The sequence below is a fragment of the Cimex lectularius genome, unplaced genomic scaffold (genome assembly GCF_000648675.2).
Source record: "Cimex lectularius strain Harlan isolate CLEC.00 unplaced genomic scaffold, Clec_2.1 scaffold55, whole genome shotgun sequence".
Lineage (NCBI taxonomy): Eukaryota > Metazoa > Arthropoda > Insecta > Hemiptera > Cimicidae > Cimex > Cimex lectularius.
Genome location: NW_019392647.1, coordinates 1,723 through 567,680, shown reverse-complemented (window position 1 = coordinate 567,680; position 565,958 = coordinate 1,723). Strand labels below are relative to the sequence as shown.

General features: G+C 34.0%; 16 protein-coding genes, 3 long non-coding RNA genes and 3 other non-coding genes across 36 annotated transcripts; 14 read left to right on the top strand and 8 right to left on the bottom strand.

Annotated features, from left to right (window-relative positions):
* The first annotated feature begins 1,612 nt into the window (after window positions 1-1,612).
* On the top strand, window positions 1,613-4,968 carry LOC106668195. Of its 2 annotated transcripts, none has more exons than XM_014396727.2 (14): window positions 1,613-1,877; window positions 2,111-2,194; window positions 2,266-2,363; window positions 2,422-2,576; window positions 2,650-2,776; window positions 2,827-2,981; window positions 3,039-3,195; window positions 3,251-3,354; window positions 3,407-3,557; window positions 3,677-3,984; window positions 4,048-4,088; window positions 4,150-4,300; window positions 4,369-4,479; window positions 4,533-4,968. In XM_014396727.2, the coding sequence occupies exons 1-14, from the start codon at window positions 1,740-1,742 to the stop codon at window positions 4,796-4,798; spliced, it is 2,046 nt and encodes a 681-aa protein (XP_014252213.1). In that variant the 5' UTR covers window positions 1,613-1,739; the 3' UTR covers window positions 4,799-4,968. The 2 variants fall into 2 exon arrangements, with proteins under 2 accessions (XP_014252213.1, XP_014252212.1); XM_014396726.2 differs by having other exon boundaries at window positions 4,036-4,088.
* A 4,104-nt stretch (window positions 4,969-9,072) lies between these two features.
* On the bottom strand, window positions 9,073-28,658 carry LOC106668146 (thymosin beta-like). Of its 6 annotated transcripts, none has more exons than XM_024230459.1 (7): window positions 28,514-28,658; window positions 20,970-21,133; window positions 13,976-14,089; window positions 10,191-10,304; window positions 9,988-10,101; window positions 9,441-9,554; window positions 9,073-9,372 (listed from the first exon to the last, which is right to left on the bottom strand). In XM_024230459.1, the coding sequence occupies exons 2-7, from the start codon at window positions 21,109-21,111 to the stop codon at window positions 9,347-9,349; spliced, it is 624 nt and encodes a 207-aa protein (XP_024086227.1). In that variant the 5' UTR covers window positions 21,112-21,133; window positions 28,514-28,658; the 3' UTR covers window positions 9,073-9,346. The 6 variants fall into 6 exon arrangements, with proteins under 6 accessions (XP_024086227.1, XP_014252113.1, XP_024086229.1 ...); XM_014396627.2 differs by having other exon boundaries at window positions 20,970-21,119; window positions 28,514-28,655; XM_024230461.1 differs by lacking the exon at window positions 13,976-14,089 and having other exon boundaries at window positions 28,514-28,655.
* An 8,610-nt stretch (window positions 28,659-37,268) lies between these two features.
* On the top strand, window positions 37,269-38,480 carry LOC106668072. Its single transcript, XM_014396495.1, has one exon. The coding sequence runs from the start codon at window positions 37,269-37,271 to the stop codon at window positions 38,478-38,480; it is 1,212 nt and encodes a 403-aa protein (XP_014251981.1).
* A 59,268-nt stretch (window positions 38,481-97,748) lies between these two features.
* On the top strand, window positions 97,749-99,954 carry LOC106668182 (ATP synthase subunit O, mitochondrial). 2 transcript variants are annotated; one of them, XM_014396700.2, is made up of 5 exons: window positions 97,776-97,912; window positions 97,986-98,030; window positions 99,091-99,201; window positions 99,288-99,533; window positions 99,592-99,954. In XM_014396700.2, exons 1-5 carry the CDS (start codon window positions 97,886-97,888, stop codon window positions 99,790-99,792), a joined length of 630 nt encoding a protein of 209 aa, XP_014252186.1. In that variant the 5' UTR covers window positions 97,776-97,885; the 3' UTR covers window positions 99,793-99,954. The 2 variants fall into 2 exon arrangements, with proteins under 2 accessions (XP_014252188.1, XP_014252186.1); XM_014396702.2 differs by lacking the exon at window positions 99,091-99,201 and having other exon boundaries at window positions 97,749-97,912.
* A 2,909-nt stretch (window positions 99,955-102,863) lies between these two features.
* On the top strand, window positions 102,864-109,507 carry LOC106668174. Its single transcript, XM_024230458.1, has 3 exons — window positions 102,864-103,072; window positions 106,452-106,605; window positions 109,009-109,507. The coding sequence occupies exons 1-3, from the start codon at window positions 103,036-103,038 to the stop codon at window positions 109,169-109,171; spliced, it is 354 nt and encodes a 117-aa protein (XP_024086226.1). The 5' UTR covers window positions 102,864-103,035; the 3' UTR covers window positions 109,172-109,507.
* A 146-nt stretch (window positions 109,508-109,653) lies between these two features.
* Window positions 109,654-113,243, top strand: LOC106668173. 2 transcript variants are annotated; one of them, XM_024230457.1, is made up of 10 exons: window positions 109,654-109,786; window positions 110,133-110,317; window positions 110,373-110,502; window positions 110,594-110,782; window positions 111,534-111,715; window positions 111,816-112,179; window positions 112,237-112,325; window positions 112,391-112,545; window positions 112,604-112,862; window positions 112,921-113,243. In XM_024230457.1, exons 2-10 carry the CDS (start codon window positions 110,214-110,216, stop codon window positions 113,102-113,104), a joined length of 1,656 nt encoding a protein of 551 aa, XP_024086225.1. In that variant the 5' UTR covers window positions 109,654-109,786; window positions 110,133-110,213; the 3' UTR covers window positions 113,105-113,243. The 2 variants fall into 2 exon arrangements, with proteins under 2 accessions (XP_024086225.1, XP_014252172.1); XM_014396686.2 differs by having other exon boundaries at window positions 109,663-109,786; window positions 109,879-110,317.
* A 1,523-nt stretch (window positions 113,244-114,766) lies between these two features.
* Window positions 114,767-118,633, top strand: LOC106672751. The gene has a single exon (XM_014404409.2). It carries the CDS (start codon window positions 114,899-114,901, stop codon window positions 118,478-118,480), a length of 3,582 nt encoding a protein of 1,193 aa, XP_014259895.1. The 5' UTR covers window positions 114,767-114,898; the 3' UTR covers window positions 118,481-118,633.
* Window positions 118,634-133,230: 14,597 nt separating this feature from the next.
* Trnal-uag lies at window positions 133,231-133,310 on the top strand. The gene has a single exon. It is a non-coding gene; the product is annotated as a tRNA-Leu (tRNA).
* Window positions 133,311-166,547: 33,237 nt separating this feature from the next.
* On the top strand, window positions 166,548-205,032 carry LOC106665049 (glutamate dehydrogenase, mitochondrial). The gene is made up of 9 exons (XM_014391209.2): window positions 166,548-167,090; window positions 201,084-201,284; window positions 202,633-202,719; window positions 202,793-202,980; window positions 203,248-203,364; window positions 203,430-203,591; window positions 203,660-203,864; window positions 204,386-204,540; window positions 204,612-205,032. Exons 1-9 carry the CDS (start codon window positions 166,670-166,672, stop codon window positions 204,726-204,728), a joined length of 1,653 nt encoding a protein of 550 aa, XP_014246695.1. The 5' UTR covers window positions 166,548-166,669; the 3' UTR covers window positions 204,729-205,032.
* Window positions 205,033-206,008: 976 nt separating this feature from the next.
* LOC106665139 (synembryn-A) lies at window positions 206,009-207,897 on the bottom strand. The gene has a single exon (XM_014391357.2). The coding sequence runs from the start codon at window positions 207,819-207,821 to the stop codon at window positions 206,310-206,312; it is 1,512 nt and encodes a 503-aa protein (XP_014246843.1). The 5' UTR covers window positions 207,822-207,897; the 3' UTR covers window positions 206,009-206,309.
* Window positions 207,898-207,992: 95 nt separating this feature from the next.
* LOC112128414 lies at window positions 207,993-208,097 on the top strand. Its single transcript, XR_002911000.1, has one exon. It is a non-coding gene; the product is annotated as a U6 spliceosomal RNA (small nuclear RNA).
* Window positions 208,098-209,341: 1,244 nt separating this feature from the next.
* On the bottom strand, window positions 209,342-213,931 carry LOC106665131 (SWI/SNF-related matrix-associated actin-dependent regulator of chromatin subfamily A-like protein 1). Its single transcript, XM_014391347.2, has 12 exons — window positions 213,324-213,931; window positions 211,973-212,088; window positions 211,804-211,910; window positions 211,609-211,743; window positions 211,372-211,552; window positions 211,127-211,296; window positions 210,900-211,061; window positions 210,673-210,837; window positions 210,502-210,609; window positions 210,268-210,442; window positions 210,015-210,209; window positions 209,342-209,941 (listed from the first exon to the last, which is right to left on the bottom strand). Exons 1-12 carry the CDS (start codon window positions 213,742-213,744, stop codon window positions 209,819-209,821), a joined length of 2,058 nt encoding a protein of 685 aa, XP_014246833.1. The 5' UTR covers window positions 213,745-213,931; the 3' UTR covers window positions 209,342-209,818.
* Window positions 213,932-236,658: 22,727 nt separating this feature from the next.
* Window positions 236,659-258,541, top strand: LOC106665075 (transmembrane protein 205). The gene is made up of 4 exons (XM_014391255.2): window positions 236,659-236,907; window positions 256,014-256,198; window positions 256,275-256,438; window positions 257,911-258,541. The coding sequence occupies exons 1-4, from the start codon at window positions 236,690-236,692 to the stop codon at window positions 258,205-258,207; spliced, it is 864 nt and encodes a 287-aa protein (XP_014246741.1). The 5' UTR covers window positions 236,659-236,689; the 3' UTR covers window positions 258,208-258,541.
* Window positions 258,314-268,367, bottom strand: LOC106665074 (cullin-associated NEDD8-dissociated protein 1). 2 transcript variants are annotated; one of them, XM_014391253.2, is made up of 20 exons: window positions 268,109-268,367; window positions 263,683-263,852; window positions 263,404-263,617; window positions 263,185-263,333; window positions 262,980-263,123; window positions 262,477-262,901; window positions 262,276-262,415; window positions 262,060-262,220; window positions 261,789-261,994; window positions 261,438-261,721; window positions 261,236-261,367; window positions 261,004-261,175; window positions 260,811-260,944; window positions 260,579-260,742; window positions 260,322-260,520; window positions 259,992-260,249; window positions 259,742-259,930; window positions 259,435-259,678; window positions 259,226-259,372; window positions 258,314-259,151 (listed from the first exon to the last, which is right to left on the bottom strand). In XM_014391253.2, the coding sequence occupies exons 1-20, from the start codon at window positions 268,148-268,150 to the stop codon at window positions 259,021-259,023; spliced, it is 3,705 nt and encodes a 1,234-aa protein (XP_014246739.1). In that variant the 5' UTR covers window positions 268,151-268,367; the 3' UTR covers window positions 258,314-259,020. The 2 variants fall into 2 exon arrangements, with proteins under 2 accessions (XP_014246739.1, XP_014246740.1); XM_014391254.2 differs by having other exon boundaries at window positions 263,185-263,330.
* Window positions 268,368-270,570: 2,203 nt separating this feature from the next.
* On the bottom strand, window positions 270,571-274,319 carry LOC106665064 (NKAP family protein CG6066). The gene is made up of 5 exons (XM_014391237.2): window positions 273,675-274,319; window positions 271,692-271,800; window positions 271,501-271,621; window positions 271,118-271,337; window positions 270,571-271,043 (listed from the first exon to the last, which is right to left on the bottom strand). Exons 1-5 carry the CDS (start codon window positions 274,154-274,156, stop codon window positions 270,866-270,868), a joined length of 1,110 nt encoding a protein of 369 aa, XP_014246723.1. The 5' UTR covers window positions 274,157-274,319; the 3' UTR covers window positions 270,571-270,865.
* Window positions 274,320-275,818: 1,499 nt separating this feature from the next.
* On the bottom strand, window positions 275,819-279,029 carry LOC106665065. The gene is made up of 7 exons (XM_014391238.2): window positions 278,576-279,029; window positions 278,306-278,515; window positions 278,034-278,249; window positions 276,459-276,681; window positions 276,272-276,382; window positions 276,099-276,212; window positions 275,819-276,036 (listed from the first exon to the last, which is right to left on the bottom strand). Exons 1-7 carry the CDS (start codon window positions 278,792-278,794, stop codon window positions 276,023-276,025), a joined length of 1,107 nt encoding a protein of 368 aa, XP_014246724.1. The 5' UTR covers window positions 278,795-279,029; the 3' UTR covers window positions 275,819-276,022.
* Window positions 279,030-279,452: 423 nt separating this feature from the next.
* On the top strand, window positions 279,453-286,507 carry LOC106665063 (U4/U6.U5 tri-snRNP-associated protein 2). Of its 4 annotated transcripts, none has more exons than XR_002910991.1 (12): window positions 279,453-279,682; window positions 282,456-282,617; window positions 282,689-282,802; window positions 282,863-283,038; window positions 283,127-283,352; window positions 283,423-283,709; window positions 284,686-284,814; window positions 284,888-284,949; window positions 285,012-285,147; window positions 285,219-285,305; window positions 285,365-285,501; window positions 285,569-286,507. XR_002910991.1 is itself a non-coding variant. In XM_014391235.2 (11 exons), exons 1-11 carry the CDS (start codon window positions 279,562-279,564, stop codon window positions 285,395-285,397), a joined length of 1,533 nt encoding a protein of 510 aa, XP_014246721.1. In that variant the 5' UTR covers window positions 279,453-279,561; the 3' UTR covers window positions 285,398-286,507. The 4 variants fall into 4 exon arrangements, 2 of the variants coding, with proteins under 2 accessions (XP_014246721.1, XP_014246722.1); XR_002910992.1 differs by having other exon boundaries at window positions 285,365-285,624; window positions 285,706-286,507; XM_014391235.2 differs by having other exon boundaries at window positions 285,365-286,507.
* A 1,237-nt stretch (window positions 286,508-287,744) lies between these two features.
* Window positions 287,745-551,806, top strand: LOC112128411. Of its 3 annotated transcripts, XR_002910989.1 has the most exons (6): window positions 287,745-287,923; window positions 291,612-291,671; window positions 367,227-367,505; window positions 403,337-403,409; window positions 471,858-471,973; window positions 551,671-551,806. It is a non-coding gene; the product is annotated as an uncharacterized LOC112128411 (long non-coding RNA). The 3 variants fall into 3 exon arrangements; XR_002910990.1 differs by lacking the exon at window positions 367,227-367,505 and having other exon boundaries at window positions 287,749-287,923; XR_002910988.1 differs by lacking the exons at window positions 367,227-367,505; window positions 403,337-403,409 and having other exon boundaries at window positions 287,754-287,923.
* On the top strand, window positions 292,132-292,211 carry Trnal-uag. The gene has a single exon. It is a non-coding gene; the product is annotated as a tRNA-Leu (tRNA).
* LOC106665037 lies at window positions 345,810-346,409 on the bottom strand. The gene is made up of 2 exons (XM_014391191.2): window positions 345,998-346,409; window positions 345,810-345,889 (listed from the first exon to the last, which is right to left on the bottom strand). The coding sequence occupies exons 1-2, from the start codon at window positions 346,310-346,312 to the stop codon at window positions 345,869-345,871; spliced, it is 336 nt and encodes a 111-aa protein (XP_014246677.1). The 5' UTR covers window positions 346,313-346,409; the 3' UTR covers window positions 345,810-345,868.
* On the top strand, window positions 346,493-347,052 carry LOC106665039. The gene is made up of 2 exons (XR_001340266.1): window positions 346,493-346,635; window positions 346,747-347,052. It is a non-coding gene; the product is annotated as an uncharacterized LOC106665039 (long non-coding RNA).
* On the bottom strand, window positions 346,700-347,061 carry LOC106665038. The gene is made up of 2 exons (XR_001340265.1): window positions 346,864-347,061; window positions 346,700-346,801 (listed from the first exon to the last, which is right to left on the bottom strand). It is a non-coding gene; the product is annotated as an uncharacterized LOC106665038 (long non-coding RNA).
* Window positions 551,807-565,958: the final 14,152 nt, after the last annotated feature.

Here is a 565,958-nt window from a genome sequence, read left to right as displayed (position 1 = left end):
AATTTGCAGATCTCAAAAAGGCAGAACTGGGAAATTTACTTCATTTTGCTACGTTTATAATTGAATAATGAAACTACATTATGAAAGAAAAGCAGAAAGAGAAAAAAAGAAACAGGAAAGAGAAAACGAAGATGAAAGGAAAGAAGATGATTTGGGTCGTTTTTAAGATGCCTTGGACCTGAGACAAAAGGCCAATATATGATATTTTTGTTCAGACTGTGCTAAAGAAATAGGTTATGACAAAATAAATTAATAATAAATGGAATAATTATTGCAATTTGCAGATCTCAAAAAGGCTGAACTGGGGGATTTACTATATTTTGCTCTTTTTCATATTTATTAATATTTTATATATTTTTGTTTTGACTGTGCTAAATAAACATTTTATGACAAAATAAACAATTTAAAAATGTAATAAGTATAGAAATTTGCAGATATCAAAGAACTAGAACTGGGAGATTTACTCTTTTTTGCTCTTTTTAATTTTTATTGATATTTTATATATTTTAAAAGTGATTTTGCTTAGATGAGGCTAAATAAATTTTTTATAACAAAGGAAATTAATAATAAATTAAATGTGTAACTCAGAAACTATTAATGTGAAATTTAGGGTGAACATAAGTGAATAACACAAATGGACCTAAAACCCATCCTTGATACCGATAATTTTAGTGTACCTATACTCACAGGATTGGTCTGTCTTTTCAGCATTTCATAACTTCAGTTTGTCTGTGTGACTTCTGTGAAATCATTTATAAAATTGTGAGTGTTATTTGTTTTATTGCCCCTGCTGAATACCCTGATGAATGACTGAAAATGTCAAAACGAGTCAAACCAAACTGTTGAGAACAGGCCAAAATAAATTGAAACAACAAGAAAAACACAGAGGATCGTTAGTGAATAATACAAATAGTCTTAGAACTCATCCCTGAAAACCCTAATCCTGTTTATAACCCTGACCAACAACCAAATTACAGGTTCATCATCCCACTGCACATAATGGTGAAATATCCATCCAAATCCAGTTGATCAGGAATGATGGACAATCCCAGATCGGTTCTACAATTGCAGAAAAACCCTATAAAAATTATGAATATGAATGATTGATCATTGTTTCTATCGTCTCAAAAATGAGTTTTTTTTTAAAATTATGCAAGACATATTTTATTTTGAGAATATTGTTTGGTATTGGGTGTTAAAATAATTCTGGTCTGCGAGTTATTGAAAAGCAGTTCGGATCAACAACAAATAAAACAAATAAATGTACAATATTTAATCAAACTGTGTGAGACTTTGGTTGGAGAAAATTTAATAATGAGTGGATTATGAGTTAAGTGGAAGTTATGGAAAATTTAAAAATTAGTTAAAAGTTATATTACAAGTTATGGAAAATTTTAACTAGAACATTTAACAAAATCATACCATAATAATAATCATTAATAGTTTTATTGTTCCTTGGATAAATATTATTAAAGAAACTTTACAGTTTTGTATTTTTTTTTTTTTTTTTAGGTGGTAGTGCCATTTATCTATTAAAAGACTTTGTCCATAGTGATAAAAATCTTGGACAAAGAGTTTCAGGAAGGATTAAGATAAGTCTCTTCAGTTTGTAAACACACGTTGTCTGTACTTAGGCCATATTTGGCACGGCAAGAGTAAACGTGTCTTAAGTATATACGTAAGGCTGTGAGGAAGAGAAAAGTTTCAACGATCAAAGATATTTTCCAAAATTTAGCAAGATGAAAGACATGACGGCGAGGACAAGAGTATGGGGCAAGCCAATTGAGCAGATGGACGTGTGGCTCGACTCGCAGGGCTACTACAGAAAGCACACGGCCAGGGACGGCACATGCCTTTTCCGTGCTGTCTCAGAACAGGTAGTAAAAAATTTAAATTGATTTTTTGCTTAAAAAAAGTATAAATAAAATTGCCAATCTAGGAAAAGATTTATACCTAAAGATAATCCATCTGGGTATTAACAATATACAGGAATAATTAGTCGTTTCGTTGAATTATGCTAAGGTTTCTATTAAATATTTAGGGTTTTTATAAATTAAAAAAATAATTTATGATTTTTTTATCTGAAAGAATTGTTTTGTTTGTTTAAAAGATATTCATGACACAAGTCTATCATGTGGATATTCGACGACAAGTCATAGAATACGAGATGAAGCATTATGACTACTTTCAAAAGGTGTGTAAATTTTTTTTGAAAAAAAAAAACAAAACTGCTGATATGCTTAAGATTTTTCATTTGTGTTGCAGATGGTCACATGCTCGCTTGAAGAGTATTGCGAAAAGATGAGAAACTCCAGGGAATGGGGTGGAAAAGTCGAAATTGAAGCCATGGCACGACTTTACAAGTAGGAAATTTTTTAAAAATATTATTACATTTATTTATTTATTTTCTATGTGCAACAGGCATGATTTTGAGATGTTTCAAGAAATTGGACAAGCAGCGGAGCCCGTAACTAATTTTGGATTTGACAAAAAAATCTTACTTTGCTATTCACAGGACAAACACTATGATTCTGTTTACACAAAGAATTACATAACGACAGCAGCATTCTGCCAGTGTAAGAAAATTATTTGTCTTTAATTATATATAATATTTAGGTGAGTTTTGCAAAATTTCTCACTTGATTTCAGCCACGATTTATGAAGTTTTGTACAAAAGAGTTTTCGACTTGAAAGAAGTCGATTATGCCATTAAGAAAATGTTGTATGACAAGTCGTCAAGGTGTACGAGAGAACACGTACCCTTTTTAAGCAGCGAGTAAGTAAGGAAAAAAAAATCCTGTTTCTTGTTATAAATTTTTTTTCCAGATTTGCCCTGAGGCTGGAAATGCGAGAGAACTGCACGAATGTAAAAGATCTGCTTGATTTTGGCATCACACCATTTCCTTACAAAGTCGCAAAGTCTTTAGACGCTGAGATGTATCGTAATGTCGAGTATGACACTTGGAACGAGTACAGGAAAGGTAAAAATTTAATTTTTTAAATTATTAATTAACTGAAAATTATTGTTTATTATTAAGGGCTGAGGTATGGATTTTGTGCTTGGACCTGTCGAGAGCTGCAAGTCGGGGTTAAGTGCCTTGTGAAAGAGGGTGAGGTGACACATCATGGTCATATACAGGAGATGTCACCTAATAAAGGTCCCGTAGTCGTCTTTATAGAAGAACTAGGGAAAATGTAAGTAATAAAAAACTATAAAAAAATGGCAATAAGTAATTTTTAACTTGTTAAGGTTGACCGTTCCTTATGATTCGCTTGAACTTCTTCCTCCTTCATCTCAGGCCTCATCACCGAGGCTGTTATATCCGTTGAAACTCACACCTTTACAGCTACAAGGTAAAAGGGACACAATATAAAATGTACAAAATGTAAAATGAGATGTTTTCAGATGACGATAGTGCGAAGGCAAGGAAGACGCTTAAAAACTTAGTTTTTCGTCATAGGCTCAAAGAGGCCGGCAATAACCAATTGAAGGAGTCGCAGCAAGAAAAGAAAATCCAGCTCAAAGAAGAGGAGACACAGAATCCAACCATCACCACGTAATACACTTTAGGATCTTTATATTCTTGTACAATACACAGTTATAAATATAAAAAAAATGTGTTTATTAAAATAATAAAGATTTTAACAGTTTAAATTTATTTGGGTTTTTTTTTAGGAGTAATTATTACGAGCCAGATATGCAGTATCAGCGAGAAGAAACATTTCTTTCTCAGACAGTCACTCAATCTGCACAAGAGGAGAACCCAACTTCTTCAGATAGTGCCAAAGTAGACCACGAGCCTGTGATGGTACCGATTGACCATTATTCGTACAGGTACATGTACCCAGCGACCCCTCCGACACCGCCTATGACTGTTCCCGTCCAAGAGATACAAATGAATCCTCCTTATCCGACAGCGCTTCCAGTCAATCTCATGGCGTCCAAGTCGGTCAACCTTGACGGCTCAGATCTACCGCATTCAGGTGGTTAACACACCAGAGGAGAATTTTTTATTTTTTTATATTTTTAATAAGTCTGTTTTATAGATGTCACGACTCTACGGTTTTTCTACAACCTTGGACTTGATGTAAGTTCTTTTTATTGTTTTCTTAAAACAAGTTTTGAAAAATACTAAAAGAATGTTTTAGCACATGAGAATGAACTGTGTCCAATGGAATAATTCACCAGGAAATACTTATTATGTCAATAAAGTGGCGCCGCAGCCCAATTTTGTTATCGAAAACCCAACAACGCCAGTTTATGAACCAGCGTATGTTCAAACTGTCGCACCCGTCCCTGGTAAACGATACTTTTTGGCATAAATTCTATACTTGAAATTTAAAAAATTTTATAAAAATTGTTAATAGGGCTGAGGCGTAGGGAAGTGATAACATCTTCGACGATGAATCCCGAATGTGAAACTCCACCAATTCCCATGCCGTCAAGGTTCAAGAATAAAAGAATGACCCCGCAGTCACGTAAGTATTAAAATATTTGAATGTTTTTCAACGTTTTAATGAAATTCTTCCAGCGGTTAAGAGAGAGGTAACGTACGAGGTGCCTGTCGTCCAGCAGTGCGACGTTTCAAGCACGACCGGACTGAACATCCCCGTGAATGCAAACTACTACCCTCAGGTCGAATATGACCCTTGCTGCATGAACGTCCCCTACGTCGATTACAACGTTTACGAGTATCAGTCCCAGGCTTACACGCCGACATCCTTCATAACGCCTGATGGTCTCATCTACCAGACCATCCTGCCCGGAATAACCCCGACCACCACTTCCACTATTTAGTATCTAAGTGTTTTTTAGATTTTAAGAGAAGGTGTTTTATTTTTTCATGTTATCACAAAAAAAAGAAATTTTGTTTTTTTATTCGTTTTGAAGTTTAAATTTTTGAAAATAAGCACGCTTTGTTGTGAAATTTAATTATTAAGCTTGTTCTAGTTAAAGCTTGTTTGCATTTTTCTTGCAAATTCTATCGACTATAATTTCATAATTCATGTTGTTACTATGCAATGATAATGTTATAATTGTTCAAAACCAAATAGTAAAAAAAGATTAAAATTTAACTTTTCTTTACTATTACTGTATAATTAACAGGTTTTGAACAACTCAATTTAATAAAAGTTTATTATATCTACTAATTGGTTAATAAAAATGTTTGAATGTTGTAAATTTGTATGATTTGTCCACTCATTTCAATTTTAAGAACGTGAATCTAAAAGTCTAATTATGTCAAGGAAAAAAAATAATAAAAAATAACAATAATAATTTTTAAAAAGACAGGAATCATATTCATCAAGTCTGATATTTCAAAATTATTGTGCTAAAAAGTTCAATCACCACTAACCGAATGCGAACTATTGGCACCGCACAGAACAAAGTGTGGCCTTTCCTCGAGTTTGAAAGAGGTTTTACAACACAGCAATGACAACAGCAAGAAAGTAATCGAACATCTGAAGCAAATAAATGCATATGGTTGCCTTTAATGCTTCTCCACACGTGGTTTCCTTTTCCATTCCTGAAGTGAGTGTATTTATTGGCGAGAATGTATGTGTATGGGTGGGTAGTGGTCGGAATATCGAGTACACCACAGACCCACCAAACTAGGATACATATCTCTTTGTGTGTTTTAGGTAGAATGAATGTATTTATTGACGCAAAAGTGAGTGTGTATGGGTGGGTTGTGCAGGAATATCGAGTACTCCACAGACCCACCGATTTAGGTTAGTATTAGGCTATAATATCTTTTAGAGTGAATGGGAGGCACTGTTGTATTGTAATATTAAATGCACCAGTGGCTCCACATTTTTTTTATTTGTGAATACAGAACAATTGGTTACTGTTTGAGTGAATGTATTTATTAGTGCGGTAGTAGTAGGTCTATGGTGGAATATCAAGTACCCCATAAACCCACCAACCTAGGTTAATATTTTAGATTAATTATTCAGATATCGTGAGATGCGGTTGGGTGTGATGTAGGTTTCAGAAAAACATTTTCTTTCTCGTGCCAACGTTTCGATCTTTTATTGAGATCATCTTCAGGGCCTGGGATTTACAAACAATGTTTACATTTAACAAATACATTTAGGATGTGGCAAATTGAATTTATACAATGCAAAATATATTTTATATTTAAACACTTTGTTTGTCTTGACTTACTTTGTTTAAATATAAAATATATTTTGCATTGTATAAATTCAATTTTCCACATCCTAAATGTATTTGTTAAATGTAAACATTGTTTGTAAATCCCAGGCCCTGAAGATGATCTCAATAAAAGATCGAAACGTTGGCACGAGAAAGAAAATGTTTTTCTGAAACCTACATCACACCCAACCGCATCTCACGATATCTGAATAACTATCGATTAAAGGTCACTAACCTCTACACATTTTAGATTAATTGTACATAATGTATGGATGTATTTATTAGCGTGAACGAGGGCGGGTCTTCAGAGGAATATCGAGTACTCTGAAACCCGCATATAGGCTGGGCTAGGATTGAATGTTAGTGAATGAGATAGTTTCAGAGCCTTTTCACCACGCGTGGGAGGGCTAAAAATAATTATATAAATAATGTCCCAGAACACAACCAGAAAGATTGCCAGACTTCCTACAGAAAAGCTAACTTTTAAAAAAATTAAATAAATAAATAAAATATATAAATAAATAAATTTTTAAAACGTGAGGTGGAAGAAATGTGAGGTGCCGGCAATAGTCCAGGCAGCGGGGGGGGGGGATCATGTCTAGTTAAAAAAACAAAAACAAAACAAAAGCAGCAAGTAGGCTGATCATCCTTAATCTACTAATTTAGCAAATCTTGCTTAGGAACTTCAGTGAAAGTCAGAGATGTAGATTAACAAAAAAGTTATCATTAATAAATAATAAAAACAAAAACTAACAATTATTGCATAACAATTAATTAAGGTTTTTTAGTTGAGATAAAAAAAGTCAATGGCATGAGCGGGATTCGAACCCACAATCTTCAGCTTGATACGCCGTTGCTCTACCACTTGAGCTATCGTGACCTTGATCCACTCGGACACCAACTCCCATCTCAACCCCACCTTTTGAATTTCCCTCCTTTTTGCCATTTTTCAAAAGTCGTGTAATCGGATTGGATTCTCGGTGACAAATGAAATGGCCACGGAGAGCTTTAGTGAAGTACTTCATTTAACTTATTAAATCCACTAATTTTCGTGGTCCGCTTGACCAATTATTATCTTTCAATTAATTAAGGTTTTCAGTTGAGATAAAAAAGTCACTGGCACGAGCAGGATTCGAACCCACAATCTTCGGCTTGATATGCCGCTGCTCTACCACTTGAGCTATCGTGACCTCGATCCACTCGGACACCAACTTCCCATCTCAACCCCACCTTTTTTTGAATTTTCCCTCCTTTTTGCCATTTTTCAAATTTTTCGAGTAGATCGAGGTCATGATAGCTCAAGTGGTAGAGCAGCAGCGCATCAAGACAAAAATCATGGGTTCGAATCCCGCTCGTGCCATTGACTTTTTTATCTCAACTAAAAAACCTTAATTAATTGTAATGTATTAATTGGTCAAGCGGACCATGAAATTAGTGAATTTAATTATTGCATAATTTGCCCCTAAATTTAAAATTGTTAAGAAGATAAAACTCGTATTGATCAAGTTTGACAGTTCAAAATCATTGTTTTCTCTTCAGCTACAAATTCCATATCATCTTTAGCGTATGTCCATCACGCATTCTTTTCTTTTGGCTTTTTGCGTTCACCTTTAAACATTCAGTGGATAATAAAAATGTTCGAATGTTGCATATTTGATTTGTCCTTCAATTTAATTTGAAGACATGAATCTTTACTTAAAACTTATTTTTTGTTTGATACACGATAATCCTGAACATGTTGGAAGTGTCATTTATTAGTTGACATTTGTAGTCTGATTATCCCTGATCCTCTGATTTAGAGCAAATCTCGAACTTCACTGGGAGCCTTACGTATCGAAGATTAATAAAAAGTTATCCTATAAAAGTAATAAATACAGAAGCTGTTTATTATTGAATAATTTACACAAAAATAGTTGTCATTTTTAAAATTACACCATTTTCACCGTGGCTTATGTGCCATCATGCATTCCCTTTTGGATTTTTTGTGTTCACTTGTAAATATTCATTAGTTAATAGTTTGAATGTTTCAAAATTTACATGGTTTTCCGCTCATTTAAATTTTAATACATGAATCTTACCCTTAAACTGTAGCTTTGTCATCATTGAATCACCTCCGATTTAGGTAATCATGCTTAGGAATTTCACTGGAAATAATAGATATTGAAAGAATAGAAAATACTGAATATCTACCTTTAAAAACTAATAAAAACAACAACTATTATCATTGCATAATTTCTATTAAAAAATGGTTAGAATAAAATTTTTAAGAATTTTTAATAATAGAAATAATTTCCATCGTGTTTGATAGTTCAAAGTAATTGTTTATTCAGTCAGTGGGCCACTGCCGTCGTGCATTCTTTCGTTTTTGCTTGGTGTTAACTGTCTTGTTGACTTACTGACCTAGCAGGAGCAACCAAGGTTGCAAAATCAGCGCTGTGACCCACCTCTCAATTGGTTTTACATTATTTCAATTTACGAATTTTAAAGGTGTTTGATTAATAGAAAAAAAAAGTTCTATTAGGAAAGGAAATTACGAAAAAAAACCAGGACTTTTATCTGTTTTTATTTTTATATAAAGCAATAAGCAGAAAAAAAAGAGGAAATGATTAACAACAAATAGTCACTATTTATGTTATTTAAAAAAAAAAAGTTTTCATAGAAGACTAGCAACCATTTCCCTCAGAATACAAGAGTACAAAATACAACTAATAATATAGAGCACAATATAAATCTTATTCGTAAATATATAAATAAATGGCTTAGTTTAAATTTCAGTTCTTACAAAGAAAAACAAAACAAATAAAATTACATAAAAAAATTGGAATGATGCTAATTTTGGACCGTTTTGTAGAAAAAATTCAAAATTTGTAAAAAAATGTATCAGTACAATATTAATTAATCAATAACCTTATCAATTAAAAAATATTCACAATTTGTAGTATACGACAATATAATATTCAAAAGCATGTCTTTTTCTCTACACAGCTTTATAGTTATTTTTAAAAATTTTTTTAAAAATTTATTCCACCTTAATGAATGACTTTTCTTTAAAAAATTCCTACGATTGGGTACATAAATAAGTAATGTAATGACAAAGTAAAGTTTTTAGATTTTTTTTTATAATCTTTTATAAAATATAGAAAACGTTTGATCCCGTCTTTTAACCGAGAAAGGACGTGCTATCACATTTTATGCCATCTTCTCCTGATTGATAACTGAAAAATTAAACAATAATTAAACTGTTTTCTAAAAAAAATTAATGTTTTTAATTGTATTTACGTACTTTCTGTAGTAGGCAGTGGGTTCTTCTCGCAAGTCTCAGTATGCTTCAGTTTTGTAGTGTCGAAATTCTCAATGCCCTTGAAGAGATTCAGCTGACCCTTTTCAGCCTCGATCACTGCAAATTGAGAATTAATTTAAAACAAAAATAAAAAAACCTGCTTCCCGCTTTGGTTAATACCATCAACATTCAAGCGGAAAACTATTTTGATTACATTATTTAAAATTTCAAGAATCTACTGACAAATGCAATTGTTATTCACTTTTTACATTTTTTCCATGCATACAGGCTGATAAATTGGACTTGTATAGAATTTTACAAGATTAGAAGAAAATTTGAAACTGTAGCTTGATCACCCCAACATAACATTTTGCCCTGCTGCGTCATTTTCAGCGATAATAGGCCAAGATGATCAGAAATGATCAAGCCACTGTGTTTTGTCAAAATTCTTATCTTTAAAAGTCTAAAAAAATTACATTAAGTATTACAAAATATTGTTAGTCGCTTTTCTTTTGTTATGCACTGTTTACGTCTTGTTTTATCGAGTTACCTTCAGGATCTGGTAGGGTGTTCATTTCCTTTGTTTCGGTATGTTTCATTGTCCTTTTGTCAAAGCCTTCTACACCGGAGATAAGGTTTTGATGAACCTTCTCCTGCATAACAGCTACACATGCAAAGCAAAATCACACGCTGACACATTTAAAGCATTAAAAAATGCATACACAAGCTAAAAAAAACTCTTGGTCTATTTACCATCTTTATCTGGGAGCGGGTTCTTCTCCTGGGTCTCGGTGTGCTTGAGCTTGCAGGTCTCGAAAGACTGCACTCCGAGCAAAAGGTCCCTCTGGGTCTTTTCGATAGCGACATCTGTCCCAAAGGAAATGAGAGATTGAGTTTTAAAAAGATATTCGTATCGAAAGAGAGTGAGGTGAGTGATTTAAATTCATGGCACATGCAAAGGATGTAGGTGCGTTCACCCCGACATCCTGTCATTCTTCTCGGCAGCCCTTTTATTTAAAAAGGAATCTGGAGAAATGCCCAGTCAAAACTAAACCACACAGTGTTTTCCCGTCCTGTTAAAGTTTTAATATTGTAAAATTGATTAGAAACTAAGCACACACTACTATTAAAAATTAATTATTATTTACCCAATTTATTTTAATATGATTAAGCTTTCTTCATTTTATATTATAAGAGCAAAATCAATTTTTATTATAGTGATTTCTTGAATATCAGCTAAACTTTTTTTTTATAATTAAACTATAAACTAATTTTATTTTACAAAATCTTTAAATAAAGTTGTTTTTAAGGCCACTGACCAATTGCAAAGTTGATTAACTTTCAGCAATTTTTTTCCCCAACAAAAGAGTTTAATTACTCCCATAATTTAATATTGATTCAACTGCCAGTAACAAATTGCCTGAGATTTGAACTTCAAAGGCAAAATAGGCAATAAGCTAGACCGAGTAATATGATTCATTCAAAACCAATTGAGTATCTACAACATTTATTGCATAAAACTTTGTAATCTGTGAGTCAGTGACCTCCCATTGTTAGCAACTACCAATTGGTCGAATGAGTCACTTTTATCAGCGTCTACTTTGCCGTTTGGCGTTTTGAACATTGAATAAAATTTGAGCCTTTGGGATTGAATACTTCTCTGATGACCTAATGGCTGTAGATGGCCCAAGGTCTTGTGCTTGTAAACAATCCCTTCTCCATGGATCTGTTTACTAAATTCCAATCACACAGTTCAAACTTTTTATTATTTTGTTTAAAAGTAATTAAGTTAAAAGTCGTCGATAGTTAAAAATTATATTTTATTTACCAGAAAAACAATTTCTTTAAGCTAATCCTGCAAAAATCTGTCCTCAAAGCGATTCACATTTGTCAAACATTTTATTTTAATAAATAATCCTAAGAGAAAAAATTTATCCAAATAGAATAAAACTGCTCAAAAGTCTAACAAGACGTGAAACATAAAAGTTGAACTTGAAAAAAAGGGCAAAATACTTAAATTAGACATGTAGACAAAAATAATTAAGGATATTTTGATAGCTATTGAAATTTAATCTAAATTTAGTTAATTCAGGCTGATAAAAAACCCCAATAACACTATTATTAAAAAGTAACAACTGAAAATTGAATAAAACCATGAACTTGCAATATTAAAAGTTCATGATACATCAAACACATGTATATATTAGGTTAAAACATTTGGTAAAAGGGTAAAAAAACACCTATAAGTAAGAATATTTCTCGAAATATAAATTTTGTCAACATTTTACGATATAGCAGTGTGATTTCTACGAATGTTCGTTACTTCTAAAACTTCTTTAACAATATTAAAGTTCATTATTAAACATATTTGCACAAAGATCCATTGAAAGTTTAGATAAGGTTGAAAAAAAAAATTCATAAGAAGTAAGAATGTGTCATGAAAGAATCAGGAATAAACAAAATATTTATATTTATGTTATAACAATGTAATTTATTTATTATCTTGGTGATGTTGATTTGTTGGCATTAAATAAATTTGGTAAAAACAACCGTTAAAAGCTTGAGAAAAAGCTGAAAAATTGAAAGAGGTAAAACTATTTCTGGAAAGAATTGATGGGCAAACAAAAAATACAAATTTCTTTAGATATTCAGTGTTTATAACTTTGGTTTGATCAATTTGCTTTATTAATAATATATACTTCCTAAAAGACAAATTAAAAGGCTAGGAAAGGCTGAAAAACCGTAAGAAGTAAGCATAATTCTTCAAAAAACCGGAATAATGTGGGAATATATTTAAATTTATGAAATAACAAAGCCTTTATAAATTTTTGTATTTTAAATAATATTGAAAAATTAAAAGGCTAAAAAACTGCAAGATGTAATGTGTATGCAAAACAATTAAATTTATGCTTTAACTATACAAAGGCTAAAAAATATTACTCGCATAAATAATCTAATAAAACATTTGTTAAAAGGTAGTTAAAAGCTAAATAGTTCCAGTAAATAATAGATATTTCTTGAAAGTAATAAGCATGTGAAATGTATAAATTTATTATATAACGAAAACTATTAAAAGCTAATTTTTGTTCTCATAAACTTTTTTTTTTAGTGAATCAGTTTAATGGTCTTTAATAAAAACTACAGTCTACATTTGTAAATAAAATTGATTCACGGTATAAAAAAATAAGTAGCCATAATATTCTTATGAATAAATAGGGAAAACTAACAAAATTTACAACAAAATATGTACCCAAAGACAAAAACCCGACCATGATATCGTGTTGTTCAAACTATATTTTTATATCGTTATATCAATAACAATGTACTTATTTTATTGTAAACCAAATTAAACAAGATCAAAAATTCATGAGTTCTAACAAAAAATATTTAATTATGATGGTTTGAAAAAAAAAAAAAACACTAAAACACCGGAAAAATCATTTAGTGATGAATAAAATGTTAGTTAAATTTTAATCTGTCACTAAATTATTTTCCGGTATTTTGGTGAATGTGCTTTTAAACCATCGTAATTAAATATTTTTAAAAAATTAAAACTCATGAATTTCTGATTTCATTGAATTAGGTTTACATTAAAATAAGTATGTTGTAATTAATATAACAATAAAAAATACATACATACAGTTTGAAATAAACAGCAAAATAAGGAGTTCAAGTCCTTTTTATCTTTGAGTGTATTTATAATCTAATAAAGTACTTTATTCAGTCGTTGTTACACTATTTTTTATAATGTTCATTTGCTGTATTAAATTATTTCCCGAAAGATCCTTAAAAGGCTAGAAATTATGAAAAAATTGCAAAGATGAGAATATTTTTTTAAAGAACAAGTGAACAAACAAAAAATTTATATTTATGACATAAAAAAACCTTTTTCTTTGGATATTTTATTAGCAATATTATTAAATGTAGTTTAAAAAAATCCAATAAAATGCTGAAAACATTGCAAGAAGTGGGAATATTTCTTGAGAGATTCGACAAACAAACAAAATATTCCTGTTTACGACATAAAAACCGCTTTTCTTTGAATATTTATTGAACAAACAACTGATAAAATGCCAGGAAAGTACCAAAGAAATATTTAAATTTTCATTGGTTTTAAATTGATAATACAAAAGTATATATATATTTACTTATTTCATATTAATTATGATTAGAATTTTTTAAAATCTACCTAATAGGTTTTATACAAATATTAATAATAAAGCTATGTTTGTTAATGATGTTGATTTCACCATGTTTATTAGATTAAACCCATCGAAGTGGGCCACACCCTTGGCCACTCAAGTTTAAAGATTAAAATTAAAATCTGTACAAATAGTTAGGTGTGTTAATTTACGATTATGACTAGCTGTTAATAATATTAAAGTTAAAGTTATATTAAAAAAAAGCATGTCGTAGTTTTTTTTACCCTGCTTATAAATGAAATATTAGTTTTGTTTTTGTAAAAACGACGTTTTATCTGCCATAATTGTAAAACGTTCGTGGATGGATCTTTGGTCTGTTAGTCCACGTTTGTGTACCTTGAGCGTTCGGCAGAACGATTTTCTCGGCAGTGTTCGTACGCTTTAGCTTATCCGTGTTGAAATTTTCAACACCGTGAATGAGCTCGTTTCGCTGCCTCTCCTGCTGCACGTCTGCATCGGATCGGAAAGAACAATTTGAATATAAAATCGGCGGAAGAAGGAGAGTCAGAAAGACTTTTTTTGTGTCTGCCTGGGGGAGAGAAAGAAAGAGAGAAACAGCTGTAGGAAAGTCAGGAATTTTTCGAGAGCCTGTGGGAGAATCGCCTGAGAATCTGGGATGTACAGCCCTCCCTTTCCGGCTACTTTTCGCATAATGTGTCTTTTTTATTAAAAAGAAAAAAATTCAGATTCCTTCCCAAGGAAAATTGCAATTATCACTATTTGCATGTAATTTTAATTATTAACAAAAATTGCATTACTTTGTTTTCCTACTATAGAAACATCACAAAAGTCATTATTTTTTAATTTCATGATAAAATTCTAAAATTAGACATCCAAGATAACAGAAATCAGTTGTGTTTACATTTTCATACAGATCTCCAATAAACACCTCTAGGACAAAGTACATTCAAAATACAAAATCTAATCCTTTTAACTCGTAGCTCAATATCCTTCAGTTTAATATATCTATATATTTTTTAATAAGATTATTTAGAGATCGTGTGGTGCGGTCTGGTGTGACGTAGGTTTTAGAAAAACATTTTCTTTATTGTGCCAACGTTTCGATCTTTGAGATCATCTTCAGGGCTTTCTCTGTAGGGTTTTCTATGTAGATGTGTCATTCTTGTGAGTCGTGTTGAGAATGCCACTCACACTCACAACACGACACACAAGAATGACACATCTACATGGAAAGCAAACACTTTGACACTAAAATTTTTCAACATTGTACACATTTTTTTCTTAATCTACAATTTTCTAGCATTGGATAAATTCATATATATATTTTTTTGATCTAAAATGTTCTAGCAATGTATAAATTCATTTTTTTCTTAATCTAAAATTTTCAGGCATTGCATAAGTATAAATTCATATATATTTTTTAAATCTAAAATTTCCTAGCATTGTACAAATTCAATTATTTCAATTCATTTTTTGTCCACATCCTACATGTATTTGTAAGATTTAAACAACGTTTATAAATCCCAGGCTCTGAAGATGATCTCAATAAAGCTCGAAACGCCCGGATAAAGGAAATGTTTTTCTATAACCTACGTTACACCACAATAAGGATTTTTTGGGTCAGGTGTAGCGCAAACAGTTCACAATTAGAATAGTTCAACGGCCTATTATAACTAGCTAGAATTAAAGATCACCTGCCGTAATTCCTACGAGAGATGAGCCTTTTTTAATAAATGCTAAGTGTGTCTGGCCATTAGTTATTCCCCCAGAGGAGGAAATGCCTGGTGCATGGCGGAAATTCCTCGCTTTTATCGTTCGGCGACGTTAAAGTGGCTGGGCCGTGTTCCGTGTACGATTTTATCGTCTGGATTTTATTACCTATGAATTTTTTTTTCTTGATTTTCCTTCCAACAACCGCCTGGGGATGGACCTTCATAATAGCCAATTAACAATAGCATTAAAACGATGCCGTGTGATGCTTGGTTTTTAAGCCTAAAACGGCTTAATCTCTTAGTGGGTTGACATTGCTTAATAAAAGCTGCTTTTATGAAGCTTAATATGGATAGAGATTCGTTAAAAAAAGTCCTAATTGGATGTTGAAATAGATGGCCTAGTTTTTATTTATTTTATTTTTTTACGAGGGTATTTCAACAACGAGACAACCCCCGGGTTGCCGGTGTTTTTGAAAAAAATCCCATTTGTGTCGGATTCGAATGTAGGGCCGCTGGATTCGAACCCGGGACCTTCACCTTACAGTGATGAGCGACGGTCGACGCCTAAACCGTTGCGGCCACCCACGCCTCTCCTAGATTTTTATTAAAACCGGCTTAATTCCTTGGTGGGCCGATGTTTCGTCAAAGCGGGCCATGAAGCTGAATAAGAAATTCCTTGAAAAAGACCTATTTTGCTAAGAAGGGTGACTGCTAAAATTGGTAAAGCTGCATTTTCAATCAAAACGATTTCATTCCTTGTTTGGGTGAAGTTTCAACAAAATGATTATTTGGAGATCGTGAGGTGTGGCCTGGTGTGACGTAGGTTTTAGGAAAACATTTTTTTATCGTGCCAACGTTTCGATCTTTCCTGAGATCATCTTCAGGACTCAAAGTGTTTGTTTTCCGTGTAGATGTGTCATTCTTGTCTGTCGTGTTGAGAGTCACTTTGAGCCCTGAAGATGATCTCAGTAAAAATCGAAACGTTGGCACGATAAAGAAAATGTTTTTCTAAAACCTACGACACACCAGAACGCACCTCACGATCTCCAAAAATCATTGGATAACGGTCACTAAACACCACACATTTAAACAAAATGTCAATGAAGCTGGTGAGAACAGAATCGTAAAAAAAACCCTCATTTTATGTCAAAATCGACGTATTAGTTGAAACAAGCTATCTCTTTGGTAATTGGTGAAGCTGGATTTCCATCCGAAGTGGGTTTATTTCTTGGCAAGCTGGCATTTCATCAAAACAGGTTGCTTTGATGAAGCTGGCGTGTGTAGACAACCGTTAAAAATTTATGTTTTGATGTTGAAATTGTCATTTTCTATTCTTCTACTATGCATTTTGTTCATGGTGATCTTGGCGTTTCCTTCGAAACGGCTAAATCTCTTAGAGTTCAGACATTTCGTCAAAACGGGATAATTTAATGAAGCTGTTAAGAATTGAAATCGTAAAAAATGGACCTGATTTGATGCTGAGTTTGACATTCTGTTCAAAATGTACTACACTACTTTGTTGAAATTGGTGAAGCTGGATTATCAATCAGACGGCTCTATTCCTTGGTCGGCTGACATTTCATAAAAACGACATTCAAAAAAGTTAGGGTAGAGATTTGTTAAAAAAGGATCAATTTAATGAGTGATGGGACTAGAGACTTAATTTTTCATGGGCAGACATATCATCGAAACAGGCAGTTTTCATTAACTGGAGAGGGTGTAGATTCGTTAACAAAAGGTCTCATGTGAAGGAAAGTTTGACATTTTTGTTGAAACGGGATACTTTCTGGTAGTAGTGAACCAGGATTTTCGTTCAAAACTGTTAAATTTCTTGGTGGGTTGACATTTAATTAAAAAGGGGCTGATTTGATGAAGCTGGTGAGGCTAGGGTTCGTTAAAAAAACGTCAATATGATGATATGATTAACATCAACTAAAACATACTTCATCGTTCAAATTGGTGACTCAGGACATTTATTCGAACCAAGTTAACTTCTTGGTGGGTAAACATTTCAATAAACCGAGCTGCTTTGATGAAGTTGTGAGGATACAGTTTCGTCAAAAGAGGTTTAATTTAAGCTGAAATTCAATAAAAACGGCTTCATTTTTTGTGGGTTGACATTTCACTAAAACTGGCTGAAGTTGGTGACTCTGGACACATATTAAAAACCAGCTTAATTTCTCTGTAGGTTGACATTGAGTGAAGCTGGATTTTTGTTCAAATCTGTTTAATTTTCGGTGAGTTGACATTTCATCGAAACATCGTGCTTTGATGATGCTGGTGAGTATGATTCGTTAAAAACGTCCAATTTATGTTGAAAATTATGGAAAGAAAACGATTAAAAATGATTAAATGCACTAGTTTTCGTGGTGTGCTTGACCAATTAATATCTTTCAATTAATTAAGGTTTTTAGTTGAGAGAAAAGTCAGTGTCACGAGCGGGATTCGAACCCATGATCTTCGGCTAGATACGCCGCTGCTCTATAGCCTGACAGCCTGAGCTATCGTGACCTGTTAACTTCCCATCTCAACCCTCCTTTTCACTAAAGCTCTCCGTGTCCATTTCATTTGTCGCCGAGAATCAAATAGATTACACGACATTTGAAAAATGGCAAAAAGGAGGGAAAATTCAAAGGTGGGGTTGGGATGGGAAGTTGGTGTCCGAGTGGACTGAAGTCACGATAGCTACGTGGTTAGAACAGCGGTGTATCAAGCCGAAGGTCGTGGGTTCGAATCCCGCTCGTGACACTAACTTTTTTTTATCTCAACTAAAAACCTAGTTAATTAAATTATGAAGAAAAAGCTCGAAGGCTGGTGAAGAATTCGTCTAATTTGACGTTGAAATGGTGTAGCAAGACGTTTAAAACGATTTACTTTTTCGGTGGTTTGACATTTCATTAAAATGTACTGCTTTGATGAAGCTGATGAGAGATTAGATTCGTTAAAAACGAGGACTCATTTAATGACAAGAATGACATTTTTGTTAAAACGTCCTACTTTCTGGTAATTGGTGAAGCTGGATTTTCGGCTAAATTTTTGGTGCGCACATTTGCATTGTAATGGGCTGATTTTTATAAATCGGTCGTGGTTAAAGTTTCGTTCATTTGTTGGTGGGATAGAAACCATCCCTTAAATAAAGTTGCTTTGACGAAACATTTTATTTGTGGTGAGTGTCATTTTATCGACATTTTATCGAATCGAAATCCTTTGTTGAAGTCAGGGGTTTAATTGGCTCAATTTGTTGAATTTTGGTGGGGTATAAGTGACTTCTATTGAATCGAAGTCCTTTCTATGTTCAAATCTTGGGGATTAAAACCGAAAATGGTTGGCTGTACACGGCAGTAATAAGACGCAGAATAACCTATGGATCACTAATCTGGTGGATCAAAGCTCAACAAAAAGTAGCTACCCAAACATTAGGCAGCATACAAAGACTAGCAAACCTATGTATCACAAGGGCAATGAGAACAACCCCCTACAAATGTATAAGAAACTGCTAAACCTACCTCCATTGGAAATATTCATACAAGGAGAGGCTAGGAAAAGCTCACTTAGGCTCCAGAAACAATTAAATTGAATGGGAACTAAACAATTCAGGCATACAACTATAATTAACAAAATCAGACACCCATTCTTTGAAATGGGGATTAACTATATGTTCCCGGAAATAATCTTCACAACATCCTCAGTCTTAACGGACTAGAAAGGAGAGGAAGAACACACGGCCCCAAAACAAACGAAGGGACCGGATCGGGCGTTTTCTGTACAAGCCCAAAACATGATCAACCAAACACATTATAGAAGTACACGTCGGTCTTTCAAGCTTATCCCACCAATGCCCTGGAAAATCTTAAAAGAGGTTACACTGGCAAACAAATCCTCATAAGATCTGATAGCCAAGCAGCCATTAAAGCATTAGCATGTAAAAGAATCACATCAAAATTAGTCAGTGAATGCACCCAAAATCTCCAAAACATGGGGAAACACAACTGATGATATCTTGGGTGCCCATGCAGAGCATAGGGGAATTTTGGGTAATGAGAAAGCAGACAGTATGGCCAGAGAAGGATCTGCAAGACCATACAGGGCCCCGAACCTATACTTGGGATAACCAAAACAAATATAGGATCCTCCATCGCAGAATGGATCCAAACAAAACAAAAGGAGAAGTGGATAAACTCGCGGTGCTAGACATAGTACACTTATGATGAAACAACCCTCACCAAGACTGGCAAAATCACTGCTGGAACTGGAGAGGGCTAAACTCAGAGGAGTGATAGGACCGGTCACTGGTATCTGAGAAAACATCCACACAACATGGGCATATACAACGATGATCCCATTTGCAGATTATGTAATGAGGAGGAGGAAACAGCCACCCATATCATCTTCGAATGCGAAGCAACAGCTCACCAACCTAATGTACGGAAAAGACTTAGGGAATCAAATTGCAGCAGCGACAGTCAATGACCTGATACTTCTAAGGAGAAGTATTGAGTCTATTGCACTGAACTAAGGAACTAGGAAGGTACAATAAGCCAAAAGGTTGTAGTGCCTGGGGAACGCAAACCTCGCTTCCTAGTATCCTTTTTACCATACCATACCTTCCTATGTTGGGACTGAGATTTTATTTCAAATGCCTAGACTTGCTGCATTTTTTTGAAGGGGGTGGAGATTATCGACATCGTCTGTTAAAGTTGTGAATAAGGACTTACCCAGCTTGATCGACGTCTTCAATAGATTTCAGCCAGGATTTTCAATAAAAACAGCCCAATGTTTTTAATGTTTTAGGGTTAGACATTTGTTTGAATTGACGTCTTTTGAGTAAGTTCGTGAGTCTGGGTTTTAACTGAAAATCCCTTAGTTTTGAACAAAAACGGAATTTCTTTAATATTATCTCCTTCGTTTAAAAAATCCTGCAATATTTCAAATCGAACAATGGAATTTCTTTCGGAAAGAATCCCTCACCACCGCAGCGGAATCCGCCCCGACCAACCCTGTTTTATCTTTCAAAAGGTTGGAAGGAATAAAGAGGGTCTAAGGCAAAAAAGGTAACAGGGGTTGGTGGGATTTAAGACGTACCTGCGATCTGAAGGGAAATCTTGGTTGAAATGGAATTTTCAAATCTGAGGGGACGTGCTTCAATAAAAATACAAGCCTTCAATTTTGTAAAAACGCATTAAAAGTTATGACCTTGCACTAGGGGTGAAAAAACAAGAAAAACACTAAATATTGTTTAAAAGTAAGATTTCTTTTGCTATAAGCTTGGTATATTAACAAAAATTATAACTAAACCTATTTACAGAGATTTTTGGGGCATATAAAATAAAATGGAGGATTTGGTTGAGCCTAAGGATAGGCCACCTGCTTGTGACAATCTCTTGCTACCGTGACGCTATTGACAAAAATTGAAATGTGTGATTTCGTATACTTGACTAATGGAATTCAAAACGTAATATATTTGTTTTGTTGTAAAGGCGTCGATATGCGTTCCATGGGAGAGGCGTTGCCGTGTAACGGGACTTCCGATTCCCATGGAGGGTTTTTAGCGTTTCCCACAGGCGCTGGCTCGAAAAAGTCCAGTGGAACCCCCTTTTCTCCTCCTTTCCTTTTTATTGCTTATTAAATGAGAACAGGACGGAAACGGGGATATTTACCTTCGGCAGTGGGAAGCGGGTTCTTCTCCTCCGTGTCCGTGTGCTTCATACGATCGGTGTTGAACCCTTCGAGCTGAGTCTTCAGATCGACGGCGACCTTCGGCAGGTCTTTGAGCGAGGGGCTTACCGGCTCAGCTGACATCCTTTAGCCTGCAAAAAAAAATCTTCAAATTATGTGACCAAATAAATAAATGAAAATCTAAAAATATTGTTAACTCGGGTCTGAAGTTCCTTATCGTTTGGGTTAACCCTAAGTTAAAAAAAGAGAGCAACTATTAATTGGACTATCTAATTTTATATTTAATTAAAATTTTTGAGGAAAAACTGGTAAAAAAGGTTTTATTGTGAAAATTACATTTTTTTTTATCAATGTATCAAATATATGTTCAATCAAAAAAGTATGTAAAAACTACTTTGTTTATGGCACAAACGGCCATTATTTCTGGAATAATTTAATAATAACACTATTACGTACGGCATGCTTTTGAAGTAATAAACGTTTATTAATAAATTTGTTATTATTAATTATATTACATTTTTAAAAGTTAATTAATTAATTAAATTAATGAACATACATAAAATTTACTTTGTTTACGGAAGAAACCTATCTAAAATCGAATTTCTTTGAGGAACATGCATAAAATTTACTTTGTTTGTGGTTGATACCCATCCAAAACTTGCTTTGTTTCTTAAACACATAATATTTACTTAGTTTGTGGAAGAAACCCATCTAATACCTTATTTGTTTGTGGAAGGTAACCATCTACAGCCAGCTTTGTTTATGGCACAAACATAATATTTATTGTGTTTGTGGAAGAAACCCATCGAAAATTGAATTTGCTTGTGGCACATACATAAAATTGACTTTGTTTGTGGAAGAAACACATCTAAAATTGAATTTGTTTGTGGCACACACATAAAATTGACTTTGTGGAAGAAATCCATCTAAAATTGACTTTATTTGTGGCACATACATACATAAAATTGACTTTGTGGAAGAAACCGATCAAAAACCTAATTTCTTTGTGGCACATGCGTAACATTTTCTTTGTTTGTGGTAGAAATCCATCTAATACGTTATTTGTTTGTGGAAGAAACCCATCTACAACCAGCTTTGTTTGTGGTATAAACATAAAATTTATTGTGTTTGTGGAAGCAACCCATCTAAAATTGAATTTGTTTGTGGAACATACATAAAATTGACTTTGTGGAAGAAAACCATCTAAAACCTAATTTCTTTGTAGCACATGCATAAAATTTACTTTGTTTGTGGAAGAAACCCATCTAAAATCTAATTTGTTTGAGGAACATGCATAAAATTTACTTTGTTTTTCGATGATACCAATCCAAAAACTGCTTTATTTCTTAAGCACATAAAATTTATTGTGTTTGTGTAAGAAATCCATCTAAAATTGAATTTGTTTGTGGAAGAAACCTATAGAAAATCTAATTTGTTTGAGGAACATGCATAAAATTTACTAAATTTAATTTGTTTGCGGAAGAAACCTATCTAAAACCAATAATGTTTGGGGCATGTGCGTAGTAAAATGGGTACGTTTGTGGAAAATGCTTTTTAAAGCAACTTGCAGGCAAAACCTATACTTAATGTTTTTTCATAGAGGAAGGAATGGAAATAAAACCTACTTGGTTTGTTTAATGAACCTTACTTAATCTAACTTGTGTTAAAATAGGGGCTTTGCATATGACAGAAACCAATATACAATTTTTTAAAAATTTAAGTACATTTTTTACCTTTCTACTAACCCAAGTATTTCGTGGGAAATCAGTTCAAAACGGTTTGTAATTGTTCAGTGAAAAATTAATCTATTCTGTTTGGTTCTATCTCTTCTAAAAACTACCATAACTATATTCTAGCCCATACGTCTGAAATATTAGCTAGAAAGTGAATTTCTTCTTTATGCAATTATGTCCATGATCAAGTTGATAAAGGAAATTCCATCCGATTTAATTGTTCTGAAAGGAGTGATTTCAAGGCTGGTAAACGATACCATCTATATTTAGCACTCATTTCACCTCTATATGGACGTACCATATGACCTCCTAAGTCCATAAAAATTAATTGCATGTGCTCTTAAGTAGGTATTATTAGTGTAATGCAAGGTCCTACATCAATCCAATATTTTATACCACTCCTATGAACAACCCATAACCGTTTTTTAATCAACGGGCTTTCAATAGAAATTATTTTATATTACCAAGTCCTGGATAATAATCGTTTGTACTCGTCCCAGACAAATGAACGGTATAACAGAGGTACAAGGACATATGAAAAACCGTCTTTGTCATGATGGTTCCCGTTGGGAAATCCTTCTTAAGAAAATTCCACCTGCATGTCGTTCGAATTACTCCTCGTTTTTCAAGAAGAGCTCACCAAGCGGAACTAATTCGTCTCGAATCTTAGATATAACAACCATGGAATAGCCGAGCCTTCTTTTATAATTATGCAAATGGTAAATGATAATTTCATTTCTCGAATAGGGAATGCTGTTTCAACAAAAACCGTTCTCTAAATTAAACACTTATATCCATTGAAATTATAATTCGGCCAATAAATTCCTAATTAAAAATGCAATATGCTTAGATTTAGAGTTTTTTTTTATTCTAAGGTTTATAATTTCTATGCGATGACAGTTTATTTCGGCACAAAAAAATGTATGTTGTTCAGTCATCGTTCAGTTTTTTAAAATGCTATTTACAAGAAAAATAAAATTAAGTGTGGTGTTTAGTGACTGTTAGCCAATGATTATTTAGAGATCGTGTGGTGCGGTCTGGTGTGATGTAGGTTTTAGAAAAACATTTTCTTTATTGTGCCAACGTTTCGATCTTTATTGAGATCATCTTCAGAGTCTGGGATATATAAACATTGTTTAAATTTTACAAATACTTGTAGGATGAGAAGAAATGAATTTATATTATGCTAGACAATAGCATTGTATAAATTCATTTTTTTAATGAAAATTTTCTATCATTGTATAAATTCATTTTTTTGAATCTAAAATTTTCTAGCATTGTAATAAATTCAATTTTTTTAATGTAAAATTTTCTAGCATTGTTAATTCATTTTTTTTTCGAGCATTGTATACATTCATTTTTTCACATCCCAATTAAATACTAATAATTAATCTAAATTTTTTTAGCATTGTATAATTTCATTTTTTTTAATAGAAATTTTCTAGCATTGTATACATTTATTTATTTTAATATAAAATTTTCTAGCATTGTATAAATTCCATTTTTTTAATCTAAAATTTTCTAGCATTGTATAGATTCAATTTTTTTATCTAAAATTTTCTAGCATTGTATAAATTCATTTGTTTAATATAAATTTTCTAGCTTTGTATAAATTCATTTTTTCGAATCTAAAATTTTCTAACATTGTATAAATTCCATTTTTTTAATCTAAAATTTTCTAGCATTCTATAAATTCATTTTTTCACATCTTACATGTATTTGTTAAATTTAAACAATGTTTACAAATCCCAGGCCCTGAAGATGATCTCAATAAAGATCGAAACGTTGGCACGATAAAGTAAATGTTTTTCTATAACCTACGTGACACCAGACCGCATCTCACGATCTCCCAATATTAATAAAATAAAGCTTCATAAAAAACAAGAAATTAATCACATGGTTATTCACAAAATCGTAAAGATTTTTCGTTTCATGCTGGACAACCAGTTCATGCCATTTTTCAACCAATACCTTACATAATGATTAATTAATTGAAAGATATTTGGCCAATCGGACCACGAAATCTAATGAGTTTTTATAAATTTGTTTCTCTAACAAAGTAGGTTTTATCCATGCTTGTGCCACAATTCAGTTTTCCACAAGCAATTTTTGTATTAGTTTCGTTTGCTCAACCAACGTTGTTTTTTAGGGGATTTTGCCCAAAGAGAAAATTTTGGTAGAGTTTCAACAAACAAAGTCCGTTGAAAGGTTTCTTACACACACGATCTAGATTTTTTATCCGTTGAAAGGTTTCTTACACACACGATCTAGATTTTTTATGAGTTTGTCCCGCTAACATACAATTGCACTTCCTTCCATAATCCACAAGAGACCGAAGTCCTTTAAGACGATTTTAATTGAGGTATTCCAAAAACCGAGTAGGTTTAAATGGAGTGTGTCCCACAGTCTGTTTTTATAGAGGTTTTCTACAATTTTCTGAACCAAAGGACGTCTTTTGTTAAGCGAAGTGAAAATCAAACATTAGTGATTAAAATTTGGTACAAAAATATATTTCCCTGCTTAGAACAGTAAAAAAAAATTCTCTACAGAAAATTTTTCGACCATTTAAATTCAAAATGTTCTTCCGTTCTGGTCCCCCTGGTTTCGCTATGTAGCATAAGTCCGGTTGAACAGAACGATCGGGCTAGCACGACTAATTGTTTTTTCTCCAGACATCTCACGTCGTTTTAATGATCATGTTCTGAACAGTTGGGGCCATTAAGGATAATCTCCGGGCGCGACAATTCCAGCTCACGTTCATCACAGTCCAAATCGCAAATGAACAGGTTTTCTTTCCGTTTCGAAAGGCTTAAATTGAAAACGGATTTCGTTCAAAACGACTTTTAACGGCAAAAAAAAGCGGGTTCAACTTAAAAAGAAATAATGAATCAAAAAGTTTGTATCAAATCTTTTGTCTGGCATAGTTTTTCAACTTTTAAAAAATTTCGTCGTGAAACAAAGGCTTCGTCAGAAATGATGTAAGGAATTGTTATCTCCGGAGGGCAAAAACAAAAGCCTTCAGGGATCAATCGAACAAGTCATACCAGGAAAAAAAGCAATCCCATGCCACGTAAAACAGCGGTTTTGCCCGGCTCTGACTTTATTTGAAACTAAGTACCACCTAGGTATCGTATAATGAGGCAGGAAGAAGTAGAAAAAGTTCAGGATGGCCGATCAAAAAGCCAATTGTGTCAGAAAAGTTATTGAAAATATCAGCCAAACCAACGCCAAAGATTGATATTTTGACTTTTGAGAGGGTAAATTGTGAATACTTTTTTTAAAAAAATATTCAGTTAAGAATTTAATGATATTTCATCCTCCTCCCCGGATGATAAAGAGATGAGTCATACTCCTTCCACAGCGGATGAAAACGGAATATCTCTTCCTAATCAAAGTTCTAAAATGCTAAAAAAAATAAAACACATGATACTGCAAGTTTTAAATGTAAAAGTTTAATCATCCTATGGCCAAAAAATAAAATGAAAAAATCAAGCGTCCAGAACGCAGAGGGTTGGCACATTGGATGGAACTGCTAAAAATTGAAAATTGTCTTGATTTTAATTTGAAAAAGTCATCTGATCCTAGATCGATAAGAATAAAGTTTGTAGTTCATAAAAAATTATTTTCAAAAAACAGCGAGACGAAACGGACCCATAATCAAGTAACATCTTCCTAGCACACAAGTTTAAAACATGAGAAATCTAGCATTAAAATAAGCAACTTCTTTTAAAAATTTTTGAGTCCTTTAAAGTTTTTAAGTTTCCTCTTGGGTTTTTGCCGTTTCCTGGTCCGCCTTGTCTCGCTGTGTCACGTCACGACTTGGTCGGACGGGATGGTCCGTCAGATTTTTTTTATCTTGTAAGTATAAAAAAGTCCTATTTTAATACATACATTTCAATTTACTTGAATGTATGAATATTTCATAGCGAGAATATTTGTTTTAATAGCGAGACGAAACGGACCCATAATCAAGCAACATCTTCCTAGCACACAAGTTTAAAACATGAGAAATCTAGCATTAAAATAAGCAACTTCTGTTAAAAATTCTTGACTTCTTTAAAGTTTTTAAGTTTACTCTTGGGTTTTGTCGTTTCACGGTCCGCCTTGTCTCGCTGTGTCACGTCACGACTTCGTCGATGGGATTGTCAGTCATTGTTTTTTATCTTGGAAGTATAAAAAAAGCCCTATTTTAATAAATATATTTGAATTTTCTTGAACGTATGAATATTTCATAGAGAGAATATTTTTTTTAATAGCGAGACGAAACGGACCCATAATCAAGTAATATCTTCCTAGCACACAGGTTTAAAACATGAAAAATCTAGCATTAAAACAAGAAACTTCTTCTAAAAATGGTTGACTTCTTTTAAGTTTTTAAGTTTACTCTTGGGTTTTGTCGTTTCATGGTCCGCCTTGTCTCGCTGTGTCACATCACGACTTCGTCGATGGGATGGTCAGTCATTGTTTTTTATCTTGTAAGTATAAAAAAATCCTATTTTAATACGTATATTTCAATTTACTTGAACGTATGAACATTTCATGGCGAGAATATTTTTTTTAATAGCGAGACCCATAATGAAGTAACATCTTTCTAGCACACAAGTTTAAAACATGAAAAATCTAGCAGCTTCTTTTAAAATTTTTTGTTTTTTTTTGGTTTTTAAGTTTACGCTTGAGTTTTCCTACTTGTATCGGAAATAATGCCGTTTCCCAGTCCGCCTTGTCTCGCTCTGTCGCAACTACGTCGAATGTGGCCGCCCATCAAATTATTATATTTTAGCACGGGGTTTAAACATATTAAACGCTTAATATATTTAAATTTATGTTGATTAATTAATGGTTGAAACGTCATAAAGGGGGGGGGGTTGTGTTTTTAAAAGGATCCAAGGAGAGACCGAAACGCTAACAAAAGGAGGTAAAGTTTTTTCAATCCCCCTTGGTCCCGGCCGACCCTCAGGAGCGTCAATTAAAAATTTATTACGACGGATCAATAAATGTAAAATAAATAAAAAATCAAAAGCGCGGCTGGTAAGTTTTTCACGAACACTGGATGAAGGTATTGAAGAAAAAATCAAATTCCGTTGTTACTGCCAAGCTTTCGACCTATTTTAAGGTCATCATCAGCGAAAACTATCTTAAATATGTCCGATATATTTATTGTTTTGCCTTGAAGATGACCTTAAAATAGGTCGAAAGCTAAACAATAAAAACTGATTTTGCTTTTTTCTTGACTGAGGTTCGTGAGTGAAAAATTGGTCGATGTTTCTAATACTGGAAACAGAAGCTAAGTTTTTCCTAAACCCCCTGAACTAAGTTGGCAGGGTATGACGACCAATCGGGGCTAAATTGAACAAATGTGACCCCACCCCAATCCCAGGGAAAATCAAGCTGACAAAATAATTTACAAAAATGGAAACTGGATAGCCTCAATAATTTTTGGCCAGTGCTATTTTGACAATTGGGGCTTGGATTTCGTCTGCAGGCGATTATTGGGGGGGGGGGTAAATATTTCTTCACTACGTATATATCTTATAAATGTAAAATATGTATATACTTTTTTTCATATTTTAAACTCGTTTTATAATAGTGTTGAAGAAGAAATTGGAGGGAAACAACGCCCGACGTTTATTATGGCGTTGCATCTTCACCGTTTTCAAGGATACAATAAAAAAAAAATACAAAAACCCTTTGTTTCCCCCGCGTCGATAATCCAAATAGACCGAACCAAATAAACAAAAAAACGCGAGAAAGAAAAACCGTCAGAAGCCGGATAAGACACAAGGTAGACTCACAGGTGTTAGCTGTTGAAACTGTAGGCTGGAGAAAGGAAGATGGTCTTGGGGTGGAACACAGGCGGTCAGGGTTCCGTGGCACTCGATACTCAGACTATGGTCTGGCACTCTGGCTTGGCTGGAGGCGAACGTGGCCTGGGAAAGGTGGCTGGAAATGGTGGGAGGCTGGAAATGGTGGGGGCTCTCTGACTCATTTCAGCCGGCTTTCCATTCCCCCATCGTCGACGTCGACCCCGATTATTCACCGGGAACAGGCCGAAGTTTCGGAACCCTGAGGGTATCCCAATTATCATCTGAATATCTGATACCTACGGTCTATTTTTACCTACGGTCGAAGAACAGGAAATTTTGGGTAGAACGACAACATGGGTGGAATCACCTTGCACCACTTTTACTTTTGAGAAAACGCATCGTCAGCTTTTCACCGCCTTGCAAATATGAAAAAGCATAAACAGACAAAATCATATTCAAAATGAAAATAATTATCATTTTTCGATAAGATATCCAGAGGAGCTACCACCTTACTTTTCGCAATTTTACCCAATCAAGGAACTAACAATACTACTAATGATTATTCGGAGATCGAGAAATGCGATCTGGTGTAGTTTCGAACTTTATTGGAATCATCTTCAGTGCTCAAAGTGTGTGTCTGTCGTGTTGAGAGTGCCTACTCGACGGCCCCAGGGCACTCTCAACACGACAGACAAGAATGACACACCTACAAAGAAATCCTGAAGATGATCTCAATAAAGATCGAAACGTCGGCACGATAAAGAAAACGTTTTTCTAAAACCTGCGTACACCAGATCGCATCTCACTATCTCCGAATAATCATTACATACATCGTTTAAAACATTTTCAATTTTCCTTCGGGTTGTTTCGTTATTACAATATCAAAACGGTGGACTTTTGATTTGAAAATTGTACGCCTTTCTTTGACGCGATATTGGCGATCTACTGACCCTTTCGCGAAGGGTAACCAACCAACCATATTTCACAGGTTTTTTTTTTTAATTCGAGAAAGTAGCAAATCGTTTTCGAGTTAAAATTAGTATAACTTTATAATAAATCCCTTGTTTTAATTCTTTCTTCTATTTCTTAGGAAGAGTTGTTTTTCCAAATTCAAACAATCTAAAGCATAAGATTCTAAAGATTTCTACCACCCAGCCTATGATTTATCAGAAAATAACTATAAATTAAACTGTTCTTGCTTAAATTTTGACCGGAAAATCACTTATGATTCATCAACATTCCGTCCTATTTATCTTCCCTAATAAATAGTACAGCTCATTTAATCGATACAGAACTGTTCGGTCGTACGGTAAATCATTCTCACAAAATAGACCCTAACGTTGAATTACGATGACTTTTATTTTCAATATTTCTACACATTGACGTTCATTTTCTACTTAAACCGTCGTCCTTTATGATTTTCTGGATTTGATTTTGATATACGATCAAAGTTTGATATTTATTTTTTACTACTACAAATATTTTATTCTTGTGGCAAAACTTTTTTAGGACGAGAAAGGAAAATTAGTGAGATAATTGTCGTTTTAAAAGATGAATAAACTATTCAAAACTCGCTTTTTGATTAAATATCGCCTTAATAATATACTTACATAAAATATAATTCAAGGTCACAATTCACTGTTACTACTACTAATACTAGTATGTAAATATAAACAATGGTTATTTGGAGATCGTGAGATGCGGTCTGGTGTGACGTAGGTTTTAGAAAAACATTTTCTTTAACGTGCCAATGTTTCGATCTTTAGTGAGATCATCTTCAGGCTCAAAGTGTTTGTTTTTCATGTAGATGTGTTATTCTTGTGTGTCGTGTTGAGAGTGACGGTGAGATATTGATATCTCAACATGACACACAAGAATGACACATCCTGAAGATGATCTCACTAAAGATCGAAACGTTGGCACGTTAAAGAAAATGTTTTTCAAAAACCTACGTCACACCAGACCGCACCTCACGATCTCCAAATAAACATTGGCTAACGGTCACTAAACACCTAACATAAACAATAATCTTTGTTATTTTCTGTTTTAATGATGTAAAGCGGTCCTGTTTTTATATTTATTAACCCAAGAGGAGGAAAGACATTGAGTGATGTGCCAATAACATTTGATATAAACTCAAGATATATTTTTGGCAAAAATTTCGCCAGGTTCGTCCTTTATTGGTCGTTATTTTGCCCGTGCTTTGGACTTCTTTTTCTACTAGGTGAATTCTGTCTGTTTAAAAACATTTAAGCCTTAGTACATAAAACGAAAAAGCACGTATTTCATGATAAATCTGATATGAAACGAAGTGAAAACATAAATTTGAATTGTGTGGATAAGGAAAAAAGCCAAACTACAGTTCTTTTTGAAAATTTTTCGAAACTATTGCCGATTTCTTAACCGTTTTAACCGTTTAAATATAAATTTACATTATACACAGTAGGTGGCCCATTTATGTAAATCCACCCTCACCAAGTTGTGTAATTATTTTTGTTTTTTTCTTTCACTTCTGCCCAACCGTTGTAGCGCAATGGCAAATAAATTGCGGCAGTCCCGGGGCAGCCTACATTCAAAGAAAATGAAATCGTGCCAAGAACGTTGTGATTAATAGGTCAATAAAAGTCTGCAGGCTGAGTTCAGCATCCAATCCAATACTTGTTGACACACCTGTCACTCTTTTCTTCCTCTCTCTCACAACGACAATTAACGTCTACCTTTTATCGATTGATTGACCAATTAGTTACACAGCATCAAGAAAATCGGATGAAGATAGAATTTATGGTTTTGCTCTTAAAACTACACCATTTTCGACGAGTAGCGTGAGAACAGGACACTCATATTTTTTGTAGTTTATTTCAAACTAAGATTTGTAATTTTGTAGTTATATTATTTAGAACATTCCTATTTTAATATAAACCAAATTCAACGAGATCAAAAATTCATGTTTTTTCATAACCTCCAAACGAAGAGCAAGGTTGCGATGGCAACGCCATCGTTACCCCTCTGATAAAGTAACATTTAACCGTCTCACTTATGTTTTGAAACTCGAATTTTCCAAATACCGTTCATCCCAGTTCCAGTCATACCTTGAATCCTTATCCACACAAGACAACTCCCTTTGGCTAGCTACTAGGAATGTTACCAAACACTACCAAGTGCCTTCCCCAATTAGAAATCCAAACGGTACCTGGGCCAGGACAAATGCAGAAAGGTGTCAGCTACTTTCCGATCACTTTTCCACAGTTTTTATTCCCCATCCCGATATGAATGTCACTTCACAATCAAGCAATAATGTACATTACCACTATTTACAATGCAATATTTCGCACGACCTATTTCCCTATCCAGTGGAAACTATCTTTAATAACTCCAATACCAAAACCACACAAATCCCCCAGTGCCCCATCCTCTTATAGACCAATAAGCCTCCTTCCTATTTTATCCAAAATCTCTGAACGTATCCTTCTTAAAAGATTAATTCCTATATTTGACTCTGAAAACGTAATTCCTAACAATCAATTTGGGTTTCGACCTCTCCATTCTACTGTTCAGCATTGCTTCAGAGTAGTCGACACGATATCTTCGGCTCTAGAAAACAAACAATACTGCTCAGCCGTATTTCTGGACGTCACGGAAGCATTTGACCGAGTATGGCACCCCGGCCTCCTCTATAAGTTAAAATGTATCCTCCCTCAGGCCTACTACCTTATCGTGAAATCCTTCCTCTCAGATCGATGGTTTAAAGTAAGAATCGGCATCGAGTTTTCACCTATCACACCAATCAAAGCTGGCGTTCCACAAGGAAGTATCCTAGGCCCAATCCTCTACACTGCTGACATACCCACACATCCAAGCACACAAATCACAGCCTACGCGGACGACACCGCAATCTTATCAACACACTCCAATCCTATGGTAGTAACAGGAGCACTCCAACAACACGTGAACCTTATTACCAACTGGTGCAATCTGTGGCGGATCAGTTAACGAACAAAAAAGCCAACACGTTACATTTACGCTCAAACGACAAACCTGTCCACCAGTGCACATAATACCACCATCGAACCAAGTCCGCTACCTTGGGCTTTACTTAGATAGTAGACTTACTTGGAACCCACATACACGATTAAAACGGCAAGAACTTAACAAAAGATATGGACTACTCAGACACCTTCTTGGACCAAAATCAAAACTAAGCATACATAACAAACTAACCGCTTACAAAACACTCATCAGACCTATTTGGACCTACGGAGTCGAGATGTGGGGCTCGGCCAAATCATCCAATATCCAATTAAATCATTTCAATCTAAAGTTCTCCGCCGTATCCTCAATGCTCCCTTCTACGTCACAAATCAAACGATCCATAAAGATCTTAAAATCCCTTTCGTGAAAGATCTTATCCATACACGCTTCTTCACTTTTCACTCTAAACTCTCCCTACATCCTAACTCACTAGCCCTAACTCTTTCCTCAACATCTCACCCTTACAATCCTCCACGCCGTTTAAAACGACGATGGCCTCGTGACCTTCTATCTAACCCACCAAATTAACTTTTACTCCCCCCCCCCCAATTAAATAAAAGTTGGTTTCTCTCCCCACTGCCTCCTGGTCTGACAGGTCTGTCAGATTAGTTTATAACTAACTATTTGCTCAATGTATATTATGTACAGATAGCAATAAATAAAATAAATATCTTAAAAAAAAAAAAATTGACTGCTACTGGAATGACATTTCCACCATGATTATTGGCAAAAAGATAGAATAATATAGTTAAAATAAAAAAGCCCTAATCCTAATAAAAATATGGAATAGAAACGAGTTTTTTTATACGTATATAACAACATTAAGTTTTCTTATTTTTATGTCAATGCGGAAATTTAGAAAGTTCTGATTGTAATGTAATGTAAATTAGTTGTTCTGTCGAAAGTAAAAAAATTGAATTCCAAAGGCGTATTTATATTTTTTGAGGCTCGATAAAGAATTCTAAGGTTTGTAAGAGAATTTCAAAAGATCTATTATCCAAATTAACATTTTATGAATTCGAATGAATTTTCAGTTGTTAAAGTCCACTGAACTACAGTGGAGTCGGATATCGAACAGAGGGCCCCCTTCTTTTCGCATGCGATTGGCCATTTTCTGGCATGTGCCGGCCAACTGTTTTTGCATTTCCGGTCACGTCTCCTCGTATTTCAATGTTCGACTTCGAAGTCTGTTCATTTTTCCTAAGGGAACGGGATTCGGTCCGCGCGTTGTCGGCCAAGTGGGGCCGGGTTGTTCTCCTTTATAAACTACTCGAGGTAGTTTCTTGACTAGAAATGATTAATGATGGAGTGAGTGTGGAGTTGAATACTTTTTAAAAAGATGGTTCCTACTCACAATAAGACTCACTTAATGTGAGTAGGAACCATCCTTTTAAAAAGGGTTTCTTGACTATGTTTTTACTCCGACTCGACACTGGTCTATCGTTTGATATTTGTAAAAGCTCCCGACAAAATTCGTTAAAAAATCATGATGGATTGATTTTTAAAATTTCAGCATTAACGGCACAAAATATATTAAAAACACCCATACCCAAAAAGAAGAACTCCTCCAAAAACTTAACTTAGAAGTTGTACCAACAAGCAAAAACCAATGCAATACAAAATGATTTACCTAAATCAAAGTAAAATCATGTCACCAGTAGACAGAGCTGAGGAATAAATATGATAAAAATATTAATACTAAGATACAGATAATTACAATAATTTTGTTCTATTGACTTTACGAAAGATTCAGCAATAATACTAACTTCAATTATTTATTCGTTTTATGCAAGGTCTTGGTTGAGATGAAAAAGTTAGTATCACGACTGGGATTAGAACCAAGACCTTCGGCTCAACTCACCGCTGCTCTAACCACTTATTGAACCGAAGGTCGTGGTGCGAATCCCACTCGTGACACTACCTTTTTCAACTCAACCAATATCTTACATAAAAAGAATAATTTATTGAAATAAGTAATTTGTTCAATTAGACACTAAAACATAAATGGATTGACTAATACTAACATTCAAACCTTAAAGTCGGGAACACACTTACCCGACGTAACGCTACCCGACGCCTTGCCACGTTTTGGTAGGATGTGCACATCTATGCGACGTCAAGCGCACGCCACGTCCAGTCACACAGCGCGTATCACAAATCACTATCACAATCGCAACGCTTCTTTTGTTCTTAATGCACTATTTTGAGCAAAAGCATGTAATAATTTTTTTGTTCAATTTTATGAGCACAGCTATGTAATAAATTGTTAGTTAAATTTATTTGTTTTAAATAAAGTTATTCCGGTGTTTTGATAAATTTTCTGCCTAACATCATAATTAAATAATTTTTATAAGAACTTATGAATTTTTGATCTCGTTTAATTTGGTTCATATATAAGAATGTTGTAATTAATATAACGACAAAATTACATATACATAGTTTGAAATAAATTACAAATATATGAGTGTCTGTTCTAACACTCGACGAAAATAGTGTAATTTTATGAGCAAAACCATGAAATAAATTGTTAGTTCAATTTCATGAGCATAACCGTGTATTAAATTGTTAGGTAAATTCATTATATCAAAAATAGTATTCCAGTGTTTTGATCAATTTTCAATTAATTTCACCATTAAAATTAATAGTAATTCAGATATCGTGAGATGCGGTCGGGTGTGATGTAGGTTTCAGAAAAACATTTTCTTTATCGTGCCAACGTTTCGATCTCTTATTGAGATCATCTTCAGGCACTCTCAACACGACACACAAGGATGGCACAATTACACAGAAGACAAACACTTTGAGCCCTGAAGATGATCTCAATAAAAGATCGAAACGTTGGCACGATAAAGAAAATGTTTTTCTGAAACCTACATCACACCCGACCGCATCTCACGATATCTGAATTACTATCGATTAACGGTCACTAATCTCTACACATTAAAATTAATTAAAAAAAAGAATGAATTTTTGATCTCGGCTAATTTCGATTATATTAAAATAAGTTTGTTGTAATTAATATAAAGACAATACTACATGTAGTTTGAATAAAAATATGAGGTCCGGTTCTGACTCTACTCGACGAAAAAAGTGTAATTGTATGAGCAAAACCATGAAAAATTGTTAGTTAAATTTTATGAGCAAAACTGTGTAATAAATTGTTAGTTAAATTCATCTTATAATAAAATCGTATCCGGTGTTTTTATCAATTTTCTACCGAACCATTAAAATTAATTAAAAAAAAAAAAACTGATGAATTTTTGATCTCGGTTAATTTGGTTTATATTAAAATAAGTATGTTGTAATTAATATAGCGACAAATCATACATATAGTTTGAAATAAAAATATGTGTGTCCAGTTCTTTTGTCTTTGTCTATACTCGATGCTACCAGACGAAAATCTGGACAGTGGGGATCGCAGAGCGTAGAGTAGGGTAGCGTTGCATGGCATCGGGCAGATGTGCACGGTGGTAATCTTATGGAAAATTGGATTTTGGATATGCGTCTGGTCGCAAAGCATTGCATCGGGTGTGTTCCCGACTTAATTGACTCTTGTGACAAAACCACAACTCTATTATTCACAGACATAATCATTATGGATTGCCTCTTCAAAAATACGAAACTATTACCACAAACTTACTGATAGGATTCATTATTACTTCAAAGAAATCAATGCTTACAAATTGAATATTGTAAGTATGAGCGTAATTAATTAATTGTTTCTAAAATGTGGCACAATTAGCTATTATTTCACAATTTACTATACGAAAAACAAAATTGAAAATAAACAGCCATAATTTATTATTATTAGAAGGAAATTTTCACAATTAGCTATTACCACAAAGATACAAGAATATTATTATAAATGTATATAAGAACTAATGATAATTAACTATTATACAAAACAAATGTCACCATTGACTACCACCACAAAGATACAAGACCATCTTTCTATACTTTTTCTATACGAACCGCAATAATTGACTATTATTAGATAGTTTTTCACCATTGACTAATATCAAGACGTAGCTAATATTATAAAAAACATGAATAATTTACAATTACCAGAAAAGCTGGCGACTGGATGGTTACCGTGCTGGGCATCGCGGCGGGCCCTCCTGAGGCCACGCGGGATGGGGGAAGATCGGAGAAGCACCTGGGTGGGCCGGGTGATCGTCCCCAAAGGTTGAGAATTGCACTCACACTGTACAAACACAAACTACAGACCACACACACACACAAATGAAAAATGGAATTGGAAAAAGAAAATCAAGGAGTAAAAGTGCCTACTCCGCCTAGCCCGGGTCCAACCAGCCCAACCACACTCCCCCTTAACCAAATAACCCCACCTACCCCAACACTTTCCTCAAGCCCCCAACTGGATTTGCCTTGTGCAAATCCGGAAGGCCCCCCAACATCCCGTACTCCACCGGCCCAATGCTCCACCCCACCACCCTCATCAATCCCATCACAACCACCCTCTCCTTCCTGTGAGGTGGAGAATGACGGATTCATCCCCGTACATGGGAAAAGAAAAAGATACCCACCAAACTCGCCAAAAGGCGTAACGGTAGGAGAGAAACCTGCGCCTGTGTCCCCTGTGTCTCCGGCACAGAAGAAAAGAAAGCAAGAGGAAGAAAAAGAAATTAAAAACAGAAAGAAAGAAAAAAAGAACAAACCATCAGCAGGTATCGCGTCGTTTGGTTTCGGAACCATGGGGATTACTCCTCTCTCCGAGACATACCAAACGCGCTACTACAATGTGACAAGGAAAGAGGGCGATTTCAAATCCACGTGCCCCTTCCGTCTGTACAAGAACATAAAAGAAATCTTGGGAGTCACAAGTACAATTACGAAGAGTAGAGAGGGAAAGATATGTATTGGTATAACAGGCAGAGAAAAGGAAGAAACTCTAAAACAACTAAAGACGCTTGCAGGACATGAGGTCGAAGTTACCCCTCACCAAAGGTTGAACACCTCCAGAGGGGTAGTAATATGCCGCGACCTCATGAATAGTAGTGTTGACGTCATAAAAGAAGGCCTTGAAGACCAGGGTGTGTTGGAGGTGAGGAGGATGAATACGCGCAGGAACGGACAAATTGTCCCATCTGCGAGCCTAATCCTCACTTTTGACACACCAATATGCCCAGAGGAAATAAGGGCGGCCTTTTACAAATTAAAGGTCCGACCATACATCCCGAGCCCTCAGAGATGCTACAGATGCCAACGATTTGGGCATATATCCCTGCGGTGCAAGTCGCCGCAAGAGTTCTGTGAGTGCGGCAGGGAGGCTCATCCAAAAGAATCCGGGTGCGCTGACCCTCCCACATGCGTGAACTGCGGCGGTTGCCACACGAGCAGATCGGCAAGCTGTCCTATCCTCTCGAAAGAACGAGAGATTCAGAAAATGAAAGTAATGAACAGAATGAGCTTTCGAGAGGCTAGGGCAGTGGTCGACATCAAGAGCACTGTGGGGACGTATGCCCAGGCGGCAGCACTTCCCACTCGGGGTGCAAAGGCCCCAGAAAAAAACACGGCGGCCCCTCCCTTAAAAGGAGCAGCCGTCAAAGCCCCCACTTCTATGTTGGGGGCAAAACAAAGGGTGGCCGATGCCATCCAACCCCAGAAGAGGATGGTGACATCCTCTTCCCAAACGTCCCCGGAGAGGGACCCAACGGCGATCAATAAAAAGGCGCCGAACAAGCCGGGGACGATCATGCCCCCACCGAAATTGCCGCCACCCGTGGCGGCAGCCACACCATCGGGCGGTTCCTCACGCCTTAACTGGGTCACGGATCTAGAAGCAACGTCTGGATCCGAAACCTCTTCAACTGCCACTGATGGCCCCGTCCGAAGGAAAAAGGGGTGGCAGAAAGGCCGACCCAGACCAAATTTGCGAAAACAAAAATCAAAAGATAGCGAATAATGGAGTCCATTCTACAATGGAATTGTAGAGGTATAAGCAATAAAAGACACATGCTACAGTTACTGGTTAGGGAATATATACCGATGGCTATCGTCCTCCAGGAAACCCGTATCCGCCCGGGGGGGCGCCTCGAACTGAGGGGATTCAACACCTTCTCCAAAGAGGTGCAACCAGATCCGGGGGGTAGGGCACATGGAGGGGTAGCCATCCTAATAAGAGAAAACATATCGGTTCAAGAGGTGAGGCTAAACACTGACATCCAGGCGGTCGCCGTGAGAATCGCAGCGCCTATGCACCTCACACTGTGCTCCATCTATCTACCTCCAGGAGGACCGTGGCACAGAAGTGGGGTCTCTGCCCTAGTCGAGCAACTCCCCCCGCCAACGTTGGTGTTGGGCGATTTTAACTCGCACAACACATGGTGGGGGTCGTTGCGCACCGACGCGAGGGGCAGAGAGATGGGGGACCTAATCGGAGAGTCCAATCTGGTCCTCCTAAACACCGGCGCTGCTACACACATTGATTTCAGAACAGGCAACTATAGTGCGATAGACCTGTCATTAGCCTCACCTTCCCTAACCAACCGGATAGAATGGGCTCCGTTAGAGGATCCTCATCTGAGTGACCACTTCCCCATAGTGTTGAGGAGTTCCGTCTTGAGAGGAATGTATCATGCGCCCATGAAGTGGAGCCTGAAGCGTGCGGATTGGGAGCTTTTCTCCGCGTCGGTGTCGGCACCCGACCTAACAGGGAATGTCGACAATGATCTCCTACTTTTTGAGAGGGAGATCAATCGCGCCGCAGGCGGATCTATCCCCAGGACCGGTGGGTCTATTTGTAGACCTCGGGTTCCCTGGTGGAGTGCCGCCTGTGGCCGCGCACACGCGGAGAAGAAGCGAGCTTTCCGACGCTTCAGAAGACATCCGACGGAGGAAAACCTTGATAATTTTAAAGTAAAAAGGGCTAGGGAGAGGCGTATCCTGTCCCAGGCCAAAAAAGAAAGTCTGGCGAGATATGTGTCAGAAATGACGCACCATACATCCGCCAGGAAAGTCTGGGACAGGGTCAGAGCCCTCTCGGGCCGATCCAAACCTCCGTCGGTCCCTATCTTAAGCACGGATCATGGGAGCGTGACAGAAGCTTCGGAGGTGGCCGAAGAACTAGCGCAGCATTTTGCTGCGGTATCCAGCTCCGAAGCCTACTCCGATAGCTTTCGGCAAAGAAAGACCGAGGCGGAACGCATGACAATCGACTTCGACGGCGGAACAAGTGAAGCGTACAACGTGCCCCTGACGATGGGAGAGTTCGAGTCTGCGTTGGGGCGCACCCGGAATTCAAGCCCCGGGTGTGACGGTATCCCATATGAGATGCTTCACCACCTTCCCCAGGGTGTGAAGCGTCGCTTGTTGGACCTTTTCAACAACATATGGGAATCAGGCTCGTACCCCGATCGTTGGCGAGAGGCGCTCATCATACCTATCCTTAAAGAGGGTAGGGATCCAAGCTTGGCTTCGAGTTACAGACCGATTTCGCTGACAACCTGCTTGAGTAAGATCCTGGAGTCCATTGTAAATGGTCGGTTGACCTGGTACCTTGAGACGAAGGGATTTTACAGCCAGTATCAGGCGGGATTCCGTAGACATCGCTCTGCGGTAGATCATGCATGTCTTCTCGAGGGCGACCTTCAGGACACGTTCCTGAACAGAGAACACGCTCTGGCTGTGTTCTTCGACCTTGAGAAGGCGTATGATACGACGTGGAGATACGCGATACTACGGAAGTGTCACGATTTTGGTCTAAGAGGTCAGTTGCCGAGGTTTCTCCGGGGTTTCTTGGAGAACCGCAGGTTCCGAGTCAGGCTGGGTACCGTGCTCTCTGGGGATCACGTTCAAGAGAACGGCATCCCCCAGGGTTCGGTGATGAGCGTTGCGCTTTTCTTAGTGGCGGTGAACGGAATTGCTGACGGCATCCCTCCGCAGATAAAAAGGATGCTTTTTGTCGACGACCTCTGCTTCTACCATTCCGGTAAGGATTTGGCGGAGGTCGGCGGCAGGGTGCAATCAGCAATAGACGTTGTGGCTGCGAGAGCCGAGGAAACCGGCTTCTCCTTCTCCTCGTCGAAGACGGTTTGCGTCCACTTTTGCAGATTAAGGAGGACCCATAGGCCCCCACAGCTCTGCTTGCTGGGCGCCCCACTTCGATATGTGGAGACGGTACGGTTCCTCGGCCTCATATTTGATAAGCAGTTGAGATGGCAGCCACACATCGACGCCGTCGAGGTCAGAGGCAGAAAAATCCTCACACTGCTGAAATTTATTGGTCACTTTAGATGGGGAGCGGACAGGGAGACCTTGTTAAAAATGTTTGACTCGCTGCTGTGTTCGAGAATCTTCTACGGATGTATGGCCTATTCCTCGGCCCGAAAAACGCGTCTGAGAAAGCTCGATAGGCTCTACTACCAGGGTCTCAGAGCGATCTCGGGAGCGTTCAGGACCAGCCCCTTGGCCAGTCTGTGCTGTGAGCTGGGGGTATTGCCTCCCGAATTACGGAGAGAGCAGCTCACCCTCAGTTACGCGGCCGGGTATCTGGCCAAGCCGTGGCATCCCCTAGCAAGGACGATTCTTGAGTGCCCGTACAGAGCCGTCTATGACATGCTTCGCTCGCGGACGCGACCCCTCGGGATTCGCTTCGGCGAGGCCTTAGGGAGGGCGGGACTGGCTCTGGGGACCGTGCTTCGGCTGGGTGACCGACCGACACCTCCTTGGACCCTTCCTGCCGTACTCGTCCGCGACGACCTGGCGAGCTTGCCCAAGTCGTGTACACCGCCACACCTCTATAAGACTAAGTTCCTTGAACTTAGGAACAAGTACGCCGGTTTTGGTCTTGTCTTTACAGACGGGTCCAAGACTGGCGATGGTGTGGCCTGTGCCGTGTATAGCGAAGGAGTGGCCACCTCCTGGTCGCTGCCCCCCCATTGCAGCATATACACGGCAGAACTGTACGCGATTTGGCACGCTCTCGAGGCGGTGCGGACCGAGGAGGGATCAGCCTTCCTCGTATGCACCGACTCTCTGAGCGCTGTCTGGGCCCTGCGGGGCGGGTTCTCTTTGGACCCTCTCGTCGTGCTGTTGTTGGAAAAAATCGCCGAGTTGAAGCGCTTCGGAAAAACGGTGGTTGTTGTCTGGATCCCCGGACACGTCGGGCTGGAGGGTAATGAACGTGCGGACGAGGCGGCAAAGGCCGGAACGTCCAACCCTCCAGACCGGACCATCGCGACCAGGCCCTCTGACGCCAAGCTAGCAGTAAAGACCATGATAAAAGAAAGATGGCAGCGTCAGTGGGCCGGGTCGTCCGAGAGGCTTTTGCGCGTCAAGAGCACGATTCGTAGATGGCCCCCCGAGAACCTGAGCCGGAAACAAGGAATCGTCCTAACGCGATTAAGAATAGGCCATACACGGTTGACACACGGCCACCTGCTCTTGGGCCAGAGCCCGCGCAGGTGTCCCTTATGCAGAGAAAGGTTGCTCGATGTGTCCCACATACTGGAAACATGCCATGCCTTGGCTCCCTACAGGGAGCGCGTAGGCATGCCATCCAATCTGAAGAAGGTGCTCGAGCACTGCAGCGGGTTTCAGGGTCCCCTGTTCCGATTTTTACGGGAAATTGGGGTTTTTTATTGTATATAGTATGTCTCATGTGTTGTGTGTCTATATGTTTGTCTGAGTGCATGTATTTATTAGCGTGAATGGCGAGGGGTGAGGGTGAAATATAACATCATCATCGCCCCTCGAACAATGAGAGCGTATGAGTTTGTGTTCGGGGTCGATGGCGGAATATTTATAAAAGTACTCCATCGACCCCAATCTAGTTTAGTTCGAGTATAGGTCGGTGGAGGAATATCAAGTACTCCACCGACCAAACGGAATGTGTGTATTGTATGGATGTATTTATGTGTATGAATGTATTTATCTGTATGAATGTAGTGTTTGTAAATAGAAGTGTAAATAGAATATTGACTTGACTTAGTTTGGGGCTGAAATGACCCAGATGTCGGAAGCCCCAGTAAAAAAAAAAAAAAAAAAAAAAAAAAAAAAAAAAAAAAAAATTACCAGAAAGAAATTTTGACATTTTCACCATTGGCTTATCATCAATACTCAAGAATTTTATTATAAATAAAAAGTAATAATTGATTGCCAGAAGGCATGTTCAACATTGACTATTTCCACAATGATACATTATCATAAATAAACAACCATTATTGACTATCACTTGAAAGATAATGAACTGTTAACACAAAGATATAGTGATTTACAGGTGGCTATTATTACAGAGACAATCGTAATTCATTACCATTTTAAATCACTTTGTTGTTTTGGATTTGATTTGATTTATACAGGCTCAAATCCGCACATTTACATAAATACAAATATGTGCCGAGTTGAGCCTATTCAATTTTCATACTACACCGCCGAAATGCTTTTGCTATTTACTGTAAATTATTGGTAGACTCGATAATCACCAACCCCGGGGGTTGGCAGTCCAGGGGCAGACCTCAGCCTTATCCGTCCAGCCTTCCAGTTTTGGATCCGGGAGGTGTCAACAGCTAGGTCAATTCAAATCCAACGCATGCAGTTCCAAACAAATTCGTACTCGCGTTCATTCTTAAATACATTTACTCATATTTACATGCCATTCATTCAGGTAGGTTGGTGGAATACTCGATTCGTGCATCACCCCTTACACATATTATACACCTTAACCTAATTAAGGGTCGATGGGGTACTCGATATTCCGCCATCGATCCTTTCATATCACACATTCACGCTAATAAGTATAATCTCGCTAGTAAATACATTCACTCTCAACACAAGCTAGGTTTGCTCAACTCAATGGAACAACTTCATTTCCTCAGAATCGGAATACGGGACTTAAATACCTGCTACCGTGCCCAAGCACAATTCTCAAATCGGCTGGCATTACCGCGCCCTCTCTGTATTGAGGGATCGCACCTTTAATTAAGTGGGACAAATCGAGCAACATTTCTCTGCATACCGGACCCAAACGTGGACATTGGCTCAAAAGTAAATGTTCGGGTGTCAACCTGGCCTATTCTTCATCGGGTGAAGATGACCCTTCTTCTACGAGCCATATCCTCAGAGGGCCACCCATCGACAGTGCTCTTGATAAGTGAAAGCGTCTATGTCGACCCGGCCCATTGACGCTGGCACCTTCTTTAAATCATGTTTTTTATTGCATTCTTAGCGTCGGAGTGCCGGATCGCTGAGGTTAAGTCCAGAGAATGGGACGTCCCGTGTCCGGGGTATCGATAAACTTGCGTCCCGGTTGATGTCCTTCTCAATGAGCCGATCTCTATTAGAGAGTAGGAAACGTAGAAAACCGGTCAGTCATCCCGATTCAGGCTCTACCTAAACAGACCATGGTAAGTCTGCCTGGGAACAGAACTCCTCAAGACTATTGGAAAGTGGTCACTGAAGTGGGGTTCCACAATGGAGTTCACCTCCTCATAGTTGCTAGGTGAAACAAACGACAGGTCGATCGCGGTAAATCTTGCGGATCTCAAATCGATATCTGTAGCGACACCGTTGTTTAGCAGGACCATTCCAGTTTCTCCAATTAGGTCCCTCATCATTCTGCCCCTAGCATCGGTGCGCTGGGATCTCCACCAGGTGTGGTGCTCGTTGAAATCGCCCAACACCATAATCGGTAGGAGGAAACCCTCCATCAGGCCAGAAACCTCATTGCTTTGCTTGGCTTGGTGGAAGGTAAACAGCATAGAGTGGAGCACATCGGTGCCGCCACTCGGACTGCGATTGCCTGGATATTAGTATTCAGTCTCACCTCATGCGCATGTATATTATCAATTATTAATATAGCCACTCCTCTGTGTGCTGCACCGCCCGGTCGGATTGCACGTCCCTTGAGAAAATTTGATTACCCCATCAACCAAAAGTGAGTCCCCGGTAGGATGTAAGTCTCCTGGAGGAGTATCACCATCGGCGCATGTTCTGGTTACTCGCAATTCCTACAGTGAAGAAGATGCTACCAATCACCACTGGTTCATCACCAGCCCTACAGCCAACAATCGCCCGGGTCTCCCGGTAGGTGAGCCTATCTACTATTTTTATTCGCTGTACTTCTTTTTCCTCCTCGAGGGCAGGGCAAACTCTAGAACGGGCAGTGTGTGCTCCGCCGCAGTTAACGCAGATTGGAGAGTCGCTGGTGAGCTTCCCTCCCTCCGCTCGTAGATATCCTGCGGCAGCGCACAGAGCCGTTGACATTTGTTTAATCTATAGATGGCCGATCTTATTTCGTCAGAGTATTCAGGAGTGTCAAAAGTGTGAACCAAACTCGCCGGCATCCGAAAGTTACCCATTTCTGCCTTTATCTTCTTCACTTCCATCACCCCTAGCCCGCGAGACCTTTAATGGTTTCGACGCTGATGTTCAGGAGGTCACGCCACGACAGATAATCATTCCTCCACCGAGACATTATGGTCAGCAGCGTCGTGATACTTGTAATTACCTCGATTTCTTTCTTGCTTCCCAGCTCCAGAATTAATTTCCCTTCCTTACTTTTGGTTACACTGGTCGGCTTAAGAAAATGCATGTAGACGTATAATTACCCTCTTTCCGTATAATTACGTACTATTTTGTCATAAAGGTGTCAGCCTTCTCTTTTTTGCTCTTTTTGTTTCTTCTTATTTTTCGCTCTTCTTCCTTTCGTCTTTTCTGGGCGGGTGACTTTGGTGATGTTGATAACTATGTTGTAAGCAATAATGTAAGCTACTATTATTACGTACTAGACAATTACGTCCATACCATTTGATTTTTACTATCATGATAACACCATAATTGACTACTGCACCATACACCTAAAAAGGCCATAATAAAAGTCATAACGGATTAAGATTAAGACAATTAGTAACTAGTACTATAAATATGCGAGCCAATGTTAATGACTGTTGCAAAACGTACAAGACTACTACTACAACAAGACTTTGTAATCAAGATGGAAAAAATTAAAAATATTCAGGCGTTTGTGAGATTAAACAACAGCTTAAATCTTGATTCTTTACGTCTTGTTTGACAGAGGAAAAATTTCGGATCTTGCCTCGCCCTGCCTATATCCCTAATTTCGCACCACTTACTGTAGTATTTAAATAACTCAATTTTTGAAACGATTGCCCTTTAATAGTACAACAGATGGATGGAAAATTAGAAAGTGCGTTTTGCCTTGAAACTCAAGTATCGTTATGAAATACAAATGCCGGCTCAAATATGCACATTTGGCCTAATATGTCTCGACTTTTGTAAAGGGTTGAATAAAATAATGAAAATCATACCACGGTATTGATTACAATTTCATTCAGAGAATTTTGTTGTTTGAAATAAATGCCAGGCTAGCTTGTTATGATCACATAGATAGGAGAATGTAAACAGCTCGAACTTTTTTTTTAATATTTCCGCTGATGCGCGTTTAGTTTTGAACTACGAGTTTCACTTACCATCCTTTGCCAAAGAAATTCGCCTTGCCTCGTAACAGAGAAAAAAAATATACAGTAGGAAGATTCGGCCGATTAACTCGTCAGGATGAAAGCAAATAGATTCTGAATTTGTCCGGTTGCGCAAAAGTGAAGGGTGGAACATATGGCGTTCCGAATAGCGATAGATTTACTAAAATGGATTTTTAAATTTTTTTTTATTTAAAGCGACATTTCTTTTCTAAAATACACGCCGCGAAAGGGGACGACGCGGAAAATCCTTGCCACGGCAAAGGGCGACGATTTTATTCCTTTTCCTATAAATATCTAACATAACACAACGTCACATCGACCAAGAAAAGAGATCAAACACTCATATAAAACCACGCAGATTTCCTCTGGTCACGGAAAAGAAAAAGCAAACCTGAAGCCGGGAAAATACGTACACTTTGCAACACTACCCGACGCCTTGTCTCGTTTTGGTAGGGTGTGCACATCTATGCGACGTCAAGCGCACGCCACGTACAGACACACAGCGTCTATCACAAATCAGTATCACAATCGCAACAATTGTTCTTAATGCAGTATTTTTAGTAAAACCATGTAAAAAATTGTTAGTTAAATTTTATGAGCACAACCATGTAATAAATTGTTTGTTAAACTTAATTGTTTTGAATAAAGTTATTCCGGTGTAGTGATAAATTTTCTTCCTAACCATCATAAATAAATAATGTTTATAAAAACGCATGAATTTTTATCTCGTTTAATTTGGTTTACATTAAAATAGGAATGTTGTAATTAATATAACGACAAAATTACATATACTCAGTTGGATATGAACTACAAAAAATATGATGTCCTGTTCTGACGCGACTCAACGAAAATGGTATAATTTTATGAGCAAAACCATGAAATAAATTGTTAGTTAAATTTTATGATCAAAATGGGTGTTCAGTGACCCTTAGTCATTGATTATTCGGAGATCGTGAGATGCGATCTGGTGTGACGGAGGGTTTAAAAAGACATTTTCTTTATCGTGCCAACGTTTCGATCTTTATTAAGATCATCTTCAGGGCTCAAAGTGTTGGTTTTCCGTGCAGATGTGTCATTCTTGTCTGTCGTAGGGGACTCTCAACCCGACAGACAAAACTGATACATCTCCACGGAAAACAAACACTTTGAGACCTGAAGATGATGTCACTAAAGATCGAAACGTTGGCACGACAAAGAATATGTTTTTCTAAAAACCTTCGTCACAGCAGACCGCATCTCACGATCTCCAAATAACCATTGGTTATAATTATCATTTATTATTATATTGTAAATTTATTTAATAATAAACGAAACAGTATTTACGTCAATCCTTCTAATAAGGCATTTTTATCTTGTAAAATCATGAAAAACTTTCGAGTAAAGGACAAATGAATATTTTAGCTTAAATGTGAATTATGTTAATTTAATTTTGCTTGTCGAAAATTCACAGAGTTTGTCTTGTTATATGAACCTTTAGTTGAATATAAAACAGTAAGAGTCCGCCGGGGCGTCGGTAGCTGCAACGGTTTAGGCGTTGACATGGCGCTCATCACGGTAAGGTAAAGGTCCCTGGTTCGAAACCAGCGGCCATGCATTCGAGCAAAAACACTTTTTAACTTATCTTAAACACTGACAAAAAAGGAATAATTTTTTTATTTTAATCTATAAATTTGAAACATTTCCTACTCTTTACATGAATGCACCTAGTCTCGTTTGTCAAACTTAAAATATTTTTAAAAACAGTTATATGTGTCATGAATAGTCTTATAATGTCTGCAACTTGTACTATGAATAATTCATGGTAGAAATTTTGAACCTTAAATTAATTCGTATTTGTATGCTGATGTCTGTCATGCTTGTCATGAAATGGGATTTTTATTTTTGAATCGCAATTGAAAAAAAACCCTCTGATAATTAATAATTCTATGTGCATATTCTACTTGAAACATTTTTTTAATCAAGCCAACAGGAGACTCCTCACCCGGAAATCGATTTTCACTTCATACCATTTACACTCAGTGAACTGTGAAGCTCGTGTGAACGCACTTCATTTAAAAGAAATTCTATCTATGAAAAATATTTATACAGGGTAAAATGTACCGTATAACCTGGTGGGACTGTTGCAGTTATGAAATACCGTTCAGGCTTGATGGGTTGTGAAAAGATGGATGAATCGTTTGTTTAATGAGTTTGCTCTAGATCCTCATCAAATCAAATTAAGGCTTTAAGATTAAAAAGATAGTTTATTATCTCTTTTGGTTATTTTTGTCCCATTTATTTTATAACTATTTATAGAAAAACGTCATAAGTTCTAACATATTTAATTTTTTAAAAATTTATTTGTTACTTATACAGAATTGTATACTATACAAATGTGTTCACATGAATGATAAATCACACAGCACAACACTTGCGCTAATAACAGCACTGCACCGGTAGAACACATGCTTTGAGGAGCACTCATTGTGTATGACTAGGAATCAAGGAGATCCTGAGGCCATCGTCGGTTGAGGATTTAATTAATAAAAAGTACGATCATTTTCACCCTGTCGTTTCTATTCTAACGGTTTTGGTTGTTTTTTATAAATACCAGCCCACATTACATTCATAGGAAGTTCAATCTTGCTTGACCGTAGGTTTAGAAAACAAGGAAGCTACTGGCATATAGGAATGGTATGGTATGGTAATAAGGATACAAGGAATCAGGGTTTCCCCAGTCATTGCAGCCTTCTGTCCTTAGTTCAGTACCTTCCTAGTTCCTTAGTTCAGTGCAATAGACTCTTTCCTTCCCCTTAGAAGTATCTGGTCATTGATTGTCGTTGCTACAATTTCATGCCCAAAGTTTTTTTCGTAATTTGGTTGAATTTGCATTCAAGCTCAGTCCCAACATAGGAAGGTTATGGTAAAAAGGATACTAGGAAGCGAGGTTTGCGTTCCCCAGGCACTACAACCTTTTGGCTTATTGTACCTTCCTAGTTCCTTAGTTCAGTGCAATAGACTCAATACTTCTCCTTAGAAGTATCAGGTCATTGACTGTCGCTGCTGCAATTTGATTCCCTAAGTCTTTTCCGTACATTAGGTTGGTGAGCTGTTGCTTCGCATTCGAATATGATTTGGGTGCCTGTTTCCTACTACTCACTACATAATCTGCAGGTGGGATCATCGTTGTCTATGCCCATGTTGTGTAGATGTTTTCTCAGATGCTAGTGCCAGTAGTCCTATCACTCCTCTGAGTTTACCCCGCTCCAGTTGCAGCACTGATTTTGACTGATTTTCCAGTCATGGTTAGTTGTTTCATCATAAGTTCACTATGTCTAGCACCGCTAGAGTTTATCCACTTCTATTTTGTTTTGTTTGGATCCATTCTGCGATGGAGGATTTCAAATTTGTTTTTGTTCTCCCAAGTATAGGTTCGGGGCTTTTGTATGGTCTTGTGGATCCTCCTCGGCATATAGGAAAGTTAGATCAGGAAAACTATCGACCATCAACTCTTTTACGGCATACTAAATGGCCACAAACGTACATCCACCTAATAAGTCCTCGTTTCAATGGTAATGTATTCTAAGCCAGAGGCATGCGAAAAACTTCATCAAAGGACCATCGTAAGATCAGAAACTAACAGCTAAAATTCTAAACCTAGAACTAGAATGATAGTTGCACTGCTTATGTGTACTGTGTAGACCAGGAACAGCGGAATTTTTCCTTTTTGAAATGAGAAGAAAAGCCAAGGCCTGAAGGACACTCACGCCAGCCTTTAACAAAGCTTTGGGATCTGAATATTTTTTTGAGTTTAAAGAGCTCTAGACAATGTTGAGATTGAACAAATATTCGTCGAGGTGGAAAAGGTCTTAAAGATGTTGACTTCTTTACCTTTGCCTGTCATTTTTAGCATCTGGTCTGCCTAGCTTCGCTATACCTTCATTTCGTATCATTCTGTCAATTTATATAGTGTCCCTTCCTATATTCATGTTAGCAGAGGAAATATTAATGCAAGTCAAAACATCAAATTTCAAACATACAAATTCATTTCTAAAAAGAAGGATCAAAATGAGAAACAGCACATAAACTATCACAGAAAAAAAGGAGGTCATCAGAAAAGAGCGAGAAAAGACGTTCAAACGGCTCAAACCTGTTCAAAGATGCACATTCAGCCAACGAAAAAAAGAACTAGCTTGAGAAACAGCTGATGGAACACCACTGCAAAAACCAGAAGCACTATGAGCACAGCTTGAACAGGGGGGACCAGGGTGATAAGGAAGGTTTATACTACTCAAAAATGTACATACTTGCAAATTAAGTCAACCGAAAAAGAACAAATTGAGAAACAGCTCAAGGACCAACACTGAAAAGCACAACGAAAATAGGTGGACCAGAATGAAAACGAATATTTATACGGGTAAAATTGAATTGACAATTCATGAACCAACAGTGGATCAGCAAGTTAATGTATTTTTTAACAGCTTGAACGTCCCATTCCGATCCGACTTGTCCCGCTGTGTTTCTTCTTCATCAGTGATAGTTCATGTGCTATTTCTCAATTTCTTTTTATGTTGGGTGATCCTGCACATTGTTGAATATTTGCTAATATTAGGTTTCGTGGTCCGATTGTCCAAATAAAATCTTTTTAATTAATTAATCTTTAAGTAAGGTCTTAGTTGAGATAAAAAATTCAGTGTCACGAGCGGGATTTGAACCCACGACCTTCGGCTAAATAAGCCGCTGCTCTACCACTTGAGCTATCGTGACTTCGATCCACTCGGACACCAACTTCCAATTTTTATCTCACCTAATACCTTACTTAAAGAATTATTGTTTGAAAAGAATTTTCTAAACCTTTTGTAGCGGTTTTAATGTCTGTCTTGGCCTGTCTGTCGTCACTGTTTTTTCAGATGGGTTGGGCTTTTACAAAGATAGTTTTTGTGTTGGTTCTCTCGTAGTCGTCCATTTTCGTTGGTCGGTTGGTAAATATTAAAAATTAACTTTTTAAGTTTTGTTGGCTGAGGGCGTACTTTTAGCATCTGGTCCGTCTAGCCTCCTCTATCGTCATTTGGCATCAGAGATAATTTATTATCTGTTTCCCTTCCTAATTCTTTTTTTGTTATGAATTTGCCCATTGTTGAACATTTGTTAGAAGTCGATTAGGTTTTGAGGTCCGATTGACCAAATAAATTCTATTCAAATATTAATCTTTAAGTAAGGTATTGGTTGAGATAAAAAAAGTAAGAAGAAGAAGAAAAATAACTGTATTCTGGGACTGGTCTCCCCTAAGAATAATTTACGTGAAATAAATAAAGGAAGTTCCTTCTACAATATAAAGTAAAAGTAAAAAAAGATAGAAATCTTGGCACAATGTATACCAGTAAGGCAGGCCAGAAGAGAAAATTACAAGAATATTAAACAAAAATAACAAATGTTAACGTAAGGTCTCTGCTTGGTGGGAGAGGAGGTGATTATACAGGTGGGATTTAAAGGAGGAAAAGGAGGCGGCGTGACGAATAGAAAGAGGAAGGGAGTTACAGAGTTTAGGGATCTTTCGAAGGTATGGGTTGTATGTTGCGGAAGGACAAGGTCGATTGGGGATGAGTGGGACTTACGAGTGAGATGTGAGGAGTTAAATTGGAGGGATTGGATGATGCAAGGAGGACGACAAGTGTGGATGGACTGGAAAAGAAAGCAACCTAGGAAATACTGTGAACGGAAGGAGGGGAATAGCCAGGAAAGTTGGGATCCCCGTGGGGTGCCGTACACAAATCTTACGCAACAATTCATAATACGCTTCAATCGCGCGTTCTCCCCCTCCGAGAGACCACCGTATGCCACACAGCTATAATCGAAGAAGGGAAGGATAAGGGAAGATACAAGAAGTTTGCGGGTGGAGAAAGGTAAGAGAAGTCAGGACCGACGAAACAGGTTGAGGGAGGCAATGGAATGTCGGGAAATTTGGGAAATGTGAGAATGCCAGGAAAGGTTTTGGTCAAAGACTACTCCTAGGTTTTTAACCGAAGAGCAGAAGGGGAGGGGATGGTTATTTAGAATGAGAGGTGGGATGCTGGGGAGGGAATTGAGGAGTTGCCTGGACCCGATAATTATAGCGGTGGATTTGGACGGATTGAGGACTAGGGATTTTTTATGGGCACATTCGTTGATGGAGTTTAGGTCTTTTTGGATCTTGAGAATGGCCGAGTGAAGATCGGATGGGTGGAAGGATATGTATATTGGGAGTCCCAAATGGGAGTCATCGGCATATAGGTGATAGTTACAGGACTGGATGGAGTCGGGCAGATCATTGATATAAATGGAAAAAAGAATAGGAGAGATGCTAGAGCCTTGGGGCACCCCAGATTTTAGAGGGTGGAAGGAGGAGGTAAGGCCATTGGGAAGGGAAAGGCTTTAGAAAAATCAAGAAGGACAAGTATAGTAACTTTCCAATGGTCCATTGCTAAGTGGAGGTCACTGGTAATTTTTATTAGGAAAAGTAGTGTCATGAGCGGGATTCGAACCCACGACCTTCGGCCAAATACGCTGCTATTCTACCACTTCACGATAGCTCAAGTCGTGGGTTCGAATCCCGCTCGTGACCCTGACTTTTTTATCACAACTAATACCTTACTTAAAGATTAATAAATTGAAAAGGAGTTTTCTCCCTAGTCCACTCATTTTCGCTTTTTTTTTCTTCAGATTCTTTATATTTAGATCAAGTTTAACATCTGTTTAACAATCTATTATTTTTATTTAATTTGTTTGTAATTTGCTTGAAGGTTTGCGGTTTAGTAGATAGAAAAATTCTTAACCTGATCCGCCTATTCTTGCTATGTTCACCTGGGTTCGAATTTAACAGTAATATCTAATTTAGCTGTTCTCAATGTAACCTTTTTTTTTTGGGGGGGGGGTTGAATCTGCCAAAACTTTTTATTTTAACCAGGTCCGCCTATTCTAGCTGTTTCCTCAGTATAACCTGTTCATGGAAATCAAGAAGTAGTAAAACACATGTTGAATAAATTTTTGTCTAAAAACGTCTTATTAGATTGCATTCATTAAACTACTTTTATGACAACTGCGTTACCGCAGCGTAAAATATTGTAATAGCTATGATATAAAAGTGTTTTTCCTTTCAAATCCTCCTTTAAGAGCAAAATTGGTTGCAATTGTTCAAAATTTCCCAACCTACCGTTGTTACAACAGCATTCGACGTCAATTGCATTCTTCATCCATCCAATCATCATGTTCGTCTTCGACTGATGACAGGTAGATGACGAAAGGTTTTTATTTCACTCTTTCTTCCTTTTTTAACTGACAGACTGCTTTAAATCAAAGGCGAATAATATTGAACTCGGTCTGGTTGAAAAAACGCAACAACAAATTCAATCGTTTTCGACCTATTTTTAAGATCATCATCAGGGCAAAACAATCTTAAAGATGTCAACAAATTGACATAATTACGTTTTTAATAAATGATTTTAATTTTTTTTGAAGTTGCAAAAAAAAAAGGTTGAAATATAGGAAGGAAACATATCTAAATTCATTAGATTTCGTAGATTGGGCGTAGTCCGACCGACCAACCAACATCTTTCAATTAATTAATTATTATGTAAGGTATTGGTTGAGATTAAAAAGTCAGTGACGAGCGGCATTCGAACCCACGACCTTCGGCTAAATACGCCGCTGTTCTACCAATAGCTCAAGTTGTAGAGTAGGGCTTATTTGACCGAAGGTCGTGGGTTCGAATCCCGCTACTGACACTACTTTTTTATCTCAGCCAATACCTTACTTAAAGATTGATTAATTAATTGAAAAGAATTTATTTGGTCAATCGGACGAAACCTAATCGACTTCTAACAAATGTTCAACAATGGGCAAATTCACACCAAAAAAGAATTAGGAAGGGAAACAGATTATAAATGATCTCTAATGCCAAATGAGATAGAGCGAGGCTAGACGGACCAGATGCTAAAATCACGCCCTCAACCAATAAAACCTGAAAAGTTAATTTTTAATATTTACCAAGTCCAATGAAAATGGACGATTACGAGAACCAACACAAACGCTATCTTTGTAAAAGCCTCTGAAAAAACCGTGATGACAGACAGGCCGAGACAGACATTAAAACCGCTACAAAAGATTTAGAAAATTCTTTTCAATAATTCTTTAAGTAAGTATTAGGTGAGATAAAAACTAGAAGTTGGTGTCCGAGTGGATCGAAGTCACGATAGCTCAAGTGGTAGAGCAGCGGCTTATTTAGCCGAAGGTCGTGGGTTCGAATCCCACACGTGACACTGACTTTCTTATCTCAACTAAGACCTTACTAAAGATTAATTAATTGAATAGAATTTATTTGGTCAATCGGACCACGAAACCTAATGGATTTAGAAAATATTCAACAATGTGCAGGATCACCCAACATAAAAAGAAATTGAGAAATAGCACATGAAGTATCACTGATGAAGAAGAAACACAGCGGGACAAGTCGGATCGGAATGGGACGTTCAAGCTGTTAAAAAATACATCAACTTGCTGATCCACTGTTGGTTCATGAATTGTTAAATTGTTATCATTGTTAAAGGCTGCCGTGAGTGTCCTTAAATATTGGTTATATCTAAAGTTTGATTTACAGGAAGTAATTGAAAAGAAAATTCATTGACGCTCTGCAAGCTATCTTTTTCGAAGTTCTACCTCTAAACACTTTGGCTTTATCTATAATTAACAACACAAAACGACATTTTTCCACTTCTGGACTGGAGATTTTCTTTTTGAAAATGTTTCCAAGTTGTTGCGTAAAGAAAAGGGGATTATGGCGAGGCTTTAAACCCTGGGGAAACGAAGCGGCTCAAGTGCTGGGGGAATAGAAATAGAACACAGATGGTGGTTTTCCCTACTTCAAATTGATTACATGCAAAAACCGAAGTGCACTTAACATAAAACACACACACAAAGTCAGTTCCCACATGAATTTCTATGCTGTCGTTAGTTTCAAGTTCTACTCGTTAAAATATCAGTGGGCCGATGAATTTATGCTGAAAAGAATGGAAACCGAACATATGGCGGAAATATATCATTGCGGACCTAACCCAATATGTAGCCGAACTAAGAATTTTGATGCTTTGAAACATTTATGTTTTCAAAAATATTATTTATGTCCTTTTTTTAAATTTTGCTTTGTGTAAATGTTTTCGTCTTAATGCTTGCCGTTCTATGCTGAATTTGCACAAGGAGTGATAACTGATAAGCCTCCAGATAAACGTAAGCGCCCATTGCAAAACGTATTTTCTTTTACATATTTATATATAGCTTCTGACCGACACACTTCATGAAATTCGGCGCAATTTAAGAATAAAAGGATCTTGGTCGAATCTGAACAAAATCGGTTAGAAGAAATTATCACTGTTGTCAAAATATGCACTACTTTGTGTGGAGCTCTTCCAAAAATTTCCTTTATTGTTTACCTTACCAACAAATAACATTTTGCAGAATAATTAAACATTCAAATGTTATATATTGTCATATATTTATTAAAATCTGAGGAGTAAAATTAGCTCTTGGTGACTAAAAGTTTACTACCTGCTATACAGACCAAGACATATTTTATTACCATATCCCAATAATTAACAATCAAAATTTCAATAAATTTAGCACAATTATTGAAAAATCATGCATGAAAAATAATTAAATTTTTATTTAAAGCTGTTAACGGAGATCTGCTGAAGAATTAACGCGTACCACTTTTTGAGTATTCTGCCTAGGGATAGGGTAGGGAAAAGAGAGGCGGCCACAAGGCGTACTGGACCTCGACCTGAATAGATCTACTGTGCTCCTCTGTTACTCACTGGCCAGCTTCAGGCTATTAACCAGCCTCCACAGCTTTGCCAGCGGTTCCTTGGTGTAGGATCTTGCTTGTGGTTTTTCTTGTCCTAGTTGCATGAACCTGCATGTACATAGACCTTCACAGAAGGTTATAATGTGTTCTGCGGTCTCCTCCTCTTCCTGGCAGTATCTGCACAGTGTTTCTTCTGTCTGTACTCCTATCCGATGTATATGCTTTCTTAAGTGGTAATGCCCTGTCAGGAGTCCAACCAGAAGCCTGGTTCGGTTGCGGTTGCCTTCCAGGAATCTTTTGTAAGTTTTGCTCATGGTCCTTCTATGAATTTTTTCGCGTGCCTCATACCTGTGTTATTCTTCCACCAGGTTTTGGACTCATTAAGGATCCATTTTAAGATGTGTCCTCTTTTGTGGCAGACTACTAGGCCGCAGTAGGTTTCTGGGCCCATGGAGTCCATGTTGGCTCCCTTTTTGGCCAGCATATCGACCTTTTCGTTCTATGCCCCGAATGTCCAGGGACCCATTCCAGTGTCGTGTCGTTAGTGTTGCTGACTTCGTCAGGGCCTCTATGCATTTCCAAACATTCTTTGCCTATTCTGCCTAAGACACATATAATTTATTATTCCCCATAATTAACAATCCGGGATCAGATTCAGCGCAAATATTGAGCAAACTTTTTTTTGCCTTGTTTAACACATCTGGCCCTCGTTCCGTGATATCAGAGATCCCGCCCGCAGGCCCACGATGGCTTAATGAAAACTGATGTGGAAAAGTACAAGTCAGAAAACTGGTTAGAATCTGATCCCGATGCCAACAAAATCTGTTAAAAGAGAAATAGCTCCTGGTGCTTTAACTTTGTAAATAGTTTGCCTAAGGCATATTTTCTTTAATATCTCTTCAATTATCATTTCCAATTTGATCAAATTTGGCATAATTATTGACCAATCAAATATGAAACTATTACTAATTTTCCTTCAAATCTGTTAAGGGAAAATTATATATAGCAAAGGTCAGCTTCGTGCTTAAACTTTGTGAATAATCTGGTCGAAATATACTTTCTTTATTGTATCACCTACTAACTTTCCAAGATATTTGACACAATTATTAATCAATGGAATCTAGACTTATTACAAATTTATATTTGAATCTGTTTAGAAAAAATAGCTCCTTTGTACCTCTTTTCTTGCTAACTAAGAATCAAAATTTTATCAAATTTGACTCAAATTCTGTGTAGATGACCCCTGTTGGATGAAAATAAAGCTATTAATAAATTTCATTTTAAAGAATCAACAACAGTGGCTTAAAAGCGTGCTGCTGTGTGTATAACCACCCGAGAAAACATATTTCTTTTGATATCCATCCACCAAAAAACTTAATTTTTCGATATTTACTGAACAATCGGCAAGATAATTGAACAATGGAATCTGAATTTGTTAACAAACGTTAGTGTAAATCTTAATTAATTTTTACTCGTGTAGAAATGTGTGGTGTTTAGTGACCGTTAGCCGATGATTATTTGAAGATCGTGAGGTGCGGTCTGGTGTGACCTAGGTTTTAAAAAACATTTTATTTATCGTGCAACGTTTCGATCTTTATTGAGATCATCTTCAGGGCTCAAGGTGTTTGTTTTCCGTGTAGATGTGTCATTCTTGTGTGTCGTGTTGAGAGGGCCCGAGGGAGCCCTGAAGTAGTTAATTATGGTTTTTGGTTGAGATACAAAAGTCAGTGTCACAAGCGGGATTCGAACCCACGACTTGAGCTATCGTGAAGTGGTAGAGTAGCAGCGTATTTAGCCGAAGGTCGTGGGCTCGAATCCCGCTTGTGACACTGACTTTTTTTATCTCATCCTAAAACCGTAATTAATTGATAAAAATTGTGTAATGTTCCGTTCGAAATCCCGCCAAAAACACATTTCTTTTGATTTTTGGTTTTGTAAATTTGTTTAATGAAATTAACGATCAAATTTAGTCCTCAGTAGCGGATTTGTTTTTGTAACAATTTCAGCAAATGTTCGCTTACGTATCAGTACTAAAATATTCAACACATAAACCAATTACATAAACGTTTCTACGTTGCCACTAAATTAAGGAAAAAATTGTTTTTCATTTGTTTCATCCGCGTATAATTTACCGAGAAATTAAAAATAAAATAAGTAACGATAATTTGTACAGCTTTATCATGACTAATGCATAAAAGGAATAAACAAAAACAAAATATGCCGATTATTCAAATGGAATTTTAAATGTTAAACACGTCGCATAAGACTTGAGAGTGTAATGATAATGATTTAATTTATAAATAAAATTCTTGCTCCAAGATTATTGTTTTCAGCGTCATATTTTCTTTATATTATTTTGTATCTATTCATTTGTTAGTCCTTGATCATTCTGGTCCTCTTTTTCATTCTCAGGGCGGGTTTGCTTAATATTCAATTATTCATGTCCTTTTTTATAATAAATCTCCACCTCCCCTGAGTAGTATCCCATTTTCGGTTTTTCAAAATGCTTAAGTCCTTGGAGGACCGATGACACAGAAACCCCGGCCCCCACCGTGCGGCACTCTGCATAGCGCGGAATAGGGTTCATCGAATTCTCCTTGACCTGTGCCTGCCATGTATTTCTAGTTTTTGGTTATTGATTTACTTTCTAAGTACCTGGAAAAGTGCTCTAGGAAACTGGAAAATGGCACTTTATTGTGGATAAAAGGTGGGTTTATTTACAGCCGAAAGATAATACCCATGCTATTGTGCCATTCCTCAATAAATCTTGATTATTTGCAATTATGTGTAAATTATTCTAAAAATAAACAGGTTTAAAATGTATATTTGACTTATAGATAACACAAGAATGTTGTTTTAATCTTAGCAAATATTGCGCCGTTTTTAATTAAAATACTTGTTTCAACAAAAGTATCACTAGCGCCATGATTTGTTTTTCTATATGAATAAATAAAAGTTCAATTATTATGGCAAATGAATAAAATTTGCTTTATTAGAAAGATATTAACGTGAATATGCTTTCGTGGTGGACTCTTACAAAGAAATTCACGTTTAAACCAAGAGACGGGTTTGTTTGAAACCAATATTTTACAAATTTAAAAATTTTAATAATTTTACCAAATATCATAAGATTTTGCTGAGTAGTTATTCAGTTATGGAATGTTTTTAAGATAGGGCCGTCTCGAAAAAGCATTTCGTATTAGGGACATTAAGGGAAATTAAATATGATTTTTTAAACCAACTTGACCAAAAATCAATGTGAAGAATTTCTACACCTGCATCGAATTTAATAAAATCTATAAGTATTCGGAGAACGTGAGATGCGGTCTGGTGTGACGTAGGTTTTAGAAAACATTTTCTTTATCGTGCACGTTTCGATCTTTATTGGAATCATCTTCAGGGCTCAAAGTGTTTGTCTGTAGTGTTGAAAGTGCCTACTCGAGGGCCCCAGGGCACTCTCAACACGACAGACAAGAATGACACATCTGTACGGAAAACAAACACTTGCCTGAAGATGATTCCAATAAAGATCGAAACGTTGGCACGGTAAAGAAAATGTTTTTCTAAAACCTACGTCACACCAGACCACATCTCACGATCTCCGAATTGACTAACGGCCACTAAACACCACACAAAAATTTATAAGCTTAGTCAGCAAGATAATAAAAGAAATGTGTCTTGGGCCAGTCTAATCAAAAAGCAGATATGATTAATCACGGGAACGGATTTTCCTTAACCAATTTATTTTTCTTTTTTTTACAACGTATTTATTTTTATACTATAAGTAAAATTGTTGACATGTACACATTGAAAAAAAACTAACACAAAATCTGAAACTTAATGGCACTAGGGTGTGAAGAATCACCCATTGGTGACACTTCTACTAGGGATATAGGCTGCCTCGCTTCAATTACCTTGGAGGATTATTGAGGATAATTTAGGATATCAGGTTTAAAAACTAAAGGATTGGATGTGTTGAAAGAGAGTTGTAGAAATTTATGTATCGGGATTTTAAGGTCATTGTGGATTGTGCGGTAGGTATCTAACCAGGGAGCGTTTACTACTTTTCGGAGGATTTTGGATGGGGAAATCTGGACGGGATGATAATTAGAATGTTCGGTTGAACCCCGCAGTTCAATGCCGTATGTCTGTATGGATTTAATTATTGTCGGGTCGTCTGTTGTGAAGCATCAGTTATGATCGTTTGTCTAGGAGTCGTAAGAGCGTTTTGTAGCGTCTAGTCAATTCCTGCTTTTTTAGACTCGTATGGGAATTCCAAGTTAGTCTTTTGTCGATGTACAGCCAAAGGTAACGGACGTGGTTAACTATATCAAAGAAAATATTTTTGGGAGGCAAATACAATGCAGTTCACAGTTTTACACGACTTAAATGGATTTTTCATAAACAATTCTGGAAAATTTCAGATCATGAATTATGACGGAATTAATAGTTAATTAAAGCGTCCATAATTAAGAAAAATTATGATAAAATTTTTTTTTTGTTGAATAGTTTTGTTGATTTTATTTAATTATGATGGGTAGGAAGAAAATTGATCAAAACACTGGAATAACTAACATTTAAAACAATTAAGTTTAACAAACAATTTATTACATTGTTGTGCTCATAAAATTTAACAAACATTTTATTACATGGTTTTGCTCAAAATTAAGAACAACTCATTAAGCACAAAAGAGGCGTTGCGATTGCGATACTGATTTGTGATCCACGCTGTGTGACTGTACGTGGCGTGCGCTTGACGTCGCATAGATGTGCACACCCTACCAAAACGTAACGAGGCGTCGGGTAGTATCAGGTAGCGTCGCATAGCGTTGCATCGGGTAAAGCCAGAAACACCTTACCCGATGCTACGCCATGCGACGCTACGGGATACTACCCGACGCCTCGTTACGTTTTGGTAGGGTGTGCACATCTATGCGACGTCAAGCGCATACACCCTACCAAATGTGGCAAGGCGTCGGATAGCGTTGCATCGGGTAAATGGGTTCTCGGCTTTAGGCACACAGAGCAAACTTTCCCCCACAAATTTAAATCGAAATTTTGCAATTGACCCAAAATTAAATTCGGCACAATGATTCAACGTTTGAAACCTTGCCGATCCATATAATTTAATACGATTTGGTTGGAAGGGATACTACACCAAGGACTGACTATACGCGGATTGCTTTGTGAAGGGCCCTTCAGAACATTCTTTAATATCTTGCTAACTGACTGAAATAATCCGATCAAATTTGGTATAATCATTGGTTTAGATACTAAAGTATATTGATTTGTAAAGAGGCCTCTTAAAAACACCTTTATTATCTAGCTATCTAACTGAAATAATTTGATAAAATTTAGCTAAATCATTTGACTATTAGTTGAATATTAGGTTCTTGTTGCGAATTATTATTTTTACTGCGCTTATGAAAAATCCACCCCACAGGTTTTAATTAGTATTGCATTGTTAAGACTCTCCCTGAAAACATTCCGGTTTTTCCCTCAGGATTCCAGTGTTTTTGAGAAAAAAAGCTCATTTGTAAGTATGTCGTGCTCGACTGCAGGGCCTCTGGATTCGAACCCGGGACCTTCACCTTACAGTGATGAGCGCCGTGTAAACGCCTAAACCGTTGCGGCCACCGACGCCCTTCATTGTATTCATTCTGTTCAGAGATGATATATCATGACAATTTTACCTATACCCATTTGCATCCTTACTTTTTCATCTGTACATATAAATATTTAAAAAATGTATAAACGGTAAAAATAGTCTTTTTACCTGTATAATTCCAAACCAGGCCCAAGATGGCTTTCACGTTATCTTGGATTACTTCTTTTGAAGAAGTATTGTCATCGGTTGTTTTTATAAAAACTCATATTACAACTTACAAATTTAATTAATGGAATTATCAAATTTTATAGAGATTATCAACTAAGGAGGTCAGTTGTTTTGGAATTGTTTTGTCTATTTTTACTATGAGTTTATGTGAAAAATGATCTAAATATTTCAATTTTTTTATATTTAATACAAATTAAACAAATTATTATGAACCTGTTGGAGATATTTACTGTTTATTTTTATATTTTTTTTACATTTCTTCATAGTGTATAGATTTTTTTTTAAACGATTACACAAATGTTCAGAGGTTTGTCTGGGTGAGGAGGGGCGTCTGCGAGGGATGCTGTGAGACACCCCCGACCTACCCCCAGACGAAACCGATCAATAACCGAGTGCAGAAAATCACCTAGATCCCCCTCTGTAATAACGGTAATTGAAAATTCCCCCGGATCATAAAACAAAATATTTAAAAAAATAAGAAATACTTTCGTAAAAAAAATTCTGAATCAAAACCAGTAAACAATTTATATATTTTCCCCGAGTTTTATAGTAATAATTTGTATATTGCATCCTTGTATAGTGCAGTAATAGTTTTACAGTTTATAAAATTGTGTTAGTTCGTTCTTTTCAGCCCAAGCCCAACCAGGTTTGAACATTATTTTGGGTTATTTATGTGTGTGTGTGTGTGTGTGTGTGTTTGTGTGTGTGTGTGTGTGTGTGTGTTTGTGTGTGTTTGTTTGTGTGTGTGTGTGTGTGTGTGTGTGTGTGTGTGTGTGTGTGTGTGTGTGTGTGTGTGTGTGTGTGTGTGTGTGTGTGTGTGTGTGTTTGTGACCATTGAAAGTGTTAGGCGGTTGTATTTTTGTCGGAAAGACAACAATCTACTCTTTTATGGCGTGTTTTCTCTAACAATGTGATTATCGTCGACCTTTGATCCGGAAAAGTGTCCGGAAGCAGCGAGAACGGGGGGCGGACCTTAGTTTCAACATTGACTCAGCCTTTGTTTACCCCCGTTTACAAATGAACGGTTGTTCTCGTTATATAAAACAATCTTTGTTTTGTCACGTGCATTATTTGCCGGAAATAAAGGCTGAATCAAGGCTTCTAAAAATAAAACAATAAACTTCAACATTAATTGCGCCGCGACACGTTTTCAGTTCATAAAGGTTAAAAACTGCGACATTTCTTCCCACACGGAATTTTTTTTTTTCGTTTATTTTACTACCGCATTCGTTCGATGGTATAAGTATAACGTATAATACACATAATTATAACATGAACAGCAACCATGAAATCGATGGGCTCTAAGTTAGGAAACCAAAGTGAAGAACGTATATGACTGATATGGCTGGAAAAACGAGGGCATTGACTATTAATATGAGGATTTTAGACTGAAGGGAAAAAAGGAGAAGGATTCGCTTAAGGCGAACACTTAGCAGTCTAAATAGGTAGCAGACAGATGTAAAGTCTTCTATTGTTTGTCAATGTAAGTTTAGATCGTCTGTCGAGCAGACAATCTGTGCGTCCAGGTCGTGTAAGTAGGTCACTCCTTTGTGCAGGAAGAAATCGAGGTATATGAATAACAATATTATCAAGACAAGGTTATGTAGTTTTTGTGGTATGTTTGAAAATAACGATCGGTAAGATAGGATTTTAGGTTTAGGTTTCCACAATAGTCCGTGTAATGTTTAATTTTTTTTTAATACATTGGTTAGCCAGCCCTCTCTTTCCTAGCTTTGCTTTTCATTTCTCTTCTTTCTCGCGTTTTAAACCTACTAACTTTTTCTACTGTTTCTTTAGTCAAGTATGATGTTTTATGATATATATCGGAAACTAAAGCGGGGAACAAACTTACCCGATGCAACGCTGTGCGACGCTACCCGATGCTACCTGACGCCTTGCCACGTTTTGGTAGGGTGTGCACGTCTATGCGACGTCAAGCGCACGCCACGTACAGTCACACAACGTGTATCACAGATCATCATTACAATCGCAACGCCTCTTTTATTCTTAATGCATTATTTTTAACAAAACCATGTAATAAATTGTTAGTTAAATTTAATTGTTTTAAATAAAGTTATTCCGGTGTTTTGATAAATTTTCTTCCTACCCATCATAATTAAATAATTTTTATAAAAACTTATGAATTTTTGATCTCGTTTAATTTGCTTTACATTAAAATATGAATGTTGTAATAACGACAAAATTACATATACTTAGTTGGCTAAGTATTTAAATAAACTACATAAATATGACTGTCCGGTTCTGAAGCTACTCGACGAAAATGGTGTAATTTTATGAGCAAAACCATGAAACATATTGTTCGTTATAAGGAGCACTCCAAGGAATTAAAAACAAAACAAATTAACAAAATAAAATAAAATAACTGAACTTATAATTTAAAAAAAAATACAACTCATCAAATGAAAATTGATCAAATAATCCTTTTGAATTAAAGAACAAATTATTTCAAAAAATGAAGAAAGCCTTCCTTCCCCACCCCTTCAAAACCAAACATATATAAACATAAAACAGCAAAATCTCACTGGCACTCTCGACACGACACGCAAGAATGGCACAATTACACAGACAAACACTTTGAGTGAGTAGAAATACTTTGATTGAATATGAAAAATATATTTTGCATTGTATAAATTCACTTTTCCACACCCTAAATGTATTTGTTAAATATAAACAATGTTTGTAAATCCCAGGCCCTGAAGATGATCTCAATAAAGATCGAAACGTTGGCACGATAAAGTGAAACATATGTAACTACGTGTTTTTTTGTGACCGGTTGTTTAATAATTTGTCGGATTCCTCGCTCCTCATGAATCAAACAAAATATTTAACAACTTTTCAATTAATTAATCTTAAGTAAGGTATTGGTTGAGATGTAGAAATCAGGGTCACGAGCGGGATTCGAACCTACGACCTTCGGCTAAAAATGCCGCTCCTCTACCACTTGAGCTATCGTGACATAAAGTGGTAGAGCAGCGGCGTAAGCAACCGGCCACTAGAAAACACACATAGTTAAATATGTTTAATATAATATAATATATATATAAAAATATGTTAAATATGTTATGTGTGTAGATTATTACGACATTTGAAAAAAATGGCAAAAAGGAGGGAAAATTCAAAAAGGTGGGGTTGTGATGGGAAGTTGGTGTCCCAGGGGATCGAAGTTACGCTAGCTCAAGTGGTAGAGTGGCGGCGTATTTAGCCAAAGGTCGTGGGTTCGAATCCCGCTCGTGACACTTACTTTTTTTATATCCAATACGCTACTTAAAGATTAAATAATTGAAAAGAATTCATTTGGTCAATCGGATCACTAAACCTAATCGATATTTAACTTCAATGAAATAAGCCTTTTTATTTAAAAAAACAAAGTACGTAGCAATATAACAAAGGCGGTGACAAAAATGAAGAACAAAATTATAATTGCAGATATATAATAATTTAACAATAGGTTTTTACTATTATAATTGACTTTTGCAAGGAAAAACAAGAACAAAAGAACTCAGATACGTTTTGCTCTTCTGTTCTCATTTCCGGAAGTGACAATGAGCTTCCCTAATGACACATCTTGTGAAATAAGATTCTTCCTTGATTGCCCGAATATCTTTGCAAGACTCCGCGAGCTGACACATTTAAAGCCGTTACCGAGGAAGAGAATAGGCCGTTCTAATTTCGCGATGGGGAGATGAAGGAACAAAGGGTGCCGTTATATCCAGCGATCTTTTCCAGACCCCGTGTCCTGAATGCTTTCTTTAATATTTCAACAGAGACAAAGGCCGTAGCGACATGTTCGATTTTTATTAAAACTTCGTCGGCTAATTATAAACAAAATGGAATGTCTTAATTGAGAAGCGTGCATGCGAGGACTTCCGAAACTCGTTTGGAATTCCCTTCCCATGCAGACTCCTGGATCTGTTGGTTGTTTTTCTAAATTACACTTTGAGAATCAAATATTAAAAGGAAAAAATAGAAAAAAAAATTAAACCAGGCCAGGCTTAAAATTATGATAGCAAAAACAAAGAAATACGATAATATTGTAGATAAAAGTCTTGACCCGATAGAATTCTTAGACTCAGTTACACTGTTTTTTCCAGAGCAAAAACAAAACAAAACTAAAAATAAAATTGACGATGCAGAAATATACTGAACTATAGTAAAATCTCCGCCGTGGCCGCAACGGTTTAGGCGTTGACACGGTGTTCATCACTGTAAGGTAAAGGTCCCGGGTTCGAAACCAGCGGCCCTGCATTCGAACCCGACATACTTACAAATGGGAGGTTTTTCAAAAACACCAGTACTCTGAGGGTTGATATGACTTCTGCTGTTGCGGAAAAAACAACCATGAATGTTTGTTTTGGGTTGGTACAAAGTGTCAGTAAGTACGTTTTGGCCATGTAAGCCTAATAAATTTTTTTATATTTTATTACCTTTCCTTATGCTTTTCTGTATATTTTCACTCAAATCAAACATATCTAGTTCAAAAATTAACAAATAGTATGTTTTTAAAACATTATTACAATCCATCTTTACATTACATACATGTAAGAATGAACGTGTATAACACTGAACACATAACAAACAATTAATAACCAAATGAAAAAAAAAAAACATTTGTAAATAAAATCCTGGCCGGACACTCCTAAAATATTTTTGGGCTGCTGCTAATTTATAACACCTTAACACACTTACAAACATGTCTTACAAACAATTCAAACTTCAGAACACCCGGAATTATTAATTTTTAAAAATTCAATTTAGTTTAAGTAGATAATACTATCTTAACCCTTTTACAAAGTTCTAATAATTTGACAACTTAAATAGAGGCCAAAGACCTCGTGATAACAAAGTTCCGACAAACAACTAGGAATTTCGATGAGAGAAGTATGACTTGGTGAAAAAGCTTTCGTATTCGAAATCCCACGCGTTCCCAAAACCATCCAATTTACAGAGAGGTAAAAAAGTGGCTACCCTCGTTTTTTTAAAGGAAATACTTATAATCGTTATCATTTTTATTTTTCATGTATACTAGATATGTTTAAAGAAAACTACTACAGATGTGAAACTTGCTGATGAGAAATCCATATTTAAGAACATGCTGCGTTTTGGAATCAATATTCAAATTGTAATTTATAATCAGTAATTTTCAACTTTTTGGACCAAATGACGACTGCAAATGGTGTTGAAGTTTGGCGTAAGCGGTGACTGGATCTTAATGCGAGGAAAGGATCGCTGTGTATTCAGCAAAAGTGGAGAGAATTGTTTCTGGAAAGATAGGAAAATCAGAGTATATATCGTGTAAAGGTGAGAGCTTGCTTAGACAGATGGAGGATATCGTTGTGTCCTGACTAACTCTGAAGTTCGAGTTATCTTCAGGCTTTCTAAAAGCTGATGCGTAGGGATGAAGCAAGTACGTTTGACCGTGGTCGTGGCTTCCAAACTGAGAAAGTTCAGTATGTGCAATTAAGCTTTTGTCCAAAATTATATAAGCAACCAGAGTTCAAATCTCACTCTCCGTCGGAATTAATTAAGGGACGAAGATCAGTCTGTCTAGTTAGAGGTTTCTTCCATCAGCATGTTTTTCTTGTTGAAATAATATGCACTTACTTCCCTGGGCTGGATATACACCCAAAAAATAATATGAATTCGAGTCCTTTCAAGGAATGGTTTGTAATTCAACTGCAATTCGCCCCCGAGTTTAAGAAACCACATCAACTCAAACAGATCAGATTCTCTTGTACTTTACTTGGTTTGTGATGGACTTTATAATCTGTCATAATTGCCTTATACATTGAAAACCGATCAGAAGTCGTTGAACGCTGCATACGTTCCTCAAGAGAAACTGTACCCCATAAAGAGAAATTCTGAAGTACTTAAGAAATGACAAGACCTGACGAATGGTTTTGGTACAGTGATATTCACTCTTTAAATCAAAAGGTTTTCCTTTTTAGCACTCGAGCGTAGTAATTTTGAGGAAATGGAAATCTGGAAGAAGTAGAGACTTTAAACAATATTTTATATGAAGTGTGAGAGTAAATCAAAAAGAGAAGACAAGGCAGTTTCAATGACCAAATAAAGTTTATAGTGCCTGATAGTACGCAAGTAATTTTATTTAAAAAAAAAATTACTTGAAATGTTATATATAGACAGTGTATGAAAAGAATTCCAAAATACTTGTTTCTATTTACAATTTCTGTTTTCTCATATCTTAAAAACCACCATTCTGAAAATGCCAGCCTATCTGCATTTCAAAAAATCATCACTATTTTCGATTTTTCTAAGTAAATTAACAAATTCTGTTGTTCACAGTAAGCTTTAATTATATTTAGCAACATAAATAATTATCACTCGGAGATCGTGAGGTGTGGTCTGGTGTGTCGTAGGTTTTAGAAAAACATTTTCTTTATCGTGCCAACTTTTCAATCTTAATTGAGATCATCTTCAGGGCCTGGAATTTATAAACATTGTTCAAATTTTACAAATACATGTAGGATGTAGAAAAAAAAAATTATGAAATTAGACAATGCTAAACAATTTTAGATGAAAAAAAAATAAATTTATCCAATGCTAGAAAATTTTAGGTAAAAAAAAAACATTTATACAATGATAGAAAATTTCAGAATAAAATTAAATGGACAAAGAAATTTTCTAGCATTGTATAAATTCATTTTTTGAAATTAAAATTTTCTAGCATTGTATAAAAGCATTTTTTATCTAAGATTTTATTTAAAATTTATTATAAAAAAATGAATTTATACAATGCTAGACCCGCCCCGAGGAATATCGAGTACTCTGGGGGAGTGAATGTGACCAGACTTCTATGTATATGTTATGTATTGTATGTTGTGTATCAATTCTTAAATTGACAACCTGAGGTACTAACAAGAGGCTAGCTTTTTAAAATAACGACGTAATATACAAGTAAAAGCAGAGAGTCAGTAACCAGATCGAGATGCTCAAATGGCTGCAGTTCAATACAAAATACGCGAGAAAGACAGGAAAGAGAAGGAATACATGCGGAGGGCCGGCGATGACCTCAGCTGTTTGTCGGCCCATAAACCTTCCACTTTATATATACAATGCTAGAAAACTTTAGAATAAAATTAAATGTTTAAATAAATTGTCTATCGTTGTATAAATTCATTTTTTTATCTAAAATTTTCTAGAATTCTATAAATTAATTTTTTTATCTAGAATTTTCTAACATTGTATAAATTCAGAATTTTTTCCACATTCTACATGTGTTTGTAAAATTCATAAATTGTTTATAAATCCCAGGCCCTGAAGATGATCTCAATTAAGATCGAAACGTTGGCACGATAAAGAAAATGTTTTTCTAAAACCTACCTCACACCAGACCGCATCTCACGATCTACAAATAATCACTGACTAACGGTCACTAAACACCACGCATAAATAATTATCAATGATCATAAATAAATAATAATTACTTTATTAATTAAAATAAATGTGGGAATGATTTTGAATAAAGTACAAGGAAATTTTAATAAAATAATTGCCGAAAGTACGAAAGCAATAGAACAATTTTAAACTATAAGCTGTGGTCAAATACAAAATATATATTAACAATTAGTACAAAATGAACGCAACAAATAATTAGCCTGAAGAAGAGAAAATGGTAAAAACTGAATGTAACATCAGAAAAGAATGCAGTTAGTCTATTTTCGTTGATGAATAATTAAAATCTATAAATCTATTGAAATAATGCTTTAGCTAAAAAGTCAATGTGGATAAAAAAATCTCATAGGATTTTTATCGAATTCTTGCCATGGGAGGAAGATGAGGCCAGGTTTGTTAAGTTCGTAGCTTTTCGGTTCAGTTTGCTTGAAATGTGATGAACTGGAGAAACCCGTGAGCAACAACAGAATTTTCCTAGATATCCCAACGCCTCACTTATCGATTTTCAGTACAAAATCTATGGGGTGGAAGGGGCTGGGGCAAAATCACCGCCTTGATACTGATTTTATCAAAATGAACCAACATAATTCCAACTTTTTTACCAACAAAACAACTTAACATTAAACACACTTCTTCGTCTATTTGTAATTATTAAACATATTAATAAATCTTACTTGGAAAATTCAGCACGTGTTGGAGATAAAATAAAGAGTATTGAAAAGTTAAGGAAAAGAGTAAATTTCCATCTCTTATAGTAGAAAATAATGATAATGCAGATCAAACACTCGATCCTAAGCCAACATTTGTGCTAAATATTTGTTTAATTGATAGCAATGTTGTCCTATTGCGATAAGTGACGAATCGTTTCAAGAAAGAGCAACAGGTGGCCAACCAACGGAAGCCGGATCGATACTTATTAAAGTCCCCTTCCGAATTATCCCTATTTCGTATATTTTCGACCAGTAATTGGGCTTCGGGCTATTCCACGAGTGGGATTCGTCACCCTAGAAAATCGACAATTTAGAATCGACAATTTGGTGACTCCCAGTGGGCACTCTTAACACGACACACAAGAATGACACATCTACACGGAAAACAAACACTTTGAGCCCTGAAGAGGATCTCAATAAAGATCGAAACGTTGGGACGATAAAGAAAATGTTTTTCTAAAACCTACGTCACACCAGACCGCACCTCACGATCTCCAAATAATAATGCTGACGGTCACTAAACACCACACATGTTTAAATTACACTTGCCACAACTTTTTAACATACATGTTTTATTCTATTCTCACCAAACAAGCAGTAGCATTAATATTCTTGTATGAGTTATACCAAATAAAATTCGAAAACATTTTCTTTTCCTATGTAAATATTTTCTTTGGTAAAATAGAAAATTTGCTTCGGAAAACAATTTATTTGGTTTGGAAAAATTATTACTGTAGGCAAGAAAAAGTTCAATTTTTTTTGGAAAAAGTTAAATCTTATTTAGAACTAGTTAAGTTTAGTTCGGAAAAGTTTGAATTGATAAAAAAAAAAGTCAACGAAATAAAGGTCAATTTGGTTAGGGAAGATTATAATTTCGGCCTGGTCTTTAGGGTTTGAAAAGATTTGAATTTGATTTCGATACAAGTTCAATTGGATTTAATTTTTTTTGTTTGGAAATGTTCCATTACTTTCGGAAAAAAATCAATTGGATCTGGAAAAAGTTCAACCTGATTTGTACAACTGCGTCAGAAAAAAGTCATTTGTTCTGGCAAAAGTTCAATTTAGTTTGATAAAAAATTGTTTTTGAAGAGTTGAATTTAATTCGAGAAAAGTATAATTTAATTTCGTAAAAGTTCTATTGGATTTAGAAAAATTTCAATTTGATTTCAGAAAAGTTTAATTTGATTTTTGACAAAGATTATTTTTTGACTCGATTTTTTTGAAAAATGTCTTTATTTAGAAAAAAGTTAAATTTAGAATGAAAAAAAAATGGTTTGGGAAAAATTTCATTTAATTCGGAAAAATAATAATTTAATTTCATAAAATGATTTGATTTAGGAAAAGTAAAATTATATTTGGAAAAATTCAATTAGATTTAAAGAAAGACAGATTGAATTTGGATTTCGAAAAAGTTCAATGTATTTTGACAAAGGTGAATTTGGTTTAAAAACATTTGATTTGGTTTGGAAAACGTTCGGTTTAATTTGTGAAAAAATGCGATTTGATTTTCAAAGTGCAGTTTGAATTGTAAAATTTAAACTTGATATAAAAAGGAGTTCATTTGATTTGGATAGAATATTATATGAAGTGCAGTGATTTTAGTTTAATTAGGTTTGGAAAATTTATATTTGATGCAGTATCCTTCATAATTCCTGGTCCGCCCCGTTTCATAATTTCGCCATTTTCTTTTGATTTATTTCTGATTTCACCCTAAAAGCCTGTCGTTCTATCCATCATTTTTCACTCAGCGCTTAACGGATTTGTGACAACGGTGTTCCGAAGGGCGTCCTTTCAAGTATTCAGGGATTTACAGGGATCAATACATCTGCCGGGGGTGGGAGCCGCATTATCCTCCCTCGGCACATGTTACAAATTCCGATTCCGGTTTAATTGAGTGACCAGACTATCGATTTTCCGCGGGGAGGAGTGCAAGCAGTGAAATGTGTTTTCCCTACGTTTTCCCACGGTTGGCACCACAGAGACATCTGGCCGGTCGGCTTAAACTTGAGAAAAAACCTTTAACGTCTCGCACTACGGTACAAAAACAGAACACTAAACCACATGGGCTCAGATACCATAGACCTACCCATTAATAACTTTTGGGTTCGAAAAGTGTCTGAAAGTAGTTTAGATAAAAAAATTCTATGAGTTACAACTAAAAAACAACAGCCTGCCTTTTTTTACCTGACCGTTAAACATTTATGTATTTACAGGCAATAGCACATATTATTACAATACATACATGAAATACAAAGAATGTTTAAAACATGAAAAACATTGAAATATTATTGACAATAATAAAATAGTGACATACAGTATAATTTTGATAACAACGTTTGAATTAAAAAAAAAGATATTTGCTATTTGACTATATGACGCACTATACCGTGCTTGAAAAAAAGTCAAGAAAATTTACTTGTAATAACCTCTTCCCTTGTGAAGAATAGAGGCAAAGGAAGAGAAATAAAGATTATTAAGTAAAATTATTATTCGGAGATCGTGAGATGCGGTCTGGTGTGAGGTAGGTTTTAAAAAAACATTTTCTTTATCGTGCCAACGTTTCGATCTTAATTGAGATCATCTTCAGGGCCTGGGATTTATAAACATTGTTTGAATTTTACAAATACCTGTAGGATGTGGGGGAAAAATTATGAATTTCTGCATGCTAGAAAATTTTAGATTTAAATAGAACATGGGATTCTATGAACAAATTTCAACTACATATGGACACCAAGCAAAGAGTATTCTGAAGGACATCGCCAACAATGAGAAGAAACTTGAGAAGAACGAAGAACATGGGATTCTATGAACAAATTTCAACTACATATGGACACAAAGCAAAGAGTGTTCTGACAATGAGAAGAAATTAATTAAGGTTTTTAGTTGATAAAAAAGTCAGTGTCACGAGCGGGAGTCGAACCCCTCTTCGGCTAGATACGCCGCTGCTCTATCACTTGAGCTATCGTGACCTCGATCCACTTGGACACTAACCTCTCATCTCAACCCCACCTTTTGAAGTTTCCCTCCTTTTTGCCATTTTTCAATTGCCTCAATTCATTTGGCCTTTTTTTATCTCAACTAAAAACCTTAATTAATTGAAAGATATTAATCGGTCAAGTGGACCACGATAACTGATAATTTAATGAGAAGAAACTTTAGCATTGTATAAATGCAATTTTTTTATCCAAAATTTTCTAGTATTGTATAAATTCATAATTTTTTTCTCCACATCCTACAAAAATTCAAACAATGTTTATAAATTCCAGGCACTTTATAAAGATCGAAACGTTGGCACGATAAAGAAAATGTTTTTCTAAAATTTACGTCACACCAGACCGCAACTCACGATATCCGAATAATCATTGACTAACGGTCACAAAACACCACACATTAAGTAAAATTATTCAAAGGAGTTTAATTATAATTTAAGGCATATAAAATGGAATTGCCAGGCTGATATATAAAATAAGTTTTGCTAAAAGCTCTTTCAAACCAAATTGCCAGGGCACGAAATAATTCGAAGACAGGGAATCACCAGCACCAAAAGATCTTTGATCTAAACCATCTAATCCTATCTTTTTTGTGTGTCTAATTGTTATATGTAGGCCTATTAGTGTTAGTGTAAGTTAAACAATATGCAAAATGACTAATATTATAGGCTATGGTTCATCAAACCAGTAGACTAAGGCTTAACAAATTAATTATGCAGTGTGCAGTTGGCAAATGTAATCATCGCAGTGGCAATGACTACAGCCTCGTCAGATTATTTTTATTTTATTTTATTTACAGGAGAATCCCATAGATTAGTACAATTTTTTGACTAACATTCATGACTAGCATAAAGCTTTATTTTCTCACTTATTATGGTGTTTTTAATTTGATGTAAGCTAGAGAAAAACTGTGTTTATTGCCATGAATTTCATATAGTTGGTTTGACAAGGAGTAGGACAAAACGTCTTAATTATCTTCGAATTAAATTGAGGTGTATGAATTTTTACACATTTAAGCAGCTTGGGACTATCTACTTTACAATATAACAAGTCATGGAGGAACAGCAAGTCAATGAGAAATCTTCTATCAATGAGAGCATACCAATTTCGTTCAAAAGTGGACCATATTTATGAGGTTCTCTTTTAATTTTTAATCTAAATGCTGCAATTCTTAAGAACTTTTTTCGGACTCTTCGGAAACAAAGTAGGCTTATTGTACATAGGGGCCCAAACTGCATTACCATATTCAAGGATTGGTCTCAAATATGAATAATATAACACTTTCAAGGCTATCTTACTGTTAAAGTCCACTAACTTCCTTGAAACAAATCCCAACATTTTCATGCCATTAGTTTGAATTTTGTTTATGTGGTTACTAAATGTTAATTTTTTATCATGCCAAACACCTAAGTCTTTAATCACATCAAGTCTTTCTAGAACACAGCTATTGATCACATAATTAAACACCGTAAAGCATGATTAATTAAAAATAGATTTTTGTAATGTTTCTTCGTTTTCCAACAAAACTCTCTCGTGTTTCTAGTCAAAATCAACTCCAATAATTATATAGGAAAGCAAAGTTCAAAGAACCCACTCAACCAAAATTACGGACTGAAACAGGTCTAACGAACTGAAACCTTGAGGAAAACTGCTCTAATAATCAAAACTGCATCGCGAAAAATTAAAAAGAAAATAACTTTGAAACATCTTGTAAAACTCGACATGTATTAATTATAACCCGCAAACAAGACATATAAACTAAAACAGATTAAATCGTGGATAATCTCTAAAAAATAAAATAAAGAGAGACACAATAAAATTGACAAGAAAACTGAGCAAAATACAGAATGCCTGACTAGACTCCACTATTTCACGAAAATTGCAAAAATATACAAAGATGTTGCATATACTATAGCCGGATCTTCAAAACCAGAAAATCGGATCGACCAACGATTTATTTACAAGTTATTAGTAAAATTTTAATACATGATTTGCAAAGACAAGGGAATAACAGAAATTAGCACATCGACTGAAGGATCACCGATCTGGTGTATAAATGTGTTTAAGAAGGAAAAAAACATGAACAAGAAATTAAAATATTAAAAACTATGTGTTTCGAAGTAAGGCAGAAGAATTTCATTATTTCACCCTGTGCGAGGGTTCTATTTTTTCAGTATGTATTTATAGGTCCTAAACCACGTTATTCTGCTGAGAGCTGTAGCAACAAAATCTGACAGATGTGTAAAAGTTTTCTCCCCTTATTTGTAGAATCTACTGTGTTGTTTGGTGGCGATCGAAACATGAGAAATCAAATGTCCATCTGCAGTGCCAGTCAATAAACCTATTAGATTTCAGAGTCTATTTCTGCTTCGTCTGATGTATTCTGCAATTTTGCATCTAGAACAAGAAAGTGATTTGGGGTACCTCTGCTTCTTTGCCAACTCTACACCGTGTTGAGTCAAAAAGTAGTTTAGGGTTCTGGGTCTCGTCCTGCTTCCTCTAGAAAAGAAGTTTTTGTAATTGTCAGGGTACCGTGAGAGATGTGTCGCAGAAAGTTTCCGTTATAGCAGCAGTGAAGTAGCTCCTTGTCTTCCAAGGGCATACGCTTCTTCTTTTCTCTCTACACCTTCACGTCCTGGGACCAAAAAGTGGATGTCATTGTTTTACAACCTATTCAGTTTGGTCTTGCAATTCAGAATCATCTTCCAGTATTCTTCTCCGTTAAAAATGAGTCAATTGCATAGACTTCAGCTTAAAAAATATTAGTATACATTCCCATAGAATCTAAACGCTTGATTTTGGGACTAAATACTACCCTGAACCTTCTTACTCTCTGGATCCATCAGTATACCAACACCTTCGTTTTGATTTCCTTTTGGAATCAAGTTAGTCTGGAAGTTTTATTTAATTTATATTATCTTGTTCATGTCGTGGAAATATCGGATGTTATCTCATTAAAATGGTGTGATTCCATTTGTTTTAACATTTAGTTTTTTCTTTGCTTTTATTGAACACCCTTTTCTTTGCCGTTTCCATTATTGTTTTGTGAACCGGGATTAAGCCTCGTTTTCGCTCCATTCGAGTTGTCGAACATGTTGTCAACATTTTTATGATACACATAACCAAGTTATGTATGCAAATACAAAAATAGTTGTGACGATTTCATGCATTACTATCTATAATCTATCTCATGATTCTGTCAGAGTCGTAGTTGGAAAATTGGCAGGATCGCTTTTTCCCAGTGCGAATTTTCTTTACCACCTTACCATCTTGTCGTGCTCTGTTTGTTCCGGCGATTCTCTGCCAATTATCCTTTGGCTGAGAGCAAATTAAATAGGCCTGGCTTCCACGCTTCCGTTCCTCCGGGGAGGTCAAGACGCGATCCACCCGCCCGAAACATTCTCGCCACGCCGTTAAGCAATAACTGTAATGTTTATTACGAGTGTATTTCCATAATTCCGTAATTGCACCGAGGAGTCGAAACCTTTTATGATCATTAATTACGAAAAAGAAAACAATCTATGTATAAGAGAAAAAAACGGACTTTAACCAGTCAAACCCTAAAGCCTAGCGTAATGAAATAATTTATTAAATTATTATTTATTATGCCATTTAAACAGCGTTCGTTTAATAGTAAATGGAAATTTTTTCCAAGTAATCGATCATCGCCCACTTCGGTCCTGACAGCGCTCACCCAAACTTCCACCTCTTCCAAAGGGCCTTAAGAAAAATGATGAAAGGTGATCAAAGTAATGGAAATATCATAATGGCTTAACCAGAAAGTCAACCCATGTGTTTTTACCATTATCGATCCCATTCAAATCTAATCTAAAAAAGAAACAGACGGACCGAGGTTTTAGTCAAGAAAGGCCTGTTTTTTCAACTGTGCCAGGTATATAAATAATAATAATAAAAATAATAATAATAAAAACATGTGATTCTATATAATTTAGTATTTTTCGGAGATCGTGATGCGGTCTGGTGTGACGTAGTTTTTAGAAAAACATTTTCTTCATCGTGCCAACGTTTCGATCTTTATTCAGATCATCTCCAGGGCCTGGGATTTACTAACATTGTTTTAATCCCAGGCCTTGAAGAAGATCTCACTGAAGATCGAAACGTTGGCACGATAAAGAAAATGTTTTTCTAAAACCTACCTCATACCAGACCGCATCTCACGATCTCCGAATAATCATTGACTAACGGTCACTAAACACCACACATAATTTATTATATTGACGTAAATCCATTTCTCAATTTGTTACTAACGTATATAAGGGAAGATTTTTTTAGAATTAATTAATTAATTTTTAAGATTTTCAACTCGTGAATTTAGTACTGGTAGATTTAGATTATCCAAGTGCTAATCTCCTGATTTGATCTGTCAGACGATCTTTGGATTTTCATAATTATATTTGAGTGTTGTTTAATCGGATACGATGATGAATTATGATTTGTTATTTGTCAGTTTATTCCTGAGTTTTTCAAAAATGTATACTGGGTTGTGCTTGTATAATTCTACGTTTTCAAGTAAATCCACTTGTACGTTATTCGCATTGGTTTAATGTTGGATGAGATGTGTAAATTTGATTTTTGTGCTGTTCTTAGTATCTGTCATTTTTTTCCTTTTTCTTGCATCCTTCATTCTTTCCTTCCACATATTTGTTTGTCTTTCAATTAATTATTCTTTTCATGTAAGGTCTTGGTTGAGATAGAAAAGTCAGTGTCACGAGCGGGATTCGAACCCACGACCTTCGGCTAATACGCCGCTACTCTACCACTTGATCTATCGTGACTTCGATCCCCTCGGACACCAACTTTCCATCTCAACCCCACCTTTTTGAATTTTCCCTCCTTTTTGCCAATTTCGATGAAATGTCGTGTAATCTATTTGATTCTCGGGGACAAATGAAATGGCCGCGGAGAGCTTTAGTGAAGTATACTTCGTTTTGCTTATTAAATCGATTAGGTTTCGTGGTCCAATTGACCACATAACTTCTTTTGGTGTGGTCCTTTTATTATCTGTTTTATTTTTGTGTTGTCTTTTGTCTACTATACTACATTCTATAGTGCCCGCAACGCAAACGATTCGTAATGGTTTGTGGGAAGTTGGCCTCACATCTTATGCCACTTTGAACGACCTGCAGCAACTCAGGAGAATATGGTGCAGTGAGCGTCTAAAAGAGAACCAATTGAAATGCTGTTACGTTTACTGACGAATCGCGTTCCTGCTTGTACAGTGATATCAGGCGCCAAAGAGTCTGCCGAGAACGGGGTGTGTGTGTACAATGCACCAGTTCGTGCTCCCTTCAGTGCAGTTTGGGGGTGGCAGTGCTTGGACTTTACACTGGAGGACGAACTGGACTAAATATTGTTGAAGACAACCTCACCGCAGTCCGTTGGACCTCATTGGCAGAGATTTTCGATTTTTGGATGACAATGCCAGACCTTATAGGGGCAAAGTTGTTCATCGATATTTAGAAAACCTGAGAATTTCCCTTCTGCCTTTCCCCCATTGTCTCCAGACTTCAGTCCCATTGAGCACATGTGGGATGCGTTAGGGAGAAGGCGTTTTGATCACCATCCGCAGCCAGTAGACTGCAACAATTGATTCGTTGCAACGTCTATGAAGCTAAATTCCTTATGAAATTAGTGTCAACCTTATTAACAGTATGCCTAACAGGTGCACAAAGGTTTTAGCTATCAGAAGATATTTTACACGGTATTAATTCTTTAAAAAATTATTGTGACCAATAAACAAAATTTTCGAATTAAATCCTTTCATTTTTATATTTTTCAAAATCCCTTAATTAAATTGTTCTTCAGTAAAAAACAATAATTTCTAATAAATTTTAATGCAATTTATAATAAAAATAAAATAAAAATGCTAGGGAAACAATACTACAAAATTAGCAATATCCCTATTCATTTTTTAACATTTTATGTTGAAGCCAGTGTTTGCTATGTTTTTATTAGTTGTATATACTGTTTATATTATTCATTGATTGGTCCGTGAACTGTTTTTAGCTTATCTAACATGTATTGCCCTCATAGTTTATTTGTGTGCAAGTGGTTTGAATCAGTTCTGATGTTTGTTATTGTTAGTTTTCTTTGGAGTTCGGTTTTGAACGTACTAAAATCGATTTTTTCATTACTGAAGTTTTAATAGAACGATTCAATTTGTATGATGCTGAGGTGTCGTTTTGTATCTCTTCTGTATACTCGTTTATTAATTGTTGACTCTTGTTGTTTTCTATATTATTTTTTCTAGCTCGTGTATTTTTCGTGTATTTCATTATGTGTCTGAGCGGCTTTTTGATGCAGCTCGAATGATTCGTCAGTTCAAAAACGTCACAAATTTATACCGTTGTGTTAAACTTCTTCAGTGAATAATATGCTTTTTCCTACATAACAAATCTAAAAACAACAACAGGACAAACTGATCCAGGATTAAGGATTATTCAGGATTTAAGTATTATTTTTTAAACAGTGGCAAGCTTTTACTGCTCGATAGGGAAATAAGGTGAAACATATGCTAGAGGTAGCCGAGCGCACTTTTAGTTTTGAACAACCTTTTTGGGCAAAAACATATTGAAACGGTTATTTGTAATGGCTATTTAGCGCCAAGAAAGGCAGTATTGAATTAACTTCCTCATCTGGGGAACCGCCTGTTATGTAATTTTATGACAGATTTTCCCCAAGATGGGCAGAAATATCTTTAAGTGGGGTTTGTTACAACCTGGACAAAACGTCAAGTGATATAACAAAGGTCAAAAGCGTCTACAGTTTTATCACTGATCTTTCATAGAAAACAAGTGGTATAGAATATCATTCGGTCCGCAAACTGCAAGAAAAAAAATGAAGCAGCGGCGAATTCTATTTTTGATCTAATTTTATTTTTTCGATGAAGGCGAAAGTTGTATTATATGAATATCATTTGTTAGCGCTATGAACGATAAATCTTCCAATTGGAAAGCGGGTGAAACCTAGTTACCAGTTGCAATGAACCAAATCTGGTGGCTCAGAAGAACATACACCTTGATTCTCGTAAAAACAGGAACAACACACCACTGTCATACACTTATTAAACCAATATACCTCAAAACTTCGGTTTTTTCCCGGAGCCGAAATTCTTGTTTGTTACACGTTTTATAGTCAGGTGATCTCCTATTTATTATTATTATTAAACTTTATGTACGGCATTGGTTGAGATAAAAAAGTCATTGTCACGAGCGGGATTCGAACCCACGACCCTCGGCTAAATTCGCCGCTGCTCTACCACTTCAGCTGTCCTGACATCGATCCACTCGGACACCAACTTCCCATCTCAACCCCACCTTTCGAATTTTCCCACCTTTTTGCCATTTTTCAAATGTCGTATAATTTATTCGATTCTCGGCGACAAATGAAATGGCCACGGAGAGCTTTCGTGAAGATATACTTCATTTTATTTATTAAATTCATTATAGTTCGCGGTCCGAGTGACTCAATTTCTGAATACTCGGCTGCTGTACCACTTGAGCTATCGTGACTTCGATCCACTCTGACACTAACACCTCATCTCAACCCCAACTTTCGAATTTTCCCTCCTTTTTATCTCAACCAATGCCTTATATAAAGATTAATTAATTGAAAATCATTATTCGATCACTCGGACCATGAACTGTAATGAATTATTATTAAAGTTGTAAATATGGTATGTTATTGCGATAAAAATATAATTTAAATATAGTTCTTTGGTTTGAGAAAGCGGTTGAAAAGTAATATTGTGACAATCGTTTCATATTTTTATTTTATTATTTACTATTATTATATTTTTCATTCCCTGTTTAATAAAACAACCGAAGATAATCAGTATTAATGATAACATCGTAAATGTACGTGTAAGTGCTATAATAGTGCGTATACAATACTTTATAAGCTAGGAAAGTTGACGAAATGTGAACTAATGGCAGCTATTTCCATATATTTTTATTAAAAGAACAAATTACAATTAAAAACTGAAAAACAATTCGTTATTAATATAATTTATTGGTTTATAAAATGTTATAAGTATTAAAAATATTCTTTAGTCTGGAAATCAGTTAAAAAGTAAACGGCAAATAGTGAATACGTGTTCTGCTCTTTGAATTTATTTCTTAATAAAAGAACGGAGTTCAATTAAAAATTTATAGCACTTTGGATAACACATTGTATGATTTTATTAGTGATATAAAAAGAACTTTGAGTGTGTTTCTGTTGAAACACATTGTACGTATGATTTATTTGTGGTGTCAAAACAACCTAGAGTGGTTTGAAATTGGGTCGTAGCAGCCATTAATATTTTACACCTATTTTGCATATAATTTTTCATCTTTGAAGTATTAGATGAATGTAGTCAAATAGTTCTTTTTTGTTTTTATTTGTCTTTTCATGATTTGTTAAAGAGGAAATTTTTAAATGAAACTTAATTTTGTGCCAACTAGTTTCGATTTATTAAATCATCACCGAATTTTACCTTGATTGTAATATTCATTTATATTTGTAGCCCCGTTGACCATGTAATAAATCAAAACTAGTAGGCAAAAAAAGAACTATAATAATATAATATTGTCATTTTTAACTAAAGAAAATAGATAATTTTTAAATAAAAAACGATAGGAAAATTTTAAATACATTTATTTAGCCTCGAAATCGGATGAAAAGTAAGATTGGATAATAAAAATTTATATTTTATTTTTTTTACCATCGTAAAAGGGAAAGGTTGCGATATAATGGGCAACCGAAAAAGGAAATCGGTTGCAACGTAAACTGATGACACTCAATTCAGTGTTTAATAATTTTAACTTATTTTCTTTTCACAAAACAATGAAAATAGTTTAATATTTATTAGTAATATTATAAATAAGACGAGTTAGGGATATTAAAGGGTATTTGGTGAGATTTGGATAAACTTCCTAAGCCGGGATGCTGTTGAGACGTAAGGTGAGCTGAGCCATTTAAATTGTTGACCATTTTCTAATTTATTTGTGAATGAAATAGCGCAGGAGAAATAAAAATTTATTATAAACTTTGAAAATTCGATTTAGCAACATTGTAATTAGGACTGTCAGTAAACACGAAAGCTGGTGGCATCACCTTTCATATATGATGCGTTTTAAATTTATTTTTGAATTGTTAAAAATTAAAATGCAAATGACAGTTCAAGGATTATTAGCAATAATACAATTATTGGCAAAACTGAATGAATGGACTTCCTGTTCTGGTTAAAATTGAAAAAAAGCTAACTGGCAGCCGTTGCTATTTTTGATCTATGAATTTTTAATTAAAAAAAAAAAAGAAGTTATATGATTTTATTTGGAATATGATTTTGTCAGGACTGTTACGCTTCTTTTTCTTCTATTGAAAGGCTGGTGAAAAGAATAGTTGTGGGCCGGGTTTGCTAAAAGGCGATGTAGGAATTGGGCTATCTTAAAAAATTTCCTTTTATTAAAGGGATTCATTAGCGATTTGTATGCTATTTTACAGCTTAATAGCCGAAATGTAAAAGCGGGTTAGTACAAATAACATTTTTTGTTCACCTAATTTTTCCATTAATAATGTTTTCTTATAGTATTATTTTGGTCCTGACTTCTAGATCATTGTTATTGACTTTGCAACAAAAAATTGTAATTCAAATTTATATTCGTCTTCTTTTGATCCTGTTAGTAGGAAAAAAGTAAGCGTCGGATGTTCCTACGTTGACTAAAAAAATTTAAATACGAGAATTGTGCCAAAAGCGGAAATCAAAGTGTTCCCCGATTGTCCCAGTTGATATGCATGTAGCCGGTGGACAAGTGCCGCCGATCCGTCATGCAGCTGACGTTATATACGGTCGTGAAGGGAAAAGCGAGACAAAACGCGAGAACCGTGCCACTGCCTTTCAAAAAAAAAAAATCTAATCTCCTCTAATGTTTAGAGCATATAATTTGTTGAAATGTGAATGGGGAGGAGGTACAAAACGCCTTTAACTATGAATCTTAACATTTAGAGACCAACGGCGTTTCAAAAAGCCTTTATGTTGTAGTATGAATGACCTCTGAAAGTAAACTTCTATGCTGAGAATAAACGGCAAAAATAACTATAGTGGGTTGATTGTTTACATTTATCTAAGATTTAGTCGTTTTCAAAACTTATTATCATATTAGCTGGTTAATATTCCTTTACCACCAATAAAACAATATTAAGTGTGGCCTCATGTTTTTAGACGCCTCTCAAGACTTTGACAATGTTTGGCTTGAAGGAGCCGCAAATTAACTGAAGAACCCCTGCGATCATTGAATTGTTTAGAATTTAAAAAGATGCGTTGATTAACCGAAACGGAAAGAAGTAAATGTACTTGATTTTACAATACACTACTGATGAACATAAGGATATAGAAGCAGCTGTTTAAGATAGTCCGCATCTATCCATTCTGAAATCGGATCATATTTCGCTGTCTAGAGTATATGTGTGAAGTACACCTTCCGGCGAATCAAGCAACAGGATTTTTTTTAACTTAGAAAATTCTCACCTCCTGCAAATCACAGTACATAAAAATTATTTTGTCATACATAACAGCAAGATTGTTCAGAGTTAAGCAAGACGTTGGAGCCGAATATTCGAAGCTGAAAAAAGTAAAAATAGGTTTACCCCAAGGGATTGTTCTGGGTCCCATACTTTTATGCACAAGCGATCTACCCCTAACAAGGAAGCAACAAGCGATACGGCAGTTGTCTTGATAGGAAGTATAATCAACATTTTTAAGAAGTCTGGAAAAATCCGTCTGTATTTTGTCACAGTTACGGGGGTGTGCCAAAAAGCTACAGAAAGTTCATCGTGTGGTGATCGGCGGGTGATATGTCATACCCTTGACGAGAATACGTTGAAGGGTACAATTATATTGCAGTTCGAATCGCCGAAAGTTGAACTTCGTTGAAGTTCTACTAGCAATATTATATTGTGTACTTAAAGCCGGGAACACACCCGATGCAACACTATGCGACGCTACCCGACGCCTTGCCACGTTTTGGTAGGATGTGCACATCTGCCCGTGCAAGCACACGCCACGTACAGTCACACAGCGTGTATCACAATAAACACTATCAACACCTCTTTTGTTCTTAATGCTCTATTTTGAGCAAAACCATGTAATAAATTGTTAGCTAAATTTAATTGTTTTAAATAAACTTATTCCGGTGTTTTGATAAATTTTCTTCCTACCCATCATAATTAAATATTTTTATACAAACTTATGAATTTTTGATCTCGTTTAATTTGGTATTTGGTGAAAAGTATAAAAAGCTGCGGTTGTCCAAGGGTCTGTTTTTGGACATCTTTATAAACGACCTTTGCAAGCTAAAATGTACAGCTAAACTAGCTCTCTTTTAAGCCGGGAACATACTTACCGACCCGATGCTACCCGACGCCTTGTCATGTTTTGGTAGGGCGTGCACATCTATGCGACGTCAAGCGCACGCCACTTACAGTCACACAATGTGTATCACAATCGCAACGCCTCTTTTGTTCTTAATGCACTATTTTGAGCAAAACCTTGTAATAAATTGATAGTTAAATTTTATTGTTTTAAATAATGTTAGTCCGGTGTTTTGATTAATTTTCCTAACCAACATAATTAAATAATTTTTATAAAAACTTGGGACTCCCAGATCTCGTTTAATTTGGTTTATATTAAAATAGGAATGTCGTAATTAATATAACGACTAAATTACCTATACTTAGTTTGAAATAAACTGCAAAAATATGAGTATCCTGTTCTGACACTACTCGAAGAAAATGGTGGAATTTTATGAGCAAAAGCATGAAATAAATTGTTATTTAAATTTTATGAGCAAAACCGTGTAATAACTTGTTAGTTAAATTCATTATATCAATAAATGGTATTCCGGTGTTTTGACCAATTTTATATCAAACTATTAAAATTTTTTTTAAATAAAAACTAACGAATTTTTGATCTCGGATAATTTGGTTTATACTAAAATAAGTAGGTTGTAATTAATATAACGACAAAAATACATGTAGTTTGAATAAAAATATGAGCGGCCGGTTCTTTTGTCTTCGACTATACTGGATGCGACCCGACGAAAATCTGGACAGTGGGGATCGCAGAGCTTAGAGTAGGGTAGCGTTGCATAGCATACACATCTAGGTGCGCCAAAAAGTTTAACATTGCTAGGTTTCAGGGTGTGATTTGCAGGTCGTGATACAACTATATATTTTAGAATTCGTGACAGAAGACATTGAAAAGTAGAATTTGGTTGGAAGTTTGGTTATTTGGAAGGAGGGCATCGTTTAAGTGCTCTATTTACAGAGAACATAACATATTAAAATTACCTGGTTAACGTAGTGTCGTAATATGATCCAATATTTTTAGTTGTAAGGTATCTCAACGTTGGTCGAGATTGGAATCAATTGAAGTCTGAAGAGAGTAATAACCTAATAAACCTTCAAGGTTGTACCGTTTCGCTCAATATCAACACATACAAAGCCAAATAACCAGGGGTTTCAGGAAGTGATAGATGGTTAGAAAATATTCTCACCCTAAAGGTGAACCTAGTACAACTCCCTGTCGCGAATTGCTTTTGGTGGATGATAGTGGTGGAATAGATGATTAAAGGAATGTTGCATTGTGATTAATAACTTTAGGCACGGCTTAAGAGTGGAAAGTTACTGTCAGGCCTTTCCCTCTTGTGTTATGATCTGGCAAGTCGTAGATATAAAAAAATCATGATTGCCGTATTTAGACTTTATCATTTGGGTCAACTAACCTCGCTCAAGATTATCACCGAGAAACGCAAGTATCTACGTGCTTTACTGCCCCGCGAATCGGGGTCGGACGGCGCGAATCATCAGACATTCGTGGGCGTCAACGGAATTCCAATATGAACCGAGCCGATTTCGTTTTAATTAATTTTCGCGAAGCGGTGAGGAAATGATGCAACGGCTCACATCTATTCTGAGAACTCCAATCGTAATCCGTCAATCGTAATAAACAGATATGCCACAGATATGAGATAGCGTTTTTCTGGACGAGAAAAAATCAACTTGCTTACTCATATATGATTATTTTTCCGTTGTAGGACGCCATTCAGATAATAAGAACAATTTTACAGCCTGAAATACATTTCAAACTGGTTTACGCCAATGTTTGCAAGAAAAAATTCGCTACAAAACAACATCGAATCGGAAACGTCGAGACAATAAAATTTGACCATAAAGCATAAAATTATGCAGACAAAGTGATAGGGGAAGGGAGATGGAGATAATGGAGAGGATTATAGTTAAAAATAAAGATAAAAGAATAATCACAGAGATAACAGGAGCTGAGAGACGGAGGGAGCTGAAGAAATGAGGCTGTGAGAGAATGTGAGATATTAAGGGGAGAGAGAGAGAGAGAGAGAGAGAGAGAGAGAGAGATTGAGAAAGAGTAAGAGAGATTGAGTGCAAGAAGATCGGAGTAGTGGAAATGAGAAGATACGAGAAGAGAGAGACAGGAGTTTGAAAGGAGGAGAAAGAACGAGAGTCAAAGAAAGAAAGGGAAGAAGAGAGAGAGAGAGAGAGAGAGAGAGAGAGAATACGTAACAGAAGTATGACCGAGAAAGTACGGGGCATGAATAAAGTTAGTGAAGAAAGGGAGAAAGAGAATGAGAGTGTGTGCTTGAGAGAGAGTTAGAAAATTAATAATAGGTAGAAGAGACGGTTTGATGAGTTTAGGGGACGAAGAGACAGGGTAAGAAAGTTAATATGATATGAGAGAAAAAAGACAGAGAAAAGTGAGAAAGACAGAAGAGAGAGAAAAACACTCATTCACTCAGTGAGGGGTAAATGCTGGTAGGAAGGAGCGTGAGATTGAGAGTGAGAGAGAGGTGTTGGGGAATGGGCGGAGGTGAGAGGGAGTAAGAGAGAAAGAATGACAAGGAAAATGAGGAAAGATAAAAAAGGGCGAAAGATAGAATAACAGATAAAACAAGACGGGAAAGGTAGAGAGAGTGAGAGAGAACTAAAAGTGATGATGAGAAAGGAAGGTAATAAGTATCCAAACAATGAAAAGGTATAGAGAAGCAATTTCTTTTGCGTACGTGTTCATTTGGTAGATCTTGTCCGTTTTGTAAACTTTATTATTTGTTTATTCTGTTTATTATTCTAATAAAATTTTGTATTGTACATGGTTTCCTTTTGTAAGCAGCCGTACGGGAAATGCGGTTTATCTCAGGATGACCACGAAAAGCTAAAAAAACAACAAAAGTTTGCCTATTTTTACCTGACCGTTAAACATACTCAAAGCATGAATAATTAAAGATAAATTTTTGTCATTTTTCTCCGCTTTTCAACAAAACTCCTTCCAGCTTGTATCAAAATCAACTCCAATAATCACATAAGAAAGCGAAGTTCAAAGAACCAAATAAACAAAAATTACGGACTGAAATATTTGTGGGAAACGGCTCTGATAATCAAAACTTTATCGCGAAAAATTAAAGAAAGCAAACAAACAAAAAACTGAAACATTGTCAAACACAACATGTGTTAATTATAACGCACAAACACGGCATACCAACTAAAACAGACTAAATCGTGGATAATCTAAAAAAAATTCTTTCTTTTGTTGTATCTATCTAAAGAAATAAAGTTAGACACAACAAAATCAGACGAGAAAACTAAGCAAAGTACAGAATACTTGATTATACTTAACTACTCCCCTAAGATGCCACTATTTCACGAAAAATACTAAAATATACCAGGATGTTGCATATACTACAGCTGGAACTACAAAACCAGAAAATCGGATCGACGAACAAATTATTGTTTAGGCATCGACTGACGAATCAATAATCTTGTGTACAGGTATTTATAAAAAGGAAAAAACAAGCACAAAAATTAAAATACTAAAAAGTACGTCTTTCTATGTAAGGCAGAGGAATTTGATTATTTGACCTGATGCGAGGGTTCTATTTTTTTCACGGTTGTGTTTATAGGTACTAAACCACTTTCTCCTGCAGAGAGCAGTAGCAACAAAATCTGTCAGATTTGTAAAAGTTTCCTCGGCCTAGTTGTAGAATCTGCCATGTTGTTTGATGGCGATCGAAACATGAGAAATCAGATGCCAATCTGCAGTTCCAGTCAATTAGATTAGATAGTTAGATTTCTGCGTCTTTTCCTGCTTCGTTTGATGTATTCTGCAATTGTGCATCCTCAATAGAAAGCAGGGGATTTAGAATTCCTCTGCTTCTTTGCCAACTCTACACGTGTTAAGTCTAAAATTAATTTCGGTTCTGGGTCTCGTCCTGCTTCCTCTGGTCATTCTGCAATTTATTTTCTTTCGAATCTAGAAAGGTGGTTTTTGTAATTGACAGGGTACCGTGAGAGATGTGTCGCAGAAAGGTTCCGTTATAGCAGCAGTGAAGTAGCTCCTTGTCTTCCAAGGGCATCCGCTTCTTCTTTTCTCTCTACACCTGCATGTCCTGGGACCAAAAAGTGGATATCTTTGTTTTACAACCTATTCGGTTTGGTCTTGTAATTCAGAACCATCTTCCAGTATTCTTCTCCGTTAAAAATGAGTCAATTGTATGACTTCTGCTTATAAAATACTAGTATGCATACCCATGGGATTTTGGGACTAAATACACCTGTCCCTAAAAGCTATGTTTGCGAAACAGGACGAACGCTTTTAGAAAATTTAAGTTTTCGTTTCCAGCCGCATGAAAGGCACCCAGGTCAGAATCGGTTTATAACCATTCAGCAAACTAATCAATTATTTTACTGTTTTAGTTTATCATGTGAGTGTCATTATTTAAAATGGTTAAGAACAAACAACTAGACCAGAAAAACAAGTAGAATTAAACTAAGGAATATTGCAAAAATTTAATACATATCTTTAAACCAAAGGCGCTCCCAATTTTGAACAGTAAGAGCACTGTTTTCAACTGACACCATTATATAAGACCGATTAATATAAACAGTCGTAAATGCTTTTCTTCTCCAAAATGGACTATCCTAACTTTCTAAGAAATATCCGAATAAGAGTCAAACCAAGGGTGTTGAAATTATTTCCTTACATTCTTCTGTATTTTAAAAGCTTCTTCCATCCGGAGATTTTGTTCACTATTTAGGTTTATATTTGTGCGTAGGAAAGTGTCCCGTGGCCGATAACAAGGACACATGAGAAGAAAGCCGTTTTTGGGTGGACCCGAAGAGACTGAATGTCATTTTTGTACCGTTGCCGGGTCGCCTACGACGGGGGGGTTGTCGCCCTTTGGGTGTGGGTGTCCTGCACCCACTGGATTCTCCTTCGACTCTTCATATCCACGGTCATCATCAGACACTCTCGCTGGCCTTGGAGGCCCGATTTTATTTCATAGACCATTTCCATACATTGTACGGGTCAATTAACGCCGCGTCGGTGCTCCCAGGGCAGAGGCCCTTGCCAAAGAGACCGTGAAGTACGTCGACTTGTTTCCTCCACCACTTTACGGGACGGGGATATGCCTTACCTCCTCGTATCTATGTTTGTGGGATGTTGTATATGTCAAAACAAGGAAATGAAAAAGTCACAAACCAAAAAGTGACAAAAGAATCTCATATAAATATAAGTCTTTATAGACTTAGAACACAACCACAACAATACATCTAAAACAGGAAATCTCAATAAATTCAATTTTAACACCACAGAAAAAGCCAATAATTGAACAAAGGATGGACCATCAAAGCTGGCTATGTATAGCTTACTAACAAACAATCGTAATTTGTTGTTGCTGTATTGATAACTTAATATTACTTTACTTTTGAGACTAGATATTCCCCTCCTGGTTTTTGTGGTATGGATGTTGATCAAAATAACAATATTCGAAATTTGGCTTTGTTGCATAACCAAAAATTCCAATTAATACCGATTACGATCATTTCCCGAACTTACCACAAGTTTATCAAAGTTCCCTTTTTTGTGATCAACATGTAATTCTCGACGACCTTCCCGTTTGTACATGACCTAATCAATGCCCGTTACTGTAAAAAGTCAGCAATCGCTCCACACCCACTTATACCCGATCCAGAATTGATTAAACTTTGCAAAATAAAAGGTCCAATGTAGGAACCAAGAATGGTATTCAAAGCCCATGGGCATAGAAATCAATACTTCAAGCCGATGTCTAATCAAATAAGAAAAAACAAATAGATAGTTATATTGTAAGGCGCTAAGCAGCCATCACAACAATGATTATAAACAAAATCAGCTCAAAGACTGCTCTAAATTGCAAAACCAAACCATATAAGTTAAGTATGCAAAACTAAGTCACTCTCACTGTGCCATAGGACACGGAGGAAAACGAAGTAGTGAATGACATGTTAGAAAATGAGGTGCTAAACTGCAGTGAAGCCTCAAAATTTTGGGATTGAATTCAAAACTATCAGGTCAATAAAAGGAAAGATGTGCGTATGAAGATGCAATGGGAATCACCCAATGTACGGAAGGAAAGAAATAGCAGATTATATCAAAGGAAGCCGGAAGAGATATGCACAATCTACTAACAAACAACTGTAATTTGTTGTTGCTGTATTGTTAACCTAATGTTACTTTACTCTCCTGGTTTTTGTGGTATAGATGATCAAAATAACAATATTCGAACTTTGGCTTTGTTGCATAACCATAACATTCCAATTTACACCGGTTACGATCTCTTCAGTCCAGAACTTACCACAAATTTATCAAAGTTCCCTTTTTTTGTGATCAACATGCAATTCTCGACGACGTTCCCCTTTTGTACGTGACCTAATCAATGCCCGTTACAGTAAAAAGTCGTAAATATTAACAATTTTGTTGACTCGATGAGCATCTAGGAAATATTCTTCAAAGAAGCAGACGAAACACTAAAACCTATTGGAAAAATGTGGTAGTATTCATCTCAGTTTTAGCAAAATTAAACAGCAAACCAGGCAACATTTCTAAAAATAAAAATAGAAAACATGTGAGAGACAAAATGGAGACAGTTATGGTAGACGTCTAGTGAGAGTAGGCAGATCAAGGACGATGAAATCCAAATGCGAAAAAATTACCCTGACGCGTAATTGAACTTTACAACTTGCAATGAATATAAAGCCTTAATTCGAGATCATTTATTCGACGTTTTATACAATCTTCATTATAAATAAAACCGTTATTGTAGATTAAAACGGTGCATTGAATTTTTCAAGAAGGAAAGCGTTTAATTTGGTATACGTATTCTCAAGCTGTACTCATTTAAGGAATGTGGTTCCTGTGATATTTCTCCTATAAAAAAAACCGCTATGAGAAAATAGCTATGAAAACGGCATGTGTTGACATCAGACATGGATCGATTGGGATTACTAGCCTCCGCACCTGCTCCCACGGTTGCAACCCGTTGAATAATGCAATTGCAGGGCGAATTCGAATTTCTTTTCTGAAAAGACCACTCGCAAATCGGTGTAAAAAATCTGTTGAGAAAATGCCCCTTGATACGTGCTAAGCGGCCTCTTCATAACCGGCGGGTCGTGAGTCAGAAGGAGAGAAAGCAGAACAATCAACGCCAAATACGGTCAAACCTACTTTTCTCCATATCGAGAGGAAGTTTGAAAACAAATCGTTTCGTACGACGTTTTGCCCGTGGGACGTGGAACGGCCAACGTCTGTCACCAGACGGTTTCGGATGCTGGTACCCAAGTGATTTCGCATCTCGGGACACTCTGCGAGAGCATGTTTTCGTGAGGATAGGTTAACGACTTGATTTTTTTTTTTTTAAAGCCCATTTGTAAGTATGTCGGGTTCGAATGCAGGGCCGCTGGATTCGAACCCGGGACCTTTACCTTACAGTCATGAGCGCCGTGTCAACGCCTAAACCGTTACGGCCACCGACGCCCCCCACTTTCTTACTTGCACGAAATTCTGATTTTTTAGAGTATATGCTAATACTAGAGTGGTGTTCATCTCAAGTAGAGGGATAACGAAGAGAAAGAGAGAGAAAGAGAGAGAGAGAGAGAGAGAGAGAGAGAGAGAGAGAGAGAGAGAGAGAGAGATGCTCTTTCTCTCGCAAATATGTCGCACTCGTATAATTAATTATATGGCTGAATTCCCTTTGCACAGGAAATCCTGGACCCTCTATAATTTGGAATCTTGCGAACTACGATCAATTTTCCCGTGGTTTATTAGCGCCATTGTGGTGATGAAAGTATGAAGAATCTCGCTCTCCATGCATTCCCTGCCTTTGTGACCTGCGTTGGGTGAATCATTCCATAACTTTTCCCAAGCTCTCATGCTTTGCTACCTCGTGCATCTTTTTAAGTGTGATTTCAGAACTGTTGCGAAGATGGTGTGTAGATTTCCAGTTGCACTTTTCGCTATAGCGTCTACCTTTTCGTTACCGACAAAGCCTGCGTGGGCCTTGATCCACCCTAGATTTATCTGCCAACTTTTCCAAGAGTTCGCCTTATTTTTTCAGAAAGTTGCTGTGGTTTTTATGATCTTGTATTATAGAAGCAACTTCGCGATTGGTTCTAACAACTGCAGATTTAACCCCTTTTTCTTGTGCATTATTTTTCAACCACCCCAGCGCTTCGGATAGGCTTGGTGTTAGAGCACCATTCTGCCAGTTGGAATCGCTTTTCAACCACAGCATTCCTGTCTGCGAAAACTACGAAAACATATCCAACTGCATTTTCCTTTTTGCTACCAAAAACCGCAGTGGGGTCTTGCTTTGGTATGTTGCTATATGTTCAGTTTTCCCGAGGTGATCCCATTTAATACAAAGCAAAGGTTTTTCTATTTTATATTCCGGAAAAGAAAGGATGGTGTCCTCTTTATGCGCTTCATAAATTTGTAAATTTCTTTTATCTTAATATCAATGGTATCCTGCGAGGGTAACAGACGCCTCGAATGAAATATATATCCCCTCATAAGTAGTCTTAATGCAATTTTGCGTTGTACTCTTCTTACCACCTGAACATTTTTTTGGGCGTCTAGACCCGAATATTAGACTGGAGCCGCTTACGCGTAGTAGATTTTATCTGGACGTTTTCCCCCTATAACTAGGACCTTCTACTCTTCCGGTTTAAACTTCATTTTTTCCGAACAGACCACCCTTCCACCTGATGCACAACTCGGTTGCCCAGGCTATTCAATTCAAATTCTGTTTTCCTTCCTATGATGATGATGATCAAATCGTTGGCAAAGGCGTACAATTCAACCTCTGGTGGCATTTCCACGATCAATGAAAAATTCATCATTGTCAAAAAACCCACCCGGCCCCGTGTTTGTGTGAAGATACATTGGGAAAGAGTAAAAGAGATTGAGTGCAAGAAGACCGGAGTAGAGAAAATGAGAAGATTGAGTAGTGAGAGACAGGAGTTTGAAAGAGAGGGAGAGGGAGGGAGAGTGAGAGTGAGAGAGTGAGAGAGTGAGGGAGAGAGAGTGAGAGAGAGGAGAGAGGGAGAGAGAGGGAGGGAGTGGGAGAGGGAGAGGGTGAGGAGAGAGAGAGAGAGAGAGAGAGAGAGAGAGAGAGAGAGAGAGAGAGAGAATGAATGAGAGAGAGTGAGAGAGAGAGAATTATTTTTTCTTAACGTTCAAGCTAACAATTGAATAAATAGATATATCTTAATACGCTATGCGTTAGGCAAAAAGAAAGCTATCTAATTAATAAGGATTCTTTCGATCTCGTTAAGTCATCATTTTGAAATCGTCAAAGTACCATCTGTTCAGTGGATTCCCATATCTCAGCCTGACTTTCTGATAAACCTCAAGGTCGGTAGCCCCCGCAATCTTTTCCAAGGTGGTAGTGAGTGTGTGATTTCTACGCTCACTATTTTGCTTATTGTATTTAATTCCTCAGTTCCAAATGTCCAATAAAAAACAAAGTTTTTATCAGATTGTCCGCATAGGTCAAAATTTGAATTGTGCCTGTTTAATACTGTCGATTCGTACATGGTCAGAGAAAGTAACCAAGAACATATCAAAATTTAAAATTACTCGGTATAAGTAGCTAATAGACAAGAGATGTCCAGAGATGAAACTGCCGATTGCCCAATCTACCTAGGTCGACTAGGGAATTTTTTTTAAATTATGCCAAATCGTTAATGGACAGCCTGACAAGCTGTTTAAGACCTTTTGAAAGTCCATCGGTGTCATAGCTGGATCTCGCCTTGCCATAACAGGACAAGACCGCCCAGTTACCATCTAAGGAGAAAATCTTAACGCTTGTTTTCTAAACGGACGCCGGCGACGTCATTCGCCGACCTCCCGTCCTGTGGTCGGACTGTAAACAAATAGGGTTCAAATGATTCAATAAACGGACATTGTTTTAATACGGATACTGTTCGCCAGCCCACAAACCCGCCCCTGGCAAAAATAAAGGCAGGAAAAAAATAAATAATTGAAAATTTTGCTATAACAGAGAAGGATAATCAAGAATTGCCGGTCAAAATGAGCATGTAAAACTAAATTTTGGCAAATCACGTAAGAAAAATTCTTCTCTGAAGTATCTAGAAACTTGTTATATTGAACAACAATAGCCATTATTTAATTATAACTCATTTATAACTATACAAGAACAAAATCAATTAACTAGGAAAAGCACAATATTTAAAAAAAACCGAGACAGATTCAATCTTCTAAATGAAATAAATAATTTTATTTTCTTTCAAATTAAAGATTTTTATCTAGGAAATAAACAGGCATGCAAAAATACTTTTTTGAATCTAATGTATTCAAGGTTCAAGGTCAAAGTTTACTTTTGGAACAGGTTCAGTTTGGTTTGGAAAAAGTATACTTTGCTTGAGGCAAAATTAACTTGATCCGGAAAAGCTTCAATTTCGGTTAAACAAAATTGAATTCAATTTGGGTAGTGATACTTGGTTTAAAAAAAAATTGAATTGTATTGAGAAAAATTGCATTTTCATAGTTATTTTAATTAATTATACTTTTAACTAAGGTCTTGGTTAAAAAGCAAGTATCACGGGCGGGACTCGAACCCACGACCTTTGAATCCTGCTCATGCCACTTGCTTTTTCATCTCAACCAAGTCCTTAGAAAAGTATAATTAATTACAATAATTAATCCAGTCAATTATAACTATGAACTACAAACATGGATTAATTTATTATTGTGTGGATTTATTATGGAAAAAATAAATTTGAGATAGAAATATTGAATTTGATGTTCAATTCGATTGCAAAACTTCACTTGAGTTAAAAAAATGTTAAAATTTTATTTGTACAAAAATAAATTTCGAGAAGAAAGATTCAATTTTATTTGAACAAAGTTCAATTCAATTTAGTTTAAGAAAAATTGCATTTGATTTGAAAAAAAGTTCAAATTTTATTGAGAAAAAATCCATTTGATGTTGAAAAAGTTTGATTTAATTGTAACAAAATTCAATTTAATTTGAACAAAATTCAATTAAGTTTGAACAAAATTCAATTTGATTTTACAAAAAGTTTTATTTGGTTTCGGAAAAATTCAATTTGGTTGTAAAATAAAAAATTGCTTTGGCTTGACAAAGTTGCATTTAATAAAAATTAAATTAGATTTTTAAAAGGTAAAATTTTATTAGGAAAAAAATACATTTTACTTGTGGAAGTTCATATTTATTTGAAAAATGTTCAATTCTATTTTTAAAAATGTCTTGGTTGGTTTGAAAAAGGTTTAGGATGAAAAAAGCTAGGTTTGGTTTGGGAAAAGTTACATTCTATTGGGAAAAATATACATTTTGTATGAGAAAAAAATTAGGTTAAATATGATTTGGAAAAGATTTTAGTTAGAAATGCATTAACAAAACTAATCTTTAAAATTGTATATTTACAAACAGCCATAATTTGGCCTAGGACATTTTGCCATTCATGTTAGAGTAATTTTGAAATCCAGAAAATTATGTATTTTTTATATTTTTAATACAGAATTTTAAAAAAATTAGACCTTGTGACATTTTAAGACTATTGCAGTTTAGGAACATAACATAAAAAATGTAAACCTACCTATTCATTTTGTACAAACTGATAGGCTTTTTCCAAAATCCGATCCAGCAAAAGTATAATTTGTTTTGAAAAAAGTTCAATTTTATGTGGAAAAAGTTGAATTAATTTGGAAAAAGGTGAGTTACAGTGGAAAAGGTATGAAAACTGGAGAATTTTTCCCAGTTGCAAATAACCTAGGCCTCTCCCAAAAAAGCAAATTAGAATGCACAACAGTAACCAGGAATAATCATAGATTAATAACATAGTGCAGAAAGGCACAGGATCTTAAAAGGGTGAGATGTAAACAAACCTTTAAAAATAATATGAAATTAGTTTAACTTTAGATTAATTTCTATACAATTGAATATTCTTCTTCAGAGGAAATGTAGAATTCCATCTTTTTTACAGAGCCTCTGGAGAAAACTGACAGATAATCCCTCCCTGACAAATAGACATTGAACATTTAATAATTAGGAGAAGAAAACCCGTAGAAAAATCAATGCAGGAACAACATAAACAATGAGTTATTTTCAGCATGTCTGACTGTTGAGCTCATATGCAAGAGCAAAGACCTCTAAAGTCAAAGCACTACATATAATTTTATGTAACTTATTTTATTATTTTTATTTTATAAATTTATTTTATGTATTGATATCAGCCAACATTTCTGCGCTCCATGTTTCTTTAGTGAAGAAATCATAAATGTAACATTGTTGGAATAAGATTGTCTTTTTTGCTAGCATGAAAATATTCTTATAAATTCCTTACAATTTCATTAATTAACTCAAATACTAAACTAAGAATGATTTATACTTGTTTTATAACAAGTATACACAATGAAATTTCATGGTTCCCTGTGTTCTTGCAAATTGTACTGCCCATTGGAAAAATTAATGACTTGCAATAAACTATCTATTTTCAATAATTATAGATGTCATTTTAAAACATCGCCACTAAAGAAGGCTACGAATTAAAACGTGCCTGACAGACCAAAACAGTAAAGATGGGCAGGTAAAATGACCGGATTTGACCAAACAACAGGTCATTCATAATCAAAAAACTAATCTTTAAAGGTAGACAATTATATTAGGAAGAAAATAGCGGACATGATTGATTTTAAATCATCAGCCATATTTCTGATCATGCATATTGAGTGAATTCTTACTGTTTTTAGCGACGAACTGCATATTACGCCATTTGAAGCATAAACACTTTTATTGTCATATAATAAAATGTATGTTTTATATAAAAAAAGACTTTAAAGGTGAACAACTTATTACGAAGAGATGGTACGGTTATGATTAACATCCTGTTTCACACCTTCAGATTCAATTCATAATTCATAATCATAATATAGCCAATTTGTTTATTGATCACCAGATGCAAACAAAATCAAATACAATTTTTTTGTTTTTAAAAGTTTTGAAGTTTGGCTTAACAAAGTCTTAGTTTTTACAAGAGACTATGTTTGACATTTTGCGTACTTGCTTTGTGGTATGAATCTTTCCTTGGACAAGCCCGTAATCATTTTCAAACCTTGTCTGTTTTAATGTGCCCCTTTAGACATATAATATTTGAAATATACACGTAAATGAAGTTAAATACGATGAGTAATCTTTAAAAAGGAAAATACGCGTTGAAATGATGGGCAGGTTCGAATGCATACATATTTGGTTTGGCTTTCAAAATCGACATTCCCCAATAGTTTGAACTGTCAATTTGAATTTTTCAAATAAATTAGTTTGTCATTTACATATTATAATAAATAATTTCTTACCTTATGACTTGACTTAATATTTTCGTTGGAAAGAAAAAGATCCGTGACACCAGCTTGTTTGGTCAACAGGGCTTCCCGCCCTTTTTCGCAGGATCATGGCACCATTGAACGACACCAACTTTTAAACAAAAAGTACGAAATTTTGTCAAATGAATTCGCCAAAAATTCAAATACAAACATTTTTTTGTTAATTTTTTTATTTGAAAGGAATTGCAAATAGGTTACAAGGAAAAAGTGGTTTTTTTTTGCTTGAGGTTACGCCAAAGGTTGTTCCCTTTTATCGGAATCGGTCCCGTCTTGAAAAGATATTTTCTCGGCTAAGTCATCTCCGATTCTTGATCAACGATGGCCTCGAATTCAATGCTAAAAGCCGTAAGTAAAATATGAAAACATTTTCCTAAACTAAAATGATGAAGAATTTGTATTAATTCGGCTTGTCGGGCAGGTAAGAAGCTTCTCATCGTCGTCGGCTGCGAACCAGTTGATCAAGGTATCTATTTTTACACTTTTCTATACGCCAGCCATTCATTTTCACCACAATTTATTGCATTTGTATCACTTTCCATTATTTATAACATAAATAAAACATTCTGGGAGAAATTGACCCACAGGGTCTTCATCAACCATCAATTAAACCTACTGAGTACTTATTAGGGGGGGGGGTAATATACTTAATATTAAGCTTCTATGATAATCTAAGTTAGAATAAAAACCGCTAATGTATTATGTAGTGATCAGACATAACGCAGTGTGCTAAGAGATTGAGCACTAAATTCTATAACAATTGATTTTAAAAAGATTACACCTTTATTTTGAATATATTAATACATTGTGAGATTTCCACCTGTAATTTGAAACTATGAGATTTTCTGTTGCAGTCTGGGTGGTGATAAAACCGCAGTTTGGCCATTTTCGAACATTTTGGCCTGCCGAATCTTGATTTTGTAGTCTGTCAAATGATTGAAAAAGAACAGACTGCAAAATGTTGTACTCAGCAATCACTTGTCGCCTTGATTCTTTCATTAGCATTTAGCCAAAAATTGCCAACCTTACCTAACAGAAGACTGAAAAGAACATCGAACTTCCTCGATTTAACATTTTCAAAGTGCACCAATCTCCATATATTACTAATATTGGAAACAATAAAATTTAAGCAATTTTCTTTAGAAATGATCATTTGATTTGATTTAAAGTTATTAATTTATTTAATCTATTTATATCGTATGCAACTGATTGTCAACTTTGTATTCTATTTTGATCAACTAGGTTAATTCTTTATTTGAGGATGGTATATTGTAAATAGTAGTAACGGTATAGTAATAATAAGTAATGTAGTTAACATGTAAATAGCTGGACTTTAAAATAAAAAATTATAGTAAATTTGGATTTTTACATAAATAACTGACTAATCTATTCCCTTCAACTCATCAATTTCAACATCACTTACACATTTTCATTTTTTGGCCATTATACATTTTTATACTGAATGTGATTTAAATTTCTAAATTTTTTTTATACCCTTCAAAATTCTTTGGTTTTATTTTGTTTAGCCACCAGTCCAGGTATTTGGTTTAGATGGAAGATATGCTACAGCCCTTTATTCAGCAGCAACTAAACTGAAACAGTTAGATGTTGTTGAGAAGGACTTAGAGAAAATGAAGGTACGTCAGACTAGGTCGGACATAGTTTCAGGAATAACCAGTTGTTATTACCATAATTTTTGTTTTTAAATTTTATTAATTTATAGAACACGCTTAAGACAGACAGAAGGTTCAGGGAATTCATCAAAAACCCAGTCATAAAGAGATCACTCAAAATGGAGGCCATGAAGGATGTGGCGGCCAAGACCAAACTCTCAGTTGCATCGACAAACCTTCTTTCCCTCCTTGCTGAAAACGGCAGGCTGAAAAGGTTTGACAGTGTCTCAGCTGCTTTTTCAACAATCATGTCCGGACACAGGGGCGATTTGCAATGCGAAGTCACAACTGCCAAAGTCTGTATATATATTTTTTAATTTTGAAAAAAAAATGTAATTTTCTAATGTATTTCAGCCACTGGATGCCGAATCAAAAGCTGAATTGGAGAAAACACTTAAGCTGTTTGCCAAGAAAGGTGAAAACGTTATATTAGTGCTGAAGGTCAACCCCGCCCTTATTGGAGGCATGGTTGTCAGCATCGGTGACAAATACGTAGACATGAGCGTTGCCTCAAAGGTCAAAAAGTACACGGAACTCATCCAGGCCGCAGTTTAATAAACCAACTCTTCTACTAGTACAATATCGATTGAACAGGTTGAGAAACAAAATAAAATTAACTTCATGCATTGTCGACTATCCGAAGGAAGATTACATTTTGATTCACAGAATAGAAACACCTCAATAGTTGAATTTGTTAATTAAAAAAAAAAGAAAAAATGTTTTTATTTTTATTTCCCTTTGAACCACAATATGTAGCTACGACAAATTGCATGATACTCAATTAATTTCATAATATTAGCAACTTAATAATACTTGAAAGCAAAATGGCAATAATTAACTGGATAGTAAATTCTATGCTAATTGCAGATACAGAAATGACTTAATTTTAATCTATACAATCAAAACTGATCATTATTGACAAGATTTACTTATTCAATTTAACACAAATTAAAAATCATTTAAACAACTTTAATCAAGTATACAGACATTTGTGTTCCAATATAAAATGTTTATAAAATAGTGTGTACAAATATATATATTGTTAATTATTTCATTCATAGTATATATCCGGAATGCAACAATTAGAAAATGTATGATAGATGAATTATTTATTCGTAAAATACAATAGGATTTTTTAAAATATGTAATTATTTCAGTATAACTAAATGAATTAACCATAGATTGGAAGGAGATCGTGAGATGCGGTCTGGTGTGATGTAGGTTTTAGAAAAACATTTTCTTTATCGTGCCAACGTTTCGATCTTTATTGAGATCATCTTCAGGGCCTGGGATTTATAAACATTGTTTGAATTTTACCAATACCTGTAGGATGTGGAAAAATTAAGAATTTGTACAATGCTAGAAAATTTAAGATTTAAAAAAAATTAATTTATACAATGCTACAAAATTTTAGATAAATAAAATTAATTTATACAATGCTACAAAATTTTAGATTGAAAAAATAAATTTATTCAATGCTACAAAATTTACACTGAAAAAAAATTCTAGCATTGTACAAATAAATTTTTTAATCTAAAATTTTGTAGCATTGTATAAATTCATTTTATTAATTTTTTTTTAATCTAAAATTTTGTAGCATTGTATAAATTCATCTTATTAACTTTTTTTAATCTAAAATTTTGTAGCATTGTATAAATTCATTTTTTTTAATCAAAAATTTTCTAGCATTGTATAAATACAAATTTTTTTTCCACATCCTACATGTATTTGTGATATTGGTGATATGATATGATATTACACAATCGGTTCAATGTTTCAACATGATTTTGTGGGACAAGTCCCTCAGTGGTCATTGGAATATGGCGGGGAACACACCTGATGCAATGCTATGCAACGCTACCCGATGCTACCTGACACAAATCCAAAGTCCTTTTTTTCCATAAGATTGTATTACATCTGCCCGATTCCACTCAACGCTACCCTACTCTACGCTACGCGATCCCCACTGTCCAGATTTTCGTCGGGTAGCATTGAGTACAGTCGAAGACAAAAGAATCGGACTCTCATATTTTTATTCAAAGTACATGTATTATTGTCGTTATATTAATTACAAGTTACTTATTTTAATATAACCCAAATTATCCGAGATCAAAAATTCATTAGTTTTTATTTTAAAATTTTTTTTAATAGTTTGCTATAAAATTGGTCAAAACACCTAAATACCATTTATCGATATAATGAATTTAACTAACAATTTATTACACGGTTTTGCTAATAAAATTTAAATAATTTATTTCATGCTTTTGCTCATAAAATTACATCATTTTTGTCCAGTCGCTTCAGAACAGGACAATCATATTTTTCGTAGTTTATTTCAAACTAAGTACATGTAATTTGGTCGTTATATTAATTACAAAATTCATATTTTAATGTAAACCGAATTAAACGAGATCAAAAATTCGTAAGTTTTTACAAAAATTATTTAATTATGATGGATAGGAAGAAAATTTATCAAAACACCGGAATAACTTTATTTAAAACAATTAAGTTTAACTAACAATTTATTACATGGTTTTGCTCAAAATAATGAATTAAGAACAAAAGAGGCGTTGCGATTGTGATACTGATTTGTGATACACGCTGTGTGACGGTAACGTCGCGTGCGCTTGACGTCGCATAGATGTGCACACCCTACCGAAACGTGGCAAGGCGTCGGGTAGCGTTACATCGGGTGTGTTCCCGGCTTCAAGCCTTCAACCTGATGATAAGCTGTAAGCCGGGAGGCGGGAACACACCCGATGCCACTCGACTCCAATTTTCCATAAGTTTGTATTACCCCCGAGGCCCCGAGCACATCTGCTCGATGCCACGCAGCACTACCCTACTCTACGCCATGCGATCCCCACTTTCCAGATTTTTGTCGGGTAGCACCGAGTACAATCGAAGACAAAATAACCGAACACTCATATTTTTATTCAAACTATACGTATTATTGTCGTTACATTAATTACTACAAACTTATTTTAAAATAAACCAAATTAACCGAGATCAAAAATTCATTAGTTTTTATTTAAAAAAAAATTTAATGGTTTGGTAGAAAATTGATCAAAACACCGGAATACCATTTTTTTATATAATGAATTTAACTAACAATTTATTACACAGTTTTGCTCAAAATAATGCATTAAGAAGAAAAGAAGCGTTGCGATTGTGATACACGCTGTGTGACTGTGCGTGCGCTTGACATCGCATAGATGTGCACACCCTACCAAAACGTGGCAAGGCGTCGGGTAGCATCGCATAGTGTCGCACCGGGTGTGTTCTCGGCTTGATTGAAAGGTACATTTTCCAGTTTTTCCCTATGTATTACGTTGTTTTTGTCTTTTTTCCATCTAACTTAGGATGTAGGGTCACTTTGATCAAAAGAAAATTTCTGACTTGCAAATCTCAAATTAGATAAAGCAGCACTACCGCGTACGAATGCATTTTATTTAAGCAAATAAAAAGTTATTTCTTGTCCTGATAGTCTTGATTTCTCAAAAATTCGTTTTACCCATGACGCCGTATGACGGCAGATCGCTGCCTGCGGCAAACGAAGCCATGATTACAAAAGGCATTGGACATGCAAGCGGGTTTTGTATAATACCAAAAATCCACCCTTCATCAAAACCGGATTGGAAAAGGATCAGGGGAAAATTCTCCATTGCTTTTTAAATTTATGGCTTGAATTTTGGTTCGAAACCGTTTTGGCCTGGGCCCACGGCTCATGGGCCGAAAGGAAAAATCAATAATCAACCTACGCCCGTGCATGAGGTTCTCCATAACTAAACAGACACTATGCCGGGAGACAGCACCAAAATACCTGTCAGCGAAGGTAAAATTTAACAAAACTCAACAAATTCCCGCCATTTTTACTTAGCAGAATTTAACGGCCTCGTGGTTCTGTTTATTTTCTTCAATTTTAAGTTATACAAAGTTGTAACAATGCATCTATTCTTCTATTTCTCCAATTTATAAAAAAAAATAAATATTTTTTTCTAAAAGAAAACGTTAATGGTTAGTACGTATAAATACGAATGCTTAAGAACCGTTACACGAGTTTAAATAATTAATTACATTAATATTGGAGGATTTTAAAATTTAATTTTTGGATTCCAATTTTTCAAGTGAATTTCATTATCAAAATGATTTATTTTATGACGTTACTAGTACAAACAACACCTCAAATGTAATCAAACTGTTGTTCCTTAAAAGTTTTATTTGGCAAAGCCTATTAAAATTATAATAATTACAAATATATTTAGGAGAGTTAATAGAGATTCATTTCAAAACATAAATACTTAATGCAAGAAACAACAAAGAGAATTAGAAATAATAAGATGTATGAATTATTATATAAAACATAGTTGTAAAAATATGCAGTTAACATGATTAATAGAATATAAACAAAACTTAGCTGAAAAGGATATTTATTAAATGTCCAAGCTAACTAGCATAACAAAGTAATATATAATTGTAAATATCAAACAAACAGAGCTGTGTTTACAGAACTGTTAGACTTTTAGGGTATTTTTAATGAAAAAAAAATTAAAATAAAATTTTAACAATTACAATAATAATTGTAATTTTTTTTACTATTACTATTATTTTAATAAAAGGAAAAATTTTAAAATAAAAGGCACTGTAAGGGAAGCAGAATTTATTCAATCCAATTATTTCTTTTCTAAAATTATATTTACACTCTTCTTTGTTTTAAATTGAATCTTCAAACTTAAATTATTACAAAAAAATAAAACCAATTCTTCTTCAAACAATATAAAAAAACTTAAAATATAATTAAAAAGTATTTAAACTATTGTTAAAAATAAATGAATTCATATTTACGTATGCGCAATCCCAAGGAATAAAATTAAGGAAATATGGAATAGGAAAAAACTCACACGATGAATGCCGTTTTCCTGATGTTTTCTCCTAAGATGATTCTTCACAAGCCAAGTTGAAGCAGCTACATTCGAGGTGGTTTGTTCGCAGTCTCCCAATGGAAAAAATCCTGTCCTCTTGTCTCCCACGAGTTCCAAAGTTCATCGCCTCCTTCACGTTCATATCAATTTGTTTGTTACAGAACAATAATGATATATACATAAAATGGATATGAAAATAGTATATAAACTAAGCTAGAGAATCTAGAGTGGAAATTAATCGATTTTTAAAAATGCTAATATTATCTTGGTATGAGAAGTGTGGATAAGCATTACCTGTGTGCATTAGCCTATTGATGGGTCTTTAATGTCATTTTTATGGGCATAAATGAAGAATATTTTACATTTCTGGGATGAGAGCTGGGGATTTTAAAGTTTAAGTTTATAAATTAAATTATAAATTTATATTAGTATAAATTTAAAGTAGTAAATTATTATTAAATGATTAAATAAAAAAAATATAGATCATATATAAGTTTAAAGTTCAAGTTTATAAAGCTTCACTTATGCTCTATAATCTATCCTCATTACACAAAAATATAATAGAAAATTTTTTATTCACATTCTTGGTTGCTTACAAGAGAAACATAAACTGCTCAAAAATGAATACAAATATTGACAATTTTTTCTAGTATTTACTTTCTCTAATATTTTTATTTTATTGTTATTATAAATGGCATTAAAATTTATTAGAAATTGTTATATTTTTTGCTGAAGGAATATTGAAAAATAACAAAATAAAATCTTTTATTTCTATAATTTTGTTTAATGGACAAAATAATTTTTTTGAACAATTTAAAAAAGGATGGGTAAAACAATTTTTTTAAAAAACAATTAATATCATGGGTACCTGTTGGTTGGCGTGAGTCGACCTAGGTGCCAAGCATGCCAAAATGACACTCACGGTGTCGCATGTATTGGAGGGGGTGTCGCAGCTTGGCCCCATATGGACATGGAATACCGCCAGACCATAGGAGAATGCTCGAGCATGGCAGCGAGTTTAAAGAAAAACTTTTTAGGTTTTTGAGAGATATTGGGATAATGTGTTGTACATAGTGGGGTATTTATTTCATACGTTAAAGTTTAGATTTAGTTTATGTTAGAATAGGAGTATGCAGGGTGGTGGTGTAATCATTTTAAGGCTCCCCTACTGCTCCACCAAGCCAGGTTGGGGCGGAATATCAAGTACCCTCCGACCCGGAGGGTTTGTATATAGGAGTATGTATGTATTTATTGTATGAGTGAGTGTGAGAATGATTAGTTTTAGGGAACGTAAGGGCGCTGAAATGACCAAAGAAGTCGATGGCACCCGACCAGAGCCCAACCTCGGAGTTACTCAGGCACCAAGGTGGTGATCATTTATCTCCATCACGGATAGGTCAGAGGCCTCCTAGGAGGTCTCATAATTCTAATTCTAATTCTAATTTAAACAATTAATACCGTTTATGATGTTCTCTGTTAGCTAAAACCTCCGGGCACCTGTTGGGCATACTGTTAGTAAGATGGTCACTAATTTTATAAGGAATTTCACTCCATAGAAGTTGCAATGCTGCACCCAGTTGTTGCAGGTCAACTGGCTTTGGATGGTGATTGAAAAACCTTTGCGATGCATCCCACAGGTGTTCAATGGGATTGAGGTCTGGAGACAATGGGGGAAGGGGCAGATGGTAAATTCCCAGGCTTTCTAAACATTGATGAACAACTCAACTGTTATGATGTCATCCAAAAATCTATCCCTGCCAATAAGATCCTTTTTTGAGGATGTATTCCTCGGACATAACAGATTGCAGTGAGGTTGCGTTCAACAATTGCAGCCCAGTTCGACCACCAGTGTAAATCCCAGCCCAGACCATTGCATCCTCCAAACTGCACTGAAGGAAGCATGCACTGGGGCATGTACACATACCCTGTTCTCGGTACTATTTGGTGTCTGCTATTATTATATAGACAGAAAATTGATTCATCAGTAAACCTAACAGCATCCAATTGGTGTTCCCTTTCAGGCGCTCTCTGTACCATATTCTTTTGAGTTGCTGGTGGCGGGCTGTTGCTGTAGGGTTGATAAGGCCTAGCCAAAACATCTTGTACTTTATTTAGGATCTGGTGGGTACTTTGTAAAGGGTTCTGTCTTGCAGCAGTGATAATATTTCTGTCCTCTTTGCATCATTACCAGGCCTCCTAATGGCATTTCAACTCTCTCAGTATTGGGCTAAACTTGGGAGACCCCCAGCAATTAAACATGTTGGTTTTAAAATAGGAAACCTTTTTTTTCAGAGGTTCATGACCATATTCATGATGACCTTGCAGAGTCCGTTGAAGAGCTTCGATCAAAGCTGGAGGCGATGAAGAAACTTTTGGCAGAAAACCAGTCCCAGAACAGAAGAGAAAATGGGTTGTTTAACCATTCCAATGAACCGCCGACATACAGGTGAGCAATAAATACATATTTATTGTTGCATCAGTGTAAAATGCCTTTATAGGATCATAAATGCTCTTCAAATGGTAGTATACCGTTCAAACCCAATCCTTAAATATCTTAAGTACTTTGAAAACAATTAAAAAAGTACACTTTCTCACTAAAGATGACTACACTGAAAAATCTCATCATAACCTACAAGAGAAGAGACCCAGCAGGGTGACCTTGTGTATTTTAACATGTTCTTTGACAGCATTTCACCAACTTCAGTGGGCATTTTACAATTTCACAGAAATCATACAGACCCAAGACTGAAGATGGTGAAATGGTTAAAAGACTAGCCCAGTGAGGATAGGCGGAACCAGATGATCTGCAACGATCAAATTACAGGTTCATGACCCAACATACAACAGGAGAAAATCTCGCAAGTTTATCATGCTTTGTTAAGATAATTTATCAAGAAAAATTATAAATTTACATAAGAAAGCTGAAAGCTGTAGAAAACTATTCTGGAACGTCCTTTTCGACAGCCTGCTACAACTACTGACAGAAAGAGGTTACAAGTTCGTAGCTTTTATGGATGACCTGGTTGTTGTAATCAAAGGACAAACGAGAAAAGCAATAATCGACAAGACGCAAGCAGTTGTCAAATTAATCGTCAAATTGTGTGAGCTTGCGAAGCTAAAGGTAGCCCCCGAAAAGTGCCAAACCCTATGCATTTGGATAGAGGGAAAACGAGTAAAGCCAAGCGATCAAAACACGTACTTGGGAGTAATATTAGGTGATAACCTGAACCCGGTACACCATGCTATTAAAATAAGGGAAACGACAAGAAGTGTGTACAATAGATTGAACGGAATAGCGAAAGTGGAATGTGGACTTAGTACAAAAGCGCTCTCCACAATCTATAAAAGTGTCTTCCTCCCAATAGCAAGTTATGGTGCAGCCGGAAGGGCCAAATGACTACCGAGCAAAAGCAAAGCTATAATAGAGCAAAGCCAACGAATAACTCTTATAAGAACCACAAAAGGATACAGGACGATTTCAACGCATGCCATACAAGTAATATCCAATGCACCACCAATAGATCTTGTCCTAAAAGAAAGGGTGGTCATCCACCAAAAAAAAGAAAAAAAGAGGCAATTGATATAGGAGCAAGCCAAGGAGAAATAGACTGGTTCCGAAGCACAACTGGAAAGGAGGCAAAAGAGTACTTGGCAAAAATGACAAGGCCATCATGGCAAGAAAAATGGACAAACAGCAATAAAGGTTGGCTGACATTCAAATTTTTCCCCAGCGTTGAAAGGAGACAAAAAGCAAAATTGCTACAGCCCGACTACTGGACCACCCAAATGCTATCAGGACATGGAAACTTCGCAAGCTATCTCTATAAATATAAGAAAAGAGAAAGCCCTTTATGCTCCGTTTGCAGCACCAAAGAAGACACCGAACATTAACTATTCAGCTGTACCAAATTCAATGCAGAAAGAGAACGTTTCCTCAGCAGAATGGCCACCTAATCTCCATAAACTAGTCTGTGATATCAAATCATTTGCAGCATTAAAAGACTTTACCTCAACTACGCATAGATGAACAAGTCCCTATTTAGTCTGATTACTAAATCCTAAATATTGTTGTTTTGTTAGAGTTTTATTAACGCTATTTATTTATTTATTGCATAATTAAACATAGGTTTAGGTTTAGGGTTCTGGGCTATTTTCCTCTTCCTAGTAAAATTTTTTTAAATAATGTAAATATATAGAAAAGAAAATCAAGAAAATGTAAAATCCTTTTTAAAAAGATAGTTCCTACTCACAGTAAGTTGTTTTGCAACGATCCGGATTTTGAGCCTTTTAGCTCATCATCAGGTTGAAGGACTTCTACAACCTGATGATGAGCTAAAAGGCTCGAAATCCGGATCGTTGCAAAACAACTTACTGTGAGTAGGAACTATCTTTTTAAAAAGGATTGAACATCACACTCACTCCATCATTTATCATTTCTAGAAAATGTAAATGTACAAGGGGAAAACAGCAAGGGAAGACCTTTTGTTTTAGACTTTAAAATGAAAATATTGTTCCTTCGAAAACCGACCAGTGGTCTCGCCTGAAAGAAAGATTGTTGGGAGGTAATTTTATCCCATTTATTTGAAGTCCCTTAGATATATAAATTCGATTAAGTTAAAGCGTTTGTCCGCTGGTATGGGGTCTTCCTCAGGTACCCCTGGTAGGTTACCAAGAGGTGGTGGAAATGGTAAAAAAAAACAAAAAAAAATACAAAATCTGTCAGCAAGCAGATCAACAACTATCATCAACCCTAAAAAGAATGTTATGTGTACAATGAGTATTATTTCCTGTAAACAAATTTACATGTTGAAACGACAGTTGAGTACAGGACATATTTATATTGTTTCAGTTATTATCCACCAGCAAGGTACGAGTCACTCATCGATGGCAATTTTCTCAGTGTGGTGTTTGCAGTAGTCTTCCTACTCATCGTCGGCGTTAGTTTCTATGCTTTTCAAAACTTGTACTTCGCTGTACTCAAGAAGTTTCCCTCGAGGCACACAGAACTGTAGGCCATTTTGACCATTCTTCAGTATTTATTGAGTGCTTCCTTTTATATCGGGTGCTCTAGGGTTTTTATTACCTAGACTAATTATTGAATATCGATTTTAAACCAAGTAGTCTTTAAATATCGGTGCTAAATGAAAATTAAATTTTCTGTTGTTTTTAAGTGAGTAGGGGTTTTAATAATAGATATATTAAAATGTGCCAAACTAAATAAAAGACGTTAAGGAATTGGGGATCATGCACGGTTATGAAAAGTACTGATCTCAGGCTGTTTATCGGTGTTAATTTAATGTTTGTAACTGTGTACAAAAATTTCTTATCCGTGCATTTTCTCTGATCACTGCCAATTGTTTACTAGTGTGTAATTTAATATGTCCTGAGACTTTAGACAAACTATGTTACTAATGCTGTTATTATCCCAAATCAATAACAGTGCTTGTGCACTTGGGACCAAATTGTTTGTTTATGGGATGTGTTTTATCAAATTGATAGTTTACTCTTTTGTTGAATTTTCTTATACGCTTTAAACAATTAATTGATAATGTCAATAAAAAAAAGCAATTGGCATTTATAAATGATTGAGCAAGATGACAATGGATGGTTGAACAATTGTAATTATTGTAAGTGGTTCTTTTTGAATTTGAATACTATTACATTGTTTTTTTAGAATTTCTTGGAGTTTTTAAGTGATTACATATTTGACATTTTTCAGAAAATACACATTTTTTAAATCTTAATCGCTTTTCTTTTCCTTTGATGTTGATTTGACAAAGATAATTTCAAACAAAACCATATGGAAGTAGAGGGAAATCATTTTTTTTCTAATAATTTCAACAACAGATGAATTAGTTTATGAGACGAGTTAGAAATTAAAATTGAAATTGAAATTTTTAATATATATATATTATATTTTTTTTAATTTTTTTTACTATCGTTCTGATCGGTCTAAAAATGCTTGATACAAAGAGACGTGTGTTCAAAAAATTCGCCCACTCTGCGCGGCAGCCAAAAACAGAGGTGGTAAAGGATGCAGAAGCTGTTGAAAAGATGAGGAAAGCCGCTTTGCTCAAAGTTAACAAGCAATATAGGATTATGAAAGCGTTTACTCTCCCGTACGATAAGTACTACAAGGCCCAAATAGAGAAAGAAATGTAAGTACCTAAAAAAATTTTCATAAATTTAGAACATACAGTGATTTTCTCATAGGTCAATTTTCCAATGTAAACTAAAAGACGCTCTAAACGTGTACACGATTGAAGTTGCAGCAAATTCTAATAAAAATTTAAAAATAAATCATAAGAAAAAGGTTCATTTTGTAAATAGCTTCAATGAATATGTAAGTCGATATTTGCAAGCAATAAAACTCAAATGTATTTAAATGTCGTTTAATGGCACTCTTCCATCTATTAAAATCTTGTTTCCTCTAGATGAAGCAGAAGAATTTGATAAATAAGCGTCGAAAAGAGCTTGAAAATGGTAAAAGTCATTTAGTTTTGGCAAAAGCGATGGTTGAAAAGAAGCGACAGTTGATGATAAGTGAAATGAAATGCGGCAAGTTTACCTCGGTTCAGAATATGATCGACTGGATTCCGAGATACACTGAGCAGTTGCATAACGTAAGTTTTGTGAGCTATTGAAATAAAAAAAAATACTAATTAAACATATGGTTATTAAATATAAGCTGAGATTTATTGTTATTTATTACCTCACTTCTGTGCAAAGTAGATTTTTTTATTGAAATTATACTAAATTTTAATTTTTGATAAAATTTATAATGAGTGGGAAAAAAGTTTCCAACACGACTATCTTGGAGTACAACGAAATAATGGAGAGGGTTTACGAGGCTTTGAGACTTTCGAAAGCGGGTTTCAACTGTCGTCAGGAAGGATTAAAGAAAGAGGATTCAGCAGTTATTAAATTTCCGATAGAAGAGGAAAATGACGCCACTGCACACAGTTACATCTTGTCAATACAATGTGTAATCTCTCTTGTAAAAAGAGGCAAACTGAGGACTGCCTATATAAAATTGTGCAAGATTATTACAAATATCAATAAATTAATAGAGACTACGGAATTTAAGATTTCCCCCAATGCTATCAAGTACTTGCACCAAGCTCAATCGACTCTGATCGATGGGATTGCATTGTGCAAATCTGATACAGCGAAAACAGCAGTAGAACTGTAGGCTTGAAATAATAATAAATAATTTTAAAATAAAAGTTTTTTTTTAAAATATAGTTTTGTCGCAATAAATTGACTTGTAAATGATTATTTTACTAGACTGTTTATTCACAATTCATTAAAAAAAATTTAGTTGTACATAATTTTCCTACACTAGTGTTATTTCAAATAACTGTAAATTTGTAGGTACAAAACAAACAGTGTCGTGTCTTCACTAAAGCCTGCTTACAGAGAAGAGCAGTTGCATCTGATTTACAGCAAAGATTGCTTCTCAAAGAGCAAATGTTGAAGGCACAGAGCCATCTTTATGAAGGCAAACTTTACTTCAACGACATTGTTTACCAAGCCTTGAATTCATTTAAAGAACGGTAATTTTTGAAAAAAAGAAATTCACTACAGAACTTATTCCATCTCAAACCGACCTTCCTCATACTGTTCGGTGATTGTTAAAATACAATTGTATTTTAGAGAGGATTCTTTACATAATTCATTTCGGGCAAAACAATACCGAGAAGCGATTGTCGAAAAGGGGAGAAAAAGCTTGCAAGTCCTCCAGATTCGATACGCCACGATGATCAATCTTGTCCAGTTTTATACGATAAAAAACCAGACAAGAGTCATGAGCAATCCCGAAGAAGAGATAAATGCTTTTGACCAGATGATCGAAAAGGAAAACAGCTTGACGCAGTATCTGAACGATACTTTACCATTTATTTCCAGGGTATTCACCTTCTTCGGAACGACTGATTTAAATGAGATAACAATGCTCTTGGATACAAATTGGAAGGAGATTTTCCACATAGCCTCGCTCAATTTGCATGTAGGAGCCGAGGTAAGTCTTTTTTAGAAGAAATAAGTTTAAGTGTTTAAAAAATTTTGGTTCTTAAAGGGTGCAAACAATGGATACAAAGTAATAATGGCTGGTGAAAGAATGTTCGAACATAAAAGGATTGCTGGAAAGAAGGCAATGGAGGCCAAGTAAATTTGTTGTCATATGCAGCTTGTATTTGTAAATTATGGTTGAAATAAATGTTTATTTTCAGTGAAAAATTAGCCCAATTGAAAAGAGAAGTTGACTATCTATACGCAATTAAAAATTTGTACAGAGTGCGTCTTACCAAGTTAGAAGAAGTTAAACAATATTATATGAAACTATTGGACAAAATGCTCAAACATTTACCCATTGAAAGGCTTCTAAGTAGGTTGAAATAGTTAATTTATTGGATTGTGTAAAAAAAATGGCATTTTTAAATTAGGAAAGTTGAAGCGGTGGGATACACTAGATACAATGGTGACAGCTTTAGAATGTGTTGAAAGACTCGGTGTAAAGGCATTACACTTCTATCAAATGAATCACCCTGAGTACTATTACCAGCCATACAAAAGGGACCAACACGGCAAGTGGACAGTACACATGCCAAAAGATGTAAGGCTGAAGCGTAAAGCATACAATATTCTCTTGGAACATAAACGTTTGGTAGATGTTTTCAAAACGCCAAAAGCACCTTGTTTTTTGTAAGTTACACATTTTATTTTCTAAATGAGCATAGATAAATTTTTTTTATTTCTTCAGGTGTATACAAGAGGAGAGGAAAATTTATCACACACACAATCAAGACTTGATAAGGAGCCGGAAATCCTGTGAAGACACAGTCAAAATGAGAATGATGTACTGGAACAACATGTCTTGCCTACACAAGATTGACAGTTGTCCGACATCAAAATTAATCGAAATGGCAAAAGAACTGGATGATTAGCATTTAACAAAGCACTAAATCAGTTAAACAGTTTCAGCTCCTGAAACTAAAAAATTAATCATCCAAGGTTTGAGACAGGCAGGATTTTCTTATTATGACTTGTACGGACAAATTAATATAACTTTGTTATATTATGATATATCGGTTATCTTTATTTTTTCATAAAATTAAAAATTACAAAAATTATTACACAATTTAAAATATGGAAAAAAGCTTAAACGTATATTTTCAAAAAGTGTTTCCATTGTAATATTTCACAAATATTTTCTTTTTAAATTCATTTTTTAATTATATAAATAGATATATACATTATTTGCAGTATCTGTCTGCTTTCATCTTGCTTCTGCGATCAAGGAGGGTTTCATGTAGACTCCCTTCTTCTCTCGCTCGTTTCAATACTTTCCTCCCTTCTGTGTTTATTCTAAGCTTCTTGTCTTGGAACTTTTGAAATTTTTTCCTAAAAAAAAGTTAAACTAAGATTATATACCCCCTTCAAATGAAGGAGAACAGAAATTTTATTCATGAATAAACGTATTTTATAAATTATCCACAATGTGTGGTGATTAGTGACCGTTAGTCGACGATTATTCAGAAATCGTGAGATGCGGTCTGGTGTGATGTAGGTTTCAGAAAAACATTTTCTTTATCCTGCCAACGTTTCGATCTTTATTGAGATCATCTTCAGGGCCTGAGATTTACAAACATTGTTTAAATTTAGCAAATACATGGAGGATGTGGAAAAAAGTGAATTTATACAATGCAAAATATATTTTTTTAATATTAAATTCACTAATTTCGTGGTCCGCTTGACCAATTAATTTATTACAATTAATTAAGGTTTTTGGTCGAGATAAAAAAGTCAATGGCACGAGCGGGATTCGAACCCACGATCTTCGGCTTGATACGCCTCTGCTCCACCACTTGAGCTATCGTGACCTCGATCCACTCGGACACCAACTTCCCATCTCAAACGCTTTTTTTTTAATATTCAATCATAGTATTTCTACTCACTCAAAGTGTTTGTCTTATGTGTAATTGTGCCATTCTTGCGTGTCGTGACGAGAATGCCAGTGAGATTTTGCTATTTTGTGTTTATATACGTTGGATTTTGAAGGGGGTGGGGAAGGAAATCGGTATAGAAAGACTTTTTGTATAAAGAGTCGGCGTCTTTGAGGTGAAAAGAGTCGACGAAGGGGAAAAAACGTAGGTAATGGTTCGGCCAGATTATCCTTTAAGGATTATATAGACGCGGATAAATAACAAAAGGAAAGCTAAATTGTTGAAAAATTAAACTAAGTAAAAATGTTTGATGTGTGGAATGCGATGAATGTTTTATATGTTATATTACACGTTTTGTGGGATGTGATGATATATGCATGTTATCGATATTGAATTTATGATCATAAATTCAATATCGGTAACATACATACATCATCACATCCCACAAAACGTATAATTATAACATATAAAACATTCATCATATTCCACACATCAAACATTTTTACACAGAAATGTGTGGTGATTAGTGACCGTTAATCGAAATTTATTTAGAAATTGTGAGATGCGGTCTGGTGTGATGTAGGTTTCAGAAAAACATTTTCTTTATCGTGCCAACGTTTCGATCTTTATTGAGATCATCTTCAGGGCCTGGGATTNTATGTAAAGTTAATCGTGTAACTGTATCATGTTTTCAAAGTTAATAAAAGCCTACTTCAGGTTTACATCGTGAGTCCTTTGTGATATTCCTTTTCTATTACAATTTTATTAACTTTGAAAACCCTCCGGCTTCTCGGGATGGATAAATATTTGAAGCCTAACCGGTTCGATACGAGTCCGGATTCCCCGGCGGCGGACAAAGAGTTCTCTCACTGGCTGACTACCTTTGAGAATTTCCTGGATTCGGCGGAGGAAAGTCTGGAGGACGCCGATAAACTGAAGGTGATAGCTAACTTTCTTTCTTACAACGTATATGAAATCATAAGTGAGTGTGCGACCTATTCTGACGCTATAAATACCCTGAAGGCGACGTTCATTAAGAAGAGAAGCGAAATCTTCGCACGACATCTGCTAACTATGCGGAAGCAAAGCCCGGAAGAGAGCATTGACCGTTACGTACAGTCATTGAAGATTATGAGCAAGGACTGTGAATTCTCTGCTGTCTCAGCGGAGCAGCACAGAAATCTTTATATACGCGATGCGTTTATAAACGGCCTTCTTTCCTCGCAGATTCGTCAGCGCTTGCTTGAGGAGGCTACCCTCAGTCTAGATGAGGCGGTGCGGCGAGCGGTGTCTCTCGAGATGGCGCTTAGGCAAGCTGAGGAATACTCCCGGAGTCAGCATACATGTGCGGGTTTGGAGGCGGAACCGCCCGCGACTGATCCTGAGAGTTTCTCAGACAAAATCAAAGACGTTTGCGCAACCATCCAAACCGAAAGGGCTAGATGTTACTTCTGCGGGCAAAAACGACATCCTCGCTTTTCTTGCCCTGCGAAAGATGTAGAATGTAATAACTGTGGGACCCGTGGCCACTATGCGAGAGTATGTCGAAAACCTACAAGGGAACCTAAGTCAAAGACTGTCTCCGCAGCTATCATTGCATCTTTGAATGGGAAGTTTTTGCACCAGTTGAGCCATGCTATCACTATGGCTATGGTGAATGGTATCTCTGCTCAATGCCTAGTGGACACCGGAAGCTCAGGGAGCTTTATTAGTTTGGATTTTGTACTGAAGCATAACATTAGCATCGTGCCGAGTGAGGGGCGAGTGTCTATGGCCTCGACATCTCTTAAAACCAACACTGAAGGATATGTGACAGTGAACCTCAGAATTGCAGACCAGATTTATAAAGACTACAAACTTCATGTGCTGAGGGAGCTATGTGCAGATGTTCTGATTGGCCACGACCTATTAAGAGAACACGAAGGTATAACATTGAGATTTGGGGGAAGGAAGGCCCTTCTGGCCATCTGCTCAGGAGTTGCACAAGTAGAGCCCCCTAATCTATTTAGTCATTTATCGGAGGACTGTAGGCCTATTGCGACAAAATCTCGCCGGTATCATAAAGAAGATATGGAATTCATCAAGGCAGAAATTGCGAGGCTGGTTTCGGAAGGGATTATAGAGCCTAGTAATTCGCCATGGAGGGCACAGGTCCTAGTTACAAAAAATGAAAATCATAAAAAGCGCCTGGTCATCGACTACTCTCAAACAATCAACAAATTCACGTTTTTAGATGCCTATCCTTTACCAAATATCGATGATCTCATTAGGAAAATAGCAAGCTACACTTACTTCAGCACTATCGACCTAAAAAACGCGTACCATCAGATCCCTATTGCTGACAAGGAAAGGAAGTTTACTGCATTCGAGGCCAGTGGCAGATTATACCAATTCACCCGAATTCCTTTTGGAATTACTAACGGAGTAGCATGCTTTCAACGGGTGATGGATAAAATCATATCTGAAGAGCGACTAACAGGGGTTTTTGCATATCTCGACGATATATCCGTGTGTGGAAAGGACAGAGCAGAACATGATTCTAATCTCTCAAGGTTGATGGCAGTTCTGGACAAACTGGGTTTTGAAGTTAACCAGGCAAAAAGCAAATTTGCACAGCTTAAAATTAATGTACTTGGACACCAGGTCTTTCATAACTTAATCAAGCCTGACCCGGCCCGACTGGCCCCACTGATGGACATGCCTCTTCCCAGGGATGCTACATCTCTTAGGAGAGCTCTAGGATTTTTTGCTCATTACTCAAAATGGATTCCCCATTTTTCAGACAAAATAAGGAGATTTACCAATCCGCAGCTCCGGTTTCCCCTGGACTCATTGGCAGCTGAAGATTTCGAGAACCTGAAAAGAGAAATCACGGAGGCTGTAGTTACAACGGTAGATGACTCCTCTCCCCTGGTTGTAGAGACCGACGCCTCTGATGTGGCCCTAGCAGCCACTCTTAGTCAAAATGGTCGCCCAGTGGCATTCTTTTCAAGAACTCTAAATAAGTGTGAAAAGGGACATTCTTCAATAGAAAAGGAAGCAGGAGCTATTGTGGAGTCCATTAGAAATTGGAAATCTTTTCTTTTGGGAAAGCATTTCCATCTTATCACGGACCAAGAAGCATTATCATTTATCTTTAATAAGAAGCAAGCCAGCAAGATTAAAAATGAAAAGATTACTCGTTGGCGTCTGGAACTGGCACCCTTTTCTTACGACATTACTTATCGGCCAGGGGCAGAGAATGTTAAGGCTGATGCTCTCTCTAGGATTTGCAACGCTGTCAGCGTTACGGAACTCTATGAACTGCACAAGTCGTTGTGCCACCCTGGAATTACTAGAATGTACCATTGGTTAAGAAGCAAAAACCTTCCTTATTCTCTGGAGGATGTCCGAAGACTGAATTGCTCGATATGTGCAGAAGTCAAACCAAGATTTATGAGAACCAAAGGGACCCTAATAAAAGCTACCTCTCCGTTTGAGAGACTCAACATGGACTTCAAAGGACCTTTGCCATCAAAATCAAAAAATAGGTATTTACTTACTATTATTGATGAGTACTCACGCTTTCCATTTGCTTACCCCTGCAGGGATATATCATCGGACACAGTGGTGGAGTGCCTGAAGAACCTTTTTTGTACCTTCGGGGTACCAGCGTATATACATACTGACCGTGGGACTTCCTTTATGTCACAGGAGGTGAAAGCATTTCTGTGTTCCAATGGAGTAGCTACAAGTCGAACAACCCCTTATAATCCTCAGGGGAATGGGCAGGTTGAGCGTTTAAATGGGACGCTATGGAGAACAATCACCCTGGCTCTTAAAACTCGGGGTCTTCCTGTGCAGGACTGGGAGGAGGTTCTGCAGGAGTCATTGCATGCCATTCGCTCACTATTGTGTACCGCCATTAACACTACCCCTCATGAACGCCTTTTCTCGCACCCTAGGCGGACAGCTAATGGTGAAGCCCTTCCATCATGGCTAGCACCAGGCCCTGTGCTGGCCAAGTGTAACAGAAAAGGGAAGTACGACAAGGAGGTTGAGGAGGTGGAACTGATTGAAGCGAATCCTCAGTATGCCCTGATTAGGTGGCCCAATGGAGTGGAATCAACGGTCTCTTTAAGGCAACTGGCTCCTGCGGGGAATACCTCTCATGTAGAGTCTCCGGAAGTGGTGACACCGGTGGTGGCCGATGGGAGGGACACTTCACACCTGGCGGTTGAATCACAAGGACTTGTGGATGGATCTGGATCTGACGGTGCACTGTTGGAATTTGCTCCCCCAGTAGGGGTGGAGGAGGGCAGCCCTTCAGTAAAAGAACCCAGGCAATCTCAACGCATCAGAAACCGCCCTGCTTATTTGAAGGACTATGTAAATTGATTCGTATAGTTCATGTTCATATTGTTATAAGGTACTTCTTTTAAACTCCAGAGGGAAAATGTGGTGATTTAAATAGCCCGCTTTTTCTAATACCGATAACCTCCTAAAGGACATAAGCAATTGTTTATACAAAAGAGTATTATGTAAAGTTAATCGTGTNCAGATTTATTTGTTATTGGTGTGGGATCTTTAACTTTGGAAAAAAGTGTTTGGATTGTTTGATAATTTTTGAAAGCTATTTTGAAGTTATCGGACGAGAGAAATGTGTTTAATTTTTGTGATAGGCCTGGAATGAATGGCATGGAAATGTATGCTTGTTTGTTTGTATTTGATATATTTAATGTAATATTATTAGTAATAGTGGATGGTGTTAGTGTTGAGTTGTAGTTATTGATTATTCTGTTAATTATGTGCTTAGGGTAGAGATTGTTTTAGAGGATCTGTTTGTATATCTTTATGTTCTTGTGGTGAAATGATTCATGGCTCAGGGTAACCCTTTGGCCGTGTTTATTATTGTATGAAGAGGATGGTGAGATTTAAAGTTGAGGTAGCGATCTGTGTTTCTTAGTTTAGTTTGAGGAGAAACAGTTTTAATTAAACTCGGAACCAATTATCTTATAATTAATGAAAAAAATTTAAGGTCCAAAATATTTACGTTGACTTCTTGGCGGAGAACTTAATTATCAAATCCGTGGGTGCGGCAGCGCGGGCAACAGAAATAATAGGAAGCGCAACGTATCGGCTCGAGATTGTTACCTGATGTCAGCGGATAGGATATGTTGCCCCTTTTCAGTTTCGTGCGGCGGTTATATAAATTGCCTTCACGATGGCGGATTTCATCTAAAGCAGACGACACGACGTGTTGATAATTTACTGGTTATCCAAACTGAACACCGAGTTGACACTTCGCACAAGTTTTCGTTTACGCATGCGCACAGGGAACGCGGTCTTGACACTTGAAAGATGCTCTGAGACTGTTACTAGCCTCTGGTCATACACCAGAGGGATTCAAAAACAATAGATATATACATGTACATACATATACATCTATGTATAATAGCATAGTACAAAGTTTGAGTAGGGGGGCGTCGGTGGCCGCAACGGCTTAAGGCAGATTTATATTAGAACGTGCAGGGTACGGGACGGCTGTCTTACGGGACACATCAACATATTATCTCATTGTTTTCAAGTAGGGAGAGTTCACATTATGGCGGTACGGGGCGGTCACGGGGCTAAACTCCGCCCGCAGCCTACGATTCTTTCCCCGTCCCGTATAGTATGAACTCCACCCCCGTCAGTATACAACACGTAACAGAAGTGAAAAACTGACGAGTCATTCTAAAATAGCCATAAAAACTTTTCCTCGTCATCCTTCAACTCCTTGTAAGGGGAACGAATTCACCTTCTGATCCCTTTTCTTCCAAGCTGGATGTACAGCCCATCTTCTCGTCTTTTCGCCTTCTTCCTCATCAAGAGCTACAGAAATAGCTGCTAATTCAACTGTGTTAAAGTTCATGTTATTATCGCGCGCGCACATACAAAAAGCACGATATGAACGCTAGTAAAACTGATGAAAAATTGAGTTGAAGATCCCAGCCACTGACTGCCGTGCCGTAAACAGCCCGGTGTAATGTAAATACAAACGCCTTACGGGACTCGTTCTCCATACGTCCCGTAAGATGCCCGTCATGTTCTAATATAAATCGACCTTTATGCGTTGACACGGCGCTCATCACTAATCGCTCATCGGTAAAGGTCCCGGGTTCGAATGCAGCGGTCCTGCATTCGAACCTGACATATTTACAAACGGGCTTTTTTTCAAAAACACCGACACCCTAAGGGTTTGTTTATATGACCTCTGCTGTTGCGAACCCCCGTAAAAAAATAAATAAATAAAGTTTGAATATGTATGGTGTGGATGTACTTAACTACTTTTAATAAAATAAGTAAGTCACCTTAACGCAGGACTTTAAAGTAAGACTAAAGCTTAAAATTTGTAAAAAACGAACTCATTGAATTTAACTTACACTTTATTGATCACGAACATGATGAGTATTATTATTTTTTATGTTGATGAGTATTATAATTATTCAATTAATTAATCTTCATGTAAGGTATTGGTTGAGATAAAAAGTCAGTGTCCCGCTCGACCAATACCTTACATAAAGATTAATTAATTGAAAGATGTTATTTGGTCAATCGGACCACGAAATGTAATGAATAATGATTATTATTTATGAAGTGAATTGAACACAATTTTATAATAACACTTAATACTTTAATGTGAGCACTTAGTACTTTAATACTCTCTAAATAGAGTTTAAATAATATTAAAGTTGTAATTTAGAACTTCATAGTTTTCTTTATATGAGTTCGTACTTACCGCAATCTTACAATGTATACCCACTGACTGAACCAAGGTTTCGAGAGGGATTCTCTAATTCTATAATAACTTTTATCGATTTTGTTATCGTTCGAGTGTTCGTTGTTTTAAATTAGCAATGATTTATAATCCTTCTTAAGAGAGAGAGTGAGAGAGAGAGAGAGAGAGAGAGAGAGAGAGAGAGAGAAAGAGAGATGTATTAAAAGGTCAAAGTCTATAATTTCAGTTGAAAAAACAGTTAGTTTTGATTAAGGCATTAATCAGTTTTGAAATCCGATTGCAGATTCGCTTGACATTATTACTTTACCTTATTCAAAGTAAAGAGTGGAAAACAATGGGACCCTGAGTTACAAGATTAATTCGATAAGTTGAAACAGAGAATCTTTCAGGGATGAAGCTGATTAAATGAAATGAAAAAACCTTTCAAACCTGAAAATAACAATAATTCAATAAGTACGGCTCAGATAATAAACTGAAAACGTTGTTACACCTTTACCAAAAGATTGCTAAGGAGAAGTATTGTTTTTAGTTTTAGACATGAAAACTACAATCGGCTAGCATGTTGTTCATCCAATTCGATTGACTAAAAAAACCGTACATTCATCGGGGGAGAGACAACACTAAACAGACGAGTGAAAAATAACCAATATTCCACTCTGATTATATATTTCAAAATGTATAGCTGATTATTCGCCTAACATTTTCATTTTCTGATTATTGATTACTGATTTATCTAAGCTCAAATCTGTATATGCATGTACACAGTTGAGCCATCACTTCTCGCAGTCCACCGGCAATTTCAGCTTTTGTAATTTACACTAAATTACCAACGGCGTCGAGAATCATTCATCCCGGGTGTTGGCAAAGGTCATTTCAGCCTCAAACGCAATCATTTCCTAAACCAAATCCATTCACACCGTTTTCTTAATTTACATATCATTAGAGTTGATGGGATACTCAATATTCCGCCATCACCCTCACACATTGACGCCAAAAATTACATTCACTCTCAATACACGCTTGGGGCATAAACCTATCGTTATGATATACAACAAAATTACCCAGTTTCCTCCGAGAATCGGAACATAGGATCTCGGATCTCGGATCGGAACTCAGCCCAATTTCCATAACGGGTGGCATCCCTAACCATTCCTACGCGCTCTCTATATGGAGCCAAGGAATTACACCGTTCAATTAGGTGAGACAAATCGAGCAACCTGGGCTTTGGTTCAAAAGTCAAACTTCGCATGGCCTAGTCTTAATATGGTGAGGATTGCCATTCTTGTACGAGCCACACAGGCCCGTGATACGTGAGACCTTGGTACCAGGTTTGGACGTGCATCGTCTTCCTCCCTCCCAACCTGTGTCCGAGTACACAGAAAACAACAACCACAACCACTGTTTTTTTCCTCAACGCTCCAGCTCGTGGTATCTCTACAATTTCATTTGCATTTCAGTTTTGATTAATTATATTGTTTTTCCATCCATTTGGCAGTGATTTAATTTAAAAGGGTTGAAAATAAAATTGGCATCCCATTTTACACTTACTGTAAACGGAAATCTCGTTATTTTCAAGTGTTAATATAATTTATTTGTTTTGTTTTTTCTATACTTAATTAAACGGCAAGCGCCTATTATTAGTTAAGTTTAAAATTAAGACACTTTCTAATTAATTAGTTATTATTATTGTACTCTATAGTTAAAATTGGATTTTCAACAAAGTGACCCTCAATATAAGTTTTGTTGAGCTTTTGTTCGCCATAACAGGCGAATGCGGAGACAAATATAATGGAAAGAAAGAACGCAAAATAAAATAGACGCAAAGAACAAATAATCAAATCATGAACTCACCACACAGATACAGAAAAATAATTAAACTCCACACGAAACTACATAAATACAAACATAACAAATTTAACATTTACAAAAACAATAACGCATAAGCACATAAATTAACCACAATTCATACACATCATTTGCACAACTCAAAACAACATACCATTTAAACGAGAAAGGACCGAAGATCACAAAGACGACAGAAACTATAAAATAAACCCAGATTTCATCCACAAAGGTACAGACAAACGAAGGTAATGCCAACACACGCACTCTACCTTCCCCACTATATAACAGAGACTTGACTTAACAGAAATCACATGAACATAACGCTGAAGAGTGCAAAATGCCGAAACTCGTCTGACAGGCCGACAAAGAGAAGAGGGTAGCAGACCAAAATGATCAGTAACGATCAAATTACAAGTTTATCAACCTACAGTTCGTTCCCGTGAACTCATCGTCAACAAGACAAGAGGATCTTTAGCGTCCGCACCTAGCCTATTCGGCCTTATCGGACGTTTTGATTCTCAAGATGAGAGCTGACCCACCTCCGCATACGAAAGAATGGTGTTACCGTCGCAGAATTGGTGTAGAGGCGCCCCAGCCCCTAAGGGCCGAGACAACCTCGCTCTCCGCTTGTCCACTCCCCGGTCGGGCCCGCATTGTGCATCGGGTCGTATGCCGCACGCAAAGGGCTAACAGGCCGAGATACATCAGCCTGTTCTCCCGCGTACTCCCTAGATACAGGAGGCCACTCTATCTCCCTGAGTATAGGGGCTCCCCTAGCGTAGAAACTTCCGGGAGCGCCCCGGCAGCGGTTTAGTTTAAAGTGGAATTGCTAACCACACCCTAGATGAGCACCGCCTACGGTAAAGTCTCTTATCGAGCTCAGCCTACACCTGCCATGCGCATTCGAGGGACGCCATAGGCTCAGCCTAGGTGGTCCGATCCTTTGCTTCCCCAAGGGTACCACGCCGGTCATACGCACAACAATGCAAAGCATACTCGAGTCAGAGACACCGATTCACTACCCATTTCCATTCGCTTACTCATGCATTCGAGGGACTATTCAGCTTGATCATCGCGTCCTCAACGCTTACACGCTGTCGTCCATTCGCAATGTCTCCCGTGAGGCCGGGGGTAATTACGCTGGCCATACGCAAGCTTCACGAAGATCACAGATAGAAGACAGCCTCTGTCTAAGTTCCCGCCAGGGGCGTCACTACGCGCCACCACGAATCCATTCCCAGTGTAACTAGGGCTGAATTTGGACCGTTTAGTTACCCCGTGGTACAGACGGCCATACACCCTCCCCAGTCTATGCAGACAGGATCTAGTGCACTGGCCCTCGTGTGACTCTGCTAAAACACTCGCCGCTCATGCCGACCCTAGGCCGACACGAGTACAGCTTATGCTTTAGAGAGGTTGCCACGCCCTCTGGGATACACCTTTATTTTGTGCCCGGATACTCCTCTTGCAACCAAGGGTTAGGAGGGGGTCACAGGAGAATGAAGGAACTCGGATTGAGAAAAAGGGCCGTGAATGAGAACACGAGGTGAGCCGTTTCGGGGTTTAGAGTCTCAAACCACACTATACCACCCGTCGTCGTCGTAGTTCCACACATAGAGGGCCACGACTCCCAGGGTGGGTTTATCAACCTACAGACCACATCTCTCCAAATCTCACAAGAATTACCCAATTAAAAACAGAAGTTACATATACTGCATATCATCTGGTGAGAGGAGTCGCCAACCATTGTTGGTCTCCCAGTAACAGAATTCAATCAATTTGGGAAAATGCGATAAGTATTTTTTTTAAATGAAAATATTAACCAACCCAAACTGTATTAGCCACTATCGATAACATATTTGGAGATGTTTTTAATTACGATCGTGCATTTGCTTAGAAAATTTTTATATGGGTGGTGACTACAGGTTTTACCAGTCGAAAAAAAGCAGGCAGGGGACAATTTACAAAGCATGCTTAAAAAATAGTTTGTTATGGAATAGCTTTTAGAAATTGAAATTGAATTCTCATATTGATTACTAGATATCGGAAATAATATCATAAAAACACTTGAACTACCCCAGGAATTGTGAGGTGATCATTTAATTGAGGAGTTTTATCCATTAAATTTATCTGAGGAAGAAATGAGTAATAGAGATATATTAGCGGTTAGAAATAGAAGATAAGGTGTAAAAATCACTCTTCATATTGTGAAACGACTACCAGAGGAAATTGTTAACTTCCATAGATCATGCTGAGTCGCAAGCTGGTGACAAAGCCGAATAAAAACATAAACGTACAGTACATACAATCAATGACACCTTCGGTTTTGTCTCCAGCAGAACTGCTCTTAATAGCAAGATGTATAGTTATGCTATTGAGAAATTTAAGCATAAGTTTGTGTAACGGGCTTTGGCGAACGAAGCGAATTTATAATATAATAATTTAAACCATTCAATAAGTAATTATTACTGGGTTGGAAAAGCAAAACCCATTAAAGCGTAAAAAATAAAACCCGTAATTAAAAATTGAACTATAACACAAACGAAAGAAAAAACATAGGATGATGATATTAATTTATAAAATATTCTATAAATTTAAACGATAAATCCTGACTATTACCCAAAATTCACGGCAACATATTTATGAACATAGGAATTACGATATTTTTTCAAAAACCCTATAAATTATTATAATGATCCATATATCTATTTAATAGTCATCATTGACTTATTAATTATTTAATTAAATTTTTTTAAATTTAAGGTCTTGAATTTAATCATTTGAAGTCACGATAGCTCAAGAGGTTAGAGCTCGAGACATTACTTTTTCATCTCAACCACGACCTTAGGTAAAAACGTAAAAATTATATTTAAATAATAATAACCTTAATAATAATAAGGTTAAAGAATATTTTTCATTTATTTCGACAAAAGTCTATCCTCATGAAGGTGGGACAGGCTATGATTCAATCGACGACGTCCTATTTTTCTAAACAAAGCGCTTACTCTTTCAAAGGACTGAAGATTAGGTCAAGGTTTGGTGACGGTACGACGTTCTTTTCACTTTTGATTCGTCTCACGAATTTAGCGTAATCCCAACAGTAATTTATCTACCTCCCGCATGCCTTTTGATTCACCGCGGAATACAAATGCAGAGCCAATCCTATTCGAAGTTTCGATTAAAAACAACGTAGAGAAAGATTAGTTTGTAGTTTACTCGTTGACAAGTATAATTTCAACAAGCTCATAAGATCCGGGTTAAAATAGAAACAAAGGAAAATTAACTAGTTGAAAATTGGTTTCGCTATTTACTATTATCTTCATTTAAAAAAAAAAAGCCGCTGGAACAATAAATCTCGTAGCGAACTTTCCAAGCTTTTGTGCCGAATCTGTGGTTATCCACGCGAATTTAACTGACAAGCTGATCCCAAATCATTCTTTCGTAATTTTAAGGAAAATGAAGAAAAACGAGCAAACTGGAAAATTGGTAGTAAACACTGAAGTCATTTCAATAAGGACGCATTCTCAATGTTATAAGAAACCGTTTTATTAATTATTATTATATTTGTTCTATAAGTAGATCGCTTAAAGTCCACCGTTAGGTTAGACTTTATTAAAACAAAAAGCAAATCTTTAAATAATCCATGGTATTTAGTGGTCTATTGACAAAATTACTCTTTTCAATTAATTAATTTACCTTTTTAAGTAAGGTTTTGGCTGAAATGAAAAAATTACTTTAAAATCTTTAAATAATGTAAAGTTTGAAAAACAGTAGTATAAGTAGAAAATTACAATCGTATAAAAATGTCGTTACATAGGCAACACAAAATTTTTCATTTAATTTTGATTTCATATGATAAATTTTTACACGAAAATATATCATGTGATATGAATATATTATACAAACATCTAATTATAAAAAGTGTGAGTATTTCCCAAAACAAAACTATTAAAAACAAAAGTAACTTATGCTTCATTTTTTTTTTTTTTTTTAAATTGACGATTATTATATGTGTATTTATATTTGGGGGGGGGGGGTTATCGTGAAAAAAAGAGGCGACGGTGGGAATCGAACCCATGACCGCGGCGTCTATGAGACGAGAGTCTCTCACCTTCGGCTACCGCGGTCCCCGATTCAGTTGATGCTTCAATTGACATTACAAAAAGCCTGCCAAACCAAATTAATAATAATTATCTCCCAATCATATTTAAGAAAAGCAAAAAAATTATATGTTTATATTATACCTTTTTCTTTAGGCTACCTTCATTTGGCACACGCAGCATAAACCAAACTTGTTTACGGCGTTGTACAGTTTCGTTCGGTGACATGTGATTTAGCCCTGGGCCCGCATGTTCTCGCTATCTATTACATCTGGCAACCTCTTAGGAACAGACGTGACTGACAGACACACGACGAGAAAAGCCAAACCAGGGCCATTAAACCGGGAGTCCATCAAATAATGACGATTTAACTATTATCATGACTAACATATTTAAATGATAGATCAGATTAAGTATCATTTTTCAAAAGTAAACTTTGCCCCTATACATTGCATGGCTTTTAAAAAGTGCTGTACAAATAGTAAATCAGAAGCATGTGAATCAGAAATCATCTCGTTAGACCAGGCATGACCAACATATAGCCCGCATAATAATTTATGTGGCCCGCGAACAATTTTTCAATATTAGCATTTAAATTCTAGTAATTAATTGAATGAATTCTCAATGCTTCCATATTTTTAAAAAGATTCCCATATAAAGAATTAAAACTTTTACACTTTATCGATTGCTTAGATGAAAGGCACAACAAAGGGAGAAGATATTTTCCTAGAGATTGGATTTGGAGTACAACTTTGACGAGAAAAAATTGTGAATGTTGCAACAGATGAATCCCCCCCAAAAAATTGGGCTCATCAAACGCATTGAAGATAAAATTTTCGAAATCGATCCAAATCATAAAATTATACCCGTACACTGCATTATTCATATGTGCACTATACAAAAATAGTTTAAAAATCGATCATGTGGCAAATGTAGTTGTGAGATTAGTGAATTTCCTACTATCAAAAGGATTAAATCATAATCAATTTATTGAACTCCTTAAAGACCTAAATATCAGTTATTTAGATGTACTATATCACAATAAAATCGGTTGGTTAAGTTTGGGAAAGGTTTTAAGACGTGTGTGGGTGCTTCAAGAGGAAATAAAAATATTTAATGGTTAAAGAAAATGAGGATTTTCTTGAATTATTAGTTCCAAATTGGATTTGTGATTTAGAATTTTCTTTGGATATTCTCACACATTTGAACCAATTTATCACGCGTTTTCAAGAGAAAAATTTATTTGCTCATGATTTAATACAGAAATTAAGATATTTTAAAAGGTTAGCCATTGCTCTACAAATCTGGCTGAATGCAATCTGATCATTTTCCAACGTATAAACCATGGAAAAATATTTTTAAAAAAGTTCAAACATTTAATAAAAATAGCCTTGCACTAATGACAGATGTCGTGCAGAGATCTCATTGCTTAAAAAATTGATAAAATTTTATCTATTACCCGGAATCTATTTTCTGTACAAGTTTCCTTTCAAACAACGTTCCTGTTGATATGTTAGAAATAATTAATTTACAATGTGATGAATTATTACAAGAGAAATATTGACAAGAGCAATAAAATTTGTGCCATTTTTATAAGCAATTGAAAAATGAAAAATATGTATATTTAAAAAAACTGCCAACAGGGATTTAGGAATTTTTATCTCAACTTATATTTGTGATCGAACCTTTTCTTTAACGAATCTAAATAGCAGTACAAGAACAAGGTTGGATGATTTACATTTGGAGGTTATGTTAAGAATAGCTAAACCGCCTCAACACGTAGCATTAATTCTTATGTTAATTTATTGTATTGATTTACTTACAATTATTCATAAACAAATTTCATAATAAAATTTTGTTTACATAAAGAAATAAGTATTTTGCCTAACATTTTTAACTGTCAAAACTTTTATTGTTTTCAAGCATCCCTTCACCCAGATAACGCATTATACCTTTTTTGCTCTACAGAGAACCAATCAGAATTCTTGATCCAGATTGATGATTCTTGAATCAGAAGGGTGATGATCCAGCAAGGAAACTGTTTGTTAGAGGATTAACGTAATAGCTTTTCTACGCTAATCCTCGATATTAATATTTCGTCCGGCCCGGGGGCAAATACAGTTGGCCATGCCAGCTTTAGACCCCTCAGGCCCAAAAAAGTTGCAAATTTTGAACACGAAAATCTCTTGGAATCCTACATACATATTACCGTGAGGTTTTATTTCGACAGGTGATTAACAAAAAATAATATACATTATAAACATAAAAATAAATGTTCAATAATGATTTAAATAAAATTAAAATTAGATTTTTAAGTCCTTATATCAGGCTATTTTAATATCAATCTTGTACGCCATCACTACAACTAGGGGAGGATCAGCTGCCTCAAAAGTAAATACAATACATATAAGTAATAAGTAAACAATTCCCTATTTTCATAAAAGCACACAATTTACGTCAAGAAAATCATCGTCAATAAATTCCAAAACTTTCATAATAAATTGCCACCGATAAAGGGTGATTTATACAAATTGACAATTTCAAAAGTTAGACAAGCGGATTTCAGGTGATACTAGGGGAAAAATTGAAAAATTCAACAAAGTAATAAAAGGTTTGATGCATTCAAAGATTCATAAAATTTATTTTCATTTTCGATAGAGCACAGACTTCTCTCTAAGAATAATCTGTCTTATGTGAAGTGACAAATGCGGATTAATTGCCAAATTACAACCTACTGTAAGCTTTACAAGAAAAATATCTAGCAACTCGTTCAGTCAAAATTAAATTTTTTTCTCATCAAGGAAATACAAAGCTATGCATTGCCTTGGAGGAATTCACTAATGCAGGCTCCATTTCCTTGAAAACTGCATTAATTTATCTAACATTGTTGACAAAAGTGTCATTTTCTTTTACAGGAAGCAGTTTTCAACTGTTTATAATTAACGATAGCTAATAATGGCATTTCTTATAATGGGCCTAACGTTTTCCCTTAATAGAAAACGTGACCGTGGTGGTCGAAAAGACCCTACATGCATAAAAACACCTCCCCAAGGATAGTGAATTCGCTAATAAAATAAAATATACTTTCCGGATTGTGGGAATCGCATAAAAATCACAACCTTTTTCCTGCTCCCAAATAGGCATAGCACTTCATATCTTATTAACTGCCATTGAAAATCTGATAGATTTAGAAAGTCTAAGTTTAGTTTCCTAAAGTCAAACAAACCAGGGCTCTGACAAAGGGTTGGTAAAGAATGTCTTTGGTTGATAGATAACACGACCGAGGTACATATCTGATCTTCAAAATGCGGACGAAGTTTGTTTAAAAATAAGAGTTCCATTCGATCCTATTCAACAAGTTTAATCCTGTTCCATTCGAATCCCTTTTTTTCGAATAAGATTTTCCAAAATACAAACCAAGAAAAGTTTAAGATGAAAATTACTTCAGCCGTAATATTGGCAAGCCTAGAATCCGGGGACCTTAGCTACCTGTCTATGTAAGCAGCGTGCAGTTTTAAAGCATAAACAAAAATACGATCTGTGAGTTTCTAAAATAATTAGATAATTTTTTCGTCACAATGAACAAGCTTGCCTCAGTGTCACTGGAGCCACGAGTACAACTAGGAACTTGTCGGTTGAGTAGGTAATTAAGCATTTTAAATCGTTTGTTGAGCGTCTGTTTTTTAAATCCTGTGTTTGGATTCCAAGTTAGTCTTCTGTCAACTGTAAATCATAAATAGTTAACTTTGTCGAATTGACGAACAGGTACAGTGTATAATTATATGCTAGAACAAGCTTCCGGACAGAGTGTAAAGGGATATGTTGTGACTTTGTGGGATTAAACATTATTTTCCAAAGATTGCTCCATTTTTTCAATTGTTGACTTGTAGTTTTGTAAAAAAAGTGAAGTTTGTGTAGAAGAGGGATGACTTGTTAATATATCATCTGCATGTGTGGCGGTAAAGGCAATCTCATTTGTGGGCATATCAGAAGTAAAAATAGTGTACCACAGCGGAGCGAGTATTGACCCCCTTGTGGCACATTGAGGAGGATAAAATAAAAAGCTTATATTAATTTTAAATAATGGCTTAGGTATTTGTTTAACACACACTTGTTTAAACAAATCACTAGAAAAAGCAGAGAATTTTGTTGTATGATTTAAAATACCCCAATAAATTGTTTTTTACATTTATTTCTTTTAATTCATACAGTAGTAGTAGTAGTAGTAGTTTTCACCAATACCTAAAATCTACCTGCCATCTATCAATAAATTATATCATTTATTAAAATACAATTTTCCTGCAATGGGTTTTATTTATTTTTTAACGGACAAGCTTAAAGTACTTCTGAGGGGAAAGTATGGACTGATGGCTTTTCGCCCCTTAAGAGGACTGGAATTGACAAGAACACCCTAACTTGCACGGCTCGCATTTCCTCCAGAATACAGCCATTGGTCTTTGGACGATTGGTCTGCTGTACTTTTTACAAACGAGTGTAGATTCGCTCTACGATCTCCAGATGGGCGTGAAAGAGTGTGGAGAAGGCGAAATGAAAGGTACGAAGTATGTAATTTTTCCCAGAGCCAACATTTTCAACGTAGCTCAGTGATGGTGTGGACGGAAATTTCAATGGAGATTCGCACAGAGTTGGTAGTTGTTCGTGGAGAGTGTTTCACTATGTGGATGAAATTTTGGAACATCATGCGTTGACTCTCCTCGATGAAATCAGCGACTATCCTATTCTCATGTACAATAGTGCCCGTCCACATATCGCTAGTGGAGTACAAAGTACGTTCAACAGAATAATCTCAGGGTCTGAGCCTGGCCAGCCCTTTCTCCAGATTTGAACCCCTTCGAACGTTTTTGGGATACCTCAAAAGACGAATAAGAGTACGTCCATCACTTCCTGATATACTCCATCATCTAAAAAGGAAAGCAAAGAGACATTTCCAGACTGGTAGAAAGTATCCCGTGGCGTTTTCGAGTTAAGGGAAGAGAAGGAAATACGCGATATTGAAATGTTAATTAAAAATCTAATTAAAACAAATTTTTTCTGTCTGTCTTTTTTCATTTTCCTTAGCAATTTACAGTTTTGTTACTTTTTTAGACAAAGACTCAATTATTAAACCTTCAAAAACGTGAAACTTTGATTAATATATAAAAAGTTTTATTAATAAATAAAAATCAGATTATATTACAAGTAGGTGGAATTTTTGCCTGTCAGCGTATTTTAACCGGTTTGCTATGAAGCTCTGTTTATTACTGTTGTAATAATATTGTCAATAACTTACGCCTTCTGTCTTTTCAAAATGAAAGGATTCTACCCCATCTTGTAAAAAATGGATTTTTTGACAATTACAGCAACAATTTTTTTCTTTTATTATTCAAACTTAACCTTTCAGTTTGCATTGGGAAAAAAGTGATCGGCCACCCATGCTCCCACCTCTGCAGTCTTGTTTTTTACACTTTCACTCATTACTGATTAAAATAGACCAAACACATTTATCTTGTTCCATAATAATGTCGCAATATCACCCAAATCTGAGAACTCAACGTGATTTTCGCAAAAGGAATGTCAAACCAATACATTGTAGCTCTTGCATATTATGAAATGAGTCAACAAAGTTGAAGATTAAAAAATTATATCAACATTGAAAGCAAAGTGGGAAATGAATTGTGTATAGAAAAGTTGAAAACGGTACTTTTTATTATTTAATTTTAATTTAATTTTGCCAATTTTTTTTTAGTTTCTTTTTTAAATTTTGCATCTATTTGACAACGTAGTATCTGAAAAGGACAAATTTTATATCCTGCATATTATATCCAATACAGAAATGTGATAAAATAATTAATAATTAATTAACTATTGATCACTACGATAAGTTGCTGAGTATCGATAAATAACTGTGATGCGTGTTAAGTTGATAGAAAAAGCTTGAAGAAATTATTTTATTAATATTTAATAATAATAATGGTAATAATTCTTCTTAAAATATCTTGCTTTATTGTTTTTATTTAGTTTTGCAAAAACGGCCAGTCTAGTATTAAATAAAAAATGTTCTGCTAATTATTGAAAACTTAACAGATTTATGATTTTATACTCTCATATTTTATCTCATCTATCATAAAAAAAGTCTAGTTATAAATTAAGCTTTTAATACTTTTGATTCTTACTAAAAACATTTGTTATGGAAGGAGAATTTTAGAATATTTGCTTTATGAAATCTGCTTTCGAATAATTTTAAATTAAAATGGAACTATGTTGAGAATTTTGTGTTGATTGTGCGTTAAAATGTATAGTCAGATAGGTACACCATTGAAATAATTATGTATTGTATATCTGATTCGTAACATGGCAATCGGCGTTCGGGTGATCATGGAACTACTGATGGAGCTTACGATTTTACATAGGCGAAGACATAAGGTAGCGTGGCCGAGTGGTCTAAGGCGCTGGTTTTAGGCACCAGTCCGAAAGGGCGTGGGTTCGAATCCCACCGCTGCCAAGATATTTTTATTGCGGAAACATTTTTCAACCCGGTAAATTTATCAACTGGGCGCCTTGTTTTTAGATGGAGCGCACAATTTTTTTTTTTTATTTAACGCAATTGTTTTACTAGGTTATTAGAACGAAAATATATTGGAAAGCGAAACATATATCAATTTTAACATAGTTTTTAATTTTTTAAACATTTCTTTGCTTTATAAAATATTCAATTTATTTCATTTTAACGCACTACACATAGTGCGTACCTTTTTATTTATTAATCATAATAAATAAACATTGCTGATAAATGAATTTATGTGTGACAAGAAGAGACAAGAACGTTTTAGAACGTTCTAAATATTTATGTTTTAAAAGTAAACCTTTTCAATCGCATATTATACTAGTAGCTTTTATTCGTTATTTTTCTTTAGATATTTTTATTTGTGGTTTTGCAAAAAAATGCAAAGAAATAGAAATACTTCGAATAAATATGAGAATCACTTGTTATTAAATACAAGGAAAATTATCTGTAATTATATTATAACGATAGAATGCAAACACTAGATAGAATTATTTTTTATATACATTACTAGAATTATTTTGTGTTTCGGTGACAAAAAATTTTTTTTTTATGTTTGTTAAAAAAATGTCGCCATGGGATAGGACGCTATGAAATGGAAATTCTTTCCATATTAATTTAATGCCATGGAAATAGAATATAATGCTTCAAAACTGAGCACTGAATATGTGTCTACCACCAAGAAATAACATCGAATTGAACAGGCAAACGTTTATGAACTATGGAGGTCAAACCACGTGTTTGCAGGCGATAATAACCTGGATTCATGGTTCAAGACCATCCATTGTAAAAGGAGCAAAAATAATTCTTATAATTTAGATGGAAGAGAACATTTTTGGCGATAAAACATAAATTTGTTAATTGGCCAAATGAAAAGAGAATGAACAGGAAAGATACATTCTGAAGTGTATGAGTACTAATCGCTAAACTATTAAGAAATATTTTTAAAAGCGGCAAGACAACCTTATTTTTGGAATGGTTGGGTTGTGAAATCGTTTCACAAAAATAAGTCGATTCTGTTCGTGTCTGTTGGAACACAGAACCGCAAGTGTGTTAGAGAACGAACAGCCAGGATGAAAAAGTTTAAACTTTTAATAATAACGGGCGAACAATGTAAATAGTTTTATTACCGACCTTTCTCAAATAATAGGGCAACTCTTATTTTAAAACCAGACATCATCGACGAAAATCCTGATCGTCCATTTTTAAAGGAACTCGATAACGGCACGGATCCTAAGAATAACCCCGTAATCATGTATGATCAGAGAAATCACGATTGTGACGGACACAACAATGAAATCGAAACAAAAGTGGAAATTGCAGTAAAACAAATGGTACAAAAAAATTCAGGTAAGGCTATTTTAAAAACTTATTCCTCCTTTTCTTCCTTCTGGTTTGCTTTTCTACCATGAGGGGGTTGAGGACAAAAGTATTTAGCTCAAGAAAAAAGCATTTCTGTTTTTTTATTTGTTTTTTGAACACCAAACTCATAAGTTTAAGGAAATTCCACCAATGATGCAAAATAGTTTATGTGGCGGCACCTGTTCGGTACAGGTCAGAATCATTAAAGATCACTTGTAAGATCAGATTTCACCCGAAGGTGAACCCAAATTACGAGGTACAATTTGAGGGGAATTTTCCTATTAACTTCCTCCAATTTGACCATTTAAACGAAGCAATAGAAATCGTCGGCGTTGAACATAATAGCCTTTTATGCCATATTTATCCCTTTAGAATGTATGTTCATGCCATACATCGTATGACGACGAAATAATCTTTACAGTTAAAAATATCCGTGAATGTTGTCATTTCTATAATTGAATTTATAGCATTAATAAAAATGAATGATCTTATATTATTGACCGTTCGAATGTCGATTTTTCTCATTCTAACGAAAAAATTTTGAACCAAATTGTAAAAATGGTCAAATTGAAAAACATTTTTGTTAATTTATTTTTTTAGAGAGAGGAACGGCCTGTAGAATAGAAGACACGCAACATTAAACTATTAATCATCGATCAATTAAAATGTAATAATAAAAGTAGTTGGTTACGAAACGTTTTGAATTTATAATAGTCCTTTTAGTAACGAATGAGTAATTTTTATTTTCATTACTATTCCATTATTGCGAAAAAGAGACTAGCGATGAGCTCAAGGCCTGTGCCCAATGCCAATAATTAGAATCATTCACTGCCTTTTCATGCGCAAAATAATAATTACCAACATTAACTGTTCGCGTAGTGAATATTTTTATTAAAATTAAATTTCATTTTTTTTCTAATTAAAAAAATTCTCAATACTTTGGTAAAAATTAACTAACAACACGTTTCTTTTACTTTAAGTAGGTATTAAGAAAAAATATAATTGGTATCGACGATGATCATTACGCTTTAGAGTTTATAAATTTGTCATTTTTGCACCAATAATTTATGGAATTTTATAGTTTTAAAATTATAAAATTATCCAAGACATAGAGATTATCTAGAGCATTACTGGTTGGGGTAATCTTATGAGGGAAATTTAATGAAGTTTGTGTTCCAAAAATTGCATGATGTCAGTTATAACTGTAAAAGTTACGGATACTATTAAATATGAGTTTGAATTATCGACTTATAACCCATCTTTCAGTTATATATGATATCATAAGTTTCATCCGGTTATATATTATACCACTAATAAACAATACGATTTTTTAAACCGTCTCCGACCTCCTAGCTGACAAAGTAAAAATTAAGAGGTTACATCAAGCATATTAGATATCATATATCATAGATATTATATATCGTACATATTTTTAGTTCATGAGAACACAAGAAAAAATCGATATAAGGAAGCCAAAAAGGAGCAAATTTAACGAAACCAACAGAATAGTGCCTTCAACTTTTGAGTGGGCGCAAGGGAAAAAAATAGAAAATAAAATATCCTGGGGGCACAATTCTTGTTTATAGAAAAATTTATTAAGGGAAAAAATTATAAAAAATGATGATAAAAATGATCACCTCACTACACAATCAAGACAAACAAGGTCAGATAGAACCTGATTGAAGGGCAGTCCAAATGGCAAAAGATCAATTATGAAGTAAGGACAAAGTTCGGCGAAGGCAGACGAACTCATAATAATAATATCTGTAAGATGTAGCCAAAAAAATTTCCTATCTCAAAGAGGTAACCCACCTTTCAGTTATATATGATATCATAAGTTTCATCCGGTTATATATTATATCACTAATAAACAATACGATTTTTTAAACCGTCTCCGACCTCCTAGTTGACAAAGTAAAAATTAAGAGATTACATCAAGCATAGATATTATATATCGTACATATTTTTAGTTCATGAGAACACAAGAAAAATTATTAAAAAATTATATTATTCAACGAAGCAATAACCGTATAAACATGTTTTGATCAGAAAAATGGAAACTCACGCACACGTGTGCACGCACAAAGAATGTTTACCAAATAATATCAATATATCGATTTTGCCCAATGTTGAAGACATACACCAAATTACTTTACCAAATGGCACTGTAATTTTATTATAAAAACAGTCAGAAAAGCGAAATAAATAATGTCTAGAAATTTAACGCTTATAAATTTTAATTTTAACTTTAATTTTAAAATTAATTAAGGTTTTTAGTTGAGATAAAAAAGTCAATGGCACGAGCGGGATTCGAACCCACGATCTTCGGCTAGATACGCCGCTACTCTACGACTTTTTATTTTATCTCAACTAAAAACCTTAATTAATTGTAATATATTAATTGGTCAAGCGGACCACGAAATTAGTGAATTTAATTTTAAAACAATTACATTCATTGATGACAGCACAAACAAGTCGTAATATTCTTTTTTAACCAAATATAATTTTTACAAATTTTAATATTGTTCTTCCTAATGAAAGATTTATTAAGCCACAACTTAATTATGTTATAATGTATTTCTCATTTTTAATTTCTTGTTCGAGTATATTTGTTATCTCGTGTTTCGTCGGATAATAAGAATATTTTTAGATGATGCTTTGGTTTCTTAATCAAAATCATACCAAAATAAATACCAATTATTACCTTCATAAAATAAGATTTCTGGAGGAAAAATTCAATGATAAGCATTTTATTATGGTAATTAAAATGTAAAATACTTACGATACATTTTTATGTAAATCGATTCAGATAAATCAATCTTCGGGAAGATCTGCCATCCTTCTAAACCTAAGTACTCCGTATTTGTTACGGCCTCGTGCGTCAAAGGATAAAAAAAAGGAAATCATATGGACTTGGAGTAATCTGCGTCAACCAAACCACCCCGAGTAATGTAAATCCACTGCCGTACGGGCTTATCGTATCACTAACAACAAAAGAAGAAAGACAGTAGATTGTTCAGTTTTCAACCGTTGTGGCTGGTGGGGATAAACGCTTAGAAAACCAGGCAATTGGTCGTTAAAGAGGAGGGCACCGCGCCGCCGATTCATCCCGATTCGTACCGTGTTCTTCTGTTTTCGATCGATTTTCTAATTTTTAAGGCGGTTCGGAAACCCGAATTGCCCTGCCTGTTTAACTTTTAAATGATACCGCATTATAATGACATAACTGATGCCATTTGATTTAGACTAAATATCTAATTTCCTCCTAAGGTCAGAGGGGTGTTGAACCTTTAGTTGTGTCGTCTGAGAGACTAAAACATTGAGGATAGGCAGACGACAATGGTCGGAAATAGCAAAACTACACAGTAGCTTGTATTTCTTCTTTTTAAATGCCAAGGCCATCAACCGTGTCACCAACTTATAACTAGTATTTCTACCACAAAGCTAAATGTAACAAAAAATGTTCAATAAAATAATTCCTTTTGAATAAACTCAATATTACACGCACTCGTTAATACTCAAAGACAAACAAGCAGATCGGAGCAGACAGGGCGGCCAAAGAAGCAGCCAGAGGACCTCACAACGCTTCCCAACCTATACGCCCAGCGGATCTCAAATTATTAATTTCAGATAAAAGAAGAATGGAAAAACCGCTGGGCTCGGAGAAATAGAAATAACCCTGCCAAACTGTGGCTGGTTCAGAAAGACGTCGGTCCCTGGTTCACGGAAAATGGGTCAAAAAGGGAAAAGGTCATACTGACAAGACTACGCATAGGTCATACGAGAATTACGCACGGACACCTTCTAGCAGGAAAGCGACCGCATAAGTAAGTGCCCATTATGCAAGGATAGAGTAACAGTCGAGCACCTTTTCAATTGTAGAAGGCTCGACGTTTATTGGCAATATTTTGGAATATCATCGGCAGCGGGCACAAATCGCTGTTCTGGTACCTCAAGGCTGTACAATTTTCAAATGTATATAGTTTATGTGTGTTTGTGCTGTGCTTGTGTTGTGTGTGAAGTCTTTGTGTCGTGTTAAAAAAAGTATACTATGTGCAAATTTTGAACTACCTTCTAAACGGAAAATTGTTTGTCTCCGACTGTGTTTAATTAACTTTATAAGAAAGAGATCTAAAATGTATAGTTATGATGGTCTAAAAGAAAAACAACGAAAAATCATTTAGCGATAGAATAAATTTAACTAACAATTTATTACCTGCCTTTGCTCTTAATGACGCCTTAAAAGAAAAACTAGGTTTTAAAAGAATGTGAGTTAAATTTTAAACTATCAATAAATGATTGTCCGGTGTTTTGATGAATTTTCTTTCATAATTATATTCTTTCATTCAATTCATCAAAATTAAACAATTTTATTAAAGCTCACGATTTAATGTAAGCCTTTTTTAATGTGGCTTACATTAACATAAGTACGTTGTAATTAATATAACAATAAAAATAGTTATATTATAGTTTAAAATAAACAACAAAATACAACCGGTATGCTACGGGTCGTCATTGTACCAAGGAATGTGAGACGAAAGTAGGAGGAAGACAACAAACCACAAAAAAAGGGCAGGTAAGTTTCTTTTTTGAACAGTGGTGGTTATGATTACCTGCAACAAATAGGTCTTTTTTTATTTCCTTACCCTTTCCCCTGTTTCCATTTTCATTCTTTACCTGGATTTTCCTTTCCTGCGCAGCACTATTTAGTTTTCAAAAAGTGGGTCGTTTTATAATATTTTTAATATAATAATATTTTATAATAAAACTTTACTATTTGTTACTTAAGCTTTTTAGTCAGTATTATATGAAAAGCAAATTTTTTATCTCAAATAAAGATTAAAAATTCCTGACATTGTTAACTTTTCACTTTTGTTGTTCGTAAAAAGCTCTTTTCAAATGGATGTTTTTTTTGTTTTTTTTTTTTTTGAAAAGTCAACAGTAATATGATAAGAAAAATAGGAATATTTTATTATACTCTTCTATTCATATTGCAACTTATTTCTTCAATATTTTTACAAGAAACCATTTCAGATTCGATTAAATTGCACTATTGTAAGTACATTTCTGATATGCTTACCATCCCAAAATTATTTGCCAATATTGTTTTTTTCACTTCGAAATTGCCTATTCATATTGACTTTTAAGATCTCTTTTGTTAGTATTATATTACACGATTATCATCAAGATCAGATTAGCATCTTTATTAAGCTCCAACGTAACAAGTGAAAGCAGTTGTCTTCAGACAGCATATTTTTTCTAATAAGCGTGACACAATATTATTAAAACAATGAACATTTTTCTTTATTTTGACAGATTTCTGACTGTCGTTGTTCCTTGATACAATGATGACTCAAAACATACACTCAAAGACAAATATACATAATTAGAGATAATATATGGATAAACAGTAAAGTAATAAAGAAATGAGTTTTTCCCTGTTGAATTCTGATGGTCAAGGTAAGCAAAAAATTACACAACGTTCGTTTTGTTTTAAAAAATTCAATTAATTTAGTTTTATAATATTAAAAAACGAAATTTTGTAAGGGATTGGGAAAACCAAAGAAATCACCAACAAATCAACAAATGCTACCTAATCCTTTACCCTTAGTTACCCTTACAAATTCATACTTCCTGTTTTACTGAAATTTCTTCATTAATTAAAGAATAAGTATTTTAACGGATATTAGGATAGGACCAAACTACATTACAGAATAGTTGCTAAATGCCAAAAAGTTATTATTGTTATAATTTATACATATATGATTTTTTTGCGTACCTCCTCGCTGTTCCTGAGGAAGAACCCTTACCGGCAGACTACGCCAAATTATTTTTATTTAAAATATGAATGGGGTTAGGGGTGTTATAAGCACGCTTATTTCGTTTGAGAAAAGTTCTTGGAGCATGGAGTTTCATAATTATATTAATTTTATAAAATTTCAAGAATAATTTGTTTTATTTTGATGGCCGAATCAAACACGATTTTTTAAAGAAATCACCCGCATTATCACCCATAATATTGGTTGGTGTGGGTGCGTGTTCAATAATTTTTAAAATATATTTTCGCCATAGTTTTTTAGAAGTTATAAAAATATGACAAAACACAGACTAAAAACATCTACTGTTTATTTTTTTTTAGTACAACTGTCAATAAGGACTTATAACATATAAGCATTATTCTTCGGAAAACCACAAGGTTTTTCTTTTAGAATATATCACTACCATAGTGTGCTTTGAACTGTCCTTAAATATGAGTTTAATTTTTTTTTTTAATGCAAATGTGAATTTCTTGTCTGTGCAATAATAACAATCTTACAATTAATTAAGGTTTTCAGTTGAGATAAAAAAGTCAATGGCACGAGCGGGATTCGAACCTACCATCTCCGGCTTGATACGCCGCCTTTCTACCACTTGAGCTATCGTGACCTCGATCCACTCGGACATCAACTTCCCATCTCAACCACACCTTTTGAATTTTCCCCCTTTTTGCCATTTTTCAAATGTCGTGTAATCTATTTGATTCTCGGCGACAAATGAATCCCGCTCGTGCCATTGACATTTTTATCTCAACTGAAAACCTTAATTAATTGTAAGATGTTAATTGGTCAAGCGGGCCACGAAACTAATGAATTTAATAATTACAATCTTTATCAAGCTTTGATTATTTCGGAAATAACATGTTATTGATTCTTGTGTCCTAAACAAAATAAAGATATGTTATATCTGTAAATATTTGTGAAAGTTCCTAAATACCATCTTAACATATTAAGGATTTTTTTAAATATTATCTGGCAGTATCAAAAAAATATTAATAAACAATAACGAACATAATAGAACTATATTATTTTGTTTACGAGAACCATATTACTTATCTTTATTGGTTATGTAAATGTAAATATATTTGCTATTTAAATGTTATGCAAGTCGCTTATCATACGACAGTTTATTGCGATTTTTCAAGTTCTATTTTCTCATAAAAAAAATCAGTTACCAAGGGTATAAAATCCTGAGGTACAACAAGATTTTATGGAGCAATAACACGTCGTGTAGACCCCATTTTAGCTAACTTACCGTAAAACAATGTAGTGGTGTCTTATCCAACTTGAATGAGTTATTTTATGCTTTCTAGTTTACTAACTTTTTTATTATTTTCAACCCTGTAAATGGAATAATTTATATATCATTAACATATTTACAAATCCCAGATAACCAACTTGTTTATAATTGTCTATGTAAATAACTGAAATATGAAAGAGGAACGCTTTTACAAAATGCCACGTGTGACATTTCTTCAGAGGATATTACAAAATAATGAATCTTGTAATAAATATGGCAATGATTTTCCCCCTAATGCCTAAACTAAGTAGTGTGTATTGTACATACCAAAAAATAACAATATATGCGTTGCTTTTTTTATTGTCACTCATTGTCATATTGTTATAAACAAATTCTAGAACAAACAGTTCGTTTTCACGTAAAATCTAATTCACTAAATGTATAAAAATAATATTTTTTAAGCGGTTAAATAGTGAAAACTGACAATTGTAAAAGAACAGTGCAAAGGACCCAATAAGCCAAAGAAAACTTGTAGTAGTACCACTCTTAACAAGGGGCGATTACAAATGGTACCAAGGTTGGCTTCCCACATTTAACCACATGCTTTTATTAATTTTTATATGTATTCAGCATAATGATTTATTTTTTAAAATTACTTGTGTGTGTTGTGAGTGTTGTTTAAATAGAACAAATAATGATGACTCTACCATACGAGTAATGCCTACCCTCAGAACAATATACAATCCGATACTAATTGCAATTTGTATCCTGCACTTATTGAGTTGCAGCATGTGTATTTTTAATGTTAAGACAATTAACACAACATGATGATTATATTTTCATTGTGTAAAAGCAAATAATTGCAAGACATCGTCAGAAATTTTTCTATTAATTCTCAAATCATGTTGAAATCTCAATTTTCCAAACCTCGATAATATTGTAAGATATGAAATCTGTCGTTAGGAAAATGATAAAAGATTTACAACAAATGTACCTTTATCACGATAAAAAATTACAATTTAAAAAACACCACAATTTTTTTGAAATGAATGTGTAGTCCTGAAATAGTACACTCCTAAATTACGTTTTATAACGTTTAACTGGTAAAAGTTTAAAAGTTGCAGACTATGTAGTAAGTAATGCGTTCCTCCGAACTTTGCAGCTCGCACTACGAAACAATACGCAAGTGATAAAAATGAGAAAATCATAAAGTAGTCATTGGATAAAACCTAGGATTTAGATGATTAAGTTGTTCGGAAATTCTTGCATTTTTAAGGGTATACAGCTACTTTGATGCTCAAAAAAGACTACCTGAATTTGAATCTTTCCCTGACGTCGACAAGAGTGTGAGCAAGGGAATGCCTTAACATATAAAATCCGTGTCAAGCAACATTCAAAAAGTAAAGCATATGTGCACATATTAACTTTTATGCTTCAGGCTCATTTGAAATTAAGTTATTTTCACTTTTGTGGTATTATAATTTGGTAAGAACATCACACAGCATTTAATAATAATATAAATAATAATAATATTTAATGATAATATAAATTAAATACCATACTTAAACGCAATAATAATTTCAATACTTATTAACAATCGTAACTGTTTTATGAAGAATAATATATTTTATTCCAATATAATATACGTATGTTTTTACACTATCACGGCAACTTTCTTAGAGACAATATTGTTTCTAAAAGTTCAACTAAAGTAAAAAAAAGAAAGGGAGTATTTTAAAAATCAGAACGAAATGGTAGAAAGCAATTAAACAAATTTATGAAAATTTAATTTTCTCAAGACTGTTTAGGTGAAAACAATTTCATAAAAGTTAACCTTTATAAATTTAGAACTACTTTTCCATCACATTTTTGCCTTATTCCACTTTCCCCAATTCCCCAGTATTTTATTTCTGTCATCCTCCCAACATGCTAATATATTTTTAATGGAATATGGAAAATCAGTAAAGATCATCTCTTTTCTCATATTCTGTTTCCAGATAACAAGCTTTTCTGGACACTCTAAGGTTGAAGGAAACTATGATCTTGATGCGGTTGCCTTCTACTTTACATAAGTTTAAAATTAGTTTATTTTAGGTAATAAAACCTTTTTTTAACGTGCATTTTACCGATTTACATGACAAAATGTCAATTATGACGTGTGAATGGATTGTCATTACGTATGAATTATCGGATATATCCTATATCCATGATATTATCTGGATCTAGCTCAGAATGTTACCAATATACGGCACAAAAATGGAACAAGACTGATAGAATAGCATTAAAAAAAAAAAAAAAAAAAAAACCTACTTCACACCATATCGCATCTCACGATCTCTAAATAATCGTTAAAAGTTATGTATGTCCAGCAAACAAAACTTTTTTTTTGCAAATGATCTGTCTTTGCGTGTCTTTATTTAACTAATTAACAATCAAAACAAAAGTAAAATAAGCATACAGTTCTCTGAACAAACATTTCTTATCACAATATGTAAAATACTGAGATAATTTTATTAGTCAAGTTTATTTTTTGTTAATACTTGTAGTTTTTTGTTGACTTTCGACATTTACGTACAACGTATACCTATGCAAACAAAAAAATAAAGGTCAAAACAAATAATCGAATGGACACAAGTCTTTATGATTTTGATTAAAAGTTACATTTTTAACTTAGTTTGAAAATAATTTTTTTGAAGCAGAAAAAAATTATTTTTCAAAGTTGGGCGAATTAATCAAATATAAAAAGAAAAGCTATTTGAAAAACGGGAAAATCAAGACACGCGAAAAAAATTTCCTGAAGCGATGACACATTCCGACCCTAAAGTCAACCTCGAAAACAATAGACTGGCTTTATTACACCACTCTTCAACGACGGAGTTGAAACGGACATAAACTTTTAAAACGGCTTGAACGTTTAACTGATAAGCGAAAACTTATTGACTCACCATAACACTTTATCTCGGGTGTAGTACGACGAACACAGAAACACAGAGAAGGAAACACTCTACATTCGAGCTGGTGGCAGAACCGTCGGTTTGAGCAGCCAGAAGCACAATGCGTCAATTGTCCCTACTCACTCATCCTCGAGCCTTTCCGGCTTGGATAACATCGACGTTGTTTGATTCTTACTTGCATGTGTCAATTAAAGGGATTAAATTATTTTTTAATGCACGATTTCTCTCTTTTGTCAAGGTATTGTGTTAGAATTTAGTACCTGAAAAATACAACATTGACAAGGAAATTTTAATCAAATGTCTAACATCAATGTAGAAAATTACGTCTCAACTAAAACTCATTTATCTCAATTACCTCGACTAAAAACCTAAATTAATTGTAGTAGAAAATTACGTTAAGTTTTAAAATTGCAAAGAAAGGTTTTTGTTGTGAAACCCTATTTGTACAAATACATACCTTTTTGTTCAAATTCTTGTCTTGTAATTTAATTCTTCAATCATATTTTTCAGTCACATATTTGTGATATACTCAAAATGAATGATGGGAGTAGATAACAGGACGGTTTATTGAAGGATACGAATGGCAAAATAACAATCAGACCTAACCACCGAAGTTAACGAAATTCCGAAACACACAGCCGACAATAATAGACATATATTATGTAATGACATAAATTTGGTACGTGTTCGAATTAGTAACTTTTAATCTTTGGTCGACCAAGCCATTCTGATACATTTTCCAGAAAAGAACTGTTAACGATAAAGCGGATAAGTTAACCAATTTTGTATTCGACATGTCAAAATTCAATTTTAAACGAATTACGTCAGACAACATAAAAGTCAAAGACTGGTCCAGTTTGACACTCTATGAGAACGATCAATGAAAAGCCTTTCAGCTATTCTCTAAGTAGAAATAATTTTAAAATTGAATTTTAATTAATTTTAATATTGAAAGGTCTTCTAAGGCGCTCTCATCTGACGAATTCTTAGGCATATCATAAAGGTATGAACCAATTTGCAGGAGTATGGGAAAGAAACATTCAACTGCAATACTACTAGAGTCATAAGAAAAACCCAAATAGATACTGTTTAATATTCTACTGTAAATTAGTGCCTCTTAAACAAAATAGTTGGACTCTGTAAAGTAGGCACAACTCTGAATATCTGCTTTGGCAAACAATCATCACAATAGGATGGCTCAGTCACGCGAGATTCGCCCAATGCCGAGCAAAGTTTGCCAAATCCCGACTAGTGAGGAGCAACAATATTAGTGTTCGCCTTGCTCGGCTAATTGTTGGTTTTCTTGTCCGCTGCAGAATGCACAAATATTCGTGAAGTAGCCGAACTCAAAGCATCCACACATTCGGGAATCAACTGCACTGTGCGGATATTAACTGTGATCATCAATCAACAGTAAGTACTTACGACTATTTACTGCTATTCATTTTTCAATAATGATTGATTCCTAACTAGTTTAGATGTATTAATGAGAGAAAAGCAAAGCAATGTTTCTGTTGGTTAGGAATGGATTGGCCCAACAGTTTTGGAGTTCCTTGATCCTTACCAAGCTAAACTAATAATTTGGAACGCTTCTCTTCGAATCACAAAAATCGGAACGGGTGGAAACGGATCGAAAGTAATATGGGGTGACTGTTAGTAGCTACTACACAAAACCGTAATCGCAGCTGCAGCAATGACAGTTTCACTGTTGTCCATCACGATCGGAAGTAAGTTGAGGACTCGCATGGTATTAGGAAAAGATGTATTCGCTCTTTCCATACAAACTGGCTGGTTGTATAAACTCTGAATATGTGTATACAAAAGGACTCTATTTGGCAAATGCTGAGACTTGGCAAATGTTCGGCGGCAATCGGCATTTGGCGAATACCGCATGTCTGTATCCACATTAGACTGACACTTTTCTCAAGTAAATATATACAGAACAGACAATGTTTACTGCCTTTGTAATCAATACCGATAAAAAATAAATAGAAAAAATATACATGAAACATTACAATTATCGTTTTATTATAGATACTATTGGTGACATTTTCCATGTTCCCGTTCTTAAAAAAGACAAAACGGAACAATTAAATCCGTTTTAGAAACATACAGTTTATTTATTCATTCCAATTTTGTCACAATAAGAAGAATTTAATAAGTTCCGCTTAATGAGATATGATTATAAATGGGAAACGAATATTTTTTAATGGTTTTCAGTTGAGATAAAAAAGTCAATGACACGAGCGGGATTCGAACCCACGATCTTCGGCTTGATACGCCGCTGCTCTACCACTTGAGCTGTCGTGACCTCGATCCACTCGGACACCAACCTCCCATCTCAACCACACCTTTTGAATTTTCCCTCCCTTTTGCCATTTTTCAAACGTCGTGTAATCTATTCGATTCTCGGCGAGAAATGAAATGGCCACGGAGAGTTTTCGTGAAGGATATACTTCAGTTTAATTATTAAATCCATTACAGCTCGTGGTCCGAATGACCCATTAGGTTTTTTCAATTAATTAATATTTAATCGAAGTCACGATAGCTCAAGTGGTAGCAGAGGCGTATTTTGCCGAAGTCGTGGGTTCGAATCCCGCTCGTGGCACTGACTTTTTTATCTCAACCAATACCTTTCATAAATATTAATCATTTTAGATCACTTCACCATTCTCCATTTCCAGACAACTATCATATGTAAATTAACCTTATTCTTCCAAAATTAATATATCGCCTAAAAAAGACCTTCAGTTACAGATTTAAACTAAGCAGGTTTTGGCTCAATGAAAGAAAAAATATTTTCGTGCACTCGCACAACAAAATTATCTGACTTTATTTGAAAACAGAAAAAAATAACACATCAATTTAATGTTAATTTTAGGCGTTTTATAATTGATGTTTACATGCAATTAGCATTACTTTCTGATCAAAAGTGACGAAGGAAAATCAGTATGTATGCGTTCGGCGAGCAATGAAAATACGGACCTTTTGTAAAAAAACTTTAACGTTTGAAATTTTAATTGTAGCCTTTTCTGTGTCCACCGGGTCATTTGTTGTTTCGCTTCGATATCAGTCGAATTTTTTTCACGGGTCAAAAGGACAAAAGTCAACTTCCGATCCAGGAGAGTGATGGCTCTTAGAAAATATGTTATAATGAGATAATTTCTAAAAATACAACTTGCTTGTTTTTTTATCGTCACTTTTCCGAGTGAAAGCAACGGCCAATTAGCTTTATGTTCTCTAGCGGAAAGAAATCCCATACAAAAGGAAATAAGACATTTAGACACATTTCCTTAATGCAAGACCTTCCTCACTGTGACAATTGGTATCTAAAAGGATTTTCATTAAAAACCTTTTTGCATCCTGTTGGCTCATAAACTATATTATCAATATAAACAGAAACTGCGGTTTTATTGGGTTGGTGCAAAATTAATGCAGGTTTTGAAAATTTGTTTTATTTTCGCAGGTGCTGTCACGTAAACAAAGCTAAATCCTCAAATCTGATTTAAGGATTATAATAAATACTCAAATTTATTTTTACGAATTTAAACTTGGGCGGAGTGCGCCCCCAACCGCGCGTAACATCAATACAGTTTGGGGGGAAGGAAGCATTAGCGAATGCATAGTGCAGCGATGGTTTCAGAGATTACGATCTCGATACAGGTCGCGGTAGGCTTTCAGTAGTGGACGACGACCAACTCAAAACGTTGACTGAAGAAAATTCACGTAAGATAACAGGGGAAATTGGGGAAGAGCTTAGCGCTGACCACTCAACCGTTGTTCGCCATCTGGAGCAAATTGGTACCGCACGAATTAATCGAAGCCCAAAGAAATCGACGTTTTGAAATTTGCACATCTCGTCTTTTGCGCCAACAAAATTTTTCGATCATCATCACGTGCAATGAGAAATAGATTCTGCACGATAACAGGAGGCGTACAGGTCAGTGGTTGTACAAAACAATTCCCGAAACCAAATCTGCACCCAAAAAGGTTATGGCGTCTGTTTGGTGGTGTACTGCTGGGGTTTTAACTACCATTTCCTGAATTATGGGGAAACTATCTCAGCAGAGAAATATTTCTAAGAAATTGACAAAATGGACGGGAAACTACAACGTCTTTGTCTAGCATTGGTAAACCGTAAGGGGCCGATTAACCGAAAGCATAAAAACTTTAAATAGCGTTTGTATTATATTTAATACGAATAAATTTTCTTTATTTTATACAAATTTTCATAACTTGCATTATTGTTGTATCATTTATTATGTACAACCTGAGGTAACTAGAGGTAAGCGAGCAAAGCGAACAGAAGACAAAATATGTGAGAGAGTCAGTGACAAAGATGCATGAAAGAAAAAAACAATTCCGTTCAATGGGGGGTTGCTATGAGAACTTGATGTTTTTCGGCCCATAAAATATATATGATATATGGTATTGTTTATTTATTTTTCGTAGCATCGATGTAAACCTTACAAAACGCTTTAATTATGTTCTGTTAGACATTTTTAAAAATGTCTTATGAAGTTATGTTAAAGACAAAATACAAATTTGTGCGTCGACACAATTACCTAATCTTAAGTACACTTACTTTCACACAAATAAAATGTTATTTCCGTATTTGTGTTAATTTTTACTGAACAATGATGGTTAGCCTAAACGGGACAATCTTCATGTATTGAAGGTTTGCGTTTCGTGCTAGAAGGGAACTGAATGTTCTATGATTTTCCAATCAAATTAATTCAACAATAATTAAACATTATTAACTGTATATATTATTATACTACATTTCATTAATAGCAATAGTAAACAGAATATATTTTAGATTTAGAAAAAAATGTATATCCATTTTCTTAGCCTAATTGGTTTACATTTAGATTTGATGATGGGTTTTGGTCTGCGAGAGGGTGAACTCATGTTGAACCAGCACAACATCACTTTACATTTAGCTTGTCAGTTTCCCTTTTTCTGACTTTATGTCTTCTGTCTTCTATAATTACCATTCAACAATGCACGTTCTTTGTATAATATAATTTATAATTTAAATTATTTATGTATATAATAATATATGTAAAATATTTATTTATATCCCAAAAACATAATTATAAGCATTTATGCACATGTTGCACTTTTTTGTGGGATTTGTACATATGAAGTGAGCAACCACATATTGATATTAATTTATAAATTATTCTTTCCATGTAAGGTCTTGGTTGAAATAATAAATAAAGGGAGTATCACTTCACTAAATAGCTCCCCGTGGCCACTTCAAAAGTCGCCGAGAATCCAATCCGATTACACGACATTTGAAAATGGCAAAAAGAGGGACGGTTCGAACGGTTGTAGGTTGACAAAGAGAGTTGGTGTCCGAGAGTATCGAAGTCACGATAGCTCAAGTGGTCGAGTAACGACGTATTTAGCCGAAGGTCGTGGGTTCGAATCCCGCTCGATACTTTTTTTATCTCAACCAAGACCTTACGTGTAAAGAATAAATAATTGAAAAATGTAACTTGGTCAATTGACCAATTGACACCAATAAATGAGTTAATTTATAAAGTTAATCATTACAGGGGAATTTTAAAAAAATCATCGTTTTTCCTTAATGAATAACAACAGTTATTTACAAATAGCGATCACTTGTTTTTCTGCTTTGAAGAGTTTAGAATAAATGGTATATTATAATGATCAGACAGGTAAGCCTCTCAAAAGAATTTACACACACACACACACACACACACACACACACACACACACACACACACACACACACACACACACACACACACACACACAAACGTTGACAAATTCAACGGTTTGGCCTATTTTGAAATATAATGAACTTAACAAGAACAACACTACTTTCACGTTGAAATCATACTCGAACTATGAACAATGGGAAGTCGTGGCAATTGGTAATGTTTCAGTCAAATTGTGATATATATTTAAGTTTTAAATCAAATGAAGGCTTACACACTATTAATTATTTTAAGAGGATGCTCGAAGAAGTCGTGTTGACGAGAAGATTTTCCATCCACTGAGTACGAGAAGTTTTAATTTTATAAAAAAACGTAGTGAAATTATGCAAAGTGCTACAAGAAGTATAATGAACGTTGTAGTACGCTCGAATTTTACATAAGAGAGAAAAGGAGATGCTTGAACTTATTAAGAACGTTGCAGAAGGCAAAGTTAAGTAGGCTCACCCAATTAAAAAGATTTTTTGGGTCACTATTTGCACGTCATTTCCGTAGACGGTTTTTTACTAATATTTTGCAAATGAAAAATAAATAAGATTGGATTAACTTTTCAAGTCGTTTATTTCTAAAGGTTGCGCCTTTTTAGGCGCACCTGAAATTATGTGCTGAAGAGAAGCAAGGCTGCATCGAAGTATATACATCTTATAAAAAAGAAAGCCGGTTGTTACTGTTCTAAACAACAACAAAAGTAACCTTCAAAATAATAATGGTGGTTCTTGTTTAAACGGGGAAAATCAACTTCATTACATTTAAATTGACACGGCTGAATAAATTTTCTCTCTTTTGGTCTTGTTTTCAAAAGGTTTGTAAATTGGAAATACTACGTCCAAATCAAGCAAGCAAATCAAATAAAAAATTTAAAACTGAACAAATAAAAATTGAGAGTGTAACATACCTGATAAACAAAATTGTCGAATCAGTGGCGGAACTGGCGACATTGGCTTTGTTCGATAAAAATCACTCCTCTTGGTGGGGATTTTGAACGAAATCCTGCACTTTTCCTGATAGGATGTTCAAATTAATGGCTGAAATAAAAACAAAACTTTTTTATGCAAAGTAAATCACTAAGGCGAGAATAGTCGAAAAATATTTTTTAAAAAGAACATAAATATCAATCTTGTGTAAAAAGACAGCTTACACAAGAAGAGAAATGATTAAAATCAATCAAACAATTAGTAGAGTTAGCATGGTATTCAAACAGAATAATGATTGTAGTTAATGGTGTTTTTTATTGTTTTTTTCGTTATTAGTTGTCAGTATTTTTCTTGGCGAGAGGTATTGAGTATATCGAGAATATCGTGTTATTTAGTGCGGCAATTCTTGTCACGAGTGGTTGTTTTGATTAAGCTCGTAATTTTCGATGGAGCTAGAATCAATGATTGGAAAATTTGACAAACGTTGGCGTGACAAAAAAATTATTACATGAATTATTCATTTTAATAATCGTACACGTTAAAAAAGCAATCAGTGTGACCGTTATTACAATGATGTGAAGGTTGAATCACTTTCTTTACATTCAAAGGCAAGCAATAAGTTTATTAAATTTATGTCAATTGTTATATGAAACGTAGACCCGCCACATGGTGATCTTTCTTTCTCAAATAAAGAACAGTTAAAGTGCTCCCATGCTTGTCCAACTAGGTTTCTGCAATGGCATTTTTCTGGTGGGGAAAAAGCGAGATTAGCTGTATTAGTCTTAACTTAATCGGACAATTCTGATTTAAAGAAGAGAGACCAGTTTTGGTTAACATCATTTATAACTAAATAAAGGGTAATTTTATGTATCAAACAAATAATTTTATCATCAAACATAAAGTCAGTTTACACTTGCTGAAGAGCTGAATAACGTACCCTCGTTATTTCATCTATAATGCGGAATCGGTCAAGTAAACGCGATTTTCCCATGTCCAATCAGTACTTGAGTGGCTTAGTAATTTAGCTTAAACTCAGTTTTCATACGGGCAGCTATAGTCAGGAAGAATCTTTTAATTTACTGTCCTTAAAGCCGGGAACACACTTTCCCGATGCAACGTTATGCGACGCTACCCGACGTCTTGTCAAGTTTTGGTAGGGTGTGCACATCTATGCGACGTCAAGCGCCCGCCACGTACAGTCACACAGCGTGTATCTCAAATTAGTACCACAATCGCATCGCTTCTTTTGTTCTTCATGCATTATTTTGGGCAAAACCATGTAATAAATTGTTAGTTAAATTTCATTAGCACAAACATGTAATAAATAGTTAGTTAAATTTAATTGTTCTAAATAATGTTATTCCGGTTTTTGATAAATTGTCTACCTAACCATCATAATTAAATAATTTTTATAAATACTCATGAATTTTTGATCTCATTTAATTTGGTTTATATTAAAAAAAGAATGTTGTAATTAATATAAGGACAAAATTACATATAGTTTGAAATAAACTACAGCAAATATGGGTGTCCTGTTCTGACGCTACTACACATCGACAAAAATTATGTAAATGTATGAGCAAAACCATAAAATGAATTTTTAGTTAAATTTTATGAGCAAAACCGTGTAATAAATTGTTAGTTAAATTCATTATATCAAAAAATGATATTCCGTTGTTTTGATCAATTTTCTACCAAACCATTAATTTTTTTTTTAAATAAAAACTAATTAATTTTTGTTTTCTGTTAATTTGGTTTATATTAAAATAAGTATGTTGTAATTAATATAACGACAATAACCGACCGGATGATAATCTGGACAGTGGGGATCGCAGTAGGGTAGCGTAGCATAGCATCGGGCAGATGTACACGGGGGTGATACAATCTTACGGAAAAATGGACTTTGGATTAGCGTCGAGTAGCTTCGGGTAGCATCGGTTAGCGTTGCATCGGGTGTGTTCCCGCTTAAGTAGCCGCTGACCATTCTTTGTGGTAAAACAATTTTGCCTCTTCATTCCAACTCAATGCTAGACCCACCTCTCACTTATAACATTTCATCAAAACATGAAAATTAAAACACTGAACAAATAAAATAATTTGAACAATTATTTCGCCAAATAAAACAAATCAATAATCTGCAGTTAGAATGACGCACATCATTGCATCATATTTTAGAGTTGATTCAATAAGGATTGGCATTTATCAAGATCGACTATTCAGTTATGTCTAGACTCACACAAAGAAAGTCTGAATCTCGGTTACTTATTAATGCGCAATCAAACTTTAACTTCATAAATAAAATTTGATTTTATTAAAGAAACGTTCCTAACCAAGGTAATTGTCTTAACTACAAGTCTTCCTTCGTGCGAATTGAAGTTGTATGCTTCCAACTCTATTTCTTGCCTGATTTTTAAGTCCTTGGGCCAATTTAAAATGCTCCACCAGCAACTCAGGAGAATATGGTGCAGCGAGCGCCTAGAAGAGAACGGCAATTGAAATGTTGTTATGTTTACTGATGAGTCGCGTTTCTGTCTGTTAGTTTGCCGAGAACAGGAGATGCGTACAATGCTCCAAGTTGCTCCCTTCAGTGCATTTTGGAGGAGACGTTGTAATAGTCGGGGCTGGGACTACATTTTGTTGTCCAGTTCTTGTCCAAGAAACTATCGAGGAATACATCCCTCAAACTAGGGATCTCATTGGCAGGAATATTTCGATTTCTGGTGAAAATGCCAGACATCATAGAGACAGAGTAGTTCGTCAATGTTTAGAAAACCTGGAATTTCCCATCTGACCCTTCCCCCATTGTCTCCAGACCTCAATCCCATTGAGCACATGCGTTGCAGAGAAGGCTTTTAGATCACCATCCACAGCCAGTTGACCTGCAACAACTGAGTGCAGCGTTGCAACATCCGTGGAGTGAAATTCCTTACGAAATTAGTGACAACCTTATTTGCTTAACAGGTCCACAGAGGTTTTAGCTAACAAAGGACATTATACAAGGCATTAATTGTTTAAAAAAATTATTGTGTCCAATAAATAAAATTATGGAATTAAAACCTTTTATTTTGTTATTTTTCAAAATCCGTTAATCAAATTTTCTTTCAGTAAAAAACATAATTTCTAATAAATATTAGTGCAATTTATAATAAAAATAAGATAAAGACGCTAGGGAAAGTAAATACTACAAAACTGGCAATAACGCTATTCATTTTTGAACAGTTTATAATAGCCCTTTGCTGCCTGAAACAAAAATCCCTCCGAATGGAAGATTTATAAAACTGTTAACGACGTTAGAAGTTAAAAAGAAATATGTCCTTCACTACAAAAATTTGCAACAAGCTATAAGTTTGGGGTTATCAATTGTTAAAATCTTATAATCTTATAAATCCAAACGGCTAAAATCTTGCAACAAGTTAAATGCGGAAAAAATTAAAAACACAAAAAATAATTTAAAAAAATCTATTTCTAAATTAATTATTAATGACATTTTTGGAATCCCTGGAAAATGTCAAGAAAATAATAAAAATGGCGTTAGTTACTATGGACGTAATATTAATTGAAATCAAAGCCTTCCTTTAAAAACTATTCTCGGAGGAATTGTGTGTAATACCCTTAAACCATGAATATATATTCCTCTGGTATATAATGTTAATTTACTTTGTTTTGTATATATTTACTTTTGTTGTTAAATAAACATTATTATTATTGTTATATTATTATATTACTCTCAATATGCCGATTTTTCTAGAAATGGCGATTCTTGATTTGTCCAAAAGCATTTGTATACGATTTCCACTATCGCGAGATGTTGCCAGTGGTTACAGATCGAATCAAGTTTTTATAAAAGATTATTTGAAGAACGTAGGATGCGGTCTGGTGGACGTAGGTTGTAAAAAAACATTTTATTTATCATTCCTACGTTTCGGTCTTTATTAAGATCATCTTCAGGGCTCAAAGTGTTTGTTTTCTGTGTGGATGTGTCATTCTTGTGAGTCGTGTTGTGAGTCACAAAGAATGCCACTTCTACACAGAAAACAGAAAACAAACATTTTGAGTGAGATTGAATCTAAAATTTGAATCTAGCATTGTATAAATTCATTTTTTTCCATATCCTGCAAGTATTTGTAAAATTTAAACAATGTTTATAAATCCCAGGCTCTGAAGATGATCTCAATAAAGATCGAAACCTTGACACGATAAAGAAAATATTTTTCTAAAACCTACGTCACCCAACCACACCTCACGATCTTCAAATAATCATTAATTAACGGTCACTAAACACCACACACGTTTTATATAAGGTCACTAAATCATTATTTTATGAACTTCTAAGTAACGATTTATTTAAAAATATCTTATTCAATTTCGACACGTCTGATTATAAAACAACCCACCCTCGTTACTCAGCTGAAAATGCCAACAAAATTGTAAAACTAAAAGAAAAAGTTGGAGGCATATGAATAATAGAATTTGCGGGTGTAAGATTAAAAATGTACGCTTACAAACAAGAAAACAAAGTGACGAAAATGATTAAAGGGATATCAAAAGTATCGGTCGAAAAAAGCATTTCATTTCGGGATTACTTAAACTGCATATATGAAAAAGTGCAACTTCATACAAAAATGAGAACCGATCGCATCACCTTGGATGGAATAATTCAAAACGAATTGATATTTGGTTTATATTCTGGGTAACTACGGATTGAAATTTGTTTTCATAGTGAGAACATGAACCTACTTACTTGAAAGACCCGTCATCCGACCACTGCTGAGTACTGACGGCTAATTGCCGAATGGGTGTAACAGATAAACGAACTATCACAATTCTTCGCTGATAGGATTAGTTTAAATACAATAAACAATACTAAACACTTTTTCCCAGACGGACGTTGATAGTATTCATATCAAGTTAAGTTACGTATCATTGCCCATAACATATACTTGTTTTAACTGGAAAACGAATTCGTAATAAAGTTTTTTTTTTATCCGTAAGAAGAGAAAACAGTGACTTAAGAATAAAATGGATGAGAGCATAAAGGGCTATAGTAATTAAAGAACTTAATTATTTAGAAATCGTGAGATGCGGTCTGGTGTGATGTAGGTTTCAGAAAAACATTTTCTTTATCGTGCCAACGTTTCGATCTTTATTGAGATCATCTTCAGGGCCTGGGATTTACAAACATTGTTTACATATAACAATTACAACAACAATTTTGGATGTGGAAAAGTGAATTTATACAATGCAAAATATATTTTTTACATATTCAATCAAAGTATTTCTACTCACTCAAAGTGTTTGTCTTCTGTGTAATTGTGCCATTCTTGCGTGTCCTGTTGAAAGTGCCAGTGAGATTTTGCTGTTTTATGTTTATATACGTTGGATTTTGAAGGGGTGGGGAAGGAAGTCGGTATAGAAAAGACATTTTTGTATAAGGCGTCGGCGTCTTTGAGGTGAAAATAGCCGATGAAGGGAAACAATGTGTTGGTAATGGTTCGGCCAGATTATCCTTTGTATAAATTCACTTTTCCACGTCCTAAATGTATTTGTTAAATGTAAACAATGTTTGTAAATCCCAGGCCCTGAAGATGATCTCAATAAAGATCGATACGTTGGCACGATAAAGAAAATGTATTTCTGAAACCTACATCACACTAGACCGCATCTCATGATTTCTGAATAATTATCGATTAACGGTCACTAATCACCACACATTTCTACACGTATTAAAGAACACTGGTTCATATGAGTTGTTCGTTGAAAAATGAAGGATATTGCTTATTTTCATTGATATTACACAGTAATGATTCATAAAAAGCATTTTTCTCTTAAGGTTACGTGAAAATCTAAATAAGCGATAGGGACAATTTTTTCTCCAACGTTAGTTGTTATTCATAACATTATGAATCAAATCCAAAAGATAGCAGCTCTGACTCGCCAAATTTATTTTTTCTGTCATATTATAATTTATTTTTATTTTTATTTTTTTTAAGTATTTTACTTTATTTATTGTTATATGTACAAAATATAAATTGAGCAAATAGTTTAGTTATACACAAATCTGACAGACCTGTCAGACCAGGAGGCAGTGGGGGGAAAAACTAACCAGTGTTGGACCTCTCTTTTATTTAATTGGGTGGGTTAGATAGAAGATCACGAGGCTATCTTCACTTTAAACTGCGCGGAGGATTGTAAGGGTGAGACGTTGAGGAAAGAGTTAGGGCTAGTGGGTTAGGAAAGAGGGATAGTTTAGAGTGTAAAGTGACGAAGCGTGTACGGATAATATATTCTACGAAATGGATTTTAAGATCTTTATGGATCGTTTGATTGGTGAAGTAGAAGGGAGCATTGAGGACACGGCAGAGAACTTCAGATTGAAAAGATTGAATTCGTTGGATATTGGATGATTTGGCCGAGCGCCACACCTGGACTCCATAGGTTCAAATAGATCTGATGAATGTTTGGTAAGCGGTTAGTTTGTTTTGTATGCTTAGTGTTGATTTTGGTCCAAGTAGGTGTCTGAGTAGTCCATATCTTTTGTTAAGTTCTTGCCGTTTTAATCTTGTATAAGGGTTCCTTGTAAGTCTACTATCTAAGTAAAGCCCGTGGTAACGGACTTGGTTCGATAGTGGTATTTATTATCTTGTAAATGTGCACTGTTGGACAGGTTTGACGTTTGAGCGTAAACGTAACTTGTTGGCTTTTTAGTTCATTTAACCTGATCCGCCACAGATTGCACTAGTCGGTAATGAGGTTCATGTGTTGTTGGATTGCTTCTGTTGCTAAGATAGGATTGGTGTGTGTTGATAAGATTGCGGTGTCGACCACGTAGGTTGTGAGTTGTGTGTATGGACGTGTGGGTATGTCAGCAGTGTAGATGGTGTACAGGATTGAGCCTAGGATACTTCCTTGTGGAACACCAGCTTTGTTTGGAGTGATAGGTGAAAAATCGGTGCCAATTCTCACTTTAAACCACCGATCCTACCTAAAATCCTACATAAAATAAAAACCTTGATCATAACTCGGGGATTTTCTTTCGGAAAGGCGGATAATCTGATAAATGACGTCTACAGGGTGGATGGGCTTAGGGGGTAGAGCGAGAGGGAGAGAAGAGTCAAGGAATTCATTGATATGATCAGAGTGTGAAGTGACATTCTTATCGGGATGGGGAGAAAACTGTGGAAAAGATATGAGTGATTTATAACGACAAACTTTTGAATCGTCCGCCAAACCGTTCTGTTGCGCTATTCCCATCAGTGGGAAAAAAGGAAACTCTGAAGGGCTCTAGGGGATTCGCTTTTTTGAACTGGAGAAAGAGAGATCGGAATTTGCTGGGTGAGCCGAGATTGAAGAGAGGACAATGTGCAGTGAAATTGCATTGATATGAATTCATATATAGTTTTTAATTTTTCTTTATATCAGTAATTTCTATAAGCTCAGTATTTTGGACNTCAAGATGATTTCTTCCCATGATTAAGGAGAATACAACTGGATTAAAATGAAGAAAGGACGAGAAAAGGTGTTTGTTTACAAAATGAGTAATCTTCATGTTTTTCATTTTCAATCATTCAAATACAGAAGTAATATAAGATATTTATACGTATGGACACCTATATTTTTTATTATACACGGATTTGTTTGGGAAGGTATTAGTGGAAGTTATTTTATTAATTTTTATCCCAACACCACAGATTGTACCGAGGAGGAGGCAAAATATACACATTAGATATTCATGAGAAATAGGCTGAGCTATTCAAGATGAATGGCACATGTGCGACTTGAATTTGTCATAACTTAGAATCGATCACTGGTGTATGATTTAGAGTCAGGAAATGTTTGCACGTGCTTAATTATTTTACTGTTGGGTTATTTTAAATCGAAAATAAACTATATTACAAAGACTGACATAATTTTGCGCTTCTTTAAAAGGTAGTTCTTACTCACAGACTTGTTGTTTACAACGAAAGACGTACTTGTAACCCCTTCAAGCTGATGATGAGCATTAAATGCTTGAAATCCGGATTGTTGAAAACAACAAACCGTAAGTAAGAATTATCTTTTAAAGAGTTTAAACAACACACTCAACCCACCTTTATCGTTACTAACAATAAGGTATCCGATAATAAGGAGTTGTGAGACTTGTATTTATCACAACTTAGATTCGATCAGTGATGTGAGTATGATTTCGAACCAGGAAATGTGTGCACTTCCTTAATTTGTAACCATTTTTTTAGATTAAAACTAAAAATGATAAACTGTAATAATGCAAAAAATCTAATAAACATTGATTGGACTTTTAAATTGGGCGTTATTACGCGTTTTCAATGACATAAACATTAATTATTCATGAGAAAGATGCTGAAGTCTTCAAGATAAATGACATATGTGAGACTTGGATTTATCATACTTAGTATTGATCACTGGTGTGAGTGAGATTTCGAGTCAAAAAATGTGTGCACTTCCTTAATTTCTTTTACTGTTTCGATAGTTTGAACAGAAAATTAACAATATTATATACACTGACACAATTCTGCGTTATCTGATTTTAAGGAGGAATAAAGAATCGCAACTGAGAAAGAAATGATTATCGAAATAGAACTCTAATGAAGCAAAAATCTAATAAACGTGTGTTATTTGGCGACTGGTTGTTTAATAATTGTTGGAGCAGTGAGGAGCGGTCAGGAATGAAGTATTTTAAAAGCACACTTGTTTCATTTTTTACCGACGTTTGAACCTTTATTCGGATCATCATCAGGGTCTGGGTGAATGACATGTTGATTGGAAAAATACAATACATTTTGAACTAAGAATTTCACACATAAAGTGTGTCATATTTATTTCGTATGAAACTGGTGTGAAACGTGCTGTTTTTATATGCTTGTGACAGGTCAACTATCCCAGTTGATCCGCCACCTAATATAGTCGCGTTTTTATTCTCTAGTTTCATTGACTTATGACCCGACCTAAAATTGAGGTTTGAGTTGATTTTTTTGGGGTTTTGACATTCCTTCTGAGTCAGTGAGGGTCTGCGCGTATTATTTTGTGCGGAGTCTTGAGAACGAAGCATTGCAGCGGAGATTGCGCCTACTGCTACCCAACAGGGTTAGAGTTCGAAATGAGGTAATGTATTCATCTGGTAACCCGTATGCTCACAATAAGTGAACTAGAACTACGCTCTACTCAAGCGGTACTACGTCTTCTCAGTTTTATTCTTTAAAAAATAAAGACCTACACCATATGGCAATTCTCTCCAAAATAAAAAGAAGAAGAAAAGTAAATTGATAGATGCAAATAGAGACCAAATTGAACAAAATTCTATACTAAATGAGATTCGTACAATTGATCAGCCGTCAAAGCGTAGCAATATGTGACTCACAGCAAATCCATTTCCTCCATTAGCCGAGCTAAACAAAAAAAATAAAACAGCTGAGTTCAAACTATTTCCCAGACCTGTTAAACCACCACTTATATTCCTTAAAAATATTATCAACTTCTCTGTCTTTTGCAAGGTAGTGAACAGCCTTGTTGGTGAAAATGGTTTTACATGTAAAACAACAGTGCAAGACGGTATACGCCCACTCAGTCGATGCGTATGAAACAATTATTCGAACACACAAATCTGAATATCATACCTATCAGCGTCAAGAAGATAAGGCTTTTAGGGTAGGTATTCGTCACTTTCATTATTCTACGTCCAAAGAATTAATTAAAGAAGAACTGGAGAACCTTGGATATAATATTGGAGGGGAGACCAATGTAGAAAACTCACGCAAAAACTAGTCTTCCCCTTTTCTTTATTGACCTGGAACCAAGCCCTATTAATGAACAAATTTTTACATTGAGCAGTCTCCTTAATTCAAAAATTAAGGTAGAAGAACCCTACAAAAAATACAAATACCTCAATGTAAAAGGTGTCCAGATTATGGTCATACAAAATTTTTCTGCAACCACTTCCCGCGATGCGCGCTGGCTCTCACTTGACAGCAGATTGTACCAGATCACGAGAGTAACCCGCAACATGTGTGCATTGTAAAAAGAAACACCCTGCAAACCTACAAACTATTATGGCCGTTCTCCCCACAAGGAACTTCAACGCCTGAAAAGAGGACCATCCTTTCCAAGAAGAAAGACAGATAATGACACTCAAACAGACTCTAATACAAGTTCTCAAGCTATAATGAGGCGATGAAGTAATCGTTAAACCCTCCCCCTGCTACGTTCATTCCACCTCAACCTCATAACACCAAACTGCACTGAAGGGAACACGAACTGGAGCATTGTACGCATCCCCTGTTCTCGGTAGACTCTTCAGCGCCTGCAGAAACGCGACTTAACAGCATACATAACAGCATTCCAATTGACGCTCTCTGCACCATTTCCTGAGGCCAACTATTCGTAATCGTTTGGGTTCATAAAGACGTCTTGTACTTCATTTAGGATAAGGCGGGCTCTACAGAAAGGGTTCCGTCTTCTATCAATGACAATATTTATGTCCTCCCTTAGCGTCGTAATTCGCTGAGATCCACTACCAGGCCTCCTATTGCCATTTCCAGTCTCAAGGAATCGGGCTAAAGGCCGAGATACCACGAACTGAGAAACGCCAACTATAGATAGTCTCAAAATGGCATACGATGTGAGGCCAACTTCCCATAAACGATTCATAATCGTTTGGGTTGATAAAGACATACAAAACATCTTGTACTTCATTTAAGATAAGGCGGGCACTATAGCAACAGTTCCTCTTCCAGCAATGACAGTATTTATCTCCTCCCTTAGCGTCGTAATGCGCTGAGATCCACTACCAAGCCTCGTATTATCACTTCTAGTCTCTCGGTCAAAGCTCTGAGAAAGGCCAACTGCATCTGCGATATCCACTTGCCGGTGACCTCGATGACTCATTTTCCCAACAAAATTGCCAACTTCTGGATCAAGATGATTTCTTCCCATGATTAAGGAGAATACAACTGGATTAAAATGAAGAAAGGACGAGAAAAGGTGTTTGTTTACAAAATGAGTAATCTTCATGTTTTCTATTCTTAAGTAAATCCGTTATTAAAAGTGAGGATTAGTATTTGTTTGTTTTGGGGGTGGTTAGGGTTAAATATCCCTATTCATTTTTGAGCATTTTATTTAGACTCATCTTAAACACATTGTTACCAATGAGCTGAAGGAGCTGAGAAAAAATTCATGAAGTTTACATTTTTTTAAATAAGGGTTTCTGTCTTTTATTGTTTACGCATTTCTGGGTTATTATTTATCAGTTTATTTGTTTTTGTAACATAAGATAACAAAACAATTCGCAAGATTGCTTTTGTAAACCCCCTTAAAAAAAATTCATTTTTAGCACCTTTTTCAACCTTAAGAATTTTCACGGCAATAAAAAACACACAGTTGTTGGCTAAATTTACCAGGGGCAATTTCTTTTCTCGTCGATGTCCGGTGTTCCACTTAAAAATTCAACTTCGTCAATTCAATGTGTAACACTTCAGGATTGAATGTCTACCGTGTTTCGAAAGCTAAATTTATCTTCTTTGAGCCTCTGCCAATAAACTTTGATATAGGTATGTTATAATAATAATAAAAATAGGGACAATACCAATCAAAACTTTATATATCACGAGTTGTTAATTTTCATATGCCAGTTGCGCCAGAACATCCAGACAATAGGATTCTAGACGCCTGTAAACATTCTAGTGGATCGCTAACATTTTTACGTTTTTCGAACAAAATCACAGCCTTCTGGAAAACGAAGTTTGAGAAAAAAAATTTCAAACATTTATAATCAAAAGGTTTTGGGCAGCAGAAATGAATATCGAATTGTTTCTTCTTGCCAAAATATATGTTAGCCAACTTTGACCCGATGTATTTCAATAGATACTAATTTACTTCGTCGGCAGATTGATCCTTTTCGTTTTTTGTCCAAGTAGGTTGGTCGTTTTTTAGGATGCTCAAACAAATGTCTAACTTTTTCGACTATCACTAAAAGAATTTTTATTCGTTTTAATCGTATATCCATAGCTTCTCCTTATCAACCTTAGTATAAATGAAAAACAATTTTACTTTATGTAAAGAATACAAGTGTATCGATAAAAGCAGATCTCGATGACTCATTCTCACAATAATATTGCGAACTTCTGATTCAAGATTGTGTCCTTCCATGGTTAAAGATAATACAACTGGATTAAAATTGAGTGAAAATAGGAGAAAAAGTGTTTGTTTACAAAATGAGTAATGATCACGTGGAGGTAGTGAGATGCGGTATGTGTGATGTAGGTTTAGAAAAGCATTTTCTTTATTGTGCCAACGTTTCAATCTTTATTTAGATCATCTTCAGAGCCTGGGATTTACAAACATTACATGTATTTGTATAATCCAAACAATGTTTGTAAATCCCAGGCTTCACTTATGTTCTAAACCTACATCGCACAAGACCATATCCCACGGTCTCCAAATAATCATTAATTAACAGTCAACCAAGAACAACAAATTTGTTAAACTCGTTCGAAAATATAGATATATTTAATGTCTGTTTAAGCAAATTTTATTATTAGAAAATTAAATTTGCAACATTAATGTAATTAATATTGAATTTGATTGTAACTAATAATTAATAATTATTATTGTGTAAATACATTTTCAAATTGTTTCTATTCATTCTAAATTGTTCGTTTTATTGTTGCTTTTTCTTATTATTATAAATATTTCTAAATTTATCTACAGTTATAACCTTAATATTTTATTGTATACATTTGTAATTGGGAAACCGTAAATAACTAAATACAATAAAATCTGGCATAAACATTGGTGATAAATCAGAAAGTGGTGACTAATTAAATCGAAAATTTAAGATTAAAACAACTTACGCGAATGTGAGACGTTCTCAACTGCGCGATAGTCGTGGAACAGTGAGTAAGTTAGAAATGGCGACACAAAAGTGCCCTTTGAATCAAAGGCGGGAAATTGATAGATCAAGTCGGCGGCAGAGGGCGGTGGGTGCGTTTTGGTCTGAGTGGTTCTTTTATCTAAGCCCCCGGCTAGCTAACACCAAGCTAACTCAAATTACATATTAAAGCACACTAAACACCTAACTTACATCTCCAAGCAGTGGTTTATTTATAAAGCCCAATTAATTGACCAAGGGAGAAAGATTTAATTGATTGTTGAAAAGTTGTGACAGAGTTGACATGTGTGCACATGTGTGTTCGTATGGTCTGTGACTGGCAGTATACTACATTTATAAAAATACCGGGGTAAACGGTTTTTATTGTCATATAGCAAGAAGTTTTTCCGTGTTTCATAAATTTAAAAGTTGGTAATTGGCATATTTGAAAATCAATTACTGCTTACAAAATCACTGGATACCCGTTTTTATATTTTTTAAGTAATTGGTATGTTGAACCAGCACTCAAACGCGATTCGGCTTTGCGCCATCTTCACTGAAGGCACAGTTCACCATTTATTCACCTACTCGCAGACCATACCCACCTTCAAATAATATAGATAAAATTGGAAATTTTTATTGAGACTCTGTTATTTTTAATGTACCGAACAATTTGTAATCCAGTCTCTTTTTTAAATGATTTCAAATGTTTGCTCTTTGATTTATGATTTACTACAGTAACATTTCTTTGTGTGCGGGATGTTGAAGGTAAAATTTGGTCTGGCTATTCTCGTTGGGTCGGTCTGTCAAACGCATTTTGGCATTTCGCCATCGTCAGTGTTGGCTCTCCCCCTAGCGACGTGAGGCAGACCAGATGATCAGTAACGACCAAATTACATTGTACTTGTAAATATGTACTGAATTTTTAAAGCAGCTTGTAATTTCTTGAATCAATAAATGATAAATTTTATTGATTTCATTCATTTTTTCCATTGTCATAGTGAATTTTTGGAAATTCCAACATTGTGAAGAATTTATCACTATAACTATGTTTTAAGTTTTTTTTTTAAATGCGTTTTTATTGGCTCTCTGATATCACATATTTTGAACGAGTATCGGTGAGGTTCATTTCATCATCAGACCATTGTGCTTTTTATTTATTTTATTTATAAGATTGATTTTAGGGGCATCCGGCTCTCCTCATCAGTCAAAATATACAGGTTTACATACTGTTTTAGATATACACTCATCCATCATGATGTAACATTATATGTATTTGTATAATCCAAACAACGTTTGTAAATCCCAGGCCCTGTAGATGATCTAAGTAAAGATCATCATCACACGACACGCAAGAATGGCCCAATTACGCAGAAAACTAACACATCGAGTGAGTAGAAATACTTTCATTGAACATAAAAAATATTTTTGGCATTGTATAAATTAACTTTTTTCGCATCCTACATGTATTTGTTAAATTTAAATAATGTTTGTAAATCCCAGGCCCTGAAGATGACCTCAATAAAGATCGAAAAATTGGCACGATAAAGAAAATGTTTTTCTGAAACCTACATCACACCAGACCGCATCTGACTATTTCTGAATAATCATCGACTAACGGTCACTAATCACTACACGTTTTTCTAAACCTACATCACAACAGATCGCATCACGATCTCCAAATAATCATTAATTATCGGTCACTACACAATTCTACACAAAATGAGTAATCTTCATGTTTACTATTCTTACGAAAACCGTTCTTAAAAATGAGGATTAACATTGGTTTGTATTTTCTATTGTTTTATTCACCTAACAGGAATATATCGGTTAATTTAATTAAAATTAATAGGATAAGAATAAATTACAAATATCCCTATTCATTTTTGAGCAGATTAGTTTAACTGAGGGACTGGCAGTCGCGCGGTTTTGTCTACGAGTGTGTTGGTTTCATAAACATCGGGCATAAACATTAGTTATTCGTGAGAAAGAAATCGAGCTAGTTAAAAATGGTATATGTGAGACTTGGAGTTAGGATAAATCAGAAAGTGGTGAATAATTTAAATCGAAAATTTAAGATTAGAAGAACTTACGCGAATGTGAGACGTTCCCAACTGCGCGATACGGTGATGAAGGAAGAAATGGCGACGCAAAAGTGCCCTTCGAATCGAAGGCGGGAAATTGATAAGAGATCAAGTCGGCGGTAGAGGGCGGTGGGTGCGTGTAACAGCTGGTCTGAGTGGATTTTTTTTATCTAAACCCTGGCCGAGGAGGGCAGTCTCATCGAAAAAGGGGAAGGGAGGGAAGACGAGCGCCGTGTCGGCTTTTAACACTTCAGGAAGAGGCTCTTAATTCCTTCGAATCGACAGTTTTCGCCCGAGACCAGGCCATGTTTCACCTCAGATCCGTTGGAAAGTGCGTCGGCGGGAAGGTGGAGCTGAGCACCCTCCTGAAAGCGGCCGCGCCGTCCGTCCAGCAGCTGAACGGCATCGGCCCGCATCGGGGCTACCACGAGATCCCGGAAAAGCTGAAAGACGTGCCGACGGCGGAAAACCCGAGGTTCTTCGACATGGTCGAGTATTTCTTCCACCGGGCGTGCCAGATCGCCGAGGACAAGTTCGTCGAAGAGATGAGGGCTAAAATGTCCGAGGAGGAGAAGAGGAAGAAGGTCAAAGGCATCCTCATGGGCATGCAGCACTGCGACCACATCATCGAGATTTCCTTCCCAGTCAGGCGAGATTCGGGAGTTTACGAAAATATCACCGGCTACCGTGCACAGCACTCCGCCCACAGGACACCCTGCAAAGGAGGTAACCCTTTTTTTAACTTTTCCTTTTCTTTTTATCGGTTTATTTAATTTATAAATTTAAGAACTCGCATCCTCTGCATTCCTGTAGAGGCATATCGAAAACGGAAACCTCACCATTCAGAAGAGGATTACCATGTCTAAAAATAACCTCCTTCGCCCTCGCCAAAAGCTCCCTGTCTAATTTTAAAACTTTTTTTTTTTGCCTTGCCGTGTAGTCAAACGCCACGCCAGTTTGATTGTATCATTTTTATCACTTGTTTGTTAATTTATTATTTATATTATATTAGGATGTCAGTTAGAAAGCCACGATCTCATCCAATAGATGTAGATGTCGTTTTGGCGACTATAACGGACCTATTTGTGGGACCCCCTTGTGTAATCACTAGGTCATATAAGTCTTCTCTTCCTCGTGAAGTGCCAGGGCATGATAAGAAGATGAAGTCAGCATCGGTTACAGACCTGTTGTCGCATGAACATGTGTCTTGGTCTACCAACCCAATTTTGTATAGTTGGTATGGGAGCCTGTTATGACTAATAGCGATGAAGAAAACCAGGGTACTTTTTTTTAAAACTATTTCTTTTAAATAAAATAATAATCCATTTATGGTCAGTGGTCTAATTGACCATATTAATTATTTCAATTAATTATTCTTTTTATGTAAGGTCTTGTTTGAGATGAAAAAGTTAGTGTCACGAGCAGGATTTGAACCCACTGATCTTCGGCTCAATATGCCACTGCTCTAACCCGTTGAGCTATCGTGACTTTGATCCCGCTCATGACACTAACTTTCATCTCGACCAAACCTTACATAAAAAAGATTAATTAATTGATAAAATAATATATTAAATTTTTTTAAAAATTACAGAAAACAATCACTTCCAAACCCTTCAAATTGAATATTGATGAATGACAAAAACAGAAAATCTGTACATTAAGAAAATTCAATCAATGCCTTAAAATTATATTTTTTTATTCATTTTTACATCTGCATAACAATTAAAACATAAAAATGTTACAAGAATAAAATTGACTTTGAGTGTGAGGGGAAATCACCCAGTGAGCCTCCTTTAAAAAAAATTTCAGTTTTCTTCATCGCTTAGAGGGTCACATGTACATTGGCGTCTCATTCAACGGGGAGGATTATCTGATATGGTAGTGGAACTGAGCTGACAGACTAAGGCATTGGGATGGGTGGAATTTTTTGTAATTGCTTTGATTGGAATTTTTGATGCGTTGGGAATTGGAATTCTTGGTTGACCCCTAGGGTTCGATACCATAAGTCCACATAGGTTTGAGAACCATGTTATATATTCATCTTTTGTAATTATATGGAAATTTTGATGAACTGTTAAGTAGTATTGATAACAGTTTGTACGGTCTGTTCAGTTTGTTTCATTTTAGTCTTGTGTGCAGATTTCATGTAAGTCGTAGAGTCCCAAGTAACATACGTGTTCAACAGGGGATGGTAAAATCCTGTTAAAGCAAATAGGTGGTAGTGTTATAAGCCTGAGAAGTTAATGTATTGGCTCTTCATTGGATTTATTTTAACTGTTCATTTTTTGGACCAGACAGCTAGGCACTGCAAAAGGTTTTGAAGGTTTCTGTTTGCAATAAGTGGACCTTTATGCAGGGAGAGGATTGCTGTGTCATCAGCAAAAGTAGAGAGAATTGTTTCTCTAAAGATAGGAATGTCAGCAGAATATATTGTGTAAAGGAGTGGTCCAAGAATACTCCCTTGCAGGATGCCAGCTCATATAGGATTGATAGAAATTTGCTTTGCCCTAACTCTGAAGTAACAGGTAGTATGTACGATTTTAGGATAAGGTTGTATGTACTGGGTAGGATGCACTTCAGCTTCCACAGGAAGCCCAGGAGTCAAACCCTATTGTCAAGGAATACACCCGGACAACACTGCTTCTGCTCAAGGGAGAATGAAATGACGTCCACAAGACAAAGACATTGATGGATTGTAGAGTGTCAGGACCTAAATCCAATCTACTGCCTCTGAATAGTTTCTTGGGATTCAATGATAGGGTATAATACCATCCCTAGCCAACTCAAATTACATACTTATTACAGCACACTAAACACCTAACTTACAACAATGGTTTATTTATAAAGCCCAATTAATTGATGAAAGGAGCAAGATTTAATTGATTGTTTCAAAGTAGTAAGAGTTGACATGGGTGAACAAGTGTGTTCGTATGCTCTGTGACTGGCAACTACTATGATTATAAACTGAAAAGCTCAATTAGTACCCACCTTGATGAAATATCGGCATACTTAGAAACATAGTTTTTCTCTACTTTTATTACATATCTACCTGACCAAACATCCCAATCTCCAAACGAATTTAACATAATGGTTATCAACATTTAATTATTTAATAAATGATACTTTTAATATAAGGCCTTGGTTGAGATGAAAAAGTAAGTGTCACAAGCGGGATTCAAACCCATGACCTTCAGCTCAGTTCGCCACTCCTCTAATCTCTTGAGCTATTGTGATGTCAATCCACCTGGAATTGAGGATTAATATGTTGCAAAATTGATAATGGTTGTAACTTGCAGAAAATTAATTGCAAAAATTCAACTGTTTCAGAATTTCATGACAACTTGTGGGAGAGAATAAAACGTTTTTCAGTATATAGACAAATTTAAAATTTTGTAATTGGCATATTTGAAAATTCTTTGAAAATTACTACTTACAAAATCACCCGATACCCTGGTTATTTTTATTTTTTACTAAGTAATTCATATGTTGAACCGACACTCAAACGCATTTCAGATTTGCGCTGTCTTCACTGTAGGCCCAGTTCACTATTTATTCACCGGCTCACAAACCCTACCCATCACCAGTAATCATATACATAAAATTGGAAATTTCTAATGAGATTCTGTTTTTTAATGTACTAAAAATTTATAATCCAGCCTCTTTTTTAAATGATTTCAAATGTTTGCTCTCTGATTTATGATTTACTACATTAGTACTTATAATATTTCTGTGTGTGCGGGGTGATGAAGGTAAAATTGGGTCTACCTATTCTCGCAGGGTTGGTCTGTCAGACGCCTTTCGGCATTTCGCCATCTTCAGTGCTCGCTCTCCCCCTGCAGTATCTAGAGAGTGTAGGCAGACCAAAATGATCAGTAATGACCAAATTACATTGGACTTGTAGATATGTACTAAATTTCCAAGCAGTTAGTAATTTCTTGAAGCAACTAGTGATAAATTTCATTAACTTATGGTTTTCATTGCCATAGTGAATTTTTAGAATTTCCAATATTCTGAATAATTTATCACTATAACTATGTTTTAAGTTTTTTTTAAATGAGTTTTTATCGGCTTTCTGATGTCACATATGTTGTACGATTATCGGGGAGGATCATTTCTTCGTTTAGGTTGTATTGGAACTAATCAGATCCATGTGCTTTTTATTTGTTTTGTTTAAAGATTGAATTCTGGGGCATCCACCTCCACTCATCAGTCTTGAGTTTCTAAAATATATACAGGTTTATATTCTTTCAGATAGACATCCTACATGAAGTAAATGGGAAAAAAATTAAATCCATTTGTGATTTTACAATTAACTTGGTGCAGTAGGTTTCTTTTTTATCCATTACTTCATGAGAAACAGAAATTTCTACTAGGTATTTGCAATCTACTGAAACAATCTGTACTTTCTAAAGGGTTTCAAAATCAAATGGCTCGGAAAGTTACTAGAGAGTTGTAGGAAAATTATGTATAGAAGCAGAATTTCTCTCATTGCTGATTGTGAACTTCATACCAAATTTATTAATAAATTTGTCTATCCACTTTATACATAGAAATGATTTCATTTGTTACCAGGTAATGATGAACTCAATATGAAATTGGGCATTTCTTTCAGATTGGAAAGTTGTTGGTCATTTATTAGCAGATGGTATATTTCGACTAACATTCTGCAAAATCTACAAAACCATAGAGTAGTTTAGAGAAAATTATCATCTCAAAATGTTAGTGATATAATGACTTTATTATAATTATGCACCTGATTCGCTGGAAAATTTTCATTTGTTGCCAAGTTATTATGAACTTTTGAAATTTGGCATTTCTAATAAACTAATTACTTATTAATGCTATTCACAATATTAAAAAATCACAATCAATTTTGTACATTCTAACGCTGTACAGAATTTAATAAGTTAAAATTTGCCAATGCGTGGCCAAGATTATTTTCTTTTACAGTAGGAAATAATTCAGGTATAACTTGTACTATGAAGTTGAAATATCTAACAAAAGTTACTTTCCATAAAATTATACTTAATATAATAAATTTTAATTAACGTCATACATTGACATTCATCATAAATTGGCTCGCAATAATTCATAGTGGATGATTTACCATTTCTAATATAGTGAACAATTTAAAAAACTAATTTTAATTGCTAATGAATGGCAAGATCAATAATAGTTCAGAAGTTAATATTGAATTTGCAAAAAAATATTTTTCTTATATACTGATTTTATTAGTGCTCTCTTTGATATGACTATGGATAAATATATTCAAATTTACATTTTGGCCAATTTGCCATGCATTTCCAAATTAATAAAACCTGCTTAGTTATTAAAGACTTTGAATCTCATCCTAATCACAAATTGCTAATATATTAGAAAAAATGTCGATTCAAACTATCTGGAGTTTCTCAATTCATTGTTAACCTGATCTCATTAGTTATTTGCAATATTTAATAATGTTAATTATTTAAATTAATTATAATAAAATAATTAATATGGTCAACTATGACTACTAAACATATGTTGATTAATATCTAATAATACTGACAAATAGATAACTGTCAGCAAAATTGTGTAAAACTTATATGGCATTAAATCTTTTAATTAACATTATCTTTGCTCGATTTAAATGCATTCATCCGAATACTGGGGTAACATAAAACTGTACATTAAATTGCAAGTAGTTACATTGTGCATCAGCTATTTTTCTTGTTCATTCGCATTCTTGTATCAGATTGATACCATCCAACCATCTTTATTTATTATTTGTGAAATATTTTTATTTAATTATTTGTTCAATGTATCAATTGATTAATTTGAAAATTCCATCCAAATAAACTGAGTTGATCATCTCCAACAATACATAACTTACAGTTAGGAAGGTCATAGAATTATTTATAGCTTGGTTTATAGTATGGAGGTTGTAACAGACTGCCTTTATTCTTTGCTTAACATTCATTAAGAATAGATGTGGCCCTTACCAAGCTTGTATGCTATTTTTTATAGTTGATTAGATAATGATAATTTCGTGTTTTTTTTAAATTAAATAAATGAATACAAATATTTAAAAAAATAGTACCTACAATAAATTTTAACCAATATCATTTACTCTTCAAATTGTATATTTGTCAAAAAAGTAGATCTTTAAAGAATAAATAATTTTTGGATACAACAGCTTTTAACATTATGTGTTAAAAGGATTTTTCTTTTTAATTAAATTTAATTATTTTGAATAGAGTAAATATAACTTTTATCACTTTATTTATTTTGATGTATCCATGTAACATTTCATTAAATTATCACTTAGCAACATCAGGCAATGGATAATAAATTACACAATAAGAACCACGCACACAGAAAAATGCAAAATTTGTACCACCGAACCATAATTTAATCTATATAAAGAGGGAAAAATAATTTCACTGAAAATCTACATAACGAACTTGCTGCATCAATGGAATAAAATGAGGACTCGCTCTTCAAAGGGGTCTATTTACTAGATTGGCTGTCATTATTTTATTATTCATGTTTTAATAGTTTTAAATCAATTTCCGTCTGTCGTCCCCTATCTTAACTAAACTTGTTGAAGAAGCGATGTTTTTTTTATTAAATTATTAATTAAATTCAAGTAAAATATTCAACTTTGGGAAGGTTAAAAAATGAGACATCGTTGAGTGCTATAGTTTCAAGAATGCGATTAAACAAAGGAAAAGTAAGGGGACAAAAACAATTGAGTCTGGTTTTATATATAAAATTTGTTTTAATTTTGTTTTAAATTTTTAATTTACATTTCAATATCACGTATTTCCTCCTCTTGCCTTAATTACATCTCGAAGACGCCTCGGCATACTTTACCGCATAAATGTCTCTTTGCTGGAGGTTAGCCCATTCTTCGAGAAGAGAAGATCGTGGAGTATATCAGGAAGTGATGGACGTCCTCTTAATGATGTTCTGTGGTTATCCCATAAATGTTCGAGGGGGTTGAAGTCCGGGATCTGGCCAGGCTAAGACCCTGATGTTATGCTGTTGAAGGTACGTTTGTGCAATGCGAGCGACATGTGGACGATAATGCACGTCCATTATCGTGGATTAGAATAGGATTGACGATGATTTCATCTAGGTTATGCAACGCATGATGTTCCAAAATTTCATCCACATAGCGAGTGGCCGTCAAAGACCTCTAACGAATACCAACCAACTTTCTGCGACTCTCCATTGAAATTCCCGCCACGCCAGCTGAGCTACGTTGAAAAAGTTGGCTCTGGGAAAAATTTGAACCTTGCATTTCGCCTTCTCCACACTCTTTTACGCCCATCTGGAGATCGTAGAGCAAATCTACACTCATCTGCAAAAGTCCAACAGACCAATCGTTTAAAGACCAATGGCTGTGTTCTCGAGCAAATGGAAGCCGTGCATTTCTTTTTTCTGATCAATTCTGGATCTATACAGGGCGAGAAGCCATCAGTCCGTACTGATTTAATCTTCTTCGAGCAGTGCGTTCAGAAATTTGGACACCTCGAACTTCCTGCAGCTGATGAATCGCTTGAACAACAGTAAGGTGCCGGTTTCGCAAAATTCTAAAAGTCAAAAATCCGTCACCCTGTGGTTCTGTTACCCTAGGGCGTCCAAAACCGTCTATGGTAGGTAGGACACAGTTTCCCCGAAAACGTCTAAAACGGTAATAGCCGCATACCTGATGGAACGTCCGTCATCAATAAGTGCCACACCACACACATCTTCAGCACTGTATGGCATTTTTATGTTTAAAAATTTAAAGATTAAAACAACCGTTTTTTGTTACCGGATTCAAATGAGACTGAGTAAACATTATAAATTCCGTAAAAAGTAAGCATTTGAAAAATTCTTGTTTTGGATTAAGGATTAAGTGTGTTTACCTCTAATTGATATTCCCCATTTAAAACATAGCTTAAACAAATATCACTTGGTAAAAACATTGAGTCAAATTAAGGGCAACATTTCCTTTTATTGAGAAAAATATTTTTTTTGTCAACTTTTCTTCCTGGATTTTTACCATAAATGCATTCTTTAAAGTTCTTTCCTGACGTCGTTGATTTTTGATTTATTGAGTGGTTATTGGATGGTTTATTATTATTTTATAATATTATGGCCACACTTTGCCTATATACGTAATTGGTTCGTGTAAGAAACTTCCAAATCGCATCAAGCTCAAAAATTTCATAACGCATAAACTTACTTTAGCAGTGTTTTAAATACTTACTTGTTGATAGGGCTCCCGTGGCTCGTTTCGGGGCGGAAATAACCCTTAGAGGTTTTTGCTCCTCCAAAAAAAATATTACTCGTTCGTGAAACATATAGGAATGTTTGATAGTTACCTATCATCTTGGTCTTCCTATCCTCGCTGATTTTTGTTGGTTCAAACGCATTTCTCCATAGAAATCACCCATACACTGAAGATGGCGAAGTGCCAAAACGCGTCTGAACCAACAAAAACCAACCAGGATAGACAGACCAAGATGACACGTAACTACCTAACAATAGATTTATCGTCCCGCAAACCACAAGAAAAAAATCTCACAACGTAGAAATATGCCATACACATTTTTATTTCCTCCTCGTCCCTTAACAGTGATTCGCCCATTGTTTTAAAATTTTAACTTTTTTTTCTGTTTCCCATCTGCAAATAACTATGTTTGACCGAGATATCGTATCTTTATAGAGTTATTTCTTTTTGCTTATTGTTCTGCCAACCTTGAGGCTGTGCTTTGCGGGCCCTACATTAATGAGACAGTCGATACCTCGTGAATGTTTTTAAAAACAAGTGGCCTTTGGAAGCATTCTTCAGATGAAGGCCATAATCGATCTTAAGTTAAGTTTGACTGACAGAGAAAAAAAATCTGTTACATCATTAGGAAAAATTTAATTCTATTTATCTCGTAAAAGATAATGGATGAAGCGCCCATTTTTTTTATCCAAATTGAAGCGAAGATAAGCCTTCCGCTTTTACCTTTAGAGCGTTTGCGGATGTTACATAATAAAATTTATCTTAAAAAAATGGATGGGACATTCAAACTCTTAGTATCTCACTAACAGGCCACTTGTGCTCCTGTGTAAAGCGGAAAAATGAATCTGCATCTAAATATAATATATTATATTTATACTAAATTATACTATTATACTAAATGAAATATCGTTTCTGTCCATAATTTTATTAAACGTTTATTTATATATACCAAATGAATTAATAAAATTTGACCATGAATTGGGAAATAAATTATGTATTTTTTACCACGACTTTTATCATACCATATTGTCCTCATTGGAGCACGGCAATTAATATATTTGAGGCCTGACCAGAGAAAATTATCGTAAAAAAGCGGTCACAAAAATTAACAACAGAACTGCCAAAACAAGTACATGTTGTTGCAGATCGTAGAAGACGGACTGTTCTGCGCATCTAAACGATCATGACATCATGTTGAGTTTAGCCACACCTACATATGACCGTGGATAACGCTTTTAAATCCCCTGCATTTTTTAATAAAAAGGAAATCCAAAATCTTCAATACAAAAAATTAAAAAAATCATACACAATTTTGATTATTAGTCTTGTTTTTACTCAGATCGAACGATAGTTTTATCCATTATAAAATATGTCATTAATCACGCTATTACTGTACTATAAGCAACAAAAAAAATGGTTGGTTTGAATCTAAGAAAATCGTAAGTTAGTTCAAGTATTTACAAAATATCAATTATCTTTAGTAATTTAATCAAAAGTGATATTAGATAGAAAATAATACACCGGTGGCTAACCTGAAGACTTCCCAGGACACAGTCTTGATAGCTAATAGAAATTTTTAATTTTTTATGTACAATAAATACAAGTATAAGAAATACAAATAAACTATTTTAAATGTAAACCACAATGAAATTTACATCGCTGAATTTATTTTTCAAAATTGATATTGGGATAGGGAAAACATTGGACTTTTACAATCGTCTTTGATGACATTATGTATTAATGGAAATTATTATTGATTTAAAGTTATGAAATCCTCTTTAGTAGCTCTTATTTGATTTTCAATTTTTTTATTTTTATTTGTTTAAAGTGATAAAGGTCAAAATTGCCAGACAGTCAAAACTAAAGCAAGCAATAAAAGAATCATCTTCAAAAGAAATTTTACAAGGTCTGCTTTGTCTCCTCCACTCGGCCTTGAACCATGGCATCTGGCATGTCAATAAAATTATTACGTTACATATTAACATTTACGTTAATTACTAATCCATTTACGTTTTAGTGGTCAATTGACCAAATTACTTCTTTCAATTAATTATTCTTTCTATGTAAGGTCTTGGTTTAGATAAAAAAGTCAGTGTCACGAGCGGGATACGAACCCAACAACCATCGGTTAAATACGCCGCTGCTCCATCTCAACCTTTAACTCAACCAAGACCTTACAAAAAAAGAATAATTAATTGACCAATTAGTCAGTTGACCACTAAAACATAAACGGATTGATATTTAATAAGTAAAAGAAGTATACCTTAACTAACAGCTCCTCGTGGCCACTTCATATGTCGCTGAGAATCGAATCCTGATTTGACGAAACGACATTTGACAATGGCAAAAAGAGGGAAAATTCGAACGGTTGTAGGTTGAGATGAAGAGTTGGTGTGCGAGAAGATCGAAGTCACAATAGCTCAAGTGGTAGAGCATTGGCGTATTTAGCCGATGGTCGTAGGTTCGTCGTATCCCGCTCGTGACACTGACTTTTAATCTCAACCAAGAACTTACATAGAAAGAATAATTTACATTAATATTAAGGTAGTATGTATAATCTTAAATGAAAATTCAGTATAAGAACAGTCTTAATTTAATTTTCTTTAAATCGTTGCCAATGAATGTCTACTTCAAATGCAATAAAAGAGTTCATACAAAACAAGGTCATGGTCCGATTCTTAACCCTTTCGCAGATATTCAACGTTTTATTTTATTTTGTTCTTCAGCTATCTACCATTTCGTCATAAATCTACTTTTAGCTCTTGAACTATTCATTTTGGGGGAAATAAAAAAATAAATAAAAAGTCACATTTCCTTTAAAAAGCCACCCTCCTAGAACATTCAATTTAATTTTTGGTTAAAAAAACACGAACTCATTGAAAACCTAAATTTAAAATTTGAAAAAAAGACTTACAACCTCACTGGAATAATTCACGGTAGAGCTTGCAAATCTCATAACTTCTTCGTTTAACAAGCTTTCTAGCGGTATTCAATTTTCTTTAATTACATCGCACCAAAATGCAACATTGTTAAAAATTGTGACGGTGTGAAAAAGGAAGACTAGAGTTAATTAGTTATTCAACTTTTTGTCCTGGGCAAAATATGTTACCCAACTTAATAAAAAAGCACAAGAGAAAAAAATGGAAACAAAACATATACAAAAGAGAAAATGAACAAAGCAAACAACCAAAGCAGAAAAAGTGGACAAAATATGGACAGAAAAAAGAAGAACATCAATAAATAGGTTGTAAAACCTAGCTCTAACCGAATAAAAAAGCGCAAAAAAGAGTAAAAATCCAACAATCCCATAAAAAAGAGACAATAAACATAGTGAAGAACTATTACGTATATTCGTTGATTTTATTATTATTATTATTATTATTAGGTTAAAGTTGGGTTTTACAAACTCTTGTATTACTGTTCTTCTTTGTTTTGTCTGTGTTTCGTGTAGATATTTTGTCCAGTTTTTCTGCTCGTATTGCTTGCTATGTGTATTGTCTCTTTTTTTAAATATTTTTCTTTCTATTTGGGCTTTTTTATCAAGTTCACCTTGGGAAATAAATTTTGCCTACGACAAAAATTTGAATTAATATTAACCCCATACCCCCCCTTTTTTCACACCGTCCCCACTTTATTCCCATTAAGCATAAAATTTCAGCATTTTGGTGTAATTAATGAAAAGGGTATATCGTCAGAAAGCTTACGAAAAGTTACTATGAAATTTACGAACTTCTACCATGAATTTTTCCAACGACGTTGTAAATTTAGTTTTTTTTTACAATTTTTTTTTTTTAATTTAGCAGGTTTTCAAAGAGTTAGTGTTTGCATTATTACCAAAAATTAATTTGAATGTGTGTGGTGTTCAGTGACCGTTAACTAATGATTGTGTGACCCTGTCAACACGACACCCACTAATGACACATCGATACAGAAAAAACACTTTGAGCCCTGAAGATGATCTCAGTAAAGATCGAAACGTTGGCACGATAAAGAAAATGTATTTCTAAACCTACGTCACACCAGACCGCATCTCACGATCTCCAAATATTCATTAATTTGAATGTTCTAGAAGGGAGTCTTTTTAAAGGAAATTTAACGCTCTTTTAATTTTGTTTTTACATTTCCCCAAAAATGAATAGTTCAAGAGCTACGAGTAGATTTTTGACGAAAACCGTAGATAGCTGAAAAAAAATATATAAAACGTTGAATGTCTGAAGGGTTAAGAATCGGACTAGTCTCGTAGGAACTTTTCTGTTGAAATTGAGATGTGAGATTCACTGGCAAAGTTTGTGACGCGAGTATTCTGACACCCTATATGTATTTTCTTCGCGGGAATACTTTATTTTCTTTTTATAATGTACATCCTTAAGTTGAATTAACTTCAACTGGTTATAAATATTATAATAAGAGAATAAACTTTGTCAGGCAAACATTATCCTATAAGAAAGAGGATTAATCTAATAGGGATAATTCATCAAACGTAAGGCCATTGAAAATTAGTAACCTTTTCTCTATTGATTCAATATTAAGTTTGAAAATGGAAATCTTTTTCAAGGTGAAAAATTTCCAGTAATGTAAAATTCATAGGGTGTTTACATTTAATTGTTTAAAGTGATATTCTTGTATCCTGATTCCTTCAAATTTATAACAAGGGGGTAATGTTCGTTTTTATTGTATTATGAAATAAAAATAAGTATCCTTCAGAATTTCGAAATGCCTGCCTTGTTACCGAGAAAATCTCCGAAACGCGGTCAGGTTATCCTGTTTAATTATAAATAATAATTAACCCTAAAGTTAACAATGTAGGAGTTGAAATCAAATTATGTTAGGAATTCAAATCAAATAGTTATCAAAGAAATTATTTTCTTAATCATTGTTAATTAATTCTTTAAAAAAAGTAAGACACCTTTTTATATTGCCAAATGTAACTCCGTCAGGTTGAGAAAAATAATTTTTTTAAGCCACCTTCTATAGTGCACAGCTAAATCGCGTATTCTCTTTCTTAAACAAATTTGAATTTTTCAGCTGTGGTCTTTATCCGACTGGTAAATTAAATTTATGCGTTATCCTCCAGGTAGCTAGTCAGTATTCCATAGTTTGCCACTGTCATACGTTTTGTGCTAAACGACTTACTTTTAAACGGTGTTTTTTTGTTTTTTTTGGGTAAAAGCACTTCAGCACGTAGTCCTCGCTTGCTTTAAGCATATTACATGTCAAACAATTATTTATGATATATTCTTGAAATGAATGGAATAAACACTGACGAATGAATTAATAAAATAAGTTCAAACAATTTCCTCTCGCTTTCAGCTTTCTATTTCAGAGACTTGATTAAAAAACCGAAATATCTAAAAAGACGTGTCTTGAACAGACACGTGCAAAACATACATTTGTAACATAGGCACTAATCAAGAGAAAATGGCCAGATTTTTATTTTATAATTGAGAAAACGCTTCGAAAATAAAAGACAGAAAAAAGAGAGAAGTTCCTTATTTCAATTATAATAATAATAAAACTTTATTAAAACCTTACCTTAATATAATTTATAAGTTTTTTATGCAATGCAATGTTTTATGCCGTCTGCTGAGTATGTTGCAACCTAAAAGAGTAAAAAAACTATATAAACTGGAAAAAGTAAAGCTGCTCCCAATTACATAATATTACCAGAATGATTGAATTTTTTTTAATATTTATTATACATAAACAGCAAACCGGGGATTATTTAAAACAAAAACTACGTAGGGACACTTAAATATCTGATACCCCCTCAAATCTCACTCTCCAGGCGTGTCAAAAGTATTTAATTAAGGGACGAACATCAGTTAGAAATGGGAGAATTTCTTCCCTCAGCGGGTTTTTCCCATGCCGACGAAATAAGGGCCCAAAGATGTGGACATACACCGAAGAAATGATAAGAATCCTACCTTACATTTAAATTACACAGCGAGCACATTTCAATATTAGAGTCTTCTTTTAGCCGTGGCTTGTAATTCTCAGATAGAATAATTCGCCCCGGAATTTATGAACTAATCTTAACTCAACTATATACAGGTTCTTTTGTACCACTGGATAGGGATGAACTTTACAATCTGTCATAATTGTCTTTACAATGAAAACCGAACAAACGTTGTTGCACGCTGCATACGCTATTCACGGTATACCAGCACTGCACCGGTAGAACACATGCTTTGAAGAGCCAGCCGTTGCTGGTCCTCAATGTGGACGATTAGGTGTCACGGAGGTCCCGAGGCCATCGTCGTTGAGGCGACGTGGCGGGTTGTCAGGAAAGGAATGAGTGGAGAGGGCTAGAGCAGTTTGGTTAGGATGGTTCGAAAGTTGGTGTGGAAGGTTTGGAATCTGGACCGGATCAGTTTGTTGACAAAAGGAATGCTGAGGTCTTTGTGGATAGGGAGGTTATCTACATAATAAAGTGCTTTGACAATTTTTCTCAGGACTTTCGATTGGAAGGACTGGATGCGCTGGATATTGGGTGGCTTGGCCGTACCCAGCATTTCCACTCCTTATGTCCATATTGGTCTTAGTTTTGTACAGTGTTAGCTTTGTCTTAGTTGTCAAAGTCGAATTCGGTCTGACAAGTATTCGTAGTAGTTCACGTCTTATATTAAGTTGGTTTTGAAGTCTTGTGGGGAGATTCCATGTCAGTCTGCTGTCGAGATATAGTCCATATATTTGACTTGAGTGGAAACTGGTATCTCTTTATTGTTCATGTTCAGTGGAGGGCAAGACTGCTTTTTCAGCGTAAAAGTACACTGAGTGCCTTTTTTTCGTGCAGTCTTGCCCTCCATTTTTTATACCAGTCTTCGATAAGCTCAAGGTGTACCTGGATGTTGGAGGTAGCTTAGATAGGATTTGAGTTAGAGGATAAGATTGCGGTGTCGACCGCGTAAGTGGTGATAATAGTGTCAGGAATCCCTTGCGGTACGCCGGCCTCTATCTGTTTGACCTCCGAGAACTCATTGCCTTACCTCACTCTGAAGCAGCGATCAGTTAAGTAGGATTTCAATAAAAGATAATAATGGGAGGCTAGGAAGCGCTTAATTATAAAAAGTATGCCTGGATGCCAGACCCTGTCGAATATAATAAGTAGTAAGATAGTTCCTGTAATACAGGAGTGCTTTACGTCCAAACTACCCTTTGGTCGTCGCGAATGAGGGGTCAGAACCACTTGGCAATACTTTTTCAAATTATTGTTCAACGTATCTTTAGTATACATTTCAGTGGTTTTCTACAGTCCAGTAGCATATTAGTCAAAATTAACATAAATTGTTCAACTAAATTCGAAGGGTCATACTGGGGTTTGAACCCAGAACCGTTTACGGTGCAAATACTATTCGGACACCCAACAACTCGTCCACCCAGGTGCCCTTATCCATTATACATTTATCTTAAGGGCTCTAATAATTAACCTAAAAGCCTGATCGTTTACAAGCTGTGAGGTTAAAATTCGAATTTATTTCAATTTGGCAATATTCGTTGAAATCACAAAAGCTTTATTATATTATTAATAACAAACTTGTATATAAAATTATCTTCTACTTTCTAAAGATTATCTTTGTTTAAAAGAATACCTTATGAACTTAATATTAAGCAATGAAATAAGATAAGTTGATGTGAAATGTGGAAAAACAATGCTTGTAAAACAAAAAACGATCATCGAAAAGGAAAGGTTTTTTTTTATCAAGCCCACCATTGTTTGCACGCTTGCCGGCTGGGCAATTGTGAAGAGTTACGATAAGAAAAGTACTGGCGATCTAGAGTACAAATTTCTTAAAAAAAAAAAACTAAAAAAAATATATATCAAGGACTTGCCTATTAGAAATGGCTAACCTTTCTCCGTCGATATAATTAATGTAACGAAATAGTTGCAAATTATAAACATTTTTCCTGTTTTGCCATTATCAAGGACTAAGCTGAAAATTAGTTTTTTTAAATTATCTAATTTTTTATGTCTAACTCCAAGGGCAGTTTTATTGCCAATCGAAATTTTTTCTAAGATAACAGGTTTATTATATTCCATAAAAACTCCTGATTTATTTTTTCAATTTTTTTTAAATAGTTCGTTTACACATGTGTTCAAATTGTATATTTATCATGACGTGTGATTAACGATTGGTTAATTGGTTGAAGAGATAAAAGTTCTAATTTAGATTAACCAAGCTAGCTGTAGAATTAAATAATTTTACAATATTTTTTCCTTTTTTTGGTTGTCATATTTTTGAACCATTTTCTTTATTTTATTTCCATTAGGAAAGTTGTCCCTAAAAACAAAAACTGTTCATTAATATCGTGATCTCTCACCAACTTTTCATCCTTTTATAAAATTGATTTTGATGAAGATGATTGATATCGATTGATATTTCAAATGATTGGTCATTTTGCAACAAAATGTTTCACGTTTCTTGTTTTATTTTAAGCCATGTTTTAGGTAGTATTGTTGGCGAATGTGCAGTGGTGACGGGTTAATAATTATTATCGATCGTTATTCATTTACTCCTACTCACTCTTTCTCATTCAGCCTCTAACGTCATTGTGGTAACTTGTGGGTCTGATGAAAACCACCTGTGTTCAACCAGTTCAGATAACACGTCCTATTGTACATGACCGGGATTTCCTTGCCTTCCCGAGGCCAAATTTCTTGGTTGAAAGTGAAATTTCTTTTGCAACATGTTTGGGCACTTTTCAAAAACAAAACCATAAGCCCTCATGGTTGTAGGCGTAATCAAACTTATAAATAAAACTTCTTATCGAAAAATCATATCAGAATTGCAATGGATTTAAAACAAAGGCACGTTGTTCAATTTCGCTAAGGCGTTCTTCCAACTTGTTGACCTGTTCATGAATCAGCATTAATGGACGATTGCTGACAAGAACTGTTAAAATTTCTTTTGCTCCCATGTACGTTGCAAATGGATTATATTGTAATTTAATTAAAAAGTTGATTTGTTCTCCTATAAGCGAAAATAGTATATCATTTGCGGAACTAGATTGCAGTTGTATTTCCAAACGAATTATTTTGTTTTGAAACAATCTTAAGCAGATTTTCTGTTCCTGAACATTGTAATCTGCTTTTTTTCCGAAATTCTTCAGCATTTCTCCATCTTCATTCGTTGAATCAATCAATAAGTCTCATATCTACCAATAGAAGTCCTGGATTTGATTTGTTAACCTTTAGAAAATTAAATAAACAGATATTTTTTTAGACGAACGAACTTGTGGAATTTGAAGTCAGAATGAGGATATGCCACTTTTTAATTTGTTAAATGTGATTTAATTAAATTAATTAGTACAATTTTTTGTAGGTTTTACCATTTCAAAAACGAAAGTAATGCTCATTTTCGCTTTCTATTGTATTGTTCATGAGTATTCTTTCCAAATGAAATGAAGTCTTCTGTGTTTCATGATGATTAATGAAAAAAATTACAGGAATTTGAATTAAGGTTATGGCATTTCCGAGCAAAATTATCATCTAGCCTAAATTTGATGAAGAAATTAAATTTAAGAAAGAAAAGAGGGAAAATTCGAAATGTTGTACATTGAGAGGGGAGTTGGAGTCCGAGTGGAACGAAGACACGATAGCTCAAGTGGTAGAGCAGCGGCGTATTGAGCCGAAGGTCGAGTGTTCGAATCCCGCTCGTGAAACTAACTTTTTCATGTCAATCGACCCCTTACATAAAAAGAATAATTAATTTAATGAAGAAAGTTAGATCCTTACTTTAATGTGTGGTGATTAGTGACCGTTAATCGATATTTATTTAAAAATCGTGAGATGCGGTCTGGTGTGATGTAGGTTTCAGAAAAACATTTTCTTTATCGTGCCAAAGTTTCGATCTTTATTGAGATCATCTTCAGGGCTGGGATTTACAAACATTGTTTACATATAACAATTACATTTTGGATGTGGAAAAGTGAATTTATACAATGCAAAATATATTTTTTTTTTATTCAATCAAAGTATTTCTACTCACTCAAAGTGTTTTTCTGTGTAATTGTGCCATTCTTGCGGGTCGTGTCGAGAGTTTAGTAAAATGTTTTTCTGAAACCTACATCACACCAGACCGCATCTCACGATTTCTAAATAAATACCTGACTTTAATGTTTACTGAGTTTTAATTGTTCGCCTTTATTCAGCAGTCCGTTTGATAAGACCCGGAAGTAATTTCGAAGAAAGATAATTACACATTGAAAATCCCTCAATCAGGCTTTAAAAGAATACTACAATCCTGCACAACTAAAATGAAACAGTTACTTACTACTTACAGACTTAGCTTCCGAAAAAATCCCTTAACGTATAGTGTTATGAAATTTCTGACCTTCAATTTACAATAATTGTAAGTTATAAAATTCATTTTATAAACTTCTTGGGAAGTCTTTTGGACAAAATATAAATTAAATACATGAGGTTCTTCATTCCAATCTATTTAAAGTTGATTAGGCAGTCTCCAATTTATATTAAATTATCACATAAATAAACGAGTACTAAGGTTATTTTTCTTCTTAGCCAATGTCCAAGTCGTCAGTTCATGATGACCAACGATTAAATGACAAATTAACAAAAAACATTGACAAAACTAAAAAAATACGATATAATGTTAGAGTTCCGGTCGAATAAAACATGAATTAAGTGTAGACATAGTCATGAAGTAGCTATTTTAACATTGCATTTAAGCAAATAGGATTGAATTAATATTAATTTTTATTCAATAATTTAATATTATTTTTATTTACCATTCAGGTAAATTTCAGTGGATACACTCTAGTACATGTCATATTCATTTAGCGCTTAAAACTACCCTTTCATTAAATTTTATTTGATTTTATTTCATTTTTTTATTTATATACAATATTGATTGTCATTTATCTCTCACCCTCGTATTTATTTGACACTGTACCAAAATATTTGAGTATTGAAATTGTATATTTAGTTTCTTGGCACTTGGTACTCGACGAGAATACCTATTGACCTGCGTTCATTTGGAAAGGCCGACCTTGGCAAACAATGACGCCAACGTACAAAAACCTATCGAATGTCGGAACTCACCTAGATAACATTGAATTGTAGATTTCCTCTTGGATTGAATAGGAGAAAATTCTTCTGTCCGAACGATCTGAACTCGGGCCACGCAAACTCTTCGAGACACTTTCGAAATGCTCCTCAGGGTCGAATTTATTAGTGTATTTTAAATATAGGCCTTCGCAACAGCATAGTTTATTACGGTTCAGAAAATAATTAGGTGGAATTATTCAATGCTTGGAACAATTACAGAATCAAAATTGTCAGTAGTCTTTAACCTGGAATTATTTCCGAGACATTTGACCCAGGCTGGTCATAAATTTTGTTACAACAAACAATATTTAGATTTAAAATTTCAAAGTTTTTTTTAAATATTCCCTCCGAGAGTAACCCTAAAGTGAGGAGATATGTTCCCATATCACTGTGTTTTATAAATTTTAAGAAAATATATTTTAAAGTAAATTAATATTTTTACACTGAACAAATTCGTAAAAGTCATCAAATCTTCTCCAATCAATAATTTCTTCACCCCTTAAAAAGTGCCTTTCTGATTAGGTAGACCGTTACCTTTCCCAGTGCTATCGTAAACTATGCTTCCATTTTGGACTTTTTTGTCATGGGTACAATTTGGATCTGCTCAACGTGGATTCAGAAGAAGCGTTCGATTTTATTCATTATTTCCAAAGAATCTGTTAAGGTTAACCTTTATTAGAGACAGTCTTATTTACCCGGTCAGCTGATTCGTTCCCAACTGTATCATGTACCCTTGTCTGTTGGAAGTGAATAGTCCATCCTGATTTTTTGACATTACGTATTGCTTTATGTACATGGTCACAAAGCTGGTTTATTGAATTTGATGTTTTTTAATTAATCGAAAGCCACTTTAAGTCATCATAATTACTTGTCTCCTGGGTAAGTGTTGTAAATTGTAACCATTCCAGAGTTTCTATTGATTAAAAAATAATTAAAAGTATTGTATATTGGTGTCATTTTCATTTTAAATTTTCAAATAAATAGAAGCTAGAAAATACACATACACACACACAACTAAATAATAAAACTATAGAAAGAACACCCCCACATGTTACTTCAGCCGATACGGAATTTTTAATAATACTCTTTGATCTTATTCGTGTTTCGTTAATAAAAGGCGGACATATTCGTATCTGGACCGAATTTATTATACCAGAAATAAAAGATAAAATTCGAAAAGCCAAAATTTAAATTTCAAAATAGTCCCTGTAAATAAATATTCCAGGGAAGTTGTTCAACGAATGTATAATGCATATCGATTTTTACAAAGAAATCCCAGGAATTTTATTCAGGACAACTGGCGTTCAAATCCATCTGGAGATATTATATACTGCTACGATATTGTTGTTGCTTTTTATGTATTCCATCAACGATAATCCCTATAAAAATCCTATTATTCCACTCTCTACAGTGAATTAATAGAAATGCTTGTGAAAAATTGCCCTGTAACATTATTTCAATGTTTAAAAATAATGATACACGGCATTATTTGTATCATTGTAACTAATATTTAGTAATTTTATTTAAAATTATAGTTAAGTGCGTTGACATTAAAAATTTACCACTGTACCATTTAAAAAAATCCATTATGTTATCAGTCATCATTAATCATGCAATGAGATTTATTATCTAAGTCTCATTTATTATTATGTCTTGAAATAAGTGATAATTCAATAATTAGTTAAATAAACGACGCAATTCTATTCCCTGAAACCGCTTTGACGCTAAAGTTAGTTTATAATAAAATCTAAAAAAAGGTTGCAGGCAAATGCGAAGTTTCAGGAAAGATTTTCTAATATTTCAGCCCATTTTTTCTAGATTTATAACAATATTTTGTTTTGAAGGTGTAATTATCATTTTATAATTTAATAATATAGCTATAATTAAATATAGTAACTTAACAACTTAACTTACAAATAATAGAATGGATTTTTAATATTGCCTTTTTATTGACAAAAATGAATACTTCTTGGGCCTGGTATATATGCCTATTGTTAATGTATTAAGGGAAAATATCTCCCAGGGTCAGATTTATTAGAGCTATATCACTATTTCTAAACAGAATTCTTTCTTTTAAAACCTAATTAGAAAAAAAAAACTCTAAATTGAAAAAAAGTACCTAATAGAGATATTATCTTGGGTTTTGAACGGTAATATTGTTTTGAGTATTATTTTTAAATATTTACTTAATAAAATATCTCTTTTACAGCTTCTTATGCATTGTAATGTCGCATGGAAATTTTTTGTATGGGTATTAAATTGTTTTTATTTGTCATGAATATTTTTTTTCAAAGAATATTTCTTTTAAAAGTTTTTATAATTTATAAATAACCTAATCAAGGTGTACAAAATAAACTTTTAATTAGCGTTTAACGTAATTTAATGTTGTTCTTACGTTAAACACGATTTTAAATGTTTTATTTGGTCTTTCGTTAATTAACCGTTTGTTTACAAATCCTCATGGCAAATTTAAAAATAGCCTTTCTTTACGGTGTGGATTTTAAGTTCTTTTTCACTTCATAAATGAAGTTAATGAGAATATACTTATAATTTACAAAGCCTTCTAAAGGAGTTGGTTTCGGCAGGGTTGATGGCTCTTTGGACGCTCGGACTTCATCCTCCCACTTGTTTAGAATTTTTAAAAGTATTTTTAGAATAGCTTAAAGTAATAATAATAATACTTTATTGCAAAAAAGAAAAGTTATAAACATTACATAATATATAATTTAAAGTAAAATTACGGCATGGAGGGTCCGTCTGCCGGAGGTCGATTTTCATTTGACTTAAATTTTTGGTCGACACAGAGAAAAATGTACAAAAGAAAAATTTTTAAAAAAAATTGATCCATAAATAAATATATTAAGCATATTAAAATCATCTTGGTAAAGTTCCTTATAGAATAAAAAGCGCGAGGTTGATCTGACTTGTTCACGAAGTTCTTCTGAAATTGACACTCAGTTTTGTTATAATTTCCTTAAACTGCAAAGGCCACTCATTCAGGTTATTTATAGAAAATTATGAGTCACATGATAGATCCCTACACATGCTATTCCAACATTCAAACCACAATGCACCACGACTAATGACTTCCAGGGCTACAATTTTGGAAAGACGGTAATCAGGATGTTTCAAGAGTGATGTTCATTAAAATGAAGTTTGAAGGTATATAAAAATAACGGGTCAACTTTAGTCTCTAAATAAATCATAAAATTCGGGGTGGTTGTGGGAAGGGCAAATAACTTTTTAATGAAAAAATGTTGAGTTTTTTCAAGCTGTTCAAATTTTTCAAAGCCCCAGACTTGTGAGGCGTAACATAGTATCGAGCGGCAAACTGAGTGAAACAGTCTGAATTTCACTGGAAGGGAAATAAAATTTTGGGAAATTAAGTCGTGCCATATACAGTTCAATCATCCCTAACTAGCTTAAAGTATGTATGTTAGTTGCAATATATTTAAATCCAGTGGCTAATGTGGTAGCACAAGGCAAAAAAAAGCAGATAAGTATTGTCTAATTACGAGACATTAAATTAAAACTTTTGATAGACAGTAGCTACATTAAAAAAATAGATGTATTCGGTGATAACCTCCCAAAAAATGTATCTTGTATGATTATTTTCGAAGATTGATGATTTAACGATTTATTAGAGCTAACACACTAATTGTAAACCAATTTGAAAGCTAAAAAACCGAATTGAAAAAAAAATTAAAAATTTTCACGACTTTTTTTAATTTACGATGACGTTACTTAATTCGGTGATATCACAATAAAGCTTTTAACTGACAATTGGTACTCTAGAAAAGTAGTTGTATTCGATGAGAGCTTCCTAGCAAATCTATCATGCTTGATCATTTTCTAATGTGCAAGAAATTATTTGGGAGATTTTCTCTCAGAAAATACTTCACGAAGAATAGAATGGTCTGTTTAATAAATCTTGAATGCAATGTTAAATAAGCAAATGACAAACCAGTTGTATAAAGGGAATGTTTCATCGTAATTTGATAAGTATAGCTGAATAAGGAAATAGTACAATATTAAACATCTGTTGAAAGTGTTTTCACAACAGAGTTAACAATTTAACATACTAAAGATGCCCAGTGATGGTACCAGAGTGACAATCGTCAATTTTAATCAATAAAAGATAACTGATAAACATATTTGATTAGATAAATAAAAGAGAGATAGCAATTAGATAGCAAGCATTTAGATTAGATATTAGCAATTAGATAGATATTGCAAGTCAAATTTATATTTATAGTTGAACAAAAGTAATTTTTGAGAAAATATATTTATTGTCTGGCCAATTTAAAAAGGTCCAAACCTACCTAGAAACGCATCCAGAATAATAGATCAATGAGTTTGATAATTTTTTTACCTGACCTTTTATATCATATTGAAAATACTGCATTTTTGTTCATTATATCAGAAAAACAACTTTATGTGAAAATGAATACAGGGTGCCCCAATCGATTCAGTCACACTTCCAGATCTTGTAGGAAATTGAACGTTGAGTAAAAAAGGTCTTACGAACCTGTGTCCGCGAACCCTTCAGTTCCGAGCTACAGGCAAAAAACCATGAAAAACCACATTTTTTGACCTTAATCGTGAAATTGTTAGTAAACCGTTAGCCTGACGTAAAACAGCTCGAAACATCAATTCTTCGTCGAATAAGGCTGGTTTTAGCCTGATTGGCCGAAAATTTCATTTTTGGCGATTTTTGGAAGTTAGGAGGAGAAGGGGTACACAAAATTTACCATTTCTGACATTTTTATCGAAAATTCACAACTTCGGTTAGCCGTTCAGATTTTTCGTACATAATTTCATTCAGTAGGGGGTACCCCTTCACCTCCTAACTTCCAAAAATCGCCAAAAATGAAATTTTCGGCCGATCAGGCTAAAACCAGCCTCATTCGACGCAGAAATTAATCCTCTACAGATGTTTCGAGCTGTTTTACGATCAGACCTACGGTTTACTAACAATTTCACGAATAAGGTAAAAAAAAGTGGTTTTTCATGGTTTTTTGCCTGTTGCTCAGAACTGAAGGGTTTGCGGACACAGGTTCATAAGACCTTTTTTACTCAGGTAGGTCAAGATCTGGAAGTGTGGCTGAATCGATTGGGGCCACCCTGTATTTAATGAATGTCGATGTTAAAAATATTTATTTGATATGACTATTAGAATGTTTTGTGATAAAAGAATATTTATTTTTATTGTTGTATATTTTTGATACAAAACGCTAGAGCTAAAGTTGAACTAGGGAAAGTACTGTTTTAATAAATAAAATTACACAGCAAGGGGAAGTTGAAACTATAAGTATAGCTTTCTGACTGAAATCAAACAAGCGAGAATACCTGGACCGGGTTTTGTCTCCCCTGTGACAGCATTTGACAGTTTTCGTGAACACTTAGTCAAGATTTATTACTATAAACTTGTTATTATAATACTCTAAACATGGTGTATTTAAGGTACTTTGAAAGTCATCATTCAGAGATGAAGAATAAATTATTACATTCAAATTTAATATAATAGATTAACCTAGACGAATTTGACGAACAAAGCCAGTTAGCGTTGATTGTCGTTCTTGTTGAAACCAGAAGCGGATCTGCTTTTGTTTCTGCTGTGACAATACATTGCCATGTCGGTACAGCATTGAAACATCAATTTTCACCGAGTAATCAGTCAGGAGTTGTAATAAATGATATGAAGGTTCCGTAAATTCCAAAATATTCCGTTTAAATATTCCAAATAAAATTTAACCGAGCCTAGTTAGACTAATAGTAAAGCCTGATATCCTAGACCCCGAATGACAAGTAAATCGGCGAGTTATAAAGGGCCTACTTTTTATTCTGCTGGAACGTTGAATTTGCTCGTTTTTGTATAGCTGCGAAACGGTTTTGGCATTGACAATACATTCCCTCGTTGGTATGGGCGCACAGCTTTGTAACTTATCGATATTCAGTGAACAATCAGTCACGTGTTACGCCTAAACTCCAGAGAAGTTGTAATATACTGTTGTAATTTTTAAAAAATGTATATTGTTGTATTGCTGTGTTACGTTTAATTGAGATGAATTTGATTAAAGATTATGTCAGGTGGTCGTCTGATTAAAAGGCCAAGGAAAGTTCAATAAGGACGTCTATTGGCCCTGAATCCTTTTGTGGCTTACCAAATTGCCAAAAACGCGAATCTGTTAGACAATGGATTAATAATAAATCCTCCGCTCAATGGGAACTTAGCCCAAGACAGAATGATGCAAAAAGATTTATCAAAGTACCATCGCAGAAACTAACTGCTACTAAATCTTGGACGTTGGACTGCTAACTGGACACTGCAGACTCCGGAGGCATACGTATAGATTCGGAGTGGCAGAAACAAGCCTGTGCAGATATTGCCAAGAAGAAACAGCAGTACACGTCCTCTCATCGTGCGAAGGCCAATGTAGGCGCCTAATCCTGGGAGAGGAAAAGCCAGGCCTGAAAAATACACACGGGAGCCCTTGAAAAGGCTTTGGAGTCGGTAAAAAGTCTCAAGCTTAGGAGCTTTAGATAAACAAACGGAGATGCACAATAGACCAATTACTGGTCGCGGTGCACAGGTCTATACAATCTAATGTAATGTGACAGAAAGACAGTAGCGAGTCATAGCGGACCCGCTTTTGTTTTTGCTAGAATAATGAATTTTATTCCTGGAAAACAGAGTAAACCGTATTTTAACTTTTAATTTACATTTTTGTGAGTACATAAGGAGAATCTTATCGTATACATAATATGAAAATATTTCTTTTCATTTGATGACCGCGAAAAATTACCCCTAAACAGATTGAGATTAGTTGTTCTAATACACAACATTTAATATTTTAACTTAAGATAGGGAAATGACCCTGATTCGTTCAAGAAAATAAAAAATAAATATCGTTACCACTATAATTATTGTTTCAACCCTATGGAATACTCATGGATTCAAATGTCAATATTTTAATTCTTTACGGAGTGATGAACCTTAAATTTGGTTGTTAGCGATCATTTTGGTCTATCTATCATTGTTGAGTTGGTCTGACATACAAGTTTCAGCATATTAAGTGTGCCTCAGAACGATCCTAGCGAGGATAGGCAGATCAAAATGATCGATAACGACCAAATTTTCAAATTTACTTGAGCCTAGTTTGGCTTAGTAGGGCGAAAAATGACTTAACAAGATTTTTTTTTTAATTAGAGACTAGACTAGACCACTTAATTTTCTCGCACGCAGTTTATATATATATGAGAATGAAGCGTTCAAACTAGTTATTAATTAGTTATTTTTTTATTAAAGATTAGACAAGAATAATCCACATAGGATTGTGATTTTTTTTACCATCTTTCTTTATGATCTTGTATCAACTTTGGTTTGATAAGAATTGTCTACAAGATATAAGTTCTTTAGGCTTATACCAGAGGATAATTGGGCGTAAAACTATTTTGGAAATGTTTCGTTTATCCCCCCCCCAAACGAATGCATCATACAAATCGAACTAAAAAGGCCATTTTCCCAGATATAAATAAAAGAAACAAATCCGGATATGGTAACAGTATATCGGTTGGAGGGCCCTGTGCACTTTCCTGATGGATTTCCATATAAACAAAACGTTTTCCATACATTTGAAAAACACCCTTCTTATGTAAAGATATTACGAAATTGGTTTTTCCTTATGTAACATGGAAATATTACATTTTCACGTAATGGTAAGCAAAAAGAAATGTACCCTTTCAAAACATCCCCTTAGGCCTTTTGCAATTTACAATTTGAAGTGTAAATAATCCACTTAACAAGAATTCTTTTTTCAACAAAGTAATGCCCAACAGAATGATCATTAAAATTATATATTCGTATTATTGGTATCTTCTGCTAATCCCAGTTTATTTATTTTCGGGGTTCGACCTCTTCTCGATTGATATTTTAATAATCAAAATCAAACTCAATCTTATACATTTCCTTGGTAGTGAACGATTTATCTACGTGATCGATAATACTCGAACGTTTTTTTGATTTGGTTGCGTAAGAGCATTTATCTCGTAAATTAATCGTACGAGATGAATTACACCAGTTTTTTGTTTAACTAATCAAGGACCCCAGAGAAAAAGGCTTCTTCTTAACAAAAACGGAAATCTAAATGTCACCGGTCGCATTTATCCAACTTTGGCTTTGATCCAATATAACACAGAACCTAAAAAAGCCTAATAATTTCCATTTCTCGAATAAAAGATATTGAGGGTGGAGAAAAAGAAGTTCAAAATTAAACGGAGTTATCAATTCTGGTCTTATGCAACCAAATTTTGTGCTGGACGTATGCCTAATGTTCAGTTTTTGAACAGACAAAAAGACCTTTTTGTAACTAAAATCCACATAGGATTGTGATTTTTTCGCCATCTTTCTTTATGGTCTTGTATCAACTTTTGTTTGATGAGAATTATCTACATGATAAGTTCTTTAGACCTACACCAGAGGATAGTTGGGCGTAAAACTATTTCGAAGGAATGAAGGACGAAGGAATGCCACTATGAAAGGAATCACCTATAAAACACCTTGAACCTTCCTCAAATAATAGGAAATTGCCAACGTTTTACGTATATTGTACAATTAATATAATTTTATGTATGTTTATATCAAAATGGGAATTCCAGTGTTAAAAATTATTAATAATGATTAAATGACCACACTCGGCGATAAAATATGTCATATATTGTTTATTTTAAATCTTAGAAATTCCAATTTAACATATAGGACTAATTGATCATACGTTTTATGATTATTTTTTAAGGATTTTCTGAATTTTTATATGGCCTAGTTAAAAAAAACTATTCCATCAGGGTTTTTTACTTCGACAATTTTTTGAAAAAACAATTCCTTTTATTATTAATTCACTTAGTCTTTATTTCATCGAAATAATATAAGTTCTATAGTAAGATCGTAGTAGCTGAATAATCTAGTTATCAGAACAAATTTTGAAAATTCAATAAAAAAAAAGAATATATTCAATAAATCATAAATAAATTTAAATCATTACTTTGGTTAAATAGGACCAACTAAAACAAAAACATATTGATTAATATTCAATAAACTTGGGGAAAAAATAAGAATAACGAATAATTTGTCAAATTCATCATTAATGATTTTTTTAGAAGAAATCCAAAAAAAAAATGTAGACACAAAAAGTCAAAATCTTTATGCTCTGAGTATAGATAAATATGATTGATCATTAGATATTATTTATTTTTTTCTTTAACTGATTTAAAACAATAAAGAAACGAATTCATGTACTATGAACTTCGTGCTTTAATCCGTTTTAAGAAATTTTAATTAAGAAAAATTTGATCTCCGCATTTTTACTTAATTTAAAGTTTAAAAAACGCATCTTTTTTTCTTACAAAATGCACTTGAATATTTTATATTGAGCGTTTTGGGCTTATGGAAAGAAAGTATTCTTTTCTAACTCTTTGAAATTTCGTTCGTGTATGCAGGACCCTCTAACTCCGAAAATCCTCCTTATCCGAACAATTTCGAACAGCGAAATGGAAAGTTTTTAGTTAATAATGATTAGTGATAAGAATTTTCCAAAACATATTGAAAAGATCGACACTAGAAGACCACACTCAGGGTTGAAATATGTCATATATTATTTATTTTAGAAATATAGAACAGTAGGATTTATTGGTCTTTTAATTATCTTTTAAGGACTTTCCAATTTTTTTTTGGCCTGGTTAAATAAACTTATTCCGTTTTTTTGCTTCTGCATTACTTCGACAATTTTTTTCAAAATATATTACAACTTCCTTTATTAATATTCACATATTCTATTTCATCGAAATACTGTAAATTCCAGTGACACAATATACCCAATTAACTTGGAAAATGAAAAAGAAACTTTTTTTTGTCAAATTCGTTATTAATGTTCATGTTTTCTTTCGGAAGAAATGTTCTAAAGAGTGTCTGTAATTAACCATTATTACTTTATTTTTTAAATTAAAAATCAATAGCATTATTAAATAAATAATTTTAAATTATTTTTTAAATTTAAACTAATAAATTAATAATGTGATTAAACAATAATAAATCATTTTATTAATTAAATTAATTTTAATTTGTTTAATTATTACTTTTTATTTTTATTTTAACTTAGATAATTAATCATAATATGGTAATTTAATTAAATTTAAATTTGTAATTAATTTGATTGTATTTTAATATAAGGTTCTCAAAAAGGCTTCTTTTTTTAGAATATGCACTTGAATTTTTTATTATTGAGCTTTGTTGGTTTACGAAAGGAAAGTTTTCTTTTCAATTTCTATTTCTTTTCTAACTCTTCGTAATTGCCATAATCGTTCAGAGCCGACTCCTTTATCCAGAATCCCTAAATCCGAAAATCCAGCTTATCCAAACAGTTTCGATCGACGAAGAGAAAAAACTTTCAGTTCGCAAAATATAAATTTTTACATTTTCCTGTTAAATTTGGTGTTAAAGGTTATTTTGGCCTAGCACAATCCAAACTCTATTACTTGTAGTTTGGCGGTTGCAATATTTTGTTCTGCCTATCCTCCTGTTTTAGTCGGTCTGACGCGTTTCGTCTTCTCGCCATTTTCAGTGGCGGGTTTTAACCAAAATTTATTATTAAACACTGAATATGGCGAGAAGCTGAAATGTGTCTGTAAGGCCAAAACTGCGAAGATACGCAGACGGAAATGACGGGAAAGGATCAAATTACAATTTCGCCCATGTCCAGCTTTTTTAAAAATTTACGCTTATTTTTCACCGTACATGTGCATCTATAATACATTCGTGTCTTAATAAATCGGACGTGTTACTGCATGTTCGTATCATTACAGTTTTCAGGCTAATCCGAATTGGGTTCAGTCCAAATTAATTCGCACTGGTACACCTGTATATCCAAATGTTATTGTGAAAGAAAAAACTTCTTTACAAAAACAATGATAGCATGTTTTATGTGTGTGTGTGTGTGTGTGTGTGTGTGTGTGTGTGTGTGCGCGCGTGCGTGCGTGCGTGTGTGTGTGTGTGTGTGCAGCGCTCAGGTTATTTGCCTAATTAAAAAGACATTTCTGTTGATTTTTGGTAATAGTTTATCCGATGTATAACGAATTTTATATAACCAAACTTAAAGAAATTACAAAATGCACATATAATTTTTTTTAATGTGTAGTTGACCATTAACTGTTTCTGTTCGTCGGGCTAATCTGCATTCCGTGTCCTTTGTAAACTTCAAAAATCCGAAAGCTTCTCGTCGTAACTATGCCGTTCGCCTTGGCTTTACAACTTCTTTTTTTTTTTATTCTTTTCAACCTGAAACGCCACTAAAATATGATTTGATTCCTATGTCTGTACTAAAATTACATCACTTGAATAAAGGTCCGTTTTAAAACTAGGGAACATTAATAATTTCCGTATACAATTACAGTGCTTAGTTTGTTCGCTTATCTCAGTGGTCGGAATCCCCTTAATGACCGTTTCAAACTTTAGAAAAACGACTTAAACCGATTTGTGTCTGGCCCGTTGAATTTCCGCGGTATGGACCTTTGTGTATAATCATTCGTGTTAAGAACATATTATAAACAATAGGCTCGGCCATTACAATTTTTCGAAATATAATTTTGGTAAATCTTATACGATAGTGGTTTAAATTTATTAGTACAATTCTTTTAAATACCGAATTTCATTTGTTCTATATGAGTCTATTGAATTAAGAAGCACTTACAAGGTACCCCTACACACTCTATACACAATCACACCAATAAATACATTCATTTCTATATACATAGTTCGCTCTCATACTGTTTGACAGATGGAGTACTCGATATTCCTCCATCTACCTGTTCACTACAATAAACTTATCTAATTTGGGGTCGATGGGGGTACTTTAAAAGTTTTCTGCCGTAGACCCAAGTTACGCCCTCAACATGAGGGGCGATGGAGATGCTACTTCACCATCAGCCCCCTCCCCATTTCACACAACATACATTGATGGCACTCATATTGTTTGGTGGATGGAGTACACGATATTCCTCCATCTACCTGTTCCCTATAATAAACTAATCTAAATTGGGGTCGATGGGGTATTTTTATCAAATTTCTGCCACCAGCCCAAGTCATATTCACAACCTGAGAGATGGAGAAACTATTTCGCCATCAGCCCCTCCCCATTCATAACATTTACTCATACAAGAAACAGAAACACAAAACATATATTTTAAAGGCTATATACAATAAAAAAATTCCCAATTCCCCTACAAAGCGGAACTGGGGACCCTGAAACTCGCTACCGTGTCCGAGAACTCTTCTTAAATCCGGCGGCATGCCCACACGCTCTCTGTATGGAGCCAAGGCATGACACGCCTCTATTATGTAGGACACATCGAGCAACCTTTCACAAGCATAAGGGGCACCTGCGCGGGCTTTGGCCCAAAAGCAGGTGCCCGTGTGTCAACCGCGCAATAATTATTGTGTCGCGGAGTTTGCAAATATAAGGATTAGAGGGTAAAAATATTTTTGAAGTAATTTAATTAAAGTTATGTTGTTAAATTTGATTGCTCAACGTCTAATTTGAAAAAAATCGACTATATACTACTACTAACCTAGGTAAAAGTAAAAAAAAAAAGAAAGTAAAGTAATATCTGTCATGCAGGAAGCTTACTGAGGAGAACATCTGAAACAATGATGTGGTAATTTGTTCAAGTCTCGTACATAAACCCTCACTCGTTTTTCTTTCACCTCGAAACAGTTTAGAAAATTGAAACTTCTTGAATAAATTTTTGTTCGCATTGTTATTTAAATGTGAATCATTCCCTCGTTTCAAGCTGTTTTTAAAGCCTATGAAAAATAGATAAAACAATTCATCGCCCCGGCATTCTCGCAAATTTACACCCCGGCGGAAACGAAATTTTCACATTTTGCTACATGGAATTACTATCTTTTTGGTTAATTACACAATAGATATTGATTTAACAAATTCTTTGGAAAAAACGCATGGGAACGGCGTGCCCAGGGTGTATAATCGCGTGATATTAAACGATTAAAACATTATTAATTTAAATTACATTATCTGAGCACTTTTTTTTTCAAAATTTTTGCTGGCATCTAACACTTTTTGCTCGCTATCTCTTGTGAGAAATTTTCTACTGATAATAAAACTCTTTACTAGAAGTGTCCCATCGATTATCTTAGATTATTATAATCATCATTGTTCAATTTCTTCTCAAGGCCTTTCCTTTTTTTATAGGCTTGCATTCTAATCTATAGTTTGCCCGTTACCAATAATTTTTTTATAAATTTCACAATTTATTTGTTTAAAATACCATTTAACCAAAAAATAAGGTGTTTTCCTCATTTGAAATTGATGCCAGTAATCCACATTTGTCGTGTTCGTTTCGTACACTTATTTATTCACATTTTTCCATGAAGTGTTAATTTTCATTAAGTTTTATTTGTTCCAAAATAAAATACAAAAAAAGTTAATGCTGCTTAGTGTCATTTTATCATTAGGGGGGAAACTTGGAGATTTTGTTTTGTACTTGTCTTGTTAACAAAGGAAACCAACTTAAACATGATAAAATACACAGTACATAAACTCTAGAGAAGCCATAGTTTCTCATTTACATGAATTTTGTTGAATGTCGCAATGCTTTAGGAGGGCTTCATCCGAAGTTCTCCTTTTGTTTTATTCACGGGTGCAATTATACCACCTTAGCCCCCAGCTGAAATATCTACTTTACTTTAAATTACGAACTGAATTGTGGTATGTTAAAATTAATAACCAAGCAACAATAAGTGATTGTTAATAAAAATTTACAATTTTACATAATTTTACCTTTAATATTATATATTCTTGATTACTATATTAAATGACTGAAGAATAAATATTTAAATTCATTGATAGAGGTTTCATTGATTCCTGAATATTTTTTTAAAGTGAATATGGAAAGGTTGACAAATTTGAAATTTTCAAGTAAGGCAAAATAAATTTTTAAAATTATTAAATTCACTAATTTCGTGGTTCGCTTGACCAATTAATATATTACAATTATGTTGCATTATAAGCAATATGCAAATATGTATTTATTATATTTATCCGTCTTCCACGAAAAAAGAATTTTGATTTGACAAAAACAATGATCTAAAACTAAAACCTCTAGTTAGTAAGGATGATGAGACAGGAAACAAAACTACTATTATTTATAATTTTCAAAAATATATTTAAACGTCATTCTTGAATTTCCACATGTATTCATCAGTATTTTTTCTTATCTTCAACATCCTTTTTAGTTTTCTTTCTTATTCATACCAACCAATCTTCTCTGATCATGTTGTTCTATTGATTCTTGCTACTTTCTCCCAACAGACGTGTTTAGATTTTTCAGTTGTATAAAAGGACACAATTAACACTATAACATATAAACTATCCCTGAAACTCTAAAACACCAAAACAATATCTGCCAATTAAAACCAGCAGACCAGTATTATCAGTGATGATCAAGTTCACAGACCTCAATGCAATTTTTCACTGAAAATGTTCTTCACTAAAAAGTAACATTGTAAGAAAATTATTCAGAAATCGTGAGATGCGGTCTGGTGTGATGTAGGTTTCAGAAAAACATTTTCTTTNGCTGCTTAGTGTCATTTTATCATTAGGGGGGAAACTTGGAGATTTTGTTTTGTACTTGTCTTGTTAACAAAGGAAACCAACTTAAACATGATAAAATACACAGAAGTGTGAAAAAGTGAATTTATACAAAGCAAAATATATTTTTTTTTTATTCAACCAAAGCATTTCTACTCACTCAAAGTGTTTGCTTCTGTGTAATTGTGCCATTCTTGCATGTCGTGTTGAGAGTCGTGATTGAATATAAAAAAATATAGTTTGCATTGTATAAATTCACTTTTTTCCACATCATACATGTATTTGTTAGATGTAAACAATGTTTGTAAATCCCAGGCCCTGAAGATGATCTCAATAAAGATTGAAACGTTGGCACGATAAAGAAAATGTTTTTCTGAAACCTGCATCACACCAGACCGCATCTCACGATTTCTGAATAATTATCGATTAACGGTTACTAATCACAACACATTTCATAATAAGAAAGTTAGTAAACCTTGACTTTAAATTATCCAAAACCTCATATGAATAATGAAGTTTATAATATCACATTGAAGATAATACACCCAAGAATAACAATGAAATATTTAAATGTCTAAACCTCATGAACAGACACATAAGCATATATTTTATTTAAAGTTGTATAGTCTCAATTTCAAATAAGAAATATCTGGTGCTAATAAAAAAATATTAAATGTACAATTCTTCTTGATTGCTAACCTTTTTTTTTTTTTTTTATCATTTTTGCTCAGGTATCCGTTATTCATCCGATGTGACCCGTGATGAAGTCAAGGCCTTGTCGGCCCTGATGACGTTCAAATGCGCCTGTGTCGATGTACCGTTCGGTGGTGCCAAAGGAGGTGTCAAGATCAACCCCAAAGAATATACTGAACACGAACTCGAAAAAATCACTAGGAGATTCACCCTGGAACTGGCCAAAAAAGGCTTCATCGGTAAGTCACATATTCTTTATTTAAAATTACCACAGATGCGTAAAACAATATAACAAACAGGTTTCCTAGCTACAAACTAATTTAGCTACTAAAAAAGTATTTTATTTAAACAATATAATTTAGTTAGATTAAACTTATAATAGTCTGCTCCAATTAAGAAAAGTTTCTTAATGGATACTTCATTCACAGGCAAAATATTCTATTAATTTAGAAAATGTATCATTTTGTATAATCATCTTTTATTTTAAGCTAATTCATTTACACTTTATTATTGATGAAATGAACCAAAACTTAAAAATAAAATATAAAAAAAATTGAAAATCATGCTTAACAAATTTATAGATTCCGGGATGTACAACTAAGAAACTTAGAACAAATAATCATGAATTAACACTTTTTAGGGTAAGGAAATATTAGGAGCAAAACTTCTATATACTGCCCAGTGTAATAAATATATTTATATTATTAAGAATCTTTTTTAATTTATATTATTATGTATTTTTACTTTTTTAAATTATTCAAGTAAACAGAATTGTCTGTAAATCTAAAATACATATATATGAGATGGTATTTTAATGTACAATTTTGTATTATTTATTATAATTTAGTACATTAATTAGGTCATCATAACAATTTTTCTCCTGTTTATTATTAACTTTTCCTTCACTTATATACCAATCTGATATTATTGTTTCATCAGTCAAATAATTCTATTAAATTTTCTATGCATATTCAGTAGACTAGGTGATGACATATTTAATCAGTTAAATAACCAATTTAATTATCAAACCAAAAAACACAAGACTTGAACAAACCATGCTCTAAGTGCAATAATGGTATTATCAGTAATTAATTATTAATAGAGGACTTGTTGAGGTGTACAATGCTTGTATTTTCCATTTCAGCTATTCTGAAATTGAATCTTAGCTTTTCCCTCTAATTTTCTTTGAGTATCATTTGAAAAAAATATTGATAAAGTGTTTGATCTGTCACTATGGCCGTTAAGTGTGAAACACTCCTTTATAACAAAATTTATTAACTTAATTTTTTAAGGATTTAACTTCTTTAAATAAATTATAATTTATCTTGGTCTGCCCTATTCTCATTGGTAGTTATATTTTTTAGTCATCTTAAGCAGTTGCTCAGTGTGTAATTTGTCAAAAGAGTTCTTTTATAAGATTTTAAAATGTGAAGGGTTTTAAAAAAGGCTGGTGGTTCAGAGTCTTCGATTATTTCATCATATTTCACGTTGACATAATGATCACAAGTGATACAAAATTAGAAAAATTGTATTTGCTTCCTGTAACATTATCCGCTTTCTACACTATTTTATTTTTCCCCACCCTAGGACCTGGTGTTGATGTGCCAGCTCCAGATATGGGCACTGGCGAAAGGGAAATGTCATGGATCGCTGACACATATGCCAAAACCATCGGTAAGAAATTTGTGTTGAAATATCACTTCTTTCTAGGCGTTAATGCTATTATTTCTTAACATTGTTCCAACAGGACATTTGGACATCAATGCCCACGCTTGTGTTACCGGTAAGCCGATTAACCAGGGTGGAATTCACGGTCGTATCTCTGCGACTGGGCGAGGTGTTTTCCACGGAATTGAGAACTTCATTATGGAAGCAAATTACATGGGCATGATCGGCACGACTCCTGGTTGGGGTGGAAAGACCTTCATTGTTCAAGTGAGTTAAATAAATAATTAACTTTTAAATCCAAATTAAGTAAAGATTTGGGATAACCTTGAATTACCATTTGTTAATATTGTAACAACAAAACTACATGCATTTCTTATTGACTGCATATAATAAAAAAAACATGTTGGAAATATTAAACATTAGATAATACTGTGCATCAAGAAAATGAAATCGAAGTTCATAAAATGCAAAAATCCTATTAATATCATATAATAAAAGTTTATATTGATAATAATAAATTATTTATAAATTAAGGGGTTTGGTAATGTCGGCCTTCACACAATGAGATATCTAACAAGGGCTGGTGCAGTCTGCGTTGGAGTTCTTGAGCATGATGGTAGCATTTACAACCCAGAAGGAATTGACCCCAAGGTATGATGGATTTAAAAATAAATAAAAAATCAGGATGTTCTTTCTAACATTATTTTTGGCTTTAGCAACTTGAAGATTATAGAAATGATACTGGAACCATCGTCGGCTTCCCTGGTGCTAAGGCGTACGAAGGAGAGGGCCTTATGTATGAGGAATGCGACATCCTCATCCCTGCTGCCACAGAAAAAGTTATTACAAAAGCAAACGCTCATAAAATTAAAGCCAAGGTATTTATTTATATTACAAATGCAGTAGTTTGTACAATATTTTTTTGTCAATAAATACATTTGTACAGATTGTTGCTGAAGCTGCCAACGGCCCCACCACGCCAGCTGCTGATGCCATTTTATTGGAAAGGAATGTTCTCATCATCCCTGACCTGTTCGTAAACGCTGGTGGTGTCACTGTATCGTTTTTCGAATGGCTGAAAAATTTGAATCACGTATCTTATGGAAGACTCACATTTAAATATGAGAGAGAATCCAACTATCATCTTCTAGGTAAATTTTTTAAAAATAATTATACAGTGAAACCCCTCTTAACAGACACTAAACAATTTTTCCATTCACTAGCAAAACAGATAGGATTTCTATAAATTTTAAACCTGTCCATAACATTCACAGACACTGTGATCAGTGTCCATTAGAGTAAGCAACCCCCTCCTAACCACCTCTTTAGAACGGATGTAAACAGTAAAACATATTAAATGCCCATATGAAAAAATATTATTTGTTATGATCATGTTAAAAAAAATCTCCAGTCAAAAACAGTTCAGAAAAGTAGGCTAGATATGGTACATAATCCTTGACTGAGAAATAATGAAAAACGTTTCGCTTAAATTTTTTATTTTGACACAACTGTGGAAATTCTACGTACTTTTCTTTGTTAAACTCCTCAACAGGCACCCCTTAATAACTAGCAAATACATTTCTTTTGTGCGTGTCCATTATAGATGGGTTTTAGTATAATTCCTTTCTTTAATGGGCAAGAATTTGGTGTGAATTAATGTTTTTGTTTTCAGAATCCGTTCAGGAATCTCTGGAAAGAAGGTTTGGACGTGTCGGAGGTCGTATTCCTGTGACACCTTCAGAATCTTTCCAAAAGAGGATATCCGGTGCGAGCGAGAAAGATATTGTGCACTCTGGTCTCGATTATACAATGGAAAGATCGGCTAGGGTACGTATCAATTTTATCAAATTGTCCATCAGCAAATATTTAATCTTAACTGAACGTACTTTTTTTTCTAGGCAATTATGAAAACTGCTATGAAATATAACCTTGGCTTGGATCTTAGAACTGCCGCGTACGTCAACAGCATAGAGAAAATCTATGCTACTTATCGTGAAGCCGGCCTCGCCTTCTAAGAAAAGAAAATATATATTTAAAAAGTATAAAACAATAGAAATAACAACCCGATGGGAATTAAGAGGCATAGTACTGATTCTAACAAGATTTATTTATTGTGAACCAGGACTGCTGTTTTAGTGAATATCTATGACTTTTCCCCTGGTGGAATTTTAATAATTGAAGCTAATCTTAACAAATCCACACCTTACTTTGTACAAAACGTGTTAACCATTTTATATATCAAATTGATCGTCTACTTAAATAAGTATATACATTTTTCTTTTTTCAGTGGAGGAAAATAAATAAAACTGCTTTTATCAATTTTTTTCTGTTGTTTTTATAACATTTGCTTCATATTAATTTATCAAATTATATTAATTGCACTCAATTATATTACAAATAAAATATTTGTAAATAAAAAGTTTACATTTTGGATTCCTATGTCATCAGTGTCTCAATTATTTTTATTCTGTCTTTGTTTCCTATTGATTGATAAACTCTAATTTATTGGACTTTCACCTGAAGGGTCACTCCTGATCATATTTATATAACCACTGATCTAGATATATCTATCTTCTATACCTTACAGGAGTTCGCTTATCCCATTATGCAGCTAGGTCAATAGTATCCCCTTTGAACCAGATGCTCAGAGATAGCTTCCCAGCCAACAGGCTTTTGACCACTAGGTAATTTCAGCCCCAGTCACATGCAACATATAATCTAGCCTAAACCTAACATCTACAATACAATTGCACAAATAAATACATTCAAACTGCTAAGGGGGAGAGGCAATGTGACACTATATTTCACCACCTGTCCCTCACCACTCCATCCAGCAACATGCCTACATACTCTCTATAAGGATCCAACGCATGACAAGTTTCGGTTATGTGGGACACATCGAGCAACCTTTCTTTGCTTAAGGGTGTGGGCTTTGGCCCATGGCAGGTGTCCATGTGTCAACCAGTATGGCCTATTCTTAATCAGGTAAGAAATGTTAGTGATTGTTGTTGCTGCCAATGCAGAATACATAAATCAAATAATAAAAAGAAACATGATTAATTGGTTCCCCAGATAATTAAACCCTGGATAATGGGGGTTCTACTAAAGTAGAATTAAATTAAATACAAGTAATAAATAAATAGAAGTAGAATTATAATTAAATAATAAAAACCAATATTATTTTATTAGTTTTTTTTTATTCAGTTACTCATTACAATAAACAACAATAAATAAAAGTTAACAGATGAAAACAAAAAAGATAATGAATAATGCAACATCTTTTCGCACTAAAGGAAAGTGAACTACTCTCAAATTTGAGATCCACATTTACAATAACAAGGTAAGTGTTTTATTATAAACAAACAAATAACCAAAGTTAAATCACACCTCCATCATTTAAGGAGTAAAAATACCTTACACACAAAACTTTTGCTTTGCATAAATAATTTATAATATGGATTGTTTTCCATGCTTTTTGCACAGTTTGATTCAATTCACAATGCATTATTAATACAATTTAATAAGCAAGTTGGGTCCAACTTTTCATTTTGAATCAGCAGTCACAGAGAAAACACAAATTTCAATAACGACACAATTCATGAAGAGTCTTCATTATTTTCATTCGGTTTCATGGCCAGCTGTAATTCTTGTAAACTTTCTATAGGCTCAGGGCGACCGTCGACGATTCGACACGGTTGAATTATTCCGCCTCTTTGTAGTTGGTCAATTTTATTCACCAACTCCATAGCCAGGAATTCTTTCTGTTCATACGGCATTGAGTCAAGAATGTTCACCCTCGGTTCATCTTTGCAACCGATAATCGGGTTAATCAAGTGCTTGTCCCTGCTGTACTCTTCTGTCTCGCTGTCCTCCGAGTCGGAACTGTAATCGCCCGGAGCACCCAGGAGGCCTCGCCTCGCCAGCAACCCTGCAGCATTTCCAAATCCGGTGTGTTTCACCATACGCGCCACATTCTCTTTGCATAGAACAAAAAGAAAATCGGCGACCAAATCGCTTATACACTGCACCGGGCAAGTGAGCAGTCTGCAAAGTTTATTCCTGATTGTTTTACCTTCCTCAGGCCTTGTGGACACATCAGTGAGCTTTGGCAATATCTTAAATCTCATGTACTTTCTCGAAAGGTTGTGCAATTCTGCTAGACGGAACAACACCAAGAGAATCGGTGATAAAGTATCTTTCGGTATTTTTGGATTTGATTCTAGTTCTGTAAGTAAAATGTCCATATGATTAATGATATTATCCAAAGTTGAAAAATCTGGTTCTGACGAACCCTGTCCTGGAGCGATTAAAACTAAAAGATCTATTTTAGGAATGACTGTGAGCAAGTTAATAACATCGTTATGCAATCGCTTAGCATATTCCAAGTTGCAAGAGAGTAAATCTTTAAGGACTGTTGTCAATTTGAGAATTTCACTTGCATCACACCTTGTATTCGGTTTATCAGGTTCTATTTCGATTAACACATTAAACATCAATTTTATAATGTCACAGCAGAATTTCACCCTTTCTTCTGTCATATTTGTAAAATTGCTTTCCTCTTTGAGCAAATTTGTGAATAAATTCAACCCTCTGGCTTCTTGGAAAGCTTTTAATCTGGCTGATCGATTTAATGCTGTAATTAAAAATAACAATTTGATATCGTAAATTTTCTCCTCGTTGACAGTGTCTTTACTGTTGATCCTTTTGACTGCATATTTGACGGTGTTTAGATCCTCCAAGTACTGCGCGGTCTTGTTGTAGTTCAACATGAGGTTGCACATGCATTTTAATGCTTCGACAACGCAATCAACATTGTAATTGTTCTCACCGAACCCAGCACACCTGAACAGCACAGCGACCCTTTCCTCTGTCACAAATTCCTCTATTCCCTCTTTGTCCCTGCTCAAAACCCTAAGGGTTTTAAGGTAATAAAGTATGTCCGGTTCGGACTGGATCTTCTTGAAAATGCTCGACCAAACGAACTCCCTGCCGGCTTTCAGGGCCGGGAAGTCCGACGGGTTGGCCAGGGCATCGTTGCTGAACTCTTTCAGCAGTGGGAGAGGGTTGCTGGATTGTAAGCATCTCACCAGTCCATCCTCGTCCAACATGTTGATATCCCCGGAAGAGCAAATGTCAAACAAGATAACTGAGATAACCAGCACGGTAACCTCACTTTTGTTAACCCCAGCCACAAGCCAATTATTCACCGCCCAAATCAAGACACCACTAGCAATGACCAGTCGTTACTCTTAGAAAACTTCGAAATTTCAAGTTTAACGATTCACCACATTGAACTTCGGTTGTACATTGGTACGAAACAAAGAAGATTAACATGGCCCTTGTGCAAAGATGACATGCAAATTCATGAAGCATTCCACATTTTTTAAGGATTGCTGCTGAAGCTTTAGGTCAAGCTCCATCACAGGTCAGCTGCTGGTAAGCCCTCACTATTATACCAAAGACAATCACTCAATTTAACTTATAATAATCACTTATTTAACTATTTTATTTAACATGTTATCGGTTTACTATTAAATATTATTTCCAAATTTTTACGCAAAGACAGTCTAAAATAAAATCAGTGCGGTAAGGGGAAATTTAAATGATAGCTGGTTGGGAAGAGAAGTTGGTGTCTCGGGGATCGATATTTATAGCTCAAGTGGTTTAAAGCACGAAGATCGTGGGTTTGAATCCTGCTCGTGACACTAACTTTTTCATCTCAACTGTCTTTGAATAAAAAATTGGAAATCTAATCATAATGGTCTCCATTAATGAATTAGCCACTTAAGCTATCTAGGCTTCGGTCCACTCAGTCACCAACTCCTTAGCCTCAACTAAGACCTTAGATTAAAATAGAGTCGACTACTCTTGGTAATTCAAAACCAAAGGGATCACAAAAATAATTCGAATTATCAAGATGTCTAAAAGGAAAGAAAAAAAAAAAAATAAAGTAAAAATAATGAAAAAGTGGAAATAGATCAACTGTAAAATTAAACATTGTTATTAAATTCACTAATTTCGTGGTCCGCTTGACCAATTAATACTTTACAATTAATTAAGGTTTTTGTTGAGATGAAAAAATCAAATTCGAATCCCTCTCGTGCCATTAACTTTTTTTCATCTCAACAAAAAACCTTAATTAATTGTAAATTGTTATTAAAAAAATCGTGAATTGGTTTTTGTTTCATTATGGCATGACTTCCTTTGTTCAAACGATTTTCCAAAATGACCAGTGCTGAGAACACATTGACAAAACGCTGACCGCTGAACATAACATACTACAGAAAATTCGAATAGACTTTAGGCTGTAGTGAAAATGTATATGGAAATTTAGTGGAATATAACAAAGAAAGAAAAAATGTAAATTACAAAGATGGGAAGTGGCTCCATTTTGAATAATAGTTTGCTTTTTCTCCCCCGTTATGAAAAATATTTTGTATTACCCAGTATCAAAAATATAGTATTATAAATAGTTTAGGATGCAGGATTATGATGGAAATAAGCTTAGACCACAATGACGATGAGATTTGAACCAAATTGCCCTAAAAGGAAAAGTCAAATTGAATAATTCACAAAAACACTCTTAAGACTCAATATTCATTAATAATAAATTATACAAAACATTCCAAACACTATTGATACAGAAATTTATAACAATGAAGAATTTGAGTATAAAATTCACAATTTAACTGTGATAAATTAGAAACATAAAAAATTTGTTAAACAAACATTAAAAATTGTATAATCTTATGTTAAGAAACATTTTTGAGATATTGGAAAATCTTTGACATCTTGTAAATCAGTCTTTACACACAAGTGTAATTATATCGTATTGACTTTATTATAAATAGCATGCAATCATATTGAACATCATACAGAAAATTTTTTTAAAATGTTAAACATGAAAAAGCTTATGAATTGTTAATTAAATATATACATTTAATATATATAATATGAGATTATTTACAATGTATATCAGAGAAGGTACAAAAATAATTCCATATTTATACAATAAAAAAATGCTAGCTAAAAACTATAATTATCACCAGAAAAAAGTTTAAACAAATCTTCAACATATAAATTCTTACTTCAACTTAAGTTGTATTTAAAATAGTTTTTTTCTTTTTTCTGGAACTCCTTCAATTTCATCCATTAAATTAGCTAGATCATTATCATCAATATCATAATCCAATTCACTAAAATACTGCATTATGCTTGATTGGACCAGCTGAAAATAGTTATCAGTATTATAATTTTATGGCTAAAATAAATCAAAATGTAACATAAATTTTAAAATGTACCTTAGATTTATTAACAACATTTTTAACAGAGAGTTCAGTTTCTTTGCTTAAACCTGCTTGGTTAAGAATGTTCAATTTTGACTGAACCAAAGGCCAGAGGTAATCATCGGCTGTCCCTTTTGCTAACAAATATTGCACTAAGACACTGCTTTTCTGACCGATTCTGTGCGCTCTGTCTTCTGCTTGCACTAATTCCTGTCGATCAATGAACAACATTATGGTTTGGTCTGATGTAGCATAGGAAAAACCATACCCCAGGATTCCAAAAAATTTCGGCAAATACAACAAGCTGAGCAGCTGTTAAGGTTACACCTGTGTTTGCTGCTGTGATCGAAAGAACAGCTACCCTAAATCTGTCCTCCTCTTGGAATTGGTCACAGACTGACTTTCTTTCCTCAGAACTCACAGAACCATCAATACGGATATAGCTTAAAAAATCAATTATTTTAGTAAAATCAGGAAAAAAATTATTTTAATTAAAACTTACTAAACTTCCTTTTTCTCCAATAAATCTGATATTGAATTCAAAACATCTGTGTGGTGGGCAAAGCATAAAAATTTCTTATTTTTCTCTAATAAATCTTCAATATATTTTCTATAATATTTACACATTTTATAAATATATTAATATATAAAATACTAAAATTTAAAAACTTACAAAATTGCGGGTATTTTCGCCCTTCCTGTTTCCGCATAATATGCAAGAAGTGTACTTCGCTTATCAGAACCACTGATGTTTTTGTTTTTATTCAGCTTAGTTTCTAAACTTTTCATTTTCATACTTTTCATGTCGATGTGATCATCATTTAAAGTCACTACTTGCCTGTTCGATTTCATATTATTTATTATTATCACACACTTTTATTTCAAACATTTAAATGTTACCTCATTTTTGAAGGCAACTGTTCTAGGACATTTGCTTTAAGACGTCTTATCATAAATTTAGCCTCCAATATTATTTTAAGTTCTTCCAAGTGAGAAGAACCTTGAAAATTCCATCCGAATTTGTCCTGTTTACCGTCACAATATCTCACGCCATATTCGTGTCTAAAAATAATTTTATATAATCTATTTGTGTATGTTTTGTAGTCACTGAGTTAAAATATAATTACATTTCTTTGAAAAGTGATGGTTCCAAAAGCCTGATCTGTGGGTAAAGTTCAATCGGCCTGGATAAAGCAGGAGTCCCACTCAACAAAATTTTACATTTTATATTCTTTGAGATTTCCAAGGCAGCTTTTGTTCGTTGTGTCTTGGCATTTTTTAAACTATGACTCTCATCCTTTTCAATATAAAATTAAATTTATTGATTTATTTTTTAATTCTCACAAAACTAAAATGAATTAAAATTTCTTACAAATATAACCAGGCCAAAATGAAGTTTTTTTAAAACCTCTTTAAATTTGACCAGAAGATCGTACGACAGTATAACTACTTTATATTCACTTGAAATACATGCTTTCCCATTAGTCGCGAGTAAAATTGAATAGCTAGGAACTTTCGTGAGGTATTTCAAAATTTCCGCCTGCCACTGAAACCTAGAAGTTTTTATTGTAGATTTTATAGGCTGATAAATCTTGTTTACAAATGGCACCTCATTGAAGAAGGGCAGACAATCATAAGGGGCCAGTCTTCGTAATAATAATCAGCAATCGCAAGAGCTTGTAATGTCTTGCCAAGACCCATATCATCTGCGATAAGGCATTTGCCATGTTTAAAAATCCCATATCTAAAAGTGATTTATTTTATTTTACTTTTTGTTTGAAGCATAGATTAATAAACTCCTTACTTAACTCCTTCTACTTGAAAGGGAAATAGACTTTCAAGTAGAACAGGGTCAATTGTTGAAATGTCAATATTCTTGAAATCCTGAACAGGTTCTACATCTTTAATTATCTAAAATTTCACGCATTACAAATGTGATCAGTTTACAATATACTATTAAAGAGGTGTGATACCTTGAAAACACTTTTTGGAATGTTGCCGACAATAACACTCGGTGACAAAGGTGACAGTTTGGATTTCAGGGTATCGTACTGATCTAGAGGGAAATGCCAGAATTTTTTGTTTGTATCTGTAAAATTGTGAAATTAACACATTATCAGCAAACGTGTTGGTTTCATTGATGATGAGGTAAAGCATTCATAGGTTGAGCTTTTACAAATGAATCCCACTAAATGTTTATTGCATGCATATATGTTGCTTTTTTTGTTGTTAAAAATATTATCAATAGTCATATATTAGTTATATTTATGGGTATTTTAATTTTTTATTTGTTTGATTAAATATTTATTTGTACCCAGTAAGTATGCAGAATATATGCATATTTGGTATCTTTCTCCTGGTCACCACACTGTCACTATTCCCATCACTGCACTCAGAGGACACAGATTAAGAAAAATCACCAGCCAATACTTTGAACTTGCAACCATTAAGGGGTACGGAGGTTTTGAAGCCATCATTGATTAAGATGACATGGCACATTCTCAGGATGGGAAACTGGAGGCAATAGGGTTGATATGGATCAAAAGTTTGGCACGGAACTTGTGAAAGCAGGATCAGATCAGTTCATTGACAAAAGAATGATGTGGTTGTGATAGTGAGGCTAGTTTCAAAGTAAGGAGCATTGATAATTTGTGTGAGGGTTTTTCGTTAGGATCGAATGCACTGGATATTGGGTGGCTTAGCAGAATTCCACAGTTCCAATCCAGCAATGTCTTACATAGTTGTTAGTTAAGTTTTGACAGTCAAAACGAATTTCAGTTCTAAAAGTTGTTATCTCTTATGTCTTGTGTGGGGATTCCACATCAGACTGCTCTCTAGATGTTGTTCTAAGTATCTGACTTGAATAAAGTCATGTGTTGATGTACAGTGTAAAAAACTATTTTTCAATATAGCCCAACACTCGGTACATTTTTCCTCTTTTGTTTTGTCCTCCAGTTTTTTCACCGGTTTTTGATAAGCTTGAGGTGTTCTTGTATAGGGATGGAAGACCAAATTGCATTACACGCATAGGTGGTATTGATGGTGTTGGTATGTAGAGAAAAGTAAGCAGTATAAATGGTATACAGAGCAAGACAAGAATGCTCCCTTGTGGAACCTGGCTTGTATCAATATATCTGAAGTTCAATTTTCAATTTTCAATGTTCCTGTGTAATGTAATAAGGGGTGAGTAGTAAATGTTTATGTTTACAATGAGCATTTAAGAATTTTTTAAGCAGTAATTATAGCAAATTCACGAAGTGTAAAAGTTTAAAAGTATATTTATTTAATCTACCTTTTTAAAATAGTTAAAAGTCATTAATATACCATATTGTCGTCCAGGTATGCTTTTCATTATATCGATGACCTTAGAATTGTAGCCTATAGTGACTGCAAATCGGTCGTTGCTGATCAGCGAGCACGTCCCTGTCAGGGTTTCCGAGACAACATTCCAGCTTTTTGGCTTCTCTTCCGGCTTGCTGCCACCGGTGTGCGAACCAAGGGACTTGCTCTTGTAGAAATTCTGGGCCTGGTTCCCATTTGTGGCCGGCTTTGTCTGGAAGCTCTGGTTTTTAAAGGGAACCCTGTTGCCAAGCGAGCTTGAGGCCTGTTGGACAGGTTGCACCCTGTTGTACGATTGATCAGGTGTCTTCTGCTGGTTTGCCGACTTTGCTGCAAGCTTGGCAAGTGCTTTCTGGCGGTTTTCTTCTATCCTTTGCCTCTGTTCGGGCGTTAAAGTTGAAGCCATACTTAGATGTAATAATACATTTGGTTATTATTCATTTATCAAAGAATTTCATCTAAATATGTGTAACAAAGCGATGGACAAAGTTGTAAAAAACGGTAACTGAGTAAAAAAAATTAAAAATATCAAATTGAACGTTACACAGCACAGAAGGTTGCTTTAAGTGATAACGCATATCATACAAAAGATGCACAAGAGATCTAATGCTTCTCATTCGTTAATGACGGATTTTGTAAAACTGGTGAACTTTATATTCTTCTCCTTCTTTTTTTTTTTTTTTTAATCGAAAAGTTATTTTGTAGATTAAACATTTATCTAGGCATTAATAGTACTATGGGTTTGCTCAGTTGTTTTTGTTTTCTAGACTGATGTCTATGTATGTGACTTGTCAATTTTTTATGGATTCCTCCAATGTAACCAAACAAAATCTATATTTAAAGGTCTCTAGAGGTGCTAGAACGAATTTCATATTAGTTTTAAGAAAACAAAAATTATGACCTAGTTTACTTGAAAAAAAAATTTGGTTTTTAGAATTTTTTTACCATATATTTATTACAATCGTCAGAAAAAATGATTAATATGATATATTAAAATAATAGATTTAAGCAAGCAGAACGGCTAAATAGAAATATTAAAAACGGAAAATTTCAATTTAAATAATTTTTTTGGCTTAACTAGAAAGCCTTCACAAGAAATTAATGAAATAAGTGTCTCATATTTTGGAATGTAGAATTATTGAAAAAGTTTGGTCCAAATCTGTGACACACCAACTTCTTCATCCCTTTGTAAGCATTTTCTTTCCTAGAAACCTTTATCCCTGATAGTTTTTAACATAAAGTTTATAATATTTAACACTGATAAATGTTAATTATTTATACTGGAGATAATCACTACCGACAAATACAACTTTGATAAACGTTTAACCTATTTAAATACAACCTGTTAAAATTTACACTAATTTATTAACAAGAGTAACTGATGGATGGTATTAATGTTGGGTAAGCAAGCATAAAATATGAATGGTACGTGCACTCCTGCATGTTCTCGAAAACGTCCTTGAAACGAACATTAAAACTTGCACCGTTAGACATTTTCAATCAATCCACCTCCTTTCCACCAACGTTCGTCACAGATTTTGAGCGAATTTTATTGAAATACGAAGCGAAACGGGGTTTTGTAACCATCATAAGAGTGTTATTTCATTTTTTCTATTAACAGTTCAATGAAATTAGCGGAGAAAAATTTGTAAAACCCTCTGACACTTGTTCCTAAAGTTCTAAAGCTTAAAAGGTTTAAAACTAATTTTTCGATAATTGTAAAATTATATTTGTATTTCCAATTATATTAGGTATTACAAAAAGATTGTTTTAATTATTTTATGTGTCCATAGTACATCAACGTCGAAATTTATTTATACACATAATTATTTTAATAGAAAAAGCCTTGTGAGCTAATTTATTAAACGGTTCAATTGTTAACCCGTCTAAACAAATTACTACAATAATAAAGCATTAAGCCAATGAGAATTTTCTGAATGCCGTATGCATTCGTTACAAACAAATTGAACGGTTGACAAAAAAAAAAAAATTATATATTTTTTACGATGGTTCGTAACGGCAGGCAGAGGTCAGCCCTCGAGGTGTCAGTGTTTTACAATTATTATTGGTAGTGCTGTAAAAATAATAATAAAAACAATTACAAGTTTCATTCAAAAGAACACAAGTAAATTAAATTACTATCCTTTTTCTGATTGCGTATATCTATTGCAAAAGTATCAAGTTCAGGGCCAAGTAAACCACTGGAGCTAAACGGTTGAAAATTTCCAAACCTAATAATTAAATTGATATTAATATTAAGTTCACTAGTTTTCGTGGTCCGCTTGACCAATTAATATCTTTCAATTAATTAAGGTTTTTAGTTGAGATAAAAAAAGTTAGTGTCACGAGCGGGATTCGAACCCACGATCTTCGGCTAGAATCGCCGCTGCTCTACCACTTGAGCTATCGTGATCTCAAGTGGTAGAGCAGCGGCNGAGAGTATGGGAAATTATTTTGATTAAAGAACATTGCTTTAAAGTAACTAGTTTCTTTTTTTTTGTTTAATACCAAAATCCTGCATTATTTTCCGGACAACCCAATAGGTTATTTTTTATCCTTTTATCTTATGAACGTGGGATCACCGAATTTAGTGAAACTATTTTTGGTCAATCTACACTGAACAGCAAAAAAAGTGGCCGCCCTCGTTTTTAGTAAATACTCGCAATGGTTACATTTTTTATTTTTGGTTGTTTACGGGATATTTTTTTAAAAAACGGAATATATAGCTAAATAAAAAATTAAATTTAGTACAACAATTTTACCAAAATTGTTGTATGAAAACAATGAATATTCAATTGAGTACGGAGCATTTCCTCCTCTTGTTGTGATCACTGCTTGCATTCGACGTGGCATCGATTTTATGAGGTTTTGAATAGTGCTGTGGAATATTTTCATACTCTTCCATCAGCGCCATTCTTAATTCTGGGTCACTGTTACAGACCTTGACAATGTTGGGACTGAGTCGGTCTTCAAGGAAATTTGGATCGCCTGCATAAAACTTAATGCCAATCTGTATTCAAGATTGTTTTGCCCTGATGATGACCTTAAATTAGGTCGAAAGCTTGGCAGTAACAACTGAATTCTTCTTCAATGCCATACTTTGATTCAGAATGTTCATGAGTGAAAAAGTGGTCGATATTTCTAATGATGAAAAATAAAAATTTTATTGGTGGCCAGCCATAGGATGGGAACATATATTGAATATGTCGGATATTGTTTAGCAAGTAAAAAAGTTGAGATTCTTTTTTTTTCTTCTTTCATTTTGCATAGAAAAACTCTATATAAAAATTTTGGGTAAAAATAAAATGCCTTCACACACGAAAATCACAAAAATGGAGATAACGCTGAAACGACTCCACCAATCCACCAGAAACTTCATAATTAGATTGTATCCATATTCAACATTGTTCAAACGTGTCTATGTTTCTGCCTTCGCCAACAACGTTTAGATTTTGTGGCATTACAAGTGAGAAGTTAGTAGAGTTCTACTACTAACTAGACCTAATGGCATAAACGTCGCCTTATATAAATTATAAGGCCTTATAAATTATAACAGCAGAAATAACATAAAACGTTTGAAGTTTTTTTTAACTCATCCTTATTTTTCTCACTTGTAATGCCACAAAATCTAAACGTTGTTGGCGAAGGCAGAAAAATAGACATGTTTGAGCAATGTTGAATTTGGATACAATTTAATTATGAAGTTTTATGTGGACATCTCGGACAAAAACATTGATCCCGAATTAGTTTTATCGCTACCAAAATTGTTATTGTTAATGAGTATTTAAAATGAATCTGAATGATTTTTTTTAAATAAATTATATTTTGACCCCCTTTACTTAAAACGTCGTTTGGTTTTTAAAACTTTTTATTAATTTGAAGTTAATATAATTTTGCACATCTTTGTCTTATCCTATTTAAAAGAAATCGACTGATATAAATAATAACCTTGTAATAAACGCATAATAAAGGTAGAAAAATTACTTAAATTGCATTACATTTGAAGTAGTATCACCAAAAAAGTTTCGTTCAAATCCGTGATCCTATTGTAAGACAAAAAATCGTGAAAAATGTACTCGTAACAAGGGATTTAAAATAATTTGATTATTATGTCGTTATCATAGGGCCATCATATTATTAAATGTATTTACTTGTCCTTAAATTGATCATTTTTAATTAAATCATCGATCATTTCCACTGTACAAAGAACTCATCGCCTTTCATCTCGATGTGCAATATCCTTTTAGATTACATTCATCTTCATTTGTAATATTTTTCTCATTAAAGTGATCTACAAAAACTGAATCACCGTTATCGACTCCGCAAAAATTCAAAACCTCTGACAATCTTGCTATTTTTAGCTTGAATGTGAATGTTTCAAAACTCAAGTTATTTAAAGATTTATTTAGTGAAGTAATATACACGAAAAGCTTTTTTCATTTGCGTCAGAATTTAAGAATTCAGATGACAAAACTTGGAATTCTGCTAGTCATGTCATTGATGAAATGCATAACCATAAATTTAAAACTGATTAAGATCAATATCTTCTTTTTGACAATATAAGCTAGTAGCCGTACTCGCTACTCAACATTAAGAAATGAAAAATCTTTTTGTCATTTATTTCTCAATTGTTATGACCTAATAAACTACTGTTTCAACGTGTAGACAATGTTAACAGCAATAAAATTTGAAGGAATTTCTAAGTTTTAAAATATAGATACAAAAAAAAGCTTATCCCAAATTAATGCAAAATAAAAGAATATAATATAAAAAAATATAATATATACAGGGTGAATTGCTACTCGTGCTACAAACTTCTCCAGTAGATTCTTCACCCTAAAATGAACAAAAAAGTTCATATTGACCATGGTCCGATTCTCAACCATTTCAGAGTAATTTCGCTTTTTATCGATTTTGAAAGATATCACGTCCTGGCGTCGGAAAATCGTGATATCTTTTAATCTAAACATTTCTCTTAAAATCTATAAGCACCGTTGAAATCCCCGTTAATTTTTAGAGAGAATCAAAATCATAATTCCATTGAAATTTTTTAATTTAATTTAATGCCCATTTAGTATGTAATGCTTAAGAAGTTTACAAACAGCTAGAAGGTCAAGGAAGAAAGACCCAAACGTTTTGCCACCTTCATCTTCTTATTGAAAAATTAACGGGGATTTCAACGGTGCTTATAGATTTTAAGAGAAATGTTTAGATTAAAAGATATCACGATTTTCCGACGCCAGGACGTGATATCTTTCAAAATCGATAAAAAGCGAAATTACTCTGAAATGGTTGAGAATCGGACCATGGTCAATATGAACTTTTTTGTTCATTTTAGGGTCAAGAATCTACTGGTGAAGTTTGTAGCACGAGTAGCAAGTCACTCTCAAACATTAGCAATCCTTGAACCACCATTTTTTCTCTTTTTGTCATCAACATCTTGGTCTCACAACCACTAAATAAGAAAATGACGAGTGCGTTGGAAGCGTTATTAAATCAGGTAGTTTTCCTCAAATTTGCTGCCTTCTGAGACTAAAATTAGAAACTCTGGATTACTTTATACACTTTCCGATTTACACAATTTTCCACTCTTTTTGTAGTTCTGGCTGAAATAAAACACAAAAAATTAGCCCAAACATTTTGCCACCGTCATCTTCTTATTGAAAAATTAACGGGAATTTCAACGGTGCTATTAGATTTTCAGAGAAATGTTTAGATTAAAAGATATCACGATTTTCCGACGCCAGGACGTGATATCTTTCAAAATCGATAAAAAGCGAAATTACTCTGAAATGGTTGAGAATCGGACCATGGACAATATGAACTTTTTTGTTCATTTTAGGGTGAAGAATCTACTGGAGAAGTTTGTAGCACGAGTAGCAATTCACCCTGTATAGTAATATATTTTATATTATATAATGTATATAATAATATAGTTTATGTAATGTAATAATATATAATAATATCATACACATAATATGTAATATAATATATAGAAAAAAAAAACAAATTCTAGTGTTAATAGTTAAACAAACAGCTGAGTTTTGGTAGAACTAATGCGAAATGAAAGTTTGTGTTAGTTTCAAAACATCGTATAACAATTTTCATCCTGGTTTTTTTTCATTATAATTTATGCTACAGGAGTTGTAATTGCAGTTATCTATTATAACAATCCAGTTATCTGTATCGGATTTTAACACTTTCTGATAGATTGTTGTGTTAATAACAGCTGAGTTTTGGTTGCAATTATACATGTTTTGAACATGCTAATATTGCTAATTCTTTTTGTACTTTGTTAGGAGTTTTTAATAACAGCCATGTCTTTAGATAGATATATATATATATATAGTTGTTAATAATGCAGTTAACATCGAATAATTATACTTTTACTTATTATTTACTAATTACTGATTATCAACAGTCAAAACGCCCTTAAAAATTAGTAATAATAACAACAGAGTTCTGTTTTAATGATGATTGATTTAAATCAGTGATTCCCAAACTTTTTTGACCCATGGACCCCTTTTTATAGTTAAAAATTTCCCACGGACCCCCAAGTGAAAAAGCGACATACATAATGCATAGTATAAAAATTACAAATTAAAAAAAAAATTGTTGAAGTATTTATTGAAATTATAAATATATATAAATTATAATATTAATTCCTTTTGTTTAAAATAAAATATAAAAAAATTAATGACGTGGATGAACGTGATGAGATATTATGAATGTATATATGTCCGGCTCAATGTGAGTAGCAACCGCAAATCCCCACGATCACTAATTTATAGTTGGTTTCTTTTCTTTTGTGATGAGGTTCGCAACGGCACTGAATCCACGCTTGTTGTTCAAGTTTTTGCTAAAACCGTTTTTTACATTAATGTAAGCAATTTTCTTTTAACGCCACATTAACACAAAAATAACCAAGTCAGTAATTTTCATCTAGTTAGTATGTAATGAAATTATTTCTTTATCGGCTGTGTAGATATCAGATTGTGATCTGTAACCACTTGTGAAAAGATTAGGGTAAAGGCACCTATTATTTACCTGTCACCAATTATCGACACTTGTAATTTAAATTTGATAAAATAAGATTTTGGGATTGCTAGCATTTCAATGCCAATATGACACCTCCGTTGAGTGATAACATGGGGGGAACGCATATTTCTCATCAATTCATGTCATTCCTCGGCTCCTCCTTATGGATTTCGAGTTAGTTTTTTTCATTTGTAACAGAATGAAGAATGAAGTTAATTCATTTGTAACAGAAGAAGGTAGCTAGGAAGGTACCTCTCAACCTCGTGAGGTCACGTAGCTCAAGTGGCAGAGCAGCGGCGTATCTAGCCGAAGATCGTGGGTTCGAATCCCGCTCGTGACACTGACATTTTTATCTCAACTAAAAACCTTAATTAATCGAAAGATATTAATTGGTCAAGCGGACCATAAAAACTAGTGAATAGAATGAAGAATTTTTCCCAAATTGATGAGGATGGGATACTATTCCAAGAGGAGAACATAGAAATACCAAATTGATAAGCCTCTAGTGTTTGGGAATAAGAAAAACCAAAGATTTTTATTTTAAAATTCTTTGCATATCGATTAAAATGTATTAAAGTATTTCTACCAATTTAAAAATTGCCTAGGTAACTTTTTTGCTCAGACTATTTAGCTACGGGTTATAACTGTAATAAATTAAAAATTTTCTCAGAACCTATTGTGTGATAATTATGGGCCAATAAATTAAGATATAAATAAATGTATTTTGTTCAAAATAAACTTGTTTGATGGTTGAATATGTTCTTAATAACTGGTTCCTTTCTCTGTCGATAATTAGTTTTTGAAGATCAATAATTGGTGAAAAAAATTTTCATCAATATTCGGCTCAAAAAATAGAAAAGTTTAGTATTTTGGCAAAATTATACGCGAAATCTGTAAAATAGACCTGGCCAAGTATGAAAAACGTTAAAACGTAAGGATAGGTTAATTACTAAAAAAGTTATTGGGAAAATACTTGAAAAATTTCGTTAAAGTGTCAATAATTGGTGACTTGTTTATTATTTATTTTGATATTTATTTCACACTATACGTATAAAAACCAAATTAAACGAACTCTGGAAAATCATTTAATAATAGATTAAAATATAACTAACAATTTATTACATGGTTTAAAAACCAAATTAAACGAACTCTGGAAAATCATTTAATAATAGATTAAAATATAACTAACAATTTATAACCTAGTTTTGATCTTAATTACGCGTATTACCTCCTCTGGCCTCACGGAGGGCTTTAACTCTCCTAGGCATCGAGTAAATAAACGATCGGATGTCGTCCATTCTTCATCAAGAGCTGTTAACGTTTGTTGGGGGCGGCGAAAGATGTCTATCCGTCTCTTTATCATGATGAGATTTATGTCAGGAGAATTTGTTCGCTAATTCATTGTGGTAATCTCTTCATCCTCCAAGTAATGGGAGACTAGTCGATCACATGACGCCAAGCATTGTAATGCCTCAAAACGAAGTTGTTCCCAATAAATGGAGCAAATGGGACCAGAACTTCCAGAAGAACTTTCTTGTATGAAGAATGTATCTTTGTTCAGTCAAAGATCGATTCTGTATGATATTCAGTTCGGTACGGGCTTAGACATTGTTTCCACTCCATCATAACTGACTGTTTTTGAAAAGGACAACTTACGGATAGCGTAACAAAACGTTCTCCCCGTCGCCTCCTCACATGTAGTCATCTGATTGCCATCAAACCGGCACTCTTCTGAGAAGAGAACAGCCCCTCATTATCCAAGCGATCTGCTGAATTGCGAATAATCGCCTTTCTACACGATGCCTCTCTAGTAGTAGAGAGACATTCCCGGTGGCCTTAAACCTCTGTAGACCATCGTGGATGGTAGAACGCGATACACCCAGGATGCCAATGTAACGGAGTCTGTCGTTGGCCAAAGCATCTTCCCGGGCGAGATCTTCTCGACTTGAACCCAAACTTTTAAGAAAACAGTTAATTCTTTACTCAAATTTGATGTTTCACCAAAGCAAACCACTTAAAAACCAATTAACTTCCTTGACAAGTTGGCTCTGGAAAGGATGAAATTGAATTGATTTTTAATTTAAAGAGTGCAAAAGGATTAGTAACTAAGAAAATATAAACTAGAAGTGCCCGAAAAATTGTGACAGTGTTAAATAGTAACTCACATTTAACATTAAAACTACGATATGCATCCTGATGAAGACAGTACAATTTATTGAAAGTTTGGCTCTGTGTAAAATTAATAATAGCAATAAATAGCCTTTATTGACAACTTTTATACAAGTTAAATTATTGTACTTATGGTTTAAGCTGTATAATATATACTGATAGGCAAAAAATTCCGCCCACTTTTAATATAACATGATTTGTATATATTTTTATACATTAATCAAAGTTTCACGTTTTTTAACTTTTAATAATTGAGTCTTTGTCTAAAAAAGTAAAATCAAAAGTAAATTGCTAAGGAAAAAGAAAATTTTAGAAAATATTAAAAAAGATGGACAGATAAAATTTGTTTTAATTTTGTTTTAAATTTTTAATTAACATTTCAATAACGCGTATTTCCTCCACTTACCTTAATTATATCTCGAAGACGCCTCGGCATACTTTTTACAAGTCTGGAAATGTCTTTTTGCTGGAGGTTAGCCCATTTTTCACGAAGAGTCCTTTCACGATGATGGAGTATATCAGGAAGTGATGGACGTGCTCTTATTCGTCTTTTGAAGTTATCCCATAAATCTTCGATGAGGTGGTTCAAGTCTGGAGAACGGCTGGCCAGGCTAAGACCCAGATGTTTTGCTGTTGAAGGTACGTTTGTACTAAGCGAGTGACATGTGAACGTGAATTAGAATAGGATGATCACTGATTTCATCGAGGATAGGCGCACGCACGATGTTCAAAAATTTCATCCACATAGTGAGTGGCCGTCAAAGGCCCTCCACGAACAACAACCAACTCTGTGCGGCTCTCCATTGAAATTCCCGTCCAAGCCATCACTGAGCTACATTGAAATAGTTGGCTCTTGGAAAAATTACAGGCTTCGTACCTTTCATTTCGCCTTTTCCACACTCTTTCAAGCCCATCTGGAGATCGTAGAGCAAATCTACACTCATGTGTAAAAAGTACTGCAGACCAATCGTCCAAAGACCAATGGCTGTATTCTCGAGCAAATGCGAGCCGTGCAACTCCGTGTTTCTGGTCAATTCTGGTCCTCTTACGGGGCGGAAAGCCATCAGTCCATGCTGATTTAATCTTCTTCGAACAGTGCGTTCAGAAATTTGGAACCTCGAACTTCCTGAAGAATCGCTTGAATAACAGTAAGGTGCCGGTTTTGCAAAATTCTTAGAGCCAAAAAACGGTCATCCTGTGGTTCTGTTGCCCTAGGGCGTCCAGAACAGGGCCTTCTATGGTAAGACCCAGTTTCTCGAAAACGTCTACGGCGTCTCGCTGAGTTTCGTAGGTAACTCGGATGGCAACAGACACATGGAACGTCCATCATCAATAAGAGCCACACCACACACAACATCCTCAGCACTATGTAGCATTTTTACGTTTAAAAATTAAAATCAAGAAAACAAAGATGGAAACTAAACAGTTTATTGTTTCAGAATTCAAATGAGACTGAATAAACCTTTTAACTTCCGTAAAAATTAAACATTGAAAAATACTTTATACTTGTTTTGGATTAAGGATTAAGTGTGTTTACGTCTAACTGATATTCCCAATTTAAAACATAGCATAAACAAATATTTATTGGTAAAAAGAATGAGACAAATTAAGGGCAGAATTTTATTTTATCGAGAAAATGAAAAAAAATCAGTTGGGTGGAATTTTTTGCCAGTCATTGTAATATGTATCCACACACCAGATAAGGAGAAAAAAGACATTATTAAACACAGATATTCAGTAATTATTTAATCATTACATATTCAATAGTTTGAAATTGTTACACAATTGTCTATTATCTATTCATGAAAAAATCCTGGCCAGCTCTTGGTAAGTTTTTCGAAATTACAACCACTAAACCAATCTACTAATTGTCGTTATATGGAAAGTTAATCAATTGAACAATTTTCTATTTTTCGAAATCTGCCTGAAAAGTTTAAAGTAAACAGACGGGAAGTTGTGAAATAAGCCGACGTGACTTTAGTAGGCTTATCTCATCGACTAAACAGACGATTCGCTGAGGCCTTACCCTGATTCTGTCTTTTTTGGAGTAAGGTTATTTCGCAATTATTTTAGGCCAACAACCGGTTATATTGACAGAATATTTTATATCGTTTTGTGAAAACAAACGATGGTTTTCAGAATTATTAACATATAAAATCCAGAATTAAGAATCGCAGGTCAATAATAAAAAACCTCTAAAGTCAGCAGTAGATTTGGTGGATTTTTTTCCTATCCTTGCTCTAGGGTGCGTAAAGGAGTTTCACCCCTTATTTTCGGGATAACAACGAGAGTATACGGACCACATAATTCAATTTGCATAGTAATTATAAATACAAAATATATTTGTAATTATTATAATCAAAAATGTCTTTCGAAGATTAAACTTTAGTATGTTTTGTATTTTGGGTGGTTGATTTGTTTTTCAAACATTAAGAAAACACGTAAAAATCAATTGGTGGCTGAGTTGTTATGGACTCGTATTTGCCACACTAGGTGTTTTGATTCGAATCCCGGCATTTTAATTGATAAAAATCTAAAAAAATAGTGAAAAGTGGGTTGGCCCCAATTATAAACTATTAAGCATATAACGAAACTTTAATGATATGAACTACTTTTAGATATTTTTTATTATCCTTTCTATGTTGTATAATCATTAACTGTGAACGTTGTTTTTATTTTTATTGTCTCGCTACGTAAAAAAATCTCTGTGCTAACATTCTTCAGAAAAGACAATTTTAGTGATGCTAAAAAGGGTTATCTTGTAGGTAATCAGAAACTCAAGGCTCTATGCATTGTAAAAAGGAAAGGGGATTTCACTAAAATGATCGCCAGTTTTGCCAAGGTGAAGGATACCAAGTAAACATACGGGCTTAGATGTAAAAATGTAAATCCAAAAAATCTAACCGTATTTATAACATTTTGTAAATCTCCTGGAGAACCTATTTTGAAAATTTGCTTAATCCTCTTGTCAACATCTCCATACATTTTGCAGAACCTTCTCTTATTGATTCTAGATGAATTCTAGAGCTCCTAGCCCTGATAGCATTTGCTATAGATTTATAAATTTTCGGTTGACTGTTTTCTTGAAAAAATATTTTTCGATTTTTAATTTTATATTTAAACCGGTAAACTTCCATCCTTTATCTTGAGGACAATTAATTTCCTTTACATAAACAGGAAGACCTGAAAGATGCCAAGTACTACCGTGGTATTTCATGTGTGTTCTGGTGTTATACATGGTTGTAGCCTAAGTCCGGTATTGTTGTCTCTCTTCCCTGACGGTATCCTCGAATGTCTTGAAAAGGAATCCATTATGGAAATACTTTAGGAATGCTGGTATTTGCTGGATTCTCCCATTGAAATTGTCTATAAATATTCAGGCTTAATTTTCTCCCCCTAAACATTCATTCAACCTTCCCATCTCAAAAGTAAGATAATTACTCCCATCCCTGTTAACCGTAAATTCAAGCTGGTTTTAGCTGGTGTCATTCTATCATGTATTATACCATCGACCCACCAGAAGGTAGATATGCTCACCCCCACCGTGGATGAGAAAGCTCAGCAAAGGAGACTGAGAATTAAACAAGCCAGCCGCTCAAAAGGATAGAAGGCCCACAGAATGTAGAACGAATGGAGAAAGATATCTCAAGTAGGAATACCCCATCCACTAAGGCCCAATGATGGAAATATAAATCAAGATAAAATCATATCAATATAAAGAATCCCTCAGGTCAACATCCAGCAAACAGAGGCGTCAACAGGAGGTTTGACGGAGAGGGCCTAGATATCGCCCTTACCCAAGAACCTTGGGTACACAATGGGACTAGGAATAAAACCTCAACAGACACGGTTAATATAACCAAGGGCATGTATAATATTTAATAAAAGAATTAGATCCACACCACACTGGAACTATGTTATGGTGTCTTTGTCCAGCAATCTTAACTGCAAAGTCTGCAGGCGGAGAAAGAAAATGGTTAACCTGCTGTTTATATTGCTAATATCACAGCACATAACCCATTTTTATCACCCGATATAGTCAAGAAGTCTTAGACCTGATCAATACTTCCCACCAGCTGATGCAGTACGCTGGTACGTGTGGCCTATACATTTACATACGACTTACATGGAACCCTCACATGCGACTCAAAAGAAAAGAGCTAAACAGACGAGTCAGACTTCTCAAAAAATTGCTGGATAAACGGTCAAAACTGACTTTACAATATAAACGACTCATTTAGATAACTATTTTGAGACCTATTTGGATATACGGCATCCAACTTTGGAGTTTAACAAAACGCTCCAACCTCCTACATTCAAAAATCCTTCGAACCATCGTCAATACTCCAACGTGGATTTCTACGTATCCAGTCTTACCATTCACAATGACCTTAATATTTAAAACGTTCTTGAAGTACCAAAAAAATTGCTACAAGAAGTTTCACAAACAATTAATTATTCAGTCACCCAACCCTCATGTCAGAAACCTTTCATCCCGCGCCATTCCAAATAATCTTCCAGACGGCTTTCTATTTCGTGTATATTTTTGTGTTCATATTGTTTTGTTATGTGCTGTAAAATGCTATCAAATTTACTTAAGCGTAACAAATGACGCAGGTGTAAATAAATAAAGAAGAGAAAAAATCTTATTACACCTATTTTACACACAAAAAAATGCCAAACCATTAAGTGCATTCATACAAACAAAAATTCCTAGATCAAATAATGGAGTTGGTGTTATCTGCTGGAAACGCCATTAACCGCTAGTGATTCATTACCAAAACAAAACCACTTCTCTATCAAAAAGTCTACGTGAGACGGGGCTCGTAAGCGGTAGGGCTTAGGACAAAAATTCTAACAGGGCCAGGGAGATTTGTCATATCCCGCCGGCTCCTAAGTAGATCTATTCCAACTCAGTCACGTACCTGATGAGGTTCCGTGGCACCTGCCTAGATCGACAGTAATAATGAATTAATAAAAATCATAAATTGGGAAAGGGTTTGTAATTTCGACCGTAAAATCGTCTCATTGGCCGCAGTTATCGGAAGAATTTCAAACTTGAATGATAATGAACGTCTGATTGCGATTACCGCAGAAATGAACGAAAGTGTTTCCCACATAAAAATTTTATGACTCAACTTTGAAAACATCTTTAAATGTTAATCTGCACATGGCTCATGCCAAAAAATTCCATTAATAAGAATCAAATAATCTGCATATTTCTATTTAACTTCTTATTTATTCTCATTATCTTAACTATAGACAATGAATGTCGTGAAAATCTTCGTATGTCATAATTTACTGTGGTTCACAAGGAATCTCCAGACCTTCGGAATTTAGGATATTTTTAAAAATTATCTTATTTTTTGGCTTGTTAAAAACTTTACAAACCTTCACTACTTATGCCTGTTTCGACGCTTGTGCCATAATCATTGCCATTTTATTTATTGCAACACAATTAGTTTAATAAATAAAAATTCCATAATAGTCTAACCATGAAATGATATCTCTTGGTAAAAATTTAATATATAAATATCGAACCTTTGACTCCCTCAGACCTCTGCCGTGAACTATTTAAGGCATATTAAAGCAGATAATGTAAGCAATGTAAGTAAGCAATGCCCCAAATATAAGGGTTTTACTATCTTTCAACAATCAAAAATACTAATTTGTTGTTTTGAATTCTTCTATACTCCTGAGTTACTGAGAGGCACTGGCTTAGTCATCCACCAAGATTTGTTAGTATCATTTTACCAAGATCATCTACTTTTTTTGTACTGTTATTTAAGTCCTTTTTAATGTAGGGTCTATGTTTATACCACTCGCTTTAAATTCTGTTATCAAAAGAAAACCAAATTCTGGCAGGCGGCTTTTTGCCATATTGTAAATTTATTTCGTAAACCATTATTATGGTTAATAAATTATGGTTGAAAATGGCAAAAAGGAGGGAAAATCCAAAAGGTGGGGTTGAGATGAGAAGTTGGTGCCCGAGTGGATTGAAGTCACTCAAGTGGTAGAATAGCGGCGTATCTAGCCGAAGGTCGTGGGTTCGAATCCCCCTCGTGACACTGACTTTTTTATCTCAACTAAAAACCTTAATTAATTGAAAGATATTAATTGGTCAAGCGGACCACGAAAACTAGTGAACTTAATAAAAAAGGTTTTCTTTTTTGCTTCTTTCTTGTTTAGTAGCCTAACCACTCACGTGGTTGGCTCAAAAATAACGATTATCGCATTTGGCACATAGCAGATTTATTATGGCACAAGAGCCGAAACATAGCGAGAATTTATATTTTATACATCTCATAAACCAGCCAAAAAAATATTGATATATATATATATATATATATAATCCAAATATGGAGGAAAATAATGAAATAAAACAATTTAAATTTTTTTATTTTTAAGAATTTTGTTAGATTTGTAACTTAGGAATTAACATTTTTGTAGAACTTTCCCTTTGCTTTTGGCTGAACGAAAAATATACTTGATAATGAACCTTTTTTTAAAACCTACGATTAACAAAAATTTTAAATGTACCATCAATGGTGTATCTTCTCAGCTTCTCAGCGTTTTTAATATTTAAAATTTAATTCTCTTATCTACCAAAATCCTGCATATTTGTGTTTTGTTTTGTTAGTGATAAAGCTTACATACATTGATCAAACATACAAATTGAAGGTGAATTTTAGTACTGTGCCTTTCATTGTACGAAAAAAATACATTCATATTGCAAATAAAACCATAATTTAAATTGATCCCATAATTGCATTCACCTTCTGAATTTTGTTTTATCATGCATACCAACGATTTTGCACTGTTGTATTTAGTTTTAAAATTGTTGGTTAGCCAATGATAATGTTTCAATATATTAACCCTGAACATTAACATATAAACCGATATAAATTTATACTTACTGATTGATTACTGATTTATATAAGCTCAAATCTGCACACGCATGTCCATACATACACGCGTGTAGAGAGTTGAGCTTATCGCTTTTCGCTGTCCCCGGCAATTCAGTTTTTGTAATTCACAATAAATAACAGGCAGCCTACCTCTATGTCATATCAGTCCCCAACACAATCAATTCCTAAAACCAAACCGATTCACATACTCATTCACTCTTAAATATACTCCTTTCTTATTTACAAATTATTTATTCAGTTAGGGTGGTGGAGTATTCGATATTCCTCTCATCCTTTACACCTATTACATAACTAACCTAATTTAGGGACGATGGTACTCAATATTCCGCCATCGGTCTTCTCACACCATGCATTCACGCTATTAGATACGATCAATCTCCACATATGTTAGGGACACAAAACTATCAGTACTATATTCAATAAAACACTGATTCCTCCAAAAATAAGAATAGACGATACATATATATAGGCATTCGTACACGTTCTTTGTATAGAGCCAAGAAATTGCACCCTTTAATTAGGCGGGACACATCGAGCAACATTTCTCTCTATGCCGGGCACGTACATCGGCTATGGCCCAAAAGTAAGTGTCCGTGTGTCAACCTCGCATGGCCTATCCTTTGTCGGGTGAGGATTATCATTCTTCTACGAGTCAGGTCCTCCGAGTGACAATATCATAATCAATGTAGTTCTACTGAGATGCGATCATTGCTATTTATACTTACTGTTGAAGTTTTTTTTCTTTTATCTGTTACATATTTTATTTCCATTTTTGATTGTTGTTTTCTTTTTATTGAACCGCACAGCGCTTTGTCTACATTCTTTTTTTCAAATTTGGTTTAAAAAAGGAAACGTAATAAAATTATAAAACCGAGTTATTTAATAGTATCGATAAAGATGAAAGTTCACAAAATATAAAAAACTCACCGTAAAATATTAAATCATGTGAATACTACATTGTACATTCTTTATTTACTAATTTTTGTTCTACCGTCAGATTTTACACATAAGTAGTGTATAAGCTTCTAGGCAGTGCCTGTTGTGTATTCAATATTTAAAATTTTTAACATTTTTTACATTTTCGTTGGTAAACAATTTTTCTTTTACACAACCTTCGCTTAGGTGTTGTTCGGTATCTTTATATTTCATCTTATTTTCTTTATTTCCACGATCAAACATGCAATATAAGAAAAATAAAATGGTAGATCTTTACATCCATAACTTGACATTAAATGGAAGTAAGAAGGAGAATATGTTTTGCTAATATTGAGCATTTATATTTATATTCGCTGACTTTAGCCTTTTCCTCTGTGATAGTGATGGCTACTAGGACGTGGGGGTTTGTGATGCCCAGGCACTGCAGCTACTTGGCTTATTGTATCTACTCAATCCTTCTTCTCAGTAATATTAGGTCATTGACTGCCGCTGCTGCAGTTTTGTTCTGTGTGCTTTCTTTGTATCCCAGGCTATGTCTCAATTGAGTGGTTGCATCGCATTCGAATGTGTTGATGTTTCTTCCTTCTCATTGCGTAATCTGCAAGTGGGATCAGCGTTGAATGTGCCCATGTTATGTAGATATTTTCTCACATGCCAGTGACCTGTTAATAGTCCTATCACTCTTCTGAATCTGGGCCTCTCCAATTGCAGTCTTTTCCTCTAACTCTATTTAAGAATAAACAGTACAGCCACCATCAGCCTTGTTGAACATCAGAACTACTAAGATTTATTATACATCCGAAATAGCAATAATTGCAAAATTTAATTAAACTTAGATGATAAAAACGCCATACTGAAAAATTCAAATTTAATTTTTTTCAATTTATGAAATGTTTTATAAAACGAACGAGTTTAAAATGTTAATCATAAAGCTATCAACTTTCACCGTGGGATGTATCTATGAACCTTTCTTTTGTATTATATAGTGAACTTTTCCGTACTTTCTTCTTTAAATTATTATTTCTTCTTGATATATTAGTTATTAATATACAATATACTTTAATGTAACATATTTTAATGTATATATATAGNTTATATTATAATTTTGTTATATATTAATAATTAATTAATTCAATTTAGATATGATCTTTTTTTTAATTGTGCCTTGCAAGGATTCAATTCTAATTTGATGTATATTTTCCCAGATTAGTTTTTTATAATACTAATACATCTTCCGCCGATTAAATTTAAGAACTTGTATTAAACATTTTCAATATTTATAAACTAAATCGAGATCGTAGAACAGTCGACATTAAAAAAAATGATCATCAGTGAATCAGTACGATTACATTTTCCTTTTTTTATTCCTTCAGGGAAATTAATTCCGACAAAGTGAATCACCATTTCAACTTGATAAACTGAAGTAGTGTTTATTTTATTTTCAATAAAAGACATGATACAGCTAGACTGGTTTTTTGTCATTGTGCGAACGTTTTATTTATTTATATGCCTAATAGTTGATAATTTTCGACTCTAGTTGGAAATAAATCATAACCTAAAAAATATAATCGTTATGTCGGTATATTTTTTAAATATTTATTTGTTTGTAATTTGTAAAGTTATAGCAGAAAAGGCCCCAAGAAACTCTCTCCCCGATATCCAGCAAATTTCCGAATCCTTAAAATAAGTCCTTCAATGTCGCCCAAAATTTACAAATTTACATACACTATGCTAATTTATTGAAAAAGGTTTTATTGAGGTGAAAAAAACAGTCAGAAAATATTTTGAGTTATTAGAATTTGTGTTACTGGGTAATCTAGAACAGCATATTAAATCTACTATCTTTTAAGAAAGCTTCCGAATTCGACCTTATTGCTGTTTCAATGGATTAAGGAGACACCATTTTACTATAAGGTGGCCGCAACGATTTAGGCGTTGACACGCCGCTCATAACTGTAAGGTAAAGGTCCCGGGTTCGAATCCAGCGGTCCTGCATTCGAACCGTCATACTTACAAATGGGCTTTTATTTCAAAAACACCGGCACCCTGAGGTAAAAAAAGTCTCGAAAATAAGGAGTTCTAAGCAGTTCTGCACAATTACCTCTTTCTGCGAGGAACAGGTTTTTGATCGAGTTTGGCATCAGGGTTTACTCTGCAAACTGAAGGGCAACCAAAAAATGCTTTATTGAAAGACGCAAATCCTATCTGATTGATAGATACTTTAGAGTTTGAGGTGGATCTTCTTCCTATCCTTAGCATAGGGACGATGTAGGAGTTCCACAGGGTAGCTTCCTGAGTCCGTTGATATACACATTGCACACTACCGATATCTCTTCTCATTCTGACACTACCATACGCACATAAGCTGATATCATTTTATCATCAAATCCCGATTGACAACACATCTAAATTATCCCTTGTCAACAAAAGACTGTGTACCAATTTACCAAAACCTATACGGACCTACAGCATTGAACTATGACGTTCAACTAAACCTTTCAACCTCAATTGAATCCAGACCTCACATATTGTTAACGTACCATTCTATGTGTCAAATAGCACTGTAGACAATGACTTCAACTTTCTATTAAGACTGTGCGAGATTTAGTTGTATAAGATTTCACCAATAATCCTACTTAAATGCACATAGTGCGCAATTTTCCACACGGGCAATTCCTGACAATACTCCTAGATCTCAAAAGGCAATGGTCCACAACCTGCTATCACATAAATTTTTTCATAAAACGTGTGCTATCACTGTATCGTGTATCTTTAATGGGGAAATAAATTTTATAAAAAATTTATCACTTTTCCAAATTCCTCTTGAGTTTGGTGGCAAATGGGAAAATATTTGTGAAAAGCTAAACTATTTAAAACATTTTGATTTGAAGCAATTATGATTCACCGGATCATTAACAACAGCTTATAAGTTAAGACCAATTCTTGGTATATTGTTAACATTAATTTATTTTTTAAGTTTGTACATGCATCTCTTCAGATTATAATAAAACTGTTTTGATTTGCATAAATTACGCGATAAAACGTAAAAATTACGTAAAGAATGATAGCTGTCGAGTTCAATCAGGTATTTCAGAAATTATCCGAATTTTATTCACGTTCGATTGGTCAGCTGAATTAATAATAGAGGACAAAAGTACGAAAAAAAAATGGGAGGATGCATGATAATTTAGAGTAGGAGGTTCTTTGGAAAATAAGAAAATTAGTATAAAGTTTTAAAAATTAAATTAATAGAAAATATATAAATACAACCATTTGATTTTATCACCGCTTAGCTCCAGTTTTTGTGTAAATAATACTCTACACCTCGACAACGATTTTTATTTGTTAACAATAAAGACGATATCCTCGTCATAAAATTCTCATTTTCTATTTATGAGAAAATATTATTTCAACTAAATGAATATCAAAATTAACCCAGGCTTTAAACAAACTTTTCACTTCTTTTACAAAGTCCTACGTGATTTGGTACGCATTGCAGCAGGATAATAATGTAAGATAAAGGAATAATAACGATAATAAGAATTAGTGTTATTTAAAAACTTGTAAGGTGTTGCTGATAATTACAGGAAATATTAGATACCTTTTAATTCATAATTGAATCAGCGACTTTTCACGGCAAGGGAAAAAATCAGCCGAGTAGCAAAAACTGTAATAGACTAAACTGTATTAAAAGCTTTATATACAACATAATATTTATGAAATTATCGCTTAATATATAATATGCTCAATATAGTGAATTTACCTCATTCATCGAGCTGAATTTAAATAATTCATTCTTCTATCCAATTATTGTAAAATGAAAATATTTATTATACAATTAATTAAGGTTTTAGTTGAGATGAAAAAAGGTTAATGGCACGAGAGGGATTCAAACCCACGACCTTCGGCTAGATACGCCGCTGCTCTACCACCTGAGCTATCGTGACCTCGATCCACTCGGACGTCAACTCCCCATCTCAACCTCACCTTATGAGTTTTCCCTCCTTTTGCCATTTTTCATTCGAATCCCTCTCGTGCCATTAACCTTTTTTCATCTCAACTAAAACCTTTATTAATTGTAATGATTTAATTGGTCAAGTGGACCACGAAATTAGTGAATATTTATTATATTTTGTCAACATATTTCTGTTGAAAAACAAATGAAGATTTATACCCTTTGGTGGCTATCATTCCAAATCGTCATTGTCCAGGGTTATTTGACGTCAGATTAAATCACTCATCCCCTTTTCACTCCCCCCGACAACTGCATAAATTTGTTGGATTTCTATAGGTTCGGTTTTGAAAGGGGCTTTTCTATTTTTTTTTCTTCATCTTCCTAGTCCTGTAAAGAGCAGGGCTTGCACGTTTATTTTTTTTACATTTAGTTTCTATCGAAAAATTCTTGTCCCTTTCTTAAATCACCTCCTAGGTCATCAATCTGCTTTAATCTAGGCTTTCCGTGTATTTCTTTTTTTAGTTTATCCTAGCAGTACATCAAGATGTTGAGAGTATTTAATACTGAGCACTCTTTTTGGTTTGTTTTGTATGCTTTCCCCCTTTCTTTTTTCTGTTTATACAATGTATACCGTAGGTAAAATTATGTTTACAAAACAAGGTAGTTTAATTTAGTAGATCGAGGTTCGTCGCTCTGAGTGAGTAATTTTTAACATTCTCCATCACTCTCTCTCTCTCTATCCATCTATCTATCTATCTCTATCTAAGGATCTATCCGTCTCTCTCTCTTTCTCTCTCTCTCTCTCTCTCTCTCTCTCTCTCTATCTATCTATCTATCTATCTATCTATCTATCTATCTATCTATCTATCTATCTATCTATCTATCTATCCATCCATCCATCTATCTATCTATCTCTATCTAAGGATCTATCCGTCTATCTCTCTCTCTCTCACTCTCTCTCACTCTCTCTCTCTCTCTCTCTCTCTCTCTCTATCTATCTATCTATCTATCTATCTATCTATCTACCTATCTATGTATCTATCTATCTATCCATCTATCTAGCTATCTATCTAACCATTCATCTATACATCCATCTATCTATATATCTCACTCGCTAAAAAATATTATATATATATATATATATATATATAAAGACAGTACGTATAAAAATAAATAATATATTGAATTAATCAATACATACAATGACACTCAACTGGGTCCGCCTATTCTCTGGTGCATATTTCACGTTTCGCTTTTCGGCTTAACTTTCTGTTTCTATGGATTCTATAGTCCTAGGAGAAAGCAAAAATAACATAATATAAGTAATCAGTAAATATAAGTGTAAGTATATAATGAAAATATAAGTAAGTACTAAAGAAACAAAGCCCTTTCTCCTTTTGCGAAATGGCTTAAAATGAAATCTAATATTTTTGGAATACATTGTACTTATTGAATTAGCTCACAATTTTGGTTTTTTAATATTTCAAAAACTAATGGCTATTGCCTAATATCACGTAAAATCAAAATCAGGAGTTCAGCGGGCATACAAAATTAATATATTTTCTTCTTTTATGCATGAAAGTATTCACTATCATATTCCTTAAAAAAAAACTATAAAAAATTGTCAAGCACACGCACATAAAACGAGAAAAAGAGAGTGAGAGGAGGAGAAAGAGAGAGAGAGAGAGAGAGAGAGAGAGAAGGAGAGAGAGAGAGAGAGAGAGAGAGAGAGAGAGAAATAGAAAGAGAGTGACAGAGATAAATTGATCAAAAGATAATGATACAAAGGTTGAAAGAGAGAAAAAGAGAGTAGGAGAAAGAAAAAGATAAAACGTTATCAGTGGAGACGAGAGATATATAGAGAGAGTATATGTCATCGGTAAAAAATGGCATTGTAATAATGCATCAGGCGTAATGTAATTTAATTCTCATACTAAAATCAAATAGTAAACATGTAGGAATCAGAACAGATCTATTACTACGTAATTTTGTTTTTATTATTCATAAATTGAGTTCCTAGGCGTACCTTATATATTAAAAAAAAAAATTCAACGTATTGTAAAAATGTAAATAGTCACGAATATGAAAGCATATTTCATTATTACTGGAGAAATTTAGTGCGACCATTGTCAAACGTGGTTGACAAAAACGTCACTTCAAAATCCACCCCTCATATTAAGGCTCTACAGCTTGGTATAAAATAAACGTTCATCCCTCACGATTCTACGAAGAAGTGGGAGTTAGAGCCGGTAGAGGGGAAAGTGGCAATGCGTTAGCATAAAGAGAAGGGACTGAGGTAACGAGCTACCAGTTGTCAAATAACCATGTGTACGACGTCCACGTGTAATTGTGAACCCCGGCTGGCGCCCGGTTTCGAAAGTGTACCCAGGGTACGACTTGTACATCCTGCCCACATTCCAAAATTCGGACTACAGCCGAACTTCCAACCCGACCTATTGGCTGCTGTTACGGCAAAACATAAGCATATGCTTGACTACGTGAAAGGCCTTGTTTCCCGCATATCACAAAATAACACAATTAAGTGAGTTTTTTTATAAGTTGATAAATGATAATGAACGGATTTTCTCTTATGGTTAGTTAGATATTAAGAGATTACCATTAAAATTTAATTGTTTTGTCCTAAAAAATAATAAATAATTTAGAACTTATCTTTATGACTTATAGCTCGACCTGTTCAACTTTACAGACACTGTATATTAAATTTTTAATTAAAATAAAATACTTTTAATTGGGTTATTGAAGCTAGTTTTTGAATTTAATTAATTTTTGACAAATATTAATGCTCTTGCGTTGTCGATTTTACACATGAGGTATTAGATTCTTAAACAAATCTAGTTTCAATAATATCTAATCTTACAAAATTTACCCTAAAATCTATGAAAATTATGTTCTATAGAAAAAAATAAATTTATTGATTTCAGTACCCATGTCAAAAATCCAATATTACAAATTGTTTTAAAAATTGTGATGGACTCCCTGCAGTTTGCAATGCCAAAAACATATTTGGCACCAACGAACGTCACGTTTCTGTTTATTTTTCAATAGTCCCTTATATACTTAATTTTATCACCGAGGTTAGTCCAAGATTATTCAGAGTTTACGTGAGATAAGTGATGCTTGCGTCAATTTGTTATGTGAATTCAACGGGAAGGCCGGTTTAATAACTGTACGCGACGGCTTTTCCAAAAAAATCTGTGTCAGATGAGGAGAAAATTCAATCGTATCTAGAAATGAAGAGAAAGTATTAAAAATTGGAATAGTAAGGATGCGCACAAACCGATTTGTCAGTGAAATATACTATCATTATTGATAGCAATTTTTGCCAACGTTAACATAGTTTAACAGAGATAAAGTTTAATTTTATAACTTTGAACACGTTTAACCTCTATTGACAATGTATCTGGTTTATTCAACAAAGATAGTTCCATGAGAAAAAAAAGTCCAGTGTGGTTGTAAATAAATTTTTAGCTGGGAAAATTCGTTGTCCCAATGTCAACGTGTCCGAGTTTGTGTGTATGTAGTGATAAAGTACACCCACAGCATTTAAGATAAGCTTATTAAAATATTTCTTTAAATTACTGCTTTGTTTTATAGATTATCATTGTAATCGGTGCAATAGCATTGAAAAGACTAAAAAACTTGAAATAAAATAAGCTGATAGAAGAGTAAAAATTCCCGATATATTTGATGTTTTATATTCGCTCTCATGATCTCGGTCAAATGTTAGATTGCCAGATAGACAAAATTTAGTCGCAAATTAAAAAACTATTTCTGCCTCTTAATTTTGGCGTAAGATAATTTGAGATTACCTTGTTTACATGGCAGTACGTACTATAAAAAAAAAAAAAATAATCAATCGAACACGACATACTTACATGGCTTATATGGCATAAGCCTTACATACTTATATGGCTTTTTTTGCAAAACCACTGACACCCCGAGGGTTGATATGACCACCGCTATTGCAAACTCTTGTAAAGAATAAATAAATAAGAAAAAATTGTAAGGTCATTTTACTATTGAATATCCGTTAAATTTCCTTTCTAAAATATTAATTATATTCTTAACCTTTCTGTTTCTTCTTCTTGTTTGAAGTATCATGTTTCGAATTCCCGCATTCTAAAGATTAATAAGAACCATTTGCCAAAATTTATAAATAATCTCCTTATCGTCTGCTTCAAACTAATGATTAATTAACCTTTAGTGATTATTACGCGATTAGTAGATTCTTTAAACTTATTTTAACGACCTATACTGTTAGAAGGTCTAGTGGGCACGCATGTGTCCCGGACGTTGGGTGATAATCTCTTCAAAAGGTCCCCCTATCTACACCCTAATGTCATATTTATTATCACAATAAAAGCTGATTGTGAGTGATAACGTTGAAATTTCAATTATTTCAGATATATAGATTAGCTTAGATCTGACCCATTTTTTAATATGAGAATCAACACGAAAACCAGTGTAAAAAACGAAATACAATTTATCCTTTCAAATTCCAGAATAAATACGTAAAAACGCTTGGCGTCTAGATTGGTTTAATAAGCTTAAAAGATTCAAACAGGAAAACTAACAATTCCACAAAGGTAATTGACCTTTTATACGCAAATTGGGCCTAGAATATGTAAAAAATATTTCATAATTATTCAACTCTAATAAAAGACAAGTAGAACAGCATATAAAAAAATCAAATATATTTGTTACTGATCAAATTCCAGTAAAAAATTTATATTTTGCCATGAATTTAATATTATTGTTAAATTATGCTGGCTGGTCTCCAATTTACAATAAATAGCCTTCTAATCAACTTTAGTCTTTTTATTTTCGCCTTTCTCCCAGATTCAGAACGTACTATGCATACGGAAAGGAATGTCTTTGAACATTCAAAAATTTTCATGAAATCTAAGCAACCACCACTTTATTTAGATATGTCCTTTATCTGAGTACGTAAACCAGATACCCTTCACTACATAATATTTTGTAGGATATTGTTAATTATATCAACAATTAACAAGAATTTGATATCAAAAAACCGTTAAACACTGACTTGTATCAGGTCTTTCTTCGAAGAATTCAGCACAATCCTTTTTTCGTTTTATTCTTTAAATAAATTAATAAATTAAGTGATTTTATTCATTGGCAGCACAATTTTAACTTCACAAATGCCACACTAACACAGCACATGCTTTTCTTCCTAAGATCTTTTCAATATTACATGATGTTTGATACTTACTTTTTTTTTACTTTTACTATTTTATTATTAATTAATTTTGTGACCTTGTGTTTTCACATTAGCCATGAACATGGAAGAGAAAAGAAAATGCCAAGAGAAGGGATGAGGGCAGACATATATTTATTTTGCTTTTATTGTCTATTGCGCAACGGCAATCCACCATAGAACTTTTTTGCTGAAATGCAGACAACACAAGGTATTTCCTACTCAACAATTTTAACTTCACAAATGCCACACTAACACAGCCAAACACCAGAATTAACGACATACATAAAGCCACAATAAATTTCAAACGAAATATTAGAAATAACACATAAAAACAATGAACATAGAACTCACCACGAGCATCAAAAACATTAAGACATTAACACAAAAATTACACCAATTAAAACTCAGTGCCGCCAACATAATACCTACAGACATTTTAAAAGAATTTTACACACATCAAAAAGATGCATACAACGTCCACTTTGACCAAATTAAAAACAAACCCATCAAAAAATTAAATAACTTAATCAACAAACAAACACCTGCTAACACAAACAAATGGTTCCTAAACCTAACCAAAACTAACATTCCTCCAGAAATCCAGAACTTCCTATCACTTGGTCCCAAACATTCCATTCCTTACAACAACACTGATTTTCCAATAGCTAAATTAATTACGGATGTAGACTATGCAATCCAAAAATCCACAAAAACAGAGGAAGAAAAGGTCATAACACGATCGAAATGCATTAACACAATAACAAATCACTTACAACACCTCACTACACATCAACACAGCCTATCTCAACAAACATAACCAAAACCAAAAATTTTCTCAAAAATAATCCTGACATACTCATTCTTTCTGCTGATAGGACCAAACAAACAGTACCAATCAGCAAAAAAGAGTACAAGGAAAAAATTGACAAAATTATCACAGACACAAACACATACAGCATAATCAAATCAGACCCTACTCTCTCATCAAACAGACAAACAAAATTCTTCATGAAACACTTAAACGAAAAGAAATTGACATATACACCTATATCAAAACAACTCACCAACACCAAAACTATATGGATCTGTAAAAACACACAAACCTGAACACCCTCTAAGACCCATAATTTCATTTGTAAACTCACCCACATATAACATGACAAAATATCTAACCAACATACTCAACAACATCACAGATAACACATACAATGTAAATGATTCATTTCATTTCATAAACAAAATTAATAATATCCACATCCCCTCACACTACTCTCTCATATCCCTAGATGTTTCATCACTGTTTACCAACATTCCAATAGACACAACACTAAACATTATTAAAGATAAATGGCCCAACATAACACCACACACAACTCTATCAAAGAACACATTCGTAACAATGATCCTACACTGCTGTGTTAACGGATATTTTACATACGACCATCAATTTTACAAACAACTATTTGGTATAGCCATGGGTAGCAACCTAGGCCCGATACTGGCAGACATAATTATGACACATCTATTAAATACAGTCATACCACAACTTCCTTTCACATTACCCTTCCTCACTAAATACGTAGATGATATATTGACAGCAGTTCCTACAGATCAAATTCAAACTACATTAGATACATTTAATTGCTTTCACCCACGCCTACAATTTACACATGAAATCGAAAACAACAAAAAGATACCATTTTTAGATACACCCCTAATAAGATGGCACATGTCGAATAATTTTATTTTTATTAAAAATAATTTTGACTGCCTTTTCAAAGCCTGAATTATTTTTGCACCAGCCCAACAGATGTTCTTTTTGTAAACATATTCGCGGACTTGTAAAGTGTTGCAGTTGTTAAAAGTCTTTAATTTAATATGACTGTCTTGACTCGTATCCTTATCGTGCTTATGTTTTTGATAATTTCAATAAAAGAATGAAATGTTTAATTAAACAGTTGGTTCACATCGGCGGTGCTGGTGATCGTTATGATAATTCCTTAGATAGTTGGTTTAATTCAATCACGATCCAGGATGAAATTGGTGGCGCTTGTTTTTGTTTGGAAATTGCTTAATGTGTCTGTCCAGAATTGTTGGATTTCATGGGTACCACATACCTGAAAATAGGACTAGTATTTGGTGCCCTTTGGTCAAAAAATATCTTTTTGCATCTTGCTGTTCGTAGTAAATTTCCGAATCTGTAGACATTCACAACATCCGTAATTGAAAACGTAAAGAACAAAACAATCAGGGTCAATACTAACTTTGTTATATTTTTATATTGGTTTGCTTTTTATTATTGTTTTTTAATATATTTTTAGTCTGTACGACCTACAAATTAGTCATTGCCCATAACCGTAATTGTACATAAATAAGTATAGATCGAAATCAATTCTGCCAAAAGTTATGATTATTTGGAGATAGTGAGGTGCGGTCTGGTGTGACGTAGGTTTAGAAAAATATTTTCTTTTTGGTGCCAATGTTTCGATCTTTATTTAGATCATCTTCAGGACTTAAAGTGTTTGTTTTCTGCGTAGATGTGTTATTATTGGGTGTCGTGTTGAGAGTGCCCTGAAGTATTACAACTATCAAGATTCCAAAAAGTAGTATTCATGAAAAACGGTTTGTCAAACAGTGAATTACGTCTTTTTCCAAAACCATCAGCATAGTATCATAGTTTAAGGTACATCTGTCTCGAAATTATGCCGTTTTTCGCCGAGGATAATGCATTTTCCTTATTTTTATAGTATGTTTACATGGCGTCTTGTTGGATATCCTTGTTTCATTTTGGTTCCCTCGACGTTTTAATTATCCTTACACGTCATCGTCGAGGTTCTGAGTTAAAATTCAAAGACATTGTAGAGGTAAATTAGATCAGAAGGTTAAAGGTCGCAGTGTGATGTAAATAGGTAAGCGCTTGTGATGAGAACGCAAGTTCATCATGGGTTAAGGTTGCAATATATATAACAAAACTGTTTGCCCATTGTGTAACTTTTGTTTATAGCAAAAACCATTTCAAACCCTATAAAGGTGTCGACGGTAGGGTTATTCGCTGGCACAACCGAATAATTGATAGAATACAGAGAAACGCCTGTATTTATATATAAATGTCACGATTTTTTTAAGCAAAAGCGAGCGCTTAGAGCTACTTGCAATGTTTATAACGTTTATACATAAAGTAAAAATCGAGCTTTCATAAGCTTTTGTGTCAATTTTTTCGTTTTGTTTTTTAAACGAATGCCATTCACATGTTTGTATAATATCAGGTATCAGTATGCATTGGATAGATCAAATTTGATTAATTATTAAATAAATTTGGTAAATTGGTGGTCAATATGTATGCCAGAAACATTGGCGATTGTATTTATAAGAAAATTCCGTTAGGACCAAGTTGATTGTATAGCGAGAAACAATTACTGTTTACTAGGTTTATCGATCAAGATTTTATCTTTCACATTCTTTGTAAAATGTTCGTAGAACTGTTTGTATATTGCATCAATTATTTCGCATTCGAGCTTAGGTTATCCACTTGTTTAATAACCTAAGAAGTTTATAAGTAGTTACAGCAAAAGTTCAAATATTCAACATGCATATTAGGTCGGTTTTTTATAGTGCGCGTGAGAAGTGATATAGTGAATAGTCAACTATGAGATTGTATGGTCAGGTCTTATAAATCGTGTAAAATTTATCACATATTCACAAGGATATCTTATTTAAACGTGTTTATATTTATTTTTGTTGCATAAAAACAAAACTGTAAGTTTAGGAATTGTGAATAGGATAAAATGGTATAAAATAAATTTTATTTTTCATATAAGCCACAAGAGAAACAAGTTTTACAGCATGTTTTTTTACGATCACATCAACCGCTGGGGTGCCGGTGTTTTTGAAAACAGCCCATTTGTAAGTACGTTGGGTTTCGAATGCAGGGTAGCTGGGTCGCCCGTCCCCAGCATGGTTTTTATTCTGAGTTCTGCCGGATTTCTTTTTACAGAAAACGTATGAAATACTGGTTACTTTGAAGTAAATTAAATTTGTTATATACCATCCTTTATTAAATTTGTTATACCATCCTTTACCAAAAGTCTGTTCGTACACTACACTTCCAAGCGTTGCGGGCATAGCCTAATGGGACTAACGTTTTTCCCTAATAGAAAACTCGAGTAATACCCTTGTTAGTCTGAAAGACCCTAAATGTAAAAAGCAAACCTCATTAAGAATTCTGTCATAAAATGGAATAGACTTTTAGGACTGAACTGCATAAAAAGTACAACCTTAAATTCTCCTGTCGCCAAATGACTGTACTTACGCATAGTACTTAACATATCTTTTACAGGATAGATTTCTTTCTTTTTGTTCTTTTTTTAAATAACGAGATAGTTGCAAGCGTATTTGCGAGGGGGGTGTGAAAAAAGACTAGGGACCCACGGTGGGAATTGAACCCTTGACCGCGGGGTCTACGAACTGAGTCTCAAGCCTTGTTCTCACGGCGTGGAGCTTGGCGAGACTGGCCTGAAGTTTGTCATACCTCACGCCGTGGAAACGTAAAATCTCGAGATGGCTCAGGGTTTCCCGTGTATTGGCGGTAAGTACTCCGACATCAAAGGTTTGAGGCGGATGACAAGCTTCAGTACCGCTCGATTACCCGTTCCCGCGATCTTATTTGTTGAAGTTGTTGAACCCAATTTTTTAACATATGTAACATGTAAATCACAATAAGACACTACGAGCGTTGAACTTTAAATCAAAACTGGCTGAACAAGGCTTAACACGCTGACCACATGACTACCGCGGTTCGGATAGTTTTAGACCATCTAATTTTAGTTTACGAAAGTCAAACAGGCTCTGACGAAGTTGTTTATAAAGAATATCTTTGTTAGATAGTGTTATAGACCACGATGGCTTGTGTTATTGAGCAAGACGGATGGAATCATAATGACGAATCCCTTATTTCTCGAACAGCAACTTCCAATGTACGAATCAGTAAAGAAATGAAGATGAAATACAGTTTCAAGTTATGGGGAAAAATAGGATTAGTGGAAGTTTCCACATGAAGGAAAATAGTTGGGCGTGGCATATAGTAGGGAAAACAATTTAGTTACTGGCAACTCCAAATTTGGCACCTATAATATAAAATTGATCTATTTATTGAATACAGTTAATTTTGTTCTCATAATTCTACATATTTTTGGAATTGCGATAAGCAAGTTAAATTTTGAAGAAATTGCATAAATATTAGTTTTTCTTATTATGAATGGAAAATTATATTACAAAAACTAATAATAAATTAACTCTAACAATAAATAAATAATTTATTATTAGTTAATTGTTAATATTAATTTTTGTAATATAATTTCCCCGTTACAATTTTTTGTAGTGTAATATGTCAAACTAGTTTTTTCAAAAGAGAAATCCTCAACACAAAAAAAATTAATTAAAAAATTTAGCAAACCTTTTGTGTTTTTCTTGTGAAGTTGAAACATTTGAACAATTCGGCCACACAATATTAATTAAATTTCATTGTTGCTGGTGATTGCGTGAAATCAAACCCGGGCAATTGAAACATGTTAGATTTCCTTCTTGATTTTCCTAATCGACTTAAAGTTTTGTTCTTTATTTTAAATAGATATTGGATAATCGGAATAATACTAGCTTATTCCCTCGTGACGTTTCTATTGCGATAATCTCATGGTACGTGACATTCCTCGCAAGAAACGGTTTCTGCGAAACGAAAGAAACGCAACTGGTGAAATGTTTATCTAGCCGGCAAAATAAACTACTGTGCAGTTTCTTTCAACAAACCTTTCCTTAGAAAGGGAATCATCTCATTGACATATTATCAGTCGATCCCATTAGGTATCTATTTTCTCTATCACTCATTTTCTCCACTCTCTCTCTCTCTCTCTCTCTCTCTCTCTCTCTCTCTTTCTTTCTTTCTTTCTCTTTCTCTTCTCTCTCTCTCTCTCTCTCTCTCCCTGCCTTTCTCCCTCACTTCATAGAGAGATAGAGCCTCCTTATTGCAAAGATAAAAAAACATTCTGCTATTTTGTTATCAATAACATTTAAAATTTAATATTCTGTTAAATCTCCATCATTTTTCTTATCTTGTGTGTATAGACATGACTTACCCTTATTTCTACTCACGCTTTCTTTCCTGTATATCTCTTTCTCTCATCTATCTTTCTTTCTCTTCTTTCTCTCTCCCTCGCTCTCATCTATCTCTATCTCTTTTTCCCTCAATACTCGCTTTCTACGCTTTACTGTCTATTTGTCTCTCATTTTCTCTTTCATTAGCTGTATCTAGCTTTGTCGGTAGTCAGAACGTAAATAAATAAATCATTGAACTCTGCTTCTCTCTAATATATGTTTCTCTCTCTCTCTCTCTCTCTCTTTTTTTCTTTCTTTCTCTTTCTCTTTCTGTCTTTCTCTCTCTCAATTTCCCTTTCCCCTACTTCAGATATATACCCTCCCTCGTAAAGCAGATATAAAAAAAAATTGTTGCCTTTGTATGTTAAATACCTTAAAAATTCACTCTAGTCTACATAATTCAAGCTGAGATAATTTGTCAGTTGTTTAAACTAACAATAGTTTAGTTATCATTATTAGTTATCATTATTATAAAATCGCAAGTCGTTCTAAAAGGTAAAATAAACACATGTTCCTTGTTTAAAAGCAAAATTCTTATGATTAATACAAACGTTTAAATTACTACGGATAACGTGCTGTATGTTTCACTTGATAATAGCGTTTATATTTGTCTGACGACACGAAAAATCGAGGGAATGCGGGCTCACGATCATTATAGATGAAGCGAAACAAATAAATTATAATTACCCGAAATCATTCAGAAATAATCGAGAAAATCAATTATAACAACCACCTGGAATTTATAAACATTTTTGAATTATACAAACGAATTTATACAATGATGTACACAATATAGAAATTTTAGGTTTAATCGTGTGGCGACACAGAACAGTGGTTCATCTATACAGAAAGCATACACTTTGAGTGAGTATAAATACTTTGATTAAACCTAAAAATTTTATGTTGTGTACATCATTGTATAAATTCAATTGTATAATTTAAACAATGTTCATAAATCCCAGGACCTGAAGATGGTCTCAATAAAGATCGAAACGTTGGCACAATAAAGAAAATGTTTTTCATAACCAACAACACACCAGACCGCATCTCACGATCTCTAAATAATCATTAATTAACGGTCACTAAATACTACTCAATAAAATGTACAAAGTAATCTTTTGAAAAATACATAAGGCAGAATGATCTGTATTTGATCCTTCGCGAAAACTATAACAAAATTCTCATTATTCAACATTTCAACAGTCAGGTCTGTGCTTTGTTGTATTTTCCATTTTTTTTAATCTTTGAGAAAATATAATCAACTAGGATGACCGAAGGCAAATGCGCGATAGAAAACAAGATTTTGCCGAAGTATCAGAGAAAAAGAAAGGCCACAGACTTTCTACCAGGCATACTTAGTTTTTGTACTCCCAAGGAATACGGATTTGATTTTAAAATTGACATCGTTTAAAGAAATAAGCATTACAGAGGTAGTTAGTTTACATTGTCGTATATTATCCTTTTTAATAAGGTATCAAAAATATTAATTATCATATTATAAATTATAATAATCGTGGTGCTTAAGGACTACTTTCTTAAGACGAATAATGTTTCGCATAATAAATATTATTAATTCATTACTTCATTTATCTTTTGAGAAGTATGGCCACGAAGGTAAAGGAAAATTAAATTGCTTGTTACCTATCATCCTGGTCAGTAGACGCAACACTGAAGATGGCGTAATGCCGCAACGCGTCTAACAGACCAAAGTGCTGGTAGTAACGACCAAACTATAGTCTCATCACCCCGAAGAGCACATATAGGAATCTCACAACGAAAATATTGCTGACGACATAGAATAAATTTATATGAAATGGATTCTTGAAACACAATCCATGCTTATCCAGCCACGGTTTCGTGCCATTAATCGGGCTTGAATTTAAAAAAAAAGAAAAGATACTTAGCTAGGAATTAACCTTTACTATTTTCAAGCTCGACTGTTTTTATACCAGCATAACTTACAAGATTTTACTGCTGCCTTCTACTTACCACCGGTTCTTGATTTGATTGTAAAACTGATCGTTAACATTTCACAAATGACAACCGGTCCTGATGGAAAAAAGCCATACCGGAAGGTGGAGAATGTGGTTTCCTTAGCTTAGAGGGTTTTTTTAAAAGCCTTATGTATTTACATATTAGCCAGAGAACGTTGTTGATTGATGATAAAGTAACAGTAATAATGTTAAATAATATTCCTTTATTATTATTAAATTCCTACATTGCAATAGCAAGAACAGAGTATTTTTAGGAGGAAGGGGAGCGGTGAGAAAATTGCAGGGGTGACGGTCGGAATCGAACCCTCGGTCCGGGGTCTATGTGCCGAGGGTCGACCGCGGTCCGGTAAGACTAGAGGAATTGACATATTAACACCATGGTGGAAATTGCTGTTTTCTTTTTAAACTGATAATATAAGTTACAAGTGTGTGTTAATTTTTAGGTAACACAAAGCCGTTCCTGATTAGGCACAAGTGATGAGATCGCCCAATTTATTCGTAAATTCGCTCTCCTAGGGACTGACAAGTAATCACATTGAAATAAACAATAATTAGAAAATAAATTGTTTAATGATATTGTGAAGAAGAATTGGTAGTTTCGTTAGTACTTTGAATCATGCATCCTGATTACTTTTACCCTCTCATAAGTGCTTGCAAAATTTATTTTAGTTTTACAGTAGTAATTGATACTTTACAGGGGAAAAACGGAGGTATTTAAAAATGAAATAACAAAATACCGGTGAAAAAATAGAAAGGGGATTTTTAATAAAATCGTAATTTTGGAACTTTATCACATCCATTATCGGATCAAGGAACATCGTTTATTTATTTAATTTTATAGACGATGTATCTAATCAAATGCTTTATTACACTTCCTTGGATTGTATCATTATGTAAATGTTTGCCGGTTTAATCTGATTTTTTTTCAGCTAAACACTGTACAATAACATCATCATCAAAAGATTGCTGTTGTATTTTCAATATGTGAAAATATTATTTTACAATATCAATTTTTTTAACGTTTTTAAATTTTAACAATTAATGATTAGGTAATAGAATTTGGATATTAAATTATGATTAGCACTTTAACTAGTCAAATATTTTTAATAAAAAGGTGTTTACTCTTATATAATAAATATTAATGTGAAACATACTGATTTTATAATATAGATTGCCTGTTTCAATTCGACTCAGTTGCAAAACACTAGCTAGGAAATCGAAACATTTAATATCGATTTTTTTATGTATCATTTTAATATGATTTTTAAGATATTGTTTAAACTCAAGATCTCCATCTTTACACCATACAGTCCAGTTAATAAATATATACCAAACAAAGCTAGCAGATTAGGAAAAAAACTTTCTCTGTACAATGCTCCGTATTTTCTAAATTCCAGGGCCGAGTCCTGGAGAACGTTTTGGGCATGCCCATTCGCTCTTTTATGGAAGCCAAGACTGAAAACCCAGAATGGATAGAGAGATAATAGGCGGGCTTTGGCTCAAAATTATGTCTGCGTGTCAATCGGGAAAGACCTATTCTAAGTCTCGTGAGTACGATCATTCATATATCTCAGGTTTTCAGTAGACTACAAATCGTGAACTTGATTCTCAAGAGCTTCCCTGCCAATAACAACTGGTTTTTAAGTTGCATGGCTTGTTTAAATGAATGTATTTATTAGCTCGAATGTATTGGGTAAAGATTCTAAGGCGGAAGATGTCTCTATCATATTTTCATTATTTTTTCTGTGTGACATTGTGCGATTGCGAAAGGTCGAAAGGCGTCTGTTATACCAAAAGCGATGACAGGCAAATTATCGGAAACGACGATGATAGTAATTATGCTAGAGACAAAAAAATTGCAGTAATAGTATGTCCATAGAAGTTTAATAAATAAAAATCTTCTTTTCAAACTGCCAACTATATTCAACTAATGACAGAGATTAAGGTAGTTAACGGTCAGTTAATATTTAAGCTTTCGCCTAATTGGCGACCAATTTAATATTTTTCAAATTCTGAATCGAGGATTTGCATTTGCCATCGGCCCTAGGATGTTCGAGGAACAGAAGAGATCATTGCGCCTATATGCCAATTATGGCTGGAGTCACGTAGACCAGAATATAATTTGAGGAAAGGTCTTTGACGTCAAATTTCTCTTTTCTTTTTTTAGTTTGCAACAGCCTTGGTATTTAGTTTCAATCTTTAAAATCATCCGGTCATCAATTTCGATTTATAACGGCTACAAATGTCGCTGCGTAATAATGCGGGCCTCATGGATTAATTTAAACGGTTTATTTGAATTTATTTAACTGGTCTGACCTAGTTCAGAAAACTCGTGTCTCCATTTTACGGTCATTGAATTAGGTCCTTAAGGTTTTCGGTATTGCACTAGTTAAATAGATCTACGCAAACGTTTTATATATGTTTATAAACAAAACGTTTGCGTAGATCTATTTAGTCAGTGCTAGTTGTTTAGATTGTTCATATAAAATATGAGATAATCGAAAGTGAAAATAAGATCTTTGAATTAAAGATCAGAGGAGGAATTTATCACGGGTTGTTCAATAAATTAAATTGTAATACTGATTATATTAATTACGAGACATTTAATTAGGCAAAACTTGAAAGTAAAGTGTGAGCTCTCAAATCTAAATTATAGAATATTAGATTTGTTTTTGGTCGTCACTGTATGACACACCAGACCAGCGAGGGTAGGTGAACCAAAATCATCTGTAACGACCAAATAAAGATTCATCACCCCACAGATCACATAGAGACATCACACAATTCATTAGATATGTGGCAAATGTGTGGTTTGTGTGATCTGAGGGAAGCAGAATATATTTATCATTTAGTTGTTTTTTCAGGCCCTATAAAATTAAATATTTTAATATAGATGTTCTTACTGAGGACGAACTGTACATGAAAGTGAACAAACTAGAATACCATTTGCAGAATTACTTAAAAAAAGCACTCCGATAAAGAAAAGTAAATTGTCGAATGATTATTTTACGGTTATTATTTTTATTATTATCTGTAATATATAAGATATTGAGTTACAAGGAAGTACATTATATCATGCTGAACCGGCATTGGGTCGGATTTTTGAACTACTCAACTCAAACGTTTCAGAATTGCGCCATCTTCAGTGAGGAACTCGAGTTCCTACTCTAATCTAATCTCCTCAGCCTAAAAAAAATTATTAGGTTATGTAGTGACATCTCTACTTTCAAACATTGCAATAGTTACAATTTTTTGTCCCAATTATTTAAAAAGTTAAAAACTAACTTTTTCAAACGGTAGCCTACCGTTGTACCTGTCAACCACTACAATGCATACATAACCAGGTTAATTAGATTTTATGAAAACTTTTGAAAAATATTTGAAAATCGGTTCAGAAAAACGTTGTATAGGAAAGAAAGTTCAAATGGATTTGTTCGGTTTAACCTTCTGACGGTGTTTCGGTTGTGTAGGAGTTTGGTCTCTTCCACATTATCGTGCTGGCTGAGGCGAAACTGGTGTTTGGCGGCAAATCTTTGTATTTTTGCCGTGACCTCAGGTATGTTAAGATCCTTTTTCTTTACGTACCAAGGTGCATTGACCATGCTGCGTAAAATTTTATCTTGGAGTGTTTGTGTGATTTTGATATTGCTGTGTTTGGTAAAACCCCATAGTTGAATACCATATGTCTACATAGGCTTTAGGACTTGCTTGTATAATAATAATTTGTATAGTAAGGTTGGAGCCTTGTCCTATCAGCCAGTATAGTTGTTTATATTTTAAACCTATTTCTGTCCTTTTTTTCACGTGCACTTCCCATCTCAGCTTGGCATCTAAGGTCATTCCCAGATATTTAGCTGTATAATATAATAGTCCCAAGTGAACGACTTTTGTTGGTAAAGTTTATATGTACTGATTTAAGCTGGTAAGGTTGATTTTCCGTGTTTTTGTCCATTCGTTTATGTTATCACAGCATTGATATCACCGTATCTGCAAATGTTGCACTTTTGACTTACTCTATTTGCGGAAAATCACTGGTGTATAACAAGTAAAGAAATGGACCTAAAATGCTACCTTGTGGCACTCCTGCATTTAATGTTGTTAATTTTGAATATTAGTCTTCTTATGTGTCTCTAAACAGTCTGTCAGTTAGGTAGGAACTGATAACATACACTGCTTTGGTAGCATCCCTTTTAGTTTATTGATGCCAGAACTTGAAAAAAGTTTGTGAGACATTAAGCAGTACAAATTTGTTTTTCTTCAAGGGATTTTTCTATTACGTCCGTTACTCGGTGAATTTGGTCTATTGTTGAATGTCTTGTTCGGAATCTAAATTGATGTTCAGGGATGATTTTCTTTTTTTGGGTGGGGGGTTTTATTCTTTTTAATAATAACTTTTCGAAAAGCTTAGAGACTGCCGGTCTATATTATTTGACCTCGTTCCCCGGTTTTCCCGTTATTTTATCATAATGACGTCTGCGAATTTCCAGATGCTGGAACATATTTCGGTATGATTGCAGCATTAAATATGTATGTTAGTTTAACTATCCCCTTTTTCGGCAGTTGTTTTAGTTTTCTCCAGTGATGTCATATCCTGGAGTCTTTTTAGCAGGTAAATTTTTACTTTCTTGTGCTACTTCTTTAGGTGTAACTCGCTTTATATTTTCTTCTTGCGTTTCAGAAAAACGTTATATAGCAATGAAAACGCTTTTCTGATTGGGCTTATTTTCTTTATTTAACAAATAAATGATTTTCATTTAATTTTGATTGGATGAAACTCGCCGTTAAAAAAACGTTGAAGAAACAACACATCATGTAACAGAGGAGTGCTCAGCAGTAAATTTATGCCATAGACAATTTATACATTTAGTAAAGTCGTAAAAATTATTTTTAGAGCTGTATAATTATCCGATAGGACTTTTCTCAACTTTGGCAAAACGAAGCCAACTGTTCTAAAATAAAACGTCCTATCTCTAGCTGTTCCTGATTTTTTCTTTTTCTTTTTAAATTAGTTATCAAAATTTTTCCTTAAATACCTAAATTATTCCTAAATTTCAAAAACTGCTAACACCTATGCCAAAGACCATTTATGCCATAGTCATTTAATGAAGTTAAGCCATTTAATTATCTTTAGAGATTGAAGTCAAGAAGAATTTTATAAAAATCTGTCTTGTGTTAATTAATAATCACAGGGGTCAACTTTATGCATGTTTGCCGTCAAATTATCCGTTAGGACTTTTCTCAGATTTGGCACAACGAAGCCAAACTGTTCCTAAAAAATAAAATAAGTAAATAAAACTAAATAACAAATACAACGTCCTTTCTCTACCTCTTCCAGATTTTTTTTCTTTGCACAGCGCCACAACGCTTTAACCGATTTCAACGAATAAAGCACATTCTTTTATTTTTCATTCATTCAATTCTTTAAAAACTCTGCTAAAGCAAAAAATTAAATTAAAACTTGGCAGAGTAGAAAGCGACGGTCGTCAAAACGTTTCACTGAAAATTTTAAAATCGTAAACTTTTCATAAATAGGTAGTAAAACAAAGTGCTCGTTCCAACCCTCATAATATTTAAAGTGGGCTATGAAAACAAATTTCCGCTGCTCAGTCTCAAGTTGTTTTGCGAGGTGTATACACCCAACGATCACAATGGCTGAGATACCTGTTTCTAGAAATGGTAAAATGCAATTGACTAGTAAATGGAGTCTTTCGTTTAAAGCTTTTAACCGGTTGACGTCTGCACCTTCAGTTTGTTTATTCTAACCGTTGATATTTTTAGATTTCTTTTTTAAATGTCACCAAATTTGGAGACCACATCTGGCGCTAATATCCACATGCTTGTGAGCAACAAAGCCACCTGAAAAATAATCCGCGAATCATTTACTATAATATATCAAAAACAAGATCCTAAAGTGTCAATAGAATTTTATTTCGATATTTTACAGCTAGAATCTTTTGTCTTTTAACCTTAACTTATGTATATATATGATTCAAATAACAATTAATTTACACAATGTATACATGTAATGATGTAACCCCTATCAATAAGTCTTAAATTATTTTTAAACAATAGTACGAGTGAGATAGGTAATGAAGGCAAGCGTAAGGCGCAATGCCCACTGGAGCGATGCGATAGTGATGCAACATGAAGCGATCTTTAATCGCCCGATATGACTTTTATCGGCGCAACGCTCTCGTGCCCACTGGAGCAAAGTGACAAGCGATACGATACATACCATAGCATCTTTTTACATTAAAGTGTTGTTTTCTGATATTATTTAAATGTCATCAAATTTGGAGACCACATCTGGCGCTAATATCCACATGTTTGTGAGCAACAAAGCCACCTGAAGAATAATCCGCGAATCATTTACTATAATATATCAAAAACAAATCCTAAAGTGTCAATAGAATTTTATTATGATATTTTACAGCTAAAATCTAAACTGGACTCTCCTTTCGTGTTTCAAAAAATGATGGAAGATTTAGAAATGTATTGTGTCTACTGGAAACATAAATTTAATACCGCTAAATCAAAAATTATGATATTTGAAAACAATAAACGTAATTTACGACCAAACAGAAGATGGAAATTTAAAAATAAAATTTTATAAATAGTTAAAATTTGGGGATAAAGAATATATAGATTTAGAAAATTTTTAACGGTCCGCTGTATACAGAATATTATCCCGTCCCAATAATACGCCCAATTTTGCACGTCAAGTTGATTTCTTTTTAAGTTTAAATTACAGTCCACCTTTATTGCCAAAACATTCAATGATCAACAAGTTGGCTAATTTGATTACACATGAAAGTGTGAGGTTAAAGACTGGTTGGGTTAAGGTCTGGTTCGAAAGAGCACAGGAACTCGAAATTTCCATGAATTTAAACAGATTCAGTGCCGAATATAAGTGACCTCGCTTTAACATTTTTGAAGAAGCTCAAGTTGAGGGAAAGGAACAGATTATTGGTCACTGTATCTGAAACAAGATTCCACCTTTACTACAGTCACGCCATGATCATCGCTAGATTACATCATCCATTAGTATAAATAAGGCTAGCTTAATTTTTAAATTAGGAACAAAAATGATAAACTTCGATTATCAACCCTGGAGACAAAATTGTTCACTGTTCAACTATGATGTCAATGAAATTGGAGAATTTAATATAACAGGAGATCTTTGTCGCATGATCAGTGTTTAGCCATTTTAAATGGAGTCAATTGGGATGATTTTTATTCATATACCATTACTGCTTTAAATACGGACAGTTTTTGGTGGATAAATTTAATTTTAATTAATTTTCATTTTATTAGAAAATAATATTTTTCTTAATTTTAATATGTTTACTTCTGTATTTGTTATTTATTTGCATATGTAAACTCGACAGACACTCTAGTCCATTATGTTGATGTCTATTATAGTAGTAATACCTTTTTACGCAATTGTAATCATGAGCTCCTCAGAGGAGGAAGTCATTATTGCTTCCTGGTACTTAAGCCAGCGAAAACAAAAAAGCAATAAAATATTGGGTACACCAATGTGATCTTAACAATATTTTCAGCTCCAGCTTTTCTGCCATTTTCTTCCAAGCTACTCTTGTTAAATTAGTTCTTGAATAATTTTTTAAAGAATAGTTCCATAAACTAGGGTTGTGTTCATCTATTTTGTCAAAAGAAATAGCAGGAGAGACGTCCTCCCGTTGAGTCTACATGATTCACTGACGAATCGCGCCGATCTATCGCCTGGAGCGATTGACACTCTGTGTCGCAACCGATACACCTTAGATAATTATCGGCGTTGCATCGCTATCGCTCTGGTGTGCGGTCTGTTTAAGTACTTAGGCAAGGAATACACATTGTAAGCGATGCGGTGTCGAATTGCATATCGCATCACTTGTCGTATCGCGCATTGCATAGCTCTAGAGGGCAAGGCGCCGTACTTTAGTTATTTATTAAGTTATTAAAATCTACCAAAATAACAATAAATTTGTGATTATTGTTAAAAGTTGTGTTTTAAAATTTAAAAAGTTTTATTCCCTGTCAAAAATGACTAGTTTTTTTAACAATCTTGACAATTTTTTTCTAAATTTTAATACAGACTGATAAAACCTAATTTAATAGCTGCAACAATTTCTGAGATATAGGTAGTCCAAATTTTAAAAACTAAACTTTTTTAATGTTTTTTTTTTAGACAAATTTGATTGAACAAACTCTATTTTTTAATTAATGAATTGCTTATTTTCTTTTCCTTTTCTTTTTTCCCAGGACTCTGACTAGATCAAATCAACCAGCACATGCCACGGCGTTAATAGCACTCTGTTTTGTATTCAGCTATTTTTTTCGGTCTCAAACCACAACACCAAAGCCTTATTCGACATGCACCACAGTAATATATTTGCTATGCTTTGGGCTGAAAATGGGAGCGCAGTTCTGGATGACATTCGTCTCCGGTATGTACTTTGTTACAATTGTCGTTTTATTATTTTATTTTAATAGTAAATTATAGTATGCAATTTTTCTATCTAGGTTTATCACTGTATTTCTCACTTTCGAGGCATGCCTTCGGAGATGTACAGCGAGTGCTCTTCCCTAGGTACTTCACATTCACTTGCATCTTGAGCGCCTTGAACCTTATTGCTTTCTCGATGCTTCATTCGCATATTCAGTGGCAATACAGTCACTGGTTTCAGGTAATTATTTATTTAAATTTCATGCAAGTTTAAAAAAAAATGTTTATGACTATATTACCATAGGCTTAGGATTTAACTGTCTAATAAATAATAATATAATATCTTTAAAGCTTGCAACTAATGGGTAAACCTGTAGCTTGAACACCTTTGATCATTCCATTCTCGTTTGACTGATGTCAGTAGACAGACCACAGAGCAAGATGTTGTTGAGATCAATACAAATCTCTCAGTAGAACGGTGGTTGTTGTCTGGGTACCCCGGGTGCATAGGTCTGGAGGGTAACGAAATGGCGGATGAGGTGGCTTAAGCTGTGAAACCTAATCTCCGAACTTGCCACTGCAATCCTGCCCTCTAACGCAATAACGCATGGTTGAAAGAATGCTCCAGGTGGCACTTGGAGGATCTGACCTGTAGAAGAAGGGTCATCCCCACCCGATTAAGGTTGACACATGGACACTTACTTTTGGGGCAAATCCCACTTTTGTCTGGCATATAATTGCTCAATATGTCTCACCTAATTGAAGTTGCAATTCCTAGGCTTCATATAGAGAGCGCACAGGAATGCCACCCATTTTGAGAATTGTTCTTGAGCACGACAGTGAGTATCTGGGTCTCATGTTCTGATTTTTTGGAAGAAACAGGGTTGTTTTATTGTATTTAAAACAGTTATCTGTTTCTAGTGTGTGTTGAGAGTGAATGTATTTATTTATGTGAGTGGCACATATGTGAGATGGCGGGATATCACATTTCTACATATGTGCCATGGACTATTATAAAAGTGGCTACACTGACAAAAAAACAGTTTACTGGCAAAAGGAATGTTGAGGTCTTTGTGTTAGAGAGGTTAGTGATGTAGCTAGGAGCTTTGACAATTTGTCTTTGGACTTTTGATTTGAAGTATGGACTGCAAGAAGTGATAGGCTCATGTATTACATGTGTGCACAGATAAGAGCTTTTACACTGAGACAAAAAAGTGGCCACTCTTAATATTTTTAATTATCCCTTAGATAATCCTCCCTTATCTTACAACAATATTTGATCTGTTTTAAAGGATTAGTGGTAATTAAAACAGATAAAATCTCCCACATGTGTTTAAAATTGGATTTTGTAAATAAATCTTTGAATAGTATCTTTGTTGGTTTTTCTGTAACCTTCTTTCTAATGTTACGGTGGTTTGACATTTTTTAAGTTGTACCATTCTTAAATTTCAAATTTGTTTGAGATGGTTTTACATGGTACAGATTTGGCTAAAATTTTATTATTGTTGAAGATGAAAGAAGTCAAACATATGTGGACCAAAAGTGAACACAACACCCCATAACCTCTATACCAAAACTTGCAATTGACAGCAAACGGAATTTTTTTTTTTTTGTTAATCTAGTGGAACAGGTGGTTGAGTGGTTAGGGTGTCGACTCGCATTTACCCAGAAGTTGTTATGAGATTTAATTAATTCATTATTTTTATGTTTCAGATGTCTTTAATATCGACGTCTTTCATACTGGAGCTCCTTGCTCGCCTGTATGTTGCCCCAGACGTCATCCGCCTCATGGACACTAAAAAAGAGATCGAGCTGACTGAGCCAGGCGTCGGCCAAGAAATAGCATCACACAAACCGGGAAGGCTACAGTACTGTCCACACTACATGATGATACACTCGAGCTTCAGGAAGAAACACAGCATCATGGCGTTGGCGAATATAATTTCAATGTTATGCACGTTCACACAGCTCTTTTACATAGCTGGATCTATTAGTATCCTCCCGGTTTAAATTTAACTTTATTAAAACAATTTAATTTTTAAATATTTATTTTAAATTCTCAAAGAGAATATTTGAAAACATGAAAAAAAGGAAGAAAAAATGAATCTCACATATAAAAACTGCTTATATGATAATTTAATCATAACATTAAAGTTCCTTTTTTTTATTTAAACTAGTTCTGTTTCTAATAAGTATATCGATTTTTATAGAAATTAAAAAATGATAAAGATTGTATCTTTATATTCACCTGTGTGCAAATGATATTATTTATTGTCATGTGATAACACAACTAAAAACAGTATTAGCTATTATCGATGGATAAATTAAAAAAAGTGTAAATATATTATTCTAAATCTGTTTTAATTGTGCCTCACCGAGCTCATTTTTGACAAAAAATAATTATGATTCTGCTGCGCATTATCAGTATGAAAAAAAGCATTTTTTCTGAACAATAATAATAATAATAGAATAAAAAATGCAATGAACAAAAGGCTATATTTTAATAATTGTTTTTTAAAAAATATATATACACTTGAATGAATGACGCTTGATTTTTTGTCAAATATATTTATATATTTCAAAAAAAAAAAGATTATGTGATTTTTCAAAAAAAAAATTTCAATTAAATAACAGATCCAATTAATTAAATTTACTCAATCCTTTACACAAAAAAAATTAAAGCAACGATTTTGTTTTCTGTTATACATTGTTACTATTCAACGTTTTCGAACTCTCTCAAAAGCAGTTCATTTGTAAAATTTGTGCAATGCACACAAATCACTGTTTCTGAACGGAGTGGAGCCATCCTTTTAGCATTGGTCCTCAGCTCAGATCCATTTGATTTGAGTCCTGACTGAGCAGAGATGAATCCTTTTGTATCGAATCGAATATCACCTGGAGCTCGGGAGTGTTTCTGATTTGGGTGACAAATTCGCTCAGATGAGGATTTTTGTCTAAAAAAATGGTCCTTATAAACTCACTTTATAACATTTCATACAAATATGTATTGATAGAAAAATATACACACCAGCATCTGGTATTGTAAGGAGTGCAGCTACAGCCCTCATCGCCGACCTCTTCAGTTCATCTTGCTTCTCATACTCTTGTTTCACAGAATTAGCTTTTACTTTTAATGTACACGTATGTTTCAATGGCTCCACCAATCCTTCCAATCCTAAAATAAATTAAATTGAGTATAATTATATCAATTTAAAAAAAGAAAAATACTAGGCTTACTTTGAAGGACTGCAGTCGGAACGAGTTGGGCAAGCCTAGCAACCATTAAGTAAGTGAGCATTTTGATATCGTAATGGTCTTTAAGTCCGTGTTCTAAGTGATTGAGGAAATCAAATATATCAAGCCTGTCGAGACAAGCGTCTAAGAGAGTGTACATGCATTCAAATGCTGCCTTTCTGATATCAAGACCATCGTCAACGATATGCTTGAAAGGGCCCATCTCCACTTCTCTAATCAGTGCTTTCTAAAATAATGATATATTTTAATACATTTTACTGAGAAATAAATAAAAGATAAATGCAATTACTCTTATGTTTGTTTCGAGATAGAGCTGAGGAAGGACTGAATCAAGAAGATCCCGGACGAGAGATGGTTTATTATGAGCGGCTGAATTAAACGCTACTAACGCAACTCTTCTAACGTTTAAGTCCGGATCTTCTAATGCTTTTAGGAACTGCCCTATACTTGATCTTAACAATGGATCAATAGTTTGAGGCTGAAAAAAAATTCAATAAGTTATAAATAAAAGTGGGAAAAAAATCTTAACGGTGACGTACCTGATCAGAAATGGTGAACTTAACAGCTGTCAGCACAGTTGTTCTCATCAAAGGAGATTGGGAGCTGAGAGCTTGTTGCAGCCTTGGTAGTAGTGAACCAGGATCAATGAGTGTCAACTTTCCTAAGCACTCAGCCACAACGTTCCTCGTACCTTCTTCTGAGCACTCACAGTGCCTGAACAAAAGTTCCCAAATCGATGGAACATAGCTCAAGAGTACATTGACACCCTCAGCGCTGCTGCTTTGGCATGAAATAATCTGTAAAACAAACATTAATAATCAACGATTATTTGTATATACATAAATAAAAATTTAAAAATTCCCACTTGCCTCTTTGAGTGAGTGAAGTAATAAATACTGCCTACGAGGTTGAGCCTCGATTTCTTGCAGGACGAATGGCAGGTACTGTTTCAAGTTTCCAACAGCTACACTTCCAAGGGCATAACTAGCAGCTGATTTCACCTCTTCGGATTGGTGAGAGAAAGATGTGAGAATTATGTCTTTTAAATTTTCCACTTCGCTCAAATCTCTGTAAATAAATTTTAAACAATAAAAAAAACAAAAACAAAAATTTTTTAATAGCTTACATGTGCCTTCCGATTTCTCCAATCACAAGAAGGGCGAATATCTGCTGCTGGTCACTTCCTGGAGCAGTTTGTAGGTCTGACAAAAGCCTCAGGACAACAGAGAGAGCCTCATCTTGCCATGGGACAGTAACAGCAGCCACACACTTAGCTAAAGAATGGAAAGCCTAAGGGTGGGGAATATAAATAAATTATTCAAATAAACTAAATAATTTTTAACTATCAAAAATATTACTTGTTTGTGCAAAGGAGGCTGGTGTTGAGAAACTGGTGCGGTCAGCATTTCCAATAGCCTTTTGTTATTCAGCCCTGGAAGATTAGCAACTGCTAAAGCTTCCAAAAAGTCCAAAAGCGACGCTAATGCTCCTCCTAAAAGAATTTTAATACTTAAACCAGTTGCCATTTTAATATAAATTGTTTAATTTTACCTTGAAGAAGTGGAGATTTGGCTAGGGTTAAAATTTCAGGGAGCATAAAAGGTTTGTTGAGATCTGACAAGGCAGTCGGTTGTAACTTTGCAATAGAAGTGAGTAGCACGAGTGTTAACTGGGCAATGTGGAGATCTGATTCACTCAATAAAGGTGGCAATTCGACTTTAACCTAAAATAAAATAAACGCTTAGCCAAAGATAAGAATTAAAACTTTAATTAATAGACTTACTTTTTCCAGAAGATTTAAATTAAGTGTACTGCTATAATGATTGACTAAAGTATCAAGCAGTGAGAGTGTGCTCAGTTTCAAAGCGCGTTGGTTTTTACGCAAAAACGAACCAAGAAGAGGGACCCCATCAGTCTAAAAGTCAAAAGGGGAAAAAATTAAATTTAACATTTCAAGGGAAATATCTTAAGAACATCAGAATTACCAAAATTGGTCTGAGGTCGATCTTAAGAGGAGAGGAGGCGACTTTGGTCAAGGCTTTGACTGTTGTAAGCCTTGTTATTTCATTTTTAAGTCTATCAAGAAAAATGGGAAGGCAGGTGGGGAGCTGAGCGTTCAGATGGTCTCCCAAGCTGGAAATAATTTGACCCATGCATGAAATAGCCCTTTCTTTAACTTCTTGGTCTATATCAGCAGCCTTGAGGCGTAACAGAGTACACTGGTAAATCTCATGAGTAAATGGTGCAAAGTTGAATTCGCTGGGTACATCTAAAAATAATAGTAATAATAATATTATATTAAAACAGTATTTCTTTTAAACAAAGCTCAGTTTTACCTAGCGGTCTTAATACTTTCACCAACTGTTGCAGTACGAGTAACGCTTCTGCTGTTATTTTGTAAAATGAATCTGAAACTGCTGATACTACAGATGGTACGAGTACATGCATGTACGTATGAAAGACTTCTGCTGAATGCGTTGTGAGCAAACAGTGCATGAAAGACAAGGTGTCGATTTTCATGTTACTACTTGAATTTCTATCTCTGGAAAAAAAATCCATTTAAGCAATTTGTTTCACAACATTTAATTAATAATTTCTGTTACGCACCCCATAGAATATTGGATACCAGGGATGAGAGCTGGAATATGATTTGTAAGAGCTCCTGGTAAGACAGTCACCAATTCTTTTAATAAAGCAAAACAGTCTTGTCTTGTTTTTATACTTCTTTCTTTCATCTGATTCTGAATTGCTTTTACAAGAGCTGGAACCTAAAAGAATATATTTCAATAATCAAAATAATATAATAAAAAACCGTTTACGAACTTGTTTCTGAAGCAAACACAGGGGAGAATCTTCATCTTCCATACAGTTAGGATCCAAGTTGTTGACCGCAGTGCTTCTAGTTTGTCTCAACAAAGTTATATATGCATGGAAAATATCACTTTTTACATTATCTTCCCTTTCTAAAAAGATGTATAATAGTAATTATAAGAAGGTTACATTTTAACAGAAAGATATCGATACCTTTAAATCTAGCTATAAGAGCGGGTGAGACAACCCTGTACAGTTCTGGAACGTATTCAGGCCTTGTGGCAATTATCGCCTCGAGGCATTTTGCAGATGACCTCCTTACTTTCCAGCTCATGTCGTCGTCATCGGAATAGTCATCATCATCTTCTTCTTCGTCGACGTCATCAAGTTCCATAACACCAGCAGCATCGCTGTCAGCCTCGTCGTAGTTGTAGTTGGGATCATATGTCAAATAACGGAGGCAAAGCTCCCTGACAGTGTTGATGTGAGGTGTAATCTCTTTGGGACATTTCTGCACGAAAGCTTCGCAAGCTTGAAGACAAAACTCTCTGAGTTCGTCGTCGGGTTTTTCGCTGTAGTTTACAACAAGGACCATAACCCTATCTAAATGTTCTCCAAATCTGTGACCTGCTTGTCGGCTAAAAAATAAATAAATAAAAATAATAAAATAAAATTGATGAAAATGAAATATAATTAAATAAGAAAATGAGTATTACCAAATAGCAGCAATGCACTGGATGTAAGTACTAGTTTTTGAATTTTCTGCATCTCGAGTTAAGCCTTCTAGGAGATATTCAATTAATTTGTTGTAAAGGGTTTGATTGCAAGACATCACCAAATGACTTAATGCAACGATCGTACTAAAAACAAACACGATTTAAAAAAATCATAATAAACAAGTTTTGAAGTGCAAGGCTTTACCGTTTACGAACAGCTTGGCGCGGATTGGCCAGCTGGGGTAAAAGAGCATTTAAAATTGTCTGATGGAAAGACACTAAAAGATTTCCAAATCGTGAGAGAAGATCTGCTAAGATGTCCAGAGCTTCCAACTGCACCGAAACATCCTCCTGCTGATAAAATAGTGTAATTTCTTTTTTCTCTGAATATGAACAAATGAGCAAAAATCAAAACAAACTAAACCTTTTCAATTGCTGAACTTAATTTCCCTGTAATTCTTTTACAAACATTAGCAGCTAAAACATTAGAAGCAAGAGGAAGTTCGCTAATGACTGTTTTTAAACCGATACTAGATATATCTCTCAACTGCTCTTTGTCCGATACCATATTAGAACAGAGAGAATCTACAATCGTTTCTACTTGGTACTCCTTGACTTTGTTAACCAATGGGCCAAGACTGCAAAACACCGACAGTTGAGTTATAAATAAACAAGACTTTATTTACAGGAGAAACGTTTTTACCATTTGACAGCCAGGTTTTGCACCTCGCCATTTTTGTCTTCCAAAAGTTTGAGTAACATTTTTACAACTTTTCTCTCAGAATCATCATCAAGTTTAATGCTGTCTTTCTGCAGTTCAGACATCAAATCATTTGTTGCCATAAATCGAAAATCTTTATCAGTTGAGGTCATCTGGGGAAAAAAAAGAGATTTGTGGTTATCACTTTGAATTGTTTGTTAATATGTACTGGAATCGAAACATTTCTTTTTTTGGTATTTTCTTCTTTAATTTTATTTTGTAACTAAAACCTTTGGGGCAATAACCTAGGCAATTCAACAATATGTTCCATGAAATTATTTATTAAAAAAATAATGCGTATTAGGTGTTCCACAAAAATGACATTTTTGAACCCTAATAAACTATTCATTTACTCAGAAAACTATGAAAAATAATACCATTTACATTTTTTAAACGTTTTATATGCCATCCCTTTGCATTTATTAAAGGCTTGTAATCTTGGCTTTTTTTATATATATTTTTTTTTATACGGCAGCTTAGATTGTTGTGATGGGTGAAAAATCAGCACTGATTCTCACTTTAAATCATCAGGATGAAATAGTAGGTGTGCGGGAGGATAAGTTTTAACTTATTAAAGAGGCTGGGGTGCTACACTCGGCCAAAGTTTTTGTAACATCCACAAATAGGGCTGAGCAGTATCTTTTGTTTTCTAGAGCCAAGGATATCATGTCGACTACTCTGAAGCACTGCTGAACAGTGGAATGGTGATGTCGAAATCCAAATTGATAATTAGGAATTAAGTTTTCAGAGTCGAATATGGGAATTAGCCTTTTAAGGAGGAGTCATTCAAAGATTTTAGATAAAATAGGAAGGAGGCTTATTGACCTATAAGAGGACAGGGCACAGGTGGATTTGTGTGGTTTTAGTACTAGGGTTATTAACGATATATTTTAATTTTACTACATTTTAAGATAAAATAGCTTTCATTATGTCTATAACAGTAAAATGTTTTTCATATAAATTATTTAATCCAATTAGTTATTCTTTTTATCTAAGGTTTTTGGATGAGATGAAAAATTAGTATCACAAGCAGGATTCGAGCCCACAACCTTCGGCTCAATATGCCACCGCTCTAACCTTGAGCTTGACACGATTGGAACAATTAATACGGCCAATTATGACCACTAAGCTAATATAGATTAATTTAATAATTAAAAGAAGTAATTACTTCACTATGGCCACTTCATAAGTCACTGAGAATTGACGCCTGATTATATGATATTTGAAATTATGGTAAAAAAACGGAAAATTCAAACAGTTGTAGGATGAGTTGAGATGGGGAGTTGGTGTCTGGGTGGATCGAAGTTGTTAGAGCAGCGGCATTCGAAGGATGTGGGTTTGAATCCCATTCGTGACACTAATTTTTCTTCTCGATCAAAAACCTTAGATATAATTAATATGTGTGCACCACTAAGCAAATATGGATTAAATTATTTAACTTGCACTTTTGTACAGCTATGTATGTTTATGTACATACTTGCATATTTAACTTTATATTATCTCTAATTAAACATATTACTGAGTACAATTCATCTAATACACACTTATTCTTATTTTGACTTTCTAATCAACATGTAAGTACTTGTTTTCTAATTATTTATGTAACATTTTAAAATATGTTATATTATTTTACAATGCCAATTTAAACATTCAAAATAACAATGATAAATGATCTTTTTTAGGTATAATACGAAACATTCTTTTAAGCTAATTTCTTAATTTACATATTGTTTAATACTTAAGTAATTTTTTCCTTTATTTTCTTATTTTTGTTTTTATATTGTACATTTCTATATTTTAACATTTTTTATAAATTGGATTAATTCCGTAAAATATATTATCATTATTATAGTTTCCACTGGATGGGGAAATAGGTTGAGGGAAATATTGCCTTGCAGATAGATGTAATGTACTACATTGTTTTTTTGGGTGGATTTCGTTGGATTTTTGGGGTACTAAGATCATGGCCCAGGGGTTTATTTTCGGAAAGGCAGAGATACTGTGGGGTATGGGCTTAGTAAGTAGAAGAGAGGGAGATGGGAGTCAAGGAATTCAGCGATATGATCTCAGTGTGAAATGACATTCAGATCAGGAAGGGAAGTAAAATCTGTGGAAAGGTGGTCAGAAAAGAAGAAAATTTAAAAAAGTGTACAAATCATTTTGTGACCCACTATACTATGGTAGAAATACTGTATTTTATAATTTTGTGCACATCAATGAAACATACTTATAAAAGTATATACAATGTGTGTGGTGTTACACCAGACCACATCTCACAATCTCAAAATAAGTATATACAACTAGGAATTAATTCTGGCTATTTTCAGAGATTGTTGTCAATTGTCATACGATTTGAACTTCAAAATTAAATGTAGAACTCTGGATAGACATGCATTAATTGTAGAAAAAAACAGAGAATAGAAATATATATATAGAAAAGAAATGAGTTTTGTCTTCCAGATCATTAGCTATTTTATATAAGTATGCTATTCAATAAATTGGAAAAGGGTCCAAAAAAGGTTTGTGAAATACGTGGATTTTTAAAATGAGATGAGAGGAAAAGGAATATGGTGTTTGGGCTCAGGAGGGCCGACTCATGACCCTTGAGAATCACAGTTTGGGAACTATTATTGTGCGGAGTTATCAAGTAAAATAAATTTTCTAGTTCCTAGGTTTTAATATGTTTAATAGGTTCATAGAGATTTTAATATGTTTTATTTGTATTTCATTGAACTTGTTGCACATAATATGGATCAATATGTTTTTATCAGTGAGCTTTTGATGATAAATTTGGCAGCAAAGAGTTCTTGGGGTGTAAATCAGATACCTTTAAGAAAAACTTGAATTTAAGGCAATAAATAATTTGTACTGTTCCTATTAAGTTTATATTTTTTTAAAATCCATATATGTTTAGTGATCATAATTGACCATATTAATTGTTTCAATTAATTACTCTTTTTATCTAAGGTTTTGGTTGAGATGAAAAAGTTAGTATCACAAACGGAATTCAAACCCATGACCTTCTACTGCTGTACCACTTGAGCTTGTCACGATAACATGGATAACAAGAATAAATTTATATTTTGTATTGTAATACGTTATGCACAAGATTTAATTTTTACTTTGCAATTGGCTTGTTATGCTGTTTACAAAATTTATACATATTTCTTACTACTCATACATAAATGTTATTTTAATTATTATGTAAGTCTGTACAACTTGGTAATTTTCCCATAATGTACTTAATAATAAAACTTAATACGAATAAAAAAATTTCAATGATGGAAACTTGTATAATAAATTAAAAATTAAATTCCTCAACTAAATAGAATCTATAGTTCCAAGCATGGCAAGCATACTGTAGTAGAGCCCGGGGATCCGAACCATTAGACAGGTCAATTTGGACTTTTGAGAGAAGGAATGACCTGAGATGAAATAATCGAATCTCTCCGAAAATCAAACATTCAGCTAGGTACTGAAGAACTGTTTCAATTGACTGCGAATTGCAAAGGGAACAGATCCCATCCCTCCCTCTAATCCAAAAAGCAGAGTTCAAATGGAGAACCTCGCAATGAAGTTTTAAAAGCTAATGCAACTCAGATTAAGACCGACGAAAGTGTCTTTTTAAATTAAATAACTATGTGAATGAGATAGGTCTTCAAAAAATGAGAAATCAACTGAGGATTGAGCACAGCGTAAACATTCAGTTCTATGCTGCTCTTTTATTGGAGAAAACAAAGCTGAAAAGAGGTCTAGCCATTTATGGTTATCAAGGGTTGGGATGGTTAGGGAGAACTTATGGTACAGATAGACATTGTGCATACTAGGAAGTCTTGGACTTAATGATTTCTAATGTTATTATTTTTACAAGCTTGGAATCTGAAAGGTATAAGGTTTTAAGAATGAATAAGAAGTGAAACAAATGTATTAATCATTTTCAGACCCATGTATGGTAGTTCTTCGGGGTTTTTTGGGGGGTCTCCATAACAATTCTCTTCTACACTTTGAGTACATGTTGACTATTTGGTGAGATGAGTAAATAGTGTTATTTTGTTAATTTTAAATAAAATTGTGTTTGTTTTCTGTTTTTAATGTACATACAATACATCAATAATTGCAATTGACTTCAAGACATGCTAATATTATCAGAACTAACGCACCCTCCAAATAATGGTAGGGCAGCCATACAATAGAAAAGGCATTCCATGGTGTAGTTGTCAACGTTGACAAAAGAAAAATAGAACTATCTGGTAAATTCGACGTTTGCCATTATACGACGTCGAAAAAACTATGGAAAATCTACGATATTAATGTACTTAATGGCCGGTGGCGATGAATGATGAGAAGGCTGAAAAAATTATGGACATACCTTCTCGAGAAGATTCGCTATCTGGTACGAGACGTTTGCCATTTCGAAATTATCCGTGTTACCGCGTTATGCCGAAAATTCTTTTTCTTCCTCTTGAAAAAACAAAAAAAACAACAACTAAAAAAGTCCCGTTCCTCCGTTCGGGAAAAGCCGGCGAGAAAACAACAAAAGTCTACTCGGACGAAGACATGAGAGCAGTTTAGCACAGAACCATCACAGTGCTTTACTCCGTATCCCCTCTTTTGTATCCCTATTTTTATCAATGTCGACTTTTATCAAATTAAAATATTTTAAAATAGAATGCAATCTTTTTTTTAAAAAACAACATCCGTTTATTTGACTTTTACTTTTTGAAACAAAAACTTATTAAATTTTATAAATGCATCTATATTTTTTTTAACTGAATAATTTTCAGCCAATCTGCAATCCATTTATAAAACCAGTTTCGTCTTTAAACAACGTAATACACAAATAAAAATTATTTTTATAATTAAATTATTAAATAAAATTGTTAAGGAATTTACGGAGGGGGCGCGGATTTGTCAGTTGGGCAGGCAGTGAAGTTTAAGCCCAATTTTTTTCTTTAAAAAAAAGGGACATGTCATCCCTCCTCTACACAAACTTCACTTATGCTACAAACCACATAGCAACAATTGAAAAATGGATCACTCCGCCGTGAGATTAGTCCTAGCATATTTATTAATTTATTTATACAGGTATGGATTCTAAACATATATATGTGTAAATATATAAAATAAGGAAATATTCAACATAACAACACACAAATAAAACTTTATAAGTATTGTGTCACAATGTACATGTGTATAAAAAATATAAAAGAAATGAGAAGGAATGATAAAAATTTAATTACACAATTAAACAATAGTAATATATAAACATATATAAAGGAAATGACAAGGAATGATAAAATTTAATTAAAACTACAGAAACATATAAACAAATCAAATGCAATCGCCGCAATCAAGGTAAAAAAAAATATACATTTAAATCATCTTAAAGAAAGATAAGATGTAAAAGAAGTGTATTACTCATTTCCTTGAGTTGAGGAATTGGACTAAGATGATAGATAAATTAGGCTCTTTACAACCTGTGCACCACGACCAGTATTGGACTATTGGGTATCTACATTTTTTTATTCTTGCCTAAAGCTCCTCATTAAGCTTGAGGCTTTTTGCCACCCCAAAGCTTTTTCAAGGGCACACGTCTGTATCCTTCAGGCCCTGGCTTTTCCTCTCCCTGGCTTAGGAATCTCAGCCTACATAGGCCTTAGGCTTGTTTCTGCCACTCCAAGTCCATACATATGCCTCCGGAGTCTGCACTATGCAGTGTCCAGTTAGCAGTCCAACTATTATTTTAGTTCTAGCACATCCTAGATTTATTAGTTTCTGCGATGGTCCTTTGATAAATTTTTTCGCACATCTGAAACTCACACACTGTCTCAACCTGGATATACAGCAAATTGAAAGTAGATCAACTGTAAAAGTTAACATTGTCATGCCCTTTTAAAAAAATTCATGAAGCAGTTTTGTTTGAATCTGGTCTGGCATCCTTTGTCTAAATGAAGAGGGGAAGTGGCTCCATTTCAATTTACAGAATGCTCTTTCTTCCCCTGTTATGAAAAATATTTCTTATTAATGAGTGTATCAAAATACACAGAATTTGTTCGATTTACCTAAGTGACCTGTTGAATTTGTATTATCAAATAATTCAAATAACAAGAGTTGATTGTACATAATATTTTCTGATGTAGTGACCAAGCAATTGAACTGTATTCTAAAAGGGGACAGACCATAGCCTTAAACAGTTCTTTCTGCATCCTTAAATTTTTTTGTAGTCTATATAAGAAACGTAAAATTTGATTTGTTTTATTAATTGTTGAGATGCAATGTAAGTTAGATGTCAGGTTGTTAGAGTATGTGATACCAAGGTCTTTAATGGTATTCTACTGGCCCAATTGGATGTCTTGTAACTTAACAATTTAGTAACTTTTTATTAGTTACTAAATTGTTTCACAATTTGATTTCTATCTTGCAAATAGGAGCTAAACCAATTGAGGAGAGAACCATGTATCACAATTGGTTTTGGATAAGGAGATAATGATTAACTTTTCAAATACCTTGCTATAACCTAAATATATTGTGTCAACCTGTTGCTGATAGTTAGGGCTTTGGTTGTGTAGTCTTTAAACATAAAAATTGCTGTTGTTGAACGAGAAGGGTGGAAACCATGTTAAGGTATTATGTAAGGATTTAACAAAGGACTGATAGTTTTTAAAATCAGAGTTCAAAGACTTTTGCTGTTACCGGTAATAAATTGTATTTATAGACATATAATACATATATTTATACAATGAACCTGTTCCTCAATCTGACAAAATTACGATTTAGGACTTGATTTGGTAGAAGATTAACTTGGAATTCACACATACGACTAAAACAACAGACCCTTCACAAACCATTTAATGCTTTAAAATGCTTTAGTACCTACTAAACCAACAATCAAAATTACTACTAAAATTAAAACTTTTGATACATGTGTAGATATACATACTTACTCAAAACTATATGGACGTATGGGTGCCAAGCTTATGGATCAGCCAAATATAATCCAATATTCAAAGATTACAAAGTTTTCAATCCAAAATTTTAAGACTAATTGTTTCTGCTCCTTCTTACATAAACAATAATACTTTATTAAAATTTTATTTACATAGAGTTAATATAAACACAAAACAAATTAAGAATTGTCGGTATTGTTTGAAAGTTTGCTGCTGATCATATCCTTGAATTGCGTCAATATCCTATTCTCTCTCTTTTGCCGCTCTTCCTTGCTGAACATAGCCAAAGCACGCTTCTCGTCAGCTGAATAAATCTGGTTCTCTTTACGGAGACGTACAGCTTCCATTCGGCGATGTCTGAAAAGCAACAATTTGTACAAAGGGGCACGAACAAGTTTGAAAATGAAACTGGAAAATGGAACAAATCAAACCTGCTTCCGCTCATGACATAGCCGACAGATTCATATGAAGCGATCTGTTCTGAAGTCAGTCCAATTTCACCTCTCCTTGGAATTCGTTTGCCTTCAGCAACGTAAGCTGCCATTGCAGCACCCTCACCAGGAAGGAGAGCTTTACCAAAATCTTTCTGGGATAATGTGTGCGATTTGAGCACAGGACCAACTTCTTCTTCTTCCATTGTTGTTTGGAGTACTGGAATTATTTTGAGTCAATACAATAATTAGCATATTATACTAATAGATTTTAAAAAAAGCATGCGATAAGGTGGAGAAAAATAATCTATTTAACAAAAAGATATTATGAATTAAAAGAAAAATCTAGAGAAGGGGCCCTTAACACATTTTAAATAACTTACTACTCTTTTCAACCCATTCTTCTTCACTCTCTTCTGATCCACTTGAACTGCTGGTTTCTTTTTTCTTCCTTTTCTTGTGCTTGTGCTTCTTTTTTTCTTTTTTAAGTTTCTTTTCTTTTTTCTAAAACCAAAAATTGAACTTACTTAATAATTTAATTAATTACTTATTTTTATAAAGAAAATTAACACACCTTTTTCTTTTCTTTTTCTTTCTTCTTCTTCTTCTTTTTCTTCTTAGCATCGCTGTCTGTTTCAGATAGATTTTTATTTACCAAGCGGGATTCATCCACTTCTTCATAACTAGATAAGAGATAAATTGATAAGGGAAATTGTCAATTTTAAATTCAAAAATAAAAAAATAATGTGAGATTTCTTCTTGAGGTCTGTGTGGAGATGAGCCTGTAGTTTGGCCATTTTTTATCATCATGCTTTTATAAACATATATAAATCAATACACAAACCTACCATTAAAATGCTGGAATGTGTATCTGATAAAAAAAAAAAAAAAGATAGATAGACCAGAATGATCAGATATGACCAGAAAGAAGCAGAAATATAAATTGTGAGACTTCCTTCCTCTTGTAGTATGCAAAGTGATCACTGAAAATATGACCTATATTTTGGCCGGTACTTCTTGGTACCTCCTTTATATCATTTATATCTATACTCCCCAATACCATCATCACCACCTACCGCAATTTTGTCCTCTAACTTGAATCCTATCCAAGCTACCTCCAACATCGAAGAAATACTTGAGCTTATCAAAGACTAGTGCAAAAAGTGGAGGACAAGACAACGAAGAAAAATCTGTTCAATGTAAGTTCACATTGAAAAAACAGTCTTGCCTCCTCTGTTCATCAACAACAAGAGATAACAACTTCAAGTCAAATACTTAGGTCTATACCTAGAAAGCAGACTGTCGTGGAATCCCCATACAAGACTTAAGAGAAGATAACTATGAAAACTTCTAGGATCCAAAATCCATCTTGACTACTTTGGACATACAGAGTAGAACTCGCTCAAATGCCTGACTGGGGCCATTGAAAAGATTTAAGATTAAGAATAATATCAAATGAAATCAATGAAGGAAAAAGTAAAAGCAATTTTTAGGCATACCAGAATGGAAGGGGATAATTTGTGCGAAAATGGGATGAATAAATTAAAGTAAATAAAAAGTAAACAAAGCATTATTTACTGTTTATTTTGACCACAATCACTCCTAATTACCAGAATTTTTTAATGTAGACAGAAATGGATTTATTTTTAAACTACATAAATTGAGTGTACATTAAATTTATCCATCAGTGTTATTTGGTTGTTTCTAGTCCTTAATGCTGTGACTGCGTATAATTTTGTCCATTGTGACTTTATGCATTCAGTGAATATTGTAAAAGTCAACAGTCCTGAAAAGCAGGTAGGATTAGCTGACCTAAATAAGAAATGAACAATATTGAATTCATTCTGAACCAGCACAGGTTCAATTATTGGGCCTTCAATCTGTCAACACGTGGGTTTGTTGAACTACTCCAAGACGTTTCAGCATTACGCCATCTTCAGTGAAGAAGGAACCCAGTTTCTTAACAAACTAAGTGAAATTTCTGTTTTAAGTATTAGAAGTATCGACCACTTTTTTACTTATGAACAATCTGGATTGAGGTATGGTCTTGAAGAAGAAAGAAAATTCAGTTGCTACTGCCAAGCTTTCTACCTATTTTAAGGTCATCATCAGGGCAAAACAACCTTAAATATGTTTAAATCACAAATTTCCTTGGTTACAGTATTCTCTCAACAGTATGGAAAACTGTTACAGTCCATGGAAATGTTGGGACTTGTCAGTCTTCAAGGACATTTGAGATCGCTTGTAAAAACTTAAATATGTCAATCTCTAGGCGTATTTAAGATTGTTTTGAACTGATGATGACCTTAAAATAGGTCAAAAGATTGGCAGTAGCAACTGAATTTGCTTCTTCAAGACCACACCTTGATTGAGAATTGTAAACAAAGTTTAAGACAAACCCAATAAGTGATCCATCGCCGGTTCAGCATGAGTCTAACCGAATCACAGACCAACACCCAGCATCACAAGTACATCGCCAAGCCAAAAAGAAATCTCACAAGAAATATTGTAGTAATACAAAATTATAGTGATTATATCATATATGTAAATCACTTACTTCTCAGATGGCCGAAGAGGTGATTTTCCCCAGACAGTCGGAACTCCGACAAATGTTATTTTCTCCCTTTCTTCCCTACGATATGTCCAAAACTCATCCTCAAGATCTACGTTGTCCCTCCGCTTCTTGTGCCAGTGGCCGCCACGGTTTTCCTCCTCTTTCCTGTTGTATTTGTTGGCAGGTTTGACGAATCCATTTTCCGACAATTTTCTCAGCCTATCGTTTATGGTTTCATCCCTTTTGCGACTAGGTTCTCTGGTTCTGGAAGCACCCCTCGGCGACTCCCTTCTACGTTCCCTGACGTTCCTATCGTCGTGTCTATGTTCATCTCTGTCCCTGAAACCCTTAGAACTTCGCGACTCCTTGGCTTTCGATGCATCCCTGTGTGTGTTTCTCCTACTCCTCGAGTTTTCGGAAGAAGAGTCACTAGAAGTACTCGACCTTCTCCTCCTTGATCTACTCCTTGAACGCGAAGGGGCCATCCCTATGCAATACACTTGTATAGCCAAATAATCATTCTAAGACGTATCAAAAATACTGATAACCACTTCTCGTTATTTACGGATCACTTTACAGACCATAATTCAAAAGATTACGCCAAACATTGTATTTAACAATGACTGCAACCTCCCGAAAACATAAACATTGAGCAGCATAAATACCTTTCTACGCAATACTGCCAACTACGTCATAAATGGGGTCCCATGCGTTTTTTGTAGTTTACAATTTTAAAAATCACTTCCCCTCTAAATAATTAGTCAGAGAGATTTAATATAATTAATAAATAAATTTATCCTGTTCAATTTTCTACGGAGGAAGGACTTAAAACTAAAAAGACATTTTCATATTAGTACTCTGAAAATCAACGTTTTAATGTGCAGTACTTTTACATAAATATCTGTTTAAAGTGTTCCACCTATTTTGGGAATGTATCGACCAATTTTTCATTCACAAATAGTCTGGATGAAAAAACAAATTCAATAGTTATCTGGCAAGCTTTTGACATAATTTAAGGTATATTATTGTTTAGATAAACTCAAACTTTTAAACTTTAAGTTCCAGTAGATTTTCTTTATTTATGGAACTTCTTCCAACATGAAAAGAAGGGTCCGCACTACAATCCGACTTCTTAGCATTGCTAATACAGTAGTTGGTAGGTCTATGCCTTTTCTTTGTACGAGTATTGCCAAAGGCTCCCTCTATATCCATGAAGCAGTAGAGTGCTATTTCCCTGTCTACCAATTTGTTTAGGGCTCTCTCTGTGGATTTACCCTTTTGGTATGCTTGCTGCTGAATTTTACTATATAATTGTCCTTAATTTCTTGGCCTATAATATTCTCCATTGTCTTCTGGACAAAAGAAGTTAGGCTTATGAGTATTGAGTAGGACTGCCTTTGATGAATCTGAGGTGGGACTTCCTCCTTTCAGTATGAACACAACTCTTGTCTCCATAACTTTGGGATATGTGCTACTTCATAGCTGGTTCTAAAAATGTTACATATTGATAACAGGGATTCTAATCCCTGTTACAGTAATATCAGAGAAATATTGTCCCCTCCTGGTGATTTGTAGGAGTTAAATCTGTTTTGCCCATTTAACTTTCTTGGGAGTAAATATTTTACCAGAGAGACTTTGATTTACTGAGCAGTTGGCAGTGTCTGCTTGGTTCTTTCTAGGTATTTTTTAAATTTTATTATTTTTTTTTTAATTAGTTAATAAACTTTTTATTTTAACATGTCTTTACAACCAAACTTGTTTTATAAAATATGAATAAACCTAACTTTAAGGTTGGTTTATTTTGTACATGAGTGAACATTAGAAAGAGTTGGTCCAATGACAGACCCTTGGGGTACTCCTGCTGGCAATTATATAGTAAAAGATTTGATAATGCATCTTCAACCTGTACCTTAAAATGGCAATTTTTGATGTATGCATCAATTATTTTTAATAAATCAATTGGTATTAGAGTGGTACAAATAAAAACCAAACTATCATTTCATACTAACATATTTACAATCTTAGAAAATAAATATATTTACAAAACATAAATATTAATAAATGTAGCTTTGCTAACAATATTCATTTTTATATTTTTTTCTTTTTACTTGACAACAGTAAAAATGATTAAAAATAGAATTACAAAATTGCACATACGGTAAAAATAAAATCACAAATATGCAAATTGTACAAAAAAAAAACAAAAAAAACAACAGGTATTTAAGTACAAACAATAATCATTGATTTTAAACCTATACAACTAGGTAGTATCTATTTACATAAGTACTACAAGGTATGGTAAAATTGTAAAACAAAACTCATGACTTCCTTTCCTTTGGCGGCTGTTTGTATTACATGTTTTTGCCTGGAATAGAACGAACTGTCAATTTAATGATCATAAGTTGAATTTTGTCATTGATCTACTACCGTCAATAAGTTGTAGAAACTCATATGTATGCATAATAGATTTAGCATCAGGCGTTCCAAAATTTGAAGACACTTTGTACAAACGATGAAGCAACCCAGATTGCACTGATTTACCTAAAAAATAATATTTTTAAGAATAAAACAAATAATTTAGCTTTAAAGAAAGTGCTTACAATCATCTTTCAAATTGATACTTGATAAATTCAATAAATTGTCAATATCGTTACTCAAGTCAACATTGATGCCACTGTCATTGTCCATTTTATGTGATACATGCCCTTCTTCTGTAAATACAATAAAATAAATACTGATTCATTTATATGTTCATATTAAGTAATATACATAAACTTATGCCCAAACCTAATTTTGGAGGAGATTCAGTCAATTTGTTGTCAACTTTGTCTTGTCGGCCTAGTGCTGCTGTTGCGTGCGGTTCGCCTTTTTCTGCAGCTTGAATGAAAAGGTTCTTAGCCTTTTCCCTGCTTTCTTCTAGCCCACCCCAACCATGAGCATAAAAAACTCCTAAATTGTACATAGCCGTTGTATGGCCATTTGACGCTGCTTTTTCATACCACTTAGCGGCCTTTAACAAAAATGACAATTTTACTATTTTATTCCTCAAATGTGTTTTGAGATGAAATAGGCGGTACGGTCAGGCCAGATCCAACCCTATCCGTTTTTGATGAGATGTTTGGCAGACACAAGTTTTACATAAGCATGTTTACTATTAATAACATTTATTGATAATATCTTACAATAATAATTTTTATTATCTAAAAATAATTTTTTGTAGAAATAATCCTTAGTTGTTAGCAGCTTTCAAATTCAAATCAAAGTACCTACACAAAACGAAATATGATTCTAGTCTTTTTTGACAGAACATAAAATAATGTATGGAGAAAATGAAATTTTTCAATAAATAAAAAGGAGTATCACATTTCTGTTTATTCACTAAAATTGTCAATCACATACCTACCTAACCCATAATACTGTTTTATGCTCATCATGTAAGCATGAATTGCATTTGGCACGAAATTCATTTTCCTTTAGTTCCATCTTGTTAGTTTTTTTGAAAATTCTGATTGGCTGTTATTGAATCGTTCTTTCAGCTCCTCTTTTTTTTTCCTTAAGACTTTGGCAATTGTCAAATGAAGAGCCCTCACAATATATGAGTTGTGCATTTTTTATGTCGACTGTTTGGCCAAAGCGAGAATTTTTTATGTATGGAGAAGAAATCTTGTTTCATATTACATTTAAATAAAACAAAATTGTATTTGCTGCAATGACTAGTATTACAAAGAAGTATCTCAATAGCCACCTTGTAGCTTTCCTTTTCATAATCTCCACCTTTTGTTAGGTTACATAATTCATTCTCTGGCTTGCTCCATTCATCGCCTATTGTTACTTTGTGGTGCTTCCATGACATTACAAGAATATTTTTGTTTATTTTAGGGTTGAACAAAGTTGAAATTCTGTTGACTTGATAGATGAATCTTACCATTGGGATTACTAACAATATAGATCCTCAACATTACTGTTAATAAGACTTCCATCTTCCAATTCTGAGACAGATTCCTTCCAGGGTCCTCTTGGTCTGAAGCATACTCCTGAAGACGAAATTCAGCCAGAACTTCCTCAGGAGTGCGAAACAGTCATTGCCAAGCCATTTTGAGGTCAAAACTGTGAAAAAAGACCTTTGTAAAATTAGTAACATTGTTGGTATGTTCAAGACAGAAACGACCTGCAATAAACTAGCTCATGAGAAAATTAAAAGTAGCCAAATTCACTTACTGATAGATACCGCTCCGGCTGACTCGACAACCTGTAATGAAAGTAGAAAGTATGGGAGAGGGAAAATGAACCATTGGGTAGGATCTGACCTGTACCATACCATTTAAGGGTCAAATTAAAAGAATAAATGTGAAACTGACCTACCTTTGCAAAATCTTGTTTAATACCAATACCGCGCTCATAGCATAGAGCGATGTTATATTCAGCAGGTGGGTAACCTAGTTTCGAAGAATGCATAAAATGTTTGAACGCTTCATTGTTATCTTTACTGGCTATACAAGCCATGCCTTTTGCATTCTCTATTTCAGCCCATATTGTGTTGTGGACATTTGAAAATTCTTCAATCCCTTCTTGGAAAGCCTAAAAATCAGGCGCTGCGAAAATTGACGAATATAGGTAAATTTACAATAGTTTACCTCTTCAGCAGTTTTTGGACCATAAATGACAGAATCCGAGTGAACACAATTCGCTAGAGCTTCCTTCCCATTGTTCGGCTGCAGAAATGCTACAACTGCCAATTGCTCTGCCAAATTTAATTTTTTCAATATAGTCGGCTTGTCATTGTATAGCCTTCTTTTCCAGATACAGGGTTGTGACAGGACCCAACCAAGGGCTAATGCACTACTCTGCAGTTTGTAGAGATATTGATGAGGATATAATTTTTTTTTTTAGAAAAATCAACTTACACAACTGAATGCGGTGAACCAATTTTTTTCGTTACAGTATGAACCTTGTTTTTTCGACTGGTCACATCCTGAGCTTCCACAAGTAATACCTTTCAAGCCTTCTAAGATGTAGCAGTTTAAAGTTTTTTTGTTGCGTGCCACCCTCGTGTCAGATTTTCTGTGTATGTTCAAACCCCTCTCGAGGGTGTCCCTGATCCCTTTGGGAATGAATTTCCACATTTTCTTGACAACGTGAAACTAAAAGCCCACTAATTGCACACTATATCTTGGAAACTTCCACTAAACCGTCACTTTATTTCTTCGTACAATTGATGGTACAACCTTTTCTCCTTGGGTTGCAAGGTGGATATTTGAAGCATCTCAGTGTCACCCTCCAACTTGATACTTCTGGTCGTTCCTCGTTCCGCACAGTATCAAGGTTTCGAAAACCTTCAGAACCGGTTGACCTTAGCATTTAGCAGCCAACGAACTCTACAACAGCTGAGGCAGGCTGCAATACCAAAGGATTCCCGGTATAATTTTAATTGTTATGAAGTAGCATAATTATTCGTTCCTTACCACTCCTCACTACTCCAATTATTTTTGCAAAGAAATTTCATTAATTGATTTTTGCTAAGGATAGGGATAAAGAAATCCGTCGATAGTTATTGATATCTAACATTAATCCACTTTTAAAGGCGGTATAACAAGGATTTTTGTTAAAAAGATTGTGAATACCAGTAACAAAGATAAATTAAAAATATAAAAAAGAGGAGTGGTATAGGTTGAAATCCATTTGTGAAATAAATTTGATGAAATAAATTTCATCATCAATGAGTGATGTCATGCTGATTTCCCTACTCTTGCGGTGGTTCACCCAGTCAAAGTTAGCGTCATTCAACTGGTAAACAACCGGGGAGGTTTTCCGTTTTTAGACGTTTTACGGCGTTTTGAATTTTGAAAGTAAAAATGAAAATTTTGTGATTGAAACTGCTTCTCAGAGAGTCATGTCATCAGAGGTCAAGCCTGTAGAAAGTAACGGTGTTCAGCCTGAAAAGAAAGCGCTGAAACGAAAGGCCGAAGACGATCTTTACGACATAGATCCGCTTTCTGAAGACGACGAGCCGGGTAAATTGATGGATACGATCCTTTTATGTTTTTAAGAGAAATATATTCTTTTCCATCACTCTCCTGATTATTTTGTCAAAACTATACTCGAACCACCAGTTTAAAATCTTCGATTCCAATAAATATTCAGGAAATATACCGAAAATACATTGATACAATTATTTACAAAGTACACTCCATTTACTGCTTCATACTATACTGCTCATACACTGAGAGACAAAAAATTCCACCCACTTGTAATATAACTTGATTTGTATATATTTTTATATATTAATCAAAATTTCACTTTTTTTAACGTTTAATAATTGAGTTTGTCTAAATAAAAAAACAAAACAAAAGGCTGACAGATAAAATTTGTTTTAGATTTTTAATTAACATTTCAGCATGGGGTATTTCCTCCTCTTCCCTTAATTGCATCTTGAAGACGCCTCTGCATATTTTCTACCAGTCTGGAAATCTCTCTTTATTGGAGGTTAGCCCATTATTCACGAAGAGTCGTTTCGATATGTTGAAGTGCATCAGGAAGTGATGGATGTGCTCTTATTCGTCTTTTGAGGTTAACTCATAAATGTTCAATGCGGTTCAAGTCTGGAGAACGGCTGGCCAGGCTAAGACCCTGATGTTTTGCTGTTGAAAGTACATTTATACTATGCGAGTGACATCTGGACAGACATTATAGTTCATTAGAATAAGATTGTCTCGGATTTCATCGAAGATAGGCAATGCATTATGTTTCAAAATTTTATCCACATAGCGAGTGGCTGTCAAGGATCCTCCATGAACAACAACCAACTCTGTGCGACTCTCCATTGAAATTCCCGCCCAAACCATCACTGTGCTACATTGAAATGTTTGGCTCTTGGAAAAATTACAGGCTTCGTACCTTTCATTTTGCCTTCTCTACACTCATGTCCATCTGTAGATCACAGAGCAAAATCTACACTCATCTGTAAAATGTACAGCAGACCAATCTTCCAAAGACCAATGGCTGTATTTTCGCGCAAATGCGAGCCGTGCAACTCTGTGTGTTCTGGTCAATTCTGGTCTTCACAGGGCGAAAAGCCATCAGTCCATACCTATTTAATCTTCATTGAGCAGTGCGTTCAAAAATTTGGATGCATCAAACTTCCTGGAGCTGATGAATTGCTTGACCAACAGTAAGGTGCCGGTTTTGCAAACTTCTCTAAACCAAAAAACGGCCATCCTGTGGATCTGTACCCTAGGGCATCCAAAACCTGGTCTTCTATGGTAGGACCTAGTTTCTTGAAAACGTCTAACGGCATCTCGCAGTGTTTTGCAGGGAACTCAGATGGGAATAGCCACATACCTGATGGAACGTGCATCATCAATAAGTGCCATACCTTGTGCAACATCTTTAGAACATATGGCATTTTTAAGTTTAAAATTTGAAATTAAGAAAACAAAGATGAAAACTAAACAGTTCTGCTTCAGAGTTCAAATGGGACTGAATAAACATTTTAGCTTCCTTAAAAGTAAACATAAAAAAAAACTTTTTCCTTGTTTTGGATTAAGGATTAAGTGTGTTTACCTGTAATTGACATTCCTAATTTAAAACATAGCATAAACAAATATTTATTAGTAAAAACAATGAGATAAATTAAGGGCAGAATTTTCTTTTATCGAGAAAAAAAAAAGTTCACAACTTTTACAGGAAAAATCATAAATTTTTGTTTATATTCAAATTTTTTTTCTTTTCCCTTCCATCACTCCACTGTACCTTAGGGAAACCTTATACCGTGGGACCAAGTCAGACTAAAAACTGGGGGTGTGAAACAGAAAAGGGGGAAATGTCTGAGCTTATCGCCTTATGGCTTTGTCTTATGAAGGCGAGGAGAGTATGGGGATTTATTTTCACTGAGTTTAATTTATCGTAAACTAATGGGTATTTCCTTGTTGGTTTTCTCTTTACATTATTTTTTTTCTCGTTATTTTGACTAGTATGTCTACCAGAATCTCTGCAAAATTGAGAATGTGAAACCAGCCTGGTCTAACCTTATGAACCTATTAAAGTTTGTTATACCTTTCATTAAATAAATATGTAGATATATGGATAAATAAATATAAATATGAGCTTTACATTTGATGGACAAGATTTTTCAAGCTAAATGCCTTGAGCGCCTGGAAACGATTTTGGTACTGAATAAGTTGAGAGCTAACAGTTGCGGAATAGGGCTTTTAGGTCTTCTCTTTTGTTTTCAAAAAGTCTGCAAGAGGGAATTTTATGGTGCACATCATCACCATCCATATTGCATTATACTCTAATTTCTTTTTTATTGAAGACTCCTGCAATTTTATAATCTTACTTGTGAGATTGAGAGGTCTACAGGTCTACAGTGTGATGAACTTGTAATTTGATCATTTCTGATATCAATGATTGGACATGACCATACTCCTCTTTTTTAACCCTCTGCTTGGTGTGCCTTTTAGAGTTACTAGGTGTATGGTACTCAGTACTACTAGTGTGCACTACTAGTGTTATTTATTTACAATATAAGGAATGGACAGTATGGAATGCTGCAGCATCTTACTTTTCCTTTCAGCATAAAACACAAATTGTTTGCAAATACAAGTGTAAATAGTTCAAAAATAATAATAGATTATTTATTTATTTATTTACAAAAACATTCAGAAGAGGAATTGAGTGCTGCTGCTCGCCCAGTAGAGGGTTAAAGTGTCTCACAGCTCTCTTATGTCTTTGTTGTGTGATATTTTAAGTTATTTGCTCTTCAGTATAAGTATTTTTCTGTTTCAGTTCAAAGAGACAGGAAGGATAGAGTTGTCACCCATCGACTCTGTCCATACCTTGACACCATCAACCGTCAAGTTTTGGATTTTGATTTTGAGAAACTCTGCTCTGTTTCTCTGTCGAGGATAAACGTATATGCCTGCCTTGTGTGTGGAAAATATTTCCAAGGTGTTTTTCTATTTCCTGATATTGAAATTTTAAATTTAATCGGACTTGTGTAATTTTGTTTTTTCTTTAAGGCCGAGGAACTAATACTCATGCATATACGCATAGTGTGGCAGAAACACATCATGTCTTTTTAAACTTGCACACACTAAAATTTTATTGTTTACCAGATAATTATGAAATAGTTGGTGAGTATTTATAAATTGGTTGCTTGTTTAAATTTATAATGTTTTAATGTATGCAATTAGATTCTTCCCTTGATGACATAAAATATGTGCTTAATCCTACCTTCACATCGGATCACATAAAGGGGCTTGATTCGAGTGACAAACTCTCACGAGCAATAGATGGTACTCTGTATTTACCTGGAATCGTCGGTTTAAACAACATTAAAGCAAATGATTATTGCAATGTTATTCTTCAAGTAGGATCAATATATTTTTATTCTTAAAACTTGTATGGTATATGAAGTTAAGTTAAAAAAAAGTGTTTTGATCTATTTTATGCAATAGGCTCTTTGTCATGTCACACCTCTAAGGGATTTTTTCTTAAGAGAAATTAACTATGCTCGTGTTAAGAGACCACCAGGTGATAGTTCATTTCTACTTGTCCAACGTTTTGGTGAGCTAATGAGGAAACTGTGGAATCCAAGAAACTTCAAAGCTCATGTCTCACCGCATGAAATGTTACAAGCAGTTGTTTTATGGAGTAGAAAAAAATTTCAATTCATCAAACAGGGTAAAATTTAACTTCGTCAATGAAAAATATTAATGAATCTCCAAGTTTTTCAAACATTTTGTATTTTTAGGTGATCCAATTAATTTCCTTTCCTGGTTTTTAAATGCACTACACACGGCCTTAAATGGCACAAAAAGTCCAGATTCGTCTATCCTGTACAAAACATTCTTAGGTGCAATGAGAATACGGACGAGGAAAATACCGCCTGTTGAATTGGATGAGAAACAAAGGCTGGAGCTATTACTTTTGGATGAATACAAGGAAACAACAACTGAGTCACCCTTTCTTTATTTAGCCTGTGATCTACCGCCTCCACCTCTTTTCAAAGATGAAATTATGGAAAACATTATTCCACAAGTAATTTTTTTTTAAATGTGTCTATTTATATTATAGGAATGCAGGTTGATTCAAACCCTCGACCTTTGGCTAAATACGTCGCTGCTCAAACTACTATTGTGACTTACTAGCCAAAGGTTGTGGATTCAAATCCTGCTCATGGTACTAACTTTTTCATCTCAACCAGACTTTAGATAAAAAAATTAAACTTAATTAAAATAAGAAAATAAAGTTGTAAAAATTAGAAAACTTAACGAACTGAAAATATGTTCATTTTCCCTTGAGTATCCTATTTATTTTATGTTTTTCCAATGAAAAACTTTGTAAAATTGTAGCTGATGACTTGAGTAGGTTTTTTTTGACAGCCCATCAATTATGTCAGTATCGTGCATAGCTTACAGGACCATAACTCTTTTATCATCTTTGTAGTCATAGTATAATCATTACTTCATTAATCATAACAAAAAATAAATAAAAATAAAATAAACTACTATACCCAAACTGCTGTACCCACACTGGTCAACTGAAGAAATAAATAAAATATAAAGTATACAAATAATAAAGAACCGTGTACTTACATTTTTATTCGAGTGGTGTAAAAATATTTTCACTTTTGAAACGGCAGTTGGCCAACCAATCAAAACAAATCAACAAATCTGTGAAAATGCATAAGTAAAGGGGCACGGTTTGGAGGTGGAAGTCTGGCACCCTTTAGGGGACAAATGCCTTACTTGAGAATACCTGCACTCCTCAGTCCCTCTCGATGCTTTAGGGAATAGTGCTAGAAGGGAATAATCTGCCAATCTGTTGTCTGTGTGTTCGTATGAAAGTTAAAAATATTATGAATTGAAAAATATTCTCGTTTTATTTTTAATATAAAGATTAATCAAATTAGATACATGATGATTAGATAGTTAATATAAATTGAAATTATTTTAATGTTTTCTTGCCATTGATAAAAATAAAATGAACCAACTAACAATATATTTTGCAACAGGTCAACTTATTCAATTTGTTAACTAAATTTAATGGTGAAACAGAAAAGGAGTACAAAACCTACAAGGAGAATTTTATGAAGCGGTTTGAAATTACAAAACTGCCACCGTATTTGATTTTATATATCAAGGTAGGTAATATTGTAAATAGAAAAAGAAAACTTAATAAACTTAAGTGTTATAATTTTTAAAAAATAATTTCAGAGGTTTACAAAAAACACATTTTTTGTCGAAAAGAATCCTACGATTGTTAATTTTCCAATCAAGTAAGTAGAAACATTGTTTTAATTTTATTCATGTTTTCAATTAACATTAATTGTTTTTTTAGAGGAATTGATTTCGGCGAGTTCCTTTCACCACAAATTAGAGCATTGCACAAAACGACTGTGTATGATTTAGTTGCAAATATAGTGCATGATGGTGAACCTGACAAAGGAACTTACAGAGTTCACCTTTTACATAAAGTAATTATACACTTTTGTATTTGGGATTTTTCAAATATTATAGTTGATAATGAGAAATTTAATCTCCTTAGGGCAATGGGAAATGGTATGAGATGCAAGATCTACACGTCAGTGATATCCTTCCCCAGATGATAACACTTACAGAAGCATACATTCAGGTATATTAATTTAATTGTGAAATAAAATACATTATTAACATTTTAAAAATTGTTTTCAGATTTATGAACTCAAGTCAGATGATAAGACATAGGAAACAAATTTTATCCTTGTTTGTAAATAAAATTTTTACATTTATAAGTTGTGTGTACAACTCAGAGAAGGAAAAAATGATCCTTGTTGAAAATTAAATTAAAAGTAATTAAAAGTAAATATGGATTATTTATTTTGGAATTAGACTATTCATGGCAAGTTGTGTTTACAGTCAGGGGACAGACAGTCTTGCCCATCCTGCAAGCTGGAGTTGGTCTACTTTCGAGTGTAAGCCCAAATTAAAAATGATTCCTTTTATTTGAATAAATACAAAAGACAAAAACAAAGACTTATGTCATTGTGTTATAGATTCTCAAAAAACTTCAGAAATGAGTTTTGCCTTGCCAAATGGAATTTTTGGTAAGAGTGAAATAATAAACTAAATTTTCACAACTTTATTTATCTATTTTGCTTTAAAAAATAAAAGAGCATTTGTAGAAAATCTAGAATAAAATTAACAATTAGGTGAATAATGGAATTATAAAATGAATATATAGACAAAAAAGTCTCCTTTCCACGTCAAGCCCAGAACAAGAGAGCATATTTCCCCATTCCTAATATGTACAGTGATTTTTCTAGGGGGTTAATCCTTGAGAATCGTTCTTGAAAAAGCTCTACCATGTAAGAGTTAAATTGGTTCTGTTAGACTTTCAAGGTAGAAGGTCGTTTTCTTATATTTGTCAAAAGTGTAAGCAACTGGGATGGCTATTGCTAGACTAATGACAAATCAAACTCTGGTACTATTCTAGCATTAATATTTCTCTCTCTCCCAAGCAACCCAGCAACAAAGGAAACCCAGTTTTGGAGGTGAACAGTACTTCTGTAACAGGTCTTATGGAGATTCATGAGATAGTCCAATGTCCATCATATATAGGAAGTAGGAGTTGGGTTGAACATATCCCTCCCTTCATGAACTCTTTTTCCATCCCTGTTAAATACATTGTGGATTTACAATTTTTTCGATACTCAAATCTGTGACTTAGCTTAAGTGATTAAGTTTCCTTATGACACTATAATCTTTGAATTCTGATTCCAGCGTGTATACCTCAATTTACCACCTGAATATATTAAATGTAATTAAATTATTAAATATATGAGATAATTGATAGTCTGCTACTTTATACTTTACAAACTTAAACATTTCTTACCCATCCCTTACTATTTCTTGCATCTGTTTAACTGCTTCAGAGTGAGGTGTGACAATGAATATTTTAGGTATCAGACGAATACAAGCTGGCACTTCGCATAGCAGCATTCTTGGTCCCATCCTTTATTTCATTTATAGTGCCAACTTTCCTATCCCAACATCATTACCACCTAAGTGGAAAATTATAATAAAAAGATACATTTTACAATCACATGCAAAATATCATATTTATAGGGTAAAAAGTTGTACATGTGAAAAGGAAACACAAAGCATACAACAATCGAACCTACGACCTTCGGCTTATTACGTTGCTGCTTTTGACCACTTGAGCTACTTTTCCAAGCTTTCATTTTGAAAAAATCGTGTATAAATTTGAGTATATGTATAATTGAGAATAAATTGATTAAAAAATAAAATAAAAGTTGTTATTTACCTAGAATCACACCTGTGGTTCATACAGTCTTTCTAATAGTAGTAGAATCAATAAATGTGATTCTATATGAAGCCACAATTTACTTACTATTAGAATAAAATGAGAAATTGAAATGAGAAGTTTGTGGTATGGGTGATTGAAGTTTCTGGGGTTCTGTGGTTCGGTCAGTGGCATATTGAGCTGAAGGTAGTGGGCTTGAATCCTGTTTTTTATTTGTTTTTTTTATTTTTTTTATTTAGTTTTTTTTGTTATACAATTTTTTTATTAAAAAAAATTGTGTAATTAATTGACTATACATATAATTAAGAATAAAATGATAAAAAATAATAAAAATAATTTTTGAACCAAATTCAATTGTTGACTTTTGCTGGCAGCACTGTGTTATTAACTGAAAATAAAGAGTAACATTTAATTTATTATGCAACGGATTAAAAAAAAAACCAGATTTATTATATTTATAAATTCTAGTTTTTTTTGTAAAAAAAAACGTATTTTATATTATTTTTTTACAATTAAATTTTTACAATTTAAAGTTTTAAATTGTTTCGGGAATTTACACCCATCATCAGTAGTAAATTTTTCATTATATTAATACAATAGGGTTATTAAAACATTTTTTGCCAATTTTGCATCAACATGGCTAAGAATAAAAAGAACATTCTTATGATTTTTTTAGTGGTTACTTTTTAAAAAAAAATTTATTATATAATAAAGGATTTTTATTTCAATAAATTTTCGAATCAAATGCAACAGGTTGGACTTTGTGTTGGCAGCACTGGTCACGACCGGCTCGCAAACCCTGTTTTAAACTTCGGAAGTTATTTTCGTGTTTCTTCGTCTTTTATAATCCTTTCCGGCCCCCGGTCGGGGTTGTTTTTCCTCCAAAATACTCCTTTGGATCCACTTTATCCTTTGGGAAATCGAAGGGATCTTGACGAACAGGAGCCGTAAGTCCAAAAACCGTTTTATTCCCTTGAATTGACATCTCGATTAACCAATTTTGTGTACGAATGTAACCTTCTTGTGTGGTCGGTTAGAACTTTTTATTTACCATTTAATTACAACCGCTTCGGATATGTTTGAACGAAAATGTCAAAATTAATAGAATTTTTCAGTTTGGACGGTCTGATTTAAACACAAACATTTACTAGCTTTAATAATACAAGCAATAATAGCCAAGTGCTAGATTATATTATATACAACTGTCTTGAAATTAGTCACCAGTCAATATTTTATGAAACACAACGCACATAAAAACATAACAAGATATAACAATCATATAGTCTAGGATTGATATTTTTGCTTGCATCAAATCACGAATAATAAAATCTTGTTATGTGTTTTGTTTTTGATGAAACCATTGACTGGCTCCAATAATCTCATGGCAAGTTGAAAATAATAGGTATCGACAATATGTATGCATTTAGAACAATAGTTTTATGTAAGCTTTTTTAGAAAATAATATTTTTCTTCAATAAAATATCAACTATGATTTATTGAAAGTACAAGAATTGGCTACAGAGCAAACCTTAATGAAAGTTCAATAAACTCTTATGTGTTTTGTTTTTGATGAAACCATTGACTGGCTGGAATATTTCAGGGTGATTTGTACGTGTTAGGTATTTTTATGTAAGCTTTTTTAAAAAAATAACTTTTTTTTTTTCAAAACAAAAATATCAATTATGATTTATTGGAAGCACAAGAATCAGTCACAGAGCAAAACTGATCGCAACTTGAATAAACTCTTTTGTGTTTTGTTTTTGATGAAACCATTGTCTGACTCCAATAATCTCAGGGCATGTTGAAAATAATAGGTATCGACAATATGCATTTAGAACAGTTGTGATAGTTTTTTATGTACGCTTTTTAAAAAAATAACATTTTTCTTCAGTATAAAATATCAATTATGATTTATTTTATTTAAGAATCGGTCACAGAGGAAACCTTATTGGAACTTAAATAAACTCTTGTTATATATTTTGGTTTTGCTGAAACCATTGACTGGCTCCAATATTTCATGGAAACTTTCATGATAGGTATCGACTTAATGTATGTCCTTAGAACAATAGTTTTATGTAAGTGTTTTGGAAAATTACACATTTATTCAAAATAAAAATATAAATTATGATTTATTGTAACCTCTAGTGTTTACCATAGAGCAAAACTTATTGAAACTTAAACTTATGTGTTTTGTTTTTGATGAACTCATTGACTGGCTCCAGTAATTTTAGGTAAAGTTGTAAATGATTGGTATCGTCAATATGAATGTAGTTTGCTGAAGTAGTGAGGAGCGGCTAAGAATGAAACACCTTTTTCATTTTTTTGTTGTTACGTTTCAACCTTTATTCGGGTCATCTTATAATGTTTACAATTTCAAAACATATGTTGATATAAACAAAACATATGTTACATATTTTTTCAAAATAAAAACAAATTATGATTTATTATAACCACAAGTATCATAACAAAAATAACTTAATAAAAAAAATCTTATAGTGTATTTTTATTTATGATACATTGTAAGCTATAAATTTAAAATATATTTAAAATCTAGTGGCTGCTACTTAAGATTCATTAATAACTAATTCACCAAGTCACTTTACGTTAATAAACTCACTTTGTCTAATTAGAAACAGTTTGGGCAGTTAACCCAAGCAAATGGAAACACTTAGGCTTAACTTTTAGTAAATTGACTAATTGGTATTTGGTTTAAGGGGATCAGGCGTATAAACTATTGGTTGTGTAGAGAAATAAAGCCAGAAAAACGGATGGTCAATTTATAATTAATTAATGTACGTATTTAGTTAAGCAATATGTTAAAAGAAGTAATTGAAGAAATATTGCATTTTTAAAAAGCTAACATAACGATGTTGCAAATTAATAGAAATAATTGAGGTGGGGGTATGTCGATTAAAATACACATACACTTATTCAGTTGTTATTGGCACATACTAAAGTAACATTTATTGAATATTGTACTATACTCAATGCAAGCTTTTTGCTTTCCTTTATTGTGAAACAATCATTTTCTTTTTCTTTCAAATTCTTTCATTCCCAGATAATTAGGTTACCAAAAATTATATCCACTCATATAGTTAAAAAAGATTTATACTGGTTTAAAAAAATTATGTGTCCATAAACAAATTAATCTAAATATAGAATTTAAATTTATTTTTATTTTTTATTTATTTATTTTTTTTTAAACAAGGGTACTTCAACTATTATGGGGGGGGGGGTTATGTGAACCCTCGGGTGCTGGTGTTTTTGGAAAATACTTTTGTAAGCATGTTGGGTTACACTGATAAGTCCTTAAATCATTACCTTTCCAATGTAGAAGTCTGGTGATATGCTTTCAATTTGATTGTAAAAATGTTTATGAAGATGTTAAATAACAATATTTTAACAACGTAAAGCACAGCGATTATTTTCCTATACACTTAGGATTAAATTTTAGTTTAGGAAATATGCATTACTTATGTGATACAACATTGTCATTAGATGGATGATAATAAATTGCAGAGAAGACCAAATTTAAATTATATATTTAAAAAATGTAATTATCTTATGTGACCTGCACATGGTGGATAAAAAGAAGAAACTGTAGTTCATTTTTTAGCAGTTTGCCCTGTATTTATCAAACTTAGAAAAACATGTTTTACTTGTGAATTTTTAAATTAAATAATGTGATTGTTGATTTTGTTAATGGCAAAGACACTTGTTGCAAAGACAAGTTAATTCAATTTTGCAAAACTGGTTATAAATCTCGAACTAATTATTAGAACATCAACCTACCTTGCTTAATTTTAAAAATATATTAATAAGTAATTAGTTTTCCTTTTTGTTGTTAAGTTACAAGTACACAGAGAAAAATATAAAAACATGGTCCTGTGACCATGATATTTGTCTTTAACAATGTTGTTGTAAAAGATGTAAACAATATTCATATGAAGAAAGACATTATTATTATTATTTCTTATATTTAACAACAGGCTGAATTGTCTTATTTCTTCATTGTGTTATTTATAAGTTATCAATCACTTTTTTTTAAGTTACTTATCTTCAAAGAAATTAAGTGGATGTGACCTATAAAAAAATCTATGCAAACATAGCAAAATGATGTATGTTAAATACATCTTTGCTAAACTTAATGACCGTATTAATTTGAAAAATGCAAAAAAAGCTCAATCCTCCATCTATTTTGATAACATTTGCTATTTTGTTAAATTGAAATTGACTTTTGTTAAGAGACAAGTTTCCTGTTTTATGCAATAGTTCTGTTGTCGACTCAAAATAATTAATGCAATAACCTATCAATAGTCTATCAGTTGAAATTCCTCATAAAAAGGGTTGTGAAAAAAAATCATGGCAGGAAAGCTTTGAGGGTGGCTTACCAGACTTGCTTATTGTTTGCTTTTAAACAACCCCTGACACTAGCTACAAGTTATTAATGCTTCCTTTTTTTGTAGCTAGGAACTATTTAGGTCAGATAGAAAACATTTTGTTTATCAATAAAATTTTTTTATTATATACTTTTAAAATTAAATGAATAAATATCTGTACTGTTATATGAATATATAATTTGATTACGGTTAGTTATTTTTGTATTTTTATATTTATAGTATTTTATTTTTTCAGATGTCCAGATGAATTTCTTGCAGTAAACACTTAAAGGAAAATGTGTACCTCTCAGCAAAGGTTAGTTGCATGCATATCTTTACATCTTCTTTGGATTTATGTATATTTATTTTGTCATTTGGTCATAAATAATACGGCTGTGGATTAATATTTTTTATAACTAATGGTAGTGTAGTATATTCCTAGCAAATGCCATATCATCAGTGATGGAACAAACTAACTTTTAATTATTTGCCCAATAAGTAATATAATCTAAAGGAATGTTGAGTTTGTAAAATGTTATGGACGTGGAAAGTCTTAGTTTTAATTTATTTATTGTCTTGTCTGTTGTTTTTCTATTTTTAACTACAGTTGTAAAAAAATATGTTTTTCGTTTGTTTAAATAAAACGCGTATCGTGGATTTATTTGCGTAAGAATAGAAAATTGAAATAGAAACAAAATAAAAAAAAAAGATCATTGAATGGAAAGAAAATTGTCGGAGTAAGTGAAGTGAGGTTGAATACGGCATTTTACCCATGAGGTAGCGTGGCCGAGCGGTCTAAGGCGCTGGTTTTAGGCACCAGTCCGAAAGGGCGTGGGTTCGAATCCCACCGCTGCCAATAACTTTTTTTTACTTAAAAATTATTACGAAATTAATTTTGTACAATTTTTTTCTCACTCTAAATATATTTTATAACGAAACAACTCGAAGCAAAACGTTTAGAAAGATTTTACGTTTAAGCAGGACAAATATTTACTGCTTGTGGATAACATAAATAAGACAATATTATCAGAAAATATAACGAGTTATTCTACAATATTTCATATAACTAGTCTAACTTTATTTTCACAAGACTAACAAGAAATAAAAAAAAAATTGTCAAAATATTGAAAGCCGCGATACTAGACACATTTTAAGCATTTTAAAATTTCCGAACCGCTCAAAAAAGTTTCACGTTAACCAAAAGTGTCATAATAAATCATTAGGTTTTTATACAGGGCTCTCGTAGAGATCTAACAATTTGTAAGATAATACGAAGAAGTGGGTAAAGATCCTCGATTTTGAAACTCCAACTGCCCTTGAAGATTCCTGTAGGTCGGAGGCCGTTTATTCTCCAGTTATGTGGCCGTTATTGTTCCTCGACCATTGTCATCTCCAACCAATTGTTCGACCGGTATCGAGCAGTGTCTCAAAAGGCAATTTTACCACCTAAGAATGGGAAAAATTATGTTTGCTTTTATTGTTGTGAAAGCAAGTTTTTTTTAAATTGAAAATTGTTTTTCGTAGTGCCTACTTTACAGTTAAGCCCCTTATTAATTTATCCGGGTATGGTTTGTTCAGCAAAATAATATTGAAACATAAAGTTCCTCCATTTTCACTGGATGGTCTGACTAAGATCAGTATTGACAAAATAATACACAGAACCACCACAGAAGATAGCGAAAAGCAGAAATTCATCAGACAAGGATAGGTGGATCAAAATGGAAACGATTGAACTACACTGTCATTATAGTTTGAATTCTGAAAAGGCCTAGTTAGTGGTTTTATTATGGCCTTGACGTTATAATTGTACGGTTCTAATTTTCATTTTTTATTTAATTTTTGTATTTTATAAACTAACGCTCCCCCCCCCCCAGATTAAATATTCGAAGTGCATTTTATGAAAGTACAGGTTCATTTTGGTCGACTTAGCCGAGCTTCCTGAAATATTAAAATATGTACCAAAAGTGCTTCCTAATGCCGCCAGAATTCAAAACTATTTTAGGAACTCTGTTAAAACTTGATTTAATTTTAATCTTAGAGGGCTGTATGTTGTGTCAAGGCTTCAACACAAATAAACCGCGGTCTTTGTTGCGGTTGTGTTCACATACCGCTAAAACGTTAAACCTTACGAATTCCCTCCTCTTCGACAATGAGCTCATATCGTGACACAAATTTTATTTTAAAGATAGCTTGAAACCCTTTTTTCTTCATATCTGTTTCTAGTTAGAAAAAATGTTTAAGTTGTGTTTTGTTGCTAAAAACTTTAAATTGATTTATACAGGTTTCACGTTGTATATTATATATTAGGAACATATTTGTTTAACGTACATACCTTTCTTTTCTTAAAAAGGGACCTTTATTATAATATTCAATAGAAAACGCGCAATAGGTAAAAAACGGTTATAATAAATTTAAATTATATTTCCCGGGATTTGAAACGGGTGGGGGGAATTGATAGGATTTTGGCCGGCATGAATAATGAAATGACGAATTAGTCCTTCTGCTTGTATCCGACTGGCTCAAAAAAGCTTTTAACCTCGTTTCCTGCCTCGTTCCCCAACAGGTGGCGGCGACCCATTAGTTTTCCTCTCGGTTCCGATTAAATGTCTAAAGGTAATGCCGTTACCTTTCAAAAATATTTTCTGGAGGAGGAATGGAAGGGAATGAAGTTTATAACGTTCAGCCTATCCCTTTTCCATTTGCTTTCTCCGGAACTTGTCATCCGGGCCCGGAACCATCGCAGAAACCGCAGTAAACAGTTTAACCGAGGGGGAAGTTGTTCCTTCCAGGATATGACTGATTCCTTCCTTTAAAAGGGGTAACGTCGTAACCGATGTTTTGCGCCTCTTTTCCTTTGGATTCATATTAACACAAATTGCTTTAGCGATGTTATCGTTTTATCTTCTTTCAATATTAAATTTTCTTTTGGGGAAAGTCGAGGTATACATAATCAAATAACCCTACATCTAATTGAATTTATAAGTATTTGCAAGTTTAGATGCTAACGACAACGTTAACTATTTAATTGCAGATGTTTTCATTTAAGTAATAATGTAAATAAAACCAGAAATAATTTATATTTACGTCGGACGAGAAAAATTCTATTCTATTATAGCGGAAGGTGAAAACGAGTACATTCAAATAAGTTATTCTTTCTTGAATAAAAATGTTTACGTAATAATGTAATTATCAGATATTGTAATTTTTTTAAATAGTGTTTTTACTACAGGGGGATGGACATATAATACACTATATTACACGAGAAAAAAGTATTTTAAATCTGATTTTTCAAATGTTTATAATAATGTAATTATCAGATATTGTAATTTTTTTAAATAGTGTTTTTACTACAGGGGGATGGACATATAATACAACGTCTTTTTACACGAGAAAAAGTATGTTGCAATTTTAAATCTGATTTTTCCTCTTGAGGTCTGTGGAAGATGAACTTGTAGTTCAGTCATTTACGATCAATTTGGTCTGCCTCTTTTCACTGTGTTGATGATCCGAAACGAATAAGTTACAATTCTGCATCTGACAAAATCTCATAAAAGAAGTATGATAGGAATATTAATATTACGCTTGCATTTGTTTTAATCGATAGTAATTAATTGGAACACCATTGCCTAGTTTTAGTTATACGGGTGTCTATGCCATAACTATTAGTATAATCAATAATTATTCTCGACCTTTGTATCCATTCTCCATATATGGAGCATATACATTTTACCCTGTTTGCTACCAGTATTGTCCTTTTCCTGGTGATGAAGCCTGCTGGCTTTGTCGTATATCGGGCAGTTAAATATAAACCCAACCTCGAAGAATAACAAATATTGAAAGGTATGCTAGTTTAATTTTTGATTAGTTTTTGTTATAGTTGAACTAATCGTTTTATTTTCGATTGGCTCAACATTTTCGTTTTGATAAAACTAAATTTTTCATTTTATTACTGTAATTTCAAAAATGTACTAAGTGCTTATACTAATTATAAATTGACATTTTAAAAAATATTTGAATTATGAGGACTTAAGGAGGAATTAAGAGGTAATATGTTAGTAGGCAAGTTTATAGTAACAAAACAACAAGTTTTTACACTTGTTGCTCGTTGTATTTAGGGACGGAGTTTCATGCTGAGTAAACACTTGGATGTATATTTTGCAGAATTTCGAAAGTGCCTGATCAAAAGTTTATTAATTTACATGTTACGATTACATCGTTTAACAATACTGACAAATCTTCTAAGAACACCTTTTATTCAAACCTTATGATTCTGTAAATATTTTATATTAATTATAATAATAAAGTCATATAATACAACAACAATAATAAAGTCATCATCATAATACAATATCATCAGCAATTAATCTGTTAAGGGGACCCGTACAAAGTGTTGCGGGTAGTATTTACAAGGGGGTAACCTAAAAGAGACATTTTCTCAGTAAGCACCGAATCATTTTTGATGAAATTTGGTACTCATGTTTCTCTATTATTAAAGTCAAGTTTAACTCGAGTTTTTTTGAAACTTTTCGACTGAAAAAACATCTACAGCAAGAAAACTTTCGAACACATTTTTCTAATATTTATATTTTAATAATTTATTTCTCCAAATGTAATAGTTATTTTCGAAAAAGCTCTCATAGAAGTATTTAAAGACCTTTTATGTTACCGCATAATAAATAAGAGATAAACAATAAAGAGAAACGCACATCGTTTGTGTCAAATATCGTTTTATTGTTATGTAGCATTTCCCATCGATTCTACTACTATGTACCTTTCGGAAAGACAACTCTGCCTAGTTGTGAAACTATTTGCATTGCTTTGGGTCCTGTCTGGATAATTTTCCCCGTTTGGTATTGTGAATACGCCACGGAAAGAGGTAGTGGCGGTCGTTTACAGGAAATGGCGCTCGCTCCTGGAATAGGAATTCTTAATTGAGTAATTTTTTTTACTAACTTCTAGTGATCCAATTTTACAAATTCTTGGACCACATTATCCAGGAAAGGTAATAGTTTTTTAAGCCAATAAAAAAATGGCACGATTGACCCGCAACGCTTTCTATGCATCACAAAATGTACGTGTACGACACTGAATAAAACGGGGAACACACTTACCCGATGCAACGCTAGCCGACGTGACCCCAAGCCACCCGATGCAAATCAAATGTCCAATTTTCCATAATATTGTATTACCCCCGTGCATATCTGCCCGATGCCACGCAACGCTACCCTACTCTACGCTCGCGTTGCAAACAAGATCCCAATGTCCAGATTTTCGTCGGGTAGCATCGAGTACAGTCGAGGACAAAGGAACCGGACACATATTTTTATTCAAACTACATTTATTATTGTCGATATATTAATTACAACCTACTTATTTTAATATAAACCAAATTAAGCGAGATCAAAAATTCACTAGTTTTTATTTTTTGTAGTTTATTTCAAACTATGTAATATAATTTTGTCGTTATATTAATTACAACATTCTTATTTTAATGTAAACCAAATTAAACGAGATCAAAAATTTACAAACTTTTATAAAAATTATTTAATTATGATGGTTAGGAAACAAATTTATCAAAACACCGAAATAACTTTATTTAACACAATTCACTTTAACTAACAATTAATTACATGGTTTTCCTCATAAAATTACACCATTTTGGTCGAGTAGCGTCAGAACCGGACACTCATATTTTTTGTAGTTTATTTCAAACTAAGTATATGTAATTTTGCCGTTATATTAATTACAACATTCTTATTTTAATATAAACCGAATTAAACGAGATCAACAATTCATGAGTTTTTATAAAAAGTATTTAATTATGATGGTTAGGTAGAAAATTTATCAAAACACCGAAATAACTTTATTTAAAACGTTTTTTAATTAATTAATAGTTATGAAAGGTATTAGTTGAGATAAAAAAGTCAGTGTCACGAGCGGTATATTTAGCCGAAGATCGTGGGTTCGAATCCCGCTCTGACACTGACTTTTTATCTCAACCAATACCTTTCATAAATATTAATTAATTGAAAAAAGTTAATTGGACCATCGGACCTCGAACTGTAATGGATTTATTTAAAACAATTAAAATTTACTGACAATTTATTACATGGTTGTGCTCATAAAATTTAACTAACAATTTATTACATGGTTGTGCTCATAAAATTTAACTAACAATTTATTACATGGTTGTGCTCATAAAATTTAACTAACAATTTATTACCTGGTTTTGCTCAAAATAATGCATTAAGAACAAAAGAGGCGTTGCGATTGTGATACTGGTTTGTGATACACGTCGTGTACGTGGCGTGCGTTAGACGTCGAACAGATTTGCACACCCTACCAAAACGAGACGAGGCATCGGGTCACGTCGCGTAGCGTTGCATCGGGTAAGTGTGTTCCTCGCTTAAGATTTAAAATTGTGCATAACAAATTAAATTGTTTAGTCGTCGTGAGCTGTATTAGCCTAATTCGGTATAGATTTAAGTTTTATTAATAATAGAATACCCACGCCCATGAATAAGTGATATAAGTTGTTGGAGGGTTGTGGTCTACGGATTTCAAAGTTTGGACGATGTTATTCAATTTATAATAATGAAAGTTGCATGTTGATAATTAATAAAGTTTTCGGCTACGGAGAAGTGTTTATTTCGATTTATTTTCAATTTACTTACATTTTTTTCTTTTGCCACCAAGATTGAATAGTTCAATAAAATATCAGACATTGACTGAAACCGTTATTTTTTACAACCAGAGGTATGAAACGAGAATTCCTGGGATGGTTAATAACAATTGAAAAAATATCTATTTACGGATTAAAGTGAAATTTTCTTTCCAATTTTAATATTCAATTCAGCTGTTCACTTGAGGGGGAAATGGAATGGCAAAATAGGTTAACGGAGTTGTTTTTATACGAGCGTCAAACTCCAGAATTTTACTTCCTGTTGGTTTTTACTTGCTAATTAAATTATACTGTTTAATCGCCTTGTTTAAAGGTAAAAGCAGTATTAACAGTGTGTCATATATATATGTATAAAGTAATACATAACTTTCATCGAATAATAATTACTGTTTCAGGAAATATTAATGAACCGTATATTATATATAGAATGTGTCAACTTCTATAGTCCACCCATTTAATTGGGAAACGATTAACTTTAGCAAGAAATGGTCTAGAGCTTATTTTATGCCACTTTTACTGAAAGGAAAATGTAGATAGGGTCGACCATTACTGAGTTATGCCCGACGGAAGACACGTGAAGGGGTACACTCAGCTGTTAATATGTAGTGTTACAGCTTTGACATTTATTAAAATTTATGTTTATAATAAATGCTCAAATACGCTCCGTGCGCAAAAAGGCGCAGTATAAAACCCCTTAATTTTAAATCTAAAACAGGGAGGGCCATCTTGTTGTTATAAAAGGCATACCCATTTCACTCGTTTTCCGTCGGGGTTAACTCAGAAATGATGGCCGATCCTATCCAAATTTTCCTTTCAGTAAAATGGCATAAAATAACCTCTAGAATCGAAGAGTAAAATAAAAATATGGGCTTTTCATTTAAATAACAAAGTTAGTGTCATTTCCCAGCTAAATGAGAAAGATATGTTAAATCTGTACCATCAAGCGATTCATAGCCAAAATTAACTTGGGGTTTTGTATAAAACCATTTTTTAATAAAGTTAATCATTTCCGAATTAAATGCGTGGACTTTAGAAGTTGATACACCACACCCTATATATGTATATATATATTTTTTTGTAAAATGAAGAAGTTGCGGGCAATTTTAAAAGGTTTAATACGAAATATTTGAGTAGTTGAGTTTTCAATTCATCCATCTTCTTCTTACTAGGTTTTATTACATGAAATTCACCTTCTTGTTTGAAAAATCTTCTCTAAAAAGAGCTCTTTTTTTCTCTAAAAAAAAGTTGTTTAAAAATACAAGCATTTACTGACCGACTATTATTAACAACTACCAAGCCGATGTTCCGCTGTTTTTTTTAAATTAAAGAAAGATAGTTCATTTTAATTGAGCAAAAATAACAGAAAAAAGTCTGGAAAAAGTACGGAATAATTAATTATCACTATTACTTTGAAAAGCGAATATGTATTATCTTCATGTGAATATATATCCAAAAGCATAATTATTATATGTTTCATTAAAAAAACCATTAATCCATATATACTTATAGTCGTTACACAATAGTGGACACTACTGGACTCCAACACATTAAAAATGGTTCTTTTTTGTTTGCCAAAAATTAAACCAGTTAAGTAGTAGGCAATATTAAAATGCACAACGACATATATTAATCTAATCCCAATTTGCTCTAAAAGAACCCACGAGAAAATAACCATTCCGGCCAATTAAGTTCTTTCCCTAACGATGGGGATTTTCTACATAGCCCTTTAATGAACCTCATATGTAGGACTTAAATAATACATAAAAGGTATGCAAATGGCTCATCGACTTTTTGTTAGTAGTTGACACTTTGTTTTGCAGGGATAATTTTTTATGTACTATTTTTATTTCTTAGATCAGATCATGCGGCAATAAACTATTATTGTGTAAGCAATATAATTTTGCTCCTTCAATATTTTCAGTAGATGTACAAGGACAAGAAAGTCCAGTTTTTTAAGTGAGGGAATAATAAAAAAATAATAGTGTATATAATAACATTTTATTCATTGAAATAATTCCATTGGTTTCAATTTCGCTCCCAGCGAGAAGCAAGGTTGAAAATAAATTAACATTTTTTAAGTCGTAAAAAGAGAACTCCGATTCGAGACTGGCTTTCAGTCTTTCTGCCTAAGCCTATTGTTGAGATATCTGAAATAAGGATAGATCTGGAGAGAATGGAGTATGTGGCTAAGTTTCCCGTCCAAAGACCATTAATTTTCCCTTCCAATGTTTTGCCGTGTTCGAATGAGTGTTATCTTGAGGGCAATGAGCCTTTTCGAATAACTAAGCTTGGATTATAAGTTTTGAATGAAACCGGTCCAAAATAGTAAAGCAAGCTGACCTGGGGGCAAAAGCTTTCAGCACACAGCAAATTATAAAACGTTTGGAATGTAAGTAATGCTTAATGGCTTACAGGACCATTACAAGTTATGATTCTAAACTGCGTGTCTTTAGGTTGGACGCTAAGGAACAGCCTATAGACTAGTCTTCAGATGTGTTGTGTTCATTTATCTAGCTTTTTATTTTAACTATTTGATACAGGAAATTCCAAGCGATTAATTCTAAGATATTGAAATGGGAATCAGGTTTGGTCTGGAACCTATTCATTAAAACCTCTCAGTTGCAGCTTATTGATTATTACATTATATTATTATATATTTTTTGGTTTTCTTGAACGGACATCCTCCAGCTCCATCACCATCACAAAACCCACGAAAACATTATTAGGAAGCGTGAAGGAAGTCAGTTGAACAGCCTGAGGATTATTGGGGGTGGAAAGGGTAGAGGTTCTTGCTTGGCCTTGAACGGTTAGAAATGAAATCAACGTGGACCGTGAGATTGGATATATAGAAGATTTTTTAAATGTTGGATCATTGGTTGGATCCCAGAGTTCACGTTCTTATGGTTTTTAACATTGTGTTATATCACTCGTATATTGCTTAGAGATATTTTGGATTGTCTTTTTGGTTTAGTGGGAAGTTCCACGTCTATTTCGTCTTTGAAGTATTTAATAATGTGGAATGTAGTTATATCAGTGGGAAGTTTATGGGCCGACAAACAGCTGAGGTCATCGCCGGCCCTCTGCGTGTTTTCCATCTTTTTCTTTTCTTTCGCGCATATTTTGTTTTAAACTGCAGCCATTTGAGCGTCTCGATCTGGTTACTGACTCTCTGATTTCAGATATATACTACGTTGATATTCTAGAATGCTAGTCTCTCGTTTGTACCTCAGGTTGTCAAATACAGAATAAACACAAGACATACAATACATATATACACGTCACCACAAACATAGATGTCTGGTCACATTCATTCCCCCAGAGTACTCGATATTTCTCGGGGCGGGGTTATAAGCAACCCCTTCCTTTCACGCTAATAACTTACTTTTATTCTCCAGACGTCACACATTCACCCCAGAGTACTCGATATTTCTCGGGGCGGGGTTATAAGCAACCCCTTCCTTTCACGCTAATAAATTACTTTTACTCTCCAGACGTCATACACTCACCCCAGAGTACTTGATATTACTCGGGGAGGTGTTATAAGCAACCCCTTCCTTTCACGCTAAAAAATTACATTCATTCCGATAAATTAGCACAAACACAACACTCGATAGAAACATAGAGGCCTGGTCACTTTCACTCCCCCAGAGTACTCGATAGTCTTGTCAGTATGGCCTTTTCCCTTTTCGAACCGTTCTCCGTGGACCAGGGACCGACTTCTTTCTTAACCTGCCATAGTTTGGCGGGGTTAATTCTATTTCTTCGAGCCCAGCGGTTTTCCCATTCTTTTTTTACTGAGTTTGAAATTAGTAGTTTTAGGTCCGCTGGGCGTATAGGTTGGGAAGCACCGTGGGGCCTTCCAGCGGCTCCTTTGGCCGCCCTGTCTGCTTCTTTGTTTCCGGCTATCCCTATGTGGCCGGGAACCCATGCCAACACGACCTTCTTCCCAACTGCATCGATCCCTTTTAACTGTTCTTTTATCTTGTTTATTAAGGGGTCCACGGAGGCTCTTCTCCTAAGCTTCTGGACCGCACTGAGCGAATCGGTACATAACAAAAAAGAATTGTCGTTTTTATTTTTTATCATGCTCAGTGCGAGGGATATGGCGTTTAGTTCCTCCGTGTACTCGCTTGCGGCAGGAGGGAGAGATAATTGTTTAAATTCTCCCTCCGTGTACACGGCATACCCCACGCCCTCTGCCGTTTTGGACCCGTCTGTAAAGACGGGTGTCGCATGTCTATATTCATCTTTTAGGGCTTCAAACATTGCTTTATATATATACTCGGGTGTTTCGTTTTTCTTTAATTTGGCCATATCCCACCGTACGAGGAAGGAGGGGAGTAACCAGGGGGACGTTTTGGGAAGCTTTTCTGCCATTGTAGTTAAATAGTTCTTTTTTCCCATGAACTGCGGAAAGATTAAAAAAAAGACAAAAATATAACTACCAATTTCTTGTCCATGAAATTTCAATGGAATTCTCCAAAGTATGGGGGTTATCTGGTTAAAATAGATAGTTGATAAAGTAATTTGTGGAAGGGTAGATAAAATTTTACCATTCTTGCACCAAATTTGCAACGCACTATTATCAGTAAAGAACATTACATTTGAATGTTGCTCAGTAGACCAATATTGGTAGTACTATGGAAGGAGAAGCCGGAATCGTATGTGAATGTATAATACGTATATCTTCTTTGGGGGACCGCAGCAATAAAAAAATAGAATGGAGCACATGGCCTTCAAAAGCCTGTGCAAAGGCCAGGAATATACAGTATAGCATTCCTTAAGCTCTAGTAAGTAGCTATGACATATACAACATGATGGCACCGTTGTACCAATATTACCGAGTACGTAAGAAAAACTATCCCTAACGCTTATCACGATGAGATATTAATAACACTTTTCCACCATAGGAATGGTCTCATTACAGTCAAACCAATAGTAAAAATAGTTTAGCCCAAATAAACAAGATTAATTTAAAAAACCTACAGGACTTTTTCGAGGATCTGATAATATGCCAATCTTATAGAAATAAATTTTAACTCTATTTTTTTTTTACCAAAGGGCAATTTTTCCAGTAATGAAGCTTACTGATGATTGAACGAGATTTTCAGTTTTATACTTTTATTATGTTGGACAGTTGATCGAATTACTTGAAATGGTACTTTAGTTTACCACATATGTACATAAATTGTCCTCAACCTCTTCACATCCCAAAAAAATGGGCATGAAGTTATAAAGGTCGTCTTGAATCCCCAGACCCGGCGCGACACCCATGACAGAATTTATGCTTGAATAGGGCCGACCTCGGCCCTGTGAATTTTTCCCAGAGATAGGCAGCGGTGACTAGGGCCAATATTGGTCCAATGCAATCAGTCATGGAATAAATGTAATCGTCCCATATTTTAACAGCGTTCTTCTCTATCCAGTTAACTTTATCCCTCATCGACGCCATTAGTTCTTTTCCAAATGAATCCATTGTTCCAAGTCCTTGAAATATATAACCGGGAATTTTTAAATTTTTTATATAATAAATTCAAATTTGCATTTTAGGTTTAAAATAAACAGACGTTCGTGTTCGAAAGTTTGTCATATGATCACGCGGATAAATGAAACGGTCGTAATAAATAAAGGTTTAGAAATCTGGCGTTAATTGTTATCTGAAAACGAATCTCAACGCGACCTGGTCCCGTAATTGGGCAATACGTTGCATTTTATTTACAAAAGTCTCCACATAAATAAATAGCATATCACTCGGAGGATTTTCGATTAAAGGTATTAGAGGGTACAGGTATTTTATATCTATATTTTATATATATATATACAGGGTGAATTGCTACTCGTGCTACAAACTTCTCCAGTAGATTCTTCACCCTAAAATGAACAAAAAAGTTCATATTGTCCATGGTCCGATTCTNAAGACTAACATGGAATCCCCATACTCGACTGAAAAGACAGGAAACAAACCGACCCTAAAAACACTTGCACCACTCTAACAACCTTATCAACCACAAGATACTCCCGAGACAGATACGGACTTAGGGAATTGAAATATTGGGATAGACGGATAGATATAAAGCTATAGAATATATATAAAATACCTGTACTATATATATATATATATATATATATATATTGTACAGGTATTTTATATATATTCTATAGCTTTATATCTATCCGTCTATCCCAATATTTCAATTCCCTAAGTCCGTATCTGTCTCGGGAGTATCTTGTGGTTGATAAGGTTGTTAGAGTGGTGCAAGTGTTTTTAGGGTCGGTTTGTTTCCTGTCTTTTCAGTCGAGTATGGGGATTCCATGTTAGTCTTTTTTTCATTGTCACCGGTAGCACACAATATCGGCGGTTGAAATAGGGTTTCCATTTAGATAAGCTAAAGGACAGGACGGAGGGTAAAGGTGATGTCTGTTGATATGGTTTAATTTACTTTTATAATCCATTTGCGAAAACAAGACTGTAGGAGGTTTGGATAAATTAGAGATTAGGATTAGACTTATTTGACAGGATGAGTGTGTTTTGATAGAATATTGTTAGGACAGGAACCCCGGCAGAATATAATGTGTATAGGAATGGCCTGAGCTATGCTACTCTGGGGGAAAGTTGCATTAAGCTTCCGAATTTCATTTTAAGCATGTTATGTGTAGATAGAGATGCCTCTATTATACTTATAAACATGTTCTATTTGCTATTTTTGCGGCAATATTTAGTTTCATTATTGCATTGCCAGAACATTAACATTAAATAAGATTAGCAGCTGGGGTCCCCCAAGGTTCAGTTCTTGGATCCACTTTCTTCCCTCTCCTTTCCTGGGCGTTTTCTTTTTACTTTAACAGTCCAGGGTAGGTTTAAGATTTTTCAAGATATTTGTTTTCTGGTAATTAGTTAATTAGCCGTCGACCGCCAGGTCTCGCTTTAAACCAATTAAGCAAAACCCCTATTTTGTTTAGTAGAAGGAGGCCCAACATTTCATATTTTGTAACTTGACAATACACAAATAACTTGTTACAATTTTATTAAATATTTGGCGATGCGGTTAGATTCAAAGCTTACACTCACTATGTGAACTTAGTGATAAAACCGCAACAGTTCTTCATATGCTATTCCCCATACTTCATAAAAATCTTTAAACATTCTTAACAAACTTAATAAATATACTTCCTTTATATTAGACCGATTTTTACTTATGTTTGCCTTAATGGGTCAAACAAGTTGCTCAAAACACCCTACTTGTTGCTTCATATCATAGATGGACACCTACCTATTGATGCTTAACGTTGCAAGTATTTCCACCTGCTGACTGGAATATTTGAAGTTTTGTGAGAACAACTCTCATCCATATTTATATGTCAGATACATTTAGAGCTTGGTTCAATATAACTTAAACAAAGAAGAAGAGATGAAATGGGAAGTTGGTGTCCGAGTGGATCGAAGTCACGATATCTCAGGTTCGTAACCCGCTCGTGACACTGACGTTTTTATCTCAACTAAAAACCTTAATTAATTGAAAGATGTAAATCCAATATTTAAGACCCTTTTTCTTTTTTCCCACTAAGTTTAAAATTTAAGTCTTATTTTAACTTATTGCAATTAATGTGAATGGCTAGAGTGTTCTTAGGCTCGACACAAAATAATTTTATTATCGCCAAGGATCTGAATGTATAATAAATTTGTACGAATTTATCATATCTTCGTCATTGGACTACCTAAAACATCTAAATATCTCAATTGGAGAGTTTGAGCTTATTGTTAAATCTTTTCCCTTTCCCCTTGTAACACTCTACACCCATCCGTTGTGTTGCAATGCCGTGTAAAACGGATTGCAGATATACGTGATCACTTTGGACGGGTGGGATCCCCCGAGGCCGACCGAGCTAAATGTAGATTCCTGGTAGCTTCATTAGACTTCGCATTTTCAGAATACTATTGCGGTCGGAAGAATATTCGGAGAGAGGATAATGGCCATTAAAAAGGGTCTCATCCCCCTACTAATTGTAACAATCAGGAGAAACAGCCTAATGCATGTTTTAGGCATGAATCGTTCTCAGTGTTTTTCATGACAACCGTTTCGCATTTTAGGAGGGCTATAAATAAGCTGGACGAGATAAAAACATTTTCGTTTCTTCTTCGTTTAATTTTGTTTTTGTTCGAACCAGGTTATCAGAAAGGTTTTTGACGCGTATATTGAATACAATAAACAATAAAATATCATTTTTAATAACAACTACTTCAAGAAGTTTGGCAATTAATGAGAGAGTAATTTAATATTGTGTATCTTATTCATTATAATTACCTAACAAAATGTAAATTAAAATGTCCTGTATTGGAAAAACCAATTCAATCTACTCATACATACATACGTATATATATATATATATATATATATATATATATATATATATATATATATATACCACCATATATTACCATTTTGTTAGGTAATTATAATGAATAAGACACACACACACACACAACGTGTAACGAAAAGGCGGATGAGGAGGCTAAGGCCGGGACGTTCCAACCTCCGGAGCGATCCGACCCCCTGCTTTTAAGAATGCAGTAAAAAACATTTAAATAAGGTGGCAGCCTCGGTGGGCCGGATCGGTAGAGAAGCTCTCACGTACTAAGAGCACTGTCGATAGATGGCCCTCGGAGGATCTAACTCATAAAAGAAGGGTTATTCTCACCAGATTAAGGATAGGCCATGCGAGGTTGACACACGGACACTTAGCTGCGTATTTGCCTGGCAAGTAGCGAAAGATTGTTGTTCCATCTAATTGAAGGGTGCAACTCCTCCGCTCTATATAGAGAGTAGGAACGCCACCCGATATGAGATTCATGTTTGAGCAGGGCAGCCAGTTTCTTGGTCCCCTGTACCGATTTTTGGAGGAAACAGGGTTGTTTATAGTTGTATATAGTTCTGATAGTTTTGTGTGTTGCTACACCTTGATTGATGTGTGTTGAGAGTAAATGAATTAATTAGCGGGAATGTGTAGTGTAAAAGGGCTGATGGCAGAATATTGAGTACCTCATCGACCCTATTGTTGGGTTATATTGTTTGAGTTATACACTGTAAGGCAAAAAAAGTAGCCACCTTTAATATTTTTATTATCTCTTAGAACATCCTCCATTGATTATTTTACAACATATGTGGTCCGTTTTAAATTATTAAAGGTAAATAAAACACAGATAAAACCTTCCACTTGTGTTTAAAATTGTATTTTGTAAATAAATCTTTGAATCGTCAATCCCTTTTTTGTTGGTTTTTCTGTAAAGCTTCTTTCAAACGTTCCGATGGTTTGATTTTTGTAATTTGTGCCATTTTTAAGTTTCAAATTTGTTTGAGCGATGGCTTTAAGTGATAAACATTCGGCTAGAATCATAAGAAGCTGGAAGATGGAAGAAGTCAAAGGATGTGGTTAGGCTGCTTAATATTCCCAGAACAATTGTCCGAAGGGCCTTCCTTCGCTACCAATGTACTAGAAGTTACTTACGAATGCTGTAAGGCGAATCTTTTCAGAAGCTGGATTAGCGCGAGAAGGCTTGCCAGAAATTCTGACATGGTACAAAACAACTCGGTTAAGTTTCAGAAAAAATCACATAAATTGGTCTGAGCAAGATTGGACTAAAATCTTGTTTTCGGATGAGTCAAGGTTTTGTTTTAGGTCTTGTGACATCCGGGAGAGGGTTTGGAGAAGAACAGGAGAGTGATATATCCCTTGCGACATTTTCACGCTGGAGAGGGTATGGAGGTGGTGGTCTTATGGTTTGGGCAAGCATTTCTGTGGAAAGCCGCACAAACTTGTTTTTCATCGAAGGTTCCCTATCCGATGCGCAATACATTGAAGATGTGTATTAAGGTGGCCATTCACGATCACTCCAAATGGAACCACGCCAAGCCGTACAGCTCCATTTGGAGTACCTGCAATTTTGAGGGGGCATTCACGACCAGTCGCTCCGAACGTCAACCAGTGAATTACCTTCTCAAAATGCATGACGATCTCTTGTGCTACTCTTCAGTTTATTTATGTATTAAAAGCAAAAAATCGAAGAGGAAATGGTGTAAGAAGTGGCTCCTGAACAGAAGCCGTAATACCCACATCAATTTGATGAAAGATCTTTCCCTTGAACCCGCTGATTGGAGGAACTATTTAAGGATGGATGAAACGTCTTATTTATTCATTATATTTAGTGTTCTATTGACCAAATTACTTCTTTCAATTATTTAATCTTTTTTGTAAGGTTTTGGTTGAAATGAAAAAGCTAGTGCCACGAGCGGGATCTGAATCCATGGCCTTCGGCTAAATACGCCGCTGCTCTACCACTTGAGCTATCGTGACTTCGATCCTCTCCGACACCAAAAAATGGCAAAAAGAGAGAAAATTCGAAAGGTTGTAGGTTGAGATGGGGAGTTGGTGCCCGAGTGGATCGAACTATCGAAGTCAGGATAGCTCAAGTGGTTAGCGCAGCGGCGTATTTAGCCGAATGTCGTGGATTCGAATCCCCTCGTGACACTATTTTTTCATTTCAACCAAAACCTTACAAAAAAAAGATTAACGTCTTATTTATATTTACTCCAGCTTGTTACCCCCTTGATTAGAAAACAAAAGACAGTCATGAGAGAAATCATCACTACATGAAAGGTTGGCAACCACATTACGATTTCTCGCTACAGGGATGAACTACAAAGAACTTAAGTTCTCTACTACGATTTCTGATCATTGTTAGGGGTTATCAATACCGCATCTCTCATTGCATTTGTATCCTTTGTTTTGAAAACGTCGACCAACTGGTTGAGGATCGAATTTCTTTTATTTCTATCGTGGTAATATAATCATTGTCCACCACTTTCATAAACATGGTAAACTTTCATACAATTCAATCACCTCAACAATGAAATCTCGATTGGATGTCATTACCAATAAAGAATAAACGTTTTTGACTTTTTGAGAATGTACGACGGAGATGTTTGCTCAGTAACAGAAAGACGGAGTCTGCGCCAAAAAACGAGTGTTTTCCCATTCACGACCAGGCCAGCGCGCCAAAATCCCCACCCTCCACGCCAGGTTTTCCCATTTACGAACGCGCCATGCCGTCGTCGCGCCGAAGATATTTGGAGTGGTGCGATGGAGTTTGGATCGGTCGAATATTCCGGCACAGCCGGGCACGCCACTTCAGTTTTGCCATTGACGTGGTTTTTGGAACGGCGTCGCTCCGTTTGGACTGGTAGGAGCGATCGTGAATGGCCACCTTTAGAAAAAGTTTTTCCTTATACGCCCCTAATTGGCAACGGTTTTATTTTTAGCCATGGCAATGCAAGGCCCCTCACAGCTAGGATCGTTGGTGATTATTTGGAACAATTCAATGTTTGTTGTGGTCAGCATGTAGTCCCGTCTTAAGCCCATCGAACATCTTGGGAATGAGATGTCAAAAAGAGTAAAATGTCGCCCAGTGTTGCCAGAGAATTTACAGGAATTAAGAATGCGCTGTTCAATGATTATGAAATTGAAACGCAGCACTATAATCAAAACCTGATAAAATTGATGCCAAGTCAATTGTAAGCGGTGATCAATGCAAGAGGAGGAAATACCCCATACTGAATTTAATATTTTCTTGATTGTTTCCATAAAAACGTTTTTGGTAAATAATTTGTTAAGGTCGTGAGGAGCGGTCAAGAATGATGTAGTTTAAAAAAAACCTTTTTTTAATTTTTTTGCCGACGTTTCGACATATCTAGAAAAACGGAAAAAACACATTTATGACTGTAAAACACCAAAAACTCAATTAATTTTTTAAATTTGATTATTTTATTTAACTATAATTTATATTTTTATTTTAAAAATATCCAGTAAAAAATGTAGCGATTGTATATTAAGAAAACGAGGGTGGCCACTTTTTTTTGCCTCTCAGTGTAATAGGTGTAAAGGGTGATTGAATAATAACGAGTATTCCACCAACCTAATTGAGTGAATGGTAGGTAAATAGTAAATAATGCATGAGTGAGTATGAATGGGTTTGAATCTAGTGGCTGCATGCGTTGGGTGCTGAATTAACCTAGGTGTTGACAGCATCCGGAGTCCAACTTCAGTGGCTTGACGGATAAGACTGAAGTCTGACCCCGGACTGCCAACATCCGAGTTAGGTGATTCTCGAGGTGTCGATACTGTAAATTACTAAAGCTGGAATTTCCGTGAACTGCGATAAATGACTCAACTGTACACATGTGTGTATGAAAGTACATACTTGTGCAGGTTTGAGCTTAACAAATACAGTCCACAAAAATAAAAATCATCAAAGTCGAAATAAAGCTTCAATAAACTCTTGTAATTTCTACCTGCATTCTCTCAACGAACGCTTAAATATAAATATTGTAATATATAGTTACATGCATTCTGCAATTCGAATCGATAATATTCAATTTTTGTGTAAACATTGGGCCAATGGTGTGTGTTTAGGATTAATTTTGAACACTGTTTACCAACTAACTATCTTGCAATATGTATTCCGGAATATTCAGGTTATTAATAACATCGATTGGAATAGAGGCATCCTGTGACCCATTGTTAGGATGTTGGAACGTCGTTTCCCACGACAGCGGTTTACCTTCGAGGGGTATTGTAATGGTCGATCTGCACGAGAAAGTGACCGCACTGTACTTGAGGGGGGATCTCTCTTCCAGAAGTGCTCCATTTGCGGTTTAGGGTCGTAATTTTCGAAGACACATTGGGCTTCGTAATTTTGCGTTTTTACACGGAGGGTACGTTTCATTTTAATTGGATGACAAACTGTAACTTTCGAGGAAATAAAAAATAACCAAGTACGAAGTCGTATTAAATTAAAGAGGCGGTAGGTAAAAATAGAAATTACTGAGCGAAACAGAATATTAATTAATACTTTTTTAGATTGGTAAACTACAGTATATATAATTACAATTATTTTATTGTATACAGGGTGTCCCTTTTCATCCACGACTTTTATTATCATCAAAGCAAGACATAAAAAAAGTTAAATTCGAACCCTTTTTATTTTTGTAAAATATCTATTTTTATTTAAATAAAATTTTTCTTCCTCTGATGTACAGTATATGACAATTCAATTTTTTTCATAATACAGACCTGTATGTTGCTGTATATTTTTAAAGAATATTATATTTTTATAAAAAATGAATTTTATTTAATCGAAATCTATCTAGGATTTCCCGGGATACGAGTAGAAAAAATAGTACAGAGGTTCTGTATTTTTAATTTTTATTGTACCCTCCTCCGACTTTCTTGACCAGGCATGGGCCCGGGTTTGGCGGAGTTAAAAAAAAGAATCTCAGAAAAACGTAACAAAATTGTATAATTAACTAATGCAATGAAAAGATCACTACAACCATAAACGATAATCAACGAAGTGTATAAACTAGAAAATTAATTTAAAGTTATAGAAAAGCTTTCATAAAAGAAAAAAATTCCTTACGCTTTCATATGCATACTTCCCTGCTCATTTTTCCGTTATTCCCTTCATTAAAGCCATCTGCCAATACATGCTTCCTGAATCCTTTCTCGTGATGGCCAAAGAACAGAACCTCCGGTGCCTATCCACCGACTAGGGAAACGGTGATCCAAGGAACACATTACTACGATGGAAATGTAAGGAACACAAACTTCAGGGAGGATATCTCTCAAAAACAGTATGAAACGTTCACTATTTAAATGTTCATCATAAATGTATGGTGCTATGAATATTCTAGAATTTACCCACACCTAAAGCTTGGCTGCGGAAAGACGATAAAAGCCAAAAAGACGTCAACTATGTACTATTATTTAAAAAAATCCTTATCTCGAGGAATCCTTGATTGATTTCGATTAAATAAAATTAATTTATAAAAAAAACAAAAAACAATCTACTTTAGAATAACGAACATAGGGTTATATTTGAAAAAACAAGTTGATTATGATATCCTATATATCTGTGATAGAAAAATATTTTTCAATCTTACGAACAATAGACGGGGATGCAATTGGACTTTTTTTGATATCTTGCTTTTTTTTTTACAATAAAAGTGGCTTGCCTCTATGAAAAGGAACATATGAGGGACTTAGAGGGACATATGACATATACACCCGGTATATGAGAACCGTTGTAAACGGCTCAAAAATGAAAAGGGATATTTGTAATTTATTCTTATTCTATTAATTTGGATTAAATTGCCTGATATATTCTTGTTAGATGTATAAAACAAAATAGAAAATACAAACCAAAAACACAAAAGTTATTCCTCATTTTTAATAACGGATTTACTTAGGAATCGTAAACACAAGGGCGTCGGTGGCCGCAAGGTTTAGTCTTTGACACGGCGCTCATCACTGTAAGGAAAGGTCCCGGATTCGAATCCAGCGGCCCTGCATTCGAACCCGACATACTTACAAATGGGCTTTTCTTCAAAAACACCGGCACCCTGAGGGTTTATATGACCTATGCTGTTGCGAACCCTCGTAAAAAAAAAAAAAATAAAAAAATAAAAAAAAATAAATTTAAAAAAATAGTAAACATGAAAACTATTCATTTTGTAAGCAAATAACTTTTCTCGTTTTTTCTCCATTTTAATCCAGTTGTATTCCCTTCATGGAAAGACATCATTTTGTACCAGGCCACAATATTTTTTTTTAGCTAAGAGGACATTAAACACGGCATTAATCGTTTAAAAAAATATTGCGTCAAATAAACAAAATTATGGAATTAAAACGTTATTTTGTTATTTTTCAAAATCCCTTAATTAAATTTTCCTTCAGGAAAAACCATAATTTCTAATAAATTTTAATGCAATTTATATTAAAAATAAAATAAAAATGCGAGGGAAAGTAAAAACTACAAAATTGACAGTATCCCTATTCGTTTTTTAGCAGTTTATAAATAACTGTTTAATGAATATTAAATATATGTTATTATATATGTATTAAATTTTAACTATATATTGACATAAAAAGAAGGACAAATGTGGTTATAATTTTATCGCCAAATTTTATTCTTTTGTAATAAGATTTATGCTTAGATATATTCATTGCTGCAAATGCTAAAATTATAAATACTCTTTAAAAAAGGTAATGTATTAATTGAAATAAGTACACTTAATAACTGAAAACTGTTGATTTTAACTTTATAGTTCTTTTAACGATGGTACTATATTAAGACCATGCATAATAAAGATAAACCCGAAAAAGCTGACTAAAAGTTTTTTAAAAAGTTTAATCCCAATTTGCCATTTCCACCAGTGGATATGCCTGTAACAACCAGTGAAAATTGAAATAATCACCTTTGGTATTTGCATATGAAGTTAAAGATAATGGAGATTTTCGATGGAGGGGTGGGAATTGTTTCAGACTCTATCTAAGTAAAATTCATGACAACATACTGGCTCTAATCCTGTCAGGGCTATGAGGGGTCATTGTAGAACAAAGCTCATTCACAAGAACGCAAAGGAAAGGACGTGGACAAACAGGAGCGGTTATATCTTGCTCTGACAGCTTCGCATACAATAGATTCCATCAGACGTAATAACTCCTAAGGAAATGGACGGCGAATCCAAATTGTCTATTAACTTGGAAATGGGATATTCACGCTCCCTCCTGATGCTCAAATCGGCTCCACCTAAGCTATTCCATCATTCATAAATTGAACTAGAACTTTATTGTATTTGATTCCCTTCAATTCATAATTTTCACTAATAAAAAAAAACAATGACAATATTGGAATTTGTTGATAGACCCGTTGAATTGAATATTATTTTCCTCGGTTGACTATTTCAATTTGTTTTTAAATCACGGCGCTAACGGCATGCTACAAACAACACGCTAGAGTGTTGCGGCACTGTTGTAATTGAATACGAAATTGGGTTTCAGGCCTTTTGCTCCGAGTGGATTAACACTTTGATGTTGAGAAGTACCTGATTTAAACATTTAATAAATATTTTTATTATAAACTTATTTGGTAAATAATGTTCTTTTAATTTATTTATAAGTAATACGTCGTTGAAGCAGCAATTTCCAGTACTCCATTGTCATATATGTTATAGTGCTGTCACACTTAAAGAAAGTAAACATGATGCTAGTTAACATTGCTCGATCTCACAGGGTAGGGCCAATGTTAGATGTTAGGTCGAAAAGGTAGACACATTGGGGCGTAGGTAACCAACATGGTAGCCATGAATTTATCAGCTGTTTTTTGTTTACACGTATTTTTATTCTTAAATACGCACCAATCGAAGGAGCTTCGGTGGCCGTAACGGTTTAGTTGTTGAGCCCTGCATTCGCACCCGACATCCTTACAAATGGGAGGATCAGAAACATCGGCACCCCGAGGGTTCATATAACCTCGTAGTCTCGTAGTTGAAATACCCTCGGTTTAAAAAAAAAAAAAAACACTAGATAAATCCTATAAAGTTGTAGGCTGTTAGACGTTAGAATACAAGTTAGGTATGTCGGCACGAATTGAAAAGTGTCATTTATTAGTACTTTTCGAGTGCATAGATAGCATTTTGAATGAAGGAGTTGATTAATTTTCCTTTTTTACTAACTTATGGCATCTTACAATTTAACAACAAAACAAAACCATATCAAACAACAACAAGCCTTCAAGAACTGTTATAGCTTTGTTTTCGGTTCTACCAATCGCCACGCGCAGCATTGCGGAAAAATTAACATTTAACATGCTAAGAAAAGAAGGGGGTGTTCACGATCTTACTTGACATTTCTCTATTCGAGTTAACACGAGTTAGAGTGAATACCCTTATTATTGAATATTACATCGTAACCCTCCTCACGCAAAAATAGTTAAGAAAACAACATACATGTTTCATATCATAAGGCAAGTTTTATCACAGAAAAAGAATAGTTATTTCAGCCAATGTTTTTTAATTTAGTACTGTTCGACAAACATCATTTACGCCCACTTCATAAAAAATGTAAATTTTATTTAATAAAAACACATATAGTTTATTTCACTGTATGAGGTACAAATAGAAACTTATTATTCACCGTTTTGGAAAATTCCAATGAAATGGAAATTAAATATTTGCTCTGGTAAATAATGATGTAACTTTTCTAAAAAGTTGGAGAGAAATTTTTCCGGGATAAAATTATTTGCACTTATTGCAAAAGGTAGCCGTACCAACGGTACCTAATTGCTTCCCTCTCCTGTAAATAATGGCCACGTAAGGGAAGTTTATTCCAACGAGATGGAAGGCATTGTTTGAGAAGTTTATTACCCCGACTTTCGATCCCTGATAGAATGACGGCGATTTTTATTAATGAGCAACGCTTTTCAACCTGTTTTAACAAAATTGGGATGTTAAAAAAATCACCTTGTTTAATTGAATGAAATGAAGTTTTTCTTTTCAATCTGTATATCAAATGCATGTGCTGAGTATGTAGTAAGAATAACAAGAAAGACGGCATAGTTATGTTCAATAATTGACAAACAACTAACATCAGATCTCAGCTAAAACGTAATTTTGTGCAAAATAAATATCAAGGCTGAAATGCAATTTGCTTTGCAGTGCGTGTAAATATAATGCTACGATATAATGAACCTTTCATAAATTAATTTTTCTAAACGACAAATTAATTATATTTATAGTTAAAAATATCTTGTTAATCTTATAATATATTACATACCTGGCCAGGTTGAGAAACAAGATATATTTATTGTCCTTCCTTAATCTAACACTCAGAAAGGCGTTCGTAAAGCCAAACATTTGGATAAAAGAAGGACAGTATGGGTGTGCAAGAGTCGGCAGGGAAAAGGGGGCAAACAAATCCCTCAGGCTTTTATATGGATCGAAAAAAGGAGAAACGGAGGTGCTGGCCGATGATTTTATTGACAGAACCCTCTTGGAAAGCGGTAGAAAAACAGAACCGCTGCCAAATATAAGCCCATTGTGCCACTTTCAATATCAAACGTTATATTTAACCGAGACGGGTTGGACGAGACGAGATGAATGTCTTGCAAAAGATTTTCCCTGGGGGGAAACAAACCGGATAAATCAACCGTCGAAATTGTATATATATTTCTTTAGATATAAATATATATATGGTTTGGTTCATAAATGGCCAAGATTGAATCCGGCCTATCAATTATGTTTTATGCAACACTCTAAATGAAACTACAAAATTATTTACTTATTTTTTGGAATCTACAAATATTTTACCCACGTGTTTTCATGAAACTGTATTTTATACCCAATAATATATAATGAGTCCAACTTCAAATATATATTCGGTTTATGTTATTTTATATCATATAAAATAACTTTTAAATTTATATCAAACATCTTACAACATAAAGGTTATATTTTTAATTATACTATAATCTTCTGAATTAAATTAGAAACTACAGTGTTATGACCTAATATTGTATAGTGAAACTACAAAATTATTTACTTATTTTTTGGAATCTACAAATATTTTACCCACGTGTTTTCATGAAACTGTATTTTATACCCAATAATATATAATGAGTCCAACTTCAAATATATATTCGGTTTATGTTATTTTATATCATATAAAATAACTTTTAAATTTATATCAAACATCTTACAACATAAAGGTTATATTTTTAATTACACTATAATCTTCTGAATTAAATTAGAAACTACAGTGTTATGACCTAATATTGTATAGTAGGTAACAATGTAATTACTACAGTTAATACTAATTGATTAAGATTTTAGCTGAGTATAATTTATTTTAAAAAATTTTATACTGAATTTGTTCCTCAAGAGGAATATGCTAAAGCTTACATTGCGCACATTATTAAAAATCCATTAGATTTTTTGGTCCGATTGACCAAATAACCTCTATCAATTAATACTTTTACGTAAGATATTGGTTGAGATAAAAAAGTCAGTGTCACTAGCGGGATTCGAACCCACGACCTTCGGCTAAATACGACGCTGCTCTATCGCTTGAGCTATCGTGACTTCGATTATTAATAATCTCAATATGTAATGACAGTTTTTTTAAATAACTTTCCCGAATTCGGTTGTCACCCATCATTTTGGTCTGCAATTCGAATTTCTTCAGTGTTTGGGTCTGATGATTCCTGGTTAGTCGGGCCCAGAACTAAAACCCGCAGACCACACGAAGAAATCTCAAAATTACTTAACTTTCTACTAGTTTTATGGATACCTGCTTTTGGGTCAAAATCCACTCAAGTGTCCTGTTTTATTGATAGTGCTCAGAGTGTAACATCTGATCGAAGATCCCCTTACAGGGAGCAAGTAGGCATGACTCCTGATATAAAGACGGTACTCTGGCGGGTGGGTGAAATGTTAGGTCTCCTGTTTCCTCACATATAGAAATTGTATATACAGTGTGCATATGTATAACCCATTGGTCGTAACAGAGAGTGGGGGCTGAAAAAATTGTAACAACGAATATTTAATAGTACATAAATGTGTAATTATATTCATAAATGAATGTCGTACTAATTGCAGAAAATTAATTCGTACTAAGGGTGAGCAAATATGAATGTTTAATTATCCAAACAACTACTCCAGGTATTGGAATGCGTTGAATGATTGTAGTAAATAATATTTTAATCAAATATACATTTCAATTATTGTAAAATCGAATAACGTTAGTAATATGCATTTAAAAAAGAAAAGTCCAAATGCAAAGCGTTAGTTAAAAAAAATGCGCAATATGTTTTCTTTAATAAGTAAACTTATTGTTGGCATTAGTTTGATGAAGAAGGAAATGCTTTTAATAGTTAATCTTTTTTGGGCTACACAATATAAGTGTTCAAAATGATACAGCCTTTATAATTTGTATGCAAGGCTAACTTTAAGAATTCTTGTGAATTGTATGCGTAATAAGAAATGCTTATCTACTTTCTAAAATCTTAATAACACGATAAATTATTGTTTTCTCAATAGCATATTTTTGATAATACACAACATGGTCGACTTAATAACCAAACAACCGTTATGTGTTTGTAAAACGACGAGGAGGGACAAAAGGATGCGAGCATAAATAATATTCCACCTTAAGCTTCTTGCCTTAACGAAGTGTCTCCTCATTAATTCCCAGTTTGCGGACTCCGCTTCGGACAGTTTTATAACCCAATTAGAAAGTTCTTCATCCTTCCCTCCAGCGTTGTCGTTTACAGCACAGTTTAGAAGAATTTCGTAAGTTGGTGGAGATAAATTTGAAATATCTGGAGAAGGAAATGTATTAATTGCGGGGTGTTCCTGTTAGCATCAAATAAATAATGTTTCTCCATTAAGGCGTTGATTCTTGATAAATGTTTTCCTATGCTGTTATAATAAAAGGACTGAAGCCGATTTATCTCCATTCTTCTGGAAAGTTCTTTATCTAGGTTCCAACTGAGGTCATAGCAAAAAAACGAATGACGTCAAATATTAATTCACAATTTGTCTGTTTTTGTAACTGTTGAGTTGTTTTATATTTTCCTTAGAAAATAAGCATACAAATTTTCCGAATATTAAAGTGTAACCTTACTCTCGGGTTCTCTAGTTCTCCAAGGGCGATTAATAAAATCCAATTCAACCGAGGGACTTGTCTTAACTTATTAATTAGTGATTTACGCCTCTGGGCAATAAATTTCTCGGCACTACAATTCTATTAACCGACCGCTCCGGACATAAATTAGTCCTTAATAAGCGGTCCAGAAATGCCTTATTCTACAACCGCAAAATCTGGCACAAAAAAAGATGGTCTTGGACGTGCAAATAGTTTACGACCATCTTCCATACAGGCGTTACAAATTACATATAATTCTTTTTTTCAGTTTTACTTTTTTCGTACCGACAACCGTATATTGTAATTAACCTTATTTAATATGTTTAGTTTAATACAATATTAATCTTAAAAGACAATCCTTTTTTGATGTTTCAACTTATAAAAGGTTAACAAACTTATCACTTTGTATATTATCTATCTGAAAGTTTGGAATAATAGATAATTACTGCCATCTTTAATTTTAAAATATTACTAGGTACAAAGAGTACACCTTGTGTTAGCAAGTTTGAAATTTTTCGAATTTCGATTTGTCAATGTGGGCATGTGTCAGTTCTATTTGTTGACATAAATACGGTCACGAGATTCATTAAAAATGCCAAATTGAACCGGTCTGAGTTAATCAGCGAATGTATAAGTTAACCTAATTCTACCGAAGTTCTGTCTTCTTAATTTTTTTATGTTTTTATTTTATTTTACGATGGTTCGCTACAGCCGAGATCATATCGGCCTATAGCCTCAGGATACCGGTGTTTTTGAAAAAAAATCGTAAGTACGACGGGTTCGTATGCAGGGCCGCTGGATTCGAACCCGTGACCTTTACCTTCCAGTGATGAGCGCCGTAATAAGCCTAAACCGTTGCAGCCACGCAAGCCCGACTTAAAATTATTATTTATGGAAAGAAGCGAGAGCATATAAGAGGCAGGGCTTAGTGCAATTTGTTTGGAGTAGAAATGGCAAAATATTTTTTAAACAAAACAAACAGTTAACTAATAAACTAAGAAAACTTTGTTTTACCTAATTATTTATCAGACTGCTGTCGAAAGATGACTTTTCATTTCTAAAAGCTCGTAAACTTTTTGGTAAGGGACGAGCCTCAGGAGGCTTAATAATTTTTATTAGAAAAAAATAAGCTTTCAAATGTTAATGCTGAATTATTTAAAGAAAGCATTTTATGTTTAAAAATGGATTTAATAAATTTGCTTTAAGTGGGGACTGTCGGTGGACAAAACCCGACATCATTTTTCATGTCAATTAGGTCTATGCCCTACTAATAAATAAGTCAGCGTTATCTGCAAGTAAAATGTAATAATTAATTACAATAAAGTTGTATTTGAAAAAAACAAACATTTTAATTGCCGGATCTGTATATAGGGGGCCTAATTTCAAGTATAAAATATTATTAATTTATTTTATGATGATTTGCACAATTTAATGTTTAACTGTAAGTTTAAGTATTGCGGAGCGGCCATAAAAGAAGTATTTTAGAAAAACACCTTTTTCATTTTTTCTGGCCGATGTTTCGATCTTTATCGTGGTATCTTCATGGCCTGAGTGAATTACAAAGCATATGTTGATTGAAAAAAAGTAAATTTTGAACTAAGCATTTCATACTCACATAAAGTGTGGTGCTATTCTTGTGGTGTCATATTTGTTTCGTGTGAAATTTTTGGTGAATTTGTATTCTGCTCTTTATATGATTGTGACAGGGTGCAGAGGTAGATCTTGGAGGTTAAAGGTAAATCTTGAAAATTTTCTTTGATCATGAGCGGTTTTGTTTGTTTCATAGTAAGTCGAGAAAGGGGATTTTCTGGATTGTATCTGTGATTCCGGATTTACTCCGTGGGCACAGGTACTAATATTGAAAAGGTTGAAAAGGAATTGAATAACGGACAATCACGAAGGAAATGGAAATATAAAAGTAAAGTTTATTTGTTTATTTACTTTACGACGTTAGCATAGCTACGGCCGAGCTTGCACGTATCTGTTCTGTAATTAATGTTGTGTGCGTCTCTATTAAGAAAGTTGCATTTGTGTTTTTTTTCCGGGTTTTTATTTGTATTTTGTCAAAATCAAAGTTGTGATGTTTTGCAAACTGATGTGTGGCCAATGCTATGGGATTTGTTATTTGATTAACGTTTAACAATTGTACCTCGGAGATTTTCGAATTTGTTCACTTACCGGAATGGATGTTGAAATTTTTAAAAATACTAAATTGTCAAGAACATGTCAGACTCTGATTCTGTTATAAGAGGCGCCTTATTATTTGATTTCATGGAATACTTTGGTTTTTTGTTTGCAACGGTTATTCTGTTAGTGTTCGGTGTGCCAATTATACATTTTTCATCAATAAGCAAAGTTGTAGTACAAAGTTATGTATGGTCGTATGGTTTAATACTAACTGTATTAATTTAATATATTTAATAACTGAATTTTCTGATCACAATCTTTGGTCATTATCTTTATTTACACTTATTTGAAATCATAATAAAAACTTCATTAAATCTAAAGCTTTCTTTCAAAACATTATTGGAATTAAAACTAATTTCGAATTTTTTAAGAACTTAGCAAACATATTTGTTGTTTTAACTGAAATTTTGGAAACGTATTTGATAGTAACATTTTTTTTGTTAATGCTATTAACAGCTACATGAGATGGTCTGGAATGTTGGTAAGCAAAACATATATTATGTCAAACAACTTGAAAAGAATAGAACACAAATCTTTTGTTTTGGTTTTATTCCGATTATCGTCTGGCAAAACAAGTAATTAGTTAAATATTTACTGAAACTGTAGACAGCACTCTTTTACTGAAGATACTGTTCATGCATTCAGCGCTTGAAAAAATATTACCGTTGTATTTTAAAGCTCAATAACAAAGCCTATCGTAAAAATTTAAGTTTAAAAATAAGAAAAATCACAAGTTAAATGTTATTTGATGTATTATTATGTTCTTTCTTTTTCTATTGCTCTTTACTATATACATATGCACATTGAATATAATTTCAATGTAATGTTATTCTTATTTTTATGTCTTACTTTAGGTTTGTCTTATTTACATATTATATTGTATTAAACCAATATCCTCTGCCTTAAATGGCCATAACAGAGTAATTATTAATTAAATAAATAAATAACTGCAGGCGAAAAATGGCACGAAGCTAAAAATTTGGCCGTTAACTTCTTTATCCTATTGTTATTCCAAGCAGATTTTCAGTTTACCGCACTTTATTGGCTAACCAGCTCACGAGTTTTAATTAATCTGGTTCGTTTGCATAAAAAAGTCATTTCTGAAGCCTGACCTCAGTTTGTGTTTATTATGCATCTTTTGCGTTAGGTGTAAGTATCGATTTTGATTCAATTCCTTGATTTTTACTTTACTTTTCGATGGGACTCCATTGTCAGTTATTAATGCGAGTTCGATTTATGCTTTTAATGAAACCCTATTTGAATGTGGGGTCAAAGCGATCGTCATTTCTCAGAATGTTTTTATGAAATACTACCATTATCTGCTTCATTTTGTTCGACGTTTAGCATGGTTAAATTAATTGAACAATTTGTCCGTTCATACATGATCATGCAAATTACGTATTTTTTGTCCCTATTTTTAATGAAAGGGTAGAAGAGAAGAGAGGAGAAGAGTGCGAAAGTAGGGCAAATAACAATTTGGGCTAGGATTAAAACAGAAGTATTAACCTTTTAATAGGATTTGTGAGTGTAATTATCGTTACATGGTCATTTGGGGAGACGTAAACTAATAAATAGACTGAGGTAAACCACCCATAACCACACCTGGTTTGGTGGTAAATTCCTCGTATTGCCATACCATGAGCACAAGCCGGGCGTACCGAATCATCCGAATCGCCTGTCGATAGTTCGAATATTAGGCATATTAGGCTGAGAAATTTTAATTTTACATTGCTCTTCATTATTATCGTAATTTTCGACGGGCCAAGATAATTTGCCTTATTGAGAAGTCGTGTTTCTCGATTAAATTTAGTAAATTCTCAGGATACTTCATTTTTTGTTATGCACTGGTTGAACCGATTATCCTTTCCAATATTACTGTATCAATTAAAAAAGTCAAAATTCACTTTTTAATGAATTTACATTGTTCGACGTTTTTAATAAAATTATTTACAATCTAATCTATGACCATATGCCTCCCGTCTTTCATAGCCAGGGGTATTGATTCTTTTGACTGTGATATGCCTTTCTTCTTAATAAATTTATCATACTAGAAAAGCTAGTCCAAGAATCTCTGGATGCATCTTTCCCTGAGAACAGCTAATGCTAATGTTAAAAAGGCTGAAAATCAAGAAAGAGCCAGGCCCTGATGCACACGACATTTTGGTTTCTAAAATGCCCCCAATGATAATTTTATTGAACGTTTACTGTCCCTATTTAACTTTATTTTTGAATCATGACAGATGCCCCCCTTATTCGAACGAGTAATCATGAGGAGTAATCTTCACCCACCGTTGAAGTGTCAATGACTACCTCGTAAACAAAATCTCAAACTACTGTGGAATTTCTTGTCTAGATCTTGTCACTAGTCTTCACTGGTCTACTTCCCCGGCGTATTGAACCATTTGAAACATAACATAACCTCAGCGAGTTTTCGGCTGGGTGCCGGTTTTTCGACAATGGGCACTTTATTTGTGCTCTCAAATATAATCCATTTACAATTTTAAATAGGTAGAAAATATACTGCTTTTTTGCCGGCAGCTTTCGACTCTGTAGTTAGGAATTCGTGAAGCTCGAAAATCTGAGTTTCTCTTTCAAAATATTGAATATCCTGAAATCTACGATCTATTACACTTTAAGCTGCACGCAATAAAAATGGTTTTTCGGAGTTTTGTCAGAAACAGGAGAGAGTCAAGGGTGTCTGTGAAGCCTAATCCTATTTTCCTTACCTTTGGTTGATTTAAATTCTGTTCTTAAACATTGCATAGACATACTTGATGGCAATACCGGTATCAATTGATTCAACAATTCAATTGGTGAAAATTTTTCAATAAAAGCAAAAAACTAATTTTATGTTTTATTTTCCTCTGGTTAAGAAATTTTAGGTTTATATTCACTTACATGTTATAATTGTGTTATTACTCATGTATAATGATGTACCTATCATTGCACTATTTTTCATTTATATGTGCTTGTCACTTTTATTACATCTCAGTTAAATCCCGACAGACGGATTGTTAGCCATTTATCTGGGGTTTTTTTTTGTATAAAAGAAAAAACAAACAGAAAAACACAGTTGGAAATCTCATGCTGCTTCAAGAATTGATTATATATGCTCTTTCCCCACGATAATCAATTTAACGTAATTTATAAAAACATCAATTAGGCATTTGACGTGCCAGTCGTAATTTTCTTTTGTCAAAATTTACTGGTCTTACATGAACCCATGTATTTCTCGTTTCCAAGTTTGTCGCACATATCACAACTTTAAGTATAAATTAGTACTTCTCGGTTCAAATTTATCGAAGCGAAATCTGAAGTGCCCAGAGGCTCTCATTTAGGTTCTTTATTCTTAGTGATCATTATTAATGAATGGTGATGTTGCTGGAGTCATAAAATAAACTTCGTTGTGCTTGCAGATACTAAGTTATTCCTTTTCTTATTTGATTGATGAATGAGTGCTTGAACTTAATTTTAATGAAACTTTTTTTATGGTCAAAATTAAAAGAAGCCCATTAGAAATGTATTTTGCTCTATAATTTTATTTTATTTGGTATATAGCTAATGTAGTATACTTTCCGAATATATTTTCGTATTAAGATTATTGAAAGAATACAAACTAGAATTTTAAATTGCTTTTAAATTCAAAATTCCCTTTTACTGATTGTGTTTCACTTTATAAATATTAGATGAGAGCAAACTGTCTTTCTGCTCCTCCATAACCTTTTCAACGATAAACGAAATAGCCCCCAATTGTTAAGAGTAATCACCTTCAATTTTAGTTCTCTATTATGTATATAGAATGCTAGAGTTTTAAAAAATAATATATTACATTAAAATATGTTTTGCTCAACTTTAAAATAGATGTTTGTACTAATAATGGTTGAGCTTCTTTCCCGTATATTTTAATAAAATAAAAAAATTGTTGTTTTACCTTACTGTATGGGACAAAAGTGAAAAATGAGCGAAAAATATGTAATGTTGTCTTTCAACATCTCTGTATTTAGAACGTCTGCTCAATCGGTTGGGGGCGTGTTCAAAACAAAAGCCCATTTTTACTTATCTGCATAAATTTGCATGAAACTTAGGTCCGCACGTCTCTCCCCAAAGCGCGTTATGTCCTCTACCTCTAATAGAATTACCCCTAAAGGAAAATTCTATAATAAGGGACGCCGGAGCCGCTTTGACTTGGTAATTCACCCAGCAACCCGATGTTTACACATAGCGCTTTATCAAAGAAACATATTTTGTATGGTTTTTTTTAATCGAGTCTTTATAAAAGGCAATAAAACAGAAATTATTAGAAAAGTTGGTTGTTCATACGCTTTTTCATGCTGAATAATATTAGCTACTTAAGAGTACATTTTTCGAACAAAAATGTATTTACAAACTTACATGATAAAAATATTATATTACCTTATTTTGTATTAATAGTTAGATTTCTGATTCGATAATATCAAAAATAATAGTAATATCAGGGATGATTGTTCACAATAATGTCCAATGCCATCACAAAAAAATACTTATTTGGAGATCGTGAGATGCGGTCTGGTGTGACGTATTTTGGAAAAACATTTCCTTTATCGTGCCAATGTTTCGATCTTTAATGAGATCATCTTCAGGGCTCAAAGTGTTTGTTTTCCGTGTAGATGTGTATGTTTGATATTCATCTATATCTCACTGGCACTCTCAACACGACTGACAAGAATGACACATCTACACGGAAAACAAACACTTTGAACCCTGAAGATGATCTCAATGAAGATCGAAACGTTGGCACGACTAAGAAAATGTTTTTCTAAAACCTACGTCACACCAGTCCGCATCTCACGATCTCCGAATAATCATTAATTAAATGAACTCCGAATAAAAATTACTTTTTAAAAATAATTTTATTATTAGAGCTACAACTGTTCAGACGGGGCTTACAGCAGAGAATGATTAAAATTACAATATTAATCGCATAGGAAGGGAAGGGGTTTTAGATTAGTTATCAGAAGACATAGTGTCAGCAGTGTCGGATTACTGTTTCCGTTCCTGTAACTCCTCCCTCCTCAGGATGAAAGCTGTCCTCAGCGATCACACGGTAGCTTGAGGTCCAATTTTGATGTTGTGGGATGTTTGCTTATCTCTTCTGCGTTGCTCTTAGTCGACTCTGATGAAAACCGCTGGTTTGCTAACATTTGAAGAAATAATCTTCTATTTTTAAATAATAGATAACATAATATAACTAGCGTCATTATTAACAATATTAAATATATAATTTTATAATGGTTAACTGGCAGTTGAACTAATTCCTCCAATGGGTCTACATTAATATTGGATTTATGGGTTGTTTCAAAATTTATATTTAGATGTTTACATACATCCGGGATAATATAATTTTTCGTAACAATTGATTCGAAGTAAGTATATGGTTTAGCAAGGTTGTTAAGAGTTTCATTTTCGTTTAATGATATTAGTGCTGTTTCTTGTAGATATACAATATTCGTATTATTATGATTTTTGATTGTTATTTGTTTGTTATTATAAGATAAATATTGATTAATGATATTAACATACTTAATAAATGATTTTGGTTGAGGTATAATGTAGGATTTAAAATTTTTTGCATCATTTTCCTCTAATATTTTCTTTATACATGGATTATTTAGTCTAGACATATTTTTACAATAATAATTATCTTTTAGTAATGTACAATCTCCTGCAAGTAACCCCTCGTGTTTCACAATAAGAGATGGATGCACAAGGTGGTGATTGTTTTACCTTCATGGTCAATTGGGTATGATAGGAAAAAATAGGTTTCGAATGCAGGGGAATGTAAGGGTAACTGGATGAAATAAGAAATGAAATCGCTATGAATGGAGCAATGTACTCTCCCTATTTGCCATAAAATCTCTGGATCCTTTGATATTAATGATACATGAGTTTTTGATGTTAGTTCCTTAATTTCTGTATGTGTTATTATACTGGAATGGATTACGTTTGTTTTACAAAATTCCAAGCTATCAGCAATGTCCTTTATTTTGTGATAAAGTAATGATAGCGATGTAGGATTGAATATTTTTGAGTAAGTTCTATTGCATTTGTTGTGTTTTCGAAATATTTAAGATAGTTATGTAATTTTACATTATTTTCTTGAACGATTCCTATATCTTTATTGAATTCTTTAATTAAACGTTTATTTAATGAAGTTGTTTTTCTACGTTGTGTTCTAAAGTATATTCATTTGTTTGAATTTTCATTAATATTTCGTCACATTTTTCTTTTTCGTTATGGTCCACACCTTCATAAAAGATAGTTCTTACTCACAGTTTGCTGTTTTCTTAAAAAAATTGAAAAAAAAAACTTTTAAGAAGTGAATAGATATACGCATATTGTCCGAATATGTATTTGCGAAGGCTGTTTTTAAAAATGGTTATCCCATAAAACAAAACGAAATTCTTAAAATTGTTTTTTAGTTCTCTGGAGGTGATTGTGTACAATATAAACTCCAAATGCAAATATTGCATCATAATGTACGTAGTAACTTATATAACAAAATGGTTTTGTTTAAGAGAATCCATTTAACGGAATAAATGTTTAGCGTGGGGAATTTCAAGCATTTAAACACAAAAACTCTCCAGTAACTCTTGCAAACAAAGACGAGCGTGTGTGCTTTGTATAAAATTATAAACCCTTTAATCTTTTATAAGCCCCCAAGTTCATATTGTGAATTTATCAGCCAGCCTTTTTATTCTTACTACTTTTCAAGCTAAATTTAAATATGAACCATAGATTTTGGTAAAAATAACTTAGACAGTAGGGAACAAAAGGAACGAATGCAGGGTCTTTCTGGTTTAAGCCACATTTAATTATAAATCACGATTTCTGCGATGAAATTGTATTGCAGTAGTAAATATTTTTTTTACACATTTTGTTCTTTGATACAGGATTGTATTTAAAAATAATTAGCGTGTTCAGTATTTGACCGAAAACCATGTTCAAGCATTTATTATTTGCTTGTTATAGGTAGACGTGAGCATGTCATATGTTTCAATTCTGCTCCCGGCGTTTTTCCAACCAGACAGTGACTTATGGGGTCATACGTATAAGAAGGAAGGCTTCTATTTTTCCCTCTGGTTAAATTTGTATCTGAAACGCCGAAACATGAAATCTCTGAAGAAAGCATTTTCCGTCCTCGTTTGTTACAATTTCGCCAAATATTTAAAATCGGGACTTAACAAAACGACTGCTTATTTGCTTAGAGTAGTTAGTATGATGGCAACAAAACATTTGCAAAATTTAATAAAAGAAAATTATAAGAATATTGTTAATTATTTTCTACAATTCTTAGAAACCTCTATATAAACAGTTTCGGCGTGTAAAACCATCTTTCCAAATGCAAAAAAATATTAATAATTTCTTCTAATTATTGATTAGAGTTGTTTTATGAAGTGAATAAGTTAAAAGGATTATTGTTTTTATAGAAATGCTTCTTAGACTTGATGTAAAAAATAACGAATAACATGTACATTGTATATAAATGCTTCTTTTTGAAATAATTTTCCAAGTGACGATTGATAAAACATTATTTCGAGAGAAATTCATTTAAGGCTTGAAGTAGAAATAATATTATATGTAGTATGTCGTGCAATAAAAAATTAAAAGATGAGGATAAACAAAGGTTAAAACCTTACAAACAAATATATTCATATTCTTAAGTTGAGAGAAATGGTGCCAGAATGATTTATTAACATGAAAACATCAACGTACATGATCCATTAGTAATAAATTTTATTTTCATTGTTAGAAAACGTTTGTGAGCCGATATTTTTATTTTTCTACTGGCGATGATGAGATTGCATGATGAAAATAATATTTACCTGTTTTTGGTTATTAATTTTTTTTATTGTTTCAGGTAAGTTAACCATCTCGACGTTAATAATTTAGTTAATAAAGCGCAATCAGCATAATCGTGTAAGGTAAGCATTAGAAAATATTTGCTAACCCTCTGGGGTTTAGTGCATGCTATGCTTAGCTGATATGACTTTAACTAATTCAACCAATTCTCACTTACTTTTTGCAATTACTGTTGACCGGTTAACAAAAATCTATCCGACCGTACTCGAATAGAGTAACATTTCGTCGTTGAAATATATCCTTCTCGTTAACTATCTCGTTCCGAATGTAAATGTATAATTTCACTTGTTTGTTGTGTTCCGGTCAAACGTCCCCATCCATTAACATCCAAACTTTTAACTTTCCATTTAGGACTGTTCATCCGCATCAAAATGTAAAGTTAAACGTTTGTTTGCTGTGAACGGTTTGTAACAAGTGAGATATTTCCGGCCCCCTAAACGAGCTTAGGGAAGTGGGATTTAAAATAAATCTTCTAATTATGGAGTTGTGAAATGATAATCTTAAACTTCTCTTCTGGCAGCTATTGAAATCGTATTTTATTGTATATTGTATTTTAAATTTTATTTTGTTGGATTAGTTTTCCAATAATAAGCTCGAGTTCCATTTTATTTAATACTTTGTTTTTCTCTTTTTTACATTAGCCTCGACGTTTCGAGCAGTTCGCTCATCTTCTAGAACTTATATAAAGAAAAACCTTATATTAGATAATTTATTATTAAAAAAAGTTAGGTTTTATTATCTTTTGTTATTGTATTTCAGGTTATTGTTAGGCATTAATGAATAAAAGGTATTAATTTAGCAAAACTTCATAGTACAATTCGTCCAAGTGAATACTCAATTAAGTCATTGAATGTAGGAATATAATTGGTCGCAGCACAGACCATGTATGTGCCATTTATAATTTTTACTTAATGCCCTAAATTTATTTGAGTTTTTCTAAGGACATTTATAATAGAAAATATCATATATTAAGTGTTGGATTTATTTTTGGTAATTGTGGTTGTGCTTTTTATCTAGAAACGAGACCTGTCAAATTCCCATTCAAATTTTCGTAATGCCCTAAATATGTTTTAGTTTTTTCTAAGGACATTTATAATTAAAAAAATGTCATATATTAAGCGTTGGATTTATTTTTTGTAATTGTGGTTGTGCTTGTTATCTAGAAACGAGACCTGTAAAATTCAATTCTAAAAGCACTCTTGTCACCTTCGCACCCTTTTCTCTATTTTCCCTTTTTATGAGAAACATGACACCTTAAAGCTGTAAGGTTTTTACTTCTTGAATATAACACTAAGCTGGTGTCGAATTTCTTCGCGAAATGGAAAGGTTTTATTTTAACTATTTCACATCCACGAGTTGATCGGTGTAATGGATCACTTAATAGTCGAATTCGATTTAAAACGCCCAGGGAAAAATTTAACCAGCGAGTAACTCTCATATTAGAATAAAAAAGAGATATTTTCTTCTCTTCTAGTATACTGGCATTTTTCCACCTTGCCTCTTGTAGATAACATTAACATAAATGTGCCTAGAGATTCGCAATTTGGGTATAACATGCACATTTAAATTTTTTTATTATATAATATTAAAGTTATTTTTATTATATAATAAATTAATGTTTAATCTGTTTCTACATTCTTTAAACGCCAACCAAATAATGGTTTCTAGTTGAAATCAGTTAACATTGCCTCTTGGTTGTTGACCAAATATATTGCTTGTTAACGTTAACGTGATTCCCTTTGTCTCCTTTTCATGTTGTCTGAACGCATGTTAATTTGTCGCCAGGAAGGGAGTTAACTGCTGTGACTCCTTAGTTTAGTTGTCAAGTAAGTTTCATTGAAATGTACGCTGTCCTAGATCCTTGTAACTCTAATTAATGCAATAATTTAGTGGCTATATCGATGTACCAATACGGACCTCGCGGCTGGCACAGTTTAAATCTGTAGTAATAATTTCATTTTTTCGAACGATACTCAAAAGGGAATATATTGCGGAGGAGTCTCATTCAATTTTCATAACGGCCTTCAAAGAAATGAATGAAAAAGGGTCGCGTTGTGGGCGTTGGAAAATTATACGATATTAAATGAGGGTTGTTTAATAAAAAGAGGCCAGATCGAGATCTTAAGAAAAGTAAAATGAAAGCAAAGATTAAATGAACGATAAAAATAAGGAATACTTTCTTCATTCTGTATCGTTAGTGAATGTTGATATAAGAAACAGTATTTGCGGTTTATATCGCTGGCTACGTTAATAACACTAATGTTACAGTTGTCCTTAATTTATTAAACAATGATCATATCAGCAATTTTTTTTTTTTTTTGGGGGGGGGGGTGTATTCTTTTGAACATTATTTTTATTCTCTCAATTGTTTACACTTTCGTACACGTAGCACACATTTAACATAATTTTTCTTGAGTAATATTGGGTTGTCCGGAAAATAATGCAGGATTTTGGTATTAAACAAAAAAAAGAAACTAGTTACTTTAAAGCAATGTTCTTTAATCAAAATAATTTCCCATACTCTCAATACATTTCTCCCAACGTGTTGGTAACTTATTAATTCCGTCTGAGTAGAATTCAGAATTTTTAGAATTGATAAAGTCAATAAATGCATTTTCCAGTTCCGTTTGATTTTTGAATATTATGTGTTGTAAGTAGTGGTCCAGGTGTCTAAAAAAATGGTAGTCAGTAGGCGAGAGGTCCGGAGAGTAGGGTGGGTGAGGCAAAGTTTCATAGCCAAGCTCCAATAATTTTTGTGACGTTACACGTGACACATGTGGTCGAGCGTTGTCATGCAACAAAATGGGCCCTTTCCGATTGACCAAAGAGGGCTTCATTACTGCCAATTTCTGATGCATGGTATTAATTTGGTTACAGTATGATTCAGCATTGATGGTTTCGCCAGGATTTAAGAAGCTGTAGTGTATTAAACCAAATGAAGCCCACCATACCGTAACCATTACCTTTTTTTGATGAGTTGTCCTTTGTCGAGCCACTGTCCAGAACGTCTAGTGTTATCGTAGAGAATCCACTTTTCGTCACATGTAACAATTCTGGCCAGAAATGGGTCATTTTTGTTTCGACAAAGAAGTGATGCACAAACATCAAAGCGCTGATTTTTTTGGCGATCGTTTAATGAGTGTGGAACCCAATTTTCGAGTTTTTTCACTTTTCCAATCGCCTTGAGGTGGTCAGCGACGGTCGTTTTACTGACTTTGAGTTGCTCTGCAAGTTCTCGAACAGTTGTTTTGGGGTTTTCTTCCACCACTGATCGCAGAACATCATCATTAAGAGAGGAAGGCCTTCCACGACCTTCTTCATCTTCAAGGCTGAAATCTCCCTCCCGAAATTTTTTAAACCACCTTTGCACAGTGCACTCATTAACACAACCCTCGCCCCAGACTTGGTTAATGTTTCTAGCCGTTTGGGCTCCGCTTCGGCCGAGTTTAAACTCGTAAAAGAAAATCGTACGAAATTCTCGCTTTGACATTATAAGGATGACTGAATTATTTCCAAGTAGCGGAATGCTACAGAGGTAAACAAACAATATCATTTGGAAGAGGATTAATAAGTGTTGACATTCATACAAATGAGTAATCCTGTAAACGTAAACAGAATATTTTATATAGATTTTTTTTAATGAAAACTTAAAATCCTGCATTATTTTCCGGACAACCCGATATTAACAAGGAAGGTGCACCACACAAAATCACCAGTCAAAGTTGGTTTGCCACGACATTGCAACAATTGAATTGATTTAGCCAGTAATCAAACGAAACCAGGTGAGCGACAGAAAAGGCGAACGCGTGCTTAATCCAATTTTTTCGATTTAGCCCGTTCCTTCGGAAAAACAATGTGATTGGCGAGCTCCAAATATATCGGCTTGATTGCTGAATTCTCAACTGAGTAAATCCCTTTTAGATTGTGCGAGGCAAAACCTGTTAATCTATAAACCGATATCCACCTGTGTGGGTTTAGCAGCTTTCGCATAATGAAAAATCTTAAGCATTATTAATCCTTTCATTTGACGATAAAACAGGACCGTCTACAACGCTATTTTTCCAAGATAGAAATTATAAATGATGGGGTGAGTGTGGAGTTCAATCCTTTTTAAAATTACGCTATTTTTCTTCTATTCGATATCTTGGGTGCTTAGTATGGCAATGTTAAACCCATGGGTCTAAATTTTTTTATTTCTTTATCAGTTTATCAATGACATAAATAAATTAAAACCACACCTGAATTCGAATTATTCTCTGATGAGACATTTCATTTCTTTTTAAAGTCTCTACATAATTAATTAATACAATAACAAAAACATCCCACACCCTAGATAAATGTAAAGAAAAAAATGCTTTCTGAAATTATACTGAAATGTCTTTTTTTTATCAGAAATAATTCAATTTATTCCACTAGGAATTAATTCAACTATCTGTTTTAATTAATTTCGAAAATTTTTCGATTCAAAGAATTCGGACCCTAGAAAATCATTTCATATAAATGTTAATACAAAGCGAACAGATGATTCTAATTTACATGTAGAGTGGTTTATATAAGAGAGTTTGCACTAAAATTCATCATGTGGAAGCGCATGAATAAGTGGATAACCTGATATGTTTTTAGTATTTATCAAATTAGTTTACGTCAGAAAAATTATAATTTCGTGTCACAACATTATATGTGATCAGTACGCTTTACGCTCTAAATGGACAGTTGAATGTTCAAATAAATTACAAGTATTTTATATATTACTACTATTATTAATACTAATAATGTTTAATTTAGGGAAATCATGTGCAATATCATATTTTATTATTTGGAGATAGTGAGACCGTTAGTCGATAATTATTCAGAAATCGTGAGATGTGGTCTGGTGGGACGTAGGTTTTAGAAAAATATTTTCTTTATCGTGCCAACGTTTCGATCTTTATTGAGATCATCTTCAGGGCCTGGGATTTATAAACATTGTTTAAATTATACAAATACATGCAGGATGTGAAAAAAGTAAATTTATACAATGCTAGAAATTTTAGGCACAATCAAAGTATTTGTACACATACACGCACAGAAAACGATCACTTTGAGTGATAGCATCTCACGGTCTCCAAATAATCATTAACTAACGGTCACTAAACAACACACATTATATTTTATGGAAATATAATTATTTCCTTTGGCCTTGTCCTTAACAGAGTTATCAGTATTTAAAAAAAAGAAAAAAACTAGTTTGTTCCCCTCTGATCATATTGATTATTTTATCATCCTCACCGTTTTGGTAGTCTTCTCCCCATCTTAAGTGGTATGTCTGTGTTATTTCAGTAGCCTCAATATGAAACGACACTGGAAGACCCAAAAAGCGATGATTAGCAGTCCCCAATGATGGAAACCACCAAACTGCAGTTCATCCCCCCGTAGCCATAAGAGGAGCGTTATAAGGAAATACTTATGCATTGGTTCTATAGAAAAAAGAGGGAAAATTATTAATCCATGTTTTCTGGGCTACAATAAAACCAATTAATTAAAATAATCCTTCCACATTTATTGTTTATGAATTGAGTGCTTCTTTTAATCACAAACTGTCCTAGTCCAATCAGTTTTGGTAAATATACAGTTTATCCTCGGGTAATGAATTGTTATTCAAGTAATTATTCGGAAATCGTGAGATGCGGTCTGGTGTGACGTAGGTTTCGGAAAAACATGTTGTTTATCGTGCCAACGTTTCGATCTTTATTGAGATCATCTTCAGGGTTCAAAGTGTTTGTTTTCCGTGCAGATGTGTCATTCTTGTCTGTCGTGTTGAGAGTTCCACGAAACACAAGAATGGCACAATTACGCAGAAAACAAACACTTTGAGCCCTGAAGATGATCTCAATAAAGATCGTAACGTTAGCAAGATAAAGAAAATATTATACTGAAACCTACGTCACACCAGACCGCATCTCACGATTTCCGAATAATTACTTGAATAACAATTCATTACCCGAGGATAAACTGTATATTTACCAAAACTGATTGGACTAGGACAGTTTGTGATTAAAAGAAGCACTCAATTCATAAACAATAAATGTGGAAGGATTATTTTAATTAATTGGTTTTATTGTAGCCTAGAAAACATGGATTAATAATTTTCCCTCTTTTTTCTATAGAACCAATGCATAAGTATTTCCTTATAACGCTCCTCTTATGGCTACGGGGGGATGAACTGCAGTTTGGTGGTTTCCATCATTGGGGACTGCTAATCATCGCTTTTTGGGTCTTCCAGTGTCGTTTCATATTGAGGCTACTGAAATAACACAGACATACCACTTAAGATGGGGAGAAGACTACCAAAACGGTGAGGATGATAAAATAATCAATATGATCAGAGGGGAACAAACTAGTTTTTTTCTTTTTTTTAAATACTGATAACTCTGTTAAGGACAAGGCCAAAGGACCGCATCTCACGATTTCTGAATAATCATCGCCTAATGGTCACTAATCACCACACATTTATTCAAATATTTCTATTTCCTATGTGGTTTCAAAACATCTTTGGCGATAAACTGCAACTAAATGATATATATTTGATAAAAGTTTGTTTACAAGTCGGCGTAAACCGAGAGGACGATTCGTTGAAACTAACATTAGAGGTTGATGACGTTTTACCATTGCCCTTATCCTCGAATAGGGCTTCCGGAATTCCCCGGTCGTCTTCCCCCATCCCTTGGGGAAGATATAACGTTTTGGAAAGTTTATTGCGATTAGGGCGAGTTGAAATTCGTTAGCGGTACCTCTTTGATAACCTCTGCCTCCCCTTGTAGATGAGAAAAGCGTTGATAACAGCAAATATACGAGCGACTTCGGCTTCCGTGTGCTAAGTTAAGGCAACTTAGCTTATCAAGAAAGATTTTTAGAGTTAATGCCTGTTTATTATTATTTGTTCCTATTTCATTCTCGCGTTAGATGTCTGTGTAGGTAGGTATCGTGAAATCAACTTACGATAAGATACAGTTGTTCTACTCAATACGTTCTAATCCTGATCCTTTATATGCTGTTAATATACAGAATCATGTTGACGATGATAAAAGGAGACTAGGATCCTGGTCACTATGGCACTTTCGTACTTCCTTAGTTCAGGTTGACTAGACCTTCTTTTGAAGAGACCACGTTGCTACAATTCCTTTCCCTAGATTTTCTGTGTATCCCAGCTTTTTGTCTCTATTGAGCGGTTGCTTCACATTCGAAGATGATATGGGTGGCTTTATCTTCCTTTTATTACATAATCTACAATTAGGATCATCATTGAATATACTCATGTTTTCGCAGATGTCAGGGACCGGTATATAGTCCTACCATTCCTCTGAGTTTAGCCCTCTCTAACTGTAGCAGTGAGTTTGCCAGTCTCAGTGAGGGCTGTTTTATCATAAATTTACTGTGTTTATTCATTTCTCTCTCTCTCTCTCTCTCTCTCTCTCTCTCTCTCTCACTCTCTCTCTCTTTTTGTTTCATTCTGTGAAGGATGATTCTGTTTGTTTTGTTATCCAAAGAATAGGTTCAAGGTCTATCTATATATGGTCTTGCTGATCCTCCTCAGGACCGTATGCCTGCTTTTTAGTTACCCAAAACTCCGTTGTCTCCTGGTACCCCATTATACAACCCATGTCATTCGGTTGTAGTGTTTCCCCAAGTTTTGAAGATTTTGAATGCATTCACTGACTAGTTTTGATGTGATTTTTTACATTCTAATGTTTTAATAGTTGCTTGGCTATCCGATCTTATGAGGATTATTTTGTCAGCGTAACTTTTTTAATATTTTGTAGGACACATGGCATGTTCTTCTTGAAAGACCGAAGGATTTGATGTCTCATATTTTGGGCTTTTACAGAAAACACCCGATCCGGTTCCTTCACGTATCCTCTGCATACCATATCATTGTACATGTCCTCTATTCTCTTTTCTCCTCTTGAGACTTTGTAGGATGTTGAGAAGAGTATTTCCGGGGTCATGCAGTCCTTTCCCATTTTTAAGAATAAGTGTCTGCAGGATCAAGTTAAAATTTATTACTCATATTTTTATACAATTCCCATAATTTGAAAACACTAGAAACATAAACTGGCACGAAAAAATTGTTGTTAATTGAGTTTGTCTTTATATGTTAGAAAATAACTACCTGTTACATTATAAATAACATTATAAACATTATAAATAAAAAGCCCAAAAATTATACTTATCCCACTGTAGGATTTTGTGTGTTTAATCGATTTTATGGAAGCATATTTTATTTTACTTTAAATAATGTTCTAATTGCTTGTATTATTTTACAAAACAATGGGGCATTAATTGTGGTTTAATTTGGTATGTGAACTTAAAAAAATGTCAATTTTAATTTTCTTTCTCTTGTTAGGAACATTTTCATACAGCCTGGTAAAGGTTTTGTATAATGTAATAGAAAATACACAAAAAACAAAATTAATCCAATAAAGGGAAAATAAACAATTTTTACTGTACCATATAGCTTATTCTTTCATAGCCTTCTTTTATTTCACATGAGATTAAGTGAAACTACTGAATAGTTAGTACTAATCATCAAACGAAGCCATTTTTAACGAAATAATGAATAAAAATATCAATTCTTCTAAAAACAAGCTAAATTTCAATTAGGGACTGACTAGATTGTTTCAGCCCTTCCAAGAAGGCAGTTTTTAGGTTTATAAACATCTTTAGGTGATACAGGTTGGCTTTCAGTCACATTTTTCTTATTATTTCCAGTAGTAGGTTACATGATTATTTAGAGATTGTGATATGAGGTTTGGTGTGATGTAGGTTTAGAAAAACATTTTCTTTATCGTGCCATCGTTTCGATCTTTGTCGACTTCATCTGCAGGGTCTGGGATTTATAAACATTGTTTAAATTATACAAATACATGTAAGATGTGAAAATGAATTTATACAATGATAGAAATTTTAGGTTTAATCACAGTATTTGTACTCCCTCAAAATGTGTGTTTTCTGTGTAATAATCATTAATTAACGGTCTCTAAATACCACACAGTATGTTACATAATAAATACTTTGAGCATTTAACAGTTGTGTGTAAGTTGTGTAGGTTGAACTTACCTATTTTGTATATTGTATAAACATATAATGTTAAAAGTTAATTTTAATACTTACACGTACTTACTCGGTTTTGACGTTGACTCCGCTGGTCTTGGAATTTGCGATAATGCCGACTTATGACGAAAATGACAAGTGTTTCATTTTGTTGCCAGATAGCAGATTTTCACCTTGTTATATTTATATATTTCTGTAAATAATTGATTAATTATTCTTAAGCAAAGTGTGGTTGAAATGCTGTGACAGCAAATAAAAAAACAAAATTTAAATTAACAACAAAATCATTTATTATATATACTTAAAAGTCAATCAATTTACAATCCAGGACAAATAATCTCAATTAGTATAGAATAAATAAAGTTTGCTCAAACCTGCTAACGATACGTACTATAGCTAAAAAAAATTGTAGTTGCGACTGTCGTTTCCCGTCATTATTGTTTATCCCGACTCTCATTATTATAAATTATTGGTATGAAAAACCATCATCATCGTTAGGGATCAGTCTTCAAACAACTGTATAATTTTGCATTAAAGGACAATCAGGGATCAATTAGGAATAAAAACATTCAACAAATCGTTCGAGGAATTTACTACCTTTGGTTAGAACTATGGAACTATTTGATTTGAATACGTTAATTATATTATCAGTTATGTACTTATTCTGAAACCTATCCTTCTAATAATGACAATGATGTTAATAGTTAAGTATACAAAGGCAGATCTTTAGTTCATTATTTAAGAAACGTTTATTTAAGTACGTAAGTCAATTTAATATTAAATTTATTTATTTCGAATCTGTACAAGAAATTCTGCTGGTATTGGACGGAAATTGTACTCATTATTTTAGAAATCAAATACAAAATCAAAGTAGAATGCATAAAAGAAACAACGGCCAGGGATGAAGCCATACAGGTGAAAAAACCACGTCTTTTTCTTCTCTCGAGCTTTCGTTTGTATTTAGCGCCTTCCTCAGGACATCGAAAAAATTATTTAAAAAATTAGAAAATCAATTCGGACATGTGGTCCAAATAGAAGGGGGCCGGGTAACTCAACCCAGATCACCAGGAGAGATGCATCTCATGTCCGAATTGATTTTCAAGTTTTTTAAATACTTTTTTCGATGTCCTGAGGAAGGCGTTAAATAGATCCGAAAGCTCGACAGCAGAAAAAGAAGTGGTTTTTTCACCTACATGGCTTCATTCCTGATCTCTTTATTTCAATATTTATCATGAAGGCTGATATTACACTCAACAAAACAACGGCCGTCAGAACGTCCTTAAAAAATTAAAATATAAATAAAACCAGCTTCTATTAGTTTTAAGATTTAATGGTTAACAACTAATTTAATGGTAAATAAATTAGTTTCAAGACTTTAATTGTAGTTCGCTTGCTAAGAAGAATAAAATGTTACTATATATGCTTTTAAATTACTTAGTTGGACTTTTTGTTTCCCAAAGAACAAGTTCCAAGATTCATGCTTGTACGCCATCTAATTTCAATTAAAGCTAGTATTGCATTTCCGCAAGGACTTGGCTTGGCCAATTACTCGGAAGCTAAAGGCTTTTTCCTCGCTCTCAACTTTCCTTGACTGTGCGAAAATTAATTCCTTTATGCCAGTTCTTGCTCCGTGATTCGATTTGCCGTAGTGTAAGAGCCGTTTTTGCTTTTGCGAGACTGAGTGAAAAGGAACCGTTGGACGTGCCCGTTCAACTCCAGACCACCGCCTTAATTACGACATCGCGTGGGGTTCGATAAACAGGTTTAAGTTTATCTCGGCCTCTCAGGCATCCGTTCTGTCTGAATAGGGCCTAACCTGTTGATGTGTCTCCCGTTGTTTAATTGTTTCAAAGGTGTCATTAGGGTATCAACGGGTGCGGGGTGGGTACGGCCCATTGATATGTGCCTGGCGTGGTGGCGCATGCCCCACGATTGTCGCGGGGGTGGCACTTCCGAAACTGCCAAAGTGGGTTTAGTTCAACCCCATCTGCCGAACAAGCAACAACGCACGGGTAGCTTCTCTCCTTCATATCGTCTCCTTGGCCATCACGGTAATTATTTTCTCAGGAAAATTTGTCATACTAAATGCCCTGTATTATTCCAACGCACATAAAATAAAATCGGCCCAACGCAAAAATTAATTTTGCCGGTTAAAATTTTTTAGCAGTTCCAAAAAATAGCATTTTATAATATCTATTATCAATATGCGTTAAAGAAAAAATTCATACAATCCTTTTTTTATCGTTGTATGGTTCTATTGAATAAATAAATCGACTATTCACCTTTTATTTATTTGAAGATATTAATTTCTTTAAAGTGCTGAAAAAATAAGAATATATATTTTCATTTCTGGTAATATTAGGTAATTTTCAAATTAATAGCTGTATTGAAACGTATGTTGCGAAGCCTATGGTTTTTTTTATTAATGAGGATAATTTTCAATTAAAAATTTTAATACAATTTATGAAAAAATAAACTTGCGATCTACATGAAATTATATTCAAAATATGCTAAAAGTTTTAAGTAAAACGAAAAAACGATTGACGAATTATTTGTTAAAGTTTTGTTAATTTCCTGAATGCCAAGGGCATGGTGCCCACACCTTTTCTCGTTAAAACAGTTTTTTTTACCAGATTGAAGCATATTTTATGTAACTATTGTTTTCAACGAAAAGAAATATTTATTTTTAAATTAATATAAAACGAATTGATAACTAGACTGGCTATTTCGCTAATGAAAGCAGTAAAATGTACTGAAAACCTTTGGCTATTGGGCCATATATAGAGATTTGACAAAAAAAGGTGCATTGAGGTTTTTACGGTGAAATTTGAAATTCGGGATGAAATTCGATTTCTCCCAAGTTTAGTTCTTCATTACATGTAGAAAAATTCAAAAAATATGTATTTTGATTTTATCTATTAACACTGCGATTTTTTTTTGGTGTTAATGAAATAATTTATAACAGATTTAGTTATGTCGTGAAATTAAATTTTCCTTTTCGGCGTTAGTAGATTATAATTCAATAATCACGACTAAGGTTTATAAGAAGTTTCTATAAAACAGTGAATTTACGGCTCAACTTTCTTCACCTATTGACTTAAATAACTATTAGCAATGGTATGAAATATAAAATATTTATAGTGTTAGTAACAAGTTGTGGGAGCATTCTTGCCAACGTGTTTCGTAATCCGTTAAGTGACTATATAAAGGCGGCAAAGGGCGGACCCCAGCTTTAAGCTGTGGTGTCACAGCAGTACTGGAGGGCTTGGAAGTATGCCAATAATAAACGCAATGAGCAGCAGAAGCCTTATTTTTCAATCAATTCGTAACATAACCTGTTACACTTTCTCATGAGGTTTTCGTCAGTAATCAGAAACGTTCGTTATATTTGTTAGAACGGCAATTACACATTATAAACATTAACGAATTGTTGCCTTTTTTATTGAAAAGATAGTTCCTACTCATAGTAAGTTACTAACTACTTGACTAGGAAGTGACAACTTACTGTGAGTAGGAACTTCTTTTTAAAAAGATTGAACAACAAGTCACCCCACCATTTATCATATTTATTGTTGAGCTTTTTTACAAGTAACAAATATGCTTTACATAGATCGTTCATATCTCGGTACTGAATGTGCACTTCGATTGACAGGTTTCCCCTCCATTAAAAACTAAAGAATTTTTTGTATAATTAACAATTAACATTTATAAAAATAAATTAGGATATAGTAGAATCATTAACATATTCATGTTCAAGTTTCCAAAAATACGCTACAGTTATTCTTTTAGCGCGATAACTAACGAAATGTTTTGGTAAATTTGTAGATTATAAATTCAGGTTGTTTGAATATGAATACGAATATTTTTATTCGTAAACAAGATTTACATTTTGTTTGAATACGTAAAATTTTGCCATAATAATTACTCTATAAAACGAGTTCGTTTACTTCTGGTACTTTACAAAATAAAATTAAGAAAATAGCGGTATCATAAAAGCTTAAAATAATCTATTAAACTGGTAAAATAATCTGTGGTGCAACTTGCATTAGATTGAAATACTCATAATGCTTTTCCCCGATTGATGGGAAATCGAATAAACAAACCCGTAGAAAGGCTGGATCCGTTTATTAAATAAATATGAAAGTTTGTAAAGGGTGAAGTTTGAACGAATACGAGCCTAAACGTTTGTCAGGTATGTGGTAAATCCCGATTGTATTTTCGTGATGAATTAAAAAACAAGGATTAATTTATTTTATTTGTTAAAAGTTAATTTTTTAAGCAAGGCTTTAAAACATTGTATATTCTTGTGTATATATTTATTCAATCTAGCTGTATAATTTTTTCTCTTATAAAATTCCTGTCGTTTTGTGTCATTTAGTTATCTTTGGGGATTTGTCAGTTGAACCTGTTGATCTCTTTAACTGCGTGGAACGTCTTTTATGTCCATCCTTATACTTCTTTAACTTGGAATAGTTGCCAAAAGATAGTTTTGTACATACGAAATAACTATAAGCACGACTATACTGAAATTCATCAATTTTCTTTTCAATAAGAATGTTCATGGAAAAAGATTTTTATTTGTAGAAAAGGCTTACCTTTTCAAACAGTTTTGTTATTGTCTGAAGGACTTGCCGCCTTAAAGCAAAGAGACGTTTAAGTTCCCAAGCTCAATAACTAATTCTGGCTTAACAATCACTCGTAATCAAAAATTTAAGAAATATTTACCACCCAGAACTGGACGAAATTAGAAATATAATAATTAATTTTGAATTGTAAGAAAATGTTCGTTCTTGAAATACATACAACATTTGAGTTTTTTTATGTATATGTATGTTTATATAGTTGTGGTACTCTTTAGATTTTTTTAATTATGTGTCAAGATAATTGGTTTATTGCCCCACTGATTTTTAACTCTAACTAGTTTTTTTTTATGAAAAGAGATAATTAAATTGCAAGAGCGATTTTTGTCGATAAATACAAATTTAGCTTTGGTCAAAATAGTTAGGTCGGGACAATTTAGTTTTATTCTTTTTCCACGTCACCCTTCGAAATAAACTTTTTCATTGGCATGCACATAGCTGTTAGCGTTATAATTACAGAAAAGTTTGGAATTCTTCCAAAAGGATTTTCCCCGGTACCATATACGTTTTCGTTTGACAGGTTTAATATCGAAAAAGTTACTGCAGCATTGTCACTGTCGGGATTTCTACCGGCTCTCGAGCTCTAGCTTTGCCCTCGTTCATCCCACGATCGGTGCTACGGATTTCACGGCAAATCTGACCCCTCCAGTGCGAATTATTCAAATTCGCCAGGTCGCGGATGTTTTCCGGGAAATCGGATCATTTCACAGAACCCGGATTTAAATTCACATCCAAATCAAACCGGAAAATTTTCTATTGTTCATATATTCCTTCAATCATAAGGTATGTGAGTTAGCTCTTATTGTTAATTTTTATCTTGGAGTCTTTATCTTAGATTGATACTGCCTGAAATTCAATTTTCTCTACTGCTTAATCTTTGCAACACATCTTAGAATAGGAATATCTTGAAAACAAACTCAAACAAAATCAATGAGCAAAATATTGTTTAAAACTAACAAACTGTCTAGGAAACCCGAAACTAAAAAAAAAAGATTTTTTTAAAGAACAGCATGCAAGAATTATCAAACAGCCATGGAAAAAAGGGACTTTAGGAAATGCTCATGCTCGGTCCTATTGAGACTCATCAGCATTCTACACATTTTGGCGCGTGGTGATCGCGGCACATCGCTCTTTTACGTGTACCGAGCATATTTTCGCCTTCTGTCATCCGTTGTCACAAAATGAACATCTCACGGGGTCGTCCAGAGTAATGAAGGATGCTGAAGGTCCATCAGACTGTCGAATCGACCCCTAAAACAACAAGACTCAGTGTCTTCATTGGTTTTGGTTTGTTCCGCAGTTGGGCACTAACTTCCATATAACGTTTCACCAGTTGATAGCCCAAATTAAAGAAAAAGGCTTTTCCGGGGACATTCATGGCCAGTGCACCATCTGTGTAAGACAAAACATTAAGAATCTGAAACTTCTCTTTCTTCCTCTTCATCTTCCGAACAGCTGCCATCTCCATCAAAATTTTCTTCCTTTTCATTCTACAGCTCTTCTAAGATGTACCTAATGTCTTCAGGATCAGAGTATTTTTAAGGATTCCCCATTTTTCCACTCGAAAAACCGTAAAAAAGAGCACAGACGACCAGAGATCAAACAGAACAGTGAAAAAGTTAGCTGTGAACGACACCGTGGCGTTAAAATAACCCCAGTCACAATTCGTGACCTTTTTCCGCATCGATTAGAACACGTCTAGCTTTCATTATCATCTTTGATAGTAGATAGATCCCTTGGGAGTATTTAGGAAAAGGGCGGGAGGCACTTTGATTCATAGAAATTAAAAAACCGCCATAAAGGATGTCGTGGGGGTATTTTTCACCCCACATTGTCAATCCAAGTTTAACCTCGTCCAAACCGCTATCTTTTTTTCGCAGTGCATTTTTTTAATACTTTTAATACAGCTACATATTACAAAAATGCAGTACTATAATATTGTTAATAATCTGTCTGTCGTGAGTTAACAAAGAATAATAATAAAAATTACAAAACACAAATAAAATAAAAAATACTGCAGTGATAGATACATAATAATGAATAGTTACTATTATTAGTTATTAGTTACTGATTAATAACACAATTGTTAACACTTAAGCATATAAAACAAAAATTTACATGTCTTGCCAGAGGGAAATAAAATATACGTTGACTTTCTACTACGTACTACTATTTTACCCACATCTTTAATATCGATTACATTTATGTCACATACGTTAACAAATTTGGGTTTTTTTTGAAGATTAATTTAATATACAACTTCCCTTGGTCTTACTGAATTAGGCCACTTTAACATCTGCTATCCAGCACAAAACAAATCTGTAAAAAACCTTTCACAAAATCAATGTTGGTGTATTTAATTCATATCATAAAAATTGAATTTTTATTATTGATCATTTTTTTGTAAGTTAAATAATGCCAAGAGGCAGAGTTATCGTAGAGTGAAAAGACTGTATTTAAAACATTATTTGAAAAAGGTTTCGAGCGTTTCAAAAATTGTTTGACCTTTAAATAAAAGTAGACACATAATAATGATTTTGTTAGGGTGGTCATCAGCCCCTGCAAGATACATTTTTGACAATCCGAGGTCCAAAATAAATATAAATCCGCAAGATTCTATGTATTTTGCAAAGACGTACATTTAAAGTGTACGTTGTTTTTGTATTGCATCACCTCCAAGAATGGGATGAACAGTTTACATGTATCATGGACAAACATACGGTCAAGAATTTCGTAGAGAAAAGCGCTTTAATTTGGACGATTCTGATCGATTTCATGTCAACTTTAATGACGTATGCAGAAGAAATTTTTTAAGCAAATGATAATTAATGTATGGTGTGATAATTTTGTTCTCTATGGATAAAAATCATTAATATTTTGTTCAGCAAAAATGGGCGGAAAAATACAGAAATTATTCAGGAACGAATCGTGATAGAGGAAAATTCGCTCAATATTTTTCGTTTTTCACCCTGGCCGCCTTATAACCAGATCTCAGCATTATCGAGAACTTTGTGAGAAAGCTTTCTCGAGCTGCTTATGCACAAGGGGGGCGTTTAACGTCGTAGAGGAGGGAATAGAAAAGTGGGGTAATATTCGATAAAATAGATTTTTAAATATCTTCTTTTAATCTCTTCCAATATAGTGTTTTTTTTAAAAGAACTACTTGTCTCGTTAGATTTTCATTGCTTTTTCATATTCTAACTAAGAATTTATATTAGTAGAAAGGTTGGTTTCGTAAGTTTTATTCATGAAAATATACGATTTTAATATAAAATGGGAGTGAGTATAATTTTGTTAGCGGTGTGTAATAATATTAAAACAAAATTAATTAACTTGGCCCAGCTAGACAACATTTTATCAACTTTTAATTTTATTAAAACTATTTTCCAATCTTGTTTAACTTTTATAATGAAACATATAATTAAATGTGTTTTATTGTTTTATTATGATGTAACGACGGATTCTTCTTTAGAGTTGTACTTATGTTGCGAGTATGTTTTCCTGAAAAATAAACATCACATGTTTTTGTTTTTTTGATACGTTTGAAATGTTCATAATCGTAAAAGGCATGCGTGGCGAAGTATTTTCTTACGTATATATTTTATTTACATTCATATTTTCCATTTCTGATTCGGCCGCAAGTTCAGTATCTGACAGAGTACAGTCGCCGTTGGCTTTCTGAGGAGTCGTCATTAAAGCTGCGAATCCTGTTTCTTTGCCTGACTGATGATGGTTCATCGGACCTAACGGGTACAGGTCCTCTTCAGTCAGCGCTGCTCCAGGTCGGGACTTGTCTAAAGCTAAAGCGATGAATGCTAGGCAGACGGCTGTGAATGTCGCCAGGGCGAGTGACATGACGCTACATACGATTTGCCAAAACGGAAGCACGATCTTCTCCAACGTATGCCTCTTCGCGGATTCCATCTTCTTTTCAATTAGATTTATTCCATTAACTGTGTAATATTTTTGGTGTTCTTGTATTTACTTTGATTTTCCTTCGAATATCCTTAACACATGATATTTGTCATATGTTGCGTTCGAAATATGAAAAAATTGGGATAGCCAAATAATCAGATTTAATATTGAAAATATCGTAGGAGTATTGGCGCATAATTTTTGCGCGTATAAAATTTTTTCCTTTGACCATCAGTTCGCACAACACTGACAGTTCTTCCTATAAGTAATTTAAGTTCTGTCAATAAATACGACAGTTTTTGTTTAAATCCTGGAAACATCTGACTACTACTGTAAGTTTTGTTTTAGATTAAAAACTTGGACGTTGTATTGTCATGTGAAATAAATACAACTAAATAAATATAACTTTCTTTAGTGCATTGTTTATTGTGTGTTCATTTCAGGAAGACAGTTTGATGTAGGCTCTCGTCTTGTTTCTTCTTGCGAATTTCCCACAATCTGCAAACGTCAGAGTAAATTAATCAATTTTTGTAACCTTTGGACTGACCATTCGAACTTACCCGCGCTGTTCTTTTCCTCTGTATTGCCTGAATGGATAAAATAGGCAGGGCCATTAAAATCGTCGAGGCTATTATTGTCAAAATGAATATTATGAAACAAGCAAAACACGCCATAAAAAAAGTATATTTAAAAATTTGTTTATATGAATTTTGTGTGTTGTGTATGTTGAATGAGTGTGATGCAATAAATCATATGATCAATATTAAAAGGATGAAATAAATATACATTACAACACCAGGTTTTGAGATTTTCTTATATTTGTTAATGTTTATAATTAAACTTCAACTATGTCCGCATTTGCGTATTCATAGATAGTATCATTGATTTGGAGTGGGTGGATGTCAGTTATTGATGGGAAGAACGTAATGTTGAATGATGAAAGGGTATTTGTAGTGGATTGTTGCGTCTATAAACTCTGGTAGTAACAGATCTGAATGATGCATTGGAAATACTGTACGTAGGTTCATTTCCAACTTATTTCCTTTTTTCCAATAAATGAATTTATTAATGATAATTCTCAGCTAGAAAATCTAGGCTTGACTAAACAATAATGTAAACCCTCTTGAAGATTAGAATCTCGCTGTTTTTTCTCGTCATTCTCAATCATTAATATTTTGTTTTATAAGTTAAATTAAATAGATGAGTTAAACATTTTCTATGCAATTAAAAGGCTGTTTTGGAGTAGTGAAAACTAAATGGAAAGATTAAAGATAAAACAAATATTACCAAAAGGTAGGATCTAATCTATTGCAACAATTCAGTTCATATACTACGAGCTTTAATTATGGGTCGTTAGATTATAAATCATTGCACTTATTAAATAAAGAATTTCTGTTGGAGGTTATTTCACTGATTTTTATACGCACTACTGTTAAAAATTATAATTTATTTCTTTCGTTTTATTAATTTTTAGTACCTAAGTTTTTGAATTTATTATCTGTTAGTTAAACGGAAAAAATATCGTTAGAAGGTGAATTCTCATTATTCTTGTTTTACACTGCTCAGGAGTTAAACAAGCAATAAAAATAACATGTTTACAACTATAATTTCAAGAAGTATAATTATTTAGTCACCATTCGTCAAGGAAACTTTTCCTTCACGTTCTAACAGGCTAGTCAAAAATCAATTTTTATATTTATAAACAGTTAAAAAATAGTAAATTATGATTGATTATTTATTTGATAATTTCTCCACGATTGGAGTGCTAATAATAATTTATATTAATTCTGTTACAATAAAATATAAATGTAAACATAAAGTTTTAACGAAAAATTGACTCATCGACTTATTCAATTATTATCATTATTTGTCAAAATTACTTTCACTAAATTACAAATATATTATTTAAAAACTAATTGGTTTTTTACACAACTTCATACATACCTTTTTAGTTATATAAGTCTTCTGAAAAAATGTTCAACCATGTGCTCTCCAAATGTTGTTTTAGTAAAATTAAGCCAAATGTTGTTTTCAGTTTTGAAAGTAAACCAGCGGATTGTAAGTGACTTATTTTATTTTCAACGGCTGGTGGATTGGTTTGACCTGAATCCTAGAGAGTAAATTAAGTTTACTGGAAGCATGAATGCGGGTTAGTTTGAGATTAAAATAAAGGTGAAGGGGGAATTCCTTTGGTATTCAAATTGAACTTTGATCTTGTTCCTTTCAAAATAGTAAAAACCAAGAAAAATATTTTAAGACAAAATAAGGTTAGGTTGTACATTTTGTTTCAATTGTGAAAAATTAATGGCTTCATGAATTTTTGGGGGTATCAAAATATTAGTACAAATCTGTCTGTAAAAAAAGAACTATTTTCATTTTGATAGTCCCGAAGAAATAGTTAATATTTTCGTAGTTTGGTCTTTTCCGATCAATTGAATTGTCAGTCTTCGCGGTTTTGTTCTTCGGTGTACAGAACAAAATGATTGGAATTTTGGAATCTTCACTATTTCACAATAGTTTAGATGTCTTTTAAATACCACGCTTTAATGCTTTTATTATATTATTCTCAGGTGAGTTCTATCTTTCATAATTTCTGATCCGTTTTGGAATGGATTTAATTTTTGTTTCTACTTTGAAATGACGGTTTCTTGGTGAATCATTTAAAAAAATTAGTTTTAATCATCCCAAAAATTAAAAATGAATGATAACCCTTGCCTACAGAATTAACTAAAACAAATTAAAGGCCAAGGGTTCTTTGAAAGAATTATGCTTTTTCCCTCTCGGCTGTTAAATGAAGAGTGCGCTCCGCCCCTCTGGGATTGGTTTAATTAGAATATTAGGCGAGTTTAATTCAAGGGGTGCAAGTTGGTCGGAAGACTAATTATCGTGGGACGATGCTCAGGAAGGAAAGGGTCGCTTCCTGTGGTTTTTCGCCATGAAGACGATTAGGTGTGCCCGAAGAGGCCACATTACCGCCATACTTGTCAGTCAAACCTTGTAACATTACCTACTTTGGTATCTTTGCTTATAACTTAACTAATGTTTAATTATAACTCTTTCTATTTACGTTTTTTCATGCTGACAAGATCGTTTAAAAAGAACCTTAGAAAGCTTTTTCATCATATGTTAGATCAAGGTATATGTTTAGATATTATGTCAAAAAAAAGGGATTTTGTTATTTTACATAACCCAAGTTGTTTTCTGTAAAACCCATATTATTTCCTTGGCCAAAAATTAATGGTGAAATGACATTTTTGTTCCTTTATTACTTATTGTACTAATTCTTTATTGGTATGTACCCTTACCGTATTTGCAATCGTGAATGAAAGAAGGAACTTGTCTTCCTCACACCCTGGGGCTTTATCGGACAAAAAGAATTACCAAGACGGCAGCGCATGCAATTTGTGAAGTGCAAGATGAACGTGGATTAAATTATTACGCGTTTTCGACGACGCTGAAATACTGCTGTCTAAGCCAGGATTAGTATGCTTCATCGGATTATCGGTTACTTATATTATAGGTTACCCTGATTAAGGGGAGGTCATGTGAGGTTGTCACACACACACTTTTATTTCTGGCATGTAGAGAAAGGTTATTCGATGTTTCGTACTAAATTGAAGGGTGCTGTTCCTTGGCTCCGTATAGCGAGCGCGTAGGAATGCCACCAGATATGAGAATTGTTCCTGAGCACGGCAGCTGGTTTCCTATTTCGATTATTGAATGAAACAGGGTTTTCTTATTGTATATAGTGCTGGTATTGTTGAGTAGTGTGTGTTGAGTGTTAGGGTGAATGTGAAAGATGGCGGAATATTGAGTACCCCTCGTCCCTCAATTAGGTTATTCATATAAAGGTGAAAAGGGTGAATATTGAGTACTCCATCCCCATAACTGAGTGAATGGTATGTAAATAAGAAAGACTGTATTTAAGAGTGAGTGAGAGTGTGACTGGGTTTGGATTTAGGAGCTTATTAGGTTGTCGGCTGAAATGACCTAGCTGTTTGTCTGACCTCGGACTGCCAACCCCCCGGGGTGGGTGATTTTGGAGGCATGCCGGTAATTATTGTAAATTACAAACGCTGGAATTGCCGGTTGACTGCGGGAATTGATAGGCTCTACTATGTTTGTATTTATGTACATACACGTGACGACAGAAACAATAATAAATAATTAATTTAAAAAACGTGTGGTGATTAGTGACCGTTAGTCGATGATTATTCCGGAAATCGTGAGATGCGGTCTGGTTTGACGTAGGTTTTAGAAAAACATTTTCTTTATCGTGTCAACGTTTCGATCTTTATAGTGATCATTTTCAGGGCCTGGGATTTACAAACATTGTTTAAATTTAACAAATAAATGTAGGATGTGGAAAAAAGTGAATTTATACAATGCAAAAAAATAGGTTTTATATTCAAAGTATTCCTACTTACTCAAAGTGTTTGTTTTCTGTGTAATTGTGCCATTCTTGAGCGTCGGGTTGAGAATGCCAGTGAGAAATTGCTGTTTTATGTTTATAATACAGCAATATGTTCAATTATAAACATAAAACAGCAGTATCTCACTGGCACTCTCAACACGACACACAAGAATGGCACAATTACGCAGAAAACATAAACTTTTAGTGAATAGAAATACTTTGATTGAATATAAAATATATTTTTTTGCTATGTATAAATTCACTCTTTTTACACATCCTACATTTATTTGTTAAATATAAACAATTTTTGTAAATCCCAGGCTCTGAAGATGATCTCAATAAAGATACTGTATGGTGTATTTCAAGATAATATTTTTTCAAAAAAAAAAGTTCTTTAAACTTTTTGTTTGAAAAGGTATAGGACAAAGCAAAGTTGTGACTCATCGTCGACGACACTCAGCAAGTAGTTAAAACCGACTGTTTATGTACCATAAAAATTTAGTTCTATTGTTGTTGAAACGCAATAAACCAGCTTTTAATAATAGGAAAAACGGGGTTATCTTGACACTTTCTTGATATTAGAAAAAGTCTATCTTCACGCACATAGTTCTCGAATTTTAAATAAACATTAAATTTATGATAGTATTGTTTATCGAAAGCTCGGAAATTAAACCCATACTTTCATTCTTCCTTTCCCTAATTTTTCTCACAATTCTTAAAAACGTTTACCTATCTGGAACTATTTTCACAAAAATATGTCTTTTTCATTTGGTTTGTTTTTCATCGATTCATATTTACTAAAATACGATGTCGATTCTCTGTTAGGATCTAACATTAGACAGCGATAAAATTTTGCCCATATTGTCAACGGGAAACGACCTAATTATAGGTTCATCATTCCGCAGACCCCATGAAGGAATTTCCTAATACAATATCTTGTTAGTTTTTTACACAATTCAATACAGGAATTAAAAAACCCAACCAGGAAAAAACTAATGCCGATTTTCTTCTCAAAAGCTACTTAAAATTCGATTAAGTTCCTGTTTAAGAAGGATACGATGTTAGGACTAAATTTTCCTCTTAATAATGGAGTTTGAAGTGCCAACCAAGTTGATGGGTCTCGGCGCACTCGACGGTAGTCATCCGAATGTCAATTAACTCAAGTATGAGTCATTCCACGTGTGATTGATACTGCCGTATTTCTGTTGATTGCTGTCATATCCTGGAATTTGAGGCCACTGTATATTCTCTAAAAGCCATCTAATCTTTTACACCATTCGGTTCGTATCGCTTTATCGTACTTCGAATTTGGGGCATCCCATTGAAGTTAAAAATCCACCGATTCTTCTAACGAAAGTCTTCAACATGTAATAATTACTTACCTAAGCGGATTTATTATATCCAGTGTAGGCATTAAAATATCTTTTATAAGCTGTCATTTTCTATATGAAACAGTACTAAACTAGCAACAGCGAATTTCAAAAAAATCTGGAGATGACTTATTGTAGGATTCGAGAAAATAGAAAAGATGTGACAACTGACTAAGAGCACTAGGGGTTTCGAGGAGAGGAGATGATATACTTTCAAACAAGCTTTGAATAAATTCAACTTTAGAAATCTGTAACTGTTCATCAGATATTTCCTTGTTGCCCTAACGGTTTATCGTCTATTAGGCGACTAAGCTGGTGAAATTTTTATAAACTTTCCGGATTTACGAGTACCACCAGGAGAGCAAAACACGAACGAGAAGCCGGTGATTTATAACTCAGAGCTTGTACTGTAAGATTAGGTTTTGCTACCGGATTTTCTTGAAAGCTCCCGAACACGAACTGCGGCAGAAGGTTTGGGGGAGGGGCGGCTGAGGAAGAATCTTTATCCTTCATCTTATACCACCTCAGGAGTTAATATAAACGCTATATTGCTTCTAGAACTCACAAACTGATGATACTTCCTCCTGGAATTTTCATTTAGAGCATATATTTTCCCTGGTGGTGCGTTATACTGGATGCCCTCTATGTATTTGTTATAGTTCTAGTCTCGTATATCCAGTCAGAGTCAAGCGTAGTAGTATTTCGTCTTATTTTCCAAATGTCGGAATAAAAAAAAAGAAAACATAAACTTTAAAATTTTTGAATGAAATACATAAAAAATAAGAAACCTGTCGGAGGCGAAATAAATGAAATATTAACAATATACATCTGCTTCTAGTTGGTCCTATTAACCAAAGTAATTGTTTGAATTGATTTATTTTTTAAATGCAAAGTCTGGTTTTCATCTAGAGCATATATTTTCACCGGTGACACGTTAAACTGGATGCCCTCTATGTATTCGTTGTAGTTCAAGACTCGTATATCCAGTCGAGTCAACATAGCAGTATTTCGTCTTATGCCTTTTCATGTTCCTAATGTCTGAATTAAAAAAACAACATAAATTTTAAAATTTTTGAATGAAATACTTATTACCAAACCTGTCGGAGGCGTTGAATGAAATATTAACAACATTCATATTATACATATGTTTTTAGTTGATCCTTTTAACCAAATTAATTAATTATTTGAATTGAGTTATTATTTTTTACGCAAAGTTTGGTTGAGTTGAAAAATAAGTGTCGCGAGCGGGACTCGAACCCAAACCTCCGGAACTTTACCCCAACGCTTCTTCCACTTCTACCAATATACTATAACAAAAATAGTAAGCAGCAATAATGTTGAATTATGGAAGAAAACCGAACGTCGTACTTTATTCAGTTTCGCCAGGCATAATTGGCTGGCTCAACGACAAAATCATGCAAATATTCCATGGTGAAATTATTCTGGAGATTTTTCAGCCAATGAACAATCATTCCTGTACTTAAACAAGTCAAGTAATAGAAGTTTCACTTTTTCTCTGCAATTTTCCGAGTTGTAAGCGGCACAGAAACGTAAATAAACCAGATTCAGATAACGGAAGCGGTTTGTCTTGTTAGGTACATCAGTTTGCGGTAAAAAGAATCCGTCTATGGCTTATTTTCTTGATATGGGAATATATAAATTAAGCGGTTGCTGCTATTATGCCTTTTTTCTACCACTGGGACACAAAAAAGATTTTATTCTTGTACATTCTATTACTGGAATTAGATTAGAAACTATCGTAAGCGTTTGTCCAAATCTGTTTGTATTATTGTGACTTATGAATAAATTTGGAATTGTTTTTAAAATGATGTTTTTCCTGTATATTGTTTTTTCAGTATGGTTCCTGGAAAAACTACGTTATTCCAGGATAGTTCTTGGAAAATATACGTTTTTACAGGGTAGTTCCTGGAAAAATTACATTTCTCATACATATTTTCAAAATATGTAAAAAAGATCATATTTTTTTAAATAAACATTTTTCTCTGTATTTTCCTGTAAAGTTCTGTTCTGTTAGTTTGTATGAAAGTCTAAAGTACTTCAACTTATTGTTACTTTCACTCACATAGATAGATAGATTAATACTGTATTTCAGCAATAGATATTACGGGGGGGGAGCCAAATGGCAAAATAAAGATATGTACATCATTAAAGATATTTTTCAACTTAAATTTGACATGACACTATTTACAAAAGTAATTAATAATAATAGCATGTAAGAACTAATCAAAATACATCATCAAACACATGGCGCTTAACTTAAAATCAATAATTACATGACCAAGCAATAAAACATCATTCATTGACAATAAAAGCCCTCAATTTAAGTGCTTCATAAATAAAATTGAACATATCAATTGCCTGTTTTTTTGCTTCAAATTTTAGCAAGAACTCAAGTTTGTCTAAATTGTTATTATTTACACAAGTATTTATGTATTTCTTTAAATAAAAGGTTTTTTAAATTTGAAGTTGGTAAATTGGACAATTTAAAAATATATGTACCAAGTTCTCCTCTTCTGAAATTTTCACTCTCATTTCAAGCTATAGTTAGAAACCGACATTGACTCCATAGTAAAATTAATTGAATGGTTTCTTTTTGTGTTCTCAATTATTTATAATTCAAGGCACATGCTTTGGTTATAGTGGATAAAATGCGTGACCGTAAAAAAAGCAATTTTAAAGTAATAAAATAAAAAAATGTAACAACTTTGGAACGAAAAATTGTAAATTAATGTTTTATGCTTAATTATAGAATTTATTGTTAGTAATTAAAAAAAGAAGTTTAAGAGAGCGCGACTGAGCACGTGCACAACAACACACGCACTCCACACATCCAAACGGACAAAATACATCCTTAATGAAATATTAGTAACAAAAAACAAAAATAAAATCCTCCGAATTATTGTTTCTTTAAAAAAAAAAAAAAAAAAAAAAAAAAAAAAAAAAAAATCTCCAATTATTCAGGTATTTATAAATCGTATGATGGGCGCTCCCTCATTAAATAAATGCTTTGTTTTTTGAGTAGGCACGTTATAAAACGTAAAAGATTGCAGGACATTAGCCAGGAAAGGGGCGGGTAGGAGCGATAAAGGTAATTTTTCCTAATGGGTGTAGTTAGCATGTGTTGGTCGGATTAGCAAAGTAGGGGCATAAATAAAATGGGCTTTACGACCGCCTTGTACACACTATCAGGCACTATCACTCCCCTTTTCCTTTCGAAACCGGTTTAATCTGAAAAGCTCTCCTTGAAATATTTCATTAAACTATTAAATTGCCACCGGGATTACTTCTGCGATTTTCAATTAAACGGGACTCTTTAGCCACCAAAACTCGATTACGCTTCCAGTTCAATTGAATATCCGTAATTTTATAAATTTTGTTGAAATGTCTCATAACGTTTACATAAACGTATGCTAATATTCTCTTTTAAAGCCAGTTTTAAGGTTTAATATATGAAATCCTCATTGTTGTAAAACTTCATTTCTTGATTTGTTAATGAACGGTTAATATTAAAGGCCTGTTAAATTCATTTTGTTGTTATTGATAAATTTGCGAGTACTCGTCTTGTGATGTGTAAACCTTCTTGATGATAGATAGATTGTAATATACTTTTTATGTTTTAATTGATACTTTATTACTTTTATTACTTCGTTTTTATTATCTTTTATTATATTAGGAATAGGTTTTTTTAAAACAAATATGTAAATTGTACTCCAGCGCTTGCTTAATAGTGATTTGTGAATGGATGGAGACTTTAAATTATGGGTCCGCTTTTTATCGCTGTTCCTTGGTGGGATCGTCATCCGTGGATCTATCTCCACGTAACATCAATCATATTCAATGTTTATTTTAGCGTCAACGGCCGATAAGTTAAACTTCGGTTGGGCGAGTTATACGGAAACCCTTCAAATTCCTTTCGGTTAAAAAAATAGAAATAATATTTATTCTATACTGTAGGCAAGGCCTGGCACCTTTTAATTTAATCATACAACATCGATATTAGGCAATTACACAATTTTTGCCGCATCTTCAAATTTGAACTGTTATATAAATTATATGCCGCATGAACCACCTTATGTTCTTCTCATGTATCGGAATTATTATTGATATCGATAGAATAATGAACACGTACTTACTTAAAAAGTTAAAACATGTGCTTGTAATCTTAAACACATTTTAACTTAATCACCTTTTAGTTAATTACTTAATTAAATTAAATAATTAAACTAATTTTCATGTATTTTTTTCTCTCAACCAAATTGATAGGATGTGCTACGCTATGTCGGAGTCTTTATATACAGGCAATATATTTGAAATTTGAAAAATCCAAGAACCTCCTCTTATGAAACAATGCCAACTATACAAAATGACATATGTGTATGACATAAGAAATCTTGTTGTTTTTAATTATGAGTTTTTTTATTACATTTATTTGATATTTACAACTACAAGTGATGTATTAAGTAAATATATTCGTATATAAGTAAATTATGAGTTAAAAATATCATTCGTTTTAGCGAGACCAATAGGAGGTTTCGAATTTAACGAGATAAAAAAACAATTAATTGCTATTTTAGGGTGTTATTATTGTTAAAGACAAATTCCTCACCCTTCTCAAGGGATTACTGTAAAATTTGTTATGGTCGGGAGAATGGTACTCGAAAATCCCTGTGAAGTCTGACGGTTTTTGTTAGGATGTGATCCAATCCGCACATACCACTTGCTGCTCCCTAATGCCTTGAGTGCTTTGTCGAGTATTCAGGGAGGCCTCTCGTTCCCACTCGAATATTTATCTTCCAACCTCATTACTCCGTCTTTCGTACAAGTTGTTATACCGCTGATAACGACAATGAACAAAGGGTCCCTTGAGACCGCGACGATTACCTCGAATTTACGAATTTTTCGGATTCAGCGAATGTTTACACTGAAATTTGTATGAAGGAGAATTCAGCTGTTGAACGCACAGTTGCGCATAGCATCATGCAAGTTTATGTTGATTGCAATCCGGTTGGTTACGACTGTACTACATTAGCCGGCCCTTGTGGAATGCAAACAGTGAAAATTTCCATAATTCTGTCACCCCTTCCTGTGTCAACTATAAATAAAATCGAGCTGATTCTGAGATTTCGTCTTTTTTTCTTTCTTTCTTAAATGTGATCCATCACATTCCAACTGAAACCTCTGCATTATTTTTGGTCTGGTGGATTGAAATGATAATTATCTTTGAGGTACCAAAATCTACTTAATCAGTAATAGTGCGATATTTTCTTTATTTTAAACTACTAAACTAAGACATTTGTCTTTTTTTATATTTTTGTCTTTATAGTTTATTCGTTTATGTCCATTTTATTCTGATTATCTTCGCACTTTGGTCTGTCAGTCTGTTGGACTCTCGCCATCTTCAGTGTGTTTATTTTATCAATCGTGACCTGAGGCAGACTATTCAGTGAATATTATTGTAGTTACCTGCATACATTGTGAATATTTTGAGCAATGACGTGCTTACATTTTCAGCGGCGTAACTTTTTTTATTACAATGAACATAGATAAAACATAGAATCGTTGATTTAATTATTTGATTTGTCCCGATTATGATTATTTTGAAATGCCTACCCTCAATGTTTTGATCTGTAACCGAAAATTATATAGACAAACCACTAAAGATGGCCAGCTACCGAAATGGCAGACTAAAATGATCAGTAAAGACCAATGCACGAGTATACCCCGTAGTCATGAAGTGGACATCATCTCACTGTTTAATTTATAAATTTTTTGATGCTATAGTATCCGTAAGTCCAATAGGAAAATGTTTACGTTGAAAACCTTGGTTTGATTTACGACATCTTTTTCCCGTTCGTATAGAATTCATTTCGTTAAGTGATAATGTTGCTTATAAAAGAAATCGGCGGGATAAAAAAAAACCTACTTTGAAGAGGTTATCTTAGCCGAAGAATTTAATCAAGTGACCGAGCTATAGCAGTATCCGGCCATAATAGAGTAAGGAGGAAAAGTTTCATAAGTCGGCTTATCTTATCCATCTTATTTGAACACAATGAAAAGCGGATAACATTTTCGAGTCGAACGTAATCAGCCGTAAAACGCATTTTTGCTGTAAAAGTATAATCGCTTATTAAGAGGATGTTTTAATGACTTATTTATATCTTAGCCTAAAAGCTTTTGTTTATAAAAAATTGGCATAATTAAAATAAGTGCAATTAAAGGAATATTAATATAACTTTCTCGTTCAGGATATTGCAACTTTCATTAATGCAATATACTTAATGAGAAAACTACTGTGTGTGAACATTTCGTTGACCTATCCCCTCTTTTTTTGTGATAACTGCAATTGTGTTATTTCTTTCCAGATAAAAAATTTCTTACCATATTTACTAATTAAAATCAATTATGAATTCAACACAGAAGATTCGACAAAGCCAAAATGTATTTCATTCTTTTTGACCTCATTAACCTACCAGGTGCAATCAAAATGACGTTTAATTTGATTGATAAATTTCAATAGGCCCTTTGTAAATTAATTATCGTTTAAAAACAGTGTGGAACACTAAACATTTTTATTTGTATATATTACAAATGTGGTCACTGTTCGTTTTTCTTTTCACACGGGCACACGGAGGACACATGCTTAGAAGCCAGCCAATGCTGGCACTCAGTGTGAGGGATTAAGATGGAAGTAGGCCTTGAGGTCGATTTAGGCGACGTGGCGGCTTCTCGGGACGGAATGTGTGGAGATGGCTCGAGAAATGGGGTTAGGATGGTTCGAGAGGTTGATGTGAAACTTTTGGAATCGGGGATCAGCTCGTCGACAAAAGGAATGTTGAGGACGTGGTGGATAGTGAGGTTAGAGACGTTATAAGGAGCTTTGACAAGTTGTCTGAGGACTTTTGATTGGAAGGAATGGATGCGCTGGATGTTGAATAGCTTCCAGAACTTGACAATTCCACTCCGTAGGTCCAAAGTGGACGCGGTAAAGTCTTGAATGAGATTAGTTTAGTTCTGACGATCAAGGCAGATTTTGGTCTTCGCAGTTAGTTGTTCAAGTCCTCCGTTGAGTTGTTGTCTCTTAAGTCTTGTATGGGAAGGCCATATCCGTCGGTTGTCTATGTACAGTCCTAAGTATTTGATTTGAATGGAAGGCGGTATCTTTTGTTGTTGATGTACAATGGAGGGCAAGGCTGTTTTCTCAATATGAACGTACATTGAGTACTTTTTCTTCAATCAATCTTATCCTCCACTTTTTGGATCAGTTGAGCATAAGCTCAAGGGTTCTTGAATGTTGGATGTAGCTTGGTTAGGATTCGAGGTTGAGGACAACATTGCGGTAACATCCTCGTAGGTGGTGATGATGATGGCATTGGGTGTATAAGTAAGTCAGCAGTATAAATGATATAAAGGATGTGACCGAGAATGCTTCCTTGGGGGATGCCGGCTTGTATCTGTCTAACTTCCGAGAACTCGTTGTCGCCCCACACTCTGAAGCAGCGGTCTGTTAGGTCGGATTTCAGAATAAGATAATAAGGAGTGGGCAGGAAGCATTTAAGTTTATAAAGCATATCCGGGTGCCAGGGACCTTATCTTATTATTCTACTGTCACTTTAATCATACTCAAAGATTTATTATTTAACCTTAGTTAATTTACGATACGCTGTAAATGAATTAAGATGTCGCTACATTTTTATTAATTTTATGCTAAAGTTACATGTTAAAATTTTATCTATAGTTTTAGTATAAGTTTAAATTCAATCGTAGAATTAGTTGTTTGTATAGTCTTGCTAGTCCTTTACTAAATTTGTGTAAAATTATACTAGAACCTGTTTGTTAGACTGTTTGTTTATAATTCAATACAAAATGTAATTTTGATTTAATTATTCAATGTCATTTGGAAAGTCACGTTGTAGTTTCTTGAATATTAATCACAATAATTAAACATGAAACACGGTCTTCTGTAATAGTATTTCTTTCCAGCCGCAACCACTTTAATTCTTCTTCTTGCCTTCGGCACCTCGACCTGAACAGATCTATTGTTCTACCTTGCGTTTTTAACTCACTGGGCAGGTTCAGATTGTTAATCAGCCTCCATAGCTTTGTCAGCGGCTCCGTAGATCTTGCGTACGGTTTTTTCTTGCCCTAGTTGCAAGAATAAACCGTTAATTGTAAGAATTAAATTAATCCATATTTGCTCACTGGTTACACGAGATAGCTCAAGTGTTTAGAGCAGCGGCGTATTGGGCCGCAGGTCGTGGGTTCGAATCCCGCTCGTGACACTAATTTTTCATCCCAACCAAAAACCTTAGATAAAAAGAACAATTAATTGGAATATTTCTGTAAGATTTTTCCTGTTTTACAGACGTATGACGGATGAGCAGGCTAATCGTATTAACTTGAGTGTTTGAGAGCGTAGGCGTAATAAGCGTAACCCGTCGTTGCTCCAGACAAGTTTGAAGCTCATTTGCCCCTCGGAAACCCCTTCGTCGGTAACGAGGGAGAATTAACCCGTCACGGTTTATCATCGACCAACACCGTCATAGCCGTATTGGACTAATCCTAATTTATTAGGGAAAACTTACCTATTGCATTACTGTTCTCTTTGAATCGGTCGATCTAATCCCCTGAGACAAGGCCAACTGCCTTTTTCCCCGTATCAATAAATTTTCTTCCATAATTCCAAATAACGGAACAGTTAATCCACTGACGGTTTAGATTAATATAAATTATTAGCTTCATTCAGAGAGCGTTTTATGTGGAATTTTCTCTGTAATACATAAACTTCACGGTATACCGTACGTGGGCTATTATTTTTTTAATTAAATTTATAATTATAACTATTAGTACTTTTACGAGACCGCATCTCACGATTTCTGAATAATTTTTACCAATAAGGATTTTTTGTTAATAGTTGGTCAAAGTAAAAAGTGAATAGTTTCATTGGTTTCAGCTTTATTCATTTCATCAATAAGAAAATTTCTTCACTTCTAACATGATATGTAGTTTCAGAATTCCTCAGGACAGTAGAAAATACTTACCAGATTAGAGATTTGATTGGTAGATTTAGCAAAGACATCACCAAAATGTGGTCTAAGTAGGCCAACCATGTCGATATTTTAGGTTTCTTCTTTAGATCGGTCTATCATACAAATTTCAGTTAGTCACTGGTATGTGTGATTTCTTTTTATTTGGATCCCTTTTATAAGTTAGTAGAAGATGAAAAAGGTTTGTCTTTGTAGTAGGTCATTGTTTAAATAGATTTTTTAATGGTGGAAACCATGTGTGAGTAGTTGTTGGTTTGGGTTTCCACGAATTTCTTCGTGATTGTATATTAGTTTTACGTACATAAGTAGTACATGTTCTTTTTTTCACATCAGGAAGCAATTTTAAGCTTACGAATATTGTTTAGAGTTTTTGATAGGTTTCTTTGTTGTGTTATTATTGGAATTATTTCTAGTTTCTGTGTGTGGCTTTGGGTCAGATCGTGTCTGTTGCCGTTGTACATTGTATCGAACTGGAGTTGATTGTCAGTTTATGTGAATATTAGGTTGTATAAGTAATGAATGTAATTTTCAAATTATAAAGCAAGTTATGGATGTGTTGTATTTGTTTTGTATCCGGAATTGTTTGATATTTGAGGATAATATGTTATTATAAATATTCATTCCGCTACTATTTTTGTAAGTTCTTTCATGTAATTCCTAAAATTAAAAACATTGTACAGTAGGTGAGTTCCAACATATATCGAAGTAGTACTAGGTATATCGAAATCGTACTACAAACAAAAATCGTTGTGTCATGATTATTTACAGTAAATGCAAGTCAGCAGTAAATTTCTTCTACCACTGTTGTTTGTAGTTGTTCGAAATATCCAAGAAAAGTATGTTGGAGTGCGTTTTTGTTTGCGTTTTAACATCAACTTTTCACGTTAACGTCAACTTTTCACCTTTATTGGACTACATTAATTCTTACTCTCTCAAAAAGCTCCAATATTTTGATATTGTTATGGTTTATTTCATACATTAATCATGTACTTTATGAATTTTTATGAATTTAACAAACCACACGGAATTTCAGAAACATCAAAGTTTTGGGTTGATTATTTTATCACCGATGCCTTAGTCAAAACTTCACTTTATTGATATAAAATATCTCTGTATAAAAATTCTGTTATAAGTGTGTAGGCATGATGGACGTACGCCGAAATTTTGATGTTTTTATATATATATTTATTATTAAATATATTTATATTTTATCCTAGTGGACAAATGATAAATTTAGCCAAAAAATATGTTTAATATATTGAAAATTTGATTGACATATTATTAAAATTTAATTAATTGGTAATTTCTAAGGGATTCTTAATTTTTCTAGATATTTCCGTTTAGAGATACATAATTAATATTATATCACAAAATGCTTAGAACTAGCCTATTCAATAAAAATATGGTCATTTATAATGAGATTGTCAGAAAAACAATACATTTTTCTCAAAGATGGTCATGATAAAGAAAACCCGATTAATTGCCCATTGGTGATACAATATCCGAAAGCTGGGCAATTAATCGACTTAATTCATCTAGACTTTTCTCTTACCTTCTTTTTATACATTGTGAAAACGCTTCATCATCTATTCAGTAACATTATTTATTACACCACTAATAGTAGTGTTATGCCACATAGATTTTATACATAGCAAGACATATAAATTTTTTTTTTGTAAAAGAAACACACCCGTATGCTATTGTTATATAAGAGACATGCTGGTTAGAATGAAAAGTTTTAATTTTTTATAGTAATTAATAGAGCACAAACTCGTTGGTTTTACACATTTCACTGTACGTTACTTATATTTTATTTTAACCATTGTTATTTCACATTAAAAATAATGAAAACAGTAACAATACCAGTAAGAATTTATCCGTTTAACTTTTGTAATTCACTGAAAGAAAACTTCGCAAGTGTGTCTGAACACAATGTTTTATCCGCCTTAAATTCCCCTTTAGTCTAAGCCTCTGTAAAAAACTTCCTTTTTGCAATCCTACGTTTTATTACTGCGATTTTATGCAAATTCTCCCGGCTCTTATCTCGGTCGGGGAAAACAAGTCAGGGCTGTGAATATAATTCGGGATTCGGCCGGCATTTCAATTTTCTATGAAGGAAGAAACACCCTGGAAAATAAAATCTTACACCAGTGTTGGACGATCTCGGTTATTTTTCCCATCATTCGATTAAAAGCTGTCTTTTTTCAGCGAAAACAATGGTACTAGTAAAAATACATCAATCTTATAATGTGTGAAAACCCGTTGGTCGTATATATATTATACCCAATACATAAACATATCCAAGAAAAATAGAAAATATTATTGACAAAAGGAAAGACGAAATGTCATTTCTTGTCCTCTTCCTCGACGAAGCTATGTTGATTCATTCCAGAGACGATGTGAATAGACATTTTTCTGTGATAAAAAAGTTGGCGACATTTATCTTACTCAATAACAAACGTTCTTATTGAAAAATTCGTATTTTCAGCACATAAATTTTATAAGATCCTTTTGAGAATCTTTTTAAAGCTAAATTTTTGTGTGTTCAATCATGATGTTTGATTTCCCATTCGGATTTCACGGATTGACTAGGAGAAATTGGTGTTGGGTGGCACGATTCTCTTGGAAGGCAGGCTTTCTTGGTCCAAAGCCAGCGAATTTACATAGATCACATCAGAGTAATGGGTATTTTGCATTTTGAAGGCTGGCCGTAGGAATATTTAGGGGAGGGAAAAACAAGGGAGAAGTGTGGCGGAGAGTACTGCCATGGTAAGAATTGATTATGCCAATTTAAGCAATCCTTGTTTCAAAATTTGTAAAGGATTTTCATTTATGAATTGCTTAAAATAGGCAATACATCGTTAATTGGCTTTTTATTAAAACCTAATTAATGCAATTAATTAATCCAACTTAACGCTTGTTGTGATTCTATCTGCTGATTTAGTTAACAGATAACCAACTTTATTGTTTTTGTAACAATTAGGTACATCATAATTTTACTAAATGTTTTAAAACTTTTTAGACATATTATTGTCTTCAAAAGATGATTTTATTTCACTCCATATTTTTCAATTTTCTGTGACAGTTTTGTATAAATTTCGTATTTATTGACCCCTTACCTGTTTAAAAATGATCATGATGACAAAAAAATATTAAATATTAAATTTGTTAATTTTTCACATTTATACCCTATACGTTTTCTATCAGCCAAATACAAATCTAATCGATACGTTAATTTCATTAGAGGCGAAATGTTATAAGTATTACAATAATCAAGAAGGCGGGTTATAATTTTGGGATTTCGAAGCTTAGCCTTGATTTTAATTTTCTTAATTGATTTCAACCCTTTTCCCAATTAATAAGAAAAAATAATTTATGCAAATTCGATCAATTTTACTTAATCTGTTAAAAATAATGTCTGTAATAAACAAATACGTGATTTTCTTTCAGTTCAACTGCTTATTCTACAATGTTAATTCTCATAATAAAATCTGACAAAATGATTTAACTATTTTCTTTTTCTCTTCCATAATTTCTTCTTAAGTACAAGGAGTTTTTCTTATTGGCAATTAACGGCGAAAGCCTTAAAGAACAATGAAATTTTGACTTTACATAAAAAAGATTAGTCTGACAGGGAATCAATGCACTTTTGTTGTCTCAGTTGATAATTTGAAAATATTAGCTTTTACTAAGTTCTAATAACAGTGGCAGCCAGCTTATTTTTTAATAATTTTGCGCGAGTTTGACGTTGTTAAGCTTTAAATATTCTCTTCAGTCTTGTCTGTTTTAATATGTATATACCAAAATCATATTGAATGAAGCTTTTAGGGCAAGGCTGAAAGAAGCAGTTAAGTACAGTAAGATTCCCTAAATTTGTATATCATTGGAACTAGTTTAGAGGCCGTGGTCTGCCGGTATGGGATCTCCCTAGGTAGGTGGATGGGTAAAACAGCTAATCTTTACTTTCTTTTTTTGGAATTAGTGTCAGCAGTTGGTTAAAAACGTAATTGGATTAAAATAGTGAGGGTTAATAGGTTTTACATGATAATAATGTGGTATAATAATTTAATTGGAATTCTTTCGAAATGCATTTAGTGATGTACTATTATTCTAGTAAATCTTTTATAAATTACGCCAAATTCTTTGCTATTTATAAATCAACCACTTTTCCTACGAAGCATTTTAGGTTTGGGATATTAATTATTTTTCTTGCCTTTAGAGCCATTTTCCTGGCAAATTTAATATTATAGGTCGCTTATGTATTAAAGATGTATTTTTAAATATTAATCTACACCTGTAACAATCAAACAGATAAGATACAGGAACAATTTATTGTTGCTAAAACTGAAAGAGGCCATCCAACGATTTCAAACATTGGCTGTAATAATTTTTTTAAAGTTCATTTATTTATTTACAATTGCATTTTAAATATGGAACAAGTACATATTTTTATTATATTGCGTGAACGTGCACACAGGTTGTATACACGGACACACAAAACACACTATTTATACCGTTGCTAATATCTCGTCGATCCCTCATTCTAGAAATAAGGGAAAAAACTGAAAGAAAAGAATTAAAAAAACAAACAACGTTTGGGAAAACTAACGATTTATTGAAAATAGTAAATAAATTTCAATTAATTAAGGTTTTTAGATGAGATAAATTAATTGGTCAAGCGGACCACGAAAAATAGTGACTTTAATAGTAAATAAAATTAAACCCTTGGCCAATAACATAAAATTGGAAAAACTTAACTAAAATAAAAATTATATATATAATTGGAATTGATACTGGAGTTAGCTCAAATCTCATTTTTCAATGAGATCATCATCAATCATTTTTATTTTAGTTAAGTTTTTCCAATTTTATGTTGGCCAAGGGTTTAATTTTAAGTTTAATAAATAATTCGACTTCAGTATAAATATGAATACGCATAAAAAAAAACTTTTTTGGGGCGGCAAATATTGATGGGTCTTCTTATTCTTCGCTTTGGTTGTTCTCATTCTTTGTTATTCTTTCTTTTTTAATCTTCGTCTTGCATACAAAATTTTCTCTTTGAAAGCCCGATCCTATCACGACGGCGTCCATCCAGTGATGGGAGCCGTTAGTTCACCAACAGGTTGGAGATCACTTGGCAACTATCCTTTGCCGATGTTAGGTAATTAAGTTGTCAAGTGGGCCACGTCGCTTCAGTCTCCGACGAGGATTGACGGGTAATGTTGAGGATGACAGTTCGCGGATTAAGAGGTTTGGGTGATCAGGTAATTTAGAATGAAAATTTTTGTAACGAAATTGTGCAAGGTCGGATACGAATTTTATATCAGTATGACTTATCGTTTGGTTAGACCCAAAAAGGGAGCATTTATTATTCTTTGAAGAATTTTACATTTGTAGTCAGTTAAGATTGGAACGCTTAGCGGTTCCGTGCAGTCCAAGTCCGTAAGTACATAGTGGGGCTAGCAGGGCGGTATGTAGTTTTTTTGTTACTGTAAGTTTATATCGCTACTCTTTTTAGCAGTCTAAATCTTGTATTTAAATTTTTACGTTTGAGTCTCGTGTGGGGATTCCATGTAAGTCGTTTGTCGAGGTATCGTACGTGGTTTGCAACGGAGATGGGAAGATTATTAAAATATAAAGGAGGGTGAGTTTTCCTTGAAAGTGAAAACTATGTATTTAAATTTAGTTTTATTAACCTTGATTATCCATTAGCGGAGTCAGGATTCGAGTGTGTGTAAGTGATTTTGTAAATTACGTGAAGCTGTAACGGGATCTTTATCGGAGGTGAGAATTGATTGTTCATCGGCAATGGCTATAATTAAATCTAGTTTATACACCACGTGTTAAAAATGATACCTTCCGTTTAGTGTGGCGTTAGTTGTTTTGATGTACCAGTCTGATGACTCAGTTCAAAGTTGCTCATGCAAATAGAACAATAAGGTTAAGTAAATACGGTATTTATTTCTCATTTTGACTTGGCCTAAAGTTGAAATTTTTTCCCGTTGCATGATAATTTGCACAAAAATCCAGGTGATGGGATAATTTCTCTAAGCATGGTTTGTTTGGTTCCGCAGAGCGGTACGTGATGAGGATGTGAGTGGCGAGGAGGTGACGATGCAGTTGATGGTCCTCAACTCCCTTCTCATGTTTGATCTCGTGTTCATGTTTTTCCTTTTCCTGGTTGGCGTCTCCTGCGTGCTTTATTACGTTCCTCCCAGGTCCAGCTCGCCAACAAGCATTCCCATCCCGCCTCCGCCGCCTCCGGCTCCGACTCACCAGACGACGAGGCACACCCTACACTACGTCCTTTGCTGCACCAGATCCTCACCGGCCCCGCCTCAACTTGTCTAGCCGTAAGTAAACGCTTTCTTATATTACTAACAGCATCGCTTTTAGAAATGCATGTTTTTTCGATTCCATAAAACACAAACTTTGCTACTAAAATTATTAATTTATTTAGGGTTTATGGGTCAGCACGGAACCTTAATTTTTCATTTTTAAAAGTCAATAAACATGAAAAATTACAGATATATCTTAACAGCTCCAACTACCTTCGTATAATGGTACTTTTTAAAAGCTATTTTTTGTGGAATGGAATATTTCCGCTGCTATTTTCGGACGGCAGATTTCAGGGCCTTGTCAACGCCTAAAACGTTGCCGCCACCGACACCCCCACATTCGTTGCAATTATTCACTGCTATGTATATAGGTAATATTGGATGTTGAAGAGGATCAGGCGTATGATGTTGAATGAAGTTACAAACTTATGCAAACAATTCGCGGAGCTTTCGACACATATAGTCGCATCATCAGAGCACTGTCGCTAAAGCTCGGAGAATTGTTTGCATAAGTTTGTAACTTCATTCAAGACCATAAACCTGATCCTCTTCAACATTGAAAAAACTGGTCGATCCTCTCCGTAATATTGGATGGATACGCAGCAGCTTCAATGATGGCGTAATGCTGGAATGTGTGAAATAGCGAGAGTAAGCGGCCAGAGCAGTCGAATTATCGCCGGGCAATTTTTCCTCCAAGCGACTCATGTGATAATTGAATGTGACAATTACTTTGAACAGATTTGCTTGTTACAGTTGAATTAGTTGTAATTTAAAGTTAAAACAAAGAAGAATAAAACAGAACATTTAAAACAATATCGAACAATATTGCCTAACCTTCGTAAACTTATAACACGACTTAAATATAACTAACGAGATTATACCATAGGAAATTTTCAAATAAGTCACATATTAAAAATATAGGTAATAAAAGGTAAAATAATAGTTAACCTGATTTTTCCTAATTTATGCCAACAGATAATTTTTTTTTTTAATTTACAAGAAAATGGAAGAAGCAGAGCTTGTCTTTCCTCGGGCATGTTCAAAATAGCCTTATTCCATATTATACAGCATATGTGTATTAGGACTCAGGTTAACCAAAATATGCGGAGGATCGCATTCTCAAAACAAATTAGATGCTTTTCTGTGAGTGTCAAATTTTCAATAATACAAGTAAGACAATAGCCTTGACAGGGCGTAGGGGGTCACTGTTGGCGTGGATGGATCAAACATGCTCAGTATAATTACACTAAATTTCCTTGCTTAGGATTTTAGATACTTCACATTAACTTACATGCCGATGTAGGTTGTGAATAGGAAGTGGGAATGAAAATAATATGTACTTTCATTTAATAAACGATCATGTATTATCCTTTTCATTCTTAATAGCGTAATTCAGTGAGCTGAATGACAACTTATTAAAAAGTCAAAATGTAGCTTTTCTGCGATCTATTTTAACTAAGAAAAAGAGTCCGAAGATAACACTAACTTCAATGAAACATGAAAAACACATAGTCACGGCTTATTTGTGTCTTTCTGCGGGGTTTCCGAGTTCAAGCAGTTTCTTTCGAAAAATTATTTTAATTACAGCATTACACTTTAAACGTTGTTCTATTTTAAACATGTAATTTTTAAGACTAATCCGCCTTATTTAAAACAAACAACTGTTGGTTTATTATCGTTATTATTATTTTAATTTATTATTATTATTATTTATAGTTATTAGATTATTACGTTATAATTACACTATTTGGCATAATGGTATAGTCAGCTGGATCATAGACTACAGTTTCTCTCCTACTTAATAAAAATAATCCACTCCTGTCTTATCCAGACTTTTCCGAGTTTCAATGTTCAGTTCATTTCGATCATCCCGTTTCCCAACAGAGAGAGGCTGCCGGTGTTCCTCATGGCTCTATCCTTGGACCCATCTCGTTATCGTGTTCGAAATCTTGTTCCTTGTAGGTTTCAACAAAATACCATGTATATAGAAAAAAGCCACTTTAAGCTGACGATATCGCTCCTTTCTTGAAGAATAGATAGGAACACGTTAGACAAGGAAATGCGTTGCAAAGGAAGTTTCAGGAGCCGTTAGAAACTTTTAATCATAATAAAACGGAGGCAATAGTTTTCAGCAAGCGAAGCCCGTTGCTGTTTAAAAACAGATATTTTTTTTACGAGGGTTCGCAACAGCAGAGGTCATATAAACCGACAGGGTGCCGGTGTTTTTTTTTTTTTTTTTTTTTTTAAAGCCCATTTGTAAGTATGTCGGATTCGAATGCAGGGCCGCTGGATTGTGATAGTATATGTTTCTAAGATGTCTCGTCTTAAATTCTTCTCTTCTTCAGTTCACTTCAGTCTATACATGGTAACAAGATGCCCATATGATCCTCTTAGGAATGGAATTTCAAAAAATTCTTTCTTAGCGGATATTCATACCATTATAGGAATGCACTGTCAAAATTTCAGTCCTTTAGATCCAGCAGTTTGGTCTGTGCATTGTCTGTCATTCGGCCAGGAACTGTTTTATATATATAGATAAAACAACAGTCAGAACGTACGTTTCCTCTGTAAAGGAAGGAATATGTGGATGGATTTAAAATGAGGGGGTGCGAAAATTCTGTGGCCTTTTCGTTTTCTCAAGTGAATCTCGTCATCAATCGTTATTTGCCCCTTGAAGAAAGGGAGCTTTTCTCGAGTGAATAACGCTGAACCTCTCTTGGTTTCCTTATTTTATCTTAATCCTTTCCCCCTTTCACGTCAACGTTTGACTCAGCCACACACAAATAGGCGCGCTCACAAACATTCTGACTCTTCCTTTCGCTATTATATCCTTCCACGTCTTAAAAAGCATAAAACGAAGAAAGATCTTTTCTCTTCGTTTCCCCTCTTATAAAAGCTTATGAAAATCAACAATTTTTAAGTGATTCCGTGCTTAATAGGCAGAAGGATTTTATAGACTTGCCCTTTTCGGCGAGAACTTCGACATTTTAATTAAATTTTCCCTAGACACGGAAACGATCCGATTTGGCGAGAATCGATCAAATGGAACGGGTGAATTTAAATAAAATACTTCCTTAGTAAAGGTTAGGAGGGAGCTCCCTTGGGGTGGCACGACGAAGAAATAGACTTTGGAAATATATATCTATCTAGCCCTCATCTCCCTAAGGTTCGCTATAGGGAAGGTAGAGACTGTGCCAAACTGCCATAAATTTTACTCTTTCACAGGAAACAATAGAAAATAGTAAAAATATGCATAAAACGATACAATTTTATGCCAAAAGTACTTCTGACATAGATAGGGATCTGGGGAATAACTATCCCTAGATCTAGAAAATATCTAAAAAAAATGTTATAAGAATAATAATTTCGAACGACCTTATGTTGAATTAATTATTTCAATTTGAAAATACATTTAAATGCAACGTCCTTCAATTCTTTAACATGTAACAATGGGATAAAAAATATATATAAAATTAAAACTAAGAGTGAAGAAAATACTCATTTTTAATACTGCAATGATTATAAAATAAATATTGTATGTTTAATTAATATGGATGTAAATATCACTTTCACTATCAGTGCGAAGGGGTTCTCGAGTCCATCCAGTCACCGAGGATGTTGGAAGGTTTGGTCGAACCACTTCCAGGCCGCAAATCCATATCGGCTTAACTAGGTGTTGGAAAGCAGCGTTTGTTTTTGAGAGAAAAGTAAGTGCGTTTTTGATGAAGTCGTGCCAGAGCCCTGTGTCTTGTCGTAAGTTTGTCGATGTAAAGTCGGGGTACCGCACCTTGACCGCAATTGGGAGGGGAAATTTATTCATGTCGTCGGTAGGGGAGATGTTTTTACGGAGAGTGGAAGAAATAAGGGTATGTCTGTCTATTAAATTTTTTAATTTTTCTTCCGCATCTAGACTCTAGAGACCTCATAGTATGAGGTGTCGTTGAAGGCTTCGAGTAGAAATGATGAGAGCTGCTCACTGTAAATATGAGGGTCGTGATTTATGTTATTAAACCTGGTATAGTGTGAGGGCCAGAACGCTACCCTGAGGAACCACAGCATGGATAGGGTATATTTTGAGGGGGAATTTCCTTCAATGACACGGTCTGTGAGATAACTATGCAATAATTGGAGGGAATGCCCTTGAGCAATAACAGTAAACCCGAGTGTCAAACTCATGAAAAGCTTGCTTTATGTGAAGAAAGGCCCCACAACAGTACTGCCCCAACTAGGAGTTATCAAGTGTAGAGAAGGTGGAGATAATGTCTTCCACACCATGGCACTGTTGGATATTAATGGCAGTTGGCAGTTGCAAACACCAAATTGATGATCGGGGATTATAATTTGAGTATTTCGGTTGAGAAGAGTTCTTTTTAATTGGGGCTTTTCTAAAATTTTACCCAAAATGTGTTCGATTGGGATTGGCCTAATGAATTGGTAAAATGTGTTGGTTTTGTTGGTTAAGGGAACATTCTTTTATACCAATGTTTCTATGCTATAGGGAAGTAGGTTGTACAAAGAAAATAATTAAATAGATACGTAACGAATATGATCTCTATTTTGGGTAGGTGCTGGAGGATTTTAGGAGAAATAAGGTCAAAACCTGGAGCTTTCTTGGATTTGAGATGAATTCTGTCAGAATGAACGTCAGTAGGTGAAAATTCTTTAGGGGGAAAGGATAACGGAATAGGGGAGAATAAATATTCCGCGGTAAGTTTTGAGTAAGTTCACTAGTTTTCGTGGTCCGCTTGACCAATTAATATCTTTCAATTAATTAAGGTTTTGAGTAAGTATGGTGATAGATCAGTCACACAATAGGTATTATAAAACTATGAATTAAATTTAACAAATCACAAACATTTTTTATTCTATATCACAATCTTCTATGTATTGAAAGAAGGTCTATTCAGTCAGTGATGTTAGGGTTTTGAGGATTTATCTGAATCTTGAGTTTTGGTTGTTACATCTGTTCTTGATATCGACTGGCAATGGCAAAATGAAAATTGTTACAAAGGGGAAAACTACGTTCTGGATCTTTTTGTATTCCATGTAGCTAGTTTTACTTCCCTTTCACAGAGTTCATTCTAGCAGAACTGTCACTATAGAGCGCATGGGTCCACTCGTCAAAATAGTAAACCACAGTACGCCCGGATGCCCACAGCTTGTCCTCGGATTTAGCACTGAGTCGGCCGTCCCTTCGTTTATCGTACTCAGCCCTCTGTCTTAAAGCTTCCTCGAGTTGTAGTTGCCGAGAACCTCAACGAGTTGCCCTCGTTTCTATCCGCATCGTATAGAAAGCTCAGCCTGTCGTTGGCGGCCTTTATTGGGGCTTGGGTCGCCTGGATTGATACTCCCAGTATTTCGTAATGGTTCTTCAAAATTTTTGAGGTCGTGCCAATAAATCTTATAAGACTAAGCTGCTAACATCTGTTAGAATGTGGAGTGAACACTGATCACGTAAGAAGCAAAAGCATTCTCTCCTCCTACTCGTCTGACGTCGACCTGGTGAATCGTGATAGAGATTTTGTGGAAAGATAGAAGGTTTTTAGCTGCCACCCAGGGCGATTTGTTATCTGTTGTCAGTGATTTAGTAAACTGTCTGAATCGGCCCGAGCGGTAAGCTTGTAATTCCGTTGTCAATTGATGTGTTAGTGTATTCAGTTTTCGTTTATCTGAAGTAGCTATTTCTTTCCCATTCCTCACGAGCTAGTCTTTTCGATCTTATGAGGTGACAATATAAAATGGTACGTTGATATGCTTTGAAAAAGGGTTTCGTATAAGTATGTAAATGGTCGACTCACTGATGGATTAAGTTACTAATAAGGTAAATTTTTCGATTTTGGTTGTTGGATGGGTGTTGAATTACAAACCTAACATAATTTACATTTCTATTTTATATTCATCATTGATTGAACGTAGGGATAAGAACTGAAAAACTTAAAAGTTTTAAAACCCCAATTATTGGAACAAGAAATTTTTGAAACCTTTTACACAACAAACCGTAAGTAATAATTTACAAAAAATGCACAAAAATTGCTTTGGTCGTAAACCTATCGAAAAATACTGTCATGATGGAAGGATTGTTATTTATTACGACCTTGTTTACTACTCTTTAGTGGAAGGATATTTACGACTGATGAAGTAAAATTAATTCTTTATTTTCATTAACCCTCAAAGGGAAAGTTGTCTTATGACTATGATAAACTGTTTTCTAACTTCACTTATGGATAACTCGAGGGGTATTGATTAAGTAATTGTACTCAAATTGAAGAGCTTATTACCCCGGCTTTTTTTGAACTTGGCCCACCGCCGGTTCACGCCCAGCCCCTGGAAACCGTATAATTCCCTTGTGGTCCTCGGAAAGTTTAATTTCTGCCTACCCAGCAGTTTCTCACAATGAGATATGTAACAGTTGTGGTATGGGTTTGACAGCCAATTCCCGAAATGGCCAGGCCTTTGCTAGAGGGAAAGGGTTTCTCTGGTTGGTTGTGATAGGACCACGGATGGATGTAAATGGAAATCTGCCTAGATAATCCCAGGTTGTCAGAAGCATTCTTCTATTGTATCGGAATGACAATATAGTTCGCCTTCTAGTCTGTTACCGTGATGCCGATCAGACCTTCTAGATACTCGTGTTGAATCTATAAAATGTATAGATCATGTCAAAAAGTAAGACCGAAAAATTTGGTAATATATTTGAAAATTAACTAACAAGATTTTTGTAATCTTGCTTTATTTATCTAATCGCGCAGTGCATGTTTAAGGACAAAAGGAACAATTTTTTTTTTCAAGGTTCTCAACAAATTTCCTTAGATTAAATATTTTCTCATTATTAGTTTTTTATTAAGACAAGACAAAAATAAATTTATTTGTTGTTCATTGAGTACATTATTCTGAAAAAAAAATTAAATGATAATATAGAACAAAATAATGCAAAATGAATAACCTGCTTTCAGTAAGTTTAATTTTTGCTATAGAGCAGGAGTTGCGAGCTCTAAAATAATATAAAAATACACAAAAAACAGATTTATAGAAATTTGAAGTAGAACCATTCAATTTATTTTACGATTGATGTTTATATAATTTTTGAAATAATTATTTGATTAGTATATTACATTTAAAGAATTTCTCTTCTTTAATTACATACGTTTAAAAAAATTAACTTGATCATAAGAGGGAAAGTAATTTATATCAATTTTGTTTTGATATATGAATCTTAATCTTACATTATATGCATTGTGATAATGCATGGAAGTATTTACTTTAGGAACAATAAATTTTATTAACGCATTTGTTCTTGTTATGTAATTGAATATATAATGATTAAATTTTATACTTAGTACAAAGACATGAATGCATCAAAAAAGTAATTTTTTGACGTTTAACAGTGTAAATTCAATGTAGAGTTGTTTTGGGTTGTACCTCCTACCTTTATTTAGCAATATTTTTATTAAAGAATTTTGAACAATAATTATTGGAGAAATTTCGATCTTGTGGTACTACCCAAACTAAATCCCGTATGATATCAACGATTATGCTAATGCAAAATAAACAGACCTCATTACATCTGACTGATGAATATTTCTTGAAATTTTCAATTTATAAAATAATTTTCTAAACTTTTTTACTAAGACCACAAGCTAATAAATTTTGAATGTATATGTTTAAGACACAGAACGAATCTTTATAATAAAATATATTATAAATTAGATTTCATCGGTAGGCAATTAATATTCAACACGTGGTATATTTTTGGCTGGATTGTTTATAGTCGTATTTCTTATGAATATTTTAATAATTTAACATCTAGAATTTGAAATTATACATATATACTTGTCATATTTTCGTTAAATTTGAACGGGCATTTCTTTCAACAAATTTTAGTGCAATAAGAAATTGCTAATTGCTTCTTTAGTTTTACGGGTAGTATTTTTTATTTATGAACACTCTGGACCAAGATATGGTCTTGAAGAAGAAGAAAGCAAATTTAGTTGATAATGCCAAGCTTTCAGTCTATTTCAAGGTCATCATCAGGGCAAAACAACATTATATACTTGTCATTTTTTTTATTTTTTATATGTATTCATATTTTATAATATGTAAATCTGTGGACATATTTAAGGATGCTTTGCTTTGATGATACCTTAAAATAGGTCGAAAGCTTGGCATTAGCAACTAAATTTCCTTTCTTCTTCTTAAGACCGTACCTTGATCCAGGGTGTTCGTAAGAGAAAGTGGTCGATACTTCTAATACTGAAAACGGAAATTTTTCTTTATTTTCTTACTGTCGTTTATTTATGTATGTATGCATTATGTTACATTCCCTAGGCTCTGACGACATTTCGGTTAGTCCACTCATTTCAATCCCTTTTCTGCTGGGTATGACATAAAGTAATTCAATTTGAAATTGACTTTGAATAAACATAGGCTACTTAATAAATTCTTGCTGCAGTGGAAGTCTGAAAAGGAGTGAATCGTGCTCTCCCATCATGAAATATAAGAGTCGATTCTTTTGTCCGTTTGAAAACCATCTCCCGTCGGTTATAATTTCCCCCAATCTTTTCAACTATATAAAAAGCAAATATAAGAGAGCATGAAATAAGAAGGTGCCTCGGTGTGGGATAAGGGCAGTACTTAAAAAAAAGGACAGAGAGAAAGAGAGAAACCATTTAGGATATCTACAGCCGAGTGGAAATTCTCCGATTCCCACAGGTCAGTCGTTTCTGTAAGGATCGGTCGGACGTCATTCCCACGTTGATATTAGATTTTTATCCCAAATATGTAAAAAGAGGTGCTGAATCATTTTCCCCTGTCCATTTTAATTTTGTAATCGTATTTAAACATACTGGGATTACTGCTAAATCTCGACTTTAATAAGACACTTTCTAAAAAAAAGCACTTTAGGACAATAGTGATGAAAACGATAGAACGCTGTTTTCTCATCTACTGAGAAGACAAATGCCCTTCGTGAGGCATTTTGATTGAATGGAGCCTTGAGCTGCTTCCCTCGGCAAAAGATTGCTGATGATGTGACGATTCTCATGTTACTTGTTTCGTTCATACGTGATTTATTCAAAATCCGCCAGAATATATATTTTTTTATTTGTTAGCCCTATCGCTCTTTTACGCCTATCGTGGCCAAATTTTTACCGTTTTTGGCTGTCGTTTTCTATTTTTCTCTTCAATCTTTATTAATAAATTCCATCAATAGTTGTGCAAATATTGTTTTTTTTTTCGGCAGTTCTAGTTGTGATGCCATATCTTAAATTATTCAGTACAGTAGTATTTCTGTACCATTTCTCTATACAGGGTGTCATTTTTAGCTGGTCCGGCAGAATTTCTCTTGAATCAATGACGCTATATTAAAAAGAAAAAAAAGTGGTTAATATTTTTAGTCTAGTTTCAAAATTCTTACTTTTTTTAAAATAAAATTTATACAGGTTTTTTAATCTAAAAATTTTCTAGCATTGTATAAATTCATATCTTTTTTATCAAAACATTTTTACAGCATTGTATAAATTCATTTTTTTCACATCCTACATGTATTTGTAAAATTTAAACAATGTATATAAATCCCAGGCCCTGAAGATGATCCCAATAAAGATCGAAACGTTGGCTCGATAAAGAAAATCTTTTTTCAACCTACAACACACCGGACCGCATCTCACGACCTACAAATAATCATCAAGTAGCGGACACTAAACACAACACATTTATTTATAGTGGTGATATTGCGCGTCGTCCAGTCGAGTTGTACTCCCTGAAATTTCCCGATCGCCCCTGAGAAAACCACAAAACGTTTATTTGTGTTGCTCGCAATATGAGGAGATACCGATATGTTGCTGTTCCATCACCAAGAAACCGGGAGCGTAATTTCGACGAGGAGCTGAATATTTTATTGTATGTTCGCGAAAATACGAATTCCTATCTCCGACATGTCGGAATGGTTTTAGGTTTTTGAAAAAATAAAATTAGAGATGTATTCCTGACTTAACAATTTTAAGCCGTACCGCTTTCATCTTGTACAGGGACTTCGGGACTCTGATTATGGCAGGCGTTTAACGTTCCTTGCACAAATGTCGATTTTTGAGGCTGAAGAAAACGTTCATCCTTACGTCCTATGGACTGGACTGATGAATCCAAGTTCACCTCTAATGGCATACTAAACTGTTTTTTCCAACGTGGGTAGAGGAAAATCCGAGAAGTTCGTACTCTCGTCATCTTCAGGTGATTCGCAGTACCAACGTTTCGTGTGGATTTGTCGTAAATAAGTTAATTGGGCCTTATTTCTACGAAAATAATTTTAATCAGTTACTCAATTTTTTGAGGGAGGTTTTACCAACACTATTAGATGATGTCCCTCTGCAACAACGACAAAGAACGATTCTCCAACTTGATGGATGCCCCGCACACAATTCTTTGTATGTGAGACGTTATTTAAATCGTCACTTCCGGGATAGATGGATAGGCCTCATTGGCCACCCGATTTAACTCCAGTTGACTATTTTCTGTGGAGCCATTTAAAAAACAGTGTCTACGCCAATCATAACACAACATCCTCAGTTGAAGAACTTCGGCGAAGGATAGAAAATGCTTGTCAATCCATGTCCCCTGACTCTATCGCTCTGAGCACCGGTCAAGAGTAGTCAAAAAGAGCAAATCTTTGCATCTTTACGCAAGGCAGGCAGTTCGAACATGAAATGTGATTAATAAATAACAAACCAAATAACTGATTTTTTTTAAACGTTTTGACATAACTTTGTCATTATTTGACTAATTCAATATCCGAATGCACTATTGTTTTAAGCGTAAAAGTCCTTTAAAACGATTTGTCAGGATGTATAGGGTCATATACGGGGGCCAGAGGTGCGCTGTATAATTTTTCTAAAAAAAAGTTAAAAATTTGAAACTATCATAAAACATGATCGTATATATAATTTTTATAGCGTTATTGGTTCAAGAGAACTCAGCCGGGCCATCTAAAATGGACACCCTTTGTATTAAATTCAGGAGTGATGCCACACACTAAGATAACATTCAGTACTTCCTTTGTACTTTGCAAGAATATATTCCCTAAGTCAGGACTTTGAAACTTTAATTAATAATTAAACAGTCGAACAAATATGAACATTTACAACGTATTGTTTTATTCATTTACAACGTAGGTTTGTTTTTCTTAACCTTTTAAATTATTAATTAAAGCTTCAAAGCCCTGGGCGAAGTGGATATAATCGTCGAAAGCTAGTTAAAGGAACTGAGTGTTTTGATCTATGTAGAATACTAATTAACAATAATCGATGCTTATTGAAACTTTTTTGTTCATTAAAGCTATTTGATCGTTTTAACGTCACTTACCAGACGACATTAATTTTTGTTTTATAAATGATACAAACATTAAAAATAGATTTGCTACCTGGTATATGAAGGTATTATTTCATTACTGTCATTTCTGTACTATTTAAGATATTCATTTTTAAACTTAATTTTTTTATATGCCGGATATAAACAACCATAAATGAATTTAAGATTATGTTCAAACTTGCACGCACGTTTACACAGAATATTTCAATCAAGCTATTTGCTGTATTTTTACCGTTCGTGGTGTCGGTTTCATATTCATTACCTTTTACTCCGCCGTACAAAAAGAACCCCTCTAATTTCAGTGCCCTGCCTGAAAGCAACGACTGCAGCCAGAGCTAACTGCTTTTACAGGCAAAGGAGGGAAATGAGCGAAATTTCGAAGGTAATGAGGGGCAAATAGCCCTGCTTTCGTATTAAAATTTTGAGCGTTTCTCTTCTTTATGCCGTGCCGGCGGAGGCGGCTGTTCCCGCTTTCTTCTCCAGGAGACATCGAAAACGTTGAAAGAAATCCGAAGAAACCAATTCACATTCATAATTACCTCGCCCACGAAGTGGTAAATTATTTGAGCATTTTATGGCCAAAAATTTTTCTTTATGTGTGGTGATTAGTGACCGTTAATCGATAATTATTCAGAAATCGTGAGATGCGGACTGGTGTGATGTAGGTTTCAGACAAACATTTTCTTTATCGTGCCAACGTTGGCAATAAAGATCGAAACGTTGGCACGATAAAGAAAATGTTTTTCTGAAACCTACATCACACCAGACCGCATCTCACGATTTCTGAATAATTTTTCTTTATATTCGTTGTATTGAATTTATCGGGCACAGGCAGTTTTTAGTGTCAAATTTGTTGTTATAAGGTACTATTTTCTCCCTTTTGATTATACAGACAGAAATTTAAATTAAATATTTATGCTATACACAGATAAAATGCTAAATCCAAAACCTATGTGGACCTGATGTGAGGTCGGGGATTCAGCCCAGCATTACACTCAAAATTTCATGAATTCTTATTATTCACAACCCTTTCATCATAACATGTCTTTACCGGTCTTCACAAATTTTAAAACTTGTACCTCGCCTTTTTGCAACATTAAATGAACCATTCCAAAAAAACATATGACGAAAACTGTTTTATACCCATTAAATTTTGTAACGTAAAACAATCGATATTCTTGAAAATCTTTTACAAATCTTTCGGAGTAACTTCCCACTAAAAAAATAAATAAACCCTAATAATATGCATAATGATTACACATATTATTATGGTTTATTTAAAAAAAACAAACATAATAATACGCACAATCATTAGTAAAGAAATAACTACCACAATACGGATTTAAAAAAATAATAAACCTTAAATAAAAAGTAAAAATTATTTAGAAAATTATCGATTCAATTTTTTATATTTGAAAATCTAATAGGTGTAAAACAGTTTCCTCATATGTTTTCTTCCATATAGTAAGATGAAATTTATTTGTAATGTATTGATAGGCAAAGGTTAATTATATATTGAACTTTGCGGTTTTTGGCGCTAAGTAATTATATTTGATGAAAATTAACAATTGAAATTAGCTCTTCCTTTAATAGCGTTGATAAATCGAAATCAACCTGCATCAGGATAAAGGCAATGGGCGTTGGAAACGACTTTGATGAAACAATATTCAGGCGATTCCTCCATGAAAGGAGGAAAGTGTTTGCCGCAACTCAAGAAGCTAGCTTAGCTATGGATTGTGTCGATGACATCATTGCTTCTGTAATGAAAGTGAGAAAAATAGTAGGAAATTTCGTGGGATGCAATTATTGTTTCAAGGAAGAAGAGACAGACGAGGTGCACTTACAAGCGCAACATGTACTGAAACAAATAGGCCTTTTAAAATTAAACGAAACCTACCCGGAGCTGCAACAAAGAATAGAAAATTCCATAATTTCCAACAATGAACTGCCGAAGGCCGTAATAGTCTATGCCGCCAAAAATGTCGAAAGGATAATCCGTAGAGCACGGCGTGTCTTGAATGCTGCACGCTATGATCCTTCCGAATCATGGATCAACCAGGATGAACCGTTTGAAAATTGAAGTACGGTTATTCTTTTCTTCAGGCGTTGAAAATAAATATGTATAAACATCTTTTATTTAAGTTTTGCTATTATCGCAACATATGTTTTTGTTGGAAAGCCAAAGTATCAAGTAGGCACTAATCGATTTTTTTATTTTAAACTTATGTCTGAAAACATTGTGCCAACTGCATTTTAAAATATGTTTAATTCATAGATTAAAACAAATAATGAAACGAAGAAGCTGGCATGGTAAACGATCGATTATCGATTCTTTTTGTTGACAAAACTTTGGTAGAGACTCCTCACTGTCTTATGACGTCAATTCCTACTTTTTCCTTTGAATTTACGACTGAAACTTTATTCAAATCTTATACTATTGTCCTAAAATAGGTTGGAAAAAAATCCAATAGAGTTATAATGATAATATCAGACCAAAAAACAAAATAATAAAAAATTAAAGCGTTGTGGATAATTTGCTGTTACATCTAAAGATAAAACCAAGAAATAAAAAAAAAGCAAAACAGTGCAGTATAGGTTAAAATATATCAGAAAAATATTTGTATGATAAGAAATATGGATATAAAATAAACAAATAATGAAACGAGAAGCTGGCATGGTAAACGATCGAGTATCGATTCTTTTCGTTAACAAAACTTTGGTAGAGACTCCTCACTGTTTTAAGACGTCAATTTCTACTTTTTGCTTTGAAGTTATGACTGAAACCTTATATAAATCTTATACTATTGTCCTAAAGTAGGTTGGAAAAAAAATCCAATAGAGTAATAATGATAATAATATCCGAGCAAAAAAAAAAAATAAATAAAAAAAGAAAAAAAGAAAGCGGTGTGGATAATTTACTGTTACATCTAAAGATAAAACCAAGAAATAAAAAAAGCAAAACAGTGCAGTACAGGTTAAAATATATCAGAAAAATGTTTGTATGATAAGAAATATGGATTTAAAAATGAAAGTATAAAAATCAGTGGGTAATATTTCATATCGCAAATAATTATTTCGTCACGTACTTAACAAATATCACATACTCTCTCTTGGAATTTTTCGTTGTTATTATCTAGATCTGATTAAGATCACCAGCGAATCAATAATTTCATTTATTAGTCCACTAATGTTCAATTAATGTTTCTAAGCGGTGCATATCTTTTTTATTTATGCGTTTAAAGTAAATTTAAAATCATCACTCCTGGAAGTTTTGTAAAGTTAATTGACAATAATTAATTTTTTTATCATCACGAAATGAACCTGGCTTTTCAGCTATCTTATAAACCTCTTGATCATTAAATCAAGAGTTAAAAATAAGGCCGTGTAGTAAGATAAGAATTAATTGAATTCTTCAGCGCTCGTGTTTTTATACTGCAATTCAGTTTTCGTAGTTTGGTGCTTAAGTATGAACCCCAGTACCGGAGAGCGTATTTACATAAAAAACGTCTTCACTCAACGGTTATACTTCATTGTTTCTTTGTTGCTCTGAATTCATTCAGGAAAACCAACAGTACTTAAGTTTACTAAGGAGTCGCATGTTTCTCAAAAGTGATAAATGGTAAGTTTTATTTATGCATTACTTTTTCTATATTTATCGGCTTCCAATTTTAAAACAAACACTTTTTTAAACGTATATAACTTTATTGGACATTAGTCGTATACAGTTTGACAAATAAGGACCAAATGTATACAGTAGCATTAACTCTAATTGTCATGAATTGTGAGGAGGTTTCAACCCAGTGACTAAAGGTGGCTATTCACGATCGCTCCTAGCAGTCCAAACGGAGCGACGCCGTTCCAAAACCCACGTCAATGGCAAAACTGAACTGGCGTGCCCGGCTGTGCCGAATATTCGACCGGTCCAAACTCCATCGCGCCACTCCAAATATCTACGGCGCGACGATATCGTTGTTTTGGCGCAGTCTCCGTCTTTCTGTCACTGAGCAAACATCTCCGTCGAACATTCTCAAAAAGTCAAAAACGTTTATTCTTTATTGGTAATGACATCCAATCGAGATTTTATTGTTGAGGTGATTATTGTATGAAAGTTTACCATGTTTGTGAAAGTGGTGGACAATGATTATATTACCACGATAGAAATAAAAGAAATTCGATCCTCAACCAGTTGGTCGACGTTTTCAAAACAAAGGATACAAATGCAATGAGAGATGCGGTATTGATAACCCATAACAATGATCAGAAATCGTAGTATAGAACTTAAGTTCTTTGTAATTCATCCCTGTAGCGAGAAATCGTAATGTGGTTGCCAACCTTTCATGCAGTGATGATTTCTCTCATGACTGTCTTTTGTTTTCTAATCAAGGGGGTAACAAGCTGGTGTAAATATAAAGCGCTAACCACTTGAGCTATCGTGACTTCGATAGTTCGATCCACTCGGGCACCAACTTCCCATCTCAACCTACAACCTTTCGAATTTTCTCTCTTTTTGTCATTTTTTGGTGTCGGTGAGGATCGAAGTCAAGCTCGCTCAAGTGGTAGAGCAGCGGCGTGTTTAGCCGAAGGCCATGGATTCAGATCCCGCTCGTGGCAGTAGCTTTTTCATTTCAACCAAAACCTTACAAAAAAGATTAAATAATTGATAGAAGTAATTTGGTCAATAGAACACTAAATATAATGAATAAATAAGACGTTTCATCCATCCTTAAATAGTTCCTCCAATCAGCGGGTTCAAGGGAAAGATCTTTCATCAAATTGATGTGGGTATTACGGCTTCTGTTCAGGAGCCACTTCTTACACCATTTCCTCTTCGATTTGTTGCTTTTAATACATAAATAAACTGAAGAGTAGCACAAGAGATCGTCATCCATTTTGAGAAGGTAATTCACTGGTTGACGTTCGGAGCGACTGGCTGTGGAACGGCCGTGAATGCCCCCTCAAATTTCAGGCGCTCGAAATGGAGCTGTACGGCTTGGCGCGGTTCCATTTGGAGTGATCGTGAATGGCCACCTTAACCTTCAATACTTGGATTTAAGAAAAAAAAAGTTTCTAACATGTGTGAATTAAGAAAAATTAACTAACACTTACACATAGTTCACCTAATTTGATTCTAAACACAAGTACATTAAAATTATTAAATGTAAGAAATAATAACACAGGAACATAACATAAATACAGGAATTAAATTACACTTCAACAAAGAGCTTGATGAACTAAATCTCAAGCAGTGGTAAACTAACCAGTCTGCGATGGTCATAGGCATTGTCAAAATTTATGGCGTTGTAAAGTTGCCAACTTACACCTCTTCCTTCAAAAACGACTGTGTGTGGTTGAAAAAGGATGAGGTTTACTGGGACGAAAACAACTGTCGGCCTTCTTTTTATTTCCCCTAGGAATTTAGTTGAATGACAGTGAAATCTGTCTTTTGATTGGGAAAGTCCAAATTCAACCTGGACCCAATTTATTACGGTTTTATTGACTCTTTTTTTTTATACGGACTGAATCGTTAACTCACAAAGTATAACGGCGGCGATTTATGATCTATAAGGTTTTTATTAATTTGGCCCCTTCAAAGGGTACATTTGGCGGTCTTCTTTCAATCGACTATTGGTTGTTTTTTTTGAAAAGGTGATATGGTAGGTTTCTTGGCAATTCAAGATGGAACTGTGAAAGGTCCATTACACTCGTTGACAGATTCAAGTGCAAGGGGTTAACTCTATAACTATCTCAATTAATTTCTCTTTTTATGTAATGTCTTGGTTTAGATGAAAAAGTGAGTATCACGAGGGGGATTCGAACCCACGACCTTCGGCTCAGTAATCGGCTGCTCTAACCCCTTCACCTTCATAAGCCGCTGCTCTTACCACTTGACCTATCGTGACTTCGATCCACTCGGACACCAACTCCTCATCTCAACCTACAATCTTTCGAATTTTCCCTCTTTTTGCCATTTTTGCGGAGTATTGAGCACACTAGGTTTTGCATCTCAACCAAGGCCTTTCATAAAAAGAGTAATTAATTGAAATAATTACATGGTCAATTAGACCACTAAACATAAATGGATTAATATGTATTACTATCATTGGTTATTTTGCATTTTACGCGACTGATTGGGGGTGATCAATGCGTGAAAAACATCTGCATTCCAGTTTTTCCAAATAATTTTTCAATTTATTTCTTTATATTGTGTCAACTTAGGGATACTGTACACTGGGGGTGGGGGTCATAGTGCACTATGGCGTTTAAGGTCACTACAAACATAGAAGTGTTAGGTTTATTTGTTAAATTCTATGTCTACTTTTATTTCTAAAAATATAATTTTCCCCTTAATTTAACAAGGAGAATTATTAACTAGACAACAATATGTAATACGCGTTGAAACTCCTTGTAAACTGTGTAAATATTGTCAATTAATTAACTTCTGAGCGTAGTTTCGGGCCCTTATGTCGCAGCAACTTCTGTGGTGTAACCAACTTATACACGTTGTTTTATTTTATACTTTTTATTGTAAACTGGCAAAATTAAAATATAAAATTTTGAAATAATTTGAACAGTACTGTTCTATATTTGTAAATCATGTTACTAACTTCTCCCTGGGAACATGTTTTTGAGATGTTTCTTTGAAACATAATATACTCTATGTTACCTGCTGAAATTTCATTGCTAGACTGTTACAAACCTTGGCGGGAACAAAAGAGATCATGTAATTATATAATTTCCGTTCATTTTGGCCTGTTTATCTTCGCTGTTAAAAAAAAATTGCATAGGCCTACCTCTGAACGTGGTGAAATCCGAAATCCGTCTTAAGATTATAGGCAAAATGATCGTAAATGATCAAATTACAGGTTTGTCAATCCTGAGAATCAAAGAGGACATCTCACAAAACAAGATTATGTTCAAACATATTTTTGTTTTCTATGCAACGAATTATTCACACCAGGCCATATCCTTAGCACTTACGTTGCATAAGACAAGATTCTTTGTATTGTGTGAGTATGGTTATGGTCGTGATAACAAATTAGGGAATAGTTAGAAGTGTACGTACATTTCATAACCTTACTGTGTCTTTTTCAAAATGTTTCGCTTGAATGGACCTTATTAACTTTATTAGCTAATTACGCTTGGCGGCCAGTAAAATAAACATAAAACCGATGTTTGGGCAAACATGGGTGGCGTGGTGTCCTCCTGCGCGGAACCCAGATGATTTCAAGTGCTTTCCACTCCTATTTGCACTCCTCTGGGATTTAATGGCTGGGTTCACCGGTTTCAGAATAATTTCCGTATTAATATCAGAGGGAGCCGACTGCCTGGCCGTGCTTATACATTCCTCACCCTGGAAGATCACGCTCATAATTCTCTCACACGCCAACAAACACCCTCCCTAGTTACTCTCAAAGGAATTGATGAATAAGATAAAAGAGGAGCCCTGTTGCCCACTCTAGAGAGTTTCCCTACCTCAATTGATCCCTGTTTTAAAATTATATCATTATTTTTTGAACAGTAAATAAGCTTTCCGATATAACCGATAAATAATTGATTTATTCTGGTCTGCACCGTGAATGTACGAGCTTTTCGCTCTGAAAAAAGGTTCACGTATTTTATCCAAGGCAACAATTAGACTTTGATAATCTCTATTTTAAACAAACGTTACAGATGAAAGACTCAATCTCCGATCATTATTCTGTAATATAATTATTCGGAGATTGTGAGATGCAGTCTGGTGTGACGTAGTTTTAGAAAAACATTTTCTTTATCGTACCAACGTTTCGATCTTTATTGAGATCATCATCAGGCCGAAGCATTACTCACGTTTTTCTTATTGTCGGCTCCTTTCACTTCAAAGAAGCCGACTCCTCATATAAAAATGTCTTTCTATCCCGACTTCCTTCCTCACCCCTTCAAATTCCAACGTATGTAAACATAAAACCTCAATATCTCTCAACAGGACACACAAGAATGACACATCTAGACGGAAAACAAACGCTTTGAGTGAGTACATATACTTTGATTGAATAGTTTATATATATAAAAAATATGTTTTGATTGAATATACATTTTTTTTGCATTATATAAATTCATTTTATCCACATCCTCCATGTATTTGCTAATTTAAACAATGATTGTAAATCCCAGGCCCTGAAGATGTTAATACAGATCGAACCGTTGGCATGATAAAGAAAACGTTTTTCTTAAACCTACGTCACAGACCGCATCTCACGATGACCGAATAATCATCGACTAACGGTCTCTAAACAGCACATGTAATATATTCAAGGACAAAAATGGAAGAAATAAAATATAGTTTTATGGCAAGAATTATATTGTAGACATTATGATCACATTGATGTCTGCTGTCCATTAAGGCTGATGGTTTGCAAAGATCGTTTTCGCACCAAACTCAACAACCGAAAAACAATGAAATATTTATATTCTAAGAAAGGGTATTAACGTGAAATATCATTTAATTTTATTGAGAAATTTTAATGGACTAATTCGGCAGGGAAAGACCATAAAAGCTTTTAATATTTTAGTGGATGTCACCTTTGCCAATTTGAAAATTATCACTAAGTTTGTAAAATAATATAAAATTTTAAAATAATATATATTCACAAATTAACGTCGTAATTATTGTAATTTTTAATCTGATTCATGTAAATATAGAAGTACTAATGCGTTTGTTTGTTTTAACTGAACATAACAGTTATTTGCAGCAGTGGTTAAAACATTGTAACAGATTTTCTTGTGTATTCGGTTAGCTATTTTGGGACTTAGAGAAAGCGGCTCATCGGATATTGTTAAGCCTACAATGCTGTATTCGATTTTATCGTTATTATTGAGCAAACATTTTTAACGAATCGTACTTAATCCCAACTCCTTGTCTGACATCAATTGATCTTGGAAATTTGAGTCTAAAAATCAAGCTTTTTGCACCGTAAACTGGACACTCTTTCGTTAATATATTAACGAACTTCTTCCTAGGAATCAATAATATTTTAATAACTTTGTTTTTGTTAATAATCAGATACAACAATAACATCATTTGTATGCTTTGGTTATTTAGCTGTTTATATAAAGTTCCTTCTACCTTACAGGTTTGGTTTCTAAATCAACCGTACTACCATCCATTTAACGTCCGTGCCGTTTAATATGTACGTCTCGATCAATGTCCACTTTCCATTTGCTGTAATAATCTTGTTATCCTGCGTTCGCAGCATCCTGTAGTTTATTTCTCTAGTCTGACGAACGAAGAGACTAGTGACGATGGTAAAGAGCAAATTCCGCTTGAATTTCAAGTGGAGTGAATAATGTATACTCGCACTGTTGACCGCCAATTTTGATTGACAGAACAGTTTATATAATGTTTACTTACTTGGATAAAGTATTAATACTTCATTAAGAAGCTACGATCAGTGGTAAATAATGTGGGAGGTTAATCTCTTCGAGTATTTATGATTCACTGTGCTATCATTTATCGTGAGAAAACGTTAAATCATGATACTGAGAACGTCGTATACAAAAGTGGAGGACGGAACAAATGTTGACACATGAAAAAATGAAATATTAACGCGCGCGCGTGCGCGCGCGCGTGTGCGTGCGTGTGTGTGTGTGTGTGTGTGTGTGTGTGTGTGTGTGTGTGTTTAGTGACCGTTAGTTAATGATTATTTGGAGATCGTGAGATGCTGTCTGGTGTGACGTAGGTTTTAGAAAACATTTTCTTATCGTACCAACTTTTCGAACTTTACTGAGATCATCTTCAGGGCCTGGGATTTATAAACATTGTTTACATTATACAAATACACGTAGGATGTGAAAAAAGTGAATTTATACAATGCTAGAGATTTTAGACTCAATCAAAGTATTTGTCCTCACTCAAAGTGTTTGTTTTCTGTGTTGATGTGTCATTAGTGGGTGTGGCGTGTAACATTAACATTAATTAATAGTAAATCATTCCTATTTTCAGAGAATATTTGGCATGGAATTGGCACGAATAAATTATTTCAACAGTTTATTTCTTTTTGGTTTAAATTCAGTTTGATTTCTATATGATTAATATTTATCATAAAAACTCTGTCTAACAAACAAGATGGTTAAAGGCTGAAATTATGTAACCTTTAAAATTTCCAAAAATTATCTTAATTAAAGTTTTCAATATATTTCCAAGATAAATGAAAGCTTGCGGTGAATAGAGATCGGTCAAAGAAGCATTCATCCCTCTGTCCGGACATCTAAAGGGGTGTTCTCATCAGCGGATTCTATGAGGCATGAATTAAAAACTGGGGGGTTCTTAGGTAAAAGACCAGGTGGCAAAATATTGCGATCCGATACTCGTTAAAGTGCTATAATCTGAGGGCAGCCATTAGAAACTTTGAGTAATTAGCGATTAGCAACATGTGATACCAAGTCAGATTAGTCCTTATCTCGAAAACTGGGCGATTTGCCAGTAAACTGATTTTGATTTCACGCAATATTACAACTACTTGTTACGGATTTATGCAAATTCAAATTTGCAGTGTACTTACATACATAGACACATGGGTTTGATTAGTTCCAACATATCCCAAATGAAGTAACTGGAAAGAAAAAACAGCCTGAAAGTAGAAGAAAACAAACTTATATTTAAAATTGGTTAATTTTCACTCTGTTAAGAAACGGCGATGCAAATATAAAATGTTCATCATGTTCACAAGACAAGCTAGTTGAAGATATCTGGTACAATTGTTAGACAATTTTTTTTTTTTATCGGAGTCATAACGGACGAAACAAAACTCTACAATGGAGTTGAAAGATTCATTTCCCGTAAAGTTTTGTGAGGTATGTTCATAAGAACGTTTATAGGAATTTTTTCCATACAACTTCCAGCATTCTTTCGAATAACATCCGTCGACATCTTGGCTATGAAGTCCCGATATCCGTCTTAGGCGGCGATGAATGATGCCCACGAGGACAATAAGATAACTAATTTTTTTCTCGTGGACAGAAACTTTTTTACTGTCGTGCCTCTGCATGCCCACGAAATTGGTCATTGTCCGCTGGTAACTGGCCGTGAAAATCAAATGGCTTTCCTGAATGGAATAGGAGGTTCCCTTTATGTTATTTATAGTACTTGGACTTTCAAACATAATTACGTAATTCAGTCCTTTCACTCTAGAAGAACAGTATTAGAATAATTAATGTAGATATTTATAATGTTAAAATTTTTGCCAAAATTTTGATTCGCTACCTTTTAAGAAATTCATCAAGCTAAAAAACGTGATTTACCAAGAAGCCTTTCATTTATGTTAATTTTTCAGAATATTAAGTATAATATGTTGCATTCAGCGAGAACGAAGCGATTTCAAATGTTTGCGAGGTTTGTCCGAATTTTTCATAGTACAATATTTAACTAATCACGATTTTTTATTTATTTTCGAATACCTTGTACCAATAAGTCTTTCATTTCTGAGAAATGTTCTTAATCTAAAAAATATTATCTTTCGTATTCTAGTTCGGGATGCGATTTCACATAACTTTTTAAGGTGATACCTTCTACCAAGAATCTGCATTTCTGGAATTTTCTGAATGTAAAAAAAATATCTTTCGTATATATCGTCATAAATTTTCAATTTTATTTACTACCTTATACTAAGAAGCTCCTAATTTCTGAGAAACTCACTGAATGTAAAAATATTATCTATTTAGTCTAGTGCCGGAGACGATTTCAAATATCACGATTTTTGATTTTTTAGTACCTCATACCAAGAAGCCTACCTTCAAAACTTGTAAATTTACTGATTGTAATTTTTTTTTATCCCTTGCAGTTTAGTGCAGAAGACGATTTCAAATATGATCGTCACAAATTTTTAGTTTTATTTACTACCTCATACCAAGCTCTTCATTTCTGAAAAATTCACTGAATGTAAAAATATTATCCGGAGGCGATTTCAATATTAATGAGGTTTTATGTTTCTTTAGATAAGCATGTCACTTTTGTTAGTAAATATATTTTAGTTTTGTATGCCCCATCATCATCATGTTTAAACGTTTTATTAATTTTAAGAATCTCAAACTATACGAATAACTGCTATCTAACATACACACGGAATTAATAGCCTTAATTAATTGCTGATGGTGTTCTGTAACAAATAACGATAGTACTCGTTGAATGCTAAATTTTGAATTCAAACGAGTCGTTTAAAGTTTTCACATTTAATACGAAATGTTTCAGCAAAACTTTTCAAATAATTTTGATGTTAGATATAGAAACATTTGTAATAATAATATTTATTATTCTTTATAAATTGTGGTTCGTACGTAAAAGTATTTTAATGAGAATTTTTAAGTATTTTTTATTTATTCATATTATCTTTCTTAAGGATGAAAAGCCTTATTTACTCACCAAGTATGAACTGCTTCTTTTCGGGGTTTTCATTCCCACTTCACATATTGTGCTATTTGTAGGGCAGGTTTTTCAATTAACATGAGCGCGAACCTCCAACTGTCGTGTTCTCCCCATTTTCCAAAAGTAGAGTGCGAAATTAAATTATTTCCACGTCGAAGAGTTATTCATAAAAATAATTAAAAAACCAGGACAAAAGGCTTTTAATTGATGTTGAAACGTAAAACGAAAGGAGTCGGCTCCAGGCAGGTATCTCGGAAAAGGTGGAAACTGATTTTTTTAGACAGACATAAGTCCTTATTTCCATATTGTTCTTTTCTAATGCAATAAAAACAGCAATTCATATACAGTTATGTAACTTGACAACTTTATTAACTTATTGTTCTATATAACAGAATTGTATAACGTTAAACACGAAATGTTTTATGTTATTTTCGTTCCTTTGTCATTACTGATAATCAAGCTTTGCGTTTGACGATGATTTTAGAAGCATTGCTCCTCTAAATTTTGATAATTTGTTGATTAATATTAGGAAATCGATTTCCTCGAAATGAAAATTATTCATGATATGAATGTGTTGTTCAATTTAGAAAACCATCTAGATTAATTTAAAAGCTAAGTTCATTCGTTTGTAAAATCGAATTAATTTTTTAAATACATATTTTGCATAGTCATTTCGTAAAAAGCACAAGGCATTGGCAAAAAAAATCAAATTTGGGTTAAATTGTTGGAATAAACAGATAGATGCAATAATTGTTTTGATTACTTCTTGAGTAATTCTCATTTTAACTGCACATTTCTCTACACTGAGATTCTTGAGTGAAATTCTTTTTTGAACTATAACAAGTTTTTACGGTTATGCCTGTTTAAAGCTGTGAAATAAGTAGCACATGCTCTCCTTACACAGTCCCCCCTATAATAATTAAAGCAAAACAAACTTTTGAAAGGAAATTTTTTTTCTTTTGCCTCTTATTCTTGCTTTTTTTTGTGTAAATAGGGGAATAAAAGCGAAAAAGGGTTGATTAACTTGAAGCTATTTATATATCGTTCTAGTACTTTAAATTTTTAGACATCAATTTTTTTAAAGTACTTTATTACATATACGTAAAATCTTTTCATTAGTGCTTACTATGTTTGTATGTACTTTTTTCAGTCATGATTGGTGTGAGTATTTTTATTTCCGCGATATGATAACAGGAAAGAGCCTATTGTCTGGATCCAATAAAACGTCAAATTTTTATTTTGTTTATTTAGTCCAGTTCCGAACAATGTATGTAGATGATCGTGTGGTTGCATTTATAATGTAAACATGATGACGACAAAATGGGTTGAGAGCTATCAGTAACTGAAACCTTAGATTGAATGTAATCCATGTTTACGACACTGTTTAATGCCGACCAATTGACCCGTTTAGCCATCCAATTAAATCGAATTTGATTACGTCGAGAGATACGTAGGTTGAAACAGACGTTTCACTCTGTATAAAAAGCGTCATACAAATATAAGAAAATTTGGTTTTATTCTAGTAATGCGCAGAAATTCTCTTGTGAGTTAAAAACGTTTAGATTAAGGAAATATTTAAATAGATTAAAAAAATATACTTCTAATAGTCATTATTAACCATTTTCGTCTGCCTATTCTCGCTGGGTGGCAGACCGAAATAATCGGTAATGTCCAAATTACAGGTTCATCAACCCGCAGAGTACACGTAAAAAATCTAGGCTGGACACAAATTCCACCGGTTTATCGTCTAATCCGCCTAATGGGATGTATTCTCCACCGGTGCCGTACCGAGGTAAACAGATATGGTAATAATGGTGGTAAATTCCACCGGTGCCTCTAAACAAGTAAACAATTGACTAATTCAATCGAAGGCCTTTTCTATCTCCTAAATCATTTCTAGATTAGGTATCGTGTATAGCTAACATTATGAGTGAATGCGGCAAACCACTGATTGTGTACGAGAGGTTCAAGTTTTTTTAAAACGTACTTAAAACGGGCGAAATCAAATGGCGATGTACCCGAAACACATGTGTACGTTGCAAAAGGAAAGCAACTGAAGGCCTATGCCAGCTCCCCAGTGAGGTATTGACAAGTGTACAGAGCGAAGTAGATCCAAACAACAAAAGACTGCAAGCTACGAGAAGTGCTTGTGAACACTTGTTCGATGTACGCAAAAAATAATGTCACATTCGCGCCGAGAAGAATGGTTATAGATTCTGAACAATCTATACACAGTCCATCCCGAACTGTGTGGCCGGGCATTGAGATATTGGATGCCGGTTTCACATGACACTGTCCTGGATCAAAAAAATAAGAAATGTGCAGTTGATAAAAGCATATGAGAGTAAGTCAGATATGGGGAGGTGGTTAGGATTAATACTTTACAATTAATTAAGGTTTTTAGTTGAGATGAAAAAAAGTTAATGGCACGAGAGGGATTCGAACCCACGACCTTCGGCTAGATACGCCGCTGCTCTACCATCTGAGCTATCGTGACCTCGATCCACTCGGACATCAACTCCCCATTTCAACCCCACCTTATGAGTTTTCCCTCCTTTTGCCATTTTTGAAATGGTCGTGGGTTCGAATCCCTCTCGTGCTATTAACTTTTTTTCATCTCAACTAAAAACCTTAATTAATTGTAAAGTATTAATTGGTCAAGCGGACCACGAAATTAGTGAAGTTAGGATTAATGTTTGGAATGATTTTTTTTAAATCCCGAAGAGGTTTATGATTTCTTCGTTGAAGAATTAATGTCTATCATGCACAGTGACAGCAGACTCACCGCGTTTGCTGACTACTCGAGGCCGTCTACGTCGAAACTGAAGCAACATTTCCTCTATCCATTTGGGCCCGATGACCTTAATTTGACGACCACATGCGAAGTCTTCCATCCCCATCTTGCTAAATGGGATTCTTCGCATCATCCTAATATCCATGTTTGTTGCGGGGCTGTTGGATATCCAAAGAATAACGTACATACAGTCGAACACTATGGGAAATACTCCAAAATTCTCGAATTCTAAGTTCAAAACCGGTCAAATTACCCTTGATTATGCCACACGAGTTTCTTGGCACTACCGCCGTACACAATGTTTCATACCTAGTGAATTTTCCTTTCGACAAGTGTTTCGTAAAAACATGATATGTACCTACATGTACTTTGTAATACATGATATTAAAGAGCAGTGCAATTTCCATCCAACCCTTAATCTACCTGCTAGGTGACCGGTGGAATTTTTCAAAACCTCTACTCACCGGTGGAATTTACATTCTGTGGAATCGATGGAATTTACAATCACCCAAAATCTCACAAAGAAATAGTTAGTAGAACATCAAATACTTCAAATGCTGAGAAATGGTTTTTTTTTTTTTTTCAAAAACACCAACACCCCGGGGGTTCTAGGGATCTTGCTGTTGTTAACCACCAGCTGGCAAGTTAGCATTAACTCACCACAACATGTAATACCTTACGCTGATCGAGACTGTTCATGAGTGAAAAAGTGACATAACGGCCTCCAAGGAAATTTGCGATCGCTTGTATAAAACTTAAATATGTCAATCTGTAGACATATTTAAGACTATTTTGCCCTGATGATGACCTTAAAATAGGTCACAAGCTTGGCAGTAACAACTAAATTTGCGTTTTTCTTCATGACCATACCTTGATACAGAGTGCTTGTAATTAATATAGCAAAAATACATACATACAGTTTGATATAAACAATAAAATACGAGTATCTAGCTTTTTATCTTTGAGTATTTCAGATAACCACTTGTTGCATACTTGTACGGTCATTGGCATCTGAGAAAAAATGTACACAACAAGGGCATATTCAATTATGATCCCATTTTTGGACTATGATTAAGATGGAGAAACAGCCACCCATATCATCTTCGAACGTGAAGTAACCGATAAATGGAGACATAACCTTGGATACAAATAAAACCTAAAAAATGGTATGGCAACGACTGTCAATTACCGAGTTCCTTAAGAAAATAATCAAGTCGGTTGACTGAACTAAAAGAACTAGGAAAGTGCAATAAGCCAAATGGCTGCAGTGCTTGGAGAACAAAAACCCCACTTGCCAGTCTCCTTTCATTACAATCAACATATTATCATCATCCTTCATACATATTTATGTATTTACACTTGCACTTTACAATATTTATTTAATTTCCTCCGAATTATGATATTGTGGAGGAATAATTCTTTGTTTTTTGTCTGAGCTTGTGTTTCTCTACTTTGGAAGGGGTTTTTCGAAAAAAACAAACAATGTTTTTCCGGCGACCCGAATCGACTTTATTCACAAATCATCTTCTGGCCTACAATGAGAACAGATTGTTTAATAGTATAAGTAGTATCGTGACTACAAACTTTAATTAACATTTAAAAAGACTTTTACATTCATTTTGAAATGTTAACAGTTTTGAGCTTCTATAAACGAAGGTTAATGGCACGTTTATCTAAGTTTCATTCCCTGCTGCCTCTACGTTCGGGCGGGAGTATCCATAACTGGAGTACAAAAAGATCCTTGTCCATTTAAACATTTTTCTTTTAATTTTAAATTACATTTTTGATCTCGTATTGTTCCATCCAATCGAGTACACTCCCTTTCCATTTTATATGCAAATATTCCGCATTTCTGTTGTTTCCGTTTTGTTGAATGTCCATGGGGAATCAGATGGTCTTTGACGATTGACTGTCGACTGGATGTTGGGAGGTGTTCGGATATCCTGGGGTCAAAGCTTCTGCCAGTTTTTCCCACATATACCGCATCACATGAGTCACAAATGAATTTGTGTACTACTGACTTTTCCGCTGCGCAGATTTTACCCTTAGCGTTGCATAGAATTTTGCCTGAAGGTTTTTGGTTTTCGTGTGCCACTTTTAATTTGTGATTTTTTTAAATGGTACTGATTTTCTCGCTGATGTCTTTGATGTACGAGATGCAACGGAAACCTTTGGAGTCTTCGATTGTTTGTAAGTTTGTCGCTGTACTTATAATCAGATTTTTTATACTTTTGTAAACTAGTTGGTCAATGGATCTACTCTCGAAACTATCTCGATGGCAATTTGTGTTATTGAATTCAATTCTTTGATGTAATTTTCAGGAGATAGGGGGATCATCCATATGCACCTGCCATTTTTTTGGTTCCACGGGTGGTTCGAGGGCTTGTGGATTGCTGTGTGTGTTGTCGGTTTTCTGAAAATTTCGTATTTTATTCTACCTTCGCTAGTTTGTAACGTTAAATCCAGGAAATTTAACATGTTATCCTTGTCTGCACTTTCTATTTTGAACTTAATTTGTGTGTGTAGTTTGGTCCATAATATCGAGAAAGAACATCATGTCTTCTTTGCACCGTTTCCAAAGACTCGAAATGTCGTCAACATAACGTAACCAGCATAATATATTTTTAATAAAGACATTAACAATTTGAACAACTTCTTTTCTAGATTGTTTATATACATCTCGGCATATAAGGGGGCGAGTGGGAACCCCATCGGTAAGTCTTCTGTAGAGTAGTATTTTCTATGCCATTCACGTTTTGTCGAAACGTTGCAAACATACTAATTTCCAATTCAATATATATCATTCAATTCGGTCAATAAAAATAGTACATTATAGTTACATATTTGAAAATATCTTATGAAAATAAAATGCCCGAGTTTACATATAGAAAAATATACAAATAGGGGTGTTCGTTACATATTTAGCAGTTTACTTATCCCATTAAATACTTTAATTTAATTGTTCAACGTTTAAAAGCCACAGTTAGTTACATCGTTAACTAGGTGGGTTTAGTTTAATTATACGCAAGCCGTTTGTTAAAAATTGTACGAATGCCCATTAATTACCCCATTACTCAGACTAGAAAAAGCAACAACTTTGGAGATGTCGAAAAAAGTACTTTGGTGTTAATAATAAAAGAGTCCCATTAGTGAAATTATTTCGTGTTTTATGTATATCAGTGAAAAGAAAAACGGAGGCTGAACATTAAAAAATTATGCAGTGTAAATACTGACTGTAGGATTACAGGAAAATCGTTCTCCCTCGTTTATTTTTCCGGGGTTTAAGACTAACTTTACCCCTCTGAAGTGTGGTTTAATTTTTACTTTTCTAACAAGGGGCTCGGTTTACAATTCTGGAAAGCCAAATACCCGCCGCGTCTGGCTTAGATGGGATTGGCGTAGGAAGGGGTAGTTTTTACCCCTTTCCTAATCCGAACCTCATCACAACCCTCTTAAAATATCCATCCAGAACAGTACTTAGTCAAGAAAGTTCCCGAGGCAGAGCTGCACGACCATTTCGCCTCCTGCACCTTTGTATTTATGAGGTAGAAATTCCACCCCATTTGAACTCAGCCTTCCAGGTTCACCGCGTATCAAGATAAATCCTCTGGTCTTATCAAAACAGGATGGAGACACGTTACCCGAAGTTTAACAATATAAATAAAACATGTTGTCGGGTATCTTTTCTTCCCTTTCCTTTTTTACCTGAAAGTTAATTTTTGGCGGGTAATCCATTTCCTTTAGTTCACGCTTGATTCTGTTTGAAGGGGCGGGGTTCCGGCTATTAAAGTCGACTTAAGCTAGATTAACTTCGCCATTTGACGCTTCCTTTATTTAATACATCAGTCTTTATTCCATTAACGTCATTTCTTTGTAAGGCCATCGGAAATTAATAATACTTTAGATTTAGAACTGATAAACCTGGAGCCTTTCCAGGTCAAATCAAATTTTCCTTCCTCGTTCTAATCCGGGCTAAATATCTTACTATGAGATCCCTGCCAGTGATTTATCGAATTTAATTTCCTGAAATTCGAACATAATACCCGCACCGTGATTTCCAGTCAGACGGTCACATGCTCGGCAAAACATAATCCGAAACATCTGATAGAAACTTTATTAAGGCCGACAACAAACGATTCTATATCATTTCGTGGAAACTATCCGCAAGTATTCAATTCCAATTTGCCATACTTATCGATTAATTTCAACTTTGATAGCTAATTTCCACTAATATTAAAAATGAAATAAAAAATTATTAAAACAGTAAAACTCCAATGTTGGCTGCGAATTTCATTTTGTATTTTGAAAAAAAAATGTTTAAACTTTGATTATGTTAAATTTGTGTAGGATTTAATTGTTCAATGTTTTCACTAGATTTTCTATTACATGATAATCGAAACATTCATATATTGGAATAACTATAATATTATGTACGTTAAATTTTAAATTAAGCTTATTTGCGTGTTTTTTGTTTTCCTCCTTAGTTGTATTTTTGCGTAATTATTCGACGATAGGAGTAGGCTTTTTATTTTTATTTAAACATGTTCCCCTTTTGTTTTGGATTTATGCAAGCTCTAATCTGCGCGCGTGCGTACAGAGTTGAGCCTATCACTTCTCGCAATCCATCGATAATTTAACTTTTTGTAGTTTACAATAAATTGCCGGTAGGCCTCGAGAATCATTCACCTCGGGTGTTGGCAGACCTCGGTCTCATCCGTCCAACCACCGCGATTGCGCTCCGGGTGAGTTTAACAACTAATTCCATTCATCATCCAACACATGCAGTTCCTAGATCCAAACCCATTCACATGCTCACTCTTTCTGAAATACATTTCCTCTTATTTACATACTATTCACTAAATATAGTGCTGGAGTACTCGATATTACTTCATCTCCGTTTACAAATTTTAACTAACCTAATTGAGGGTCGATTAGATTTCCTCTTACACTACACATTCCCGTCTATAAAAAAATTCATTTCCTACTTACACTAGGGACAGAAAACTAGCATAAAACACCCTTGTTTCCTCCAAAATCGGATTAGCGGACTCAGATACTTGCTTTCATCATTCTAATAACATATGGCATTCTACACGTTTTCTATGTACAGCCACGGAAATCCACCTTTCAATTAGGTGGGACACGTCGACCAGCCTTTCTCTACATACCCACATATACAGACTTTGACCCAAAAGTGTGTTCACATATGGCCTATCGTTAATCGGGTGAGAATGACCCTTCTACGATGCAGATCCTCCGATGGTCACCTATCGACAGTGCCCTTGATCCGGGAGAACTTATATGCAGACCCGGCCCACCGACGCTACCACATTTTTTAATGATCTTTTTTTATTGTTGCATTTTTAGCATCAGAGAGCCGGATGGTAGTCTTGTCCGCCTTTTCGCTCCCCTCCGGTGTTCGGGTACCCGGGTACAAATGTAGGTCTTGTACCCAGCAACATACGATGTTTTGCAGTTCTCTTTGTGATTTCCTGTCTTTCTTCATCATATTACAAAAGAACATTTATTAGGTTTCGTTGTCCGATTGACCAAATAAATTCTTTTCAATTAATTAATCTTTAATTAAGTTTTTGGTTGTTTATCTCAACCAAGACTTTAATTAAAGATTTAATTAATTGAAAAGAAATTACAAAATAAATTCACATTAAATAATTATCGATAACTGAATTACATATGTTAAATAACGTTTACAAGATGTTGAAATTGAAATAAGAACCTTTTGAATGCAAACATAACTAATTGTTGTGAAAATTTTATATCGTTAAACCAAATTTTTTGTTTTGACACATAAGATAAATTTTACAAAACTGTCAAAAGAAATTAATTAATTAGAAATTAATTCTTTAGCAGTTGCCGGTAAGGCGTAGCCTCTCGATGTAGCATTGCGAATTAAATTTACTAACCATCTGTCTTGATGTCTTCATCCGTAAATAATGTGTGATTCCTTTTTTGGGAAGGTTGAACTTTTAATAACCATATTTCTTAAATCAATTTATTTGAAACGTTTTCGAAACCACACCTGTTACATCTTCAGTAATGTTTTATGCGAAGGATTATTGGAAACTAGACGCCGGTTCGAAAAAGTTTCAAATAAATAGTTTTTTCAAATAAATAAATAAGTTTCAAATTAGTTTCGACTGGCGAAACGTTAAAGCTCTGAACAAATAGATTTATGTTGATTCGTTATCGACCAAAATTTCTTGTGTAATTGTTGTTCAAATAAAGAAATTAATCGGAATTATTAATCCAAAATATGAATATAAAGCAAAATAATTAATGGTTGTTCCGTTTATCGTCTAAATCACTCTGTTAGGTGAATTTATTGGAATAAATTAGCAATAAATTATTTTAGTTGTAGTTTTCTTATAATAATGTGTTTATCTAACCTTCTTACAATATATTATACTATTTTATATTTCTACGTTACGTGTATTGGCGGAATAACATAGATTTGTAAATTATGGTTAATTACCCGTAGTATAATTTGTTTTGAGTTTTTGAATAGTTTAGATTAAACTAAAATACAAGGCAATGACAAGTTAAAAATAATATTTTAAAAAATGTTCATTCATTTTTTTCCATAAGAGAAATAAAACCTTTTTTTGTTATTGCCAGGTTGTAATAATTGTTGAAATTGTTCATCAACATAAAGAATATTGTCATCCATTTCTGTGGCTATTTATTTGTAGTTTGTCAAGTATCATTAATTATAAGTAACTCTCGTTATCTTTCGTCTTGAAAATCCATTCCTTTTCTGACGTAAACATTGACGTAAACAACAATTTTATTGTATTACAGCAACCTGTCTAGTAAATAAGAGAAATTATACTAAATGTTAGAGACAAGCAACAGTTTTTGGAAATGGGACTGTGTCAGTTGCCAGTTCATATCTTTTTGACGGCTTGCTGAAAACGTAACGCATTCATCAAAACATCAGTTTTTCCCAACTGTACGAAATTAAAATGACAATCTACGCAAAATCCGCATGCATGTGGAAATGCGCTCTTTGAACTCGACTGTGTTCTAATAGAAGCTTTTTTTTATGTTTTATACGTTCCCAGAAACGCATGAAAGCCTACTTTCTTTACAAATTATGGCTGGCAGGGAAACGACGTATGAAACAGATTGTTTCTTTCTTCTTCTTTTCTGCTATCTTTTCATTTTTCAACAAGGTGCTTTTAAATTATTTATCACTGAAAGATTAAACACTTATTTTCATTATTTAGAATGTTACGATTCAGCGTAAAGAACTTGAAAGAGCTTTAAAACGTAAGTAGGGACGAAAAGATTTTAATATTACGCCAAGGATTGTTATTGTAGATTTGTCTTTGGGTAGCAATTATATTCCTGATTAACAACGAATAAAATATTTTAAACGTTTGTATCTTTCTTTCTGTTAAGTCAAGTTCAAAATTAATTAATATGAATATTTGAATTATTTCAAAAAAGCAATATTATTTTTATATATGTATAGAGACTGGCGAACTTCCTATAAACCACTGTTCAAACCTCAACGGTAAAGTGAAGAAGTTATTTCAGGTTTGGGTTTTATTTTTTATTTTTCGACTTAGATCCACTAAATTGCTTATAAACTTCACAAATTCTGACTGTAGAAAATTCTGGGTTATGCCACCTGAAAGAACGTTAAATTTGCTGTAAGTAAACCTATTTACATTGCTGAATTGATGAAAAAATTCAGTAAAAACAAAAATGTTGAAATTTGGAATTTTTTGAAAATGTTGGATTTGTAACTGTTAATAACTACACACAACTGGAGCTTTGCAAATTCTTTCAAATCAATTAGCTTCCAGCGGTATACCCCCATTTATGGATTGCGCTTCTGGAAGGCCCAAAAACTTTGCATTTTGTTGAAAAAACCTGGTTTCGATTAAGAGGGGCACGCTCAATTTTTCCAGCAAATTCGTCTGGCTCTAGAATTTCGTGTCAGTTCTTTATTGTTAAATTCAATCAGTTTGCTGACAACGTCCTCATATCTTTGTTTCCTAATGCACATTTTGCTGACATGCTTTTTATTTACGGTTACTGCAACGATAATGCTACTCGTGTAGAAATGTGTGGTGATTAGTGACCGTTAATCGATATTTGTTTAGAAATCACCCGGCACTCTCGACACGACACGCAAGAATGGCACAATTAAAACGCTTTGAGCCCTGAAGATGATCTCAATAAAGATCGAAACGTTGGCACGATAAAGAAAATGTTTTTCTGAAACCTACATCACACCAGACAGCATCTCACGATTTGTAAATAGATAATGCTACTGGTGCAAGGATAGAATTCCAAGTTCGTTTTCCACATCGAGACTTTCCAGCAGATCTCACCTTCGAACGACTTCATCAGGGGCTGAAGGAAACTGGTTCTTTCACTCGAAGAACGAGGGAAGTAAAATCAGCTTATTGATGTAGATGAGGAAAAAACCAATCCTCGCTGGTGGTCATTTCGCTCCAAACTTTGCACCCTTATAAAAGGGTAAGGGTACAATCCTTCCCGACGGAGGGTATCCCAACCTCTCCATTGTGAAACACCAAGTCTATACATGGCGCACGTGTACTGGTTTCGGGATCACGATTAACAGAATGCAAAATTTCCTCATCTACGTCATTTCGCTGATTGTCTTCCCTCGCTCTTGGTGGGGCGGTCTTTTGGGAGAAATGTGTTGACATATTTTCAAAATGAAATACAACAAAACGTTATTTGTTTTGTACCTACAATTTATAGTAATTTGAGATTTTGTTTATATTAATTATTCTTTATATGTAAGGTCTTGGTTAAGATTAAAAAGCCAGTGTCACGAGCGGGATTCGAACCCACGACCTTCGGCTAAATACGCCGCTGCTCTACCCACTTGAGCTATCGTGACTTCCATCCTCTCGAAACCATTTAACTCAACCAAAACCTTACACAGAAAGAATAATTAATTGAAAGAAATAACTTGGCTAATTGACCATTAAAACGTAAATGGATTAATATTCTGTTTATATAATATAATAATTATTGTATTATTAATAATGTATGCTTTATACTAAAAAATGCTTTACAGTGATCGCTTTCTATAAGTTACATAGTTTATCTGTTGATTTCAATTATTGCACTACTCTTAACACACACTTACCAACTGCTAGCAATTATAAGTTGCCTGATTATTATACTTTTTTTGTTGTATTGTTGGCATCTTATATTTATATAATTTTACTCTAGTCAATTTAAGTGATGACACTATTTCCAGCAATTTTATTTGTTGTTTTTTTGTTGCAGGTAATGTGTTGATTAACAAAACGGCTAAACGTAGAAACAAAGAGAATAAACCCCCCCGAGGAAGAAAGCAAAGGTAAAACTAAAGAAATATTTTCCCTTTTTAAGACATATTATTTGCTCTTTTGTGGGTCGGCCGGCCTCTCAGACAATTTCTATAGCAGGTGCCCCCCCCCTGAATTTCTTAAGTCAACTTCTATTACATTATTGAATTTATGGCCGTTATTCAGAGGTGATTCCGCTCAGTTGGCCCACTACCAATGCTGACGGTATTTCAGGATTATTTACTTATCGGATTTCAATTACATTAGTATAAAAATACAGCGCTTAATGGAAATTTAAATTGTTGAATAAAAACGACTTTATTTTAATTTTCGTAAGTTAATTATTTTTGTAGACAAGGTTTACGTAAGTGGGCCAATATTTTTACAGGCATACTGTTCTGAACCAATTGTTAATTTATTTTATTATTTCCGAAACTACAATTTAATATTTTTAATCTGTAATTTATTCTAAATAACCAAAATGTACCAATAAAATATTTAGATATGCCATTTGCTTTACGGATTAATAATGTTTAAAAGTCTACATATGTGAATAAATTTATTGATTTCATTCATAGATTCATTGATATTATAGGATAGTTGTTGCGAGTACATATTGATTCGTTTGTAAAATCGCACTTAAAACCGTCATGTCTTTGAGTTATTAATTTTACCATAACCAAGGGTCTTCGATTATCTTGAGGATGTGGGAGAATCGATGAAAACTCGTTCAATTATCAGTTTGATCTATAATTCGTTTTCGCTAATTACCTTCCGCCCCTTCCGGCCGCTGATAAATCCTTTTGTTAATTGCAACCAACCTTTACCTGATTTATACCTACTAAACAACCAATATTCAACTGATGAAAATTCATTCAATTACACAATAGGAATTTGTGTTTTCAAAAGGGAGGGAATATTAGAAAATAATCTGTTTGATGCTAAATGATTACTGAACTTAGACAACGAGCACGTATTAAAAATAGGAATTTGGAATCAAAACCAAGGAGTACACTGCAAAACAAGGAGAGCCGGGACGAACTTTGTCATGGAATTAGCTTTAGCTAAAAGCCTCCCACGACTTAGGGAAACTACTTAGGCGCATCGAAACATCGGCTTTATATTTTTTTGTAGATTTACTTTATTTATTGTTACAAAATCTACGGAAAAATATAATATTAAATTTTTGTACTTACAGGGGAAGTGGTGGGGTATATAACATAAGCAAATTGAGGGTTGATTGGTACTCAACCCTTTGCCATCGCCCCTTTACACTACACATTCTCGCCACTAAATACATTCACTCTTAACACACGCTATGTACATAAAACTCAAAAATGCATATTTGTAATTTATTCTTATTCTATTAAATTGTGATAATTGTTAGTTGGTTAAAGCAAAATAGAAAATACAAACCACGAAACGAAATGTTAATTCTCATTTTTAATAACGGATTTACTTAAGAGTAGTAAACATGACGATTACTCCTTTTGTAAACAAACACCTTTTCTCCATTTTAACCCAGTTGTCTCATTTACCATGATAAGACATCATTTTGAACAAGAAGTTCGCTATATTATTGTGAGAGTAAGTCATCGTGGAAGTGCCAATAGGAGACCTGTAGTGGGTCCCATCGCATTACGATGCTAAGGGATATTGACATTGCTGGATGATGGAACCCTTTCCATAGTGCCCGCCAGATCCTAAATGAAATACAAGACGTTTTGGAAGGCCTTTATCAACAAAAACGATAGGACTTTAGCCTCACATTTCCCTTTGAGACGATCTGCAGCAACAGCCCGGCGAAGAGTCTACCGAAAACAGGGGATGCGTACAATGCTCCAGATCGTGCTCCCTTCAGTGCAGTTTGGAGGATATCGTGTAATGGTCTGGGCTGGAATTGGTGGAGGACTAACTAGACTCATGGCATTCCGTTATGTCCAATAAATTATCGAGGGATACGCCCATGAAACCCGGGATCTCCTTGGTAGGGATTTTCGATTTCTGGGTGTCAATGCCAGACTTCATAGAGACCGAGTGGTTCATCTATGTTTAAAAAACTTGGGAATTTCCCATCTGCCCCTTCCCCCATTGGCTGGCTCCAGACCTCTATCCCATTGAGCACATGTGTGATGCGTTGAAGAGAAGACCTTTCGACCATCATCTGCTGCCAGTTAACCTGCAACAACTAAGTGCAACGTCGCAACGCCTATGGGGTGAAATTCCTTTTGAAATTTGTGACAACCTTCTTAACAATATGCCTAACAGGTGCACAAAGGTTTTAGCTCAGAGGACATTATACACGATATTAATTGTTAAAAAAATTATTTTGTCCAATGATTATTTATAGATCATGCGATTTGTTGTAGTGTGATGTAGGTTTAGAAAAACATTTGTTTTATCGTGCCAACGTTTCGATCTTTATTGAGATTTATAAATCCCAAGCCCTGAAGATGATCTCAGTAAAGATCGAAACGTTGGCACGATAAAGAAAATGTTTTTCTAAACCTACATCACACAGACCGCATCTCCCGATCTCTAAATAATGATGAACGGTCAGTAAATACCAATTCTGGTCCAATAAACAAAATTATGGAATTAAAACCTTTTATTTTGTTATTTTTAAAAGTTCCTTAATTAATTTTTTCTTAAGTAAAAAATATAATAATTTCTAATAAGTTTTAACGCAATTTATAATAAAAATAAAATAAAAATGTTAGGGAAAGTAAATAGTTCAAAATTTGCAATATCGCTATTCATTTTTGAGAAGTTTAGAATTGGTAAAGTTGATACCTATAAGACTCACCTGGTAACTCCAAACTTGAAAGGAAACAGTTTATTTTTCCGTAGTGCAAGTACTCCCGTGTTTATTTCGTTTTTAACACTTATATAAAAGAAAAAAAACCATAGAAAAACTGTAACGAAATCCTTCTAAACTCTAAATTGTCTATGGTTGCTTTTTACATTAACTTGCAGGATACAATGCGTTTAAAGGAGGAGTAGGACTCGTCGATTTTTAACTCAACGAGCACTGGCTCTAGACTGTCAAAACATCGAATGTGCAAATGTGGGAACAGGCGCGTATAAAACTTACTGAATAATGCACGCAGTACGTGTCTAAACCCCTAACCCACCCCAAAAAATGCCCATATTTAAAAACCTTGAAATTTATGAACTTAAAAGGTCTGTCAACTCGTAAAGACAAACCACTATCGCTATATAACTTTCATTCCATTGAATAGAACACAAAAACTCAAAAGGAACGAGGATTTCAGCCGCCACAAAAAATACCGGAATAGGGCGATAATAATGATGAAGACAAAACACAGGTCCAACCCTAACTTTACAGGTGTATAAAAAATACAATGATGCAATTTCTAACTACATGGCAACATTGAGACAATCAAACTGCAGTATTTTCATATCCGCTTTGTTTCTTTTAATAAAATTTTTCATTTGATGTAGAAACATACAATAACGTATTTTTTCTATGTGGTTTAAAAAAAATTGCTGATGAAAATTATAATATTAATATATTTAGACTTTTTTATTGAGGTATATCAGGGTTAATGATTAGTTATTACTCGTCTGAAAGTTGTCATTAAGTGCAAGGATTTTTTTTTATTCTTGAGATGAATTTTTTTTATCATGAACCGAAATTAGACATAGTCTCCAACTTTATCACGTGCACGAAAAAATAAGATATATATATTTTTTTAAAAACGAAACTTGTTAAATAATTCCATTTTTTGTCACAAGTTATTGAAAGTAGACCATTTCTGTTATATCTATCCTAGGTTTGTTTTCAAATGTCCTTACTTTCACAACTTTACATTATAATTGACAGTGGATATCGTTTGAAATCTACTCGGTCATGAAGCAGACAACAACGACCAGAAAAGATAAATTTTGCTTTCAATAGTCCATCTGGATCACACTGCCTTACAATTTACATTCATTTTATTCACATAACCCCTTAAAAGTCGCTGTTTTTATTTTTTCCTTATTAATAATAATTAATAAGTTCTTCAAAAATATAGATTTCTTTCCGAATGATAAAATTTTTGTTGGCTGATTGTTGCTATGGTCACCTGGCTGGAGGTTCGTTGATAGAGCCGTTATTTGTTTCAGGCAATATTCGTGGAACACGAAATGATACAAAAATTGTTAATTTTTTATCTTTGTGCATCAATTTATTATTATTAAACGTTTTTTTTTGTTATTCACAATGCCTGAAGGCAAGTCACTCAATCGCTTCATTCGCAAAGGGCGCGGGTTGAATTGAGTTTCGAAGACCGACTGGGCATGGCTTCATTATTCTCTGTTAGGTACCAAAGGAGAACCCCTTTTCCGACGGGTCCCCGATCATGGAGAAACGCCTGCCGTTCCCATTACTATAATGACACCGACTCTACAATTTTATACTACTGAGACATAAAGAGTAGAAACGTATCGCGTCGATGGTTTTTTTCTCCTTCTTTCACCTTTTCTTTCCAGTTTTGTCAGAGCTACATTTGATAACGTTTTAAGCTAGCTGTGCTTTTATACTAATGGGACACTTGAAAATCCGCCGAGACGTTTCCAAGGGGTAAGGAAATGGAAAGCGGGTAGGGCTTTGAATAGGTCTGTGTAAAATAATTGTTATCTAGACTTCTAACGGCAATAAATTTCATATGAACCATTAAAAGATCAATATAACTGGCTCAATGCCTGTCAAAGTTGTCAGATGCTTACATAGCGATTCAGATATCATGTCTTGTTTTTCGTTGATGTTTGAATAAAGACAAAACTGGAAAAAAGGTTGAAATCGCAGCATAGACCGTGAACGTGAAGTGTTTGACCGGATTTCCTTACATCGGACCAAGGGGTGCCGGACAAGCACCCGTCAGTAAATAGTCGCTAGGATCGATATCCGGTGCATGTACACTCATAGCCTGTACAATACTGCAAGTCCGGTAAAAAACATGGTCCGTTGTCAGATGAAAAAAAAAAAAACAAAAAAAAAAACGGACCTCTACAAGCAAGCGCCTTTATTATTATAAAATAAAAAATGCGGCGGCGAGCATCCTAAACCATCGTGATCGATAAGGCATGATGGTTTAGACTATCTCGACGCCTTAACACACAATGCCTATATGATTAGTAAAACTGTGTTTGAGTCATTTCAACCCGATAATTACCTTGCGATTCAAAATATACAAAATTATTTCGATTTACATTTTTTTTTCAAGAAATTCAAATTAACAAAAGTAGACTCTCTAATACTTTAGTGATTTTTTTGTGAGCTGGAAATTCTAACGTCATACCACTTTCTGTAATGTATGTACGGTTCACTGGAAGCCCGATCATTCGAAAAGCAATAGAGCCAAAAGAGAGAGCGAGAACGTTCAATCCATCATCGTAGACCATTACCGATCATATCTGGGTCCGCCTATTATCGCTGTTACCGTTGAAGCGGTTTTCGGCTTCGTGCCATCAGTAACGATATCAAACCCGCATCGTCAGAAACCTAACAATACGATATGTTAACTTTATAAGTAATAGTTCGTTGGTGAATTGATTTTATAATTTTTGTTCATCTTTTGGAATTTAATAGAATGGTTTCTGTGTAAACATTTTCTATTTTTTTTTAAAAAACTAATTGTCTCATAATATTTATTTTTTATTTAACATTTAAAGCATCAAAACGTATTAAAACAACGTATTTCGTAGTTTCATATTTCCACTCATGGAAATTAAAACTACTATCCAGATTAGTTACAATCACATATAGAAAAACTATCAAATTTCTGTCACCAATGTTTTCGTTTCGACTTCACCTCTCAATCTATATAATAATACGATTGACATGATTGATTTTTGAAAGCTATAAAAGCCGTCGAGAAGGGTTGAAGTGGTTTTATAAATTTCCTCTGATTTCACCCTCACTTATCAAAGCGGAAGCTGCCGAATTCACATTCGATTTGGTTACTCGATTAACTTTTTCGATAACTCTTATTATTTCTTGTAATATTCTTTGGTTTTTATAAGAAAAGTCAAAATTTAAGTCAACTTTTCCAATGATATAGCGATTGTGAAATTCGTGCCATGAAGTTTGAAGCCAATTTTGCCATATTTGGACTAAAGACAATGTAAATCATTTTTGTATTCATGACCAAAGTTCCTATTAAGTTTACTTTTTAATATTAAATAAAATCATGGGGAAGAATTTTAAGACCATAGCTTTTATGGTACTGACATCCATACCGTTCAGAAACTTTTATTTTTCCAAACTCACAATTCATTCAAATTATTTTTATTGGCAAATAAAGACCTAAAACATAAAATCTTAACATATGTATAGATGTTTCTCACAATAGTGAAAATATCTTCCTACAAACACTAATATTATCGAGACTCGTGTTGTTGATCGGTAGATGGTAAAATGTCTTTTGTCCCACTATTTCTTTCAAAAGTTATAGCCCTATTCGACAGGAAATTCAACATCATCATTTTCTACTCTGTGTAAAAAACCGAGTAATTTTCTGCGGGTAGTTTAAGTGTCCTTTCGGTTATAAATGGAATCTCACCACGGATGTTTGGTGGAGATGACCGATCCGCAATTATTTGTACTTACCTCAATAATAATCGTAGGTTCATTTCGGTTGATTTTGACAAAATGAGTTTTTGATTTGGTAAAGGCTTGCCATTTCATTCTTAGTCTTAACGCCTTAGTAAGCCGGATTGCCATAATGTATTACACTACAGTTTACCTAGGCCCCTTTATTAAGGTGACCGAAAAGCTCTTTCTTAGCCCGAGTATTGAATGTTTGTGTACTGACATTGTTTGTCAGCCGCCGTGGGTATTTTGATGTTGGGATCATGGTGTATGATGATGTATTTTAGTGGTTCTCGTTAGCTTAGCCTTGATTAGGCGTGAATACATTAGAGCAGATGGTTTGCAAATTCGCCTTTGCTCGGGTTTTCTTTGATCCATTGGTTATGGATAATGTAAGCAATTGCGTTTGAAATATGTGTTTCAATGGACTTTTGTATCATACCACAGCAAATAATCAGCGGTGTGCTCATAAGGTAGGTAAGGATTAATTACCTTTATTTATGATTTCCATGATGGCAAGCTCTTCAAATTTAAGGTTTTTCTTGGGGTCTCGAGATTGTCCGTATGCGATTGATAGTTTTGTATGGGTGATCTGTGCCGTGCGCTTTACATTTCTGTCCCTTGGGGGCAAAACTAGATAAGTGAAATTTTTGGCAAAATGATATTCCGGTAAGTCTTTAGACCTGACGGATCGGTTATTTTTTAAGTTCGATGTGTAGTGAGCACAATAAAAAAAATGTTACAATCCGCAAAAAATGAATTTGTATGATTTGTGTAAACGGGTATATAACGAAATGAGTAGTTTTCGACCAGCGTGTAGATTAATGATGTTTTTTGAGAATCAGGGATGTGGACCAATTGAAGATTATTGTTCTATTTCTGTCAAGCTTTCGACTTGTTATTCGGTCGTCTTCTGGGCTCTTCAGAACGATAAAATACATGGTAGATATCACAATTTTACAATATATTCCGGATTTGAGAATTTATTGGGCATGTGGTCCTTGAATTGAATTGTTTGAATCTAAAATTTTCTAGCATTGTATAAATTCATTTTTTTTTACCTTTTTTTGTAAATCTAAATTTTTTTAGCGTTTTATAAATTCATTCTTTTTTTTTTAATCTAAAATTTTCAAGCATTGTATAAATTCATTTTTTTTACCTTTTTTTTTTTTTTAAAGTCTAATATTTTCTAGCGTTATATAAATTCATTCTTTTTTTTAAATCTAAAATTTTCAAGCATTGTATAAATTCATTTTTTTTACCTTTTTTTTGTAAAGTCTAAAATTTTCTAGCGTTATATAAATTCATTTTTTTTAAATCTAAAATTTTTAAGCATTGTATAAATTCATTTTTTTTCTTTCACATTCCACATGTATTTGTAAAATTTAGACAATGTTTCTAAATCCCAGGCCCTGAAGATGATCTCAATAAAGATCAAAACGTTGGCACGATAAAGAAAATTTTTTCTAAAACCTGGGTCACACCGCATCTCATGACCTCCAAATGATCATCAAGTAACGGTCACTAAACACTACACATTAATAACACTAATGCTAGCGCTGCACCCGTAGGACACATGCATGAAAAGCCCACAAAATAATGGCTGAGATTTTTCTCTCCAAAGCTGTGGGATTGGGATTTGTATTGGTTTCCATCCGTTGAATTAGCAGTCTATTGATTAGAGGCAAAGCGAGACGAAGCGGGTTTTGTGCTCCAAGGCACTGCAGCCTTCTGGCTTATTGTACCTTCCTACTTCCCTAGTTCAGTGCAATTGACTCAATCCTTCTTCTCAGAAGTATTAGACCATTGACAGATGCTGGTTCAATTTCATTGCCTATGTTTGTTGTATATTCTAGTCTCCATTGAAGGTGATATGAGTGGCTCTTTCTTCCTCCTCATTATATAATCCCGACATTAGGTATATGAACATATTTCCAATTTTTTTAAATTGTGTGAGTGAAATTGTGGATCGCTTAGGGCACGATCAATTAGGTTAAGAGCATTATTTATCTTAATTTGAAATGAATAGAAAGGAGAAAAATGCTAAAATATAGAATAGAAAGACTATCAATAAACTTTTTATTAAACCTTTTTTCCAATCGGAGCTCTATTTATAATGATACATGCTTTATCTGTATTAAATTTCTTAAACAAATTTTGGGAAAAAAAAGAAACCCTCCCCCTTTATTGCGTACCCAAGAATATTGAAAGAAAGTAACAATATTTTTAACTACCTCATACAGCCTATTTTCTCATTAGAATTTGACGTTTTTACTAAAGAGAGAAGAGTGTATTTCCTATGTGAATACTCATTGTTTCCCTTCATTTCAGTCAATTCACTTCTTAAGGAAGATTAAACTTAATTTGTCCAGAATTGTATAAAATATTCACAGACGGTTCAGTTATTAATAATGAAACTGGTTGTGCATTGTACGACCCACAACTTTCTCTTGGAGTAATTCTCAAACTACTTTCAATGTGCAATATATTTTCAGCTGAATTTTACAGGAGATTTAAAGCATTAGAATATATTCCCAATAGTGAACACAAAATAACCAATGTTGCAATTCTCTCAGATTCCAGAAGTGCATTACAATCCCTACAAAATGTCCGCTTTTCGAAAATCTCAAATCATCTCCTGATTCACATAATTAAACGTCTAAGCCAATTGGAAAAATCAAGAAATGTTTTAGTTTACTTTTTCTGGGTTAAAGGGCACTCCGGAATTCGGCATAATGAAACTGACGATAGATTGTCAAAAGATGCACTACAAAGAGAAATAATCGAAAATTCGTTAGTACCGATCCCCGACGCCAAGAGATTTTTCAGACGGAAATCCTTTTTGAATGGAATCCACACTGGAAGGATATTCTGGCAGGCAAATTCTACCAATCTATCAGCATCCGTTTAAACAAAAATCCATGGCATAAAGGTGATAATTTTACCAATAGAGATTGCTCTAATAATATCCGGATCCGAACTAATCACGACATATGTGGTTTACATCGAAAAAAAAAATCACCCAAGACAGACTGACCTCTGCGAAACTTGTAATTTGGTTGATGACCTAGAAGAACACGTAATAATGATCTGTTCCAGTTTCGCAAAAGAACGAGGGAATTTATTTAATGCATTATGTCAAATGCAGTCAATTGAAAAGCCGTTTAATTATAAAATGTTATTATACTCACAAAATATTGAAATTTATAGAGCAATCTTAAGTTTTTATAAATGTAATATATTAATTTAACCGGAAAAACGTAAATAATTATATCCTCACAGTATGATAGTTTCTTATGTTAATCTTAAACTTGGGGATACATGATAGAAAAGCGTTCAGTTGGACTTCAGGTATCAATTTTTTTTAAATTGTGTGAGTGAAATTGTGGGTTTCTTAGGGCACGACTAATTATGCTAAGAGCATTATTTATCTTGATTTGAAATGAATGGAAAAAAGAAAAACTGTATACATATACGGTTTATGATATGCTTTCTAGGGGTTCAATTTAGGCAATTTTTTGACATATAAGTAAATGTTGAAATTATTTCAGCGGGTTTCCTTATTCACAGGTTTTATACTGTTTAATGATGTTTTAGTGGCGATTAACAGTGTGGGGGTTGGTTAAAATGTAGATAGGGTAATTTCCATAGCTAAAAATTGAATCTGACAAATTAATGTTCATTGAGATATTGAGAGATAGAAACTAGTGTATACGGTTTTCATACGAGTTCTGAAGTCCTTCAACAGTACAAATCTTTACAATTTGATGTATGATTTTAATGTCAAGGGTGAAAAGTTAAAAAAAGGGATATTTTCTGAGAAACGGATAATATATATATTTTTTAATTATTCCCCATTCGATATCAATAACTTTTCAACGCCCCCGCTCGTGGTTCGGTCGGTCGTATATTCAAAACAATTAAGCGCCTATTGGCGGCCTGGATAAAAGATGGCTTCCTCGGAATGGCCTGCATTTCTCAGTAAAGTTATAGATCTGGGCCTCCAATTAATCCTCCGAAGGGATGACTAATGGCCCAACCGTCTTTTATTGCTCCTGTATTATTTGTCCGGAGGGTTAAAACGTATGGATTACAGTTGAAACGGAGGTGGGCTTAGCCCTCGTCGGCAAATGAATAATGGAAAAGCCGGTACGATTCAGGAATAAAACACTTTTAATTGGTTTGGCATCCTTAAGTAGAGAATCAAATCCTCACAAGTAGAACGTGACGGGTGTTGTTAATTTGGCCGATTCTCACTTTTGCCCATTTCCTCTCTAACCACTTCACTCGTCCGAATTCATCTCAACGGTTGTATGGAATGCTTTAGGATTTCCTGCCAAAAAGTTTACAACGTGATTTTTATGTTTATACTCTGAATGCTGAGTTTTATAACATTGTTGGTTTTTTTAATAGTCATTGGATAATGATGTATTTCTATAAGAAGGGATTTTTAAAGAATCAATCGTCGAAATAACAGTCTGTTATCGCCAAGAAGCCATACTTTTAACATCCTATTGTGGATCTTCGACTCCAATTCCACACCAGCAAGAGCTCTTTTCAGACCAGCTGGTCACAATGGATCGAATCTCAATGGTCAACCGAGGAAAAGGTGAAGAAGGTCGAAGCCCGGCTTCGTTAATATCTTCCCCTGGGCCTGGCTTTTTATTATAGTTAAGCAATATGAGTTTTTCTCCTCTTCCATCGTTAAATGGGTTTCTGATATTCTTGCTTCTGATCCAGATAAATTCCGAACGTTCACCCTGGGGAATGTGTCAATAAAATACTTTCTTATAAAAATGTTTTATTTAAAAAATGAAATCGTCCTAAATTTTATTCGATAAAAGTATCTTAATAGTAGTTGGAGTAGAAGTATATTAATATTGTAATATCCCTCTTAACACATACAATGTCGGTTTTTTTATATGCAGAAACATTTGTTAAATGGAACTTGACCCTGATCTCTTGATTAAATGAAATGTAATGTAAATAGGGAGCATTGTTAGCTTTAATTAGAGAAAGCGGCGAACATTAACCGCTAAAGCATAAAGTATTTGAATGGAGGGGCTCGCTTGGTATAGTTCTAAAACGGATCCGAGGCGTTAAACTGGCAGAATCATTTTAAATAGGTTGTAATTTAAACCCTTACTGTTTTTGCTCAGATTTCATTTCAATTGCGATAAAAACCCCGAGAAGATCGATCAGTTTTGTTACATCTTGTAAATCAAATGACTTCTTTCTATGAGCTTTTTTGTTATATATTTGATCAAACAATTATTTTTCCTTCTTCAAGTTAGTTTATTCATATTTAGTAATAATTTTAACGCCTTGTTTCTATATAGATTGAAATTTCGAGTGAATGAACTGGTTCAGATCATTTCTGACCGGTGCGGTTTCCGTCTAGTTTCGCTTTCAGTTTGTGGTCAGTGGCTTCCTTAAATGTTGAACATTTCGGTAAATGCCACAGCGAAAATCTTAGATTGCTTTTGATAAAACTAAGATGAACTCAATTATTACAATTCAGTGTTCTTTCTATTGTTCCACATTTGTTCAAACAACGTTGAAATTAATAATCCAAGAAAATTTGATATTTGAAACTAAAACTGTTTTTAATATCGATGTATAGTACATTCTATCCTATCGGCCAGCCTGGATTAGGGAAAAAGAACCTGTGATGTGTATATGAACGTAAAATTAATTAAGATTGTTCTCTGTAAACCCTGAGGAAGACGAAAAATAGCGTTCCAAACTCACCTTTGGTAGAAAAGCAATATTTTTTTTTAAACACAACCCTAATCCACGAGACTATTATAAAATCGTTTTAACAGATTCACAAAGACAAAATGATTAAATCTAATTCTTCCTTTTAATTTAATAAAAAATTATTATCACTGATTTATCAACACTTTTCAACGGATTTGAGAACCGATTTGTTACAGATCCTTTTTAGTTAAATTTTACGTGATTCAAATACAAAAATATAATTGTTTAATTTGTTGTATCAATAAATATTTGAGTACGCAATTGTGAGTGGAATACGAGCGGGTTGTCCCTTTAAATGAATTTCTACTTTGCGTACAAACGAACAGTGATGAACTTCGTCATTTATTTCTAAAAATACCCTCTGAATCAATGTGACGAATATATTTTATGATTTAAATCGCGTTGTGTTATTTTTACTCACAACGTATAAAAGTATTGACGCGCAAAATGTTACGACGAGGTAATGGTTAGAATTTGCAACAATTGAATTATTATTATTATTATTTTTTTAATAAAATGAAGTCATTTTGTATATTACATAGCGATTTAGGTTTTCTAGAAAGCTGCATAGATTAACTCGACTTTGTATATTCGGTTTATCAAGAATTTCATTGAGCGTTTCGAAAAAAATTGGCGATTTTACAAAATCTTATTGATTATTTGGGGATCGTGAGAAGTGGTCTGGTGTGACTTGGGGTTTAGAAAAACATTTTCTTTATCGTGCCAACGTTTCGATCTTTATTACTTACTTTTATCCTTTTAAGTATTGAAACGATCATTTCTTTTTCTCGTCATATTTCAAAGCAATATTGCTTAACACTTGTAAAAGTACTGTTGATTCATTTCTACTAAAATCTACTTTATCAAATATATGTCATGAATTATTTTGAACATATTCTATTATTATTCGGAGATCGTGAGATGCAGTCTTGCGTGGCGTAGGTTTTAGAAAAACATTTTTATCGTGCCAACGTTTCGATCTTTATTGAGACCATCTTCTGTGTAGATGTGTCATGTTAAGAGGGCACTCTCAACACGACACACAAGAATGACACATCTACACAGAAAACAAACATTTTGAGCCCTGAAGATGATCTCAATAAAGATCGAAACAATTAATTAAGGTTTTCACGTGAGATAAAAAAGTCAGTGGCACGAGCGGGATTCGAACCCGCGATCTTCGGCTTGATACGCCGCTGGTTTACAACTTGAGCTATCGTGATCTCGATCCACTCGGACACCAACTTCCCATCTCAACCACACCTTTTGCATTTTCCCTCCGTTTTGCCATTTTTCAAATGTGGTGTAATCAATTTGATTCTCGGGGACAAATGAAATGGCCACGGAGAGCTTTAATGAAGGTATACTTCATTTTAAACTTATTAAATTCACTAGTTTCGTGGTCGGCTTGACCAATTAATATCTTACAATTAATTAAGGTTTTCAGTTGAGATAAAAAAGTTGAAAAAAACCAAAAACGATTCTTTTTCATTTATCTCTTTTATTGCGCTAAAAGTAAACTTTAATGCGTGGGATCAGGCAGGTTGAGGACAAAATGTATCAAAAATTATTCGAGCCTTGCGATTCGTCCAACGGTCGACATTCTGGATGTGTGTTTTTAGTCAATGTCGAAAAAAATGGATCTTTTTTTTAATAATAAACCAAGTAAAATCGTTTATCGTTTAGTACAGTGCCTAAACACTAAATGCCACTGAAATTGAAATGCGAATCGAATTGCTTTCGGTTTTAGTAGTTGGACGTCCACTCATTTCAACTTGTAATTAGTTCCATTCATCAATACAGAACAGACGGTTAACAATTTTAACAAGGGAAATGCATTAAACGTCATATTTCGCAGCCATGTGCCTCGTATATCATTTTGTACAGTATGTCCGGATTGTCGAAATGTAATTATTTCTGATATCCTTTAAATAGGTTACAAACCGTGGTGTCCGACGAGGTCAGGTGTGTCTAATTTGTGGAATCACTGTTGACAAATGATCTCATGGTCCGCTTCGCCTTGCTGTTTCATTCTTCCGCTGAACTTATTACGACAAAACTCACCTTTCAACTTTGCTAAACTATTAATATTATTGGTTTAAAATAGAACAAATCGAACATTAAATTTGCTATTGATTTATGTCCCAATGCTATCTAAATACGTTCACAGAGATTTAAAAGCGAGAAGGCAAATATTCGTTGACAATTTATAGTAATTATTTAAGAAGTTTCATGGTTTTGGTACGCTTAAACATGTAGAAGCATGAGAGTTATTCTGAGATCTCTTGATGTCTGAGGGGTATAAATCTGTAATTTGTTCGTTAAGATCATTTTGTTTGTTTAGCATGTCCCTGTTGTTTTGGTGTGTCAGACGTGTTTAGGGTTGTTGTCATCTTCATTGGTTGGCATTTTAGCTATTTGTGTCAATAGTTTACAATTAATTAAGGTTTTTTGAGATGAAAAAAAGTTAATGGCACGAGAGGGATTCGAACCCACGACCTTCGTCGTCGAGAATCCAAACCGATTACACGACATTTGAAAAATGGCAAAAGGAGGGAAAACTCATAAGGTGGGGTTGAGATGGGGAGTTGATGTCCGAGTGGATCGAGGTCACGATAGCTCAGGTGGTAAGAGCAGCGGCGTATCTAGCCGAAGGTCGTGGGTTCGAATCCCTCTCGTGCCATTACCTTTTTTTCATTTCAAAAAACCTTAATTAATTGTAAAGTATTAATTGGTCAAGCGGACCACGAAATTAGTGAATTTAATGTGTCAATAGTGTTCAGAGGACCCCAACTCATAAATTATATTTGATTTCCGGACTACTTACAATGTTACATGACTGTTTATTGAAAGCATTTATACCTTTCTGTTGTAATTCTAATGTTTTTTTTTTTCAAACGTTGATATCAATAAATTGTTATCCCCTTCTTTCTTCTTTATTTCTGAATCCTATTTCCAATAAGGGATTGTTCCATACTTATAAAGTTTAAGTTTAAAAGTTCAATTGTACACATTGATGGACATGTTCTGGTCGTTATTTTTTCTTGAGAACCTGTTGATCTTGTCGATCGTTCTATTCGACTTGTCATCAATTAAATGGACTCCAAATAAAAATTACTTTTTAAAAAGAATTTTATTGTAAGAGCTACAACTGTTCAGACGGGGCTTACAGCAGAGAGTGATTAAAATTACAATAATAAACTTGTAGGAAGGGAAGGGGTTTTAGATTAGTTATCAGTAGACATAGTGTCAGCAGTGTCGGATTACTGTTTCCTTTCCTGTAACTATCGACGATAAAATTACATAGCATCACCCTAAAGGGCTATTTAAAGATATTTAGTTAAACAATGTCATTAATTTTGTATTTATTTATTTTTTTAATTAAAAAGTTACTTTTTGGTAAATATTTTGTAGTTTTCTTATTTTTTATTTTATGGGAACATTTCCCCGGTTGGCCTTCGGGGTGGTGAACTTATAAATTTGGTCATTAACATTCGAGTCGCGCGATAGGCTCTTCACCTTAAACAGAAACAGTTGTCTAACAAAATTCTTATTCGGACATTCGGACTACTTCTCCCCAATTCAGCATACAATGCGCAGATGAAAATTTCTTAGAAAAAGTTGGTTGTACCTTATATATATATATATATATATATGGATTCACCATTTCTGACATTTTTATTGAAAATTCACAACTTCGGTTAGCCGTTCAGATTTTTCGTACATTATTTCATTCAGTAGGGGTACCCATCAGAAAACAGTTCAAGTTGTGTATTTTCGATGAAAATGTCAGAAATGGTGAATTTTGTGTACCCCTTCACCTCCTAACTTCGAAAAATCACCAAAAATGAAATTTTCGGCCGATCAAGCTGGTTTTAATCTCATTCATCGCAGAAATTAATCCTCTAGAGATGTTGTTTCGAGCTGTTTTACGGTCAGGCTGACGGTTTACTAACAATTCACAAATAAGATCAAAAAACGTGGTTTTTTGCCTGTAGCTCGGAACTGAAGGGTTTGCGGACACATGTTCATAAGACCTTTTTTACTTAGCGTTTAATTTCCTATAAGATCTGGAAGTGTGACTGAATCGATTGGGGACACCCTGTATTGATATATATTAAAATCGGGCATAACTCAGAAATGGTGGATCCTATCATAATTTTCTTTCAGGAAAAGCTACAAAAAATAATCCCTAGAATCGAATTCTACATCAAAAGATGGAATTCTCCTTTGAAATAACGAAGATAGTCTCATTTCCCAGCTAGATGAGATAGTTATGTTAAATCTGTTATCACCACGCGTTTCCTAGCCAAAATTAACTTGGGGTTTGTATAACACCATTTTTTGCTTAAGTTAATCGTTTCTGAATTAAATGGGTCTGCTTTAGAAGTTGATACAACCTGTATATATTATACAACAACATATACATTGAATAAAATAAAAAATAAAAAAGAAGAAAGGACTTACTGCACGGTGATCACCACAAGATCTTCATGAGATATCTTATTACAAGCATTGTTTCAATCTCTCTCTCTCTCTCTCTCTCTCTCTCTTTCTCTCTCTCACTCTCTCTTTCTCTCTCTCTGCAGGGTGTCATTTTCGTTGATTTTGATCTGTCTAACCTAGCTGTCTCTTAGACATGTTTCGGGTTCTCATCTTCTACAGTAGTGGGCCTGTTCAGAGTGGTGAGACACACATTTTTGGGTACTACAATTTCGTAACTCGGCAGATCACAAGAGAAAATATGATGAATCACTCTTTGTGAAGATATAGTCTATAACACACTTAGTTATAATATGTATGCTTTATTTGTGTTAGTCAAAAAGAGGAATTTAAAGATGAAACATGAATGATGAAGTTGAATGTTATTGTAATTATAAATGTAACTAAACAAAAAGTGTAATGCAGATATAAAACTTTTACTATGCGAATGGTTGGATTTTATAATTGTCCCGCAGTTACTTAACTATTAGTTTCTATGGAAATGAATGATATATTATTTTCTGTTAGAATGTCATTATTCTTGTATGGCATTTGCAATAGGCGAAAGAAAAATTCGTCCATTTATCACACTAGCCATTGAAACGGTATTACGGGCATGTTGTTTTGGAAAAAAAAAACTTTCTGTAAAAAGCTGATTGTACATCTCTTCTTTTGAAACCTGCGTTTGTCGCAGCCCAGTTGAAACAGCGATGAACGAGACAACACGGTTTATCTCCGGGCCGAACGGCTAATGGCTGATCGATGATGTATTTGAACGAAACGTGACGGCACGTTGATTTCGGGAATCGGAGGATAAAACATGCGCCATAACGGCAACGCACTTGCCGTCCAAATGAAAACCCAATGAAGCCACCCTGCATGACCGACCCTATGCACGCAAACGACATCCGGCCATCATTAGAAACATATTTTGTACAACATTTGTTCCAGCTTCCGCTTTGGCATCGTTTAAACTCGCAATTGGTATAAACGTTTTCCTCGATTCTCTTATTTTTACTATGTACGACTGTTATATATGTTTTTTGACTAGGAGATTCATTCACTTGTAGAAAAGCGGAATAATTGAAACAATGACTTAAACTCTGGTTTTGAAGGAAATATTGTACTTAATCAGTTGAAAAGGAGTGGTTTCCTCTTGTTCCTACTAAACCAAGTTGCTGTTATATATTATCTTTTATTTATGACTGTTATATTTAACGATGTTTAGTTGTGGGATGTGCAGTATACAGAAAACACAGTTTAGTTCTCAATTCTTTAATTTACCGACATTTCCAATGGTTGTCATTCTTTTTCAAGGCAACGCCTGGAATATGATTTTTTACATTATTTTACATATATTAGATTTGTTTTGACATAATTTTTATAGATTTTAATTTCTTAATACTAATTTTTAATACTATGTGAGCAATGTGAAATTGAATTTACAGGTTTATTAAGTTTTAAATTTTCGACTAGACAATGAACTACATATTTTTTGTTCTATTGGGTTGTCCGGAAAATAATGCAGGATTTTGGTATTAAACAAAAAAAAAAGAAACTAGTTACTTTAAAGCAATGTTCTTTAATCAAAATAATTTCCCATACTCTCAATACATTTCTCCCAACGTGTTGGTAACTTATTAATTCCGTCTGAGTAGAATTCAGAATTTTTAGAATTGATAAAGTCAATAAATGCATTTTCCAGTTCCGTTTGATTTTTGAATATTATGTGTTGTAAGTAGTGGTCCAGGTGTCTAAAAAAATGGTAGTCAGTAGGCGAGAGGTCCGGAGAGTAGGGTGGGTGAGGCAAAGTTTCATAGCCAAGCTCCAATAATTTTTGTGACGTTACACGTGACACATGTGGTCGAGCGTTGTCATGCAACAAAATGGGCCCTTTCCGATTGACCAAAGAGGGCTTCATTACTGCCAATTTCTGATGCATGGTATTAATTTGGTTACAGTATGATTCAGCATTGATGGTTTCGCCAGGATTTAAGAAGCTGTAGTGTATTAAACCAAATGAAGCCCACCATACCGTAACCATTACCTTTTTTTGATGAGTTGGGGGCTTTGGAGCTTCTCCTTTGTCGAGCCACTGTCCAGAACGTCTAGTGTTATCGTAGAGAATCCACTTTTCGTCACATGTAACAATTCTGGCCAGAAATGGGTCATTTTTGTTTCGACAAAGAAGTGATGCACAAACATCAAAGCGCTGATTTTTTGGCGATCGTTTAATGAGTGTGGAACCCAATTTTCGAGTTTTTTCACTTTTCCAATCGCCTTGAGGTGGTCAGCGACGGTCGTTTTACTGACTTTGAGTTGCTCTGCAAGTTCTCGAACAGTTGTTTTGGGGTTTTCTTCCACCACTGATCGCAGAACATCATCATTAAGAGAGGAAGGCCTTCCACGACCTTCTTCATCTTCAAGGCTGAAATCTCCCTCCCGAAATTTTTTAAACCACCTTTGCACAGTGCACTCATTAACACAACCCTCGCCCCAGACTTGGTTAATGTTTCTAGCCGTTTGGGCTCCGCTTCGGCCGAGTTTAAACTCGTAAAAGAAAATCGTACGAAATTCTCGCTTTGACATTATAAGGATGACTGAATTATTTCCAAGTAGCGGAATGCTACAGAGGTAAACAAACAATATCATTTGGAAGAGGATTAATAAGTGTTGACATTCATACAAATGAGTAATCCTGTAAACGTAAACAGAATATTTTATATAGATTTTTTTTAATGAAAACTTAAAATCCTGCATTATTTTCCGGACAACCCAATATAATATTGAAAGACAGTTTTCTTGCTGGAATAAAGGTAGAGCTGCTTTTGTCCACTTTATTTCCTGTGTTAGCATTAAAATCGTAGCCGTAATTCGTTTCGAAGTGGTAGTTCTTTAATTTTTTTCTTATTTTTTTCATGCCGGTACTACTCTAATTACGTGTCAAGGGCTTTAATTTGATGCACTTTTTTGTTGAAAATCTATTACTCCTTCCAGTCTCGTCCGATTTCAACCTTGTCATCTCACACACTGCTATACAGGAAGTTGCATCTTCCATGGGTCTCAGTGTTTTGGACGTGTGACGTCATCGTTTCGCCAAATATGCTTAATTTATTAAAAAATTGCTTTATCATTCACCTAACCATTCGCAGTCTTGTTTGTAATTAATGGAATTTTTATCACCTCTGGTGAAAGCCGCTTCGTAAAATTTTCGGTTTTTTTGAGCTTTCTTCCATTTTTACAATCTCTTCTCCATCTAGGTTGAACTTATGGTTGTTCACAGCATGTAACGCCAAGGCACTGTAGTTTTCTTTCTTGTATTATACTGTGTACCGGTGTTGGTATATCCTTTTATTTAAAGATCATGTGAGATGATAAAGAAGGTTGAAATCGGACGAGACTGGAAGGAGTAAATGATTTCCAACTAAAAATTGCATCAAATTAAACCCTTGACACGTAATTAGAGTAGTACCGACATGAAAAAAAAAAAGAAAAAATTGAAGAACTACCACTTCGAAACGAATTACGGCTACGTTTTTAATGCTAACACCGGAAAAAACGTGGACAGAAATGGCTCTACCTTTATTCCAGTAAGAAAAATGTGTTTCAATATTATAGAAGAAAAAATATCTAGTCCATTGTCTAGTCGAAAATTTAAAACTTAATAAACTTGTAAATTCAATTTCACATTGCTCACATAGTATTAAAAATTATTATTAAGAAATTAAAATCTATAAAAATTCTGTACAAACAAATATAATATATGTAAAGCAATGTAAAAAATCATATTCCAGGCGTTGCCTTAAAAAAGAATGAAAATCATTGGAAACGTTGGCAAATTAAAGAATTAAGCACTATGCTGTGTTTTCTGTATGACTGCACATCCCCCAACCCAACATCGTTTTATATATTATAATAGCTGCTGTAGGGGGCGCCGGTGGCCGCAACGGTTTAAGCCGGGAACACACTTAACCGATGCTACCCGACGCCTTGCCACGTTTTGGTGGGGGTGCACATCTATCCGACGCAAGTACATGTCGCGTACAGTCCACAGCGTTTATCACAATAATCACGATCACAATCGCAACGCATCGTTTGTTCTTAATGCACTATTTTGAGCAAAACCTTGTAATAAATTGTTAGTTAAATTTTATGAGCACAACCATCTAACAAATTGTTTGTTAAACTTAATTGTTTTAAATGAAGTTACTCCTAACCATCATAATTAAACAATGTTTATAAAAACTTATGCATTTGTGATCTCGTTTATTTTGGTTTACATTAAAATAACATGTTGTAATTAATATAACGACAAAATTACATGTACTTAGTTTTAAATAAACTACAAAAAATATGAGTGTCCTGTTCTGATGCTACCTGACATTACAAAATGGTGTAATTTTACGAGCAAAAGTACGAAATAAATTGTTAATTAAATTTTATGAGCAAAACCGTGTAATAAATTGTTCCAATTTTAGTATATGTACCGCAGAAGCGAGTACAATAAATTGTTAGTTAAATTCATTATATCAAAAAATCGTATTCCGGTGTTTTGATTAATTTTCTACCAAACCATTAAAATTAATTTTTTAAATAAAAACTAATTAATTTTTAATCACAGTTAATTTGGTTTATATTAAAATAAGTATGTTGTAATTAATGTAACTCCAATAATACATGTAGTTTGAATAAAAATATGAGTGTCCGATTCTTTTGTCTTCGTCTGTACTCGATGTTACTAGATTTGGACAGTGGGGATCGCTGTGCGTTGAGTATGGTAGCGTTGCGTAGCATCGGGTAGATGTGCACGGGGGTAATGCAACCTTATGGAAAATCGGAGTTTGGATTTGCATCGGGTAGCGTCGCATGGCGTAGCATCGGGTAAGTGTGTTTCTGGCTTTAGGCGTTGACACGGCGCTCATCTCTGTAAGGTAAAGGTCCCGGGTTCGAATCCAGTGCCGCTGGACATACTTACAAATGGGCTTTTTTTTTTTTCAAAAACTCTGGCACCCTGAGGTTGTATGACCTCTCCTGTTGCGAACCCTCGTAAAAAAAGAAAAAAAAAAACTGTGTTGTAGCTGCTCTGTTGTTTGGTCGTCCTTTCTGACGTACGGACCATAACCGCTGTTTTCACTCATGGGATTTGGGTTTTCATCGCCTTGAATTTAAAACTTCTCATACCGCCTTCCATATTTTGTAGCATTAGTAGAGTCAAAAGTCCCGTTGATCTGGTTCATTTGGCCTGGGTAAGGCTTAGGTCAATATTTTCATCCATATCTGCTTTAGTGCAACTGTCGAAACGAAAATCTATTTTTTTCAACATTCGGTCAATAGGGGTATACGGTTGATGATTCTGATAATATATACCTTTAACTCTTCTCTCGTTTTTCTCCTACCCACACTTATTATCTTTTACCTATACTCTCCCTCATTCACCGTCTTTCTCATTCACTATCTAGCTCATTCAGTCACTCAGGCATTCATTGACTAACTCACTTAATTCCACATTAACATATACTCTTACTCAAACTCAATTATTTTTTTGTTTTCTCTTAAACAATGGTTTGTCGGTTTCAAACTGAGATTGAACTATTTATTGCTATTTTTACTGCTTTGGATATCATTGTTCGAGAATAGATCAGAAGTTAAAAAATAATATTATATTTATTAATAGTTTTTCAATTGCTATTTAATATTTCTTTCCATATTGCAACTTTTTGTATGTACTTATCAGACAATTGCAACCTCCAGTCTTTTCCCCAATCATTTCTTAATAATTCGTTTTTCTTTGTCTATTTCAACCTACTATCTGCTACTCTTAAGGTTTTAGTTTTATTTCTTTTCATAAAAAATTGGGCATAAGTTTCATTTACTTTGCAAATGCATACGTTTACCGTTAGCATTTTTACCTTCTTATATGTTTACCGTTTCTACGGTACGCTTTGAACCAGCAAAATTTTTTTGAAAAATTTGCATATATAAGTTCAGTTTAATTTAAAAAGTGCTGTCATGGTTTTCATGGTTTGATAATTAAATTGGACCAATACCGACCCGTGTAAATTTTAACTTGAATTATATTGATAAAAAGTGCACTTCGTACATATTCCCGCAATGAATTTCAATTTAACAAAACGTTTTCAAACGCAATTAGCGATTTGTTCATTAGGCAAGCTATTCGGTTAAGCCAGCCGGAGAATGAGCGCCCACTGCACAAATGACTTTAGTTAAACTTCGATTTAATTAGAGCATAAAACATCAGCAAATCATTTTAATTGTTCATTGAAATAGCATAACTTCCAGGTCAGAGGAAAAGTTTCTAGAGTAATTATCACCACTTCCTTGGAGTTAAATGTCTACATTTCCACTGGCCAAGTTTGTAGTTTATACTTGTATTTAATCACTATCTGGATATGCATTATCTTGTCAAATAATTCAAAAAATAATTCAATTCATAAAAAGAAGTTATTAAATCAATATCGCTGAAAAATAATTGTTTTCACTATATATTATCACACGTTTGCATTTGAATGTAATAATAATAATCTTGCTGTTGTTTTAATTGAACTTTAACAATTTAACCCTATATTTTTAAGGTAATTATATATCTTGGGCATTTTAATATAGTTTCTCGTTCAAAAAACCTAGTGTGAAAATTAAATGTTTTTTATATGTAGGCATATGTTTAAATTTAAACAATAACGTTGACTATAATAGCAGGCAATCTGTAAATATCGGTCTTAAAATCAGAACAGCTTATAACTATTTATAAACTTATAACTGCTGGCAAATGAAATTGTTCTTTATAAAGAATACCAGAATACGTCTGTATATTTTATTCATACGTGCACGACCTGGTATTTATTTGTAGACTAATATTTATTCACTGATTTTTTTACGAATGTAGAGTTTTTTTTATTCAATGTCAAGAAGAAAGTTGTGCATAAATACATTGCGAAATAAAGGATAGGTCCGGGGGATCACTTTTTTAAGTAATTTTTTTCATGATCCTGGGTAGAAACGTGTAATACTTGATCGTGAAAAATATTATAAATAATTTAAATCACCTTTTTTTATTATAGTTTTTCTTGCTTCATTATGCATGTTTAGATTTTTATAGTTATATAAGTAAGAAAAATAAGAAATAAATCAATAAAACTTCCTTACCCGTTTTATTTTATATCACCAGGAACGTCAAGTCATTTTTTCCTTCAAATTTTTCTCTAACAGAATGTTAGATTTTCGTAAAAACTTTAAAACGACTCCAGTGATTTACAGGAAACTTTATAGGGTTTAGGACTCAATGAATTCACTTAATAGCACGGTACTTACGTCCCCATGTAGATACAATATGTTTGTGGATTTGACCCGTACTTTTGTCTTTTATAAAAGACTAATAAAATATGAACTATGTTGACGGAACCTAAAATAAGGGAATTCAACTTCCCAATGGTTGTAACAACGCCGAATTCGAATAAAATTCAGATGGATTTAATTTAAAGCGGATTACGGTGAAAATTGCCCTTGGCTTATCCTGAACTATTTTTGTTTCATGAAAATTGGTATTAAAGATTTTGAAGGGCGCTAAAAACGAATCGAAATTGTTTATTTAATTTTTCTCTTTACTTTTTTGATTGCTTTACCGGAAGGGTGTTTTTAAGTATAACTCGATTTATAACTTTTTTTTCGGTATAAATTAATAGTTTTAATTATCCATACCTTTTTGCAACTTAACTTACCTCTATGGCTGATTATCCATTAAGTATTAAAGGTTTTGAAAATTTTAAAAGTTAAAAAAGAGTTGCTCTAATCACGTTCTACGAAATTCAATTTCGAATTGTTAGTAGAATTATTTTGTTTTGTAGTATCTGTTTATTTCCCCATTCGATGGGAGTACTCAGTCATAGAAATCATAAATGTAATAAGCTTATAAAGAACGTGCTTTTAAGAATACCCAATTTTATCAGTGTTTCAATATTCGTAGAGGTCATTAGACAGGTGAAGAAAGAAGAATAATAATTGTTGGGTTAATGACCTCTACAAAGATTGAAACTCTACATAGATTTTCGGCAGGTCGATCAACAAACATCATACCCAATTTTATATATAAAAAATAACCAATATAAACGTCAATATTTTTATCTTCCAATTGGTAATTTTCTCACACTGTCTCTATTTCGTTCCCTCCCTCTCATTTTTTTCGAAATTTCTCCTTGTCAAACTTTTTTCTTTTTCATCACACACTCCTCCTCCTTTCCTTCCTCTCATTTCTTTCTCCTTCTCCCTTATCCTTTAGGCTCATCTTCTCTCTATCAGTCGCTCTTTCTCTTTCTTATTTTCTCTCTCCCTCTCCTTCCTTCGTCCTTCCTTGTGCTGCTTATATAATCATAGTTTAGACAAATATGTCATGAAGATTTTGTTTTTTCTCAGCAATCAGAATTACATTAATTTAAAAATTGTCTGCATCAGGAAGGTTAGGCAATCCGTTGTTACTCTAAATGCATGCCGTAACTTTATATCATCAGGAAACGTGATCATCCATCAAGTACATAACTGCGTTTGATAGCAAGAGAAACAAACCCTCTAACAGTCTAACATATGAAAGTAAAAAAAATCTACATTTAAAAAAGATTAATAATCTTTTAAAATATATATTTTTTTAATGCTCATGTGAAGTTGCCTTTGAGGGCTAATCCGCTCAGGTCATGCGTTCCGACGTCAACTAAGACAAATGAAGCTTCCAAATGAAAAAGCGTACTGGACTACAATTGTGCTTGTTATTTTCGACAGCCGGTATTTGACTTCACCTGAACATTGCGACCTTTTCTCTTCCCTAAAGCACATTCAACCTCATTTAACATGTGTGTAAAAAGTTCTTTCGACTATGCTATTCCGACAAAAATTGTTTCATTGTTTCTATCTATTTGACGGTACAAAAGGACAACACTATTTATACTTGACGGGAAGAACTTTTCATTGAAGAGATACGATTGTTGAAACAAAGTTTAAAAAAATCTCTCAATAATTTATGATTCTTTGAAAAGGTATATGTCGAGTTAGTCCATACCCCTTTTTTTTAAAGATCTATATTAGCAACAGTCAAGGAATAGGCCGATTCAATTCCATACTTCATATTATTTCTGATACTTCATTATTCAAATGTATTCTTATATAAACTTCAGACGATAATTTAATATTGATGCCTCTAGGTATGTTTTAAGCACATCAATTTCTAATTCATCAATAATTTACTCTTGAATGTATCTTACAAATGACCTAATATAGATTAAACTGCAATAGCTAATCTCTGTATGTTTTCTTTTTCAAATGCAATCTAGTAGGAAAATAAAGAGACCTTATTTTACTCATCATCAAGCGATGGTTTCGTCCGAGAAAAACGATGGTGTATAGGTTAATCTCATTTTGGTGTACTTCTGGTTTTTCGCTGATTTAAAATTAAAATTGTTCTTAAGTTTTTACACCCGGTATCAATTGTTTTTTTTCCAACTTGGTCCGGCGAGTTTCAACATCACGGTGAAAGTTCGTTCATTTAAGTTTGTCTTGCAACTTGACAAGTTGCCTTAAAAGTTTCCTTTTAACAAATATTTACTCAAGATATCGGCTGAATCTGAAAATTTCCGATCGGCTTTCGATCCCCATCCATTGGCATTTTTTGCTATAATGTATGAAATTTATAGCTATTTGATAAGCTTTGTCAATTTTAGTTTAATGTAATTCTTTTTACATGCAGATCAATTTAATTTTATACTATATTTTTTGATGTTTTTCATGTAATAATAATACAAGATATTACAGAGTCTACCTAACTTCTAAGTTACGTTGCAATTATAGTACACTCTCGTTATCCGAGTTTGCCCCTTTGTCAAGTTCCATTTTTGTTAGGTCCTAACAATTTTTTCACACTCTTTTCGATGTAGTGCATAAGTGCATACCTGTTGGTGTATGTACTTTGCTTATTGAAAAAAACCCTGAAATATGTACATTGGTATGCAGATAGAAGCAAAAACATCGTAATATGAAAGTCAATGTTTCCCACGGTGATGCTTGGTACGGATCCCCCGTAGATAACGAGAGTACTGTGCTTAGGCTGTTCTCGTGAATTTAAATGGTTTTGGACAATTTTAATCTCCCAATATTGACCAAGTTTGCTGAATAATCGTCTTTGTAAATAAGTACATACTTACGTCGTATTATGCTTTGGTTGAATGACTTTCAACTGTAGAGCAAGCAAATCAATGAAACCTGACACTCAAGCCCTGAAGCTAACAATAACCAACGGCTTTACAAATTGGTATCAATAGAAAGAGGCTGTATTATTTAGTACAAATGTATATATTTTTGAAAAATGGCAAAAAGGAGGGAAAATTCAAAAGGTGCGGTAGAGATGGGAAGTTGGTGTCCGAGTGGATGGAAGTCAGGATAGCTCAAGTGGTAGAGCAGCGGCGCATTTAGCCGAAGTTCGTGGGTTCGAATCCCGCTCGTGCCACTGACTTTTTTATCTCTACCAAAACCTTAATTAAAAATTAATTAATTATTTGAAAGCATTAAGTTCATATCAAAAATAAGTGACAAAATGAGGAATAAACGTACAAAAAAAAATTAAATTGATGGATTGTCGGGCAATCTGTACATTCCGAACTGTTGCCAACCCTCCATATTCTCACTCTAGAAGTGAAAGTTGAGATATTCGTTCAGATCGTAAAATAAGTAATATAATTTTCTTAGTCCCTCGGGCCGCCTCGTTTCGCTCATTGTTTTAAGTCGGGCCGGCTGCTAACTCTCCCCTAGGACCCCTCAGATTTATCGCATGGGAGAATGCCGAACCAACTCTCGAATGGTCGTTTTCAAAGGTCACCGGGTCGAAATCCCCTTCCTTTTGCAGACTAGAAAACCTCGAATATCAGCGTAAATGATGCGCAAGTTCATTTATACAGGGAATTTCATCCTTGCAACACGAAAGTACCTAAATCAGTTTGTTTTGTTCTTAACTACTTCATTAAAGCCGAAATTTATGTTGTGGACTCTTTCATTTTTGTAAAACTTTTAGGTGATAGGTGATCTAAACTTTAATGTAGTTTATTGTACGAGTTTGGATAAACTATCGCCTAAAATTGGTGAACAGAGTAGTTAAACAGATATAAACAATTACAACCATTTATTTTTTTACATCGTATTTACTTCACGACTCCTTGTCCCTTCTTCAGCGATTACTTATTAAAACGCTTTTTTAATTATATTTAATGTTCCTTTTGGTTACTAAATTGTAGTTCTATCTACAAGTAGTTGTATCTTGTAGCTGTAGATGCAACTATCGCTTAACATTTTCCCAAGTGAGAGTCCACAACATTTACTAAATTTGTCCTTAATTTTTGACTAACCAAGCTGATTAGAAAAATTTTTTTGGCGTCATTTTTATAAACAAATACCCGTTTTTTTATTAAATTACACAATACAAAATATACCAGTCTTTTTAAAAAACAATCGATCTCCTGAAAAACCTTGTGATGTNGTAGTGTCGAGCCGTTTCTTCTTTTGTTTCGCAGAAGCGGCAGAAGGGGTCTGGTAGAGTACCCATTATGAAGAGGTGTCTTCTCAAGGGGCAATGGCCCGTTAGGATACGTATCGGCCTCCTTATTCCTCTCCTAGAGTTAGAGAGTAACCATTTCGCTTCTTTAGGTTTGATTTCCATTCATCCATTTATGTTTAGTGGTCTAATTGACCAAATTACTTATTTCAATTAATTATTCTTTTTAAGTAAGGTCTTGGTTGAGATGAAAAATGGCAAAAAGTGGTAAGGTAAAGAGTTTGTAGGTTGAGGTGGGGAGTTGGTGTCCAAGAGGATCGAAGTCACGATAATTTAATTGGTTAGAGCAGCGTGGTATTGAGCTGAAGGTCGTGAGTTTGAATCCCGCTCGAAACACTAACTTTTTCATCTCGAATAAGACCTGTATCTAATATTGATGAAATGAGATTTTAATGGCCAAATGCCTAAAATGTAAACCTAAAATATTGCATTATGGCTTGTAATTTGTTTGTGTTTTTATCGTCATAAAAATTGGCGACACAAAGATAAGTAATTCTCACCACTATCGCAATTAATTGCATAGTTTTTCATTAATAGCCATGCTATTGCTTTTTCTTAATTAGTAGCCAGGAATACTGAATTTAATATTAATTATGTTCAAATTTCTTCTATAACTAACGATCCATGTTGTCACTTCTAGGATAGCTTTCAGAATATAAAAATAATGTAAATAACACCACTCACTAAACACCACACATAATATAAATAGTGATACCAACTTATACAATAAATCAGAACAGTATACTTTTCTTGTTAAGAATATAGTCAGGACAGCCACTTTTCTGGATAATAGGTCTAGAAGAATTCACTCTAAGAAATTGATGTCTCCCCGAAAACAAGTGGTCCTAATGGTGCGTGAATTCCGAGGAAAGGCATTTTTAGTTCACATCTATCATACGCTTTGTATTGCTATCTATCCTGAATTGTTGTTTGGGCAAATTCTGCCGGGCAAATTGGGAAATGGGAACATTGGTCGTGATATTTTAAAGCGGAAACAACTGGTAATAAATCTCAATGGTGCCATACGGGCCTATTTGAAAGAGGATCTAGCAGCGAAAAACACGTTCACACCATGCCAAGGCAGTTATTTCTTCGAGTTAGTGTCAAATCCGTCAAAAAGTGGAATTAGTCTGTTGCAATAAAAATGAAGGTTTATACGTATACAAATATACTCATCTATCAACATTTATCAGTAAGAAAAGAAAAAGAGATGTTCATCGTGATTATTTGGTTCCGATTTTTCATTCAGCGAACTAGTTATCACTGTTTTTCGCTTCACTTGTCATTTCATTTCCATAATTTTGAATTCGTTCTTATCTTTAAAAAAAGTCTTAGGTAAAACAGCCTGTTTGAGCGTCGTTTGAGATAAAGGCAAAAGTTTATTTGGATTTATTACGTTGATTAGAAATTTTATCTTGATTTTTTTCACTTTCCATTTACAACTCGTGCAGTTAGAATTTGTAAGTATGTTGTTAATAAGTTAAAAGTATAACGTATTTAAAAAAAAAGAATAATTGTAAATTAAACCACATTTCCTTTAACTGATTTCCAGCCTTCGGTAATTACTGACCCTTAGCATTCAAGTGCAATGGAATTTTTCATTTATATTGTATGCATTTACATTAGGATTGAAATCTTCACTGAATTTATTTTCATCAGTCTGGGTTATCTTCCTCCATTATATAATTTTCTTTGATCATCGGTTATTCAAGGATGGCCGGAACGGTTTAGGCATTGACTCGGCGCTCATCACTGTAAGGAAAAAGTCCGGGTTCGAAGGCAGCGACACAATTACAAATGTTTTTTTTTTCTCCAAAATCACCGGCACCCCGAGGATTGATATGACTCTGCTGTTGCGAACCCTCGTTAAAAAAAGGTTATTTAAAACTTCCTTCGGAATTTTCTCCAAATATCAAGTGTATTTTTTTACATTTTCATGGCAAATCAGACTTACTTTACTTAAAGTATGATTATTTGGAGATCGTGAGATGCGGTCCACACATTTGTTAAAGATGCAGTTAATTAAATCTAAACCCACATGTCCTCTTGTGAATATATTTTTAATTTTTTTTAGATGGATTCCTTATATTTGTCTTGTTTTTCTTTACTTTAATTTGACGCAGTTGTTTTTCTTTCGATTTTCAGGTTATTAGTCAGTTGATCGCCTATGGTTGAATTTCTGTTTGAATTTTTTTTAAAGATACATCGTCACCTCGAATATTTACTTTACAGCACAGATGCATTCTATGCTTGCAGATTACTGGATGATATGTATACTTGTTTATAGGTTTTGCTCTTCTAAATATGTATATGCAATTTGAAAAGTATATGTTTTTAGTCTTCAATATTTTCTTTGGTGGCTAAATCACCATGTCTGAACGGTAACGCCGGTTTAGTATTTTCAGCGCCGCGTATTTGTTGCCTTAGGCTATTAGAGAATATTGTTCCAGTTGAAATATTCAATGACAGCTTCATTATGACAGTATGAGATTTGTAAAACTTTAGATAATTTGTATTGTTTATTGGCCGTTTCATTTTCCACGGCGTGGTGTTTTAATCCCACTTATTTGAATTTCATTGGCTTCAATACCACTTTACAGTCATCAAAACGATTTACGATCATGTAACATTTCCATTCAATATTATGTTAAGTATGTAAACAGGAACGAATATATTTCTGAAATCTCGAACATGAATAAAATATATTATAAGTATTTACATAAACACGTCATTATTGTCCAGTATATGTGGTGTTTAATGACAGTTAGTTAATTATTATTTGGAGATAGAGAGTTGCGGTCTGGTGTGACGTAGTTTTAGAAAAACATTTCTTTATCGTGCCAACGTTTCGATCGAAAAAATGATTTATACAGTCCTATAAATTTTAGACTCAATCAAAGTATTTCTGCTCACTCAACGTATTTGTTTTCTGTGTAGATGTGTCATTATTATGTGTTGTGTTGAGAGTGCCAGTGAGATATTGATGTTTATGTTTATATACGTTGGATTTTGAAGGAATGGTGAAGGAAGTAGGGATAGAAAAACATTTTTTTACTCCTATAAAACTCCTTATATAAAAATGTTAAAAATAGTCTTATTATTGGCCCAATTTTCTTTTCCAACTTCAACCAATTCCACTCAAATCTCGTTTTCGAACTTCAATGTTGGTCTCATATATTTGAATGAATGAAGTTTGAATTTTAGTGTGTTCGTATATAGTATTTTTTTCTAACATCTAATTGGTATCTAAAACTAATTGGTCTAACAGTGTTTTTTTGCCCATGCAGGACATAAAGATATTTACTGAATCTGTAATATAAAATAATAAATTCCCAAAGGTAAAACGGGGCCAAAAACATTCCATGAAATATTGTGGTCTGTAGATTATTAAAATTCGAAATATTGATTAAGGCTCGATTTCAGCCCATGTTTTACCAAGATACCTTTTTTTCCGAGGAATTTATGGGACTAACATGGAGTTGTCATTTTTAAAATAATTAACATTAATTACAAATGCCGGTGTAAAAAAACCGATACCTACTGTGCGAGGAGAGGATTAACGAACCCACGCCATTAGACCCGGACGGCCCAGATTCTCCAAATTCCTCGAAATCCATTGTACGGTAAAACAATTAGAATGACATATTTGCGACATTTTATATTGGATAAAATATTTGAAATAGATAAGGTGATTAGAAATAAAATTCTGCTCTAAAAAATGAATAAATCAGTGCTCATTTATTATCTAGGGCAAATATTATATGCTTCGCACTTGTCGAATGCACAACGGTGTCCATCTGTTGCACTATTTTTAAAGGCTTCGACGATATTTGGTTCCTCAAGGAAAAATAACATTGTACATATATTAAAAATACAGAAGTTAGTAGTATTGTTTTGTATGCACACCCTCTGAAAAAATACGATTTTATATTGATTTTATTTATTCAAAGGAACATGGAAGTAATGCAGTTTATTTCTTATATTCCTTTTCTTTATGTGTACAATCAAGGAAGACTCGCGTTGACATATATATAATGAATTCTTGATGAATAGTCTCAGTGGGAGTCCCCTGGTAGTATGGCAATTTTTCCTGGATCTTCTTCGTCCGTTTAATATGAATACCTGCGTTTTCTCAGAGCCGTTGAAATAGAAACATGCAAAACTTTGCCCTAAGACGTGCCTTGAATTTGCAACCGGCGGGTATTATAATGGAAAGAACCCCTGCAATTTAGTATAAGCACAATAGATCCTGGACTGTCTTGGCGGTTTCTATAGGGAGGAGGTGGGAAAAAATTAAAATTACTTTTTCCGGGATTACAAACCCGATCCCCGTTAGTATTTCGACTTTTGCCTTGGAATTATTTATCGAAGCCGGCCAGGAGAGCAGGTGATGGCCGTTAACTTCACTCAAATTGTGACGCCTTGTGAATATTTCAGCAATAGCCTATGAACGGTTCATTGGTTTATTCATTTTTGGATGTTATCATGTTTTTTCTACGGCTTGTGGCCATGAATAATTCCGTTGATGGTAAAACCAGATGGCATTTGAAGGCGTTAAAAAATGCTTTCAACTTTTAACCAAGCAGGCCCAGATGGATATCAATTCGTGGGATGTCTGCTGTGCCCGTAAATTACTGTAATATGCTTTTTGGCGGTGGATAACGCAACACATGAGACACACGCTTATATATTCACCTAAAGTAAAAAGTAACAATGAATTATCTGAATTATTTAATGACGCAAAAATAGTCGCTCTACATTTTGTTGAGAAGAGAACATAAAATTAATGTTTTTGTTTTCACATAGACATAATGAAATGAATTCAAAGTACATTTATTCAATTAATTATTTTTTGTATTTAAGGTCTTGGTTGAGATAAAAAAGTCAGTGTCACGAGAGGGTTTCGAACCCACGACCTTTGGCTAAATACGCCTCTACTCGACCACTTGAGCTATCGTGACTTCGATCTCCTCGGTCACCAACTCTCCATCTCAACCTACAATCGTTCGAATTTTCCTTTCTTTTTGCCATTTTTTTTTAAATTTCAACGAAGACATAGAAAAAATAATTAATTGAAAGAAGTAACTTGGTCAATTGCCCAATACAACGTAATTGGTATATTTTATTCTTATCTTCGGTGGTTTTTAAAGTTTGTTATTTTTGCTGGTAATATATTTTCTACAGTAAACTATTGATTGGTTTACTGTAGAAATGTTGTACCAAAAATGAAAAAGCATTAGTTGCTATCAATTTAAGACCACGTAAACGTAACTTAAAACTTACGATCATTCCTTTCTTCCTTATTAGTATATCTCTATGTATAAAAAAATAATTATTAGATATTTCCAAATTTACTCCTTATTTTTATTCTAATCACAGTATTAAAAAAAATCAATTAGACTACAACTTTGTCTAGTTGAGATCAATGAAAAGTACTTCCATATAATTTTGTGGTTTAATTTTTTTCGTATTACAAAAATGTGAAAACGGGGTGAAATACTGAAAGAAGGAATGTTTAATTTCGCATTCAAATATCCTCGCCTAAGTCTTGTATACTAAAACTTACATTCTAAGTGTTGTTCTTCGGATCAGTAGGTAATTAGTTGGCCCTATGAAAACGGCATTCGTCAATTATTACTCGTTTAATTAAGCAATAAGTTTATTATCATTCAATTAATTAATTTTTATGTACGGTTGTATATCTTAATTACAACTTGTAATTTTCAAAAATGGCAAAAATTCAAAAGGTTGTTGGTTGAGATGGGGAGTTGGTGTCCGAGTGGATCGAAGTTACGATAGGTGAAGTAGTAAGAGTAGCGGCCTATTCAGCCGAAGGTCGTTGGTTCGAATCCCGCTCGTGACACTCACTTTTTTCATTTCAACCAAAACTTTACATAAAAAGATTAATTAATTGAAAGAAGTAATTTGGTCAATAGACCACTAAATATAATGGATTTATTATCATCATTATTTTATACAAATGTAACTGGTAATAAGAGTTAGATCCTTGTTTAAGGTTGATCCATTGTACATCCTCGTTACAATTTTACCTTTTTAACAAATGAATTCTTTCATCTTGCAACACTTTGTTTCTAACCATTACCGCTCAAAGTTCATAAATGTTAACCGTTATCATCCATAGCTTGTTCTCGTTTGTATTTGCTAATATCGCCTGCCAACCGAACAAATTTTCCTGTGTTTGAGCGAATAACATTTTCGGCCGTATTTGTTTTCAAAGTGAGAAAGTTGCTTTTTGACTAAGGAAAACCCGGAGTTTTTCATATCTTGTGTAACATTCAGATAGGACACCATAGAATACGTCGAAAAATAATATGCCTTGATTTATTGCCTATAACCCTAAGCTCTATTATTCCTATTATTTACTACTGAATGGAGAATTGTAACTTCTTGGTTATGTTTGTTTTTTAATATTTCAACTTTGCTATAAAACATTTGGTGTTGAAACCGAATTAACGAAATTAATTCAACTGCGAAAAAAAAAAAAAAAAAACCGCCTTGTTAGGGTTTCGTTATTTGGTTGTAGTGTATCGTTGAAAAGATCCATTGTTAAGGTTTGGGATTATAAATATACCCTTGGGCGTTGTTCCAATATTTCGGCAGATAGATGTTGTCCGTCGTTAAAACCAAGCAGAAAACGTGCCAATCAGCCTATTACAAACATTGGGTTCATTAGGAGAGAACGGAGGAAAAAAAAAATCGTTGCTGTTCCCTCATCACTTCTGGATACTGCCCGGCCGCCTCATCTCTCCTCCGGGGAACTTCCATCTCAACTGAAAAGGGTGTTATGGAAAAATGCTTGGGTCGGCACGAAAACTCAGACCCTCTGGCTTCAAATAATTGAAAAAGCCTTTTATCGATAACTAATCGAACTTATATTAGGATCCTGACTGGCTTCTAATATTAATAAACAAACACGCACTTACTCATTTTCTCGCTCACACGCGAAATCACACTCACGCACCAGTACAGTCACTCTCTCTCCCCCCTCTCTCTCTCTTTCCCTCTCACTCTCTCTCCCCTCTCTCTCTCTTTCCCTCTCTCCCTCTCTCTCATTCCCTCTCCATCTCTTTCTCCCTCCCTCTCTCTTTCTCCCTCTCTCTCCACACTCCCCCTCTCCCCATAGAGCTTTCGGAATTAAAACAAACTAACGAGAGTCCGTTTCAATTTCTCGAAAAGAATCAAAAGCATTTAAATCTACAAATTAGCTATCTAAATAATTTAATGCCGGACGATGCTGACACTCTGGGCGAGTTTAGGTTACCTAAATTAGGTTTAAGGATTTTATTGAAGGGACTAAGAGAGCCCATGAGTTCTCATTTGCAAGCCAGGAACCCCTCAGATCTTAATGAAGCGCTCAATGTTTTTACTAATGATTTTCGACACCAATCCACTCAAGAATCCAACAATTTTGGACAGGTAATGAACACAAAAGCGTGTCCACCTAGACAGTTCAGATACCTACAACATCCACCATTTTCGCCACCACAAAAGCATTACCCACGACAAAATTTTGTACAACCTAACGAAAGGAACTACCAACAAGGAAACCCAACTACGATGAGTGTTTCCATAACCCACTCGCGGTCCACACCTCACATTTCGAAAAACTCACACCTACATCAAATAGCGATGAATGAGGAGCAAAATAGGTCCCCTAAATCAGTCTCAAGTCCACAAAATTACTACTCGGAAAATGTAAACTCAACCCTCGAAAATCAGTCGAACACTTAGCATTGGAATATACTAATCCGTATCCCCCTCATATTGCAAGCAAAACTAATATACATTTTGTGGTTTACTACGGGGGGATCAGGATATTTCAGGGATTACAAGTGTCAATAAAGCAGTTATACATATCAACTCGCTGTTGATGGGAAAAATTGTGATCTTCGTTTCATTTTGAATAGAATACCGAATATAACGAATAGGTAATATTGTAAAATTTATTTATGTCCACGAAAAGATTTCCTTTCATAATGCGAGTTTGACAAACAATGATAGAACGTAAACAATAAAGACAATTAATACTTACTTTAGCAGAAAAGCAAATTATTGTTATTATTTTTTCAAACGTTTTGCCATTACTTTGTACCTGTAAATTTTTTCCAAAAAGGTAAAGATACCTACAAAAAGGTACTAGACTAAAAATATAGAAATAGTTTTTTTTGTTAAGTGGCGTCATTGGTTCAAGAGAAATTCAGCCCGGCCATCTAAAAAAGACACGCTGTATATCAGAATGGAGTTGTCGCAGTTAAAAATCACTAAATAAATTATACCCAAGGAAAAAACCTACTTTTCTAATTGTTGTACAAACCGTTTTCGGTAGCATGTTCAAAAATTTAATTTTTATTCCGCTTATATTTTTAATATTTCTATTATTTTGTACCTACCATCTACCATTACGTTACACTTGTATTTTTTTATTCCACAAGGAAATTAAATTAAATTTTAAAAAAAGTTGACCAGGAGGTAGGGTCAACAGGTACATCTGATTCAACAATTTGCTGGAAGACACTTCAATTTACCTAATAAATTTACAATTTTGAAATAATAGTTTATGTTCACAATACTGTTGTTTGTCCTTTTCGTGTATTGTTCGTAAAAAGTTAGAATGGTAGATCCGATTAGGATGATGGAAATAAATTTCCTATCTCGGTAGGCAACTTTATTAAGTTAGATTTTTTTATGGGTTGACAGATTTGAAATTTTTTTACCCCTGTCTTACAAAAGTACTTGGTAAACATTGAGCACATCAAGTGCCATTTTCGTAGTTTTCTAAAGTTGAGTAAAAATATGTAATTTTCAGTTTTATAAAAAAATTCGTCGCATTTGTTCGCGTTTTGAAATTCTGGTTCATCCTGCTCACTAACAATACATGTCTGGTCTTGCTTAGCCTCATAACTCGCCAAAACGTACTAAAGATATCAAAGCGACGAAACGTGATCCGTCGTCTGTACTGAAGCACATCGTGGCCGAACGCGTTCAACATGTGTCCTTTTGTAACATGACTTCACAAAGCCGACTTTCCTTTGAAATGAGAAGCCCGTTAAACTGCATAGGGGTGAATTTTTTATCTGGAGGATTAATTCCGGGATTTTCTCGTGATCACAACATAGATGTTAAAAACTGTGTTGCAGTTTGTTGTTTAGAGGCAAGTTTTAATTTTATATCAGCAATACGCGTTTCTGGAATTAATCATTTTTCAGTCTAAAATAGGTTTACAACCTGTTGAATACAGGATAAACTGTAGTACCTTATCGGAAAAACAACAACTCAATACTGTCCCGGGCGTATGGTCGAAACGATAAGGCGTTCGCACGGCGCTCATCACTTTAAGGTAAAGGTCCCGGGTTCGGATCCAGCTGCCTTGCATTACAACCCGACATACCAACAAATGGTCTTATTTTTCAAAACCTGGTGGGTTGATATGACCTCTGCTGTTGCGTACCCTAGCAGAACAAAATATATGTCCTGTATTATTAGTTTCCTTTGCACATCGGTATAGGTTAGATTTTAAGAAATAATTTTTATTTTTATTTTTTTTATTTATTCATTTTTTTAAAGACAAATCTACTCAAGAAGAATAATTTTTTGTTGAGTTTTAGTAAACATACACATATATACATTTTTGTTTATGTTATAACTGTTTTGTGAAGATAATATAATTCATATCTTAAAAACATGAACTTGAGCAACACAACTAATCTGAATAATGCATTTAAATGTTGGAAAATATCTGAACATTAAGACACCAAAAAATGCATTGATATTTTACAAACATTTTTCAAAAGTTAATTATTTTATTAGTACACTATACAAGATGTAATTTTTGTCCGAACATTTCTCATTTTTTACGACGTTTTGAACCGTGCCGTAATCCTTCAGGTTACGAAAAAGGAACAAAAATAAAAAGAAATAAATATCGTATTGGAATACTATATTATCAAATAAATAAATAAAAATGTGGTCTCTAACAAAATAAATAAATAAATATTTTGTTGTTTATTTGGCATATTATTTATTTAATGCATCTGTCTGTTAAAATAGATGTCTGTTTATTATTGGTTGTTAGTCGAACTGGGAAACTAAGAACAGTACTCCGTCGCCATTTCATTTGTCGCCGAGAATCAAATAGATTGCACGCTATTTGAAAAATGGCAAAAAGGAGGGAAAATTCAAAAGGTGTGGTTGAGGTGTGAAGTTGGTGTCCGAGTGGTCTGGTGTGACTTGGGGTTTAGAAAAACATTTTCTTTATCGTGCCAACGTTTCGATCTTTATTACTTTTTACATTTTTACTTTTAAGTATTGAAACCATCATTTCTTTTTCTCGTCATATCTCAAAGCAATATTGCGTAATACTAGTAAAAGTACTGTTGATTTATTTCTACTAAAATCTAGTTTATTAAATATATGTCATGAATTATTTTGAACATATTCTATTTTTGGTTATTTGGAGATTGTGAGATGCAGTCTTGTGTGACAGGTTTTAGAAAAACATTTTTTATCGTGCCAACGTTTCGATCTTTATTGAGATCATCTTCAGGGCTCAAAATGTTTGTTTTCTGTCTAGATGCCCTCTAAATACGACACAATAATGACACATCTACACAGAAAACTAACACTTTGAGCCCTGAAGATGATCTCAATAAAGGTGGAAAAAATTAATTAAGGTTTTCAGGTGAGATAAAAAAGTCAATGGCACGAGTGGGATTCGAGCCCACGATCTTCGGCTTGATACGCCGCTGGTTTACCATTTGCGCTATCGGACCTTGATCTACTCGGACACCAACTTCCCATCTCAATCATACCTTTTGAATTTTCCCTCCTTTTTGCCAGTCCTTGTGGATCGAGGTCACGATAGCTCAAGTAGTAGAGCAGCGGCGTATTTAGCCGAAGATCGTGGGTTCGATTCCCGCTCGTGACACTGACTTTTTATTTCAACTAAAACCTTAATTAATTGAAATATATTAATTGGTCAAGCGGACCCCGAAAACTATTGAATTTAATAAGAGCAGTAGGTTATGACGAAGGGAATGGTGCTTAGTTGTGGAGGTCAGTATAAGGCGTTCCAGATAGGCTAAACCATCATCATTTATCACGTTTGTTTAGTATTTGTGACGCCTTTATTTTCTGTGCTAATATTGTTCAGGTTCCGCCTTATCTCATTGAATTGCAAAAGTCTTGATGGTGGAGGAGGCTTAAAAATAAGTGCTTTATTACCAAAATATCTGGTTTCTTGAAAATTCGTTAAAAGGTATTCTCTGTATTCCCAAGATAAGCTTTCCACAAGAGGCTACGTGGGACGTGGGATCACCGATTATTATGAACCATTTTTTTGTGATGCTAAGTTGAAAAAACACAGAGCGTTCGTGCCAATCGAAGAGACGAGATTTATTTCTTCAAAAAGAGTGATTAATTGTTTTTCAATTAAGTCTTTATGCCATTGTTGTGTATGTATTTCAAGGTTAGTATATATATCAGTCGATTTGTTTGTATATTAATTATATATAATTTTCCTAGGATAGGAAAATAGTATTGAATATTGAAATAAATAAGATTAGATAATGAATAGTTTCCAAAACAAAAAGTAGTTTCTAGTAAAGTAGGCCAAAAACGTTCGTTTTATATTTGGTCCATTTTAAGCACTATTTAATTCCAAAAATACATACATTGGGGTAGACAAATAATAGAATCTCTTTTCAAAAAATTAGTTCCTTGACCTACTTTACTGTGAACGTTTTTGTTGTAGCTTTCTATGTATTTAATCTTATTTAATACAATACTGCCTGCTACTTTCTTATACAAGGTTTTAAAAAAGTTAATGCTATATCTGCGTAGCAAAGGAACACGACAGCAAAACGTATTTTAAACAATTATGTATGTACATGAGTTAGCTCGTTTAAAAAATTCTATTCACCGGCTACCTCCGGTGCAAAAAAACTATCAATATTTTTTTCTAAGAAAATGTTACCCTACTAAGTCTCAAGTTTGGTTTGTCATTAGTTTATTTCTTACTATATACTGCCAAATACGTTTTTTACATAGATTAATTTCTTAACCACCACAACAACAAAAAAATACAATTTGCAAGAAATCTAGGCCCGCGTGTCAAATTTTTCGATCTAAAAAGTTTTATAAAAATTGGTGAACCCAAGTCCGTTGCCTCTTGCTTTTAGTTATTTCTTACATATAAACATGTGAAAAATATGCGTTATCACGTAGTTTGTATGTATAATGGTTGTTTAAATTATGTAGTGGATGAATGGTTCAGTCTGTTTTATTGAATTGGGTATTTTGGCATTTCAAAATTGTAACATTTTCAAAATATTATTTTTTATTTCTTGCTAGTTTGTCAATAAATTGCACGGCATTGAGTTGTCGATTAGTTTTGGACAAATAGGATCGGAAACCGAATCTTAGGGACCAAATGCGGCGCTTTTTACACATATTTTATTTAGTATCTATATAATAAATTGATAGTTGATTCTCCTGAGGATGTGTTCCATTCATTGATATTTCACCATTTCTAAAAGACAGTTTCAATTTAAAAAATTGTGGGGGAGGTCTTGAAAACGTATTTTTCAACTTATGTAGAAATGGTGATCAGGGATTTGGACAATTAGACAGAAAACAACATTCCTTTGACGAGTTTTCGAGGAATATAGCCCCTTCATCGGGACTATATTTACAACGTTACGATTAATAAGTTCAAAACAATCTAAAACAGGCTATATATTCCTCGAAAGCTCGACGAAGGAACTGTGTGTTGTTTTCTGTCTAATTGGCCTCATATCTGACCACCTTTTGTTCATAAACACTTAGTGTGTAGGCTGATCACAAACTGCCATCAGAGAACATATTTTTATATTTGGTTGGTGCAAAATTATTTTTTTTCTATTCCATTTAATTGATGGATTGCAACAAATACTTTTATTTGTTGTCTTTTATATAAAACATTTTAATAGAAAAAATGAATGGTGGAATGTGTTGTTCAATCTTTTTAAAAAGCATGGGGACCCAAGAAGCTGCTGGTTTCATTTGGCTCATAGACCGTTTTTTAAAACTCCCATTAACAACTGTTAACTATAAAACAGAATTAGAAAGTATTAATACCTTAGCAAAAAATAATATATATCAAGAAATTTTTATTGATAGGCTTATTTGATGCGCTAGAAAAATGATCCATTTTTCGTTCGAATAATACGTGCGATGAGAAATGAATTCTCTACTGATCAGTGGTTGAACAATGGTAGAGCGCTAAAACACTTCTCCAAAACAAATCTGCTCCCAAAAAAGGTTTTGGAGACTGTTTGGTGATGTAGTATTGGGAATGTTCACTATAATTTCCTGAACTATGGTGAAACTATCACAGCAGAGTAATATCGCCAAGAAATTTACAAAATGCACGGGAAACCGCGACGTCCAGAATTGGTAAACCGTAAGGGGCCGAATCTTCTTCACGACAATGCCAGGCCACATGCTGCAAATCCAACCCTGGGAAATTTAAGGACTTCGGATATGAAACCTTACCGCACGTTTTAGACATTTTGTTCACTTTTTGAAGGTATAAATTTTTTAGAGAACGTGCTGAAGCCGAAACGCCTTCCAACACTTTATTGTGAGTCGAAATAAAAATTTCCATCTTAGCGGAATAAAACCGCTTATTACACGTTGACAAAGATTTATAGATTGTGATGGAATTGGAATTCGAATAAATTTTCTTTATTTTACAAAAATTAAAAATATACCGTTTTGACTGCCTTTTCAAAACTTGTATTATTTTTGCACCAGCCCAAAATATCACATCAAAATGCATTTTGTTGACATTTTGCGCATTTTAGGAACACATTGCTTAAAATTCCATTTAGTCATTAAAAATATTGTAATCTATACAGTTGATATACTGTAGATAGGTAGTCCCAAATCCTATGTTTAAACAATACAATACAGGATAGTCGGGCGCTTTCGTGTAGGCGTGGAGGAGTTCGTGCGATAAATTCATTCACCATCTAGCTTCCCATGTCTTTGCGGTGCCGGAACGGGAGAACATATGTAACGTTATCGAATCGCGGATCGTGTAGCGCTTTTCCGAATCTGTCACGTAATATACGTACATCGCCTTCCCACGGGTTTTGCTTCTTCAACCGGTTTCAATTGTTTACCCCCATTTGTCGGTGGTGGAGACGCTTCACGGATATGGCGTCACAAAAGATTGTTTGCTCACAATTACAATCTTGAAAACGAAATCCGCCATGATCAACAGTTACATTTCAGAAATTTATTACTCTTGGCGTTATCTGCTAATTAGATTAGGTGTTAGGATTTTATACCCTTACCGCTATAATGTCGCATCTCCTTGCAAAAACAGAGAATAAAAAAAAATGAAAAGAGAAGTATGAACAATTCTTACGATTTTTCTAGGATCATACTTATTATACTAATTATTAATGACTAAGATATAAATAAAAGGAGATGTATACAATTGTCTTTTTGGCAATTTTGTGCTACATTAAAAAAATTAAGGCTTTATTTATTATCTAGTAATGTATTCTATTTAATATTACGGTTATGATTTAAATATATTCTGTTAATATTTATATAATTTTCTTATTTAGTAAAGGTGTGTGTGTGGGTAGATATAGAAGCGTGAGATAGCTTAAAGAAAATGATGTTTTAATAGTGTACACAATATTTAAGGAATTGACTCGGCCGTTGTCACTGTAAAGGTCCCTGGTTCGAATCCAGCAGCTCTAGATTAGAGCACTTCATACTTACAAATGGGCTTTTTTTTTCAAAAACATCGGCACTCCGAATGTCCCTCTTAATTGAAATACACTCGGCGAAAAAATGTTGAAACACAAATTTAATTTAACCGTTTGACTCACTGGTTTTAAAACGTGAACTATTAAACCTTAGTGGTAGAAAATTAATCCAAATAATAAAGTGTTTTTTTTTTTACTGTTTTATACTAGAACGAAAGTGTACTTTTACGGTTATCAGCATACTTCTCCATTTTCCCTTTGCTCAATCGACTGCTTTCCTCCACCGGCTGATTAAGTCCTGCTTCTGTGTGCATTGTGCTGCTTCGCTTACGTGCACAGCTAATGTAGAGACTTAACCAAAATATTTCGGAAAAATGCGAGACCACCCCTGGCACAGTTTGCTGCCTAATAGATAATCATATTTTAGGCGTTAAGGACGTGTAGAAAGATTAAAAATCATTCTTATATTCCCCACGATAGCTAGAGTTTTTAGTCTGATCTTTTCCTTTGATAGCGAAATTACGTATGATTAAAGCCGGGAACACACTTACGCCATGCAACGCCACGCGACGCTTCCCGATGCTACCCGACACAAATCCAAAGTCCAATTTTCCATAAGGTTGTATTACCCCCGTGCACATCTGCCCGATGCTACGCAACGCTACCATACTCAACGCACAGCGATCCCCACTGTCCAAATCGAGTAGCATCGAGTACAGTCGAAGACAAAAGAACCGGACACTCATATTTTTATTCAAACTACATGTATTATTGTCATTACATTATTTACAAAATACTTATTTTAATATAAACCAAATTAAGCAAGATCAAAAATTCGTTAGTTTTTAATTTAAAAAAAATTATTTTTAATGGTTTGGTAGAAAATTGATCAAAACACCGGAATACCATTTTTTGATATAATGAATTTAACTAACAATTTATTAGAAGGTTTTGCTCTTAAAATTTAACTAATAATTTATTTAATGGTTTTGCTCATAAAATGACACCATTTTCGACGAGTAGCGTCAGAACAGGACACGTATATTTTTATATTTTTGTAGTTTGTTTCAAACTGTATACGTAATTTTGTCGTTATATTAATTACAACATTCTTATTTTAATATAAACCAAATTAAACGAAATCAAAAATTCATCAGTTTTTATAAAAATTATCTAAATACGATAGTTAGGCAGAAAATTTATCAAAACACCGGAATAACTTTAATTAAAACTAATTATTCAGAAATCGTGAGATGCGGTCTGGTGTGATGTAGGTTTCAGAAAAACATTTTCTTTATCGTGCCAGCGTTTCGATCTTTATTGAGATCATCTTCAGGGCCTGGGATTTACATACATTGTTTAAATTTAACATATACATGTAGGATGTGGAAATAAGTGCGTTTATACAGTGCAAAATATATTTTTTATATTCAATCAAAGTATTTCTACTCACTCAAAGTGTTTGTACTCTGTGTAATTGTGCGATTCTTGCGTGTCTGTATTTAACACAATTAAATTTAACTAACAATTTATTACATGGTTGTGCTCATAAAATGTAAGTAACAATTTATTGCATGTATGTACTCAAAATAATGCATTAACAACAAAAGCGGCGTGCGTTTGTGATACTGATTTGTGATACAAGCTGTGTGACTGTACGTGACGGCGCTTGACTTTGCATAGATGTGTACACCCTACCAAAACGTGAAAAGGCGTCGTGTAGCATCGGATAACGTTGCATCGGGTAAATGTGCTCACGGCTTAAATCATGTAACATGTGTTGCTGCAGGTCAGTGCCGCCGTAAACTCTATTGTAAAGGTAGTAATCAATATTTGTACACAAATTCCCTCATTCAAAATGTCCTTGGACATAGATTTTTTTTTTCAATAACAGATCTAGTTTAATCTGAGTTTAGGAACCACATTGAATCTGACATGGATTCGTTCAATTGATTAGGGTGTAACAGTGCTATGAAAGTATCGTGTTTGATCACAATTTTAAATGCACTCAGCAGTGGCCTAGTCGTAACTAATCTGTTTCACTCACTGTCGTTCCATTGAAAGTGCAACAGTACTGCAGACGTTTTCTTTCAATGGATACGGCGATAATATAGACGCGTCTGACAGACCAAAATTGATTAGAGCCGGACCAAAGATATTCATTCCTTTCGTTCTCAAAACTACGGGCTACGCACATCACACAATTCACTATGAATTGAATTTATTGTGATCAATCGTAGGTGGTTTCTTTTTACAATAATTTCTCGCATTCTTTATTTTAAGTTAATTCATAAAATTTTATATAAAATATAATAATTAATATAATAAAAATTATACATATAATTCACTATTTTTCGTGTCCGCTTGACCAATTAATATCATTCAATTATTTAAGGCTTTAAGTTGAGAAAAAAATCAGTGTCACAAGCGGGATTCGAACCCACGACCTTCGGCTACATGCGCCGCTACTCTACCACTTGAGCTATCGTGAGTTCGATTCCCTCGGGCACTAACTTCCCATCTCAACCCCACCGTTTGAATGTTTCCCCTTTTTTGCCATTTTTCCACATATATTACATATATACATATATATATATATTTTATATATATACATAATTTTATCTAATTTTATGCTAAGATTGAAAAACAATCTATTAAAAATATAAATTATTGACAAACATCAAAGGAAAGTTTATTTTTATTGAAAGTAATTTTAATAAGTAAAAATTTTTACAATTAATGCTTAATTCATAAGTATAATAAGGCGAAATGCATTAAGTACAAAAGTCATGATTTTACGGGTAGTTGGATGAAGTATAGAAATGATGAATGATGGAGTGAGTGCGATGTTTAATCCTTTTTAAAAAGATAGTTCCTACTCACAGTAAGTTGTTTTGCAATAATTCGGATTTCGAGCCTTTAGCTTATCATCAGGTTGAAGGATTTCTAAAACCACGTCTCTCGACGTGAATTGCAAAAGTGAACCCGTCGATATACCCGCCAACGCGACGTTCCAATCAGAAGCTTTATTTATTTATTTAAATTTATTTATTTTTTTTTTGAACATCGCGTTAGCTTTGGAACTATGTATTTAAAAAAGAAGTAAAGTATTATCTTTGAGAGGGCTTAAAGTCCAAATAAGTTGAACGTCGCGGACGAGGAGTCAAACCACTTTACAATTCGTTTTACATATATTTTCCAAATAATATTTTACAGGCTGTGCCATGATTCGAACTCAAAACCAATAGCGTGGCAAATACAAGCCGGACATCTTAATCATTCGACCACCCCGGCCTCTTAAATGAGCAATGTGTAATATGAAAATATTGTCTCCGATTAACTAAGATAACTCATCTTGACGAAAAAAGGGAGAACAAAAGAGTTATTTAGTACAAATTGGTCTAAATTTAAAGTCATAAGACGTGACAAGGAGAACATTTTAGGCCGAAAGATCTACGCGCTCAATTTGGGTTTCACAAATAAGACATGCCGGCTGAGCACCTGAACCTCCCTCTAACAAATGTTCCACTTCATGAAATTGCAAATTTCACCTCAATCCCTTTTAGTAGTTGAGATAGGCCGGCATCAATCACCCCAGGTACTTACTCGTTGAATTATAATTTAATCTGGCGTTACTTATATAAAATTCTGCCTCCTTTTTAATTATTAATTGAGATTTGAGTGACCGGTTATTAATAATTAAACTTCCGCCCATATCCAAGAAAGATTAATCTTTTATTCAGGGGAATAATACACGACGCCCGCGTCCGATGTTAAATTTAAGTCGACAAGTAAAAAAATGAAGAAATTTTCGATATTAAGAGGATAAAAGTATTTCTTACGCATGTTTAGTGATATTGTCTGAATAGAAAGAATTACGCCTGTTATTAATTTCTTTTAAAGTGATGAATAAAGTTCCTCTATTTAATTTCATCGCCAGCTGTTGGAGAAAAATGTCAAATTTTCTTGTTGTTAAAATTACAATCCTTCTTTTCATTATGGTCATATATTTCGTAATTCATTTGACACACTTTATATGAATGATAACAATAATGAAATAATTTCATCTCAGTAGAACTTCGTTGATTACGATATAAAACAGGGGGCGTCGGTGGCCGCAACGGTGCGTTGACACGGCGCTCATCACTGTAAGGTAAAGGTCCCGGGTTCGAATCCAGCGGCCCTGCATTCGAACCCGACATTCCTATAAATGGTCTTTTTTTCAAAAACACCGGCACCCTTTATATGACCTCTGTTGTTGCAAAACCTGGAAAAAAAAAAAAAAAAAAAAAAAAAAAAAAAAAAAAAAAAAAAAATGAAATAATGCAAAACTAAGTGGAGAACACAAACCCAAATAGTTTCGTAGAATTTTGTTTTATTTCGCCAAAGCTGATTCTCCTAATTTTATTTTTAAACTGCTAAACATATACATTTTTCATCTTGTCTTAATGAAATCGGAATGGATAATAAATAAGTTAAAGCAATTTAATAGAAAGATCATAGGCCAAAAACCAATTGTTGAAAATTAGACATGTTAAGTAAAAAGCGAAATAACCAGGTATAATAAACAGGCCCAGTGTTGATAAAAAATTGGATTGTTGTTGATAGTTTCAAATTCCTTTAGGATATGAAACAAAATTATAGTTTACATACATATGTACAAAATACTTTCTTATTTAATAAGTTCAGAATTTAAGTTTTCAGTAGTGCCCGAATTACTGATAATTTTTTAGAATAGTTTCTATGTTAGTTCAGATTGATTAACATTGTGTATTTGTTTAGGGATAAGTTATCTATTATTACACATATTGGATCGTTTGAGGTCTTTATTCTCACTGGTATAATTCACTAGTTAATCAATAGCAGTTGTTCAAGCTAGTTGAACGGAAAGAACTGGAAAGGTGAAAATAAAAGGTTTGTTTGTAAAATAAATTGTTTTTGTGGAGAATAGTGTGATTGAGGGTCCAAAGTCTTCCATTTGCCTTGCTGGGCAAACGAACGTTGCAAGAATGAAGAAACTAAAAGGAAATAAGGAAAGATTTGATTTGCGGGAATCGAAATAATAGAATATTTCGTGGTGCTCTTGTATGGATTTTTGAGGGTAAAACGAAGGCAACAAAACTTGTCGGTTGTGTCTATAGATTTTTTTCATCATATATTATACATACGTTATGTTCGATTAATTACTAGAAGTTAAATGCTAATATTGAAAAATTGTTCGCGAGTCACATAAATTCATTCCAGTCCTAAGCCAGTGTGATATATAATAGACAAGTATACCCATAACCAAATATAAGTTGAATGAATTTATTTATATTGTATAAATTAAAATATTAGTAAAAATTATAAGTATAATGTGACTTCAATTAAATAAGCATAAATCATTATTTAGAGTTTAAAAAGAAATATTATTTATGGTGTATCAATTTCAATGTTGATTAACATAAAAACATTGTTCCACGACGCAGAATATTATTCCTAATTTGGTATGATTTGGAAAAGGCGAATAAACAACATATTGCTTTTTTGTATATTTTAGCAAATATTCTGAAAGCCAAGTACGTCAGAAAATGGTTAACACATGGATTCGATCACCTTGTCGGGATTCTAGCGTTATAAAACCCTTAGATGACGAATTTTGCGAAAATCGGTGTAAATGAATTTTTGGACCGATAATTTCGACGACCTTTCTGATTGTCTGATTTTCCTAGTGCAAGCACTAACAGCATTATTTTTCAAAAGCTATTGAAACAATTTTTACGGTTGAACATTCGTTTTAAGGTAATTGTCACAAGCATTTTCCAATTGTATCAAACATTAAATTCAGAATATGATTTACATTAAAAAAAAGGATTTTAACTTGCTAAATAATTTTACTATTTTGTATTTTTTTACAAAAATATTTTATATATTTTAATAGTACATACTTAGTTAAAGAGCTATCTTTCTCTTCTTTCAAATGGTCTGGTTGATGTTTAAATGTTTTTTTTAGCGTTTTTTGCAATATAGCTGTGTGAATCAGATATTCTGATAACAACTTCGCAAAAATAGAAAAATTGTATGGGAAAAATTTCGGTAAATTTAAATTCAAAAGAAAATATATATATTCTCAAGAGCTCCTAAACGAAATCTCATGTTAGTTTCACGAAATTTATGCATAACCTGACTTTGACAAATATTTTGTGTTTAGAATTATTTGGTTATTGATAAAAATTGATAACTTTTACTATATTTTTATTGCAATCTACATTTAGAAAATGCTGTAACTTGATATATTCACGTAGATGATTTGAGAAGTAGAAAGGCGAAATAAAAATATAAAAAAACTGGAAAATTTCAAATATCAACAGGTTCTATTCACAAGAAGTGGCCGATATTTTCTAGCGTATACTTACCAAAAAAAGTTTGGTCCAAATCCATGACCCACCGACCTGGTACTTGTTAGTATTTTTTTCTCTTTGGAATTGGTTCTAACAGATTTATTACAGTAGTATTGCAGATAGTTTAAATTGCAAAATATTGGTTCGATATAGCGGTTTTATTTGTCTTTTAGTTCTTTTTTTTTAGCAGAAAATATTTTATAGAATTTAATGAATTTTTAAATATAAAACTCCTCCGTGGGCCGTGATTGTCTAATTAAAACTATGTTGCACTTACCGCCAACCAGTGCTTTATTTAATACAAGGGGAAATGTCTTAAAGCGAAGCCATTCATTTTAACTTATTGCAGAATTCCCTGTGGTTAAATAAAGCCCAACAATTAAACTTAATAACGTTTGACACTTGAACCCAAGGAGGCTTTTGAGATTATGAAAGCCACTGTCTTAGCTATATAAATTTCCTTTATTACATTACACTGAGGATTATTAGCATCTAAAAACGAATTGAGGCTAAATGCATATTGTATTGTTGCTGTTTTTTACAGAAAAAATTCGATTAGACTTAAAATAACGCATACTAAATATCGTATAACAACGATAATTACATCAACTACAATATTTAAAATCAAATTGTAAAAAGTATACACGCTACCAAACGTTTTACATGTCTAATTTGTATTGTTGAATTATTTACTTATATATAAAATTGAATTGTAACCACATGTTTCAAGCCTTATTGTCAATAGAGTCAACACCGACAATATAAAAGGATATGGACGAATATAAAATTATTTCTTTCAATTAATTATTCTTTCGATATAAGTTATTATTTTTATACAGGGTCTTGGTTGAGATAAAAAAAGACAGTGTCACGAGCACTAACCAAGACCTTACATAGAATGAATAATTAATTGAAAGGTGTCAAGACTGAGGTAGTTTAGAAAAACACCTTTTTCATTTTTTACGGACGTTTCGACTTTTATGTGGTTCATCTTCATGGCGTGACTACAAAACCTATATCGACTGGAAAAAAAAGTACAATTTATGATGTAAATATAAATTTCTTCTCGTGCCATATTGGTAAACCATATGTTTTATAATTTACCCAGGCTTTGAAGATGACCCGAATAAAGGTCGAAACGTCGGTAAAAGGTGTTTTTCTAAATTACCTCAGTCTTGACCGCTCCTCACGGCTTCAACAAACGATGTAGAATTGTAAATTTGTTGTAATAAATTTGCGAATTTGTATAAACGCATTTTCAAAATACGTACATTTAAAAAGTATTAATTATTTGTAAAAATTTAATGGGAAAATGCCCCTTCACCTTAACTTCAGTAGGTAATATCGAAGGGAGTAGTTGGTGCGAAATTAGTACATATTTTCTGATTGATCCTATTTGATTTTAAATATATTTGTTGTATTTTTCAACGTAATATAAATTTATGAAACATATTTTTTTATATATTGTACTCTTGAACAAGCCGAACTGGCGAAATACTTTGGTATTGCCAACTCTCTCTTTCCAGTTATTCTCTATACTCATCTTGTATTTCTATCCTAGTAATTCGTTTTTATGATGTTCTACCTAGGTTATATTCACATTTAATAAGCTTAGCATCTCACAATGCCCGAAGAGTATTTGTTAGTCCTCGAGGTAATAGTGGTAGTTGCCCCTAATAAATTATTCTTCCTCATCAGACTTCATTCATCTGGCTCAGAGCACTATATTCCTCGAGGTTTTCATTGTAGTAATTCTAAAATAAACGGAAAAAAATTGTATTGACTTATCGTTTACGACGAAAAAGATTTATGTTTCCTCACTGTTCGGAAAATAAAATTCCTTATAAACTACTGAAATCATGAAAATTCATAGAAACTTGACATCGATTAGAATTTATCTTAATTACAATATTAGTCGGCTTAATTATATTTGATTGAGTATTTTTTATATGATTGAATAAAATGAAGGGTTAATTAATTTATTTGATTTTTAAAGATCATAATTTTAAATCAAGTTTGTGTCTACAAAGGTCAATAAAAACATTTTAATTAAAAAGTAATATAAGGGCTAGTAAAAACAAAAATAGCTGCAAGAGTTAAAATTAACTTTTGGTTTTCATTCACACCGTAATATTTTGAGTGGAATTTTAAACCCTCCATTGTTAATTATTATCGAGAATGCAATTTAATCTAAATGATAATTAAGCTTTGTTAAAGAATTATACTTTTTTCGGAAGAGATAGTCTGAGGAGATAGGTACGGTGGATAGTTTGAAGTTTCCCATTTCTAAAAGTTTAGGAATGGAACGTGTGCTTTTTTTGTTTCGATGGAAAAGCTTTCGTTTTCACAACCTCGTAGTTTTTAAAGCACTGCACTTGGCTCATTGAGGAAAAAATGGTGTAGTCAGATGTACAGCATACCTTATAGACTTTTGCTTGTGTCAAATCATCATCTGCACGAACATGGACTTGTTGCAGCAGTGCTTTATTACGGTAGATCAATGTGGTAAATATTTATTTTAAATTATTTGCACCTCCCCAGCCGTTAGGTATAAATCTAAGTCTTTTGTCTTCTATAACAAAATAACTAGATGATTGGTATGATTTAACACTCGCTAATCTGTTGGATTTTTGAGGAAATTGGAGCAGAATACACTATTTGATTTTCCTTTATCAAAAATAATGAATTTACAACACTTAGTCGCGAATTCGGAGACGAAGAGGTTTTGTAACATGCTGTCGTATTGTTTTCATTTTAAACTCAAATTATGGCCGATAATCAGTAAGTTCAATTTTACACGTTCAATCTACAAGCACGACAAGTCTTACAATTTTGCAATAATTACAATTTTTTTACAATAATTAATTTTTAAAATATCTGAACATAAACTGGCCTATCAAACTTCGCTGTGCGAATTTCTTCAGGTACAATAGGTTCTGATTCTGTCCTATTTTGAAGTAATTTCTCAAGACGCTTTTCTAAAGATTTTCCACGTCGAAATTTACAATGCAATATGAAACAGAAATATGTAGGGATCTGTATAGAAGATTATTAAGGTTATACCATGATATTTGTATGAATTTATTATTTAAAAAAAAAGTCAGTTAAATATTACTCTTTCTGCATGGATTCATTTGTAAATATTGTTTAAATGATCACAATAGCACGCCTTTTTTCACAAGTACAGTTCTTATAACTTTAACCGAGAAAGTTCATAATGAAAATGTGTTTGGGAAGAGCCTTTGTGTGGATTATAGAAAGCATTTTGGAACAGGGCGTATCTAAGGGAAGATTGATTATCCATGAGGCGCATTGAACATTTTCGAGTCTGATAGGTGAAGTACAGAATATCCACATTTAACCGTCAACAGATTTGGAAGGAGTGGCATTTTCTCATAAGGGCTGTTTGGATGATAACATCGGACAAGGTGTATTGAAGAATGGGAGAAATGGACAATTCTATCCGCGTCGAATTTTTTTTTTTTTTTTTTTTTTTTTTTTTTTTNCTGACGAAGAGGGGTCTTACAATACAATCTACATTTTATGCTTACAATACATTCTCTGAATTTGGATAGGGGTAGAATCATTTGTTGCTGAATTAGTGGTTTCGTGCAGGCGAAACTCCTCCATCCCGAAATGAAGCTCCCGGGGGCGGCTGATTGGTAGGGGTTGCGAGGGCCAGAGTTGTCTCCGCGTGCGATACCTTGTGAAGACTCCATAAGCTGAGGCTGACCAATAAACAGTAGACTGGCATGGTCCATATGCTCATAGACGTTGAAATGTAGGAAGCCCTTATGATTGGCGAAACATGGTTGAGTTTCAGCTCCTCTAATCTCAATTTTTTAATGTTAATTGACAATTTTTGCTGTTGATTCCTGCTTAATACGAGCTTAACGTTACTAATAATTGTCGGATGCCCAGAAATTTTGGAAGAGAGGTACAATCGTCTGTTCTCGTAGACCACTTTACTGCCGTTGATGTTCAGTAGTAATACTCCTTTCAGTCGTTTTACTGCAGTCCCATCCTGGCGGCTTATACTAATAGATTCTTCAGTAGGAAATACAGCCAAATACTGGTTGAGCTCAGGTATCCAAGTCAGGTGATTGTCGGTTACGACGAGTTCTGTGTAGCTATTAAAATTTTTGATTTCGTCAATGGATCAATGAAATACGCTACCCGATGTTCGAATCGGACAGGTTCATTATGTTAATCCTTTCCCTTCGGGATTTAGCCCTAAAAAATGCCGTGTGTTTGACTGATTTTCCAGGGTTGAATTTAATTTTGGGGCTTGAGTTTGATTTAGGGGATCTATTTTGCTCCTCATTCGTTGTTATTTGTTGCAGATGTGAGTTTTTTGAAATGTGTGGTGTGGAAATACTCATCGATGTTGGGTTTCCTTGTTGGTAGTTTCTTTCGTTAGGGTATACAAAATTTTGTCGAGGGTAATGTTTCCGTGGTGGCGAAAATGGTGGATGTTGTGGGTATCTGAACAGTCTAGGTGTATCCGCTTTTGTGTTCCTTACCTGTCCAAAACTTGGATACATGAGTGGATTGGTGCTGAAAATCGTTAGTAACCATATTGAGCGCTCCATTAAGATCTGAGGGGTTTCTAGCTTGCAAAAGAGAACTCATGGGTTCTCTTAATCCCTTTAATAAAATCCTTAAACTTAAGTTCCTCCAGAACTCACCCAGAGTGACAGCAACGTCCGGCATTACATTATTGAGATAACTAATTTGTAAATTTAAATGTTTTTCAATCTTTTCAAGAAATTGAAACGGACTCTCGTTAGTTTGATTTAATTTCGAAAGTTCAAAGACTAAGGTGTAAATGTCTCTCTTGTCTGAGTAACTGGTTAACAATGCATTTTTTATTTCAGGCCAACTATTGGGTTGTCCGGAAAATAATGCAGGATTTTGGTATTAAACAAAAAAAAAGAAACTAGTTACTTTAAAGCAATGTTCTTTAATCAAAANAATTCCGTACTAATTGTATGTGCCTTATGTTTAATTTTACAAGATTTTTCAACCCCTTTTTTAACTTGAAATTTACGTGAAAACTGTTTTCTTAAATCTCTTATAAGACCTATTTTGTTGGTGGCAATGGCAATGGCAAAATTTATAAAAGTTTTTTTAATCAACTCACAGTACTAGGTGACCCGATTCCATGTGAATTCCTGTGTAGAGTCTCTTCGATTGATTAGTCCTTGCGGTAAACAATTGAATTGAAGAAAATTATATTCCCTAATTTTCTCCGCAGGTGTCCTACCGACAGCGCCAGTTATTGTTTCGATGTAAGAAACTAATTTTTTAAAAATAACGTGTATTCAATATAAACTATTACTTTACACAAGGATTCTATTTTAAAGTGTCTATACTGTTCTGAGTCCCGAGTGGATCTGACGAAGAGGGGTCTTACAATACAATCTACATTTTATGCTTACAATACATTCTTTGAGTTTGTATAGGGTAGAATCATTTGTTGCTGAATTAGTGGTTTCGTGCAGGCGTAACTTATGTATATATACAGGATGTATCAACTTCTGTGGTCCACCCATTTAATTCGGAAACGATTAACTTTAGCAAAAAGTGGTCTTATACAAACCCCAAGCTAATTTTGGCCAGGAATCGCGTGGTGGTAACGGATTTAACAAAACTTTCTCATTAGCTGGAAATGTCACTAACTTTGTTATATAAATGGAAATCCTATATTGTTATTGTACAATTCGATTCCAGAGCTCATTTTATGCCACTTTTACTGAAAGAAATTTTTTCTTTAGGATCGACCAAAACCATAGGTAAATTTTGGCCCTGGTAATTGTCTTCCGACGGACATAACTCAGAAATGGTCGATCCAATCAAAATTTTCCTCTCAGTAAAAATGGTATAAAATAAATTCTAGAATCGAATTGTACAATAAAATATAGGCTTCTCATTTAAAATAGCTATGTTAGTTTCATTCCTACCCAAAATTAACTTAGGGTCTGTATAAGACCGTTTCTTGCTAAAGTTAATCGTTTTCGAAATAAATGGCGTGGGCCATCTTGTTCCTACAAAAAGCGTACCCCCCACGCGTCTTCCATCTGGCATAACTCAGAAATGGTCGATCCTATCAAAGTTTTCCTTTCAGTAAAGAGACCTACAAAAAGCTCTAGAATCGAATTGTACAATAAAATTATACGATTCTTATTTAAAATAACAAAGTTAGTGTCGTTTCCCAGCTAGATGAAAAGTTGACCTGTGCTTTACAACAATAGTCTAGTTTTTGTTACTTGTTATATTTTATCTCGTTTAATATTATCTTGCTTATTAATTTTGGTGAAAAACTAATCAGCTGATTTATTACAATTTTATATAAAAATACTTAAATTAGGTAAAATGTTTTTATTTTCAGGTTCCAGGAACCTTTGTCAAGTACGTGTCGGGCACGGGTTTAATATTATTCACGTCACGAATTAAGTTTCATTAAAATCGGTGATCCCCAATCGTTAGGCTCTCCTTGTTTGTAATAGAATACATAAAGTAGAATACCTGTGATGTTTACTGACCGTTAGTTCTAGGAAAATCGGTATTAGAGTTTGGACACAAAAGACGAAAATTTAATAAAGAGCTTCCTTATCCATTGGACTCCTAATACAAATATAAAACAATAATGAATGTTCGCTTTTCCTGGAAATATCTGGCTAGATCGCTGTTAAAGCTATTCCAGTTGATTCAGTAGGACAGTGTAAAATAGATCCATGCTGTGCCTTTTTGGAACTACGGACGGATCACGATTTGCATCCTTGTGGATGATCTATGACCCTACACTACATTGAACAATTAGAAAGTATGTAATTAAAATTGCCACGGCGTTATCCATTTTTGACTAACCGCCAAAAACTTCTATTCAAGCAAGAAAAAAAGCTTTACGAGATGGAACTCTTGCCTCACCCAACATATAGTCCAGACCAGCCTCAGATTACTGCTTGTTTAGGACTAAAGTCTACAGCTATAGTCAGGACTATAACTAGTGCGGATACGAGAAACTGTTTTGGCAATCTTTCACAATAAAAACATTAATTTTATTTTTATTGATTATTTAGTGATCGATAGATGCGGTCTGGTGTGACGTAGGTTTTAGAAATAGATTTTCTTTATCGTGCCAACGTTTCGATCTTTATTGAGATCATCTTCAAGGCTCAAAGCGTTTGTTTTATGAGTAGATGTGTCATTATTGTGTCGGGTTGAGACATATCTACACAGAAAACAAACACTTTAACCCTTGAAGATGATCTCAATAAAGATCGAAACGTTGGCACGATAATGAAATTTTTTTTTAAAACCTTCGTCACAACAGACCGCATCTCACGATCTCCAAATAATCAAAAATAGAATATATTCAAAATAATTCATGACATATATTTGATAAAGTAGTTTTTAGTAGAAATGAATGAACAGTACTTTCGGTAGTATTAACCAATATTGCTTTGAGATATGACGAGAAAAAGAAATGATCGTTTCAACACTTAAAAGTGAACCTATCCTACATTTCAAATATCTAGTAAATCTTTTCTTCACATAAATAATTTTAAATTAAAATCTAGCTAATTGTACCGGTTGGTAGTTAATTGCCTATTAGGTACATAGAGATGGGTTGGAAATAGTCGTTTCAGCATTGACGTCTTCCATTAAGAAATGGCCCATTGCTCGGATGAAGTGGCAGTCGAAGACATAACGTCTGCACTGTATGGGATGGGTGCGGTTGAAGCTCGATTCCATCCATTTCGGAACTTTTCATACAAAGAATGTTTTGTATGATTGAAAGTGTGGGGCCGGTCGTTGTTTCCTTGAATCAGAAATCTCTTCCTATTCACTAAATTCTGCTTCGCTTTCAACTTCGTTCTAACTTAGGGAAAATCTTTAAAATGTTTATTTCCTTAAAAACTTTTAGTTTATTCGTTTGCTAAAATATGGCTTTTTTTCTTCGTGATATTGAAATGAACAGTACCGAGTTGGTAAATTTACTTGAATTGCTTGGTTCAGAATTTTTTCATGGTGATAATAATATATTTTACAATTGATATACCATATTTGGAACATATGTTGTTTCGTTAAAGTAAAATTTATCAAATGTTTTTTGGATATTTACAGTACACGAAATCTTTAAATTAATTAATCATTTTGTAAGGTAGTGGTTGAGATAAAAAAGTCTGTGTCACGAGCGGGATTCGAACGCACGAGAAATTTGACGAATTTGGTTTTATCTCAACCAATACCTTTCATAATGATTAATTAATTGAAAGATGTTATTTGGTCGGTGTGACCACGAAATCTAATGTTTTCTTTTAATGCGCGCTGAATGAAACGTAGTTTTCTTCAAGAAAGTGAAATTTCTACTTTTATTTTCTTTCTAGGAACTCTTTCACGATTAGAAGATGGAAGGCAATTAAAGCTGTTTCCCTCTTCGGCTGTCATTCACAGTCCCAAACAGCATGTTGGCCAGGGGCCTCTATTTACTTACCGTTCGTGTTGTTTAGAAAAGGGAATATAGAAAGGTCAGCAATGGGTTAAATGCTAGATTGCCTTCGTCGTCCCAACAGAATTCGCCTCGTTCCATACCGACCCACTTTTCTCTAACATCAATCTTTCTCGGCTCTTCCTGTGTAAACGATTTAAACGGGAGGTACCTAGGTTTCCTAGTTACCGTTCAATTTAGGGTGGGTAAACGATACTAGAATTACCTATTTTCGTCTTCTATTGATCAATTTAATTGAAATTGTGCGGGTGAAATTGAGAACTTTTTTCCGTTTGCTTTGCCATCATAAAGCCGTTGCTCATCTTTAGAATCGGCATAGTGTCTGACGAATTAAGCTTAATAAACAACTTCTGGAACATATTTTCATCGATTTTTAATTCTGTTCCGGAAAGGAGTTTAATCTTTTTATCCTTCTCAAGTTCTTTTTCAAAATGAAATAGGGTATTAACTATATCATTAATTAAGCGTAAATATATTCACCTTTCGGATACGCCTTACTTAAGATATATTCTGACAGGGTGCAAATATTTATAAAACGCGATAATTAAGCAAGTGCTCATATTCGTTCAGTTGTTTTTTAAAAACTGGAGATACTTGTAAAAGTAAACCATTAAATGCTTTGACAGCATTAAAAAAAATACTATTCACTCACCCCAATTTTTCTATTAACTATTTCTATACAAGCTTTGTGTAGGTATTTAATTCCAATAAAACGAACCAGGCATATTTATTCAAGTAAATACATTTTCCTCGAATCCTCTACAGAAATACGAAAGGCACATAAATGATTCCCATTTTCGAAGTTGCATTTAATTGATTAAATTTAATTGGGGAATAAATTGTTCTTTTGGTTGAAATTCTACGCACAAAACTCCATTCCTTCGTAGTGCGAATAAATTCGAATAAATTCTCTTCATTACTTATTCCAATTAATTATTCTTTTCATACTTACTTGTTTAATAATTAATTTTAATAATGGTTATTATATAATATATATAATAATATGTTATTAAATATAATAGGTAAGCTTAATAATAAGTTAGTAGTTCAATAATTAGTTGACAAAAGCTAAAAGAGAAACAATTCGAACGGTTGTAGGTTGAGATGACAAATTAGTGTCACGAGCGGGATTCGAACCCATGACCTTCGGCTCAATACGCCGCCGCTCTGACCACTTGAGATATCGTGACTTCGTTCCCCTTGGACACCAACTCCACAACTCAACCTACAACCGTTCGAGTTTTCTCTCTTTTAGCTTTTCTCAGATGGTACGGATCCGGTTCGTGACACTGACGTTTTCATCTCCACCAAGATCTTAGATAAAAGAATAATTAATTGGATTAAGTAATGGGGTCAACCACTGAACAATATTGATCAATTTGACAATTAAAAGAAATAATTACTACACTAATAGCTTCCCATGGCCACTTCATCAGTCGCTGGGAATCGAATCCTGATTTCATTACATTGGAAAATTTGGCAAAAGAGGGAAAATTCGTACGGCTGTAGGTTGAGATGAGGAGTTGGTATACGAAGGGATCAATGTCACGGTAGCTCAAGTGGTTAGAGCAGCGGCGTTTTGAGCCGAAGGTCCAGGGTTCGAATCCGGCTCGTGACACATATTTTTCATTTCAGCGAAAAACCATATATAAAAAGAGCAAGTAATGTGGTCAATTATGACCACTAAACAAATATGGATTCGTTACTTATGTAAAATTTCCTGTTTTAATAGAATTATTCATTAGAAGAGTAACAACTATCAAAATCTACTTGTAATTTTAAAACTAACAAATTTTAGTACAATGGTAGTAGAATTGGAAATCATATTCCAACAGATCATACACAGTTCATTTGGTGGTATATGTATGATTTATTAACCGATTTTTCAATTCAGTATGAAAATAGATTGATAGAAATGTGTATGTTTAAATTTGTTGTTATGGCATAAGCATTATCAGTATGAATCATGAATATTATCACATCGCTGGTAATATTTAAAAAAAAAAAATTGATTTATACGAATCCAAATGTTACACGATTTCTTTATTGATAATTGCTTACTAACTGATTCATTATTTTTGTACTTACTTCGCCCTGAGAGTTTTTATTGGTTTTTGGTTGTCAGGTTACAAAATTTTGATTTTGATACCATTTTTTTCAAAAAATGATTCACGAATGCAATATTTTTAGCGGCTTGTTCACGGTGGACGCGTTGTGTTGTCGGTTGCCTGGTCGATGATGGGCCACTCTCAGTCCAATTTCCATAAAATTTGGCATTGCCCGTCACCACTACAGATGGTATGTTGATGATCATCAGAGATTCTTTCAGATGTGAATTTGAAGATTGCTCCCAGCCTTCCAACACGTTTGGATAACACTGCCAACAAACATTGATTGGCTTTTGTTAATAATGAAATATTAAAATGTGTCTCTTCCCCTCCTGGGTCAATCGAAATCTATCTAAAAAGACTTTGAAACCGTTTTCCTTTGCTTAAAATAAATTTTAAACTGTATAAACAGTAAGTTAATTAAGCACTAGTGGCATACACAAGACTTAATTAACTTTACTCAAGGGGCTGGTCGTGAACCAGGTATTGGGCCAGGTTTACAACTGAATTTGATCGGCGTTAGCTCTTGTCCAGAGATCCTCCTAATTTATCATTATTGATATTTTATCTATAAATATTTTCCCTTTGCGGAGATATTACTTCTTTTCATTTAAAGCTATAGGAGCAATTAACAAGTATTTATATCGGATCTGTCAACTGTCACCGTTTGTTAGGTTTCTGATCGTTGCCCCTTCCATGTTTATGGATGAACTTAGGAAATTTGATTCGAGAACTTTCTGCGAGAAAAATAAACGGTAGGGTAATATTTTATGTCGTCTGTATAAAAATAAGTAAATATTTAGAGATTTATAACGTCATTTTATAATTTTTGTTTGTAAAAAGTCACTTTAATTACTTTTTTTATTAGAACTATATCTGTTAATTTGGTTTTTATATGTTTATGTCGATGTCTTATTGGGAAGTCCCAACTCTAAACGGTGAAATTTCTTTTTTGTGTGTTGTCTTCATAATTATGTGCGTTTCGTAATGATATCGAAACTTTTCTACGGAAAAATTAATCAGTAGCGTAATATTTCACATCTTCGTTACAAAAAATAAGTTAATATTAGATTGAAGTCGTCATTTAATAATTATTGTTCGTTTGAAACTTTTTTAAATTGCTAATTATTCAGAAATCGTGAGATGCGGTCTGGTGTGATGTAGGTTTCAGAAAAACATTTTCTTTATCGTGCCAACGTTTCGATCTTTATTGAGATCATCTTCAGGGCTCAAAGTCTAATGTGTAATTGTGCCACTTTCAACACGACACGCAAGAATGGCACAATTACACAGAAGACAAACAAGTGTGCCAAGGCGTCTTCGAGTTGTATTTAAAGCAAGAGGATACGCGATATTAAAAGTTAATTAGAAATCTAAAATAAATTTTATCTGTCTTTTTTTAAATTTCATTTTCTTTAGCAATGTACATTTTTTTAAAAACTTTTTTGGCAAAGACTCAATTATTAATCGTTAAAAAACATGAAACTTTGATTAATATCTAAAAATGTATACAAATCAAGTTATATTATACGTGGGGGAATTTTTTTCTGTCTATGTATATCTAAATTTACACTTATATTTGTCATTCATATTATTAAAAGAAGTTTAAACTCATTAAACCTAATGTTTCTTAGGTGTTTAAAAAATAAATTATGTTAATTCGTCAATACTGGTTATATTTTAATAATAATAAAATAGCTTTTTTATACGATGTTGATTGGGATTCGGGTTGTGGTCTTTTTAATATAATATATATTGTATGATATAATAACATTGTATGTTTGAAGACCACAACCCGAATCCCAATCAACATCGTATTAAAGGCTGGTTGATCGCATAGCAATCTTTTTTAATATTACTTTATATTTGGATGTTTATTCTGTGTTTTATTTCATCCTTCAAGGAAGTCGGTTTCTTCCGGTGTTAGTTAAAACATGAAACTTAGAAACGTAAGTTGATGGAAATTGACAGGGACGAAAACCGATAACCAGATCAGGGCGTCGAGATAGTCTAAACCGTCATGCCTTATCGATCACGATGGTTTAGCATTCTCGCCGCCGCATTTTTTTATTTTACAATAAAAAAGGCGCTTGCTTGTAGACATCCGTTTTTATTTCATCGGACAACGCACGATGTTTTTTCCTTTCCTTTTTTTTCTTTTTTTAACCGGACTTGCAGTTTTGTACAGGCTATAATGAGCGTACATGCACCGGATATCGGTCCTAGCGACTATTTACTTACGGTTGCTCGTCCGGCACCCTTCCGTCCGATGTATGGAAGTCTGGTCAACCACTTGATGTTCAAGGTCTTTGCTGCCATTTCAACCGTTTTTTCAGTTTTGCTTTATTGAAACATCAACGAAAAAACAAGACATGATATCTGAATCGCTATGTAAGCATCTGACAACTTTGATAGGCAGTGAGCCAGTTATTTTGATTTTTTTAGTGACTCATATAAAACTTATTGCCGTTAGAAGTCGAGATAACAATTATTTTACACAGACCTATCCGATCCGATTCAAAGACCTACCCGCTTTCCATTTTCCTACCCATTGGAAATGTCTCGGCGAACTTTCAAGTGTGCCATTAGGATAAAAGCACAGCCGGCTTAAAATGTTATCAAATGCAGCTCTGACAAAATTGGAAAGAAAAGGTAAAGAAGTAGAAAAAAACATCGACGCCATACGTTTCTACTCTTTATGTCTCAGCAGTATAAAATTGTAGAGTCAGCGTCATTATAGGAATGGTAATGAGAGGCGTTTCTCCATGATCAAATTTGTAAAAGTGCCGTCTGATCTCATTGCAAAAGTCTTCATGGTATGGGCTTAACAAATACTGCATATATTCTTTGCATAAAAAAGTTACGCTTTGCCATTTCTTATTCATAGGAGGTTAGGAATGGATTTGAAACTTAACTCTCGGGGTTCAGGTGTCAAATTTAATCCTATTTGAAAGTACGTTGGAATTATCCTTCCAATGAAGATTCTCCGTGTGTTAACACAATAAGCGTTCCCAATAAATTATTATTCAATTTTAAATGTTCATTAAATCTACACGAGAAATGTTGGAAAAGGGAACTAGGAAGAGTTTCTACTTATGCAAACATTCTTAGAAACTAGACAATAATAAGTTTGAATGATGCTGTATATATAGTTTAAGCAGACGTATATATTTTATGAAATAACGTTAAGAAATCCAAATACATCATATATCTTAAACAAAAAATTCGAAGGGAAAAATACTTTTTTTTGGTAACGATCGGGTTAATTTTCACTTCATCTTAAAATGATGCTTTACGTCTCTTATTTTAGTGTTCGGGAGTTTAGGATTCCAAAACATTACAATTTTGTATTCAAATATCGAAAGTTAATTTGAATTTTCAAGCCGTAATCTTAAATTGAGAGATTAAGGTTTGTGAGACTGAAAATGATTTTCGACGTTGTTTTAGACTATTAGCGACCCGAGGGATAACCACGTTACAACTTGGCCGGAGTTTAGTCCCAAACCATCAAACTACTATTAGCTAAATGCTGCAAATGGAGTAAAAAGCGTCCGGCTATATTAGACTTCCACTGGGACGTTAATTAACCTTGAATTCTTTCACAACGTTTACATAAAAATCTCAGGTTTTGGAGCAATTATTTTCGAATGAACGAGCAGACTCTGAAGGCCTATTATCTATCCTAAGTAGCTTAAACTGTTGTAAAATGTTAAATAATTAATTATAAACAAACAGAAATTTACGACTAAATTTTGGAATTTCTCCATAATGATCTGCGGGGTGCCGCTCATAGCTATAGACCCTATAAGCCCTCTAAGCTCTTTGAGTAAGATTTTTGAGAAAATTTTACTTATCCGACTGGAAAAACACATCTCAACAAACGGAATCATGAAGGAAGTTCTATTTGGATTCAGGCCGGGACTGGACACTGTATCGCAGCTTTCAAGAGTGGTGGATCATGTAACAGCAAATTTTAAGGCAAAAAAGCATACCTGGAAAAGGCCTTCGACATGGTGTGGCAGGAAGGAATTGTATACCAAAACAATTTCCCCTCTTACCTGGTCAAAAGTATCCATTCATATCTTAACAACAGATTTTTCCGGGTTTCACTGAACAACTCCCTTTCACCTAAATTCAAAATAGCTGTAGGTGTTCCACAGGGTTTGATCCTTGGACCTAACTTATTTACACTCTCTTTAAACGCCATGCCGAAAATAAAAAAAACTACCATCTTGCATTATACGCTGACGACATGACCCTCTATTGCTCATCATGGAGAGACTATGCACCATCGCAAAAAGATTAAATCTTGAGCTTGCAAAAATTAGCCGTTTTTTGTTAGATGGAAGCCCAAGATAAATACATCTAAGACCGGAGCAATTTTCTTTACTAGGCGTGGACCGTTGCTCACACATAGGATCTCTTTTGGGAGTGTTTTAGTAAATTGGGTGGACAAAGTTGTTTATCCTGGGACTGACACTAGACAGGAAACTCAATTTTGGTAAGCACATCGAAGGGCTAGTCGTTAAGGGACGACATTATTTTCTCTTTTATCTAGAGAATCGCTTCTCAGCATGGGGAACAAAACTCTAATTTTTAAAGACATCGTAAGACCCATGTTGTTGTACGCCTGCCCTACATGGAGGCGCCCTACACTTGCGATACAAATATCAATAAACGTCGTCATACAAAACAAATTCCTAAGACTTGCCACTTCATCTCCGAGATACACAAGGCTTACCCAAATCCATACGCAAACTGGCATAAAATGGATTCCCGACGTCATAGTCGTGAGGACGAAACAATTTTTTGCACGTCTCTCTATGAGCCGAAATGCAATCTGCAGATCGGTAGGGAGATATACAACAGTTTCGTGGAAACTTAGGAGAATAAAGCATAATATAATGTAAAGACAATGATAAACCATGTAACTTCTACCTATGGAAAATATCTGACTTCTTAATGATACAACCTGTGCTATTTCTATTTTTCCATTGTTTTAGAGCCATGTTTATTTATTTAGTTATTTTTATTTTTTATTATTTTATATTTTTATTGTTGTTTATGCTTTACATTTGATGGTTTTGTTATTTTTACTTAATGTACTTGTTATTCTTTTTTAGATATTTTGGTTCATAGTTGACATCTATTATTATTTATTATTTAGAGAACACTACTAAATTCCCATAAAATTGGTCTAATTGCCAAATATGAGTCAACTTAGATGATTAAAGGTTTTTTTGTCAATTTTTCCCCACTAAATGAATCCTATTTTTTTTACAATATATATCTAAAGTATTTAAAATTTTAGGTGATTGCTTTAGGATGTATAGAGCCCTGCTACTTTCCCCCTAAATTATAAATTTATATAGTACCTATATCCTATGTAATTTGTGAATAAATATATTACTTACTGCGGGGTGACGAACCTGCGGTTCGGTCGGTTCCAATTTTTTTATATTACTATTCTCACTTTTATCGCCTCTCCATTTTCTGTATTGAGATCGATTAAATTCCCCGCGAAAGATAAGTTATTAATGGTTATGTTTATATTAATCTATAACCTTTAAGTTAGGAAGTGATATATTACTAATAAAAATTTATCTTTGCCATGGAGCAAAGTTTATACACGTAACAGAGTTTGTTTTTCAAAATTATGCTCTGATTGTTTTAAAACCTATTGTTACGCTAGCACAAAATTTTCTAATCAGTTCTTCTTAATAATTAAGGATTAAGGGGATAGATTCAAAATTGAAAGCTGCGAGTTTGTAATGAGGGGAAGAATTTGTTGAAAAGTTCGGAGGTGGTCAAGTATCCTCGCCCCAGTTTCTCCCCTAACTCTGTCAAGAACCCTGGGCTTTTAATAAACGTATTTATCGAGCAGTTCTACAAGTTAAGTTCAACAAAGTTTCCATTGACCTTAGATTATTCTGAAGAAGTTACATGGATTCCATTTATAAGTGTACTATTTTAAGTTCAGCCTCGATCTGAGAATTCGGCTTTAATTATTTCCCACCTAAAAATAACCTCCCTTAAACATAAATATATATATTTTTTAAAATATTTTTTCCTTTACTTACTATTTTATAATTATTCAGAAATCGTGAGATGCGGTCTGGTGTGATGTAGGTTTCAGAAAAACGTTTTCTTTATCGTGCCAACGTTTCGATCTTTATTGAGATCATCTTTAGGGCCTGGGATTTACAAACATTGTTTACATTTAACACGTGTTATATGTTATAAATACCGTAAGAGTTGTTTGATTAAACAATAAATTTTTATTAATGGAGATTGAGAAAATGAAAACAATATTCAGTCTATGTCGAAGTCAAATTTCAAAGGCTCCAAATCCTAATTTCTAAAATTTTCTCATTTGGTCGTTTTATTTCTCCAAGTAAATATTTGATTTATCAATTCATCTCAATTTAAATTACCCACAAAATTATTTCTTAGCATGCCGCACCATTTTTGCATATCAACTATCATTAGTACTAAGTAAGGCCTCTAAATACGAAGTTGAGCAGGAGCAAAATTTGTGCCAGATGACAATGATCCAAAAGCAGAAAACGTCTCCTCCTTTCAGCTTGGGACTTTTGTCACGTGTTTCTTACCTTTTCCAAATGATTGTTGTTTCATTTGTAGAAAGCATCTGTTCGAAGGGAACGTGCTTTACTGTTTTGCATTACCTCCGAATATTTAAACATAAAATTAAAGTAAATCATAAAAAATAAATATTTATAAAATAAGAGGTTTTTAATTTTCACTATGGTAAATTCCTCTAGAAATTATCTTCGGTTTTAAATTGATCAAAAGCATTCGAATTCCTTTACAACGAAATATTTCTTTATTCGTGCTTTCATTGGTTCATTTCATTTTGATTCTCACTTAGTGACAGATAAATAACCGGCATGTCTCAATAGAAGCAGAAAAAATTACTGATCTCACATACTATCCAATTGTCCTGCAAAATTTCAATTTTTTTTTTTCAATTGTTCCGTTTTCACTCCCCTAGATCTAAACGTTTAGGTAGTCGAGTCTTAAGACAGACAGGTCGAAGGTTACGGTAAGTTTACTGGTAATCTGTCTCCAGTCCTGTCGTTAATTTAAAAAGAGAAATTATTGGATTACTTCTTATGAACCTGGTTGTAAGTTCCACTAGCTTAGGTATTTTACATAATATTTTTCGAACATGTAACTGTTCAAAAATTGTATTTTTCGTCGGTTCATTAATTTGGAATTACCGTATTGATGTTATTCAAAAATTATTCGAAGGTGCTGAATGGTTTTGGTTTAATCATACCTTGTTTCTCTGTAAACCTGGCTTCAGTAGGAATATTTTTTTTATCAAAAATGATTATTATTGACCATTTCTAGAAATTGAGTTTGTTTTTCAGTGCAGAGTGTCAAGCGTCAATTTTTATGAATTCTATGGTTAGTACTTTTGACTGTAGATCGTCAAATTTTGGATAAATTAATAATTTACTTAGGTAAAATAAATATATTAAGTGAACGATTGTATAAAACAAAACTGTATGCTTCTTCCAACTTTTACAGAACATTATTCTTTGAGAATTTGTAATCAATTTTAGACTAAAATAGATATACGTTTTTAATAAAAGGCGATCAACGATCAATAGTAATACCCGATAATGTATANATAATTCAGAGATCAGTGTCTCAGTAATAGAAAATAATTTAATAACATACTTAGTTTTCCATTAAGTCTTTTTAGGTTGTTTTAAACAAAATTTGCATCAGACACTAAAACGATCCATAAAACAAATCAAACGGACGATATGATTACTTTAGGCTTAATATCTCCAGTTTTAGAAATTGTTTGACTTTTCGAAATTTAAACATTACGATATTTGAAAATGGCAAAAAGAGGGAAAATTCGAACGGTTGTAGGTTGAGATAGAGAGTTGGTGTCCGAGAGGATCGAAGTTACGATAGCTCAAGTGGTAGAGCAGCGGCGTATTGAGCCGAAGATCGTGGGTTCGAATCCCGCTCGTGGTACTGACTTTTTATCTCAACCAAGACTTTACATAGAAACAATAATTAATTGAAGGAAGTAACTTGGTCAATTGACCACTAAAACGTCAATGGTTTATTTAACATTTGTTAATTATTATAAAATTGTGATAATCTCATTCTAATAGCTCGTTTTGTTTAACGGGCCAGCTTCTATTAGTCTTCACAATTAGTATTTTGTGCGTTACGTATTTATTTATATTATTCATGTTTTGTTTCAGGTCGGTGGTGAGCCTGGGAGATGTTGTTGCGAAAAGGAAGCAGCACATCAGCGAGTTGGAAGCGTGGGCCTTGCTCTGTCAAGCAGTCCAAGCTCTACAGGATCTTTTCCTTAACGGTGAGTGTTAAATAATTTTTCATAATTTTAAACTAACTCAAATGAACGAATTACTCTCCTACGTAAAACATACGGGGATCGATGGAGAATCCTTCGGCTTGGAGCGGTATGAATGTTCTCCTGAGAAATTCTCCCGAATATTTTCCTCGCCTTCCATAATTCCTCCTTGTCCATTAAAATGCCGGCTGGGCATTATCGGCCCGTTTGGATCGAAAATGTATTAAACCTGCTGAAAGGTTTTTTTTTGCTCCGTTTAGACTAAGAGGATATGGATTTTATAAGGTTTATTGTAATTATTTTGAATTATCCATATAAAAACAAAGAGGATAAAGTCGTTGTAATAAGCTTAACCGCCCAACGTTTTTTGTTACATGGACCCATTTATACAAAGAAAAATTATTTATAAAATATTGATTGGATTGGGAAGTTTTGATGAAAAATGCTAATAAATAACCGTAAAATTTGAAGATCATATATAGGATATTAAAATTTTAGGGTTATTTCGTGGTCTTTTTTCAAAAAACTTTCTATTTGAATCAACATTTTGTAAATAATTTTTAATTATTGTTAAGTCAGCTAGCAACGGATCTTTAAAAGTATAGATTATTAATATGAAAAGTTCGAATAAAAATGTATTACATAGGTAATGGAATTACAAAATATTAACAGAAACTTAGACAATTCTATGCAGCGCGCTAATTTGCTAGAAAATGATATAAATCAATTTTGAGGTTACATGTTAAGGATAAGTTAAAGAAAAAACACTTTTCAATTTAGGTAAACATATACAATATTAAAAAGAAGATTATTTGAAGATCTTGAGATGTGGTCGGGTGTGAAGTAGGTTTAGAAAAACATTTTATTTCTCTGCGAACGTTTCGACCTTTATTGAGATCATCTTCAGATTAATAATGATCGAAACGTTGGTACGATAAAAAAATGTTTTTCTAAACCAACGCCACACCAGACCGGAATAATTAACGGTCACTAAATACCACACATTAAAAACAAGAGCGCAGAAAATACCCATTAGTAGTAGTCCTCCAGTGATCTTAAAATTTTGTCTGATTAATAAATACTTTTTTCAGTATCTTTTTCACTCTCATCACCTTCCTGGGCGATCTCGTGTCCATCGTGTCTCCAGTCGGCGAGGAGGGTTTGAGGGAATTCTTCGGGATACGAAGTTTCTGTTGAGCAGTTTTACAGTTGGGTTGGGTTTTGTGAAATTTTCGGTAACGAGAATGGATTTCATTTTGAACGAAAGTAATATTTAAGCCTGTATGTGCTCTAACTCGAAAAACAACCTTTTGTTTTCGAGAGGTAGATCAACATTATTAGAAATGTGTGGTGATTAGTGACCGTTAATCGATAATTATTCAGAAATCGTGAGATGAGGTCTGGCATAAGGTAGGTTTTAGAAAAACATTTTCTTTATCGTGCCAACGTTTCGATCTTTATTGAGATCATCTTCAGGGCTCAATAAAGATCGAAACGGCACGATAAAGAAAATGTTTTTCTGAAATCTATCACACCAGACCGCATCTCACAATTTCTGTATAATTATTAGAAATGTTGGTGGCTGGGCAAAATAAGAATTTTAGTTGTTTAGTGAGGTAACGTGATTTATGCTAAATAGCCATGATATGTTATGTCCAGGGTAGCTTTTCATCGAGTATTTAATCGATGTTCTTCTCTTTGTCATCTTGAAGAATGACTACGTTTAAAAAATGATTTAAAGGAACAAGTGGTGGAACCTGCTTTTCATGAATTTTGAAAATATTGGGAATACATTCTAAACAATCAATTAAACATACAGGGTGTATCAACTTCCATAGTCCACCCATTTAATTCGAAAACGAAAACTTTAGCAAAAAATGAACTTATTCAAACCCCAAGTTAATTTTGGCTAGGAATCCCGTGGTAGTAAAAGATTTAACGTTCTCATCTAGTTGGGAAATTACACTAACTTTAATATTTTAATTGAGAATCACACATTATTATTATACCATTCGATTGTAGATTTTATTTTACGGCACTACACGGAAAATTTTGATAGGTTCTACCATTTCTGAGTTATGCCCAACGGAAGACGCGTGAGGGGGTACGCTTTTTGTAACAATAAGATGGCCCTCATCGTTTATATTAAAACAATTAGCATTAGCAGGTTAATTTAGGTTAGGAATCGTCTCAGAAAAGAGTAGGGATCATGGGGGTGCTTTTACGCATACCTTATAATAATAAAAAAAAACGAATTTTTTATCATCATCGAGTCCATTTTATTTTTCAAATGACTGTCAGCTGTACATTTTTATTGTACACTTCGATCCTAGAGTTTAACCCACTTTTACTGTTAGGAAAATTTTGATTGGATCGACCATTTTGCTTTTTGTAACAACAAGATGGCCCACGCCATTTAATTCGGAAATGATTAACTTTCGCAAAAAACGGTCTTATATAAATATACCCCAATTTAATTTTGGTTACGAATCGCATGGTGGTAACAATTTAACAAAACTTTCTCATCTAGCTGGAAATGTCATCAGGTTTGTTATTTGAAATAAGAATCCCTTATTTTATTGTATAATTCCATTCTAGAGCTTATTTTATGCCACTTGTACTGAAAGGAAAATTTTGATATGATCGACCATTTTTGAGTTATGCCCGATTTCTTTTTTCTTTTGCACACAAAATATATATTCTCATTTGTTTTGACATTTTTTTCTTGAAAAAAAAAGAAAGAAAAAAAGGCATTACTCAGAAATATTCGATCCTACCAAAATTCTCCTTTCAGTAAAAGTAGCATAAAATAATCTCTAGACTCGAATTATACAAAAAATATAGGATTCTCATTTAACATAACAAAGTGTGTGTCATTTCCCAGCTAGATGAGAAAGCTATGTTAAATCTGATACTACCACAAGATTCCTAGCCAAAATTAACTAGGGATTTTATAAGAGCATTTTTTGCTAAAGTTAACCGTTTCCTAAATAAATGGGTCAATTATTGAAGTTGATACACCTTGTATACTATGATTGATCAAAAACATATTTTTATAATGAAACATACTAGTTTTAATAATCAACAGGCCAAGTCCCAAGATCTGAGTGGTTAACTGATTAATTTACGTTTTTGGGCGCAGTGATTTAAATTGTGTAGAGTAGATTCATGGTCTGGAGGAATGTTGCAGACAAATGTTAACCATTTGGCGTTGGCTTTTTCCCGAGGGTTCGTGGCCTGACAGATCCTCCGGACAAACAGACCGTTTTATACCTTGACGTCCGACCCTTTGGGGGATTGCGTGCTCCAGGAGAACGCTACAAATGCCAGGCATATGTCTTACGGCGTCGGGAAACAATCCCGGCAATTCTGCCCCGACTAAATCTCTTATTAAACAACGTGCATACCTGGCTGACTGTTCAGCACTCCGGAATGCCAACTGGGCGTCAAACAGAAAACCAGTCTCTGCATTTATTCACCGACGAGATAGCTGCCCTAGTTGGATTCCTGATCAAAAGTCACGCTAATCCCTTCCGTCGCAATCTAATTAAATCTAGAACATACCAGCGATCAAAAATTTTCGTAAAACACCCGTTCTACTATTGAACGTTTTATCTTTCTAGTCTTTCATAAAAATGAAAGTTTCCAAATGTTTTTAGCACTCGGTTTTCATATCAAAATTTAATTTGTTGCTATTGCCTTTCTCTAATTTGTTCCTCTCAGGACAGAAAATGTATTAAAGGCCAAATCCAATATTGTCTTTATTTTTTATATAAGGTATTGGTTGAAAATGAAAACGTTAGTGTAACAAGCGTGATTCGAACCAACGACCTTCGGCTAAATACGCCGTTGCTCTATCACTTGACTTAGATCCACTCGGACACCAACTTCCCATCTCAACCTACCTTTCAAATTTTCCCTCCTTTTTGTAGTCCCTCCGAGTGGATCGAAGTCGCAATAGCTCAATGGTTTGAGCAGCGGCGTATTGAGCCGAAGTTCGTATGTTCGAATCCCGCTCGTGACACTAACTTTTTCATTTTCAACCAATACCTTACATAAGGATTAATTAATTGAAAGTTGTTATTTGATCAACCGGACCACGAAATATAATGGATTGTCTTTATTCATTTTCCACAACGTTTCATGGACTTTAAGACATTAATTTTTTTAAAATAATTTCTTTATTGATTGTCCATGTATTTATAACATGTTATTCGAACTTGTTAGGTTATTTATGTAATTAAAACGTTGAGATAATACACAATACGGACTTTATTTTATATGTGAAAAAATATAAGATATATATGTGTACATAGATACTTTTTAACAATTATAAAAAAGAAAAATATAGTAATACTTAAAAAACAGAATTATATATTTTGTATAGATTACTTAAATAATACAGATAATGAAAGTACGTAACAAATCAATAAAATAATAGAACAATGAATTTTATGTTGAATTTCAGTGCATAATTCTGACAGGTAAGTTTTTCTGATTGTACTTTCGTCTGGGATGAATCGACACTGTACTTTTCTACAAATTCTATCAGGTGTAGTTTTAATATAAAGAAGAAAGGTTTGTTTGTTCTCACAAAAACACGAAATAAATTTAATGTAAAAGTTGATAGGAAATAATAAGCAATCTTTAGTAAGTCTTTAGTAAGACGGCTTACTTTTCCATTTACCAATACTTACTAGGACGAAACTTAACTTTACGCTGGCATTTCCCTCCTTTATTTTCACGTTATTGTCATTGAAGAGTTTATGGGAGAAATATAAATAAACATAGGAGTACTACGGCCAGGTAAATGTGTTTAACGATAGTACAACAGGAAGAATAGGCTATTGCTCTTCGTCTGTCGATCAGTTCTTTTTGCTGCAGACAACTAACATTGGCAGGGCGAGATTGGTTCAAACCGTGAGTTTACAATACTTCGGAATATAGAAACATTAATTGTTATTACTCCCTTTGTTTTTACCGAATAGGTTCTTGATGTTTGCGAAAGGACAAGGGACAAATATCAACTTCCACCCATCTAGACAATGCAGGTCAATATAGTAAAGTGCTTCTATCACTTCACATAATAGTCTTCGGCACTCTTTGTCCTATTGTCTTTGAACGGTGACATTTCCTTAGAGCCATCCGGTAAATAATTTTGATTCTAGACATCTTATTTTTTTTTTATTGACTGTGTATAATAAAAAATTTCTGTGTCGATAGAAAACTATAATCTCAATGTGGAAAAATCAAGTTTTATTCCATTATCAAATAACGTATATACATTTTTATTTTTTTAGAATATAAAAATTTAGGCTAGTGCCATTCAAGAGCCTTTATTCCGTCTTAGGAAATTTAGAAGGAAAAAAGAAACGATATCCTTTTCAGGGGAAAAGGAAATAAAACTTCATAACTCTCACTCTCGTTGACTGACTGAGGAGATTACTAAATTCAGATATCTCTCAACGTCTAGTCTTATCGCGTGAAGGGAATTAAATCCAGAATGTAAGGGGTTAGGTCATAAATTCAATTCGTTCTGTCAGAAAAGCTATTATTTTAAGTTTTTTAATCAATCCGCGAAGTAAAGTGAAAGTTTTCATAAATTTCACATTTATAAATGCGCACTTCAAGTAAAACCAATTTGTCTGCATTTCTTGGGTGCAGATAGGTGCTAGAAGTTAGACTGTATTAATTTAATTGTAAATATAGAGTTATAAATATTATTTTGATAGTAGTTTCTTAGATTATTCGGAGATCGCGGGATGCCGTCTGGTGTGTCGTAGGTTTTAGAAAAGTATTTTCTTTATCGTGCCAACGTTTCCATCTTTATTGAGGTCATCTTGAGGGCCTGGGATTTATAAACATTGTTTAAATTTTACAAATATATGTAGGATGTGAAAAAATGAATTTATACAACGCCAGAAATTTTAGATTAAAAAAATAAAATAAACAAATAAATTGAATTCATACAATGCTAGAAAATTTTAGATTAAAAAAAGATAAGTAGTTTCTTAGTTTTGTATTTTGGTCCTTTCCGATCATTCTGGTCTTCCTAACCTGGCTTTTTCGTTAACGCTGGGAAGAAGAAAAAAAAAACACCCGCAAGAAAAAAATGATTTGCATTAATAACCACCAATTGTTTTTTGGTAATAACACTTTACAACAATACTAATTTAAAATCCTAGTCATAATTTTTTGAGCGACAAGAGCATTATTTGTGGATGAATTTAAGAAGCTGAGTAGTTGAGAAGGTCTCACCTGACCCAGAGGAGGTCATATCACTCGGACATGTACTTTTGATGTTAAACGTTCTTATGTACCCCGGCATGTAGAGAATATCGTATGGCCTAATTGGCTTCATATAGGGAGCGCGTAGGCATGTGCTGAGAATTGTACTCGAACAGATGCTTGGAATATGACTTGAATTATATAGATTTTTGTTCATTTGTTTATTTTGTGCTAGTTAAGAAATGTTTTCCTTTTTCCTCCTTTTTCTTTTTGATGTTCAGTTGTTTTTGTTTGTTCCTGATTGTAAATCAAGGCAAATATCTTTCTAAAAAAAGTTAGTTTGAATGCCTGTAGGGCCAGAAGAGCCCTAGATTCTTACATAAGCAATACCCTTCTTTTAATTTAATTAAGAGAAAACAATGTACTATTCAGCCTTTTTAACTTGGGTACGTACGATTAGCTAATTAGTCTGCAGTTATCTTTTTCTTTGTTGATCAGAACAATAGAGCCGGTAAAAACGATTCATGGTTCAGATACAAAAATCGAAGAGGGGTGGAGAAAAGTCAAAAGAAAAAGGGAAAGGCTAAGTAATCGACCCTCTGTTCAATTGAATTCCTAGATTCTTTTCGTTGGGAGACTAATTAATGCCAGGGATTTGTGCGACCCCTAAGTAATCCTCCGACCTTTAAACGAACAATTCGAAGAGATTAAGGAGTTTGTATGTTTTTCCTGCAGGCGTTCGTCTAATTAATGATTGCTTTTTTTCCCAATTGATTCGAGAAGGCGGTAGTGACCGGAAAATGGGAAATGGATGCCAACGCAGCCCATCTACTCAAGTCTCTTCCTTTATATATAAAGAGCCTCATAGTGTGATTTATCCCTCCATTTTTTTAAATTTTGCTTTACGATATCCTGGATATTCTGACAAATTTTGTACTTTCAATTCTTAAAATAAAAACTATTCAATAAATGCAATAATTCTTAAATAAGTTTAAGAAGGAACTTTTTCTTTTTATATAGTTTTTAACTTTGATTCAGTAGTTTGTAAATAATGTATTAAAAACAACTATCGCACTATTACGCCATACAAAAATAATATTTTATTTATCTTTCTGGTTTGGCATTCTAATTTTTCTGTTTCATACGGCTTACGTTATTTGTAAATTCTTTACAATTAATTAAGGTTTTGATTGAGATAAAAAAGTGAGTGTCACAAGCGCGATTCGAACCCACGACCTTCGGCTAACTACGCCGCTGCTCTACCGCTTGAGCTATCCTGACTTCGATCCACTCGGACACCAACTCTCCATCTCAACCCCACCTTTTGAATTTTCCCTCCTTTTTGTCATTTTTTAAATGGCGTGGAATCTATTTGGTTCTTGGCGAAGGTGGGGTTGAGATGGGAAGTTAGTGTCCGAGAGGATCGAAGTCACGATAGCTCGTGGTACAGTCCAGCGGCGTGTTTAGCCGAAGGTCGTGGGTTCGAATCCCACTCCTGAAACTGACTTTTTTATCTCAACCAAGAAGTTACATAGAAAGAATAATTAATTGAAAAACTTTTATTAATTGAAAAGAATTAATTTGGTCAAGCTGACTACGAAACCTAATAAATTTGTAAAGAAATTTTAGCGTGGAAATAAATTACAGAAACAGTTACCAGTACGTAGTAAAGGGGTAAAATTAATTAAGTTTCCTTGTTTTGTAAAATAATCAGTGTCAAAAACACACTATTGCTTGATTTTCTTCTGTAATTCTTGTTTCCTGAAGTCGTAAGGAGTAATCAGGAATGAGGTAGTTTAGAAAAAACCCTTTTTCATTTTTTTTTTTTTTTTTGCCGACGTTTCGTTCTTTATCATTAAAGTGTTGAAGCGAAGGCAAAAAATGAAAAAGGAATTTTCTAAACTATCTCATTCTTGACTGCTCCTCAGGACTTCAAAAAAATAATGAAACAACTGGTCACTAGAAAACACGTAATTCTCGTTAAGAACAATGTTTATTGGGAAGTTCTGAACTGAATTATTCAGCATTTAAAAAGATTACCCATACCCGATGAACAAAACTACTTTTCAATCCTTTTAAAAAGATAGTTCTTACTCACAGTTAGTCTTACAACGCAAATGACAAAAAAACCATACTAAATACACCGCTGCTCTAACCACTTTTTCATCTCAACCAAGAAGAAAAGAATAATTAATTTAAATAATTAATATGACCTATTAAACCACTAAACATAAATAGATTAATAGATAATAAATCAAAACTTTAATTGCGAAATATTAGTCTTAAAAATTCCTTTTGTCTGCTGAATCATCGGCCAAGGGAGAAAACATTGGAGGCTTTATTAAGTTTAGTAGTTAAGTAGGTCGCTTTTAATGTTATTGATGTGCGCTAAGCCCATAAAAGAGGGTAAGGGTGTTTAAATAGCAGGCGTGAATAATAACTAAGTCACAGCAGGCGAGATGCAAAGGCTTTTCTATTAAAGGAAAACGCTTTGGAGCATTTTCATTACCGGGATAATTTTCAGCCTTATGACAAAAAGAGGAAATGTAGCGAGGAAACATCCGTGCAATGGGCAGTGTGTGCGGGTTCTGTTCTTGCTTGCGTTTCACCGTCCGTAAATGTGCTTAGCGCCCGGGAAGGTGGGTGGAAAAGCTTGAGGATGCGGACGGTTTCGAGGGTGGTACGAGAGAGGAAATCACCCTCTCTGAACAGATGCTCTCCTTCCTCAGAGTCGTACTGTTACGCGAACAAGGAGCGTTTCTACCCGAAGGGCGAGGGGAGGGCATAATTTCCTTATAAACCCGTTGGAGAGTCAAGATACTGCCGAGGAATTTAATTAACAAAACCGTTTCTCGAAAAGAACGTTAGGAGAGTTTTAATTACTTGTAATATTTCAGGAAGTTTATTTATGAAATCTTTCTGATCCCTCTATTAAACAGGATAAGCAACATTTGTTTGAGTTTCGTGTGTTCCTCGAGTATATGAACATCAGCTGGATCAAATTTCACTACATACTCTGAATATTGTGATTATGTGGAATTGCGACCCACAAACGACCAACCATCCTACCATCTTATAAATAGTTCAAAATAGTATAAAGTATTAACAAAATTTAAAAAATCCTGTTTACAATGGAATTACAATTTATATAAGAATAACTTATATTATAATATGCTAAAGACCGGATTTTTATGCATTAAGAACCTTCAAATTGTGCAATAAAAACCTAGAAACGTGCAAAAACGTGCGGTTAAAAACTCAAACGCGCAAAAAATGGTAATAAAGGGTAACATTACCATTTAGCTCGGTAGACATTTGATTTACCTAATAAATAAATTTTAAAATGTTATTAATATTTACAGCATCCATATTTATGTAAACTGTATGGAATAATTATGGAGATATCATGAGATGCGGTCTGCTGTGATGTAAGTTTAGAAAAACCTTTTCTTTATCGTGCCAACGTTTCGATCTTTATTGAGATCTTCTTCAGTGCTCATAGTGTATGTTTTCGGTATAGATGTGTCACGGTATTGTGTCGTGCTGAGAGAGTTCACGATAAAGAAAACGTTTTTCTAAATCTACAAGACATGAGACCGCATCTCACAATCTACTAATAATCATTAATTAACGGTCACTGAATTACTACACATAAATTTTATTCAACTCATTAGATTTCGTGGTCCGATTGACCATTAGGTCAATTAATTAATCTTTGTGTAAGGTATTGGTTGAGGTAAAAAAATTCTGTATCATGAGCGGGATTCGAGCCCCGACCTTCTGCTAAATACTTCGTTGCTCTACCACTTGAGCTATCCTGACTTTGATCCACTTGGACACCAACTTCACATCTCAACCCCACCTTTTGAATTTTCCCTCCTTTTTGCCATTTTTCAAATGTCATGTAATCTATCTGATTCTTGGCGACAAATGAAAGCTCAAATGGTAAGCGGCGTATTTAGCCAAAAGTCGTGGGTTGGAATCCTGCTTGTTACACTAACTTTTTCTTTCAACCAATACTTTACATAAATTTTATTGTTGACTTAAACGTTGTTTACAATTCACTAGTTTTCGTGGTCCGCTTTGCCAATTTTGTTGTTGTTGTTGTTTACAATGTGATTATTTTATGTTTTATACTCAATGTATAAAAATATCCAATTAAATTAAAATTAATTAAAAACTGTACAAAAATATAACGACAATTTGGCTTTATTTTTTATTTAATATATTTATTACAATCTGTGTATATATATATATATATAGTAGGTCGGGAGGCCATGTCCTCTTCATTCGTGTGGTGGGAAATAGGGGTGGTTTCTATTGGATAAAGATTGGAGAGTTTTGTGTGGAAAGAGGAAAATCTTTTGGAAATTATTTTTTGCACGAAAGGAATTTTGACGTCGTTGTGAAGGGTGCTTTTGGAGTCATAGTAAGTAGCAGTGTCTTCGATTCTGAGGATTTTGAATGGTAAGGACTGTATTGTTTGAATGTTGAATGATTTGACGGTGACCCACAATTCTTGCGGACGCCTGTTTTCGGTTCGGATTATTACCGAGGAATAGTGTATTAGGGGTTTTCCTTCCGAGGGTGAATGATGCATGTGTGCTTTTGCTCTCATTAAGCTTTATAAACACTGGCGTATAAAGCTCCATTCGGCTGTTGAGAAATGTGCCTTGAGTTCCTCCGTAGCAGTTGTGGGATCGGGATGAGAGGTTAGCATAGATGTGTCGTCAGCAAACGATGCAAGGATGGTGGAGTGTGAAGTTGGGATATCTGCGGTGTAGAGGAGGTAAAGGATCGGTCCAAGTACAATGCCCTGAGGTACTCCCGCTCCCAGAGGACAACAGTCGGAGAAGGCTGATCCTTGACAGACTCTGATATCGACTGTAATGTTAGTTTTTTAAACGATGCGTAAAAGAACAAATATGCGGTATACAACTTAGCATACTATCAAATTTATAAAGTAAAAATGAATAACAATAAAGTACAACAAATTAATTTTTTCATTGTAATTCAACAGTAATAACTCGCTAATTATTTGAGGTTATGCTTCCTATCATCTAGTATGTGTTTATAAAGAGAAAAGACATATTTTTTGTAGTGTTTTTTTAAAACAATTTTGCCAACAGTTTTTGGTTCCGGTTTTGACCAAACCATCACTACTTTGGAATTTTAGGTTGGAAGTTAACAGGCATTTTTGGGGTTGTTCCCAACCCGAAGAGAGACTGTGAAATCAAAAGTGAGAAATATGCAAGTGATGGAATAGAGGGGGATGTCGAATATAAAACAATTGCGTAGAAATTCTTTTAAAAATTCATTAATTGCTTTCTACGTAAATATAAATACATATCGAGCAAATAGTGCGGATAATCATTTACAAACCTGTCAAATTTGTCAGATCAGGTGGCAGCGGGGAGAGAAATCATCGTCATTTTAGGCGGTGTGAAGGAATATAAAAACCACGGCAAATCTAGGCCATGGGAAGTTTAAAACTTCAACGAAGCTCATTATAAAATGGTTTTTACCCTCTAATGGTTTACTCATACTATTAACTTTAAAAAACCATGTTTTTTAACATTGCTTTCATCCATCAAAAAAGCAAGAATCATAAAACAAAATATAGGAAAAATGCAGTTTTGTGTAGTAAACCTTAAAAATGTGTAATTTCGTGCAAAAGCGCAAAAAGTGAAATTCATGCAAAATTAGAGTAGTGTCAAATGAAGGTCCTTTACATGTTCGAATTTCTTTCTTAACATCATTGCAATTTAGAAATAAAAAGACGAAATTGCATAGGAAACCAGTTTTTAAATAATAACAAAGCAAGACGTAGCTAGGCCGTTTCAGGTCATATAGTCAGGGTATGCCATATTCAGTGGTGTTTGTATGGAATAGTCATGTTACATTCTTCAGTTCTCTTTTTTAAAAGATGGTTCTACTCACAGATTATGTGAGTGTGCTTTAGTTCTTGGCAATATTGGCCAGTAAACCGAAACACATCTTACGGAACCCATTTACACTCAGTTCATCATTAATTTGTTATTAAATAGAAGAATATAGTTAATTACTAACAGAACGGATTGTGCGTAGCTACAGTTTATTTCGTATATAAATTTCGTCTTTCAGCTGTGTCAGTCTAACTTGTTATGGATAAAGTGATAGTGCTACGAAAAATTTGTTCCATTGATTTCTTAAAGTTCAGTACGAATAGTTCGCTCTCCACATGTCTTCCTCGCAATAGCAAGTTATGGTGCAGCGGGATGTGCCAAACGACTACCGAGCAAAAGCAAAGCTATAACAGAGCAAAGCCAACGAGTAGCCCTTGAAGGGTACAGGACGATTTTAATGCACGCCATACAAGTAATTTCCAACGCACCGCCAATTGATCTTTTCCTTAAAGAAAGGGTAGTCATCCACCAAAAAAAGAAAAGTGAGACAATTGAGATAGGAGCAAGCCAAGGAGAAATAGACTGGTTCCGAAGCGCAACTGGAAAGGGGGGGAAAGAATATTTGGGAAAGATGACAAGGGCAAGAAAGATGGACAAACAGAAATAAAGCCAGAAACACACTTACCCGATGCTATGCCACGCTAACCTTCCCGACGCTCTGCGATCACCACTGTCCAGATTTTCGTCGGGTCGCATCGAGTACGAAGTACAGAAGAACCGGACATTCATATTTTTATTCAAACTACATGTATTATTGTCGTTATATTAATTACAACATACTTATTTTAATATAAACCAAATTAACTGTGATTAAAAATTAATTAGTTTTTATTTAAAAAATTAATATTAATGGTTTGGTAGAAAATTAATCAAAACACCAGAATACGATTTGTTGATATAATGAATTTAACTAACAATTTATTGTACTCGCTTCGGCGGTACATATACTAAAATTGGAACAATTTATTACACGGTTTTGCTCATAAAATTTAATTCACAATTTATTTCATAGTTTTGCACGAAAAATTACACCATTTTGTAAAGTCGGGTAGCATCAGAACAAGACGCTCATATTTTTTGTAGTTTATTTCAAACTAAGTACATGTAATTTTGTCTTTATATTAAGTACAACATGTTATTTTAATGTAAACCAAATTAAACGAGATCAAAAATGCATAAGTTTTTATAAACATTGTTTAATTAGATGGTTAGGAGTAACTTTATTTAAAACAATTAAGTTTAACAAACAATTTATTAGATGGTTGTGCTCATAAAATTTAACTAACAATTTATTACAAGGTTTTGCTCAAAATAGTGCATTAAGAACAAAATGCATTGCGATTGTGATAGTGATTATTGTGATAAACGCTGTGGACTGTACGCGACGTGTACTTGCGTCGGATAGATGTGCATACCCACCAAAACGTGGCAAGGCGTCGGGTAAGTCTGTTCCCGGCTTAAGAGTCGGCTTACATTCAAATTTTTCCCCAGCGTTGACAGGAGACAAAAATCAAAATGCTTACACCCCGACTACTGGACCACCGCTATCAGGACAAAGAAACTTCGCAAGATATCTCCATATATTTAAGAAAAGAGACAGCTTTTTATGCTCCGTTTGCAGGACTGAAGAAGACGCCGAACATAAACAAAAAGAGAACGTTTGCGAAAGACCATCACCTCAGCAGAATGGCCGCCTAATCTCCATAAACTAGTGATACCAAATCATTTGCAGCATTATAAGACTTTGCCTCAACGACGCTTAAATGAACAAGTCCCTATTTATTCTGCTTACTAAGTCTTAAATATCGTTGTTATTTTTAGAGTTTTACTACCGTTATTTATTTCTTGTATAATTAAACATAGGTTTAGGTTTAGATTTCCGGGCTGTTTTCCTCTTCTTAGTTAGAAAATTATATATAATATAAATATAACGCAAAGAAAATCACGAAAATGTAGGGGAAACCAGCAAGGGAAGACCTTATGTTTTAGATTTTAAACTGAAAATATTGTTCCCTCGAAAACCGACCAGCGGTCTCGCTTGAAGGTAAGATCGTTGGAAGGTACGTTTATCCCATTTATTTGAAGTCTATTGAATTTATAAATTCGAATAAGTTAAAGCGTTTGTCCGCCGTTATGGGGTCTTCCTCAGGTACGGCGGGGTGGCGGAAAAGGAAAAAAGTACGAATAGTTTTAGCTGTGCAAATGGCAAAACCCTAATTGTATTTTATTACCCCCAATCCTTCTCACATGTAAATACCGTTAACAAAAGGAAGGAGAACTGACATAATTGAGAAGTGAGAGGGAGAAAGTGAAAAAAATGAACTGTGGCTAACACGCTCAGTTTACTTAATCATTCTGTTATTCAGATCAGGGATCACGTAAGCTGACGTACTTAAATGCACAGTTCTATGGGACAAAACGTCTGGTATTCGCCTCAGCTATGCAACTTCAATTTGGCCAAGCGACAGTTAGTGGAAACAAAAAGGGAATTTATATTAAAAAAGAAGGAAACGTATTGTTTGTGGGTATAAAAACGCGATTTAAACAGCTCCCTCTTGTCATCGTGTTTTCATCCCCCCGGCTTACATTTAATTAGCACGTTCATATAAGTAACATAAAAATGGAAAGTTCAGATTGACAGGATTATGGAAGTATTTGAGTTGCGAGATTGCCCGTAGGCTCTAGCGAAGCCGGTCTTTGTAAGCTCCGGTTAACATATATGAATAACAACAATGCCAATTTCACGGTTGAGGATTTAGACGCTTTGAAACGGTTTCACCAGTCTGTTTTTACCGCATGTCACACGTCATTTTATAGCTCCGGTGTGTAACAATCGCATAATGCGATAAACTGGCAAACGAATAAATCGACTGCGACCTTTTGTCTTTACCGTTGCGATTGATCGCAATTTACATGGTCCCGTACATCAGAAAATTTCGTGTTGAAAAATCGAACTGATAAGGTGTGTAAAAAAGAACGTATTTAAACAAATCCGTCATACTTTTATATCATTAATAAAATTAAAATCGCTACATTTAACAGCTTTCACCAACGCGTAACATTTAGCACGGTAAACATTTGATTTACCTAATAAATAAATTTTAAAATTTTATTAATATTTACAGCNTTCGAACCCACGATCTTCGGCTAGATACGCCGCTGTTCTACCACTTGAGCTATCGTGACCTCGATCCACTCGGACACTAACTTCCCATCTCAACCCCACCTTTGAATTTTCCTTCCTTTTTGCCATTTTTCAAATGTCGTATAATCGGATTGGATTCTCGGCGACAAATGAAATGGCCACGGAGAGCTTTAGTGATGATATATTTAATTTAACTTATTTAATTCACTAGTTTTCTTGGTCCGCTTGACTTATTAATATATATCAATTAATCAAGGTTTTTAGTTGAGATAAAAAAGTCCGTGTCACGAGCTGGATTCGAACTCACGATCTTCGGCTAGATATGCCTCTGCTCGACCACTTGAGCTATCGTGACCTCGATCCACTCGGACATTTTAAATAATGTTTTACTGTAGGACGACCCCCTAATTACACCTGTTAGGATTAACTTTTTATCGTACCAGACCATATCACGTTGACTTTTTAAAATATTTTCCCTTGTACCTACTCTCTCATCGGATCTGGTTCGTGAGTTCATGCGGGCCTCTTGCATTCTTACAACTTTTTCATGTTATGTAGAATATATGGCGACAAACAGTGTCTTTCGATACTCCACATTCCACTGGTACACGAGTACTTGATTTCAATACTCGTGATGGTCGACGTGGTTCAATCTTCGTTTACAAAGACGTATCTCTATTGTAAATTTATAGAAAGCAATGTCATTTCACGAGCTTTTTCAGCGCCGGTAATTTTTTTTATCAAGTGTAGATTCACTGTGATAAGAATTTTATATGCAATTGTTATCTTTCTTTTTTCAACTGAACGATTTGAACTTTAGCATTGTTGAGACATTGGGACATTTAAAAATAGGTGTAAGTAGAGAGATTATTAGAGTGTATTATTTATGGTAAAATTAAATAATGCACTTGTTCATGGAAGAAAACGGGAATTGCCTTATTATTTGAATGAATTCGATTTTTACTAGTTTCGCACAATCCAAAACGGAAATTCCAACTTTAAAAAATTCCCCATTATTAGTATAGTATATATTAGTAAAATATGTAACAGTAAAATATTTGTGTTATTTAGTACGTTTCTATAGCTACCTGTAGAAGAGATTGTTAATTTTTGTTGTTAAAATTTTGTTCATCTCTAGTTTTTGTAACCTGCTGGTTTGAGCTTTTAGGCATATAACAGATTTTATTGTTATATTTTATTTCATTAATTCATTATTGTACAATATTGTTAAAATGTTAACGTGAAACCAATTTTTGAGTTAATTTTTTTAAATTGAAGATCACTCTTTATCGTGTTATGTTTTTATAATATGAATGGCTTTAATGGAGAAGGGTGAGAATCCGCTTTATTGCTCTTCTCAGTATAATTCGTTTTATTTTTACTTTAGGTTTTTTTTTACACGGTAAAACGGAATTTTCCGAATTTGTATCTTGCTGAGGAGAAATCGTCCGGTTTTTCAGCACAGGACGCACCTTTTGCACGTAAGCGATTCCCCGAACTTCTGAGAGCTAATGGCGGTGGAAGGAAGCCGGACGAACAAGAAAATGCCCATTTTCTGTTTCAGGGAGGCTCATTTACGCCGGAGGTTAGAAGATATTGAACTTTTTATTCGTCTTTCGTCTGCACGATTTTGCGAAGATGTTTTCCCGGGGGGCTTCAGTTCCTATACCTTTGACATTCCCAGATATTGAGACAACCGCTCCCGAATTTAATATCGAGGGATACCCCAGTCTCTCCCTAATTATTCTTTTCCCAAGGGTTTTATTAACCCTCGTGAAAGGTAATGACAGCCTACTGCTGCCTCAAAACGTCGGATATTTTCGTTTTATTAATATATTCCCTTAAACGAGCTTTTCTCTGTGGAACCGTCCTCTGCCAAAGTAGATTTTTCATAATTTATTTTTTCTCCACGGATTTTACTTATACAATTAAACAACCGGCCTCCGTTATACATAATAAATATCATTCCAGATACCTTCGACTCATCATCAACATTTTTATACCTTGAAGCATCCTTTATTATTTATGTTTTCTTATTTGAAGAGTTACCTAAAAAAAAAAGTCTTTACAAAAGTTTCTTACTATTTATTGAGGTTAGTAGTTTAGAGATAGGTTATTTTAGGTAGAGAGTTTATTTTATAATAGAAACAACAGGATTTTAGTATTGTTGATTCGGCTACTCGGAATAATAGTAGATAGTTGGAGTTTTTGGAATTAAATACTAATTGGCAAAAATTGCGTGCTGGTATTAAACAAAACATAAATTGTGCAGTAGAGTTGCGTTTAGCGTGTTCACGAGCGAACAGTTGATTTATACCTCGGCCCATTGGAGAGTGCATGGACCCGAACAGTTCCCTGAGGATGCCGGGGATAAAACATCGACCTACCGCAAACAATTGGGTCTGGTACAATGAAAAGATCCTTCCGGAAGGCGAGGAAACACGTTTAACACAAGCCTGATTTAGCGGGAAACGAGTCTGCTTTCAAGTGTTTTACTAATACGGAACAAGCTGTAGTTCCTGTGGTTTTTAATGGAAAATTTCTACCTAAGCATAGGAAAAATCTACCTTCCAGACCAATTTTGTATAATGTACTGTGATGTTAGAAATTGAATATAATTATAAAACGGACAAGTATGTTTAGTCCACTCTTTGACTGGTACAGGCTGAACCCACAAAATCGAAATAAAATCAATAAACTAGAAGTTAAGGTATTCCTAGGGTTTTCGGGATGATAACACGACAAAACAAATTATTTTAGGCATTGTTTTAGTCGCATTGTGTAAGCATGAATATTATAATTATTGAACTCGGCACTCGAAACACGACAGACCAAAATCTACACGGAAAACAAACACTTTGAACACTGAGGATGATCTCTAGAAAGATCGAAACGTTGGCACGACAAAGAAATTGTTTTTCTAAAACCTACGTCACTACAGACCGCATCTCACGGTCTCCAAATTATAATTGGCTAACGGTCACTAAACACCACACATAATTATTAAATATGATTAAAAATATTGTTTTTGATGTTTGCCTGATGTGTTTGTGTCGTTGATAATTTTGTTAATTTTTTCCTTGTACTCTTTGCTGATTGCTACTGTTTCATCAACAGAAAAAATGAGTATGTCAGGATTATTTTCGAGATTTTTTTTTGTTTTGGTTTTTTTTTTGTAGATATGTTGTGTTGATTTATAGTGAGGTGTTGTAAGTGATTTGTTATTGTGTTATTGCATTTTGATCGTGTTATGTCTTTTTCTTCTGTTTTTGTTGACTTTCGGATTGCACAGTCTACATCAGTAATTAATTTAGCTGTTGGCAAAATCTGTTTTGTTGTAAGGAATGGAATGTTTGGGACCAAGTGACAGGAAGTTTTGGATTTCTGAAGGGATGTTAGTTTTTTAGGTTTAGAAACCAATTGTTTGTGTTATCAGGTGTTTGTTTGTTGATTAAGTTGTTAAGTTTTATAGTGTGTTTGTTTTTAATTTGGTCAAATTTGAAGATGTAAGCATCTTTTTCATGTTTGTCGAATTGTTTTAATGTGTCTGTAGGTATTATGTTGGTGGCACTGAGTTTTAATTTGTGTAATATTTGTGTTAATGTCTTAATATGTTTAATGCTGGTGGTGATATCTTTGTTTAAAATGTTTCTTTTGAAATGTACTGTTGCCTTGTTTATGTCGTTAATTCTGGTGTTTGGTTGTGTTAGTGTGGCATTTGTGACGTTAAAGTTGTTTTTGATGTTAAAATTATTGAAACAATTTTACACTTTCATTTTTCTCATTTACCAAAATTTTTGAACATGATACGTAGTCGAAAACGTTGATGGTCGACCAAAATTTGTTAGGATGTTTGTTTAAATGGAAAAATACCCGCATTCGTTTATAATTAAATATAATTATTATAAACCGTGAAATTCATGACGTTATGTTCTTGTATAAAAAAAAATTATACAAAAAGAGAGTATAACTCATAAAACATCAAGATTTATAATTAAGTTGGTAAAATTTTATTAATGTTGAATATTAAAAAGTGATCACTCATAACGCTCCTCGTAAGCAAAATTCTGAAGTGTTTGCGTGAGCAGTCGATACTTCGGAACTTATTCTCTCCTGAGTGGCTGAACTTTCCGTACCCGACTGGTAAAAGAATGAAGAACTTTTACCCTTCCATGATCCAATCAAGTGGGTATTTTTCGCCTTTAATTATTTAACGGCCATTGTTTCTGCTTGATGAAACATTGTTTTTACTGTTTCTCTTCCCTGAGCGAAAGTTAAAGTATTCATTGCGAAAACCCAAGCTCTACGACGTTATTTTCACGTGCGAATTGACAATTAAGTTCGAGTTTTCACAAATTTTGCGAAACCACCTAACCGTTTCGGTCAGCATAGGATGGGGGTAAAAGAGGGGGGGGTCTTCTGCTCCTCGAGCTAAGTAGATCTATTGTGCTCCTTTATTTCTTATAATTCTCCCCTTAGTATAGAGCTTTTCCTCTCCTAGTTGCAAGAACCTGCAGCTAAAAAGACCTTCACAAAAAAAAAAAAACGTCTCCTCTTTTACCAGGCAATATCTGCACAATATTTCTTCTGTGTGTACTCACCCGATGCAACGCCATGCGACGCTACCCGACGCCTTGTCACGTTTTGGTAGGGTATGCACATATATGCGAAGTCAAGCACACGCCACGTACAGTCCACAGCGTGTATCACAAATCAGTATCGGGTAAGTGTGTTCACGGCTTTAGGCGGCAGTGCACTGACACGTTCCAACCAGAATTTTGGTTCTGTGGAGTGGATACCTTCGCGTGCCTCATTTCTGGGGTAATGTTCCACCAGGTCTTGGGCTTATAAAGGATCCATTTTTGGATGAATCCTTTTTGGTGGCAAGATTCTAGGCCACAGTAGGGTTCAGGCCAACATGTGCTCTCTTTCATTGCCTCTATGCCCCAAATGCCGAGGAAACCATGTCATGGTCAGTTAATTTGTGTCATTGACTTCTTCCAGGTCTTCTGTACACTGCCTTAACTTCGCATGAGGGTGGGCCTTTAGTACTGACTGTCCAAAAAGATGGCTATCTATCTCCCAGGAATGTATTCCTAGCCTTTTTATATCACTGGCAGTGTTCCATCTGTATGATTTCAGACTGGAAAACTGTAGCCTATTTGTCTAAGTTTAAGAGTCGTCAGTCTTGGATTCGTCCCGAAGGCTCCAGACCCCGTGCCGTTTAGTTTTTATTAAAGATATTCTCTATATATTAATTCTATATTAAACTATCTTTCGCTGTAACGATTAATAAATCACAAGAACAAATGTATAAATATATACGGTTATACATTTACGGGAAGAATGTTTCTCACACGGACAATTATATGTCTGTATACCAAGATCGGGAAATAAGGATAATGAAATTATGTGGAAATCAGATGGAGAGAAAACAATACTTTCTGAAATATTGTAAAAATAAAAAGAATGTAAATCAATAAATGAAGTTTTTGTACAAATGACAATTTTTCTGTTAATTATTCGAATTTTCAAAACAAAGATTGTTACTACTTAAAAGTAAAGATAAACTCAATGCTATACAACTTTTAATTGGACAAAAGAAAAAACTAAAAACGTTAAGAGAAAACAAGAAACCAAAACTGTTTCTTTGATAAAGTATATTAAAGAATTTAAAATTAAGTATGCCGTTTGTTTTTTAATTCTTTCACTTTTTCTTGTAAAATTTATTGCATTTTTTAAAAAGATTGTTAGTGTCGTTTTAGTTTTAGGTTGATATACTATTAATGTCGCACGTGTTTCTCGGTTTAGAACCTCTGATTTAAAAAAACCTCTAGAGAGTTTTTGATTTAACTTTTATAACCTGATCAGGTGCATTTCTGTGTATATGTGTTTAAAAGATTAGAATTTAAATGGGTTCGAACTGATTGAACCGTGATCTTCTCCGAAATGTGTGCTCAGATTGCATTCCAACTTTCTGTTTGCTGTATGACATCTTTAAACAAACACCATTCACAAATATTTTTTATAACTGTTGCCTCAATTCGTTACTTGCAATAGCAGATAACTGATAAAGCCTTTATTGACATCGGAGACTCATTCCTTGGTCTTTCCACTTAGTTTTAAATATTTTACCGTTTTTACATTTCGACAAAGGCCAATTTTAGAATAGCTCAGGTCATCTGTCGGTCATTTATTACACCTGAAGAAAAAAATCCGTTCTTAATTCTGATTCTCGCTAGCTCAGAACCATTCCTTCCGTCACGCCATGAATTATCTTCACAAACTTTTATACAATCTTACAGTTAAATTCATAAATTTTTCTGTGTTTACACAATATTAATTATTAAGCCGTTCATTGTAGCGTTTGTTTTGGCTTGTTTTTTAATTTTCGATAAAAGAGGCCGAGAATTGTGCTATGAACATTTTCTTGTACTTAAATTTTGTACATAAAACAATGTAATGATGGTCAAAGAAGGTTATTGCTTTTAAATTCACTAGTTTTCGTGTTCCGCTTGGCCAATTAATATCTTTTAAAGTTTTTTAATTGAGATTAAAAAGTCAGTGTCAAGAGCGGGATTCGAACCCACGATCTTCGGCTAGATACGCCGCTGCTCTACCACTTGAGCTATCGTGAGCTCGATCCAGTCGGACCCTAACTTCCCATCTCAACCCCACCTTTTGAATTTTCCCTCCCGAGTGGATCGAGGTCATGATAGCTCAAGTGGTAGGTAGAGCAGCGGCGTATCTAGCCGAAGATCGTGGGTTCGAATCCCGCTCGTGACACGTGACTTTTTAATCTCAACTAAAAACCTTAATTAATTGAAATGCTTTTGTTCACTATTAATATTAAGGGATAAGCAGTAGATCGATCCATTGAAATTGTTATCATATTTTTATTGTTTTTCTTATTAATGTTAGATGTTTTACATTTTATTAATGATGTTTTTAGAAACATTGTTTACTAAATGTTTTTTAAATTTTTCCACCCTAAGCGTTTAAAAGCTGTGATATGTTTGAATAATATGGAAAAATGTTTTTATAATATTTTGTTGCAATATGAAATTTCGAGAAACGAAATTTCTCGTTTAGCCTTCTCTATATATACAGAAGTAAGTTAATATTTTTTTAACTTTTGGCTATGGACGTTGGTCGGGCTTAAAGGTTAATGGGCGAAGGGGTGCCCCTCCAGAAGCACAGTCGCTGGGGGATCCATGGCGAAATCCTGTCCGCCAACCTCAGCTTTTTACCCTAATCGCCTTGGAGGATTTACATTTATTCAAATGAACCAATGAGCTTAACTACCTGTTGGCCGCCTTTTCCAATAATCATGGTGGAGGTCCGATGGGTAGAACGGTTGTCAGGTAGGTTTTCAAACGGATACTAAATTGACCGGCCTGTTGAAGCACCAACTAACTTTATTTCGGAAGGGGGACAGTGATGCTAATTACGTTCAAACGAAATCTCCGCTGACATAGACATCCATATTGATAAATCATCAAAAAATGTATCACAAGGAATTTCAAACTATAACTCAATGGAGAGCGGTTCTGTAGTCTTTGTTGATGTGTTTTCACATTGTAGTTCTAATATGTCAGAAAGCATGTCGTACATATCGTCAGTAATGTTCTTATTTTTACTTTTATTTATTGTGTCTACTTTTTATCAGGTCCTTCTTCAATTTAAAACACGCTTCATTTTAAAATGAGACAAATTAATTTTTATATTTTGAAAATTAAAAATCACCTTGATAAAAAATGTTTGCAAGACGATCAATAGGTATTGAACCTATTTTCTTCAAAGGTGGATTGAAACGAGTGAAGCTTTTTATAACTGACTCGTAAAACAATGAAACTTCACTCTTTCCCGATCAATTGAAAAAGTTTTTATTTGCTTTTTATTATTACGAACTGGAATTAACATGAATGGAAAATTGTTTATTCTGTTTTTCCTTCCTTTAGAGAAAATTCTGAAAATTCAAAGTATTCGTTGATAAAAAATCTGTTGAATCGTCTATTAAGTAAATGTTATCATTATAAAAATCCTCTTAACTCCTTAACAAATCAAATTATAGAATATCAGATTTCTACTTTATGATGATTTTAATTCAGATTCCAAATTTTTATGATTGAACAGAAAAATCAACCCGTTATGGTGTGCCATAAAGATGTAAAGTAAACAGTGTTTATTTCAAGTCACAGCAAACATGGACCTCGGATTTTATGACGTAATTGTCACAAAAATAATGAAATTATTTCGCGTAGTATTGCTGTGCTTTTGGTTTTAATTTGGGCCTGATTTAACCTTAAATTAATTGCTATAACCTTTTTCAACATTATTTCATTTCGTTATGTGTCTAAATAACCAAAACGTAGTGGTCGGAAAACTCGTTAAAATGAAAAGTATTTAATCCAATTATTATTTTTTAATTAAACAGTTTTTCATCTGTGTAAATTGTTTATTCTGGCCACATAATAGACCTAATTTTAACTTGCCATAAATCACTAATAACTCCCAGTCCTTGTTTTTTAAAAGTTTGTATTCTACATGTTTTTAGGTTTACTCTTCAGACATTTCTCTTATAATCATTACTTTAGTTAAAAAAGTAAGCAATGCATTATTTTGATAAAGATAAAAAGCCAGCCGGATTTCTTCTTTACGAGTAATAATAATTATTTTTTGTTAACACAAAGTATAATACGTAATTTCAAATATAAACTTATACATATTATTATACCACTATTTTTTTGTTTTAATAAAATTTATTTCTCCAAAACATTTTAACTTGGACTAAGTCTTTCTGTCGAGTTCCAAACTGAAATATTAGCTAGTATGTTCAGAGTTCATTTACCGACTTATATAACATTATATTAATAAACCATTTACTATATACATTACTATACAAAAAAAGAAATTACATGATTTATATTTACTTAAATTGTTTTCATATATTGTAAATATTTAGTACAATTAATTAAGGTTTTTAGTTCAGATAAAAAAGTCAATGGCACGAGCTGGATTCGAACGCACGATCTTCGGCTTGATACGCCGCTCCTCTACCACTTGAGCTATCGTGACGTCGATCCACTCGGACACCAACTTCCCCTCTCAACCACACTTATTGAATTTTCCCTCCTTTTTGCCATTTTTCAAATGTGGTGTAATCTATTTGATTCTCGGCTAACACACTAACAATTTATCACATGCTTTTGTTCATAAAATTTAACTAACAACTTATCACATGGTTTTGTTCATCAAATTTAACTAACAATTTATCACATGGTTTTGCTCACAAAATTACACCATTTTCGCCGGGTAGCGTCAGAACCGGACACTCATATTTTTTGTAGTTTATTTCGAACTATGTATATGTAATTTTGTCGTTGTATTAATTACAACATGCATATTGTACCGTAAACCAAATGAAACAAGATCAAAAATTCATGGGATTTTATAAGAATGATTTAATTACGGTGGTTAGGCAGAAAATTTGTCGGAACACCGGAATACCATTTTTTGATATAATGAATTTAACAAACAATTTATTACATGGTTGTGCTCATAAAATTTAACTAACAATTTATTACGTGGATTTGCTCATCATTTTTTTTTAAATCAGCCACTCAACCCCGTTTGGTTTTGATTTTAAAAGTTAACTTTGAAAATAATAATCCGACGACTGAAATAAATTGGGGGAATGGGGTGTTAACTGCTGTTAGGGGCTAAAAGTATTATCATTGTGTCAGAAGTTATGATTTGATCAGTCCCACTTCACTTCATCTCCCGCCTCCTTAAACTTAATCAATTTAACGCCCAAAAAGTTTAAAGACACGGAGGAAAATATCCCATGATTGAATAATTTACAAGAAGAAAAATTTATAGAGAGAAAAATAATACAAAATAAGTTGCTTTTTTCCTTGTACGATTTATTTTTAATTAAACTTTTTTATTATTTTAAATCAATTTTTTTTAACGTGAAGAGGCCTCCGGATTTGCTCGATACAAAGTATATTGTACGTTAAAAATCAGACAAGTCGGTAAAGAAAACAGATGGAACACTGTTTATCGCCTTAAAGCACTTCTACTCATATTCTTATCGCGTATTATAAATAAGTTGGAACAACGCTTATCTGTTAATCCCGTGGGTACGCTATGCTTGAATTTGGGGCGGACAAACGTCGCAATCTTAATACGCCACTATCTCGGAGTGACAGTGATGTTCGGCGATATAAAAGAAAAATACATTGTTTCATCGTGACGAGGATAAGCGGATGGTGTATATAATAGAATTCCGCATCTGCCGTGATTGGAACCTTGGAGGGTGGGGAAAAGGGTGCATATCCATGGAAATTATATCCCTGGCGGCGGTAACTTGCTTCTATTTCACTCAATCTTTTTTATTGACAAGTTCGGGTTTCGCCTGCCCCTAGGGAAGGGTAGATTCCTTTACTTACTTCAAACAGTAATGTATTACCAATTTCGTGATTCTCAAACAAAAAACAAGCTCTAGTCCATCCATTCTACTGGTATTGCACTTTTCATTCCGCGTATAACATACCGGGTGATCATTTATAAACTAGCTGGGGGTAGCAGGGGGGGAGCTTTAATTACTTTTGTTTGGAACTCATTTAAAAAAATAGGACTGTGCTTTACATAATTTTTGACGTAGAATCTGAACCCGAAATCAAAAATTGTTTCAACGTACCCAGGGCTCGGCACCTTTTTTTTAAATGGGAAGATACCATTTTGAATACGGAATGTAATTCACCGACTTTTTTAAAGAACGAATTACTTGGGGCACTTTTCTTGTAGATTATGTCTTTTAAGAGAAATTAAGTTTTGATAAAAATGCAGTTCAAATTTTATTTATCTCAATTGTCATTCCTTCACCTCCTAGTAACTTTAAGGTAATTGCTAATCACTAATTCAAGTACATCCTAGTAATTTTATTATGTTAATCCTATTAAATTAAATTTTCAAAATGGGCTCCACCGATCTCCATACTAAGCAAAATCCTATTATGGAATTCATTTCGCCCTTCACGGAAAGTATCTCATATTATGTTTGTACAACATTCTTCGATCTTTTCCATTAATTTTTTTTTTAATTAGTTCCAAACAAAAGAAATAAAATAGGCTAGTTTATAAATAATCACATCGGTATACCATATATTACACATTAATGATGATAAAACGATTATACTTTTAACTTATTACACAATAAATTATATAATTAATAAAATTTAAAAAAAAAAAAGTCTTATCTTGCATAATGTTTTACGTAGAATCTCAATCTGAAGTCAAATTTTTTACGTTTCCAAGTCTCAGCAAGTTTGTTTTCAAATTGGAAGGTATCATTTTGAATACGGATTGTAATTCAACGACTATTTTAAAGATGAAATTACTTGGGGGGGGGGGTACTTTTCTTGTAGAGTATGTCGTTTAAGAATTATTATGGTTTGAAAAAAAAGTTCAAATTTTATTTATCTCTATCGGCATTCCTTTAACTCCTAATAACCTTTTACGTTAATCCTAGTAAATTAAATTTTTAAAATGGGCACCGCCGATCTCCATAGAAAGCAAAATCGTATTACGGAATTCATTTCCACTTCAAGGAAAGTATCTCTTTTTATATTTCTATAAGAAATAAAGTACTGTAGCTTATAAATAATCGGTATACCATATATTACACATTAATGATGGTAAAACGATTACACTTTTGACTTATTACACAACAAATTATATAATTAATATTTAAAAAAAAGGACAGGTCTTTACATAATTTTTTACGTAGGATCTCAATCTGTAGTCAAAAAATGTTTTCAACGTACGGTACGTTTCCAAAACTCAGCAACTTTGTTTTCAAATTGGAAGGTATCATTTTGAATACGGATTGAAATTCAACGACTATATTAAAGAAGAAATTACTTGGGGGTATTTTTCTTGTATAGTATTTCGTTTAAGAGTTATTAAGGTTTGAAAAAAAAAGTTCAAATTTTATTTTTCTCTATCGGCATTCCTTTAACTCTTAGTAACCTTTTAAGTTAATCCTAGTAAATTAAATTTTTAAAATAGGCACCGCTGATCTCCATAGAAAGCAAAATCCTCGTACTATGTTTCAACATCATTCTTCGAGCCTTTCCTTTAAATCTGTTTTTAAATTATTTCCAAAGAAAAGAAATAAAATAGGGTAGTTTGTAAATAATCACACCAGTACACCATAAATCACACATTGTTGATGGTAAAAAGATTACACATTTAACTTATTATATATTATATTATTAATATAATTATATAATATTGCATAATTCATGTACAACACTCCGGATCAAGGTATGGTCGTGTAGAAGAAAGCAAATTCAGTTGTTACTTATTTTAAGGTCATCATCAGGGCAAAACAATCTTAAATATGTGTACAGATTGAATAAGTTACAGTCCTTGGAAATGTTGGGACTGAGTCGGTCTTGAGGGAAATTTGAGATCGCTTGTAAAAAAATATGTCAATCAAGACCATACCTTGATCGAGTGTGTTCGCGAGTGAAAAACTGGTGGATTTTCTAATACGGCAAATAATTCATTTAAATTGTCCAAGTACCACTAATATGTCGCCATTAAAATGTTGGCAAACTTTCCTTTTGGTTATGGCATCAGATTCTCTGTATTTACTTTATTTTATTTATTATTTATTTACTTTATTTCATTTATTATTTATTTACTTTTATTTATTAATCTCTCCCATAATTATTAATGATTTATTATTAAATGATTATTTTATTTATTAATTATTTGGGCAATAGCCAGTAATTATAAAACAAAGAATATTTAAAACATGAAAAACATTGAAATATTAAATATACATTATGATTGAATAATATAATTATTTTTTATTTATTTTTGTTTATTAATTATTTTTTATTTATTAAAATAACAACATAGAATATAATAAAGATACCAATATCGCCCTTCCACTAACCTCTATTGAGGAGGCAGGGGACTTCGACGACATGAGGCCTATGGGGATTATTCAAGCTGGTGTATAGGACGTGTATTTGGGCAATCAAGTTATAAAATAAAAAATAAAAAAGGTGTATCCTAGTTTAAAAGAATGGAAATTTCTGTGCCGTGCTGTTTATCTGTTGGCTCCGTCAAAAGAATTTTTATTATTATCTGTTTTAAAGAAAAGGAAATTTTAAAAAAATCATAATTTGTTCTTGATTTTTCAAGCTAAAAAAATTTTAAGCCTAAATAATTAACTGCATTTTTTGTTTAATTACTTTATCTTATAAGATTCATTCTATATTTTATGTGAAAGGCAAGAGTTAATTTACGCTTTTTATTCACACAAATAAGATTGTTTTAACCTGTAAAAGGAACACCATTTACTTTACAGTTTTCTTACCGAATTGCTTGTATTAGTATAATAGTGTTATTTTCTTCTCATTAATCTGATTTTTTTATCCAATTATTTATTTTAATATAAGAAGTTTATCTTGTTTCGTGACTATTGTCAATTTTGTTAATACCAATATTATTCAAATTTATATAATTAAGGCTCATAGATAGGCTGCAGAACAATCCCAACGTAATATCGGCTAGTAGATCACGCGGTCGTGGGTTCGAATCCCACTATCGCCTTTGAAATTTTTTTATACCCATAACGATAAGAGAAGCTGAGGCCGCAATGAAAGTTGCTACGGCACTCGTCAGTGGAAGGGTCCGGGATCTCAGGCCCCTATACAATGACTCACGAAATTGATTAGATCGTCTATGCTTTATATTTTTTTATCATTTTATATAAGTTAAATTGCAACTCCATTGGTACAACAATTGTATTCGTTGTTTTGCACTCAGGAGTAATATTAACAAAAATTACAAAAATGTACAGAACAATTTTTTTTTAATTTAAAGAAGAACACAAATTTACGTTTTTTACAAATAGATTTGATCAATATTATGAGTTTACGAGTTGTTAACTTTAAATATTTGGTTTAGCCCCTTCACGCGTTGATTACGGCACAGATCCGTTCTGGCATACTTTGTACAAACTTCTCACATTATTGTGGTGTGATTAGATTCCACTTGGTCACAACATTTTCCCACAATTCCTGCGTGTTGCATGCTGAAACATTAACATCAGTGACAGATCTCTTCAGCTGGGCCCAGAGATTTTCAATAAGGTTTAAATCTGCAGATTGTAAAGGCCATTCTAACCAATTCAACTTATTTTCGTTAAGCCATGTTTTAGTTACACGAGCGGTATGTTTACGATCATTGTCCTGTTGGAAAAGAATGTCTATTTTGCGTTTATTGAGCTTTCTAAGGCTTCCTATCAAGCAATGCTTTAAAATCCCAATATAGACGACTGCAGATATTCTCCCTTCTAATTTACCAATGAATCCAACCCGGATTATCATGAAGCATCCCCAGACCATTATACTTCCAACTCTAAATTTAATTCAATTAATTAAGGTTTTTAGTTGAGATAATTATATACAAAATAGTGAATCTAAATGTAATTATTGGTTTAACATGTGTCGCCCTTAATTTTTCATTTCGCCCTTTCCATATCTATTCCTTGCAGTCAGACGGTAATCTATTAATTCTGGTTTCGTCAGACCATACAACATTTGACCAATAATTTTCTGTAGAAATATTTTTTTTTTTTTGCGAAGGCTAATCTTAATTTTTTTCCTACCTGTTAATAGTGTTTTTTTTTAAACTTTTGTCCTTCATTGCAAGCCAGCATCCCTCTAGACACGGCGAACTCTTTTATCACTGGTCGATATTATCAAATCGTCAAAGCTTCCGATGTATTTGTATTAAACTTCGCCTGAACGAATTGAACGAATAATACCGAGCTTGAAGGCACTGAGAGTTTTAGATTACGACCTGTTTTATTCTTTTCAATCCCTCTCACATGAGCTACATTCATTTTTCGAATGTTACTAATAGTCCCTACTGAACATCCGTATTTGTTAATTAAAGGACGGTGGGATGCTTCTTTTTGAAACTCATCCAGAATTGCTTTCCGAATATTTTCCGATATCGGCTTCACTGTAAAATTATTACAATTCAAATATTAGGGGCATTCACGATGGTTCTAAGATGTTAACTCGTGTTAACTCGAATAGAAAAATGTCCAAAAATCCCCCCTTCTTTTCTTAGCATGATAAACGTTAATTTTTCCACAATGCTGCGCGTGGCGTTGGTAGAACCAAAAATAAAGCTATAACAGTCTTTGAAGACTTGTTGTTTATTTTGGTTTTCTTTTGCGTTAAATTTTAAGATGTCAGAAGTTAATAAAAAATGAAAATTAATGAACTCTTTCATTGAATATGCTATCTATGCACTCGAAAAGTACTAACAAATGACACGCTTAAATTCGTGCCGGCATACCTAAATTGTATCGTAACGTCTAACAGCCTACAACTTTATAGGATATGGGATGTATCTATGATGAATTAAAGTATAAGGACAGGTCAGAAATTAACAAACGAAATGTATTTGTCTGATTTAATTAATGCGTATTTAGGAATAAAAATACGTGTAAACGAAAAACAGCTGTTAAATTCATGGCTGCCATGTTGGTTAACTACGCCCTAACGGATAGCAATGTGACTACATTTTCGACCTAATATCTAACACTGGCCCTAGCCACTTAGATCGATTCTTACAAGTCTACATCATCATTTTCCTCTATCTAACAGGACCCAACAGAGTTAACAGGGCTAACACAATACTCCTGTTGTATTACATTTGAATTTACAAAAATGAACATTGCTTCTTACTTACTGATTTAGATGGTGCAGGAATTTTTAATTGTTACCAATGTTGAATTGATTTTAATTGTTAATTATTATTGAATAGAAACTCACAAAATCGATCTAGTCGTTTGGCGAAAATGAAAAGGACTGACTATATTATGTTTACAATGCAGATAGGAAAGAGTTTGAGGATTGCAATAAAAGAATAAATAAAGTTTTCTGACAAGTAATAAATACGTATTGAGAGACAACATATTGGTTTAAGACGAATTTTTGATAGCTCTGCAAATATTTGATCGATTTCGTGAGTCACAGTATTTGGTCCCAACCTCTTTCGAAAATGATTTTCTTCGATGGAAGAGCACAATGGGTTCAATGTGTACATGTGCTGTTGCGAGCTTCCAAAAATTGGAGCCAGGAAGTAGTACAATATGAAGCTTCTGTGTTCATCCTTAGTTCCTAGAAAAAAGTTAGTAATCGAATCGAGAGATACTAATATTCAATCCTAAATATAATTTACTAAAACAGGAAGCTTTTCTATACTTTAAATGTTCTTTTTATCACAGTGTCTAACCACTGTTTTTAACCCCTTGAATATTTCAAGCGTAGACGTTATTTTCAAGTTAATACTCTGTGTTGATAAACGCTTAAGGTTTGAGGACTTTTTCCATCTAAGATGTCCTTTTTCCAAATGAGTTTTAACTCATTTCCTTGTTGAATAATGCCCTGCTGACAATTAACGTCCAAGGTCCTTCTTACAAGTTGACAAATTCCCTTTAAATAACGAATAACGTTGCCTGTGACGTCAATTAAGAACAATTATTCGTCAAGTCCCAAGTACTTTTATTTGCAATTATTATTCTTAAGTTTGTTCGTTTTAGTATGCAGGATTTTGATAAACTGTTTTAATATTCCTTAGTGCTAATTGTACGGTAATATTAAATATGACTATGTTAGACAGTGTATAATTTTTCTTTATAAGTGTTTATTTTTATTTGTGATAATTTTAAAACACGATCACGATTTTTTATAACGGATTTCTTGGACCGTTTAAGTTTATGCTAAAATTAAAATATTCATTCTTTTTATACAATATCAAGAGTTAAAGCAACCTAGCGGATGGCAATAATTTTGTTTTACCCAATGCCATAAACATTTATTTGAAATTTGCAATAAAAAATTTCTATACATAACTGCTTAAAAAAAATTTACGTTTAGATATTTATCCTTTGTTGTTCGCAGAATAGTTTGGGGATCTGATTGAGAACAAGCCTTTGCTACACGATTCTATTTCTTCCACGTTTATTATAGCCGTAAAATGATCGTAAATAACCCATCAACAAAATCTTTCACTGGGCATACTTAATATATAAAACTAAGAGAAAAACTTTTTTTTCATTGTCTGATTTAAAGCGTTATAATTGCGATTTTAAACAGATTTTTAAATAGCATCCGTCATGTTTCATAAAATCGAATGGACCCGATGAAACTACGGTATTTCTTGTCGTATCGTGAACATTTGGACATTTTAAAAGGTCTCATTCAGTTTAATCAGTCTGGGTCATCTTCGCCTCGCGTGGTTCTCTCTGTACACAAAGTTGTCCTAAAACCTAGACCAATGGTCGTCAAACTCGTCGTCCAAAAGAGCCAAATGTAATCAAAAATACAAAATTGAAGTTTATTCTAAGAGCCATTTTTTAAACTTAAGCTTTGCATTAGTACACATTTTTATGGAAATAATTACAATTAAAAGTACACTCTCGAGCTTGCCATTACTGAATATGTCTTAGTTTAACTAACAGGACATTAAATAAAACTTGGTATCATTCTTACATAAAGATAATATTTATTTAAAAATATAACAAGTTAAATAATATAAAAGGTATCCTTAAAAAACTACAAATATTCCACTAATGTGAACAATGGCCTTGCATTTCCCCAGAAAGTAGGGGTACGTCAGGATTGTATGTTGTTTTTAATTTTAAGCACGATTCCAAGTTCTCATCGATAAGCCGATTCCAAACTACTCTTGATAAAGTTCATGCTTGAAAATGATTGTTCGCATAAATATGTAAACCCAAATAAAGAAAGAACAGCAAATGCTAGTTTCGTCAGTTGATATCATCATCCAGGTGTTAAAAATCAACATATCTTCCCTGGCCAGACCGTTTGTGTTGTAAACTTAATTCACATTTATTTTTCTCCAATAGCTGTAAATCGGTTTAAAGACGCTCGAATTTTGAACTCCAAAATTCTTTATTTTTTAAATCCTGCAACTGCATCCCAAAGCTGCCAATATCAATATTAAAGGGCAAAACAATTAATTTATGTTTCCGTGGCATTCAGAGGTTTTTTTTTAACAAAGGCTTGCGTCGCTTTGTTGTTTATAAAGTCTTTGAACCTGCTGAGCAAATTTCTTCAGGAAATGTCTGCGCACATAGTGCTTCCTGATGAATAATACAATGGTAAGTAAGTATCTCGTGATGAATTTTTTCTTTAAAAATAACGACAATCCCATTTCTTGCACTTGTAATACTTTTCGCTCTGTGTTTGCACAAAATATTTGCTGAAAGAGCCGCAACCAAGAAGTCAAAGAGCCGCGGTTTGCCGACCACTGTCCTAGACCAACGGAAGTTTTATTGTGGTTAAATAAATTACGAAAAAGTTTAATTGGTTAACAATAGATTAAACTAACCGGGAGAGGCTAGGATGTGGAATTTTAGATTTTAATGCAATTTTGTTTGGTGATACTAGGTTGGAAAATATCATACACGTGTCCGATCATCCAAATGGGATTTGTTTTAAGCACATTTTATACATCTGAAATAAAAATTTGTATGCCAATAAAAATATACATAATATAAAAAAAATAATGACCATACTGGTATAAACATCACATCGAAGCCCATTAAAAATCATTTTTGTGATTTTCATAAAAAATCAGATTCATCTGGGGCACAATTTGAGAATTGTTGTATTTTATTTTCCCAAATTTTTGAAGTTTTTGTGGAATTATCACGAGTCTAAATTTGTTAATTGCTAAAATAGTATGTAAATCTACTAATTACATATTAGGTTCATATGTAAATATCTGCTATACCAATGCTCTTACGATTAGGCTAGGAACCGACCGAGATACAAAAGAGAAAAACATTACTTAAATTAAACATTACAATTATAAAAAATATATTTTTTTCTTGGCTACATTGTCAAGAACGCTTGGACCGTAATATTTTTGATTAAGTGCCTACAAAAAAGTTTCAGTAAAATACTGGAATAGACTTTTTACCCTCCCCTTGGACAGTGATACTATATTTATTAAATAGTCATGAAAAATAAAGTTAACAAATTGTATTACTGTTTATCTTATTAAAGCAACACTGTTGTGTCAATTCTATCAGTATATTTGTTCGAATTTTTCAAACCTAATGTTGTGTAAATTGAAATTAATTTTGGATATTGATCGAATGGGCGGTTAAGTCCGTGAAATTTTACAATCCATTAGACGGGCGATTGACGAACAACTATAAATCATGTTGAAGATGTACAGAAACCGGTGGTTTACCAATGATGCCATCGCATACTTTGGAAATTGGTTTTTGATGAAGGACTTATTAAGTTGATGATGGAACGGTCAGGCGTTTTGGGCCGATAAATCATCAATAATATCCGAATTAAAATTTCCAATAATTTTCTTTTTACTGTTTAATTTATACATCAAGAGCGAAAATTGTTTGTGTTTTCAAATCCAGCAGGACAAGTGACCTAAATTCAGTTGTTTTTCTCGTTAAGGAATATCGAATTCCACATCAGCGCGGTAACAATGTTTGCGTTTTTCACTTCGGCGACAAAAGTTTTTTTCACGTTGTTAATGAACGGACTTTGAATAACCGGCGGTGCGCGCTCCAGATGAATCAACTTCTGTTGTCAGAACGCTTTGCAAATCCAGCGAAGTAGGGATGTTGACTTGTTTGCCTGTTTTACAACGATATTGCCCGTCCCCTCGCCATCTGCCTGTTGCCTTTGGAATTCGGTCCACGTGGATATCTTGACATTTGTCTTCCCTTCCCCCAGCTCCTTTTTCTCGTATTTTTCTTATCCTGTTTCAATTGTATACAGCTGGTGCGAATTTGGAAAGACAAACTCCTTTTTACATGTCTGGTATATAAAGATTATTTTTCGGGAGTTGGACTTACAGAGGTTACTTGATATCTTGTTAATTATGTCTTACATTCCTAATTGATAATTAGTTATACAATACATTTAAATTTTTTATAGAAAAATACGATAATGTTTAAGTGTAAAATATATAGTATTGCAATTTAAAAAAATGTAATAGAAAGAATAATTTTTTTAAAAAATAATTTTTATTATAATAATTATACCTTCAACGAAACACTTGAAAAGAAGCCACCAATCGAGCGTCGAAACTAGTCCTTTCATAATACATCAGGTGCTAATAAACAATTATTCAAAATAAATATTTTAGTTTTACGTCTATATAAAAATTTACTAATTATCCTCAATCTGAAAATAAGTCATATCTGACAAGATATAGTTTAAACATTAATTATTTCAATTAATTATTCGTTATATGTATAGTCTTGGTTGATACGAAAAAGTTAGTGACATGAGCGGGATTCGAACCCACGACCTGCGGCTAGCGAGGGTTCGAATTCCGCTCGTGACACTAACTTTTTCATTTCAACCGAGACCGTACATGCAAATAATAGTTAATTGAAAGAAGTAATTTGGTCAATCGGACCAGTAAATATAATGGATTAAATATTAATATTTCATTGCCGATGATAAAGAATGATCATTATTCTGAAGTTTAGTTTTAATGGAGGCCACACTGGTACCTAACATAAGAAACCTTTTTAGATTTATAGCCAGTGCAAATTTGATATAATTTTTGAGCTATCTTTTTCCCCTTTTCCAATTATGGAACTGTACTAGAGTTAGAACAAAAAAATAATGTTTATGGATGTTTTTTATTTTAGTTTGTCAATTTAATACCAAAAACTGACTGAGGGATTTTACTAGACTGTAACAGATGTTTCACTTCAATCTGCTGTGGAGCTTTTTAATTCGATTCGACGTTACCCAATGATTCCAATCCGAATCAATAAATGTTAGAATGAAATTTGCAGTAAATAACCGAGTCTGGGAGAGACTTGGATAAAACTTGTCGATGCCATTGCACCCAGCACTTGAGAGAATCGCTTTCGTGCTTGTCCCGAAGTCTGAACGAGGCAGTTTCTCAGTGAGGGGAAGACTTGGTATAGGTTTCCGATAAATTACTAAATCCGGTACTGCCACGAGGCAAGCTGTACGTCATTACAATAGGAAAACTTTGACGATATGTTTTACTAAGGAAAATCCTTTTGATCTTTTGTGTGTAAAATGCCTTCTTTTACATGCCATTAGCGGATGGGACGAGTAAGAATTTTTACGTTAAGCTACAAGTTCATTTTCTTTGATCAACTATGTTGTTTTTCTTACTCACGTTCGTAATTTAAACTGAAGCTTATTGGGATAATTCACTATTTTTCGTGGTCCGCTTGACCAATTGAAAAATGGCAAAAAGGAGGGAAAATTCAAAAGGTGGGGGAGGTGGGAAGTTAGTGCCCGAGTGGATCGAAGTCACGATAGCTCAAGTGGTAGAGTAGCGGCGTATCAAGCGGAAGGACGTGGGTTCGAATCCCGCTCGTGACACTGATTTTTTTATCTCAACTTAAAACCTAATTAATTGGTACTTATAGGGAGACTTTTAAGAAACTAAGCCTCCCGCGAAAAGGTTCAGTGTTTCGTTATGGAGCGAATATGACTACCTATTTGCTACATTGGTCATTGCAGATGTGCTAGAGTTTATAATTAAACATAATCCTTTCTAGCGCTACAAACAGAAAATTATTTCACTTGAGACATGGAAATCTTGTTCCCAAGTGCTAAATATATTCGTACATACATTAGTCAAACATATGTACTTATATGTGTCACGTTTAGATTTGAATGTACCGTCATGCTTCTCCACACACCTCTGACAGTGAAAGAGGTTAGGAAAGGGCTATTTTTTTCAAGTCCTAGAACAATTCCCTTTCTGGCTTGTGTGGGTAAACAGCTATTTTTGGTAAAAAGAAAAATGAGGTGTGCACACTATTCAAGTGAGTTAATTTTTATTACTTTGACGTCAAAACATAAAATAATAATCGTAATTTAGTTTTAAAAGGGGATATATTTTTGTAAAGAAAAAAAAAAAGAAATAATATTTCATTTTAAAAGTTGTGTTAAAATTTTAATTGTATTTTCTAATTTGGTGGTCAAAATTTTAATAATAATAATAATAATAATAATTTCTTTACCTTTCTTTATAAAACTATAAAACGAGAATCAAATTCCATTTTAAAATTAAGGTTTGTAGATTTGAGATAGGTTTGTTATAGGATAAAAGGATNTACAATATATATAAAAGTGCCTGATCGATAAATGAAATAATTGTACTCAGGTCCGATCGTAAAAACCTATGGGATCTTGTTTTCGGTTCTCCGAATTCAGGGTTGGGCCCAACTAAAAAGAAGAAGAGACACGCTATATTACATGTGAACGATGATACCATTCCCCTTCATCCCATGTTGTGGAATTGCCTGGGCCAAACTGGCCAAACAAACACGACCAGAACAGTCTCAGCACCAATTAGGAATAGGGCTTAGGAACACCTCGACCAAGTATATATAGTACGATGTGTTGTTATACCTATGATTCTTGGACGGATGAATGTAAAAGTATAGTTCTCATGTGTGTTATTAGATTTCAAGTCCATCATATATACTCATGAAATACCCTCAATGATTTACGAGCATCTTAGAAAAAAGACAAGTTGAGAATGAAGAAGAAATGGCAGTTGCAATAAGTTACTGGACACGAACAATTCAAGATCTTAGAAATAAACATATCTCCAGTTATTTTTCGTGTTTCTTACAGGACACATTTTTATCGTGCTGTGTGATTTTTGTCAGGTTTGTGGTGTGCTAAACTTATAAATTTGTCGTTTCTGATCAACCCGACCAGCCTATCCATTCCTGTAACCAGCCAAACCAAAGATACTATAAATTTTCATTATAAATATTGACATCCATCAAAACAAAATTTTAGAAAATGTTTTGGAAATAGTAATTTCTATTGATTTCACATTGCAGTCGTTGCTTCCAACAATTTTTTTCCGGGGGTTGAAAATTTAAAGAACTTTGTGCAGAAAAGTGTTGATTGTCAATGGCTTGTATCTGCAAGTGATTGAAATGAACTCATCCCGGAAAAAACAAATGTAAATCAATTTAGATTCAGTTGGAAATTAATTAGACAGATAACTTAAACAATAACAAATTATAATCCGTTGTAATTCTAAAATTAAAATGCTTTAGAATAGAGTTCGGATATACTCCAATTTTTCAGTATTATCCATATACAGGTTGATTCACTCTTGTACGACAACGTTCGTAAGGTGCTTCTACACTTCAAATGCAACAATAAAATTCTTGTGAACCAAGATCTGATTCTCAACCCTTTCTCGGATATTCACCATGTTATGTTTTTCAAATATCTACTTTTCCGTTATAACTCTACTCGTAGCTCTTAAACTATTTATTTAAATTTAAAAAAAATTAAAAGAGCAAAAATTTAGTTTCCTTTAAGAAAGTACCCTTGGGCAGTTATTTTTTGAAAAAAAAAAAAATAAATATTTTCACGAGACTCTTGATCACGGTATGGTCTTGATGAAAACCACATTCGGTCTTTTTAAAAGATAGTTCCTACTCACAGTTAGTTCTTTTCAAAGATCCGGATTTCAAGCTAATAGCTCATCATAAGGTTGTAAATTCCTTCAACCTGATGATGAGCTATATGCTTGAAATTCGGATCGTTGTGAACAACTAACAGGGAATAGGAACTGTCTTTTTAAAAAGATTGAACAACACACTCATTCCACCATTTATCATTTCTGCCAAATTCGGTTGTTTCTGCTAACCTTTCATTGACATAAGTTTTTCACAGACGATTTCTTTGAAAACCTACCCATTCCTAATAATTACCAAGGACTGTCTACTCAATAACAGGCACTCTTACTCAGTATTCAAAGAAATTTGAAATCGTCTGTTAAAAATTTAATCTAACAATTTGTAGACATAATGAATATTTTTTCGCCCTGACGATGACCTGAAAATAGGTCGAGAGCTTGGCAGGAACAACCGAATTTGCTTTAAAAAGTCGTCGATGTATCTACCACTTAAAACTAAATCTTTTCAAAAACTGCTAAATTTAAAATTTGTAAAAAAACTAACTTAATGACCTAGTTGGAAAATTCACGGTAGACCTGGTAAATTTCATAACACTTTCTTCGTTTAATAAGCTTTCTAGCCGTATACCCTTTAGATTACATCGAACCAAAATGTCGAAATTTTATGCTTAATGGGAAAAAATTGTTGACGGTGATATTGAGGTTGTGGTGTAACACTAAACGCAGACAAAAAAAGAGAAGTTGTAAAATCTAGCTTTAATCTAATAAAAATACTTTAATAAATTCAGAAATTCAATGTAATTTTTTTGCTTATGTTGTTTACTATGTTTATTGCTTTTTTTTAAACATTTATGTGTTCGTCACGAACAAATTCATAAAGCAATGCTACAAAAATTGGTTTCATTAATAATCCTTTTCAAGGATAGATTATGGATGTTTGACAGTCTATACAAACGATAAGTTTTTCTTTTCGTACAAAATTATATTTTCCTTAAATACATATATTTTCTAAATAATAGTGTCGTGGATTAGGGTTGTGGTCAGAAAAACAAATAGTGCTATTGTACCAACGCCGAGCTTTCGTCGATATATTTCGACTTTTTCGGGGTCCTCAGAGAACAGCATTAATTTTTAAATTCATATTGACATATTAGATTCCTGACAACTTGCGTAATAGTAGAAGAAGACGAAGCATATCGTCGAAAGCTCAGCATCGGTAGAATAGCCCTATATGATTTTCAACTCTAACCCACGAGACTGTTTTGGAGTAAAGGCAGGTGGATCGCATAGAAGGTACAAATATACATTTCCTATTTCCAAATATTGAGATTTTGTTGTTATTTAATTTTTTTAAAATTTTAAAAGAGAAAATATCATGAAAGAGAACAGCTTTTAAAAGAATATACGGGTACCAAGGGTGTGGGCGTAATTTGTAACCCACGCGGAAACAATTTATTTCAGCCCACTTTTCAATCGTCTAAAGTTATATCACCTCACAATTTCTTATATAATATTATTACATTCAATTATCGAATTTGTCGAGGTCTTTCAATTTCAAACCATCTCGGATGTTTTTCGACGTGCTTTTTAAATATTTACAGGTGTTACCGAGAGGCCCTTTGTGTAACCTAGTGGATATTTGACGGCGTGGGTATATGTTTCACACGTTTGGTGCATGTTCTATTGCGTGTCGGACGACCGTGCCTGTTTTGTGCCTCGTGGCTTCCGTTCTAATTGTTCTAAACCAGAATCTTTAGGCATATTATAGCTAAAATTTAAAAAAAGCTCGAATCGAACAAATCGGTCGAGGGAATTCGCCGAGGCGGGGGAACTAAAGCGGCAGTAGAAATTCCGAAAAGAAAAAAACCCTAGGCAACATTCTGGCTATACTCGCCTTTCGGCCATGAATAATACATCCCGTTTGAAGTTATATTCAGCAAATAGCTCGACAGGCCTATTTTTGTTAAAATCAGTGAATGAATTTCGATTTCTCGCCACTCTAACAAATTGTCTAACCGTAGTTACTGCTAGAATAAAACAAAATTGGATTAGGTCTAGATGGAAGTAACGAACATTTGTTTAATGTTTTTCAACGAACCAAGTCTATAGACAATTTAGGCACACCAACTTTACAATAGAATATTTTATTATAGAAAAATTATTTTTATTTCTTGATTTTTGAATTAGTTCACTAAGCGCAAAGTTAAGGGAGTTGAATCCTTTACGGAATGTAATAGAATAAAATATGAAAACATGCGCTCGCGTGAACATTTACACCATTTTTCTTTAGGATGTTGTATTGACGTAAAACGAACCAAATTGTTATCTGAAAAATCATTATTTTACGGTGTGACTAGTAGATATGTAAACATAAAATAACTATTATCATTTGTCTATCACAAAGTATTTAAAGGAGTTCTTAATGCAAAACGTTGTGCTGATTATCAGGGGGTGTCTCCTTAAAACGCCTTAATTGCAAATATTTCTTCACGGACAATATATATATTACTTCTTGTTTTAATTCACCACTTCGGGTTGATTCCGTGTTTCCGGGTTACGTCCCATCATTCCGCGATCCAACAATGTTTCAGTTGTCGAACACTACCTCCTCTGCTCTAGAGAATAATAAAGAGCTTGGATGCTTTCCTAGATGAAGCTCAAGTTGTCGATAAGGTCTGGGATCGATGCATGGGCTGAAAACTTAAACTATTTACCCACTCCTTATAATTTTATCCTGAAATCCTACCTAACAGACCGCTGCTTCAGAAGAAAGTGCGGCAACAAGTTCTCGGAAGTCAGACAGATACTGCCTGAGTCCGACAAGGTATACTGCTCTCCTACCTATACACCCTACAATGTGATGTTGGTTTTAGGGTGTATATCAACCATCGATTCTTTTGGCAAACATATGTAAACATGCTGAACCGGCACTGGGTTTGAGAAATAATTCTTCACTGAAGATAGTGAAGAGTTGAAACACGTTGGACTAAGTCGCCCAATGCCAGTTCAAAAGTATTTAGAGTTAGTTGTACGAACAATACAACAATAAAATTGATGGGGTGGTTTACCATTATAGGATTTGCCTAAATTTGACCTTTGACAGTACTCGCGAAGAAATTATAACCGATTATTTGATTTTTCTAAATTCTCCACCATAGTTTTAACTGAGTATCAACCTCAATTGTACCAATTTGAGTTAACGATTGATTAGTAATGGCTATTGTGGCGATTTAATGATCCATCATTATAAAAAGCAGTTTCATTGGAGAACGAAACTTTTCTGGATAAACCCCGACTTGACTCTTGCATCCCGAGTCTCCATGTTTGAGCCTGCATGGTTGAAAACGAGATGGCATCGGGAGTCTTAGAATTCTCACCCGTGACATTCCAGTCATCCTGGATATTCGTTGAATGCTAGTAAGCAGATTATTGTTCACTTCATGTCGCACAGATCGCATTCCTACCATTGCCTTCGCTTCTCAGTGAAATTTCTCTCCCAAATTTCCTTTGCACTTACCATAAATAAATACAGCATAGACCATCACACTAACTGTATAGTTAAAAGCCAATGAACTGAAATTGTTACAAACATGTACATTGAAAAGGTGATCAAACATTTCAGAAGGAATAGCAGCAAATTTATTGTTAATCCCATTCGGATATACGAAAAAAGAGCAATAAACAACAATCAAAATTAAGTAGCTGGAAACATTTTTGGTCAATGCAAGGGTTAATAGTGTAGTATAAAAAATTACACAAACCTATTTTCACACAGTTGTCCAGTATGTGATTTAGTTTTAATCTTAAGTTTCAGTTACCTTCTTGTTCATTAATTTTTTTGTTTACCATAAACAACTCATTTACCAAATATGTTAATATTCATTAGTTACTAAGGGCCCGTTGAACCAACCTCGGTTTAAACTGTGTTCACCGTAACGCCGTTCATAATTTGAACCAAGTTCAGAGATGGGACCGTTGCAGCATCTGTACAGGATCAGTTCAAGTCATCCTAGTTCAACCACTAGTTAGTCGAACTGATTATAGTCTCTTTGCACGGTTATACCTAGTGTTTAATAATTGTTTACATTGGTTGTTGTACCACCTTCGGTTTATTTCATATTTTTGTGTTTTTACTTGTTCCTTATTTTTTCTTTCCTGAAACATGTAAGAGAATATTTTTTGTTGATATACTGAATCTATTGTAGTATCTATCAGTTTCTCATGAAAATGGACTTGTTTCTAAAAACCCTTCCTTTGTACACCTATCAATTATGTACATGTATGTAAAAATTCATCCTTTAGATTACACTTGTATCCATGTACTATCCAAATGAAATTTCGTTTACTAACGAATAGCTTGCTGTTAAGGCACGTTCTCATGATTTAAGTTTGGTTGTAACAGAAATAAATCTCAATTGTATTTGATGTTGACCCTAAAATTTTGAGCATTTTATCGTAAGCATCATTTAACTTTTGAATCGCCTGATTTTTTACTGCTGAATCTAGATATTTGCGTTTTGCTTCGGATTACCAGGCAATGCTATATTGCGTCTTTGACACTAAAATTTGTTCACATTTATGATAGTAATAATTCAGTAAGTAATGAAAATTCTTGCTAAAACTTATAGTGGCAATATCGTAATCAATGAAGTTCTACTGAGATGCGATTATTGCTAGTTGAAGCTAAAACTTATAAAATTTTATCACAAGCATTAGTTCCTTTGCAATCAATGACTTATATAGTATACATATAAGAAATACAGATGGGCTATTGGAAAACGCATTAGTTCTATTGTCAAAGAAATGAAATTTATCGGATCCATTATTGCAAAATTAAGGTATTTGATACAAAATTTATGATTTTATGAACTTCTCATGATCCTCTCCCATGATGGCCCGACTTAGATAGATATGCGAACAAATTTAACGATACAACAATTTAAATGCGATGAGTTCTAGTGCAAAAAAATACAAATTGCCGGACTGACTATTCCTGTTTAGAACAACAAAATTAGGCCAATTAGTTGTCTACGAAAGAACAGTGATTTTCAAATCAAAAGTTAATCCATTTTTATTGAAACTTGTAAACAAAAACATAAAAAGTTGAATCGTGAGAACATGATTTTAACAGCAAACAGGTTATATTATTATGAAATGGACGTCGTTCAGCTCTCGTTATTTAACTCACGCTCGATGGCCGTTCAAATTTGAACCAGGAACATCGTTTGAACAAGGTCCAAGACAAATTGAAAAACGGCAATTTTTGAGTTGAACTAGGTTCAATACTGAATTGAGTTTAAACCAAGTTGGTGCAACGAGTCTTAAGTTAAACGTTTTTTCTGTCTAAACGAGGCGCAGAAGACCAACAATTTTGCAACATACAGAAGTCTTGCGGGTTTAGTATGCTTCATTTAAGCTCCCCCCCTATTGGGAATGTTTCTTCCCCGAGACAATATACGAAAATTGTTTAAAACCAAAATATGCTCAAAATCAACACAATAATACGCGTCATTACGAGCAAAATTAGGTAATAAACTATCTCTAAATGGTTTTACGGCGTTCAGGTGTATTTTATTTTAAACCATTACAATTAAATATTTTTGTTAATTGTATTATAATTTTATGGTCCGATTGACCAAATAACTTCTTTCAATTAATTAATATTTATGTGAGGTATTGGTTGAAGTGAAAAAGCTAGTGCCACTACCGGGATTCGAACCCATGACCTTCGGCTAAATACGCCGCTGCTCTACCACTTGAGCTATCGTGACTTCGATCCACTGGGACACCAACCCACTTCAAGACACCTTTTGTTATTGTCGTTTACGCCTCTTTTAATGTGGTTTACATTAAAATAACTATGTTGTACTTAATATAATGATAAAAACAACATAGTTTGAAATAAACAAAAAAATGAGAGTGTCCTGTTTTTATCTTTTAGTATATAAAAAAATCCGTAAAACTTCTTATTGTCAGGTTTTGATGGCACAATATTAACAATGTTATAAACTATCAGGAAAAAATATTTATAATCAGTAAAACATTTTTACAATACTCTCTTTAATAAAACTTTATTTATTTACAACTGCAGTTTAAATATGCAACAAACAAAAATGAATTGTTATTGTATTGTACATGCTCACATGGAGACGGATGGGGCGTGTAAGGATTAATTCAGTGATGGGAGCCATTGGTTCACCAACAGGGTAGAAATCGTTTGGCAGCTATCAGTTGACAGAGTTAGGCAACTAAGTTGTCGCCTGGCCAACGTCGCTTCATTCTGGTCGGATACGAATGGGATTTTTAAGTCTGTATGAATTGTATGGTTGGAGACATAAAAGGGAGGATTAACTATTGTTCGAGGAATTTTGCATTGTAGAGTTTCTAGGCTGTTAAGATTGGAGCAGTATTGGATCAGTACATTTTAAGTCCGGACGTCCATAGTGAGGCTAGTTGGACGGTATATAGTTTTTTTGTTACTGTAAGTTTGGATCGCTTGTTAAGTAGTCCTTTTAGCAGGCTGAATCTTTTATTTGAACTTTTACGTTTGAGTCTCGTATGGAGATTCGATTTAGGTCGTTTGTCGCGGTATAGTCCAAGGTATCATGAGAAGATTATTGAAATATAAAGGAGGGACATTTTTTTTTGTTAAGAGTGAAAACAATGTATTTTGATTTAGTTTCATTAACCTTGATTATCATTTGGCAGAGCCAGGATTCGACTTAGAATTTCCTAAGTAAAATGGAAATATTATTTATTGCATATACAACAAGATCCAAGGGAAGAACTATATGTTCTGGTTTGTAGTGCAATACCTGCTGATAACATCTTGCGGAAAAGTTTATGTATTCATAAAAGATTAGTCAAACGTAAGGTTTGAGATAAAAGACAGGTTGCTCTTCCGATAAGCTTTTGTCGTTCGAAAGGTTTGCTGTATTAACATAAAAAGTTAGAATTTATTGGTAAGTCAAGTCTTTTCCAAATCGAAAGTTAGGAGACAAAAATGTAGTAAAGGTTTCTAGGCCGTATAAAAAGTCGGTCATTTCGAAGGTTCAATCTTCTGAAATGATTATGTTAAGCATCAAAATATTCTATATTCATATATTTTACATATGTGATATTCTACTTGGAAGAGCCGGAATTAAACTTGCTACTTTTTTTTAATCTAGACTATTATGTAATCTCGATTTTATTCAACAAACTATACTCACCAAGCAACATAAGCCTATGTTTTGTTGTACTAACAATAACTTTTGGGGAGATAACATTGCTACGAAGAACAAAGCAATTCAACGTTATATGTATATACTACTTAGTATGAATATGTAATGATGTATTAGTGATCTAAATAATTTTTTTCGAACTATTTCATTTTAGAGTGAATTACATTTAAATTCGACTTGATTCCTTACAACTTATTTAAATATGCAAAGTACCTAAGATTAACGTACAAACTGTCCAATATTATTTCAACCATAATAATATAGTATAATTAATTCATCTAAATTAATAAAATTAATAAATGATACGTTTGAACTTATTTAAATTTTTTCGATTTATTACCAATGATTTTATGCGAATCTATAAGTACTTCTACCTGACTTCCGTTCAAGAAACCAATAGGCCAAATTCGATTGAATTCGTTTTATCAAGATTCAGACTTTCAAATTAATTTAAAACCTGGCAATTCAATGAAAAATGGAGTGTATCTTTAATACACGAGCACGATTCTTACCTTCAAATTTATCACCTCGCTCCGAGTACGCTTTTTAAACAAATCATTTTTGTCAAGTGGAATGGTTATTTCTTAATGCAAATTCGTGGTCATTAAATCATTCCAGACGTCGCAGAAATTTATAGTTTTATGTATTGTATAATTCGTAAAATCGGATTTGCGCGAATTCGCATCACCGCTTATTCTTGACACACGCGTCTTGCATCTCGATAGAGGTGACTTTTAAGCAGCATTTCCATAATAAAAATTTGAAGGTTTCAGTGTTTAAATGCTTTTTTTCCAATATTTAGCGTAGCAGGACATTGTTCTTTGGTTAGATAAAATTATCCTTTTTTTGTCTGTATTTACAGAAATATGTTTTAGAACATGTTGGTCTGATATATGCCTCTACTACTACTGCTGATGTTGTGTAACTATTCTTTATTATATAAATAATAAAACATTTGTTCTAATAATCATAATAAATAACAAAAATAATAAAATAAATTTGTACATCTACATATATATGATCATCGTTTGAACACGGTCCAAGACAAATCGAAAAACGGCAATTTTTGAATTGAACTCGGTTCTGTACTGAATTGGGTTTAAACCAAGTTGGTGCAACGAGTCGATGTGTGCAATCAAGTGATACATTCTTTTGTCTAAACGAGGGGCGGAAGACCAACAATTCTTCAACATCTAGAAGTCTTGCGGGTTTAGCATGTTTCATTTAAGCCGCCCCCTATTGTGAATAATTCTTCGCCGGGACAATATACGAAAATTCTCTAAAACCAAAATATGCTCAAAATTAACACAATAATTCGCTTCATTACTAGCAAAACAAAGTTATAAACTATCTCTAAATGGTTTTACGGTGTTCAGGTGTATTTTCTTTTAAATCATTACAATTAAATATGTGTGCTAATTCCATTACATTGCATGGTCCCATTAACCAGATAACTTCTTTCAATTAATTAATCTTTATGTAAGGTATTGGTTGAAATGAAAAAGCTAGTGCCACGACCGGGATTCGAACCCACGACCTTTGGCTAAATACGCCGCTGCTGTACCACTTGAGCTATCGTGACTTCCATCCACTGGGACACCAACTCTCCATCTCAGCCTACAACCGTTCGAATCCCACCCCGCTCGTGACACTGACTTTTTTATCTCAACCAAGACCTTAGAAAGAATAATTAATTGATTGAGAAAAGTAACTTAATAAATTGACTACGAAAACGTAAATGGGTAGTTCATAATTTGAACCGAATTCAGAGAAAGGCGCGTTGTTCCCGATTTTTGTTTTGTCGAAAATGTAGGATAATTTTTTTTTTCGATATTCCGAATCTATTAAAGATTCATCATTCCTTCCTTTGAAGGAGATCTTCTTTGTCATATAAAAGAAGTACGGATTGGAGGGAAAGTTATTAGTTCTATTGCCGGAGAAATGAAAATTATGGGATCCACTATTGCGGAAATTACGGTCTTTGTCAAAAAATTTATGATTTTATAATTGTTTCTGCCTAATACGGTTTGATAGGTATAAATTCATTTGCGAGACAAAGTACGTTGAGTTCTACCTCAAAAGCTATACAAATTGACGGGCTTATTTCTCCTTATTAGAAAAACAAAATCAACACGATTTTTGTCATACATTTATGTGGAAACGTGTGAACCAAAAACAAAGATAAGATTAATAAGATAACTTTATATTGTTATGAAGAGGACGTTGATCTCTGATCTTCGTTAAACCCACGTCGATGGCCGTTCATATTCAACCCATGGTGATAGTTTCAACTTTGTTCAAGATAAATTGAAAAACGATATTTTTTTAGGTGAAATCGGCTTAGTACCGAACTAAATGTAAACCAAGTTGGTTTAAAAGCTCTGAGGGTAATAAATTTCAACTGTTTCGACATTTTACTTACTCGTCAAATTTATGATCGTCTATCATGAAAATAAATTAGCAATTTTTTCATATATATGATAATTAATACAACGCAAGAAAACATATGATTTCGTGCCATATATATTACTTAATAATTTTTATAGTTATATCGTTATCTTGATTATAATCAATAATGTAAAAATTCTTTGTATACGGGTTTACTCTGGTTTTATTTGATGAAATCCCGTCTGACTTTTTCACAGTAAGTGTGACTTATTTAGCAATCTGTTAACACGCTGCTCAATATCACCGGTTGTTTCTTTTAATTGATCCTGTTATGTCCTGAAATTCATGTTCCAGAGTCTGCCTCGTCATTCACATCAGTTCGTTGGATTGGAAAATTTGGTCGTTTATTTCTCTCTTACTTTCCAATCCGCTCCAAGGGTTTACAACGTAATTCTTCACGAGTTTCTTATTCAGTTTGTCGTTTCTCAAAAACATACCCAACAAAACGTCAATTTATACTTTACAAACAATGACTTTCCTGGCCTTGTTAGCCTTCAAAGCTTTTACTTACATTGTCTGGGGTTATATCGAGAAATTTATCATCTCGAGAGGTCGAGTAATTTAACATTTCTATAAAAGAGTTTTCGTAGGGTTTGTAAGATAATATTTTATTATTGGAGGAGATGTTCATCAATTATTTAATTATTTTCAAACTACCTAGATTAAACGCGACACGTTTCCTACATTATTTTCCCTTTAACCCTTTTACGGTGAAGTCTGGTCTGATTGTTGTTCAGACTTAATTAAACGAGTCAAACCCTTTATTCCAATCTATTAGTAACTCCTAAGTCCTTAGCGCCTTAATAGAACAATCGCCCAAATTTGATATCCGAATTGCCATGACTGACAATTAGAAAACAAATGGAAGTAACTATTCTTCTTTTACGATAAATATTGTTGTCTTAGGATTCTTCTAACAATCCATTATATTTCGTGGTCCGATTGTCCAAATAACTTTTTTCAGTTAATTAATCTTTATTTAATGTATGGGCTGACATGAAAAGTTAGTGTCACGAGAGGGATTCGAACCCACGGCTTTCTGCTAAATACGTCGCTGCTCTCCCACTTGAGCTATCGTGTCTTTGATCCACTCGGAAATCAACTTCCTATCTCAACCTACTTTTCGAATTTTCCCTTTTTTTTTTGCCATTTTTCAGTAGAGCAGCGGCGTATTTAGCCCAAGGTCGTGGGTTCGAATTGCTCGTGATACTAACTTTTTCATTTCAACCAATACCTTACATAAAAATTGTTCTGAAGAATTTGAACTTTTGAGTAGATAATTATGTATATATTTAAAGCTAATTCCACAGTTTAATTATATCGAAACATTCTTAGTACCATAATTGAGGAGCTTCTTTTTATCAAAGGTTTAATAACATATTCATTTTAATTTCTTTTTCAAAGAAATATAAAAAATTGATTGATACATTTGAATTATGCCATTCTTAAAAAATTGACTTAGATAAAGAAGAATGAAGGATATTTTTATCTTTGCTAAATAATACAGACATTTTTCAGAAGTTGATGTATTAAAATTTGCAAAACATTCAGAACATTAGTTAGATTTTCAAATGGAAGGAAATAATTTTCCTCAAAAACCTGATCGAAAAAAATACGGACATGTTCACCTTTGATAAAAAGCTTCTCCTTTCATCCTGCCAATTATAAACTATAAAAACGATTACATTTATCTGTCTCTCTGTAACAGAATAATGTGAATCATATCGTATAAACTTTATCCTTTGAAATAATAGTACTATAGCTGCTATTGCATTTTGTAAATTTTGCGAATGTTTTATTAATGAATATATTTTTTAAAACTGGATTAAAATACTTGACAAACTATTAATTTTACATTGGTAATTATATATACAAAACTAGTTAACTTTAGATTTCACGCTCTGGTGTCCTTATGAGATGCTATGTAGTTCAAGTTGAATTGAAGGCTAGGAAGCAAAGTTCGTAGGGCTTGGTCCTCTTCAATCGTCTCAGAGGGTTGCTTTTGTAACCGGCTCGCTTCTAGGTTTCCATGTCGTTGCAAGCCTGATTTATGGTGTTGGGCAAATCATTTTGACCTCGGTAAAAATGTCGAGCATCCACAGGAACGAATGAATACTTTTATTCTGTATGCATCAACCATGTTCGGTAGTAGTTGTGTTTTCCAATTTGTGTTACACAGCTGCCACTCTTTTTGGCACACTTATGAATGATTTTCTTCTTGATTGACATATGGAAGCGTCTTCTCAAATGTCAATATCTTGCTTATGTTTTTACTTAAGATCCAGATCCGTTCTTTCCTTTTTTACCGTCGACTGTTCTTTTTTAAAAATTAATTAACACCTGTTAAAAAATATTATTAAAACAAACTGGAAACGTAATCACTAGAAATAATAAAGGTGGAGTAACTTCTTTAAAAGAAAGTTTTGTTGTTGTTTTCAACGTCCGGATTTCGATGACGCTCATCATCAGATTAAAGGAGTTAACACGTCTCACGACATGAATTGTAAAAAGAACGTGCCGATTGACTGGTTTTTCTTACTTTACTCAATTTTGAACGAAAAACGTTAATTAAAACACAAATAGATTTTATACAATAAATAGGGTAAGAAAATAAGTTTAAATTAGTGATTAATTGATATGTCAAATATAATTTGGGTACACGTTTAAAATAGGAGGTAAAGCGAAATATATTGTATTATTTATGCACCATGTTTAATTTTACATTTTTTAATCTAAAATTTCTCAAACCAAACTATTTCTCTCCCTTTGGTGAAACTGTGTAACACTGCTGTATTAAAATTGAAATTGAAATTGGTTTTTGTTTGATATAGATGGTCCTTAAGTTCAGAAAATTGTCCTAAAACTCTCGTTTTTCTGCCGCTTTGTCGTATATATTTAATATTGCAATCATTTCAATAAATTATAATGATTACAATTTAGCTTTCCTTTCCCTAATTATCCCCGTCTATATAATCTTTAAATGATAATCTGGCCGAACCATTACCTATTCTTTCCCATTGTCGGCTCCTTTCACCCCAAAGAAGCCGACTCCTCATACAAAAATGTTTTTCTAGCCCTGCTTCCTTCCCCACCCCTTCAAAATTCACGTTTATAAACATAAAACATGAATATCTCACTGGCACTCTCAATACGATGCACAAGAATGACACATCTACACGGAAAACAAACACTTTGTGTGAGTACAGATACTTTGATTGAATTTAAAATTTCTAGCATTGTATAAATTCATTTTTTTCACATCCTATATGTAATTGTATATTTTAAATAGTGTTTATAAATACCAGGTTCTGAAGATGATCTCAATAAAGATCGAAACGTTGATATGATAAAGAAAATTATTTTCTAAACGTACGTCACACCAGACCGCATTGTACGCTCCCCAAATAATTATTTCAATTAATTTGGTAAACCCTGCTTTTTGACCAATTGTCAAACTTGTCTAGATTTTTAGAGGATGTTTTTAAGTGAGCACTTACATCTAAAATCTACTCTAAAACCGTCTCGTTACGCAATTTTACTTATATTTCTTATAGTTCACCAATGTATGGCAAGCAACGAAAACCTGGTGAATACCAGAATGAAATATTTCAAGAAATAAACTTACAATCGTCTGTATATAGTTTAAATTACGTTAAATTAACAGGAATGTGATATGATATGTAATTATCAGATGCGACTTTATTACATGTTATTTAGTAAAGTATTTAACATGTAATGTGCAATTGGTGCATTCCTTTCATTTTTATTCGTATGTGTATGTTATATATTTATTACTATATGGGTAAAATCTGCATACGCGATTGAGTAAAGTTGTATTATTCTTTTTATTTTAATGTAATTTTATACTTTTGCCATTCCAACTAAACAAGTTCGTTATTTCATTCCTTTTAAGAGTATATTTTAGTGCTTTATTTCTAATCCGGAATAATTCTTCTCTATTTAATTTAAATTTTGCCAATTTTGAAAATGCATGGATTTTCCTAAAATTCTTTAGTGCCCACAATTCCGTTACGAACCTGGTGAGTTTTATTTTTTGGCGTAAATATCTATATAAATAACATACAAGGTGAAGGCACTTTTAATTTTATGTGTTGTGCGTAATTAATACTCTTGCCTGCACTTCGTTCTTTATCAAAAAACGAGATAAACCTTGTTTTATTAGCCAGACCAGCCGTTATGTACAAGCCACCACTAATAACATACGTAAAATATGTTCACTTATGGGCCAGATAACACCAGCTGTTTCATTGTGTAAGTTTCACCTGGGAATACCACGATCGGATTATATTGTACACAACAGGTGTATTGTATAGTGTAATATTGTTTGTTACGTTGTAAATATATAAAATGTTATTTTTAAACGTCATGATTAATGAACTTAATTTTCCGATTGAAGAATTGGAAAAATTTGCGTACTAACGAACCATTGTATCCATTTTAAAAGAGCTACCGCCTAAATAGGTCATGTCAGGAATATATTTTACCGGACATAAAAGAGGCCGGCTTTGCAATAAACCAAAAGGGGGGAGAACTAATGTGAAACCGTTGAACCTTCGTTGGTTAAAAATGCCCAATCCTGGGAAAATGGGGTAAGAAGGTGGAGGTTAATGAGAGTGGTTCATTATTCTTTCCGTACTTGAATTCGAACCATTCGTCGGAGGCTGTAAAATCCAGAACTACCCTTACTGAAAATTATTTTAATTTTACTGAGATCAAGCAAAACGAGACCTTATTAGTACAATTTTTTAAGTAGCGAGAAGCAGTCAGGTATTTCTAAAAAACACTTTTTCATTTTATTGCTGACGTTTGGACATTTATTCGGATCATCTTCAGGGAATAAAGTGTACTGCTATTCTTCTAATCTCTCAAGTGTTGCATTCTCTTAACATGATACAACAAGAATAGCAATAAGCAACAGAAGAAATTATTGAAGAACCGGTCGCTAAATCACACACCTTATTAAGTAGTTTATTATGTAGGTAATTTGTACAAAACAAAAGCAAATAAAGTATTCGTAATTTCCCAATTTTTTAACATTACACTGACGGTATTTTTGGAGTGTAATATGTTACCAAAGATGAGAGGTGTGTGGTGATTAGTGACCGTTGGTCGTGATTATTCGGACATCGTGAGATGCGGTCTGTTGATGTAGGTTTCAGAAAAACATTTTCTTTATCGTGCCAACGTTTCGATGTTTATTGAAATCATCTTCAGGGCCTGGGTTTTACAAACATTGTTTAACTTGTTAAACTTAAACTTAAAATGTTGTTACATTTTTAAGTTGTTAAATTTAAACAATGCTTCTAAATCCCAGGCCCTGAAGATGATCTCAATAAACATCGAAATGTTGGCACGATAAAGAAAATGTTTTTCTGAAACCTACATCACCAGACCGCATCTCACGATGTCCGAATAATCAAAGATGACAGGGTTGCAATTTATTTTTAGCTCCATTATTTTTATTTTAATGTCAGTTTTTCAGGTAGCGTGCCATTAATATCCTAATAATCCAATAATTTACTACTGAATTTGGTCGGAAACATTATTTTAGCATAAACACCAAAATATTAACACCAAAAGTCCTAGAATTGTCTACCCATCATCCAACATTTTTTGTGTACAAATACTTCTTCCTGTGAAAGAATTATTCCATAAAGAGTAATAATATGTTTGTGATTTTTCAAAACTGTATGCAAGAATAATTGCAATTTTAATAAAAAGGATTATTTTTCATGGCTTAGATATAAACTGTGACGTTTTCACCATTGTACTTTGTATGCATAAGGATTTTTACAATTTTCGAATGAAAGGGTTTTCAAATAATTGTTATAACTCGGTTAAATTTTCTTCAAAAGAACGTTTTATAATGGACAGACCCGAAGTTTAAGACGAGTTAATAAAAACTGAATGTTACAGTATTGCGCTTATTGCGTGTATATTTTTGCGGTGTCGTAAAATATAATGCCATTCGAACGGGCCATGGTGTCTAGGCGTATCGCTCTAATGCTTTATTACCAACGAGTCCTGCGCTTCTTTTTCATTTCCTTGGGATTTATCAATTTTTGATGAGTCGGACGATGGGGTAGTTTCGCCTTTTTCTACCGAAAAAACTATCCTTATCATAAAAAAAAGGAAACGGTCGTTCACTCCTTATCGCTAAATACGGTGGCAATCACGACACTCCCCTCGTCTGAAGTATGTCGCCCAGGAACACCTTTTCTTATCAGGGAAGAGTTGATTTCCAACGGCAGCTGATATGTGACACCATTAAAACTTTCATTTTTTACTTTTTCCCCTTAAAAAAAAAAGCTATTTTCTCTTTCTAAGGATGAGGACAAATGACAGATCACATTTGCCGAAATTGTTTTAAAATTCAATATAAGAGCAAATTACGTGAAGGTAATCTAGCGAACTGTTAATTTAGGACACACAAATTTTTTGATGGTGCGTTAAAGCTCAAGATAGCTAGTTTCGCTGTCTTTGGATGAGAAAGAAAAATATTCATTAGCAGTTAAACGTCAGATTTGTCTACCATTAGCAACACAACGACTTAGCCGATCGAGATGAAAAGCACGTGTCAGTTTGTAACAATCTGTAGAACGCATTATAATTTAAAAAATTAATTAGCACTTTTCGAAGGTAGTTATTTATTGATTGGATAATTTAAATGACATTTTTGTTTCAATGATGAATTCAATCCAGTTGGATAAGTTAATAGATTATGTGAACTGTGTGAAATTATATCTTTCATGTTCAGGTGTTCTGGTCACGAAAGAAAGCGGCTGCCATGAGCAAAGGGGCCGCTTTAAGCTCAGAATCTGAATAAGGCCATTCGGGCCAGGACGAGAAGAAAAACAAATGAAATTAGGTCGGTGGAGCGGGGAAAAAGGTTAATTATTACTTCAGACGAAGGACCTGTTGAGAAAAACAAATTATTTAGCCAATTTCCGGACGTAAACTTAATTTGAGGCGTGCGAGCCTGCTCGTTCAGAACAGACCAATTACTCGCTGGTCATCGCTCAAAGCTTTCAATGGGCGAATCATTTTTCCAAAGGAGGCTCTTTGGAAAAGCTGCCGCTTTTCCGGGAGAGAGGAAGACACCGAGCTATTACCGCGGTTCGACGCGTGAGACGCCTTTCCCGCAGACGGGAGGCCATGAATCAATCAATGCTTTCTCAGCCTGTCGAGACTGGCTCGACGTCCATTCATTATCGCGCCTCCAGATCAATGCCCCTGCCCCTTCTTTGCTCAATTGCCAACCAAATTGAATACCTTTTGAAATTTTGAATGGCGGAAATGGAGGCCGTTTTCACAATGGCGAGACACAAATCGTCCAAAATTAATAACGGCTTGGCAAAACCCGGTCAAGGTGTCATAACATCATTTCAAAAAAAATGAAGGACCAGTCCTCAACACAGAAAATAATAATTATACAATTAATTATTCTTTTTACGTAAGGTCTTGGTTGAGATAAAAAGTTAGTGTCACGAGCGGGATTCGAACACGTTACCTAACTGGTTAGAGCAGCGGCGTATTGAGCCGAGGTCGTGGGTTCGAAACCCGCTCTTCACACTAATTTTTCATCTCCACCAAGACGTTACATAAAAAGAATAATTAATTGAAATAAGTAATTTGGTCAGTTAGATCAATAAACGTAAATGGTTTAATAATTAATTATGCAGTTTTGAAAATTGATTTTTCCTTTTTTTAAATTTTCCTTTAATTCCCCTTTTACTTAATCAAAATCACTCAGGGATATCTTTTCAAAATTTTGTATAAATATTTCTCCTAGTATCAGCGATGTTAGATTACCCATTCATCAGGATGTATATTGAGAGAGAGATTGTGTCATGGTTTGTAGTCTTTGTCAAAGTTTTTGTGTAGTGCCGTTCATACTATGTCCATTGTTTGCTGAAATTGATTGATGTATTATTGTTATGACAAATATATTAGTTTGGTGATACTTTTTAATTGGTACATTTTTGATTGTGATTAATTGGTCAAGCGGACCACGAAATTAGTGAATTTTTGGTTGTGTTAATTAGGTATGTTGAGGTTTTAAGCAGTGTCTGTCGTTTAGTTCGAGAAATATGTTTTGAGTATTGTTTCACTGTGTTTTGTGAGTTTGATAAAAATCTGTTCTTTGCTTTGTTACTCTTTTATTCTAATAGCATATTTTTAAAATGGGCCTGCTAATGTCTTTTCCTTACAAAGTTCAAAGGGACCTACTAATTTTGGGATTAAATTGTGCTACAAAATATTTAACTTAGAATGTGTATAAATACAGCAAAATAGAAAAATTATGATAAAATGTATTAATTAAGAGTTTTAGGATTAGACATAATACGTCATAACCTCTTCATTATGACCACCTTCTCTTATATGCAGATATAAGCTCGTTTCTGTATTTGATTTTTATTCATGCTTTAATCAACCAAAAATTGGTCGGCCACGTTTCCCCCTTGGTAATATGTTTGCTTAATGAGAGCGAGGGAATTAAAAGAACTAATTGTTGCTGGAAATGGGGTCGTGTCAGATTAAACCTAATTTTCTTTTTGGTTTTATTATTAAAAAAGGCACATTAGAAAAAACAATGGGCTTTCTCGTCTGTAATTATTTACTCGAGGCTTCATGGAAAACAAGCTCTTTTTTTATATATTTCTTGGTATTATGTTTAACAGCCAAATACCATTTTAATTATGTAACATTATATTACAACTAGCATTTAGTAGTCATCATTGACCTATTAATTATTTTAATTAATTAGACTTTTATCAGTCGTGGTTGAGATCACTAGTGCCACGAGAGAGATTCGAACCCACTACCTTCGTTTCAATACCTATTCGAAAGGTTGTAGGTTGAGATGGGGTGTTGGTGGATCGAAGTCACGATAGCTCAAGTGGTAAGAGCAGCGATTTATAAAGGCGAAGGTAGCGTGTTCAAATCCCGCTAGTCGCATTAGCTTTTTCATCTCTGGCCTTAGATAAAAAGGATACTTAATTAAAATTATTTTAAAGTGCTTAATTTAAGAACGGTGAAAGTTTTGTTTATGATTAAATAACAGAATAAATTAATTCTTTTAAGTACGGATTTACGATATTTAAGTTGCAATTAAGTTAAAAAAAAAACTCGGCTTCAGACGAAAGGGGTGGAATGCTTCTCTGGAGCTTTCAAAGAAAAACTCCAGGGAATCATTCCATTCGTCTATTACCTTGTCCTAAAATCCTCTCTGTTCAGTAGGTACTTTGAATTACAAATCGGAACATCCTTTTCCCCTCACCCAATATGACGAATCGGGTGTAACTCAAGGCAACATCTTCGGCCCCATTCACTATTCAGTACACAATGCAGACAGCCATATTCAGCACGGTACTTCTCATGTATTGCTTCCAATATTCATAAATTTATAAAACGGGCTAAAATAAACAGATATCACAAAAGCCTAAACACTGAAGATAAAGAGAAATTGAAACACGAGTAACAAACTAGAACTGCGAGAATAGGGTTGAGAAATGGCACAACTAAAAAGTTTTCTGTAACGTGTTTTTGTAATAATTTCTGTTGTCCGCACATATTATCCATTCTTAGTTTATTTTAAATTTTTCATGAGAACCCCTAATTTTGAAATGTAACCAACACCTTGTGCATTTAGTTTCTGATTTTCAATAAGGTTGGAGAAAAAAGAAAAATAGCCTTAGAGCAAATTTAAATACCCACTAATGCCCAAACTAGTCATGTGTAACATGGGTAACGATCCACTCTCGAAATATTGCTAATTGGCAGATACCTATTATTTGGAGGGTCCAATTTAGTGTCTATTAGCGCTAACGAAAGATCGGACCACTGCAGGAATCTTCGGAGGCGGCTTGAAACGCGAGTTAAAGCCTCAGTCAATTCAGCTCCTTATTGAATTACGGCTTGTGCTTAGCGTCAGCGATGTCGTTTTCATTTCACGCCAATTTTCACTCATCGACGCGACGCTTTGGCACGTCCAGGGGCGAGAGAGAATCCTACCTTATCAACAGGACCATTGCTCTTAAATTACTATCTAGCGAAAACAGTAAAAATACTGTTTTACCCTAAATACTGACTCTGTGCAGCATTCTTGTAATTTAAAAGAAAAAATGTTTTCATCAATTGCAAAAAATACGTTTTTCAACGATGTTCAGTTCGTCCGTTGTTGTCAACAATTTAAAACTCTTTCTTTGACAGTTTTTTTTTTAATGTCCAAACAACAGACGCTATATGGCTCGCTATATATGCTATCTAGCTACTGAAATATTTATTTATCAGTTCTACTTCTTACATGTCTTTTTATCTAGCAACCTATTTATTTATTATACAGGATGTTACAGGGTTACAAGGTCACTACTGCCATGGTGGATTCACAAATAAAACGTAGATCATTGCCACCAGTTCGAGGTTTCTATTTTGAGATATTAACATTTTAGTGTTTTTAGTTTAAAATCAGTTTTTTTAATATAAAATCATAATTTCTCAACTTCGGCGTCATTAAAATACTTGTTTCCCAAACTATATTAAACTTTCCATCAGATATTGAAAATTTCCGTTCTAAAATTCGAGGTTTCGAATATACAGTAGCCGCTCAAAGAATAACAAATGGCAAAACCCCTCGTTTTTTTGTTGAAAAATTCAAAGTGTGGCTCGTACAATGACTTCTATCAAAAGTTTCGTGGATTTCACCAGCATTACTTTTTAAGCTTTCCAAGGACATATTTATATTCACATTTATTTATTTAATCCATTATATTTCGTGGTCCGATTGACCAAATAACTTCTTTCAATTAATTAATCTTTATGTAAGGTATTGGTGGAAATGAAAAAGATAGTGTCACGAGCGGGATTCGAACCCACGACCTTCGGCTAAATATGCCGCTGCTGTACCACTTGAGCTATCGTGACATCCACTCGGGCACCGATTTCCCACTTCAACGTACCTTTTGTTAATGCGGTTTACGCCTCTTTTAATGTGGTTTACATTAAAATAACTATGTTGTACTTAATATAATGATAAAAACAACACAGTTTGAAATAAACAAAAAATGCGAGTGTCCTGTTTTTATCTTTTAGTATATAAAAACCCGTAAAAATTCTCATTTTGATTTTGATGGCACTATATTGTTATAAACTATCAGGAAAAAAATGTTTATAAACACTAAAACTTTTTTAAAATTCTCTCTTTATTAAAACCTTATTTATTTACAACTGCAGATTTACTATGTTCAATTTTTTTTGAAAGATTCAAATTGCGGCTCGTGCAATGACTTCCATCGAAATTTTTGGGGAATTCGCCAGCCTTATTTTTTAAATATTCCAAGTATATTTTTATAATATTATAATATTTTCACATTTATTTATTTAATTCATTATATTTCGTGGTCCGATTGACCAAATATCTTCTTAGGTATAGGTTGAAATGAAAAAGCCAGTAAGCGGGGTTCGAACCCATTACCTTCGGCTTGATACACCGCTGCTCTAACCGCTTGAGCACTATAGCTCAAGTGGTTAGAGCAGCGTCGTATTGAGCCGAAGGTCGTGGGTACGAATCCCGCTCGGGACACTGGCTTTTTCATTTCAACCAATACCTTACTTGTTATTTTTTATTTATTTTGCTTTTAATTTTTCGTAGTGAAATTTCCTTTGCAAGGTTGAAAATCGTGATATCGAATCCAAAGAGGGCAGCAACCCATAACATCGTATATTTATTAATTGTTGACAAAATTAAGATAAGTTCTTCTTGTGGCATAGCCAGGAGCCCTGATTTGACGCCAATATCTTTTTACATATGGGGATCTCTAAAAAGTGCTGTGTATAGCATACCCATCGAATCGCGGAACAACTCATAGAGAAAATTGAAATCACTTGCTATGACATGAAGGAAAGAAAGGAAGAAGTCCTGCATGTAGACACGTCTGTTGCTCTACGTTCGCACTTGTGAATTCAGAACGAAGAAAAGCATTTCGAACAATACATAAGTTAATTTGCAAAAAATGCTTAATTTGATGGTTTCATTTTCATTGTAATTTTTCTTTAATTGTGTACACTTTGTGAGAAGAATGAATTTAATTTTTGTTACTAACTAGTGTGTTTTTATAAAAAATATGACATGTACGATGTTCTTGGGATGCTGCTCTCCTTGGGTTGGATATCACGTTTTTCAACATTGTAATGGAGAGATTTCACCAAGAAAAGCTATAAAAAATGTATGTGAGTATGTCTTTGGAATACTTATAAAATAAGGCAACTTTGGTAAATCCCCGAAAATTTGATGGAAAAGTTATTGCACGAGCCACAATTAAATATTAATAAAAAACTTGATTTTTGCGATTTGTTATTCTTTGTACGGCTACTGTATGAATTTTTCAACGGAAATGCTGTTATTTTTTGGAAAATTTTGTTTTGGAAAAAAAGTTTAAGGTCAGATTTGTACTTTAATGACTCTAAAATTGAGAAAGTACAATTTATTGTAAAAAATCTGATTTTCAGACTAATATCACAAAAATCATAATTTTTCAAGAAATAGTCAAGAAAAAACCTCGTTCACTGCACTGAACTACGTTTCATTTAGTGAATACAGTATGGCAGTGTTAACATTTAACCCCGTAACACCCAGTATACATATTAATTTATCTAACTAAGTAAATATATATTTATTTATCTATCTAGTTACGTACATGTAATTTATCTTTAGCTACCGATTTAATAATTTATCTATTTATATTGATTTATCTCGCTAACTACATACTTATATATTTATCTATTTAGCTACTTACATATTTATTTATCTATTTGGCTACGTACATATTTATTTAACCAGCTACCTAAATGTTTATTTATAATCAACCTATAAATTTATTTACGCTCATATCTACTTATATCTACTTACATATGTTTGTATGTACAGCTATTTACATATTTGTGTAACTATCCGGCTACCTATATATCTATTTATCAGGCTATCTACTTATTTTTTAACTACCTACCCATACACACATTAATTTAACGATATAGCTAATTACATATTTATTTATCTAGCTATCTTTTTAAATATTTATTTATCCATCACCCTACCTATATATTTATTTATGAAACCACCTACTTATTTATTTAACTCTCTACCTTTATACATATTAATTTATTTATACAGCTAACTACATATTTATTTATATCGCTAACTACATATTTATCAATCTAGCTACTTACATATATCTCACTGCCAACATATTTATGGAATTATCTATCTACCTACATTCTAGTTACCTTCAAATAAATATACTTATCTTTGTGACTACATATTTTTAGGCTAGTGAGCAACATGTTTATCTTTCGCTTGTACACTTTTGGAACCCATATACCAAAAGTCTTTTAACCCTCGTAGTTAAATTTTCCAGGGCAAAGAATAATTTTTCGAAAATAATACTAGTTTGTACCTCTGACAATCTAGTTTTATTGTTTATGTATTAAAAAACCATAAAAGTTTGTATTTTGTATTCGTGTGTATACTGCCTAGCGAGATAGAAAACATCAAGGTTGGATTTTCTTGACTCCACGGTAATTACGATACGATACGCCCATTGTTCTTATCCGACACACCATCTGTCGACATTCTTTTGTTTTCAATTGACCAGAAGAAAAGCTATTTTATCATTACTCCATCGTTTTCATCGGTTAGGATACGAGCCAGGCTTAAAACAAATATAAATAATAGAATAAACGATAAATCAGTAACGAGTCTTGTGAAAAATACATCTGTTTATGGATAAAAGTCAACCCAGCAAATATTCTCACCCAGGCTGGTGAATCATATAGAAAAGGACTTAAACAATTTTTACCGACAACTGTTAATAGGCTTTTTATTCTATTCGTACAAAATTTAAACCTGTCACATATCCTCTTTCCACTCAACTTCGATAAAGAATCGGAATTATTAAAATTCTGTACCTTGGCTAAATATCGTTTCTGTAAAGGTCAACTGTCAGTCCGACAAATGGTTTATTTAAGCGATGAACCGGACTTTGACATGAGAACATTACTCATTTATAAATAGATTTTCTGTAACCTTTCTGAGCGAATATATTAAATACTCTCAGGGTCAAAAATGGTTAATCGTAGTAGTTTAATGTTCTCTTGGTTGTTATCAGGGATGAATAAAATATTTTTAATTTTAATTAAATTAAGACCATATCTGTGATAACAACCTAGAGAGAAGGGCGTCGGTGGTCGCAACGGTTTAGGTGTCACGGCGCTCATCTCTGTAAAGTAAAGGTCCTTGGTTCGAATCCAGCGGCCCTTCACTCGAAAAAAACAAACACCGGTACCCTGAGGGTTTATATGGCCCTGGGTTTAATCTGCATAAGTTGGTCGTTAAATGTAAAAAATTGTCATAAGTTAATTATTTTAAGTGATGAATATATTTTGAGGTTTTATGATGCGGTTGAAGACTCATGAGTTTTTTAATTATTAATTTTTATAAGAAATTATTTATTAGGACATATTTCAAAATCTAATAACGTGACGAATGCGTTTTTTAATGTTTTATGGATGATATTACAAAATTGAGAAATGACCAACTCGTAGGTTTTTCGTTCTAATTACCTTCGAGAATGTTTTCTATTGTACGACATAATTTGCTTAAGTAGTGGAATCATCTCGTGAAATTCATTCGTCACCAAGATGAATTTCAAGAATTTCAATGTGTCAGTCAAAACCTGATTGACGAATCAGAAAGTTAAATCAACTCCCAAGGCAGAACTTTATAATTACACTCGTACTTTAATCCAGCAGGGACGAAATAAAGTTTATTATCCATTTAAATAATTAGGGCTAAGTGCCCTAACGACCAAGTTAATAACGGAAGTCGGAATAATTTGCTGTTATTTTGGACACATTTTACAGAGAATCAGTTTTTTTTTTTTTTAATTTAAATTTAATCCGAAAAGCTTAATATCAATAGGTTGTTTTCAAGAAAGTGTGGCATTTATTTAGCAGATACTAGATATTTGAGGTTGAAAACCCCGTGTCTCTGTATTTCTTAGTGTTTTCATTATTTTTTTGAACTAATTCAATATTTTTTTATCCATACATAACTTTCTTCATAAACCTCTTCACTTTTTTAATGTCATTTAAAATATTATCCCCGAGATTCTCAGGGGACAACTTTGCCCCGGTGATGTCGGCCTTTATAAAAACCTCTCATCGCTCTCTTGCTTCCTTCCTGGAAGGATTTTCACTACGGACGGTCGTTCAGGAATTTCATTTGTTCTCTCCTCTCTCCTCTCTCTCGCCCGGCGGATGTTTTAAACTGAAATATGCGCTTTGTTTTCTGTTCTTTGTTCTTTTATTCATCCCATTTTGCCACGTTACGATCGTCCAAGAAGCGGAGAGTTAAGACGGGAAAAAGGAAACTATGTTCTTGAAAGGATGGAATATAGTAAAGCACAATATTCCCCGGCATCTTGTAACGAAATTTTCCTACTAGACGGTTTTAAGGGTTTTATTGGAATAAAGGTTTTTTTTGTTTAAACCTGACTAAAACATTGGGGAGGAGGAAAAGGAAAAAAAATGTTTTTCGTTCAACCGAAAGAAATAGATATTGAACTCTTGTTACACGTCAAATTCAATTTCTCAAGTTTATTATTATTAAATTAATGCGAAGCCGTGATATTTCGATTTGACTTAAATGAAAGAATTTTGAAATGGTTTGTATTTGCACCAATGATTTTTTCACGGCAATTTGATAAATACACAAAGGCTAGAATGAGGTGAAGCGTTAAAAATATGAAATATCCCTGTTTTAAAATCAACATTCAAATCTGGTATAAATTATTTGTATTAAATAATTCTATTTTTGTTATTTATTGATTCAATTTCTTTAAACAAAATTATTTAAAAAGCTAAAATCACCACCAGTTACCTCGCTTCTTTATAATTCGCAACTAAACTAATGTAAAGCTGATATGTGCTTGTTCATTTTCTGTTATCCGTTTAAAACACACAATACACAACTTAGTTAAATATGGAAAACGATAAAAGTAGAGAAGTTCTATTCTTCTACTACCACATATAATTGAATGACTTTATGTCGATTAGACCAATTGGAGAATTTGACCTTGCTTTCGTTACATCTTCACTGACGTAGTATGCCGGTTCTATCGATATAATACTTAGAAAACTGATGTTGCATAGATATAAATATAGATATTTACTTGATAATATAGATACTTAAGAAGAAGAAGAAATATAACTTTATTCTGGGACTGGTGTCCCCGAAGAATGATATACATAAAATAAATAAAGGAAGTTATTCCTTGTAAATTCCTTGTAAGTTATTCCTTTTTAATATGTAATTTTTACATATTAAAAACAAAATGAGATAGAAATCTGGGTACAATGTAAGTAAGGCAGGCCATAAGAAAAAAACAAGAATTTTAAACAAAAGTATCAAATATTAACGTAAGGTCTCTGCTTGGAGGGATAGAAGGTGATTATGGAGGTAGGATTTAAAGGGGGAAAAGGAGGCAGCGTGACGAATAGAAAGGGGAAGGGAGTTACAGAGTTTAGGGGCTCGGGTCAGAAAGGATCTTTGGAAGGTACGGGTTGTATGTTGAGGAAGGTCAATTTTTCGAATTTTCCCTCCTTTTGCCATTTTTCAATATTTCAAACGTCAAAAATACTATTTGAAATGTTGAAAAATGTCAAAAAGGAGGGGAAAATTCATAAAGTTGGGTTGAGATGGGAAGTTGGTGTCCGAGTGGATCGAAGTCACGATAGTTCAAGTGGTAGAGTAGCGGCGTATTTAGCCGAAGGTCGTGGGTTCCAATCCCGCTGGTGACACTGACTTTTTATCTCAACCAATACCTTACATAAAGATTAATTAATTGAAATATATTATTAACTTTAAAATATATAAGCAACGAAGGCAAAACTGTATTAACAACATTACATAAATTAGTTAAACTTTTTTTTTGCTTCTTAGGTCATCATAGGATCAAAGGATCACAAAGAAAAGGTTCTCGAAATTGGTTATCACACATTTCTTGTCTCCTCTTGTTAAACATATTAATGTTTGTAATAAAAGGTGTAAAACATTAGTTTACATTTAGGAACAACAATAAATCATAAACTGTATGTCTTTTACGTTTTTATCCTTACGTTATATACAAAAAAATCAATTTCAAATTAAAAACGAAAATAGAAAAATTTAGAGAAATACAAATTATCCTACAGTCTGTCATTATTAAGGTTGTTAGAATAGTGTTCATAGAATTTCATGCTTTGTACCTACATCGAAAGATAAGTGATTGAATCATCATTGGGGTGGGACAACGTTGGTGATAAAGTAAATATATAAATATTGAACCATGCTCCACCTTAAAAGTAAACAGAAAAACCTCAGTTATGAATGGGCTGGTAGCAGAATGTCCTGGTCAATTTTTATCTACAGCTAATTTAAATATTATTATCAACGAATGTGTTGATCCTGCAGCAGATAGGAAGAAGAATTTAAATTAAGAAATGTTTGTCTCGAAATTAAGAAGAAGAAGAAAAATAACTGTATTCTGGGATTGGTGTCCCCTAAGGATAATATACATGAAATAAATAAAGGAAGTTCCTTCTATGAAATTAAAAGGAAAAAGAGATTGAAATTTTGGCAAAATTTAATGTAAGGCAGGGCAGAATGGAAAATTACAAGAATATTAAACAAAAATATCAAATATTGACGAAAGGTCACTGCTGGGAGAAAGAGGAGGTGATTATACAGGTGGGATTTAAAGGGGGAAAAGTAGGCAGCGTGACGAATAGCAAGGGGAAGGGAGTTCCAGAGTTTAGGGGCTCGGGTCAGAAAGGATCTTTCGAAGGTATGAGTTGTATGTTGCTGAAGGATAATGTCGATTGGGGATCAGCGGGTGTTGCGAGTGTGATGTGAGGAGTTGAATTGGAGGGATTGGGTGATATAAGGAAGACGACGAGTGGATCGACTAGAAAAGAAAGCAACATAGGAAATACTGTGCACGGAAGGAGGGGTAGAGCCAGGAAAGTTGGAAATACAACCCCGACACCCGGGACCCCCGTGGGGTGCCGAACACGAATCTTCCGCCACAATTCATAATACGCTTCAATCGCGCGTAATCCCTTCCTCTCCGAGAAACCACCTTGTGCCACACAGCCGAGGACCGACGAAATAGGCTGAGGGAGGCAATACAATGGTAATTTGGGAAATGTGAGGATGCCGGGAAAGGTTTTGGTCAAAGACTACTCCTAGGTTTTTAACCAAGGAGCAGAAGGGAGTAGGATGATTCGATAGCGTGCGTACACTTACTTGATAATTCCCTATTTTCGTGGTCCGCTTGACCAATTAACTTTACAATTAATTAATGTTTTTAGTTGAGATGAAAAAAAGTTAATGGCACGAGAGGGATTCGAACCCACGACCTTCGGCTAGATACGCCGCTGCTCTACCACCTGAGCTATCGTGGCCTCGATCCACTCGGACATCAACTCCCCATCTCAACCCCACCTTATGAGTTTTCCCTCCTTTTGCCATTTTTCAACTTGATTGTATAGATTACTTGATAATATAGATAAATGTAGATACTACTTGATAAAAATGTTACAATCGTGTTTTGATTATACTATATATTGTTATAAATATATTTATTTCGACGAACTGTGAAATTCTTGTGAAATGAGTTCTAAGTGGCCGAATCACGTGCTATCAATAAAGCCCATCGGTAAAAAAGTATCATTGGAACTAATTTATTCCGTATCAGTAATAAGGAAGTGAAGGAAAAGGACTATGGACAAAGCATTTGATACCTTAGATTTCGATATACAGCTGGATAATTGATTTACGCTTTGGGAAATCAAGGTAATATGCATGATTGGTACAAATCATATATATCTGATGGTTCACAATATATCCGAATCGTAGATCCTTTGAGCGACTTCAACTCTATGGAGTATGGTATACCTCAGGGTCCTGTGCTAGGACCACTTTTATTTTTATTTGTACAAACGACATCTTGGACATTTGATTATAGGTATAAGGTCGCCGTTTACTAATGATATTTCTTTTCACATTGGTTCCTAGGTCATGAAGGAATTTCTTAAACTTGCTTAAAAGACACATACGCCCAAACCGATTTTGCGGCACACACCTAGCCACGTTAAAACATAATTGGAATGCTATGTAACTAAAGAACACAACAGATATTAAGGGCGTAAACCAGACATAAGACAATCAAATGACTACTCGCCTAAACAGCCAACAAAGAGGAAATCCTACTCAACAGAAAGCAATCAAAAACGCAAAGGAATAAAAACTGGTACATTTACGTGCATGTTCCAGTTGAGACACCAGATGAGCAATGTCGGTTTATTTGAGAAGAGGCATATGCATATATATGCTGTACTAAAGCTAGGAAAAGGCCGTAGAATCTCATCTGGGAAAACCATCGAGCTAGTAGATCTTCATGTTATACACCTGAGAAGAATTAATTCCTTTAAAAAACGAAAATCTTCCAGGAAATTCGTTAGAAGAGCTCGATCCAATAGATGCTAAAGGAAGAAATTACTACTAGAGGGGAATAAATTGACTTTGCTATACATATTAGGGGTATTCACGATGTTTGTAAGATGTTAACTCGTGTTAACTCGAATAGAGAAATATCCAGTAAGATCGTGATCACTCCCTTCTTTTCTTAGCATGTTAAAGGTTATTTTTTCCGCAATGCTACGCGTGGCGAATGGTAGAACCAAAAATTAAAGCTATAACAGTCCTTGTAGGCTTGTTATTTGTTTTGGTTTTCTTTTGTGTTACATTGTAGATGCCAGAAGTTAATAAAAAAGGAAAATTAAACAGCTCTTTCATTCGAAATGCTCTTCTATGCACTAGAAAAGTACTAACAAATGACAAACGTCAATAAATGCCGACATACCTAACTTGTATCCTAACGTCTAACAGCCTACAACTTTGTAGGATATTGGATGTATATATTATGAATGAGAGTTCAGGTCAGAAATTAACAAAATAAATGTGCGGTCTGATTTAATTAATGCGTATTTAAGAATATAAATACGTGTAAACAAAAACAGCTGTTAGATTCATGGCTGCCATGTTGGTTACCTACGCCCTAACGGATAGCAGTGTGACTACATTTTCGACCTAACATCTAACATTGGCCCTGGCCTGTTAGATCGAGCAATGTTAACTAGCCGATTCTTACAAGTCTAAGTCATCATTTTTCTCCATCCAATTCGACTTAACAGAGTTAACTGGGTTAACACATAGATCGTGAATACCCCTATTATCTCCTTAGAAAAGGATAATGTTGTTAAAATACAGTGAAATACTTGGAATTGAAGAAAATTGATGTTGCGGTGTAAGTGAAAGAATCGTGTTATAAACTTTACGCTTTCAGCCATAGCCATGCATGGGCTTTTACTTATCCTTTCAAACTTCATCAACAGCTTAAGCAGACTAGTGAGCTTTATCCTGCAACCCTCTTTTTTTAAAAGAAAATTTTGTAAAAGGTACGGTATGATAATAGGAATTGGATTGACGAATCTTATGAGAAAATTATGCTGGTATACATATATTCTAAGTAGAGGGATTCCATATTACTGTTGAAAGAAATATTCATGAAGTCTAATAGAACTAATTTATTGATACTATGTGTCACAGTCTTCTCAGAACTCTCAAACTATAGGATTTTAGATTTAGGCTTTGGTGTTGGCATAGTTACATTCTAATTGTGGGACATTATAGAATTGGTACAATCCTCCGAATTGGATGTTGCTATGGAAGGTGTTTTGACGTTGCTATTCAGAGAAGTTGTGAAGTTTCTACCGATATGGTCTAATGACTAAATTTATGTTGGTAGATACGGTATAAGTGGGTTAATAATAAATTGCTATCTGAATTACCTTTGCTATTCCTACTCGTGATGTTTCGTTGTTAAAATCGATAAAGTCTAATTTAATCAGTATCCATAAAACTAACAGCATTAGTCTGCTACCGATAGAGATTTATAAGAATACTTGATAATCTTACGGAACTAATTTGTTAATTTATTATTTAGTCGGCATTGCTATCCAAACAGCATTAGAGAAATGTGTGATTGCCATCGAAGCTGTTTCCTTGGTAGAATTTAATATTTCTATTCATAAAAATTTGAAGTAGTTGAGGGATTCTAGAGAAAAAGTCTGATTATCGAATGTGGTAAGTTTGGTAAAAATATATGTTCTGGCACAGGAGGCGGCATAGGGGATGTTTACAGATTAGGCAGTATTGGTAGGAGAAGGAGGATGTGACGGCGACGTTGCAAGATTTAGGAGATATTCGGATCTACTTTGAAAAAAGGTGGTTGACCAAGTTAGTTGGGATAATTGTATTTGTGAATTCTACATGAAAAATTAATAACTGGATAATTACGATTGGTTATAAATAGGCAAAAGGGAAATTCGAAAGGTTGTAGGTTGAAATGAGAGTTTGTGTCCGAGTGAATCGAAGTATCACGACAGCTCAAGTGGTTCCAGAAGCCACGTATTGGGCCTAAGGTCGTGGGTTCGAATCCCGCTAGTGGCATTGCCTTTTTCATCTTAACCATGACCTTAGGTAAAGAATATACTCATAGGTTTTTTTTTTTTAATTTTTCCCCAGCAGTATATATGACTACCAATGACAACAAAGTTGCCAATAAATTGCTTGGTGAATAAAGGCATTTCCTGGGGTCACTGTTCAAACAATTGTATTTGTTTCTTAAAATAAAATAAAAGAAGAAAGGAAGTATAATTAATTGTCTACCCCTATATTTTTGTTTATTTTAGCAAGCATGTTTCGTTTGCATTTATTGAGGAAATTTTGCGAATGCCTCCCGATGTTAATTTGTTTCCATTCACTCTTTTTTCCATTTAAACATGTTCTAAAGATATTTTTCCCGAGTTTTTATGTATTAGTCTGAGATAGGCGATATAAATGTTCTGGCTCACTACTTCCGAGCGTGCCCTAGCACAAATTTACCTTTCATTTAACGCTTTTGCAACGTGATAACAAAGTATAAATTCAATATATCAACATGGCGTCATATTTGCTTATTGATGTGTTGCTCGTAAATCAAGCCCTCTCGCTATTAAATGAAGTTAGAAAATATATTTTTCAAAGACGGCTTTCCTTGTCTTGAACGGTTTGAATGAATTCTTTCCGCATATAAAATTTATATATAATAAAATCATATTTTAAAATCATATTTCTCTCTTATACATCCTTCTTTTCGGATAATATGAGTGGTTAAGGTTTTGAAATAATGTAAAACTAAAACATTTACATAATCCTCTTTCAATTTAAACAATCAACGTGCTTGTAAACACTTGTCTCAATAAAACGAAATCTACATATTCCCGAAATTTACCTGAAGACCATTGCTCACCATACATAATTCAGTGGTGAGCCGCATGAAAAAATGTTTTTCTTTTTTTCTTTTCGTCTTATGAAATTTTTCCTTTTTCTTAAGCTGAACATGAGGAATAAAATAAATAGGAATAGTCAGTGTTATTACATTATATTATGTTACAATCTTTATTATCGATTGTTAAAATCAGCTGTGCAAAAAGTGCAAAAATAAAAAACCAGAAAAAGGAAAAGAAATTATTAATAAAATAAAATCCAAAATAAATTTTTTTATTAGAATTTATTTTGGAATTTGACAACCTACTTAAATTTTAGCAAGGTTTTCAACCAGTAAACCTCAGAATTGAGTAGGTTATTGTTCATATTCGTAAAATGTGGTCAATGGCCAGTGGATGAGTAGGTAATTAAATACTCTTTCAAGTGTAGGTTGTAGTTAAGTATACAAACTCAATTTTTGGAATACAATGAACGATTCGCTTGATGATATCCTAGTTGTAGAGGTCTTTCTCGGGTATATGCTAAGGTGACTCCTTTTATTAGATTCTATATGAACGGAATGTAGAGCCAACGTATAATATGTGAGAAATGCCTTATTGATAACACCATCACTGGCGCAATAAGAAGTGGGAAATTCAACTTTCCAACGGTTGGATAAAATCCAGAAATGTTATGAATTTTTATATGGAACAGCGGACGTCGGCGCGTAAAAATGTGCCCCCAACGAATCCATCTAATAATGTATATGTTTGCTTTGGAAATTGGTATTTAAGTGGTGTTAAGAGTGTTAAGTGGTGCTAAAAGCGAACCCGAATAGTTAAAAAAATTAATCGATTTACTTTTCTAGAAGCTTGTTTTGATTTTTGTAACATTTTATATATTTTAGCACATTTAATCGAATCTTACATATTAACATATCTCCTTTTCTCATTTAAAAACCGAATGGTCTGATATTTAATAACATTGAAATACTAAAACAACAAATCAATTATATATTTGTTGATTATATAAATAATATTTATTAGGTTTCGTGGTCCGCTTGACCAAATAAATTCTTTTCCTCTAATTAATTTTTTTAAATTAAGGTTTTGGTTGAGATAAAAAATGGTAAAAATGAAGGAAAATTCAAAAGGTGTGGTTGAAATGGGAAGTTAGTGTCCGAGTGGAGCGAAGTCACGGTAGCTCAAGTGGTAGAAGAGCGGCGTATTTAGCCGAAGGTCGGGGGTTCGAATCCCGCTCGTGGCACTGACTTTTTTATCTTAACCAAAACCTTAAAAAAATTAATTAATTGAAAAGTATATAAATAACTTTAATTTTTTTCTCGCTTCCTAGGGCCTATTGACAAGAACGCTTTGGTAAGTGTCTAATATTTTTCGACATGGAATTACCAAAAAAAATTTTTTTCTACAATATACATCACCTACTACACTTTAAGATAAAACCCCGTACATTTGTTTTTATTTGTTTACTTTCCATAGTAATAACTATGAATAAAGTGTTCTTTTCCTTTAAAGAGATTTAATAATCCTTTTAACCTCTTTAGATTATAAATAAAGAAAATCAGTTCAATTTCATCTTTTCCAGAGACAAACAATAAATTGGGGTAAAAATTATTTTTTTTCCCTTAATAGTATCGTTTTAAGCCGAGACGATCTCGCCGGGGCAAATGGCCAACGATTGACGTAGTATCCGTTCTGTAGCCAAAGACTTGCGGGAATCGTGCTCTATCATCCATGATGGTCTACAAGGGTTTAGCGCCACAGGAAGACTCAATCGAAGAGAAGGTTGTGATCGATCGCGATTTACGACGGCTATGGAAGATTATTGCTCTTCCCACACTACTGTCATTTAACGGCTTCCCCGATGGGAAGTCAATTCCACCCTGTCTGCAATGTACGGTGAGCCCTAAAACAGTCATCAGAAGGCTTCATGAGAATAGCCTAGTCTCTAGAAGTCTGGCATTAATTCTCTACTACTGGAGTGGAATCGAATTCGTACATACAAATGTGATTTCAAAACGTTTTTCACTTGGTCACAACTCTAACACTAAAACCAGCGTTGCACTGGCAGACACGAGCATTGAGGAAGCAGGCAATGCTGTCACCCAGTGTGAGAGAATAAGGCGCAAGGAGGTCCAGAGGCCATCGTCGACTAAGGCGACCTATGGTGGGTTCATGAAATGGGAATGTGTCGAGAGTGCTTGGGCAGTAGGGTTGGGATGGATCAAGTGGTTGGTGTGAATCTTTTGAAAACGGGAATGGATCACATCGATGACAAAAGGAATATTGAGGTCGTTGTGGGCAGTGAGGTTAGGGATGTAATAAGGAGCTTTGTCAATTTGGATTGGATGCGTTTAATGTTGGATGGCTTGGCAGAACCCCACAGTCCCACCTGTATGTCCAAATGGGCCGTACTAAAGTCGTGTATAACGTTAGTTTAGTTTGGATGGTCAAGGTAGATTTTGGTCATAGAAGTGTTGGTAGTTAGTTGTTCAAGTCTTCTGTTGAGTTGTTGCCTCTTAAGTCTCGTATAGGGATGCCATATCCGTCTGATGTCTAGGTACAGTCCTAAGTATTAAATTTGATTGGAAGGGGTATCTCTTTTTGTTGCTGTACAATAGAGAGCACGGCTGTTTTCTCAATGGGAACGTATGTACAATGAGTAAATATTTCTTCTTTCGATCTTGTCCTCCATTATTTCGATCATGATAAGCTCAAGGGCACTTGGATGTTGGACGTGGCTTGAATGGGATTCGAATTGAGGACAGAATTGCGATACCGTCCACGTAGGTAGTGATAACGGCATTAGGGTGTATACTTAGGTCAGAAATGGATGGGACCGAGAATGCTCCCTTGAGAGACGTCGGCTTGTACCTGTCCGACTTCCTAGAATGCGTTTCCGCGCGTCACTCTGACGCAGCAGTCTGTTAGGTAGTTTTTCAGGATAAGATAATAAGGAGCGGGTAGGAAGCGTTTAAATTTGTAAAACGTACCAGACCCTAATAGAAGCAAAATACGAGTGTCAAGGTTTTGTCTTTGAATTTATTTTGAAACCTACGGTTGTATAGTACTAAATGAAATTAAAAATAGAAATTCTAGTACAAGATCTAACATAACTAGTATTTTGTATAACAAAACTATATGAAATTGGCCTCATCCCTGATTCTTTTTTGATATAAAGTAATACATCTCTACTGATATACATTTTTTCTGGGAAAAATGTATTTTATAAAAAGAAGAAACATACTTGTAATTCTGTTTGCAGCAACAATTGCAAAACAAACTAAATTTGCAACAGAGACAGTAATAATATTACCAAGAAGAAGAACGATTATACAGCATTTTATGTAAAAAAAAAAAAAAAAAGTGAAAATCAACAATGTAGGTATTGATTATTTGGCGATCGTGACATGTGATCTAGTCGTGGTCATGGTTCTACACCGCAAACACGTAAGTATTGTAGAAATGGAAAAAATATAATTAAATTAAAATTTTAAAATATAGTTAAAATTCCATCTAAGATTTTCTGCCATCTAACTAATTTTCACTAGACGTTCTTCCTTTCCGACATCCCCGCTGATTCCTTTAATTCGCAGCGACCTGTTTTGGTCGCGTTGACTTGTGTCCCCGTTTATTAAAGCGGCTGACGGCTCCCGGAGACATTTACATATGAACTCGGATCCGGGCCGCCCTTTTAGGAACAATGGGCTAAATTAACTTTAAGATTCCAAAAGCGAAAGACCCCTTGATCTTCTTCCCGTAAGAGGAAACCATGTTTTCTCGATTAAATAACAACGCAGACACCGTATGTCCGTCGAATATGGCCGTGACTGGAAATCTTAAAGACATTCGTATACCTAGTTTTCCATCCATATAAAAATCAATCGGGGGGAATTTGAAGTATAATTTAAAATATGTGCCAGCCCGATGGATTAACGAACGATGGTATGAAACTGGGCCAAACCAAAATATCGATCGGAAAACGATCCCATTAAGATTGGAAAATTCATATAATCAAACATAATTTATTAACTTTCATCACTTTCCATACTTGTTTGTAATGCACATAGCATAATGTTTCAGATGCATTATATTGACACAGGATCGCTAAGGATAAACGAAAAAGCTTACTATATTATTAAATGAGCACATGCTATCAGTTATGAGGATGACTCATAAATTACTCGTAAATCATTATAATTAATGTTCTAATGAATGATTCCGATTGTAGTTTTGTATGCATTAAGACAACTATTAATTTAAATGTAAAAAGCGACGGTTTGCTTTTTCAACTGGTGGAAATTGTTGGGTAGTGTCCATAATTTGAGTTCGGAGTCGGGTTACGTTGATGCTTCGTTCCACTATTCTATCTTAAGATTTTGTGTTTTCACTTTTGGGCGAATCGGTAGATTCCTACAAAGTTTTCTATTGTTCATTTTATACTTTGTTATACATTCTTACTGTTTAAAAAGTAAGATGAGGAAAGGGACCGATTTGAACTCCTTAGTACATTATGGCGACTTAACAAAACCGTTTTCCTTTAACACAATCGTTTCTTCAGGTAGTATAAAGCCATATAAATGTTTATGGAGATTTCTGAGAGATAGCGGGTTGAAAGTTTAGGACGCCCAGATGATTGTTGTGGGTCGCCGTGGCGACTGGGGCCGGTGCCCCGTTGGGGGTTGGTTCAGGTTGGACACAAACGTCAGTTAACATTCCCCTGGACCGGGGGATGTGGACTTTTCCATTTTTTTTTAATGTAATGGTTTTTAAGGTTACGAAAAGGTCACTGAATGAAAGTAAGGCTTAAGTCAGGATTTCGAGGATTTCCTTCTTCTCCCGTTGCAAACTGGACCTGTCGGGCTTGGGTCTCTGTGTTCCAAAGCGTCCCGCTGACTTTCGCCGGTTATCAGTAATAGATAAGGCCATTTAAAAAAAAAAACTCCTTCTCTGTGTTGAATTTGTTTCCCAAATCTTCATTGGTGAGTTCTTGCGGATGAGTGAAAGCGCGGAGGATGAGATTGTACTGTTTATAAATTTTATATATTTAGTGACCGGGAGATTTTTTGATGGCCCTAAGAATGACCGGTGTTGTTTTGAAGCGTTGAGACCATGGATAAGGCCGTGAGCGTCTGAGTGCCGTTTGTAGTGGTCCGTGACCGAGAAATCCGTTGGGTGAGGTGAGCGGTTGATAGGACTTTTGTGCAGCAGGTAGCTGATTGCAGCAGCTGGCCAATAGCCAAGTCGGCTTTGTTGAGAAGGCGAGTTGGAAGCTAATGATGCGAGTATCCTGGCTGTCATTGTCGGTACTCCATTAGTGATTGTTGAGAACACGTCGGGGATAAGAGTCTCGCGGTCTGAAGTGATAACTCGTCTGGGAGACGAGTCTGACAGCATGGGTGGAGAGCTCGTCGCGTAGACGAGACTGAAGACTGTGGGTAGTCCCTCGGCTTATATACGAAATGGCTGTACTCTGATTGTCTGCCGAATAGAGGGCGAGACCATTCTAGAACTGGTGGAGACACCTAGCGGGTACCGTGGTAACTGCACGTGGCCACCACATATACCTCTCAATTTTTAAAACACAAAATTCCAGAAAATACAAATAGTCATATTATACAATATATGGGGTTAAAAGGTGTTGTAAGTATTATTTTGTGTGGCTATCATTATTACCTTTAAGGATACGCCCCATGTCACTTAGCTGTTCTGGGTTTGAACCCTTTGGCCTATGGTGTTTTTGCTCTATTTCAATTAATTATGATGTGTTTTAGTGATAGCATTTTGACTCATTGGAAACCCTCAGTACTAGAAAATAAGGGTAATTTTAGACCGTCTCTATATGATTTTCTGGAAATCGAGGAACAATGCAATAGGGTTGTTCAGTTAACCTTAGTTTCAAGAAGTTCGGCATTAATATCTCATCGTAGCACCGTTACGATTAGGGTTCCCAACTATAGAGCTGAATGTTTCCTCGTTTTAATAGCAGAAATTGCTTTCTTGGTTTTAGATTCCCCCCCCCCACTAACTAATAACCTTCTATGTTCTGGCGTTAAATCCCGATTATGTTCGGCTTTTTGATTGCAAAGCCGCACTTCGGTAACAAAGATTTAGCTCGGTAGGCCATCTCGCTACGAACCGGGCTACATAAATATATATTTCACCAAGGACAACATCTATAACCTGGTGGGAGCGCATGCACGCTCGGAAAACAGGCTGTCACTCCCAATTAGGTCCTGCGCCTGTCATGGGAGTAGACTATAAATATCCTACAGTTGATTTAACGTGGACATGCTCCTGTTCCCCCTTATTATCACCACCCTTTCCGTCTGCCTATCACTCGACAGGGCGTAGACCCGCGTACAATTTCCGTTTTATGTTGCTTGTGGAAATTTTTTATCCTCATTGTCATTGTTTTATTGAGAGAATATCTTTTTAAACGCTTATTGCACTTAGCTTAATTTAATATTGCCTATGGAGTTGATAAAAAATTTCTACTCGGTGCAGCCATAACAATAAATTACTAATTCTGATATAAATTTCAATTTTTACCTTTTTATTGATTATATTGATGACGAATATATACAGCGTCTTCAAAAAATGATCGAAAAATATAATAATATATTAATCTATCTATTAGATCCTGAAGAATTAAAACAACTACCAACCTCAGAATTCTGGTCTTATGGTACTACCTCTTCGATATAGGATTTTTTTTTTTTTGTAAACAAGAAACTGGTTGTCCAATAATTACTTTTAAATTACACTACTCAAAACTGAATTATCAAAAACTTAAAGCTATTGAAATTATTAAGTGGCCCAAGTTAATTCACAATCGAATAAAAAAAATTAAAGTTCTTAAGATGTGTAGTGTTTTTGTCTGTACTGTCTATAATTGTAATTTTACACATTCTGGAATTTATTGAGTTTTAATACTTTAAAAAAATCCTGAAAGACATTTAAATGTAAATAACAGAGCATGCGGTGGGTTTAGTGCACTTATAAAGGGGACGTGGCATCGCCGAACTCAATAAAACCTGTTGTTATGCTAGGCTGACATAAACTGCTCAAAAATGAATAGGGATATTGCCAATTTTGTAGTATTTTCTTTTCCTAGTATTTTTGTTTTATTTTTCTTATAAATTGCATTAATATTTAATAGAAATTATTGTTTTTTACTAAAGGAAAATTTAATTAAGAGATTTTGAAAATTAACAAAATAAAAGGTTTTAATTCCATAAGTTTCTTTATTGGGCACAATAATTTTTTTAAACATTTAATACTGGGTTTAATGTCCTCTGTCAGCGAAACCCTATGTGCACCAGTTAGGCATACAGTTAATAAAGTTGTCACAAATTTCATAAGGAATTTAATTCCATAGATTTTGCAATGTTGCACTCAGTTGTTGTAGGTCGACTGTCTGCGGATGGTCGGATCGAAAAGCCTTCTCTGCAACGCATCCTGCATGTGCCCCATGGATTGAGGTCTAGCGACAATGGAGGAGAAAATTTCCATGTTTTTTAAACATAGATGAACCGCTCGGCCTCTATGAGATCTGGCATTGTCATCCAGAAATCGCAATTCCCTGCCAATGAGATCCCTGATTTGAGGGATTGTATTTCTCGATAATTTCTTGGACATAACGGACTGCGATGAGGTCGCCTTCAACAATATGGAGTCTATATCGTCCTCCAGTGTAAATCTCAGCCCAGACCATTTCACCGCCTCCTCCGAACTGCAATGGTCCATCCAAATTGCTTTATAAATTGACTTGAATTAATGTCATATGTCTCAATTATTTACCATCAAAAGCATGCAGAATATTTAAAAAATTAATTTTCTATTAAAAGACGATGTTGTTTCTTCGTCAAGCGTTCGAGGATTGTATACCCTCCAACTGACCTATAAAACTTTAATTAATTATACAAGGTTAACTAATATGGACATGTAATTACATTTTGGCAGCCTAGGGCTTCATGTGCATGGAAATTAATAACTGAAATTGTACAGAACCAGATCAAACATGATTATGTACATGATTAACTTCTATCGTTTCATATTCCTGATGGATATATCTCTCAAAGGTTCCACGAAGGAATACAACGTTTTCTTTTTACCGTATTCGGGGTCGATCGTTGTTTAATATAAATTATAATCCATTATATTTCGTGGTCCGATAGAGAAAATAACTTCTTTCGATTAATTAGTCTTTATGTAAGGTATTAGTCGAAATGATAAAGCTAGTGTCACTTGCGCGATTCGAATCTACGACCTTCGGCTCAATACGCTGCTGCTCTAATCACTTGAGCTATCGTCAAGCTAGTGCGTATTGAGCCGTCGTGGGTTCGAATCCCGCTCGTGACACTAGCTTTTTCATTTCCACCAATTCCTTATATAAAGATTAATCAATTATAATATGGAAGGAGGATCAATAATTGGATCGAAGGTAATTCGGTCTACGGTCTAGATAGGATAGGATCTTAAAAAATAAATTAATTAAAAATATAAAAAAAAAACAATTCCTATCCATTATTTTCTTCCATAACAATTTAAGATCATTTTTATTTATTTATTTATTTTATTTAAAGGCTATGGCTCTTATATTTTGAAGTTAACATTAACAATACTAAAACATTTCTTACTTCAAATTTCTATCATAATTTTCATTTTTGTAAATCCGTTATTTATATAATTCTTTTCTTTTTTTCAGGTACGTTCTGATATTCAGCCAGAACCATAGACCGTATGTATTAGTGAATATCTTCTAAAGTGTATATATATACACAAAAAGTATATTGATTATGCACTTAATAGGCAAGTAGTAATAAAGTAATAAAAATAAAATTTGAATACACCTCTATTATATGCAAATAATTGAATCGATAATGAAAATCGCGAATTCATTTGCTTCATTAATTTTTATTCATGGAAAATATTTTTTTAAACTTTTAATATACAATCAAGAAAAAAGAAAAACTGTATTTTTATCGTTATATTGATGACAACATAATTATTTTAATGTTAACCAAATTAAACGAAATCAGAAAGTCATGAGTTTTAATTTAAAAAATTAATTAATGGTTTAAAAGAAAATACGCTCAATGCATTATTAAGAAAAAACCGGTAATAAATTATTACCTAGTTTATCATACTCTATCAGTAAATTATTTTATCGTGTTTTGTTGAATTTTCCTTCAAACACCATAATTAAATATTATTTGTTATAACTCTTGAACCTTTGATCTCGTTTAATTTGGTTTCTATTAAAATAAGTGTGTTGTAATTAATATAACAATAATTAATATAGTTAATATAATATAGTAAAAGTTAATATGTATAATATAAATAGTTAATATATCTAATATAATAAATAAGTATAGTTTGGAATAAACAACAAAATAAGAATATTTGGGGGCGTCGGTGGCCATAACGGTTTAGGCGTTGACACCGCGCTCTCACTAAGGTAAAGGTCCCGAGTTCGAATCCAGCGGCCCTGCATTCGAACCCGACACACTTAATGTTTCTTTTAAGGTTTATATCTCTTTGGAATGCAACCTGTTTAGGTAATTCAAAAAGGCTTTTAGTTCCAGCAAACTGACACATGGCCCTTTTTCAAAAACCTGCACCCCGGATAAACTCGCCTTTGAAATATCCAGTAATAAAAAAGGGTAATCGGTTTTTTGACTTTGTTTATACTGTAAACTTACGCAGTATTTATCAAAACAAAAAGGAAACAATATTTATTTATTTTATATATTAATCTAATAAATTTGTTTATTATAAGAATAATATAATGTTCTTAATACTCTTTTGTTCTGCAGTATTTGTATAATTTTGCATCTTTTGTGCTGACTAAACATACAAAAAATGAATATCATTATATTGTAATAAAGCTCTTTTTATTATCCTTCGTAATTTTTATTATGTATCATTTTTATTATCATTTGTTAGGCCTGTTTTTGCGGTTGTATTTATTTCTAATACTACACTTTCTTACATTTCAACTAGTTTTGTGCCATATTCATGCGAAATTTTTCTGGTCCCTTTTCCTCAACTTTGACAAATTAACAACAGAAATAACGTAAATCACATTTTGAAGGAGTCAAAAAACAACGCACTCCTTCAAAAATATCCTAACCAATAACAGAATAAAAGTTGTTTATGCAGTTTTAGCCTTTACCTGCACGATTATTGAAATTCATTACAAAGATTACTCATGGATTTAATGAATTAAGATTATATTAAAGAACATAAGATTAAATGTGTTTTGTGTAAAACTGTATAAAGTTTTTGTTCAAGCTACTAAATATCTTTTAAGAAATTCTCAGTGGTGTTGAAATAAGTTAAATATAAATGTAGTTTTAAATAAAAGCCATTATGGTGTCACCTATACGCAGTTATTAAACTTCGGTTGCTCTGCGGTTTACGTTAATAAAATAACTTATCTTGATTTATCGGGTTGTCCGGAAAATAATGCAGGATTTTAAGTTTTCATTAAAAAAAATCTATATAAAATATTCTGTTTACGTTTACAGGATTACTCATTTNAAATTATTTTGATTAAAGAACATTGCTTTAAAGTAACTAGTTTCTTTTTTTTTGTTTAATACCAAAATCCTGCATTATTTTCCGGACAACCCAATACTTTAATATCATTCATTACGATTTTGCCAGCGCTGAGATTTTTCTTTGTAAATCCGACATCGTTACTCACAGAGTAACATTATAATGTAAAAAGAATGTTCTGAGAGGAGTCAAATTGAAATTGATCATCCCGGGTTTCCTTGCTCAGGGTATGTCGTCCCTCGACAGACGTGCCATGGCATTATTTCAAATCACGTGAAAGCCCTATACGGTTGAAGAGGGTGTGTTTGTCTGATATAGTCTGCGGTATTATTAAACCGGTGTTTATGCGCTTTAGATCCCTATGTCTTTTATTTTGTTTAGAGTACCTTTTACACCTATTTAGCGAGGGGGAGAATATACAGAAAAACATTCACTCTTTGTCGATTTTTTAAAAATGTTTTTCAAGGAAAACTTTAAATTACAAGGCTTGCTGGAACAATTGACTTTTTGGGGTCAACGCGCGACTTATCGCCTGGCTTCCAAAAAAAAGCTGATAAACCCCTTCGAGCTTCCGTTTCCGGCCCGGGAGAAGGCGATAACGTGCCTCTGGAGGCTAAAATTGGCATTTGAAATTTCGATATATCAACTGACTAAATGCGCGTTAGGTTTTCACGGAAGGCCTTTGGAACGAATCCCTTTAACCCACCCATCGAGGTTCCTTTTAATGGAATTTCTACTTGACGAGAATTTCTCCATCGCGAGGCGAAATCAAATACTATAAGTTTCACATGTTTGGCGATTGTCCGACCTGTGTCTGGGACAGGGGAAGTCCATTAGAGCCGAAGGCGGCCGGGTTTTGAAGATATCGCACGGTCTCTTGGGTCCATTAGCAAATATGGGCGTTCGTCGATATCGAAAATTCGGGAAACGTTCAGTCGCTACCAATGAACAAAATTTTTGCCGTTTCAACAGATTTTTTTTACAGTACTTGATGGCTAGTCACATTGTACGGCCTTCAATGAAATGAATTAAAAAACAATTCGATGATTTTTTGTTATTAATTGTGTGGAAGACCATCGGTATGTTCTCTCTGTTATATTTACAATAAATTACCGTCAGGCTTCGAGAATCAACCTCCCAGAGTGTAGATAGTTCAGGGTCAGATTTCGGTCTTGTACGTTCAGCTGCAGTGGTTGTGCTCCAAGGGCTACTTTAGACATCCACACCTTCTACGCTCTTTGCAGCCTTTGCCGACGACACGGCCGTCCTTTCGTCCAATCCCGATCCTGAAAAAGCTTCGGAGGAGCTCCAATCACACGTACAACAGATTGCAGAATGGAGCAAAATATGGAGAATAAAAATGAATGAAAACAAGTGCACCCATTTTACATTTACCCTCCGAAACAAAACTCCTCACACAATACACCTCAACAACATCCCTATTCCCAAAGCTGACTACGTACGATATCTTGGGCTCTAACTTGATTCACGACTAACGTAGAAACAACACATCCAAATAAAAAGAAAGGAACAGAATAGACGATTCGGACTACTGTATAAACTACTCGGACGCAAATCTAATTTGTCGACAAAAAACAAACTAACACTGTACAGAACACTACAGAAACCGATTTGGACATACGGACTAGAACTGTAAGGCACCGCTAAACCTACTAACATCAAACGAATTCAATCCTTACAATCCAAAGTTCTTAGAATTATAGTTAACGCTCCTTACTATGTCTCCAACGCCACCCACCACAATGACCTCAAAATACCCTTGGTAAATAAATTAATCCCGACCAAATACACCCAGTTCCACAATAAACTCTCCACTCACCCCAACCCACTAGTCCAATTCATGTCCAGCATAATCCATCCCTACAATCCTGTCCGCCGATTAAAGCGGAGATGGCCTCGGGACCTGCTTGGCGACTCCCCTCACGACTATACAGTGTATAATGTAAATATATAAATAATCTCAAATTACAAGAAGTATTAATACAGGTAGTAATGAAATAAATAAAAAAAGTTTTGACGATTAGTTACAAAACTAGTACCATTAAGCATCATCACTACACAGACCTCACCACTATTTTTCAAAATTCATATCCATTTTAAACAAATAAAGACATAATTTGGAAGTTTATACTGAAAATTAAATAATTCAAATCAGTAATTTAAATTTCCTTTTAAAGTACTAATAGTAGTAGTAAAGTGGTTTTAAACCAAATTTTAGCACAAAACTTGATATATTGAATCCGTGATTTAAGCTTCTAAATACGCAAGAACGTAGAAAAAGTATTAAGCAGAGGAATATAAAACAAAAACCAACAGAAATCGGGATAAGATGTACGAAAAAGAAAAGAACAATATTCATGCAAAAAAATACATTTTAATTTGATCCAATTATTATTACTACCTGATCGCAAATTATTACAGGTAAAAGAAACATATAAATTATAGCAAAAATATAAATATCTCAGAATTAGATGCAGCCGCCATTATATAACCTAACAAATAAATAAATAAATCCTTTGAAAGATTTTTGTGTGTAAACTACTACTTGTGTCTGCAAGTTCTGTGTACAAATCGCGCGACTTTTTTGTTTAGGTGGGTCGTTACAATTACGCCTACAGACCCGTTAAAGACATTGAAGGAATTAACGAAATAAAAGTCCCCATATTCGACACGGTGGTTGCTATCTAACGTTCGGCTGAACCTACAAATTGATCAAATCTTGTAAGCGTTTCCACCTGGGCGAAACCGAAGTGATAAATCTCATAAATATCTCCCTAATAGGTTTAGAGGTGGTTGATAGTGGGTTTGATTAAACTGCTACCAAAACTCGTAAATGTAAATTGAAAAAGGTGTCAACTGACACAAATCAAATGCTGGAAAAACAAAACAGCACCATATGATCTTTTTAAAGAAGAGTGAGGATTGTGAAGAAACACCCAACTACTCAGCCATTTATTTTCATATTTATTGACTGAATGGAAAGAAGATGAGTATAAGTTTATCATTACATAAGGATCGTTATGTAAATTGTGCGTGGACGACTAGCATAAAAATCATAATATTGTTTGGAAGTAATTGATCTCTGAGAAATGTCCTGGAGGCCAAAGAAATTACCGTAATTTCACCCAGGTGATGCACGATTTGCAAGCAAGCTTTCTTTGTAAAAACTAATACAAATTAAAACAATACCAATATGAGATTTATTGAACCCAACATTGAAACCGAGAAGGGGTACATAAAATATATATTCAACGCATCTAAAATCAGGTTTCTACATGACCTTTCACAGTGAACAATATGCCAGTGAAAATGGTCTGGTATACCGTTTACTTTCTGAACTTACAGACTGCGACCCTGGGTCAATTTTAGCCTGAATTCTAATCGCAACATAGTCGAATTTCCAGCCGGGTCAATAAGTCAACATCCGCCGAACTTTGTTCCAAAGGCCACAATTAATGTTTTCTTTAGAAAGAGGGCCGCTAACGGTGTGGAGCGGGTTACCAGCAATTAGGCGGCCAATTAGTAACAGTTATGACTTACGTTGTATAACCCTTATGCAAAGGTCGGAACCAGGACGGAGAAACTTGGGGCCATAATTTATGGCTAGGGGGTTTCAAGCATTAACGTCTTTATTAACATTTTTACACGATCCCGGAGCCAAATTATATTCGACAGAGGAGTAACAGCGTACATTGTACCACAAATGGTGGAAATCCGACCCTCACAAAAAAATTTCCACTTCAACAAAGGATACATTACATTATGATCAATCTACTATTCTTGCGTTTATCTTCCTCAAGATATTCAAGAAATTAAGATCTATCCAAAATGAAAATGACCTCTGCTTTCATATATTTCGCCCTTATTAAACAAGAAAAATTAATTAAAAAACAGTTAACTTTGTACTTGGCTTGATGCAAAAGAATCAGAAAGAAGGAAGCAAGTGAGACTGGTAATGGAACAATCACAGAAAAGCAATTGAAAGAAGAATACAATTCAATTTCATCAAATGATTTATATCGATGCTCTTTCATACAGACAGACGTAACAGCTACATTTTTACTTATTGATATTCATAAAATCAATCAATAGTTGACAATCATGAACAAGAACTAAAAGAAAGGAAAACCTATGCACAATCTTCGCTGAGCACGTTAGCACATGAAAATATCGAAAGGTCGATCACTTACTACTTGTCTTACTAGCACAATAACATATTTAACACAATAAAACGCTTGCGTGAATACACATGTAAAATACGATTTTGCTTAGCTCTGAAAGTTTACACATTAATTTATTTTATACTTTTTCTTGAGATTTATAAGAAAAATTTTGTTAACTTTGAAACTGTTGTGTTTCTATTGTTGCGTAATCAAACTGCCTTAGAAGATGCCTGCATCGCAGTTTACTAACTGAGTAATCCCGATATGAAAAGAAAAAATTTGTTTTGTCGTAAAACCACCGGCTTTACTAAGTTATTCAACTTTAGTAGAAGCTAAGCTAACCGAATTTAACTGCGAGGATGGTTGCAAAAAGCCTTCCATAGTGTTTCTATAGAAAATCTCCCCCCCTTAGCGTTTCAAGTTGAAAGCCATTTCCATCTACGAACTGGATTAAATTATACGAAGGGACTTTGTCGGAAAATCTAATTTGGCGAAACACAAAAAATGAAGATGTTTCTCGTAACGTGGAACTTAAAGTTCTACTCAAACCTAAATTAACTTTCTAGTAGTTAACCGTAATATAAAGTATAAATCGTCTGCTTTGATACGAACTGTAAAGATCAGGACGGCTGAAACAAGATCAGAATCCAATGGACTTTACAAAATGGAGTTTTCTCACCCTTAACTTCGTCTGTATACCCACAGAACAGAGAAGCGAAATTCCACCCTTCAGGGAGAATTCTTTCTAAAATGTCTGTTCGTTGTTGTTTTTTCTAATTGTTAGAGCTCCAAGAATTAACAGATTTTTTTGTGAGGGGATTGTGAAGGGGCATTGGGCCGGGTGTGTGAAGCCGGGCAGCGGTCGTCAGAGGCGACTGTTATCCTTTTCAACTATCCATTGTCATCGGTGAATCCATTTAGCAACGCTGCCAACATTATCATTCAAGCCTCTCTGCCGGATTCCTCTACCTCTTTTTTTGTTTATTTTTTGTTACTCTCTGCTATTTATTTTCAACGGATAAAGTGGGGCCTAGGTTTAGGACATGTGAACGAACAAATAACTCGCTTCAGGTGGAAAAAAGTCTTGAGCAAATATATTATCTTATATTCTGCCTCTGCTTGTGAAAATATATTAACTTTTTTCTCCTAAAACTGTATATATATATTTTATTTTTTTTTTTTGGGGGGGATGTCAAGCTTTCTTAATATATTTTAATATTGTTTTTTCTTCCCTTTTCATGTTGTGTCGAGATATATTTTACTACTATATAGCTAACTTACCGAAATTTCTAAAGTTACCTAAATAGCATAAAACATAACTTTCTCGTTGTTACCCGGCTAAGCTTTTACATTCATACCAACGCAATTGTATTTGTAATTTTCTTACCGAATGATAATTCCTCAATTTAAAAGCCATGACTAATGACTGTCAATAGTTACCTTCGGCCAGGCTATCATCGCAGTTTCGGTCTATGCTGGTTAATAAGTTTGTTTAGAGACTAAAAAATAACACTACTGTCAATCAAAAAGAATAACCAAGCATGTTTGAAAAAAGAAGTAATTGAAACATAAATTTAATTGTTTGTAAACACGAATTAATCTATATGAAAAGAGTAAACAACATATTAGTAAACAAACAACACTGAATGGGTATTATGAAAAACTAGAGTTTGATCATTTCCTGCCATTTTGGTCAGTATTTTGGTCAGTCTGTTATTCGTCAACAGCTGAAGAAGGCAAAGTGCCAAATCGCGTATGACTGGCCGAACAGCGAGGGAAAGTGAACCAGGCTATAAGTTAAATCTTGCGAGCATAAAGCACATCTGATATCACATAAAGTAATAAAACCGCACCCCAGGAAAATTATCACCAAACCGCCGTACTTTTGTAGAAAATTCGATTAGGTTATCCCAAAACCATGATTAAAAGTCAATAATTCACAAGATTAGATTAGAAAACACGCAATTCAACGAATACCAAACAAAAAATAAACGATTTTATTAAAAAAGAAAAATACGCTATATATAATTTAATGCTTTGGATTAATCATTTTTTAATATGATATTTTAAAAACCCCTCACAACCCAAAACATAAAAGAAAGGCAGACCAAAATATTCGGTAGCGTCCGAAATAAAAGTTCATCACGCCGCAGACCCTGAGGAAATCTTACAAACCTAAAAAGCCTGGCTATATTGTAACTACTCATCTGCAATTTTCTGATATTATCGTTGGGAGATTATCATATTGTTAAGTAAAATTCGACTGGAACATCAAGATACTGATGACCAAACATTAGAGATTTATTCTATCTTCTGATCTGAATCTTCTGAAATGCTACACCTTGTATAAATTATATAAATTAATTGTACGACATACTGCATTATCCTGAGAGTGTAGAATCAAATTTCTGATCCTTGATAAAGAAAATTTGTCTGATTTAAAGAAATGCCAATTCCCAAACCTCGATGGAGAAATGTTTGGAATGTTGTCCGGGCGAAATTCCTACCTCAACGTAGATCATATGTTAGATTTCGAGTCCGACGGTTACTTCGAGCTTTTGGTTGAAGCTAATCTGAAGATCCGCTAAACAGCTTATACCACCGTTACGCATGAGCTAATATTTCGTCACCTTCGGGCAATAACATTTAAAAGTAACGGCTGGCCTTTTGTCGGGATCACGTTGCGGACACCGTTAAACATCCCGGAGAGGCGCACCGTTTCCAATTTTTCGGCGATCCTCCCGGAGGCCCCGAACATATCGGGAAAATGTTTTTCGTTCCCTTACAGGTAAATGCGAGCGTTATTATCGGCAATTATGGTAATCTGTTTGTTAACTTATGTTAATGACTAATAATAGCGTGAGTGTGTCGTACGCGTTATCTTCATCCGTCCTACAAAGCTAACAATGGTTGACAATGACATGGTTGCTCAATCCGTGTCTTGTTTTTTCCCGTTCTCTCGTCCCATGTTCATTTCACACTCGGGTATTCGTCCTATATTTAACCGGCGTAAAATTTAATTTATATTCATAAACAATGGGTTTGGTCGAAAATTGGCCTACGTTTCACGTTAAAAAGAGAGAACGTACTCCATTGATATATGGCAACTTTCAGTATTGGGTAATTTAGAATGTAAAATAACATTTTCGATATTAATTGCGGAATATACAAAGATACCGGCTTAGACAGTTATAAATAACAAATAAACGTTAGCACCTGCACAAAAGTCTAATGGGCTCATCTGCGATGACAGTATACTACAGTTAACCTCCAATAGAATATTGCAAATGAGTACGTTAATTTAATACAATTTAAATAATTTATTGAACAACTAATAGAACATGAAGATAAGGGGGTGTTATAATATCAACACCTCTAAATGGATTCGGTATCGAAATAACAGTATCGATGCCCTGAGTATCGAAAACCAAGAGTAAAAACGTAAAATAAATAAAGTATGTTGTTGATTTTAGAGGAGCTGCCGAACCTCATAAGCAATAGAAGTATGTCCTAATTAGATAAATTGAATGATGAGTACATTACTTCTCTTGGGTACCACGGTGAACCGTGACCAGAAGATATAAGACAACTTTATATGAACTAGATGTAGATTCAGCTATGGATAAGTTTTTAAGGTCTGGATTAAACAGTGTAGAACTGACTTTGTTACTTTTCGGATAGTGAAGTAGTTGGCCAATTGCGAAATTTTTTAGAATTGACTGTTGTTCTCTACTTGTCCCACCATTAATGGATAAGAGCCTATTGTTATAACCATTTGTTTTTAAGTTTTAGTTCCGTATGTTTTTACTCATTTTATTCTAGAAGTGCTGTTTTTATATTCCGAAACGGATATACCCGCCAACTCGCGAAGGCGGGACCGAAGATGAGGTGTCGGTTTTTTGTGCGAACACAAAGGCGCTCGCAGTTCTCGTTTGGACGGCGTTCGTGGCAGTTGTGTAGTGTGGACGTTCATGATGTGGAGTGACGAACAGTCGCTTGAACTTATTGGTTTATACCAAGGAAAACCGGAAATTTGGAATCCTAAAAACCCGGATTATTTAAAAAAGAATCTGAAAAACGATGCATGGTGTGAAATTGTCCTTTCGTAATACGTACAATAAATACGTACAAATAAAAGCAGCACCAGCTATCAAGACCTATTAGCTATCACCTATCACGACAGCATTCGGCATGTTCGTAGCAACTGAGTGGAACAGCCCCCTCTTCAAGATTCGCGTTACATGATTCGCGTTGAGTTCGTTTGCCGTCCACACTATTCACTCTAAATTACTCGTAATCTTGCATTACACGTTACACCCGTCTGGACCCGCCTTAGGTTATTTCAGCCCCAACCGAATCAGTTTCTAAAGCCAAACCGATTTTCTCTCTCACACCCTTAACTACATACTTTATTATTTACATAACATGCACTCAGTTTGTGTAGTGGACTACACGATATTCCTCCATCACCCTTTTTACATACTTTTATACAGGGTACTCGCTTCACAAACTTTGACAGTGAATTTCACACCTCCAGGGTGAGAAAAAAGTTCCCCTGTACAAAGGTCCGATTCTCAACCCTTTCACATTATTTTTCCCAACTATCTACGATTTTCGTCACTAATGTACTCGCAGCTCTTGAATTATTCATTTTTGGGGAACTCCAATAAGAGCATTGAATAAAACCGTTAAATTTCATTTTAAAAAACACCCTTCTAGAACTGGCATTTTAATAATCAATTTAATAATAATAAACACTAAATAGTTCAAAAACTGGTTAATTTAAAATTTGAAAAAACAAAAAAAACACCCACTAAATTAGCTACCTCATTGGAAAAATGCACGGTACAGCTTGTCAAATTTCATAACAATTTCCTCGTTTTTATAAGTTTCTAGCGATATTCTTCAATTACATAATTTTATGCTAAATGGGAAAAAAATGATTACGGTGTGTAAAAGGAGGAATGGGGGTTATTGTGCAATAGTAATTGAACTTTTTATCCTGGCCAAAATTTATTTCCCAACTGTAAATTAATAAAAAATGCACAAAAAGAAAGAAAAATGAAACAAAACCCATAAAAAGAGACAAACATAGACAAAATCAAAAAACAAAGTACAGCAATATTTAAGTTGTCATAAACAACTTTAACCTAATAAAAATTGAAAAAAAAAAATTCAGCGTAATTTGGTTGTGCACTGTATTCATTGTCTTTTTTCGTTGATTTTGAATTTAGTTTTGTGTCGGCTTTAGCCCAAAAGTTCCTGCGTGTCAAACAGGCATGGCCTATTCTTAATCGGGTAATGATGACCCTTCTTCTATGAGTCAGGTCTTCTAAGTGATAGGTGTCGCCTCGTTCGCCTTATCGTTACTCTTTCATACTACCTAAAATATTCAACATGTTTTTCTTTATACTTCAATCCTTTTGAGACATTTAGGTACAAACAGATTAATACTTGGATCAACACATTTATAGTTAGATAACATAATATGATTTTGTAAACAAAATAATTTTTTTGGAAGAAATCTATACGTACAGGAACAACATTTCCTCTGCAGGGTTGTTTAACATTTTCTGCTAAAATATATGTAAAGATACATTTTTTAAAAAATGTAACTAGAAATTAAATCAGGACTTTCTTTTAAAGCAAACCGATAATTGTCAATTATAAATATAAATGAACATATTAATAAAATATTCCCCCTTATTCAAAATTATCATAGTTTTCCTTAACTTCCGGGTAAAAAACCCTGCTAATCCAAAAATCAAAACAGTACATAAATACAACGCATTGAATGATCTTATCTTTCAGTTTAACTCGCATAATTCGTATATCTACGTGTATATCTTCTTCTACCCACTTTCTTCCCAACCAAATTCAGTTTAGTACAAGTTCCGAAACAATCGTAAATCACTGTGTCTTGATAAAATTCTGAACTTTATAAAAAAAAGGTGTTCGAAATCGATAAAAACTTCGGTTCTCTAGAGTTCCAAATGAAATAAAGTCTTGCATAAATCTATTCATTTTCTGTTTATACTAGGTTATAAACAAATTCACAAACTTTTATTAATCAAATCCTTACTGTTGCCATAAAATCCCATCTATCTCGTTTCGGGCCAAGGATGAAAATAATAAACAAGGAACTACTAAATATACCTCCTGTGTAATGTAATATATTACAGATTGATATAATTAGAAATTTGTATTAACCATTCATTTTTTTAAGGCTACCTATTTTATTCATTTTTATATATAACTAAAAAATTGATAATTAATATTTTAAAATCTATAAAAATTATTTCTTTGATAATCTCAAATAAAGGCAAGTAATTTAAATGAAAAGTATTTTCATTTTTTAAAGGCAGTTTACCTTGTACAAGCTTTTTTTTCTCTCGGATAGTTAAATTTTCCGCTTTTCTTGGACAAACATCCACCTTTTGAAATTAATTTTAAGCAAGCCCGAAGAAAGGAGAAATTACCATTTGATTTCAACCTGATGAAAAATCGGAGCTGTTTTATTAAAAGTGAATTTCCAATTTTCGAAGGGGAATTATGTATAATTTCTTACAAAAAGAGTTTGATTATTTCTGATTGAAATTTGTGTTACATATTGCTCCGCAGTCGCAGTTATTTATCACACGCGCAGGTTAAGTTTTTGTGGTGAGGGAAAACCAGAAATTGATCTTTGTAATCTAAGCCTTCCATTATGGAATCACTAACTGACTTTTGATAAAACTGATCTTTGATAAAAAGTGTGCAATTCCTCGGCAAGATACAGAGATCACGCAGGAATGCCAACTGATTTGAGAATTGTGCTGGAGCACGGCAGCGAATATTTGAATGTGTAGTGTGAGAAGGTAGATGGCGGATTATTTAGTACTCCCTCGATCCTCAATTAGATTCGTTGTATTATCCTCCAAGATCATTAGATGCTTCAAATAGGCAAATCAGAAAGACAACCATGGAGGATAATTCAACAACAGGAGATGGATCGTGCTGATGACGAAATCCTTTCCAGTACAACTTAGATGTTGATTTGAGAAAAAAAAAAACTTACGATTTGGCGTGGACTGTATAAAGAAAAAAGGAATCACTCACTGAAGGTTCGTTGCGAGGTTGGGGCCCCGTTGCAACGACGCAGAACGACGTGAAGGAGAGGATGGGAAATTTTGGAAATATTATAGGAAAATTTAAGGGGAAAATGAGAGGTGCTCACAGGAGAGGTTTTATAAAAAGAGGAGAGGTGAGCCGAGAAGAGGTTTTTCAAAAGATTCGCCCTGGGAGACAGAGAAATCAGAACTGCTGGAAAAAGGACGACGGGAGAGGTTTAGGAGAGGACTCAAAGGGTCAAGGTGCAGGGCCTCTATTTTGCTCTGGCCAAAACAGTATGTATAAAGGAATATCGAATACTTCACTACCCTAATTGAATGATAGGTATATAAATAAGAGTGAATGTATTTAAGGATGAACGTGGGTACGAATCAATAGAAATGATAAATGATGGACTGAGTGTGGTGTTCAATCCTTTTTAAAAAGATAGTTCCTACTCACAGAAGTTGTTTTGCAACGATCCGGATTTCGAGCCTTTTCACTCATCATCAGGTTGAAGGACTTCTACAACCACGTCTCTCGACATGAATTGCAAAAGTGAACCCGCTGATACCCCCTCCAACATTCCAATTAGCAGCTGGTTTTTTAATGGCGCTCAATTTGAACGTGCGAAAAGCGGAAATTATAACACAAATAAATATAATAGTAAATACTGTAAGAAATTAATTATAAATTAGTGATTAAAGATAAAAGATAGAAAATTAGAATGTTACCTTAATATTATTACATTATTATTATTATTGTAAAAATAATAGCAATTCAAATAATTAATTTAATTATTTGGACGTTTAATATTATTTATGTACACATTTGAAATGGGAGGTAGATCAAAATCTGTTATATTATTAATACATTTTCACTATGTTCAATTTTACATTTTTTAATTTCAATTTTCTCAAACCAATCTAGTTCTCTCCCTTTGTTGAAACTATGTTTTGCTTTTATTTAAATTTGAATTGAAATTATGTTTTGCTTCTTTTAGATGGTCCTTAAATTCCGAAAATTTCCTCGACTTAGGCTAGTGTTCTTTTACTCTCCTTTTTATTTCTCTACCGCTTTGTACTATATATTTAGTATCACAATCACTACAATTGAGTTGGCACTTTTTACTGGTATACTTTTTGCCAAGTAAATAGTT

Bases quoted from the DNA above. Each gene is read 5' to 3' on its own strand.
- LOC106668195 (XM_014396726.2), top strand. From the start codon at position 1,740: ATGAAAGACATGACGGCGAGGACAAGAGTATGGGGCAAGCCAATTGAG. The intron at 2,195-2,265 runs GTGTGTAAATTT...TTTGTGTTGCAG, and splicing joins ATTATGACTACTTTCAAAAG to ATGGTCACATGCTCGCTTGA. The intron at 2,982-3,038 runs GTAAAAATTTAA...TTTATTATTAAG, and splicing joins TTGGAACGAGTACAGGAAAG to GGCTGAGGTATGGATTTTGT.
- LOC106668146 (XM_024230459.1), bottom strand. From the start codon at position 21,111: ATGTCAGCTGAGCCGGTAAGCCCCTCGCTCAAAGACCTGCCGAAGGTC. The intron at 14,090-20,969 runs GTAAATATCCCC...GATCCGATGCAG, and splicing joins CCCGCTTCCCACTGCCGAAG to ACGTGCAGCAGGAGAGGCAG. The intron at 10,305-13,975 runs GTACACAAACGT...CCTTTGGGACAG, and splicing joins CGTTCTGCCGAACGCTCAAG to ATGTCGCTATCGAAAAGACC.
- LOC106668072 (XM_014396495.1), top strand. From the start codon at position 37,269: ATGGGGATTACTCCTCTCTCCGAGACATACCAAACGCGCTACTACAAT.
- LOC106668182 (XM_014396700.2), top strand. From the start codon at position 97,886: ATGGCCTCGAATTCAATGCTAAAAGCC. The intron at 98,031-99,090 runs GTATCTATTTTT...TATTTTGTTTAG, and splicing joins CTGCGAACCAGTTGATCAAG to CCACCAGTCCAGGTATTTGG. The intron at 99,534-99,591 runs GTCTGTATATAT...AATGTATTTCAG, and splicing joins GCGAAGTCACAACTGCCAAA to CCACTGGATGCCGAATCAAA.
- LOC106668174 (XM_024230458.1), top strand. From the start codon at position 103,036: ATGCCGGGAGACAGCACCAAAATACCTGTCAGCGAAG. The intron at 103,073-106,451 runs GTAAAATTTAAC...CTTTTTTTTCAG, and splicing joins CAAAATACCTGTCAGCGAAG to AGGTTCATGACCATATTCAT. The intron at 106,606-109,008 runs GTGAGCAATAAA...ATATTGTTTCAG, and splicing joins AATGAACCGCCGACATACAG to TTATTATCCACCAGCAAGGT.
- LOC106668173 (XM_014396686.2), top strand. From the start codon at position 110,118: ATGCTTGATACAAAGAGACGTGTGTTCAAAAAATTCGCCCACTCTGCG. The intron at 112,180-112,236 runs GTAAGTCTTTTT...TGGTTCTTAAAG, and splicing joins ATTTGCATGTAGGAGCCGAG to GGTGCAAACAATGGATACAA. The intron at 112,546-112,603 runs GTAGGTTGAAAT...TTTTTAAATTAG, and splicing joins ACCCATTGAAAGGCTTCTAA to GAAAGTTGAAGCGGTGGGAT.
- LOC106672751 (XM_014404409.2), top strand. From the start codon at position 114,899: ATGGATAAATATTTGAAGCCTAACCGGTTCGATACGAGTCCGGATTCC.
- LOC106665049 (XM_014391209.2), top strand. From the start codon at position 166,670: ATGTTTCACCTCAGATCCGTTGGAAAGTGCGTCGGCGGGAAGGTGGAG. The intron at 202,720-202,792 runs GTAAGAAATTTG...TTGTTCCAACAG, and splicing joins CACATATGCCAAAACCATCG to GACATTTGGACATCAATGCC. The intron at 204,541-204,611 runs GTACGTATCAAT...TTTTTTTTCTAG, and splicing joins CAATGGAAAGATCGGCTAGG to GCAATTATGAAAACTGCTAT.
- LOC106665139 (XM_014391357.2), bottom strand. From the start codon at position 207,821: ATGTTGGACGAGGATGGACTGGTGAGATGCTTACAATCCAGCAACCCT.
- LOC106665131 (XM_014391347.2), bottom strand. From the start codon at position 213,744: ATGGCTTCAACTTTAACGCCCGAACAGAGGCAAAGGATAGAAGAAAAC. The intron at 211,553-211,608 runs GTGCCATTTGTA...AAAAACTTCTAG, and splicing joins GTCTGCCCTTCTTCAATGAG to GTTTCAGTGGCAGGCGGAAA. The intron at 210,838-210,899 runs GTAACATTTAAA...GAAATCGAACAG, and splicing joins CAGTTGCCTTCAAAAATGAG to GCAAGTAGTGACTTTAAATG.
- LOC106665075 (XM_014391255.2), top strand. From the start codon at position 236,690: ATGTGTACGACGTCCACGTGTAATTGTGAACCCCGGCTGGCGCCCGGT. The intron at 256,199-256,274 runs GTATGTACTTTG...TTTTCTATCTAG, and splicing joins CTGGATGACATTCGTCTCCG to GTTTATCACTGTATTTCTCA. The intron at 256,439-257,910 runs GTAATTATTTAT...TTTATGTTTCAG, and splicing joins AATACAGTCACTGGTTTCAG to ATGTCTTTAATATCGACGTC.
- LOC106665074 (XM_014391253.2), bottom strand. From the start codon at position 268,150: ATGGCAAACGTCTCGTACCAGATAGCGAATCTTCTCGAGAAG. The intron at 262,902-262,979 runs GTAATACTCATT...TTTATTTTTTAG, and splicing joins CAGTGCATTGCTGCTATTTG to CCGACAAGCAGGTCACAGAT. The intron at 261,368-261,437 runs GTAATTCTGATG...TTTGACTTTTAG, and splicing joins TCGACCTCAGACCAATTTTG to ACTGATGGGGTCCCTCTTCT.
- LOC106665064 (XM_014391237.2), bottom strand. From the start codon at position 274,156: ATGGCCCCTTCGCGTTCAAGGAGTAGATCAAGGAGGAGAAGGTCGAGT. The intron at 271,622-271,691 runs GTGTGTTAATTT...TTTTGGTTTTAG, and splicing joins AAGAAAAAGAAAAGAAAAAG to AAAAAAGAAAAGAAACTTAA. The intron at 271,044-271,117 runs GTTTGATTTGTT...GTTGCTTTTCAG, and splicing joins TATGTCATGAGCGGAAGCAG to ACATCGCCGAATGGAAGCTG.
- LOC106665065 (XM_014391238.2), bottom strand. From the start codon at position 278,794: ATGTGGAAATTCATTCCCAAAGGGATCAGGGACACCCTCGAGAGGGGT. The intron at 276,682-278,033 runs GTAGGTCAGTTT...TTTTTGTTAAAG, and splicing joins TTAAACAAGATTTTGCAAAG to GCCGCTAAGTGGTATGAAAA. The intron at 276,383-276,458 runs GTTTGGGCATAA...TTGTATTTACAG, and splicing joins TGAATCTCCTCCAAAATTAG to AAGAAGGGCATGTATCACAT.
- LOC106665063 (XM_014391235.2), top strand. From the start codon at position 279,562: ATGTCATCAGAGGTCAAGCCTGTAGAAAGTAACGGTGTTCAGCCTGAA. The intron at 282,618-282,688 runs GTGTTTTTCTAT...TTTTTCTTTAAG, and splicing joins GTGTGGAAAATATTTCCAAG to GCCGAGGAACTAATACTCAT. The intron at 283,353-283,422 runs GTAAAATTTAAC...TTGTATTTTTAG, and splicing joins ATTTCAATTCATCAAACAGG to GTGATCCAATTAATTTCCTT.
- LOC106665037 (XM_014391191.2), bottom strand. From the start codon at position 346,312: ATGGAATCCGCGAAGAGGCATACGTTGGAGAAGATCGTGCTTCCGTTT. The intron at 345,890-345,997 runs GTAAATAAAATA...TTTATTTTTCAG, and splicing joins CAGAAATGGAAAATATGAAT to GAAAACATACTCGCAACATA.